This window comes from Caretta caretta, chromosome 10, assembly GCF_965140235.1.
Source record: "Caretta caretta isolate rCarCar2 chromosome 10, rCarCar1.hap1, whole genome shotgun sequence".
Lineage (NCBI taxonomy): Eukaryota > Metazoa > Chordata > Testudines > Cheloniidae > Caretta > Caretta caretta.
Genome location: NC_134215.1, coordinates 60783160 through 61291427, shown reverse-complemented (window position 1 = coordinate 61291427; position 508268 = coordinate 60783160). Strand labels below are relative to the sequence as shown.

Here is a 508268-nt window from a genome sequence, read left to right as displayed (position 1 = left end):
CTCAGCCTTGCAACGCCTACGTCTCATTTTCAAAAGTGACTTAGGTACATAGGAGCCTAAGTCCCAGTGACTTTCATTAGGATTTTGGCCCCTAAATCAGTTAAACGCCTAAGTGTCATTGTTCATTAGAGCAAAGTTTAAATACTTTCAAAAAATCTGGGCCTTAAGCATTTTGGAAAATTGAACTTCAGCTCCTAAGTAGTTCTGTTATTTGAACTCTTAGTAAGACTGTAAGATAAATATACACTGGCTTAAAAGTGCATTGCAGAGATCACACAAATCAGTTTAAAAATAAAAAAGTACAAGTATAAACCACCTCCAACATTTATATCACTTTGTTGGGTTTTGAATTCCAGTTTGTCTGATTATTAGAACTTACTTCAAATAAACAGGGCACTAAAATACCATTAGAGCATACATGGTATATGTTTGGTATACCTTTTTGAACCAGTTTGTTGCCATGCATTGTTGGATTTCCTATTTTATCTAGTACTTTTGAGATTTTTCCCATCTTAAGGCTAGTAAAGGAGATAATTGTATTTTTTTTCCAGATATAACATAGACATAACAAAAAAGAACACCCTGGTAAGTACTTCTTGCAGAAGTATTTACAGTTCTAGTGTTAGTGCAGAAGGGACTGGAATTTGAGCCCTTTCTCTGAATCATATGTTGCAATCAAATGATTTTTCTACTGCGGTGAGTTCCCTTGATCTTGCCACTTCTCTCCCCAGAGAAGAAAAGGGGGGAAAAAAACGGGGGGGGGGGCAGGGGGAATCAGATGAAAACTCCTTCAGAGAGAAGCTATAAAGGGCTCTGGAGGTCTCCATTAAAAAACACATTGCTAGTCATCTCGATGAAACGAGCTCTGATAAATTACTAAGAGACTTTTGATATTTGGGCACTTTCTTCTGTGAGTTGATGCTCCAAGCCCAGCAACACCTTTTGAAAAAGAAAATAAAAGGGGAAAAATGGTGTTTTCAGAAAAGCAAGAAAATGATCTCAATGCTTGATTTCTAGATTTGGGCCAAAATATTTCCCTAAATTTTGTTTGAAAATGGGAGATGTTCTAAACATAGGTAACTGATATCCATTCAGGTGCTTTGGAACTAAAGTTGGGCAGAGAACAATAATTTCATTTAGTGGAGGATTTTGAGTATTCAGAAATTGGTTTTATTCCAGTTCAGAACGATAACCAAAACTTTTGAAATGCTACATAAAATGGAATTTCCGTCGTCCTTCCAGCTCTTGGAATCCTTGTGTTGATACAGTCTCATCAGACACTTGCCTGGTTTCTGACAGAATTTTGTCAAAATCAACACAGTGCCATGGAACATTTTGATTTTAATGAAGCAGCAAATTCTGATTTAAAAATGTTTGTTTTTTTTTTAAATTTCCATCTAGTTCTATTCAGAATTGTTCTTGCTGAAAAAGAATGGTCCTTTCAGAAAGATAAGTTTTGAAAACTCTGATTTATTGATATTACCTTTCCATTTGTTCACTTTTCTTTGTTACTGATTATTTGTATAGTGGTAGCATGGGTGCCCATCAACCTTGTGTCTGAGTGCCTAGGCACTGTGCCCATATATAACAAAAAGAATATTGAGGCTAAATATAAGACGAGACAACAGATAACACAACAGACAGATGGCGGAGGCATGGGGCAAGAGTGAAACACACTGGTGATTAGAGTAGTATGCAGAGGTCACAGAACACCAGCTGCACTAACCATTATAAAATGATTTGTGGGTGTCTCATCATAAGTTTAAAAATTTTCTTTGTCTTCAGTCTCATTCAACTTTTCTTGGGGTGAGGTGGAGAGGGGAATAGTGGTTAAAATATCATTAATAGAGAGAATGGGGTTGATGTTTGAAGTAATACCCAGCATACAGGGCATAAGGTTAAAAGGCTGGAACAGTGTAAAGTGGGTCTAAAAGCCTTACATCTCATCAGAGCGAACTCCTGTGCTGGGGTATGTTAACCCCTCGCTGACAAAGAAAGGGCTTGGGAGAGTTTGTGTGTGCTAAAGTAGACCTCCCCCTCCAGCACTATCAATCATGCATGGTAGGGAGCTGGGCTTTAAAAGGAGGAAGCTGCATTACATAAGGGGGAAGCCCTGAGAAGGGAGGAAGTAGAATAGCCCCTGGAATGGCAGGAGGCCCCTTACTCCAGAAACCTCCCAGCTCTGGGAGGAGTCCAGCAAACCTCAGGGGTAAGCCTGGTAGGAAGGGACTAATGTGGTTACCCAGCCATAGGGACGCCAATAAAGCTGCTACCCAGGCACCCCTGAAGTAAGGTGGTGCCTCAGAGTGAGTTTGTTTGTCTTGTTTGTTTTTGTTTTGTTTTGCCTTGCCTTGTTGTTGACCTCAGGAGGGACTAGTTTTGTGTTGGCCTGAACTTTTCCTTTTCCCCCACCAGTAAAAGTTAGGCAGGCCCACAAGGGTGAGGTTGCTACCAGGACTAAGAGGCTGTGGCTTCTACTAGGCCAACCCCATGGTAGAAACTGGGCATGGTGAGGGTTCCCAGCCCAACTAAGGAGACTCCCTTTTTACACTTCCCTTGGCACAGAGGTGGTCAAACTACAGCCCGCGGGCCACATCTGGCCCGTGAGACCGTCCTGCCTGGCCCCTGAACTCCCGGCTGGGGAGGCTAGCTGCCAGCCCCTCCCCCGCAGCCTCAGTGTGCTGCACCGCCAGCGCTCTGGCCCGCCGCTCCTGCTGGGGAGAGCAGCAGCGTGGCTGGCTCTGGCATGGTAAGGGGGTAGTCAGGGGACAGGCAGTAGGGGGGGGTTGGATGGGTCAGGGTTCTGGGGGGGCAGTCAGGGGGCAGGGATAGGGGGTGGGATCCCGGGCGGGAGGTTGGGGCAGGGGTTCCCGGGAGGGGGTGGTCAGGGGACGAGGAGCAGGTGGGGTTGGATGGGTCGGGGATTCTGAGGGGGCCAGTAAGGGGGCGGATGGGGGAGGGGGCCAGGCTGTTTGGGGAGGTACAGCCTTCCTGACCTGGCCCTCCATATAGTTTTGCAACCCCAATGTGGCCCTCGGGCCAAAAAGTTTGCCCACTCCTGCCTTGACACAAGGGACCCTGGTTCTTTGCAAGTCCTTGGGTAGAGAGCACAGTGTAGGCAGGAGGGCATGCCAAGGCTGGGGTCTCTAAGACACATCACAGAATCTTCCTCTTTGAATTTTCCTAAATTTGCTACATTTGAGACATTACAGTTCACATCCCAGTCGTAGGTCCCTGCTGCACAACTGAACCCCAGCAGCTAGAACTTCAAACTGATGTCAAATGATCGAAAACTCTGTCGTGCCCAGATGCACACACGAACACAATGCTTAATTTCTTCACTTTTTTTAATGCACAGTTGCTGATGTAATTTCTCAGATGCAAGTCAAAATTGTGAAGTGAAAGTGAAAGACTGGCAAACAATGATAAATGTATTAAACTTCCCAGAGGACTTATCTAACTCTAGTATTTAATAAGTCACTCACAATGCATTTTTCTTGTGAGAATGTACAGTTTTATTTTTTTATCTCCTTAATTGAAATCTGTCAAACTTCCTTTAGTATCTGCAGAAAATTGTGGCTGCTTTTTTGTACATTAGGCAAATTTACTCACAACATTGTAGTCATTTTTCTGTAATATTCCTATTACACATCCTGCTCTGAAACAGAATCTATGTTGTGCAGTTAATCCCCTGTCAATTTTAATTTAATTGTACAGCAAAATGGCTGCTGAAATTGCCTTTGATTCATTTCTTTATAATGTTTAACAGACTGCAGGTTTTATAAAGGATTTCTGTATAAAAATTACCTAAGTCAGGGGTCCTCAACGCGGTGCCCATGGGTGCAGTGGTGCCCGCCGGGGCAGTTGTGTGTGCCCGCAGGACACCGTGCCGCCGAAGTGCCACCGAGAATCGTTGACCTAAGTAATGGATATATTCCATCTTTATTTTGTGGGTCATGCATTGTCATTCGTTTAATGATTACACAAATGGTTGGTTGTTGGAGCCTGACCTTAACTTCTCCCAACTTCTGGAATTAGTATTTCATAGGTAGGCCATGTGCACTTCGAGCTGTGTTTGGACATCCCAGCTCTGGAGCTGGAAATGCATGACCAGCCTTATATCTGCAGTGTTGTTGCAGACCTGAAGTAGAGCTTTGTGTAAGCTTGAAAGCTTGTCTCTCACCAACAGAAGTTAGTATCTTTTATTGGACTATCTTACCCATCTTGTCAGTCTTATATATGGTATGCCCGTTCCTGACCATTCTTGCTTAAAGTCATTACTGGCTAGGGAAGGTAAGTTTCTGTCTTTGCAATCCAAATAAATGGAGTAAACTACCTGTTTTTGTTTTTGTTTTTTTTAAACCGGAACCAACATTTCCTGGCTTTCATAAACTTTTGTTGTCTTGGCATTGTAAATTTACAACTGAAACTTCTCAGTGTTGCTTACTATTTTAGAGTGAAGGTCTGACCATAAGTCTGTCTTCTGCATTGGGATTGCACTAGAAGATCCAGGTGCAGAATTAGGGCATCATATTGTTTGCATCATACTAAAGTCTGCCGTTGTAAGATTATATGACAGCTGGTCCTACAGGAGACTACATCTGTTAAGAAACATTTTAAATAAAATCACAAGTGGGAGGGCGGTGAGAGGTAATAGTGAGACTGGGCAAAAGAAAAGCTTTGGGAAAGGTTAGAAAACAGCGACTGTCACTCTGGGGTGAACTTCACCTGTGATCTCTTCCCCCCCCATGCCTCCCAGTCTCTCTCCTGTCTCTCTCCTCTTTCAAGTGACAGGCACCTAATTGTACTCTGAAGTTCACCCCACTTTAGACTGGATCCCCTATTTCCACCATCCAGCCATGGTTACAAGGTGAACGATACCTTATATGCCCTGACAGCCCCTCAGAAGTGCACCCACCCACTACTTCATCATCTACAGATTAACCAGTACCCTGGGAGATGTCCCAATAAAGCATCTGACCTGACTAAGTAACATTTAAGTGGAGTATATTTTCTAGAAATTCTTTTAGGCTGGCATTTTCAAAGATGCCCAAGGCAATTAGGTGCCCAATCACACTGACCTTCAATAAGAGCTGTAAACATAACTCCCTTAAGTTTCTTTATAAATCTTCCTCTGCGTGTTTCTTAAACTGCTACTGTACACTGTCCACATACTGTGAATAACATTCTAGAGAAAACTAGATGAGGGAATGGAGTTGTGCCTGGTGTTAAAATACAGATTGTATAAGTACACAGTGAAGAATGGCATATGCAGCCTTCCTACCCTTGGCTGGCTTGTACAAGGGCCTCATAAATTTGCACACTCTGCATTCTGGAGAGTGCAGGCACTGCTCCCTTTAGGGTGCAGATTGATCCAGAGAGAAAAGGGAATGGTAGGCAGAGCCATGGAGCCAACCTCTGACTCCACCTGTAGCCATGTATGAGTAAGCTGCACTTCACAAAGGTCTGTCATACAGTATGCTCCGTGACTGCGCATGTGGAATCTCCCTCCATGGGTATTGTGCAGCTGCCTACTATCCCCAGTGTGGGACTTTGCCCAAATGGCACAATATAGAACTTACTAACCTGGGAGTATATTGCACTGAGTTACACTGAAATGTGTGTGTCGTGTTAGAGGAGCAATTCTTCTGCAGAAGCCATGTAAATAAATAGAAAGGTTGAATGGCAACGTATCACCTTTATAGATGCTTCCATTTCATGGCTCATGTAAGAGAATGTGTCGCATCACTTGGGCTCTGTGGTGGAGAATTTGACTCCTGGTGTCAATAACTTAATATGTATCTGCAGAAATATTAGATGTAAGTAGAGATCCACCTCTTGGCTCCTTACCACGGTAAACACTGTGTAATGTACTATGTGTAGGGATGGAAATAAGGGAGGGTTAAAGGCTTTCTCTTCTGATAAAGGGGCTATGGGGCAATCACATAAGTAAGATATTTTAAAACTATAACACAATAAAGTGCAATTTGCTGTAAATATTGTGTTCTTCATACCCATTACACTAGGACACCACACTTACAAGGGAGATAAGTATCTTTATTCTTGTGATATCAAGGGAATAGTACCCAGAAGGAAAGTGCAGCCAGTAGAGTCCATGCAAAAACTTAATTCTTTGACTGGTATGATTTCAAAAATCCAAAGTCTCTTTTGAAAAGTAAAATTAAAAAGTAAAAATAATGCTAGAAGAAACGTACCATTCGATTCCATTTAATAAATTCACCTTCGATTAATGACAGGGTAAATGTTAAGGTGCTACTTTCTAGAAAAGTAAACATAAAAATGAACTTTTGTCCATCATGATCATTGCTCCCGCCAGACTTCCATAGTTCCTTAGCACACAAGTCAAAACAAGATTTGTCCAGCTGCTAACATATAGGGGGCTCATTCTGATATCTGAAAATCAAGCTGTGTTATTTCTACTGTGAATGTTATAACCCCACTTACATCAGTGATAGAGATTCTGGAATCAGAATTTAGCTGGCAATTAATCTGATCCATAAATCAGATTAATAACATATGTATTTATATAATATCAGTATTTATAACCAATGCAGAGATTCATCAGCATGTTCAACAGTCCCTTCTCTCCAAAATTCCCCAGTAAAGAAGGTAGAAACATTTGGGATGTGTTAAGAATGAAGCCAGAACATCTGCCATGAAGGCATGCCAGTGGGCAGCTGGAGGTACACTTGCATGGGGCCAGCTGAAAGAAGTAAAATCTGTTAGAGTTAATGTAGCGGGCATACAAAAAGCTGCCCAGGATAGGCAGAGCCTTGTTTGTGCCCTAAGCAACGTTTGACAGCACAGGAATGACTCTGATACATCAGAATATAATATAGTTTGCTCTTCCACCGCTATGCTAGACCTTTGTGAAATACATAAACTCCTATTGGGCCCTGTCCCCCTCCTATGGACAGGTTTCACACACTCTCATATGCTAACAACCCACCTTGTCTCCTTCCTTCCTTCCTTTGACCTGCTCAGGTTTGGAGTGAAATCCTCTTACCTGTTTTCAGGTCTTGGTGTCCTTTATGATGCCTCTCCCTGACTGGGAATACAGGAGATGGTGTTGAAAGCAGGAAAAGAAGGAGCACAGCTACGGAGTTCAATATGTGCTGAGGCTAGAATCAAACAGAACTGGGGAAAGTGCTCTGACTGGCAGGTGGCAGAGTGAAGCCTTCTCCATGTCTACACCTAAATCCATCACCAACTGTGGTAACTTGGTAATAGGCAGGTATGGCTGAGAAGATGCATATGGCCAAAACTTTATTCCATTGACATCAAAGACAAAATTCTCAAAGACATCAATGGGACCAGATTTGGCCCATAAGTAGAAAATAGAGCAACAACTGCAAATACAGCAACAACAGTCACAACAACACTTCAGTCCTTTCTCAAGCAAAATGTTTTTCCCTTTTCACTAGTCTTCACTTGATGAGTCAGTGATGCTCACTTCAGTTATGTGCATCATTAAACAGTTTTCTTTTCACTTATTTGAGATACTACATAAAAACTGCTCCAATTCCCACTATCCACTGCTTCAGTCAGTTTGAGGTCTAAATTAGATTATGGTAATATGAAGCGCATTGATATGAATGGGAACATGATACCAAGTTGTCATTGTGTCACTGAATTGTTTTCTGTAGCGGTGTAGTCAAGATCTCTCTCCATGTATAAAAATCATGAAAGGATGCTCAGTGGTTAATCCTGGATCAGATGGAGATTGTGATGTTGGTGACTGACAATATTTGAGGAATTTAAGGGTAAGGTGGATAAACAAAGAGATTAAGCCAAAGTCTTGTCTGCAGCATGTGTTGTAAAGAGGTGGAAGACTTGTAATCATTAAAAGTTAAGGGAATATCATAAGCTTAAATCTTGTTATTCCATTAAAAAATCTTTGTGAAGCTATAGCATCAGGTAATTCCAGACATCTTTGTTACACCCACTGCTTCAGATAAGTTTGCGTCAGTTGTCAGTGGGGACCCCATGGAAATATGGCTTTTGAGGGTGCCAGAATGCCTTGGAGAAAGGGGGAGGGGCATACTAAAATGATAGATCTGACACATTTATGACCTGATGTTCAGGTGTGATCTTTGATACTGTGCATGCCATACTTTGCCATCTACACAACTGAAAATGGACATTTTGTTGGACAAATTGTGTAGTTTGTGCCCTGAAAGGTACAAAATGTGTGCATTGTTTTGTGAGTGCAATATTGGAGGTTAGTTTGAACTCAAGTGAAAACTTGGCCATTGGAGTATAGTCAAATATATACCACCCCCTCCAATGTACAATAGGTGTAAACGGCAAAGTTCATTACATTTCAGCATTTTTTGAACTTTGTTTCTGTATTCCCCTGGGCATATGAACATTCCACATAATTTCTTACAAAGCAAAATTAAATGTACAATTTGATCTCTCATTAAATATTTATTTGCAGTTGGACCTTGAAGAAATTAAAGATTCAGTATTTAAATGTGTCCTTTTTCCATTTTTCCTCCTCATTAATTTAGAATGTGGTTTTCACGTAGTGAGATGATTTTACACACAATATTTTTACATCATTTGAGATCTTCAGTCTCAGTTCTCTAGTTACAAAAAGAGGCCACATTTGCATGTTTTCTGACTGTTTTTTCAGTTAATCCTTTGAAGATGTCTCTGTCCTTAACAGCTCTGCAATGTTGGCCTAATAACTATCCTATTTAATTGAAGTCAGTGAAATTTCTCACCTGCTCAAAATTAAGCACGTGTCTAAGAGCTTTGCTGGGCTAGGGCCAAAGTGCTCACCACCTTGTGAGACTGAGCCCATCTTACATAAATCTAGTACTTCTAAGGAACTTTTTATATTTGAAATCAAAGCAGTGGCAGAAGGCCTGTGACAAAAGGCCAAGTGCTAAAATAGCTATGCTTTATCTATAGTAATAGCTATCCTCTTTTTAAGACCTCACTGCTCCTCCACCCCCCTCTTTCTTTTTTATCTTAAATCACACCACTCTTGGGGTTCCGCATCAGCTAAGCGGGATTGGACTGGACTCCTGAGCTCATCAGTGCTTTTCTATGATTGACTGGGGGTACCTCTGTGACTGAAGTGAAGGCACTCGCTTTCCTCCAAGGAGTGAACACACTGAGCCAGCTTCTGATCTCAGTGACGCTTGTGTAAATCCTGAGTAGTTTTATTGAAGTTAGTGTAGTTACTCCATATTTAAACTGATGAAACGGAGACCAGGATCTGGCCCACTGTTGCTGCACTGCTCAGAGCACCAGCTGCTTTCAGAAACTAGAAGTGAAGGCCAGGCAAATATATTCTTTCGTAGCTTCGTACTCTGCTTAGAAAAGGCCATCTCAGCTTCTGGGTGTTTTTTTTTTTTTTTTTTTTTCAAGAATGCGTGTATGTGTGCGCTCATGTGTGTGCATACAACATATAATTTTTGTGCAGTTATCTAACCTACTGGTATTGATAGTTTCTTAGAAAGACTGATTGCTTTGCTAGGCTTCTCTCCGCTCCAAGGTGACATTTCACCTGAAGTACACAGTACAGATAGAATAGACTGCAATAACCAATGAAATAGGATGCTAAATTTCCTGTGATATATTGCTATTGATAACCACACAAAATCTAAGAAGATTATCAATTTTAACTAAATGATTCATAAGATTTTTATATTTTCCCTGCAAATTCCCATCAATGAAACAACATGGCCATTGACATTTGTCCATTGAGCTAGATTGCAGTTGTCTAGCACACTTAGAATTTTAATTTCAGGACCTTTAAAGTGTTTTTTTTCTATATTATGTAAAAGTGAAACATTAAAACTTTCAGGCTTTCAATAAGAAATGTTGTATTTTATTAGTATCTCATGCAGTGCATTGCTAATATACTGTTTTTTGGGGAAAAAAATGGTTTGTGACCCACGATATTTTGGTCATACTTTTAATTAAGGTGATACCAAAGCTATAGATATTTCGGTTAACTCATGTAGAACTTTAGTCAATGATTATCTTGGATCTGAGATCATATAAGTCCTGATCCAAAGCTCACTAAAGTAAATGGAAAGATTCATTGATTTCAGTGGGCTGTGGGACGAGGTCCATGCAGAGTTTATGCGTTCTATTTACTTAGGGTATGTCTAAACTACGAAATTAGGTCGAATTTATAGAAGTCTTTTTTTAGAAATCGGTTTTATATATTCAAGTGTGTGTGTCCCCACAGAAAATGCTCTAAGTGCATTAAGTGCATTAACTCGGCGGAGTGCTTCCACAGTACCGAGGCAAGCGTCGACTTCCAGAGTGTTGCACTGTGGGTAGCTATCCCACAGTTCCCGCAGTCTCCGCTGCCCATTGGAATTCTGGGTTGAGATCCCAATGCCTGATGGGGCTAAAACATTGTTGTGGGTGGTTCTGGGTACATGTCGTCAGGCCCCCCTTCCCTCCCTCCCTCCGTAAAAGAAAGGGCAGACAATCGTTTTGCGCCTTTTTTCCTGAGTTACCTGTGCAGACGCCATACCACGGCAAGCATGGAGCCCGCTCAGCTCACTGTCACTGTATGTCTCCTGGGAGCTGGCAGACGTGGTACTGCATTGCTACACAGCAGCAACAACCCCTTGCCTTGTGGCAGCAGACGGTACAGTAGGACTGGTAGCCATCATCATCATGTCCGAGGTGCTCCTGGTCGCCTCTGTGAGGTCGATCAGGAGCGCCTGGGCAGACATGGGCGCAGGGACTAAATTTGGAGTGACTTGATCAGGTCATTCTCTTTAGTCCTGCAGTCAGTCCTATTGAACCATCTTATGGTGAGCAGGCAGGCGATACGGATTGCTAGCAGTCCTCTTGTACCATCTTCTTCTGAGCAGCCATGAGATGTGGATGGCATGCAGTCCTTCTGCACCATGTGCTGCCAGCCAAAGATGTAAAAGATAGATGGAGTGTATCAAAACAAGAAATAGACCAGATATGTTTTGTACTCTTTTGCAACCCCCTCCCCCCACCCTCCGTCTAGGGGACTCATTCCTCTAGATCACACTGCAGTCACTCACAGAGAAGGTGCAGCAAGGTAAATCTAGCCATGTATCAATCAGAGGCCAGACCAACCTGCTTGTTCCAATAAGAACAATAACTTAGGTGCACCATTTCTTATCGGAACCCTCCGTGAAGTCCTGCCTGAAATACTCCTTGATGTAAAGCCACCCCCTTTCTTGATTTTAACTCCCTGTAAGCCAACCCTGTAAGTCATGTCGTCAGTCGCCCCTCCCTGCGTCAGAGCAATGGCAGACAATCGTGCATCTGAGTTGAGAGTGCTGTCCAGAGCAGTCACAATGGAGCACTCTGGGATAGCTCCCGGAGGCCAATACCGTCGATTTGTGTCCACAGTACCCCAAATTCGACCCGGCAAGGCCGATATAAGCGCTAATCCACTTGTCAGGGGTGGAGTAAGGAAATCAATTTTTAAGAGCCCTTTAAGTCAAAATAAAGGGCTTCATCGTGTGGACGGGTGCAGGTTTACATCGATTTAACGCTGCTAAATTCAACCTAAAGTCCTAGTGTAGACCAGGGCTTAGGCTTCATGGAAGACCAGATATGCTGCTCCACAGCACAAGTTACTTGGGTCATTTACTCTGCATCAAGGCCCTTCCCTTTTTTTCCCCTCTCTTGCCTGTTGCCCCTCTCTTGCCTGTTTATCCTCCCTGCCTCTCTGTTCTGCCAATAAAGCTAGCATTTGCCTGTTTATCAGCTTCCTCCACAATGGTCTGTGTTGTCTTCTGCAATCCTCTTTATACCTAGAACATGCTCCCTGAAGTAATCCATAAAGCCCTCTCCTCCTTCCAACCCCTCTTCTAGACCCACCTTTGCTGCAGTGCCCACAAGAAATCAGCCAATCAACGATGGTTTTGCTGTGAATCAGTTGATGATAGCTGACTTTATTTTAACATTTGAAAACATATTCCCTTTAGAAATCATGCATTTGTGCAAGTCATCTCTAACAACATGTGACCATATTTCCATCACAGTCATTTTCCCCATCTCACTTGTGTCCCGTCTCCAATTAGATTGCTAACTGTACCCTGCTGAGTTAGCAATCTTATTCTGTGTGTTGGTGCAGTAACTGGGCCTCTAAACACTACTGCAATACAAATAATAATATTGACAAGGTGTTCTACATCTGTAGTGAAGAGACTACGGTAATGATGTAAGCGCCTCTAGAACTGAGCCCTTCCAATGTTTTGTTTCCTGTAATATATTTAGAACCGATTCCATGTTGTTACTTTGTCTACCTGGTGAAGGGAAATGAAGAATGCTATTGCTATAGTACTTTGATTTCCACACTTGCATTGTAGTCTCTTGAGAGTAGCAGACTCCACACATGAACCGTAACTTGGTATTATTGTTGACTATAAACCAGTTTATTTTAATAATTCATCCTTTTGATATTTTTCATGAAGTTCAGATAGCCAGTAAAATTCAGTTATAGAATATATGTGCATCTGCAGCAGATTTGGAGGAATACTTTAGTGTGTGTTGGGATTCCCTCCGAGACCTTTTCCACTCTGCTTGTCCAGAACACCTTGTCCAGTTCTGGGAGAACACTTAATCCAGTTCTCTGGAATAAAATAACTCAGTTTGACTCCAGATTTTGTCACTCAGGTTCCTCTATCTAGCATATAGCAAAGCTACACTGATTTGATCAGACTCAAGCATAGGGAGTGGAAATCCCCTTCCTTTATATACATTACATTTCATGTTGTTCTTCATGATTGGCTTGGTTACTTTTCAGGAACCAATTCCTGTACAGCATGCTCTGTCCATGTGCTATTCATGTAAAACCTGATCTTTACATCATCTCTACTTTCCTAAATTACCTTGTCCATTGTTAGTAAGTGGTCCCCTGGGTGTTCTCCTTCTTATCTTAGCTGGCTCAGACAATCTGTCTTTTTTAGCCTGCTGTCCTATTTACTTATCTGACTTAGGCTGAAAATAAAACATTTGTGCTAATGATCTGTTTACCTCCCCAATTCTATCCTCCAGGTGTTAACTTCTCCTGTCAGGCCAGGCCTCAGCTAGTGTGCAGTATGAAAGCAACAAAACACAGTCTCTTATTTTTCACGCTCTGATCTAATACTATTTTCATAGATTCATAGTTTAAGGCCAGAGGGTCCATTAGATCATGTAGTCTGACCTTCTGTACATCACAGGCCATTAAATTACACCCTGTCACCTCTGAATTGAGCCCAATATCTTGTGCATGTATGTCATAACTTTTATTTGGCTAAAGCATGTCTTCCTGGAGCTACTTTTCAGCAAGTTAAGGTAAATTCTTCTTTGTTACGCTTATGCAACACAGTGGGTCAGTGGGTTCACCTTAGCTTCAGTTACAGTGAATTAAAAAGACATTATATTGCTAGTGGCTCCATTAATGAATGGAGAAAGAGGGACCCACTAGCAATATGATGTCTTTTTTTAATTCACAGTAATTAAAGTTAAGGTAAACCCATTGAGATGAGCGCTAATGAAGTTTCTGACCAGTAAGTCATTTATTCAGCATTAATTTGATCATCTCTCTGTGTTCTTATTTGTAACTACACTACTTGAGTTTTAGGTTGCTCTTTGAGAAGTTCATGCAGGTCATTCCAGAAAGAGGAAACAACCTTCAGCCTCTAAAAGGGAGGTGGTGAAGGAAAGGTGTTGGGTTCTTGGTTCAAAGGGAACATAGACTTAGGGGTCCTTTTGAGTATGGTGTGTTGCTTGCAGGGCTGTGCTCTGATGAACTCAGAAGAAATGCCCAGTGATTACAGAATCCAAGGGTTTCACAGTAACCATTTAATATAGCCCTAAATTAACCTGGCAAACAATCTGTCATAGAAGATAGATCTTAAGTCAAAGCATGTTTTTAAAGTGTCTTGAAATAAGTGTAAGTCCCCTTTGGGTTAAAAACAAAGTTAAGTGAAATGGTCTAGAAAGCAATGGCTTTATTTTAAAGTAAATTTCTGGAACTGTCACCTTTAGGAATTTTCTTTTAAATTGGCTTCCTTTTAAATTGGTTGTGATCTCTCTTTAAATCCCAATCATCATTTAGTCCACATCACAAAATCAGTATGCTTGATATGACACAAGTGGTAGTCTTTGCCTAGGAAACCCTAAGGGATAAACTGGCACAAAGAATAAATCTCTGCTAATTCTTGAGAGAGCTTGAATTGTACCTGACTATGCTGAAAATGGTGTTCAGCTAAAAGCAGGAGCAGCTGTGTAGAACTGCACAAAGCTCTTCGCCAGAGATTCTAACCAACTGGGCAAGAAGCTCACACTCAGAAAGCTCAAATACTGGAATCAGCATGTAAAGAGCAGGACATGATGGCTATTTTGGGGGATATTTTTGCAGGGGAGGATGTCACTTTTTTCTCTGAAACTGCCAAAACACCTAGTAAAATAGAATTAATTCTGATATCAAAATGTCTCGGACCTGAAATCCTTAATGTTAGAATTGGAATGATACAGATCTCTGACCGTGCACCTGTTTTCTTAAAAATAAAATCCAATTCAGGACTAAGAGAAAGAAGCTGGAGAATTAGTAATATATTACTAAAAGACAAAGAAATCATGAATAAAGTGGAAAACCATATTGATAATTATATTAAGGACAATCCTTTACAGGATATATCCCTGGGAACTAGCTGGGAGGCCAAGGGGACATAATATCTCATGACAGATATAGGAAAAAAAATCATAGGCAAAGCAGACTGACTTAGAGGAACAAATTTATGATTTGCAGAAGCAATATTTTATATGACTACTAACAGACTTGCTCACAGAGATTAAGAATGTGAAAATAGCTTTGGAAGTACTGCTCATTTAAAAAAACAGACAGCTCTCCTGTTTGCCTATTAAGGTTCTACAAATGGGGGAACAAGTCGGGCAGAGTACTAGCCAGATTGATTTCTAAACAGAAGGATCAGAACAGCGATACCATACCTTATGGACAAAAATGGAGCACTCCAAATAAAACAAATGGGTTAACAAAATACCAGTGGAATATTTCTCCAGGAGATAGATACAAACAGACACGTATCTGTGGAAAATATTGGGAGCGAGTATACTGCAGGATCTTAAACTACCCAGACTCTCTCACAATGAAAGACAGGTGCTAGATGGTCCGATAACACTGGAACAGATAGTTAGTTCATCATTTAGAATCAGGAAAGAGTCCTGGACCAGATGGATTCACCTATGAATCCTATAAAATGTTTTAAACACAGGTAATTCCCTCGTTAGAGTGCATTTCAGTCTTCTGGGTACCTTCTAACAGGCAAATATAGTTTTGATACATTAACCCAATAAGGACTTACTGGATCCAGCATGTTACAAACCTATCTTATTAATAAATATAAACAGTAAGATTCTGACTCCGATACTGACAATAATGCCTAAACTGGTGCACCAAAAACAAAGCAAAAAGTGTGATACAGCACTAATAAAGTGCTTGCCTTCTCTGCATCTATAGTTACAATGTATTTGACTTGGAGAATACCCATTTTCATTCAGAATATTGGAGAAACATGGTTCAGGGAGACAATTTCAGAAGCAGATCAAAATAATCTATACAAATCCTAAAGCATGTATTTGTGGAAATGTTGCAAAAACTGAGCCAATACCATTATAGAGAGGAACAAAATAAGTATGTTACTTATCACCCTTGTTATGTGATTTATTTATGAAACCATTTGCACAAAAGATCAGAAATTCAGGAAATAAGTGTATTGGTAATAAAGAACAGTTTCATTATATGCTGATGGTCTTATGTGTTTCATACAAAATAAAATTAAAAGTTTGTCAGTATTAGAAGAAATAATTGAAACTTTCATCAGGAAGTGGATACAGAGTGAGTTACTCTCAATCAGAGATAGTATGCCTCAGCTCCAAAGGTATTTAAAAGATGACTAGTTCTAAAAAGTTATTCAAAAATTCTATGCTCAAATTGGAAACCAAGAATATCAAAATGGAATGGCTGGGATGTCCATTGGAGGTGGGAGGCCTGGGCACTGCCACATTTCAAGAAATACTCTAGGGTGGCACAAATCATAGTAAAAAGAAAAGGAGTACTTGTGGCACCTTAGAGACTAACCAATTTATTTGAGCATAAGCTTTCGTGAGCTCACGAAAGCTTATGCTCAAATAAATTGTTTAGTCTCTAAGGTGCCACAAGTACTCTTTTTCTTTTTGCGAATACAGACTAGTACGGCTGCTACTCTGAAACAAATCATAGTAGTGCTGCAGCTGATCTCTAATGGAGAGAATCCATCGTGGATAGAGAGAGAACAGAAACTAGCAAACATGATCTCATTATATAATTATGTGCTTAAACCCAAGTTCCAAAATGCTGGCACCCATGAAACATCACTTGTTACTTAAAAGAACAGTTATTAATTGGGCATATGTGAGACATTTGACCAAACAGAAAGAGCAGATCTCAGTAATATTAAAAATAATAGTGCTTCCACACTAAAGTATTTAGACATTGGGGCAAATATCACCATTATAAGCAAAGGGATTTCTTCAGGGATGGACAACCCTTAAAACAAACACATGTAGGCAGTATAGTAAAAGAAAAAGAGAGAGACTACTAAGTGCAAAATGAGCTTAAACTGGTTGTTTTATTAAAAAAAATACTATCAGAGAAGAAAGGAACCCTCAAAATTAACCGCTTTAGATGATTTCATACCAAGGGCTCCAAGTTTCAGCGATTTAGGTTACGTCTAGAGCTTTTAAATTCATGGCTGTTTTTAAAAAGACAAATTGAATAATGCTATTAGATTAGATTGCAAACTGTAAATATGAAATAACAGAAAATGAATCCAATGAGATCATACAGACTATAAATATTAGCTCCAATACTGACCAGGCACGAATGAAATTGCACACTCTAGTTCTCAGAATGTTTCTCCATCTCTGTACAATAAATACAGAGACCTAGGACCCTCTCTCATACACATGATATGAGAATGCTGGAGGGTAGAAATATTTTGGAACTCCATTCTGAAATAAATAATAATTAAAAAAGAATTTGAACAGTAGTAGGTCACTGTAATAAACTATTAGTAGAATAATAAGGGATGACTTAATATATTGTGAGAACAGTGCCAGGCAAATTCTCAAAAAAACGGATAAAAGTAATATACACCTTGCACAGGAAAACAATTCAACGGGAATACTAAAATCATTGAAGTGATTTGATATGGACATAATCTTATTTTTATAGGAACAATAACAGTCAAGAAGGGCATACACAGAGGGCAACAATTGAATTATATGCCCTCTCCCCACTCTATTTTTCCATATTTCCTATCCTCTAAGATTTTCCCTCCTCCCTCAGGAAAACCATCAGCATCCCAATAAAGGTTTTAAAATGTTAATATAAATGGTTAAATATACATATATCAAGTTATGATTTGTTTGAATTAATCTGAGAATAGGTGAAAGGATAATGACATAACAAGTCACACTTACTTTACAATCTGCTCTTAAATATTATAATAAGGTATGTATTTGTGTAATCTCACAGTAAATGTAATGCTTTGTTGTAAATGACCAGAAATATTAATAAATAAAAGCCCCCTTCTATTCCCTCCTCACCCCCCAAAATACCCTCCTTTGAAGATTGCGGAGGGAATGGACCAGCTGGTCAATATAAACTTCTGGAGCTGAGTAGGAGAGTTAAAGATCCCTAGCCCCATGGACAGGCCATAAAATGATTTGTTTTGTTTTTTTAAATGCAAAGTGCCTGCTGGAGGAAGGAAACTATGATGGAAAGGGTGTCCTCAGATGGGCAAGAATCGGGTACAGAACTCTATGTTCTTCAAAACCACAGAGTGCTTTCACTTTTCCATTGAAACTGAAACCCCAGGCTAAGCTTTTTGCCTGGATTTTAGTATTGATGGGGATTCTTTTGCACAGCTCCACTAGCAACTTTAACAAGCAATTTCCTTTACTCCCCATAATCAGGTTTGAAATGAACTCCCAAAAGCCTGGGCAATTATTATGTAAATATATGTTCAAGGAATTTTTCTCCTTTTAAAATAAAGATTATTTGTGAGTAGAATCAAATGGTTCCTCACTCATCCCCTCCTTCCTCACTGTATACATATCATTTTGACTGCATTATTAGCTACTAATACTATTATGCACTGGAAGGTCTCTATTTTTGTTGCTGATATATAATCACTTGAATACAAAACTGCCACTTCTTTATGATCGATAAGGTCATTATAAAATGCAGAACATGGCAATTTGAGCTCCAATGGAAACATTATGCAGGACACTGATAATATTGCAGCAAGGAGTTACCAATGACATCAGGCCACAGACATCCTAGATCACCTTGGATCTAATCACCTCATCTTTCTGTGCCTCAGTTCCTCAACTGTAAAAGGGGAATAATAAGACGACAGGAATGTTTGTAAGGTTAAATCCAAAATTAGGTCCTCCAATATTACAGTGATGGAGAACTTCCGATGAAGTGAGCTGTAGCTCACGAAAGCTTATGCTCAAATAAATTGGTTAGTCTCTAAGGTGCCACAAGTACTCCGTTTCTTTTTGCGAATACAGACTAACACGGCTGTTACTCTGAAACCGGAGAACTTAGTATTTGCTTATTTTCTCTGCTGCTCTTCCATAAGTTCCCAGGTCAACATTAGGATGGACGCAGCAGACAGACTTAGAGGAAAAATTCTCTGAAGCTTTAGTTTTGTCTATAATATTGATTTGCTGTCTCGTTCAGAAACAAAACTAGATGAATGAACACTGAGAGTGAATTTGTTCAATGATGGCAGTTAGAATTACAAGGGTTAAAAAGTGAAAACCAGACTGTATTTAGTAGCCAAAAGGATATGGAATTTAATGCAAGTTTTCCTCTTGAATGGCTTAAATAAGCCTACAGAAATTATATGAAACATAATTCTCACACACATCAAGGCTAAATAGATTCTTAACATTGTTAGCGTGCCCAAGTTTACAGTTTGAATGCAAATACAGGTTTCCAAGTAGGAATAAATAGCTATTTATTTTTCAGATGAATCATTGGTAGTGGATGCTGCAAATCCTGTGTCAGTCTAAGAATCAATGAAAACGTTCAAGCTACCAGGAGAATATTGATTGGGCCTAAAGACTATCAGCAGACAGGTTACATCTCTTATTTCTGGAGAATGTAGCTTAAGGATCAAAAATTAAATGGGAGCATAAATAGTTAAGGATTTAAAGGACTATGAAATAGCTAAAGGGTGCTTTTCCCTAATGCCTTTAGAAAAGGTTTACCACCTTGTTATTGGGCTAGAGCTTTTATTAAAGGGAAAAAATGAGTTTGAAATTAGTAAATTGCCAGTATGATTGTCCTGTGATGTAGATGTATATTGTTTAAGTTGAGTTCTTAATATAAAGGCACCTTGTCACCCTATTAAAACTTGAATTTTATTGAAAAAAAGAAAACTGCTATCAATCCAATATTGCTAGTTATTTTGAGAGTAAAAATATTTTTGATTTTTTTTAAATTTTCTAAATCTATTATCAAATGAAAGTTAGAGATATGGTAACAGACATCTTTGTATTGCAGATCAATTGAAAACATTAGCCAAAATTCTCAAATGTGGGTGCCTAAATTAAGGAATTTAAATCCAAAATTAAATTAAATAAAAGTGGCCTGGTTTTCAGAGAGGTGCTTTTCTGCTCTGACAGGTTGAGCTGCAAGGATAGTCAATTTATGTATGCTAATATTTATGCCGAAAGGACAAATGTATCCTCATTTTTCCCAACTGCCTTTCAACAGCTCAAATTATGTCATTTTTAAATGATCCTGGAGATCAGGAAGGGGAGCGGTGGAAATATTAAATGATATATCAGAATAGGCTTGCTAAATCATTCTTACGGGAGTCCTTTAATGGTTTAGAACCTTAGCTGGTGCTATGAGAGAGTTCTGATTTAAAGCAGAACTCTTTCTTTAATTCAATAGGAAACTCTGGTTAAAAATTGATGGCAAAACAGGGCCTGTTGTTACCCCTAAAGCATTAAGAGCAGGAACTGCATGATCATCTCTTGTGTTCAGTAGTTAATCTGGTCTTGATTGTTTGTTTGAGAAGGAGTAGAGATAGTGAGCCAGATTCTCAACTGCTGTAAATCAGGGTGACTCTGTTCAAGTAAATGAGATCTGAAGGGAATGGGATCAGTGAGAATCTGGCCCCATAATTACTTGTGCGGAAGTTACTACAGATTTTGGGCCATTAGTAAATCAACCAGCCCAGATTAGTTATAATTAAATTTTATTTTAAAAATAAATTCTTCCATATCCTTTCCTCCATCCTGACCAGATCATTCTGCCCTAGGCCTCTGTTCAGTGGCTATTATCACCTGGAATGATAAGGAAATGCCTAGCTCTCCTTCGGGACAAACATTTCATGTTTTCTAAAACATGTAATAAAATCCTTAGTTAAAGCATGACTGAGATTCTTAATGAAAAGCATGTTTGCTAATATTTGATAAAAATCAGTCTGACTCCTTTATGGAGAAATGGGGATATGCCTTTAACCCCAGTGGACTTTATCAGATGGGTAGCTGTGTTAGTCTGTATCCCCAAAAACAACGAAGAGTCTGGTGGCACTTTAAAGACTAACAGATTTATTTGGGCATAAGCTTTTGTGGGTAAAAATCCCACTTCTTCAAAAGCCCATGCCTCCATGCATCTGAAGAAGTGGGGTTTTTACCCACAAAAGCTTATGCCCAAATAAATCTGTTAGTCTTTAAGGTGCCACCAGACTCCTTGATGTTTTAATGGACTTTATGTATCTTTTAGAAGGATTAAAAAAATGTTTTAATGTTCTTTTTAAAGTCTTCCTTTATTGGTATCATTAACTGGGTTTTTAATGTTTATAAATCAAAGTTAAAATTAATCAAGCCCTTGATAAGTTGGTGAGAGCATTTCCTCAGGAGGAGCCTTGTGTGAGCTTCTTATAATATCATTTGAGGAATCTGGGAGGCCAGAAGGGAGGGCATAGCTAGATCTCTCACATCCAGAGATTTGAAAGCCTGGGAAAATAAACTGAGTAGGTGACTATCAAAAAATGGCTGTCTGCTTGCAAGCACTGCTTCAAAAACCATTACCAAAAAATCATGATTGACATTGAAGTACAGTAGAAACCTGAATGTTCCCTCTTAAGCTTCATAATAGGAAAGCCAGCTTTTTTCACTATGGTGCCGGAGGTGAGGGTTGATGAGAAAATTTAGATATAGCTGAGGTGACTGAAGATACAAACCTGTATTCATACACAGCAAGGCACTGGGGAACATCAGTTCCTGGGTGTTCTGGCAGTCGTAGACAACGGATTTGTGAAATGAGAAGTGTGATGTTGCACCCCATAATGCTTTATAGAAATATGCTTATGAATGTAAATATGACATAACTGGAATATGTTTTATGCTACATATGCCATGTAACATATCTTTGCAAAGGTTATGTTCTACTGCATATATTTATCCTATTTGTATGCATGTATCATTTTTATATCTGAAGTTATGAGTGTTGGCTTTATGCTTGTATTTAAACTGTTTGCTGTAGAAAGCATCTAAGGCAGATTTGATCAGTGTGAAGATGTTATTCAAGTAAATGGAAGTACTTGGTGAACAATGGACCTTGATAGATGCCAGTCCACATCTGAGCTTTCCTGGGAACATCTCTGTAGAGAACTAAGTCATGCATGGACATGTGACTTGCCCATGTGACTCCAAGACTCCATCTTGTAGCTGGGATCCTACACAGGGGGAGGGAGAGGTTTCCACTCACAAAAGAGAAACTATATAAAGTCCTGGGTACCCCTCCATTTTGTTCTCAGCTGGCTCAAGAGGTAGCCTCTCTTTTCCCAAAGGATACCTGAGAGAAACCAGAACAAAGGACAGTAACCACAGGGGTGTGAGTGATCGCTGGACCCAGACTAGAAGGATGCTAGTCTGTAAAAGAAGCATATTGGAACATCTCTGAGGGTGAGATTTCATCTGTAATCACTTTCTTACTGTATTAGGCATAGACATGCATGTTTTATTTTATTTTGCTTGGTAATTCACTTTGTTCTGCCTGTTATTACTTGGAACCACTTAAATCCCAATTTTTGTATTTAATAAAATCTCTTTTTACTTATTAATTAATCCAGAGTATGCATTAATACCTGGGGGAGGGGGGAACAGCTGTGCATATCTCTCTATCAGTGTTATAGAGCACAAACAATTTATGAGTTTACTCCATATAAGCTTTATACAGGGTAAAACGGATTTATTTGAGGTTTGGACCCCATTGGGAGCTGGGTACCTGAGTGTTGGAGACAGGAACACTTCTGAACCTGTTTTCAGTTAAGCCTGCAGCTTGTGGGGACATGGTTCAGACCTGGGTCTGTGTTTGTAGCAGGCTAGCATGTCTGGCACAACCAGGCAGGGTTCTGAAGTCCCAAGCTGCCAGGGAAAATGGGCTTAGAGGCAGGGCTGGCCTTACCATGAGGCGAACTGAGGCGGCCGCCTCAGGTGCCAGACTATGGACGGGCGCCAGTAGGACCCAGAGCGTAGAAAATTGTCGTCTGCTGGTGCATATGTATTCTCTCTGCTCTAGATGCACAGAGATGGTGGAGTGCTGTGTTGGAGGAAGGAGGGCACAAAAGACATGGCAGGCAGGCAGGAGAAAAGGTGAGAGGGAATAACAGAAAGCAGCAGGAGCTGCAGGGAGAGAGACGAGGAGGAGCCTCTTTTGTACCTTTCTAGCACCCCCAGGAGCCTGGACTTCTCAGGGAGCTTCCTGTTTCCTGCTGCTTCCCTCAACCTACTTGAGGGTAAAAGGTAGTCAACTGAAGTAGTAGGAGCCAGTTAGGCCCTTAAGACGCTGATATCTTCCCTCGCTCAGGCCCTGCTGCCAGTCTGCTTATTTGTCCCTTCGACTGAGTGTTGAGAGCCACTATAGCTGGCACAGAACAGCAGTCATGAGTGAAAGAAGAAAACGCCCCTCTGGGGCAGCATTCAGAAAAAGAAAGAAAGCAAAGGAAGGTTTTCTATCTAAGTAGGAAGGAGTTCTCCTAAGATACATAGAAACAAATGTTCATGGTGAGCCTTTTGGAGGTCAGAGAAGAGTGTGGTGGAGGCGCAAGAAACAGCTGCTGCTGAGTTTAGTTCCTTAAGTCTAGATGATCCAGGACTGTGGATCCACTTGAGCAGTAGCCTGGGGGATTTCCTTGTACTGCATGGACCACAGCAAGTGAAAAACTTCATGTTCCTCAAAGAAAATGAAAATAGAAGTTTCCATCCAACACATTACTGGCTTGAAATCTCCAATGGTGACATAGTGGAGAGGCCATGGCTTATGTCCTCAAAAACCCAGAATGCTGCATACTGTTTTTGTTGCAGACTCTTCCAGTCTAATGATCCAGCCACATTGGGTTCAACAGGAACAAAGGACTGGAAAAATCTGGCTGGAAATCTGGCATGCCATGAGAAGGCAGCAAATCACCAGAGAGCATTCCATAGGTGGAAAGAGCTTGAGATGAGACTAAGGTTAAAGGCCACCATAGATGATCAGCATCAAGAGAAGATTGTATCAGTCTCTTTACTGGCAAAATGTTCTGAAAAGGCTCGTTGTCATTGTGAGAATGCTTGCAACCCAAAACCTAGCACTGCGTGGCACTTCAGATCAGCTTTATGTGCCAAACAATGGAAATTTCCTTAAAATTGTGGGGCTGGTGGCTGAGTTTGATGCTGTACTCCAGGAGCATCTAAGAAGAGTCACCACCCAAGAAATGTACACGCACCACTACCTTGGAAAAAACAATTCAAAATGAGATCATACAGTTCCTGGAAACAAAAGTCAAACAGAAGATTGTGGCAGATCTGAAGTCAGCAAGATATTACTCTGTTATTCTGGACTGCACACCTGACACCATACGGAACAAATGATTTTAATGGTGCGTTTTGTAACAACAACAGAACCCAGTGAAAATGTCCCTGCAATGGTGACTGTCAGAGAGCATTTTCTAGAATTTATTGACATTGATGATACTACAGGAGCTGGTATGACAAATTTCAGAGGAACAGCCGTGTTAGTCTGTATTCGCAAAAAGAAAAGGAGTACTTGTGGCACCTTAGAGACTAACCAATTTATTTGAGCATGAGCTTTCGTGAGCTACAGCTCACTTCATCAGATGACAAATGTGCTTCTTAAAAAGCTGGAAGATACAGGAATTGTGATAGCTAACATGAGAGGTCAGGGCTACGATAATGATGCCAACATGAGAGGAAAGAACAGAGGAGTGCAGACATGGATCCGAGAGTTAAACCTTCGAGCTTTGTTTGTCTCATGCAGTTCTCATTCATTGAACTTGGTGGTCAGTGATGCAGCATCAGCTTCTAGTGAGGCTGCTGAATTTTTTAATGTAATTCAAAGCATCTATGTATTTTTCTCTGCATCAACTCATTGATGGCAAATGTTGAAGCAACATCTGGGAACATCCTTTCTGACACTGAAACCACTGAGTGGTACACAATGGGAAAGTCAAATGGGGGCGACAAAGCTTATCAAACACCAAATTGGGAAGACAGTTGATGCCATAGTTGCCATTATGGAGGATAATGCTATGAAAGGAACTGTTCGTGGGAGAACAGTGGCAGAGGGAAATGGAATCACCAGAAACATATATAACTTCAAATTTCTGTGTTGCTTAGTGTTGTGACATGACATTCTGTTTGAAATAAATGTTGTAAGCAAGAGACTCCAAGGTGTTAACTTGATATATCTGGAGCAATAGAACAACTGGACAAAGCAAAGTCTTACCATCTTACCAGTCAGATGAGGGATTTCAAAACGTTCTGAAGAGTGCACAGAAGTTGGCAGAGGAACTTCACGCTGCAGCTATTTTCCCACCCATTCAAGAATACAAGAATCACAGAAGAAGACGACATTTTGATTACAAGGCACAGAATAATCCCATAAGCGACCCCAAACAACAATTCAAAGTTGAATTTTTTAACCAGGTGCTAGATTGTATTGCACAATCAATTGAAGAACATTTCATGCAGCTCAAGGAACACAGCAGTATATTTGGGATGTTGTGTGATATTCCAAAACTCCTCACTATACCTGAAGAAGACCTACACCAGCAATGCAGGGCACTAGAGACAGCATTGACACATGATGACATGCGCGATATTGATGCGAGTGATTTAGGTGATGAACTGAAAGCCCTTTCAAGATACATTTCAGCAGGATCAACTCCAAAAGCTGTTCTGGAATATATGTGCACAAATAAGATGACCATCCTCTTTTTCCAAATGCTTTTGTCGCTCTGCGCATACTTCTAACACTTCCTGTAACAGTTGCCAGTGGAGAACGCAGCTTCTCCAAGCTGAAGTTCATAAAAACACATCTACGCTCCACAATGACACAGGAGAGGATGGTCGGCCTTGCAACCATCTCAATAGAGCATGAGCTGGCCCAGACTGTGGACCTTCAGGAAGCAGTTCAAATCTTTGCAACCAGGAAGGCATGGAAAGCACCACTTTGATTATTGAAACAGATAAAAATGCTGGTGTTTACGATGCAGACAAAAAAAAGTTCCATTTGCTGTTCAGGCATTTGAAAGTTAAGTGTTACTTAATATTTTTGAACAAGGCATTTTAAGTTGTCAGTTCTCCTTTATTGGGGTAGGTAGCAGAGCAGTACCTTGAGAGGAGTAGAACAGGAAGAAGGCAGAATTGAGACCTTTCAAAGTTTTGGCCCAAATGAGAGGATATGGGGGCGTCATTTGAGCTCCCCATCTCAGGTGCCAAAATGTTGTGGGCTGGCCCTGCTTAGAGGTAGTCTCAGTTGGTAGTTCCCAAGGGGGTTTCTGTGATCCAACCCGTCACAGGAAGGATTACTTTCCCTTTTGTTTGGTGAAAATGCTTTGTCTGTCTATACCAAAAGAAAGACTGGGACAATTGATATGGGTTTAATCTGCCCGCAACTTTATTATTAGATGTCTGGGACTACCCAGCAGATAAGTGTACAGTGCAGGTAACCCCTGGTTTATTCTGTTTTTACCCTGGGGCTTCCACCAGCTCCCCCTCTTTTTCCATCCAGATACCTCCAGAAAATCTATTGCAAGGACCTCACCATTCATCCCCCTTCCCCCCTCAGAGGAGGGCTATAATAATGGCGGGAGGGCTGGCTTTTAACCATTTAACCACAGCAGTTGTTTTTTCCATCATCTGTACGTTCAGGCATGCTTTCAAAATGTTTTGTAGAACAAATGCTGCCACAGCCTGCTCCCTGCAAAAGGAAGGGTTAAAGCACAAGGCTGCCCCTCATTCCCAGGCGATGAGTCAGTGGCCACATGGATCCTTTTGCAGCAGTTTTTATCTACCTCCCCCCCCTCCCCCCGCCAGCCATAAAGCACAGTTCCCTTCATTCGGCCAACCAGCCAAATACCCCCTGCTTAAAGGTGCAGGGTGGTCATTCTGCAGGCATCTAAATTGCTGCATGTCTAGAGTCACCTTTTAATGAACATAAAACTAAGCTTGGAAGAGTTTACTGAAGAAGTTGATGGTCCTAAACTGGGATGTAATAAACTGATATTCATATATGTAGCTTTAATTTTTTAATCCAATATAGATAAAATAGTCATCGGAGGACCTTGTTCCTGCAATGCAGCCTTAATTCTTCTCTTTTATAGATTTAAAGTTGAGAGACAGATTCTGCATCCTTCTTTTTTCAGTTCTTATTTTTATTTACAGTAACGCTGTTATAGAGATTTGTGTGGTGTGTTTGGACTTTCTTGAATGATTTATTGCCTGTTTTATTGCCAGTCTGTGCACGAGTCAGTGTGTTATTGAATTATATGTCTCCCCAAGCATATTTATAGTTGAATTATAGGGTGTCTTGTGAGTGTTCAGGCTGACAGTTACAGGGCTGGGAAGCGGAGTGGGTTTCTCATGGCCAAAGTTTGAATGTGAGAATCTGTGTCTCAGTTAGAAAGCTACCTGCAAGAATCATACCATTTGACTGCAAAACATGGTTGGGTTTTTCTGGTTGGTGGTTGTTCTTTTGTTTTGTTTTGTTTTTTTCAAAATTCAAAACATTTGAATTGTTTACTGTTAATAAAGCCTGCAACCCTGACCTCTCCCCTAGGTATATTCATAATTGAATGCTCCATTGTTACATACAGTAAGATGTTCCATTGTGTATTACTCCCTTTTCAAGATTAAAGGGTTAGGAATGTTCAACAAATTGAGATCTTATTATTCTAATGGTTATTATAAGAGAAGAATGTAACTGAAATACAGTTAGCTAACCTGCATACTGGGTATTAATTCATCAGAAATGTCAAGTACAGTGAAATCAAACTCTATCGACTCAGGAAAGAAATAATGTTGGATTAAAACTTAATATGATAAAAAAATGTGAGGAGGGAGAGCACTACAGTTATCACTCCATTTTTGATAACTGCCAAGTTCTTCTAACTTCCATGGAACTACCTAAACTAAACTAAAGTCATAAACAGAGGCATGTTTCCATTCTGTGCGTAGCCATTGCTAGGAAAAGTGTAGTGGCTGAGAGTTGCATATGCCCATATATAATGTGTGCCCGCTTCTTGTGTTTGCACAGTTTCGGAAACTCTAATCATTCGCACATCATCTGAACTACACGTATTCTGTAGATATGTGTGAGAACTGACAACAATTAACAGAATGCAAGGGAATAGGTCACAATCTAGAGAATGTGTTGTATGATATACAGCACAGTACAGAACATTTCAATTTTCTATGGGTTGTGTTGAATGTGTGTGGGCTGAGGGGAGATTCCAGTAGATTGTGAGTCAGCAATCTGCATAGCATACAGTGCATTCTCTTCTAAAATTGCAATATATTCATAGCAGTACTGATTTCTTCAGCAGTAGTAACACGGCTCTAAAGAAAGATTAAAGGAGTAAAATCCACACTCTGCAAATATATTTTACTGAAAAGAGAGCTGCTCCAGAAGATTCATTTGAAAACTATCTGTGTTTTCCTCTTGCATATGACCTGTATGTTTGTTTATGTAATTTCTGAACAGAATTATCTCGCACCTCTTTGAGAGTAACCTGAAGTGTTCTATTTGGCTGAATGGCAACACTATTATGTTTGTGGAGAACTTATGCAATAGTCTTTATTGACATACTGAAATATTAGGAAATGCTTTCAAAATCTCTATTTGCAGGTTTTGGATACCTGTTTCCTTATGCTTTCAAAGGCATTTTTATGAAAACATTCTTACTATCCAAAAGGATGCTGTTGTATCTTTTCAGAAATGCTTTTTGACTTTCTTCACAGTATGTTTCAGCAGAATAGATTACTGACCTCAGTAGAAATGATTTAATTATATTTTCGGCTCGCTAAATTATGAAACAGAAGAAACTTGCCATGACAGCTGAAGAAGCAATATTCAGTGAACGTTACTCAAAGGTCACTGTTTTTCTTCAAATAGTTTGTTCATAGATATCACAAAAAATGATTCAAACAAGCTCTGTAACTGGCCAAATGCTATATATTAACATATTTTGAACGATGGTGGTGAAGTTTCTCAAATATATGTGATTAATACATTTTTCTGTTATTTTTTACTAGTTATTTTTGCCATTGTTCTTTTTATTTAATTTTTGGTTGTTGCTATTATTAATTATTGATTTTTTCCCCTCCAAAATGAAAAACAAAGCATGGTGACCTAATGCAGCTATCAAAGGAATCACAGTCCTGGGCTGGGTTTTGCAAAATAATCATGTTATGCCTTGCTTCCTTAGAATTAAACAATATTTACATACAGAGCGTAACAGAGTCCAGAGAATTGAAGGAGTGAAGCTAATTCAGAACACACACACACACTATCTCTGCATAGACCCAGATCTAGAAGAATACCTCCATTTGAACCAAGCAGAGTTCAGAGAACTGGAAGTGTGTGCCTGAGCTGGAATATTCCTTTGAATAGTCCCTTAAATAGTTCCTCTGCCTCCTGCTCCACTTTCCTCTCAGGACAGGATCTACCTGATGTTTTCAGGTCAACAAGATCCAGTGTAACCTACTCTGGTCACACCGTTCCAGCACTCCTCCTACCACATTCTTCTCCTCTATTTTTGAATATTCTTCAAATATTCAAAAATATTTGGGAATTGTGGGGGAATTGAGTTTGAGTGACACATGCTGGAGGTTTCCCGTTGCTGGTATTAAAACATCCTTGGAATTTTGAAACATGATAGATCACAGTTTCTTTACTCAAATTGTTGTAGGTCATACAAGACAATACTTTATTAGACCTTGTCTTAACAGTTAGAGGAACTGATCACAGAACTAAAAGTTAACTGTAGCTTAAGTGGAAGTGATCATGACTTGACTGCAGTTATATGTAAGCAGAATAAAGTCCAGACCAACAATATATATTCTTGGTGCTTTAATAGGGCCAATTTTACAAAGCTGAAGACAACTATGAGCCAGATCAGCTGGGAGAAAGAATTTAATCAGAAAAATGTGAATGATAATTGGGAATCATTTAAGAACACCTTACTAAGTGGTCCAAAAGCTCTAATCTCACAACTGAAGAAGTAAACTGTGTTGGTTAAAAAATGACCTGGTTAAGAGTGTAAGTAAAAGCAGCTATAAAAAAATTATAATAAAATATTTTAGAGAGCGAGAGAGAAATGGGGGGAAAGGGGGAACTTGATAGTAATGAATATAAATCAAAATTAGGAATAGTAGAAAATTGATAAGGGAAGCAAAGGACCACAAGAAAAAATCTATGGCTGGCAGAGTTAAGGACAATTGGAGGAAGTTTTATTATATTAGGTATATATAGAAGTATATTCAGTAAAAAAAAAAGAATCCTCGCAATGGTATTGGTCCATTACTAAATGAAAGTGACAGAATTGTCAATAATAATGCAGAAAAGGCATAAGTGTTCAATAAATATTTCTGTTCTGCATTTGGGGGTGGGGGGGGGGGAAACAGATGATATGGTCATCACCATATGAGACTATACTCTTTCCATTCCACTACTATCTCTGGAGGATGTTACTAAACTTAGATGTTTTTAAATCAGCAGGTCCAGATAACTTGTATCCAAGAATTGCGTAACAGCTGGCTGAGGAGCTGGCTGGACCATTAATGTTGATTTTAAATAAATCTTGGAGCACTGGGGAAGCTCCAGAAGCCTGGAAGAAAGTTAATGTTGTGACAATTTTTGAAAAGTGTAAATGGGATGACCCAAGTATTTATGGGTCTGTCAGGCTGACACCAATCCCAAGCAAGATAATGGAGTGGCTGATATGGGACTTGATTAATCAAGAATTACAGGAGGGTAATGTAACTAATATAAATCAGAATAGGTTTATGGAAAATAGATCCTTTCAGACTAACTGTATCTCTTTCTTTTTTTTTTTAATGAAATTACAAGTTTGGTTGATAAAGCTAATAGTGTTGATGTAATATACTTAGACTTCTGTAAGGAGTTTTACTTGGTTCCACAAAACTTTTTAATTAAAACAACTAGAAGAATAAAACATTAACATGACACTCATTAAATGGATATAAAACTGACTATACAATAGGTCTCAAAATGTAACTGTAAGTGGGGAATTGTCATAGAGCAGATGTGCTTCCAATGGCATCCCACAAGGACTGGTTTTTGGCCTCAAGCTATTTAACATTTTTATCAATGACCTGGAAGAAACATTAAATGTTTACCGATGAAGTTTGCAGATGATGCAAAAATTGGGAAGTGGTAAATAATGAAGACGACAGGTCACTGATTCAAAGTAATCTGGATTGCGCAGTAAACTGGGCGTAAGCAAACAATATGCATTTAAATATGGCTAAATTTATACATCTAGGAACAAAGAATGTAGACCATCCTTACAAGATGTGGGACTTTATCCTGGGAAGCAGTGACTCCAAAAATTATTTGAGCATCATGGTAAATAAGCAACTGAAACTTCCAATCTGACGCTGGCCAAAAGAGCTAATGCAATCCTGGGATATGTAAACGGGAATCTCAAGGAGGAGTAGAGAGGTTATTTTACTGGTGCAACTGCTGCTGGAATGCTGGGTCCAGTTTTGTTGCCCATAGTTCAAGAAGGATATTGATAAATTAGAGAGATTTCAGACAAGAACCTCAAGAATGATTAAAGGATTTAAAAACATACCTTATAGTGATAGACTCAAAGTGCTCAATCTATTTATCTTAACGAAGAGAAGGTTAAGAAGTGACTTGAATAATGTTTGTAAATGTGGGAAACAAATATTTAATATATACACATATTTAATAATGGATTCTTCAGTCTATCACAGAGAGGTATAACTGATCCAATGGCTGAAAATGGAAGCTAGAAATAAGGTGTAAATATTCAACAGTGAGAGTAATTAACCATTGGAACAATTTACCAAGGGTCTTGGTGGATTCTCCTGAATTTTTAAATTGAGATGGGATGTTTTTCTAAAAGATCTGCTGTATGAATTATTTTGGGGGACATTTGATGATCTGTGTTATGCAGGAGGTCAGCCTACATGATCACAATGGTCCTTTCTGGCCTTAGAATGTATGAATCAATTAACAGAAATCACATTTCACTACACCTACCTCTCCAATTAGCATCTCGTTTTCTTTCTCCTTTTACTTCCAAATGTATTGAATAACTGCTACCTTGAGTTTCTCTCCTCCAATAGTATCCTTGATTTCCTCCAATCTAATTTCAGCCCTCTTTACTCTACTAAAACTGCTCTCACCAAAATCTTAAGAGCTCTTCCTATCCTGATTCTGTTGCCTCTGCTCCATCTTCGTCCTCCTTGATCTCTTAACTGCCTTTGATACCAGAGACCACTTTCCACTTCTTAAAATCTTGTCCTTTATAGGGTGTTTCAGCACCATACTTTCCTACTTCTCTTCTGATTGATTCTTCAGTCCTTTGTGGGGGTGGAGGGAGTAGTGCGGGAGAATTTTCTTTTTCTTTCTCTCTCTCTCTCTAAATGAGATCTCACAAGGCTTTTTTTTTTTTTTTGGCTCCCTGCTCTTTTCTCTGTGTACACTGCCTTTGGGTGTTCTTAACAAAAAGTATGTCTTCAAATACTATCTTTCTGCCAATGACCCACAACTTTGCCTCTCCACTAAAGACCTGTCTTCCTTCAATCAATCCCACATCTTCGCCTGTGTTTCTGACATCTCATCTTGAATGACTATCCAATACCTTAAGGTCAATATGATCCAAACCAAACATTTGATTTCTCCACCCCCTCCTCAATTTCTCCATCACCATGGACAATACCACTATCCTCCTAGTTGCTCAGGCCTGTAATCTATGTGCCATCTCCGCGTTAGCCCTCTCTCTCAACTCTCCCATTCAATCTGTATTCAAGTCTTGCTGCTCCTATCTATAAACAATTTTAAAAATTTGGCATTTTCTCTGTCTGTCCAGACTGCTAAGGCTTTTGTTCAGGCCCTCACATATGCTTGGACTACTCTCCTCCCTTCTGGCCTTCACACCAGTCTTTTTGCCCCTCTCAAGTCTATTTAAAAGCTGCTGCCCATATAATCTTCATGGCTCATTGCTCTGACCACGTCATCCTTTTGTTTGCATCCCTTTGCTAGCATCCCCTTCTCTACCACGTTAAACGCAAGCTCAGTGACTTTGCCTACCAGCTATTCATCATTTAGCCCAACTCTATTAATCAGATCTGCTAGTTTAGCAAGCCCTAAAATCATGTCTTTCCTCTGTCAATGATGTTTGCTTTGATCACCACCCCCACTCTTCTCCCTCAAGCACCTCCATGGATTTGCAGTATCTAGTAAACATGTTTAATGGACTTTTGTACATATCTATATAGAGAATAACAGCTCACTGAATTATGAGGCCATGGGTATGTCTACACTACGGAATAAGGTCGAATTTATAGAAGTCGGTTTTTTAGAAATCGGTTTTATAAATTCGAGTGTGTGTGTCCCCACAGAAAATGCTCTAAGTGCATTAAGTGCATTAACTCGGCGGAGCGCTTCCACAGTACCGAGGCAAGCGTCGACTTCCGGAGCGTTGCACTGTGGGTAGCTATCCCACAGTTCCCGCAGTCTCCGCTGCCCATTGGAATTCTGGGTTGAGATCCCAATGCCTGATGGGGCTAAAACATTGTCGCGGGTGGTTCTGGGTACATATCGTCAGCCCCCCGTTCCCTCCCTCCCCCCGTGAAAGCAAGGGCAGACAATCATTTCGCGCCTTTTTTCCTGAGTTACCTGTGCAGACGCCATACCATGGCAAGCATGGAGCCCGCTCAGGTAACCGTCACCCTATGTCTCCTGGGTGCTGGCAGACGCGGTACGGCATTGCTACACAGTAGCAGCAACCCCTTGCCTTGTGGCAGCAGACGGTACAGTACGACTGGTAGCCGTCATCGTCATGTCTGAGGTGCTCCTGGTCGCCTCTGTGAGGTCGATCAGGAGCGCCTGGGCAGACATGGGCACAGGGACTAAATTTGGAGTGACTTGACCAGGTCATTCTCTTTAGTCCTGCAGTCAGTCCTATTGAACCGTCTTATGGTGAGCGGGCAGGCGATACGGACTGCTAGCAGTCGTACTGTACCATCTTCTGCCGAGCAGCCATGAGATGTGGATGGCATGCAGTCCTTCTGCAAAAAGAAAAGGAGTACTTGTGGCACCTTAGAGACTAACCAATTTATTTGAGCATGAGCTTTCGTGAGCTACAGCTCACTTCATCAGATGTTTACCGTGGAAACTGCAGCAGACTTTATATACACACAGAGAATATGAAACAATACATATTCTCTGTGTGTATATAAAGTCTGCTGCAGTTTCCACGGTAAACATCTGATGAAGTGAGCTGTAGCTCACGAAAGCTCATGCTCAAATAAATTGGTTAGTCTCTAAGGTGCCACAAGTACTCCTTTTCTTTTTGCGAATACAGACTAACACGGCTGTTCCTCTGAAACCAGTCCTTCTGCACCGTCTGCTGCCAGCCAAAGATGTAAAAGATAGATGGAGTGGGTCAAAACAAGAAATAGACCAGATTTGTTTTGTACTCATTTCCTTCCCCCCCTCCCCTGTCTAGGGGACTCATTCTTCTAGATCACACTGCAGTCACTTACAGAGAAGGTGCAGCGAGGTAAATCTAGCCATGTATCAATCAGAGGCCAGGCTAACCTTCTTGCTCCAATAAGGACAATAACTTAGGTGCACCATTTCTTATTGGAACCCTCCGTGAAGTCCTGCCTGAAATACTCCTAGATGTAAAGCCACCCCCTTTGTTGATTTTAGCTCCCTGAAGCCAACCCTGTAAGCGCCCCTCCCAGCGTCAGAGCAATGGCAAACAATCGGGCATCTGAGAGTGCTGTCCAGAGCAGTCACAATGGAGCACTCTGATGGGGCTAAAACATTGTCGCGGGTGGTTCTGGGTACGTGTCGTCAGGCCCCCGTTCCCTCCCTCCCTCCGTGAAAGCAAGGGCAGACAATCATTTCGCGCCTTTTTTCCTGAGTTACCTGTGCAGACGCCATACCACGGCAAGCATGGAGCCCGCTCAGGTAACCGTCACCCTATGTCTCCTGGGTGCTGGCAGACGCGGTACGGCTTTGCTGCACAGTAGCAGCAATCCCTTGCCTTCTGGCAGCAGATGGTGCAATACGATTGGTAGTCGTCCTCATCGTGTCCGAGGTGCTCCTGGCCGCGTCGGCTGGGAGCGCCTGGGCAGACATGGGCGCAGGGACTAAATTTGGAGTGACTTGACCAGGTCATTCTCTTTAGTCCTGCAGTCAGTCCTATTGAACCGTCTTATGGTGAGCGGGCAGGCGATACGGACTGCTAGCAGTCGTACTGTACCATCTTCTGCCAGGCAGGCAAGAGATGAGGATTGCTAGCAGTCGTATTGCACCATCTTCTGCCAGGCAGGCAAGAGATGGGGATGGCTAGCAGTCGTACTGTACCATCTTCTGCCGAGCAGCCATGAGATGTGGATGGCATGCAGTCCTTCTGCACCGTCTGCTGCCAGCCAAAGATGTAAAAGATAGATGGAGTGGGTCAGAACAAGAAATAGACCAGATTTGTTTTGTACTCATTTGCCTCCTCCCCTGTCTAGGGGACTCATTCCTCTAGGTCACACTGCAGTCACTCACAGAGAAGGTGCAGCGAGGTAAATCTAGCCATGTATCAATCAGAGGCCAGGCTAACCTCCTTGTTCCAATAACAACGATAACTTAGGTGCACCATTTCTTATTGGAACCCTCCGTGCAGTCCTGCCTGAAATACTCCTTGATGTACAGGCACCCCCTTTGTTGATTTTAGCTCCCTGAAGCCAACCCTGTAAGCCGTGTCGTCAGTCGCCCCTCCCTCCGTCAGAGCAACGGCAGACAATCGTTCCGTGCCTTTTTTCTGTGCGGACGCTATACCACGGCAAGCATGGAGCCCGCTCAGCTCACTTTGGCAATTAGGAGCACATTAACCACCACACGCATTATTCAGCAGTATATGCAGCACCAGAACATGGCAACGCGATACCGGGCGAGGAGGCGACGTCAGCGCGGTCCCGTGAGTGATCAGGACATGGACACAGATTTCTCTGAAAGCATGGGCCCTGACAATGCATGCATCATGGTGTTAATGGGGCAGGTTCATGCTGTGGAACGCCGATTCTGGGCTCGGGAAACAAGCACAGACTGGTGGGACCGCATAGTGTTGCAGGTCTGGGACGATTCCCAGTGGCTACGAAACTTTCGCATGCGTAAGGGCACTTTCATGGAACTTTGTGACTTGCTTTCCCCTGCCCTGAAGCGCATGAATACCAAGATGAGAGCAGCCCTCACAGTTGAGAAGCGAGTGGCGATAGCCCTGTGGAAGCTTGCAACGCCAGACAGCTACCGGTCAGTTGGGAATCAATTTGGAGTGGGCAAATCTACTGTGGGGGCTGCTGTGATGCAAGTAGCCCACGCAATCAAAGATCTGCTGATATCAAGGGTAGTGACCCTGGGAAATGTGCAGGTCATAGTGGATGGCTTTGCTGCAATGGGATTCCCTAACTGTGGTGGGGCTATAGATGGAACCCATATCCCTATCTTGGCACCGGAGCACCAAGCCGCCGAGTACATAAACCGCAAGGGGTACTTTTCGATAGTGCTGCAAGCTCTGGTGGATCACAAGGGACGTTTCACCAACATCAACGTGGGATGGCCGGGAAAGGTGCATGATGCTCGCATCTTCAGGAACTCTGGTCTGTTTCAAAAGCTGCAGGAAGGGACTTTATTCCCAGACCAGAAAATAACTGTTGGGGATGTTGAAATGCCTATATGTATCCTTGGGGACCCAGCCTACCCCTTAATGCCATGGCTCATGAAGCCATACACAGGCAGCCTGGACAGTGGTCAGGAGCTGTTCAACTACAGGCTGAGCAAGTGCAGAATGGTGGTAGAATGTGCATTTGGACGTTTAAAGGCGCGCTGGCGCAGTTTACTGACTCGCTTAGACCTCAGCGAAACCAATATTCCCACTGTTATTACTGCTTGCTGTGTGCTCCACAATATCTGTGAGAGTAAGGGGGAGACGTTTATGGCGGGGTGGGAGGTTGAGGCAAATCGCCTGGCTGCTGGTTACGCGGAGCCAGACACCAGGGCGGTTAGAAGAGCACAGGAGGGCGCGGTACGCATCAGAGAAGCTTTGAAAACCAGTTTCATGACTGGCCAGGCTACGGTGTGAAAGTTCTGTTTGTTTCTCCTTGATGAAACCCCCCGCCCCTTTGTTCACTCTACTTCCCTGTAAGCTAACCACCCTCCCCTCCTCCCTTTAATCATTGCTTCCAGAGCCAATAAAGTCATTGCTGCTTCACAGTCATGCATTCGTTATTCATTCATCACACAAATAGGGGGATGACTACCAAGGTATCCCAGGAGGGGTGGTGGAGGAGGGAAGGAAAATGCCACACAGCACTTTAAGCACAGCACTTTAAAAGTTTACAACTTTAAAATTTATTGAATGACAGCCTTCTTTTTTTTGGGCAATCCTCTGTGGTGGAGTGGCTGGTTGGCCGGAGGCCCCCCCACCGCGTTCTTGGGCGTCTGGGTGTGGAGGCTATGGAACTTGGGGAGGAGGGCGGTTGGTTACAGAGGGGCTGCAGTGGCAGTCTGTGCTCCAGCTGCCTTTGCTGCAGCTCAACCATACACTGGAGCATACTGGTTTGGTCCTGCAGCAGCCTCAGCATTGAATCCTGCCTCCTCTCATCACGCTGCCGCCACCTTTGAGCTTCAGCCCTGTCTTCAGCCTGCCACTTACTCTCTTCAGCCCTCCACCTCTCCTCCCGGTCATTTTGTGCTTTCCTGCACTCTGACATTATTTGCCTCCACGCATTCGTCTGTGCTCTGTCAGTGTGGGAGGACAGCATGAGCTCGGAGAACATTTCATCGCGAGTGCGTTTTTTTTTCTTTCTAAGCTTCACTAGCCTCTGGGAAGGAGAAGATCCTGTGATCATTGAAACACATGCAGCTGGTGGAGAAAAAAAAAGGGACAGCGGTATTTAAAAAGACACATTTTAATGTTAGTCTGTATCTGCAAAAAGAAAAGGAGGACTTGTGGCACCTTAGAGACTAACAAATTTATTTGACCATAAGCTTTCGTGAGCTACAGCTCACTTCATTCGATGAATCCACTGAAGTGAGCTGTAGCTCACGAAAGCTTACGCTCAAATTTAGTCTCTAAGGTGCCACAAATACTCCTTTTCTCTGTATTATACTTTTTGTATAAGATTTGTCGCAATTATATAACTGTGGTAGCAACTGTGGTCCATGATTATAATTTTAATTAGACAATATCGCAACTGCTGAATCTGTTTTAGGCCCCAATCTAGGATAGTGCCCAAGTGCATGCTTAAAACCATTCTTGTTCAGGACAGCATTCAAGCACATTCTTAATTTTTAGCATGTGCTTACGTATCATTGATGAGACCTAGTGCTTAAGTGTTGTCCTGTACCCAGGATGCTTCCCCGAACAGGGGCCATAGTGCACACACAGAGCTGAGACTGAAAAAGTCCAAAGAGGAGGAGAATACAGAGGTACTACATACCTGCATATTGCTGATGTTTATTGTGCCTGCCAAAAAGAGGGAATGTGACTGAACTATTCAGAAATAAGGAAAGGAGGACTAGTGGCACCTTAGAGACTAACCAATTTATTTGAGCATGAGCTTTCGTGAGCTACAGCTCACTTCATCTCTAAGGTGCCACTAGTCCTCCTTTTCTTTTTGCAAATACAGACTAACACAGCTGCTACTCTGAAACCTGTCAGAAATAAGGGTGGAAGAGTGAAAATTGACTTCTCTGCTTTTCACCATGGCCTGTTATACAATGCTACTTTGTGGAGTCTTCCTGCCAATAATCTCAAAATGGTTTGCAAACATTAATGATTTAACTCCCATAAGTGTATGTAAAATAAAGAACAAGTGTTCATGCAGTGAAATTAATGGCACATAATTTTAGGCAGATAAACGGAAAAAATAGTGCATACAATATCGTAGACCTGTGGAATTCAATGCTTCAAGAGGTTAGATCAAATACTGTACTGGAGTTTAAAAAAAGCAGGGACTTGTATAACTGTGACAGGGTGTACCTGGCCCTTCAAAGCTCCCTGTTTGAGGCCCCATGGTCCCACCCCGCCCAGGAAAGGCTCAGTGAAGGTGGGCTCAGACAAATACATAGATACTAAGACAAATACACTTTGTGTCTCTTCTTGATTCTCTAACGATACAGGCTTACATGTCAAGGATTCTAGTACCTTGGCTTTGCTAACTATCTACAAACAATGGCCCTGTTGTTCATTTCAGTACTCTTCTAATATGTCCATAAGGGTTGCTTTCAGGTCAACCAGCCTGCTGCTAGAGCATTTCTCACATGCAGCCACCAGCAGATTTTTTTTTTGCAGCTACAACAGCCTCCAAAGCATGGGTGGAGATTGGGGGAGTGGCATGGGATGGCGTCGCCCTGACAAACTGTATACATTGATAGTGGTGGGCACAATTAAAATGTTTGGGTGCCCCCCGAATAGCTTGAGTCTCAGCCCTCTGGACAGGCCCCTCCCCTTACAATCCGTTTCCCCTCCTGGAAAGCAACAGCTCCTCCCTGCAGCACCCAGCTGTTGCTTCTGAATAGCTGTTACCAAGGGCAGCGAGAGGTGCTGCCTTGGTGTTTGCACTGGTGCTGCCAGCAGGGATTGGTGCCTTGTAGTGCGCAGCCTCTTTGGGGGCTCCAGACAGCACCTCTGAAGACATGCGGGGCTGGTGTGCTTGGCTCTCGCTGAAGGACTGTGGGAGGCAGGGACAGAGAGAAGGTTTGTCAAAGTGAACAGCAAGAGTTGGTGCTGCACTCTGCGGCCACCAAAAAAATTGTTTTGAGAACCCTAAATTAAGAGTGGCACCAGTGAGAAGCCAGTTAGCACAATAGATATCATTATTACAGCAGGACTCTTAAAGGCACAGTAACACAGAGCAAATTCACTAAAAACAGTTCTGGCCTGTTTGCTCATTTCCATGTAAAGCATTCAGGCTACTGCTTCCAAAAGACATGAAGGAAAAAGTAAGTAATTGTAGGAAGGAGGACCAGATTATCAAGAGTTCTTGTTTGCTTAATGCGTGTGGCCCCAGGGAAGGGAGTCGGAATCTCTAAAAGTGAGTGGACATGAGAAAAAGTAATGCAGCTCTAATTAAAGAAATGTTCTTTGATAGAACGTTGAACAGTCTCTCTGAGTTAATGTAATATGAGAGTGATTAGTTTGTACAGAATGGAGAAATGCAACAAAGAAAAAACATAGAGCAAGAAAATGATTGAGAGCATGAAGTCCATGGCGTCTGTATGCTGTTTCAGAAGTAAGAGACTCCATTTATTCATCTCCTGTATGTGTGCTTGAGTTATGTGTGTGAAACTGACTCAGAGATGCTTGGTATTTGCAGAATGAGGTAATCAGGTAAGAAGAGTTCTGTGCAGTTGGAGAGCTTGTCTTTTTCGCCAACAGAAGTTGGTCCCACCTTGTGGGTTACAGACATTTTGATGATGTTTGTCAGGGAAACAAAAAAAGTTATCACCTCCAAAACTCAGGAATCATCAGTTTCACCAAAGCCAAAATGAAAAAGCAGATTAGAACTGTGCATCAGCAAAAGTCACACACAAGTGTCAAGATAATGTCTCCCATTCTTGAATAATCAAACAAATTTTTTTTACTATAAAGGCTTCTGTTTAAAAAAAAAAATTTAAAAAAATCCCTTCTCTGATGCTATTGAGGGTATGATTGTTCCCCGTATGGCTCAATGCTCTGCACCTCACCGTGGAAGGTTTTAAAGTATTGTAGCAGACATTACAATGTATTGACATTACAAAAAGCTGAGCACCGCATGAATTAAGCACGATTAGTTCAGAAAAAGCAATGTGATCACTTCTAACAAATCAGTGTTAATATTTCAGATTGTGTAACTTCATTTTTGTTTGAGATCATTAGTATATTATTAATATACTTACGCAATCATTTCTGTAAATTACTCCAAGCTGTAAAGCAAAGCAAAATAAACGTACAAGAAGTCAATGTCAGTCCATAAAGTGGCCAGCAGGGGATGCAGTAAGAGCGCAATGGCTACACTTTCCTTTTTCACTGAAACAAAACCTTATAAACACATACCGTATGTCCCCAGCTCCTTACTACTAAAATCCCCAGTAGGATTAAATGTCATGCTTGTGTATCTGGTGATGCTAAAAACAGCTAAAATATTTCAATGGAGAAATTATATAAATTGTATAAGTGTTCTCCTCCATTCCCACCCCCAGAACACAGTTAACCTTACATTTGTGAAGTTAATGACATTGATTAGGTTGGAATGTTGTCTTTTAGAGTTAAGAATCAACTCTTATCTTAATTGTGGTGACAGAGCTAGCCTTCCTTCATGGAGGGAAAGGAAGATTGCTCCAAAGCAGGTGGAGAGAGAGATAAGGCTTCATTTTTGTCAGTTTTGTAGCCTTCCAGGATGAAATATACTGACGAAAAAGCAAATTATTTTTAAGCTACCAGTTCTCCAGCTATGGTGAAGTCAGTACAGTGTAAGTATTGTGTAATGGAGATGCAATTGTTATAAGACATGATTTGGATAGATTATTTAAACACAAGAATTTCTCTGTCACTGGATAACACTGACAAATTACTGCAGCGCAAGTTCATTCATTTGATAGGTTTGATATTCCAAGTTATTTTTAAAACAAATAATATGAAATTTTTCCGAAGAAGTACATACAAAGATATTGTGCACATAAATCCTTACATTTAACCGATATATTTTTGTCAGAGATTTTCCTATAAATAACATACAATTGAGAAATACCTGTATTTACAATGGAATATTAGGCACAGCCCTTATAATATCACTTTGTATATAAATATTAACTCTTGTTGTACAGGGAGTTTGTCTTGTCTATACTCAAATGCATCTTTGTAAATTTGGTTACAGAGGGCCTGATTCTGTATTCTTGAGAATCAAGTGAATAATCCCATAACTAGTACAAACTGATATTTTTCACTCTTCAGAGTATATCATCCTACAAGAAACTGGAGCGTGGTTAAAAAAAAAATGGTATCTCTTCTGAAACATTGAGTTTAATCTAGAAAGCCTTAGTTGGGGAGAAAAATGAGTTTTGCCTAAGAAAGAGCTTCTGGGTTTAGCCTATTGAATCTATAGACTGTTAGTGAAAGGCATTATTACATGGACACCTGAGTGCTACAGTAGTTTTGTATGTGGAACTCCACTGAAGTCAGTGGGGAGTTTTCAGTGTGTTCCAACTGCAGTTTCAGGTTCCCCCCCCCCCCCGAAAAGCTGCTTTTTTCATTGAGAAGACATGCAGCCAGTAATAGTCAACCAGGGAGGCAAGTCTCAGAATCTCTTACTCAAGAGGCGTATAATGAATATGACTTTACATTTTAAAGTTTATGTTGGGGAACTTGTTACCTCAGATCGTGGCATGTAGAGTTTTCACCTAGGTTATTAATTTGAGTCAGGTACAGGCTGGCAATGACTGAAAGTAGTTGCTGTTTAATGACAGTTCAATGGCTGATGAGAAAATAAGTTAGTGGTTTGTCTATTTCCAGTTCGACAGTTGTCCACATCACAGCTAACACAAATTGGCACCATTGTTCGAATATAGGGACAGAGCCAGAGGACTGAACTAGCTCCCTCCTGACAGAGGTGACCTCCAGAACAGAGAACTCGCAGGCAGAGATGTGTATGAAAGTTTTCAGTACTGCTTTCCATGCTATCCCTTTGTGGTGGATAACCAGAAGACCTAATTTTTCAGGATCATTAAATTGGTACTTCACACAGTCATTAGACATTAAATTTAGAATGTTCTTTGGTGTCTTTTTTTCTTGTGGGAGCAAGATGATATGGGGGAAGGTACCTAATTATTTGAATAGTTACATTACTATCAAACACACATGATAATGTTGCCAGTGTGTCTTGCATTGTGAGATATAATTAGTTCTTTTTTTACCTTACACAAACACAGGTTCTCAAGTATTTTTTATCAGTGACCTGGAAGAAAACATAAAACCGTCACTCATAAAAGATGCAGGTGACACAAAGAATGGTGAAGTAGAGCCTGGTCTACACCATGGGGGTAAGTCGGCTTAAGTTACGCAACTCCAGCTACATGAATAATGTAGCTGGAGTCGATGTAGCTTGGGTCAACTTACTGCGGGATCTACACCGCACTGGGTCAATGGGAGAAGGTCTCCCGTCAACTTACCTTATGCTTCTTATTCCGGTGGAGTACCGGAGTTGACAGGAGAGTGATCTGCAGTCGATTTAATGGGTCTTTACTAGACCCGCTAAATTGACCCCCGGTGCATCGATCGCTGCAGCGTTGGTAAGTGTAGATATACCCTAAGTAAGGATGCAGACAGGTCACTGATGCAGAGCAGTCTGGATCATTTAGTAAGCAAATGTATTTAATGCAGCTAACTCTAAATGTATACATCTAGGAACACAAAATGCAGGCCATACTTTGAGAATAGGGGACTCTATTCCTGGAAACAGTCACTCTAAAAAAAACCCTTAGAGTCATGGTGAGTAATCAGCTGAACATGAGCTCCTAGTGCAATGCTGTGGCAAGAAGGGCAGTAAGACTAAATGAACCCAGTGGTCCTTTCTGGCAGTAGAATCTATGAAATATCATTTACAATATAGAATGTCAAAGTCAGCCACAATCACTCCCTTTCATGGCTGCTAAGGTTTTTTCATCCCTATTGGTATCTTTTGCCAAATGAGGGCAGCTGGGTATGATTTACTAAAGTCTATCATTAAATGCTTCTCTCATGTGACAACCATGACAGTGACTACACAGACAGTCATATACAGTAACTCCTTGCTTAACGTTGTAGTTATGTTCCTGAAAAATGCTACTTTAAGTGAAATGATGTTTAGCGAATCCAATTTCTCCCACGCACATTGCCCCTTTAAATACACTGATCACACTCTAAGTAAACTGCCTTTTTAAGTAGATCAGCAAGTTGAGACCGCAGCTGCTGTCAGCAAGCTCCCTCGGTCCTGAGCCCGCCTGTGTCCCCCCCCCTGCTCTGTGGAGATGGGGGGGGAGGGAGACACCCTGACATTAGCCCTCCTCTTCCCCCCACCCCCCGCGCACATCAAGCAGGAGGCTCCCGGGAGCAGCTCCAAGGCAGAGGGCAGGAGCAGCACAGGGCAGTGGGCGGAGGGACACCTGAACTGCCCGGCAATTCATAGCCTGCTGGGCAGTTGCTGCACAAGGAACTTAGGGGAGCTGATGGGGGGCTGCCGGTCCACCCTGATTCCAAGCCCCCACCAGCTAGCTCCAACGGGCTGCTTTTCCTGCAAGCAGTGGATAAAGCAGGCAGCTGCCAAACAATGTTATAAGGGAGCATTGCACAACTTTAACCGAGCGTGTTCTCTGATTGATCAGCAACGTAACAATGAAACAACGTTAACTGGGACTATGTTAAGGGAGGAGTTACTGTATCACCAGATTCCAATGGGCTTTTATGCTAGTGAGGTTGGAGGGACAAGGATATCTTTTCACCTTGCTTGGCCCATGTAAGGATTACGTTTTCAAAGGCAGGTTATTTCTTTATCACTCTTTGCTTTATTATGAGAGCCCCTAGAAGATGATTTTTTTTTTTGTATTGTGACTGTTAGTATGCAAGGCCTGGTCCTCTGATTCAGAACAGCGAAATAGGAAGAATTTCCTTTCTACACGTTCTTCTGGTTGCATGTTTTGTTTTTTCTGTTGGAGGAGACTTTGTGTGTAAACTACTCCATACCAGCTGCTATACTAACATAACTGTTAAGGTAGAAGGATTATGCAATGTGAAATTCCCTCCCTCTGCATAAAGTCAATCTAATGGAACTTTCTCTCAGGAACTCCCTGCTTGAAAACGTGGAAACCCTCCCTCTAATCTAGAAGGAGACTTCAGGGCTACTGAGTCACCCTCTCTAGGCAGCAATTGGCTGGAAAGCATGGGTTTCCAGGTTGTTTGGTACATATAATTGTTCATCCTCTGGTCTCTTCAGGGCCAATCTCCAAACTGCCCTTCTGTGCTAGCCTATTCAGGGGTGACATGAAGACCACCTCCATGGGTACAAAGACCTATTACACAATCCCTCCATTCATAGGCTTACCAGAAACATTTAATAGCACAGAGTACATGTTGGGTGACACTCTGGTGAGATTTTACTATATAGAATTGTGCATGTCATTCCAATGCAAGGGACATTTAAAATCCTGTGAATAGAAATACAACACACTTCTGTTGTGAGGATCAATCTGGGACTTTCTTGTTCCAAATAATCACTGTATGAACATCTGTAAAACTCTTTGACTCAGGCAGGATTGTTAGAAGCAAAATCAACATCTTGCTGAATAAAACAAGTTCTCTATGACATTTTAATTCCAAGGCAGATCAATAAATCATAATTGCCTTGAATTGGCAAGTCTACATGCTGTAAGTTTTTTTGTTTGTTTGTTTGGTGTTTTAGCATCAGCTGAAAGGCACTCAAAAGTGCAAAATTCTCTTCTGACTTCGAGAGTTCAAAGTAAATGATTTCCAATCTGAACCAATCAGCAGATGTAAGTCTGATTACTATAAGCAAGGGGTAAACACTTAAGAGCTGGTTTATGGAAAGCAGGATTAATCTATCTAGAAAATGAAATGATCACTGCAAGCAATATTGTTTGCATACCAAGTTTCATAATATATGAGGTGGGGGTCTACATGTGCATTAAGCACATTCCTTTCCTCTTTCAAATCCTTCCCTAAAACTTACTACTTTGACTTAGTCTCCCAGTGCGATCTGTTTGGCAATGTCCTAATCTCAAGCCTGAAATAGAGTTGTATGTGTTGTAATTATCTGAGGACCTGACTTCAGTGGATGTTTGATGTCTGGATTAGGTGCTTCCTTATTGCCTGATTCTTCAAATCTTTGCAAGAGCAGTCCTACTGACTGTAAGGGGTCTTCAGTGGGGCTACTTACATAATTGGGATAATTTATATAATTAAGGGTTTGCATGATTAGTCTTTCATACTAGTGGTGAGTATTTCCCCTTGCCTTCCTAAAGCATTATTTATTGTATAAATAACTAATGTTGTTTTCTTCTTTGCCGGTGGCAAAAATGTTCAAGATTTGAAGAACTGCTGTATATAGATTTACATGAAATACTTTGTTTTTAATCCAAAGTCCTTACGTCATAGGCTAACGTGCCATCAGCAGGATTTGTATGACAAAAGGTGCATTAATCTGGTTCAGAATGATACATATAATTATGATGTAAATATGCAATGTTTATAGGCAGCAGAAATTACAACAAGACAGACTTTTAAAGATTATGCTTTATAATATTGTTTGTCAAAATAATGCCAATAGACAGAAAACCTCTGAAAAATAACTTTATTATCCTAAATATAGTTGCATTATGCTAGAAGTATCTCATTTCATTTTAGTCAATCAGTATTCTCCATACACACAAAAAAAACCCATTGTTTTCTGAAAATCTCATTGTTTAGTAATGACAATACTATGATTGCAGAAAGTAAAATTTACTACTCATAAAGCTTAAATAAATTTTAATTATATATTAGTCATTCTTTAAGAAATAGGTAACCAGGTCATTTAGTTGTAAGTGTTTCAGGTATTACCAGCAATTAGAAAGTTCATATATGTGAACAAGTTTATATGAAATGTACCAGTATGAAAATCTAGGTTTCTTTTAGCATTTAAGTGCTATAGATTTTGCAGTTAGTAAGAACTATAGGTAAGGTGACAGTAAAAGGAGTTTATGTGCATATACTACATACTTATATGTAGCTCTGTAAAATCTTTAATATATATAACAGATGTGTGATTTTTTTGGTCTCAAATGTGTTTGTATATAAGATTTTACTGAATGTGTTGGTATACTTGTGAAGTGTAAAACTGCACTGGATGTGTATACACTGAACATGTTTTGTGACCCTTGTGTATATATAAAATCTCTCTCACACACGCACACACACACACTGGTAAATCAATTGACATTTTAAAGTACACACACATAATTTTGTTCTGAATGTTTGTTAATATATAGTCAATCAATTCTGATTGCCCAGTCGCCAGTAAACAAAACTTGAGTTCCTCTGTCTATTAACTGATAACATATGAAACGTTCAAGTATGCAAATACTGTGCACAATGGGGCGTTTATCATTATCTGGGAGTGCTATTAAATAAATACAGAATGATCATTATTAAATCATTCTTCAGTTTCATTACCAGCAACAACCACCTGCTAATGAAAGCCCTGCTGGAAGAAATATGTATACAATCATTACTCCAAGTCACGTTAGACTGATAAATGAAAGGTTAGATGGGACATGGCCCTAGCAACCAGATTTCTTCTCCAAGCAAGAGGCAGCATCTTACAGTGTTATCAGTGTTATGGACAGTGATGCACCTGCTAGCTTTCAGGGAGCATCACAAGTGTTGTTTCTGTGAGCGAGGACTCTCACTAAGCCTATTTTACTCAATCTGTGAAGCAGAGGAGCTGCCTTCCACACAGGAGGGCTGTGGCTATTGCAGTGAATACTGCATTCAGAAGCAGTGGCAGGAGAAAACAGCGATGGGTGAAGTTACCGGCACATAAAACACCAGGATGCTTACTATTCTCAATTGTTGATGATGTATTTGAACAGGAATAGGGAAACTGACTCCCATTTTGCTGAAATAGAATTGAGATGCAGAGGGAAATAACAGCTAAGAAGAGCAAAATCAGTTTTATGCTAATAGCTAAGTTGTAATAGAAAAAAAATACATTTAATGCTGTCTAGGGAACACGATGGAATTTAAAAGAACAGATTCCATTGCAGACTAACAGCATGCCTGATTGCACTTGACTTGAATCACTGTGAAGCAGCTTCATGTTGTGTTGTACCATTTTATGGCTGAATGAAGAATTGGAGAATAGGAATGGGGTTATGTAAAGTATTTCTGCATAAAAGGAAAATATTATAGAGCTATTATGTATTTTTTTTTTATTTTTAAGAAGAATTTAATCCAGGTATGTACTCTTTCTACTATAGCACTCAGTAAGCAGATATTTTATGTATTTCCTTTGTTTCTCCTCCTCATTTTCATTCTCAGTGTACCTCCCACTGTTCTAGCTAATGTAATGCATTGATTGGTAATGGCTTTTTTTTCTAATGCTAAAATGTTGGTGATGCTATCAAAGCTTGCAGACTTTGAGTCAACACTTTATTAAAATGCTTTCACTTGCAATGTTATGATGGTGCTAAGTTCACGCGGCAAGATCAGTGAAATACCTTTGACAGAAAATAGATGTGCAGGAGGCGCCTCAGTTCTTTAACTCTGATTTAATTTTAAACAGAGTTAGAGCATTTTAAAGACAATGTTGACAAACAATTTAAAAAACAAAATGGAATGACTGAGAGATCTGAATCAATAGCCAAGATGTGGTATGTTTTGATTGTATTGTTCAATACTTTTTCTAGTTCATGATAGGATTAGCAATAAATCGAGCTTTACAGATGCTTATGCATTTCTGGGTCTTGATTAATCTTTCAAGATGAACACCCTGCAGCTTTGCTCTGAAGGGACAGCTTTGCTTAGAATGTAAGCTTGATTCTGTTTCACAACTATGCTCATGTATAAGAATGCTATCTTCTTCCTCCAAACCCCATAGCCTAACAAAGAGTAACCATTTCATACCCTTGCGGATGTCACTGCAGATTCAGTAAGAAGGCATCTTTAAACAATAAGATGGTATAGTATTTACCACCTTCAATTTCCAGAGATTAGCACTTACTTAGTGTTTTTACTGTAAAAGGGTGCCTGTTTTTTATTTTGTATAAGGGAAGAGAAAGTTATTTGAAGCTCAGCTAGATGCTAGAGTGTTCATTGACCCTTCCTTCTACTTTCTTTGAAGTATTTAGACTGAGCTCCCATGTTACTTTTGGGTGAACAATAATTTTTTTTCCCACTGATGAGACTGAATATATTATTTGGAGTTCAGACCAAATGCAAATCCATGTGTCTTTAAAATGAGGGGACTAATACTTGCTTTTGATGGGCATGTCTGGTAAAATATATCTGAAACACAAGCATTTAAACCTCATAGAACAGTAATGTCCATTTGCTTTTTCAGCCCTGACATCTTTCAAAACATTCAGTCGGCTGCTTAATTTGCCTCCTGGCAATTTTTAAAGTAACATTTCTTCATAACACTTTGTGATACAAAGGGTTAATGTCAGTTTCAGATTCTTAATAAGGACATTACCTCTTAGATTTCAGTAGTTCTTGTGCCTCGAAAGCTTTTTTTGGCAAATAGTATTTGACTGTGTGGTAACGTGTAAAACCCCTATCCTAATTATAAAGTTTAACCATAATTCAGAATGAATGATAAATATGAATGGCAGATGTTTGTATTCTGAATTTTGCTGTCAGTGCTGATATAAACTAAATATAGTCACCCTTTTTAGTATGTTATGCCTTTTATTTACTAAATGGTACAGTATCTGAGTAATAGAAGTTAAGAATACTGATAAATATGAAAGTTCTAAAATTAGTTCTGATTCTTGCAATGTAAACAGTCCATATACAAGTAAATATGTCTAGAAAAAAATACCACTCTGCCTAAAAGTTGTAAGGAACGTGTATTATAGTTAGCCTAGATAAAATGTGCAACCTCTTCATACTGCTTTTTTACACTGAAAAGCATGTCATGAAAACCAATGTCGTTAACCTTCACTTGCAGAGATTTCATATCGACGCAAACCTGAGTTTAAAAAAAACCTTGCACAGCAAACCATTTAAATTTTCTATTTTCTATTTGCTCATAGCTGGAGGTATATGTACCCATGTATGTGTTTTCTTCTTGACTATGTCTCTGATCCTGCAGTTAAGTCATAATGCTTTGCTGATATCATTGGGGTCTTGCTGTGAAAATGCTGTGACATCACATATGTAATGCTGGGACTTTTGGAGCAGAAGCAAGGAGAAGGGAATGACTGCGACTTTAAAACATCATTTATAATTAACAAAAGTGTCGATGAACTCTGAATATTGCAAGGAACTTGGTTGATTTAAGTGAAATATATTTTAAATCTGTTCTTAAAAGTTTGTATTTATAAAGTAGTCCTGGATATAAGGCTATGACGTACTTTACTTTGCCTCTTGCGAGCACTATAGCAAACTGGATATTTTTGAACTATAACAAATCTCTCTGAAGCATAAAAATTCTTTGGCACCTAATCACATTTTTTAAAGGCTCTACCATATTCCCCACAGAATTCATTAAAGGTGGGGTTCTGAAGTAACATGCTTATTTTTGGATAGAAAATTAAAGTAAATGTGTATAAGGCTATTGATTGGTTTAACTCTCCAGTAAATGGAATCAAAAGCAAGTTTACTGTAATTTCAAAATAATACTGTAGGTATTTTGTGCATTATTACAGGAATGTGGGGAAAATGTTTTTGTTTTTAATTTTGGAGCTGTGATAAAGCTGGCTTCCTCACTGGTCTGGGGAATTATCAGCTACAACATATTAGTCTTTAGCTCTTGGTTCTGGGCTCCATTTGTTCTCCAAATAACTACAGACTCACAAAAGGAAAACAAATACATCCAACTGGGGCTTCCTGCCCAGACACAACTCCCAGGTCCTGCCACTTGGAGTCTTCCTCCCTCAGGGACCAATGCAGGAGACTCCTTCTTCCTGCAGCTTCCCTCTGCAGTCTCCCCTTGACCAAACCACTTGCTGGCTCTTATAATCACATACTCCCTTTCCAGCTGGGTCTGATAATTGAGCAGGGCTGAGTGGCCCCAGGACTCTGGCCTGTAAAGTGGAAAACCACCCTGTTATGGGGCCAAATCCTGATGTGTGCTTAACACCTCCAATTCTCATTGACATCTAGGAGAGTTGCAGATGCTTAGCAAGGCTTAGATTTGGCTTCTAGAGTATGTGTATGTATGTATGCAGAACACATGATGCTGTGTTGTAACATAACTGTTCTCTCGGCATGAGTTAGAGTGTGATCGTGGCATTTTCTCAAGGGGCAATGCTCCAAGTGAATGTTACAGGCCAACTTAATTAAGAGCCATAATACCAACCCCACAGCATCTTGTATTCTATATGTTCCACACGTTTAACAGAACTACTATTTTAGAAGTGTTTAGGGAATATGTAACATATATGGACTATTTTTGTATCACTCCACCTGTAAACAGGTTCCCTTAGTCTGTTTCACAGTCACGGGATAAAAGGGAGAGAGTGTGAATATAACAAATATATCTTAAAACCTCTACAAATTACCTAAAATGAATTTTTTCATAGGATATCCAATCTTAGATCTGTCGCTGGTCCAGGTCTGAATATTGCCTATCCTGAGGCTTGGGCCAAGGTAATTCTGAGGCTGAAACTTAGGGGAAAAGAATGCATTTAGGGGAAAAGAATGGTGATTATTGATTGTTGCGTAATATGAAAAAATAGCTGCTATTTAAACCTGCTCAAGGGTTTGGAGTGTTGGAATAAGTCTCAGAGATATAGTTTAGTGGTCAGAATGGAAGTAAGGCAGTGAAAAGTCCATGATAAATGAAATATTTTTAGATGTGCTTTCAGTTTATTACATAGCTTTCCTCTCTAAATATGGGCTATATGCAATTTAATGTCAATTTATTACTTACGTATTATGGGCCTGGTACTGAAGTCCTTATGTGAGAGAACTCCTACAGAAGACAATGGGAGTTTGCTAAAATAAGAATTGTCAAGATTCGGCCATAAATATGATGATGTGTTGATAGTCTATTAATTTGATCAATAAGAATACAAATAAATGTGTATTCTTTTATTGTAACATTGCACAAAACAATGAAGAATTTTATACACTCACAATTTAGTCTATACATTAAAAATCCACTACCTACAGCAAAGTGGTAAACTTTAATTTGAATTATTCTAAGTTATTACGTATAGTTATTAATATAGCTTATAATGATTTTTTCTTTAAGTAGAAACTTTCTTTTCTCTAAATATTTCTAATGCGTGGGACTTTACATAGGAATAGTCTTTTTTTAAAAAGATCCATGCTAAATCTTACTAGCTTTTGATAAGACATGAATGTTATCTAAAATAGGTGTATGTATAATAATGCATAATAATAAAAGACCAAACATACTTTACGGCTGATATTAGTTTTTCTGTCACCGTTGTGCATGGTGATTGTTTGACTTTTTTCCCCCTGCTGTTTAGGTTTATGTTAGGGATAACTGAAATGTGATGAGGCCCAGTCAGACACAAATAGGAATTTTTTAAGCTAGTTTAATACAGTAATATGGTCAACCATCACACAACACTGAAGCTATATGCCAACCAACTCCTGTTCCATTTAAAAATCTTGTGTACGTTTACAATATTCGGATGGAGTATATTAAGCCGCTTAGTAATGAGTAAGGCAAAATGGATATTATTAAAATTAGAAACCTACTATAAGGTATCTTATACATAAGGAAGAAATTTAAATATAGTTCCATCATATCCCTTAAGGCATGTATTCTGATCTGTAGCCTTAGTTAAGATCACTGCTCCAGTGCTCTGAGGACTAACTATGATTTTTCTAGTTTTTCCATATTGGACAATTATTTCTGTGGAAAAAAATACAGGAGATATGCCTGCATCCTTAACAATTTAGTCTTGGTTATTCATCCACATTTGTGGACCACTTACTACAATCATAATTAGGGGGGTTGCATAACTTGTGTTCATTGACAAATACACATACTGTAGTGAAGTAACACAAAAAAGTAGGAAAAATAGAGTAGTGCTGCACAACTGAAAAGAGTATTGCAAAAGAAAATGTTTATAAATCTCAGATATTATCTTTACAGCAACCTATCATGAAAATATACCAGCCCTCCAAACCGAAAATGAAATTTTATTCCCAGTTCCAAATAATTACTCAGATTGCTGGGAAATTATAATTATAGAAGGCCTCTCTGTAAAAAATAAATAAAATAAAATAAAAAATATATTACTATATACTGTTAAGTAGTTCAAATGAAACAGCTATTGACTCTCAGAACCACTTGATGTAGTCACTAATCCACAGTGTTCAGTGATATATTATATGGCCAAATTCTGATCGAAGCCACACTGGTGTAAATAAAGTTAAAGTCAATAGAGTTACGTCAGTACTTTAGTCACTCCACTTTATTATCCGTTATTGGGTTACTTTAGTGTAACTGAGTTCAAAATCTAACCCATAGCTTATAAAGTATATAAATGCCAAGTTGCTAAGTGTCTTGCAATATAGCTCTGCTGTGTGCTCTGTCAATTAGTTTGCATAACCTACTTGAAAAGCATACAGTCAAATAGATGGTACAGCATAAGTTAGGTGACAGTCATCTGATTCTTTTCCTTCTTTGATCTAATCTGTCTTTTAGTTAACTAGGTCAGCCATTTTGACACTTATCTGTTTTGCTTATTCTGCCACCTATCATCAAACTTTAGAACATTAGCAGAGAGACCGTCTCTTTAAGACGCACAGGATGCAAACCATGAAGGGCTTTATAGGTTAAAAATAAGCAGCTTGAATTGAATGAGTTGGAAGCGAGTTCATGCAGTAGTGCACTGATGTGCTGGTAATATGCTGCATATGAGAAGGACTACTGAATAAGTGGACAGCCCCATTCTGCATTATGGCTGAAGTTTCCATGTGATCTTTATGGATAGTGGCCACAGCTTCCTAGGCAAATGCAGATGGGGAAAAGGCACTCACGACTGCTACTGCTATATGAGCATAACGAAAAGTAAGCACCTCTAGTTGGCAAATGTTAGTAATAAAAGGATAGTATGCTCCTTCCGTTGAAGATTCAGATGTGTCTAGCATCATTTCTGTTCCATCCCTACTGAGCTGCAACCTGCCAGCTCTCATTCAAGCCTCATTCTTGTCTTGATACTGCGGGCAAGTTTACACTATTGTGCTACATCAGCACAGCTGCACCAATGCAGTTGTGCCGCTGTAGCGTGTCTGGTGAAGACACTTACGCCGACAGGAAAATGCTTTCCCATCAGCATAATTACTCCATCTCTGCGAGAAGCGTACGCTGTGTCATCGCGAGAGCGTCTCCTGCCAACACAGCGCCAGTGTGGACAGCGCGAAACTTGTGTCGCTTGGTGGGGGAGCTTTTTCGTACCCCTGAGCGACGTAAATTAGATCTACTTAGGGCTTGGCTACACTTGCAAGTTAGAGTGCCTTAAAGCAGCCCCAGGGGCCCTAACTCCCGATGTGTCCATGCTGGCAAGTTACGTAGAACGCCTGGACTCTGCAGCTAGAGCGCTCTGTAATCCACCTCCACAAGAAGCATAAAACTTGCTGCGCCCCAACTGAAATGCCCAGCATCAGTGTGAACGAGGTGTTGCATTACTGTGCTGTGATTGGCCCCTGGAAATGTCCCATAATCCCCTGAAGCCAAGTGGCCACTCTTCTCATTGTTTTGAAATCGGCCGCAGGAATGCGGATATGCCCTTTCAAAGCTCCGTTGCTGACAGCTGGCATGCTTATCTGCTCCGGGATAAAGCAAGCCATTAGTGTGGAATGCTGCTGTTGTGAGTGTGTGTGTGGGGGGAGGAGGGTCTTCTGCTGTCTGAACTTACAAGACAGCATGCTAACACACTCTCCCTCCCCCCACATATACACAACACACTCCCTGTCACGCTCCACATCCCCCACCCCCATTTGAAAAGCACATTGCAGCCACTTGCACACTGGGATAGCTACCACAATTCACTGCTCTTTGTGGTGTTGCAAGCACTGCTAACGAGGCCATGCCAGTGCACTTGCAGCTGACAGTGTAAACACATGGCAGTGTTTTTCCTGCTGTGGTCTCCGAAGGCTGGTTTAACTCCCAGCGCTCTACATCTGCAAGTGTAGCCATTCCCTTAAGTGGTAGTGTAGACCTGCACTGAGAGAGCTGCACAAGATCTGTAACATCTGGGTTCGGTAAAGCTGTGACTAGAGTTCAATGTCATAGTCATGATGATAGCACTGGAAGCCAAAGAATCTCTCTATCCCCACTAATGGCCTCCTGTGTGAATTGAGCAGAAAGGGTGACAGAGCCCTGCAGTTCCCCACACAGGAAAATCCCCAGGCAGATAGTTGTCCAACAGAGAAAAAGAGCCACTCTAGTGTAGTTCTGTCTTTCTTTGCCAGAGTCTGTAGCAAGGTCAACTATACAGTTTATGCAATATTACACTAAAATGCATTTATGTAACAATCTTTACAAGCAGGTCATGGAGCACTTCATAATGCAACACATAATTATCATTATTTAAGAACAGTAAAAAGCAGCAGCAAAGTATTTCTTCAAATCAAATTCATTTGAATGAGGCCTTGTCCACAGAGAGTTTTGTTAATTAAATTATACCAGTGTAGTGAAACTAGCAAAACCAGCTAGTATGGAAACAGTTATACCAATGTATCTTTTGCTGGTTCCCCTGACCAGCATACGATAGACTAATAAAAGCATATTTTACTGTCCTAACTGTCTACACTAGAAAGAAAAGGAGTACTTGTGGCACCTTAGAGACTAACCAATTTATTTGAGCATGAGCTGTAGCTCACGAAAGCTCATGCTCAAATAAATTGGTTAGTCTCTAAGGTGCCACAAGTACTCCTTTTCTTTTTGCGAATACAGACTAACACGGCTGTTACTCTGAAACCTGTCTACACTAGGAGGTTTACCAGCCTAGCTATATTAGTTTAAAAAAATCACACCCCTAATGGACATAGCTAGGCTAGTAAAACTGAGTTATAGACCAGACTTTAGTTGATGGAGGCAGTGTACTCTAGTGGCAGTCACTCCCCTCTCTGTGCTTTAGTGTCCACAGCTTATAGATTCCAAGGCCAGAAGGGGCTAGTCTGGCCACCAAGACAATCCAGGCCATAGAACTTCCCCACAATAATTCCTAGAGCGGATCTTTGACTCTGTTTTGGTATCTTGATTTAAAAATTCTCAGCGATGGAGAATCCACCACGACCCTTGGGAAATTGGGCCAATGGTTAATGACACTCAATGTTACACTGAAGTGTCCATTATTTAATATTTGCTCCCCGTGTAGATAGTAATCAAGTCACCCCATAACCTTCTCTTTGTTAAAATTACAGTCTATTTATTAAGCTGTGTGAATTGGGTGTGATTCTATCCTAGCCCCACACAGGGCTGCTGGGAAGTATAGTGAATCTATCTGTGAAGTGCTCTGAGCATCTCAAATGGAAGGTGTTTATGTAAGTGCAAAATAATAAAGATTTAGGGCTTCATCATGCCTTTAGGGCACAGTCCTATGTTGGCAGTGGTGCAGAGCTGCATTGCTTTGGGGAACACTATGGGCATTCTGCCTCTCCTATAGCTTCCTGGTGTCTGTAGCCCACAAACTGCTACCTCTCGTTTTAAGGCGGGGAGGAGGGAGGAATGACTGTGTGGTAGATTGAAAGGGAGAGCAGCGCCATGGATCTGCCTATTCCATGCCCCTCAGTCCTTTGGGAGCAATGTGCTTCCCTAAGTTGGCCATTGCATGGAGGAAGGTGCTTCTCATTCCCTTTATTTTCACTGCAGGCTCAAGAAATGGACAGCAATGATCTACCCCTTAGTTTTAAATATCTAAATGGACTGTGCATTTTTAATGCTATAAGAAATTAAGTTTGACAAAAAGCATAATTGCAAAAACTTCAAGTTCCCCTGGTCTCAGTTTTGTAACAAGGGGAAATTAAATATCAAACCACTTTTTGGTTTTATGAGAAGCTGACATGTAAACCTATAACTACAAAAGACTGCATAGGTACTTTGAGCCATAACTATGATAGGTCTGATTCTGCTTCCACTGAAATTAATGAAAGTTTTGTCATTGTACTATATACATATAAAAATAGCATCTTAATACAAACTTTTATAGGCACATAATGTGAAGGTGGTAGCAATGTGTTAGCACAGTAGCTGCCTGTAAGGATATGAGCTGATGTAGTTTGAAAATAATAGGATTCAGAATGTCATGAAATAGTGAAGGAATTAAAACAGTTAAGCCTTGGAAAACCAAGACATTTGCCTGCTATACCAAGCCCTTCTGGTGGAACATTCTCAGCTTGGCAATACTTTGCCAGTGATACAACCATATTCTAGACTAGTGACATATACAAGCTACCTATTCACCAATAAGTGCAGTGTTAGTATAACACTAGGGCCACATTCAGCCTGGGTTACTCTAACTGGGGCAGTGGGAGAGGCTGCATAGGGTTCTCCTGTTTTGGTTCCCTCTCCTTCACTTCTGCAGAGGAGAATATAACAGATTTTTCCCCTCCCCTTTCCTTGGCCATCCCAAACTTCCCAGCACAAAACCCAATACTTGGGCTGTGCATTTGAGTTAAAATAGTTAAAGCCAACTAATATTTATTTGGATCCAATTTCATACCATGGTGAGATGTATAACTTAGTGTCTTGTAAACCATCTTTTTATTTTATTTTACACCAACTTGGCATGATGTTTCAATGGAAGACTCAAATCTGGACAGACAGATCAGTGAATGAGAACTCTGATCACTGAGAACTCATTTATTCCTATATCCTTCCCCCAAAGTGTGCTGCCCTACCTACATCCTTCTGACTGAACCTAGCAATAGCTTACTGATTAAAAAATAAGAGGTATGAACTCGATCTCTGCAAAAAAAAAAAAAAAAAAAATGAAATAGATCAGACCCAAAGAAACCATCACCATTCTATGTGGATAAACATGATTTAAACAAAAGCAGTGCTTGATACTGGAACAATAACCTGTAATAGGTGACCAGATGTCCTGATTTTATAGGGACAGTCCTGACATTTGGGGCTTTTTCTTATATAGGCTCCTATTACCTCCCACCCCCGTCCTGATTTTTCACACTTGCTGTCTGGCCACCCTAACCTGTAAGTATATGATAAATGCTGCTGAGATCCAAAGAAACTAATGACAGGTTTCAGAGGAACAGCCGTGTTAGTCTGTATTTGCAAAAAGAAAAGGAGTACTTGTGGCACCTTTGGTTAGTCTCTAACCAAAATTGGTTAGTCTCTAAGGTGCCACAAGTACTCCTTTTCTTTTTTTAAAGAAACTAATGTGAGAGAACCTATGTCAGCTCCAATTAGCAAATCTCTGTACATCTAACAATGCTTGGGTGTTTTCTACAACCTGACGTGAAATAAATCAACTTGAGCTAGACGAGTTTGCAATTCTGTATAAACAAAGTTCTCAAGGATCTTTGATAAAAAGCATAAATTAAGCATTGGATGGAAGTTAGACATATCGTTGGCTGTCAAGGAAGGAGTTACTAAAGCTTGTTTTAAAATGGATGATAATATTCCAGATTCCAATGATAGATTCATTATTCCTTGAAGTTTTGTAGCCTGAGCTGGTAAACGTGCCCTTAGTAGCCAAATAGGAATTGGATGTAATGCATATGTTGGTGTTAACCCTATATTCCATCATAGATCTCTGACACTCACATCTGATTAAAGATCGTTGGTTAAAGGAGAAGACTAAAAACGCCATGAGTGGAGTATGCAGAGGAGTCAGTCAGTTCACAATCAGCTCTGAGGGCTTGTTCATAAAATGATTATAAACATCCACTGAAGAAGCTAAAAGGTTATTAATTGATCTCCCTACCTTTACAAACACGTCTGTTAAGAAGGGCTTCAGGATGATTCCTTCCTCTGGTAGTGACATGTGAGAATTAGACTGCCTTTGCTTTAAGGAGAACTTTGTGATATTCCAGCTGTTGCCATTTGCACTCCTCGAGAAGTGCACGCGTTCTCATTGAGCATCCTGTAGCTTCCAAGGATTGCCCACTTTTAATACCCTTGGTTCAGAGCCTAGGAGAATAAAAAGTCAACATAGCTACACTCATTTACACCAATTGAAAATCTGGCCCATATTTTAGAAAGATGCCATCTTGTGTAAAATAACATGCAGCTGCCACTGAGGAGGAAGATGAGTGTTGTCGATTCCTAATCTATCTGCACTTGGGCCAAATCCTGACATGGCTGTAGCTGGGAGAGGAAACAAGGCTGCTATGCATCTTCTGCTCCAGGGCTGCTGCCAGCCAGAGTTCTGTTAGTCAGGCCTGGGCATACTACTAGCTAGTGTGTTCATGACTGCAACACAAGCAGTAGCTGGTTGGACAGTAGATGGGGCATATCCCCTAACTAGAAAACCAAGCCCTAAGGTGCATGGACTGCATTGTGCTCTCTGCAGTGCCCTGCTGCTTGCACAGAATGATGAGATTCCCTAGACTCCTCTTCTCCTCTCCCCTTGCACACAGTCATGGGGCAGGTGGTAACCATTCATATGCACTGTATGTGTACAAGCTTTCTTACCTCCTTTTTGTGCCAAAGGATTTTTTTCTAAATCTTCAGAAAGATTTAGAAATTGAAATGAAATTATCTCAAACTGTCAATTTAAAAACGCATGCATTCAGAGGCTAGTAACACACTGTGTGTTGATGATATTAGAAAATACAGGAATGGGTGCCGCAGGAACAAACAAGTCAAAAATCCAGAGGTGTTCTATCCTTTCCATTCTAACTATCCCGCCGTCTCTGTCAGTAGCTAATGCTGAAACCTTCAGATGAAGGGAAGAGGGACAAAGAAAAGTGCACCTGATTGTGTACAATTTAGAGAAAATGTCTTCCTAACCCCAGCTGGTGATCAGCTTCAGCCCTGAAGTCTGAGGATTGATTGTCCTAGTAGCTAATTTTTACCCTAACAGCATGGGCTATTTTTGTTCATATAGGGGTCTTACTCCTTTTTTTGAGTATTGTATTGTGCAATGTGTTTCAGAGGTGAGTGATACCTGTATACAAAGAGTACTTCTTTATAACAGTTTAAAATGTATTGACTCCTATTCTTGTATTATGGAATAGAATCTCTTATATACCATTGAATATTTTATACTTCTATCATATTTCCTCTTGCTCTTCTCCCTTTTAGACCAAATGGCTCTCATTTGTAGCCCCGTGGCACCACACTAGTAAATCAAATGGCATCTTTGGCCCCACACTTGCAGCCCTTTTCTGAACCTAGTCTAATTCTTCTGTGTCTTAAACATAAGACAATATTTTGGATAAGACTGTTCCATCAATTTTCATGGTGATGATCTGACATTTTCCATATTACTCTTTAGGCTGGCTGTACTAAGAATGATAAAATCAGACAGCTTAAAATCTTAGGCTTGTGGGTACATCCTGTCCTCTGCTGCACTAGGGTAGGTAGGAGTGAGGGACGGAAGATGATACAGAAAGACTCTTCTGCTGAGCAGAGGCAGAGAGGACACTTCCATAGGGCACAGGAGAATCCAGATCCAGCACTACCTGCACACTACGCTCTAAAGATCTGAGAGCTAGGAGGATTGTCTAGTCTTCCAACCAGCCAAGTGTGCATGCCACAGTCAGAGAAGCTGTGAAGTACTTCCCCAGCATGTGATCCTAGTCTGCCTGATAGAATCCTTCCCTGGCCTAGAGAAAGAACTAAACAGCATTTTTGTTCCCTCTTACTGCACTAGCCAGGGGAGGGTTTGGTCCTTAATCACTTTTTGATTGCTGCTGCACATTAAACAGATGACTTAATTAAACTGTCCAGAGTATTCAGAGGGAATGCAGACAGGACCAAAAATTATTTCATCTCATTTTCAAGAATCAATTCAGGGCTAACCCAACCCAAGTTTGTGTATAAATATTGCTTATTCTTTTATCTACAAAATATGACTCCAAGACTACAAGGTGTTACTAATGTGAGTAGTCCTATTGGCTTCAATGACCCTACTCGGGTAAGTTAGCCTTGCCAAATCAGGCATATAAATAATAGAACTATAAATGTTGAAATGTAACAGTTCTATGTGTTTTCAGTATTTTTACCCATTTCTACTTCCTCTGCAAACAAAAATGTCTCTACATTATTTTTCCTCTGCAATTTTATGTATCTCACAAAACTGGCAATCAGTGTCCCTAAGGTATATGAATGGATTTCAGTTTACCACCTATAAATTACTGGCTACAAACTAAGAAATAATGACTTTTTAAAAATAAAATTGAATCCTTGGCTAAGTACAGGTCTACCTCCTATTGGTCTGATTCTCCAAACACATACACATGGGTAACTTTATTTACAGGAATATTTCCACTAACTTCAGCTGAACATATTTAAACCCACTTGTAAGTGTTTTGGGGAAAGAAGCCCAATATTTGTAAAATCAAAAACTTGGTGGATGTAGCAAGAGTTCTGTGTAATTCTTCTTTTAGACACATTTTGATGATGAAGTTGGCAACGGGGGTAGGGGCGGGGGGAGATTTCTAACTACCATCAGACTACACAAAAGCTGGCAACAGCCAAAAGTGCTCACCATCAATGCAATGTATCCAGTTTGCCAACTTTACTTTAATTGTCTGTTAATTGCCATTGTAGTATTACTCGTTAGACAATTAGAATAGTTTTAACAGTGTACACCAAATGGAGCCCTGGAGTAAGCAGTTACAGCCCACATTGATGTCAATGAATTTTACCCATTTATACCAGGTATGTTTAGCCCAGTGTCTTCTGAAGCTTCTGATCCAAGGAAAGAATATCTTTCCTTAAAAACTCCTGTTTGAATGTAAACCACATTTTGACGGGGTAGATTCTGGATAGCCCTTACATGGCTGTACAGTGGTATTGGAGAGGGATAAAGGGCTTTCACCCTTCTTCCTCCTTGTATGACTTATTTATGGGCCAAGCAGAATTGTGCCCCTGCTGTCCAGGGAGCTCCAGAGCTTTCCCATTCCTATTGGACCCTCGACACCCCACAGTGGGTGGGGAGACGACAATGACAGGACTTTGACGCTACTGTGCACTGATCCAGTGAAGCTGAGTAAGCTGCATCTTCCAGAGGGCTATGGCAATGGGTACACTGCCTCTGCAAACATAGAATGCTCTTGGAACTCCTATTTCCCCAAGGAAGAATAGCCGTCATTGCTCCCTAGGGAGCAGTGTAATGCCGCATTGCCCTGTATTAAGGTTTGTGGCTAAATGGCACAGTCTAGCCCTTTGCCTTATGGAAAATATAGGCAACAACTGTGCAAATGACACTTGCTCAACGTTTCTTACTTGAACTTACTGATTAAAGAGTTCTCTAACCAAGCCAGTCTAATCAAAGCGAAGAGGCTATTTGCAGTGGTATAACTCCATTCTTCTCCAATGGAGGTTCTCCTGATCAGGCAACTATGCAATTTGATGAGTAAAGTGAATTCAGTCTTCTAAAGTAAACACTGAGCCCCTTAAAGAAATATTTTTGACACATAGGGATGACTAATTAACTTAAAAACCCTAAAATAAAATTCAATAAATACAAGCATTTTGTTGTTGGTAATTGCATTTAGGTCCTGATCCAGCTCCCAAGGAAGCTAACTGAAAGTTTCCATTGACTTCAATAGGAGTTGGATCAGGCATTTAAAAAGCCAAAATATTGAGACATTAAACAGATATATATATTAATACGTGATACAAATTGTAATGCATGACATATCTCAGTGTTTCTCAGTGACCAGTTCATGGACCGGTGTCGGCCCTGAGATCTCCCTGACAAAGTTTAGGAAGGCAGCAGGCCAGTCCCTGATATCAAAAAGGTTGAGAAACACTGAAATCTGGTTTGAATGGGCATTTATTCTAAAATTGAAAGTTTGAAATAGTTTCTTTTAATTGATCTACAATTCAACATTCTGATGTATATTCTACACTTTGTAGAATATTTATATCGGCACATTGGTCCCTCTAAGTGTCTTACTGTATTTCTGAAAATGAAAACTAATCAGATTAACTGATATCATACCAATGGAATGCTAAGGATGAAGCATTTAAAGTATTGCAGTATTCTCACTTTTCCAATGAGAAATATAGCAGTGAAGATATCGTTTAATAATCTTGAACCTACTATTTAATAATTGTCATTAAAAATCTGTAGATCCACACAGCAAGAATGCTGTTAAAATGGCATTACTGGCACTACAATTAAATATATTAAGTTTGATTGTATTTTAAAATGGACATGGTCCAGCTGGTTTCTCTTACTGCCAAATGTCACATGGATTTCAAAAAATGTTTAGTGTTGCCATGTAATGGATTAAGTGATAAATTCTGTTTTGAAAGCCATAGTAACACTATTCCCTCCTTTTTAGACACTGCCAGAAGCCATGGGGAACAGAGCAGGATTTTACAGCACATTCAGGCTTCCTTCAGGATTTGGTTTCTGATGAACACAAGTGCTTTTTCCTGTCAAATGATACAAAAACATTGGTAGTTTACATGTTGAGTACATCCTGCCTGTCTACAGTCGCAGCTGATAAAATGTACACTCACTAATGATTCTGTTGGAGATACAAATATTTTTCTGGATCCTAAATTGCAGTTTTTGTGGGGAAAGGTTAATATAAATTGCTCTCCATGGTTTCTGCCCTTTTAAAGAGCCTGATCTCATCTTACATATATAAGATTTACAAAGGAATGTTTACAAAGAAATTGGGAAATAGTACAAAAAAGAAAGAGAGTTGTCAGAGCAAAAAGGAACAAGACTTAACCCAGGTCGGACAGACAAAGAATCCAAAGTTTTCAAATACTTTGAAAAGCACCGTTAAAAAGATTGCAAAGTGTTCATCTGCTCGCAACTTGTCAACTGAAGAAGAGGAAGGTAATAAAGAATTTTCACTTTCTCCAACATTCAGTTACAGAGTTGCTATTGCCAATGGACTACAAAAGAGTATTTTTGTAACAAACAATAATAATGAGGAATTATTTCAAGATATCTCTTCAAATGATAGTTCATATTCTGAGTCATTAAGTGAAGTAAAGGGTAGCAGCAGGAAAAAGGAGTATTTATCACATACAATGCCTGTGAGACGCAACAGAAAGAGTTTGAGCAGCCTTGCTCCATCAGATGGGAGCTCTGATGGTGAACGTACTTTGCATACCCTAAAGCTAGGAGCTTTACGAAAACTAAGGAAATGGAAAAAGAGCCAAGAGTGTGTCTCATCGGACTCAGAGCTGAGCACATGGAAGAAAACATGGGGCCTAAGAAGCAAGTCATTAGACAGAACTGGTCGTCACCAGAAATCCAATGCCCTTGAACCAGGTTTTAGTTCAACTGGGTGTATTAGTCAAACGCATGATGTTATGGAAATGATCTTTAAAGAACTTCAGGGAATCAGTCAAATTGAAACAGAACTTTCTGAATTAAGAGGACACGTAAATGCTCTGAAACAATCCATTGATGAAATTTCTAGTAGCGTAGAAGTTGTACAAAGTGAAATTGAACAGTTGCGAACTGGATTTGTACAGTCCCGAAGGGAAACTCGAGACATTCACGACTACATTAAACAAATAGGCCACCCAGGAAACAAAGCAAGTCTTAGGTTTTTAAATGTGCCTGAAGACAGGTTTGAAAATATTGAAAATGTGGTTTACAGAATTTTAATAGACAGAATGGGGTTCTCAGAGGCACAAAACATGATTAAAATTGAATTGGCCCATAGATTAGGGCAACAAAGAGACTGTCCCAATGCAAAGCCTAGACCCATACTTGTATACTTTGAAACAGCACAACAGAGAGATTTAATTTTAAAAAAATCTTATAAACTTAAAGGAACCGGCATTGGAATTTCTACAGATATCCTTTCCCATGACATGAGGGAGAGAAAAGAGAGAGGACTGCCTTCCTCTCAGACATATGAAAGTATGGATATGAAACCAGAGCCCAAAACTAAAAAACATGACTGGGTATCACCTGATGACAGTGATAAAGAGCCGGAATCGGATATAAATAGGAATAGTTATGCAAAGATATCAAAATCAGCATTTCAGATAAAAGCGAGCACTACAAAGGGAAGTGTGGAGTCTCCAAATACCAGAATCCCTAGTAGGACTGTTGGTGGCAGCACCTTTCCAAATAAAACAAATTATGGTGAACAGTCACCAGAATTTGACAATGTGGATCAGCAATCAAAGACCTACTATTCAGATATGCCACCTGTATGGCATTCACAGAATGATTTTACAACTCCCAAACTTAGCCGTTCGGAGTCAGATTTTTCAAAATTGTGTCAGTCTTACTCTGAGGATTTTTCTGAGAATCAGTATTTTAGTAGAACGAATGGCAGCTCACTATTGTCTTCCTCAGATCGAGAGCTTTGGCAGAGAAGGCAAGATGAAACGTGCAACTGGTATGGTAGCTCTCAAGATCAGACTTTTAACCAAGATATGCAGCTTTATCCAGAGCAAAATGAAGCTGAAAACACTGAAACAGTTGACAGTGGTGTAAGCAATGGAGTAATGTGTGTATCTGGAGACAGAAGCCATTATAGTGATTCTCAATTCACCTTACATGATGATCTTTCACCATGGAAAGACTGGAATCAGTTGGATCAAGGCACAGACTTGGGCCTAGATTCATCCACACAAGAAGCTTTTGCTTATGATATGAGCAGCCCTTCAGACCAACAGATAGATTTTGGAAAGTGCCAAAGTTCTGACCTCCAGGATGATGCTGAAAGCTATGACTTTACCCTTGGTGGTAATTCCCCATCATGTCCCGGCCTTGACAGTGAAACACAAAGTCAGTGGATCAGCCAATATGATGATTATCAGGAAACAAATTCTAATTCCCTTTATCAAAATCAAAACAGATTGCCCATGATGTATAGAAGTCAAAGTGAACTACCAAGTGATGAATCGGAGGAAGCACCTCCTAAATCATGGCATAGTCGACTAAGTATAGACCTTTCTGACAAGACATTCAGCTTTCCTAAATTTGGATCTACACTTCAGCGTGCTAAATCAGCCCTGGAAGTGGTCTGGAACAAAAGCACACAAAGTTTAAGTGGATATGATGATAGTGGGTCATCTTTTATGGGGAGATTTAGGACTTTATCCCAGTCTACTGCTAATGAATCAAGCACAACCCTTGATTCTGATGTTTATACAGAGCCTTGTTATTACAAAGCTGAGGATGAGGAAGATTTAAGTGAGCCAGGTGGTGAGAATGAAACAGATTACGTAGAAGTAATGGAACAAGTTCTTGCTAAACTAGAAAATAGAACTAACACCAATGAAACTGATCAACAGGTACAGGAGTATGAACTTGAACAGTTTTCATATGAAACGCCATACGCAACACTACAAGAAGATGAATATGACCAGCAGTTTGACAAACTGACCATCGAAGATGGGTTGGAACCTGCAGAAGATATAGCTGCTGAAACAGAAGTCAGGGGAGATGAAAATCAAAATATCCCAGTGATGCCTATTGAAATTACAAAGAAAAAGAGACTACGCCCATCATTTAAAGACGCTGCTTTAAAAGCCTACAAGAAGCAAATGAGTGAGTTGGAAGAGAAGATCCTTGCTGGAGGTACTGATTAAATATTGTCTAGTAAACAAACTTTGCTGTCATAATTAAAGATTACCCTTATTTTCTATATAGGGCCCAATCCTTCTCCCATAGAGTTCAATGACAGAATGCCCATTGACTTCAGGAGGAACAGTTATTAGATTCTTTAATAAAATTCATATTTTCAGTCTTGGGGTGAAATCCTGGCCCTACTGAAGTCAACGGGAGTTTTGCAGTTGACTTCAGTGTATTCTTAGACTATATTCTGGAAGTCTGATTTGAATATGTTTTTGTTAGCTTTAATATGCCACACAGATGATTTAAAAACAATTTAAATTTTGTATTGTAAATGAATAGTGGATGAAAAATCAGCATTGTTTCATTAGGTTAAACTCTCAGTTAAATTGACTATGTAGTCTGGTTTTAATTAATACATTTTCACACAACTTTATAAGTGGAATAGCTAGGAACAACCCCAAGTGTTCTAATATGACAGTATTTTTCCAGCCACCTTTCATATAGATGATTGGTTTTATGCTCATCTTGATGACCATGTAGGTTAGATCTCTGAGCAACATAACTTTCTATGCTATCTTAATTAGTATATAAATCATTGGTCTGAATTCTGTTCTTAGTTAAATTAATACAAGCCCATTGAAGTTTGTCCTGAGATAATAATTAAAAGGGGGAAAAGGTATATGTGATATCTTCAGTGTAAATGAAAAATATGGGGCTTGTATCATGCTTATGTCAGAGATTGCACATACAGACACAATATGGTCCACTACCTTTATTTTCCTTATTAATGGCTCCATACTCAAATATCCTTTCAATGGGTATATGATTATAATTACTGTAGTAATCCACAGAAGATAGTCCATTCTTAATATTTCATATTTTGAATCTATTCATGTACTTGGACATTCGCAATTAATTAGGACTACATAATTACTATGACTAGCAGATGGTAATTGTCACCTTAACTGAATCTTTGCTCAGTTGCTAATAGTTGCTATGAAAAAATATAATCTGATACTTTCACTTGAAAGATGAAGAATTGTGCCTTCAGCTAAAGAAATTTATTTTGTAGTAATTAGTGCCTCAGAAGCTTTGAATGTTATGAAGTTCTTTTGTACTTAGAAAACTATTTTTATAATAAATGTGCAGTCAAATTGAAAATATGTTGCATAGCCAAATAAGTACCATTCAACTAGACTTCATGTTGGATTTAAATGATAACACTTCTCATAGGTTGGCATTTTTCAGACATTTCTTCAATACTATGCTAGAAACCAGATACTGTATTTATGGAAAATGGGTCAGCAGTTTGACATATATTTTCGTTTCTCTCCAGGCTCATTACTACCAACCAAAACTTAAAGACAGTAAAAGTAGTTAATCAGGATGCTAAGACAATATTATTGAATAGGGACAGGAAAAAGGTTAGAAAAGCAATTGTTAAGGAAGCTACATATAGAGAATATAATAGAGTGAAACCCATATTAAAGACCACTGCTAGTAGGCAGAGCCCAGGTCTTAGAATATAGTCCCAAACAAATGAAAAGTTAGATGTGTGTTTTATCTCCTATGATCAGCTTTCTGAAATGCAGAAAAAGTGATCCCTCGCTCACTCCTGCAAGTGAAAGGATGTCCACTGAAGGCATTTAAATAGAATAAATCTACTGAAGGCTTCCTCTTAATCAGAAATCTGGTATTTCTATTGTAAATTCTTGAACCATTACTGACGGTATGTTAAAATCTCACAGAGATGGAATTTTTGTTCTGTGTACCTGGCTATTCGCCAAGGGACCAGTGTGTGGGGATGGGGACACCGAATCCTATTCCCTGGATAGAGGACTGTGGGGCACAGAGCACTCACATATTTATGGCATATGAGGCCATGGGCTGTAGTTTTGGCCAGGTCTATTCCATGCACCATGAGGAAAGTGCATGGGAACCAGAAGATCTGTGTAGTTGGCAGACCAGCTGGTGACATTGAGGCTACTCCCCTGGCCTGTCCACGACCCCTGTGAGCACAGAGTGAGCCCTCTCAGAGATTGGCTCTGCATCATGATGTCTGTTGTTCAATAATGTCTGAATGGTTCCACTGTTTTGTCCTTTCCCCACCCACAAAGGGAGGACATGGATTGCACCCATAATTGGTCATTGTTAGTGATTAAGATGTAGGAATTCTCAATTCCTGCCCTTTATTGCACCGGGCCATATTTTCTAACAAAACCTAACTGCCCATTGTGCTTGGTTTTAATGGTTGATGTAATATTTTATGTTAAATGGGCTGCTTCACTTGGATCTACATGCTTACAATATACGCTGAATTTACATGTTTCTAGAATACCCAGTAGTATTGCAGGAGCCCTGATTTTAAACTTGCAATATATATGTAACAGTTGGGATCTTTTTATTTTCAAACCTATGTTAAAATTTCCTTCTCTGTGTTTTCTATTTGCTGAGTAACAAACGTTTCTGTCACTGTTACTGTTTCAGCCAAATCTCTTTTTTTCATGATTTTTCAATGAGCAGGAAGATGGTGGTACAGTAAGATTTCATTCCCAGATAAGGGAAAGGCATTATTAGAGCACTTTGTATCTGTATCTGAAGAAGGATGTCTTTTTAATACCATTTTCCCAAAGAAAGAAAACATTAAACTCCAATTTGTGTTTAAATTACATGGAAGTTTTGAAGTATTTTAAAATAAGTATAGGAAACAAAGAAGCATATTAAGCTTTATAGCGCCTTGCCAGGCTGCCAATTTTCAAACCACTTTTGTTTTTTAGAGGCTGATGCTTGCCTGGCCAAAGAGCATTAAAATTCAATTAGCTAATTAAGCAGGATAGTTTGGGGCATTACATTTATATTTGCAGTAACCAGTTATATTTTTTAAAGAAACGTGAATAATTTAGGGCTGCATTACTTCTGCGAATAGCTTGTTGATTATTTTCCCCTGTAACTGTGATTTATATCAGCTTGTGATTTCTTATTAATGGATAAAAGAGTGTTGGTCTCAGTTCAGCTGTTTGAAAGAATCCTTACTATATCACCAGCGCATAAAGCGCACCATTTAAAGATTCTCTCAATCTCTTCTTAATGGCCATACGGATTGATGGATGGCATGTTGCTCAGCCAGAGATACTACTAGATAATATAATAGTATCATTACTCCAAATTACTCCAAACAGCAAAGCTCAGATAAATAAGTACATTCTGTTGTTTCACTCCAGTAACTCATGAGTTAAAGGTCACCAGGGACCTTTGGATATAAATAAGAATTCCTCTATAGTGTTCCCATTTGATGGTCTCATTCTCTCTTTATAGCAAGAGAGATAACATATGCAGTGGGCTCACTGCAGATTATTATTTATTTCCACAAGTTCCTGTTGACCTGCTGAAGTGAGAGTAATCAGATGTATGTATGAGAGGGAAAGTGAATAACACACAGATAATCATAAGATTTAAAAGTTTTATAAGCTCATTTTAGGATGTTTTGTACCACAAACTACAGCACTGTTTGTGAAACCATCCAAACTCAAGATGTGTATGCTGTGTAAGAATAGATGGGTACCAAGAGCAGTATCAGGAAAATAATGCCTAATAGTCTACTTCAGACAATATTTCACAATCAAGAATTATTCTAGCTCTTTGATTTACTGCTATTTCCTTTCTCCTAACCTGTTAATATTTGTAATAATCTTGTCAGATTTGGGGGGCCTATACTGTTTCCTCTCCCCAGGCTCCCTTTCTGCTCCTAACTACATGTTCCCTAACTATTCCCCTTTTCCTTCCTCTCTTCTGTTTTCTGAAGCTCTCTCAGAGAGGGGCTCTCTGGCCAGTACCGATCCTCTCCCCTCTGGAGCTAACACTTTGGGGATCAGATCCCAGAGATCCAACAAATGCAAATCTGGTAGAGGCAGCTTTTGGTGCAGGGGCCATGTGAGGGGTGGAACATGAAGGATCAGCGTAGCAAAGTTCCACTAAGTCAGAAAGGCAACATAACCAGTGTGTTTCTACTGCACAAAAGGGGAAGACTGGGTGTGGGGGGAACCACATCAAAGATGAGAGTGGGCTGGGCATGGTCAGGCCAGGGGACCTGCTATTGTGTGGGTCCTCCAATTCGGCACTGGAGAAGAAGTGTGTGTGAGTTCATTGGGCTGGAATCACCTCCGCCAAGAAGCTAGGAATGTGCTCCACAGGCGTGAGGAAGGATTCCTGTCCCTGTGATGCATCTGCTTAGTGCCAGGCCCATCTACTCAGACTGGGAACTAGGCTCTGGGTTTGGCTATTCAAATTTATGTAATGATTTTTTCCACCTATTAGGGGCTTAGTCAGTCAGACCCTTCCTACGTAAGGAACTAGAGGATTTATGGGAACTGTACCATGATCTCTGAAGCCCTGTAAGGCTGGGTGGAGTGGCTTTTCCACTCTGTTGGGTTTCTGGTGCTGCTGTGAGGAGAGGGGAAAAGTAGGTTCCATTAAAAGGCAAATGTTTCCATACAATTACCTCATGCTGGCATGAGATAACACAGTAATTCTCCCTACACTTACAATAGGACAGCTGTTCTCAAACTATGGGTCGGGACCCCAAAGTGGGTCGTGACCCCATTGTAATGGGGTCACCAGGTCTTGCATTAGACTTGCTGGGGCCCAGGGCCAAGCCTGAGCCCCAGGGCTGAAGGCCAAGCCTGAACCCCAGGTCTGAAGCCAAAGCTCAAGCCCCACTGCCTGGGGCCAAAGCCCAAGGGCTTCAGCCCTGGGTGATGGGGCTCAGGTTTTGGCTTTGGCCCCATGCCTGGGGTGTTGGGGCTTGGGTGGGCTCAGGCTTCAATCCCCCCCTGGGGTCATGTGTGTCATTTTTGTTATCAGAAGGCGGTTGCAGTGCAATGAAGTTTGAGAACCCCTGCCAAATACTCTAGTATCTGAGACACCACAGTGCAGTAACAGTGAGGAAATAATAATGCTTTTTAATAGTGAGTGGCTGTGGATTGTGCCGTTTTGCATGTCTTTTGCTAACCTGAGAGATAGAAGCCATTATTTCCTTGCCTGAGATGCCAACTCTCCCAGGGACGCTGGAGGCTAACTCCTGTTCATACTACACTAACAAACCCTGTTGAGAATAGTTTGTCTTTTTTAATGACTCAGCCATCCCCATGATCAAAAATTCAACTGGCATCCATTTGGGAATTTCATGTCTGGAAATATAGAGTCTCAGGACTGGCATTGCCACCTTTACTTTATGCAAGAATGTTGCTACTAAAAAATAAAAACCAGCACTTCTCTTTAACTTAATTCTACCTAGCCCTTGGCTTGCGTCATAAAATTATCACAGTTATGCTTAAGGAATCCCAAGTTTTCTGGCTGACATTTCTGTGGCTTTAAAATGATATAAGTTTTGACCTGCCCTGGATGGCTTTGGGGTGAAATGCACCCCTGGGCAGAGGGCTAGCACAAGTACTATGCACCACTTCGGGTCTGTTTTGAAGGCTTAAGGGGAACTAAAGCTATGCATAGATCTTGAGCTGGCCCTGACACTGGGGTGAGGTTCACTCATAATGATGTAATGACATTTGTTTTTTAAAAAATCCTCTTTGAGATGTTTTTTTCTGCACAGAGCCTAATGGCAATTTTCATCTCTCCAATCTCAGGAAGACTCTCAGTAAAAAAAAATCCACTGTTACTAACTGAATAGGTTGTATGCTGTCTTTGTGTTATTCTGAAAGAATAGCCTGGACAGAGGAAAGACTTTAGAAAACAGAAGTTGTTAATGATACTGAGCAAGAAAATTTTATCTGTCGTGCCTCAAAATCTGAAAGTAAAATGTTCACTGGAACAAGGTTTTACTTGTATTGTACCATATACCTAATGGACTTTGGCCTGGAGTGATGGAAGACATGGTGACAGTCTGATATTATCCTTTGGTATTCTGAACAAACCCTATGGAATTAAGATTGTCTATACTTAAGTTTGGTCCTTTAACTATGCTGGCAAAGGTAAAGTGATGCTCACACATACGCCAACACATGCACCAAGTGTGGAAACGGTTATACTGATATAACTTTTGGGAATCCAAATAAACTATACCAGCATAAAACACCTTTATAATGATGTAGTATTGTGTAGACAAAGTTATATCAGCAAATAAATCACACCCCCTACCCAACATGGTTATACTGGTAAAACTTTTAATGTGGGGATCAGCCCTGAAGTCTAAGTAGTTGCTGTGCTAGGGCTGCTGAAACTGAAGGAGAAGATCAAGCAAGTGCTTCCTGGTGGAGGAGGTTAACACGTTGTGGCCGAGAAACAGTTATGCAAACGTGTCCACCTTGTCACATTTTCTCCTCTTTCTGATAGGCCAGTTGTGATTGCTCCTAAAAAGGAAACCTATGTGCTAAAAGTCAGTGAACATTTCTGGAAACTTCTCTTCCACCATTTCATATAAAAAAAGATACCCCTTTAACCGCAGGGTGGACACTTGTAAAATATCCTGAGTGTCATCTGCGAATTCTGAATTTTTAAAAATAATCTTAGAATTTTAAGTTTGAAGTTGTCTCAGGTGCTTGAGGGAGACAGAGAGACAGTGTAATAAAGAGCCAATAATGGATCATTTTAAGAGAGTCAACTCCTAGAGTTCCTTCTGAAAGAAGTGGCTCTCTGATGGTTGAGTTTTGTGTGAATGTAGAGAGAAACTGTAAATTTTAAAATTTTAGGTTTTCTGTGGGACTGATCCTCAAGTCTAGCTGAACTCAGGGCAGGAACCAAAATGAGAAGGGGTAAAAGGTGGCTTTGTGCTATCCTGATATCTCTCTACTCCTTTGATCTTGGGGCAAACTGGTGGCCAGTTTGGTTCCCAGAGCATGTCAGAGCAGCCTCAAGACTGTACTAACTTGTATCTTCCTGCAATGGTTATCTCAGCACCAGGGATGAGCAGAATGCAGCAGTTCTCCTGCAATGCCACCACCTCCAGCCACCGTTCAATAGACCCACAATGTTGGGGATGTATAGAGCAGGGAAATCCCTGATTAGCTGGTTCGACCGGACACGAGGGCAAGGATCTAGTGCAATGTTGAACATAAATCTAATAATCTGATAATTCAATTGAGTTTAGATTTATTTTCCTGTTCAATGTACACATGGTGATATAAAATGAAGTGGAAGAGATTTGTCTCCATTCAATTGGAAGGCAGTATGTATGTCCTGTTTGTTTAGCAAAGTCTATTAAAATTACCTCAGATTTTATATTAGTTTGCATTTTTATAACAGAGGCATAATTCAACCAAATTCTGTTCACCCCAGTCTTTACAACAATGACAGTATTCATCAAGTTATTGGCATTTAAAATACTTTGAAATGAGGAATATAGATTTTTTTTTAAAGAGTATTCCTGCAAAGTTCTGTGGCCTTTCAGTAGAAACATTTAAAAATATATTTACCAGAGCTGAAAGAACACCTGTGCATGAATGTCAGTTTCAAGGACATATTTATAAATTGCACTGTGCTCTTCTGTGGAAATGAGCACAAATTAATATTTTATCTCCAAGATAAAAGGCAGTTCCTGTTTTTAGTTCCAAAATATTTAAGCATTTTCCTTAGATCCCTGTATTTTAGAAATGAAAAATACTGCATAATTTTAATGTAATGACTTCGGGATAAAAGGGATCCACACAGCTATTTCTTGGTGTGGAAATTAAATTATCTGAATTACTAGAATTATACAGAGCATGTTTAATCCACCAAGAAAATAAAGACCCAAACATGAAACATTTTAATGACCGGAAAAATATAAATTGGTAAATAACTCATAGTATAGATGGTCCCTATTCTTTCTTTCTGTGATATTTTGAAAGAAGCCGAATATTACAATCCATTGCTAGGCTCAGTAGAATTTTCTGTTTGATGCTTGTGCTTCATTCACACTGCCTTTTGAGTGCCATATGTTCTTTGGGCCAAGTTTTGTAGATTGTCTATTGACCGAATTTTCATTGATTTCAAAGGGACTTCTGCACATAGTGAAGCTAAAGAAGTAGGCCCTTTGATAAAAGAACATATCTATGTACTCCAAGCGCCAAACCCTAGGTCCTTACTCAGGCAAAACTTGAATAAAGATTATGGACTTTGGCCCCAAAATCTGTAGACTATTCATTAGCTAACTTGTTTGTGCAGAACTCCTGTGAGAACTACAAACTCAATGTGGGGGACTAGCAGAAGCCCCTATCTTTCTGCATTACTCCTGATGTCAGAGACTCCCACGTCTGCCTCCTGACCAAGCTGCTGCCTGATCTGATAGCTAGCAATGTCTCTCTAGAGGAGCTGGCCCACAAGAGGCAGCACAGTTGGGGTCTTCTGCCCTATGTAGTGCTGGGGGTCTCTGAGGTCTGGAGACCTAGTCATACCCTTGGCCCTGGTCCTTTTGTGGTGTGAACAAACAGCTATGGGCCTACCCACTGACCAAGACCAAACTACACTATGCCAGCTTCCAATGGTGTGTCAGAGGTCCAGAGACTTTACAGTCCCTGGCTGGACCATTCCCTTGGTGCAGCTATCGATGCTGATGGTGCAATTTCTGATTGCACTCTGGAACCAGGGGAATGACTGGGGCTTTATGCTCTCCTGCTAGTAAGCACATTTTGGCTCAGGAAGCCTCGCTGTGCCAATCTTCCCCCTCCTTGGAGGAAAATGTAACTGTAACTTAAAGTGTCCACGATTCTTTATAACTTAATGATCTTAACACCATTTCCACTTTTTCCAATTGAACATCTTGAATTTTCCCTCTATCTTTATTTTTTGTCTTATGCAAATTAAAAAGTGCATAGTTTGATTTGCAAAATGGAGAGAGGGAACTTTCTAGGTGAGAGGGATTATTTTTTACTATTATCTAATAAATTACAATTTCCTCTTCCATATCTGACCTACTGTATAGTATGTAGAGAACAGTGCCCCTGTTACACATTCAGAGAGACTGCACCAATAAGGTTTGGGCAAAAGTTAAAACAATTCTTGAGGGATAGTTTCATGTTCAAACTAGGGCTGGTTCCAAGTCCTAAAGCTTGCATCCAGAACTGATCTTTCCACATTTAGGGAGGGTGTTTTGATCTACGATGAAATCCTGGCTCCAATAAAGTCAATTGGCAAAGTTCCCAGTGACTTTCACAGGGACAGGATTTCACCCCTTGTGTTCTGGTGCAAGCTCATCTCTATACCAAACTGTGTAAGAGTTCTGAAAAACAAGATAAAAGTATAGAGAGAAAAAGGGAGAATTAACCATAAAGTATAAAAATATGAAACCTCTTATTTCCTCTCTTTCATGGCACCATGCTATAGTGTTTAGAGGACATGACCAGGATCCAGAAACTTCTGAATTATATTCTGGCCTCTGCCAGTTACCAGCTGTGTTGCCTCAGCAAATCACTTTGGACCATATTTTAAAAAGTGACTTCTAAGTGTGGGTCCCATTTTCAAGAGTTGCTGAGAACCTCTAGCTCCCCTTAAGTTTAAAGTGAGCTCTGTCTTTGAAAATTAGATATCTAAAGTTGGGCATCCAAAAATTAAGGTATAAAGGATCAAAGGCCCCTTTTGAAAATGTTGGCCTTACCCGTTCGGTGCCTCCTTTCCCCATTCTGTAAAATGAGGATACTACTACTACAAGGGTACTAGGATTAATTACTTAGCATCTTACAGATAACTGAAATTGTGAAGTGTTGCATAAATGCTTACTAGTATTTTTGTGGTTTCTTTTCCATCCCCACTTCCCCCTAGAAGCTAATGTGAAAGTAGATCTGTTGCCAAAGGGAGGTATATAGGTGCAATGCTTTCCCTGAAAAGATCTTGCTTTCACCTGCAAGCAGGAGACTGCTGCATTTTCCCTTTATAATGCTTCTACAGTTGAAGCCTTCCAGTATGCTAATCTTTCATGTGAGTGAGCCTAAATTCCCTAGAGGGGGACACAGAAGTATACATTCATTCTGTGTAATATATGTTTTAATCCCTCACCCGCTGACTTTGGCAATCGTATTGTATCCTATTTCTGCAACCATAACTCACTACTTTTCTTGGCTCGTTTAGCACAAGAAGGAGGGAAAGGAATTAATGCTTCTCAAGAGACCTCTAGGTAGTGTTGATTCTGGAAGTGCTGATTGGGAGCTTCAACGGGCAGGTTGGCTGGCATGACCTTTTATTATAAAAATAAGCAAACCTCCAAAATGCTAAACACTTGCTTTAAAAACAGTGAAAGAGGGTGGAAGGACAAGCAAGGTTTCAGCTTTCTCTTAACACACCTGCGTAAAAGTCCTTGTACTGCAGTATGAAGAACTGTCATCTCTGTGTGTGTGAGAACTGAGATATGAAAAATATCTTCATGCCTTACATTATATAGTGATTACGTCACTTCTATATAGATTATTCGGCAGTCAGATTGATTTTATATGCACCCCCTTAGGGAGGCATGCTCTACAGTGCCCCTAAAACACACCTTTTAGCATGATGGCATTCTGCCAACTAATAGCTCACATTCACTCAACACATCGCACAAATGTTACACCCAATTATTCCTTGCGTGTACTGTCTCTGATAACTTCTAATGAGCACAGTTCAACCAAACAGTGCATGGTTTTTGACTTGGCTTATAGAGGTACCTATGGGACAAGAGTTGGGGGAGGTTGTGTGTGCAGGGAAGTACCTTTATTCAAGGATGGCAATGGATTTGCTCCCACCAGTGCCATCTTGTTGGCTGTATCTTTTTTTTACACATAGTGCATTTTTTAGGAAAAAATAATTAACCAGGAATTAATATGATGGATAATAAAATATACAAGGGCTTCATACTGTGAATATTCAGTAGTATGTAATATATTTTCTTTAGGTGAATATAGACTAAGGAACATAACTTCTTAATAAACAAGCCTGTAAAGTATAGTATGAGCAGGAGATATAGTATCTGAGTAGGCATCATTTCATACTAGAAATCTAAATGGGGAACAGCACAATAGTGAGACTCTTCAGTACCCCTGACAGAGGAATCACATCACAGAAGTCTACCATAGTGTGGTGCAGACAAAAACAATGCACAGTCAGAAGAATACAAAAAATAGATGTTAGTTGTTTTGTACGTATTTGTATACTTACAGCTACAGCTGCTAGTCAGATGCCATGAACTTGAGTTGGGAGGATGATGACTTTACCCTTCCTGACAACCATCTGTCTCGCTACTCATAAATGACTGGGGAAGTGGCTCCTGAATATTTTTAAAAAAAATAGCATGGGACTGCCACTGCTTCTTCTCGGCAACCTCATCTCTTCCACCATCCCATTGATGGCTTTGCCACTCTTCTGTTGTATTGTAATGGTGAGTTGTTTCTCGTCCAGATTCTTTCCTCGCCCTTTCTCTTCTTCTAAGTCACGACACTCAGTATAGTATGTGGTTGCCTGCTGCTGTATGGCCTTTTACTTGTGTGGTTTTAACTCCAGAACTTCTTGTACTTAATGTTCCTGAGATAGCTCTGAAGCTGTTTGTTATTAACCTAACAATGCTAACTGTAATTGCCTGTTTGTTTGTTTCTGAGATCATTCGTCTTCTGTTCACAGCTGCTGAATTTCCCCTGAAATATGTTGGTTTTTATTTCTGAAAGTTCCCCTACCTATTGAGTTCCTGTAATTCTATCTGCAGTTTGGTCCTAAAGTCTCAATTTGGTGCTGACTCTGGTGAAACTCCAATTGATCAACCCTATTTTTAATTGCTCTTCCTAGAGTTACTTTGGACTATGAGTGTCCATTGATGTTCTCTATGAGCAGCGTTTAGCAGATCAGACTGTAGCATATACTAGTGGAGTTGGAGTTAGTATTATTGTAATTGGTATGGATGCTGAAGTTTTGAATGGATAATCAAATGCAGGTGTAGACCTGCTGTTGTGCAACACAGGTGTTTTGAAGCAGGCAAGTTGTTTCTAAGTCTTAGGGAGCCTTCTGAACAAGGGAATTTGAGTTACTGACTGTGGTAAATAGCCTGGAAGAAAACCTCTCAGTTACTGAAACTCCTGTAAATCTTCCTAGTTTTGAGAGAATGAGCAGTTGGATTTAAATTTCAGCTTATGTGTCAACAATAGAATTATTAATGCAGATCCAATCCTATCCTTTTACCACCCACGAACCTCGACTGAGTTCAGTGGAGTTAAAAAGGTGTAACTGAGGGCATTTTTTTTTCTGCAGAATCTATATTACCAGTTGTGATGCATGAGCCTAAATGAACACAGCTTTACATTGTATCCCAGACTGCAGTTGTCTGCACTGCAGTTGGGTGGGGGAAAACATACTTTTTATTTGTAAAATGGACATGTTTATTATGGAGACACTGAGACAATACATATGCCACTTCTACCAAATCACTTTTCAGCAGAGAACCATACTTTAAATTGTAACAGTGTTGAAACAGAAATGTTGAATTGTGCCTTGTACCACTTACTGAAGTGTGTACCCCATTTTTAAAATTCTCATTGATATTAAACATATTAACCCTTCAACTACCATCATGAACCTAGGAGTGTTAGTAGACTCTGCTCTGAGCTCTTGGTTATGTAAACTTCAAAAGGTGTACAGGTTTTATTCATATATGTTTATCATGACAGCTTAAGTGTAGAAACAGATCTGAAAATCAAACAAGAGCAAGTGGGTTTAGAATTCTGATTGTATCAGAAATAATATAAAAATGTGATATGTGCTTGCAAGTAAACCCAAGGCGTTAGGATATGTGTATGTACATTTTTACCTCAGGAAAGGTTTGATTCAATTCAGATAATGGGCAAAGGTTTTGGTTGTTCATTTTCACTGTTTCTATTCCATGATGAATTAGTCTCTGCAACATGTTTTACCATCTTAGGGACAGATCCAGGGAGGTGCATCCCTGCTGCTGCACAGAGCCCCATTGAAGACAATTAGGTTTGACAATGGTCCAAACTTGCACCCATAGAGATTCATTGGCAGGATCTAGTCGTTACATTGTAGCTGGCATTAAAATGTTTTCATCGGGGGGGAAGAGGGAGGAATTACCATTCCATTACAGGTATTGAGAGGGAGTCAGAGAGAGACAGAGAGATTACATTTAGTACAGGGACTATCTCTAACGCTGGACAATGTTGTTTTCTTCTTTTATGGCAAAATTACACATTTTAACTACAACCGAAACTAATGCAATGTCTAATGATCCAGTTGTTAGGTATCTTAGACACAAAGTTAAAATATATTTATTCTGCTATTAATGACATAAAGAGCATCATGTTTAAGCAAACAAGAAATATGTTTACATATTAAAGTACAGTACTAGGTATTGGTTAATGTGGATTAACAATTTAAATATGAAGAAATAATTCTGGCCCCTCATTTTTGCAACCGAATCATAGTGATATACAATTGTTTCAATTAGAGTTGAATGTTAATAACGTTTGAATATTATTGATCATGCACAGAGTAAAATATAACTTGCAACTCATCATACTGTTTAAATACCAGCATTGTAGTTGGTGTAATGTAGTGGCAAACTGATAGCAAACATCTAGATCTAATAACATTTAACTCTTGTATAGAGCTTTATGGGCCACATACTGCTGTCAGTTACACTGATCTAAAACTAGAGTAGCTGATGTCAATGGAGTTACTCCAGACCTCTTCAAAGCATTTCACAAACAGACAAGGACAAACAGAGCCGCAGACAAAGTCAGATGTAGCGCTCAGGAATTACAGGCTCCCATTTACAATCCATAAGATCACATTATTAGAAAGGAAAACAGAGCTGTAGGGAACATACATGACATCATTTTCTATTGTGTAGTGCAGAGGATGTGGCTAAAATAAAAGGGCATAGTATTTCAGTGAACAGGCATGAGGCTGCTCATTAAATACTTGACAATGACCACGTCGCACCTTAAGGGAGGAGGCCATTGCCTGGCTTGCTAGGGGAAGAGGTATATTGCTTTAAGGGGGCGGGAGGCAAGAGTCACAGATGCTGCTGCAAAAGCAGAGCAGGTCAGCATAAGACACTGACTCATCCTCCTGGGACCAGAAGAGCAAGGAGTTGATAAAGGGTAAGTCCAATGGGAGAAGCTTCCTTTTCCGCTGGACCAGGTGGAGTAGCATCCACCTGCCCACACTTGGAAGTGGCAAAATACCAGATTTCATCCAGACCCGCTGTGGTCATTGCACAGGCCGCTTCTTTCTCAGGGGTCTGGGAAGGAATTTTTCCCTCACTAGATTGGCCAAGGTGGAGAGGGGTTTTTTCACCTTCCCCATGGCAGGTGTGTGTGTGTGTGTGTGTGTGTGTGTGAGTCATTGTTAGGATGCATAGGGAAGAGAGTTAGACTATGATGTCACAACTCATTATATAAGTGTGGGGCGGATGTCCAGTGCAGGTATTCCATAGGGAGGAGATACAGTGATCAAATAAATGTCTTGGTAAAGGACTTAAAGGACATGCTTGTTAAAGGAGTGGAACAGGGGCTCCTATGACTGGCACGGCAGGGAGCCAACCCCCCTTCTGTATAGCCCACCTTAACCCTCATTCGAGGTGGGGGATGATAAGGTCCCATCAGTGGGTTGGCTAGGGTCCAGGATGGAAGAAGGGGATGCTGACATTGAAATCATGGAGTTACCTGCATTTACACTTTTATCTACCAGTTTATCCCAGACATCTAATAAAGTTGCAGCCGAATTAAACCATATACAGTGTCTCCTGTCCTGGTATAGCTGGACAAAGTCTGCTAGCCCCTTCTGTACAAATTCATCCTTTGCTCAGAGTGGCTATATTTTGTGTTGGATTTTTAATGCTAATTTTCAAGTTTTGGGGTGATTTCACTGCATAATTCCTAACTCATAAATGACTGTTTGAATAATAAATGATTATTGATAGCTGGCTCATGAATAGAGTCAATAAATAAATAGATTCAATGCAAAAATGTTAAAAAGAGCTAGACTTGGATCTTGTGGATCTGCAAGTACTGTAGTAATACTTAAAACAAAAGCAGCTTCAACATTACATCGTTGGGAGCAGTAGTTCTTGAATTATCAGTCTAATTTCCTATTTGTTAGTTAATGACTCCGAGTTTAGATTTTCTCAAACATCAAACACGTCAACAATGACAGGGGCTTGGGGCTATTTTTCTAATTTGCTTGAAAAGAAAACGATTGGACCTTGTTAGCCTTTAGCCAAAGGACTTGTCTACATGGAAACTTAGTGCACAGCAATCCTGGGTGTAAATCTACAGCACAATAGCTTGCTGTATGCTAAGTCACTGCATGGACCCCGCTACCGTGCCCTAAAAGTTCTACAGTGCAGGTAAGTCGAAGGGTAGTACAAAACGTAGTGTGCGCTGATAGGGTCTGCATGGTGACTTAGAGCACAGCAGGCCTATTGTGCTGTCGATTTACTCCCTGGCTTCCTGCACACTGTCTCCATATGGACAAGCCCTGACATAAATAATAAGGCCTTTCAGGAGTTTCCCTGAAACACTATCACAATGTGAGCAATATGTTTGAATGGTTGTGATCTAAATGCTCAAATGCCTGTGATTTTGCTCAATAAAGATATTTGAATTGTAATGAATTGGACTTCTTAGTTTAAACTGCCCACAAAACCGCTTCAAGCATTGATCACTTTCTGGCTGGCTCTCACACTGAAAAGGAAATAAGGCATGGCAGCTGTTATTTACAAATCTCTGTAATAAAACACACCCTTGCCTTTTTCAGAAGCACATGCTGCCACAGATTCCAGATGGAATAAAATGTTTTGTACCTCAGACATACCCTGGTAATCCATTTGATTTTTATGTACCCTAGGTTTACCAAGTCTGCAGCCATTTCACCATGTATTTTCTCTACAAATACTTATGACACTAATTCACCTCCTTCCATTGATTTACATCAGTGTCACTCCCTTGACTTCAGTAGCGCTACTTCTGGAAGATGGAGCCCAGTGCTTCTATTGTTTCACTGTGTGATGATCCCCTCTGTCTGAGAGAATGGGAAGAACTGTTTACCAATACTGCATGTTCTGTGTGCAAAAATCTTTTTCTCCCCTTGTGAGAGGACAGAATGTGGGCATAAGGCAGAATTCAGCCTGACTGGTGCAGGGAAATACAGATTTCACTTCCCACACCAGAAAAGCTTACTGCAGTCTGAGATGGATTCAACCCTAGTAGTGTTTCTGCTGCCACCCACTTCTAGGTGTTATGCCAGAAAGGGAAGGTTTTGCTTGCAGTTGGGCTCCACAGAAACTTTAGTAGCAGAGAATATTCAGAGGGATTTGTGTATCTGCTCACATCCAACCTGCCAGGCCATACTAGCTCCCTGGTCAGTACTACCCGCTGCTGGGCCTCTCTAGAATACAGCAGGTTGAGGGTGCCCTACGTTCCCACCACGTTGTTCTCCTCCCCATATTCCCATGCCCTTCCAAGGGAGACACACAATAATCCCCCTTTTCCTGTACCTGTGTGGCCACTGTGCACCTTTATCATTTCACAGTCCTTTGAGATATGAATAAATAATTCTTAAAATGTGCAATGTACAGATAACTATTCTGCATCATTCTGCCTGACCAAGAGCTACTTAGCCAGCAAAGCCCCAAACAAAAGACAAAAGAAAAGTTTTCCTGAGGAAGACTGGATTATTTTACAGATCACTAGAATTGGAGAGACACGAGTGTTGTGCCCAAGTTTGGCAGTGAAGAAGGTTTCATAGTAGACATTTTCCTAATAATTCCTTTTGAGGGAGATTTTGAAAAGCACTTCGAAGTATTTAGGAGCACAAGAACCATTGCAAGTCAATAGAACTTGTGCTCTTAAATCCCATAGGCAAAAATGTTCCTTCTTTATTTTGATATAAAACATCAAATGTCCGTCAAAAGACAAAATTCTGCTTTCATTTATAGCCCTGCAACCTTCTAGTATGGCCTCAGTGTGTGTGTGCTACTAATTTTTCTATCTCATTGCTTGTGAATTGCTAGCAGCAATTTTTCCATTTCTCCTGTCAACAAAGCTTTATTTAAGTTTGACCTTCTCTGTATCAGACAAGCATCACTCATCTCTTGTGATGTACTAGCTTTAATATTAGCTTTCAAGCACTACGGTATATCTTCCGAGAGTCTGCTCTAGGCAATAGAACATCCTTTAGGCTTATCTGCCTTAATATTCTGCACTGTAGTTATAATTTTAGCTTCTGGGTACAACATCTATTATTTCTGCATGGCTTAATTGTATTATTGTTTTGGACAGGCACTCTATTTCCTTAATTTGTTGCCTTTATTTGGACTTACTTGTTACCACTTTATTTCCCCTGCTTAGCAATTATATACTATTGTAATTAGGGAATTGTTAAAATCAAACTATCCAGTGCTCATGACCATAGATACCTTCAAACACCCACAAATTATGCCACTTTTGAACAGCTGTGCTGTGATATCATTCCTGCAAGTCCCATCTCCAAAGCTGTTTGTGCTAAGGAACGACATAATGATTGGTGTCAGTTAGTAGTTCTTGCAACCCCCCTTGTAGAATTATCATGTCCAAAAATAGTATATGGAGAGAGAGAAACTGAGGAATCCTTAAATCACTGTGCAATTCTGGTATTGGTTCATACTGTGAGACAGAATTATATGCTGCCCACAAGCATTGGGAAATAAACAGTGCTGAAAGATTTGAAGCATCTGTTTGCTTGATGGTGGAAGTTTTCCAGACCTTTTGGCTGAAAAGAAAAGGAGTACTTGAGACTTAGAGACTAACAAATTTATTAGAAGGTGCCACAAGTACTCCTTTTCTTTTTACGGATACAGACTAACACGGCTGCTACTCTAAAACCTGTCATCATTGTTTGGCTGAAGTATCTCTGATGGTGACATATGGGGCTATAATCCCATCAACATTTCCGATAATACCATAAACCATGAGAGCAAACCTCCCTCTTCCACTTCAATAGCCCCTTCTCGGCTGGCTTACCTTCGACTCTGGAGGTATGTGCCTTTCCAGCACTCCTCCCCTCTTCCAAGCTTGTTGTTTGAGGGTGGGAGAGTAGCACTCGGTTGGCCACGCTGTATCTTGTACGCCATGAATTGCAAGTGGTGATATTATTATTAGAAAGCAGTGGGGCGGAATGTTCATTTGCTAACAGCGAAAAGAGATTGTTGTCCTCCACAGCAGGTCTCCGATGTGCTCAGTTTTCAAATAGACTTTGGACCGTGATTAAGTTCTTTTAATAAATTTTCATTGTGAAGTTTATTTAGCGATGTTTTTTACAGCCAAACTGATCCTTGCACAGGGTACAACTGATTGCCATATGTGAGTCTGGGATTAATATTCTCTCATAATATAATCCATAGTTGAGTTTAGGCAGGGCTGTTTTCCTTTGGACCATCTCACTGGGACCATCTGGCAGAGTGAATATTACAAAGCCCTTTGATAAGGTTGCTTTTGCCTGCACGCCCAATCCTGGGTTTCTCAATAATGCACTCAAAACACCCATTGAAGTCTGTGTGGATGGGATTCACAAAGGTATTTAGGCACCTAACTCCCATTGTGGGTGCACAAGGAATGTAGTAACTGGCTATGTGCATGATCTCTTTCCAGGCACTAGCTTGAGAACGAGGTGGAAAGGAGCAGATGGATTGCAGGAAAAGGATTTCACAGCTAATCAGGAATATGCCAAAATACAGTCTATATAATGCTGAGTCTTTCTACCATGAGTTTATGTGTTGCACATCTTTAAACAAGGGATGCAGACTATTTATTTTTGTTTCTATCATTTGCACCACAATTGGTATTTTTACACACATGTGAACAGCTTCTTTCCAGGATGCCTTAATTCTGCAGTGTGTTGCTAGTAGGCAAAGTGGGTCAGCAAGCATCATTTTTAATTGTAATTATGCTGCTGCTATTTTGCAGGAAACCTTGATTATCATTTCTTAATGCTGTGACATGTTTCCTAAAGCTTTTCTATTGTAGCATCATTAACTTAAACTCAGTTTCTCTGAAGGATCTTTTATTTACAGAATGACATGTGATTCCTGTTTCTTTGTGTGTCCCCTGCTTTAGTCAGTGACTTAGTATTCTTCTATCCTTTCTGTTTTAATTAAATTATATTATAATTATGTAGACTTGGACAAGAGAAACATTGTAACAGCAATACCTGTGAATCACTTTAAAATGCTCCCTCCTTACTAATTACCTAATTAAATATAATGGAGTTTGAGATTACCAGGCAGTCTGACAGGAGTGTAAAGGGAAAAAATATTACCCCGACTGCTTGACATATGTATGTAGATAGGAAGCGGAGGGGAATAGAGAGATGGACACTTATTTGCACCAAAGGCATAGATATGGAATTTCTGGGCCTAGAATACTCAGAGCTATATAGGAATATCTCTGCACAAATTCACCGTCGAAGCATGTTAAGACATTGCTTACAGTATCCAAGATATGGCATTTGTTGTCGAATACTTACATTGGTTTATAGAAGAAATTATGTATTTAATGCACTTAGGACTGTCACAAATTTCCATATTTTTATTTAAAAATAATCTGGATTATTAAAACATTCCCTGTGAAGCTCTGTGTGTGTGTTATGTGTGTGTACACCTACATATGTCATTTGTGATGGTACTGTTTTGTTTTACTGCCTCATCTAGGAAAGAAGGATGTGACTCTTTTGTATCTGCTTCAGGTTGAAGATTTATCATTTATTCCTTCTTGATAATACTAAGTGAAATGAATCCTTGTGAGTGATGAGATGGGTCAGTGTGCCACCTCTCTGGGGAAACAGCTGCATGACCAAAACCTGTATCAACCACTTTTAGTTGTGGCAGGAAGAATAATTTTACTTTGACTAAAATGTAGGCATCATGCAGAATTTGGTGACAAAACTATATGCAAGTTTTAATTCTGCTTTTAAAATATTTTTGCACATAAATATCAAATCCCTCCCTGTAGTAACTCGATTGGCTTCAATGGAGTTGCATCAAGGAGGAGTTTACACAAAATGTGTAATCTAGGGAGAGGCAAACTAAAAAGAACTATCTCATACATTTATCCAAAATTCCAGCTGAGCCAGAACTTGTTTAAAATTCATAATGGTTTGGATACGTTTTTAAAAATTGTTTGTCACTGAAAGAGACGGGTGGCATAGAGGATTTGCCTTGGAATACAGAGCCTTGTCCATCAGTCATCTACCCATCTAATCTATGAAGTACCTATCATCTTGGTATCAATGCCCCAGTCAGTGGTCTCTCATGGTCATTGGTTCAAGTCTATCCTATGTGAAAGAACATTGTCATTCTCTAATGGCAACCAAATGTGAAGTAGGTTTGATCTCAGTCCAATTCCCAGTTTATATCATATATATATATATATATATATTATAAAACCCTTCCAGAGTTCAGGCTACTTGCCATCCAGGTGGGGCTCAGCACAGGAGCTAGCTCCTAGATGACAAGCAGACCAAACTAGTCTGTAGAAGTGTTCATGCCTATCAGGATTGAGGCACTCTGAAAGGCCATTGTGCAGGTTGTACTATTTCTGTGGATAAAGGGGGCCAGTCATCTGGTACTTTTCACAAATGCTAACTTCATCGGAAAAAATAATCAAAGCAATAATTCCCTTCTCCCCTCCCCCCACATTTTCATTCGCCTCTGCTTTTCCTAGTTTTAGGTAGGAGCAGACGAGGATGCTCAATACCAGCAGCCGGATGGGTCTGGCTTACAGCAGCTCAGCAAGCCTGCACTTTCCCATGGTGACTCCATCTTGCTCCAGAGTCTAAGATTCCATTTTTTAAAAAAAACACATAGTCTCAAAAGCTTTCTTGGTTTTGAAGATAACTTTCTAAATGTGAACAGATTTAAACCAATGCACTGATATCTGTCTGAGACTGCAGACAGCTCATAACAATAAATCTGAGATGTGCAAACTGTCCTTAATTTCAATAGTGTGGTGTGCCTAAGCCTTTAGGATGATGACTGTTTAAATAGCTACATTACTAACTATTCAGCTGCTGAGCAAAGCAGCTAGAAAGAAAAAGAACTATTGTATTAAGAAGATTTGCATCATTTGCTCTAAGTGGCATCTTATTTTGGCATAGCAAGTGAATGGAACTTAGGTTGTGGGCAAAAGTTGAACTGAGAACTGCCATGTTTTCTCCCTCTGTTTGATCCCTGGTCACTAGAAAGTTCTAGAGCTATTTCCAGCCTGTCAAGGTTCCTCCCCCACTCTGAACTCTAGGGTACAGATGTGGGGACCTGCATGAAAAAAACCCCTAAGCTTATCTTTACCAGCTTAGATCAAAACTTCCCCAAGGTACAAAATATTACACCCGTTATCCTTGGAATGGCCGCTACCACCACCAAACTAATACTGGTTACTGGGGAAGAGCTGTTTGGACGCGTCTTTCCCCCCAAAATACTTCCCAAAACCTTGCACCCCACTTCCTGGACAAGGTTTGGTAAAAAGCCTCACCAATTTGCCTAGGTGACTACAGACCCAGACCCTTGGATCTTAAGAACAATGAACAATCCTCCCAACACTTGCACCCCCCCTTTCCTGGGAAATGTTGGATAAAAAGCCTCACCAATTTGCATAGGTGACCACAGACCCAAACCCTTGGATCTGAGAACAATGAAAAAGCATTCAGTTTTTACAAGAAGACTTTTAATAAAAATTAGAAGTAAATAGAAATAAAGAAATCCCCCCTGTAAAATCAGGATGGTAGATATCTTACAGGGTAATTAGATTCAAAAACATAGAGAACCCCTCTAGGCAAAACCTTAAGTTACAAAAAAGATGCACAGACAGAAATAGTTATTCTATTCAGCACAATGCTTTTCTCAGCCATTTAAAGGAATCATAATCTAACACATACCTAGCTAGATTACTTACTAAAAGTTCTAAGACTCCATTCCTGTTCTGTCTCTGGCAAGAGCAGCATACAGACAGACACAGACCCCTTTGTTTCTCTCCCTCCTCCCAGCTTTTGAAAGTATCTTGTCTCCTCATTGGTCATTTTGGTCAGGTGCCAGCGAGGTTACCTTTAGCTTCTTAACCCTTTACAGGTGAGAGGAGCTTTCCCCTGGCCAGGAGGGATTTCAAAGGGGTTTACCCTTCCCTTTATATTTATGACACAGCCAAAGCAAGAAATGCTTTGAGAGAGCTAAGGAGAAAGCAAAATTTCCTCTCCAGTTTTGCCAACACAAGCTTAGATGGGTTGGATAATTACATCCGTAATGTTGGATGTTTATATGAACGTGATCTCTGAATCTCTTGAAGTACAGCCATCATCGTGAAAATCTAATTTTTCAAAGCTCTCTCTCACTTCACATAGCTGGATTGGCTATATCACTTCTAGCTGTGATCTTGTCAGATCTCATTAACAAAACCGGGTTATTCCTGCTCAGTACTTGGCTTTGATATCTCCCCTATAGCTACTAGGGTGCTGGAAGTGCCATGTTTTTAGCATACAATCGAGATCCTCTCCTATGGCATTTTACACAGCAACAGAAGTTTTAACCTCAGTGTCCTGGCCAAATTCCTTTTTGGATAATTGCATTCTGTCTGTCTAAAAGCCCCCTTCTGTCCATTTAACCCACATGCTCTAATTTCTTGACCACCCTTGTTGTATGTGCCTGCACTAAGCTGTGGATCTGTGTTACATACAAACTTAATGGCCCACTTTCTGGCACACCCACCTTTCCTGCCTCTTGAGTGCTTTGCAGGATGCCACTGTAGAGGTCTCCTCCATGGTGAACCTAGATTTACCTGCTCTGTCCTAGCACCATTAACTCCTGAAGGTCTGGCCAGCAGCATAGCCACTGGCTTCTGAAGGGAACATGGTTCATAAAGCTACTGCTTTACAGCCTCGCCCTGCTGAGGAGCCCTATTGGCAAGGAGCTGGCTCTTAGGGTGAGGATTCAATTCTTTTTGTTCTGAGGAACACTGGTGTTTTGCAATTAATACCGGCATTCATGTTTAAGAAACTATTGACAGTGTGTTCGTGCAGTTTGTGTTTATCATAAAAATTTGGCAGTCTTATTGTGTCTCTAGTGGGATTTAAATGATAAAATTATTTATAATACTTTTATAGTGTTAGGTGTGCTAGTTTCTTATGATCTCTGGAGTCAGTTACTGGTAGCTGTTTTGAGCTCAGCTTTCACAATGAAATAGTATTTACGTAACCTTGAAAGAACCTATGTTGAAATCCCTCCTAAACAGCAAGGGCTGGCATTCTGTTAATAAGAAATATTGAGTGTAGTTGGTCATTCAGATTATTCAGCTAGATTTGCTGTACATTGATTCAGATGTAAAGCATTTAGCTTTGATTGTCAAAATTCATTAAATGTAATTAGAACAGGAACACCTTCTGAGCCAGACAGACCTGCTTCACTGTTTAATCCTTGGTTTCAGAGTAGCAGCCGTGTTAGTCTGTATTCGCAAAAAGAAAAGGAGTACTTGTGGCACCTTAGAGACTAACAAATTTATTTGAGCATAAGCTTTCGTGAGCTACAGCTCACTTCATCGGATGCATTCAGTGGAAAATACAGTGGGGACATTTATATACACAGAGAACATGAAACAATGGGTGTTATCATACACACTGTAAGGAGAGTGATCACAGAGTGCTTCCGCCGACGTGCGCGAGCTGAAATTGTGGAAAAGCAGCATCACTTGTCCCACAACCTCAGCCGTGCAGAACACAATGCCATCCACAGCCTCAGAAACAACTCTGACATCATAATCAAAAAGGCTGACAAAGGTGGTGCTGTTATCATCATGAATAGGTCGGAATATGAACAAGAGGCTGCTCGGCAGCTCTCCAACACCACTTTCTACAAGCCATTACCCTCTCATCCCACTGAGGGTTACCAAAAGAAACTACAGCATTTGCTCAAGAAACTCCCTGAAAAAGCACAAGATCAAATCCGCACAGACACACCCCTGGAACCCCGACCTGAGATATTCTATCTACTACCCAAGATCCATAAACCTGGAAATCCTGGGCGCCCCATCATCTCAGGTATTGGCACCCTGACAGCAGGATTGTCTGGCTATGTAGACTCCCTCCTTAGGCCCTACTGTACCAGCAGTCCCAGCTACCTTCGAGACACCACTGACTTCCTGAGGAAACTACAATCCATCGGTGATTTTCCTGAAAACACCATCCTGGTCACTATGGATGTAGAAACCTTCTACACCAACATTCCACACAAAGGTGGACTACAAGCCGTCAGGAACACTATCCCCGATAATGTCACTGCTAACCTGGTGGCTGAACTTTGTGACTTTGTCCTCACCCATAACTATTTCACATTTGGGGACAATGTATACCTTCAAATCAGTGGCACTGCTATGGGTACCCGCATGGCCCCACAGTATGACAACATTTTTATGGCTGACTTAGAACAACGCTTCCTCAGCTCTCGTCCCCTAATGCCCCTACTCTACTTGCGCTATATTGATGACATCTTCATCATCTGGACCCATGGAAAAGAAGCCTTTGAGGAATTCCACCATGATTTCAACAATTTCCATTCCACCATCAACCTCAGCCTGGACCAGTCCACACAAGAGATCCACTTCCTGGACACTAGAGTGCTAATAAGTGATGGTCACATAAACACCACCCTATACCGGAAACCTACCGACCGCTATTCCTACCTACATGCCTCCAGCTTTCACCCTGACCACACCACACGATCCATTATCTACAGCCAAGTTCTACGATACAACCGCATTTGCTCCAACCCCTCAGACAGAGACAAACACCTACAAGATCTCTATCAAGCATTCTTACAACTACAATACCCACCTGCTGAAGTGAAGAAACAGATTGACAGAGCCAGAAGAGTACCCAGAAGTCACCTTCTACAGGACACGCCTAACAAAGAAAATAACAGAACGCCACTAGCCGTCACCTTCAGCCCCCAACTAAAACCCCTCCAACGCATTATCAAGGATCTACAACCTATCCTGAAGGATGACCCATCACTCTCTCAAATCTTGGGAGACAGGCCAGTCCTTGCCTACAGACAGCCCCCCAACCTGAAGCAAATACTCACCAGCAACCACATAGCACACAACAGAACCACTAACCCAGGAACCTATCCTTGCAACTAAGCCTGTTGCCAACTGTGCCCACATACCTATTCAGGGGACACCATTACAGGGCCTAATAACATCAGCCACACTATCACGCGATTACAGACATGAAAGTTGCGATATTACAACAGAAAAACTTCAGAAACAGACTCCAACGAGAGACTGCTGAATTGGAATTAATTTGCAAATTGGATACAATTAACTTAGGCTTGAATAGAGACTGGGAGTGGTTGAGTCATTATAAAAAGTGACCTATTTCCCCTTGTTTATTCCTCCCCCCTTCCCCCCCCCCCCACTGTTCCTCAGACGTTCTTGTTAAACCCTGGATTTGTGCTGGAAATGGCCCACCTTGATTATCATACACATTGTAAGGAGAGTGATCACTTTAGATAAGCTATTACCAGCAAGAGAGTGGGGTGGGGGGAGAGAAAATCTTTTGTAATGATAAACACCCATTTTTTCATGGTCTGTGTGTATAAAAACATCCTCACTGTATTTTCCACTTTATGTATCGGATGAAGTGAGCTGTAGCTCACGAAAGCTTATGCTCAAATAAATTGGTTAGTCTCTAAGATGCCACAAGTACTCCTTTTCTTTTTGCGAATACAGACTGACACGGCTGTTACTCTGAAACCCATCTTAAGTGATCGCTCTCCTTACAAGTGTGTATGGTAACACCCATTGTTTCATTTTCTCTGTGTATATAAATGTCCCCACTGTATTTTCCACTGAATGCATCCGATGAAGTGAGCTGTAGCTCACGAAAGCTTATGCTCAAATAAATTTGTTAATCTCTAAGGTACCATAAGTACTCCTTTTCTTTTTGTTTAATCCTTGGAGTTTCATGGTGATAAAAATTTGTGAAGTCATGAATAATAACCATACAGACCTGAGATACTGTATTGTCTGCACGAATTACAGCACCCTCACCTTTTAGTTAGCTAGATGGGCATTTGTTCTGTCTTGTTCTTCTGTCATTAGTTGTTTAATAAGATACTTCTTGCCTGCTACATAGGACTTTTGTGTAGGAGACCTCACCTCACACTGCACATCCTGCATTAAGACTATCCTTATTGTAGCTCAAGGGCATGCAGACTGGCTCTGCCCCATATGCATAAACCAGCTGGATGGCCATAGGGAGGGGTTATGTTGCACCCCATAAAGAGGTGTCAGAAGTTACTTCTATTTCAGTACAACCAGGGCGGCACCCATGAACTACTCCTGCTGTGGCCCACTTGCTAATGGCATGATCTAGCCCACATTACACTTCATTTCTTCAGGGTAGCAGTTTTCATTCAATTGCTTTCTTTTTCAAAATAGTCACTTGTTTGCCATGTTTTCCTTTCACAGCCAGACATTAGCCACAGACCTTTCAGTGATATAGGTCCCAGTCATGGGAGAATGGCCCATGTAAAAGGCTGTGCTCCCATGAAATTTTAAGGGGACTGAATGTAGAATCCTAAGCCTCAAAGTGACAGCAAACGTCGGGGCATTCATGCTGCTCGACCATGTCTGGGTATTGCTGAATATGTAGGGAGCAGTAGACACTGGATCGGAGCCATGTGAATCTGTGCTGTGCACAAACTTACTGGCCATCTTTCTGACACAGCTACCTATCCTGCTTCTCAAGTGCTTTGCAGGGATCCATCACAGAGATCTCTTTTATAGTACACATTGCATGCAAATTACCCCAGCATAGTCTGTCTTTGTGTCAGGACACCTGATGAAAAGTGCATTTCCATGGAGTTTAGCCCACGTCTGCTCATGTACAGTATCTGAGCTCAGGATTTTATCCATTATTTCTTAGGCTGTGAGGTCTATGGGCCATCAGAACAGCCATCAGAACAGCGCTCCGACTTAATAGTTTTCACAATTTACACTTTGGCATCATTTTGATAAAATTTACAGAGCAAAGTTTAAATAACCAACTTCTGCTAATTAAAATGAATGACCAAAACCCAGCAGATTTCCTGAGCTTTAGATATTGCTGTAATTAACTGCCAGCAGTGACATTAATATTTTTCTTGATTTCATTTCATTTGAGTTGAGCAGTCTGGGTAGCTGATATCCAAATTAATTCTATCACTTAAAATTAGAGTTGTAGGCAGTTCAGCAGTTTCTGTTCACTGGAGACCATGAAAACATCTGTGTGTTTGCTTCCCCGAGTTTTGCTTTGAATATCAGCTTCAACAAACTCAAAGCGAATATTGGCTGACACCGATAAGGTATTATATATATCTGTATACCTATGACACTAAAGTATTAGGTCAATATCATAACTAACTTCTACTTTGGTTGGGGTTGAAACAACCCAGTTTCCCTAACTTCTAGTTCAAATATTACAATGTCTTAGTTGTGCATGACACTGAGTTTGGGTCCACCAGAAAGACAGCTAGCCTGGCTCAGATTTGTAACAAGGCCTAAAGTTAGATAAATGGTTTAGGTTTCATTTAAAAAGTTTCTGGTTTAAGTAGAAGGAGATTTTGGTCAAGATAATATTCTGCTAAGATTAATGTAAATTTACTCATAAGAGCTTACTGTGATGCATGGGGGCAAAGGGTAACATTTTCAAAAACATCTAATTCCATTTCAGAAGTGACTTGTGCACTTCGAATCTGAACCCCTATTGCCTTAGGGTCATTTATGCATTTTAGAAAATTTTACCCAATGTCATGAAGCTCCCATGTGTGTCAGATTCCCCATATGCTGTGAAATGTAGGAGTAAATTGTCACTCAATAACATGGATAATGCTTTAGAGCCCAAAACTGTTGGAATAATTTTGCACTTAATTTTCATAGATTTTTAAAGTCTGACAGGACTATTTTGCTCATCAGGTCTGACGTGCTTCATAACACTGGCCAGGGAATTTCACCCGAAAGCTTACTAGTCGGGGCTGTGAAAAGTCAATCAGCAATGGCCAGATTTGCTAAGATAGTTAAGATGTATAGAGATGCATATAGGTGCCCAAGTGCCATTGATTTCAATATCAAACCTAACCTGCTTAGGCACTTTTAAAAACCCACTAAGCACCTCATTGCAGCTTTATGCTCGTAAACGCCTTTGTAAATCTGACCCCAAGTGCTCTGCCTGGGATCAAACCCATGACTTGAATACTATTATCACCAGGCTGTAACTGGCTGAGCTAGCCAGGCCACAATTGTAAAGGGAATAATTTAGGCATCAAGGGGAGAATGGATCTCCTAGCTGAAAAATTCACAAATAAACCACTTATTTTTACTATACACTTTTTGTAGCTATACATTCATTCTGAGGCCTGGTCTGCACTGTGGTGGGGGGATTCGATCTAAGTTACGCAACTTCAGCTATGTGAATAACATCACTGAAGTTGCCGTACTTAGATCTACTCACTGTGGTGAGTCGACTGCTGCTGTTCCCCCGTCGACTCTGCCTGCACCTCTCACGGCGGTGGAGTACAGGAGTCGACAGGAGAGCTCTTGGGGGTCGATCACTGCCCGCCAATCCAGTGGGTAGTATAGACATACCCTTAATGAAAGAAGCAAAGAAATGATATGGGGTATTCATTTCCTCTCTATGGCTGCTGAATTGCAATGTTCAGAATGTGTGTGCTTATTATACATATTTCTAACATCTGTCTAAACTTTACAGTGGTTCTCAACCAGGGATCCAGGGCCACCTGGGGAGCAGATTTCAGGGGGCCCGTCAAGCAGGCTCTCTGGGGCCCAGGGTACTAAGCTGAAGCCCTACCGCATGGGGCTGAAGCCCAGGGCCCTGAGCAACTTAACTTCACGGGGCCCCCTGTGGCATGGGACCCAGGCAATTGCCTGGCTTGCTATCCCTTAATGCCAGCTCTGGCTTTTACATGCAGAAAACCAGTTGTTGTGGCACAGATGGGCTGTGGAGTTTTTATAGCATGTTGGAGGGGCCTCAGAAAGAAAAAGTATGAGAATCCCTGGTCTAAAGTGTTGCTATTTACAGTTATACATATAGCTGGAACAACTGCATAAAGGCATTCCTCGTTATGTGGGTCCTACATTTTGGCAGGCTACCAGGCCATAAGCAAACAATTTGATAACCTCTTAGAAGCAAAAGCACATCTATACTCACACTCCACTGGACATCTTTGTGGTTAACTACTAAGCTTTTTCTTAGGGATTGTGAATGTTCTTGCTTGGTAAAATGCCTAGATGATAAAGTCTGCAATATTGAGGATTGTGTGGCTGAATTTCAAGGACCATTTCCATTTCAGAGCCACGATGACCCAGGCAATCTAGTGTTAAAATAGTATTAAAACTATCTTGTACTGTTAAACTGCATCACTCTCTATGCCTTGAGTGTTCCCCATTCAGCTGTAAGTAACAAAGTGCACCTGAGTCACAGAACGTTTGTTTCTTTGAGACTGAAATAAGTGAGATGACTGCAGGGACCATACATTTTTAGTAATAGAATATTTTTTTAAAGTACAAGAGCTCTGGCCTAGAATGCCAGGTGTTGAGTGATGATCCCTTACAGATGAAAGGGAATAAAGACTATCCATGGATTCCTCATGGAAGAAGTACCAGTATTAAAAACAGATTTGTTGTTATGTAAATGTTTAAATCACATTAACATTGTTCAACAGTTTGAAATGTAACTCTGATCTGTCTAGTTCCTCCCTGTAAAATATCAGGACATTCAATTGAAATATTTAAATTTAAGGGTCAGTTAAGTCCTTTTTTCCTGACCATCCACAGCCTTGTAAAGGTGTGATATTAGGCCCAGTTACCAAGCTCAATCTAATTAACGCCTTCTAAAATTTATGTCAAGGCAAGGCCTACTGCTTCCCTTTAGGCTTTAATTCAAGCATTTTAACACTTGCCAAAGTAGAACTGTTTTGTCTTGACGAGTGCTTTAGAAAGTGTTCATTAGGTCTAGCTCAATAACGTGATCTATCATCACACCTTTAAAACTTACTCTAATCTAGACCTCAGCCTCTTCTCCTCTGCCTCTTCTGAGCCTGGTCTACACTAGAAAATAAGGTTGGTTTAACGACGTCCCTCAGGGATGTGAAAAATTCACATTGCAGTATAGTTAAGCCAACATAAATCCTCATGTAGACAGTGCTAGATTGATGGAAGAATTCTTCTGTCGACCTAGCTACCACCTCTCGGGGAGGTGGATTACCTACATTGATGGGAGAGTCCCTCCTGTCGGTGTAGGTAATGTCTACACCACAGTGCTGCAGCTGTGCCACTATGGTGTTTCAAGTATAAACAAGCTCTAAATCAATGAAAGAATTCTTCCGTTGACCTAGTTACCTCCTCTTCGGGGGTGGGGGGCTGAATTACCTACGCCAATGGCAGAATACCTCCCGTCGGCATCAGTAGTGCCTACACTGAAGCACTTCAGCTGTGTCACTGTAGTGTTTTAAGTATGTGTGGGGTGGGAGGGAGTACCAAGTAAAAAAAGGGCATACATTTTCCTGAGCCTATGAAACAGAGGTGCAAGTGGGAAGCAGAATGACAACAGCATGTTTCTCTTCCTCCTGTGAGCCAATGCAAACTCATCCACATCAACTCCAGGCAGTCCAGGCTCGACAGGTATTCAGGCGACATGGTCAGGGAGCACCGGTACTTAATGGCAAACTTCTGTCCGAATCAAGCAGATGGCCACATGGATAGCCACATGAAAGTTAATGCTTATCAGCATTAGCTTTCACTCTGTACTCACTCTGTACTCACTCTTTGCAAATGGGATATTGTGCAGCAGAGCTGCTTCCAATAGAGCTGGAAGGGGAAGGGAGACCAGATAATACCTTGGCACTGGTTCACTGAGTGGAGAAACTGAAAGATGTGCTATGGATCATCAGGTTCCATGGGATAAGCAGGCCAGTCAATCTGCCTCTGCTGCAGGACTTTAGACCTCTCCCCATAAGGGAATATTTTGGCTGAATCTCAGGATATGTCTACACTGCAATGTCAGCCCATAGTTAGTAGAACTTGAATTCGAAGACCCTGGGTTTGTTAGCCTAGAGTTTGAGTGTTAACACTCATTTATAACCCCAGGTGAGGAATTGTTGAATCCTGAGTCCCAGACTGAGGCTTCCAGCATCTACACTGTATTATCCGGGCCTGAGTCCATTCACCATCCATATCCCAGACTTTCTATCACTTTCCCCAAAATGTGGCTCCCCTACCTCTTTGTCTGTGGTGCAATGTAGAAAAACTTAACTGTCCAGAGGACAACAGAAGTTGGTCTGTAGACTTATGGGATACTTTTGGTGGACTCCCAGAGTACGAGGTCGAGTGAGGTTGTGTCTACTTTGCAAACCAACAGAGCTTGAACCCTGGATCCTGGCTTGACTCTGCCGTGAACCCTGCACCCCCATGTGGTCTGGAACACTGGATCCAAGTGCTTAGTTAACCCAATTTGTGTGTAGATAGAAGTGAGGAGTTAGGCTTCAGCCTGAGTTGGAACCTTGGGTTTATAGTGCCAAGTAGACATACTCTGAGATTAGATCTGTGGATTATCTGGAGGAGATTTTCCCCTCCAGTGGGTTCCTTTGTGCAAGGAAATAATTAACAGATTAGTGTTTATGCAATGTTTAGTGACAATCATGCAATAGCTCTATCACAGAGAGTATACTGTGAATCCCAACACATGCAGTGGGTTAGAAAGAGTCAAGCTAGCCATCTGTACTGCAAGCATAATTTGATAAATAAAGAAGTGGAATTGGCATTAATTGTACAGGTAGACACTTCTCCAGTGAGGAGTCTTCTAGGCAGCAAACAATTGAAAAGAAATAGGAAAATTATTTCAAGAGATACAATGACAGTCCAAAGCATGGACAAATGTGGGCAATGCCCAGGTTATGATAGTTACGCTAAATAGCTGCTGATGTATGCTTAGGGCCTGATTCACCATTAGTTTTATGAAATCAATGAATTACATCAGTGTAAAATTGGAATAAAACAGTGGTGAATCAGAAACATAAACTTTGTGTATTAATTTTAAATATATAAAGTGTACTTGATACAATATCTTTGGGCATACATAGTATGTAACTTTAAAAGCTTTTTAAAATACTCCGCCCCGCTCACAAGTTCCCAAAATATTAAGTACAATAAAAGAAAAATAACTCCTTTCAGGCAAAGGCCAGAGAAAAGGTGTGGGCTGTAATGGTCAACAAACTCAGATTCCATTGGGCCAGTGGAATATGCAAATTGCAGCGTGGAATCCTCTGCTGAGAATGCTCTGACTCGAGTCTCTGGACATTCAGTCCAGGGACTGTTAGTTCAAGAACCCTGGCTGATTTCAGCTGACACTGAGGCTTGCAGGGAAAGTGGGAGTTGTAGACTAGTTTATAGATCCAATTCAGCACCTTGAACTCAATTCAGAAGTTGTCAGGGTACTGGTTTATATGTTCCCTGAAATAAACACTAGCAAGCAGATGGGAAGCCACATTCTGGACTGGCTGTAAACTCTGAGCAATCATCAGTGTTCCTCCTATGTAGAAAGCATTGCAGAAATCCAATTTGGAAGTCACAAAGGCATGAAGAACTGTGCCAAGCTCCAGATCCAAAATCACAGTTGCCATATGAGACCTATGGCAGAGGTACTTGTGGCCATTCATGGCATTTTGGATCAGCCAGGGAGCTGAAAGCATGCCCAAACAGTGAACCTATTAGATGAAGGTTTAACAAATCCCCTCACTTCAGATGCCAAAAACCATCCCTGCCATGCCCACAAGATCCTTCTGTTAACCAACTAGCATCATCTGTTTTATCTGGATTAAGGTTCAGCCAGGTCACTTTCATCTAAGTCCCAGCTTTGGCTGGGCACAGGGAAAACAAAGAACTACACCGTATGTTCTGATAACGTAGTTATATGATTGGTTTTCTCCTGGTGTAGAAGTACTCCAGATTCTGTAGTTATCTTGGTTACTATCTACTTCATTAGTCTGGGTTCACAAATATTTTCTTCTTCTCTGATATATCTGCAGGGTGGACACTGTGGGCTTGTCTAGATGGAGAGTTAGTGCATGGCAAGCTGAGGTTTAAATCGACCGTGCACAAGCGTGCTGCATGTTATTTGGTCATGTGGACCCTGCTACCATGCACTAAAAGTTCTCTAGTGAACTTTTATCTATTTCTGTTTCAGATCAGAGCAGTTCAAAGTGCACCGTAGGGAAATTTTAGTGTGTGGTAGAGGGGTCCATGTGGCCAGTTTGTGCATGGAAAACTACTGTGAGGTAGATTTACATCCCAGCATAGCACGCACTAACTCTCCGTGTTGACAAGCCTATCATTTGAAATAGTATGACTTGTTTTCCTTCCAGGGACATCTTTGCTTTCTGCCTGTATTAGGTTAAACATCGGGTTGAGGATTTGTTCAGTTTCTTAAGGCCCAGCCATGTGTGATACAGCCCCATGTCCGATTTTGGCTCCTTGCTTATAATACCTATCTAATATGAACACTGTTTGAATTTAAAGGCAAGCAAAGTGAATTTCAGGAAGGGCTCATCCCCTTCTCTGCCAAGTCATGCCGGCCACGGAAACTTTTATATCTGGCTCATAAAAATACTTTGAGAGAGAAGACCTTTTCAACTTTTGTATAGATTAAAAAAAATATGCCCTGGAGGATACTCCAGACTCCCTGCCTTATGGGAAAGTTCCATAGAATGGAATACAGAATGATGTGCCTCGCCTCCAGTCCAGACCCTTTATGCCACATAAAGGGGGACCGAAACCCTATATCTGCAAGGAAGAGAAGGGAGAATTCTTCCAGTGCAGGTGCTGTGGAAGACAGTCACAGGGCAGCCTCTGGAGAACCCCTTCACAAGCCCTAGCATTGGCTGTGTATTGGGGCCACTAGGGGCATGTTGAGGGCAAGGCAACAGTACACAGTCCTGCAGATATTCTGGACAGCACTGTAGCCTATATGGGAGCCATAACTTAGGCTAAGCCTCCTCTGGCGCAGTCGCCACTGACCCATTGCCGGACACCTGGGCCGTGGTGGTCCAGCCTCTTCCACTTCCTGCTCCACCTCTGCTGCCAAAGCCTTTCACCACTGCCTACGCTTGTCGGAGTCTTTCACTGTGGTGGGGGAAAAGTCTCTGGCCAGGGTAAGGCAGAGAGACCCCACACTGCTAAGACTAGCAGTGTAGATGTGGGAGGCACTGCTTGGGGGCGTAGAGGACTGTGTGAGGTATGTACCTTAGGGGTCAGGATAGGGCACTCGCGTAATCCGTGCTTCACTGTCTACACTGCTATTTATAACTGTGCTAACTGGGTGTGCATTCTCAACACACCACCATATGTGTAGACCTACCCTAAGAGGCATAGGTTACAATCTGACCCATGTAACCTAGCCGAGAATTATATCCACAGAGATTTATATAGCAGAAGAATATAGAATTCTGTAGGATGGCTCTACAAAAATCTATGAAAGGAAACCACTCTATTAAATTCTGTAGGTTTTTAGAGTAATGTCTCTAGACAGCTTTTAGTTTCAGCCTGTAAATTCATAGAGACTTATCTGTAAAGCAGTGGTTCTCAACGAGGGGTCTGGGACCCTTTGGGGGGCCATGAGCAGGTTTCAGAGGGTTCACCAAGCAGGGCTGGCATTAGACTTGTTGGGGCCCAGAGCAGAAAGCGAAAGCCCCAATGCATAGGGCTGAAGCCAGGGGTTCTGAGCCCTGCCACTAGGGGCTAAAGCTGAAGCCTGAGTAATTTAGCTTCATGGGGTCCCCTGTGGTGTGGGGCCCCAGGCAGTTGCCCTGCTTGCTACCTCCTAATGCTGGTCCTTGGTTTTATATGCAGGAAAACAGTTGTTGTGGCACAGGTGGGCCGTGGAGTTTTTATAGCATATTGGGGGAGGGGGGCCTCAGAAAGAAAAAGGTTGAGAACCCCTGCTATAAAGGATACAAAAGCTTTATTTTCCCCTTCTCATGTGCAAATCAGTCACTTCATACATTGTGTTATATAAATTTTTAGTCACTTTGGGGGAAATCCTGGATTCCTGCTGCTACACACCTTATGTCTCTCACGTGCTCAAAGACAAGTCCAGTGCTTGCAAGGTCATAGAATCATAGAATATCAGGGTTGGAAGGGACCTCAGGAGGTCATCTAGTCCAACCCCCTGCTCAAAAGCAGGACCAATCCCCAATTAAATCATCCCAGCCAGGGCTTTGTCAAGCCTGACCTTAAAAACTTCTAAAGAAGGAGATTCCACCACCTTCCTAGGCAACGCATTACAGTGTTTCACCACCCTCCTAGTGAAAAAGTTTTTCCTAATATCCAACCTAAACCTCCCCCACTGCAACTTGAGACCATTACTCCTTGTCCTGTCCTCTTCCACCACTGAGAATAGTCTAGAACCATCCTCTCTGGAACCACCTCTCAGGTAGTTGAAAGTAGCTATCAAATCCCCCCTCATTCTTCTCTTCTGCAGACTAAACAATCCCAGTTCCCTCAGCCTCTCCTCATAAGTCATGCGTTCCAGACCCCTAATCATTTTTGTTGCCCTTCGCTGGACTCTTTCCAATTTATCCACATCCTTCTTGTAGTGTGGGGCCCAAAACCGGACACAGTACTCCAGATGAGGCCGCACCAATGTCAAATAGAGGGGGACGATCACGTCCCTCGATCTGCTCGCTATGCCCCTACTTATACATCCCAAAATGCCATTGGCCTTCTTGGCAACAAGGGCACACTGCTGACTCATATCCAGCTTCTCGTCCAGTGTCACCCCTAGGTCCTTTTCCGCAGAACTGCTGCCTAGCCGTTCGGTCCCTAGTCTGTAGCTGTGCATTGGGTTCTTCCGTCCTAAGTGCAGGACCCTGCACTTATCCTTATTGAACCTCATCAGATTTCTTTTGACCCAATCCTCCAATTTGTCTAGGTCCCTCTGTATCCTATCCCTGCCCTCCAGCGTATCTACCACTCCTCCCAGTTTAGTATCATCTGCAAATTTGCTGAGAGTGCAATCCACACCATCCTCCAGATCATTTATGAAGATATTGAACAAAACCGGCCCCAGTACCAACCCCTGGGGCACTCCACTTGACACCGGCTGCCAACTAGACATGGAGCCATTGATCACTACCCGTTGAGCCCGACAATCTAGCCAACTTTCTACCCACCTTATAGTGCATTCATCCAGCCCGTACTTCTTTAACTTGCTGACAAGAATACTGTGGGAGACTGTGTCAAAAGCTTTGCTATAGTCAAGAAATAATACATCCACTGCTTTCCCTTCATCCACAGAACCAGTAATCTCATCATAGAAGGCGATTAGATTAGTCAGGCATGACCTTCCCTTGGTGAATCCATGCTGACTGTTCCTGATCACTTTCCTCTCCTCTAAGTGCTTCAGGATTGATTCTTTGAGGACCTGCTCCATGATTTTTCCAGGGACTGAAGTGAGGCTGACTGGTCTGTAGCTCCCAGGATCCTCCTTCTTCCCTTTTTTAAAGATTGGCACTACATTAGCCTTTTTCCAGTCATCCAGAACTTCCCCCGTTCGCCACGAGTTTTCAAAGATAATGGCCAATGGTTCTGCAAACTGTGCTAACTGGGTGTGCATTCTCAACACACCACCATATGTGTAGACCTACCCTAAGAGCTCTGCTGACCAGTACAAAGGGTGGAGGTCTATGAACTTTCTCCGAAATTGGTTTGGGTTGGCAGTGCCAGCCCAGAGCAGTTCTTGTGCTCAGGGGACCACCCGTACCCCTTGTCCATCTGCACAGGAGCCAGTCACAGTCCATCTGCACAGGAGCCTTTCTCCTCCCCTCTGTGCCCATGAGCAGCTCTAATGCATGGAGTTTTATCACTGAACATAAGTCCATGTCAGAATCAAATTATTGGCAAGTTTGACTTTGGTTCTCAATCTTAACATACTGCAGGCATCTGAGACCAAGAGCTTTTGTGTTCCAGGTTTTCTTGAGAATGTTGCTTTGGAGTGACATGCAAACATATTGCACTCAGTGGGAGGATATGCCCCCCATTTACCTCTGTTCTATTTACACTTAAATTATCTCTGAGCTTTATCTTGAACACATCAACCCCTACTTAATTATAGCACTATTGCAGCCAAGTGCAAATTGAATTGGGCCCAATTATTTTCTTTTTTTAAATACATATTATTTGATAGGCCAGATTGTCGTCTGATGTAAAAAGGCATAGCTCCATTGAGTTGCAGGGAGTTATGGCAGGTTACACCAGTTGATGATTAGGCCCACAGTTTTTTTGTTTTTCTAATCTACTAGGTCCAAGGATAACTGGTTGCACATTATCTACAGATATTTTTTTTAAATAATGAATCTAAAGATATACTGCTTGCCCCAAATAAGTTGAGGTGGTTTTGACTCTTTAGTGCTCAAGTGATTTCTCCCAAGGCCTGCCATAAACACTTGCACCTTAAACATATGCCATGAAATCTATTCAGGCAGCTGCCCAGGAGCTAATTAAACCCTGCCCATGCCACTGAAGTCAAATCACATTACTGCAAAGAATAAATTACTTATATTTTCTATTAATCAGATTTTCTTTTCTTTTAATTTCCTTGTGTTCCTTAAAATTAAATGTCTTTCATCTGCTCAAAAGTACAATTTACCTGAGTCAAAGGTGGTCTGTAAATAAAATGCTAAATATATCATTTGTTTCAAATTATCCTTCTGACATTTTCTTTGTTGCATAAAATTATGAGATGAATAAATGTGGATACTTAAAATATGGTGGGGTTTTTTTAGAAATAATACAATCCTATAAGTATCACTTAAGAACCTATTTGCTGGTGCTAAAAATGACCACTTTGCTATCTAAATTCAAAATTTTTGCAAAACCATACGTATTACAAATAATCCTGCTTAATATATTGTATTAAAAGAAGAAAACAAATTAATTACAAAAGCCATTTAAATGGTTTCATGTAAATATATGTCTCATGGTTAAGTTTGAAATCTGTATATTATTGGCACTTTTAAAAATTATAATGTATTTAAAATCTGCTTCAAACTGAGATACTTCTTATTTGATTTACACAATGGATTTCTGCAACCAGGAACTGAGGCAGAATATTACTTGCATTAGTTAGGGGATCAGTTCTGCATTCCTTGTGCACTTAAGCTCGCAGTGATTTTACTGAGAGTTTCAGATGCATAGGGAATGCAGGATCTGGTCCTGATTTCTAGTAGCAAATGGATTGCAACAGAATTATAACTTTGGGTCTCCATCCTGCCCCCCTTCAAATCAGTGGTCAAAATCTTAATGAACCTGAAGTGCACAACAACCATGGGGGTGTGTGTGTGTGTAATTTTAAAAAAAATCTAGACTAGAAGATCACAGTTGTCCCTTATGGCTTTTATAATCTATTAACTTCTCCCCCTGCTTCCCTCTTGTCAGAATTGGGAATGAGTAATGAAACCTAGCCATTGAGATCAGCCATTTAAATTAGACTGTTGGATAAGAATTGCTTCTTAATATTGGGCATACTACAGAAATTGGAGGGCTGGTATAAATAAGATGTTATGATAATCCTATTAAATGCTTTAGCTTCTATCCTAAGAAAGTAAAGATTGGTTACAGTGTCAGGAAATAGCTCTGTAGATGATAACAGGGAAAACCAAGTGTGTCCTGTGAAAATTGGTTTCTGAATAGAAATAAGGATTTTGTCCACTGGGACAAAATGTAATTGTGTGCTATATGAACAGTTCCTGCTTCCAGTGATCTGATACCTTATTGTTATAATTAAAAAGAATTAGCTTTTTTGTTGGGGGGCTTTTAAATTTAGCCTTGAGTTAAAAGAACACATTTCTTCTTTTCGTTTTCCCATCTGGCTTGCTGGGAAGTCCAATATAATTGGCCCTGAAGGGAGCTTTCAGTTATATCCTAAAATAGACTCCGCTTACTCGCTAGTATGCTCTGCTTTACAAACCACTGTTGCTTGGGAGGATGTTAAAGAAAAGTTGTCTGTAAATAAATTGATTTAGTTTCCCTTCTAGAGCCCAAATCCAAACATTTCTATGCAGCAGGACAGGATACCTCAGAGAATGGTAATGAGCTATGGAGTTTATTACCCTTACAATAGGTCAGTAGTGCAAGTCTAGCCCTAATGGGTAATGATGAAAACTTACTATCTGATAGACATTCAGTGGGCTACAGCTCTAGCAAACTGTGGTCTCAGTACAGTTGCTGGTGGATAAGTGTGTCTATCACAACACACACACCGTGCTTGCTATTAATTCGCACACTTTTTAGGGGAAAAAAAACAAACAAACCCCAGAGAAGCCGAACACTGAACTATCACCCTCTCACCCACAAAGGTTAACCTTCAAATCTAAGGTTGAGTCTCATCAGTGGGAGGAATGTGAAGCACTTTGCATTGCTAGCCCCTCCTGCACTGCTAGCTACATGGAAAAAGATAGGTCAGCTATGCCCAGCCTGCCAATCAAACATCTTTCACAAATACAAATATCTCATTAATACAACAAAGAGAGTTAATTTCTATAGATGATCTGGGTGAGTGAGATAACTTTGGGACTAAAATGGTAATCCAAGAAGAAATTTCTAATAAAACTCAGTGCTTCTGAAAAACCTGAGCATGTGAAGTGAGAGAAGCGGCAGGGCAGTTCATATTGTTGAGTTAAATGGCCATTTTCACAGTTGGCATAAGGAGTCAACTTTGGTTCAGACACACTGCTTGTGTATGTTTGTAGTCAAGCATGTAGTTATAAAGGAAACCATTGTGATGGGTGGACGTCCTGAGACCTCCGCTACGTGTGGCTAATATTCTTCACTTGTTTAGTGATGTCTTGTGTATTTGATTGATCATGCAAGTACATTGTTTCTGTACAAAAGTCAAGAAATTTGGAGGTGAGTGCCATGGCAACCTTTACTATTCCCCCCCTTTGTACACATGCTTTATGATAGGATTGCTTGTAATATGTGAGAGAGCGGAAATAGGAGCTGCAGTATGGTGCCAGAGAGCCTTGTTCTGTGGACTCTAATTACTAACAAGAGATGGGTCAGAGCTGCAAACCTTGGATCTGGACTTGAGCTTCCTGAGAATTCAGGTTTGGCTCAGGCACATCTCTCTACTAACCAGGCTCAAACATATTTTAATGTTAAAAATCAAACATAATCAGACAGGTTAGACTCTCTAAACAACTAGACGGACATGGCTGCCTTTGGCCTCCATCATGCACGTACCTAAGCACATGCTTAATTTTAAGCACATTAGTTGTTCCATTTAAACCAATGGACTTAAAACAAAGCATGGGCATGTTTTCAGGATGGGGATTAATTGCACCTTCCTGTGGCTACCACACTGTCTGTGCTAGTACATCCGCATTATATGTATTTGAGTTTGATCTACTGTGTAGAAGCTATATTGGCTTTGAAACATAGAATATGTCTAAAATGTGAGGGATAGTTTTGTAGTGAAAGTATGCTGAGCAGTGCTTATCCTATAGAAAAAAATCCAAATGATTTAGAGAGCACGTATAAAGCGTGCATACTCCTTGCAAAAAACAATGCAAAGTTTGTGAAGGTGACAATTATAACAATGCAAATTTATATCTACAAAATACATAATACAAACTTTGTGCGTGTGAAAGAGAAACTTATTGATGGAAAGATGTGATATACATAATTTAGTACAAGGAAACGATAAGCATTTTAAATATTTGAAAAAATGAAATAAACATACATTTTCCATCGTAAATTTTTATATCTGATAGTGGACATGAAAAGTACTGTATGACTATGAAACTGATTGTATAATATATAATACATTTAAAAAGCACACAATTAAATTATGATAGTGATTATTGGCCTTCCTTTTTTAGTTTCCTGTGTCTGCATGGTAGAACAGAATAGTTAGAATATAATAATTTTAATATATCCATTAAATGACTGAAGAGCAATTTTATTTTTCTTTGTGAACAAAGCCTTAGTCTACATCCGAAATCACCACTTTTTATGAACATTCTGTCCTACCTTAATAAAATACCTTTGCATTCATTAGTATTAGTAAATGTATCAGAGCTGGACATTAGATTTGAACATCATTAAGTGCTAGTTTATAAAATAACCATAAACATCTTTAACGACTAAAAAGTCTTGTGTGAGTAGCTGTGGTTCATTATATATTAAAACATCTTTGCACTTGTCAAAGTATACGGTCATAGCAATCACATTAAAGAAAACTAAACATATATGTTACTCAGCTTCTGTTGTTCCTTTCATTTCTACTTTAGCAAGCTAGAATTGTAAGATTTTTTTCATAACTTTACACATTTTCTTGGAGACTGTTTTATCTAACCTTTATTCCCCCTCTTCCTGGTTCTCTTTCAGATAGCAGTTCTGTGGATGAAAAGGTTTAAAATCACATATTTCCTTAAGGGGTTGTGTATTTTGTTGATGTTTGTTTGTGACTTATTTGATCTGTTTGGTTCCTTCATTTTAGTTGTGAAATGTGCATGTTTCCCAGCTTTCCATTCTTTTGTTCTCCTTTGAGTGTATTCCAAATGTGTTGCATTTATAAACAGGATAGCCTCACTGTTGTGCTTATCTTATAAAATCATAGTTGCCAATACAGGGGTCTGCTACTGTCAAACATGGTGTCTGGATTTTTGCCTCTGACTAGTTATCATCTACACTGCACATACTCTGGGATTTAAAGGGCAGCGATATTTGGGAGGCAATATCTGATCTCTTCTCCGGGGTTTTACCAGTGTTTTTCACTAAATGCTGAATGCTAATCACATGTATTTCAAAGCAAAAATTAATGTAGCTTTGGCCTGGAGCTGACCCTGCTTGACATTTTTCATATTAGGTGTTATATGTACGATACAGTTAAATTCTATCCAAAATCTCTTGGCAGAAATTGAGTAATTAAGCTTTTTTTTATTCTTCATTAAAGGCTCGAATAGTAAGTGGAAGTTCTTTGGATGCTTCCAAGTTTTATGCAATCCAGGCATTTGGTGGGTAAGTACAGTTATGACCATGCACTTTGTTATATATGCAACTCTGTTTCTTAATATTATTCTTAATATCACTCTTTGAAGTTTATAATTGTGTTCAAATGTTCTGAGAAAATTGAACTTTTTGCATTGTAACAAGAATAAGAACTAACAGATTTCACTGTCCTATATCTTTTTCCATAAGTCCTCCAAAACCAAAAGAAATTGATGAAATGTTCAGCTGGACAAGTTCACCAAGAATAAAAAAAATCTGTTATTTTAAATCTTTATATATCAAATGTTCTTTACAAAGCCATAGAGTATATGTCAGTCTTAAATCTGCATTTTAGGAAACTGACTGGCTTTGCAATATGCTTCTAATATTCGAGATCAAGAAAATGACAGGAAAAGTGTGTTGTCTTGTTGCTGAAGAAAATGAATATAGCAGCTTATACATTTAAGGCTATTTTATTCTTGCTGGAGTCATCTGAAATTCCAGTCTAGGGACTTCCTTCTCCTTTTCCTTCTGTTCTGAATCCCATTCTTCACTTTGAGTTGCATACCTTTTCTTTAAAAAAGGTAATTTCACTGCGAAAGCATATGGATGCTGTATATCAGCTATACACTTCAAACTATCAAGAATTATACATTGTTCTCCTGCTAGTGTGGGCAGGAAGAGTTTTTCATGGTAACATTCTGCTTCAGATTTAAGGTACTGAGACAAAAATTAGCTAATTTACTTTAAATGTTTCCCTTTGGTCTTCTGTGAGTTAAACTATATACTATATAAGGTAGCCTAGATACCATTATTTTTCACCTCAATTTCCTCTGCCCTCTTTTCTGGATACACGGGAATAATTGAACTTCAGTTCATTTGTTTAATGTATTTCTCAGAATGCTGTAAAAGAAATAATTACAGTAATACTTAACTACAGTAATTCATTTTATTTAGTTTACTTTATTATTGTTGCTAGACAATTCTGTACAGATAAATGAGCATCATCTAACTTTGAGTGGGTTCGGTAATTCCTTTATCATGCTTTAGAAGTTTTTTCTTTTGGGGTGGTAATAATTCCACCAAGACAACAAAAAATAGTAGTGAATGTTTAAAAATATAAATAATTTTAAGAGAGAGAAATATCAAGGACAATTAATTTAGTTTATTTGAAGGAAATTGATATATTTAAGTTGATTGATAACAGGTGAGAGCTAAGATTTTGTCAGGACCATATCTCCTAATCAGCATCATTCTATCTATTTTATCTAATCTAATCTATCATGCCAAAACATCCTGCTTCTCAGATAGGGCTTTCCAGTGCTCTCCTGCACTGGCTCCTCCCCTCTCTCTGAAATTCTGCAGAAGCTAGAAGCAGTACTTAACTGATGAGACTTTTGCTTTTGATACAAAGTCTGTCTCAGTCCAGTGGCCTCGCATAACATTGGCTATGGAAGACCCCAGGGTACCTCGAAGGTGGAGACTAGCTTAGCACGCCCAGATCTCTGTCCACAATGACCCTGCTTCTAGATACCATCTCCAGTTCCAGAGCTCAGTAGGTTGACAAATCATCCGATAGGTCACTAGCCAGAAGATTTAGCCGACTTGTTGGCAGTGCTCAAAGAACTTAGGCCTGGTGTGCGTGGGGAGTCAAAGTATCTTGGAAGTTCCCAACATGTAAGAATTTGGAGATGCTCAATTTTTGTGTGGACAATGTTGAAAAAATCAGTCTGTGCAATTATTGCACAATTTTCAGCTTCATTATTTCGCAGCAGAGGACTGATGTATTTACAGTAGTTGACAAAAATGCCAAGATACTAAAATCTTATAAAAATGAATTGTTTCAGAGGAAAGATTTCTATTGCAGAGGCCACAAAACTATTGACCAAACAAATCATATGGCACCAGACTTTCAATAAACACGAGGCTCATAAACGTTTGCTATACTGGACTTTTAGAGATATTTAATTCATTTGTTTCTTTATTCTCAGCAGTATTTTGAGTGTTGGACAGCCTTCTGGATTCACCATCTGGATTCTGTTTTCTTTTAGGCTGTATCTAATTTTACCTGTGTTAATGGGACTATAGTAGGGCCTTGATCTGTTTGTACTGTTGGAGCTTATTGATGCTCACTGAGGTACCACTCAGAAATAAAACTGGAAGAGTGATCATATATTTTGAGTTTTGGCTGATATTAGTTTTGCAGTTCCATCTGGAAAAAATTCATACTTAAACAGATTGAGAAAACTCCCATCGTTTTCTAGATGTGTGTGTGTGTGTGTGGTCAAATTCTACCAATTTCTTTCATATCATATATATCTTGGTTTTTGGTGGGTGGTGTGAGCAGATCTGGACTGGATTGTTTGATGACTAAAATAATACTTTGTCTAGTATCTGGGCCTATACTTCAGTGTTGTGCTGTTTGTTTGTTTGTTCCAGTTGCCTCATCCTGACTTCCATATGCACAAAACCTCCCTCATGTTTACCATATCTGAAAGTATACTGATTGCTTTTTCTGAATGGGAACAGTATTATCTGAAACAACTTTTTTCCTGTTGACATATCAGTGACCTAAATATTTATCCTAAAGATTATTCCATAATGAATTAATTATCCATGAAAATATTCACCATAAATGGAATTATTCACCAGTATGCCTGTGTTAATGTAACTCTTGTAGTAGACCCTTCATTGAGTAGATGTGCTGTCATCAAGAGGTTAGAATAAAAAGAAAACAGTAGGATTGTAGTAAATTGTGTCATTGTGTACATCAGAACACAGAAGCGGGCATGTGACATACCTGCATGCACATACCCCACCCATTTAGAGGTTTTGAGTTTATTTTGCTTTCTGAAGTTGTAATTAATTGAACAATAATGGACAGGGTTTTGCTGGAGTATCACATGATAGTTGGTTGACCTTAGAATAAGTGAAAATCAGCCACACAAAGATTTCAGCATTGTTTATCATCAGTGTTACTTTGTTTATTCTTAGGACATGAAATGGATAATCATGATTAATGCCTGAGCAGTGAAATTGTTAGTGAATTTCCCAAACATTTTCTTGGTCATTATTAGTATACTCAATGCCAAATATAATAAATAATGCTGATGGGATGTGGCTGGGATCCCAAAATAAGTAATTTTAATCAATAGATATGTTACCGTACTTATAACTAAATGTGTAGTTAGCATCTCTCTGAAACAAGTACAGTTTCTTAGGATTTGCAGTTCAGAAACTTCTGTGTTTGTAGCCCCTTATTTCTCATCCATATTAATATCATATCTGAAATGTTACAAGTACATAACTAATATATTTATAAAATATACTTTAATAAAACTGAAGTTAGTTTCTAATTCTCTTCATTTTCTCTTCTTTGGCACTGATCCTGCAGACACACATGGGCTTAGTTTTCTGCATGTGAGTGGTCCCACTGAAGCCAATGGAATTGCTTATGTACAAGATTAAAGATACATATGAGGGTTTGTAGGATCTGTGCCTAAATTTGCATACTTTGTATATTTTTTCCCTGGCTCCTTTATCTTATGCACCTTCATTACTTGTTGGAAGGCAATTTTTTTGTTTACTGATACAGTATAACTTCCTTTGGTTATGAAGTAGGTCTTTCACCATTTTGAATAGTGCTATGAATCATTCAGGTGCCACTTAACTGCAAAGCATGCCCAGAAGATTTGGATTATGGTGATGTACGGCACTTCTTTGATTAACTTTAACTTTAAAAGTGATCATCTTTTCCCACTGTTTACCTCCTTTGAATCTAGTCTATGTAGTTCATCTCCATAGCATTCATCACTTCTGAAGAGTCATCTATTAACCATTTGTATGCTTCAGCTAATGGATAAGTATTATATGGATTAATAAATAAGTCTTAACAACTTTGGAAATTCACAGTTCCTGATACTAAAGTGTTAATTTTGAGAAGCAGTGCTGGCTTTTTTGTTTTGCATGTTCCCCTCCTCTTAAATATTCACCTCTGCACCCATCAATTGGAATCATGCTTTCACTTATCAGTGCAGATGGAAGAACTATTCATAGCAAATAATTTATTCCATGAATGTAGCCGTTCTTTGGGGTTTGTGAATTTTTTATCTGACATTGATTTAACAAATGTGTTAATGATTCAGAAGTGTTGGACAAACATATACAAATGTACTTCATCCTAAGGGATGTTCATGAACTATTTGGTCTTCAGCTATTTGCTGTTTGTTGTGGTATATGAGTGATTATATAGCTCACATGATATTGTTTCTGCTCCTTGATTGGATGGCTGAAACTTTTATGAACAGAATGGGAAATTGGAGATTTTAAGGTGGAGATGCAAACACACATACTTGCACAATCACAGTCACACAAATATTCAAGACTTTTGCTTTTCACAAATATCCTTCGGAACAACCTACCTATTGTACTGAATGTTCACAGAAAACAAATGTAAGTGGTTGTGAATACTGTCAAATGTTTTGGTTTGAAATGATGTGTTTGAATACTTTCCTGAAGTATTTCCCAAGCTCTCATTTACAAAGCAATGTGGAAATACTGTGGGAGTTCTTAGGTTTTGGCCTTTCTCAAGGTTTGTGGTATTATTCTAATGTGAATGTTTCCCTTGTTCCTTGCATATGAAGGATGTGTGTTGTTCTTTTATTTCTATTGCTCATTTGGGCCAAAAGAATATCCTATTATATGTTTTTAAAATTCTGCTAGCATCCTGCACTGCAGAGATTTATTTTCATTATTTTAATTGAGTATATGTATCCCCTGTGTCCATAAAGTTGTTTATTCTTGATTTGTATATGCTTCTATGTATGGAGCATGGGAATTTTTTTGTGTTAGAGATGCTGTGGGTACTTGCTCTGAATTTCATGTACAACAAAGCAGAAAGTTATTTGCCAGTCCATGGGAAGGGGGGGTGACTATTTTGCTGTTTGCCCCCTTACCTACCCATAGGCCTGTGACATTTCTTCACTGATCATACTTTTCAGTAATATCTCCTCAAATCTCCTCAAATACTTCTTAACTTTACTTTTTTGGAAGATATTTTGCTGATGTTGAAATGCTAATTCACAAAGAACATCCTTCCTGAATCGGTACTTGTGTAAATTACATTTGGGGATAGCGGATAAAAGGAGCATCTGCTGGATTTTTTGTTTAAATTGTTCATGCATATCGAGTGTAGTTTCTGTTTGATTCTTTTCTGGAGAGATGCTGTCTTTGGTTTCACCTGGGTGCCTGATGGCAAGGATGTCAGAGAATGATCATTTTACAGTTTGGCCTAATCCATTTTGGAGTTTGGCAATGGTGCACAGATGGAGCAATGCACAGACGTTTATACATTTACCTTTTCTTAGATGACATCTTGAATACAGTGAATCTTTAACTTATTTGATTTCCATTGTGGTAACAGCTCCAATAGAAATATTGGAAGGCATGGAAAAATCCATAGAATCAAGCATCTATACCAAGTGAACTAACACAGCCTGTGCTATAAAGAAGGTCAGACTAGATGATCTAATGGCCCCTTCTGGCCTTAAATTCTATTAAACTATGAAACAGATAAAGAATATCACTTGAAGTTTCTATTCTGTCTCAGATATTCAAAACCTTTATTTTTTTGGACCAGAAGATTGAGTGCTGTTCTTTCTATGTCAGGGATGCAATACCATGCTCTCGGTGTCCCTACACCTGTGACTGATGCTAGGACTGGAAGACAAGGGATAGATCACTTGATAATTGCCCTGTTCTATTTATTCCCTCTGAAGCATCTGGCATTGACCACTGATGAAGACAGCATACTGGGCCAGATGGACCACTGGCCTCAACCAGTATGGCCATTTTTATGTTCTTATGTCATAATGCACAGGTCCTCTGATGAACATAGTGTTTAATGGTCCATGGTCACACACACAAATATTGATGCTTCTTTGTTAGACTTGGCAACTGCATTCTGTATGTTGGCACTGATAATTTAGCTATTTAATTCAGTATTTTCTTGTTTTTCTGAACGAAAAGTGCATCATGTGCAATCTAGTTCAGTATATATTAACTGTTAAAGGCAGTTTTCAACAGAGCTATCCCAGGATTAAAAATATGATGATAGATGTTAGGGTGATCTTTAAAGTCTGTTCTTTACAAGTGTTAGGTGTATCCTTGTCTCAGTGCATGAGGATTTATGCTGATGAGAGTCATATTTCTTAATTCATACTCTTCAGGATGGAAATATTTCAGTAATGAGACAGGAAAAGGCATGAAATAGTTGTTAGGCATAAGTCTGAAGGCTGAGTGCCATCACTGCATGTAGATATGAATTAATAGAGCCAAGTGCCTTCAATAGATAAATTTTTATAAGAAAAATGTGATATCAAATATTTTTAATCGCAGTATGAAGTGATGAAACTCATCAGTTAAGTCAGGCAGTAAATCCAGCCCAAGTCACAACTTAAACTTTGATTTTTTTTGCAGCAATGAAATGTGCTATATTGCAGACCCGGCTCAAAATTTTGTTAGTCATTTAAAATTCATATCTTTCTCCTAGCTCTTGCTCTCATTGCATTATCCTTTTATATAACATTCCTCTAGATTGCGAACTTTCTGTGCTGATAAATTACTATCTGCAGGTGAAATTCTTCTTTTTTACCTTAGAGGAGACAAAACTGAAACATGATTTGAAACTGTCCCAAACTTCAGGGTATTTAAATTTGAAACCGCAGATACAAACTCACCCTTCTCTTTCAATCAGATGCAAAACCAGAAGGAGCCTCTTTTCAGGTGTGGATATTGCTAGAACTTCTCCAGATTGGTTGTTCTCCTGAGGTTGTAATGCAGTACTGCAGTTGATCTTGCATTATTTCAGACATTTTGAGATGAAATCTCATGACAACAGCTCACTGCCATTGACTCTGAATCAAAACTCTGAACCAAATATAGCACTATAGCCTAGATAAATCTGATCTGGATCCAAACACTGTTTCTTTGTTAGGGTTGCCAGGTGTCCGGTTTCAACTGGAACACCCAGTCGAAAAGGGACCCTCCCTTTTTATTAAATAAAAATACAGTGGCTGTAACATTTGCTAGCAGAGCCATTGCTTTGCACTAACCCTGAAAAAATACTTTCCACCATGTCTCAGCTGTGCCTCTTAATCTCTGAAACTGCCTGTCCTTTGCCTTTTTGGCAGGCATTTGATACTTCTAGCAGTGTTATCAATGCAAATAGCATTGTAACATAAATAAAAATAAATATATCGTGACATTTAAGCTTTTCCTTGACAGTGCAATCAATCGCTGTCCAACCCTAGCAACCTGCTTCTCCTCAAGTCAGAAGCACATCTTAGTATTTATCATTACATTATGAGAAATATTTGAGCAGCCAGTTGAGTCCCATGCTTCAGATTTACGCCGTCTCTAGAGACCCTCCCTTTGAAGGAACCCTGGGTTTAAAATCTATGTTCTTCAGGCTTCTGCTTCTTTTTTTCCTTTGTTCCCCTCTTTCTTCCTCTATCACTGCCACACACACACACACACCCCTACCTTTTTATGTTGTTACTTTTCACATTTTGCTGTCATTTTCCTCCATGTTTTCTACCCCTTCTACTGTCTTAAAAAACTTGGTAGCTGCTTTTTATAACTTTTCTAGATTGTTTGTTTTGTCTCTTTATTTGACATACTGCTTCCACGGGCATGAACAACAGGCGTTTACAAATGTGCATAACAGTGGATCTAAGCGGATTTCACAGAGTAATGTGAAAAGAGCTCTCCCATAAAAGACTGACCCACTCTGTTCTACCCAACCTGTCAGGCAGAACGTGAGGATGTGATAAATGGTAGTGATAAAAGTGATAAAAAAGTGAGGATGTGATAAAAGTTTAGTCTGATAGTCCTCAGACTAAACTTAAGGCATTGTCTCTTTGCAAAGTATAAGATCTTTGGTGTCACTAGGGGAGCATTGTTGAACACGTATAGAAAGTGATATACCTGGCGCATGGGTGGTGCAAAGCGCAGATCATGGCCCAACACTTGCCTTGCCCAGCAGTGTCCTTCACATGCTGGCTGGTCCTTTAATGGAGTTGGGCTCAGCCTTGGCTGTGATCTAGTAATTTACCCCAGCTGATCCTCATCTGAACTCATTTAAAATGAGTGATCCCAGCCATGGAAGGGTCAGAGAGAACTACATAGAGAAGGAAGAGAATTCAATGAGTGGAAGAGACTCAGGAGAGAAGAGGCAGGGAGTTCCTACTCTCTAGGAGAGGCCTGGTGAAGGCAGGCAGAAAAGGGCCACAGGGATGGAGTTAGTTCCTCTGTTGGGCCCTGGAAAAGGGGCAGGGCACTGTGAGACAGTCCTGGAGTTCAGCATTCCAGGGGAGGAGCAAGGAGCTGGGAGGGCCTAGGGAGAAGCCTGGAAACTAGAGGGAGAGGCTGTATTAACCACAGGCTACTGGGAAACAGCGCAAGGCGCTTGGAGGTAGTAAGAGGCCCAGAGAAATAGTAGCACATCTGAAGGATCAGACCCAGCTGTTCAACACAAGGTTCCTGGGCTGGAGCTCAGAGCAGAGGGTGGCTCTTGGTTCCCCCAAGGGAGGGGCATAAAAGCCCTAACACAAAAACTATTAAGCCCAGATGAGGGTGAGGACTGAGCCAAGAGAATGAGTTGAGGAGTAGCCCAAGAAGGGATGCATGGATCTCTGGTAGGGATATTGTTACACCAGAAGGAGTCCAGAGAAGATGCATCTTAGCCAGAGGGCTAAGTCATGGACTAAAACAGGCCATCAAAGGGCCAAAAAGGAGTTCAGCTTGGATGTGAATACTCTTCCAGTCATGACCAGATGCCAGGGGATGCTGAGGTGGTGAGTGGAACCACTTACAACCCTGGTCTCAGGTTGGCAGCACTGGAAGATCAACTCCTTTGCACTTCCTAGTACCTTGATCCTAACTATGACTACCTCCTCCGTGGGTGTGTCTGGGAGTGTAAGTGGCTCCCTTGGCAACCATCGTGAGCACACTTGGGATGGGCTGTAGACTGTTCATTGAAATGTTCCTTGAAATTCAGGGTCTGTGGGATGATGAGGGAAACTCCAGTCAAGTACCCTCCCTTGAGAATGCCATTGCCCCAGTTCCAGACATACACATCTAGTAACGTCTCAGCTCAAGCATTCAAACTGATCTTAAATATTGTGTTAGATAATGGGACTATTTCTAAGATTTCCAGAAAACAAATCATAAAGAGCAGTGTAGATCAAACCCATTACCTTGAATTGCACCCAGGGCTCTTTGGATCAATTGGAAATCCGTGCAATCAATGAGCTATTCAAAACTCTAAGAGCTCTGAATTTGCCCCCTGTGATCCTTCCCTTTCCTCCCTGCAACCCATGTCTTCAAATAATCTCCCTTGTCTCTTCTTTATTCACTGCAACATTCCAATAGGTTCCCATCCTCTCTATTTTCCCCATGAATCTCCAATAGGCTCCTCTCTCCTCCTGGCTCACGAACCTCCAGGAGGAGGACTGTGGCTGTCTTGTGTCTCCTAGAGTATGTAAGGATGTACAAAGGTTTGTGAGACTCTCAGGGAGGAGGTGTAGAGAATTCACGGGAGTATTCTGAGACCTAATGGAGTATTGTTGAGAACACTGGATCTGTAGGAAGGTTGGTGGGTAGAGATCCATGGGTTATGGGGAATGAGAGAGCCACATCCACATTGGTGTTGAAGAGACAGGGAGTCTTTATATGAAGAAATTCAAACCTGAAAGAAGTTTGGTGTTTGAAGGAATGGGAGAAGGTTCAAATGGAGTCATTTCTTCAGAACTGCTTCACACATATCTGTTTAATTAAATCAAGACCTCTAAGAAAATGATTAACCAAAAGTGCTTCAAACTCTGCATTAGCTAATAGGGAAGAGGGGGCAAGCACATAATTTTTCTGCTACTACCACATTATAGGCAATATTTCAATATCGATAGGCATTAAACCACATGTCTGAGTAGTCTGCTGGTAAAGACACTGCTTCAGATAATTCACTCACCCCTACTTGAGTTTTGCCATAAGGAACTCATTAATTTCTATCAAGGAAAACAGACTTTTTTGTCAGCCTACTTAGGATTCTTACCAGGCAGGGTTCCCTTTATGATGAAAATTGCTGATAACATCTTGCCTTTTTGGTCTCATGTTGTTTTGTCATTTATAAGATGATCCATGAAAATGTATCCTTAGTAATCACTGTACAATTAGAAGTGGATTTGAAATGTTGTAATTGGGAATGCATGTTAAACTGTAGGGATGCTTAATGCAGATACGCAACAGAAGAGATTTTAGGACACTAATTAAAGTTAAAAAAAATCAACATTTACTATGTCTTCTCACTTTAATAAGCAATTGTCTCTCACATTCTTATTCTTTGTCTAATTCCTTGTGCAAATGCTTCTAATTGCTCCGATTTTTGCCTATGTAAATTGCTCATTCTTTATTTGATACAACTGCATACCTCCCCCTTCTTGTATTTGGCACTGACTCAGATATTCTGCTAACATCCTTCCATTCTGTTCCCTTCCAACTATTGTATTCGTATTTCTGTGGAATTCCTTCTCTTCATGATTTCTAAATTTCTCTATTTATTTATTTTTTGAGTGAGATAAAACAGCATGTATATCACTTTTGCTTGTCTCTTGCCATACATGCTGCATTTATATTGTATACCAGCGGTCAGCAACCTTTCAGAAGTGGTGTGCCGAGTCTTCATTTATTCACTCTAATTTAAGGTTTCACGTGCCAGTAATACATTTTAACGTTTTTAGAAGGCCTCTTTCTATAAGTCTATAATATATAACTAAGCTATTGTTGTATGTAAAGTAAATAAGGGTTTTAAAATGTTTAAGAAGCTTCATTTAAAATTAAATTAAAACGCAGAGCCCCCCGACCGGTGGCTAGGACCCGGGCAGTGTGAGTGCCACTGAAAATCAGCTCGCGTGCAGCCTTTGGCCCGCGTGCCATAGGTTGCCTACCCATGTTGTATACTATTATCTTTATAATAAAGTTAATCAGAATATTTCTCCACTAACCCCCAAATCATTTCTCTTGCCTAGTGTTTTCAAGTCTGTGACAATAGAGTATAACCCTCTCCTTTTTTTAAAAGTATCCTCATCGCCATTTTCACATTATTTTGCAGTTCTGATTCTAAGCCCTGCCAGAATCCAGAATTCCAAAAATACAGATCTAAACATTTCATGTCCTCTTGACTGCTTCAAATTTATTTCTAATAATGGGTAAAAATGAACTGCTTTATGTATCCCTAGTATCATTAGCGTATTCTTAAGACAGTCAAAATGCTAGCCCTACCTGCTTGGTCATTATCCATATTTCCTCAATTCTTTTTTCCCCTTCCAGTATATTCTCACACTTGTACTTGTTGGTATATGTATATAGGTTTATAACCATTTCACCAAACCAACCTAATTCAAAATCCTTATATTCAAATATCTCAATGGTAGTTTGATGGCAAACTTCTTTTTGCATACCTCATATGTCTAATTCTTTTAGATTATCAAATATAAGAGATAATTATATTCATCAGGCCAAATTCTGCTCTTTGTACTGTCTCAGATTGACCGGGTCAGTGCTATGTCCCTGGTCTTTAAGCATTCTGCTGGGAATAACCTCTTTAGTGTGCAAGACCTCAATGATCCACACTTCAAGGGCAGGCCACACAGCCACAGTAACTCTGGGACTGGGCTTCAGCACTCCCCATTTCCCACCGTGGGCTCCTACATCAAATCCACTTAGTTCAAAGTCATGCAGACACTTTACCATCTTGGGGAGCAGTGTAACCTGGTAAGTATTTACAGTGAAGCAGGACAGCCTTTTTAAAGCAACAGTGGCATTTATTAGTCACTTGGAATACAGCTTGAGAATGTCGTTGGGTTAGCATGGAAAAGCCAAACATAAGACACAGTCCATATTAGTAGAAGCAGTGGCTTCATCAGGCCATGATTCTCTGAGGTCCATCTTCACTCTCTCTGATCTTGTTTGTCTCCCAAGTGCTCCTGCGTGACCAGCTCTTAACACAGCCAGCTGACACCTCATCCTTTTGTTCCGCACTACAAACATGTTCTGTTCAGCTGACTTTGGCTTCCTAGTCATTATGTGTTGATGTTCAGTCAATGGGGCTCCCATTGTCTCTTCCCGATCCTCCATTCATATGTGTTGATTCTGTTCAGTCCATGTTAACGTATCTGGTCTCACACCAGACCACACACCAGTCATGCCTCATTCTCTTTTATGCTCAAGGTATAGTAATACAGATAGGTTTGCTAAGTCAGACACAGCGTTCATAAAAATATTACAGATAATTACCTCATTAGCCACTGTTACAACTTCTGTACCTCATTTCAAACAAGTCCTTGCTGTTGTAAGTGATGAGTAAAACATATGGAGAACTTTGCTACCAAAGCATTTAGCTTTAACACATAGTATTAATATCAAAAACAAAAAGTACTTTAGAATCTCTGAGAGGAAGGAGATTTAAACAGGAAAGTATAAGTATTGGATTTAGAGGGATCTCACTTAATCTAAAATTTTGTAGTATTAATGGAAAGTATTCTGTGGAGAGCTGTTATACATGTAACAAGGTTTTTCATATTCCCTGACAAAGAATTACTTCTGCCAATGGAAACTTTTAATAAATTGAAATATAAATCCTTTCTATAGAGCAGTGTAGCTGCAGCAGTGTACAAAAATGGCATGATAAGAATTGAGATGTTTCTGTGCCTATCTGATAGGAATGTTTACATTGTACACTTAACAATGAAAGTAAGTGTTGAGGAATTCAGTTGCACTGTAGATTAACCTTTGAGAACTGGACTGAAATGAAAAAATTGCCTTTAGTAGGAGACTGGTTTTATTGAATGTAATTTTATTCTTTGAAGATCTCAACTCCCATGTAGCCTAACCTTCTGAGTTCTTCAGCAGCAGACTTCATCCATTGCCATGGAGGAGTTCAGATTCTTGCCACTCTCGTGATGCTGCTTGATGATGCTAATGTGCTCATGTCATCTAATGCTAATCCTGACATTGATCTCAGTGGTGGAGTTTCTGATCTAGGGAATCAAGAGGAATCAGAATGTGTAACTTGATCTGGCTGTCTAGCTGGAAAAATACATTTGACGACAAATTAAACTGATCTGAAATAGATAGACATATGTTATTCAATACTGTGTGCAATTCTGGTGTCCTGTGTTTAAGAAAGATTAATTCAAACTGGAACAGGTGTGGAGAAGGGCTACTAGGAGGATCCAAGGAATGGAAAACCTACCTTATGAAAGGAAACTCAGAATTTGGCTTGTTTAGCCTAACCAAAGAAGGCTGAGGGGAGATATGATTGCTCTCTATAAATACATCAGAGGGATAAATATCAGGGAGGGAGAGGAGTTATTTAAATTAAGCACCAACGTGTTCCTAGTTTGATATAAACTGGCCATCAACAAGTTTAGGCTTGAAATTAGGCGAAGGTTTCTGACAATCAGAGGAGTGAAGTTCTGGAACTGCCTTCCAAGGGGAGCAGTGGGGGCAAAAAAAACTAACTGGCTTCAAGACTGAGCTTGATAAGCTTATGGAGGGGATGGTATGACAAGATTGCCTAGAATGGCATGTGGCCCACTGGCGACTGCCAGTAGCAAAAATCCCCAATGGCCAAAGACAGGACACTAGATGGGTAGCTCTCCGAGTTACTACAGAGAATTCTTTCTCAGGTATCTACCTGGCAGGTCTTGCCTGCATGGTCAGGGTCTAACTCAGGGGTGAGGAACCTATGGCCAGATCCGGCCTGCTGCTTCATTTAATCCGGCCCATGGCAAGTCTCCATGCCGCGGGCTGGAAGCCCCAAGCCTCAGCACCGTCCCCACCCCCCCGACTGTGGGGCTGCCAGCTTGCCCTGCTGTGTGGGTAAGCTAGGATTGCCAGGCTGTTAAAAGCAGCAAGTCCCTAGGAGCTGGGGCGATCAGGGAAACTCCATGTGCTTCCCCCACCCCCAGCTCCACAGTTCCCATTGGCCAGGAACCATGGCCAATGGGAGCTGCGGCGGCAGCGCATGTGGGAGCAGGCAGCATGAACTGCGCAGAGCCCCCAGGCCCCTCTGCCTAGGGGCCGGATATGGCGGCTGCTTCTGGGAGCAGTGCGGAGTCCCAGCAGGCAGGGAGTCTGCCTTAGCCCTGCTGCACCGCCGACTGGGAGCCGCCTGAGGTAAGCACCGCCCAGCTGGAGCCCGTAGAGGGATTCCTGTGAAGCAGCCTGAGGTAAAGTCTTTGGGAGAACAGGTACGTCAGGAAGGCACCCTGGCAGACCAATGCTCAGTATCAAAGCTGGGAGAGAAGACTTAAGTCTAGCTAAGAAGGAAGATTGAAGACAGAATCCAGAGGAAGGGCTGATTTGTTGAGAGACTTTGGATATTAATTTCAGCTTCTGCTACCCTGAAAGGGATCTCAACTTAGCCAGAGGCGCTGAATTGTGCACGGCAACAGGTGGCCTACGTGGGCCCTGGAGATAAAATCCCATGAAGCAAAGGGTGCTCTGATGTTGAGTGCACACCATAAAACGAGCTTGTTAACTTTTCTTTGTAGGTTTCACCTAATAGGTAAATTGAAAAATCATAGGATAAGCTTTGGAAAAGACCTGTTAGGACATCCAGATCATCTCCCTGCAAATGCAGGTTTGTCCCTACAGTACCCTTTCTAGTGTTTTAATGTAGTCTTGTTATAAATGTTATAAATGTCACAAGCAATGAGTTTTCTATGAGTTCACTTGGGAGCCATTCCACAGTCTAATGGAACTCAATGAATTTCACAACCTTCATGGATCTCTTAATTTCCTCCTATTTTTTTATAACCCTTCATATCATCCCTAAATAATTCTTATACATCCTCATAGTTGTGGATTGTTGTTCTATCCCCTCACTTACAGCTCCTTTACAATGTCATGTCTTACCCAGGCTATACATTCTCTGTTCCTGCTCTTGATCATTTTTGTAAATCTCCTCTGAAATCCACTTGGGTCTTTGGTTTGGCCATTCTAGGGACATTTTGAACTACAAATTTTGGACCCAAAGTCATGTATATTTCTGATATTAGGAACCTCTCCAGTTTCGTTAAAGATTTTTATTTACGTGAATTTTACTCCCACTTCTAGGACTGGCATTAATAGTAATTATGGCCATACTCCTAGATCCAACTTGATATATTTCCATTCATCATTTACCTTTTTTATTGTCTTTCATCCAGTTTTCAATCCAGATAGCAGAGTTCTTGTCCAATTCAGTTTTGGAATTTTTCAGGCAAGAAATTGAGGTTTTAGATCTGAAAGCCTGCAAGTAGCTTTTAAGAATTGCATGGTTTTGCATTCTGAATACTTCATCTGATCAAGTATGACTAGGGCGATCATGGGTTAGCTTCCACCTGTTTATAAACTGAGGTTTCTAGATTTTCCTTGTTACTTCCACTTCAGGCATAGGCACATTTAACCAGGCTTTAGGGTTCCATTGAGTCATTCAGAAAAGTCATCATCTTCGCTTCATTTCACATCCTTTTAAGTAATGCAGTTTGCTTAGATATATAGTAGATAGATGAGATAATGGTCGCCTCAAAGCCTTTAAGAGTTAGATCTTGTCTACACTGGGGATTTGCCCTGATTACAGCCATTGAAGACTAGTCATTTTTGGAGCTGCACCAATGAAAACCCCTAGAACTCTACTTGAAACCATGGTAAATTGTGCCAGCATACAAATTGCACTTTACAACATATTATGCTGTTTACACTAAGAGGGCACCAAAGCAACTACACTTGTGGCTGGCCAGCAGTGGCTGAAATTGAGACATATCCCAATTTAGATAAGGCCTAGATTCCCAATGTTTAACTATATTCTTCAATAGGTGTGAGGGAGAAGAATTGTTTTGTGGCATGAGGGTAGTTGGCCACAAAACAATTCACAAAACAATTCAGACTCACTGAATAAATAAAGGCAGAACATGTTGCTTTTGAAATTGCATTTCTTCCTCAATTTAAAGACCTAGTCAGATCCTGTAACTTAGACTTTTAGCATTCATTTAAGAAATAAGTAGTTTAGAATTATTTTCCTGTCAGTACTAAAGGAAAATGAGAAACTAGTGATGGGTAGGAACTTTTTGACATGGCCTTATGTCACTGAAGCATAGCAGGAAAGGTTTTCTGATGTTGCAGATTAAACATACAACTTCAGCTGTGCAGCAATCTCTACAGTGCTTCAGCAATTTATTTTCTGACTGAAATCCCAAATTCCTCACAAGTGTAATTTGTTTGAAAACTGGGAACTTCTCTCATCATATTAATTTTGTAGCAAGTTGTTTGTGGAAACACAATGCTGTAGTCAATAGTGATTCTTCTAAGACAAGTTATTTGCAAAAACAGAAAATCTTGCTAGTTTTGTTGTGGCAATCACACTAATTGAATCTGCTTCTTTTCTCTTGTAGTAGTCTAATATATAAATAGTGCATAGGTGCTATGCAACTTGAACCTTTTAGATGGAGCTTCGAGAAATAACATTTATTAAAATAATTGTGTTCCCTTTATTCATTGTGGTAATAAAATAAACCATTATTTTGATAATGTAATTATTTACTGGGAAGTGCCTCAACTTTACCCGGTATCTCAAGAGCTCAGAATATTTTGAAAAATGTTTAAATAAAATACATAAGCTAACTGATATTTTCCCCAATATACCAACAGTCCTTTCATGAAGTCCCTCATTTTCTAACCTCTTACAGTAGGTATATTTTCCCTCTAGGTTGCTGTTGTATAAAACTGGTAAATTGGCTTTGAAATCCTCCCAAGTTTACAAAGCTCAGAGAGGGAGATGAAGGCCATTTTTTTAAAAAAACAAGGTGTCACAGGGTGGCTCTCCTTAGCAAATAAAGTAGGTCCAGCTCCCATAAGCCAGAAGAGGTGCTCCCATCTGGCGAAAAAAGAGGATGTTCTTGCCACTTGTGAGTCCATCTGCTGTCAAGGTCATGAAGCTGATAAAGTTTTTATTCCTTGTTGGGACTCCCTGTCAAGGCTATTGCTCTAGATAAAGAGATAATTCTCCTGCCCTGTATTCTGTTTAATAAAGGTGGAGTTCTGATTTTTAAAGGATATCTGGGTGGAAAACTCTTATGAGATGAACATAGGCAAAGGTTGTCATGGTAATTTTATATTTCTTTATTACAGTACAACATGTTTGAATATAGTGTCTTGTGGCGCCATTAGAAGAGGTATAACTGTATAAAGTGAGCCAGTTTGTTTTCTTATTTAAGCATGGCTGAGGGGAAAAGAATAGCCGTATCTTTGATTAAAATGCTGCAGTGATTGGACCGGATGATTTAGTTGGGGATTGGTCCTGCTTTGAGCAGGGGGTTGGACTAGATGACCTCCTGAGGTCCCTTCCAACCCTGATATTCTATGATTCTGTGACCACAGACAAAAAAGTGGTTCTTTCAGGTAACTTCCATTTACCATTGCAAGTCAACGCTGCAACACTGTGCAAAGGCTTAACAGATTATCATTATAATCACCAATAATAAATATTTAGATCGCACTGTAAATATATGCAGTGCTTTACTAAAACAGACAAAATGGCTTTTCCTCCCCAAAGAGTTTATAGTTTTAATATGTTGTCTTCAGGATGCCCAATAATGTGTTTTCTGAGCATTTCTTAAAAAGTTAAATTTTCTAGGAAGATGACAAAAACTGAATCTTGAAAAACAGACCTATGCCTGTAACACTAAATAACTAAAAGGAAGTGACAATGTTTCTAAAGCCACAAATATAATACTGGTACCTTGGGTCATAGAAAACAAACCAGGGCTCTGGGGATCAGATGAGAAAAACACATGATTGTTCTTGTCAAGTCAAGAAGCAAAAGATTCTTTTTGACAGAAATGTAGAAAATTTTAATATCTTCCTCTGTCAAATCTAACTCTTCCCCAACCAAGGGTGGTTAATTCACTGTACAAAATTGTGAAAGTTTAAATCACCCTTGCCCCAGGAATGAACTATGCGTCACTGAGGGCAATATTACCACTAAAGAAAAATATCACTGAGATAAATGTTCCACATCACATTACAGCTGAGTTAGGAAAAAGCACTCTGAGAAGAGATCAAGAGCTCTTTCTTGTGGTGCACTGGAAATAATGATAACTTCAAAAAGAAACAATTAAATTCACAGCATTCAGAGATTCTGTGCAGCTTCTATTCATTGCTTGTCCCAGTAAAGGGGCTGTGTGGGTCAAACAGATGCTCACCAAATTGTGGGCACAAATGGTAGAACTTTCAAATCTACCTAATTTGTGGGTGCAAAATTGAACCTACACAATTACAGGACAGGTTGCGCCCATGCTGAAAATCCGGTCCCCAGAATTACCTTGATTTGTTTAAAGAATTGAACTGATTTTTAGTAGCAGGATTTTAAATTGATAAAATACACATTCCTTTTAGAGCCATTTGAGACTTCTGAGCAAATTAGTAGAGGAAGTGGCAACTTCTTATACAGCTACTATTGACAGAATCAGAGAACTTGTTAACAGAGACTTATCAAAATCACTATCTTTTATAATGTCAGGGTCATAGGTGCTGGAACTACGGGTGCGGGGGGTGCTGCTGCACCCCCTGGCTTGAAGTGGTTTACATTATATACAGGGTTTACAGTTTGGTTCAATGGCTCACAGCACCCCCACTGTACATATTGTCCCATCACCCTTGGTCAGGGTCTGCTCTAACAAAAATTACTGCGCATTCAGAGAATTTTTTTTTTTTTTTAGTGTTTTGTAGATTTCATGTTATATAGCATAGGTAGGATTTTCAGAGTATTGGTGAGAAAGTTAAGTCTCATTAGATAAAGGTTCTTGGATCATTGGAGATATCAATATCCGAAATCCTTACTTCCCCAAAGTGTGTACAATGGAACAGCCTGAAAAGTTTGTATTTAGTTTCCATTCTCTTTACCAACATTTCATCACTTATTATTTCCCCTTATTCTTGATTTCATCAATGTTATATTTTCTTCCATGCAAAGCTGTTTTATTAGATGTTAAACTGGAAAATCATTTTAGATAGTAAATATTTGTATTACACTTTATAATAGTATCTATCATTAATGGGATGGGCCCTCATATAACAAGGAATAAAGCTTAGATGAGTGGAAGTTTCTTTTCATAGAATTTCCCACGCAGAGTGTATTAATAACTAAGAAAAAAATCTAACCTCCTACTTCCTCCTACACCATTCTCTCAGTAAGTGAGATTGGACCAAGCCACACTTTAAAAAAATCTAATATATTAGGTTAGAAATCACTGAAGGGCAAAAATTGCTAGTATAAACGTGAACTGCAACAGGAACATTTAAGTATGATTAAAGGCCAAATTCTGTCACTGTTCCTCTTGTTGGGTAGTGTAGCAGGGCTTACACGCTGTGGGTTCCAGTCCTGCTGTTGCCTCCGTTTTCCTTCTTCTCCAGTTAAGAAAACCACACGCTGGATGTTTTCTCAATCAACTCTACGCTTTTGGGGAGCCTGGTTTATGCTCAGATAAATTCGTTAGTCTCTAAGGTGCCACAAGTACTCCTTTTTGTTTATTAATGTAAAGTTCAAAACATCACAGAGCTTCTACCCAGTTTTCCTATCTGGCTTACAACCGTTGCAAACTTCTTGACCCGATCTGTGCAGGGCCTTTCTACCAGAAGGTTTGCTCTCCCTTGAGCCTTCCTAGCTGGCTCCTGTTCGCAGAAGGCTTGCACTCAATGATGCATCCGATGAAGTGAGCTGTAGCTTACAAAAGCTTATGCTCAAATAAATTGGTTAGTCTCTAAGGTGCCACTAGTACTCCTTTTCTTTTTGCACTCAATAGGTTTTCTGACTGGGGAATCTCTCCATATACCAGCTCACACAGATCTCCTGTTTCTTTGAGTTTTCGTCTCACTGAACTCAGGCTGCCATTTGTGTCTGCCAGCAGGTCTAGTTCTGAAACACATGATATGCCCCCTCATCATGTGACCTCTGGACTCATTCCCTTTATCTGCAAAGGCAGACTATACCTGGCACAGGTGAAGCTGATCCTCACCCCTCTTAAAGGGCCAGTTCATATTGTTACAATCCCTTACTCTGCAAGTTGTTCCACTGGAATGAAGTGCTAGTCAACGAAAGAAAGAACAGCAGAATCTGGTACTAATTATCCATTTAACCTAGTTGAATATAGTAGATAAATATGCAGCAATTTTTATTTATTATATTACTAATTTATTCATAATTAAACAGTCAACTTGACAGTATCTTCCTTTGTTATTCATTGATCTCAACCTTTATGTATTAGAGTAGATGTCAGTCACAATACTATAAAAATAGTGGTTATTAATGAAAATACAGTCAAACCTTTAGATGTCTTGGAACAAATGGCATAGCTTTGACTGTTGTTTATTGTCAGCAGTGTCTGTGGTGCTTCACAAACTTAAATAGGTGAAATGGAGCTTAGAGTAGTGTGCAGATATACACAGAGGAATTCACAAGTATATAACAGATCTGCTGACTTGAAGGCAGTGTAGGAATCTTATGGATGCCCTTGATGAAAAGCATTGCAAAAGCAATGTGTTAAAGAGGAAATAAAGGCTGTGATGTATGGAATAAACAACAAGCAACTATGAATTACAGCATTCAGGTCACATAATGAATTGTCCAATTCTACTGTGTTTTTTATACCTGCCTGCCAGAACACTCTAGTAAACTATCATTTCTTTCCATTGAATCTTTCAAAGGCAAGTAGTCTTTTTCTCACCTCAATCTTTGATTCCGTCATCAGTCTCCTTAATGCAACCTTAACTCACAAAGGAAGAAAATTTAACCATCCTCGAATCTGAGCTTGTTCTTTTCTCCCACACCACCAAAGGCTCTAATCCCTGGTGTTAGGTGCTTAGAAGTTACAGTAAAGGGTGTGGTGTAAGAACCTAAACAACATCAAACAGAATAATAAATGCAATAGACCCTGCAACCTGAACTTAAATAAGTAGACCTTACTAGCATGAGTACTCCTTACCCAAATAAGCGGTCCCATTCATGTTAATGGGACTGCTCATAAATCATGAATAACCATGAGAATAAAGGTTGCTGACTTGAGCCTTTACTCTGCCAAGTGCTTGTCAGAGGTATTACCTTATCTTTACCCTGCCTTTGCTTAGTTTCTTCTTCTTACCAATAGGCCACATCTTGGTCCCATTGAAAGCAATTTTGTGACTGATTTAAATGGGACAGGATTTGACTCTTAATCACTTCTCTCGAAGATTATTGCTCAGGCTGGTTATTTGTCCTGGCAGAGAATGTGGAAAGTCATGGTTATTGTAGTTAAAAGACAAAGTCATGACACACATTATTTTAATTGATATGTTGTTTAAATATAGTCTTTATTTTGTATGAAGAATTCTTAAAAATCAATTAATATTTATCTAATATTTTAAAACAAGTAAAAAAAAAAAAAAACCCAAACTTACTGCTCTGAACATACATAGGGCCAAAATTTTAAAATTCCATGGAGGATTCTTGCTTATAAGTGGATTGGCCAGAGTGACAAAGACCATTTCTTTTTAGGAAAAGACTCAACAAGTTGCTTGTTTTTGTCTTGGAAGTCATAGCTGAATGAAGCACATCCAGAAGCAAAAGGGAGTGGGAGGGGCAGCTGCTTTGCCCCCCAATCACTGCCCATGAGGCTGTGGCCGCAAGAAAAGCCCCTGGTGGCCGCAAGAAAAGCCCCTGGTGGCTGCATGCCAGAAACACTGATTTAGAGCGTCCATGATTGACACAGGTCTGGCCTATTCCTTGGAACATAGTCCAGCATTCTCTGGTCCTAGCATCAATGGAACTCAAACCCACCTTTGCGTCATGCCCTCCTGAGCTAATTCAAACTGGAATTGGGTATGTATTAACATACTCTACTACATCACAAATTCACCTATCTAATCCCATAATATTATATGGATACGTATGAGTATATATAACAATACAAATGGAAAACAAACTATATACATTAAATTTCCCAACACTGTTTCACACTTGTATTCTTAAAATTAATTTCCAGAATAAACCAAGTCTTTTTACATGTATCACTCTTCTCTCTCTTACTCACTCACTTTACATAATTTGAATTAATATATTTCCTCAATATAGCCCATCCTATCCTATCCTGAAACTTGCATTGCTGCTTCTCACAGAGTGTTGAGTTAGGTAGAATAATGTCTGTTCTGCAACTGAGCAACTTGACTCATTTTTCCAGTGTCTTAATGTGATATTTTTACTTCTTATTAAGGCTCCTTCAATCCAGATTTGATTTGCAGAGGAAGTGCTTGGTAACTCTTTGGTGGCATTTTAATATACAGAGGACCAGGAAAGCTGTAAATCCAGTCCCATAATCTTTGTTATAGTGCTATGGGTTTTTTTCCTCCCAGCTTTCATATACAATGTTGCAGCTCATAAACGTGTTTTTTATTTCCACTTTGTACCTATGGCATAAATTAATTTATTGCCACATGGGGTTGGATTAATGCTTCTAGGGATATTTTTAAGGTGGCCCTGTCAGACTTTGTAGTCCCAGTAATTAACTTGCATTATTCCATTCTGTTTTATGTTTCCAAGGGCCAAATCATTAGTTACAGTGTGCCTTGCATTATGTTTCAGTATTGCTGAACATATTGTAACCCCCTTCCCCCCGCTTCCCTCACTGCCCGGATGAAGTAAATTGTGGCATCTGTAAATTCTGTTAAAATTAATGGAGTTTTCTGTGTGCCAGGACTGCAGTAGTTATGAACTGAGTGCCTGTTTTGGGTACATATTCAGGAAATGATCTTCTTGCAGTTAAATAAAAAATGATGGGGATGAAACTTCTAGTTTTCTATCCATTAAGAATTGTTGTCCATCTCTGTCTCCCCCCGCGTTCCCCCACCAAAGAAATCTATCCCAAATCTTCTGATTAATGTTGGTTGAGAGATTTTTTGACTACCTATATGAAAATATAATTTTTTTTCATCAGAGAATATCTGTGTTTTTCTTCTGGAGTCGGGGAGGGGTAGCTGGATTTTTAGGAGCGCTCCAGTATGGAACACTAAAGCTGCTCAATACTTTTTATGTGCGATATTTATAACATTCTGTTGAACTCAATAAATAAAATTACTCCACAAAAGACATGCCTATAACTATAAATACTATAATTCCAAGCAAGCACTTTAAAAAATGAAATATTCCCATAATCTTAAATAGTATGTGCAATACAAAGTGATTTAAAAACATAAAACTATCAGAGCTCATCACATTTTCATCATTACTTTGATCTGGAAACAAGTTAAATATCACTCTAGTGCAAATCTGCACTAAAATACCATTGTGGCTCTTTCCAAAGAACTTATGCCCGGGGTAGGGGGAAAAAAGTTGAAAATTAAACTAAAAACCTTTATGTGAAAAAAGATTCATGGGTGGAGAAAGTACATGCTAGAACATAGCAAATATGTCCATTATGCATTGTTTCATTTTCAAGAATCTTATAAGGGTATAACTACATCAGCCATATTGATGCTGTTTAACAGTGATGGTTGTTGATAATTAATGATGTCATGATGACCTGGCCTATGTTTACTGTCAAAGGGCTGATATTGGTGAATCTATACTGTGCTAGAAATCATATTTAACAGGACTTTGCTTCAAGAGTTCCACTGATAACAGAAATGTGTGGGTTCTGTAATTATATAACACCCAAATCCATGCTCTGTGTGCAAATACGTACAGTAAATGAATAAATATTTTTTTACAGAAAAATGAGAATGAGCATGCAGATATTAAGAACAGTACACTAGATTCTGCGATACCATTAGCAATTTACCTCTGTATGCAATGCCCATTGAAGTGACTGGACCCTGTGCTGAGGGGGCTGATTCTCCTCTCCCAGTGGTGTAAATCAGGAGTAACTCCATGAATATAAGTGCAGTTGCATAAGTATAAAACTGGTGTAAGTAAGAGGAGAATCCAGCCTGATTTTTCCCTTGGGTTCAGATTCAGACAAACCTCCCATTAATAGCAGCACTTGGGGCTACATGAGTGGCTACTAAATGCTGCATTGTTAGTCTAAACAATAACCAGGTGATATCACCAGACATACAGCGCCTTCTTGCAGGCCTGCCCATATTTTTTGGCATTATGTGGCTGTATTTGAGTAAAAGTTTTAGAAAATACACCATAAGAAAGAAAGAACTGGCAGGAAAGCTAAGGAACCTGGAAATGTGAGCAGGATTAGTGTCCGATTCCCCTTACCATGTTCCTATTTACATATAGAAATAGAGTAGTTCTTCTTTTAAAGGGGATCTATGTTATAGAATAAAATACAGTGAAACTTTATTCTCTATAGTGTCTGGCTTCATTTATATTTTGTATGAAAAATCAGTCAATGTCTATAAATATAAGGCTTTGCCCAAAACCACTGGCAACGTTTCCACTGATTCCAGTGGATTTAGGATAAGGTCCATATTTTGAAAAATTAATATAAATAATATAATAATAATGAATACAGAGTTTAATGATAAGTCACAACAGAAGGAAAGGAACAAAGGAGAAACTATGTTTTCAGATGAGATTTGAAAAAAGCAATGCAGAATTGTTGAGGGAGTTTGCTCTAGGTGGCAGATGTTGCAAAGATGAAGGTTCTTATGCCAACACAAGAAAGATAGCAGGAAGGGGCTTGAAGAAAGCCAAAGCTAGAAGAATAGACAGAGCTAGTGAGAAGGGAGTGGGAGAAGATCTGTGAGGTGAACTGGAGCTTTCTGAAGGCTTTTAAAAAGAAAGAAAGGCATTTTAAACTTCAATTCTGGAATGTAAAGGTAGTCCCTGGTAGGCAGGCCATTCACCTGGTTTAAAACTGAACAGTCCTTTTCTTGGGTGGCTTTTCCCCCGTCCAGTCCAGAGACAAAACCAGACATGATTCTTGTCCAGTGTCATATGGGGAACGCCATTTTGAAGAATGCACTGCTCCATCCCGCCTGGTGTGACCTCGCTCACCCCATTTATAAGAAATAGACAAACCCCATTTAAGGCAAATTTTTATTTGTATGGTTGAAAAGTATATTAGTACATGCTTACTGTCTGGATGTAGAAATTTATGCCTGTGAAACTGGATGTGCGTCCATTTGCACATGCAAACAGAAGGATGTGGATTTAAATACTATATCTAAGCACCTCTCTTGATCTACGTCCAGCTCAACAAGTTGAAGTTACAAATTTTGTCTTCTTCCCTAGAATATAAATCTCAACAGTTATTTATCTGAGCAGTAAATGGCTTCCTGTTATCATCTCACCTCTCCCCAGTCATAGAATCGTAACACTGATAGGGACCTCAAGAGTTCATCTAGTCCAGTCCCCTATACTCATGGCCGTACTAAATATTATCTAGATCATCTCTGATAGGTATTTGTCTAACCTGCTCTTAAAAATCTCCAGTGATGGATATTCCACAACTTCCCCAGGCAATTTATTCCAGTGCTTAACTGCCACGGCAGGAAATTTTTCCTAATGTCCAATCTAAACTGCCTTTGCTGCAATTTAAGCCCATTGCTTCTTGTCCTGTCCTGAGAGGTTAAGGAGAACAATTTTTTTCCTTCCTCCTTTTAATAAACTTTTATGTACATATGTACAATGGATCATGCAAGGTATTTCAAGACACGACTTCAGTGGCTAACAACATAATGGACATGATCTTCAAAGCAAGTCATTCTGAAACATGAAAAAGCCCCATTTGAGGCATTCTGCTCTTTGTGAGTGGTTTGCAGTTTGTGAGTTAGTGCAGTGAGATTTTTATAGTATTCACATCACAAAAAATAAAATATTGGTTTGCCTGCATTTCCCCCTCATTCTCATTATCCTCATTCTCGTTATCACGAAAGTGAAGTTATTCTCCACCAACTGGACAGGAAAGTTTTACTACCTTCTATTCTATATTGACAAGGGTTAAGGCATTCAGGTGAACAACTCTTCCCCCCCCCCCCCCCCACTGCCCTCCCAGTCCAACCATAAATATGAACTAACCATAAATATCAGAGTACTGCGATATAATTAATAAACAGAACTACACCTTAATAGCATTGTCACCATAGAAAGCCTGGTATTCAACGTAGAACAGACTATGATTTGCCATTTGCAGTGGTGTTGTAGCCATTGCATGAGTACAAATGGGAAGGGAAGGTTAGAGAATCAATCACTGATGCCTGTTGCTGTAGGAAAGAACAGTGACAATTCCCTACTAGTGGCCCATATACTGCAAACTGCTCCAAAAGAGTTGCAGGAAAGATGTGGGGGCCCTCACCAACCTCAATGAACACTGGCAAGCAGGAGTGGCTGACCATGGAGGCAGGGCTGGATTAACCCAAACGCTAATAAGGCTATAGCCTTATGCCCTCCTAATTTTACGCCCTACTTTAGGCAAGTGAGAATAGTTTATCTATTTGCCTTCTAAGAAGAAAGCGTGTTGTTTCTATTGCCACCTGTTTTCTGATACCAAAAAGTGGGGAATGTTCTGTAAAGGCTTCAGTGATCGGAAGAATATTGCATACATTACCAATCATGCAATGAGTGAGCAGCATACATTTTCAGTTAGCAGCTACCATGCTTGAAAGAAAGTTAGTGGCAGAATTGATACCCAAATGAAAAAACAGTTTTTGGAAGCTCGTGCTTATTGGAAGAATGTTCTCAGATGCGTAGTTGAAACCATAGTTTTTCTTGCTGAGTGTGGTCTGCCATTCTGTGGCTCAGATGAGACTGTTGGATCAAAACACAATGGCATTTACCTTGGCATTCTAGAGCTAATCACTAAGTTTGACCCTTTCTTAGCTCAGCACATCAGTGAACACACAAATCGTGGAGAAGGCCATAGGAGAAGGTCAAATCTATCAAAGACTATTTGTGATGAATTCATTGCACTGCTGGCAAAGAACACTCTATCAGCCATTGTAGATGAGATCAAAGATGTGGGATATTTTTCAGTGTCCGTCGACTCGGCACCGGATGTGTCACATGTTGATCAGCTGACTGTCATCTTGTGTTATGTGCTACCCAGCAGACCAGTTGAGCATTTCATGACCTTCATAAACATCACCAGCCACACAGGGGAGAAACTTGCCTCGTACCTACTCGATTTCCTCACCGAAAATGGGATTGACATTAGCCTTTTTTTTCATGGCCAAAGCTGAGTGGCATATGAGTGGCAAATGTTCAGGGATGCAGGCAAAGATAAGAGCCCAATGCTTTGGTTGGTTACACACTATGCGCTGCACACTCACTTGTTGGCCAGTCTGCCAGGGATTGTTGTGTTGAAGCAGTTTCTTTTTTTCGATTTGTCCAAGAATTGTACAATTTTTTCTCTGCATCAACTGTCTTGGATGATTCTTAGAGATTCACTACCAAAGAGATGCCCAGTGCCCAAATCACTCTCAAGGACATGGTGGAGTACCAACACTGAAGCTGTAAATGCAGTTGTTCTGGGATACCCCAACATCCTTGAAGCACTAGAGAGCATTAAAGATGATGAATCTCAAAAATTAGCAACAAGAAAAGATGCCAAGATCCTGAGTGATGCAATGCACACTTCAGAAACTGATATTTTGTGTGAGGTCTGGAATGATATACTTCAGCCATTCAGCAGATGCAGTCTAAGCTTGCAAAGTGCTCAAATTGACCTTTCCACTGCTGTAAACCTAATGAGGAGTCTTGGAACTGTTCTTCAACAAATACAGGATAGTTTTGATGAGTATAAAATTCAGGGGGCTGCAAGGACTGCTAACCATGAGTGTAAGTCAGCCAAATGCCACAAAAGACAGAAGACCTGCAACGATGCACCTGCCCACTCATTCAGTGACAAGGAGGTCTTCAGAGTTAATACCTTCATCACAATCATCGGCAAACTGAAGAGTTCATTAGAACATCGGATCGAGGCTTACAAAAATATTGACAAAACCTTTAGTGTACTGTCAAATTTTTCGCCTAACACTTCAAGTTCCGAAGTCAGTGAAGGTATCAAACAACAGTGTCAGAAGTTCCCAGATGATCTCCCAGTAGATTTTACTAAGGAATTTCTTCAATTTGTTCAATGCACATCACTCTCAGATATATAGAGAAACGATGACAAAAGTAAATCTATTTGGATGTACCCAGTTATCACTGAATTCAAGGTGATAGAATGTTTACCAAAGTTGAAACTGCCTTACAGCTGTATTTGTCACTAATGATCACTAATTATAGTGGAGAACATTCCTTCTCTCTCCTAACAAGGGTTAAAAATGTCCTCCGATCCACCATGACTCAAGAGCATCTCAGTGCTTTGTCCCTCTTGAGCACTGAGAATGAAATCGTCAGGTCTTTGAGGTATGATGACATCATTCATGACTTTGCCACAGCTAAAGCTGGGCGGGGGGGAGGGGGGGAATTGTTTGAAGAATTGAGTGTAGTCAGAGTAGAATAAAATTGTTAATTTTACATAAAAATAATATGTAAATATGTATGTAGATAAATGATTGATGACTTATATAATTCATACTTACGCTCTTCCCTCCCATTAGCCTTTGGTCCCTCAGAACCTTTATCCGGCCCTGCATGGAGGGGATTCCCTGTTGCTCCCTCCAAAGGAATGGCTCAGCAGGTGTTCTCCCCTATGTGGTGGGGAGCTCTGTGAGGCAAAGTGGTTTGTGAACCCCAGTGTCTTCTGGTGCTGCCACTGAAGCTTCACGCTGCCCCAGGGCAGGGCAAAACTTAACTGCAACAGTCTGGCCCCAAAGTACCAGTCATAGAAACTGGGCCTATAGGTGAAATATTAAGGTTTGAGGGGCATATGTTCTCCTTGAAAAATGGAAAACCACATGCACAATAGTTCCTGGTGCCATTGAAACCAGCCTGGGAGCCACTGATGGGTTGGGTGCACAAGCGGGATGGATTTGATGACAGTCACTTGTGCTTTGCACAGACTGGAGCTTTTGTATTGCTTCCACCTCCAAGTCCAGGTACAGTGAGTTACAATGTTCCAGATTTAATGTGATAGGAACGTGCATCAAATCCTCATCCAAAAAAAGGGGCAAAGTATCATAGTAGACTCGAGGTGGAAGATGGCATTTCTGATGCCAAAACTAGACAAAGCCAACAGGAACAATTTACCTTTACTTTCTCCCCAGTAACTATGGAAATACATACTCTTCCCACACAAGAATCAGGAATTATATACTACATGCTTTGTCATTATTTCATTGGTTAATAAGGCAGAGACACCGTGCTGTTAAGATGCAGCTTTTGCTTTGAAATGAACTATTTACTCTGTGTCCAACTGGAAAGACACAGCAGTGTTCAAAAATAATTACAATACATTGCTGACTCCAGACTAGATAGTGGCTAACTCCCATATGGCTTACATAAAGGCTGACCAAAACTGCAGCCCCTCTTCTCGAGCGAGTCAATGGCTGGTTCTCAGGTGCTCCTCACAAGAAGCATGTAGTGGGCAGAGCGATGGGTTCTGCTACCCTGCCGACTGGGCATCAGAACTGGAGTACGCATGCTTGTCCTGCTTAGCAGTTTATAGACTCCTCCATGCTGAGAAGTGACTGTACCACCCCTTAGTGTGGGCTAAGCACTATTTTAAAAGTCTAGCTGTAGTTTGTTCAGTGCTTGTTTGATATTCCATTGCTGGTCCTTTCCTGTCTGGATGAACTGGGTGTTTTAGTCCAAATCAGGGGTGGCCAACCTGAGCCTGAGAAGGATAGCTCTCTCATCATGTTTCTGAATGACTCATGTTAACTGTTGCAAGTGTGTGAGTAAAGTTTGTATTATTATTTTATTATTTATGTGTGTGAGTAAAAAAATTTTTATATGTGTGAGTAAAATTTGAAGGAGCCAAAATTTACCAATGTACATTGCCAAAGAGCCACAGTAATATGTCAGCAGCCCCCGATCAGCTCCCCCCATCCCGCTCCCAGGGCCTCCTGCCCACCAGCAGCCCTGCCGATCAGCACCTCCCCCTCCCTCCCCACACCTCCCGATCAGCTGTTTCATGGTGTGCAGGAGGCTCTCGGGGAAGGGGGGCAGAAGCGAGGGCATGGCAGGATCAGGGGAGGGGGCAGGAAGGGATGGAGTGGGGCCAGGGCCTGTGGCAGAGCCCGGGATTGAGCAGTGAGCACCCCCCTGACACATTGGAAAGTTGGCGAATATTAACTTCTGAAGAGCCGCATGTGGCTCCGGAGCCACAGGTTGGCAACCCCTGGTCCAAATAATAAAAAAGACCTCTGGTGTTTTTCCCGCCCAGGTTTAATGCAGTTAGAACCTATGTGAATGCCTCTCACAAATGTCATTACCACCCCCTGAGCATTTCAATTAAGCTCTGGAATCTTTAGTCTTTATGATTTGAAGCTGTATCTTCTGACTTGTCTCTGGAGACTTTGAATCCTTTTATTAATGAAGAGACAAATTGAGGATTTGGCCATATTTGTTTAGGAGTACTTTGGATCAGAATTGGCCATTCCCAAATCTAGGACTGTAGCTTGTTTTATTTCTTTTTTCCATCTTCACATTTGCTACTTGTAAAAAGGATTAAAAATAAGTGGAGCTACAATGCGAAACATAAGCCAAGAAAGCTTTCAGGACCTTTGCAAAACAAAGGGTCAAGAACAGGTTTGTTTTTCTGAGAAGGAAGAAAATAAGCAGGGTTTTTTGGGGGGATAGGGGGGAGTGGAGGAGAATACAAGAAGCATGTATATTTTTGCTTGCTTTGGATAAGCGCCACTGAATGAACAGTGATTCATTTCCACTTGATACTAGGAAGTGAAAAGGAAATTCAGAGAAATCTGGAATATTACAAATATTTCCCCTTCCACTTAATGTGTGACCTTCGTGATTCACTTGTAAATCACAGCTTTAATTCTCATTTTAGTAAAGGTAAAAAGTTCTCTTTAAAATGTGTTTAGTTAGGGCTCCATTAACAAACTATCACTTAGGTTCTATCATCCTGTGGAAGAAGAATGAATGTCAACATTCTTTAAAACGTGACATTTACCAATTAACATATTAAATGGCATCATTTAAACACTAAAGGGCTGCCAGTTATTCACAGCATGGACTATAAATCATCAAGGTTCATTATATTGTAGAAATATAACCATACAATCAACTAGTTCATTTTCACAAAGTCTGCCATAAACTGTAGTCCTATGTAGTGAAATATTAAAAACAACAGGTTCTGTCTAGAACAAGGGTTCTCAAACTGTGGGTTGGGACCCCATTTTAATGGGGTTGCCAAGGCTGGCATTGGCCCTGGGCCCTAGCAAGTCTGAAGCCCAAGCCCCATCGCCCAGGGCTAAGGTTACATGCTCTGCGTCCAGGACAGAAGCCCTTGGGTTTCAGCTTTGGCCCCCCTGCCCAGGGTGGCAGAGCTTGGGCGGGCTCAGTCTTTAGTCCCCACTCTGGGGGTTGAGTAGTAATATTTGTTGTAAAAAGGGAGTCATGGTGCAAGAAAGCTTGAGAACCGCTGGTCTAGAATAAATAGTGTATTAAATCAGAAATGTTTAATGGAACTCTCTAGAGGTCTTAGAAATATTGGATCTTTGTGACACAATACACATACATTTTATAATAGAAACAAGAATGGAGAAGTACGGGAATAGCCAGATCTTAAAACCTAGGTACATCACAAGTCTGGACAAAATGATGAGAGAGCGATTCTTCTTCTTTGAAAATATGTAAATATCATCATGTTTCTGAATGACTTATGTTAACTGTTGCAAGTGTGTGAATAAAGTTTGTATTATTATTTTATTATTTATGTGTGTTCCCATGGGCTTAGAGGCCCCTATCAGATATTGCACTAGTCATCTGTAGACATGAAAAAAATTTCCCTGCCTTAAGGAGCTTACAGTCTTGATTTATGACAATATACAGCAAGATAGGTGAAGCAAAAAAGATGGAAATGGGGTTGGGAGGCAGTTAGAAGCAAGTAACAGTTAAACTGTTAGAGGGCTTATTCTTTCACCCTCTCACTTCCCCGGTCCTTCTCGCATGAACAGAAAGCAACACTACCCGAAGTCCGAAGGTGCAAACAATTAGATGGTTATTGGGGTGAACTTCCAGCAAGCTTACCTCCAAGCTCCTTTTTCCTTATTTTCGAATCCAAACTTACTTCCTGTTTGCCCCTAATGTATATAGTAATATTCTTAGTTATACCTTAACTAATTGTTCTACTGAAATTTACCTAACCAATCCTAACATATTGTAACATGATTAGCTAACCAATTATATCCCACTACCCTAATTAACTTACATATAGCAAAATTAATTATACCGCACACAGAAACAATCACAGAACTAGACAGAGACCATGCAAATAAACAATAGCAAAGTGGGAACTATAATGACAAAACAATACAGAAGTGAGGATTTCACAACTGCATCTATAAAGACATAAGGGTTTCCCAGCTGTGTCTATTGATAAGTGAGTTCTTACCAAACAGAAAACTATCAAACTAAATTTCCTTTTACATCTTCTAGGCTCTTCCCTTTCTCTGGAGGTGATAGATTGGATCACTTTTCGAACAGCCCCAGATTGCCTTATTTCAATATGACTAGTTTGGAATGTGAGGATGTGATCATATGCTTCCCAGTTTATGGCTGCTCCCGCTACTTAGCCAAAGGCCTTAGCTTAAGAACAGGGCCTCAGACTGTCACAGTGTGAGAAGGCCCTTACACAGGCAGACAGTGATTTTGATTCTTTCTTTTATACCTCTATAACTAGCTAAATGATAAACATATACCAAAATTCTTAAAGTATAGGCCTTTACAGACAGGCCTGAATATCTATATCCTTACACTCTACCCCTTTTGGGGGTAGGGGTTTGGGTGATCCTCCTGCCTAGGTATCCCTGGAAAAGCATAGGACATATGGCGACACACTTTCTGATAGGGCCAGGCATCAAGGTGGAAGGTGTCAATATTCCATCTGTCCCACTGCCCCTTGCGTAGTACCGTGCCCTGTACCTTCTCTGCTACAGGCATACCACATCTTTTCCAATTAGTGTTCCAGACTTCCCATTATAGTGGGCCTAGTACACTGTGGGGGAAAGGGCTTACTACATTACTTATAGGTTATAATTAGTGGATGTTCTCTAGAGGGTTGTGCTCCCCTTGATTGTTTCCATATGCAATGTAACACAAATACAGTTAATAATACACCAGCTGCTATGATAATCCACGGCAACACCGAGAGTCCTGACCACTGCAGTATGGTCCAACATCCTAGCCACCACCAAAAACACTGCTTCTCCTCCTTTGATAGGGTTAACATTTTGTCAATGCCATCCTGTAGTGTATATTGTAAGTGTGTCCAACTGTTGGCACTTGGAGCAAGTTGCTCTTGTAATCTTTGTACTTTTGTCCATGCTGTGTCTCCATTGAATATCCATGGTGAAATTTGGTATTGTCCAAACCAATTCAACTACTTGGTATGGCATGGGGTAGTAGGTGCTGGTTCGATTGTTTACAACGATTAAATCCACTGGTCCATTGATGCACCATAGTCCAGGTGGCAGTGTATAGAAGTTCATAATTTGGTCATACACTGGAAGGATTTTGCCTCCTAGTGTTATATTGCAGGATTGCATACATTCCCACAGAATACACCATACCCCATGTATATTACCCCTAAATGCCCCCCCTTTGCAACAGGCCATTGATCCTGCTCCTCCATAGTCATAGGAGAGAGGCACATCCATATTCCTCCTCTGGATATTCAACTGCTTAATGTGATGACAGTCCAATTTACCCCATTCCATCCCTCCTACCACCTATTTCCTAGTAGCTCCCAATGCACTCCTCCTTCCCTAGTTACTCCCATAGTGTTCAAGGGGACCACCTTATTTGCATTTCCTTCCCATGGTATCCTAGTAACAATTACACAAGAACTGTCCCCACAGGTTGGGGCTGTTATTTTTCAGGTAGATGGTATGTGTTTGCAATTGTGGATAAATTTGGGCTAGCCTCCCCATTTAACACTGAAGGCCATTGTTCTGACCAAGCATCTCTCATAATATCCATTAACATTATTAACTGAGCATTTTGAATACCTAAACACACTTCTCCCCATGTTAATCTTCTGAAGCCATCCCCCACCATGTCACCAGGTCTCCTGCCCAATGAGTTAACTGCAAGTTTACCTCTACTGCTGTCCTCCACCCTAAGGCAACTGCTGATAGTTGGTGTGCTATTAATTTGTTGTTGAAATCTTATGTTTTGTTACTAATGTTTTGTTACTTATGTTTTGTTACTAATGTTACTAATTGTTTGGTTACCCACTCATCCCCCAGATTCCATGTATCCAGCATAGTGTTCCCCGCTGCCCACAATCCCCTTTTCCGACAACGATTCCGGGTGTGTCCCCTCACCCACCCTTTGAATTGTTGTTTCAATACTTTTATGAACATACTACAATTAGGAGGAATTTGGTCCACTCACCACTCCTTGCGGCGTACCACCCCTGTAAAAGAGTGAAAGGACACATTAAAAAGTGCTGGCTGCACCCACAATGGCTCCCATACATTTGCTTGCCGGGAATATTCTTGGCTCCAGGCTGTGGCCACTTTAAATTTGGATTCTTCCAACTTGGCATCCACATCACCGGTAGGGTTATATTCTATAAAATGGTTAACTCATCATACACCCAGCGTCCCAAAGGGAATTTTACACCCAATGTATATTTACATAATAATTACATCTTCGGGGATTATCTTCCATGGAAGTACCATTGTGGTTACATATGGTAACATCCTAAGTGTGGGGCCCTATTTTCCCAAAGGGGTTTGTTTGCTCCAGGAGACCAAGTCCAGATGTTCAATATTAGAATGTAATATGACAGCGTTTCCTGGGTTGATATTGCAATGTTTAGAAGTCTGATACAATCAGTTTCATTTCTGTATTGTGAAGTTTAGTAGAATGCATTGTTAAGTAGCATTTAGTCATCCGAGAGAGCAAGAGGTATAAAGATGACCAGTTTTCAAAAGAATTGTAACATCGCTTCCTCTTGTTTTCAGAATCTTTTTTTTTCCCTGCAGAGCTTTAAGGAGTATGCTTTATCCTATGTCCAAGTGACTTTTGAAGTTTCCTTAATATCTCAGTGTTAAATTGTTTGGTCTATTCTTGCTAACAGCAAGATCTTTCATCTATTGTCTCATTTTTCTCTGATGGTTAAGGATCATGTTGCAAGCATCCTTAAAAATGATTATGTTGTTTAGATTATCTCTTGGATAACTTTACTTCTGTATGTATAGGGAAGTTCAAGTAATGCCGCAAATATTAAGGTAAACTTGTCTATTTAGCTAAAGCAAATGATCAAAACCATAGTGACCACCATAGACTACTTTTAGTCCATTTACAATTATGTGTTTAGGCTTGCTTTTACCTGAGTCAGGCGTTAACATTTTATTTTAACTGGTGTGATGCACTCTGATACATTCCTGTACTTTACAGGTCCCATGAAAGTGTCAGAAGCCATGCAAGTGTGATAGATGGGGAAAGAGGTAATTTAGAAGAGGCAGTTAGATAGCCATCTTGCCAGGAGGCGTGGCCGGCTGTTATGCTCAAAGCCTAAAGTTTATGAATAGAAAAACAACAAAATTGTAAACATAATTATAGCAAGAGCAAAACAACTTCCAATTCATCCAAATTGTAATATGAGAAATGAATTTGACAATACAAATAACAACAGTTACCCAAATGACAAGAGAGCAGTAAACACTTTCTGGTTTTAATAATCTTGCATATGCAAATCATTGTATGTAGTCCTGGCCTCGCTTATTTAGGTACCTGGAAGGTCTCTCTAAAAGAGCATTAGTGCTTACTGTTATTGCTACCTAGGCCCTATTGACCTGAAAACACCCTCCACAGCTGGCTGACCTATTAAGAGAGAAAGGTTGGCCTGCCACAGAAGCTGGAAAAGAAAAGAGCAGAGCTAAACACAGCCTCAATTTGAGACTCCATATATGAGGCTGCTGATGTTCTTATTTCCATTCTTGACTTCCAGGATTTTTCCTCCTGGCTGCATTAAATCTCCTCAGATGTATCATGGTTTTACAGGGGGAAAGACAGCTTGGTGTTGTGGTGACATTTTCTCTACAGTCACTGGAACTCTGTGAGAAATGTTTCTCTCTCCCTCTTTATCACAACTTTGGTTTTTTTCCCTTAAAATATCTTGGGGGCATGCAGACTCCTTTCAGCTTTCTGGCATTCTGTTGGCTAGGGAAGAACAAGTCCTTACATTGTGGTGCTTTGGGATTCCCCGTTCATACTCCATGCAATCTCTGGTGTTTGAGAAAAGGGATAATGTGATGTAGCTAAACAAGTATGGCTGGAGAGGAGACAGCACAATATCTCTCACAATCACAACTTGCATTTGTGGCTGCGAAACCCAGTAGGCCATCAGGTTTCCATGGGCCAACATCTGTGTGGGTAATCACAATTAGATCAAGCTTAAAGCTGTTAAAGGCAGTGTTTACCCACGGTTGTTTTTCGTTTTTACCGTAGCACCTAAGGGCCCTAGTCATGGACCAGGACACCCTTATGCTGAGTGCTGTACAAACACAGAACAAAAGATGGTTCCTGGCCTCTGAAGAGTTTACACTCTAAATAGACCTGACAGATACTGGGTGGGGGAAGGGGTATAACACACAAGTACAGTAACATATGTGATGGCAGCAGTGTCATGTTAGTTCCAAAATTGGTTTATATATATGTGGGGACTTAGGAGGGGATAAGCTAAAGCAATGGGAGAAAAAGGGCAGGTGAGGGGGATGGGGAGAAGGGAGTAAGAGGAGTTACAGTGACATGAAGAGACTGTGTGGGAAGGGGAGATTTGAAGAAAACACCCAATCAGCACAGGGCATAGAAAATTCAGGCAAAGTATAGAAAGTTCTCCAAAGGAGCAAAGTTCCCTGCTTTGGCTGCTTCAGCCCCTACTGGTGGAGTCTCTGGCTGACTCCTCTTTGCAGCTTTTTCTGTACTTGAACAACTTAGAAACTGGACAGTCACATTAATACACCAGAGAGAGATGAAACAGTGTATCTGAAGTTCATTTCTTGCCACTAGAATTGGAAATTGTAACCATGATTTACCTTGGAAGATAATCAGAAAAGTAACGGCAAAACTATCTCTGCCTAGTTCAACTATCAGTACCATAGGTTTCAGAGTAACAGCCGTGTTAGTCTGTATTCGCAAAAAGAAAAGGAGTACTTGTGGCACCTTAGAGACTAACCAATTTATTTGAGCATAAGCTTTCGTGAGCTACAGCTCAATGCATCCGATGAAGTGAGCTGTAGCTCACGAAAGCTTATGCTCAAATAAATTGGTTAGTCTCTAAGGTGCCACAAGTATTTCTTTTCTTTTTATCAGTACCATAGGTACCCTGAAGTCATGTTTGGTTACTTTGGTGCAAAAACAAGTACTTCTGTATTGTGCTATCAGTACACAACAGGACAGCCGTAGGACAGTGTGCTGGATTCTGTTCTGGTTCATGAATCAACAAAATCATTGAGCTACACTCTTTATTATTGTTGATGGATTTTGATTTTGAGGTCCCATATTGAATTTGAAGTTACTGATATGGAAAAGTAGGCATGTTTAATCTGGAAGGATAAATAGGGAATGCCCCTCCAAAAATCCTATTTAGTTATTTTTGTTGAATATACTTGCAGTTGAGTTTGATCAGTATATATTAAAAGTGAAATGTCAAACTGTTTTCTAAACCCCCAAAACTACATTTAAGCATTTGCAGAATATTGGTTTGGCAATAAGCTAACGTGATCACACTGTAAGCTAAAACTTGTCTTTTAGCTAAGCAATTCTAATTTCTTTTCTGGATGCATAAAGATTCTGGATCATTTCTCCAAGTTTCTGCTTCATTAACTGTTAACTTACAGGAAGAAGCAGGTCACATCCCTTAAAACACTAATTAACCTGTGATATCATCTAGGATGTGAAATGATTATATAATCAGAGCATTTGCCACACATCCATTGTGTACTGCTGATTTAATAATGTAGGAGTTATGGAAACTTCCTGCAAAACCTTGTCCATTGAGCTAAATAATAAACCTCAGAGCTTAAAGGCAGCACACAGGAGGAAACCCTGCCAGCATTCTTGGTTCATGAAACTCCCGGAGTTCACAAACCTTTATGAAGCTTTCTCCTGAGAAAACAGCATTTTGAAAAGCTTGAATGATACCTGTCAGTTTATTCTGTGGTTCAATCTTGCAAGGTATCAGGGGCCTCTAGTGAGTTGCTGAGTGGCATTAAACACTGAGGGATTGGGGTGGCACTCCAGCCCCTGCAAGGTCAGACTGCCAAATCCTACAGATTTGGTTTGTGTACAGTTCTAAATAAGGAAATTGTAAAAGAAACAGCCTGACTTCGCCTTCATTTCAGAACTGTGTTATGAACCAAACCATATCACATATACTTTCATAGTTTCATAGTCTTCCTTGCAAGAAAGGAGTGAAGTTTCATTGTCAAAGAGGATTTGCCTGATGAATATCAATGCTAGAGGAGACCTAAAGAGTCTTATGCCTGAAAATCAGATTCACTCTCCAGTTATCTTGAAAGCCTTGTCTATTTTGTCTTCCCTTTCAATTTCAAGCAAAGGGGAAGCATCAGCTTTTTAAAAAAATAGTTGGGGGGAAAAAAGGAGTAGAAAAGGAAAGAAACTATTAATAATCAGAGCTTCTAAGAAGCATCAATATCCATAAATTATGAGGGGTTTGCACTAGGCTTTCATCATGTCACTTTTTAGAGCCATATGAAAGAGTTGAAGAAGAAAATAGAACTTGCAGTCAGATATCTTTAGGGGTTTTTTCCCTAGAAAACAAAAATTATTTACAGTTTGGAATATTAAAGTAGTTAGAGCTGGATGAGCTACTGTTAGGATCTGATCCCAAACCTGCTGAAGTCTAGGAAAAGATTCTCATTGATTTCATTATGCTTTGGATTAGATACCTAGATTTTTAGAGTCAGATACTAATCTCATTTATACCAGTGCAAATCCAAAGTCTTCACTGAAGTCAATGGAATTATTCAGATTTAAGGGGGTGAAATGATTGTATCGCCTGGCCCTTAGCCTGTTACCTAAGAGCTGAATGTCTGTTACCTTGTAAAGAATGATGCTCAAAATGTCTTTATGTACTACTAGGTGGGAGGGGAGATTATCTTTGTCCCCTATGGGATTTTCCTCTGTGTCAACAGATCCAACTGTACAACAACCATCTGACTTTTGAGCTTTATTATCTGACAGCTCTGGTGAGTTCTCCTTAGAATTCACACAGGGGAAGGGGGAATCAATGGGATCTAGCTTAGCTTCCCTGGTCGCTTCCCCATAGAGCCTGGATTTTAGCACATGTGGCCCTAGCTGCTTTAGTCTCTCTCAGAAGTTCTTGACTCTATGACTGTTTGGTGGAGTTGGGAGAGTGACTGGAGTGGGGGAAGGTGTGGAGAAAAGGGATTAGGTAATGGAAAGGTCCCAGCAGAACACTGGAATGTATGCTGAATTACTGAACAATAGGCCTTCTGCTCTCTTGAAACTGACACATGCAGGGACCCCTGCCTGAGCTCTGGACAGCAGCAGTGTGTATGGAAGTGCCCTTCTGTCCCTGAGCCCTCGAAGCTCTGTGTGGAGCAGACAGCTCTGGGGAGAGGGAGTTATGCAGAGGGGGCCGGCCAACTGCCAATGGAGTTGAATGGCTAATTTATATTTTTTAAAGGTGTGGACAATGGTAGGGAGAGGGGCAACTGGGGATAGTTTGTGTGGAAGGGGGAAGTCTGACATTAATCCATAAACTAATAGACAGTGAGGTCATCTTCTCCAGAGGCAGAAGAGGGAAATATTAAGGGAGCATAGAAGCATATGTCTTGATAGGGATTTTTTAAGGGACAATTTGAAAATAAGCGTGTGTGATTATGATCCAAGAAGCCACTCAAATGGTAAACCTATGTAAGCCATGTGATCTTATCACTGTTACCCTCCTCCTTGCTGAGTTTTACAACTCCAGGCAGAAGAAAGAGATAAGTAGTTGTGCACATGCATTCCTAAAGTTATACAGAAGCTATCCATGTGACTGCTGAGGGAAGATGCACAGTTACAGAAGAATAGAGAGCTCAAATGATGATCATGTGCTGAAGGATGAAGAGCTAATAAAGTAGTCTCCATGCTTGCACAAATGAAGCAGTGGTTCTGTTCTTGTCAGCACCTTATATACTGTGACAGAGTCAGACCAGAAGAATATAAGAGAGTGCTGGAAGGCAGATACATCAGCCTTCAGAATGAGCAGACCCTTGTTCCCTGGATAGCCAAACAAAGGTGACTCCAGGCCAATTAAGACACCTGATGCCAATTAACCAGTTAAGGTGATTAGGCTAATGAGGACAGCTGGAACCAATCAAGGTCCCACTTATACTGTTTAAAAGCTCTCCTTCCAGTGCCCTCTAGGAGGCTGAGGTGAAAGGAGCTGGAGGAGAGGAAGTATTGCTGAATCCTGAGATAAGGGTGAAGCTAGGAAAAGGGGACCATGGGGGAAGTGGCCCAGGGAATCAAAGAGGTGTCAGTGGTGAAGGGAAAGCCACCAACATCTGCTAACATAAGGGTCCCTGGGCTGGAACTTGGAATAAAAGGCGGGCCCAGGTTCCCCTTCCCCCCCCATGCTCTACAGAGATCCCCTGGAGAAGGGAATCAGGACTCAGTCCAGGCAGGAGGTCAAAGTGCGCCTACTGAGCTATGGAGCAACAGAGACTGTGGGGTATTCCCCCTTCCCATCTCCCACGCTGGCTGGTGATGAAAGTAACTCTATAGGCTGTCACTCTTGCCACTGCACTGAGAAAGGGAGGTCACATTGAGGCCTTATTGAGTTTCTGAGGCCACTGAAACCTCCCAGAAGCGCGGGACCCACCAGTACAGGCTCAGGGCTTTGTCACAATACATATTTGTGTATAACATTAACATTATTAATCCAGTCAGTGCACTCCAGGGATATTTGTTATATAGCTAAAGTTCATGAGTATGGCCCACTGGCATATTTCATGTGACACAACAGTCTGTCTAAACATGTAAGATTCCTTATTGTGTACCAGGCAAGATCTCAATGGGTTAAACCATTTATCACAGGTTAAGTAGGATGCATTTCTCCTATTCATCCAAAAGTCCAGCTGAACTTATTTTTTCCCCCAGAAAATCCTTCGAACAGTACTTAGTAGAAGAAGGTAGGTAAGTAGAAGGCACTAGGTAGAAGAAGCTGAAGAAGCTCTTTCTCATAGTAGGATACATGGTTTCAGAAGCAGCGGGGCTTGTGCTAGCAGGACATGGAAATCTTGAATATTCCATATCCGTATCTATAGTTGGAAATTCACTGTACATTAATAAAACTAAGCACAAAAAAATAAATCCACCCATGGCCAGATCAGTTAGGGAATCATGTTATTTGATTTTTAGTATTATCTAGGCATTGCATGATATGTTCTGAATTGTAGAAGTGCAGTATGCTAATCTGGCATATTTTGAGACCAGTTAAAAGGAAAGAAGTTGAATAGGGCTTGGGTTAATGATTAGTCTAAAGGCATAAATGTCTGTTACCATTCTTAGATCTTTTATTCAAGTTCAGGTGAAAAATTAGACTTTACCAGGAAAGGACAGTTCCCATCCCCCAGTCTAGTGCAACTTATTATTTTCATAACAAAAATTATTGGTGGCCAAGCCCATTCACCTTGATGAGGTTTCTGAACAAAGGAATCCTGTCACACAAGATAATAGACCCACTTTATTTTAAGTTTCCAATAATTTCAAATTAATTTGCTATTCATAGAAACAGCACAGAATTAATTTGTCATTCATGTGCACGTGCCCATTCTTTTGACTTACACTTCATTTCAGTGTTGGTTACAAATCCGCCCTGTTTTACAGAGGGCCTGATTGTGGCTTTGTTGGGTGAGAATGCCACACACTTGGTCCTGGTTTATTAATTTCTAACCTTTTATTTGAACCAAAAGCTTGCCTTGTGATTACAATTACTATTAAAGTAAGGAATAACAGACATACCAAAAAAGATAGTGACTTTCTCCTGGCACATAGGCAGGTCATGATTGATTTCTCCTATGGTAGTTTGATTACCCCTTACAATTTACCACATTTTGTACACATTCAAATTACATTTTCATTAATTCTCTTCCAATCACCATTAAGAATTATGAATATTACATATCTTGTGCAATTCTCCATATACATGCATAGACTTCAGTTGGCGTAACTTTTGCTGTCCTCGCTATTTTCATGTTGTTATTTCTCTTTTGTAGTTGGTTTGTTGCAACTGATCATGCACTAATAAAGCATGTTTAACCAGACCACTTTTACCCTTTGCTTTGCATAGGATCTTTTGCGACTTTCCTGTTTTTCTCTAATTGCCCTTTGGCAGTTCATTTTTGTGTATCTGTTGTCCTTCAATCTAAGCACATCCTGTGGTCAAAACATCCCCCTTTGTCTTATGCAATCTACCCACACCAGTTTTGTACTGCATGTATGAAGTGGCCATGGGCTTTTCCTGTAATTTTTTTAAGATACATTCTGATATACATGTGTATATACAAGGTTTAAATGTTTGCGTGAATAGAGATATCAAACTGAGCATAAGAAAACACTCCAAATACTAATGATATGGCCAATAAATCAACATTAAAAAGTTACAGTCAGAATTATTTACTGCATTAGATATTGTGTTTTCTGCAGTCCCATTCTAACACATCAAAAGATTTTATTGCATATACTCAGAATTCTTTATATAGTTGTACTGTCTGAATGACAACAGCCTGCATTTCAATACCGTTTGGTATGTAGGATCTCAAAGCCCCAAATGTTTACAACTATAATTGATTAAGCCTTACCAGACTCTGTGTTGTGGTGAACTATTACGATACTCGCTATACAACTGGGTAAAATGGGGCACAGAAGTTAATTGTTTTGCTTAATGTATCCAGCTTCTCAAGGGGAGAGCTAGGAAGAGATCAAGAGTCCTGACTCTCAGTCCATGCCTCTGTTCACTAAAACTTACTTTTCATAAATTTGAAAAATTACTGCTGCTGTCAACCATTAGAATGTTAATTTTGCTTTTAACTATGTGTAACCCACACACCTCCTGGGTGTGGTGTTCTGTCCCATCTAGTGGCACCGAGACCACTTAGAGAGAGAGAGAGAGAGCAAATGAGTCTGCTCTACAGCCTTAGCTAACAGTCAGTTGGCTTTTAGCTCATGCGGTAGAGGCGCATGCATTAAGTGTCAGAGGTCTGTCGGTGGTACATATGCACAGATTAGTCATATTGTAGCAGGGAATACGGTAAACAAACAATGTCCTTAAAGATGCAAACTCCTAAACTCAAGCCTTCCCCCCCACCCCCTTTATGTTCCCTTAAGGCCTGGCCGTGGACTGTATGGAATTGACAGCATGCCAGACCTGCGTAGAAAGAAAAGTTTTCCCATCGTTCGAGATGTGGTGAGTAACCTCTGATACCAAAAAACTATTGATTCATTGGAAAATTATCTCTAGCTCTTTCATGTAATGGCTACTGTGTTTGTGATTAACTGTGTACCCTGCAACTGTTATATGGAAAATAGGGTTTAGGAAGATGGATCTAGACCAGGGGTGGGCAAACTATGGCCCGGGGGCCAGATCCAGCCCGCCAGCCATTTTAATCCTGCCCTCAAGCTGCTGCTGGGGAGTGGGGACTGGGGCATGCCCCACTTCGGTGCTCCAGCCAGAGAGCAGGGTTGGGGGCCACTCGATGTGGTTCCCGGAAGCAGCGGCATGTCCTTCCTCCAGCTCCTATGTGTAGGGGCAGCCAGGGGGCTCCTCTCTGCACGCTGCCCCCGCCCCAAGCATCACCCCCTCAGCTCCTATTGAAACCGCAGCCAATGGGAGCTGTGGGGGTGGTGCCTCTGGACGGGGCAGTGCGCAGAGCTGCTTGGCTGCACCTCCGCATTGGAGCCGGAGGGGATACATGCTGTTGCTTCCAGGAGACACTTGAGGTAAGCGCCACCTGGAGCCTGCACCCCTGAGCCTCTCCCTGTGCCCCATCCCTGATCCCCCTCCTGCCCTACAAACCCCTTGATCCCAGCCCAGAGCACCCTCCTGCACCCCAAATTCCTCATCCCCAGCCCCACCCCAGAGCCTGCACCCCCAGTCGGAGCCCTTACCCCACCCCCGTGCACACCAACCCCCTGCCCCAGCCCTGATCCCCCTCCTGCCCTCTGAACTCCTTGGTCCCAGCCTGGAGCACCCTCCTACACCCCAAACTCCTCATTCCCAGCCCCACCCCAGAGCCTGCACCCCCAGCCGGAGCCCTCCCCCGCCCCAGCCTGGAGCCTCCTGCCACACCCTGAACTCCTCATTTCTGGCCCCACCCGAGCCCTCACCCCCTCCTGCACTCCAACCCCAATTTTATGGGCATTCATGGCCCGCCACATAATTTCTATTTGGCTCTTGGGCCAAAACGTTTGCCTACCCATGATCTAGATCAAAGTAAGATCTGGTAATTATGAGTTACTAAATATGATTATATTTCACTTAATATCTACATTTGATTTGAGCTGAAATTATTAATAGAATCAGATAATACCTGAGCGTGCATCTGTGTGTACCATATGGGTAATAAACTATTCAACATAATGCCAAAATAGCTAATGAACACAGCTGTTATTCAGTGCTTGGGATACTGATTTGTTTGACTTACTGTGCAAGTGAAAGAGGAAAAACAGACATGTTTTAAAATCCTATATTTAAAATGATTTAAAGATTTATCTATAGTTTTATTATAACATGATGGGATCTGTTACCTTAGCAACCCTTATTACTTAGCAATAGTAATCTAGGCAAAAAATCATGACAGCAAGGGGAAAAGAATTTTAATTCTGTGACCTCTGATTTATGGCGAGTTTAGTCGAGGTTAAGTAGAAATCTTTCAGCTCTGAACAATATTAATTGCTATTCAAGTTTCCTTGAAGAGCCTCATGAACAATTCCTCAAGTTTCATAAATGAGTGGCATCTACTGAAATAAATGGGTTTAACAGTAGTTATTAAAAGGTTAACCTTAACCAAGTTACCACATTGTATTACTTCAGATACCACAGTTATTTTCTGTACTGGGAAATAACTGCACTATCTCAGATGTCACAAGAATGGTTTCTTTTAAAGCAGAATTATGTACCTTTTAATGAGGAATAATGATAATGACATATCGTGGACAATCCACTGTTGATTAAAATATATAGTCAATTGATTAACAACACTTATGGTTCATTATTAAAAATATTTAAGAGACCAAATAACCAAGCGTAGCCAAATTTATTGCTTAAAAACAAAGCAGTGCAATACAAAAAGTAGATAAACGTACCCTCCTTTTGGGAAGCAATTCTTATCTTGCAGCATATTCACCTTCCACAGGTCTGCTTCCAAGATACACCCTCAAGATCACCTGTATTTTTATAATAGGGTTTTTTGACAGTTATAAACCCCTTTATATGCCATTGAAGATTCAACCCCCAATTCCAATTTGTTTCTCTTATACCATGGGGTACTCCACTTATCTTTTGTTTTGGACACAGTTTTCTAGGTACTAATCGTTGAGAAGGCATCTCCTAAGCTTGTACCAAGGGCAGATCATGTATCTTGTCTTTTACAAGTCTCATATTCGCTAACGCCAAAAGCTATGTTTAGCTTTGTAGACTGGGATATCTATCTCTTGGTATAAGTGAGCAAAAGTGTTAACATCATTGCCCACATGCTGAATATATGGTGCACCCTAGCCTAACATATGTATTGGTTAGCACCACAAACCATGAATTGTTTACTAAAGAAATTCATGAAACGTTTCAGTAAATCAGAAATGTGATGTATTGAAATCAGGAAAATTTAATGATTGAAATTCACAGGGGGAAAAAGTGAACTTTTTCAGATCAATGATAAAGTGACAGTAATATGCTCATCTCTGTCAGAGAAACCCAGTATCCTGGAGAATCAGCTTCAGAATGAACATGCTGTTTGAAAATACAGAGACAGTTGAAAATAACTAAGCTCTACCAAAAACATGGTGCTTCTACTATGTCACCAAAAACCGGATTCATCTTTTTTTAATTGAACATTAGATGATAGCTGCAGAGCTCTTTAAAAATATTTTCCTAGTGAAAGTTATCACTGCCAGCTCAGAAATGACTGTATCCCTTAGTAATGTGGTGGTTAAACTAATACCTGTCTTTTTTTATTACTATTGTAAATAACTGTATGCATAAATGTCACTCATGTGCCTACAAACAGGAAAAAATGAATTATGGAATATCAGATGGGGAATGAAAGAATGCCATTAAGTATTTTTACATGTGTCAATATGATTATCTGTGAATCCTTCAGAAATGTTGAAATAATAATGCTAGAAATGCTTGCTGCTCAGCTGCTTTGACACTGATCAATGTACATATCGTTGTTTGACAGCTTTCAGATAGTAAATCTCCCTAATTATTAATACTCTCTCTAATTTCTTCCATATCACCACTGGATTTGTAAGGCTATGGTAAGTGCTTTTATACCAGTGAATGTTCTGAAATGTCATAGTCTAAAGGATTTCACAATTGTCACATTTCATGCTGACCTTTAATTGCAAATTAGAAATGCTGCTTTATGAGCAAGATGTTAATCCTAAATGAGGATATGGTTTATGAAAGTAGCCATCTGTTGAATAATAATTTTAAAATTACTAGAAATTAAAATATGTACATATCCTTTTTAAAAAGTGTTTAAATGAAAAAGCTTCCAGTTACAAATGGAAACAAGCAGATAACTTAAGGCCCAATCCTGCCAGGCACAGAGCACCTTCTCATGTGGTATATAGGATCTTTAATGGAAGTTGAGTATGTTCAGCACCTTGAAATTGACGTTGATTTAAATTGATTTTGAATTATTTGGACAATTTGGAAAAAACTTGTTTTTCCAAAATAAATCAACTTTCTGTGCAGTGTAGCAAGAGCTATGCTGCGTATTTGATATTACATCATGTAGAAAATCTGTTTTTTCCAGGCCCTATTTCTGGGGAATCTCCCCATCTGCTTTCCCAGTCTCTGCACCTTCTCTTTTGTCCCCACTGGAAAACACAGTGTTGGCTTAGAATGAACAGCAAGTAAGATGTAATAAGAGAATTCTGCCTGAGTAATCAATCTCAAATGGCTTGTTTTCGGCCGCGCAACACTTCCCGTTATTAAAACCCTGTTTTTCAGTTGCTCGTAACTTTATCAACTTTTAGCTATTTGGGCTGAAATTTTCCATGCTGGGTGTCTGCCTCAGGCTGTATATTTTTGAAAAAATTCAGCCAAATTCATTCAGTCGCTTACAAAAACAAGGCTAGGAAAAAATGTTATTTTGCCCAGGTTACAAAATTCTGGTGACTTTTTTTTTTTTTGAGAAGTCTCCAAACTTTGAAGCAAGGAATTGCACTTTGGCAGGAGGATGGCTTTTATGCCAGTGATATGGTTTTTGTAGTCCCTGAGCAAACCCGTCCCCAAATGTGGTCAAGTTTATAAGATTTTTAAAAATTCCAGATTGCACATGCTCATTAGAGACTTGCTAGACCTTCACAGCTAAATTCCCCCAAAATTCTGTTTCAACTGGGCATGCTCCAGCTTGGGACTGAATAGGACTTTCCTTTAAATTGTAGCTCTGGGTTGCCGTGGTCTGGGCCCTGGACTGGCCCTGGAACCAAGAGTAGGTAGTCTTAATTCTGGCATTTCCTGATATTTGAGTGTTTCACTTTGCAAACTTGATAATGTTCTTTTAACAGAGAGTGTGTGTGTGTGTGTGTGTGTATGTAATATTGTATTGTAAATCATTTTGTAGAAATTCAGAAAAATGGAAATTTACTTTACTTTAGCAATATCCTGTATATAAATGTCATTTTATTTCTCTATAAAGTATCACAGTGTAAAAACCAACATTCTTATCCAGGGGCTTCAATCATTTTTTATATATTTGATCCTTCCTTTGCGATCACTGAGGTAATATACCTTTTCATTGACATCACTTAACTAGAAAATATAACTGATATAAACTCTTGGAATCTGAGGTCTTTGCTCTCATTTACAGTTAGAAGCTCCTTTACACAGCAGTATAAAGGGGCCTTGGGATAAATGTGAATCAGGACCTGAAACTATATAACAAATCTCTCACAGGGTTTTAGTTTCCATTTTTACACTTCAAAACTGAGATGAGCTTTTACAGCTTATGATGGGTTAGACTCACTTTCCATGAATTACTTTGCAGCCTTGTGTTTATTTTTGGTCTGTTAGCATGAATCTTTCACACAAAGCATGAAGCCCTTTGGTGGGGAAAAAAAAGTCCAGATTAGTTGCCAAGATAGGCTGGTAGACGTAGATTGAATACCATCTGTATATATAAGTATCAACTAGCCCCTAAACACCATATTATCTGAATGCTCTTAAGTATTTTTAAAATAGAGATAACTATAACAGTCTCTTACACACCCTGTCTCCCTTCTCAGACTGTGGCATAATATCCTCTTATAACCTTTAATGAGGGAGGCCCTTTGACTGGACAGCAGGGTATACAAAACATAAATGTAGTAGGGAGGAGGCTCCCCCTTCCCCCCCCCCCCAACACCGTCTTTGATTCTCTGCTTAACTATTGGCTAGGCAATGGGGAATGAAGCCAGCTGATTGGGTGCTGTTTGCCCTCCCCTCACTATTTAAACTAAACCCAGGCTTTTCTAAACCTCTTACCCTGGCCTCCCTCTCCTTAGTTGTAAATGAGGAGTTGTGTTGCTTATGATACTACAGGTCTGACCAATTACTCTTTTTAGGGATAAGGAAGGAATTTTACCTGTTTGATGTTCCTATAACGCTGTTATGATTACTGACTGGTTATAACTTGTGACCAGTGTCCGGTGACCAGTGGCTAAAAGAGCCAACTGCCAGAGGTAAATGAGACTCAGGATGGCACAGCTGGACCTTGCACATGGTGGCAAAGAGCTGGAAGTCTTTCAGGACTGAAGTTTCCCCCACCCAATCTTGTGACCCTTCTCATTCCATGCCACTTTATGCGGAGTGTTTCACAACTGAACTGAGTCAGTGGAGTAGAACAGGGAAGAGGGTCAATTCTGAGCTGTTTGGTTTCTCTAACCTGCACTGGAACCAGTGTAGGCAATGGAAAATAATGTTGTGCTGCTCCCCAAGGTATAATTAGTAAACTTGTGATCTGCCATTTAAACCCATCCAGGTGTCTTTCAATCATTCATCTGCTTCCTCAGGGCAAACAGTTTGATTAGTGTTGATCAGGATTGTGTTTGTTGTTTGGGTGCATAAGTCATTGGATGGGTTGTGTGTGCATGAAGAAAGTATTCCAAGAAAGCTAGACACAAGAAATAGTTTTTGATTTAGTTCTGAAAGTGGTTAGTGCCACAGTAATTCTTCTCTCTTGCAGGAGAGTACCATAGTCTAAACCCAGCTGCAGTGAATATTCTGGTTACTGCAGTCATGAGCCTTCTCTATTAGTTGGCATTATTATAAGTTCCAGTGGAATGTAGCTGCTGTGGAGGTCATGGTCACTGAAGTGGAAGCAATCTTTCAGGTGGCTAGGGCCAATCCAATGGAGGATTTTGAATATCAGGACAGATACCTTGTATTCATTTGCAGAGTCAGCACAGAGAGCACCACGGTGATGTATTCACAACAACCTCTGTTACTAAGAAGACAGGTTTTTGTACCAGCTGGAGCATTTTCATAGGTGTGGCTTGATTCATAGGAAGGAGTTGCAGTAATCCTAGGGGAGGCTGTAAATGCATGGATCACTGTGGCCAGGTAGGTGTAATCATCTTCTGGCTAGTCCCGGACAAATGTGGGCATTTTTCACCATTAGGGCTATTTTGGTATCTAGTAGCAATGAGGAGGTCCAAAGGACCCCAAGACTTCTGACTGATTTAATAATCTGATGAAAAATGTCATCATAAAAGGAAAATAAAGGAGGCAAGTTTTTCAAAACACTTCCACCTTCCCACCAGCATTACCTCAGACTTCCTAGCTTTACGTTTCTCTGTTGTCTGTTCATGCAGGTGATGATTTGAGTGATCTTTTGAGAAATTTGGGAGTCATTGCTGGTTACATTGACTTAAAGAAGATTATACAGTGTAAATTTCATACATATGTGAATTTAATTTCTTCCTTGTTTCTTGCTATTTGAGTGTCTCCCTTCATATGCTTAAGGTCACTTGGTTAAGCGTTGACGTAGCATGAGTATGATACCAGAATGTTGGGTGAAACTTTTTTGATATAAAATTATTAATTCTTTATACTGTGGGATGGTTCTGATTTCTTAGGGAGAATTCCAGGTGTATTGATAAATCAGCATAAACCACAGGACTTGACTGAAACAATAGTCCATTGTCACCTTTTTTTATATAAATTTCTCTCCCATAAAAAAACCCCACATTTATAGCAGCAAAACAGCAATGATAGTAGGATAGATATATCAAGATTTAAGACACTTATCAAACCCAGTGGGCCAGATCTCAGCTCATACGGACATAGTGACTTTGACTCCAGTGGAATAACACTAGTGTACAAAACCTAAGGTCTGGCCCTGTTTCCATATTACCTTGGAGTGCGATTATTTCACTTTCCGAGAGTATTCCTTAATTATCCATAAAGTAATTTAGGAAATCCTCTTCATATTAGCTTGTTAAATATTTAAAGAAAATCATATACTTCTTATATCTGCTTTATTGAAAAAATAAAATTTGAGATAAAGTGGAAAAAACAATGATTGTGATTAAATTAGTTCATTTCATACCTGTGTATTGCAGAACTTAAGAATTAGTTGCGAGTACATGGTGGTGGAGGTATTGGTAAAAACTCCCTTTTCTTGCTTTTATTCCCTTGTTGGACCTACCTTAATATTCAAGATGACCTCTGATGATGAAAAGGTCACACTCGGATGTCTGTGCTGCAGAAACAGATGGCAAGGGAGAATGAACTTTATTACAGTGGCTCTGAGTAGTAATGCTTTCATTAAAGCTGAGTTGCCATTTTCGTTCTCACCCTGGTTTCTGGGTTTAATACCAAAGCCCTGTCAAATGCTTCAAGATCAGGCATCAACTTTTTTTTTTTTTAATAGAAAAATCATAGGAAGGAGTTAAGTAAATTTGGGTGCCAGTTTGTTTTTTCAGGTGCTTTTTCCCTGTGCCGTAGAGCACGCACACGCACACACACACATATATATTGCAAAGGATATAATTGAGATCTCCAAAGAAGTACATAAATTACCTTTTAATAGTTGAAAGAGAACCTGTTTTGAAACTAGTTAGCTATTAAATGATGAAAACTAGCCTGTGGAGAACCTACTTTTGGTCACTTTCCCCTCGGCGTGAGTGCCCTGAAGAAACCTTTAAATTACCTAATAAAATATGGTTTGCTGATTGCTGAACAGCTACTCACATTTTTCTAGCTTTGAATTTTCTCTTTTCAGTTTTAATAGTCTAAAGATTTATTCACAAGGCAAGCCAGATGTATTTTATTTTCTGACAATAATTGCATCTTTCCAAGCTGTTTTGGAGCTACTTCCACCACACCACATGTTATTACATAATATTCTTGTTTATCTGCACTTTAAACTTCAGATGGACCAAATCCTCCTTTATGATATTGGGACATATGTTAAGAGTGATACAAGTATTATAGTAAAGTTATTTAGTAAGGTAGTGTGTTGGTTGCCTATCTTCTCTCATTGGTCTGTGATACTTTTGGGCAATGGTATCTCTGTGTATTATTTTACTACATATGGGACCAAATCATGAAGATTTTACCCAAGACTTCTCTCTGAAGCTAGAAATTTCATGGCAGAATCAAATGTGGAAATGTTCACATACAGATTGTAATTGAATCCCATGTTAAATCGAGTAACACATTAATATTTGACAATAGCTGAGAATAATAAACAAACTAGGGAAATGCAACATCGATGGAGTTACTATAAAGTGGGTGCATAAGTGGTTGGAAAAACATTCTCAGAGATTAGTTATCAGTGGTTCACAATCATGCTGGAAGGGTATAATGAGTGGGGTCCCGCAGGGATCAGTTCTGGGTCGGTTCTGTTCAATATCTTTATCCAGTGATTTAGATAATGGCATAGAGAGTACACTTATAAAGTTTGTGGGTGATACCAAGTTGGGAGGGGTTGCAAGTGCTTTGGAGGATAGGATTATAATTCAAAGAATGATCTGGACAAACTGGAGAAATGGTCTGAAGTAACTAGGATGAAATTTAATAAGGACAAATACGAAGTACTCCATTTAGGAAGGAACAATCAATTGCACACATATACAATGGGAAATGCCTGCCTAGGAAGGTGTACAGCAGAAAGGGACCTGGGGATCATAGTGGACCACAAGCTAAATAAGAGTCAACAGTGTAACACTGTTGCAAAAAAAAGCAAACATCATTCTAGGACACATTAGCAGGAGTGTTATAAGCAAGACATGAGAAGTAATTCTTCCGCTCTACTCTGTGCTGATTAGACCTCAGCTGGATTATTGTGTCCAGTTCTGGGCACCACATTTCAGGAAAAGATGTGGACAAATTGGAGAAACTCCAGAGAAGAGCAACAAAAATGATTAAATGTCGAGAAAACATGACCTATGAGGAAAGATGGAAAAAAATGGGCTTGTTTAGTCTGGAAAAGAGAAGAATGAGAAGCGATATGACAACAGTTTTCAAGTACATTAAAAGTTTCTGACTAGGAGGAGAGAGAAGAATTGTTTTCTTAACCTCTGAGGATAATACAAGAAACAAAGGGTTTAAATTGAAGCAATGGAGGTTTAGATTGGACATTCGGAAAAATCTTCCTAACTGTCAGAGTGGTTAAGCACTGGAATAAATTGCCTATGGAGATAGTGAAATCTCCATCATTGGAGATTTTTTAAAGAGCAGGTTAGGCAAACACCTGTCAGGGATGGTCTAGATAATACTTAGCCTTGCCATGAGTGAAGGGGCCTGGTCTAGATGACCTCTCAAGGTCCCCTCTAGTCCTACGATTCTATGAATTTTGGCTAATAGGAACACTTACTAAGTTACTGTACATTGAGTTCAGAAAGAAAGGGGATGGTGGTAATACCATATCTGAAAGCATGACATACATTAAAGTTGATGAGGGAAGTAGCTTGGCCAAAATCACTTGCAACTTAAATGGTCAAGTAAGTAAAACATCAGGTATGAGTAATTAGGTCAGGGCCAAAGCGATGTAACTCACACTGATTTGACAATCCGTTGGGTCTGAGAAGCAAGTGTACTTTATATATTCAGAGTGGGAGGGGTAATATATCACTGTGCTTACCTACATGCCTCCAGCTTTCATCCAGACCACACCACACGATCCATTGTCTATAGCCAAGCTCTACGATACAACCACATTTGCTCCTACCCCTCAGACAGAGACAAACACCTACAAGATCTCTATCAAGCGTTCTTACAATACAGTACCCACTTGCTGAAGTGAAGAAACAGATTGACAGAGCCAGAAAAGTACCCAGAAGTTACCTACTACAGGACAGGCCCAACAAAGAAAATAACAGAACGCCACTAGCCATCACCTTCAGCCCCCAACTAAAACCTCTCCAATGCATCATCAAGGATCTACAACCTTTCCTGAAGGACGACCCATCACTCTCACAGATCTTGGAAGACAGGCCAGTCCTTGCTTACAGACAGCCCCCCAACCTGAAGCAAATACCAGCAACCACGCATCACACAACAAAACCACTAACCCAGGAACCTATCCTTGAAATAAAGCCCATTGCCAACTGTGTCCACATATCTATTTGGGGACACCATCATAGGGCCTAATCACATCAGCCACACTATCAGAGGCTTGTTCACCTGCACATCTACCAATGTGATATACGCCATCATGTGCCAGCAATACCCCTCTGCTATGTACATTGGTCAAACTGGACAGTCTCTACGTAAAAGAATAAATGGACACAAATCAGATGTCAAGAATTATAACATTCAAAAACCAGTCGGAGAACACTTCAATTTCTTTGGGCACTCGATTACAGACCTAAAAGTGGCAATTCTTCAACAAAAAAACTTCAAAAACAGACTCCAGCGAGAGACTGCTGAATTGGAATTAATTTGCAAACTGGATACAATTAATTTAGGCTTGAATAGAGACTGGGAGTGGATGGGTCATTACACAAAGTAAAACTATTTCCCCATGTTTATACACCCTCCTCCCCCCCGCTGTTCCTCAGACATTCTTGTCAACTGCTGGAAATGGCCCACCTTGATTATCACTACAAAAGGTCTCCCCCTCCCCCCGCTTTTCTGCTGGTAATAGCTCACCTTACCTGATCACTCTTGTTACAGTGTGTATGGTAACACCCATTGTTTCATGTTCGCCATGTATATAAATCTCCCCACTGTATTTTCCACTGCATGTATCCGATGAAGTGAGCTGTAGCTCACGAAAGCTTATGCTCAAATAAATTTGTTAGTCTCTAAGGTGCCACAAGTACTCCTTTTCTTTTTGTGGATACAAACTAACACGGTTGCTACTCTGAAATATAGCAGGAAAAGTAATTAGCTGGTAGGTGTCAGATAAAACATGCTTCTCTACTTTAACATTGACCCACATCATGCCCAGTACTTTCATGGGTCAAATTAAGCCCTGGTATGAGAGGAAACTATTCCCATTTGCTTTCTTCCCCATCCCTTATAGCTGAGTTGAATTTGGCCCAGCAGAATGCTGAATTAGTGCAAATTATACTCATTTTACACACACACCGAGCCAGTTACTTTAGCTACTGGGAGGGAGACTTCAGAGCATCTATCACAGTGGGGAGAGGTTATAATATCTGGAAAAAGAAGGAAGCAGAGGGCCTGAGAGCTAAGAGGAAATGGAGGGAAGAATGAGATAAGGGGTTTTTTTAACTGATGAGGGAAAGCTTGGATCCATGGGGGAGGAACTATCTCTCTCTCTCATGAGTATGTGTACATGTGGGTTTATACACCAATCTACAATGTTGTGAATCTTTTTCTTGTTCCTTGCTTAATTATGGCAAGGCCTGTCTACTAGGCACCTTCAAATGTTCTGGTATTTCATCTTGTCTTTAGGTGAATGCTTCAGAACCTTTGCTAAGGACCTTCCCACTACCCTTGTTGTTAATTTCACATTTCTGTAGTATAATTCTTGTGGGCCTAGTGCACTGTCAACTTTTAATATTTTTAATTGCCTAATTATCTGCTCTGTTGCAATGGCAAAGCCTCTGAACGTCTCACATTGCTCTCCAAGAAAATATATCTAAGTTCTTTGAAAGCTGCCTTCTGCTTATAGTGGGAATATCCATTTAGGCCCCAGGCACTGCCATTTTCTCCTGCCCCTCAAGGCCACAGCTGTCCTGTTGTAGGCATACTTGCTTTTTATGTATTTCAATAACTTCCCAGTGATCACAGATAATTATTTTAATTCCATTTACTCTTGTTACCTTTTTTGTTAAATACTTTGACTCTATTATTTTTAGACCCTCCCCCAAACAGTTTACAATCGGAGGCTCCAGTCCTGCAACTAATATCATCTGCCTATGTGTGAGGCCTCATTGACATCAATGGAGCACTACGTTGGCGTTCCAGGACACCCACATGCTATCAGTTGCAGAACTGAGTCCCAAACAGACAAAAGGTGGATAGAAAGGGATGCACCGTGCAAGCCGAGTGATTGGCAAACCTCATATAAATTCCATGGTTGTGTTGTCTTTGTGTTTGTTTGTTAGGGGTGGGCATTTATTTTGAGATTTATTTACATACCTACATGAAATGTATAATGGGCCAGGTGTGGGGCAAAAAGGAAAGGCAGGAGGGGATTAATTAATAAGAAACACCTAAAACAACATTGCAGACATTGTGAGGTAGGGGGCATAGAAGAGAAAAGAGGCAGGCAGAAAGGGTGAGGAGGAATATGGAGGTCAGTGAGATTGCGATTGACAGCAAAAGATTTGTGAGGAGGAAACACAGCCAATCAATAGAGGGGAAAGAATATCTGTACCAATTGAAGGAGAGGGAGTCTGAGGTATCACCGCTGTCCAGAGGCTGCTAGAATAAGTTACTGGCATCTTCCTGGCTAGAGGACGGGTGGGGCGGCAGGGCCCATCTGCCCCTAGATAGTGATGGTGCTCTCAGAGGAGGCATGATTGCAAAGGTCCAGCAGGCAATGGGAAAATGGGGGTCCTGGCTGCACTTCAGCTCTCTTCTCCACCAACCCATGTGTTCCAGGAGGTTGCAAGTGTCTTTAAACTTCACTGCTGTCTTAGTTGTCCAACAGACCTCTTTCGTTTATGTCATCACAACAGGCAGCTTTAGTCACCCCCATGACTTTTCATTGAACATTTTAATTGTTGTTTAATTCTAATCCCAACATGCTTCCCATCACTACTTTTCAGAGTTTCTGCTATTATAACATCTTGTATAATTGTTTTTATTATTTAAGACCTGAGGCCAAAGTCAGAGGTGATGTATAAGTTGCTCATTAGTCTGGGGGTGGGGATAACGGGGAATGCGCAAGTGAGTATAAGACTAGGTTGTTGTAACTTACATACCAAGGAGCTGAGAGAAGGTATAAAAAAAAGCACAAGTTAAAATAGATGGTGTCCTACTTTAACTAATACTTTCATACACCTTCTGTTAGTTGCTTTTTCTTCTATGCCCTTCTCTCTCAGAATTTAGCATGCAAATAACACCTGCATAGATTCTGTACCCTGAGTGGACCAAATTCACAGATGGTAATGGTAAGATGCAAGTTGGTATTTGGACGTGAGTGTACGAGAGTCTGGTGATCTAACTTACATACCAAGTGTGCTAGACAAAAGGTGTATATTAGACCCACTTATTTGGATGTGCCTCTTAATTTGGCTTCAGGTCTGATATCAGCTATGTTAGTTGATGCGCATATAGAGATCAAACCAATTCTTCATTACCTCCCTCTAGTTTTTCCTTTCCATATATAGGCCATTAAAATTTCTCAGTATGAGGACTCTTGGCCATTTCATGCTTTCAAAACATTTTTTCTATCAGTTTATATCCTAACTGTTGTTCATGATGTATAGCATATCTTTTTCTTTCCTACTTCTCTTATATCCAGGCCATTGCCAAATCCTGCTGTGTCTTTCTCCACAGCATTTCCATTATTCATCCCTTCCTTTCCATTCCTTCTGCCAAGATGATAGTCCATGCTCTGGTAATGTCTTGTCTTGGCCTATTCCTCACTTCTTGATTTCAGCACTGGTCCCCACCCCATCCCCCCCAACCCCTCAAGCCCCTCCCCACTCCTGCCGCCCTTCATTCCCTGTCTACTCAATTGCAGAGCTCTCTATAACTCTCTCTCTGACCCCATCTTCTCCTCCATCCCCCCCTCTGCATTCCACACATGCTTTTTCTCCTGAATATGCCCTTTGTCTCCTTTGGCCAGTCCAGAATTCCTGCTGCTCTGTATGTTGGATCAGTATCCTGGTTTTAACAGAGGACATACTCCTTCCATGGAGCAAGTCTAATAACTTTTAGAGGAAAACTAGGTTTTTTTTTCTACCTCCTATCCCTATTGATGCTCCCACTGCTCACTCCTCTTCTTATGAAGTTCTTCCCATTTGCTCCCCCTCTTTTTGAGGCTCCAGCTGCTAAAAAAAGAAAAACATACTCCTTGCTGATTCTTTCATGTCTGGCCACATGGTTCCCACCTCCTAGGTCTGGCTTGGACTCTCACTGCCTCCTTTCAAAAAATATCCTAAAAGGCCACCTGCTCCATGAATCATTCCATCTTCAAGGTTTCTACTCTGTTCTATATTTGTTCTCTATTGTAGGATATTAATGACTTTTTGTGCCTTTTATAGTATGTCTACACCAGAAAGAAAGACCCACAGCAGTGAGTCTCAGAGACTGGGTCAGGTGATTTGGGCTGCACTGCAGGGCTAAAAATAGCAGTGTAGACATTCGGGCTCAGGCTGGAGCCCAGGTTCTGAAACCCAGCCCAAGCCTGAATGTCTACACTGCTATTTTTAGCCCTATAGCAGGAGCCCCGTGAGCCCAAGTCAGTTGACCCAGGCTCTGAGACTTGTTACCACAGAGTTTGTCTTGCTGTATAGACACATCCTGAGACTGTAAGTTCTTCATAGCAGGCCTGTCTACTTGTTGAATGCTCCTTTAGTACAGCACAACATATTCTGATAGTGCTTCATAAATAAAATTAATCCCTATAATAACTTTGCTCACTGAAATCTCGCTAAGCTCTGTCCATTAGGACTCTTCACTTTTGCTCCTTTCTCACAAATCCCTCTTGATCAGGACATGCAGGAAAACGAGGACAGACAGAGGAATGGTTTAAAGCAGGCTGTTATTAACTTAACATTGGGGAAGGGCACTCTCTCTGCCCTGGGTCCCTCTGACACATCTAAGTGGGTCACAGAGTCATAGAGTTAAAGGGACCACTAGATCTGTGATCTCCCATCTACTCTACTTACCACCCACACACTAAATCCAACAACTGAAATTAGATCAAAGTATTACAGCCCACAGAAAACTTAGACTATTATGTGCCAGAGGCGGAGAATAGGAGGGACAGAAGTGCACAAATGCTCAAGGCCCCTGCAATGTCAGGAAATGGATTAAGTCAGATACACCCAAATAATCCTGGCAAATGACTCACATGCGGCACAGGGAGGTGAAAAAACATCCAGGTCACTGTCGATCTGACTTGGGGGAAGGTTCCTTCCCATCCCCACATGCAGCAATCAGTCAGACCCTGAGCACATGAGCAAAAACCAGCCAGACAAGCTCCCAGCACCACCTCAGAGGGCTGTCTCTCACTGTCCAGTGTCCCATTTCCAGCCATGGCAATCTCTGGTGCTTCCGAGGAAGAAGACGAAATCCCCCCAGAATACTTGAGGCAGGAGGGCAAATTCCTTCCTGACCCCTGTAGTGGGCTGGCTGCAGTCCTGAAACATGCTTTCAGGAACATAAGACATAAACCACAAGTGAGCCCCAGGGCTATTGACCCTGCTCCCATCATACACTTGTACTTATACATTCGTCCAGCTCTTTCATAAAACAAATTAAGTTGTTTGGCCGCAACAGCTGTTCCAGAACCTCACCCCTCTGATGGTTGGAAACCTAATTTTCAGCACCAGAGTTACAGGGTTTCTACGATATAACCCATAAATCTGTTACCCCTGCAAGGCCTTTTATTCACACTGGCCACTAGGGGTGTCAGCAATTAATTTGGTTGCACCCCAACCTCCATTGTGACTTGAGGCACAGTTCTGAGCAAGGGATAATAGGTAAACTGTGCAACTCCTGGAGTAGGCCTGGGAGAGTTTGTGCCTCACAGATACCCCATTAAAGCAAATTCCCTCCTTGCTTCCCTTTTTTTCTCTAATAGCAAATAACACCACTCCCTATACTGGCTCATCTGCACTGGCTGGTGCATTGTTGCAGGTCAAAGTAAACATTCCATCCACTCGCTGCCCTACATGCTCACAGCTGAGGTTCTTACTCTCCTTACACTCCTGCACTAATGCATAATCCAAGTCACTGTCTAGCCCAAAATGAGTAGCACCACATATTGTAAAATGAAAAGCAGTGTCTTGTTTTGTAAGCAGACGAGACTTAAAGGTTAGCGGTCACAACTATGAAGGGAACTTTCTGCAAGCAACTTAGCGTAACTGACCACTCTCCGGGCTTTAAAAAAAGAAATCCTGCAAGAAAACCAACAAAATACGTGTATTTAGCCTGCTAATTCCTGTCTGAGTCCTTTATACTCTGGAGCTCCATTGGCTACCAGTGGAAGTTGTTGCCTGCCCACACATAGCTTCATAACAAATTTTGGCTACTCTTTCTCTTCTCTGATTTGTCAGCCCACAGTATGAAGCATTGTCACAGCAAGTTTGAAAAGCAAAACCTGGGAGATATTTAAATCGTCCCTATCATAAACATTCTATTTTATCAGCTTCACCAGCACACACATTTTCAATGTGCCCTATTTATAGAAATAAAAGAGAGAGACGGCAACAGACAGGCAGACCGAATTATTTAGTTATTAATGACTGGCTAAGAAAATTAATTGAATGAATCTCACAGGTTAGGTAAATTGCTGAGAGTTTAAGAAGAAAAAAAGATTGCTTGGCTCATCTGTTAACTGTAATAGGATAGTGATGAAGCAAATCAAATATTTCCATGCCAAGGTCTTTTTCTTACACCATAATTAGTTTCACAAGATTAATATTTTTATATCTCTTTGCAAGTTTAATTATTATCGAGGGAAACTTGTTGAAAATTGGATGGCTAGACCAGCAGGAGAAAGTAAACATTTAAAAAGTTAAAATGAACAGTCTTAATGTACAAAAATCCATTTCAAATTATCTCTAAGTTCAAAATTAAACTGGAAAGAATCTCAAGTTTTCACTCCAGCCAAAACTTCATGGGCCAGCTCCTCAGCTGGTGTAAATTGGTGTGCTTGTGGTCCAATATGTGGTCACCAAAACATATAGTGTAGTAGGCACAATGGTTTAAATTAAGGAGCTCAGAGGGAAAAATATGTCCTGGAATTTCTGCAAAAATGAATTATAGAGACCGAGCAGGCAGCAACGTGAACATCCCAATCAGGGCAATAGACGTGAGGGTCTGTGAGGGCTCTGAGGGCTCTAACTGTTCATCCTTAACACACTAGCCCACAAGAAAAGAGGTGCATGACAAGGCAGAGGCTGGGTAAGAGAAGCGAAGTGATAGAAGCCTTCAGACATTCCTGGAATGATTTACTTTGACTGGGAAGGGAATGCTTTAGCTCAGCTTCAGTGGTAACAATATTTTACAGTGATGCAAGGGTATTACTGCTGGGATTTTGTATAGTGGAATAAATCCTGTATATTCCCCCAAGAATGAAAGGGGCCTTCTGGCTCTAGGACTGACACAGTTCTACTACACAATAGTGCTGGCAGTATTTGTGGCGGCTGTGTGTGCTGCCTAATACCTCACAAGGCTTATTTCCATGGTTAATTGTTAAGGACCCATTTTAGGTGATCACAATAGCAATAAAGAATGCACCCAGGCACTGGGATAGCATGTAGCCACCTTGTTTTTTATATAAAAGATTTTGTTTGTTTGTTTGTTTTACCTGCTTTTGCATGTGCCGTTTTGGAGCTGATGGGTAGAAGTAAGCCACATCAGCAATCAGCAAGGTCTTAAGTGCAAATCTTTACTGGCTTACTACTGCCAGGTGCTGAGCACCCTTAATGCCCATTTTACCCATTGGAATGCACTCACGGAAGTGCTCAGTGCAATGCAGAATGGATCCCTACCGTAACTCCAGATAAGTTACCATAAATCAAACCAAACATGACACCAGACACTCCCCCTACGCGGGTTTCATCCCAGTCTTCAGAACCCAGCAGCCATTCCTATAGCCTCTATTCTGAATGGCTGGCCAAAGAGAGAGGAAGAAGGGAGATAGAGTTAATCCTTTCCTAGCTGAAGAGCATTTTCACTCTACCCTGACCCTTTCAGAATGCTGAGTGAATATTGTTGGCTTCTTTGATAAAGACTTATTTTCTTTTTCTGTCGTAAAGTTTTCTGCAGCATCTTTTGGGAAAGGGAAATATTTCTCACACACACACAAATGTTAAAAATGGTCAGTGACTTAAAAAAAGAATGATTCAGGCTGGCAACTTGAATTCTAAGCCCAGTGCAAAATAATCTCCAAATTGCTGCAGACGTGTCCTGCTACCACATTAGTGCAGGATGCCTGTCCTTGTAGCATATGAATTTGCTTGGCAAAGCGGAAAAATAGAGACAGCCTGTGGGTTAAAAAAACTGAGCCGTAAAACCCTGAATAACAGGTTTTATATTAGGAGTGGCAGTTCGGCTAGGCACTGCCAATAGAAACAATAATGATTGTTGGAAAGTGTGTTTCCATTATGTACTGTAACATTAAAAGTTCTGTGCAGTAAACAATAACTGAAATTTATTCATCACTTTGTTACAATTTTGCTTAAACTCACATAGAATAACATTATCAACCCCTCTTTTTTCCATTAAATTCTATAGTTAGTATTACAGGTGTATTTGATAACTTTTTTTGTGTTCACTTTAAACAGACACTTGCTGCCCGAAAGTCTGGTATATCCCTGGCCATGGTTATCCGGACTTCCATAAACAATGAAGAAATGGTAAGTGCTTTACAGTGGAAGTTGTGTTCATTTAAATAATGAAGAAACTTTGATAGAGCTATTTGAACATCTATTATTAATGTTATGCAAAAGATAATGATGTTGAAAATTTTGTTTCGTCTTGACTGGGCATTTTGATAGTATTGCTGTTTATTTATTTATATATTTTCTGGAAGCACCAAGATGTTCTTCCCTATACAAGTGCCCTGTGTTGCTATGTGCTTTACAAACATATAGAAAGACATGGTCCCAAAAGCAAATTTTACAGTCTAAGAAAAAAACAGCCAGCAAATCTCAAAAGTAAGGGACATCTAAATGTACTGTTTGTCTCATACAAACCCAGGGCTTTTTGCCTTCATTAGAGCAAAATAAATAAGAAATGCTAAATTAGGCTCTTAGGATCGTATATTTATCTTAAAATAATAAATGGCCCGTTATTTTAGACTTCGTAATATGTAGTTTGGTCTAATATATTGCTTCTTAATATATTGGTCTAAGCATCTGGTATGGAAAACCTGGATTGGTTCAAATTGGTTCAAACCTCTTCAGAAGTCAGTCAGTCCTTTGTCATTCCAGGATGAATAAACTGATTTCATGCCATTTACTATGTGGGGACTTTCAGATGAGACAATTAAAAAAAAAACAAAACCCAAGGTCCTGTCTGATATGACAGGACAATATTGATCTTTTATTCTTTTTCATAAGAGCAGAGATTGATTCTAAACTTCTAAATTTTCCCTTCCCCCTCTGCTATGCAACCTGGCTAGTTAAGCAGCCTGGCTTGTTCTTACAGGATAAAAGGTGTTACATAAATGTAAGAAAAGGAGGACTTGTGGCACCTTAGAGACTAACAAATTTATTTGAACATAAGCTTTCGTGAAAGCTTATGCTCAAATAAATGTGTTTTAGTCTCTAAGGTGCCACAAGTACTCCTTTTCTTTTTGAGAATACAGACTAACAGGGCTGCTACTCTGAAACCTGTCATAAATGTAAGAGATTATTATCTCTAAGAGTTTTTGTTTGGTCTGTCTTTCTGAATCATTCCAGTCTGGCATTTAACCCGTATGTGTATTTTTGCAGATTTAGAGCAGTGGGGGGGAAAAGCCTGGGTTGATTTAATTTGGTCTGTCATGACTCTCACTTGAAATGGGTCATGAGAGACATTTTTATTTTATAAAACATTTATTTTATGTGCATTCTGTTTATGGGAAACTGTCATTTTAAGATGTTTAACAGTGCTATAAACAGGATTTTGACAAGTGCCTACTGCCTTTCCATGCCTGTTACACTTTGTTGTGTCATAGTTTACCCATTGGATTAGATTGCAAGGACCACGTGTAATTTTTCACTACTGATAGGCATCTAGCAGCCTTTTGGTTACAATAAAAATAATCACCAATAATAAGGAGTGTAGTGGTATATGGTGGACTAGAATGATTATTTCCCACATAAACTTACAGTGACAATCTTTTGAAGACAATCACATTCTGATAATCTGGCCATAACCATTTCCCACCAGTATTTTGCAAAAGAGGGTTGTTTTAGTCAAGAACACAATAGATGTCATTCTCTCCATGGAGATTTGAAGTGTAATGCGAGTAATTTTGCCTGGCTAAACCTAGCATGATTAAACAGAAGCACTAATTTGAGGGATAAAGGGCACTCATGTGACTCCCCCCCAGTTACCAGTCCAAACATATTCTTCTTTGATTTATTCTCCTTTGAGAAAATGAAACACATTGCATTTTCTTATAATGTAGTTAGGCTCCACAGTGGACATGCTGCAGGTAGAAAAGTGGAGAGGTTGCTAGTGGGCTACATCTTGATATTGAAGACCTTCAAAGGAGGCGCCGTAATTTGACTGGAGATGGTGTGGTGCCATGGGTAATCATAAAGGAATAAGCTGGTAGTGTTCAAAAATAGAATACTGAAGTGGAAAACAACTAGTGTTTAAAATTATCCTTTTCAATAAAAGCAGCAGTTACCTTGTGCTGCAGTCTCAAAATAGCAACAAAGGTTGATAGGGCAAAAACAAAGTATGGAATCGTAAAAAAACCGACAGGCACAGAAAAATATAATTTACATAAACCAAAATACATTACACAGCTAGTACAAAATACACATGTTTTTCTGTTTTTTATTTCATATGATTATGAAAATAGCTGGCCACATTTACAAAATTTAAAAGCAATCCATATGTATTACTAACAGATGCCCACGAAAAGACAATTTCTAATCATTACCAACTCCTGCGACAATCAGTATCCATTCAGCCACTGACTCAAATCAGCAAAAAAAAAAAAGGGGGGGGGGAGGGGGAGATAGAGGCAGGCAGATTCAACAAATTCATTTTCACCGCGTTTTGTTTTGTTTTTCTGAGAACTGTAAGAGGGAGCAAGTTGTAAAGCTGACATATTTATTGTTGACAAATGAATGATAATGCAGACTGGAAGGACTCATTTTAACCACACTGTTCAATTCTGAATTAACTGTAATCACTTGGGGAAAAAAGCAGGGGTCCTTTCAATGAAAACGTCTGCTCCATATGTGTCGGCAGTCGGGAAAGTTAATACAGTGTTAGGATGCATAAAGAATAGGATGGAAAATAATACTGCATATATTATAAGGTTGTTATATGCCTTGAGCTTGATAACTGTTTTCAGTTCAAGTCAGCCCATATCAAACAACGTGTACCAGAAATAGAAGTCTGAAAACAGACAACAAACATGATTACAAGCATAGGAAGACATCTGCATGGTGAGAGAATGAGAATGAAAAGATTAAGTCTGATAGTTTTAGAAAGGAGAGGAATAGGGGTAGCCTGTTATATGACAGTTATATAAAGAATGGTATAGAAAAGGCAAACTGGGCACATATAGGGGACATACAATAAAATTGAAAGACAACAAATTTAAAACTTGATAAAAGGATATACTTTTCTACCTAATGCATAAGTAACCAGTGGAACTCACTGCCACAAGGTATCATTGAGACCAAGAGCTCAGCAGGATTGAAACAAGGAACAGATATATAGTAGGAACATCCAATTATGGACAGGCTGAAAGGTAATGGATGTAAACCCTCAATCTTTAGTGAATGAGACGTCCATTAGTTGACAGGAGTTAGGAAATAGCTTTCCTTATGGGCAGGTTATCCCATTATAGAGTGTTTTACAGCTATTTCTGGGGTGTCAGGTACTGATCACTGTTTGAGGCAGGATACTGGGCTGGCTGGACAACGGAATTTTCTGGATCAAGCCAGATGTCAACTTTCAGCTAATGATTTCCGCCCAGAATAAATTGCCACCTACCTCCCATAAATTAAACTCTTGGAATAGACTGTGTAAGGTTCGCTGCTCCATACACATGCTACAGTGGGACATCATTATGATACGTAGTCAATACGTGTAGTCTAAAGCCCTGATTCAGCAGAGTACTTAAGCATGTGCTTAATGTTGTTAACATCACTGAGACTTAATTATGTGCTTAAAGTTAAAGCATAAATTTAACTGTTTTGCTGAATCAGAGCCATAACACTGTAGGCTTGTGGTATGTCACTGGTGCTCAAAATACTGGAAGCATAATTATTTGTTTTTTGTCCTTTTCTTAAAAGGAATCAAAAGTTCAAAAAGCATGTGACACAGTGCTTGAGTGAAATTATCTCCAATTGTCTAAGGAGAATAAATGGATAATTTTTCAGTATTGGAGGATTTTGCTGTGCATTAACAGTGCCTAGATATTGCTGTGAGTGGTGTGCTATAAATATACACAATAGATCAGGACAGAATACGATTACGAATGAAAGCATTCTGAGTACTGGATAATAAGATATATAAAATTATCCTTTTGCTACATGTTAAATAGCACAGAATCCATGGAATTCTTGTTGTTGTTTAGCAAAAGACTGTTCTTACCAAACATATATACATAAATATCATTTGTAATATTAGGCTGTCAAGCGATTAAAAAATTAATTGTAATTTAAAACATTAATTGCATTTAATCACGCAATTAATTGCACTGTTAAACAATAGAATACCATTTATTTAAATATTTTTGGATGTTTTCTACATTTTCAGATAAACAAGAGTTGGGAAGTATTATCTCCTATAAATGTAAACAAGCTTGTTTGTCTGAGTGATTAGCTGAACAAGAAGTAGGACTGAGTGGACTTGTAGGCTGTAAAGCTTTACATTGTTTTATTTTTGAGTGCAGTTATTTTTTGTACATAATGCTACATTTGTAAGTTGCACTTTCACAATAAAGAGATGGCATTACAGTACATGTATGAGGTGAATTGAAAAATACTATTTCTTTTATCACTTTCACAGTGCAAATATTTGGAATCAAAAATAATATAAAGTGAGCAATTTGTATTCTGTGTTGTAATTGAAATCAATATATTTGAAAATGTAGAAAACCCCAAAAATATTTAGTAAATTTCAATTGGTATTCTATTGTTTAGCAGTGCGATTAAAATTGTGATTAATTTTTTTGAGTTCTTGTGAGTTAACTGTGATTAGTCAACAACCCTAGTAATATTATACTGTCCTTTAACAAATATGAGTAAGTTTTTATTTCAAAGACACAATTTGTAAACCAGTTATTCAGACAAAACATTTTTTTATCTTTGAATTTCCCATAATAGCCTGGTGCTAAATAACAAAAAAACAAAACATGTATTTTTTGGCTTCTGTGCTATTTACCACAAAGCAAAAGGATTATATAAAATGTGTTTCTTTCAGGGACTACTACAGTTTATTTTGATTTCTTTATACAATGTAATGGTCCAAATCTTACAAATGAAATATACCCTGTTGAAATCAATGGAATTGAATAGGGTGAAAAACATGGCAGGATTTTCACTGATGTGACTAATCAGATAATATGTATTATAGCAATAAGTCTGCAAAGGAATCTTCAAAGACACGTTTTTTTCTGTGAACTGTGATTAATCAACATATGGTATATATTCAGTTTGAGATGTTTTTGAGGTTTTCTTTTTAACCTCTGTACCTGGTAAGCTGTGAAGGGGGCATTCTGGGAATTGGGGAAGGAATGGAACATATTGTGCGTTAGACTGAGATCATGGCTAGCAGAGGAGCTCCTAGTTGTTATCTATCTGCCAGTGCAAGTTAGAGAAGCTTTAAAAGAATTACCAGCTGGGAGAAGACCTGACCCAGGTAGCTCCTGGTATGGGAGGTGTAGAAAAATTATGTAGAGCCACTTCCCTGGCTGTGTTGCACTGTCTCATCAGGGCATCATCCCATTGTTTTCAGTCACAGCTATTCGCTCAAATTGTTTTCAGTCTTCAGTTACTATAGTTCAGACTCCATAGTCTTCTAAGAGTCTCAAAGTTACTTGGATCATATAGGTGTGAACTAGAGCAGAATTTCTGCCCAAATAGGCTGCACAGTGTACCAATTACCATCAGGATGTAACAAGCAACTTTTGGTTACTTAAATTTAAGCTTACTTAAGTTTCCATAGTCTCAGCTAATCAGCACCATTTATTATTACTGATATTTCTACCATGGTAACAATTCAAGATCCACTTACAGGGACTAGGGCCCCATCCTATTTGACGATGTACAAACAACTATCACAAAAACAGTCCTGGATCCAGAAAACTTTCTGTCAAGACTTTAGACAATATGTGGCAAGAAAGAAGGGGAGGGAAGAGGAGATCCAAGTTATATAAATTAGTCAAAGCAACAGTCTCAATGGCCACAGCTGCTTGCCTGCCCTACCAATACCAGACTCCAGTGACTTGTAGCCACCACATAGGTTTTTAAGAGATTTTTATAAGATAGGTGATGTCTTTTCAAATGTGGATGGGAAGTTTTGACCAAGCATAACAGAGGAAGCACAAAGGTGTTTATGGGGAAAAGTGGGCAATCAAGGCTGGTTTCACTGGCAGAGCGAAAATGGGAGCTCAACGTCACAACATAAAATTAGATTTTTGAAAGGCAGAGTAAGGCTCTATGTTGGAGAGCATCAGTAATGATGATGAGAAGCTTGCACATGGTACATTGGAGAGTAGGGAACAAACAGAGAGACATGAAGAGGGGGCAAGGGAGATTCTTGCAGTTTTTCTGACATAGCTCATTATTCTGTTCAAGTAATTAGGTGTTTGGTTTTGTAATTAACCTTGCCGCCATAGCTGCTATAAGTCGGCACAGCTACATTGATGTCAATGAAGCTAGGCTGATTAATGCCAGCTGAGGATCTGACCCAAAGAATTTAATACAGAATTATAGCCCTGCTGTAAGATTCACTGGGTTGTGGGGGAGACTTCATCAGCCAATAATCATGGGTGGGGATTATATGTGTATGTGTATATATACACAGAGAGAGAGAGAACTAGAAAACATATGGCTAAGCTTATGACTTAGTCAGCTCATGAATATTAACTGGCCCCCACCTGGTGATGGTTTTTCTGCTGTAGTAGAGAGTTGTCACGTGATGGCACTGATTGTGTAGCAGTGATACTAGGCTAGCAGTCTAGATATGTGCTCCAGAAAATGTGGGACTGTTTATTATTGTCAAAATATTCCCAGGTGTTATGGGGAAAATATATATCCAGCAACATAAACAAAAATATCTTCCCTTCTTGCCTCATTCTAAATGTTAATACCCCTCACTTACAGAGTACACTTATCAGAGCGCAGATGGCAGTAAGTAGCATTAAAGATGTGAAAGCATCAACAAAAACTTAAATTCATATGGTGAAATGAAAAAAGCTTCAGTTCCAATCCTCCTGATCTCTTCTTTGAGCCACATTTAATACATAGGTTTAATATTAAAATGGCTGTTTCCCCTTCCTTTCAGCCATAGATTCCTATCTTGTCCCACTTCCACAACCTCAGCGCTCTCTCTCTCTCTCTCTCTCTCTCTCTCTCTATTTTTCATAAGCAAACCAACAAGATAACTTGGTGCCTCATTTGCCTGTGTTTACCAAGTCTTCGAAATATCCAGCTTTTCCCTGTGCTGTCTTCCAGATGACTGCTCTTCCTTCACAATAGATTTATTTCACTTATTTAGAAGCAGACAAGACTATAATTCTTATTATGATGCTGTCAGCCATCTGCATTTAATCAGAGAAACAAAGTTGGGGCCTCATTCTGTACAGTGCTGAGGATCACCTGAAAGCTGCTGAATTGCCTCTACTTCCATTGAAATCATTGGGGCTTGGGAGCACTCAATACCTAGCAGAGCAGCTGTTAACACACAAAGCTGAGTAAACTTAATAGTAGGGGATGTTTTATATGGGAACCTATAGGGTTTTATGCCCTTGTTTTATATGCAAACCTACAAGGGCTAGTTTATCAGTGTTCAACTGGCTTTTGGCGCTAATGAGCTGCAATTCAGCTTGTTTGCAGTGCTAATTAGTGTATAGTTGATCATTTTTGTCTAGAGGTGGTCATGAGCAGCAAGATTTGGATCCTGATCCAAAGCTGCTCAAGATCTGAGTGCTCCGTTCTGGGGTTTGATTTGGACCCACTCCTACTTCTGAGAAAAAGAGAGTCTTGACTCAAAACCAAAAAGATTAGATTCAGTACTATGGGAAAACCACCAAAAATGGAACTCATGAAAGTTGCCCACTTCAACCCTATGGGGAGACAATACAGAAATGAGATTTAAGAGAAGGCACTTTCTACATAATAGAGATACATTCCATGCAGTGTATATAGTCAGACAATTTCCTGTAGGAAGCATATAAATATTCATATTTATATATATAAAGCATATAAATACCTATATTTAAGGTAATTGCTTTAAAAATGGATCTGCAAATGTAATGCTAATGAATTTTTGCATTTCTGCCATCAATATGAAAAAATGAATTATACTGGACTCTGTGTTGAAAATATAATTGACTGATCAAATACATCTTAATGCTGCTGTTGATGTAATCAGTTAAACTAGGTCATCCAGGCAACCTGCTCTTCAAAGTACAAGATGACTTGAGTAAATGAGTATTTTGCTGAGGAATGTGTAATGTGATTTATAATCTGATATTTTTAAAGTTGTGATGTTCATAAAATACATTTTAACTGTAGTTCACTCGTGAAAAAACATTGAAATCTAAGATGACTTTTATTGATTTTTCCCCCCATTCCACCCAACAGAAAATGCATGTTTTCAGAAAGACATTGCAGGCTTTAATCTATCCAATGTCATCAACCACTCCTCATAACTTCGAAGTGTGGACAGCTACAACTCCCACATACTGTTACGAATGTGAAGGTCTCCTTTGGGGCATAGCCAGGCAAGGCATGAGATGCACTGAATGTGGTGTCAAATGTCATGAGAAGTGCCAAGACCTCCTAAATGCTGACTGTTTGCAGAGTGAGTATTTGGTGACAGCTGATTTTTTTACCATGCTTCACGCCTTTTGACATACTATATATGTTAACAGATGCCCACTGAAGTGAAGGGTCAGATCCTCAGTTGGTGAAGTCAGTGGAACTATGCTGATTTACACTAGCTGAGGATCTGGCCAGCCATCTAGGAAGCACCTGTTGTTAATTTGGTTTGGTCATTTGAATAATTTAGTCAATTGCTTCTGCTGATCCTGTGCCGTTCACTTTACAAATAACGGCTTAGGACTCCAATATATTGTCGACTTTCTCTTGCAAACAATCTCACCAAAACCAATAGAAATTATGTGACATGATGCCCTGTTCATTTTGTTTCATTCAAAATATAGGAAAACGTCAGAACAAAGATAAAAATGAAAATGCTGCTGCTAGTGATTACAGCCACAGAAATGTACTCTCTGCAGTCGCATTCCCTCATTAAAATTCTCCCTGAGTAGCCACAGTGAAAATATGTTAATCATAGTCATTGGGATTAAAAATTGGGGAACTGAGTCACAAATCCACCCAATTTAGGATTAATAAATTTTCGCCTTTATCTATACAATTTCAGAGAGAATTATTGTCATTTATAGTGTCTGCAGGTACATTTATGCCAGACAGATACTAACAGACAAGACAGATTTGGTAAGTGGTCCCCTGTTACTACATTCGGGGACAGGCGCAAGTTCTTCCATCTTCCATGATAGTCATCATCTTCTCAGAACCCTAGGTCTGGTCTTTCCATCCCATTCTTCAGTTTCTGATCTGGTGTTTCTCCAGTTAAAGGCCCAGGTTCACTTAGGTCTTTTCTACATTTCTACATTACAGATTACTTAATCTTTATCTAATTGGCTTTTAGCACATTAACCCGTGCATTACACGTGTGCAAGCTTCAGTTACCCAACTTCTGCATTTTTCCTTATGGCTCTGCAATTTCTGGGTCATGTTTTTGTGTCACCCTGCCCTGGCTTTTCCCAGAAAAGGGAGGTGGATATTTATCATTACATGTTTGTGTATCTTTTACTTACATCTTTCAGCATGACATATTACCTTTGCTCTGTCAGCAATAACATTTTTTGAGAAGATTAGCAATGCTATGTAAAAGAAGAACTCGGAAAACCACACTTATGCCAGAAAGGACTTGGCCTAAGTGTTACCTCATCTGTGCTCATTTACTATACATAATTACAAATAATTAAAAATATAGCTATCAAATTTCTTAATCTTACCATTAACAATTTTTCATTTTATATTTTAATGTTATAAATCAGTATACGTCATTCAGTGCTACCTTTAATCTATTAGAAAGGGGGTGGAGGTGTGGAAAATATGATTCTTTAATGTCAACATTTCATACATGTTTCTTTCATTCAAAGTCCAGTTTTATTTATGAATCACTACTAAAAAACTTCACTTGAAATTTTCCTGTGAATGCATTTTGGGGGGGGGGGGGGTCTCTCAATTTTAGGGCCTTTATATTTTGTTGCTTTCAATTGTACCCCAACAGTAATAAATAAATATGAATGTACCAGCTGCAAAAATGATGGAGTTCTCCCATTGAGAAATCTGCTATTAGGAGTGGTTGTAATAAAGGAATGTTAATGAATACATGTGGCCTGATACAATAAACATTACATACTAGTTAGGTGAATTTTCCATCAAATGTATCTGCAAAAGTACAGAGTGCAATTAAAAATTGCAAACTTCTTTGAAATAGTGTTTAACTCTCTGCTGCAGTGTCTCAGGGGAAAGAACACAAAAAAGAAGCAGCAAAAACAAAATAATCGAGTAAAAAGTATCTCTTCAAAAGAAAATACTGCATCTATTTAAGGGGAAAATATTAGACAGGATGATAGTACACAAGTACTTTTCAACCCCCTTTCCCTTTTGTCTACTATGTGGCATTGTTGCCTCTATTAATTACAAAATGCTAATCATCATAGCAACTCCTGCAACAAATACATTCATTTTTGAAACAAATATTTATTTATAATGATCTGTTTATGGAAATAACTTGTAATCTAATGGTTTCAGTACTGTTTTTTCCCCTCTAAAATAAGGCAAAAGAGTGTTATCAGCAGTATTTAAGAGATAAGGAAGTGCTGCATACAATGAGGAATTTTCTTTCTTTTCTCCCTCAATCCAATCAACCTCTTAGTAATTTACCTTGTTTTACTGGGATGAAACTCATTAATAACACAAAGGGATATTATACTGGCATTTAAAGCTCAACACCCTTGTTACAATCCTCCTTGCAGATTCTGGTTTTAGTAACTCCCAGCCCTGTGTTTGGGATTAGGATGAATCAAAGGTCTTGCACTAATGCACTGTTACCATATTGGATTCCTGCCATCAAGAATACTAAAAATTAATTTGGATAATCCCCTGCCAAGTGATAAGCCATCTTCAGATAGCTGATAGAAAAGCTGCTGAGCCCATATCAGGTAGATGCACTCCATATTTACAAGCATAGTAGGGGACTATACCTTATGCCTCTGTGCCTAGTGACTAACCTTCCTTCATCCCCGGAGTGAACTTTGCTGTCATCTGTTGTCCCCTTTATGGCCCAATTGACTCTGGCCTTATTGGGATCCAGGAAGTGGGCAGGCGAAGCCAATTGACTCTGGCCACCCTGAGCATTGCTCCCAAAAACTAACTTGGGAACATTTTTAGATCATACTAAATTTGGTAGTGTTTTATACCCACTGTGCATTCTGTGCAATGCAAGGCAGTAGGGAATCAGGACCTGCCACCTTTATGACTTGTCAATTCTGAGGCTGAAAAGAGACTTTTTTGGCCCCCAGTATATGTTATAGCAGCCTAGGGTTGCTCTATCTTATGCAGTAGCCATCATGTCCTTGAGGGACCATTGTAGCAGCTAGGTATAGCCAGAGTATATTGATGTTCCAGCCACACCCTCTCTCTCCCAGCCATACTCTTTATGCCAAAAAGAAAAGGAGTACTTGTGGCACCTTAGAGACTAACCAATTTATTTGAGCATGAGCTTTCGTGAGCTACAGCTCACTTCATCAGATGAAGTGAGCTGTAGCTCACGAAAGCTCATGCTCAAATAAATTGGTTAGTCTCTAAGGTGCCACAAGTACTCCTTTTCTTTTTGCGAATACAGACTAACACGGCTGTTCCTCTGAAACCACTCTTTATGCCATGGATTATGATGCTGGATGGCATAGAGCCATTTTCCAGCTTTATGACACCCAAGGATTCCCACTATGCAGGGGGAATTGCCAGCTGACCAGATGCACAGACTCAAAGAGGCCATAGCGCAATGGAGAATTTGCAAATCAAACAGTGTCTAACCTTGGTTCCACATTATGGTTGAAACTGAGCTAGTAGCAACCTTGTTTGACACCTGAATTGCTAGTATACTTTAATTAAACAGTATGAAAAGAAGGTTTGTTCATTTGTGCTGAAAGTGATGTTCTAAAACTATGCATTATGGTGTAGACTAGGCTTGCTGCTGGCATGGTTTCAAGTTTCAGCCATGTTTAATGTAAACAGGATGCTAACAAATAAGTCTTTTAACATGTGTTCAGAACTTCTGTTTCCTGGGCAGTACATGCCCCGAGTAAGAGGAGTGTATAATATAGAGCAAGTGTCAGATTCTGTCTACTCTCATTTGACCAACTGACATATTTGATTCCAGCAACATTTTAAGACTCCATCTAAAAAAATAATTCGTTATGTATCAGACCATTGATCTCTTTCAGTTCTGTGTAGTGATTTGGCGTAGTAGGTCTTTTGGGAATCACTTGGCTTATACTTTCAAGAATAAAAATGAAATAAAGTTGCTGTCAGATTGTAGTGCTGCTGGCAACAGAATATGTGCAAGTAATTTGTTGACTAACTGGTTATCACCCTCAGTGCAAGAAAAAAGCAACAGTGAGCTGCCATACTTAATATTTTAGCTTGCCTCTTTTTCCATTTTTATTAGTATTGGATCCAGATCGCACCCTCCCACAGAAAAGCCCAAAGGAGAGGGCCAGCAATAGGCAAACTCCACAAAGTGCCCATCATGGAATTTTCCCTAGATTGTTTGATCAGGGGTGTGGGGTTCCCCTCCTGACAGAATGGGCAGGGTACTAGAACCAGAACTTGCAGATCTTGGGAGCTCCATATGGATCTCAGCAGGTCTAATAGAGGCCTGTCCCATCTACATCTGCTTCAGGGAATCTTGTACCACCTAGTTTGGAGCTGTGCGGCCAGCGATTTTCCCGCCTACTGCTGCTTCTACAATTCCCACCCTCTTCTGTGGCACTGAGAGGGCTGCACAAAAAAAGCATTGGGAACAATATCCGTCTCCTACAAATACTGTGCATGGATCTTGGACCTTGGGTAGAGTCGTACTCCTGGTCCAGGAAGAAGGGATGTCATTCACCGCTGGATGGCTGTACCCTTTTTTTGCGTTGGGAGGGGGAACTCTTCTACATGCAGATTTAGGAAGGCAAGGGCAATATGATCTAATTGTTTAGAAGCATTTTTAGCTTATATAAGAAAAAAATATCATTGCAGAGCAAAAGGTTCACTCCTTTATCTGAGAGAATGCATATTCAGAACACTTCCATTTAACATTAGTGGAAGTGAAATATTACAGAGGGCATTATAGATCAAATGGCTGCATGCACTGTACTCTTGACTTTGTGCCTTTCATGACATCCCCTTTTGTTTGGAAGAATGTCTGTTATTGTTAGTCAGGTTCCTTCCTCCTCTTACCAAACGTTGTCTAATAATCTGTCTTCTTCCATAAAGCACCCAGCAGTCATGACCACTCTGGACATTCTGTACCTGTTCTGAATTATACTGCGAGGACTCAGTTTTGGCCTGGAAGCTTGATATGACAAGCTTAATTTCTTTGGCATGTTCACCTATTCTACAGCACTACATAGAATAATATTAATATTATACAGTGATAACTCAAATCCAGACATTCCTAATCTTGAGTGAATTCAGACTTGAACTTTCTGTCTTTTGGGTCCATTTCTAATGGAGCGAGCAATGCTTGAGTTCATTTGTTCCCAGGCATATAGAAATCAGTACACTGGCAATTGGGGGCTGGCTGAGGTGCCTTGGAGAAGCTGTGAGAAGTGACTTTCTGCTGTTTGAGAGAGTCATAGTTCAAAGAAGCCCTTTCTTCCCAATTGCAGGCAGATTAAATTCAGAGGGTGTAAAGAGGGATCTAGGATCATCTTGTAATAGTGACCCAGCTATTGTCCCCAGATATTGAGGGTAATCATCCTCCTGCAGTTTTTACCCACTTGATCCACAGTACCACAGAGAGAACTCGGTAAGGAGAGAGGCACAGAGACTTTTCCTTGAGAAGCTACTTAAGAACTAAACAAGTTTCCTGTCACTATACATGGTAGGAAATTGCAGTCAATTAGGCTATTTGTGTGCTTGAAGTTAAGCATATGTTTAAATGCTTTTTCTGTATCATGTGTATTAAACCCAGGACAAACAACTACAAAAGGGGGGGTTGTAATTAGTCCCAGGGGATTAAAAGGCCCCTCCCTATCCACTGAGGAGAGAGAACCAGGGGGCAATAGGGTTCAGCTGGAAAAGGGGTTGCTAGGGAACCAATTAGGTTCAGCTGACTCCAACTACTTGGGACCTTTTTAAACCCTCCCCTGGGTGGTAGGAGGGGGAGAGTGAGAGGTGTGGGGAAGCTGCTAATAGGCTGTTTGCAGCAAGACACCAGACCTTCCCAGTAGGGAGGCTACACTTGCTCCCCAAAAGGGAAGGAAAACAAGCACAAGGGACTGACTGAGGAGATGAGTAGCAGGACCCCATGCCACCTGTAAGGATTTGCCTTGCCCCAATCCTGAGTCTCCAAGGCTAAAAAGGACTGAGCCTACTGAGACAAACAAGGTATTTTGCCACACATGGCCTGAGTTATCAGTATCTGGCAGTACTGAGCCCTGTGTATGTGTGTGCGCGAGGAGGGGTGGGGGGGTGCTCCTACTTAAACTTACACTTTCTTATACCCAGCTGCTTGTAGTTTTACCTAGTAGATACCGCTATTGAAGTACCTCTGTGCATACATCCTTTAGATCCAGTTCTGCTATTTTACACTCATTTATCAACATACACCACTTCAGACCTCACCCCTGAATCTGGACTGTTACTTGTAGTTGCTAGTAGGCCAAACACATCCCTAGTGTGGATCCACTGAAATCTAATACTTTGTTTCTTTGTTTAATAATTGTTTACAATTTGAAATAAATTTTGAATTTAAAGGTTCAAAAATTTTTTTGGCTTGACTTTTAGGTATAATTGTTCTAACAAATGTTAACACCACAACTACATATGCACAAACATTTGGTATACTTGTTTTTAACATTTACACATGGTACAAACTGCTAGAATTAGATTGTAGATATAATAATAATGGACTTGTTTTTTTACGTACACTGTCAATCTGTATATCTGTCCTTCTATTTAATAGATTTTAAGGTCAGAAGGCACCATCTCCCTTGAGATACAATACGGGCCATACAGTGTAGCATTTCCAAGTGCACCTAAGTGACTTAAGAGCGCAAATATCATTGATTTTCAATGGAGAGTTGGTATGCTGTTCCAGTAGTTAATTGCCATCACTATCTAAGCTTTACTGAGTTCAATTTCCAGCCATTTTCTCTTGTTATGCCTTTGTCTGCTAGATTAAAGAGCCCTCTACTATCAGAAATCTTCTCCCTATGTAGGTAATTGTGAACCCTGATCAAGATGCCTCTTAACCTTTTTAATAGCTAATTAGAGTGAGCTCCTTTAGTCTCCCATTGTTATTGGAAGGCATGTTTTTCAGACTGCAAGTCATTCTTTCAGCTCTTTGCTAAACCCTCTCCAGTTTTCCAACATCTTTTTAAACGTGTGGATGCGAGAGCTGGACATGGTATTCAAACGCAGGTCTCAACAGTGCCATATATGTATAGAGAGGTAATGACACCTACTCACTCCTTCTTGACACATCCAAGGACCATGTTAGTGAGGGGTGTTGTTGTTGCTTTTGTTTTGCCACTGCATCATCCTGGGACCTAATGTTCAGTTGATACTTATGCCACACATATCACCAGGCTATCTGAGCACTTGGCAAAGTTACAAACCTAACATGGGCCCACGCATCTGAGATAAAGGGTGTTCCCCTTTGGTTTCTCTGCTTCCTCTCTGAGGTGAGGCACAGGCCGTTTTGATCAAGTAAACATCTACAATTTAAGCTATAGATATAAAACTTAAATCCACATAAGGGATCCAGTCTTTAATATTTTTGGGCCCCCAGATCACACTTTTGGGTGCTTTAAGTGGCCAAATATCAATTTTGGCTGCCCACGTGTAGATCTGAGTACTCAAATGCAGGCTTTGGATTCTACTATGCCACCTGTGTTTGAAAATTAGGTCCTTACACAATGTCTTTTATTGAAAAGAAATTTTAAAGTTTCATCACTGACATGGAATCAGCCAGCAAAGAAAATTTTAAATATCTTTCTGAATTCCATGCTGTTTTTTGCCCTTGGGTGTGTGTGAGAGAGAGAGGGCTGCAATTAGCAGTATTAAATCAGCCAAGGCTCTGGCCTTTCCTTTTTTGGCCTCGGTGGAGCCACAGCCATGTACATAGTCTGGAAATCTGGCCCATTGTCTCTCTTTAACACCCCACCAGACAATCTGTCTGGCTAGCAATCTGGTGATTGCTATGATGGATTGTCTTTCAAGCAGCTACAATTTGGTTTTAAGTGCAGATTGCTGTCCGCTAAAAGTGAGTTCAGATAACAAGCTCAATTGGGTCAGTATTCCAAGATGGTCCTAGACTGAGGTTAAACAATAAAATCAGTGATCTATTTATTAAGCCGCTCATTTTCACCAAGATGCTGCTTTCAGAAGTAGGTATGGTATTAAGTCAGAAATCTTTGCTACGTTGTTTGGATCAGTCCTTGGGTAAGAGGGCTTTGTTAATTTTATTGTACAATATAGGCCACTGTATTGTCTAAATGACTCTAATCAATAATGCACAGACAAGGCTGTTGATGGATTGGCCATATTACAGGATATAAGAATAGTTTCATTAAATTATGCCATACAGTTTGGCAATTGTATCTTGTATTAGTTAATGCATATTTCCAATTTTATCTGTATTGCCTGGAAAATAAGCATGAATTTTGACAGTGACCCACTACTGCCACATTGAATGTATCCATGATTTATTATTACAGCATAATTTCCTCAGTCTGTACTTATTAATGAAAGGCAATGATGGAAAATGAAGCATGTTGCTTTTCTGATGTCTAGCAAAAAGGCATGTAAGGTCAAAGTTACTGTATTTATCACATTGTTGAACCATTTCAACAGTCATCTTTCACCTCTCCATACAACTGGAAATCGCTTGAGGTCTCTCCAGCTGGTATTTGTTTTGTATTGGCACTTAACCTTTGTGTGCATAAGGATTTTTTTTTCTAAGCATGTCTCCTTTTTCAGTTTGAAATCTTTGCTCACTGGAATTTGTCTTCATCGTTCAAAAACTACCTGTTTGTCAGTACCAGGCACAGAGATTCTCAGGGATTCTCAAGATACAGAAGCCATAGAAGATTATGCTACTGTATTATATACCCCATGGAATTCCGCCTCCAGCATTCCACTCTTGCCTCATCCATTGCCTTTCCAATCTTGTGCAGTGGATCAAGCCATGCCTCCCATATGGCCATAAATATCTGGGTTTGGTTCTCTGTAAAGTGCCTAGCATCGTTCAGGCACAATATAAATAATAATAATAAAAAAAAGATGATTAGGTCAAAAGATTCTACAAGCTTCCAATGAAGTCCCCATGCTGATAGAAGACCCTTTCAGTGCTGTCGGACAGAGCCTCTTCTTGAGTCATGACAACCTGAGAGAGCTTTAAAGAAAAATGCCATCAAAGCAAAATAGTAGTGCCTGATGGCATCACGGAAAAGGGATTATACTCCAGCAGATTAAGCACACTCTCAAATTCTAATTGCAGAGCAAGTCACTTAACCTCACTGTGTTTTAGTTTCACCCAGTGTAAAAAGGGAATAATAATACCTTCAGTACCTCCATGTACCCCCACAGGAATTGTGTGAGGAAGGCTAATTAGATAATGTTCGCACAGTGCTTGGAAATGTAAAAGTGCTCTACAGCTGCTAATAGTCCTGATGATTCTGCTGCCCTCATCTATAGTAAATACTGAAAGAGGTCCTTAAGGCAGAAGGCCAGTTTAGATGCCAGAAGACCTGATCACCAAAGATCAGTAATAGAAAAAACAAACAAACCCAGCTACAAAGCATTGAACATAAAAAGCTGCCTTATCAAGGCCAACAATCTGTTTGTTATGTGGAATATATTTCTAACAATATTTGCACACAGTGATTATTCTTAAAAACTATCCTATTGCCCTAGGTAACTAAATAATGTGACATCTTTATTTGCAATGTTCTATAAGTTTTTTCTTATACTAATTATGTTGTATAGTGTATTCTAACATAACCTCATCTATTTAACTCAGGCAAAAATGGCACAATTGTAAGGGCTTCCAGTATACTTTTAGTAATGCACTCAATCTTGCAGCATGGGAAATGGACAGGTCTCCCCAGCTGGCATAGAGCCGGGATTAGGTGGCTTTTAAGAGAAGTGCACACAGCTGTATGATAGATCTCTGTACAAAATACACTTATTTTGCTACGTTTTATAAATGTGCTCATAACTTGGCTCCCTCATATTCATTGTTTTCCTTTATCCAATGCAGACTACAACCGTTCCTTTTGCTCCAGCCAGCATATGAATTTCAAAGTGCCTAGAGCTAAAACTGGCTATGGAGGAGAGGTTTGTGGATTGTGGTTATAAAAAGCCTGAATAAATTACTTGCTTCATTAAATAGGCACCCACATTTTCTGGTTTTGATAAACTTTTAATCCTTTATTTTAAGCAGCCATGTCAGTATAAATGAACTGAAATAGCAACTCGCTGTTGCCAGCAGCGTTAGACTGAGTGTTCTCCATTATACTGCCCGTGTTGTACTGAAGTCAGCTGTTGTAAGGTTATATAAGTTACTTTCTCTTGGGACCCTCATAAGAAGAAGAAAAAAAAAAAAGCATCTCAGGTGGAGAGTGCAGAAAGCAACATTTTAAATAAATGTATACTGGGATAGATGTCAGTGCAGAAATACATAGCCAGGGTCCAATCCTATCATTCTAACTCAGGCAAATCTCCCACTGGAATCAAAGCTAGTCTTTACTTAATGAGGAATGAGTAACTGCAGAATTGGTCCACAGATTTCAATAGTATGAATCAACAATCAGTAGCATCTATTCCCACAGGACCTGTCGTGAAAAAAGTGATGTCTATCACATCACTGTTTCATTGGTTAGAAAATCTTCTTTGTATTGCTCTGTCATCTTGCTGTTCTTGACAGTCTCCATATGGCATGCACACCTGTGGTGTATCTTGTTCAGTGATCCCAGCTACCTCCCTTCTCTGCTGCTATCATTTTTAACATAGCATTGACCACCTGTTTCTGGTGGTGTTCTGCCACGCCCCACTTTCCCATGCTCTCCTCAGAGCTATGTTTCCTTCCTCGTCCTCAACCTCGCACCCTACTCTGAGCCGAGAAATAAACCAATTCGTTATCGGACACCTAAAACACTATGTTACTCAAGTACAATATGCAGTGATGGGGCTGCCTCTCAACAATGCTTTCATTAGACAGAAAGGAGAGGACTTTACAACAGCATAGTTAGCTCTGAAGTGCCACAGTGATCAGTGAATATATTTAGAAAAATAAATATCTTGAAAGCCCTGTAAATTCTCCATTCATGAATTACAAGTTCAGCCTTCAGCTGTGAAGAACTTTTAATGATGCCTTCCCCAGCCTTGTGACTCTCTTTAGGCATGTGTCTATTTTATGTACTGGGGCAGCTCTAGTGGTTTTGCTGCTGTAAGCAAACCAGCAAATGTCCCTGCCCACTAACCAAGTCACCTGAACAAAGAGATGCTGAAAGCTTTGCTCCTCCTAATATTCCGTTTCCTTCCTCGGACACTTTCACTGATTGTAGAATAGCGCGAGCCCTGCCCTACACATATGCTGTATATAAATTACAATCACATGGGTAGGTTTCACACCATCTTGTCAACTGTTGGGAATGGACCACATCCACCCTGATTGAATTGGCCTCATTAGCACTCCCCCCAACTTGGAAAGGCAACTCTCCTCTTTTCATGAACTGTATTTTTCACTCCATGCATTTGATGAAGTGGATTATAGCCCATGGAAAGCTTATGCCCAAATAAATTTGTTAGTCTGTAAAGTGCCACAAGGACTTCTCGTTGTTTTTGCAATCGAATAGGCACTATCCTTTGGTCTTTTCTGCCACCCACCTACAGTTTGGGAAGTGAACAGTAATGGGAGTTGTGTTAGAGAAAGGAACTTCCTTAGAGAGGGAAAGATGGTTTGGGGGTAAAGAAGGGGTACAGAACCTTGAATTTTTTAATAAAAAACAAATCAAAGGATTGTTATTAACCATCACACTCAGAAACAAGGGTTTCAGCGCTTTGGGTCACATTGTGCCCTGCTGCTCCCAGGAGCCCAAAACAGGAAGGCAGTGGAAGATTCAAGGAGTCCTTTTTAGTTCTCTGCCTCAGTAGGGCCCATCCATGTCCCTATACTATAGTGGAGTGCAAGACATGGGCAAGGAGACAGCAAAGAGGTAGAACCATGCTCACCCCTCTACATTGGCTAGCAGAACTGGAAGAGTTATGCTACACCCTCCAAAGGGGTATGGCATTGGGAGCTCTGTCCCTGTGTGCTGGGGAGCTTGAGGACATAGCCTGTCTCCTCCCTGAGATGGAATGTCTCTAGGGGCTCCTGTTGGGAGGAGCAGCTCCATGCCACCCTATCAGAGAACTGTGCCTCAATTCAGCTTTAGTGTTCAGCTTTCTTCCTTTAACTTTTCTTGACATTGATGTTTACTAGCAGCAATGTAAACAAAGCTTAGTGTAATGTTACATTTCTGTGCTAGTTATGGACGAGTACTATGTGATAGCTAAACAGGGCACAGGTGGGCTCTTTCCCAGAACTGGCCCTATGACACCTATGGTCCATCATTAGGTTTCCATCCAGGAGTTACAGACAGTTGAAACAAAGCAATATGTTTCTTATCTTTCTTGCCCCTTCACTACTCTTAATAAAGAACTTTCTCCTATTTTGACATATGCATGTACTGACATGTCTTCAGTTTGCTATCCCATCCAGGGGAAGATCGCACATCTCTGTTTTGAAGCTGGCACCTGGTTACTGTGACAGCTGAGAACAGAATAATGTAGAGTCCCCTTGTTTCTGAGTGTGATGGTTAATAACAATCCTTTGATTTGTTTTTTATTAAAAAATTCAAGGTTCTGTACCCCTTCTTTACCCCCAAACCATCTTTCCCTCTGCTCTCCTAGAGCAGCATTCTTTGCAAAATGTCTCTAAATTGTCCCATTGGTACATACCCTGAGTTATCTACCCAATTGCAACCAGAATTTAATCAACAAGGGCCGGATATTGGCCACTATTTCAGAGGCCCAAGGGGATGGAAAGCTGGCTTAGAGCCAGCAGGAGAGTTAACATGAAACCAGCTCGCCCCGCTTCTGCTCATGGAGTTCTGAGCTTTCCAGTGACCTACTTAGTTGGAAGGAGATGTGACCAGAGTGTGCTGCCCTCCAGTGATCCTAGTTTGGGCTTCCTGTGCTAGCTCTTGGGAGGGGGAGTTAGAGCAGCCCTGAGGCTCTAAGCACTTAGGCTCTGTGTTGGTGGAATGGATTTTGCCTATGATGCCTGACTTATGTGGCTTTTGGATATGGTCTTGTGGAAATGCTCTGCCATGAGGGGATGAGGAGAAATTTACTCCAGTGTATACAGTACCTGCAAACTCTGGGATTTACCTTCTGAGTTGTCCTGAAAGCATCTGAAACAGTTCATATTTTTTGGTCAAGTTATCAGCTCTCTGATAAAAGGGGTTTGTAATGGGAAACAGTGACTGTCTTAAATTTATAATTGTCATGCAATGCTATAATATTTGGCAACTGTAATACACCAAATAGTCTGTGCCTTGAAAATCAGGGTTTCCCATTGAGCATGAAATTCCTTCTAGCTTCTTTTATCAGTTTACCTAGCAAGTAGAATTTTACTCATTCGCTAAGGAAACTATACAAAAAAAGGAAATATAAATGTTGTTATATTAAGTGCTCAGAAAGGAAGTATCCGAAAGAGTAATGTTTTTCGGACAGGGTCAGATCCTGAAAACTCAATATAGACAGACAACTTCCCTACCACAGAGTCATTTGACATACATTCTTTCTCAATTATAGAGGCCACTTAAGACTCATTCATCACCTAGTATTGCAAAATATGAAATACTCATCAGTATAATCTCAGGTAAAATTACAATCCTAACCTTCAGTATAGAGAATTACATCCCAGTGGATGGCACAGCAGTTCCCAAATGCTTTTTCTGTTGTGGGATGGCACCTTGGCTTCTAGTTTATAATATTTGGAAGAGCTGTACTCCAGCATTGTACCTAATATTGGCTAGAGGTAATAGAAGTGAAAACCAAACATGATGATGTGATAAGTCACTTGCTCCAATGTTTCTTTGAATACATCGATCACTTCATTTATTTTAAAACTCAGGAGCTGTAGAGAAGAGTTCTAAACATGGTGCAGAAGATAAGACCCAGAATATTATTACTGCTATGAAGGAAAGAATGAAGATTAGGGAGAGAAATAGACCAGAGGTATTTGAAGTGATCCAGGAAATGTTCCAGATTTCCAAAGAAGATTTTGTGCAATACACAAAGGCAGCAAAACAGAGTGTGTTGGATGGGACATCCAAGTGGTCAGCAAAAATAACCATCAGAGGTGAGAGATTTTTTTTTCATATTGAAAAGTTCTCTAGTTGAAAGAAGCTCTTTCATCCCCAGTCCTATTGCTACAAGTTAGTGTTCATAGACTCTAAAATGAAATTCCGTGTTTAAATTTTATCTCAGGGTATCTATAAATGATTGGTTCAATAACCTCTTAACTGGAAGCTTGAGTGATAGTCATGGCAAATCCTTTACTCTGAATAGACGGTGTCAGTAAAATAAATGTATATTTCCTTCAGACATAAATAACTCCTTCTATTTTAGGATGGGAAGATAACTAACTGTTCTTTTTTCATCTGTTCTGCCTCCTATCAGCACCTCCTGTGCTTGAGATTTTGCTAGTATTGATCAATTTCAAGGGTTATAGTTGATCTCCTAGATGTGTTTTTAATGACTGAAATGTGAAGAAACTAACAATTCCAACTCCTTTGGTATGAGAGTCCCCATCCATTTTTTGTTTGAGTTAGATTGTGTTCCAGTTAAAAGATATTTATCTAACACATCTGCTCAAAACTGTTAACTGTTCTTCACCTTTGAATTTGGACAGCTTCTCACAAAGATTCCCATTTTGTGTTAAAGCTCAGGAATTTATTGCTTATATCTTTTAGTTTCTGAATTCAAATGTCAGCACAGGAAACTTAAATATAAGTGGTTGCACAAACTGACCACCTTGCATATGGTACTACTGCATGAAATAACTTCACTACAAGTGTAAAGAATTAAAAACTAGTGATGTGAAACATTAAATGCCCTTGAATTTGATTAGATTGAACATTAATTTAATTTAACTTTAATGTCATTAAAACTAATCCATTTTCTGATTTTAAAAGTGAATTATGCATTGCCTTCTTCTCCAGGATTTTGATGTACTGTCATAGGAGATCAGAAGATAAGCTTTAAAACCCCTTCCAGCTTTCACCACTCACTTGTGAATACAATAAAAGAAAACAAGTTTTGCTTTCTGTTAAGCATTAATGCATGTGTTAGTGAACAGGTATAATTTTTTTTTTTTTTTTACCCATTGATCAACTTGCAGACTTCTGTGCTTAATTTTGTCCCATGTGATCGATGTTCTTTACACGCAATATGGTGGGTTTTTCTAATGTAGTTCACAATATACCTTCAATAGTATTCTGATCACATATTGTATTTTTTCAGTGGATCAAAGATCCAAACACATGCATATTCCTGTGTCTTACAGCACTGTCCTTATTACTGTTTATGCCTGTGAATTAAGTGGAACTGCACAGCCAGCATAGAGATGTGAAATTATCTTAATGTGCTACTGAGGAAATAAGTGAATCCATTCATACTTTACCCACAGTGTAGGATGATATGATACAAAAATAACTGCACCAGATGGTACAAAACTAGTTTAGCCATTAAGGGCTTGATCCTACTCTCATTGATGTCAGTGGCAAAACTCCCTATGAACTTTAATGGTGTAGAATCAGGGCCATTAGATGAATGTTCCCTAATTGACACACCAGGTCACAGAACTAGAACCCCCCAAAGGAAAAGAGAGGCACCTTTTCTTGATGGTTCCTTTCCTTGTTTGGAACTTATGTGTGAATGGAGCCCGAGAGACCTGCCTGAAGACAGCAAAGCTCTAGTCATATCTGCCTGGAGAGGACAGGATGCATCCTGACCTGGGGCCTGATCCAGAGCCCATTGCAATCAGTAGAAAGATTCTGACTTCAGAGAGCTGGGAATCAGGCCCCAGATACTAGGGAGCAGACCAGGGTGGTTAAAGGCAGCCAGGAGAATACTGAGGTGGGATGAGGAGAGACAGAGGTTAAGTGGTCCAGGCTGGGAGGAGAAAGTAGAAGCTAGGCAGAAATGCAGGAGGAGGCTTACTGAGCCAGAAAAGTGGACAACAAACCTTTTTTAGATATCTTGCTTCTGCTGGGTCGCTGGAACTGCAGCACAGCCCTCTGTGTATACAGCTGTGGCTTTGCACATCCACTATACAGAGACTCACATTATACAAATGTTTGTGGAAGGGTAACAGCATTATTCTCATGATATTGTTGTTTTCTTATTGTTTTTGTTGTGGAACCTAAGATTCTCACTCATGGACATGCACTACATCCTGCTAGGCATCCTACAAACCCATAACAATGTTTTACACTTGTATAGCACCTTCCATCTCAGGATCTCAAAGAGCTTACAGCATTAATGGATTTAGCCCTACCACTCTGTGTGGTGAGAGAAACTTCTTATCCCCATTTTCAGATGGAGAAACTGAACCAAAATAGGTTAATTGGTTTGGAAAAAGAATAGCCACCTTTCCGCTCCTGCGAAGTGCAGAGGGCAGACTCAAGTGCTTCTAATAATTTGGAATAGGAAGGGTAGACATGTACCCCCACCTGGGAGTTTGTGTTTCATTACTCAGTGTTACTACAGTGTAATTCACTGTGTACCTCTTTGCAAGGAAATTATTTAGCTTCAGTCCCAAGCCACAGAACTCTGGATACCTCTTTCCCAGGTTCAACAACCTGGCATTGTCTTCTCTCCCTTCCATAAGAATGGAGTCTTGCCCTATATTCTTCTTTTGAACTGTTTTCCCCTAGCCATGCTCCAATGCACCCACAACAGGCAGGCTTGTTGAGGTATTTCAGAATCTTCTCTGTGGCTTCTGATCAGCAGCAGCATAGCAGCACCTCAAGTAAGCTGTGTATCATGTCTGCTCTGGATTTTCCATTGTTTAGTCTCATTCCATGCTACAGAGAATGCCAGCAGCATTTGCCCTTTAAAGTATGATTCTACTCGGCAAAATTACTTGGTAAAATGGTGCATTGTGTAAATCCACCTTTATTATGCCTCAGTTATTCCCTCTTCAAATTTACTCAATTTGCAAGTAAGAAGATGAATGCTGTTGTTTTCCCTACCTGCCAGCCCTAAACAATGAACCTGATTTGAGAATCCAAGAGAGTTCTTTGTGGCTCATGAATCATCACCAGAAACAAAGGCTCCCCTCTGATACGCAGTCCAAATCCTCCCCTCAGTGACTGCTGTGTAGCCCCATTACCCTCAGTTTATGCTCTTAGGTTTACCTGTGCAAGTCTCTTACGTTCAGTGTGATTGCACAGGTCTAACTGAGGACAGAAGTGGGTTACACAGGTGACCCTGTATCAGAGGGGTAGCAGTGTTAGTCTGTATCCACAAAAACAATGAGGAGTCTGGTGGCACCTTAAAAATTAACAGATTTATTTGGGCATAAGCTTTTGTGGGTAAAAACCCTACTTCTTCAGATGAAGGTGACCCTGAAACTGGAATTTAGTTCATTCCAGGGGAGATTTTCCAAAGGCACCCTGGCATGTGACTTCTTTGACAGTCAGTGGGAGTTGGGTGCCCGCTTGCCATTTGTGACTTTGAAAAGTGCCCTTTCTGCTAACAGTGAAGTGCCTAGCAGAAGCAAATGCAGTTGAATCCCCAGAGCTGTGGTGTTCTACAGGGCTGACAGTAATGAAAACTTACTTTTTTTCATAAGTCAGCAGATTTGACTCTGAACACACACAGGGAGCAGATCTGCTGGCTCAGAAAGTGCCATTTTTATACAGTCACTTTTCTGAGTACACTGAGCTTCATTATCCCATGGGATTGACAGCAGGATATGTTAACCAAATTGTACCATCAAGATATTTTAAACAAAGTGGTCAAAATAATAAAACAAATCTCTGCTGATGTTAGCAGCCATGACAAGTTTTTCAGCTGCAGGTTATTCTGTTTTTTGACAATTTTGCATTCAAATGAGAGGTTTCCAGTGTTTATGAATTATGAGGGAAAAGCGAGTGATATGTATTTATATTTACTGCAGAGTCTATATACATTAGCCATCATAAACTCTGAAATGTTTACACAGCTCATGGAGAGACAAGGTGGGTGAGGTAATATCTTCTGTTGGTGAAAGACAAGCTTTTGAGTACACAGAAGCAGAATACTGTGTAGTTTGAAACTTGTCTTTTCCACCAACAAAAGTTGATCCAATAAAAGATTACCTCATCCACCTTGTCACTCTAATATCCTGGGACTAATATGGCTACAACATACATGGCTAATGACAGTTACAGTTAATTTCCTTGAATGCAGTCTCTCCATTGTGACTGAAGGCTTTTGACTGGCTGAGTATTGTATATAGTATTACACTATTTTAGTCCCAAGTATGCCAAGGAGGACCGATAGGGTGAAGTGCTCATTAAGGATATCCATGTTTAGTTCCAAAACTCATGACAAAAGTTCTGCCAGTACAAGCAAAACTCCTTTCTTAGCTTTGAAAGCTTTTCCTACTGTGCAGGGAATCATAAGACTTGAACTTGAATTAGACTGTAACATTACATTGCTTACAGTGCAGTGTTGCAGAAAATACATGGCTTGTATCATACACACTGTATAGTAGATAAACTCTGCAGTTAATCTTTAGATTATTGCACATTAGCTAGATTCATAGATTTTTATGGGCAAAAGGGGTCATTATGATCATCTAGTTTAACCTTCTGCATAACAGAGGCCATGGAACACACCCAATAATTTCTGCATCAAGTCCCCAGCTAACAGAAGTTAAAATGATATTCTCTTCAGCACTCCTTTGTTTCCTATTAGCCTTTCTTTTCAAGACTCCCTATACTGTGTGTGTTTTTTTTTTTTTGTTTGTTTGTTTTTTTTGGGGGGGGGGTTGCATGTGGTCCTTAGCAATGAAAGCTTCAGGGTAAAACCTGTTTGTTTCATTTTTGTTGCAGTGGTTTGTGCTCAGGGTTTACAAGCTAAGGATAAAACAGGCTCAAGTGATCCATACGTTACAGTACAAGTTGGCAAAACCAAACGGAGAACTAAAACTATCTTTGGAAACTTGAATCCAGTATGGGATGAAAAATTTTATTTGTGAGTATAAAAGATGCAACAGTTTTTTGGCTAACTTTGTGACATGCTATTGAGTGAGATTATTTCGTCTGTCAAGATTTGTTGTACCCATCACACACTTCTATAATGCATTAATTAGCAAATCTTTGGTTGGAATGACAACATAGATACTGAAATCTTGGTTATGTTATGACTCCCTCATGTGGGGATGAGCAACCCAAAGTCAAGTCTAATGGTGAACTGATCAGTTTTGTTTATTGAACTGGGGCAAATTAATTAAAATAATTATAGCCATTGTGATAGTAAATTCTTCTTAATTTTCTTTTAAACACCTATTTTCCTGTGCAATGTACAGCAAAAAGAGACCTCATTTTTGAAAGAATGCCATTTAGGAGTAGATTTTTCGAAGGCACAGGTGGCAGGTAGGTGCCTAACTCTCAGTGCTAGTCAATAGGAGTTAGGAGCCTGACCACTATTTTTGCCTTTGAAAGTCTTGCCTTTAATGCCTTGCTGAGTGAGAATCAATTCAACATAAGGAACAAGGGACCCAAAAGGAGGTCATGAGGTGTGTCTGAAAAACTTGGTCTTGCCAAGGAAAACATTACCATATGCTTATACTGGGCATTCCCCTGGCAGCTGATGGGAAACTGTCTTCGCACTGGCTTGCAGGGAAGGGTCATCATCACATGTGTACTTTGTCACAAACAACTAAAGAGACCAGTTTCAAACTTGAAGTACTTAAGCTAAGGGATCCAGTCTAAATGAGTGCTTAGGTATCCATGTACCTGTTCTATTACCAACTGGAACTCTTAAATGTAGAAATGGCTGCCCTAAATTAGGTAGTAACATTTCAATACTGGACCCAGATATTGTAGGTAGCTGATAAGGGAATGGATTTTAGTGTGTGAAGACAAGAATCTATGTGCAGTTTGGGATGGTTTGAAAATATTACTATGCATTATACTTAGTATATCAGCACAGAAGTTTCTTGGTTTGTGCTCTGGATATACAGATAAAGAAGAGCTAAGCTGGGAAAATCCATTAAAACAAATTCCTTTTTAATAATGATACTCTAATGAAATGTGTTTAAATGTTGTTTAGATAACTATATATATAATATTACATTGCCTTTATATTTGTTGGTGTCACCTCATTCATCAATATGATGTATATGGAAAGTATATTCCTGTAACGGCCAGTGTTTGTGTGTGTGTGTTTGGATAAGGCAGCAGGCATTAGACTAATATGTTATAATAAAAATATTAAAATACCAGAATCAAACCCTATCAGCAAAAAAGTTTTACTGTGCATAGAAAAAGCCCCTTTGACTAGAACTGCTTATTACCTAATTTCAAAACTTCCTTTCCTTGCAAATCAATTTCTAAAATCTGCCTGTGGTCATATACTTTGTCTGTGGTTTTTAATTTTTCCTGAGCTATTACCATGTGTTTCACAGACTTCAGAGAGAGAAATCTCTTCTTGGCTTATCTTTCATTAACACAGTGCAAACTAGTCTGATTTTTGTTTAGTATTCAAAAGTTTATTTATAGTTCAATATTAGACCTCAAACTTTGGCTGTGTATAACCTGTGCCTGGTTTTACACTACCTTTATGGCCTTCCATCCTGTAATCCTAGGTTCACCCAGAGAATTGGTGAGTTTCCAGCATGAGTTAGAGCAGCCTCAGGGCTACTCTACCTTAAGCCTGACTGCCCCAAACCCAACCGGTGTTTCCTGCAGCTAGGTATCGCCAGGGTTTGAGATGTCATGGCCATACCTCCTTTCCTTGGCTATGCCACCCCCACTGGGGGTCAGGAGAAGGGGTGGGCTGTAACCACTATAGCTTTGTTACACATCCCAAGGACTCCCTCACATTGGGGGGAATCTTTCACCAGCCAGTTAAGCCAGCTGTGCTGGATGCTGCAGTTTTCTGGCAATGACATCAGTCTGAGTATAGGACCACTTAGTACAATGTATTACCTGTTAGTGTCTAGTAAGGAGTATATCTGTATCTTTCCATTTTTCAGCAGGATTGCTATATGCCACAGTATGATACAATGTACTTAATTATTATTGTCAAAGGCAATTGAGGATTCTGAAAAGTAAATCAAATCTCTGACTTACTTTAGAAAATATAACTGAAAGAGAAATTTATTTCAGGCAAGGTTTTGTTTTTATGATAGTTTTAATATATTCTAGTCAGGCCTGGTGTTACGTTATTATTTGATATTAGCAGATTTTTGTTACATGTAGATGAAAAACATTAAGATAGTATTTGCTCTTGTGACATTTGTTACTCTTTCCATATTTTCATAATTTACTAACACTTTATATAACCACATAATATTAGCATTTCTGCAGAAAATACATCCAAATTGAAGCAAATTATAATAATTTAAAGATCCAGTTTTGAGTTATATCTGTCCATTACCTCTGTTAAGAATGTCATTCAAAACATGACAATAACAAGTATAATGTTATCTGGTGAACCTCCATGTACAGTGGTGATACACATTATCTTCTTTATTATGAGAGAACCTCAGAACATTTATCAGTAACACCACAGAATTCTGCAAACCACTCAGGATATTGCAAATACTTGACACTGTATTATACCAGTGTTTAATCTGTGCCCTTCCTCTTGCCCCCCCCCCCCCCCACATTCTAGAGAAAAATAATCTCTACTGGATATTCCCTTTTTATATGTAAAATATTGGCACTATTCTTTTTTTTTTATCCAGGAATAACTTTCCTATGTGAGGTGGATAATATGGGTACCATGTGTCCATATAAAAGAGAAGCTTTATCTTCTCTAAGGTGTAAAGTTTCAGGAGACTAAAGACTACCCAAGAAATAATAAGGAGCCAAATTCCTGTGCACACAAGCTGCCAGAGCCCCTCTCCTCTGTCTTCCTTGACTAGAATCCACTTCTCTACTTGTAAGAACTAACTACAGTATTCTCCCTGTCATGGCTAGGCACCCCTTACTTGTTTATGCCCTCATTACAATATTCTAGCTATTAACTTTATACCAATTTCTCCCATAAATTAAAATACTAGAATTGAGTAATTCACAGTAGACAATTTATTCAAGAAATGTAGCCTTATTTTCTGCTCCACAGAATAGCCACGAGCAGATCAATATTTGTATTTATTCAACAAATATTGTTAATTTTTTACTTCATGGATTGATTGTGAATATTCTAAGACAGGACTTTTGTTGCTTGCTTGTGATTGGTCAGATATGTCACAGTATCGTCTTTATTCCTATTTGGATTATCAAATAAACAATTTGGCATGAATATTCTATGGATGCCCATCACTAAAGTAAATTGTTCATATGTTCATGGGAAAAGGACACAAAAAAGGTCTGAGCAGAGCTAGAATGAATTCATTTAAAACTTGAAATTAAGGCTTGCATTTTTCACCCAGCTCTAATCACTGTAAACAAGTTTGCCTGTGTAGGTTTAAGCTTTGGGCCAAAGTTGGAGTCTGTTTACTTTATTCAAATCTCTACCTCCATCCTTGGAGTGAAAATTCCTTTGTTCCCTCTTTTTTACTGTCTGCTCTCCATTCTTCATTCAGTTTGTTGAAATATGCCTTTTCACAACCTAACTGTACATCAGCCATGCTACTGTAGATTGCCTTGTGGATTTTCCAAAGCTCAAGCTGAATAGGACGACTTGTAGTGTGTGCATTTGAAAGACACTTTTATATAGTCAGTGTGATGGGTTGGATCACAGAAACCCTCTTGAGGGTGCCAACTGATGTGTCAAGACTACTTCTGCCTAGCTTTCCCTGCCAGCTTGGGACTCCAGCACCCTGTCTTGCTGAGCGAGACACTCCAGTCTGCTCCAACACATACTCAGGGTCTGAAACATGTGCCCCAAAGCTGCAGACTAACTGAAGGCAACTTAGGAAGTGTTCCTGTCTTTGACACTCTGATGCCTAACTCCCAGTGGGGTCTAAACCCCAAATAAATCCGTTTTACCCTGTATAAAGCATGTACAGGGTAAACTCATAAATTGTTCCCCCTCTATAACACTGATAGAGAGATATGCACAGCTGTTTGTCTCTCCCCCCCGCCCCAGGTATTAATACATACTTTGGGTTAATTAATAAGTAAAAAGTGATTTTATTAAATACAGAAAGTAGGATTTAAGTGGTTCCAAGTAGTAACAGACAGAACAAAGTGAATTACCAAGCAAAATAAAATAGAACACACAAGTCTATGTCTAAGAAAACTGAATACAGATAAAACCTCCCCCTTAGAGGAATTCCAGTAAACTTCCTTTTACAGACTGCCAGCAATCTCACACCCCCTGTAGTTACTGTCCTTTGTTCCAGTTTCTTTCAGGTATCCTTAGCCTCTCTTCTCCCCCCCCCCCCCTCCCAAATCTCCTTAGCCAGCTGAAGACAAAATGGAGGGATCTCCCACGGGCTTAAATAGACATTCTTATGTGGGTGGAGACCTCTCTCCTATGCAAAGTCCAGCTACAAGATGGAGTTTTGGAGTCTTATGGGCAAGTCACATGTCCATGCATGACTCAGTTTTTACAGGCAGCAGCCATTGCCCACATGGTATCTTGAATGTCTCCAGGAAGACTTCTTATGTGGTTTGGGACCTTCCAACATCCATTGTTCATTAAATGCTGCTTGATTGGGTTCTTAATTTGCACATTCCTTTCTCAAGAAGCTGACTAAATGCTTTAGAAAGGCTATTTAAGAATCAAGCCCATACACAGCCAATATTCATAACTTTGAATACAAAAATGATACATGCATACAAATAGGATTAATAGGTTCAGTAGATCATAACTTTTACAGAGATATGTTACATGGCATATATAGCATAAAATATATTCTAGTTATGTCATATAGAAATTCATAAGCATATTTCCATAAAGCCTTATGGGGTGCACCATCACAGCCAGTTGCTTATTTTATACTCCTCATTATGCCTATTTTGGCTTTCACTAGGCAACAGTATGGTATCAATAAATAGCTTCATTAGATATCGGCTATTCCCTCTAATTTATCCAAATGTTAATTAACCCAAATTAAGCCAACAATGAGGCTTTTTGAAGATCATGATTGCTACCTGGCCAATATGAGTATCCTGGGCACATCACTAGAACTTGGCAGGTCTCTGGTGTTCTTGAAGATTTGCTACAAATATTTGTCACCACAGAGCAGGAAGGGAGCTCCAATAAACATTTGTTCAGAGGATTTAATGCTGCTAAGGGGTATATGGAAATAAAGCTGCCATTCTTGGGCTCATAAACCAGATTGTCCCAGAAAATCCTCACTGCTGTACATATTAGCAGATAACAATGAGAAAAATATGAGTAAAAGGAATCACCCCTTCATGCCAAATCATTCTGCTTGTAGGGTAGGACCAATGACCAATTCATGGAGATAGATAGAATGGCAGTCTCCAAACGGGAATTGGGCAAGCTGTTTGATTTTTTTTTTTTAAAGTGAACCTGTCCAGCTCTTATATGTTTAAGATTTTCAGATTCAGAGCTGATTCAGCCAAAATTTCTGGCAGCTGCTAAACTAAGTGCTGTTCTACTACTGTCATGCTTGACTCTGATGCTGGGGCTCATGCATGTTGATTTGTCCACTAAAAAAGTGATCTGTGGCCCCACGTAAGGCTTGCTCATTGTAGGCATCCATGTTTAGGAAATGAACATCTCATCAGAGAGCCTCCTTTCCAGTCCCTCCCACCCCCATTTGTCACCAACTTAAATGACTAGATAAAGAATGTAGGTCATCAATGTGACTGAATATATCACAGTCAGATAAAGATGATGAGCATTACAGGGTAGATTTTCAAAGGCACAAACGACATTGAAAATTACTGGGAGTGAGGCAAGTAACTGCCATTTGTGTCTGAAAATCCCACACTACGTGATTTGACCCCAAAACTTAATGCCTGAAAAGATACAAACATAAAAATCCCAGAGGATTTGGGGTCCTGTGAAAAAATAGCATGTGATTTTATAATCAAAGATTATCATAATGCACAAGGGGGCTAAATTAACATTACATGGGCAACTTTGTATTTCCTAACTTTTGAGTACTTGATTTTGCAACCTTAACATTATTTTAACATGGGGGAAAGGGAGTGTTGGTTGGTTGGTCTGTGGGGTTTTTTTGGAGCGGGGACAGGGGTTATGTCAGGTTCAACTGAAGAAATCAGTTTTTAAGCTCAATTTGCAAACAGATCTTGCAAGTACTATTAGCATGCCTTCCAGTTTTTGTTGATATATTTAATACATATTACAGAGAAAGGATCAAAATCGATGGCAGCCTTTGAAAAGGATAATAGACATGTATGATGGTGCTTTTGAATAGAATATGTTAACAAAGAAAAGGCACATTGTGAAAAGCCTGACATTGTTTTTCTATGCTTTATTCCACATCCAAACAGTCCATAAGGAGGGCTTCACCAAATTGAGAAAGAAGGCAAACAAGAACTTTAAACACACCTTTTATTTTTATAAAATAAAATACACAGTCACTCAGTTCTGCTGTTTGCTATGCAGGGGAAACAGTGCTTACCATCAGTGGCAGATTAGCCACTGCTCCAATGGGACCTGTGCCCATGGATCCCAGTCAATTAGGGGGCCCCTGGAAAAATGGGTGCCCCCATACCCTGACCTGCTCTGCCTGCCCAGCACTCCTGCTGGGGAGTGGGGCAAGCTCCCGTGACCCAACCCCACTCCCCAGCAGGAGCACGGTGGAGGGGTTGGGGGGACTGCAGGCAGACAAGGTGGGGAGGCGCCCCCACTTGCTCTGGTCCAGGCCCCACAAACCCCTAATCCGCCTCTGCTTACTATGCATGTGATGGCTGTAAAAGAGAAGAAACAAATAAACACCAAAAAAAAAAAAAAGGAATTAAAACGGATTATTGAAATGGCTCCTGTTTGAAGAGGACTTTTGCTGCAAAATCCAAAATAGTTGAATAGATAGTTCATGTTCCTTTGGCAACTTTATGTGCCTTAGGCCCATTATTTTCCCTATTGCTGATATAATAATATAATGGCTGTCCCTTTGTACAACATACCCTTTTCAGGAGGAATAAAATATTTCTCATAAATAAAAATGATCCAGAGTTACACTAATAAGGATTATTTTTTTAAAATAGGGTTATTAACTATCATGCTTCAGGGTATAAGGTAGCCTCTAACTGAGGGGGTGAGGAAGAAACATGCCTTATAGGCAGGTTATCCCATACATGTCTTCAGGTTTTTTAGCACCTTCCTCTGAAACATCTGCTACCAGCTATCATCAGAAACATGATGCTAGATGGACCGTAGGTCTGATCTGGTATGGTAATTCTTATCTCCTTATGAACTGGTTAAGAATTAATCATATAAGAATTGTATGATTTAATCTCTACATGTATATCATCTATACTTGCCATCCAAGATTTAAATTTTAGCACAAAGGCTTGAAGTTTTAGGAGGTTTAATTCTAAGATTACAAGCATGGATTTGTTTTATGCTATACAAAACTTTTTCTTTGACCCAGCTCAATATTTAAATAATCCTATGCTTTATTTCTAAGAGTGTGTACAAAATTCAACAGTAGTGTGCCAGTTGAAGGGAAATGTCTGTTTATATATGTTAATGCTTCTAGTGCTTCCCCACATAAGCCATTCATACAGCCAAGTAGCACATGGGATTTTTATCTGCCTGTGGAAATATGTCCCCGTCTTTCATATAAATCAGTTTTGGTTAATTGAAATGGCATAACACTTGAAAGCACAAAATGTTTAGATAGTGGAATATATTTGGTGCATCGTGGTGGTAGAGAAATAATTAGATAAATATTCATAAAAGGAAGGAAAGGAAAGGAAAAATGTGACTATCCAAATTTTATCCTCTTTCCAAATCATGTGAGTGATAAGTATCATTTATTAAGTACTCTAATGTGTTGCTTGCCACATAACAGCACAATTAATGTAAATACCGTTTTTTTCCCTAACAGAATTAGGGAAGAAAAAACTAGTAAAGAAACAGTCGTGTTCTGTTCTGTAAATATAGTTTGAGGTGCATATGACACACAACAAAAGAAAAACAGTTTTTCCCTTTGGAAATTCCAATAAACTACACCACAATCCATCACTTGGCATCTAGTGGTTTATACTGGTCGCTGTAGTTCCAAGTGAAAAAGTGGACTTTGACTCTTGCATTGCCCAAAAACATAGCTGCTGATTGGAACTAGTTGAAAATTTCTGGCAAGATCTTCAGCTAATGTAAATCATTATATTTATATTGACTTCAGTGGAACTATGCCAATTTATACTAGCTCAGGATCTGATATTTGGAATATAATTTCTGTTAAAATATTTAAATGGATGAGTTTTATTGGATCGTCAGCCAACACTATGCTTGTAAAGTATGTATGAATGTAGAGAGCTCTGTTCATATTTCTTAGTTGAACAGTAATCTTTGTAGATAGCTGATGCTGACAAAGAAATGCCTTACATTTAAAGCACTTTCAGAAGACTACAAAATAGTTAAATCTATTTTTAAAGAATGTTGTAAACTAGGAGGTAGAGTTCTCAAGGAGTGCAAAGTACTGCACTTAGTGGTATGTTCTGCATTTCAGCTGAATAAGACTCTTTATCCTGCTTATCTTTATCTAGGGGGCTGGTCTCAAACCAGCAAGAAGCTTTTAACTGAACCAGTGTTGGAGTTCAAATCTCATTCCATTTACTCTAAAACTTAATTCCAAAAATGGGGAAATAAATGATGTATGGTAATTCTAATCCCAGGTAGGACCCAGACACTAAACTATTTTTACACATCACCACGGTTCCAATAACTCCACACCTCACTACGTCAAATTATTACATGAATAAAGGTAATATTTGTTGAATATACTGTTTAGAATTGAAACATCCCTAGTGTATATGCAGATCTAAGACCATTGTTGGTAAACTGAAAATCAGTGTACCCAGACCTAATTGCCTTCCTTTAAGGTGTGTGCACTGATCTAATATTGTGTATGAAACTAGAGGTGGCTTTAGGTGCCTACGAAACCCATTCATGAGAGATCACATCATCTAGCTAAAGCAGATCAAATGTGACCCACGTTTGCCTTCCAACAGGGAAGAAAGGGATTATGTCATTCATTTTGCTTCTTAATCAGTCGTGACTCTGTTTGGTAGAGCTGACTGTCAGTTGATGCTGAGGCTTTCATCTCATTGCTGAGCATGCTGCCTGAAATGTGCATTGTTTGAACGTTATTGTTCTGTAGTTCAGTGGTTCTCAAACATATTTGATTATGCCGCCTAATTTTTGTCTGTAGTAGTTTACACTCCAGCCCCCCACTCCCGGTGCCTGGCCAGCAGCCACTGCTCTCTGGGCACCCAGCTCTGAAGGTAGAGCGGAGAGCGGTGGCTGTTGGCTGGGCTCCCAGCCCTGAAGGCAGCACCACCACCACCAGCAGTGCAAAAGTAAGGGTGGCCTGGTATGGTATTTCCAACCTTACTTCTCTGCTGCTGGCGGCGGTGCTGCTTTCAGATCTGGGGGCCTGTCCAACAGCCGCTGTTCTCAGCCACCCAGCTGTGAACGTGCACAGTACATTTTTTTTCCTTAAAAGTTCTCTTTCCCACCCAGAATACATTCCATGCTCCCGTGTCGCCCCCCCCCCCCCCAGTTTGAGAATCTCTGCAGCAGTTCATAGGTACAACAAGAGTTCCCCTTCTATTGGTCACTCAGTGATATCCTGGATAATGAGCCCCACTCAAACTGATAGCACATGTTGACCCTATTTCATCATTTGCCCATAACTGTGGCTTTGATTCAAGACTCAGTTATCTTCTTTTTCCATGAACATGTGTTTTCCACCATGCTTGGAATCTAAATAGTACCTCTTGCGCTCATGCTAGACTTCAGTCTGCTGTTACATTTTCCCTCTGAACTCTGAAGTCTTTCAATTCAAGGAGGGGTTAGAATCTGATTTTCTGATATGATCAAAGGGAAATGCTTTAGACCCAACAAATTGAAGGACAAAAGGAGATAGACAGAAAATATCATTTTTCTTCTACTGGCATATGTAGAACTCGACTGACAACACCTTGTGTTGGCTTCCATTGGTACTTTTTCTTTCTGATCTTGCCACTGCAGATGGGATCTTCTGTAATTCCTTCAGGTTGTGTCTACAGTGTACTACTCGTTAAAATTCTGCTTGTAACAAGTCTAGACACTGCGTGCTTTTCTTTGTTTATTTTTACTCTGAATTGATTATGTTATTAGTAACATGCTTTGAAGCAAACTATGTAGTTGGAAAATTAAACTTCTGGTTTAAAGCCAAAAAATTTGCTTTTTCTCTATACTTTTTAATTGCCTATGGGTAGGATTTTTTCCTCTCACCATCTGATTTTTAAAATGTTTTTCTCCAGTTACTCTATGCATATATGTAGGGAGGAGGTAGAGATTTGCTGAGGAAATATTCTTGATCATTTTGCTTGGACTTGGCTTTGCAAAACCTTTCTTTGAATTTACTGTATCATCTGGTTTATATGCCAGTGCTACCCTTTTTTTAAACTAATTTCTTAGGTCCCAATTCAGCAAAGTGCTGCACATATTTTAACTTTCAGCATGCGTAATCCCCCTGACATAATTGGGACCGCTTGCATGCTTAGTGTTAAAGTTTACATTTAGCAATCTGATGATGATTTCTGTTTAAAAGTCTACTTTCACTAATAATAAGTAGACATCAAAAGTAATTCAGGATGGTCTTGCAGGTAAGGCATTAGATTGAGACTTGGGAGATCTGGATTTAGTTCCTGGTTCTGCCACAAACTTCATATGTGACCTTGGGCATGTCACTTAATCCCTCTGTGCCTCAGTTACCCATCTGTAAAATGGTGGTGATGATGGTGCTTCCTTTCTCTGCCTCACCTCTTCAGGGGACTATTTACAAGGGGAACTGGACACCTTCCCCTTAGACTGTTAGCTCTTCAGACTAGGAACTACCTTCCTATATGTTTGGGGCCCCTATTATGCTAGACAGTACATTCTCAGCTGGAGGCTCTGAGAGCTATTGTAATATAAATAAATTATTCTCTTTTGTATACCAGTGTATACATATTTAAATTGAAGTAACCACTATGATAAAGTGTGCGCATGTGTGCAAGCAAGAGTAAAAGAGAGCTAACGTGATTCTAGAGGGGTAGATCGCTTCATTTTCCTACAAAAATCTACCTTTCTGAATGATACTGGTGGGTTTTTTTACGAGTCAAACTTAAAACGATGCTGCTGGGTTTAGCTTGTATTGTTTGGCTTGTCAGCATAAGTCGGTGTAAAATCAATGTTTCTGTGCATGAAAATGCACCTGAAATTCGGCTGATCTCTGAAAAAAAGTGTGCTTTAAGGGCATACAGACATCTGTTGCTGTCACAGTTGTGATACAGAGAGAATGTGAAGTTCACCTTTCAGCTTCAATGCACCTAACAAAACTATAGTTTTCGTACAAAGGAAAAACACCTAGTACTTTATCCTCACTGATCATGGCAGGCATTGACAATTAATATGAGAGAACTGATAGTAATCTGATGATGGAAAAAATGTGTATTTTGCTTTTGGGAGACTGTTCAATATAACAGTCCTGTTTATCCCCCTTTAAGTGTGCACTGTTTGTCTGGGTTTTTATACAGAACCGTAAACTCTTTTTTGAGCAAATGATTATTTGAGGAAAGCTAGGTCAAAGCAATGTGTTTTACATTTTTGTATTGAAGATATTGAGATTTGAGGTGATTCTAAGATGATCTGGCAGTGAGTTCCACCATCATGGGCCGGCTTCCAAGAAAGCTCTGGCTCCAGCTGCCATGAGTCTCACTTCTGTGGTTGATAATTCTATTGTTCTAGTGAAATATAGCCATCGAGCTCTGGTGGTCACAATAATTCAGTGAGGACAGTCTGTTCTAGGTAATGAGGAAGTCGCCTTTCTATAGCTTCCTTCGTGGCCTGATACAATATCACTTCTAGGGAAGCCACACACACAAAAAAATTCCCAATAAAATACTGATCTGAACAGATAACTAAATAGTGATTAGTGCCAATATTGCTTAAACCCAGAACAGTCTGGGGTGAGGGTTGTTATGTGCTTGCATGCCTTCATGCATTTCGTTTGCTCACACTTACAATAAATTATTACATGTGTGACAAGATGGCCAATGTTAGCCTGGTGGGTCCTGCGCTTTTCTTGGCGGGGAGCTAAGATGCCACCCCTTGCCCCTGTTCTTGGGGCATGGGGCCCAGGAAGGAGGTAAAGGAGGGAAGCGGGGGAGGGTTCTGGATTTGCTCCTCACTCTGAGCCCCAGCCCCTCTCAACCCCTGCGGGTCTCTTCCCCCGGGGGGGGGGGGTACCTGCAGTCCTTAGATGCTGGGGAAGGGAGCCATCCTCCCCTACTGTGCAGGTCCCCCTTATTTCAGTTCCCTGATTTTCCAAGTCTCACAGCACACCTCCAAGTTCCAGTCCTCTCTCCTTCCTCCTCTTCCTCTGTCTGCCTGAAGCAGGGGGTTTTATTAGGTTCCTAACAGGGGCTTAATTGACTGCAGGTGCTCCAATTAACCTGCAGCCACCTTCCCTATTCTATACATGGATGGTGGGAAAAATTCAGTGTTGATATAAGAGTTCTTTGCAAGCTAAATTATAACTGTAAAATATTCATTACAAAGGTACATATCACATAATATGTAAACAAAGAGATGAATGATGTGTGAATTATGTCAATCTGAATGAATGTTTTTCTTCTAATTGTTGTTGTTGTTATTATTGTTCTTATTTATTATTATACTAACCAAGATTATGAAGTATTATATTTAAGAGAATCACCCAAACTGCACGTAAGAGTAAATTGTAAAGGTGACATCATTGAGTCAATGGAGCTATTCTGATTTACATCTGCTGAGGATCTGAGCTGGTCATCTTTATGACAGGTGTAGATTTAAGGATTAGGGCTTAATGGACTAATGGGATGCTTTTATGAAGCGGAGGGGTGAAAAGTTTCTGTCTCTGGACCAACCAGAAGTAGATGCACCTAAGATGACCAGTAAGGAGGCAAGATTGGCAGAAAATGGACTTCCAGGCATGGCAGAGACTGGCAGATTTGGTAAAAGAGTTGCAATATAGCGCTCCCTCAGAGCTACAGCCTTTTTTGTTTACACTGCTGACGACGATCCGATTGGCATTTGCTGCCCTGTCTACCCAATAGATATTTTTGTCCCTGTTGTAAGGGCTTCCTGGGTACAGAGAGGCGGTGTGGTGTGCTGTGCTGTGCTTTCCTTTGCTTTGCTTTGCTTGAGGAATGAACATGGGACTGGGAGTCAAGAGTTCTAATTGCAGCTTTGACACTGATGGCTTGAGTAGGTGAAATGAAGATAATACTTCTTACGCAACTCATAGGAGTGCTGTGAGGATAAATTCATTAATATTCCTGGAAAGCATTTGGAAATTAAGTGCTATGATGCTTAAATGCCAAGACTTATTATTTAGATACTTCAGTAAAGGTGCTTTTGAGGAAGAACAACCTTGAAAAAATTGATACTGTATTCAAAATACCCTGTTACATCTGCTGTGTTCAATGTAGTCCAATTCACTCGCTTGACCTTGAACTCCAAGGGGGCTGTCAGAGAAATACTTGATCTAATAACTTACCCAAACAACAAAATGTCAACCATTCCTCCACTGCTAGAGAAGATAAATGGATCTCAGTTTAATTACTTGAAAGGATGAACAGAAATTAAAGAGAGAAGAATGGATGGCCCCAGTACAAAGAATTGAATGAACCGACTTTGGAACAAGAGGTTTTTGTACTAGAAATCTTGTCTAAAATGCTACTGTGTGAGATAAGTGCTGGAAGATTTTGAGAGCCAAATTCATTCTCAGAATATTACCACATTGGGAATTATCTATAACCAGAGATTGCTTCTCAATGCCCTGGGGTAGATGAAAAAGACATTCCTGTATCAATCAAGATAGCATTCAGCTCAGTGTAATTAGCAGTAATAAATAAGCGTTCAGACTTCCAGAGATCATTACCATCCATATGAGCTGTTTGAGTTCAACTGCACATTCTTTTCAGAAATAGCAAGGTCTCTTTTCTGGATATAATCTCTGCTGTGCAAGTATGGGAGAAGAAACTGAATACTTAGAAAAATCTTTCACTCAGGAAGACATTCAATTTTTTATTTTTATATCTGTCAAACCGTGGATGCATAATGAAAATTGATGTGTATTTTAAGACTGTGATTTGGGAAGCCATCTGCTGACAAAGAATCAATAGGAAAAACCCCCAAACAAGCAGTGATGATAATTCAACAGAAGACTTTCAAATTTGGTTTAAGGTAGCTTTACAGTTTGTGGTTCGTCTGCTTTGAATCTTGCTTCTCAATAAGTCCTCTATCAGGTCTCTTCAAAGATATGACCCACTAATATATGCAGGCATATTCTATTATTTTATCTTTTCAATGCTAGATACATTACTGAAGGAACTGAATGAGGTTGGGGTTCACTATGAAGTTAAAGTGACAGTTCTTCCTGCTGACTCTCTCAAAAAGCTGAATAGAACTGGCATCACAGTGCTAGACATTCCATTTTGTCTTATACAGTTGTTTCTATGTTGTTAGATCATTCCACATACCTTTATAATGAATAACTATTTTTACACCTAATATTTATGTTGGGTAAGATGTTGTTGTGTTCTTATTACTTTTCCTCCAGGATTAATAGGTGGATCTGCCTTGTAATGACACTGTAGGCTCTATTATACATGAAAGACAGGAATGTTTAGTCAGGGAGAAATCTTGAAGGGTTTAACTGTTTGAAGGACATTTTTAATACGTTATGTTTGTTTTCCTAACTAGAGTCTGTTTGTTGCTGCACTGATCAGTAGAACAATATTAACAATATAGGCTCTCAGCTGCTAGCTCTATTTTCTTATTCCTGCTAGCAGGGAAAAACATGCACACTACATTGACTATGGACTTCTCTTGTCTGGTATCAGAAAAGTGGCAGGAGTTAACAGAACTGCTCTGAGATGGTTTCATCCATTTCTCTCAGGCCACACCCAGAGAGTCATAATGGAGACCTACACCACCATCTCCAGAGCCCTCACCTCATCTGTCCACTTCCTATCCTGTTCAATATCTATATAAAGCCACTAAAGTAGACTGTGAAATAGAATGAACTAAAATGATTCTAGATATCTGAGATCCAGTTCTTGGGAAAGGGGCAATCGGTCTTACCTATAATATGCTAGTAGCCCGGCCCTCTGTCTTGTTGCTTGATCATCATCAAGGTAGATATAAATCTAAAGTTCAGCTGAATTCTAGTTCTATCATTATTTATTTTAGAATAACAGCATTTTGATTAAGCATTTATTTCAAAAGTTAAGAATTACATCCCCAGAATATTAGTTTTGTAAAAATAAGACATCTTGGTCAAAGCAAATAACAGCAGAATCTGAGTTCTACTGCAGAAATTGTGGTAAAGAAAATGCTGGGTCTGATCCAAAGCCATCAGTGACTTGACTTCAGTGGATTTTTGATGAGACCCATTATCTGAGAAGGGAAGGACAAAATCAAAACTATACTGAACTGGTTTGGAGACTAGCTTTTTTTAACAAAAACAGTTAAACAAATTAGAGAATGAGGAAAAGACAGAACTATTGAAGACAATGATAATTAAGCCATTTAGATTCTCAGAGTTATGGCTTTCCCCAGAAATTCCATTAACAGAAACAGTACTATAAGAACCAGCAAAAGATCCAGCCAGTGCTTCAAATTTTATTACCTATTTTTTCTGAAATATTTTCAAATCCCAGCTAAATGAGATACTAAAATAATAATTATGAAATTTATTATGTAATGCCTAAATTTAACCTCCACTTAATGATTTTTAAACAGTTGAAAATGGGTTTCTTCTTATGTTTTTTTTTTAAATTAATGCTATATCTGCTTCATAATTAAAAGAGGGCTATGGATAATTTGCAGTTAACTCACGCATTTAACTCAAAAAAATTAATCGTGACTAATCGCAATTTTAATCACGCTGTTAAACAATAGAATACGAACTGAAATTTATTAAATATTTTTGGATATTTTTCTACATTTTCATATATATCGTATTCTGTGTTGTAATTGAAATCAAAGTGTATATTATTTTTATTAAAAATATTTCCACTCTAAAAATGATAAAAGAAATAGTTTTTTTCAATTAACCTCATACAAGTACTGTGCAATCTCTTTGTCGTGAAAATGCAACTTACAAATGTACTTTTTTTGTTATATAACTGCACTCAAAAACAAAACAATGTACAACTTCAGAGCCTATAAGTCCACTCAGTCCTACTTCTTGTTCAGCCAATCGCTAAGACAAACAAGTTTTTTTGCATTTACAGGAGATAATTCTGCCCTCTTCTTATTTACAATGTCACCAGAAAGTGGGAACAGGCATTTGCATGGCACTTTTCTAGCCAGCACTGCAAGGTATTTACATGCCAGATATGCTAAAGATTCATATGGCCCTTCATGCTTTGGCCGCCATTCCAGAGGACATGCTTCCATGCTGATGACGTTCGTTAAAAAAATAATGTGTTCATTAAATTTGTGACTGAACTCCTTGAGGGAGAATTGTATGTCTCCTGCTCTGTTTTACCCGCATTCTGCCATATATTCCATGTTATAGCAGTCTCGGATGATGACCCAACGCATGTTGTTCATTTTAAGAACACTTTCACTGCAGATTTGACAAAACGCAAAGAAGATACCAATGTGAGATTTCTAAAGATAGATACATTACTTGACCCAAGGTTTAAGAATCTGAAGTGCCTTCCAAAATCTGAGAGGGACAAGGGGTAGAGCATGCTTTGAGAAGTCTTAAAAGAGCAATACTTGGATGCAGAAACTACAGAACCCAAACCACCAAAAAAGAAAAATCGGGCTTCCGCTAGTTGCATCTGACTCAAATGCTGAAAATGAACATGCATTGGTCCACACTGCTTTGGATTGTTACAAGCAGAACTCATCATCAGCATGGACCCATGTCCCCTGGAATGGTGGTTGAAGCATGAAGGGACATGTGAATCTTTAACACATCTGGCACGTAAATATCTTGCAGCTCCAGCTACAACAGTGCCATGCAAACACCTGTTCTTACTTTCAGGTGACATTATAAACAAGAAGCGGGCAGCATTATCTCCTGCAAATGTAAACAAACTTGTTTATCTGAGCGATTGGCTGAACAAGAGGCAGGACTTGCAGGCTCTAACATTTTTATATATATTTTTATTTTATATATTTTATTTTATATATATAAAAGGAGTTGTGGGGTTTTTTACATAATTCTACATTTGTAAGTTCTGCTTTCATGATAAAGAGATTGCATTACAGTATTTGTATGAGATGAGATACTATTTCTTTTGTTTTTTTACAGTGCAAAAACACTCGGGCTCTCATCTACCTTGATTACTTCTGTAGAGCGACCGCAACACACACCCAGTCCAGGATTTCCCCCCCAAAAATGTATGATCTGCACTGTTCAGCCCTCTTCTGGACAGTCCAGAGATATCAAGTCCATTGTCCCTCAAAGGAAACAATGCACAACGACTTGACACCTGGAGTTATGGAGTTACCCAGACAATTTAACTTAAACACACTGGATTGGCTTAAACAATAAAACATATTTATTAACAAAAGAAGATAGGATGTTAAGTGAGTACAAGTAATGAGGCATAAAAGTCAGAAATGGTGTACAAGAAAAATAAAGATAAAATGCTTCCTAGTGCCTAATTAAAAAAACTATACTTGATTTAAGGTAAAGTCTTTTACCACATCCTTCCAACAGCATTACTGATCAAAATCTTCAGGTCAGGAATCCTCCCCCAAAGTCCAACAGCTGTTTCATCTGTTGTGTTAGGTGCAAAGAGGGCGATGGACAGGGAGAGAGATAACATGGGGTGGTTTTGCACCTCACATTTATAGTTCAGGTTTCGGAGTAGCAGCCGTGTTAGACTGTATCCGCAAAAAGAAAAGGAGTACTTGCATCCGATGAAGTGAGCTGTAGCTCATGAAAGCTTATGCTCAGATAAATTTGTTAGTCTCTAAGGTGCCACAAGTACTCCTTTTATTTATAGTTAAGTTACCCTTTGAAATGCATCTTCTTGAGAGTGACCCCTACATAAAGTTCTTTGCAGCTGAGAGCAAGAAGACATGGAGTCTGGTAGGGGAAAAATTTGCTACATTGTTTGCTAAGATGCAGATCTGTCCCCTTTCCTTGTCAAGTGATGGTCCATCAGCCAGGCGTCAATTTATCCTTTGTCTTTGAGAAATAGGTTTAGCCACTCCCCAGACCTGTATAGTAAACACACTTCAGTCATGATTTCAGCTTATGTTCATAACTTCACATATAATGTTGTTTACATTTCACCATGATATTATTGACCAGAGAGTTATTAGTTTTCAAATGGCATACAAGGCATAGTTTCTACAAAGATTATTAAAATAGGGGTGTATTCCATCACAGAGAGACATCACATCAACTGGGCTTCTGAACTCCATTGACAGGGAGACATGGCCAAGGAGACCAGCAGAGCCCTGGTGGGCATTCAAGCCCTAGCAAGAGGAAGCTAAGCCTGAGGAGTCTAGTGGAACTCTGGAGGGCATCCAGGCTCCACCCAGGGACAGCAGAGTATGCATGAGCCTAGTTTGAACATATGTGCAAACTGCTGGGTGCTGTGTCTCATTCGGGCTTGATTTTGAAATGGTACTACTCCTTGACACAATTCAACTCCCAATTCAACTCCTGCTTCTTGTGATTCAAATACAGTATGCTGAAAGGCGATTTGACATTGGCTGAGCACATTATCTTTTCAGGCACATGTCTAGAATCATTCTGGAATATAAGAAGGTTTGCAGGTTCACCCTTTTGCTTAGTGGTTGAGGGATAATGACTTAGTTTGTTTCCAGCTACTCTAGGATTTTCCCACGCAGCTTATATTACAAATTGATAAACTAGCACACTTATTTTATCTATTATAGATATTTCTAAGACACCTGTCACTGTGTTACCTAAGGCCCAGAGTCTCTGCATTGGTCAAGTTGTGATCAGCTCAAGTGGAAGGGCAAAGAAAACTTTGAGCTACCTTTGAGATTGTTAGGCACCAGCCTGGTCCCCTGTAATTAAGACAATAGACTGAAGTTTTCTCTTTGACATTGTTTGCCAGCAGCCCACAGGGACCATTCAGGCAGCTAGGGACTGGCTCTGTACAGGGGCGCTTCTCCACCCACTTCCTCCCTTAAGCCATACACTAAGAAGGGGATGGTGTTAGGATATAAATATTCAGGCCTGTCTGTAAAGGCCTATACTCTAAGAATTTAGGTGTATTCTTGTCACTTAGCTAGTTATAGAGGTATAAAAGAGAGAATCAAAATCACGGTCTGCCAGTGTAAGGTCCTTCTCTTACTGTGACCGTCTGAGGCCCTGTGCTTAGGCTAAGATCTTTTGGCTAGGCAACAGAGGCAGCCATAACCTGGGAAGCAACTGGTCACATCCTCACATTCCAAACTAGGCACATTAAAATAAGGTGCTATTGGGCTGTTAGGAATACAATCCTGTCCTGATAGTGCCTGTCACCTCCAGAGAAAGGGAAGTGTCTAGAAAATGTAAAAGGAAACTTAGTTTGATAGCATCCTGTATGGCAAGAACTCACTTATCAATAGCTGGGATGTGAAATCCTCACTTCTGTATTGTTTTGTCATTATAGTTCCCACTTTGCTATTGTTTGTCTGTGTAATCTCTGTCTGGTTCTGTGATTGTTCCTCTCTGCTGTATAATTAATTTTGCTGGGTGTAAACGAATTAAGGTGGTGAGATATACTTGGTTACATAATCATGTTACAATATGTTAGGATTGGTTAGTTAAATTTCAGGAAAATGATTGGTTAAGGTATAGCTAAGCAGAACTCAAGTTTTACTATATAGTCTGCAGTCAATCAGGAAGTGGGTGGGTGGGGGAGATGGGGAAATTGGAATCATGTTTTGCTAAAGTGGGAAATGGGAACAGGGAATGGGGCTGGGGAAATTGGAATTATGTTCGGCTAAGGGCAGGAATGGGAACAGGGACACAGGTGTAAGGCTCTGTGGTGTCAGAGCTGGGAAGGGGGACACTAAGGAAGGAAACTGGAATTATGCTTGCTGGAAGTTCACCCCAATAAACATCGAATTGTTTGCACCTTTGGACTTCGGGTATTGTTGCTCTCTGTTCATGCGAGAAGGACCGGGGAAGTAAGTGGGTGAAGGAATAAGCCCCCTAACAGATGGCATAGGAGCTATAACAGAAGCCCTGTGTCATCCGAGGATTCTTCTATGCAAGAGGAATCTATAATTGACTTCAGCAGGATTTAAGGCTGTCAAGGTTCCTTCCCCACTCTGAACGCTAGGGTACAGATGTGGGGACCTGTATGAAAAACCTCCTAAGCTTATCTTTGCCAGCTTAGGTCAAAACTTCCCCAAGGTACAAAATATTCCACCCTTTGTCCTTGGATTGGCCGCTACCACCACAAAACAAATACTGGTTACTGGGGAAGAGCTGTTTGGAAACGTCTTTCCCCCCAAAAATACTTCCCAAAACCTTGCACCCCACTTCCTGGACAAGGTTTGGTAAAAAGCCTTACCAATTTGCCTCGGTGACTACAGACCCAGACCGTTGGATCTTAAGAACAATGAACAATCCTCCCAACACTTGCACCCCCCCTTTCCTGGGAAATGTTGGATAAAAAGCCTCACCAATTTGCATAGGTGACCACAGACCCAAACCCTTGGATCTGAGAACAATGAAAAAGCATTCAGTTTTCTTACAAGAAGACTTTTAATAGAAATAGAAGTAAATAGAAATCACCTCTGTAAAATCAGGATGGTAGATACCTTACAGGGTAATTAGATTCAAAACATAGAGAACCCCTCTAGGCAAAACCTTAAGTTACAAAAAAGATACACAGACAGAAATAGTTATTCTATTCAGGACAATTCTTTTCTCAGCCATTTAAAGAAATCATAATCTAACACATACCTAGCTAGATTACTTACTAAAAGTTCTAAGACTCCATTCCTGGTCTATCCCCGGCAGAAAAAACATATAGACACACAGAGACCCTTTGTTTCCCTCCCTCCTCTTTTGAAAGTATCTTGTCTCCTCATTGGTCATTTTGGTCAGGTGCAAGCGAGGTTACCTTTAGCTTCTTAACCCTTTACAGGTGAGAGGAGCTTTCCCCTGGCCAGGAGAGATTTCAAAGGGGTTTACCCTTCCCTTTATATTTATGACAAAGGCTGTGTAGCACAAAGCAGCCTTAACTCCCCAAGTTGAGAGGAGCTGGGGAGCAAGGGAGTATTTTTGTCGTAATCTAGTCTGTCCTTTGTCTGGCTGCCTCCCACATTTCTACAGACTGCATCTTTTAATTGGTGTTGGGACTGCAAAGCCTTCTTCCACGAGGCCTTCTCCTCAACAAAAAACATAATGCCCTTTTGTAACTACCACAAATTCACTTTATACATATTGTGAATGCATGTGTGTCTTATTACAGTGTTTCAGGCAATAAGTTGAATCCCCCAGAGCTTAGGTTCTTGTAGCTTTTGAGTTTAATCACTGTTGTATTTGAGGAACAACATTAATTTGCTCATAATTTCATTGCGTTTGTATTTAAATTAAATGAATAAACCACTGGAAAAGCTTTTGTGGTTTCCAAGGCAGCTGTTACAATTTGCATAAGTGGAAGTTGGCTGGTAAGGATGTTACCAAGTCTCGGGGAGTGGGGGGTATTGGAAATTTAACAGACATTTTAAGTATCAGTCTAAATCACCATCTGTAGACTTACCCCATCCCTAGCCTATATTAATCTATTGATTATTTCCAGAATTTTGCCAGCATACAGTGCTAGTTCACTTCTATGTGAAATAACAAGAAAATTTAGATGTTTCAAGAAAATTGATTTCCTTTTAGCAATATAAAATTGATGCTTTAAAGTTTCAGAGTAAGCAACTCCTCTGCTGATAAGAAGAGAGCTCTTCCTAAACACATGAGGAGAATATGTTTCTGTGATTAAACTACTGTTCTGCTCAACGCAGATATATTAATTGCTATACAACAGTATTTAGTTGTATTCTCAGCCAAATTCATTTTCCTCATCCAGCTCTTGGTTTAGTTACCAATGTCTTAAAATTAATGATAGATAGAATTGCACAAAATACGAGTTATTTTCTGATTTAAATATTAAAAGAGAGAGACAAGGTGGGTGAGGTAATATCTTTTATTGGACCAACTTCTGTTGCTGAGAGAAAATTTTCTTCTTATACAGAGCTCTTTTTCATGTTTGGGAAATGTACTCAGAGGGTCACAGCTAAATACAAGGTGGAACAGATTGTTTAGCATAAGAAGTTAACACACATTTCAAGTGAAGTGGCTAGTTCACACCTTTCCAGTCATAGGAGGGAAAGGAGGAAGTAGGAATGCTTGCTTGGATTGGGCGTTAGTGGGTTATAGATAGTTGCAATAAATCACAAATCCAATGTGTCTATTCAGTCCGTGACTTTTAGCGTCAAGCAAAGTTATGAATTTAAGCTTCCAGGCTCGTCTTTTGAAGGTGTTGTGCAGGTTTCCTTTGAGGGTGAGAACTGAGAGGTCAGATATAGGGATTGATTTCTGAAAAGTGTGCATCCACAGGTGATAATGTTTTTATCTTTTGTCATTTTTCTGTATGAGTTCATTCAAATGCATAGTGCTTTTCTTTTTTCACCCACACAGTTGTTGTTGGGACATTTAGTGCACTGGATGAGATATACCACATGTTGTGACAGGCATGTGTTGGACCCATGGATCCTGAAAGGTGTGTTGTGGGGGATGTTGATCATCCCAGTGGTGGAGGTATGTCTTCAGATTTTGGCAACTCCTGGTGCTGATTTGATTTGGTGTGACTTGGTCTGTGGGGAGCTTGTTTCTGATGGTGACCTTGGAGACGTTGGAGGGTTGTTGGAAGAGAGCATGTTGGATATACAATATAAGGAAATACAATAGAGTTGAGGCAGTGTAGGTTACATTAAGTTTACATAAATATTACAGAAGTATGTTTATTTATTATAAAGGTTGTTAATCCAGATCTTCACTTTGAACTCACAAAAAAGGGGTGATGTGACCATTATGAATTCATGTCTGTATAGCACTTCGTAAGTGTGAGAGTGCAGTACCTCCTATTCTATTGAAAAACTATGAAAACTTGCATGAAGCATTTAGTATCTGAATATATTGCAACCTTTTCAGCTTTGGAACGTAGATGTTCCCAGAACCTTTGTGCAATAAAAAGCGAATAACTTCTTAGCCTCCTCATACTGTACTTTGCCCCACGTTCATCTTTTCTTATTAGAGAGTGGCTGGAGGGAGAACACTTCTGTAAGGGGCAAATTTTATCCTCAGAGTCAGGATAGGCTGGGCACTGGACAGGTAAGTGAGGTAAGCAGGAGGGGGAATCCTCTTACCCCCCACACACAAGGACTCAAAGTGTCATATGTAAGTTACAACAATCGGTGACTACAGTGGCATATGCAGTCCATGGCATAAGAAGGTTGAGAGGATTCATGCCGTGGCACAGCCTCCAGAATCTCAGTGGTAAATTTCCCCATAATTTTACTGCCTCTTCATGGAGCTGTGCACATACTATTCAGCTTCCTGGGATCCTGTCCCTCCTTCCTCTGCAGAACCACACTGGTTTTGGTGCCTGGGGAGCCCGCGCCGATGTGGAGGAGGGGCTGGATCTGGGGCTAAGGGCTCAGACATGGTGATGGTACAAATGCCTAGATAGTAATATGTCTCGTCACAACACACTAAACTAAGGTCCAGAAGAGAAAAAGATACGTTTCATGGAGTCAGGAAATTTTCTCATGTAAGTTTAGTTCTAAGCCCCTTTGAAAAAGATACATGAGATAACGTGCCAGGAACACATCTAGAATAAGTGCCTCCACCTGACTCAGCCTTTACTAGGAGGTGCACATTGATAAATTGTGGTTTAATCAGTATTTACTTTAACTTCCAATGAGAATTGTGCTTTGGTTCCTCCCAAATCTTGTGAAGTTATTAACCTTCAAGAATGAAAAAAAAGTGTTAGACAAATATAAGCCCCAAACTTTAGTCCAAAAAGTCTTTGCTTACACTAAAAACAACGAGGAGTCCTTGTGGCACCTTAGAGACTAACAAATTTATTTGAGCATAAGCTTTTGTGGGCTAGAACCCACTTCATCAGATGCATGGAGTGGAGAATACAGTAGCGGGTATAAATACACAGCACATGAAAGGATGGGAGTTGTCTTACCAAGTGGGAGGTCAAATAAACAGGGACCTGATCCTCGTGTCCCACCAAAATTGCACCCAGTGGATAGATCATAGTTGCACTCCCCTGAAGCTGAGTTCAAGGCTGGTCCCCCAGCTTCAAGAGCACCCTCAGTGTTGTTCTTAGTTATGCTAGCTGCAAAAAGCTCCAAGGGATCCAAAACTACATGAGGATCAGTGTCACATAGGAATGTCACGGTCATGTTCCCTTTCCTCTGGCATGCCACCTTTCCCCTGCTACACCAGCCGCGGCATGGAGGTGTATGAGCCTTTACACCAGCTCACGTGATCCTCCTGGGGTATTTAATCCATCTCTATGAGTATCAAACCAAAGTATATAGAACTGTAATACTTTCTTAATTCAATACCAAACTCTTGACACCAAGCAAAAAATGGAGTCCTTCAAAAATGCAGAGAGAGAAGGAAAGATCTTTCATTTGCCATTGCAAGCTACCTTATTGTAGGACTTAAAGTTGGAGAATGCCTTAACTCGCAGTTTAGTTACTTCACCAGGATCCAGTCCTGCAGACTCTTACACATATAAGTCACTTTTCTCACATGAAAAGTCATGCTGAGGCCAACACATCTTAATGGTTACCCTCAGGATTGGGCCCTATGATTTTAAATTGCACGGTCTAATTAGTTGGATGGCCATGCTCAAGGAACTATGTTGGCTTTCTTCAGAAAAAGAGAGCAGATAATTAATGCATACTGAAATACAATCTAGAGTAAACTGGTTTTGTTTATTCATTGACTTAGATTTACCACAAGCTACCATATAATTTGAAAAGCACTTCTCTTATCACACCAGTTATGATGTAGTTCCTTAGAGCAACCAACGAGGAAATATTCTTCAGCCTTTTTACATTCACTGTTTAGACAAATAGACATTTTAACTACTCAGCCACACAGATCAAGCACTAAAATAACCACACAATGTTTTATCTTCCTTTTCTTACCCCAATTAAATTAATCCTTGAATGCAGCTACAAGAGGAGTGATGATATTTTGGTTATATCGGTCAGATGTAAACCACTGATCATGCTGGCTTTCACATGCAGATGTTAGCTGAAATGCTTTATTAGCCTTATTAATTAAAATGCATTGCTAGGCTGGATACTTCACTGATAGGAACAGGAGGGAGCAGAATCTGGGGGAAATGGGGGGAAATGGGGTGAGGAATGTCACAGTGGCACAGCGGAGCAGGGTGTATGTGCAGCTTGTTACTCCAAGTGGAGTTCACACTTTAAGCAGTGATATTTGTGATTTTAAGTGAGTCTTAAGTGCAGTGGCTAGGAACAGTCACAGTCACAGGAGGTGGTCACAGTTTTGTTATTTTCTCTTTGTTTATTTCGGGTGAGGGAAATAAGCCCAAGAAAGCAGGAAGATGACTACCAGTGAGGCAGCTACAAAACTAGAGCTGGCCCAGCTGGAAGTGGCAGAGAAGGAAAAGTACCACGAGTTTCAAATGTAGCAGGCAGAAACGAGGCTCAAAGAAGAGGAGGCTGTATACAGAAGGGCTATGGAAGAAAAAGAGAGAGAGAGAAAATACCAGCCGGACTTGCTAAAGAAGCAGAACCAAAGGCCCCAGACCCCAAAGACTCTCATCACTCCAAAAATGCACAAGTGGGAACACTTATGTCCTGCACACAATGAGGAGGATTATTGCTGAATATCTGACTACCTTTGAAAGGCTGTGTGTAATACCCTCTTATCATCAGGGATTTAATGTTCCTACCCTGATTGCAAAATTTAACTGATGCAGCTCCAATGCCTGTGATAACAGAGGAGTTGGGACCAGGAAATTGCCAGGTGGTCGTCTGTCAGAATACAGACGACCCAACTGATTGGGTTTTCCCCCAGGCTGGTGAGACACAGAGAGCAGTTATGGAAAAACTGCTGGGAAAAGGTGAATATGATCAAAGGGTAAACACGCCTAGCGCAGAGAGCACTGATCACAGCCCTCTGGGGGGCAAGGAAGGAGTCAGTACTGAGAGGGGGAAACACCGAGTAACCCCCAAAAGGGAGCTGTTTTTTTCTGTATATATACAGTCCTGGGGTTGGGAGACCGCTCCCCAAAGGACCAGCCAATGTGCAGGATCCCCATGGACCCTTATCTTGCCAGACCCTGAGATACCAAAATTCCAGAAACATGATTAAATTAAGAGCCCACACAGAGGGGAACACTGGAGGGAAAGAAAAGCCAGTGACTGATTACGTGGAGAGAGTCAAAGGACACCATGGGTAATGAACAAACTAACCTCAAACTAAACTAACTGAACGGAGGGTTTGGTTTAATAAAGATACTTGTAAACACCCATCTGTGATAAAAGAAATTTGGTATTAATGTTAAATTTTGGGATAAGAATTTTGTTACTGATGTTAAACCTTATGGTAACACTAGTTCTCAGTTAATACCAGTAAACCGATTTAAAGCTGACCACACCAGAGAAACCATAACAAACCTGGTTTGCTGTGTGTGAATGGGGAAACTGAGGCACACCACCTCATGGCCTTGATGGCTGGGTGCCAAGAGAACTATAACACAAACGGCCTGCGAGCTGGTGAGTGACTAATCCTCTTGCAGTAACCTAAGTGGGGAGGTGTGACACTCTGTACCTCGGGGGAACACCTTACACCCTTGTCAAATGCCAGTTGGAAGGCAAGTACTCATATGCTCTATATCTCGGGGGAACACCCTGCACCCCCATATTCATCCTTATAAAATCAATGTGTGGTGTCCAATGCAAAGTTTGTCATGTTGGGCGTCTTCGGAAGGCTCATGATGCACTGAGCATTGTTGTTATAGTAATGTTATAGTAATTGTTGTTATAGTAATGTTATAGGTTGTAATTTCATGTATATAGTTATGAGACTGAAAATGTGTCCTCATGGCTTAAAACAACCCCAGGCAAATCTCTCCAGGAACAGGGGGGCAGTTCACATCTCATCAGGGCATGTATGGGACAGACCTAGTCCAGCCTCACAGGACACTGGCCTAGGCAGCAACAAAGGATCTGTTGGACTCTTGAGTGAGTCACCTCCATTCCCTTGGTCAGTCAGGGACTACGATGAGGTAATGCTCACCTGACCCTGAAGGAGAGGGGGCAAAGCCAGGAGGGAAGAAAGAACATGATAAAAGGGAGAGACGTTTGCCATGGTCTTCCTCTCTTCCACCTCCATCTACAGACATCACCACCAAGCGACTGAAACTCTGATCAAAGGGAAGAGCCTGGCTGAAGGGCAACCTGCCTGCCTGTGGTGAGAAGCATCTAAGTTTATAAGGGCACTGAAAGTGTTACGATCAGCTTAGAATACGTTTTGCTCTTATTTCATTTGAACAAATCTGACTTCTTGTGTTTTGACTTATAATCACTTAAAATCTGTCTTTGTAGTTAATAAATTTGTTTATTCTACCTGAAGCAGTGCGTTTGATTTGAAGCATGTCAGAGACTCCCCTTGGGATAACAAACCTGGTGCATATAAATGTCTGTTAAATTGACAAGCTCATATAGGCTTGCAGCGCCCAGCAGGCATAACTGGACACTGCAAGATGGAGGTTCCCAGGGTTGTATCTGGGACCGGAGATATTGGCTAGTGTCATTCAGTTTCACAATCAAAGCAGCAGGTGGCCAAAAGTGCCCACTAACGTAGCTGGGAGCAGCTTACATGCCAGAGGCTGTGCAGGAACATCCCAGGAGTGGGGGTTCTCACAGCAGAGCAGGGTAAGGCTGGCTTCCAGAGTCTAGGATTGGAGTGACCTAGCAGATCACCAGTCCAGATAACACCAGGAGAACGTCACACATATTAATACTGGAGAAACTGTCAATACTGACACACTGTCAATTAATGGTAGAGCTGGGATTGCAACTCAAACTACAAATCTGCAACCATTCTCATGCCTACTCCAGCAGACCATGCTAAAGATACAGGCTTATTATTGAATTAAGACCCTTTTTGCAGGTTAACTAAAACTAAGGTAACATTTTAAAACTATTTTGTAGAATTACGGAATGATTTAGCTCTGAAATAACGTAGTTGCTTCTACAAATAATGGAAAGCAAGCATCAGTCTAGCTAGAGTGTCCTAAAAGTGAGCTTGCCTATAACCTGACACTGCAGCTTGATCATGGTTCTGCAGACTTCTATACCTGAGGATTCCTACTGATGACATTAAAAAGCCAAGACTGAGCAACAGTTGGCTAGTGGTTAGAGAAATAAGTAACTGTAAACTTGATGGGCTTTATTATAGGAGCTGATGGGAGGAAATCTCTGCAAAGTTCCCTCTCTGAGTTTTCTGTCCTGTCATTGCATCAGGACAGTATGAAGTCTGCCTCTCCTTTCTCATGTAATATACTGTGGGGCACCTCCCTCCTCTCCTGCTCCTCCCCCATATCCCTCAGATTCCTCAGAATCTCTGCAGTGCCCAGAAGGTCCGTGAGAGGCCATGTACATCCACATGGAAACTGTGCATCCACAACAGTTCCAGGCCCCTATGGTGGTTCTGGCCCTTCACTTTGGCTAAGTGGGTCTAATGGAGCCTCTCTGCCAATGTCTTCCCTGGCTGCAGCTGCCCTGGACTTTTTCCCATAGAGAGGGATATTCACCAGTGGTGAGGTGTCCATGGAAGAAAGTAAGGCATACCTCAAGAAAGTAGGTGTGTTTTGAAGGCTACTGCTGTTTGTTTTCCCTGCCTTTTTAATTGCTTCCCTACCATCTGTTGCCTCTTGTTTTATATTGTGAGCAGTTTGGAGCAGGGATTGTCTTTTTTGTTCTGTGTTTCAACAGTACCTAGCACAATGGAGTATTGATCAATGACTGGGGTCCCTAGGCACTACAATAATATAACTAATAAATAATAATTAGTAATTCACAAGTCTGTTTGGGAAAATGTATCATGGCCTGTATCTTGTTGTGTGTTGTTTTACAGTGAATGCCATAACTCCACAGACAGAATAAAAGTAAGAGTCTGGGATGAAGATGATGATATTAAATCTAGAGTAAAGCAACATTTCAAAAAGGAATCCGATGACTTTCTGGGACAAACAATAATTGAAGTGAGAACACTAAGCGGAGAAATGGATGTATGGTACAACTTAGGTATTAATCATTTTCTATTACTACTTAAAATTAGTTTAGGCAAAATCTCAACATGTATACTGTTGTGAACTTTGTCATTTTGTTTGTTATTTGTTGTATGAAAATAATACTCCCCTTAATATATAAAATTATACTCTGTTTTGAATTCCAGGTTTAAAAGGGTGAAATTAGATCTCACTTTTGAGTATTTTAGAGAAATAATTGTCCGGCTACACCAAAAGAAGGACAGGAGACACTGATATGATTTTAATCAGGTTGCAACTTTACTATTAGATGCCTGGGACTACGCGGCAGATAAAAGTGTACGGTGTGGGTAATTCCATGTTCATCAATATCTACCCGGGGGCTTCCGCCAACCTCCATCTTAATATATAAAATTATACTCAGTTTTGGATTCCAGGTTCAGGTCAAGGTGGAATTAGATCTCACTTCTGAGTCACACTTAAGAGAAATAAAACTTTATTTAAAGATTGAATAGCAGTCCAATTAAAGCAATGCCTACTCCAAAAGACAAATTTTTGATTTAATTCAAAATGAGAGAGTTTTTCTACAGCTATCAGGATAGTGTAAATAAATACTTCAGATCACTTTATTCACACCTCATTGAACATGAAATGAATCTACAAAGAGCCACAGAAAAACACATAGAAGCATTTGCTTACTGAATATCAAATAATAACCATGTTATCATTTAATATATGTTTATGTAAAGTCCTGGGCATAATTCTCCTTTGACATTTCACTTGTCCTATTCTGTTATCATTGAGCTCTTTTCTAATTTATACCCATGTATCAGAGATGAGAATTAGGCCCATGATTACATACAATGTGCCAATTTGTATTTGTTCAAATAATTAATGTTTGCAAGTAGATTTTAGCTAACTTAAAGATAAGCATGCAATATTGGTTTTTTTCTGAAAGCAAGTTTGTATCCACTATGGTTGTACCTCCTCTATTTGTTTGATAATGTAAATATGATAACAATGTTTTATCTAGATTGCCTGCTTTGCAAAAGGTAAATTATGTAACAGGGAGTTTGCCAAAGTTGGAACACGTGTTTTCTCGGCAAAGATCTTCATCGCGCAATGTAATACCTTTATTTCTCCACTGTTCTCCTTCAAGTTTCATTGTCCATTGAAATATACAGTCATGTAAAGAAAAATGTTTGATTCTTTGCAGAAAATTAAACAAAACTTTTAGCCATGTGTTATTTTATATTTGTATGCAGAGTAGTTTTTAATAAGTTAAACAAGTCATTGTCATCCTGAAAGACTTCCTTAATGTCTTTCAATTAATAAAACTGATGCCTCAAAAATTGTTGCTTAACTGATTTGGTTGGAAGCAATTTAATGTTGAAAATACACACCTTTACTGTATAACCTTTACTGTATAACTGGAGAAGAAAGAAAAAACATAGACTGCAAAGCTTTTAATTATCTTCTACAATTAACCTTATAGATGGCTCTTGTTAATTGTAATATCTTAAAAAGGAGGATGGTATATGTCATTTTAGTCCACGTGCACGCACATCACTTTTTCGGGGCGGGGGGAAGATTCAAAAAAGAAATGCATTGGATTAGTAAGAATGCCAGATTCTTACTCCTTATACCATTCCCTTCATTCATGATTCATTGCACAGCACTGTACAGAAGATTTATTTTAAAAAAAAAGTCTTAATGCTTGTTCAGTCAGATTGCTCTGCTGGAGTGGGCTGGAATAATAATAGGTGAAATCAAAGAACAGCTGTCCGCACAAGGAGCAGTAGTAACTAGATAGACTAATATAGATGGCTTCATGCAAAGTTCTCCAGATGTTTTCTTCAGTATGATTCAGCCCCAGTTCAGGAATCACACCTATGCACAGAACTTGGAGTTTCCCGTCAGGCATGGATGTCTTTGAGGATGTTGAAGATGGAGATGCCCGTGGGGAAGCACCAATAATAATAAAATAGTAAATAAGAAATAGGAGAATTAACTCATTTCCTTCAAAAGAAAGTAGTACACAAGTTTGTGTACAACCTATTTTGAGTTTGTTTGAGTGACAAATTATGGGAGATTTCTTACTTCACAGCAAAATATTCTGCTCCATAGCCTGGACCATACGGGAGCTCATGTTTACAAAGATATCAAGAATGACATTATATTAGAAATTCCTAAGTATGAAAATCAATACATGTTGTGCTCAACAGCTGGACTTTGGGGGCATAGAAAACATTATTTGGACCAAAGCAATTTTTAGAACTGCAGTTATTTTTTCTCTGTTTTGACAAAAATGTATTCTTGGTAATAATTAACAATTATTTTTCTGTTTCTTCAGAAAAACGAACAGATAAATCAGCTGTCTCTGGTGCCATTAGGTTGAAAATCAACGTTGAAATAAAAGGAGAGGAGAAAGTTGCTCCATACCATGTGCAATACACATATTTACATGAGGTATGTTGGCGGAGTTTGTTCATGTACAAGATCATTTTGCTCCATAGAAATTAGATAAATAGAGAATATAGGGCTATGAAGACTAGAACAGTGATACATTTAGTTTCACTGCAACAGGTGTTTTAGTTCAAATGCTTGAAATATGTATTAGTGATTGAATCTCATGACCAAATTCAAAGTCACTGTATCCAAGGAGGAGAGACTGATATGCTACTACATCAGCAGATTGGTCTTGCCAAATGGTTAGAAAGTAGAAAGAAGTGAAATAGCCACATGACTTCCTAAGCTTTGCTTCTGTAGTTCTCTACCCTCAACATTTTAAATGCCAGTCACATGCTTGTTAATGTCATCAAGAATACTAGGATTGTATTTATTTATTTTTAAATTATCACTCTCACACACACACAAAAAAAACCCCTCCAGAATACATATGCTCCCACATCATCCATGGGAGACATGAGAAATCAGTGATATAATGTTTAGGATAGTTGACACACAGGCCATAGCAATCCATAGGGAGCAGTATTTATCCTCCTGGGGCCTGACTGGTCAGTTCTTTCTCAGTCAGATTTCCGGTTAGTTTAATTTGGACTTTCTCTACAATAGAAGTCCAGGATCAAATTGTGTTGTCAGAGTTTTACATGGAATTAGGAAAACATCCCATAAAATATTAGACTTTTTTTTCCTCCCGTTCATGCCGTATTGTTTTCAGATTTGAACTACTGACTTGGGTGGCGTATTTCTAATTTTAGATCCGGATGAGGACTTTGATGTGATTGGGAATAGATAATATGCAAAATAGGGGGTGGAAGAGTGAGGACGATTCTTCATTCTCTGTGTAAACAGAGAACAATATCTGTGTTATCTATGTCTGTCCCGTCCTTTGATTCATTGAAGGGTGCCTTACAGTGTACAGCAGCATGGGCAGATGAGCATTAATATCCGTGCAATAGTTCTGCAATGTCCCAGAAATGTAATCATATGAGGACAGGCAGAAGAATTCCTGGGAAAGATGGTGAGAAACAAGCAGCACCAAGAGTAGGCAGCCTTTGACATAAATTAAAAGAAAATTCATCACAAATAAAAGCAGCAGCTACTTGATAACATCTCTGTATCTGTTAAATCCTGTTTGCATCAAACTGGCCCACCATTTAATTTTTATCCCCAAAGCACAAGAAAATAGATAGACTTTGTAAGGGTGTGCTATGAAAGGTACAGTACTAAAGCTCTAAAGGGTATCTACAAAATTGTCTCTAAGGTATAGTTGCATTGAGCACCTGTTTTCATGCAAGTGTGTGTATCTAAGTTGTATAGGGCTCAGATCAGCTTCACTTTGAAGTGAATGGTGGAACTCCATTAACATCAATAGTGCAGGATCACCTTCTACATGCTCATGGGCTAAAGAGAAATGGTTGTGTAAAGGTAAAATTGTTGGTCGTCTTTTCTCATTGAAAATATCCAGGAAACCGAATTCAACAGTCCTGTTTTTTGGATTTGTTTGTAGCTAAGCAAGGAGGGCAATCAAAGAAGAACAAATTCTGTCATTGAATGCAAATTAAATGCTAGCTCTTGCTGTGAAGGTTGCTAAACCCTGATCTTTGCTATGTCCCTTTGTTCTTTGAGTAATTGCTGAGGTATTCTTTACAAATTGCCTATAACTCAGGATTTTTAAATCATGAAACTTGAAATTCATTGGTTAAAAATCAATTCAAGCTGCTGGACAGTTCAGTGAGCATTATAACATAATGATATAATTCATTAACATGGGCACATAAGACAAAAGAGAAAGTTCCTGCACTATTTTGTATAGCATTAGAATTGTCTCTGTCGGCAATGGTTAACTGAAATGACCTTATGTCAAGGAGACAGATCAGGTTGTTGAATCACTAGCCTGCATTGGCAGAGCTCCATTCAAAAAAGTATTTTTAAAGCTTCAGTCTTTCCTCTCCAAATGATGGTTAGTTTGGTATTAGTAATTGCAGAGGCAAACAACATTTGAAATTAATGAATACACTCATTTTTTTATAATATAGAATATTCTTACATAATGCCACATAGATATTGAAATTTCCTATTAATTTGAAAAAAACTCTTACCTTTAGAACCTGTTCCATTACTTGACTGAAGTTAAATCTAATGGTGTTGTAAAAATCCCTGAAGTGAAAGGAGATGAAGCCTGGAAGGTGTACTTTGATGCTGCTGCACAAGAAATTGTAGATGAATTTGCAATGCGTTATGGAATTGAATATATTTATCAAGCTATGACGTAAGTATACCATTTCTAATTTTTAAAAAATCTATCAGAGGGGAGTGAAGAATTCAAAACCTTCGTTCTTGTTTCTTCATTTCACATGCAATCCTGATCAAAAACGTCTGTCACTTAAATCTATTTCTCAAAGAATACTCAGAGTGAAGTACTTCACAGTTAGCAGTATAAATGTAAAAGTGTTATTAGCTATTATTTTTATCCACAGAGTATACTTACCAATACACCCTCATCATCTCTGTGGGCCAGATCCAGAGCCCATTGAGGTCAGTGGAAAGACTTTCATTTTCATCATTTGGCTTTGGCTCAGACCAAATTATTTTTGGATTAATCAGTAAATCAGTAGGTGTAGTGATAAAACATCAGTCCCAGAAGTACAGAAAACTTAATGGTGATGTCAATAATACAACAGTACATTTTCACAATTATATATATACAGGGTATGCTGACCACAACTTCTAAAACGTGTAGGTGATTTGTAGTCTGCACTAGATAATCTAAATTGAAATATGCTCTGGTCACTTTAGAACAGGACCTCTTATTTAAGGGGCTTTGTGTCTGGAGCTTAAAGGAGAATAATTCTCCATTATCTACGGTATATTTGCCCAGTGGAAAATCCGTCAGTATAAAAGGACCAAATTCTGCTTTCAACCATGCTCATGGAAATCCAGATGAATATTATTAAATTCACTGACATTACAAAAGTTGCTGTTATAGATTTTTTTTAATTATTATTATTCAGGGCATGTATCTTGTTTCCACCATTTCTTGATAGTATATTTTAAAAACAAATTGTCTTCTCTAATGCTAAGGCACATAAACCCCAAAGTTTTTCATCACAGGATTTAATGGCACCATCTATTGCAATGGTTATTTCTTTTATTTCCTGCAGCTTTTTTTAAATATTGTACTGGATCTCTATCTGCAAGGTAGAAGGGCATTTTTGTATTTAAATGCACTTGTTTAGTGCAGTTCCTCCAAGGATCTCAAACCACACTGGACAAATGAATTAGTTAAACCTTACATTTCCCCTCTGATATTATTATATCCATGCTACATGTAGGGAAACTCATGCACAGAGTGTGCATACATAGAACCTAAACCTCTGATTCCCAGTTCCCTGCTCTAACCACTAGATTCATTTACCCTCTCTCCTTTATCTTTCTATTAGCTTTGTACATCATTACATCTTGCTTAAAGAGGTGAATTATTACTTAATGTACTATTATAATTTTATAGCTAGATTTATTTCTATTGTACGATGTTCCCATAAATGATTTAGGATCAAGTCATTTACAGAGAAATGACTTTTATTTTATAGTATAAAACAATGCTGTGTATGGTTCCTACTGCCTTCACTTCCTTGATGAAAACAAAAACAATACTGGTTCTGCTCCATGATAATCTCTTGAGAGTTAAGGCCTGGGGATGGGATGCCTTTCTCAGAAAAAAACAGGTCTGATTCTCTGTCACAAAGTTCCCTTCTAACTACCCCTTGGGTTTGACTGGTTATTTCACTGGGGGATAAATGTCCATTAGTCAGAGACCTTTCACTGAAAAATGTCTTTATTGAATTTTTTTGTATTTTAGTTCATGATGACTAGATGAAAAATCTATTGGAAAGTTTGAGAGTACTGTTTAAATCTAACTCTTTCTGGATTTCAAATGTGATGTAAGCTAGGGGTGTATGTTTGGTTCTTTTGGATTAAGGTTTTCATTTAGTAGTAGTAAAAATAGAAAGATTTTTTCATTTAAAGAGGAAACCGCAATTTTCAATTGGTAAATAATGTAACAGGCTGATTTTCACCATAGAAATAAAAAAGGAAGAGAAACAGAACCGAGCAAACACTGCAACACATTTTCTAAGACTCTTCATTCACTTTATTTTTTATGAATTGGCCTAGATTGGTTTGTCCCCTTTTTGTGTTTTGCCATCTACAAATATTCTATGAACTGATTTTGTCAGGAATTCCAAACTAGAAATTGTAAAGCAAACATTGTAGAATATTGCAGAATGTGAATTTCAGATTCATAATCACAAGTAATTTCACCAGAAACTGGGGACTAAGAATTATGATCACCCAGTCGGGGAAAAGAAGCCTATCATGACCTATCACGTTTTAAATTTTGTGTGCTCACAATGAATGGCTCATACAGATAATTTATCAAGTACATTTTGTGTAGTGAATTATTCAGCCAAATCTAATGGGCAGCTCTTAAGAGTATGTGCACTGCTCAAGAAAGCATCTTGGTAAAAATACTGCAGTTCTACTGCAGGGAGTTTTCTTTGGGAGTGATCATCAATTGGCTTTGCTTGTGTTTATGAAAAGACATCTTTTTTGAGGAGTATCTTTAACAACCAAGAGAAATTTTGCAGTTTCTTGCTTTGGAGAATTGAGAAATCAGAATAAAGAGCAGATCTCGTGGTAAATATATCTTCAGTCTAAAAGAAAAGCAGTTTTCCAGTATACAACAGAAAGAGAATTTGAATGTAATTACTTGGCTCAGAGGAACACTTTGTAAGCATTTGACACTCCAAGCTCTGGTTTGCAGACTCTGTCCATTTAGTCTCTTTTGGTAAAATTCACAAAAAGCACAACAGCTGGTACTGATTAATAGCTTTGTTGCTCTCTTCAGAGAGGTTAAGTGGCCACAGACACCCTTTCATCCTTAGACCTGATCCTTCCAGGAAAGGTCTGAGGTTAGGGCTTCCAGGTGTCTGGTTTTTGACCATAATGCCAGGTAGAAAAGGGACCCTGGTGGCTCCGGTCAGCACTGCTGACCGCGCTGTTAAAAGTCTGATCAGCAGTGCTGCAGGGCTAAGGCAGGGAATTGCGGCTAATGGGAGCTGGGGAGCTGTGCCTGTGGGAAAAAGAAGCACGCAGAACCTCCTGTCCATCTTCCCCCTCCCAGCCCGCTCCCCAACTAGGAGCTGGACCTGCTGCTAGCCGCTTCCAGGGCGCAGCGTGGTCCAAGGACAGGCAGGGAGCCTGCCTTAGCCCTATTGCACTGCTGACCGGGAGCTGATCGAGATAAGCCCGAGCCCTCCTCATCCCCGGCCCCACCCCAAAGCCCGCACCCACAGCCCCGAGCCTTCACCCCCTCCCACACCTCAACCCACAGCCCTCTCCCACACTCCGAATCCCTCAGCCCCGCCCCCCCAGCCTGGAGCCCCCTCCTGCACCCCAGCCCCACCCCAGAACCCTCACCCCCTCCTGCACCCCAACCCGCTGCCCCAGCCCAATGAAAGTGAGTGAGGGTGGGGGACAGCGAGCCACCAAAGGAGGGGAATGTAGTGAGCAGGGGCAGGGCCTCGGGGAAGGCATGGGGCTAGGGTGTTTGGTTTTGTGCGATTAGAAAGTTGGCAACCCTATCTGAGGTACAATGGCTGGGGATGGGGCAGTGGGATTGCAAAGCCATTGCTGGTGCAATAGCTGTTCTGTTTGTCAGTCATAAACTCCTGTCTCCAGAGCTGCATCTCTGTAGCTCCTCCAGCTACTCTTCCTTCACCATAACCATGCCTTCCTGTATTGAGCTACTGATTCTTTGAGTGATTGTACCCATGGATTCTACTCCTTTTGGGTGTGCATGCAGTCCGTGTGTGCAAGATCAGATTCTTTTGGCCTATAGGGTCGGTTGGGGCTGCATCTGCAGGCTAGGGGTATGTCCACACCACTGAAAGAAGCGTGCAGAGTATAGAGAACATACCTGCAAAGTCCCCCTAGCACAGGCATAAATAGGCTAGCAGTGAAGCTGGTGAGGCACAGTTTAGGCAAAAAAAGTCTTGTCTGAAGGGTGTGGGTATGTAGATGAATACATACCCTACATGTTCTCTAGTCACCAAAGTTGTGCCTCCCTGTCTACACTGCTCTTATTAGCAGTGTAGGTCTTACTGCCTCCCCACTGCTAGAACCTTTCTCAGAAAAAAACAGGTCTGATTCTCTGTCACAAAGTTCCCTTCTAACTACCCCTTGGGCTTGAGTGGTTATTTCACTGCGGGATCAATGTGCATCAGTTAGAAACCTTTCACTGAAAAATGTCTTTATTGAATTTGCAAGTAAAGACTCCTGCAATGGGGAAAAGCTCTGTCGGGGGAGGCAACAGGGAAAGGCTCTGCCACCTCCCTGCCCCTGGAATCCTCCTCTGCTGCTCTCTGGCAGGGGAAAAGGATCCAGAGTGGGGAAGGATTTTGGCAGTTCCCTGCTGCTCAGGCCCTTTCTTTCCACAGGAAAGACTCTGGCTTTGATGGTAGGTGGAGGCAACAGGGAAAGGCTCAAACAGAGTGAGGCGCTGCTGAAGTGTTTCCCAGCTGCATCCCTTCTGCCAGAGCCTTTCATTGGCAAGTGTAGCTATGCATCCCAGTGTGGAACCAGCCTGCTTTTCACCTGCAGCATGTAGCTAGACATATGCTGCACGATGACACCAGTGGTATGTAGTGCAGACATAGCCCAGATAGCCTGGCATGCTCCTATCAGAGGGCATAAAGGGCAGAGTGGGTCCCATCATCCCTCAGTTCCTTCTTATTGACTATGCCAGCAAGATGGAATCCCTGCAGTGTCTGCCTGCTTCTCTGTGCTAGTTTAGTGGTATTAGTTAGATATTAGTTGGTCTTGTTGCCCATTGGCAGTGGTGGATTAACCACTAGGCCAATGGGACACGTGCCCGGGGGCCCCAGAAAAGTGGGCACCCCTTTACTCCACTCCACCTTCCCAGTGCTTCTGTAGGGGAGTGGGTCAGGGTGTGAGGGCTTCCCCCGTAGGAGGGCCGGGCCGGCGGAGCAGTGCAAGCCTCCACGGCCCAGCAGGAGCATGTGGGGAAGAAGGTGGAGACGACTGCAGATGGAATGGGTGGGGAGGGGCCTCCACTTGCTCTAGCCCACGGCCCCACAAAATGGTAATCCGCCTCTGCCCATTGGCAACACATACAGACAATGGACCTGGTTTTTAGTGATTCTGAGCAGCCATACTCCAAATGAGGTCAGTGGGATGTCATCACCTCTGAAAATCAGGCCCCAGGTTTTGGCTACAGATGCAGTAGCACCATGCCACCCACCAAGCAACTGAGAGTTTTCTTAGCTTGCTGCCTGATCCAGCTCTCATTCAAGTCAACAGAAATGTTGCTATTCACTTCAAAGGAAGTAGGGTCAGATCCTTAGTTTGAAGGCTCTTCTTTCCGTGGCTTTAGGGGGAATTCACCCCTGTGCTTTGGCCACAAAGATACACCAAGAAAAATAGCTAAAAGCAGACTGCAAGCCACACTCTGGAAATACCCCTGATGTAGGGAGTCTCTTTGACAGACTCAGAATCTCTAGAACAGGTGATTTACCGTGTGTGTGTGGGGAGGGGGTGTTCCCAGAGTAGGCCAGGGTGGTGAAGAGGGTCATGTTGGGAACAGGGAGGAGGAATAGCCAGTCATTCCTATGCTCCAGCTATTCCTCAGGTGCTCACAGGACCATAGCTACCATGGCAGCCGAGTGTTGGGCTGTCCTAACCAACGCCAGGAGTAAGCTGGACCATAGCAGCTTCAGGATCAGGAAGCTACAAACTGCATTTCCTCATTCCTTGGACCAGCATGAGGTTTCTTCTGTGGAATGTAAGATCAAGAGAGTAGACCGTGACCTTTATTCCCCATCTCCTTTGGGTGCTTTGGCTCCACCTCTCAAGTCATATGTGTTACAGTGCTAGTATACTTAGTCACCCATTTGTCTTGCAGTTTTTTGTGAAAAAGAAAAATGTCATCTAATAACACTTAAAAAGGCAATAGAAGAAATTTTATATTTTCAAATGAGTTTCCTTCTATTAATTTTCTAAAACCCTGCAATATAAGACTATTATTGCAGATCTGCTGCTACTGAAAATATGCCACTAAGATCCCTCATTAACAGCAATTTAAATGTTACATACTTAAATTTCAACTATGGTGGTACAGTAAGGAAACTGCATTTAGCTTTTTAAAATTGTTTTGACACCAAGCTAATTTTATTGCAAAATTGAAGCCAAAGTGCTTGATGTTAATAATCCAGTGCCTTTTAACCGTGCTGTGGACAAATGTAAGCATTTCTAAAGCCTGTAGTTTCATTCTAAAAAATAACTGAGATATTTGCATTTTGATTTGTTTTATCTGATAATACGGTCTATCCTTATACGGTGTAATTTGTGAAATACATCCGAAGGCATTCGTCTAGCCTATACCATTCCCCCCTGTGCTTTGGCCACTTGATGCACTGGGCAAAATGGCTGAAAATGGCCTCCCAAAGCAAAACACCAATTTAACCTGGTTAATAAAAGGAAATTTATCTTATGGCTGACCTTAAATAACCTAGGACTAAGTTTATAAAGCTTAATTTGTGTGATTAATCCATACTCCTAGAAACAGTCTACTTCAGTGAGAGTTCCAGATCTAAGGAATTAAAGGGCTGAGATCCACACCTTGGGCCAGATCCTAGTTCTCTCTATGTCCTCCTTACTCCAACTGTGTAAAGGGGGCCATCAAATTGGCCTAAATCATGTGTAGCTTGCCCGGGGAAGGAGCGTGACTAGAGCACTACTGCTTTCTGGCAGTCCACAGCTGTCAGAATGGGCATTTTGAGGAACATTGCCAGCTGCTGTAACTTAGAGCAGCACTGAGGTTTCTCTAACTTTCACTAGCAGCTTAATCAGCTCAAAGCTGGTTTTAGGAACTAGGGGGCTGAAAGGCAAAGTAAAGCAACCTTTGTCCTCCTTGCCCCCTCTCAGATTCACACAATGTACTGCTTAGCCAGAATCAAGGACTGAGGCTCTTGAATGTGGCACTGACCCTTCAACTTCATACTTACAAGCAGTCCCACTGAATTCAGGGGAATAACATTATATACATAAGTGTTTGCAGGCTCAAGTCCTAGTTCTTTTACATTAGTACATCTCTGGTGAAGTATATGGAATTGTATCAATGGTCTCTAAATGAGAGGAGTTGGATCGGTATGTCTAGTAGTAACCAGAACTTGTCTTGTCTGATAATCTCTTTCCTCCTATAAAATTTTTAATAACCAGATTTTATAGTTTTATAATTTGATTAATGTGTTCTGACTTCCAAAAGATATGACTGTCGAAGATCTCTTTTTAGATTTTTTTTTTACTTTACATAGTATAGTATATTTATGCAAATTTATTATCAACTCCCGCTGAGCAAAGCACACAGCTAGATGTACCTAAAGTTTACAATGGCATGTGATTTAAACATCTAGGATGGAGTTAATCTGTGTCAGAAAATCAAAACAATATGACAGGAGAGAATAACAAAAAGCCATAGATATTCGATAAAATATTATGACAGTGAATTGTAGGTTAAAAGTAACTCTGCTAAACAATTGCCCATGGAGAATTGCAGCAAATTTTGCAATTTACAGTCTATGAAGTGCTAAGAACAATTTAAATTTATTCCATTCCAAAAACCAGACTCTTAGCACTTTGGACTCTTATTTCTAAAGTCTTTTTCCATGTATTGTTAAATGAACAGCCGTTTTAGAGTGAGAGTAACATTTTCATTATAATAAAAGTATTATGATTTCTAAGTCTTGAACTCCTTATTGCAATTTCTTCCTTTTTAACGTTGGTGAATGAATATATTGTTCTTGAAAATGAAGAACTGAATGAACTGATTTAAACCAATCTTCCTGATATGGACCTTCAACATCCTGGGCATTTCTTGAGCAGGCACCACCATTTATATTGAATGTTTAAGTGCCAAATTATGGCCTGGCTTTTTTGACACTCCCTCAATACCCTGCCTGTGTTACCTACATTGTGGGTAACAGTGTGGAAGGGGAAGCAGGCCCCTCAGAGCCACAATGAAACCCCTTCTGTGCAGGTGGGCTGAATATGGTGGAGGTGGGACAGGACCTTCACACTACCCCCAATGCACTGGCCAGAATAACTGTGCCAAAGAACTGCACGGAACCTACTTCTGGTGCAATTTACTCTCTCCTTGGGGAGCCAGAACAGAGAGTGTGATTGAGTCACAATCTCTAGCCCAGGCTGCTCCAGGGAGTGGAGTAATGCATCGCCCTTTCTCAGGGCTGATCACGTAATCTCAATCTAAACTAGAGTGGGTCTTTTGTTGTGGAAAAATGGGATGCAGAATGAGATGATAAATGTCATTTGCATTTGTGACCCTAAGCTAGAGGTTAATTAGAAGTGAGCAAAGAAACTGAAACAAATTTCAAAAACTTGGAAAATGGAGGTTTCCAAATTTTTTTTTAATGGCTCAGTTTCTCTCACAAAAGTGAAATTTTATTCTTAGCCCATTTTCTCTCAAAAATCTGCCTATTTCCAACTGCATATGCAAAATTTAAAAGAAAAAAAATCAGTTAAATGTTACTTCCCATCAAAATCATGAGAAATTTCTCATTTACCCTGTTACTGATGTGAATCTAGCAATTTGACAGAAATTTTAATTGTGCAACAGCTTGAAACAAAATTATGAAAAGGTTCATATGTAAAAATAGTTGGATTCGTTTGTTCAGCTCTGCTTTGAATCAAGGTCTCTAGAAATGAAAGGCAAATGCAGTAACTCATTCGAGATACCTACTACGCCCCCACTGTCAATCATTTTGTAGTATCCCAGGTAATTAAATCAAAGAATGACATTGGGGAAAATTCTGCTCCTTGAGCAAATGTAGGCTCTCTCCAGTGTCAGAGAGAGCCAAAAATGCACCTCCAAGGATAGATTTAAAAAAATATGTATTTTGAATTATTGCATTTGTTTTTGAAAGACGATGTTGACTCTGTACTGTTGGAATATTGAAAGATTTTTTTATGAAGATGAACAGCCACTTATTTGGAACATAGGAAAAACATGCATTCATATTTCCATTTTTTATATTTTATAATTGCTCTCTTTTTTTCTGTCTTGGTATGTAAGAAAACATACCAAGTTTGTCAGTTCTGCAAAAATTCCTTGCACTAGCAAAATGTTTGTTCAGTAAAACAATAGCTGGAGAAAGACAAACTGCTGTGTGCAGTGCTTGTGCCTAATGCATTGCTGATATTGTTCAAAGACCTGCTGCACTTTATTTTTTTAACACACTTTTTATTTTTTATTTTTGAAAAGTGAGGATAAATCTTTAAGAAGTGTGACTTCGTGTAAATACCATTGCCGTAATGTTGTTAAGGTTAGTGCCAGGTTGTAATACCTACAGCATTAAAATAAAAGTCCATAAGGTAACCTGCTAAGGAACTAGTTATATTTGCACATCGGCATTTTTGGAACACGTTCCAGGATTTGTTTCATAATTACTTTAGTTGATGCATGTGTTCCATTTCCTCCTTTTTTACTGCTTAAACCCATTTTCATTCTTTTGGACTCCTAATGCCAAGAAACCCATTCTGATTAGTAAATAGAGTTGGAGTTTTTTAGCCTACTTGTATGAGGAGTATTACATGAACTTTCTCAGATAGTCATACAAAAATAGTATAAATACTGCATACGAAATACTTGAGCTTAGGCCTTAGAGAGGTACGATCAATATGATGATGACCAGTTTAATTCAGGTTTTCAAGTGTTAGACCCAGATTTTTAAAGGTATATAGGCATTGATCTACTCAGCATTCCAACACCTTTTAAAAAGGGATTTAGGTAATGAAGGAACCTAAATCCCATTGACTTTCAATTGGCATAATTCTTTAGCTTCCCTTTTATTATAAAGGGGATTTAAAAGTGAAAAATAAATCTCTAATTGATTAAACATTAGAATGTATTTACCGGATAGATTATCATCATTTTAAAGTACTTTGTGATTCAGAATGGTTGAAACCAGCTGATGATAGCAAAGAACCCAATTCTGGAACCTTTACTCAACTCTGAGTAGCACTGAATCACAGGAGTAGTCCAGTTGAAATCAATGTTACTACTGATATGAGTAAGTGCTACTCAAAGTGAAAGTGTAATACTCAGGCTCTTAGTAGTGGAGGAGCCCTGGAAAGGGTCTTTACCCCAACTTTGCACAGTCAAACATGGAAGGACACAGTGGGGCCGGGCAAGGGAGGGGACCCCAGAATCACTTGAATCTGAGTAGAGTGGGTGAAATTTTTCATCAAAAATGCAGTTTTGGGACAACTAGTAACAAATTGGACACATTCACGGAATAATGTCAGCCAAGAAAAAAAACAATGGGGTCTAGATTCACAAGGGCACTTGTAAATATCTAGCCCTTCATTTCTTTTACTTTTATTAAAAGTTAAAAATGCCCAAAATCTGAACAAAAATTTTCTGACTTTCTTGCTTCACCAAAAATCCTGAAAAATGTCAGTTTTGGTTTGACCAAATTCATTTTTTTATTTGAACTGCCAGCGACCTGAAAAATCAGTTATTTGCTCAGCTCTAAACATGAGTCCCATAGCATCTGCCGCAGGAGGCTTCACCAACTGTTCCAGCCCCACAGCCTGGCTCACGGTTGGGAATGGGGGATGGATTCATCCCAGAGCGCACTAACCCTGCACTGTGCCTGAATCCTCTGTGTTCTCAGCTATTAAGAATGGCACAGCATATTTTAAAATAACAAAAACTAAATAGAAGGTTAGGTATTTTTGAAGATTTTTGTGGCTGCACAAATTAATGACTTGTTTATTTCTTGGAAGTCGTGATTTTAAAACAAAACTATGAAGTCACTTGTCTTGAATGAGTTGCTGTAGAGCGTTAGAAAATTGCAGTATAATCATTTTTTCCAGCCGATTGCATTTCAATTACAAGGCTCAGTTGATTACGTCTTTTGTGTTATATTCTTTTAGAAAAAAACTTAAAATGTTTTAAACTAAAATAAGGACAAGCCATATAGTTGGAGCATTTACTGGTGGTTGGAGCATTTGGGAATACACTGGAATTTATTCTGACTCAGGTTGTGATGATTTTGCCCTGAAATCAATGGGATACAAGTCACTGATTCAAGCTCAAATGTCTGTAGCACTCACTAATATCCTTCCTGACTGGGTAAGGCTAGTGGGGAAGAGCTGTGTCTAGAGATGCATGTGTAACCCACACACCTCCTGGGTGTGGCGTTCTGTCCCATCTAGTGGCACTGAGACCACTTAGAGAGATTAATGAGTTTGCTCTACAGCCTTAGCTAACAGCCCGTTGACTTTTAGATCATGCGCTAGAGGCTCATGCACTAAGCTCCAGAGGTCTCAGGTTCGATCCCGCCTGTCCATGACCGGGGTCTGTTGGTGTTACACATAGTGTCCATTTTAGAACATCTCAGGAGTTATGTAAAAGAGGTCCATTATCAGAGATCAGATACACTTAAGTCTGACTCCTGATCCTGGATTCCTATCTCTTGATGCCTGAGACTTGTAATGTGGAGGTAGCAAAAGATGGTAATGGTAATGGGAACAGTCTCCTCAACCAAGTGTCTGCCTTGTTGGTGCTGCAGGTTTCTATCTTCTCTTATTCCCTGATGTGTTCATGAAGCAGATAGTGATTGGTGCAGGTTTAAACTGATGTGTCACCAACATGCCTCTTAATGCCACACCACTGAGGTCTTCCTCACAGGAGTTTGGCAGGCATTTTTGTTTTAATTATTAATAATAATTTATAGAGCATTCTCAAAGAATTTACAAAGGCCCAATCCCTGAGGTTTGAGTTTTCCTGGGTAAAAACTGAGTAACACCAGTGCCAAACCAAGCATTCAGTAATCATGCCTCAGGCCCACAAAAATCATGAGATTAGCTTAAAAATAATGAAAATTTAAAAATACTCAATTTTGTGTTTTTTATATTTGCCTCCTGATTTTTGAGTCCCTTGGGTTCATATTTTTGAGCTTTTCTCAACAGCCACGAGGGCTAGAAAGTTAGCTTTTCTGAATGAAAGCTAAGATTGTCATGTAATCACATCACTCCAGAAGTTGGGGCTCCAAGGAAAATACCTTGTGTTGAGAGACTGGCATCAACTCATAAGAGTTTTTGGCAACATGATGGCACCCTTGTAAACACCTCCCGGAAGGCTGCTTGCTTTCTGCTCCACCCTCCTGTCTCCATTGGATCCTTCAGTCACAGGTACTCTGTCCTCCTTCTGACCCCTTCCTATAGTCCCCCAAGTGCCCTCCATACCACAGGCTCCCTGTGTCTCATCCTCTACACGCACCATTCCAGGGGCTCTTTTGTGTCCCCAATGAGGGAGTCTCTCCTCCATCACAGAGAGAGCTTATTTTCCTTCCTCCCCTCCCCCCCCCCCCCGCCCTGAGAAGGAAGTGGGACAGCTGTGTGTCTTCTCCCTTTCTACTCCACCCCCACCAAACATGATGCAGGTATGGTGGAGCAGCTTGTTGGGCAGGAAGAAAAGGAAGCTCTCCTCTAGGCTCTTCTCGTTCCCCCTGCTGGCTGAACATAGAGATGTTGAGTGGAGTTTTTATTTCTGAGAGCTGTTCTCATACAGGAGGGGGCTTGAGGGCTGGCTGCTTGCTGCAGCTGACAGCAGCACTTTTGGCTCTGGTGCTGAGGACCTCTCCACACCAGTCTGAGAGCTGGGAAGGAAGGGGGGGTTGCAAGAGAGCCCTATTTTCTTCTCTTGGCATCCCGCCTGATATTATACCTATGTCTGGAGAAAGTAGCTTTTAAGACAGGGAGAGATGGTGCTTGGCTGACATGAAGAGACAGACTGTTCCAAGAGATCATAAGAATCTGTGTTGTTGAAGGCATGAAGCCAGGAATGGTATTGTGGACCCTGAAAGAGTCATTTTTGTCTCTCCAGCAGGGGGTTTGAGCAGCTGCAGCTTTTGGGACTGATCAGGACATGACAGTCAGTGACAAGCAGATGGATTTCAGAGTAGCAGCCGTGTTAGTTTGTATTCGCAAAAAGAAAAGGAGTACTTGTGGCACCTTAGAGACTAACCAATTTATTTGAGCATAAGCTTTCGTGAGCTACAGCTCACTTCATCGGATGCATTCAGTGGGGAAAAAAAAAGCAGATGGAGGGAGCAGTTCAGAGAAGGGACTGGGAGCACCACAGGGGGTGAATAGGAGAGTTGGAAGATATAAAAGCAGTGATGTAGGCTGTGTGAAATTAAGTGGGGAGTTTTGGGAATGTAGCAGGAGTTTGGTTTAATGTGTTTTATAGACAAGAATCCAGTGACAGGATTAAAGTGAGGGAGGAGATATGGACAAGCAGCGTAAGTGGAAAATGACATTAGCAATGGCATGAGTTAGTATATTTGGCTTAAGTTGACCTATACAGAATTAAGCATTTGGTGCTTGTATTACATTCTTTTTTCTGTACAATCTATGGTATTTCATATTTTCAAAGTCTTTTTCATTTTTTTTATTCAAATGAAACAGAAAAATGTGTACCAACAATAACATCAACTTTGTTTTAAATTTAGGAGAAGTGTTGAAATTGAACTCCTCATCATTTTTTACCTTGTGTATTATTACTTCTTTATGACTTATACAGTACTATGTTTTTTTTAAATGCTCTGTGACCTTACAGCTGACATTGTGTTCTCATTAGTTTATCAGTAGTCAGAATTTCATCTAATTATATGTAGTTGTCCTATGTAACAGAATGATTAGCAATTGATAATGATTCTAGAAGAAGACCATGTATTCTGGGTTTTGCACTCTCATCTGAGTGCAAGTCAGATGTTCAATATTTCATTGCCTGGTGCACTGCCAGTATTAATGTTCTTTGAGTGTAAGATTGATGCTCTTTCTTTCGAGTGTAAAGCAAGATGGAAAGATTTCTAGTCTCCATGACTTTTGGAAGTCCCACTTCTCAGTAGTAAAATAGCCTAAAAAATAAGCCTCAGTAATACTTTAGCAAAATGTCATCCTCTTTATTCCTACCGCCCAAACTCTTCCAAACCGAAACTAACCTGGGTGGTGTAGACCCACTGTAGCCTTCTGTGATAAATTTTGTATTTGATAAACATTTTTCTTTTAATACAGCCAAATATAATAACTATATATAATCACATTTTATTTTGGAATTGATACAATCAGTTAACACTTCTAGTTGTATTCAGTTTTGAATCACCAGTGTACAACCCATAGCAGTGGTATAGATCAGAGCTAGATTCTGATCTCATGTATGCCAGTGTAAGTCCCAAGAGCCGCCATTTGGAGTCAATGATGTTACTTAATTTATACCAGTGAATTTATAAATGAAAGCAGAAGCTATCCAGAGAACACTTGGAATATATCTGTATAGCATACTTCTAATACTTTAATGGTAATCTCTGTTTGAATTTTAGACACTTTTCATGTCTGTCTTCTAAATACATGTGTTCTGGAGTTCCAGCGGTGATGAGTACCTTGTTGGCCAACATAAATGCTTTTTATGCTCACACTACAGCTACAACTCATGTGTCTGCCTCCGATCGTTTTGCTGCTACCAACTTTGGTGTAAGTATCATTTTGTTATCCTGGCAATATGATAGAATTCCCAGTATCTACTTTCTAAGAGTTGATGTAGTATGGAACCTATGATATTAGGGATGATAATATTTTCAAAAATGTCTGAGGCTGTATCTACACTTGGAGCTAGGGTTGTGATTCCCAGCTCATGTAAACACAGCACTAGCTCTCATTGCGCTAGCATGCTAAAAATAATGGTGTGGCCGCAGTAGCATGGGCAGCAGCATGGACTAGCTACCGCAAGCACGTACGCATAGCATCCGGGTGCGTTTGTACTTGAGCCGCTAATCTGTGCCACTACTTGCTTCTGACCATGCTGCCTTGGCTACATTACAATTTTTTAGTGCTCTGGCTCAATAAAAGCTAGTCTGATTATGTCTGCACAACTCCAAGTGTAGCTGTACCCTTAGTTACTTCTGAAAAAGAGACTTAGATGCTTTTGAAAATTTTGCCCTGGGTCTCTTTGATAAGTTAACATTAGCATACTGCGTACTTTGGTCACATCTTTTTTTAAACTCTTACATACATAAAGATTGGCATGCACATTATTTGTGACATTTTTCAATGAAATTCACATCAGAAGGATTTTGTTTTGATTTAAGGTAGAAGTTTACAAACTCATCACAACTCTATATTAAATCGATAGGCCAGTTCCTCAGATGGGATATTGGCTTCAGTGTACGTACGTGGACCCAATGGATCTGGCCCGAAGTAATCAGAATAGAACCTTCAGAACCATTAGCTTAAGGATATTTGTAGTGACTATCTTCAAAAAATGTGTCTTTTTTACAATTTTGCATAAGTCAGTAATAGAGAAACATTATAATGAAGATTCAGCATCTTTTCAGGTGAGAGTGTTACTATCAATAGTGGAAACACCAACTAAGATATTCCCTCTAACTAGTTACAGGAATAATTCTACTTATATAATAGGAACTCAGAATAGGTGTTTTTCCTTTGTCTCCATCATTAGGGAAAGTGCTTGCAATAAATCTTTCATCTAAGAAACTAAAGATTACACCTACTGTTTCAGGTTTGGTACTGAACTCTTTCTTTTTTGTAGAAGTGAATGGCATCATGACATGACTATTAGAAAACACACATGATCAAAGTGTGCCAATCCTGTATAGGGAAAGTGAAGTTAAACATGATATTTCTGTTTGGTATCATTGGGATGGCTCTTAAAATTAGACTCCTGGTAGAATGATTTTATATAGAGTCATTCACTATACAAGACAAGAAAACTGGCTTATCAAGGGTAGTTTTCAGTTGTTGAAAACTCAGTATGGAATTAGAGTGTGCTGTGTACTAAGGGCAAGATAATGAGATGATGTAATACCTACTCTTAGGAAGTGGCAAAGGGAGGGAGATCATGACTCTCCTGGTTCCCCAGCACCTCCAGGGAGGGAGTAAACTGTGCTTTGTCAATACCTGGCATAATGTGTACTGCCCAGTGCTTTGGAGGTGGTAGAACTAAGGATCTGCTCATTTCTCCAACCTCCACTTCCCCTCCCCTAGCTGCACTGGGGAGGTTGGGGAAGGAAAGGAGAGGAGCCGGTCTGGGGAGCCTGCTTTCACTCCCATACTGGCACTCTTGATGTGGGTAGATAGAGATAGGGCATAAACACAATTTGGCCCTGAAGAATTAATATATTAATTCTTCATTTTTTTCAGTTTGCATTGCTATTATTTGTATGTCAGCTATTTTTAAGGAATGATCCTCTGTTTCATTACCAAATGCAAACACACACTAATGATTTCTAAAATATTATTTATTAATATCTATTTTAATAAATTTGGGATTTAATCAAATATCAAACACAATTAATATTAATGAAGTACGAATTGCTGCTGCATGAAGCGCTGTCAGGAGCACTAAGGCCCGTCTCCAAAACTAAGTGTAATGAAAATATTTCCACTTCTGCATGATTTTCAAGTGCATTATTACCAAATAATAAAATTTGGCTACTAAACCCCAAAAAAATAATTCTGGTGTTTTTTGTTTTGTTTTGTTTTACAACAGAGGACACAATTTTCAGACAATGGCCAAGAAAATAATTCCATCTGTGCCTGAAACAAATTTTTTGTAAAGAAAATTCATTCCGGGCATTTTTCCACAGTATGCAGTAAATCAAATTTAGATTCAGAATTGTATTATATACAGCATTATTACATATTTTCTCCATGAAGGGCCTTGCATGTTTAAATCCGTAACTGAAACTAAATATTTGTGGATGAAATGCAAACCAGCACCTTTATGAAGCAGAACTAGTGTCTGTCAAACTCATTTTTATTGTGATCTTGTGGAAGAATGAATGGCTGAATCGTGGAGCCATTCCAACGGCCTGATGCTGCAAGTGGCTGATTATTAACCCCATGTCCTACTAGAGTAGTTCCTAACATTAAGACATTTTCTAACTCCCTTTGGCAATTTACTCAGATCATCTTATAATTTTATTTTAAATCCTATTTCCAAAAAATAATCATCTTAATTGTTGCATCCATTAAATAAATATTGAACAAATACTGTATTACATTTCCATTTGTTGTTGTTTTAAAATATGTTGAGGTTAATGGAGCTACTTGTGATAGCAAGCATTGTAGCCAATAATAAAGGTTTGTAGGATCAGATCCTCAGTTTGGTGGCAGTGTCTCCCGGGACTGGGATTCAAACTCAATGCACCTCAGTTTTCCCCTCTATAAAAGGGTAATAGTGATACCTGTTGTTGTGAACATCTGTAAGATATACAGATGAAAAGTACTATCTGACTATACATTACTACTATTATTTAATTAATATATTACCAAATATTGTAGCGATGAAACTTAGATGTGTTTATTCAGCTGCTAATTTTAAAAGTACATTGATGATTTGTTATTAGGACTGTCAAGCGATTAAAGAAATTAATCACAATTAATTGTGTGATTAAAAGAATTAATTGCAATTAATCACGCAATTAATCACATTGTTAAACAATAATAGAATACAATGTATTTAAATATTTTAGGATGTTTTCCACAGTTGGGTCAAGGGCTGTAGCTATCTTTAGAAATCTCACATTGTTACTTTATTTGCATTTTGTGAAATCTGCAGTGAAAGTGTTCTTAAAATAACCAACATGTGCTGGGTCATCATCTGAGACGGCTATAACATGAAACGTATGGCAGAATGTGGGTAAAATAGAGCCAGAGACATACAATTCCTCCCCCCCTCCGAGGAGTTCAATCACAAATTTAATTAACGCATTATTTTTTTAACAAGCATCATCAGCATGGAAGCATGTCCTCTGGAATGGTGGCTGAAGCATGAAGGGGCCTACGAATGTTTAGCATATCTGGCATGTAAATACCTTGCAATGCCAGCTGCAAAAGTCCCATGTGAATGCCTGTTCTCACTTTCTGGTGACTTTATAAATAGGAAGTGGGTAGCATTATTTCCTGTAAATGTAAACAAACTTGTTTGTCTTAGTGATTGGCTGAACGAGAAAAAGGACTGAGTGGATTTGTAGGCTCTAAAGTTTTGCATTGTTTTGGTTCTGAGTGAAGTTACGTAACCAAAAAAAATCTACATTTGTAAATTGCACTTTCGCAATAAAGAGATTGCACTACAGTAGTAGTATGAGGTGGACTGAAAAAAACTATTTCTTTTGTTTATCATTTTACAGTGCAAATATTTGTAATCAAAAATAATATAAAGTGAGCTGTGTATACTTTGTATTCTGTGTTGTAATTGAAATCAGTATATTTGAAAATGTAGAAAAACATCCAAAAATATTTAATAAATTTCAATTGATATTCTATTGTTAAACAGCACGATTAAAACTGTGATTAATTGCAATTAATATTTTTGAGTTAATTGCATGAATTAATTGTGATTAATCGACAGCCCTATTTGTTATTAAATCATTCTGGCTCTTATACTTTTGTTGAAATGGCACTCTACTGTTTCAGTATCAGATGTTTTGTGTTTGAGCCAGCTTTTGAAATGTAAAGTTTTGCTGTTTTTTTTTTTCACCCTGGATTTTCTCTTCTTTATTTCCATTTTGCTAGTGATCAGAACATTTTTTTTATCCTCAGCTTGGAGGGGCAGATTAAGTCCTCTCTCTGATGTTCATGCCAATTTACCTTTGACACAAATACCAATCCAATTCGTAGTTCAACAGATGGGTAGAAGGACAGTATTAAAACATCCCTAATAGAGGTTCTGGGCTCTGTTTTCAAACAATTGACTTATAGGCAAAATATAAGATTATTTTTCTCATTTCTGAAGCCCTTTGGGTCAGGTTGCATGATAGCGGCTAGCTGCACACCATTTATCAAAAAGAACATCCCAAATTCAAGTCCTCAAGCCTACATCTGGGATGGATTTGTCTGAGTATTTCAGTGGAGATTTATAACAAGGCAAAAACATCCCCTTGTGTTGAACACTTAATGGAACTATGCCAGATTAAAGGCTTTATGTGTAGGTTAGTACTCCCTTGGTATATGAGAGAAAGCATGCAAGTTATACCATGGTCACATCATTGCATAGTTCAGAAGTGTGATAGAGGTCAGAATATACGCTTATGGATATCAGATCTTGCTACTTCCAATAGTCTGTAGCCTTTACATATTCTGATGGTGTAACTTCATGTTTTTTTGCAGTTGGATAAGGAGCATAAGTGTTTCAACATAAAGCATGAAAGGCATACAACTCTCATTAACAGTCCTGAGACTCACACTGCTCAGTTGTATGCATTGCACTAAAATGTTACCCTTGGGCCTTTATACACTAAAATCATAAGTCAATCTTCATTTTCAAAGGGAAAAGCTATTGCTCAGATAGGTTTCACAAGGCCACCATCTCTAATAGGTCATTGTCTGGGTACACCGCAAGGAGGACAGGAGACACTTGTGGATTTTAATCAGGCCGCAATTTTATTATATAGATGTCTGGGACTACCCGGCAGATAAAGTGTACAGTGCAGGCAAATCCATGTTTATTCAAATCAGTTCTCCAGGGATTCCACTAGCCCCCCTTTGTTTCCATTCAGGTCCCCCAGCCAACCCATGACTTGGACTTTAACTATCCACCACCATCGTAAGGGGATTAAGGTGGGCTATGAGAATGGGGAGCACTGGCTCCCTGCTGTACCAATCAGAGGAGTCCCCAACCTCCTCCCCATTCTGTATGTTTACATCTTGCTAAAACTCCCTTGTGAAAAAAAATAATGTTTTACAGTTTTAAAAGAGGCAAGCAGTGTTTTGTAAGGAGCTGAATACAGACCCAGAACAAGCTGGTCTTTTCTGACAAGCCACACACCCATCACTGAAAACCTTTGAACTTTAATTTGAGTTGATACTGTTGTTGTTCAGAGTCTTCTGACAATGTTTTTTCCGTTTCCCTGGGTATTTTTGTTTTAGTTATTTACTCAACAACACATCAGTTATTAAGATAAAGGAAAACAGTTTAGGGGAAAGGCTGCTGCACTTCACTAATCCATTTTAAGGCTGCATGATGGTGAATGAATGCCAGAAATTTGTGCTATATTAGATGAATCATGAAATATGGCAGAAGGCATAACACATTTACGGTTTCTGATATACTTACTGTTATGTCAGACCAATGCTTTTATACAAATAAATTGAAAACTGCACACTTTCTAAACAGATCCAGAATGGAAGACAGCAGATTGTATGCTTTGTGATAAATGTGTGGGCTATAGATTACACTCATAACTACAGAAACTTGGCACCGCATTGTTTCTCATGTGCAAATGTTCATGTCTTCTTTGTACAGAGGGAAAAGTTCATAAAACTGCTGGATCAATTGCACAATTCACTGAGGATTGACCTATCTAAATACAGGGTATGTACAACAGCTCCTACCAAGGGACCAAATCATACATTGTTTAGTATAAATATATCAGTGCACTTTATCTGTGTATATCAGTTTTAGATATTAATATCTCGTCTGACATGAAGTTTGAAAGAATCAAGGTGCTCACACTGTATTACCAATCCTTGAATTAGAATTCAAATTTTAGGACATTAGTGTTTTAACAAAACCATATTTTCTGGGTTGAGTAAGTTGTTCTGTTCCTTCTTGAGATTATCAGAGCTAAGAAAAGAGGGTCATTGTGTGGTATTACAATTGGTGGGGCAGTTTTTTAGAGTTTAGAAAATCAAAAGTTTCATTCAGCGTATGTGTCTCTCTGTGGGTTGAAGAATATCTACTCCCTATCAGATTATAAGGATAGTTGACTAGTCCTTTGATAGTATGAGGCCATTAAAGGACCACCAAAAATGTTTCCTGGCTATCAATCTGCCTGCTAATCTAGGGAATTCTTAGTATTTCACATAAATTCCAATTCATTTAAGCTTATTATGAAACTACTAACTTTATTTCTGGAACTAACTGATACACGATGGAGAACAAATAAAAGGGTTTCCTTTAAATCACAAACAGCGTTTCTTTAACCTTCTCGTTGCAGTATTGTTTCTATGAGATTTTTAGAAATGGCAATGCAATATTTTGAAACTTGCATGTCGTTATCACAGACCCTAAGACTTCCAAGAATGGTCAGTTTGGGCCTAACTCTGCTCCCACTGATGTCACTAGGCATTTTACCATTGACTTCAAAGGGAATGTAGATGGACCCCCCGAGCGCAGTTGATAATCCCACACACTGTGTTTATCGCTTTCTTTGTTTTCTTGTGAGTTTTTTCCTTAACATTTTAAGGGTCTTGCCCTAAACCTTATGCTTATTTCCTTTTCCCCAATTAACTAGGATAACTTTCCTGCCAGCAATTCTGAAAGGCTTCAAGACCTGAAATCAACAGTAGACCTGCTAACCAGCATTACTTTTTTTCGAATGAAGGTACCACACTTTATCTCTGTTACTGGCATCAGAGAAACACAGTGCACATTTATTTTTCTAGGAAAGCCACACTGTATTTGGTGCCATGGATCACAACTATCAAACCTCAATGATTAGGGTGTGCTCTTGATATCTTAGCTTGATGAATTCTGCCCTGAGACTCAATTTAAGATACAGAACATCACTGGTGATAGTCTCTAAATATATTTCAGCTGCTTTAGTTTTAAATTAAATCCCTAAGCTTTCTGAAGATCTAGCTAAATGGAAATCTTATACTGAAAGAATGTAAAAGGGGGAGAATGCAGAATGCCACAAACTATATTTATCTTTCTCAGGTTTAACTGAAGATATATTATTGAACTGCACCTCCTTAGAATATACAGTTGAACCTCAGAGTTACAAACACGAATGGAAGTTGTTCGGAACTCTGAAATGTTCATAACTCTGAACAAAACGTTATGGTTGTTCTTTCAAAAGTTTACAACTGAACATTGACTTAATACAGCTTTGAAACTTTACTGTGCCAAAGAAAAACACTGCTTTTAACCATCTTAATTAAATGAAACAAGCACAAAAAGGGTTTTCTTACTTTGGCAAATTTTTTTAAACTTTATTTTGTAGTCATTTATATTTAACACAGTACTGTACCGTACAGTATTTGTTTGTTTATTTTATCTCTGCTGCCTGATTGCATACTTCTGGTTCCAAATGAGGTGTGTGGTTGACCGGTCAGTTCGTAATTCTGAGGTTGTACTGTATGTAACAGCTGTATTTAAAAAAAGAATCTCTTGTTCAGTTTTGCTCCTTTGCCACCACTGAAACTAGCTTTGCTCCTGTCATCTTTCTAAGCTTGGCAGAGGACAGGCTCAATGTAGTTTTCTTGCCTCCAAAGCCAGGCAAAGATATCCTCTACTATCCGGTGACTTTTGATATTGTTTTCATCTCTTCAATGCTATGAACAACTGCTTTGCAAAGAGACCCTTTCACTGGTGTCAGGACTCCAGAAATTGCTTTTCTGATGCAGAAGTTACACCTGAATTAATGCTTTACCTTTAAGAGCACACAGCTGCAAATATTACTCACCTAGTCTGTCAAGTCAGTGTTCTGTTGACTTTTTATCATTGTTCATTAACAAGAAGCCAATAAAATAAAAATCATTCTACTGGAGAAAGCTAAAAAAAACCCAATCGCTAACATTTGTTTAAACTCAGTTAAAATTAAGTATAAAGATTCTCTGCTGGAGTAAGATTAGGGCTAGGTTTAGTGAACAGAATAAACTGAAAATCAAACAAAAGCAGCTGAGACGCTTCAGGTATTTATCAGGACGAATAATGTTTCCTATTGGAAACTGTGTCCTAGTATTATTTCAAACATCAAAATGAGGCTAATGACATTAGGCCAAAACCTACTTGCCATAGATATACAAGTAGTCAACGTCAAGGTGATCATGAATAAAGTGAGCAAGATTTCCACATGATAAGGAAAAGATACACATTGCAAACATGACATCATCAAATTAGGCCTGAATAAAGACTGGGAGTGGCTGGGTCACTACAAAAAATAATTTTCCCTCTGTTGATATTCATCCCTTCTTGTCAACTGTTGGAAATGGGTCACATCCACCCTAATTAGCCTCGTTAGCTCTGACTCCCCCAACTTGGTACGGCAACTCCCATCTTTTAATGTGATGTATATTTATACCTGCTTACTGTATTTTTCACTCCATGCATCTGATGAAGTGGGTTATAGCCCACAAAAGCTTATGCCCAAATACATTTGTTCATCTCCAAAGGTGCCACAAGGACTCCTCATTGTTTTTGCTGATATAGACTAACACACCTATCCCTCTGAAATTGCCTCATCTGGCTCTAGATATAGAAACACAAATCAAAATTTTCAATTTTTGTTAATCTAATAGTGTGTTAACAAACACATCCTATTAGTAGCAAGAATAATATTTCAGTAACACTTTTATGAGCTTCAGTAATGGACTAGAACTGTACTGGGCTTGTACAAACACAGAACAAAAAGATGGACTATTGAGGTGAAACTCAGCTTAAGTATATGTATTTTAATGGATAGGTTAAATGTTTATAGAAATCAATGCTTTAAAAAATATGTAGCTGTTTGTGCACTAAGACACTGATTCAAAAGATCATTCCTATTTGGGAAAACATTTAAAGATGTGCTTAGCTGCTTTCCTGAATAAAGGCCTAAAGGCAAGATCGTGCAATCACTTAAGCATGTGTTGTAGTTTCCTCGTGTGAATAATCCTATTGAAGTAAGCTTCAGTGTGGGACTACTCCTATGCTTAAAGTTAAGCATGTGTTTCAGTGCTTCTCTGGACTGAGGCCACCATGCATAAATCTATGTAATTTTCATATTGTATTGATCTTTATTATATTTCATTGCTCCCAATGCTGCATTGGACAGATAACTCACTACACATAATATACACATTTTTCTAGTCCAGCTGTTTCTGAAATTCTCTTATTTTCTGATTTTATGAAATATTCTATAAGGTCCTGGAATTGCAGAGTCCACCTCGAGCCAGTATGGTGGTTAAAGATTGTGTCAGAGCTTGCTTAGACTCTACCTACAAGTATATTTTTGACAACTGCTATGAACTCTATTCCCAGCTAATGGATCAGGTAAGACCAACCTTAGAATTTCTTGATCCCTTTGTTCATTCTTTTTTGTTGGTTTATATAAGGCAGGTAATAATACAATAAATACAGAACAAAAAGAAAACACTTGTCCAATACATTCAAATAGTCCCATTACATATAAGGACCCTGCCTAATTCTGTTATATCTGTAGGGGAAGGAGTAAGAAGGGAGGAAGCAAGGTATAATAAACTCACAGATGGGTTATGAAACACTAAAATAATTAACGATATGAGTATCAAAATGAATGTGAAAATGTCAATCCAAACATCTGTTTCCTTGCATGGGGCAAGAAAGGAAAAATGTCCATGACTTTATGGAAGAGGAAATTAGATTTGATTACTGACTGAGGTCTGTAACTGGAAAATGAAAAAAATCCCATATTTCTTCAAACAATGTAATGGCTTCATCCAGAGATTTGTTTTTCACTAAACTGGCTATTGGGAAACAGTGTTACACCATTTGCTAAGAGTGGTATGCTGTCTGTCTTGTGCCTTAGATTTATATTTGAACAACTAAGATACATGCTTGGGGACCACTTTTTTTGTATTTACCTTAGGAGAAGGGAAGTTCGGAACTGTTATTAAAAAAGGATTACTGCTAGAAATTTTTTGAATAAGGGCCTGTCAAATCTTAGAAATCAACACAAAATAATATAGCCTTTGTCATCTTCCAAATACCACCACAAGCCCTTGTAAATGTCACTTTTTTCTGTAAAGTGCTCAGTCCATTTGATAAATGTTAAAATGATTAAGTTCACACCTCTGACCTACAAAAACACCCATGCCTTTATAGAACACCATTGCTTTCCCTGTGTATAATTTGTACGATGCCTTTGCCCTGTTGTGAATGTTTGACTGTAAATGATATTTCAGTGACTATTCCCACTTTGGAAAGAGTAAACTATCCAGTTAGGAAAAGACATATATGTTCTAGAGTGTATCCCATATAAGAACATGCATATTATATGCGATTAGACACAGCAAATCATTATCCAAAAGGAAACTGCAGTCAGACCCAAATACATGAATTCTGACATGAATCCATCTGAGTTCAAGGAGAGCAATGCATTGAGTCCATGTTGTTCTGAAATGAGAAAGGACTGGTTATGTTGTTTGAGTCCTGTTTTATGAGCAAACAAATTTATCTCTAGATATCAAACCTTGGGTGAGATAACCTTTCAATAGTACCCTTGAGCAAAACATTTCCTCTCCAAAAATCAATGGAGTGCATTGAACCGCGTTAAGGTCTGTCTGAGAAAACACAAGATTCAGTAACTTTAAGCCTCCAAATACATAAAGGGTGTATATAGTGAAAGAAATACTTCACATTTTTTATTTGTTCACCTTTGAGGAGTTATTGACTATTTTGTCAACACTGAGAATGTTTCCTTTTACACTAGAGCCAAGGACTTTTTTTTATATTGTGCTGAAAAAAAGGCGGAGAAAGGTTTTGATGGAAGCGACTCCTGTCTTGATATTGTAACACCCACACATTTCTCAGAGCCCTGTGATAACACACCAAGAAGTGTTAAGGATACAGCACTGAATCTTCATTTTCACTTACCATGAAGATATAGTTTCATAATACCTGTTTTGTTTGCTTTCTATAAATAAAGTATGAAAATCTAAATCAAGTCTCATTCAAATATTAAAGTGTCTGTTACAGCATTATTTAAATACTCCTATGAAAAGAAGATGCATGTGATAAGACATTGTGCATTGCAGCAGGCTCTGCTGCATCAGTGATTTTGAGAGGGAGGCTTCCAGTAGCCCACTCTGCCTCCGTGGACCATAGGGTTAAGGCCCCAACTCAGGCAGGTAGTTAGGCACTGGCTTAATTTCAAGTGCATGTTTAAGTCCCATTGAGTTGGAGAGATGATTTCCTAAATTGGGGCCTGCAGGAAGAAAAGAATGTTCTCAGAGAGAGCTTTTTACTGCAGTATTAAAACTGTTTCTCTGTGTTAAACCATCTGTGCATAATATATCGCTGTTTCTTAAGAAACAGTCGTTTTACTACTGGACTACTAGAAAAAATAATTTTACTATTCCAATGAAAAGCTCTCTAAGTTAAACGACAGAAAACAAAGAGTAGGAATAAGTGGGCAGTTTTCAGAATGGAGAGAAGTAAACAGTGGTGTCCCCCAAGAATCTGTACGGGGACCAGTACTGTTCAACATTTTCACAAATGAACTGGAAAAAGGGGTAAACAGAGAGGTGGCAAAATTTGCCAGTGATACAAAACTACTCAAGATAGTTAAGTCCAAAGCAGACTGTGAAAAGTTACAAAGATATCTCACAAAACTAGATGCCTGGGCAGCAAAATGGCAGATGAAATTCAATGTTGATAAATGCAAAGTAATGCACATTGGAAGACTTAATCCCAACAAAATGATGGGGTCTACATTAGCTCAAGAAAGAGATCTTGGAATCATTCTTGGATAGTTCTCTGAAAACGTCCACTTAATGTTCAGTGGCAGTCAAAAAAGCTAACAAAATATTAGAAACCATTAGGAAAAGGATAGATAATAAAGACAGAAAATATTATAATGCCACTACATAAATCCATGGTATGCCCACACTGTGACACTACACCCCATATTCTTCATCATAATATTATTATGATATGAGTATGGCATAATGATGATGTATTTTTTGAAAGATAAGGCATGTGAGATATCATTGAAAAGGTTATGAATTACTGAATATGATTATCCTACTTGTTTGCATATATCATTTTGGTATCTGAAGTTAGGAATATTATCTATGTATCTACTATAAATGTGTTTACACCTAGGGAACACCCACTAGGCAAAAAACTGTCAGTCTAGCTGGCTGGCTGGGAAGGGCCATTAGGGAGAACAATAGGTTTTAGAAGAAGATAATCTCCCATTGGGGAGCCTTCCTGAGGACACTACAAAGAGCCTCCGAGTCATGGCTGTTATAACAACACTACAGGGGCATGTGACCAGATCACCTGGTACTGGACTCCATCTTGGAATACCAGTGTTTATCCACTGAAAGGCGTGGGAACCAAGCTTGGAGACAAAGGGTTCCCACCATTTTCAAAAGCTATTTAAGGCAGCGGAGTGACATCATCGAGGTTCTTCACTGACTCCCTGCCCAAAGGAGACTCTTGAAAACACCTGAGGAGCAAGGCTGAAGTGGGGAGAAGTGCTGGACCCAGGCTAGAGGGGTTTCTAGCCTGTGAAAGGAATACCTGGGGTTGCAAGCAAGGGCAGCTGGCCCCTTAAGAATCTCTGCAACCAGCTTAAATCATCATTTATGGTGAGAATGTACTATTCAAATCCAATCTCTTTAGTATATTAAACTTAGATTGATTTTTGGTTTATTTGCTAGGTAACCTGTTTTGATCTGTTAGCGATCCCTTATGATCACTTAAAATCTATCTTTTGTAGTTAATAAATTTATTTTTGCTTTGTCTAAAACCAGTGCGTGTGTGGGAGTCATAACTTGGGGCAGAAAGCTATGTATATTCCTCTCCACATCGAGGGAGGGGGCGAATTTCATGAACTTACGCTGTACAGTTCCCTGTGCAGCTCAAAATGGTATAATTTTGGATTTACCCTCCGGGGGGGGGGTGCACTTGAGTAGCTGGGCAGTTTCTTAGGTGAAGCCTTCCCATGCAGAGCTGATGTCAGCGTCTGTATGTAGCTGCTGCTGGGTGTGTCCCAACCCTTATGTGTGTTGGAGGGAGCTTGAGGGTCTGTCACAGCAGGACAGTGTAAAGGGAGCCGAGGCTGGAGGGTCAAGGAAGCTCAGTGGACCCCAGTTCCAGGTGGTACCCCGAGGGGAGCCCATCACACACGCACATTGAATGCTGCGTGACATTCTGGTCACCCCTCTCAAAAAAGATATATTGGAATTAGAAAAGGTACAGAAAAGGGCAACAAAAATGATTAATGGTGTGGAACAGCTTTTGTATGAGGAGAGATTTAAAAGACTAGGACTTTTCATCTTGGGAAAGAGACAATTAAGAGGAGATATGATAGAGGTCTATAAAATCATGACTGGTGTGGAGAGAGTGAATAAGGAAGTGTTCTTTATTCCTTCTCATAACTCAGGAACCAGGGGTTACCCAATGAAAATAATAGGCAGCAGGTTTAAAACAAACAAAAGGAAGTACAGTGCATAGTCAACCAGAGGAACTCATTGCCAGGGATGTAGTGAAGGCCAAAACTATAACAGGGTTCAAAAAAGAACTAGATAACTAGGTCCATAAATGGCTATTAGCCAATATAAGCAGGGATGCAACCCCATGCTCTGGGTGTCCCTAGCCTCTGATTGCCAGAAGCTGGGAGTGGATGACAGGAGATGGATCACTCAGTTGACTGTACTGTTCATTCCTTCTGAAGTACCTGGCATTGGCCAGAAGATCGGATACTGGGCTAGATGGACTATTGGTCTGACTCAGTGTGGCCATTCTTATGTTCTGAAAATATTGGAGCCAAAATCCAATTGACAGTCAATAGGATTTAGAATAAGTGCCTGAATCCCTTTTGAAAATTATATTAGGCTCCTAATTCAGTTAAGCATTGTACACAGAGCACTGCAATGCCTACATACCTTTAAAAATGTGGGCCTTGGTCACTTTTGAAAATGGGACTTGAATACTTCTGAAAATTTGTCTTTGTATCTCTATGGAAAGATAAGGACCTCTCAGATTTAATCTCTTCAAGCTGAATCTGTTATTTTCATAGTTTACCTTTATTTTTTCCTGTTTCCCAACCAGCTGTAGTTGCATATATAGTCTAAAGGGTTGAGATTCCCTATAGGTGAAATAAATTCAGTGTAGACAGCTCCCTTTGGCCTAGTCAGTGCCCCAGAATTGTGGCCCTGAAAGGCGTGGTGGAATGGTTAGCTTGGAGCCTTTGATTGATGTATTTGTCAGGGGATGGGGATAGTGAAACAGGCCAAGCCTATGATCTTTACAAAGGATTTTAATGTATTTGGGAAGTGCTAAAATACTTAAAATCTCATGGCACTTGGAACAATGCTTTTTGGAAGAAAGTACTGTATGGCTGAACATTTGAACATGGCTGCTCCTTAGATTTCTGTAAGATGTAAACTTTGCTGAAGTTTTTGCTGTTCAGTATCCATCTCTGCTGAATCAACAATAGGAGTTGTAGGAGGCTAGTTGTAAATTACTAAGGAAAATATACTGAGTATTTCTCCACTAAGTTGCTCTTCCAGCAAGGAAACAATCAATCCTTGAACTCCAAATTTGTCCTGACTGCTGAGAAGTCATGGCAATATCATTTGGGACAGAAGATGAGTCACTGAATGGATTAGCATTGTCTCAAGCTGAAAATAATATACGGAGCACTATGTACAGGAAAAAGTGGGTTCTAGTGATTTAGAGCAAGAGATGGATAGAGAACTCTTAAAGTCAATGGAACTTCCCATGTGCTTAAAATATAGGCATATGTGTTTCCAGGAGCAGCACAATAGTGGTTTTCCAGCAGTATGATTCATTGAGGCAATCTGCTTGATATTAGCCACAATGTCTGCTTCCGTTGTGGAGATCATGTCGTCTTCTGCTGTGAATTTTGGAACAATGACTGTATGCAGCAGTGGCATTAACCCAGATTTCATTAAAAAGTTTTAAATTGATTTGTCATTGCTTGTTATTGATTTCTACCACAGAGTAGCAAAAAAGTTCTTAAATTATTTGAATTTCTATTAAGGTAGCTGGATCCTCATTTCAGTACCTTGAGACCACTGGATAAAACATGCAGATAATTTAAGTATAATTTGCAAACCATAAAGAATATTCATTTCTAATACATTGTGTTGTTCTAATGTACAAAACTCTACTCAGATGCCTAGTCTTTCCTTTCTTTGTTTCTTTGAGATTGAAATAATGTACAAAATACAAAAGAGAAGGTTTTAAAAACACTGAAACTACTGGACATTTCACAAAAAGGGTTATGTGGGGCCAGATCCTAGGGCATGGTCATGTTGCAAATATGCAGGATCTGAGATGGGACGGGAAAGGTTTCTGTAAACTATTCCATGGCTTCTGGAACTCGTAAATTAATAATGAATCAGTCTTTGACTGAGTGCTTGTCTGTGTATTTATTCTGCACCAGATTAAATTGCACAGTGTGTAACAGTCTGAGTTAGTAGGAGGAACAGTTGCTGAGCATCATAGCTTTTTTCCGTATGACTATTCTACCGCAGTCCTGGAGCTGTCTGCAGGCAGAAATGACCCCCTGAATAACTCAGAGAAGCCAAATAATGGCTTTAAATTATGTTTGCTACAGCAGCCTACAGAGACTGTGGCACTGGCTGAGGATCACAGGAGTGGATCACATTCTGCCTTCATATACTGTCACCCACACTATGTCCTGCCAGGTGGGGAGGAACTGGAGGAATTGCTAGAAGCTGAGGAGCCCAGGCCACTCAAAGAGGTTTTTGCTCTAGGTGAAGAAAAAAAAATCAAGAACCACAACAAAAGAAACATTTAGCATAGACACACCTGCTACAGGAAATGAGCATGTAATAGTATAACCCAGTAGTGTCATACCCTGACACCCCAGAGCAGTGAGCTGGACATTAAATGAGAATTCAAGGTTTCAAATTTTTTCATTCCACATTGCAACAAAAATTAAACATTTTAAAAAGTTTTCACAGAGAAAGAAAGAGAGACCCCAAAATATCACAATGGTTAGGGTACTCACCTGGGATATGGGAAATCCAGCCTATAGTCCCTGCTCTGCCTGATTCAAACTCTTGGCTATTCTAGGGTGAGTCTATCTCTCTCTGTCTCTCATTTTGATCAGAAATTCCATCCTGCACCACAGTAAACTTTCTGATGAAAGTTTAATCAAAGCCAAAACAATACATTTCCACTAAAAGTTTCAATTTCGATGAATCAGCATTTTCTGATGGAAAAACTTCTGTCAAGAAATTCCTGACCAGCTCTGTAGAGTACTGATATTCCTGCAGCTCCACTAAACAAAAAGGATCAGAACTTTTGCAAAAATTACTATAAAATGAGAACCAGAGGACTTTAGTGCACTGTGATATGAGTTATGCCCATCTAAGTCCAGTCACCTTTCATTTATTATCATGGGGATAAGGGTAGTGTATAATTTAAATATAGGAAGTGGGGTGGTTAACCAAAATAGTGAATCTTGGATCCCTATTCTCTCCTTCAATAACTCCCATAGACATCAGAGTGTTCCTGTGGAGAAGAAAGATTTAGTCTTTTTCCTCTAGTCCAATATGCACTGGAGATTCTTTCAAAAGTTTGATTAAAAAAATCAGACAGCCACAGTATGTGATAGGTATTTGAACCTCTGCAGATTCATCTCCAGTTGAAGCTGCCTTTTGCATGACTTTGGATGAGTTTCGAAGGAGATCCATGGACCCACAAGAGTTTAGAAAATCCATTGCATGATTAAGAAATGGTTCTTTGTTCCCCTTCATACTGCAGCATTTTACCTCCTCTGCTCAATTCTCTTGTTTTTGTTTTTCTCCTTTATCCTATAACCATTGTACTGGATGCTGATGAATAATCCTCAGAAATTAGTTTTACAGTGGAATTACTTGCTTTTTTTCCCCTACTTGGATGCAGTTCTATTTATTTTATTTTCTTCAAAAGAACAAGAGGTGGGAGGGGAAATAGTGGGCTTGTAGAAAAAATCTGCCGGAGAGGGTGGGAGAAGATATTTTGACACTTCTGAAATTAATAGCAAATGGTAACAAGTAACTAAGCATGATCTACAGCTGTAATTATTTGGTTTAACTTTGAGAAAGTGGATCTGTGTATGGAGCCTTCCACTCTCCTCCTCCCCCGCCCCTTTGTTGTTCATTAAATCTCTCAAACTCCACATAGCTGATCCTTGACATACCCTTGGCTTGATTTGTGTGCTATCGGGCATCTAGTTTTAAAATGTAGTCTTTTTAAATTTGTTGTTGCCCTTTATTTTTAAAATCATATCTATATTCTCTGAGTGTTTTTATTAAGATCTCATTTGGTTTATAAGTGTTATATAAAATGTACATTTGATTACCAGATTAATTTTGTCAAACACTTATGTCTTTAGTTAAAAGGCTGCACACTTTCCCTGGCATCTTGTACCCAATACATTAATCATGAAGCAGGCTTTGACTAAGCGCTTATACATGCATTTATTCTGCAACAGATTAAAGTGCTCTATACGTGACAATATGAGTTAGTAGAAGTAACAGCTGCTGAGGGTCATAGCTTTTTGCCATATGACAATCACATTTCATTGTTAACATTTACTCTGCTGCAGTTGCAATCTGGTCTGTTCAACCAGCCCTGCCACTGCACTAAGCCAGTGTAAATAAGTAGATTTTACCACTATATTCCTGCCATTTAAGTAAAATAGTTAAAGTGGAATATGAACCAAAATCCATTTTATTAGTCTTATTATCACTTAGTATTATGGTACCATTTAAAGCTACATGTGTCTAAAAATCTCATTCACTTTCCTTTGTGTGACTTTGAAAAATAGACACTCTCTCTGGTTTAGCAGGTGCTTCCAAAGAAATAGGAATGTTACAGTTTTTCAGTTTTTCTAAAGAATGAGAAATTAGTTTAGAGTGACACCTTTATCTAAGTTTCTTTTTTTAGGGCATCAGGGTAGGCAAGTTGTCATTAAACATCATCTCTTACACCAGGGTTGCCCAACCTACAGCCTGCGTCCATACGTGGCCCACCAGAGCTTTTCATAAGGCCAATGACCTACTTCAACATAATATACTAAAGGCCGATTTGTTAGCATTTTGTCATCATGTTTAAATCATTTGAGTTTACACAAGTGTGTAACTAGGCAATACTGTACATAGAAACAACCTAATTAACTACATATAAAACAAGCTAAACTTAACATATAAATCAATACAGGTGACTGTCAATCTTATTAAAATATATAGACTCTGGTCTATGTAGACAAGGTTGTGATATATGTGGCCTTTCTCTGTAATAAGGTTGGGCACCACTGTCTTACACAATTATTTTAAACCACTGTATTCCAAAGTGAGCAAAGAGAGTACCTGAAATAAAAAATTCAACGAATATTCACTCAGAAAATTGAATTAACTTTGGCTTGGCTGTGTTACACTCCTCCTTATGTTCGTTTTCTGCAGATATTCCAGTGGATGAGTCTGCTGGCAGTAATGTTATCAAAACAAACAGGCTGAGAATTATGCAGTTATGAGCAAGAATAAATGTTAAGCAAAGTTTAGGGAATAATTGCAGCAAGCAAATTTTGAAAATAGCTAAATTGAAAATATTTAACATAATTGAACATAATTTTAATAACTGGCACTAAAAGCCTCTATTACATCACAGGTGGAAGAGTTATTTTCAGGAGACTTGATTTAGTAGGGAGATGGTTCAGAAGGCATCCAAATGGTGCACTTTCTGTGGTTTTCCTGAGCACTGGTGTTGAAATGGTGAGCCTGGCTTAATGTGGGCCCTTCTCTGTAGTTCGTCTACTAGTATGATAACGTTGAGCTTTGCATTCTTATTTTATTTCTGTACACAGTGTAAGTATACAAGTCACTGACCACAGTAATGCTGTGGGTGCTCTATGGAATCCTGGGAGGCAGTCAATTGTCTTATGTGCTGCCATAATCATAAGAATAAGCAATAACAACCAATATACCCTTGGCCTCATGCTTGCTTCCCTTGCTCTGATTGCTCCCAAATTCCACTCTTAGGTCACAGACATATTTGACCCGCTTCTCTCCTGAGCACATGCTACTTCCCCATGAACTCTAAGGGAGAGGAGAGGAAATGGTGCATGCAGTTGCATAAACAATAATAGGGAAAAAAGGAGGAGCCCACTACAAGTGATGCAGCTCAGGAGGTGCGTGCATCAACCTCTGGCTGCACAGTTGTGAGATAGGCCCATGTCCCTCTATGAAGAGCCAGAGCTGAGACAGATTAGCCACAAGCAATGAAAGATGGCTCTTATGTGGACGACCACCTGTTTGCTTGCCTCTTTTGGACTGCTGACGGCTCATGGTCTTATGGCTGAACCACGGGGTGTGTGATGGATCATGAATGCCAGTACTGATCCCTGTGCTGCTTCTGCATACAGAACCAGAGGGCATACATCCCTAACTATATATCCTGCTTTATCTGGTGTGTGTGTGTGTGTGAGAGAGAGTGAGAGAGAGAGAGAGAACTATCTAGGGTTGCTTTATGCCCTCACTGACCACTCTCCGCAAGCTAGAATTCACTGAAGATATCTCCCATGGTATTTCGTGAGAAATACTGAATGTATGAAATTTTGCAATTCTCTGAATTTTAAGTGAAAAATAAATGACACTGTCTGAGATGCAATTGGATGTGTGGTCCTTGATAGAAGACCTCATAGAAAGCTGAATTCATAGAAAACTGAATTTTGAGGACTTGTAAGCTGTCTGAAACAAATGGTAACAAAATTCACAAAACCTTGTAATTATTTCAGTTGTCCCTCCTCACTTTTCCTTCTATCTGCCACCACATAGGAGAGCCAGATTTTCCACTTATTGACAGGTGGTTGTTAGAAAGGGAATGTGCTGGAGTGAAGTCTTACCAGTGAATGGCAATCATTTCTGGGGTGCAACATGGCAACTGCTAACAGCATGCCACCATACCATATGACTGTTTTATGCCAGAAAATAAGGAATAATGTATGCAGCTGCTAACAACCAAATGATGACTGTGATATGTAAATCATGGCACACAGACATATTCACCATCTTCACTGGCTGATAACCTATTGGCCTCATTATTCTGGAGGAAATACTCTGATGAGGAAAAGCCACTACGAGCAAGCAGCAGTGTATTCAACTCCTCATGGAGCATCTGCAACACATGCACTTTCTAATGAACACTGGGCAGTGACTGGAAAAGCTGGCTACCTTACACTGAAGTGGATAGAAAAGTAGTTTATAAAGCATTTATAGGCAGTGTATAAATATGTCACTGTGTCTATTATATTTTTCTTGAGCAAACAAAAGAACTGGCTGTTTCTCACAAACTCTGCAGTCACTTCAGTCATTCTTTTTGCAGTCTCTTCCACCTGGTGAGAAGGGTATAAAGCAAATCAGCTTGCCCCTGTTCTCCAAGTGGCTCTTGGATCAATACAAAGGATTTAATATCCCTTAGTACCAGAATGCTGCAGAAAGGTGTTGGCATACTCTGTATCTGACATCTGATCTGTGTACTTTTTGGAGGCATGTTCTTTGTTAGTTATTCAGTTTGTGTTGATTTTATAAATATATTCCAGCAAACCCATACAAATAAGGTGTTCACTTGAAACAGCAGTCAATATGTTACTATTGAGTAAAATGTTCAAAGGGACCTTCAGGTGTAACTGTAACGCTGACAGACCCGGGTCGGCGGCGGGTGGGATTGCACATGGGGCCTCTGGAACTTAGTACATGAGCCTCTAATTCAGTGGTGGGCAACCTGCAGCCCGCAGGCCACACACAGCCCATCAGGGTAATCCACTGGCGGGCCGCCAGACAGTTTGTTTACATTTGCATGGCTGCCCGCAGCTCCCAGTGGCCGCAGTTTGCCATTCCGGGCGAATGGGAGCTGCGGGAAGTGGCAGCCAGCACGTCCCTGTGGCCCACCCCACTTCCTGCAGTTCCCATTGGCCGGGAATGGTGAACCGCGGTCACGCAAATGTAAACAAACTATCAGGCGGCCTGCCAGCGGATTACCCTGATGGGCCTCATGTGGCCCACAGGCTGCAGGGTGCCCACCACTACTCTACTGCATGAGCTAAAATCCATATGGCTGTTAGCTAAAGCAGTAGAGCAGATTCATTAATCTCTCTGTAAGTGGTCTCGGTGCCACTAGATGGGACAGAACACCACACCCAGGAGGTGTGTGGGTTACAACTGCAATACGGTTTGGCATATGTGTGCTAGTTTTAATCTAGCTAGCACAACTAAATTAGCGGTGAAGATGTCGTGGCACAGGTTCAGCATGGGCTAGGAACACAAGTACACATACAGGGCCCGCAGTGATCACCCCATGTTGACTCCCATGTTGTTACATCTTCATTCCTATTTTTAGCCATACTCGGTAGATTAAAGCTAGTACAGGCATGTCAAGCCATGAGGCAATCACACCTCCAATTGCAGTGTATATATACCTTTTGTGATTTAGGCACCTAAGTCACCTGGACTTTCAATAAGTCTTAGTCTCCTAAATGCCTGTCACTTTTGAAAATGGGACTTAGGGGCCTAAGTCACTTAGGTGCTTTTGAAAACTTTATCCAATTTTTCAGTAAAGTAGAAATCAGAAGAGTTTGGTGATCAGTTTCCAATATAAATACAAATAGCAGTTGTGTTATAAAGAGGGTATGTACAATAGAAAACTACAAATTAACTTCCAGAAAATGAGACCTGGAATAAAGTTACAGAATAACATATGAGTTATCTCCTCAGAATTCTGTACTTCAGAATTATTGTCAGAAAAATGCCAATGTATGCGCAATACCAAATAGCCTTTGCAAATGAGAAACTTTACCACATTTTCGTATAGTATTAGATGCTCTAAAAAGGTTACCAACAATTGCTAAAATATGGTGAATAAAGGGGCACTTTAAAGCCTTTCAGTGTGTTATTGCAGTATGTTCGATAGGCAGCATGCTAGCCACAATAACGGGGAAATCTTTGATAAAGTGCATTAAGGCATCAGAGGAATATGTTCTTGCTGTGCTTTTCAGCACAGAAACTTCTCTCCCAGGGAGAAACTGAACTAAAACACTGCAGACAGATTCTTACACATAAAATTGCCTGTTAGAAGCATGTCCAAGCTGACTGGTTTGAAGGTAAAGAGGACAGCTCATCATCCACTGGTAGTAGGGATCAGGTAGAGGAGAAAATAGCACAAGTTGTAAAACTTCAACATTGAAGTTAGGAACCATGAACCCCAACAGTATTGCTATCACTAGGGTGTGAAGGATGGATAAACTCGTATGAGCAAAATAAGCATAACCTGACCTTTTGCCCAGCCCTTAAATATTGCTGATTGCACACACAACCAAAAATCAGGCAAATGCTGCCATTTTGAGGGCTTGCATATCATTCACAATCCAGCCTCATTCGCTATGAAATGTATTCAGTGTTTTTACAAATTTGCCATATACTTCAGACAATGCCAATATTGCTCAAAAGATATGCACGCTCTTGTAGCAGTAGCTGCTGCCGTGTTTCGGGCCCATCTGCAGCCTCTGTGGGGATGACATCAAGCTTGCTACAAAGCTGCAGATCTGTATAACCATGGGCATACCAAGTCTATGGTACAGCGTTGAAATGTGAGTGCAGCAGAATGGTGTCTTTGATTCATGTTGTCTTTGCCCTGGTCTACACTAGGACTTTAGGTCAAATTTAGCAGCGTTAAATCGATTTAAACCTGCACCCGTCCACACAATGAAGCCCTTTATTTCGACTTAAAGGGCTCTTAAAATCGATTTCCTTACTCCACCCCTGACAAGTGGATTAGCGCTTAAATCGACGTTGCCGGCTCGAATTTGGGGTACTGTGGACACAATTCAATGGTATTGGCCTCCGGGAGCTATCCCAGAGTGCTCCATTCTGACCGCTCTGGACAGCGCTCTCAACTCAGATGCACTGGCCAGGTAGACAGGAAAAGAACCGCGAACTTTTGAATCTCATTTCCTGTTTGGCCAGCGTGGCAAGCTGCAGGTGACCATGCAGAGCTCATCAGCACAGGTGACCATGATGGAGTCCCAGAATCGCAAAAGAGCTCCAGCATGGACTGAACGGGAGGTATGGGATCTGATCGCTGTTTGGGGAGAGGAATCCGTGCTATCAGAATTCCGTTCCAGTTTTTGAAATGCCAAAACCTTTCTGAAAATCTCCCAGGGCATGAAGGACAGAGGCCATAACAGGGACCCGAAGCAGTGCCGCGTGAAACTGAAGGAGCTGAGGCAAGCCTACCAGAAAACCAGAGAGGCGAACAGCCGCTCTGGGTCAGAGCCCCAAACATGCCGCTTCTATGATGAGCTGCATGCCATTTTAGGGGGTTCAGCCACCACTACCCCAGCCGTGTTGTTTGACTCCTTCAATGGAGATGGAGGCAATACGGAAGTAGGTTTTGGGGACGAAGAAGATGATGATGAGGAGGAGGCTGTAGATAGCTCACAGCAAGCAAGTGGAGAAACCGGTTTTCCCGACAGCCAGGAACTGTTTCTCACCCTGGACCTGGAGCCAGTACCCCCCGAACCCACCCAAGGCTGCCTCCTGGACCCAGCAGGCGGAGAAGGGACCTCTGGTGAGTGTACCTTTTAAAATACTATACATGGTTTAAAAGCAAGCATGTGAAAGGATGACTTTGCCCTGGCATTTGTGGTTCTCCTAGATGTAGTCCTAAAGCCTTTGCAAAAGGTTTCTGGGGAGGGCAGCCTTATTTCGTCCTTCATGGTAGGACACTTTACCACTCCAGGCCAGTAACACGTACTCGGGAATCACTGTAGAACAAAGCATTGCAGTGTATGTTTGCTGGCATTCAACCAAAATCTGTTCTTTATCTCTCTGTGTTATCCTCAGGAGAGTGAGATATAATTCATGGTCACCTGGTTGAAATAGAGTGCTTTTCTTCAGGGGACACTCAGAGGAGCCCATTCCTGCTGGGCTGTTTGCCTGTGGCTAAACAGAAATGTTCCCCGCTGTTAGCCACAGGGAGGGGAGAAGGTTGAGGGGGTAGTCACGCGGTGGGAGGAGGCAAAATGCGACCTTGTAACGAAAGCACATGTGCTATGTATGTAATGTTAACAGCAAGGTTTACCCTGAAAGAGTGTAGCGACTGTTTTATAAAATGTGTCTTTTTAAATACCGCTGTCCCTTTTCTTTTCTCCACCAGCTGCATGTGTTTCAATGATCACAGGATCTTCTCCTTCCCAGAGGCTAGTGAAGCTTAGAAAGAAAAAAAAACGCACTCGCGATGAAATGTTCTCCGAGCTCATGCTGTCCTCCCACACTGACAGAGCACAGACGAATGCGTGGAGGCAAATAATGTCAGAGTGCAGGAAAGCACAAAATGACCGGGAGGAGAGGTGGAGGGCTGAAGAGAGTAAGTGGCGGGCTGAAGAGAGTAAGTGGCGGGCTGAAGACAGGGCTGAAGCTCAAATGTGGCGGCAGCGTGATGAGAGGAGGCAGGATTCAATGCTGAGGCTGCTGCAGGACCAAACCAGTATGCTCCAGTGTATGGTTGAGCTGCAGCAAAGGCAGCTGGAGCACAGACTGCCACTGCTGCCCCTCTGTAACCAACCGCCCTCCTCCCCAAGTTCCATAGCCTCCACACCCAGACGCCCAAGAACGCGGTGGGGGGGCCTCCGGCCAACCAGCCACTCCACCACAGAGGATTGCCCAAAAAAAAGAAGGCTGTCATTCAATAAATTTTAAAGTTGTAAACTTTTAAAGTGCTGTGCTTAAAGTGCTGTGTGGCATTTTCCTTCCCTCCTCCACCACCCCTCCTGGGATACCTTGGTAGTCATCCCCCTATTTGTGTGATGAATGAATAACGAATGCATGACTGTGAAGCAGCAATGACTTTATTGGCTCTGGAAGCAATGATTAAAGGGAGGAGGGGAGGGTGGTTAGCTTACAGGGAAGTAGAGTGAACCAAGGGGCGGGGGGTTTCATCAAGGAGAAACAAACAGAACTTTCACACCGTAGCCTGGCCAGTCATGAAACTGGTTTTCAAAGCTTCTCTGATGCGTACCGCGCCCTCCTGTGCTCTTCTAACCGCCCTGGTGTCTGGCTGCGCGTAACCAGCAGCTAGGCGATTTGCCTCAACCTCCCACCCCACCATAAACGTCTCCCCCTTACTCTCACAGATATTGTGGAGCACACAGCAAGCAGTAATAACAGTGGGAATATTGGTTTCGCTGAGGTCTAAGCGAGTCAGTAAACTGCGCCAGCGCGCCTTTAAACGTCCAAATGCACATTCTACCACCATTCTGCACTTGCTCAGCCTGTAGTTGAACAGCTCCTGACTACTGTCCAGGCTGCCTGTGTACGGCTTCATGAGCCATGGCATTAAGGGGTAGGCTGGGTCCCCAAGGATACATATAGGCATTTCAACATCCCCAACAGTTATTTTCTGGTCTGGGAATAAAGTCCCTTCCTGCAGCTTTTGAAACAGACCAGAGTTCCTGAAGATGCGAGCATCATGCACCTTTCCCGGCCATCCCACGTTGATGTGGTGAAACGTCCCTTGTGATCCACCACAGCTTGCAGCACTATCGAAAAGTACCCCTTGCGGTTTATGTACTCGGCGGCTTGGTGCTCCGGTGCCAAGATAGGGATATGGGTTCCGTCTATAGCCCCACCACAGTTAGGGAATCCCATTGCAGCAAAGCCATCCACTATGACCTGCACATTTCCCAGGGTCACTACCCTTGATATCAGCAGATCTTTGATTGCGTGGGCTACTTGCATCACAGCAGCCCCCACAGTAGATTTGCCCACTCAAATTGATTCCCAACTGACCGGTAGCTGTCTGGCGTTGCAAGCTTCCACAGGGCTATCGCCACTCACTTCTCAACTGTGAGGGCTGCTCTCATCTTGGTATTCATGCGCTTCAGGGCAGGGGAAAGCAAGTCACAAAGTTCCATGAAAGTGCCCTTACGCATGCAAAAGTTTCGCAGCCACTGGGAATCGTCCCAGACCTGCAACACTATGCGGTCCCACCAGTCTGTGCTTGTTTCCCGAGCCCAGAATCGGCGTTCCACAGCATGAACCTGCCCCATTAGCACCATGATGCATGCATTGGCAGGGCCCATGCTTTCAGAGAAATCTGTGTCCATGTCCTGATCACTCACGGGACCGCGCTGACATCGCCTCCTCGCCCAGTATCGCGTTGCCATGTTCTGGTGCTGCATATACTTCTGGATAATGCGTGTGGTGGTTAATGTGCTCCTAATTGCCAAAGTGAGCTGAGCGGCCTCCATGCTTGCCTTGGTATGGCGTCCGCACAGAAAAAAGGCGCGGAACGATTGTCTGCCGTTGCTCTGACGGAGGGAGGGGCGACTGACGACACGGCTTACAGGGTTGGCTTCAGGGAGCTAAAATCAACAAAGGGTGTGCCTGTACATCAAGGAGTATTTCAGGCAGGACTGCATGGAGGGTTCCAATAAGAAATGGTGCACCTAAGTTATCGTTGTTATTGGAACAAGGAGGTTAGCCTGGCCTCTGATTGATACATGGCTAGATTTACCTCGCTGCACCTTCTCTGTGAGTGACTGCAGTGTGATCTAGACAGGGGAGGAGGCAAATGAGTACAAAACAAATCTGGTCTATTTCTTGTTCTGACCCACTCCATCTATCTTTTACATCTTTGGCTGGCAGCAGACGGTGCAGAAGGACTGCATGCCATCCACATCTCATGGCTGCTCGGCAGAAGATGGTACAGTACGACTGCTAGCCATCTTCATCTCTTGCCTGCCTGGCATAAGATGGTACAATACGACTGCTAGCAATCCTCATCTCTTGCCTGCCTGGCAGAAGATGGTACAGTACGACTGCTAGCAGTCCGTATCGCCTGCCCGCTCACCATAAGACGGTTCAATAGGACTGACTGCAGGACTAAAGAGAATGACCTGGTCAAGTCACTCCAAATTTAGTCCCTGCGCCCATGTCTGCCCAGGCGCTCCCAGCCGACGTGGCCAGGAGCACCTCGGACATGACGAGGACGACTACCAGTCGTATTGCACCGTCTGCTGCCAGAAGGCAATGGGTTGCTGCTACTGTGCAGCAAAGCCGTACCGCGTCTGCCAGCACCCAGGAGACATAGGGTGACGGTTACCTGAGCTGGCTCCATGCTTGCTGTGGTATGGCGTCTGCACAGGTAACTCAGGAAAAAAGGCGCGAAATGATTGTCTGCCCTTGCTTTCACGGAGGGAGGGAGGGAACGGGGGCCTGACGACACGTACCCAGAACCACCCGCGACAATGTTTTAGCCCCATCAGAGTGCTCCATTGTGACTGCTCTGGACAGCACTCTCAGATGCCCGATTGTTTGCCATTGCTCTGACGCTGGGAGGGGCGCTTACAGGGTTGGCTTCAGGGAGCTAAAATCAACAAAGGGGGTGGCTTTACATCAAGGAGTATTTCAGGCAGGACTTCACGGAGGGTTCCAATAAGAAATGGTGCACCTAAGTTATTGTCCTTATTGGAACAAGAAGGTTAGCCTGGCCTCTGATTGATACATGGCTAGATTTACCTCGCTGCACCTTCTCTGTAAGTGACTGCAGTGTGATCTAGAAGAATGAGTCCCCTAGACAGGGGAGGGGGGGAAGCAAATGAGTACAAAACAAATCTGGTCTATTTCTTGTTTTGATCCACTCCATCTATCTTTTACATCTTTGGCTGGCAGCAGACGGTGCAGGAGGACTGCATGCCATCTACATCTCATGGCTGCTCGGCAGAAGATGGTACAGTACGACTGCTAGCAGTCCGTATCGCCTGCCCGCTCACCATAAGACGGTTCAATAGGACTGACTGCAGGACTAAAGAGAATGACCTGGTCAAGTCACTCCAAATTTAGTCCCTGCGCCCATGTCTGCCCAGGCGCTCCTGATCGACCTCACAGAGGCGACCAGGAGCACCTCAGACATGACGATGACGGCTACCAGTCGTACTGTACCGTCTGCTGCCACAAGGCAAGGGGTTGCTGCTACTGTGTAGCAATGCCGTACCGCGACTGCCAGCACCCAGGAGACATAGGGTGACGGTTACCTGAGCGGGCTCCATGCTTGCCGTGGTATGGCGTCTGCACAGGTAACTCAGGAAAAAAGGCGCGAAATTATTGTCTGCCCTTGCTTTCACGGGGGGAGGGAGGGAACGGGGGGCTGACGATATGTACCCAGAACCACCCGCGACAATGTTTTAGCCCCATCAGGCATTGGGATCTCAACCCAGAATTCCAATGGGCAGCGGAGACTGCGGGAACTGTGGGATAGCTACCCACAGTGCAACGCTCTGGAAGTCGACACTTGCCTCGGTACTGTGGAAGCGCTCCGCCGAGTTAATGCACTTAATGCACTTAGAGCATTTTCTGTGGGGACACACACACTCGAATATATAAAACCGATTTCTAAAAAACCGACTTCTATAAATTCGACCTAATTTCGTAGTGTAGACATACCCTTTGTGTATTAGGTAGCAGAACAGGATCAGCGATGAAGATATTCATAGTGAAACACACAAATGGCCTCCATTGGCACTGGTTCAGTTTCGGCAACTTTCCGTCCATCAGGATGGAAGGCCAATGAATTTGCCAGCCGTGTATCAGCTTTCTTTGGTAAACACGCTTTGTATCACATGGTTGCCAAAAGCTTCAGTGGTATGATAAGCGCAGTGATGCCACAAACTAAACCTGCAGCCAGACCGCCTTAAGGACCTAATTAGAGATCAGTCTGGATGGTGCTTGGTCTGCATGAAGGCTATGACCCTTTGGGATTTGCCATGATGATGATATAGTTCAGACAAATGATTTTCAGACTACAGGGTGTTCACAAACTGCCTACTTTGATTATTTGTAATGTGTGATTGGTCACGAGGTGGTGTTTCAGCTGACTGTTGGTTGAATGAAAAAACCCTACACAACAGAGCCCTGCAGCTACACAGAGCCCCATGAATTTCAGTGGGGCTCTATCCTCTGTTATTGGGGCCTCCAATGGTACAGGGGTCTGGCTGCATAGAGTTTCTTGCAGGGTCAGAGCCTAGTTGTTTTATTTTGAAGCCTCCAGGATTTGCATATATTTTAATTCAAACCCAAAGGCCATCTGAATAGTCACAAACAGCAATAGATATTTTCTCTGATCTTCCATATTGCATAATAGCCACCATCCTGTTTAACAATAAACACACTTTCAATTAAGTTTCTCAGAATTTTTCAATGTCACTAGTATAAGCAAGTTTTTGCATCTAAAAGTGAACTTCATGCTACCCCGTTGCCTCTCCCCTTCATCCCTGTGTCAAAATTATATTTCTGGCTAGCTTTGTTGGACACACCGGCCCAAATTTACCAAATAGCATAAACAGATATGAACAAGTAATTTGTGTATGTCATTACCATGATTGTAAAAGCACTGTGATTACATGCATTTACACAAATGCAGTACTCGAAGTTTCAGAACAAAGAGTGCTGCTTCGTGACTTGGCATCTAGAGGGTCTGCTAACTGCTAGAACTACCGTCACTGCCTGAGTGATAAGACTTGCGTACGATGTTGACTAATGTCCTTAGGAAGCAAACGAGGTTTGTCAGATGATGCTAAGGAGAAATGTCCTTCTGCCTTTTGGACCAGAAAATGATCTCATTTATTTTGGTGTAGTTAGGTGTGATTGATCTAAATCTTTGTTGTTCCTTCTTTAGAAAGTAAACTTCATGTTAACCACTAACAAATAATAACATTTAAACTACATCATATAATCATTTAATAAACTGCTCTATAGCGTATCTTCAGTACCTTTCAAGCCAAAGCATGATGTCTGCTGCACTGAAAAGTAGTGGGCCCGCAATGACTGACAATTTAAAAACAATTTGAAATTTCATATGATGTGGATTCCAAAGCAGGAGCAACATTACTGTCCCTATGCTATAAAAAAAAAATAGTACCCTGGTGTTATTGTGAACCTTTGTTTTATTTATTATTGTAGAAGACTTTCAGTTTAGGTATATGCCTCACAGAGACCAGGGCATTATTACAGTTTTACTTGTGTGTTCTCAAAGACAATGCAGGGTAGTAAAGAAACTTTAAGAGCAGACCTATGCCTACCCCAATTTCTGGGCTGGGGATTTGATATGATGGTGAGCAATGTGAGGCTTATAATAGGTGGGAGGGAGGGGGATTTGAGAGCTAAGGGTGCTTCCTCTTTCCTCCACCCCATTCCCTTTATATAGGCATAGCTAGTGTTTGACTTGTTCATTTGGGGCGATGGGGGCCAGCCTACACCACAGTGGCAGCTGTCACATCAGCATAGTGCCTGGTTGTGCCTCCTTTGCTGCCATTAGTGGATTCATGGGATGCAGCAGAGTGTATTTTCTCTTCTCACTCTGAACATGTTCCAGATAAAAAGATAGAGGAATCTTCTTTAAAATCTATTTAAAGCAGTTTAATTCCACTCAATCCAAAGGCCCCATTTTGACCCACCAATACAATGGTCCTTGTAATCTAGTGGAGACTCGTTCAGATGTTCTGTATATGTGGTGCTCTTCCAGTCTTGTAATTATTGTCTTCCTGGTTCTTCTAGTAATGAATGGCTTCTGGTACCATACACCAGGCCTAGAATAGATTTTCCCATACACACACTTCAGGCATTTCTGGAGCAACCTCCCTGAGAACTTGGGGTCTAATGAAGCAGGCCAATGCTCCCACAGGAGAGGGAGCAAAGGAAGAGGTGGACCGGTAAATGGAGATTATGTGATGAAAACTGTTTTTTCTTTATGGTCTTTACATATATAGTCTCCATTACTTTAAGGCCCTCTTTGAAACTTAGAAATTTCTTTTTTTAACCAATTATTTTCTTCGTCTCTTGTCAAATGTTGATTTTTTTTTCACCCATCTGTTTCTAGTGGAATGGGAGCCAAAATTATTCCTTTTTTGTTTACTTCTGTTTATAATGATGTCAGCAACAACATGTCCCTCTCTGTAAATGGTATTCGGTAGATTCTGGCTGCAGAGCACATGGGAAAAGCTCACCCTCTATTTTCAAGACTCTCATATGGTAGCTTAGAGTTGTATTTTAATTTTGCTTCAGTGGACCAGTACAATCATGAGAGAGATTTAGGAGGGTGAAGTTAGAACTAACTTCATTGTTTTGATTTAGAAATAACAAATTGTGTTGCCTTTTCTCCCATGAGTAGTTTCACTGAAGTTGGTGGGCGTGCTTGTGGAGTTTAGGTATCGCTCTCCGTAAGTGAGGATGTGATAATCTAGCCCTAATTGTTTGTTCCTACATGTTGCTCTTTTTGGTGAATGTAGTGAGCTCACCAGCTCATATTTTTCAGTTGGTAGTAAGGAAAAATGCACCAGGTGTCACTATTTGGTTTTATTTTCAAACATGATTCATAGAATCGTAGATCTAGAAGGGACCTCAAGAGGTCATCTAATCCAGTCCCCTGTACTCATGGCAGGACTAGCTATTATCTAGACCATCCCTGACAGGTGTTTCTCTAACCTCCTCTTTAAAATCTCCGATGATGGAGATTCCACAACCTCCCTAGGCAATTTATTCCAGTGCTTAACTACCCTGACAGTTATGAAGTTTTTCCTAATGTCCAACCTAAATTACGCTTGCTGCAATATAAGCCCATTACTTCTTGTCCTATGCTTTTTCTCCCTCCTCCTTGTAACAACCTTTTATGAAAAATGAAGCAGGTGTTATTAGCCCCAATATATCTGCTGAAGTACCTGGACAAGGGAGGATTCAGTTCTTGGCTAGGGTGCTGACTGTTTCAATGGAATCTATTTTGTTCTGGATGCATGTTGGGAAGGACTGAAACTTGCTGAACAAGCAAAAATAAAATAAAGGAGGGAGAAATGGTTGGGTCATGTGTTCTTTCTGTCTATTCTGAAGAGCCAATACTGAGGTTCCACCTCAGTGTCCCTGATTACTGCAGATCCCCAAGGTCCATCCCAAATTCAGGAAATTCATGGGTTCTGGAGCTGAACCCCTGTTTCTTTAATGAAGTCAAAGGTGACAGACTCTATCTTCCCCTTCTCCCAACTCCAGTGGAAAAATTCTTTGGAGACTCAGTGGAATTTTCTATCTAATCTGTGGACTATTTACAGGCAGGAAGGAATTGGATTTTAAATATGTAGGCTATTAATAAGCATTTATTTAAGTTAAATATTCTTAAGTGAAAAATGAACAACAGATACATTTCCCTTTGCAGTAATTACAAAAAAATATGTTCCAGATTATTCAAATATGATAGAGAACTTGGTTCCAACTTCAGCCTTTAGATTGTTGCTTTAGCACAAAATTTCCAACTGGACTTAAACCAACCTCTTAGTTTTGCACACCCAGAAATGTTATGTTAGCCCTGACAAAAGTAGTTAATGTTTGAAAATACAAAGCATTATTTAAGTGCTAAGTTTTATTTTATGAGACAGCTGGTCACCATAGTTGTAGACACATTATCATCATTAAGGCTGCAAATCAGCTTCTATTCTAGTCTCTTGTTTTCACAGGGTTTATAAGCTTTTTAAACATTCAGGACCTAACTGTGCAGCCCTTACTCCCATTGGTGATCTGTCAGTCCCATGTAATTTAGGGTTACCATATTTCAAGTTCCCAAATGGAGGACATTGCCAGGGTGGAGAAAGGGGAGAGGGAACTCGGGGAGGGTACAGTTTGGGGGTGCTGGCACTGCTAGGGGGAATTTTGGGGGTTCTGGAGAGGTGTGTGTATGTGTGTGTACTAAGACGAAGTTTTGGGGTGGATGCTGGAGGGGATACCTGCAGCTTCACTCTCGCCGGGTGGGGGGGCAGTGTCACGCTCCCTGTCAGGGTGGCTGGCACAGGCCCAGGATGCAGCGCTGTCCTGTCGGTCAGTGCCTCCCTCTGGGCCTCTCGCCAGGGTCTGGCCCTGTCACTCTTCCCAGCCGGCCTCTGTGGCCCCTCAGCAGGGCAGGCAGCCTGTATGAGAGGCGCTTGGTGGCTCTGCTCACCGGCAAGGCCAGGCCAGGGTGGGTGGGATCTGGCAGCTGTGGATGAAGGGTGGAGACCGATCAGGGCACAGAAACAGCTCTTTCTGAGCTGAAATGTCTGTTCCACAAAATTCCCGGACATTTCCTCTTATTTGAAAAATCCACCCTAATGGAGGATCAAAAAAGAGGTCATGTCTGGGAAAACCTGGACATATGGTAATCTTACTAAGATATACTCTTAGTATATCTTACTATTGACATCAGTGGAACCACTCGGATAACTCACTGCTCAACAACTTGAGTATGAGTTTCCCACTCTACCACTTTGGGGCTGAAATTTCCCAGGCCTGGTCTCTGCCTGGAGGTGTGTTTCTGTGGACAGTTTGAACACAATCTATTTGGCTATTTTACGTTTGACCACACTGTGTAAGGAATGGGTCTACAGCCAGCAAAAACCGCTGAAGTTTGAAACTTCCCATGAACATAGTCCTTACTGGGGACTAGTTCTTGAAAATCGTGAATTTGTATTTACCAAAGTTACAATCATCTGAAAATTGTGAATTGATCATGGGCATTAACCTTACCCCACAATAGAATGTCTACCACCTGGTGTTCTTTGTGGGGGCAGTGCAACACCAAACTGCCACAATGTAGGGAAGTACTTAAATATTACAGGTTAGCCTACATTAAATATATTTGTTAACTTAAAGGGAACCAGAATTTTGACTATTATTATTTTACTTGTGCTGTAGCAGACATTTTGTCCAATAAAACGGTAAAGTCATTGATAAGAGAAGTTGAAAACTCAGCATTTCCATACATCAACCCTTTCAGAATTGTCTCATGGTATTAGTTGTAGATTTTAATATTGCTTCTCATTATGGCTGAGATAACTTTTCCAGCCTTCAGCCAGTTCCCTTAATTAAAAAATGTGTTTGCTTGTAAAGCGTTTAGTCTTTTATTTTTTTCTTAAATCACAGAAAATGGCCTTGTGTTTTGGTGTTTGTTTATTTTACAAATATAATTTTTAAAAGCCTCCACAAAATAGCAGTCCATGTGCCACGTTGTTTACATGATCCATCACATTTTGGTCCCTTGGAAATTTGGCTAATAGCCAATATCAAAAAAGCTCTGTGTTGAATTGAAAATTTTTTGTGTGACTACAAGAGGTGTATTTTGCTACACTTGTTATGTGAAAAAATGTTCTTCCTCATTATGGTGTGTACCTGCTGTCTTTCAGATTACAATGGTACAAAAGTTAATAGATTCATAAAGATTAAAACCAGAAAGAGACCATTATGATCACCTCACCTGACTTCTCATGTAACACAGGCCATACAATTTCACCCAATAACTGTGCATCAAGCCCATAACTTCTGATTGAACAACATGATTTGTGCTCACAGATAATTTCCTTTAGAAAAGCTGTTTAAAATTATGTTTTTCCAGAGAAATTACTAGTCCTCCAATAAAATGTATAACTAAGCAATAAATGCTTGAGCTGGTCAAAAAAAAAAAGAATGAATGAAAAATTATAGGGGGGAGGTTTTTTTTATCAAAGTACAAACAAATTCAACAAGCTCTAGCACTATACCTGGTATTGATTGCAAGGGTGAGGTCCTTAATAAGGGGTTATATTAGTCATGGTATGTAATTTGATTTTCTTCTCCAAAAACATGTGAAATCCTAGCACCTTGAAGTTGATGGCAATCTTGTCATTGATTTCAGTGGAGCCAGGATTTCACCCCTTTTTAATATGTTGCAAATAACTTTTCATAAACTCTTACTTATTCTTATTATACTATAGCTTAGCTTTTTTATGTAGTTAGAGTTATCAATAAGGCCACCATTGTATGTACAACCCAGTAACTGTAAGTAATTGCACAGGAGTAAATAAAAAGACATATTTAAAGAATGCACCATAAATTTTAATGCCTACAGATCAGATTTATGATCCCTTGAGGAAACATTCTGGGCACAGGCTTAAGTGTAAATCAATGGTGTGTCTATAAGACTAAAGAGACTGTTGATTGAGAGAACGTTTGGAATTTTGGGGCCTGTGTATATAAGTTAATAATGTGTTCCTTATCTAATTAAGAAACTGAATTTGCTAGACTGCTTTGTGCCTTTCTCTAGATACTCAGGCATAAACACTGGTGAAATATGAGACAAGACTGTCTAGTGCCATCACTTCAGTGTGTCTGTGTTGTATTGTACTGGAGTTATATGATGATGATATAAAACTTCTGAATGAGTAAGGAGAATATGACTTTGAAATCCTTTGAAATCCAGCTTTCACACTGAAACCGTAGTCAATCGAATTGCACCCACAAGATTATATGATATAGTGCAGGAATCTCCTCATTTAGTAATTCATCTTGATAGAGTTTTTCATCTCATGAGCCACCTCACATCCCATTGACAATTGTGATGATCACCTCCTTCCCATTTCTTATTTCATATCCCTGTGACTGCTTAAGCATTAGCTTTAATGTAATATAAGAAAATTTGTGTAATTCATCTCTCTATGCTTACAAAATTTACAAAAGCTCAGCAGTCCACAAGTAGTCAATGAACCTCAGTTTATGAACCACTGATATAGATGGATAAGTGGGATTTATTAACAATTTATTATGGAAATCATTATTAGGTTGCTTTCACTGTCACAAATTTGGACTAATGCCGAAACTGGATTCTAATTACAAACCTAACATCTTCTGAGTGCAACGGAAGTTAGTGAAAAGGCAATCATTGTGTGGTTCAAATTAGTATTTTATTGTGCTGATAATATTGAATTCCTGACGGAAGCTTAATTTCAGATGTGATGTTATAAACTAAGATCCAAGGTTTACTTCTAGTTGGGGCCCATATCTGCTTTTAACATTTTATATTAAGGATAATTCTAAAACCATAGCACACTCCGCGTCGTCTTCAAAGTTCAGCAGAGTCATGACAGGGTATCAGCACAAGTAATGGTGCAGCACCTAATCCCATAATCTTATGCCTCAGCAGTGAGAAATCTGCTGCTATTTGTTGTATTTGGGCTCTGACACTACATGCCTATTAGGGATTCTACTAGTCTGCTTTGGATGCGTGGATTATTGAGCTTTTGATGTAGTGACCTGTGTAAATCTTTTTATGATACTTCCCCCTCCTATTTGTATCTCTACTACCTTGGCACTTCAAAGATACCATTGTTGACGGTGACGTTATCCATTAATACCTTGTTGTTTCCTTATGGCTGGTGCAAAAGAAAGCAACTTTTGCTAATTGACAGACTTTTATTATGGGATTGGGATCAGCACCCAAAAAAGGTTTCCTTTATTGCTTAGTGCCTTAGTAATCTCTGATTTAAACTTATTCAATAAATAATGTATCTTCCAAAATGAAAGGAAGGCAAAATTAGAAAACTGTTCATTTAAAAGGGTCACTAAACTGTGTACAATGTATCTATGGACCGCTGATGTTGTCGTCTTGATTCATTTTTGGATTTATGTTTCTTTCAAACTTGTTAAGAGAAAAAGTTGGATCTTAATAACAATGCCATTCTCTAAAACATTAGGCCGTATACACTGTCTCATACTACTTCAGCATCTCAATGATATTATAAATGTAAATGCTGCACAGTTTCCTAACTGATGTTGGGTACAGCCGATATTAGATTTACATTTTCCCCAGGGGAGCTTCTCTTTTGTGTCTGCAGTTTGCATCTCCAAAAGGAGATTTGTAAGAATGTTACAGCAACTTTATTTTTAATCTAGCCATTTAGATTTCCCTTTATCAGTTAGTAGATCATACTATTTACCCATGTTTATACTCTAGTAATTACCTTGCATGTTAATTATGTAAACACTCTTTCTGCTTATGTACAAATTAAATCTAATCTTGATGTTATAAAAGGTATCTCCCACAACTACTAGTCCATTAGTGTATTATACTTGATGTTGTTTTCTAAAAGGGAAAAATGCATGTTGTTAGGAACTAAATAGACATGGAGATACAGCACCAGCCCTAGCTGTGTCATGACAATAGCAAAATTGCAGCAGACAAATGTCTTCTAAGAGCACATCGAAGGAAAAACATTACTTGTCTTCCCACTTAATGACAGGGTGTACTTCTTGACTGTTAATGACAGGCTAATGTTGAGCTTATGTCACCAGAACACAGGCTTCAGGAGAGCAGCATAGAAATTAAACTTGTTAAGCAAGGACATCGTTGATATGGTACTTTAATTCCCAACAGCAGCATTAAATCATAGTATCATTTTTCTCCTTTAAAAATGTTTCTTACAGTCTCTGACAAGTGTTTGTTAAATAAGAGTGTCAATAATTCATACAAAGATGGACATTTTGCTATGTAAATATGAGCTAAATGGTTTTGTTGTTCTTGTTTTATTTAGCATTTATTGAAATGGTGTATTTTTACTAGACTGTAGCATATGGAGTAGTAATTGTTTGGTCCTTTGCTTTATAGGAGGTGTTTTACTTCAGTATATGGGAATTTCTGTGCGCTAACATGAGAATGTAATTAAATACATTTTAAACGTCTAAAAGTAATATTTAATTTAAAATTTCAATCTATTTCTGTGCCAGAGAAGCCCATAGAAAACAACCTTTATGCTATTTCTACTTTACAGAGACCAGACACTTTTTTTGTGTATTGGGGCATAGAATTTTCACATCTGTGCCAAAGGATTGTTTCAGCTACATGTTGTTGTGAATTGTTTATCTGAAATATTGTTATTGAAATGTGTTAATGGACTGTCCCTACTAAATGTGAAATGGCTCTGTATTGTAAAAGATAAGTAAAAGATTTTATACCAGTGTGGAAAATGGTGCTAAAAATAAATCTCTAATTTTGAAAATGCAGGGCATTGTTATGAAGGTGTAATCTACGTGAGCTGAAAGACTTTAGTGTTGAAATACTCTTGTCGCTCTTAAAAGTCCCTCTGTTTGCAGGACAATTGCAGGTTGTCAGTGATCATTCTAAATCACACCACACATTGTAAATTTTACTGAGCATTTCCTTTAATTCAATCACATTAGATTTAGAAGCTCTAACATTTGAAGTTCAGCTGTGTATAAAAGAAGGCGATTAATGATACTTTTCTAATATACTTCATGATGCTCACCACAAAATAATTATAACTGCACATTGTTAAAATTCCATTTCTGTCTTTCCCAACTCTACATTAATAGATAAACTTCTGGGTTAAGCTAACATTGAATTAATTTATTATGAGAATAATCTAGGTGTGTTTGAAGAGATACAATGTCTATTTTCATGTCATCGTGTTTGGTTAAGAAATAAAAGGTACAAAGTACATACCGTACATTTAAACATTCAAAAAAACATTATTTTCTCTGAAGCATTAACTATCTCTCTCTCTCTCTCTCTCTCTCTCTATTTTTATATATATATATATATATATATATATATATATATATATATAAGCTTGGTGAAACCTTGTTATGGGTTGAGTTGTCACTTCATTGAGATTTATAGGTGTGAACTCTTAGTCTTCAGTTAACATAACTGTAAGGATAAGCCCCTAGCCTAGGACAAAGGGGGATTGTGAACCTGTCTAGGAGTTTGGACTGAGTAGACAAAGAGGTTTTTTTGAGTATTATTTTGGGTGGGTTGCAGGAAGGGGATGCAGATCACCCAGACACAGAAGAGAGAGAGAGGTAAAAAGCAAGGAAGCCAAGCAATATACATGCACGCCCAAACACATATCATATGCACACACCAGCAAATGAAGGACGCTATCCCTACCACCACATGTGGTTATCCAGGTAGGGCAGTTACAAGTAGCTCTTTAAAATATGACCATTGAACCTGCTCAGAATTATTGTGTCTCACTTAGGGGTTAATTTGAAAGGTACTGTGCCATCACAGATAGTGGAGGTTTTCATTATAGGTGTTCATGAAGGCATTACTTCATGCACCAGCTCTTTATCTTTCTCATAGCTTTGCAACTTCCTGTGACTTGGTTCTATGCAACACATTTATTTTTATTGACTTTGGTGTGTGACCTCTCTGTTGTACAGGTCGGTGTCTGAAAAGCCAAGAGCTGAGATGTTCCATTGTTTGGGAGACTAGATTAAAATTTGCTAAATCCAGACTACAGAGATAAAGTTTTTTTCTGAAAGTGTAACTGAGTGAGGCAAAAAGGACAGCATGCTCTGTGAAAGTTATTTCAGCAATAAAATCCTGATAGATACTTCCAGCTAGACAGTAGTGGTCAAAATATAAGCTTATGATGAGGGGAAATATAGAGGGACTTTATTATTTGCCAGATTTGTTATTCATGAAAAAGGATGATTTCATTTTCAAAAAGATATATAGATTTCTGGTTTTTTAAATTTTATTTTATATGTATCTGTTTTATTGCAAAAAATTCAGAATCTTAAAACAAGAAATGTTCCACATTGCTGCTTCAAGTTATCTGATATAACACTTACTCTGTACATGAGTATTTCCATATATGCTGTGATTCAGTAAAACACTAAATGCATTTTAACCCATTCCTATTCAACAAAGGAATTAAGAATGTGTTTAAATTCATGGGATTTGGGCACATGCTTAAAGTGAAACATGTTGGTGTTCTTTCCTGAATTGGGAGCAGAGTACTATATGTCCTCTCTCTCTCTCTCTCTCTAGCAATGATGAATAATTGAAACCACACCATTTAGATATTTTCCCTGCATTTTGTTAAATCTTGTTAACAGGGTAAGAAGCAGGAAGTTCCTCGGGAAGAACAGGGACCAACCACTAAGAATTTGGATTTTTGGGCCCAGCTCATTACTCTGATGGTTACCATCATTGATGAGGATAAAACTGCATACACGCCTGTCTTGAACCAGTAAGTACCCTCCTTTGGAAAATTTGTATGAAAAATCAGGGATTTAATGAAAGGAAATACACTGGACTTCAGCATTTTCAGTTTTGATGTGATTAGATTTGATTAAGTGGCAAAACCTGAAAGACAGGAGCTTAAAACTGTACTTGGTACATTTTTTAAAAACTGCTCTCTTCCCTCAAAAGCAGAATATAAAAACACTAAAGCAAATGACAACTAATCTCCTCCTCCTCAACTCAGAAATAGGAATGGATAGAAATAGACATGAGCTGAGTCCTTAAGGATATTTCAAACCCAAAAATCCTTGCATCAAAAACCTCTTAAATTTCTGATCCTGCCAGCTGAGAGGGACCATCATGGCCACGTGGAGCCCCACTGTAATTGTCAGGGCCCTGCCTCCATGGATCTGATTGTAGAATCAGGGCTGAAGGTTAGGAGAAACCAGCGTAGTTACCTGTCATTTCATTTATAAACCCCAAGCTTTCCAGTCGCAAGTTCTTACATGTCTGACAATGGAGAGTAATAGGAATTTCATTTTTCTCAAACATTTTTCTCCACAACTTTTGGGAGTACTAATTTTACATATTTTCTGGGGGGCAAGAAAGCATTGTGATAGAGCACTTTGAATAGCGCTAGTCAATTGTGTGATTGATGAGACATAACTTGATTGCCTCAATAGTGCCCTTGATTCACAGTGGAATTCTCCTGGGCTTCTGTGGGAGTCCGTGCAGTTTGCAGCCTCTAATGTGATTTAAGAGAAACATGCTCTTTAAGTGAATGCAAGTCAGAAGAAAAACATGATGTTCAAGATTTAAATAGTAAATATTATTTTTCTGTTAGGTTCCAGACTAATTTAATACTTGTTTAACTAACTTACAAGTAAATAGAGGATTCTCCCAGGTCTGTACAGTTAACGTCATGCTCAGTACCTCATATAGCAGTAGCTGTCAGCAAAGGGAAATGGATGTTTTAATGAAAAGGATCAGTGGTCCCAAACCAAAACTCTGGATTGAAATGTACCTGAGTTTTGGGAAACCAAGTTCTATCCAAACTTTGAATTTCTGGCCCATCTCTAAATAAGAGCTTTCCACTCAATTTGCAATTTACAGTGTATATGCTGAGAGAGTTCATCTAAGAATTCTGTTCTACTGTACAAAAGTATCAGAAGATGCACTTCTTGTAGCACTTTTAAGTGTTCAATGCTGTGTAAAACTTTGTGGCTTTACTGGGCTAGTTTCTAGGAATTAATAGCTACTTTTTGTTCTCTGCATGTAGAATCTCGTATGAGATGTTCTTCTCTGGCTGACTCTGCTATAGTGGATGAAGAATATCTGTTCAGTCCTTTACAATACTAATATCTAATTGAGAACCAGGATCCCAGTTAAAAAAAATAACTATCTGGATAGGAATCTTGTGCTTAGTGCCATACAAAATTTACGAAGGAGCTGGGCCCTGCGGTCATACGATTTAAATAGAAAGACCAAGTGGTATTCCTTTTTTTAACTTTTGAAATGAAATTATATAATATTTCTTTGTTTGGTGGATTAATGTTTTATGGAAGAAGTGACATGATTAAAACAGTATGCTGCAATTGCTATTTGCTAGATAATGTTGTATAGCCATGTAACAGTGCCAGAGAAACTTACTGGATATACTTTCCATACTTTTTTCTGAGGGAAAATCCCAGGCTAATCTTCTGAGAGACTAAAGAGCTGAATGGATTGGAATTTCTGATCTAGTTTGTGATTTCAATTATGGAAATCGTTATCATTAAGAGTTAATACATTTTTAGTTTGATATTCCTGTATTTACTTAAATTCTGGCTCTTATAGTAAGATCTCTTCTTGTTGTTCTTTCAATTTAGGTTCAGTTTTCATTTTGTAGATTTGAATATTTATATGTAGCCCTGTATTAGTGTTAAACACTATGAAAACAGTGTTGCTTTTTATGTTTTCCCTTTACTTGTGGATCTGCTTTCTTCAAAACAATGGAGGGAAAAGCGTATAGAGTGGCTGCATTTAAAAACTCACAATTTACTATTATAAGAGGGATCCGGGGAGTTGACCTGTAAACCTGACACATTTAAACATTCAAAATAAGTGTTAAGTGAATAAGTAGTGACAGTGAAACCTAATTTATTCTTCTCTCTGTTGACAAGTTCCACCAAATAACTTTGTATGAGTTAGGGATTAAAAACTGTCATGCAAGCAAGGAAGATGATTTTGGCAGCAGTATTTTGGATTAACTGAAATTTTGTAGTATTTCTGTGAAAGTGACAGAGAAATTGGTAAAATGATGGCCCAAAAGACAGAAATAATTGTAACAAGAGGAAACAAAATGAATCATATAGCACTGTCATGGAGGTCTCCTTGGCTCCCTGAGAAATGTGAAAATTCATGACTGCTACGTGGAACACTAAAATGCCTAAAGTAATATACAGTCCCTCTGTCCCTCTGGAAAAATGGATTGCTGTCTAGGGGCCAAATTTTCTAGTCCTTACTTGAAGCAAACTCTTTCTTACTTCAATAGCTTAGAGGTAAATTAAATAAACTTTGCTTCAATAAAGACTGCAGAAGTTGATCCTGGGTTATTATTTTTCATTGATGGTGTTTGGTTATGCAGAGTGGAAGCCATTAAAAAGTCAGAACATGTCAACACTTCTCATGCTTATCTCATATTTTCCGTATACGGAAAATGTTTGTGGTGGGGGGGCAGGTGGAGGGGATTTTCCTCAGCTTACTGCTCTGTGTTAAGTATTGCTAATTTTTCACAGGTGACCACTGAAACAACAACCAGAAATTAATTGGTTTAGGTATGGAACCAAGTAGGAGTTTTGATAAGGAAACTTAGAAATTATTTGGGTAATCCAGAAGCACTAAATACAGTCACAAAGTTAAGGTAGATATGTGGATACAAAGGATGGAAACGCACATTCCACAAACTGTTTGGATACAGGAAACATAGAGAACAATGCCCCCACAATTACAGAAAACCCAAATCCCAGAACCATTTAGATATAGGCAATAAAAAGTACATTCAATGATGTGCAAGCAGATAGAACACAGACTTCACAATGCATATAAGGGTGGCAGATACAGAACAAACAGTGACACCTAGATACTACAGTGATGGGGGACTTACAAAGGCATATAATAGTAGTGAACTGGAAGCGACTGGCCCATGCTCAACTATGCAGTGTTGGGGAGGATATGGCCTATTTAAGAGCTAATCAGAATGGCACCCTCTGTGCTTGTGGGAGCAGATTGAGGCTACTGATGCTTCTCTCAGGAGCAGTTCACCCAATAGAGGGTAGGGATGGATAGGGAGTAGGCCCTCTTACATGCTGGCTCTTCAATGGATGCCACAGAATACTGTTATGGTTGGCCCTGGTTTTGGATGCACTTGCTGCTCCTGGTTCAAACTCCAGTAAGAAAATACTGTTTCTCCTTTTGCCTGAGCAGTTAGCCAAAATCCAGGGCCTTGCAGGGTAGCTTCCATTAGGATGAGAAATTGGCAATCCAGAATTGGTATATCCTTGCTGTAAGTTTGTTTCTTGTTTTCCTGAACACAGTAGAAACAAGCAGCAGCCAGCAGTTTCATTGCTCAGAAATCCCCAAATCCGCCACTCCAGTGAGCTCTGTACCCTATAAGCCCTGTTTCTCTGCTTCCTCTCAGGGTCACACTCACAAATCCTTCTCCAGGCTTTTTCTGCCTCTAGTGCACTCAGCCTACAAATGATATCTCAGGCCCTGCATTTGCAACCAGCGAAACCCCTCAGTGCACACAGCTTAGCTCTGACCTTCCACATGGCCTAGTGCCTTGGGCATTCACCCCCTTAGCCCTCAGCTGTTCTTACTACATAAAGGGGATTGATTGTTCCTTCTGTTGAGCCTGAAAGTGTGGCACACTGTTGGATTTAATGAGGTCTGTGATTGTCTTTAAATCTTTCAGCCTAACAATAGTCACACAAAGAAACCCTTGCAGTCTTATTTGCTTGTAGAGTTCCAAAAAAATTTTAGTCCACCAGCTTCAGACAGTGCGTCTCATGGATCTTGTTCACCTTTTACTTACCTGTACTGAAGTCAATTTAGTTACACTAGCATTGAACTTGTGTAAAGGAAAGGAGAATCAAGCTCTGTGTATATAAATCTTATTGTTTTCCATCATCTCAGATACCCGTAGAGTGAATTTCTTCACTATTGTTACCCCACTAACTTCGATGCAGCTACACCAGGAACTAATTTGACCTATGAACTTTCACATTTTAAGTTAGAACATACAGCATCAAACAGAATAACCCTCGTGTCATATCACTTACGTTTTAGAAGTGTTTACATTTAGTTTTGGTTGATTTTTGCATGTGTGTATGGTTTGTTGTCTATGTATTTCTGTATATCGTGAATTTGGTTTGCATTCCTCATAACTTGTGACTTTGAGCAGATGAAAATGCTAATAAATTAACGGTAAGGGTGGTTGTTCAGCAACTCTGACAAACAGAATATTTGTGTTCTCTATTTCTATTCCCTCTCTGACATTTGATATCAAATATAAGAAATGCCAAAGCAATGTACAATGACAATTGGAAGTTGTACCTATAGTTGTCAAATACTAATTTGGGCATAACACAATGTCACGGAGAGCTCTGTATACCAAGGAATTTGTAAGAATCAACCTCCATTTATAAAAATGCTATTTTTGGTGCCTTGTAGCAATTTTTACAGTGGACATATGGCAAGCCTAAGATCTTTTCCATCTTCAGGGCCTAGGGCGGGGGTGGGCCAAATACGGCCCGCAGGCTGTATCTGGCCCGTCTAACATTTCTGTCTGGCCTGCCATGACTCTGGTGGCGCAGCGGGGCACTCAGGCAGGCTGCTTGCATGCCGTGGCCCCACACCACTCCCGGAAGTGGGCAGCTGCTGCTGGCATATCTCTGCGTGCCCCTGGTGGGGGGCGGGAGGGAGGGGAAGTGGCTCTGTGCGCGGCCCCTGCCCCCAGCACTGTCCTCACAGTTCCCATTCGCCGGGAACTGGCCAATGCGAGCTGCAGGGGCAGTGCTTGTGGGCGCGGGCAGTACACAGAGACCCGCTGCCTCCCTCCTGCCAAGGGGCGTGCAGAGTTGTGCCAGCAGCAGCCATCCGCAGCCGCTTCTGGGAGCGGGGTGGGACCACAGCATGCAGGCAGCCTGCCTGCCTGAACCCTGCTGCGCCGCTGGCCAGGAGCCGCCTGTGGTAAGCACCTCCCGGCCAGAGCCTACACCTCGCATCCCCTCCCGCACCCCAATCCCCTGTCCCAGGTTAGAACCCCCTCCTGCACCCAAACTCTCTCCCAGAGCCCACACCCCTCACCCTCTCCTGCATCCCAACACTCTTCACCAGCCTGGAGCTCCCTCCTGCACCAAAACTCCCTTCCACACCCTGCACTCTCTCCATTAATATAGTAGAAATGTGCGGCCAGTGACGACTTACCAAAATTCGTAGAATGGCCCCCTGCGAAAATTATTGCCCACCTCTGGCCTAGGGTATGTAACCCTTCTGTCAGGTGGCGCCAGGAGCAGCCAGGGCCAAATTCAATAGCTGGGGGTTCCTTTCCACTGATCCAACACAGAACCAGCTCAAGTCCCCACCCAGTAGCCTGGGAAATTTACACATCACCCCTGGGCACCTCTGAGAAGCAATACTTCCCTGCTCACAAGCACAGAGTCTGAGTGTAGAAAAGAAACTTTTAATGAAAGGAGGGAAGTAACTTGGCATTAATTTGGGAAAACACCACAAACAGGGTTCATAAACAACCCACGAGTAAAAGACCCACCCCAAGTAGGTTGGGCAGTGTTCTTTTCCCCTCAGGTTCTTAAATCCACCAACCCAAAAGTCCCCTTCACGTGCCCAACCCTTCTCTGCACCCCACTCACAGTTGTTGCCCTTCGTCAGTGCAGACCTAGAGTTCAGAGGTGTATCTGCAGTGTTCACCTCCCATCCTGGGTTGGGGGTAAAGCTGGTGGGGGGAGAGACATCTTATTCACTTGTCACGCCTCACTGCCACTGCCCCACCAGCTGCCTGCCTGCTGCTCCTGCTGGCTGCCCCTGTTGGCTGCCTGCTCGCTGCTCCCACCAGCCAGTCTCTTAGGGCTTGTCTACACTGGCAGTTTACAGTGCTGCAACTTTCTTGCTCAGGGGAGTGAAAAAACACCTCCCTGAGCGCTGTAAAGTGCCACTGTAGACAGTGCACCAGCACTGGTAGCTACTGCCCTCATGGAGGTGGGTTTTTTTAGCGCTCTGGGAGAGCTCTCTCCTAGCGCTCTGCCACGACCACACAAGCCACCTAAAAACGCTACCACAGCAGCACTTTGCCAGCGTAGACTAGCCCGTGGTAATTTTAGCTCTATGTGGGAAACACAGTCCTATCACAACCGGTTTCTGCTCTGATTGAGCAATTAAAATAACAAAAGAGGCTCCTAATGAAGCCTATCTAGCTCTATTCTTTGGACAGTAGTGGGGAACAGGTTAAACCAGCCTAGAGAGGACTCTTGAGGGCATGCAGCCAGTCTCCTGACTGGCATTTCTGCCCCTACTCTTCTTGCTTTCCCAGGGGTCGGACATTCGAGCCCTTGCTTTACCAAGGTTTTTTAGACTGAAAGTGACTCTCTCCTTTGGCACAGGTTAAGCACAGTCCTTCTTTTCTGTATTCCCACAATAATTACAATCGTTGGTAACCATATTTCACTACCCCCGCATTCAGTACTAACAATTTTTGACTCAACACCAGCCAAATTGATTAAAATGAGCACACCATTGCTCCATCAGCTGAATATCTAGCAAATCTAAGTAAAGCAGGAGCAAACTGTATTTACATAAACACAACTAGGGTCTCTTCCCCCGCCCAGCTAGCTGTCAGAGAAGCATTCGTTCAGACCCTGCTTACAGGTATTAAGATTAGGATATAAAGAGGCCAGATTAAAAATATTATATGTACAATATATTTCTGAAAGCAAATAATCTGTAAAGATTTTGCAGTGTTGAATAGTGAAAGACAGATTAAAAGATCAATCCTGTGCTGTGCAGATATATGTTGTGCATATCTTGTAAAATCATGATGTGTGCATTTTTGCACAAGTACAGTAGTTAAATTTATAAGCAATTGCAACAGAATATGTATTCCCTAAAACAAATGTTAGAATATGAAGCACTGAGTGGGATTTTTCTCCTATAAACTATATTCATGCAATGTGTGTGTGAAACTATACACTCTGGGTCAAATGTGAAGGCTAATTTACCCAGCTAGAATTTCCCATTCCTGCTTACTTCCCATTTTTCTCTGAATATTTAGATATTATTTAGTGTATGTATTAGTACAAACTAGATCCCAGACCCTGCGGTGGATAGGACACAGAATTAGGATTCAGGAGACCTGCCTTCTACTCCAGGCTTCGCCACAGACTTGCTATGGGACCTTGGGCAAGTGACTTCCATTGTCTTCCTCTGTTTGCCTTTCAAGGCACCATCTGTCTTCCCTGTTCAGACTGTAAACTCAGGAGGGCAGTGACTGTTTCTTACTAAGTGTTTTTACAGCACCTATCACAATGAGCCCCTAATCTCGCCCTTATGCTATACCATAATACAAATAACGGATTATTTGTTAGTGTTGCATATGAGTAACCTTAGACATTTCAATAGTCACACTGGAGTCAGTTGGACTACTCATATATAAAATTACTCAAGTATGTAAACATTTTGGCAGGATTGTGGCCTACTATGCTAAATACAGAAGCTTCGCCAAAGGAAGACAGTCTGGAAACTATTGCATTGTAGTGCTGCTTATGTAAATAAAACCTTCATCATAGTATTTGCAACGTATTTCAACCGAAAAACAGCCTACTAGAAAACACTTTTTAAAATCTGAGTTGATTTTTTTCTGATTGCTGCGCATGCACTGGGGCCAAATAAAAGTTGTTTGTTTACATGTGTTTTTACATTTTAAAAATGTGATTTAAAATGTATAGCTTTCAAGGGCCCAGTCATGAAGTTCTTACTCAGACAAAATTCCCAAGACAAGTAATGATCACTTAACAAGTAGTGATTAATATGGTCTGCCTGGTGTATTTAAAAATTGTCAGCTACTGTTAAACTTCCAAAAAGAAAAGGAGTACTTTAGAGACTAACAAGGTGCCACAAGTACTCCTTTTCTTTTTGCAAATACAGACTAACACGGCTGCTACTCTGAAACCTGTTAAACTTCCATGTACTTTACACAGAGACATATGATACAGGTGGAGGGAGAAAGGCGTAGTCATATCTATGGGTTTCCTATAACCATAGCTGCCTGCCAATCACAGGGGTTTTTTAAAGGAGCCATTTGGTTTCTTTGTTACGTTTTTTAGGCTTTGCAGCTTCTGGCAGGTGCCCAAAACAGGAAATAATCAAATGGGGACATTTCAAGCACTGGGAATGGGATCCAATGGTGGTATTTTGGAAACAGAAATGAAAAGCCCCATTGAGCTCTGATCCTAACACACTTTCATGCTTACAGGGTTATCTTGCACCTTTGACCCTGGCCTTTTTCAAGTGCCCCCCTTTCAAGTAACAGGCTACAGTGCCTTCACTCCTCTCCAGGTGCAATCCTGTAATTCTCCCATTCACAGCCCAGGTCCCCAGGCTACATTATCCTGTTTAACAACTGTGTTTCCTCAGCAGATCCAACTTGGTTAGCACCTGCAAGAGGCATGCTTTTGGAAGTTGTGACCAGTAGGTAAATGCAGTGACTCAGAACAGCTTTTTTCACAATGAAGTATTATTTATTTATTATAGAAACATAGCATTCACAGAGCAAAGAGTTAAAACAACAAAACCTTGCATACGTATGTCTTATTGAAAGCTTAACATTTCCTTTAGGCTTAGGCAGGCCCAACTTATCCCAGGTACCCTTTGGGGTCTGTCTGTTTCTCTGTGGACACTGCCTTTCAGTCCCTTGTCTTCTTTAAACTTCAGGAAGCGTGTCTTTTTAAAACCAGGCAGGCACCTTTATTCTCTGTGTCCCCAAGTTGCCCATCTATCTGGTGAACATCCCAGTGGGTGGAGGTAGACCATCCCAGAGAACAATCCAGTCATTCTATTTGAGCATGAGCTTTCGTGAGCTACAGCTCAGCTCACGAAAGCTCATGCTCAAATAAATTGGTTAGTCTCTAAGGTGCCACAAGTCCTCCTTTTCTTTTTGCGAATACAGACTAACACGGCTGTTACTCTGAATCCAGTCATTATGCCATTGGTGTGGGTAGATGGCTGGTTATCTGAAATCATTGTGCTCCTTTCCTGGGGACATATGAGAACTGCTGTCGGAATTAAATCTCCTGATGCCATATGGCAGACTGTACAAATAGAGGAAGACATAATAATCATAAAAATAATACAGATCTCCCCCATGTTCTTCACATAGGCACTCTTGCTAGTGAAATTAAATGGGACATTCCATTAAAGATAATAATTTTCCAGTTGTTTTTGGTTGCTCTAGTTCCACAGTTTTGTGTCTGTGTAAATGCAGTCTCAGTGTCATTAAAGGCACTGCTCTGTATGATGTTGGATTTCAAGCAGAGCACATCAGCCTGCTTGCCTTCATGCCGACATTGTAAATGATAGTATCACTGATACGGGTGGGATCCACTGAGTCAGCACCTAATATTGACCAGGCTGAGGTGTCTAGTGATATTTGTCACAATGGGCATTGAATTGGTTGATCTCCACTCCACTGAGACAGCTATTTTCAGCATCTCATGGGCCTTATCTACTCTAAAAATTCCCACCAATGCTGCCATCGGTTTGACTCCTTTAGTGCTAGCATCAATATAAATAAGGTGCCAGGACTTTTAAGTACTATGGGTGAAATCCTGGCTCCATTGAACTCCATGGAAGTTTTGCCATTGACATGAATAAGGCCAGGATTTCACTCTGTCCTGTAGACCTGCTCTGACCAGGGTTAGATGACATGGTGCAAAAAAATGCCTGTCTGAAGCTTTGTCAGTACTAGAGCTCCCACCTTTTCTACCACCAATTAAGCTGACCCAGTGATAGGAATAGTGGGAAATGTTTGTAGAAATTCCTTGGGAATTCCATGGGAGTGTAGAGGGGACAGCGCTATCTGACACCAGCATTAAATATAGCCGATAGGTAAGTGACTTAAGGCATTAACTAAGATCTTATTTAGTAGTAATCACTCTTTTCTGAGAAATTTGTCTGTTGTAAAATAAATGAAATGGGTAATTTGAAACTTTTAAAATGCTCATTCAGTCTGAACTCTCATGTGTTTGTATGCAAAGTACATAAATGGTTTCTGTATTGGAATAGGAAACTGTCAGGTTATTTAATTTTCATTTTTATTTAATATATGGAAGTCCACAGGTTTACTTACCTGTTTTTTAAAATTGCCTTTCTTGACCTTAGGCACTTGTGCAAAACATGAAAATTACCAACAAAATAAATTTCACCAAGCAAATTATCATTGGCATTCAAAACACTATACAACTGTAATCTCAACAGTTCTCCAGTAATTAAGAACTCCGCAAAGGACCAGCTGCTACCACCCTTACTCGCACCAAGTAGTACCTTACTCTGTGAATAGTTAATTGAAATGAATAGCACTACTAGTGCAGTGAGGTATACTCAGCGTGAGTAAGGGCGGCCAAATCTGGCCCAAAGATAACAACTATAATATCCTCATGCCATCCCTTCTAGGTCCTTTAAAAGAAGATGAGCTTTGTAGTATGCGCTGAGAATGAAGAAACCCAGGCTTTTTTGAACCAATGAGAGAAGAGAATTCCAGAGTCAGGGACCATTCCCCTCCCCCGCCACCATAGCGAACTCCCTGTCATCAGCCAATTCTCTTTTGTATTAGGGGAATACTAACTTGAATCCAGCATTGATTACAGGTGGAGCTGTATAACCTGGAGAAGGAGAGGAGTTTTCTCTGATAGACTCATAGACATTAAGGTCGGAAGGGACCATTATGATCATCTAGCCTGACCTCCTGCACAATGCAGGCCACAGAATCTCACCCACCCACTCCTGCAATAAACCTCTCACCTATGTCTGAGCTATTGAAGTCCTCAAATCATGGTTTAAAGACTTCAAGGTGCAAAGAAGCCTCCAGCAAGTGACCCGTGCCCCATGCTGCAGAGAAAGGCGAAAAACCCCCAGGGCCTCTTCCATTCTGCCCTGGAGGAAAATTCCTTCCCGTCCCCAAATATGGTGATCAGCTGAACCCTGAGCATGTGGGCAAGATTCACCAGCCAGATACCCAGGAAAGAATTCTCTGTAGTAACTCAGATCCCACCCCATCTAACATCCCATCACAGGCCATTGGGCCTATTTACAATGAATAGTTAAAGATCGATTAATTGCCAAAATTATGTTACCCCATGATAGTCCAGGCCTAAATCATTTAGATCTTTCTAGGTCAAAACCAATACTTCAAATTTTATTTGGAAACTAATCAATAGTCCTGGTGTAACATACTCTCTGCATGAGGTTTCTACTTTTTGGTGATGTAGGAAAGATGGTTTTTGTTAAAAAATATTTTTTGTTTGCTGTGATACGCTGGATATCTATAACTGGAAACCTTTGCGGGGTTGGGAAGGAGCCTCATGCACAATCCATCATATACATTCTAGAAATAATAGACACTCAGTAGCAATGCAAGAGATGTTATTTCTTTAAGATTCTGAGGTGCTCCCAAATATTGACAAAAGTGAACACAAATGAATTACAAAGAGCCAAATCAAAGTCTGTCTTTCAAGGGAAAATATATAATAATAGTAATACTTAGCTTTTATTTGGTGCTCGTCATCAGTAGGTCTCAAAGCACTTTATAAATGAGGTAAGTATCATTATCCCCATTTTACAGATGGGAAAACAGAGATGTGAAGTGATTTGCACAAAAACTGGGCCCTGAATTACCAATGTGCAACTATGATTTCCATTTTGTTTCTTAAACAGATCAGATTATGTATCTAAATCCAGTATTACCCTACAGGAAATATGACATTGTAATGGGGATCACTGTTATAGTTTAATAATACCTTCCTTTTATATTTATTTCTAGTAAAATATTTTGGTTAAATATACAACAGTTGTCATTGCTTCTGAAAACAGGAGAGATGAAAGAACAGTGTCAGATTTTGAGAACATCAAGGTCAGCAAAGATCAACTGAAAGCCAGGAAATACAGAGTTAATTCCCTTCTTCTCCGTGTCCGACCTCTCCCCTCCCATTCCACATCCCCCCACCTCCTTCCATCACTTGACACCCTCAGCCCTTCTCCTACCACCCATCCCCATTTATCCTGCTCCCCATAACTGCCCTTTCCCTTGCTACACCCCTCTTCCCCTATTGCCACCTACTCTTCCACCGCAATCACTTCCTCTCCCAGTGAGCATTTGTATATGTAATATTTATTTTCTTTTTAAAAAATACTTCCCTTGCCTTCTGATTATTCTGCTGTATTCAGATTCTATTTCACCAAAATACATAAACAAAACTTTGACAGCGGCAGATTGTAGCAAGAGGTCTCCTTTTTTATTGTTATTTAAGATTTCTGCCTAGAGTTGGGATTTAATTCACAGTGCCTCATTGTTGCTCAGGTTCAATGGCTGTAAGATTTCCCCTTGAGCCATTCAGGCCCTGTGAGTCATAGCTAGTTTCCAACCCCCTTAGAGTGACATTCTCTGTACATGCGCAGTGTAATCTGTTTGGCATGCACAAGTCCATTGGGCTGGATGCACTGCATCCGAGAGTGCTAAAGGAGTTGGCGGATGTGATTGCAGAGCCATTGGCCAATATCTTTGAAAACTCATGGTGATCTGGGGAAGTCCCGGACGACTGAAAAAAGGCTAATGCAGTGCCCATCTTTAAAAAAGGGAAGGAGGAGGATCCAGGGAACTACAGGTCAGTCAGCCTCACCTCAGTCCCTGGAAAAATCATGGAGCAGGTCCTCAAGGAATCAATTCTGAAGCACTTAGAGGAGAGGAAAGTGATCAGGAACAGTCAGCATGGATTCACCAAGGGCAAGTCATGCCTGACTAATCTAATTGCTTTCTATGACAAGATAACTGGCTCTGTGGATGAGGGGAAAGCAGTGGACGTATTGTTCCTTGACTTTAGCAAAGCTTTTGACACTGTCTCCCACAGTATTCTTGCCAGCAAGTTAAAGAAGTATGGGCTGGATGAATGGACTATAAGGTGGATAGAAAGTTGGCTAGATTGTCGGGCTCAACGGGTCATGATCAATGGTTCCATGTCTAGTTGGCAGCCGGTATCAAGTGGAGTGCCCCAAGGGTCGGTCCTGGGGCCGGTTTTGTCAATATCTTCATAAATGATCTGGAGGATGGTGTGGATTGCACCCTCAGCAAGTTTGCAGATGACACTAAACTGGGAGGAGAGGTAGATACCCTGGAGGGTAGGGATAGGATACAGAGGGCCCTAGACAAATTAGAGGATTGGGCCAAAAGAAATCTGATGAGGTTCAACAAGGACAAGTGCAGAGTCCTGCACTTAGGATGGAAGAATCCCACGCACTGCTACAGACTAGGGACCGAATGGCTCGGAAGCAGTTCCGCAGAAAAGGACCTAGAGGTTACAGTGGATGAGAAGCTGGATATGAGTCAACAGTGTGCCCTTGTTGCCAAGAAGGCCAATGGCATTTTGGGATGTATATATAGGGGCATTGCTAGCAGATCAAGGGATGTGATCGTTCCCCTCTATTCGACATTGGTGAGGCCTCATCTGGAGTGCTGTGTCCAGTTTTGGTCCCCACACTACAAGAAGGATGTAGAAAAATTAGAAAGCGTCCAGCGGAGGGCAACAAAAGTGATTAGGGGACTGGAACACATGACTTATGAGGAGAGCCTGGGATTGTTTAGTCTGCGGAAGAGAAGAATGAGGGGGGATTTGATAGCTGCTTTCAACTACCTGAAAGGGGGTTCCAAAGAGGATGGATCTAGACTGTTCTCAGTGGTAGCTGATGACAGAACAAGGACTAATGGTCTCAAGTTGCAGTGGGGGAGGTTTAGGTTGGATATTAGGAAAAACTTTTTCACTAGGAGGGTGGTGAAACACTGGAATGCGTTACCGAGGGAGGTGGTGGAATCCCCTTCCTTAGATATTTTTAAGGTCAGGCTTGACAAAGCCCTGGCTGGGATGATTTAGTTGGAGATTGGTCCTGCTTTGAGCAGTGGGTTGGACTAGATGACCTCTTGAGGTCCCTTCCAACCCTGATGTTCTATGATTCAAACAGGAGAACTGAAGTCTTTGGCGAATTAACCAAAGAGCTAATAATGTTGTAATGGGATTTCCCCCAAAAGGCTAGTGGGCAAGGTGCACTCTGTTGGGATGACTCTTGGGTGTCTGAGACACTGGTGTGATGATCTCAGCCCTGGCTTGATCTCTGTCTGTGTGCAGAAAAACGTTGCCAAAACACGTCAATTTTAAGAAAAGCTGTTTTGGGGGTGGCTGTATCTAGGGAATGCCTTGGGCAAAAGGCCCCATATTTGGATCACTGACTGAACCTCATAACCCCCCCCCCCCATGAGGCATATCAAATTTCAAGACAATGTAGCATTCCTGTAGATACAGATTTTAAGACCCCATTTCGATTTGCCAGTCAGGCACAAACGTGCACATGAGGTGTCTTTTTGATAAAGCGTGATAATTCTATTTTCATGTCTCTGAAGTACAGTTAAGTTAGATATTTACTCTTGATATGTTTTTATTTTATTCTTTTGGAATTTTTCTTTTTTGTTACGTAATCAGTTCTTTGAACACTTCATGCTGATTATTGCTCCCACTGTTGGACTACCAGAGCAACAAGCAGCATCTAGCAGGCCTCGACATCTGTGCACATTTCAACTGATTTAATTTTCTTGTACCTATGGGCAATTCCAGTTGTCTGTACATAGCCTTCAGCTCATTGCCAGAATTGATTGTTGAATCCTATTTCCCCCCCTTTGGGCCATTAGTCTATCTTATACCATAGGTCACTCTCATTAAAGGCAGCTATATCAGTAGGAGGCATAATCCTGAATGCTATTTGGTGTAGACTTTTGTATGTCTAACACAAAGTACTTTATTTTTGGATGCTGAATCAAACAGACAAAATGATTATCAGCATCTTAGCTTTTGCACCATTTCATATAATATAGTGTATATATCGCAGCAATTAAAAGTGCCTAATCCTGTTCCCACTAAAGCAGGACTGGTCTCTAAATAGGCCCCCACACTATAGCTACCATTCTGTTTCACAGCATTACCAGAGAGAATGGATTTGTTTGTTTATTGGAGATGATCCAAGGTGGCAGGTGGAGGACAGATCCATATTACAAAGACTGCCAGCTTATTTGAAAAATTGAAGGACAGCTTTGCTCGAAGCTATTGAATGAACCAGAATTATGATATCAGATTGGTGAACATGGCACATTAACAGGATTTGCAATATGAGTCTTGCTTATGGCTTCAGCTGATTTTGCTGAGAGATTTCAACTTTGTCTTTCTGTATTGGAACCTGGGGTAGCATTTGCTACCACATTAAGTGTCGCAGGTGCTTTCAGTTTCCTGGTTTCCTTGATTAATTTGCTTCACAAAGTTTTACTCTGTCCAGTTTTTTTTCCTTTAGTCTTTTTCACCTCTTCATTAGACTGGGTTTTCTTTTTGAGTAATTATTTATTATCCTTCTTGGTGCTTCATTTTTGCTTCTTCTTCAACTTTGATCTTTACGGGAGGAAAGATGATAAATTACAGTTCACCCAGAGAGAAAAGAAGGGGAAACGGAAGAAGTTGCATAGAAGGGAAAACAAAATGGAGCTTTAAGCAGAGCAGTTACTAAGGCTACATCTAAACTTAAAATGCTACAGCACCACAACTGTAGCACTTCAGTGTAGACCCTCACTACAGCAACACGAGGGGATCTCCCATTGTTGTAGTTAATCCATCTCCCCGAGAGGCAGTAGCTAGGTCGACAGAATTCTTCCATCAACCTAGCACTGTGTGCACGGGGGGCTGGGATGACACAGCTCTCTTTCTCTCAGGGGTGTGAAAAATTGATGTAAGTTTCCAATATAGATTTTCCACTATAGATGCAAGTTTCCATTTTTTCAACCAGTATATGAAGCAGGGATTGGCAACCTTTGGCATGCAGCCCGTCAGGGAAATCTGCTGGTGGGCCAGGACGTTTTGTTTACCTGCAGCATCCGCAGTTTGCTGTTCCAGGCCAATGGGGGCTGCGGGAAGCAGTGGCCAACACATCCCTCAGCCCGCACTGCTTCCCGCAGACCCCATTGGCCTGGGACGGCAAACTGTGGTCGTGGAAGCTGCGATTGGCTGAACCTGCAGACACGTCAGATAAACAACCTGTCCCGGCCCACCAGCAGCGTGCCAAAGGTTGCCGATCCCTGATATAAAGTATCCCAGAAAGGGAAGGATGCCAAAAGGAAACATCTAGTCTAAATCCCCAAACCAAGCACTTTAGGGTTTCTTCTTTGGAAGCATGTACACTCTGTACCTGAGAATTGAAAGGTAATGTTATTTTTTTTACTACAATTCACTAACAAATAATAATTGATTCTCTGTAGCAAATAAATAATAAAGTTAACTTTAGCAGTTACTGCTAAAAAAGATAGTCTGGCAGAAATATCTGATGATTGAAGATGGTGATTGTTTCCCACTGGATAGGAGATTCATATGTGGAGAGGGCTGTCGGCTCTGACTATACACACCATCCTGCCACCTGCCCATAGAGGCTCCATCCATCTCAGGATTCTTTAATTTTTCCATGGATCCCTTTCCATGCTGTGGAACCCACCTTAGATAGGATCCCCTGGATCAGGAGCAAGCAGCAAATTCCCTGGGAGCATGGCATGCTGCCAGAGAGCCTAGGAGTCCAAGGGGCCTAGGATCTGGTGCAAAACACAGGGCTGAACAGGGATGGCCCTGGTATCCAGCAGATCCAAATCATTCCTTCCAATGGAGTTTTTCTCCTGGCCCCTTACTTGAACAAAGTGTAGAAAAAACAAACAAACAGTTCTACAGTGGTATAAAGTGATTCAGACTCATGTGCCTTTGTAATGGAGAATTCATTGAGATATGGATGGAATATTAGTATGACCATTTCCTTTTTCTAATTTATTTATATAAGGGAACAACTGCATAAAATCAAACAATAAAAGGGGGCGTGGGTCTGTCATTTTATATGCACATTATATCAATCTGTTAAAAAAGGACATCATTTCAGGTTTCCTTGTTATAAAGTATTTTGTGTCTTGGAAAGCGTTAGGAACAGCACAGTACTAGTATACTGTAAGATAATGGTCACATGGATGTCTTGTTCTTAGCATGAGTGTCTCCATCAGAAATACACCCCACATGCATTTGTACCAATGTAACAAAGGATGAAGGTTTTTCCTCTATCAAGGGACAATGATAATTCCAGCAGTGACTAGTTCACATTTAGATTGGTACATGAAACTTCAGACTGTCTTCAGTAGTATGTTTGGTTTCAGAGGAACAGCCGTGTTAGTCTGTATTCGCAAAAAGAAAAGGAGTACTTGTGGCACCTTAGAGACTAACCAATTTATTTGAGCATGAGCTTTCGTGAGCTACAGCTCACTTCATCAGATGTTTACCGTGGAAACTGCAGCAGACTTTATATACACACAGAGAATATGAAACAATACCTCCTCCCACCCCACTGTCCTGCTGGTAATAGCTTATCTAAAGTGATCAACAGGTGGGCCATTTCCAGCACAAATCCAGGTTTTCTCACCCTCCACCCCCCCACACACAAATTCACTCTCCTGCTGGTGCTAGCCCATCCAAAGTGACAACTCTTTACATAATCAAGTCGGGCTATTTCCTGCATAGATCAAGGTTTTCTCACATCCCCCCCACCCCCATACACACACAAACTCACTCTCCTGCTGGTAATAGCTCATCTAAAAGTAGTATGTTTGTTGGTGAAACTTTTGTCTGTCAGAGGTCTGAAAAAACACCCCCCTGACTGGCATAAGTTTTGCCAACAGAAGTGCTGGTGTGCACAGCACTATGTCAGCAGGAGTCGGTCTTCTGTCAACAGAGCTACCGCCACTCACTGGGGGTGGTTTCATTATGCCAGCAGGAGAGCTCTCTCCCGCCAGCATAGAGCGGCTACACAGGAGACCTCACAGCGGTGCAACAGTAATGGTACATCTGTGCTGCTGTAGGGTCCCTAGTGTAGACATAGCCTTAGCCAGACTGGCTGAAAGGTTTGCAGGTTTTTCAGTGAGCCTTTGGGAAAGTTTCTTCAATCCAGCCTAAGTAAACCAGATTTAGTAATTTGGAACCTAAACTAGGCAAAAAAGTGTAACTGAAAGAATTTCACTTTTAGTTGTTGGGATCATTAAAACCAAGATTCAAATCAAAATGGAACAAAAAAGCCCCACAAAAATAGATTTTAATGAATATCTCTGCAAATCATAACCATCCATTACTAGTACTGCTGAGCCTATCAACACGAGAAACTGGATATTTGTTGGGAGTCCCAGTCATCTAGTGGCAGAATTCTCCCTTTTCTTCCAATGAAGTTGCAAGTATATTTTATTCCAGAATTGATGGATTACCAGAGCCCCTACATACTCCTCAGGAAGTGAATATGCAAAAATAAATGAAATAAAATCGAAATTTCCAAAAAGAAAAATTCAATTTGTCAACACTGGTTTAGAGAAGTTAAATTGTTTCATTTTGAAAATGTCAAATTTCATTATGATATTGTTAAAACATTGTTTGAATAAGATAGAAACCTTTTGACAATAGTAAAATATAGAATATTAATTCAATATAAAATATATGAATACACTATGTTAAAATTAATAGTATAATGTAAATCAAAATGAAATGATAGACAAAATGAAAGGTTTTGACATTACCACAATGAAACCTGTCCACTTAATCAAAAATCAAACAAGGAAGTCTAAATGAATCATTTAGCCTTTGCCCTTCAAAATTTTGCCAGAATTAACATGGTCCTACCGAAATGTTTAATTTTCAGTGAAGCTACATTTTCCAACAGAAAACTGTTCCATCAAAACAAAAAGTTTGACTCGCTCCATTAGGCTCCCCCCACTGGTCAAACAGGTCAAAATAGTTTAGTATGTTAATATCTTCAGTTGTTTTCTGTTGCATGAATGCAGTGTATGTGATAGCTTTGGCAGGATGTTTATACTGATGGTTTTGTGTTTATATTTGGGTTTTGTCTGACCATTTAAGAATACTTCAGCACACCTTCCACAAGAAAGCTTGCTGTGAAATATACAGTATATGAACAAATAAGCTACCACAGCTATTACTGCACACAACACAAGTGAATGAATGAAAAGAACCAGAATCCCTGAGGCCAGTGAAATATTTGTTCACTGTTTGCTCAGCAGAGGGGTAATATCAAACAACCATAGAAACATGTATTGAACGGTTTACAGTCTACAGCTTATGTTTCATGTTAAATTGCCTTAGTACTACAAAGAACATGAATCCAAACGTCAAATAGGTACCCAGAGGTATTTTTTTTGTTAACGAAGTTCAGCACTAAAGAATAATGTAATTTGTCCTGTTTCTTAACATATTAGGGCTTGACTGAACTCAGTAAGAGTTTTTTGCATTGCCTTCATTGGAAGCAGGGTTGGGCCTGTGGCCTAAATTTTTAAAATCACTTGTTGATATTGGACAACTTCATTTTAGGGAATCCAAACTCGGTTTTGTGAATGGAAGTTAGCGGAAGCTGTGGATGCTCAGGCCCTTTGAAAATCATGCCTGTTCAGGCTCCTAAAAGTGGAGATATTCAGATCCAATGACTGCATTTGAAAATTTTTCCCCACAGACATTGCTTCAGTTTACTATTGACATTCATGTACTTCCCATTGTCCTGACTGAGAGTCCTTGCCTGCAGTTTATGGTCTCATGGTTGTTCATTTAAAGTACGTCACAAATGACTGGGGTACTGAAACTTCCCCCGTTAGCATTAGTCAAATATTTATACTGACCATAATGACATTAATTATTACCTATTTAATGGTCTGTTTCCATGCTAATCCTTGTTTTGATTGATTCAGTAATTTCAACCATATAATTTGTACAGGCTCAACATTCAGAAATACGTTCTCAATTTAGATACAATTTTATCTAGGGAAAAAGGTTCCTTGCGTCTAATATTAGTTCCCTGAGTCTCAAAAATTTATTTTTTCACTCCCTATCTTAAGGGGTCTCACTTAAATGAAAAACTTTTAAAGGCTTGTCAAGCAATTATTCCAACAGTGCTTGACACACGTTCCTAAAAATTGGCTGAAATTGCCAACTTGTTTTTTGAAATTCTGAAGAGTGACTATTCTCTATAAAAGATTTTTCCTAATGCTGCTTTTTAAGGATCAGTATTTCGCCACATTCCATGAACTTTTACATACTCTGCCTCAAATCCCATAGATGTCAGTAAGAGTTTTAATTTTAATTTAAATTTTAGCAGCTTCACTCACATTATATCTTACATGAAAGACACGATGCAGTGTGAATGGAATACCGCTGCTCAAAACCTCATTGATTTCAATGGGATTATCTGTACTTACATTTACATCATAAATTTTTTTTTACTATTATGGTTCCATTGAAGCCAATTAGTGCATATTATAGTACCGATGTTCTTAACTCTGCAAAACTACAGCAAGATGGAAGAGCATGTTTATGCAGAATAAAAATATGGAGCTAGATTCAGGGGGTGTAAATTATACTACCCTGCCACCTGTGAGAACAGCTGTGCCCAAGGAGATTTTTATTCCTGAGGGAGAAGAGTCCATCCCACATGAGAAACCCTGCTTTAAATGCCATCTATAAGTGCACCTGACCAGTGGAAAATACCCAGGAGATTCACTGAATCAGTCAATACATCTCCCAAACTGTCTGGCCCTTCTCCCTTCTGCACAAAAACCCTGCCCACTTTTGGGATTTTATCAGGCAGCTCCAAACCCAGGAGGGGTTGTGGGATGTTTGAACTGTTGCTTTCTTTGTTCACCCCCAAGACAGCTTTCCACCTTGGGGCCCACAGCAAATTTCCTCCAGCACAAATTGGCAGGATCCAAAGGAATAGTTTGGCCCCTGAATACCGGGCAGACTATGAAGATATTTCATGGTAAAAAATACTAGCTCATATTATAATCATGTGCTCAGAGCCTTAACATATAGGTGAGCATATCAACAGAGAGAATAAATACCACACACCATCCTTGCAAATGGATTTCAAACCTTTGCAACGTAAATAAGAAAAATTAATACTTACATTCTCATTGTGTTAAACTTCAGGAAGATTGTGCCATTATAACACCTCTGTTAGGTTTTCCCCTCTTCTCTTTATAAGACTTCATTGCCATTAATGAATTAGCTTTACCAACCTTTATCACACTTTTAGCATCAGGGATATGACCATTATTTTCCATAGCACATGGAAGAACGTCCTATGATATCTCAGGTGCACTGTGTGGTACATATTGCTAATGCTGAATATTTTATCGCAACTATAATGATACTGCACACAGAAAGTAAACATAAAAGCTGTTGTAAAATAACTTAAAAACTCTGCCTTAAACCCAGGAAAGCAAAAGAACATGTAAGGTTGTTCCTTTGTCTTTAACTCACTTTTCAGTATTTAACTGAAGTTATGGCAGCATATATGATAGGATTGTAATCCCCACAACATCAGGATACTGGATCGTTGGCTTTAAATCACAGTGTTTTTGCTTTTCCTGAGTTTGTTAGGCAATAGTAATCACTTAAACATTTGGTGGTTTAATTAAATTTTACCCAGTTTTCATGTTCAGTAAACATAATCCAGGCATTCTGAGGTTTTCTTCATCCTTTCCTCTACTTTAAACCTGTCACATCCTTGACTGATCTGTCACCCTCCCTCTCTTCTCAACCCTCTTAGACCTTTACTCATTTGTACTGTATTATCTTTACCTTACCCCATCTCATCTAAATCTTGTTCCCCTATGAATACAACCAGCTGTGTGGCTGAGCCTTTGAATCTTGATGGAGTAACTTCCCATTATTCTCATGACTGCTTCCTTTTGAGCCCCACTTTCCATCCCATTCCTCATAATTAGGGCCCTACCAAATTAATGGCCATGAAAAACATGTCATTGACTATGACATTTAGTCTTTTGTGTGCTCTTACCCTATACCATACAGGATTTCCCAGACGAGTGTTTCTCAAATCAGGAGTCCGCAAGGTTATTTTAGGGGGGTTGTGGGATTTCCAACCTTACTTCTGCACTGCCTGCAGAGCTGGGTGGTCGGAGAGTGGCAGCTGTTGGCCAGGCACCCAGCTCTGAAAGGCAGCACCCCGCTAGCAACAGCGCAGAAGTAAGGGTGGCAATACCATACCACACCTCCCTTCCGTCTGCGCTACTGCCTTCAGAGCTGGGCAGCTGGAGGGAGGTGGCTGCGGACTGAGGGCAGCACCCTGCCAGCAGCAGCACAGAAGTAAGGGTGAAAATACCACACTGTACATCCTTACTTCTGTGCTTCTGCTGGCGGCGGCTCTACCTTCAGAGCTGGGCTCCTAGCCAGCAGCTGCCGCTTTCCAGCTGCCCAGCTCTAAAGGCAGTACTGTCACAGCGCCACCATCAGCAGCACAGAAGTAAGGGTAGCCGTACCGTAACTCCCCTACAATAACTTTGTCCTGCCCCCGCCCCCCAGGACTCCTACAATTACAACACCATGAAATTTCAGATTTATAGAGCTGAAATCATGACATATAGGATTTTAAAATCCTGTGACTGAGAAATTGACCAAAATGGACCATGAATTTGGTAGGACCCTTCTCATAACCCTGCAAGCCTCCATGCCTATCTTTGCTGAAATTCCACTGTGTCCAATAGCAAGTCTGGCATTTCTCTTGTCTTTAAATCTTATGTACTGGGTCAGGAGCACCCCAGCAAGAATGGCATGGGAAGATCCAAAAGAGGTCTGATATGTGAAGAGAACAGCCTGGCCAGCTGAGACTGTTTGACCTGCTGAGAGCCCATGCTGAATTCTGAGAGCTGGTGTTGCCGGCACAGAGTGCCCAAGGCAAGCAACAGTAGGGGTTCATTGCCCGGTGTGCGTCACCCAATAATCACAATGGGGTGGAGAAGCAGAGAATTTATTTGCAGCTGCAAACAGGCCCAGGGAGACACAGCTGTCTCAAATCCTGCAGCCCCGACTGCAGATTATATCATACAATTTATACCTTTTTTCCCCAACTTAGCTACAGAAGCATATACAACCAGTTACCTATTGCCCTGTACAATAATACAGCCAAAGCGGCCAATTAGATGTTTCCTCATTAGCATTATGTAAGCCCTGCCTTATTTGGTTGTATCCGTTCCTGTGTTGGAGAAAGCTAGTGCAAAACATTCCTTTCTTATCTATATGCTTACTCTGGCCGAAGGCTGTCTGAAGGCTGTCTCTGAGAGCAGGCTGTTTGCTCTAAACTGTTTTTGCAGCTTTCTGTCTCTGTTTTTATACTAGCTTCCTCATAGTCTGGCAGGATTACAGAAAGTTCATGGAATGGAGAGGCTTTGGTTTGTTTGGGCCTAGCGCGGGGGGGGCTTCCTTAGCACTCGTGGCCTTCCAACCTCCCAAGTTACCTAGTATGATACCCAGTGTTACCAACGTGGGGAGGAAGATTCCTTCTGAGCTAAATCTTTCCAGAAATTTAGATTTATGCTAGGTTTCAGCCTTTCATAGTTATTTAGTGATTGGCCCATCCCCCTCCAAACTATTAAGACTATTATTCAGTATTTATGATTGATTTTCTATAACCCTGCACTTTTGGGTTGTGTCACAGGAGTCTGCTCACCCCAAGTGCTCCACCTTCTGGTCGCTCTGGGGATTAGCTGATTCCAGGTCAGACACGTTCTTTCCACCTCTCACCAACCGCATGCTTCACTTTCTCTTTCTGGTTCTCAATGAGACAAGAGTTCTGTGTTTATGCCTTAGCCCTCCGGTCAGGTCACATGTCCTCCCCTTCTGGCTTATCAAAGGATCTTCTTATGAATGGAGTCAGGCAGTCTTCACATACATTGCCTATCTGGTGCCATTTCCCCAATGGCCAGTAGGGGAACACAGGCCTATCCTATACTTCGGGTTCCAGCTCATGGACCCTCTAATCAGCAGAGAAGGTCTGGTCTACGCTGAACCTTATTGGCTTTTCCCCTGATACTTTCCTAATCTTCTGACTGCCACGTTCTCTGGGTTTGCCAGCCTCAAAACTCCATCCTCCCAGGGAGTAACTTTAGGCTACTTGCTTTTGTAGCCCCAAACACACCTGAATAACTACAGACTACCTCCCTGCAGCCTATCTCTGCTGCCAACTTCCTATCTTTATAGCCCAGTTGTTCTTCCTCAGCTGGGCTCCCTCATTATTCAGTCAGACGATTATTTAAACCACCTGATTCCTCTCAGCTGTGGCCTGTCTGGTTAATTGGCCCCCTTCTTAGTCTACACTAAACGCTTCAGGGCAAGTGTGGGGTGAACACACATTAAAACAGTAGCTAACTGCAGTTATATTTATCCAACCTACTTATCTGAATGTAGATTTGGAAGGATTAGCTTTTTATCAGTAAATGTGAGTAAACATCAATTTCACTGTACACACTCACACCAATGAAAAAATATTGCCATTGATAACCAAAATTTACAGAAAAGTGAAGTAAGAAAAATGCTAATTGAGAACTTTGGCATCTGATTCTGACAATTTGTGTTTTAATGGTTATAAAACTTTAACTTTTTGAATCTCAGTGTCCACTGTCATTAAATAATTATTCACAGCTCCGCATTGTCTAATCTCCATAACTTCCAACAGCTGTGAAAATTTAAATAAATAACAAAATTGAAAAAATGCTTAAAAACAAATATCACTGATATCCATTGAAATTGTTTTTTAAAAAATGAATTCTGACAAGTCTATCTAAATGTAAACACTGAAAAATCTATAGCCAAGTTTTTAACTTCCTTTGCAATAATTGGTGGAAAAGAGAGTAGAAAAATGATTGAGTTTTGCATCCCTTTTCAGAAAATGTAAATTACACAGAACTTGTCTACCAATGGCATTCTTACAATGACTACCCATTCCTCTGTAAACTGAGTATTTGAAAAATATAGAGTCAAATCATATGCAACATACAATACCTCCATTTAAATGGGTTAGTTTTCACCCATAGTAATTTATATGTGCGTAAGCACATTTAGCAGCAGAAGATAATTTTTACTTATTACTCAAACATGGTCCTATGTAATGAATCTTGTTAATACATTGTTTCTGGGTAATGGGTTTTGCAGTATAAGATATTTATAATTGGTATGAATCATTGTACATTAATAAACAGGATAAAGAACGTAGAGACTGCACAGCAAGTTGGTAGAATATACAAGGTTATTTTCTTGTGGCAACATAATTTATTGAATGACAGAATAATGCAAAGCCATAAATCAGCTCCTCAGTGCTATTACAAATGAGTGAAAACAATTTGTTTACATAGGCCAGTCACCACTGTATGTCTTGCTCTCGCTCTCTCTCTCTCTCTCTCTGAGTACAGTGAGGTTGTGTAATGAATGTTCAGGATAGTGAATGGTAGCAGTAAATGTTGAGAAATTCCCCTTGTTTACCTATGGCCATCACTCGTGTAATGTGGTTCCTAACAAAGGTGATAGAATTTGGCCTATAATTGTTGTTTTTATGGTGAAAAGTTGGCATGTTCCTGTGAATCTCATATGTACCTACACACTCCATTACATTCAGCATTAACAGAAAGTCCTATTTATCAAGTCAAGTTTATGTTCTGGACTTCCAAATCTCTAATTTTTGGGTCATGGATTGCCCTGGCTCCATTCCCTGAACTCCTTGTGATGTTGATATGAGTTCCACATTCAGAACAAGAGCAGCATATCTACGCACACATGCACACCCCTTTTTTTTAACCTGGTACAAAACATACAATGGCTGTCATTAAAAAGTCAGATTTTGCCAACAGCTACTGCACAATGGTAACTGAGGTAGCATAGTTTTTCCTTTCTTTTTCCTTACTTACTTTGCACTTAAATGTATGCAAATATTGACTTTGTAATGGCAACCACTGTATAAACAGACTATTTTCAAAGAGCATATTAAACATGAGATGAGTAGTAAAAGCTTTAACTAACAGTACAGTCTTTTCACTGATCTTACTGCACTTTACTTGTTTCTTCTATGTCTTCAGATTGCCAGTAGTGCTGCAAGGAGTTAGCAACACTAGTGCGATCCAGGGTCCAATCCCCTCTCTGGTATAACTCATTGGAAATCAGGGGATTTACACCAAGAATGGACCTCACTTCATTTTTATAAATGTGTATTGTTATATAATTGGTACAGAAAATACTTCAGTATTGAATTAGGGCCCTAACATTATTACAGTTACTCTACAGCAGCACATATCTGAAGGCTAATCTTCCTACATGGTTAACATAATTGTACAAAATGGAGAATACAGTGCAGTGCATGCTTTCAGTGTGATTTTATACAAAAATATTTGCATTTCTGCTGTACAAGTTAAGTTAATTTCTAGCAGCAGGTGAACTGATGTAATGTGATTGATTTCAGGTTCCCTCAAGAGCTGAACATGGGAAAAGTCAGTGCTGAAATCATGTGGACTCTGTTTGCCCAGGATATGAAGTATGCTCTGGAAGGTAATTAGTGCAAACTATTCATTAGACTAGAGAGCTCACCCAGATTGGTTTCCAACACAAATCACACCTGGCATCAAATGTCTGGAGGTGTTAAGAGTTTTCACTTTCATAATATTTTTTCTGGTTTAGTGAAATGGAGACTCAGACACATGGTTGTAAAAGAGGAGGGTGGTAGCCCCAGGTGTAGAAGGCAGCCAGAAAATAAGCATGGAATTGTGAATGGAAGAATGAGTCAAAATAAATATTATGGGTGAAAGGGCATATGACATGAAAGATGGAATGGTAGGAAAAGACCTTTGACAAGTCACTTCACCATTGTAAAAGGGAAATACTACTACTTATCTAAATTTGAAGTCTTAAATCACTAGTGTCTAACATCCTTAATGAAAGGAATTGTAAACATTCAAAGACTTGTTATAACTATTACTTTAAAATGTTAACATACCCATAAAATTTTAACCCAAAAGATTTTTAAAGCATAAAGTTATGGAGAAAATGAGTTAAAATAACCAATACCTATTTTCTATTATTTAAAGATTTCATTATTTCCATCTTCAATGTAAAACCAAACAAACTCAGCAATAGAATCAAATAGTTTTCCCTACATTCTTTAGGAAGGGAAAAGTTTAGGCAAGGAAAAAGTAAATACAACATAAATATTTTTTCTATAACAAAGATAATGCATTAAAATCCTATAAAACAATATTTATAACAGGAACTAAGTAAAAAAGAAAAGGCAGAGAATTCAAAAATATATACAGTCTGCTCAGGAGAAGAAAATCAATCAATATTCCTAAACTATGCACAAAAGTCCCGTAGCCTGGATATATATTTATTATGCTAATTAGGATGCTAGAAGAGACCTAGAAGTAAGCAGTAGTTTTCAGAGTTTCTAGTGTATTTGTTTCATACTGTCAGAGACTTGTTGTTATCTCACAAGCTGAACTCTACAAATTTCAGCCCTCATTTAAGCATGTTAGAGATTGAAATGGTAACTCCATTCAACCAACGGGAGAAAGGAAAAAGAATTTGTCTCTACATAAGAAACAAAGAATTTGTTTCCAAAGTAACTTTGTAGGTAAATACATACTAGATGTACGGTACTAAAAGGCTGACTGTCAAAACTACATTCAATTGGGAAAAATTGATTTTTATACTGTTCAATAATACCTGGTGAAACAAACTGTTTGACTCCATTTGTTGTGCAGCCTTGATGAACTGGTAATTAAGTACTGGAACAAATTACCTAAGGAAGTTGTGGAATCTCCTTCACTGGAGGTTTGTAAGAAGAGGATAGACAAACACCTGTCAGGGATGGTCTAGACCAGGGGTTCTCAAACTTTAGCAGCCGGGGGACCCGCATTTTGATTTTAAAAAAATTTTCGGACCCCCAAGCCAGCTTCTAATTTTCCCTGGAGGTGCTCCATCCCCACTAAGCCCCAGGACCCACCCCCACTCCACCCATTCCCCCAAGGGCCCACCCCGCCCCACCTCTTACCACCCTCGCTCCATCCCTGCCCCTCCTCTTCCCCACCTCTTTCTTCCCCCTCCCCGAGCCCTCCCCTTCCCCACTCCTCCCCTCCCTCCCAATGACTCCTGCATGTCGTGGAACAGCTGTTCAGAAGCATGCAGGAGGCCCCCAGAGAGAGGGGGAGGAGTTGATCAGTGGGGCCAGCGGCCCCGGACATGCCTTGCGGACCCCTTGGAGTACCCTCGTGGACCCCCATTTGAGAACCGCTAGTCTAGACGCTATTTCGTCCTGCCTCCATGCAAAGGATAGGACTAGATGACCTATTGAGGTCCCTTCCAGTCCTACGATTCTATGATTCTATGAACTTTCTCCCCAAAAGGAAAAAGAAAAGAAATGACAGCCTGTCACAGGAAGCAATTATAAATCAATCAGTACTGTCTACCCTGTTAAACCTGAGTGCAGTGAGAAGAAATCCCATGTTCAGTGCAGCTCTCCTGATGCACATCCAGTTCCCCTTTTTTAAGTAGTTGTTTAGGATAATGTTGTGTGGATTTGTTCAGCAGTAAACATAGCTAACCATAATAAACCATATCCTGCAGTATTTTTGCAGGCAAAACTCTCATTTGTTTCAATCAGGCCCCGTAGTAGCTAAAGAGCTGTTCCAGTGAGTAGTGAAAATAAGTATAAGGCAGTTATTTAGAAACATAGTAGGCCTATTGGGTAAAAAAAACAATATTTGAGGTTTGAACTGCATGATATTTACTCCAGAGGATCCAGTGTAATAATCTGTAGGATAGAGCTCCTTTGATGATACACTCCAGATATTCATGGTAATAATGTGATTTAAAAAGAGAGACAGACAAGGAGGTCAGAAAAGGCTGAGAGATCCAGAGAAAGCTATTAACTAGGTTTTTGAGGGAAGAGTTATTTTATTGTTTTGTGTTCCCTCTTATATCATGTTGGATAGAGAAAACATTTGTCTGTTATGGGCACGTGTTTGTGGGCATTATCAGTCAGAAAAAATTTGAATGTGGAGAGGAAATGCTGCCTGTTGCCCTAGGAACAGATAGTCTTGATCTGTATAGGAGGCTGAGTGAAAGAAGGTAAAAAGATAGGAGTCTGAGAGAAGGCAATGAAAGCAGTTGTGAAGATGTAACTAGTAGTGGATTGAAGGAGATGAGGGAGGACATAAGAAATGAAGCCTAAGATGCAGACAGGAAGAAGTTGTGCAGGATACTGAAGCAGAGGACAAGAAGTTCAGGCCTGGTGTGATAAGCTGTTGTAAGAGCAATCAGAGAAAATCTAGAGGCAAGGGTTGTGAAGGCCAGTGGAGGGCTGGGAATCATACTGGAGAAGGAGGGAGTAATGAGTGATATCAAAGACTTCAGAGCAATTAAGGAACATGAGGACAAAGCAGAAGATGTGAGATTTGGTCAGATGAGGTTCTTTGAGGTTCCTCTGTGAAAACAGTTTCTGTGGAGAGTGGAGAGTGCATAAGCAGAGACAGGATTCATGGAATGGAAAGACAATAATGGAATATTATTAACACGCTACAGATATTAGACAAAAGTGAGTCCCAGCTTTAGCACATGGATTAACGTGTCTTTTCAAAAGCCATTTCCTCTTGTAACCTTTAACATGTAGATAATGATAGTACTCTCTGTATATTCACCCCCAAGCACACCATTACAAATTAATTGACTAAATAGTAGTGCTTTGGCCCTATGAACTACAAAAGCTATTCAACAACTTGCAACAGCATACTCTATTTTCTAATTAGACCTTACAAATCACTCTGAGGACGGTTTCAAGTTAGGCCAGGCCAGCTGTTTGTATCCTGGTTGTAAAGCACAGAAACATGGAATTCAAGCAACAGTTTATTACAAGGTCTTCTGAATTGTCGAAGGAATTCATAAGGCACTGAAAGAGAACTAATGTTTTAAGCTGAGATCAAAGAAAACATTGTTGCACTTTACTGAGAATACTAAAGAGAAAGCGTCATATCTGTGGCCATGTAGAACATGTTCAAAAGAGCACTGGTTTATCGTAGCCAGCATGCCATATTTCTGTACTGTGATATTTGTTGTTTGTGCCCAGCAATCCAATGAGGTATTAAAGGATTAGTATTTGCTATTGAAGACTGATAACTGGAGCAAAACGTGGCAGATTCAGGAAGAAAATAGAATGAAATCTGTTTTATTCCAGTTACATGCATCTTAAGAATCCTTACACATACAAATTTGAAGCAAACATTTTGGAACATTTAAAATACTGTGTATGTTAGCTTTCTGTCTAAAAGAAAATCACTGTCTATTGTGAGATTTTATATATATAAATATAGATATAGTGAAAATAGCTGTCTATTGTGATGCCATTTTGAGCTGTAATCTTGTCAGCTTCACAATTTACAGGGTTGGGCTGGATTGGGACTTGGAAGAGAGACCGTCAAGGTGCTGCAAGAAGTGGTAATGGTGATTCCTTAGGTGGCACAAGTCAATCCTGATCCAATATCCCCCAGAGATTTTACGGTGCCCTTTGTTGCTGGAGGTACTGTCTTTCAGAGGAGAGTGATAGTCAGGGTTCTGGGTACTTATGCTAATTAAAGATCCCATGGCAGAGACCAGGACATTTAAACCATTCATGAAGGGAATAATGTTCACTCTTTCTTAATAGGCAAACCCTGCAGGATGTAGGTCTATCCTTGATATTTTCCAGCTCTTAATCTCATGGCTTTTTTCCCTTGGATATGTTACAAGATGGGGATTTGATCTTGCTCTTATTGAAACCAATAGGATTTTTGCCTTGAGTCCAATGGGATTATGAGTAGATCCTTAGGTATAGTCACATTTGATCCCTCCATTTTCAATGGAGTCCATCATTAAAACGCATTGCACTCTGGTGTGCCAGCCCTTCCTTCCAAATTAATGTAGGCTACCATCTGTTCATATTTAGAGCCCAGAGCAGCTCAACCTTTGTGTGATCCAATTTACTATTAATCTCCATAAGCAACAACACAACCGTATCTTTCTGCCCTAAAGTTGGGGTTTTAGTTGTGGGTTTTTTGTTTTTTGTTGGGGGGGGGGGAGGTTTCGCATCTAAGATGGAGATAATAATAATCCCACATAATTTGCAAGTGAATCTCTGGCATTGATAAAAATCAAATTGGCCTGACACATTTCTCTTTTCTAGTCATTTCCTTTTTATATATGTCCAGACACACACTGCCATCAAAATAATAATAATTTTAAAAAAGGATTGGGTGGGGGGGGGAATAGGAGGCGGTGGCATGACATACTGGAAAAAGTGAAATCAGCTTTCCAGTAAAACACATACACAATGCACTAAGTCAGCATGCTTCACAAACAGGACTGCTTTACAATCTAGCATTTAAATAATCAGTGTACCCTATTTTTTTCCTTTTAAATTAATAACAATATTTAGCTCCTGTATTATATGAAAAGTGCTGTGCAAGCATTAACAAATTAATTCCACGCCAGTTCTAATTCTCTTTGTGGTGTAGGGATCCTTGAAATTTTTTCATTTATAGAACTGGTTGAATTTTTCTTTCTAAACATTTAATTAATTGGATTTGGCCTTTTTTCCCCTTCTTCACACTTTCACAGTGGTAGCAGATGACAGAACAAGGAGTAATGGTCTCAAGTTGCCATGGGGGAGATTTAGGTTGGATATTAGGCAAGACTTTTTCACTATGAGGGTGGTGAAACACTGGAATGCGTTACCTAGGGAGGTAGTGGAATCTTCTTCCTTAGAAGTTTTTAAGGTCAGGCTTGACAAAGCCCTGGCTGGGATGATTTAATTGGAGATCGGTCCTGCTTTGGCAGGGGGTTGGACTAGATGACCTCCTGAGGTCCCTTCCAACCCTGATATTCTATGATTCTATGATTTTTATCTGTGGACCCACTTGTGTTTTTCAGCACTGTATTGATTATTCATCATTGTTTGACATGTAGTTTTTACAAATATATTGGAGTCTATAGGGTTTGGGCAATTTTTTTGTACCTAGTATTGCTTTCAAAGTATTGTGTATTCATAGTGAAATCCTGTGCCCCTGGTGTCAATGGGAATTTTGGCGTTGATCTCAATGGGGCCAGAATTTCACCCTTACTCTGTCTGATTTGTTACCTAACACACATGGTATGGTTTCTGCTCCCTGACTGGATGAGGGACTGCCTGAAGACTAGAGCGGTCGAAACATGGTGAGAGAGTTGAACTTAGCAAACATTTTCAATGCATATGTCTCCTGTTTATCCAGCTCTGCTCCTCAAGCACATTTTCCAAACATTCTTTTACCTTTACTTTTAAATAAAATAGCCCCGTTCTGGTATCCAAAATGATTTAGTCTGTTAGAGAAATTGCAAATTACTATTATTATTATTATTATTTAATATTTCTGGAACACCCAGAAGCCCCAATCAGTATTGGGGCAGTATTGTGCTAAGCGCCTTGTAAATACAGAAGTAGACACAGTATCTGCCCAGAAGAGCTTACAGTCCAAAATGATGAGCTGTATGAAAAGTTCGGTAGAGGAAGAGAATCAGATATCCACAATTTGCGAATACTTATGTAGATTTGCTGTTTGCCTTGTTCGGTATTAATCTAGCATATAAGGAAGAGTCACCTTTCTCATACTGCTTCTCAGAATAATTTTTGTCAACTTCATGGCACAATTGGATTTAAAGAAGGGATTTGAAGGTCAGGGCAGTTCAAGGAGGACATTCCAAATGTGAGGGGCAGCATGGGAGAAAGCACAAAGACTAGAGCTGTGCACAGAAAGGTTTTGTAGAGGATTTCAAAATTTGGTTTCATTCTGATTTGGAACAAAAGCCAGAAAAAAAATATTAGAAATTCTCTGTAGAAGGGAATGCAGCCCCAATTCCAAGGCAGTCCACATGGAGGGCTGCCCCACGTCAGCAATCTGGAAGCCCTGGCGTTCAGAATCTGTGACTGTCCAACAGCAAGCTGCTGAGGAGCCAGTCATACCCACTGGCAGGAAACCAGCAGGTTTCAAAGCCTGTCTGGGTTGTGTCGGACTTTTGCTGAAATCAAAGCATCTGCATGAAACATTTTTCTTTCAACAAATCATCAAATACTGACGAAAAATGGTTGAGCTGAATTTTTCCGACCATCTCTGACAAACACCTTTAGTAGAGGAGCCATGAGGGTAGCAGAGAGGGCAGGGAGGGGTGTGATAAGAGACAAGAATAGATAAGAAGGGGGGATAGATTTCTGAAAAGTCTTGAAAATTGGGTCATTACACTTGAATTTGGTATGGTGAAAGAGGGGATTTAGAGAGGGGATATGGTACAGTCGTCATGACAAGCAAAGAAGACGATTGTATCAGCTGTGTTTTGTATGGATCGGAGAGGAGGGACAAGAGTCAGATACAAATATCATTTATCACTTTTAAAAACATTTCCTTTCATTTTGAATGCTGTACCATATCATTATCTACTACTATCAGTACCATAAAATCACTAGAGTGCAGCATCCCTAAGAAGTTAATGCTGCTTTATTTCTGATTACTTGTGTATATGGGTGCTGCCAGATGTCCTGAAACAACAAAATACATCAGTAGACACCTGATTTCATTATTTAGGTTTAAAGGATTAAGTTGTCATTCATTGTAATGCTGTATTGCCCCAACATTGCTTATTTAAAGTGTTAGCCTTATTTAATCTCTTTTTTAACCACTGCATATTAATTTTGTTATGAAACTTTATTGTTAGCTTTTACACAGACAGGCATGAATGGAAAATCATTTGTGCATTTACTTTAAATGCAAATTGCCTCATTATGGACAAGAGTGTCACTTGTCACACTAATGCTGCTACACAGGAAATAAAGCAGTAAACCATTTCCCCTCTGCATGCCTTGCCCAGATCACCACTTTGGGCAAGGTGTGGGAGATCAGGCTCCATCTGGCCATTAACCCCTTCTACAACAAGTGGGTAGAGAGGGAGGGGAATTAGCATACCCTTGGATCCATCATCCCAGTGTACCAGCAGAGATAACTTGGTGCAAGGAGGGAGGGGAGTATGCTACACAAGAAAAAGGGATGTAGCAAATTATACCTCCCACAAGGGCAACGAAGGAGCATCCCGAGTATGTCAAAGCTACGCACTATCCCGTATCTCTGAGTTGCAATTCTTCCCTGAGACTACTCCTGATACATGGCAAAGGCTCAATCTAGCCCTGTGGAATTTGCATCCCATACCTTTAAAACGTTGTGGCCATAAGGTCTAAACATTATTAAACTGAACACCATAAAACAACACTCAAGGGCAAAAAGCCCCAGCAGCATTGGAAAGGAGTGGAGATGAATACTCATTTGGAATCAACTTATTCCAAACTCAGTGTGATAAATCTTTTATATCATATCTCTGCACCATGTGTTCTCCATTTATCAAATCCTCCCATACAAAGTGCACATATATTTTTTACAAAATTTGAAGAAATTATATTGACAAATAAACAAATAAGTGACTCTAATATAAAATCATCTTAAACTTCTCACCCATACCGTTAAGAATAGACCAAGAAAAGACCTGGGTGTTACACTGTGCCCTGAATGGCAACAGACTTAAGTTCTATCAGAAAAAAAATGTATACATGGCACACACTCACACACAATACACATACTTATCCATTATAAGTATAAACAATAGATAATACAATTACAATAAGTTCTGTCTGTATTATCTAACTTCTGAAACCACTTATATTGGTTTGACAAGCCTTTTGTTTCCTGTTTTTCTAAATAACGTAATTGGTCATCATTTTTTCTGGCAAGAACAAAAGAAGAGAATATTCTCTGACTTGAAATAAACTTAAGGCAAAACTAGACTCCTCCTCGGCTGCAGTCAGTGAACTGAAATGAGATTGAACAAATTAGAATATTCTTGAAAAAGCTGATCTTAAAGATTCATAGCTACATTACATTTTAATGTAGCAGTCAGCATGAATTAACATGAGCGTTTCTTCCTAATGATCACTTTGCTAATGCAGGAAGTGCAAAAATACTAAATTTTTAGAAATATAGTTGATTAAATCTTCCTGTCATGATTTTATTATCTCAAAATTTCCATTCTGTTGGTGAGAAAACATTCTATTGTATATTCATATATCCTCAGACTTAACCTAATTTAAACAACAAAACAGTAAGAACACTTTTTGCATTCGTCCTTTGCGGTATGTTGAACTCTGCACAGGAAAAAGGACATTTTGCATTAGAAGAGATTTCTCTGACTTGAACTTGCTAACTGGTAAATGTATCCTGTGACAGGATGTACAATGGCATCTGTTTCCAAGGGGACTGGGGACTGGGCTGGGCAGGGTTGGAAAACATCTGAAGCTGGTTAGCTGGTTAGTCTATTGGCAGTCTACTGGAAGAGAAAGGCAGTCAATAGGCTGCTGGGAGTGGGGAGACAGCCATGGGTACTTGAGCTGTCAGAAGACTTTTGGTTTGTGTTTCTTTATGCTCTGGGGGAAGCCTATAGTTCGTTGTTCCAGCCTGAAAGGGGCTTTCAAAACACCCTTGAAAGGAAAAGGGCCTGGAGTTCTTTGTTATTTTCAGCCTTGGAATAGGTTTGGACTGTTATTTTCTGTCTGCCCAGCTTGTCTTGGTCCCATTCTGATGGTACAGAGACCACAGAAATTTTGGTCCAAGGAAATGATCTTGGGAAGTCAGGAGAGGGCTTTTGGGACTTCTGCTTTCTCTCAGACCCCAGAAGAGAAGCTCCCAGCTGCAGGGAGTGTTAGGACTGAGGGACAACCAGGGGTTACTCTCAAAAATGTTGCCAACCCCCAAGTTCTCATGCTAGGAATGTAGTGGAAGACCTGTGCTATCCCTGGGAAAGGTTAATATTTATAGTTTTAAGGAAACCCATTCTTCTAGCAACAGATTTATATTAGTTAGTGCAAAATGTGCATCAGTCTAGTAAAAAATGTGAGATTCAGCAGTAACTACAACACATTGCTCTAAGAGATTATGAAATGTTTCCTAATGACCAAATGCTCCAACACAGGGCAGTCAAGACCTCCTGCATATTTTATGAGACACCTCAACTTGGTAGAGAATTGTGGCTTTTCCTTTTATCTTTGATTACTGTACTATGCCATTAACATTATGCCCTAATTTTACACATTTCATTGGAGTAAAGCTCTCTTGCAATCTTAATTTATCCATCTTGTGCTCCTGCATTATGATACAGATTTAATTACATGGTCGCACACAATTTTCCCCACAGGATCTTGTCTCCATAGATAGCTGCTTTTACTTTTATCCCACCAACTTCAACAGGTTTCGCCCAATGTCCAGCATAACAATAACAGCTATCAGTGCTTATTATGGACCTGATTTATACAGGTGCTGATCACACACCACCTCCATTGAAATCAAATGAAATGGGGGGGCGCCCAGCATGGCTGTAAATCAGGCCCTACGTGGATTTCTATATAGTAGCTTTGTGTGCTTTACGGAGCACATGGAGAGACAGGGTACCCGCCCCAAAAAGCTTACATCAAGATAACACAGAAGAGGTCAGACAAAAGAAGGTGTGGAGTCCTACTTGCAAGAAGGCCCATGACTAAGGCTTCACAGAAGAAGTGGGTTTGAGCAATGAGAGAGGGACACTCATTAGGCAAGAAGACACACAACTGAGGGTAGGAGAAAGAGAAGGGAATCAGGAGAGGAGATGTGAATACAGAACAGTATAGGGTGGGATAAGAAGAGTTTAATTGGGTCTGTGGAGGCAGGGGGTGTGTTGTGCAGAGGCTTGAAGACGAGGGTGAGAAATTTGAGATAAAGGAAGGACAAGGCAAACTTACAAAGGGGTTCAGTGACAGGAATGATGTGGCTGAAATGGCAGGAACGGATGATGTTCTAGCAGCAGCATTTTGGATGTGTTGGAGTTCAGCTAGCAGATGATGATATGTCTAGCATGACATAGATAGTGCCTTGCCAGGGTACAGTAGAAGCAGTATGTACAATGATAACATCCCCTTTTGGGTCCACCCAGACATTGTTGATCCTTTGTTCCCAGGCTTCTGTGCTACTTCTGATTAAGTGACTCATAGGTCTATGTTGGGCTCTAATAGAGAAGTGTTATTGGCAGAAACTGAGAATGGGTCCAGATTGACAGCCTGTGGTGGTAGGAGCTGTAATTCCACATTCTGTCACCACATAGATCAGTGATACTCAGACCTCAGTGGTTCAGAAGCCAAATTAGCAATCAACGTTACCCAGTAGTGTTAATTCATTGTTTCATTTACTATTTTATGTATATGTATATTATTCTCACAGCAAAATTACTAAGTATTCTAAAGTTTGTTAATAACATAGTAAAAGCATTCTGATTGGTTAAAAGCATTCTGATTGGTTCTGATTGGTAACCAAACTAAGTTTGGTTAATAATTGAATCACACAGTGTTGTAATATTGTGCTGGAATGAGCTGCAGGAGACATATTAAAGAGCCACTTGCAGCTTCCAAGCTTCAGTCTGAGTATCACTGACATAGATAATTAGATCAAAGGCAAAAGAGACCTCTCTGCTGTATCTGGGAACATGCGGTGGTCTCCCTTAAGACTTTTGTCAGGCTTTGGTTTCCTGTTGGCCTGCATTGGGAAGGTCAGTGCATGGTACCTTCTTTCTGTCTCATTAGTGATCATATTCACTTAGGCAACGTACCAGTACACTTGTTAACAATAACTTACTCAAAGGCATTAACAGCATGTTTAGTTTCTTATTAAGAACTGTCACTTTGCTTAAACAAATTTTAAGATACAAAAGGACAAATAAATTCGGTTACACATATGTTAACAATTGTTGACAATTAGTTAGAAAAGGCATATTTTAAAATAAACCATTAAAGAAGTCTGGCATATTGAGAATGGATTACACTTTAATTCTTTCATTCTTTTTGGTTCGTCTGCATTTCAACATCTATGTTCTTTGCTACCTTTTATAGGTTATTCCATATACCCCTTTTATAACATGTAAATATCAACAGTGATCATTACTTCTGATACAAAATAATGACTTCAGTACACATGTAAGTTTCTATTCAATAAACTCTTCAAAAAGTGCTTTGAGCCAGCTACTCATGCCCTTTGGATTCATATGTCTGCTGCTGTTAATTTGTGTAGACATTTTATCATACATAGTATATACACAGTGGGAGTTTGGTTTTAAAGAATTGCCAGTATATCAGTGCAGATAAACACTCTACATTGATGTCTGATCATCTGACTTTGTTTCACATCTTTAAAATATGTATATACGCTCTACAATTTTATTCAACAAACATGGGTTGTAAAAACAGGTCTTCAACCTAAAAGATTAATTTTGAACATGTTTTAAAGTCCAAGTTGGATGACTTTAAAAAGCAATTCCATTCAAATGCCTAAAATCTCTCTGCCATGAAAATAAAAACTGAATAAGTGCATTTCAAGATTTTAGAGATTAGTTACATTAAATGACTCATTCTTAGAGTAGTTCTTATAAGCCTAGAGTTGATGCCAGATTTCAGCCTTAAGTGATCTTACCGATATGATTTGGTAGGATACCAAGTTCTATTGAACACATATCAGAATTCTCTGTATCTAAATTCATTTTCCTAGTCTCACTTCTTCTGGAGTAACAAGTGTATATAAAAGGGCCTTTAGAAGAGCATTCCCAGAAAGAGGGTATTATCATGGTGCTCATAATTTAGCATTAATTGCCTATCTAGTTAAAACTTAACCAGTGACACACTGAAGGTACCTTCCCATAGCTACGTTAGGAATAATCAAATGTCAATAAGTAAATTTCCTCCACAATATAATTGCACAATTGGCTATGTGCACTAAGGTTTGGCTTTGTGCCTTGCCATAAAGAATCAGGCATTGCCAGAGACAGGATATCAAAAATGATGGACCAGTGTTCTGCTCCAGTATAACATATGCTATGTTCTTATTCTTTCCATGGCCAATTCATACAAAACTCAACAATGCTGTTAACAGTAAAAGAGCATCACACATATTGCCCTTGAAAGCACATATTGAAGTCAATGAAAACCAGGCATATCTGAGGGCAGAATTTTGTCTTTTACTGTTTGTTCAAATATGTTATTTGAATATTATTGACTTGCTTAGCTTTTGTAGCACATACAGTTTCACTCTAAAGCTATGTATGTTTAAGAGCAAAAGGTATACTGAAGTTGAACTTTTTGACCTGTTTATTGTTTTAGTTTTTTTTCTGTTTATTTGAATAGCCGGGTGGGTGAGGTCATGCTGAACTGGGTTAGTATTTGTCTTGCAACCATGCATGTTGGTTTCAGTCTGATGTACAGTTAAAGTCAGTCTCTCCAGTGACATGCTTTTTTCAGTACTGGCAGCATTTGATGCCTGATGAAGAGGCCATCTGATGAGATTGATAGTGAGGTACATTTTCAGTAGGGTATACAAGGGCTTTAGAAGCACAATTGCATTATTGTTGTTAAGATGTCAAAGTTCATCTGCAGCAAAAGAGGTTATTTTTCAAATGCTTTATTTTTAATTCATAGTATCAAGAAAACTAGAAAAAAAAAACACAGCACAGTGGAAAATGCAAAATACTTCTGTAGAAAAAAGCCATTATATCATTTGTAGCATGTTTGCATATTCCTTTTATATGGTCTCTTGCAGCATTAAGAAAAATATATTATGAAAAATCAGTATTCTGCTGCCCTAAAGTTCCAATTTAACAGAAGATATCCCCTCCTTGGAAGACAGTATACTGCTCTAAAATATGCCAGGGGCTAGACCAGGTTCTGTCATATCCAAGGGTCAAGGGAGTGTGAAGGATCCTTAAAGTGATCTTTGCCACATAAGCAGGCCGAAAGATCTGGCCCTCAGTCTCTATTTAGGGAGGAAAGATGTTTTTGTGATTATGATACAGTACTGGGCATTAGAACTAGTTTCCTTACTAGTTTCTTATACAAATTTCTTTAGTCTAAGTTATTCAACCTTTCTGTGCCTCAGTTTCTCCATCTGTAAAAATGGGGATCATAATACTTAATTGGTTATGACAGCTGTTGTGAGCCTTAATTCATTAACATGTGTGAAGAGTTCAAAGATGTTTGGATGAAAACTGCCATAGAAATGCAAAGTCTTGTTGCTGTTTTTATTACAAAGTGTAACTTTCTTGTGAAAGATGGGAAGAATACATTTTTGGGAAGTATTTGGGAAACTTACAAACCCACTTACAAATTCAGCTGCAGTGTCTAGAACCTTAGAAAGGCAGTGATGACAGAAATAAGTATTTCACATTCATAATTTTAATCCTGACTTGAAGAGACAGGCTGGCTCAGAAAGGGCAATATTTGACATTATCAAGAGAACGTTTAAATTGTACTTAATTATTAATTAGTTGTGTCCTGCCCTGTATTTTAGATGATAGCCACTGGTTTCTATTGCCTTTAGGAAAACAGTACAAACACTGGGATGAAGTGTCTTGTGGAATGCAATATTTTTCTTACTAAATCAACTGTGAATTGTTTTATTGTGTTTTGCTTCCTCTAGGGCCTGATCCAACTAATTTAACAGTCAATCAGAGTTTTTCTATTGACTTCAGGTGGATATGGATTGGCCCATAAAACATATAGTACTGTTACTGGGGTTCCAAAACTTCTGTCAAGGAGTAACATTCTTTTAAAGATCAAACTTCCCCTGCATAAAGCTTGAGTTATCAGAGGCAGAGGGAAGGATGGGTTTGTGGTTGTCAAGGCAAAATGCAGCCTTCCAATCTGGGGCCTGGGCACTGGGCAGCAGCCAAGTCCTTCTGCTTTTACTCTATGCCATTAGGATGGGGCTAAGTGATCTCCTTAGTCCCAAATTTTGGATCTGTCCTGTCTTGTCTTCTTGTTGTCCCTTCCTCTTTCTTTCTCTCTCTCTATCAGTGATTCCCAAACTTGTTCCGCCGCTTGTTCAGGGAAAGCCCCTGGCGGGCCGAGCCGGTTTGTTTACCTGCCGCGTCTGCAAGTTCGGCCGATCGCGGCTCCCAGTGGCCACAGTTCGCTGCTCCAGCCAATGTGGGCTGCGGGAAGTGGCACGGACCAAGGGACGTACTGGCCACCACTTCCAGCAGCTCCCTTTGGCCTGGAGCAGCAAACCGCGGCCACTGGGAGCTGCGATCGGCCGAACCTGTGGACGCAGCAGGTAAACAAACTGGCCTGGCCCACCAGGGGCTTTCCCTGAACAAGCGGCGGACCAAGTTTGGGAACCACTGCTCTCTCTATATATATCTCTCTCTACAAATTTATACAATGCTCATTGCCCTGCTAACTGAGTATCTCCGTAGTATCAGACACCACTGTTGTTTGTTTGAGGCTGGCACTGAGCCCTGCTCTGGGGGCACAGGAACACTCCTGTGTAGTCACTTCAGCTCCCCTTCCAGAGGGCAAATGCAGAGTTTTGTGGTTTTGTGTGAACTCGATTGATATCCCTGGAGACTGCAATCCTCTATTCATCCAAACAATAGAATCAAGTGATACAAACAAGCTGCAGTACTACAAGTTTTCCCCTTCCATGTACCTGGCTGACCAAGAGTGAGAGCATAATTCAGTCTGTGTGACTTTTTCTGTACTTGGCTTCTCTGCAGATACTCCTTGCCAGCTAATGTGCCAACAGCCATGTCAGTTAATGCCAATTGTGGCTGTGGATTTTGTGATAGGGAAACTTGTGCACAAACTGGGAACTGAATTGAGACTGACAATAGATTTCTACAGGTCACTAAACAAGATTCAGATGTTGCTAATAATGTTCAGTTGCTAGTGACCAGAACAAGACTTGAACCCGTGACTAATCCACCGAGCAGTCCAGATTGTCTTTTTAAAGCTCCTTTTTATTATTTCTTTATTGTTCCAGACCCTGGCTGGAGCCTATGGGCTCTACTGTATTACAAATAAATAATATTAGTAAACTCTTGTAGACTACATACTATTGCTTCAATGAATTTAATAATCTATGACTCAAATATTTGGGCTATAAATTACAGAGAGAAAAACATACTTTTCCTGGATGCTTGTGGTGCTTTAGTTTGTAAGTCCATCTAGTCTGTTTAGGACTACAGTATATATGAAATATCCCTTATCCATCCAGAGGTGGAAGGATCTATCAACTTCTTATTGAAAATGATCTTTTAAGAAAAACCACCTGCAGTTAATTGAGTAACAATAAGATCTTCTGCTCCATATTGCTTTTATTAGTAGTATTATAATCCTATAACAATGTAATCTTGCTTTTAATGGTGTCTTAAGGCACATCACTCTTTTGAACCATTTTGCAAATACTGTGCTCTAAATTCAGGCCTGGTTTCAGGGATGCAATACTTTTTATTTCAGTATTTGCACTCATTTATACAAGGTCAGAATTTGCCTCTATGTGTACAGGACTCATTTCATTCAATCCTGAAATGCATTCAGGCCTTGTTTGGTACATGGTGATTTTCCCATGGAAATTTGCTGTGATGGCAGATTATCCCCTAATTGTCTACCACAGAGTTTCTTGGACTTTCTGTGAAGGAGCTGATTCTAGCCACTATTGGAGACAAGATACCAGACTAGATGGATCACTGGTCTGACCTAGTATGGCATTTTCTATATTCCAAGTTATTTAACAATGCAGGTCAATATTTCACACCACTTAAGGATGAGAAGTTCAGAAAAAGTATTGTAAGTAATGGAAACTGCAGGGGAAAGCTTAGATTCTGTAGCCATGTTATTACCCAAATTGGAATTTGGCTAAGGCACTATAGCCAACTTCCTTACTCTAGTGAAAATGCCTTAGGATCTTTCATGGCCCAGAAGCTTAGCTTTTATATCTTGTGCAAAAAGTAACAGCTCTAGATCAGTTTGCCCCTTAACACCATGCTGGGACATTGCTTCCATACTGACTCAGGGTGAGGAGCACCAACTGCTAAATCAGCATCATTCTTTGGAGCACCTCTTTAGGGTCTCCCATTCTACCACTGATCCTGCAGAGCCATGCTTAGCTAATATCATCTGATGAGATCACAGCCCAAGGCATAAGGCAGAATGCTCTGAAAAAAGCAGGCCCTTCATTTTTTAGTGACAGAATATGTATAGTTGATACCCTTGAGAGTGGATAAGTAACTGAGTGCAAATAAATCTGTAACAATGTCAATATAGTTAAGCAAAGTGCATGAATTTAAATTAGGGCTGTCAAGTGATTAAAAAAATTAATCGCAATTAATCGTGATGCTAAACAATAATAGAATACCATTTATTTAAATATTTTTGGATGTTTGCTACATTTTCAAATATATTGATTTCAATTACAACACAGAATACAAAGTATACAGTCCTCACTTTATATTTATTTTTATTACAAATATTTGCACTGTAATAAACAAAAGAAATAGTATTTTTCAGTTCACCTCATACAAGTCCTGTAGCAATCTTTTTATCATGAAAGTTGAATGTACAAATGTAGAATTATGTACAAAAAAGCTGCATTCAAAAATAAAACAATGTAAAACTTTTGAGCCTACAAGTCCACTCAGTCCTACTTCGGCCAATTGCTCAGACAAACAAGTTTGGTCACATTTGCAGGAGATAATGCTGCCTGCTTCTTGTTTACTATATCAGCTGAAAGTGAAAACAGGTGTTCTCATCGCACTTTTCTAGCTGGGGTCTCAAGATATTTATGTGCCAGATGCTCTAAAGATTCATATGTCCCTTCATCTTCAACCACCATTCCCTAGGACATGCGTCCATGCTGATGATGGGTTCTGCTTGATAACGATCAAAAGCAGAGTGGACTGATGCATGTTCATTTTCATCAGCTGAGTCAGATGTCACCAGCAGAAGGCTGATTTTATTTTTTGGTTGTTCGGGTTCTGTAGTTTCCGCATCGGAGTGTTGCTCTTTTAAGACTTCTGAAAGCATTCTCCACGCCTCATCCCTCTCAGATTTTGAAAGGCACTTCAGATTCTTAAACCTTGGGTTGAGTGCTGTAGCTATTTTTAGAAATCTCACATTGGTACCTTCTTTGCGTTTTTTTCAAATCTGCAGTGAAAGTGTTCTTAAAACGAATGTGTGCTGGGTCATCATAACATGAAATATATGGCAGAATGTGGGTAAGACAAAACAGGATACATACAATTCTCCCCCAAGGAGTTCAGCCACAAATCTAATTAATGCATTATTTTTTTAAAATGAGCATCATCAGCATGGACACGTCCTCTGGAATGGTTTCCAAAGCATGAAGGAGCACACGAATGTTTATCATATCTGACATGTAAATACCTTGCAACGCCGGCTACAAAAGTGCCATGCGAATGCCTGTTCTCACTTTCAGGTGACATTGTAAATAAGAAGCAGGCAGCAGTATCTCCCATAAGTGTAAACAAACATGTTTGTCTTAGCGATTGGCTGAACAAGAAGTAGGACTGAGTGGACTTGTAGCCTCTAAAGTTTTGTTTTTGAGTGCAGTTATGAAACAAAAAAACCTACATTTTTAAGTTATACTTTAACGATAAAGAGATTGTGCTACAGTACTTGTATGAGGTGAATTGAAAAACACTATTTCTTTTGTTTTTTACAGTGCAAATATTTGTAAAAATAATATAAAGTGAGCACTGTACACTTTGTATTCTGTGTTGTAATAGAAATCAATATATTTGAAAATGTAATAAAAATCCAAAAATATTTAATAAATTTCAATTGGTATTTGATTGTTTAACAATACGATTAATAGCAATTAATTTTTCTGAGTTAATCGCCTGAGTTAACTGCGATTAATCGACAGCCCTAATTTAGATGGCAGATTTTTCCCACAATTAATCCAAACTGAACTAGCTTATGCTCAGCCTTAGTCCAGATAGATCATTTCCGTTTTGACAAGCTACATCTATAGTATTCGCAAAAAGAAAAGGAGTACTTGTGGCACCTTAGAGACTAACCAATTTATTTGCGCATAAGCATCCGATGAAGTGAGCTGTAGCTCACGAAAGCTTATCCTCAAATAAACTGGTTAGTCTCTAAGGTGCCACAAGTACTCCTTTTCTTTTTGCGTATACAGACTAACACGGCTGCTACTCTGAAATCTATAGTGCTGTAGCATTTACTCAATGGACATTCCAATCAATACTTGTCCCCTAGCTGATTGTTATCAAAGTATATTAATTTGATATACATATCACATGTGCTTTGTCATTGTTATTCATCTCTGAAACTTTATTTTTGCATTTTAAAGGCTGGAGTTACAAGCAATTGGACAAATTTTATTTTTTTGTTTGATATTTATATATGTTTATACACATGAATTAAAGGAAAAATGTCTCTAGTCATCTTGGGAATTTATACAGAAAAATAACTGTTGTCGTGCTTTTTGTTCAAGAAGATTTGAAGTATTCTTTTGAACCAGACAGTTATGGGATCCTTCGTGCAATTAACTTGTGACTGGCTACTAAAGCAGTGGCTAGAATACTGTTGTGGAAAAATATCCTGGGTCTCAGTTTACCTAGATAATAGGGAAACAACAGAATATCAAATTGATTGCATAAAATCTTGTTTGGTTTTAAATCTCTGACTTATACAAAGGGTCTCAGAGTTTCAGTTTATATTCTAATTTTTATCAACTCAGGCATATCAAAAGCTATGCTGCCACTTAGTATTTGTTTAAAACTCCATTCTAAATAAATCAATTCCCTTAAAGTTAAAATAGAGGTGAGCTGAATTTTGCAGCAAATAGGGTTTTGTTCCAGTTTAGTAAACAGTTCATGTAATATTTCCTTTGTGTCATATGTCTCACTGAACAGAGCTGCTTAATAAGGCATTATTTCAGTGTCATAGCCCAAACACTTTCAACATATAAACTCATTAAGATCAGAACACTGACAGTTGTATTGCAATCTCTATTGGCTGCTGAAAAAACCCTAGACTCTTTCCTCAGCAAGCTAATACTGGAGAAATTATCACTTGATATATAACATATGGCATGCCATATCTGGGATCTCTCTGTCATGAATGTGCTTAAAGCAGCAAAAGAATCCTAAAAGCTCTTCCCACAGTACTCAAAAATCCTGTGGCCCAATTATCCGGTCAGTCTTGCTCATGCAACTCACACTAAAGTCAATGGGAGTGTTGTGCGCAGGACTAATGGGATGTTCAGACACCTATAATTTGTGCCTTTCATCCCGCTATGCTTAAAAGAATGGTGCAAACCTTTTCTTCCAGCTTGCAGTTTGGAGCCTGTACAATAGCTCAGACTTCCCCATTATCACATTAAACAGCCCAAGGAAGCATTTTGAAAATATTTCTGTATTCTTTATCTGTTATCAGTTCTGTGCATGCCATTGCTTGGGATTTTGGATGGGGTTTTTGGTGGGGTTGGGTAAGTAAGTGTGTATTTTTAAAAACCCAGTACAAATGGAAGTCATCCCAACCTTCTTCCAAAACTTCAATCGAACTATAGACCCAGCTGTCAGAGGAGCTGGGTATCCACAGCTCCCATTGATCTCAATTACAGTTTTGTCTGTTAAGTTCCTCTGAAAATCAGGCCCTTCTGGTAGACTTGATTGTTAGAATTGTCATTATCATTTGTATTGTGGTAGGGGCTAGGGTCCCTAATCAGAGAACTGAGCGCTGAGGGTACACACACAATGAAAAAACAGCCTCTGCCTCAAAGATCTTACAACCTATGTAAACTCCAATATGCCATAATACAGAATGCTGTGAACTGTGTTACATCTGCATTTCAGACAAGGTGCAGCAGTTCTTCTGCTGTGGCTGGAGGACAATGAATCCTTCCCCGGCTGCAGATTGGCAATGGTGCTGCTTTGCTGTCACTATTGCAATCCCCACTCTTTCTGCCGCCCCCTTTTTCAGAGCCCCTATTGTCTGATGGAGCTACATAGCAGTTCTACCAGCCCTTCCCCAACACCTCTCCTGATATGCTCCTATTCTGCCCATCAAACCCAACCACACAGGGAAACCAAAGAGTCCACGCATAGACCACCTGCAAGTGTTCCCCAAATCCTGCCACCTCCTCTATGCAGTGGAAGTGCCTGGTCTAGGCTCCTCAATGGCCATGGAGAATGGGGTGAAGTTTGCCCTGTTGGATTATTTGCCAAATACGTCACCATGCCCATGGTTGGGAGATCATGTAGTATACAGACTTAAATATATTAGTGCACTTGATGTGGCTTTTCTTTTTAAAAGATTCCCTCTCTTGTCTGGTTACAGGATGCTTCGGGAAGGGCTTTCCCCATCCTTCAATATATAGGAATCCTCTTGGAGGGTGTCTCCATTCCCTTTTGCATAGGAGAAGGTGTCTTTCAGGGAGTATTCATAGACCTCATCCTAATTGCAGCAAGTATGAGTACTGGGTTCACTGCCATGAGTCTGGAAGAAGAATGTAGACATTGGGACCTGACTACCAGGGAAGACCTCATCAATAGTGTGATGAGATACCATCCTCCAAAGTTCAGAAAGGGAGAGTTAACCAAAGCTCTAAAAAAAGTTCCTGGTTTGATTTGTGCCTCTTCTTTTACAGGGCAGAGCTTAGCCTAATTCGTCCACAATTGTATATAGTGCAAAGAGAAGAGTAAAATAACACATTTTATTATTTATTTATTATGATAAAATGCTCAACTTTAATTTTGCCTTTATCAGGATTGGATGGTTTGGTTTTTTTTTCTGTGGAGTAGAGAGGGAATTTATTACAGTGATAAAATGGCAGTGTGCAGGCTTAGATTGGCAACTGCATTATGTCCTGTGAACAGACAACAGCTCAGAAGCCACAAGGAGCAGGACCATTTTCTGCTTGATTGGTAAGGTCAGTTTCAGAGAACGTGGCCTTTTCAGTCACTCCACCGTTCGTTTAGGTTGTCAGGTTCAACCATGTAATTTGTTGCTGTTAGAACTGGATGAACATTGGGTGTGTAGGCTTGGAGAATGTTTGCCTAGGCTGAAGTTCAAATGAGGAGCTGCCACTTCTTGGGAGATTCTCGATATTTAAATACCTCATGGTAGATATCCTGTGGAAGGGGCATCTCAGCAGAATACTTTGGAAAAAAGATGATAGAAACAAATAATTTGATTTTCCCTTGACTCTTATTGTAGAAGGCCTTTGAAATGTGAACAAGGCAGAGCAGGAGTTTTATTGCACTTAGAGTAGAGCTTTACCTTTGAGTGGTTTTTTTTCTTAAGTTTCTAAAAGGCATTGTGATCCTAGAAAGAATTCTGATTCTTCCTTAAGCCTTCAATAAGCTAATTCTGAAATACATTATCAGCTACCCATAACTTCAGGATAACTGAGGTATATTGCGGATGAAATATTTAAAGATTTACTGTCTGCTTTTTGGTCTGTCACTGCTCCAACTCCTCAGCACAGTGTACACTTCTGGAGACATTTTGCTGTATGTTTCATGAAGGATTGCATTTCCTGGTCTCTGACTAAACACAAATGTGCCAGTGATGGACATCTCTGCTCTCCAGCATGAGAGATACAGTGTGACGTAAGTGGTGTGGTATAATATGGATAGGAAGGACACGGAAATTGGAAGAACCTGCCCCATTTTCTTAAAAGTGCAAGAAAAGATGTTAAAAATGCTCCAAAGATATTCTCTTTCTAACGAAGAACAGAAATTCATTTAAAAAAATCCTGAAGGGTCTCCATTATTCCTCTGCAGGGCCAGAGTCCTGAAAGGCAGGCGGAGGACATGCACCACCCAAGTGCTGATGCTTGGAGATGATATACTTTTGATCATAATGCCTCCTGGGAGCTAGGGGAGCATACAGAGCAGCAGGCTACAGGTGCAACCCCTGCTCCCTGCAGTGTCCTCCCTCCAGCATGAATCAAGCAGGAGAATAGCTTTACTTAGTCATGCGCCTTATGGGAACACTGCCTATCTTAGGGTTTCTTACATTGCTCACCATCACACTAGCCGCTGTTGTGCTCCCTTTTCCACTCATACTGGAATGGCCATAAATTGACTTATAGTATCTATAATGCCACTCTCTAGAGGTTGGCAGATGCCCTATAGTTAATAGTCTAGATTGTGGGGCTTAAGCCTTGGCCTCCAACAGAGGTGGGGTGCAGAGGAAGGTTCCAAGAGGTGGATTCTAATTTGTATCATCTGACAGTAGTTTCCAAGGGACAATATGTCAGCTGGGGATAGCCATAGTGCAGGGTTTTCCAGCCACCCTGCACTAATTGCTGCAGGGAGGGATGTATAGGAGTCAAGTATGCCATCTCTTTGCCCAGTGGGGACTCCCTTCACCCTTTCCTCGTGTACCTGTCCTTCACATCCAAAAGCTTGCTAGCTGATACACGGAGAGAAGAGGGTTTGGGACCTTCTCCAGGTAGCTAGCAGGAAGCAATGCCTGAAATTCCCAGTGAGAATGTGCCTGGCTCCTACTCAGGGGCTCAAGGAGGATGTCTCCTTGCACCTTTTTCCACTTTTTAGCACCCAGACAAGGCTCGTCACTGCTGAGCCCAAGGATTTAGTTATTTCCTTATGCTCATGATAATTTTAGTCCCAAATTAAATTGGCTCCAGCTGGCATCTCTTGTATAAATATTCAGCCATGTCTAAACATTGTTTCAGCTGTTGCAAAAGCTGCAAAAAGAAACTTGTACAACAGATGCTGCAAAATTCATCAAACTTGTAATTTTCAAAACAGTTGGTGTTTTTACCATTAAATCTGTGTCTCAGTTTTGCTTGAGAAATCACAACTCTCAGAGTAGTTTTATTGTTCATATTACAGTCCTTCCCTTGATTGAATGTACGAATATTATCACACAAGAATAGTGATACTTGAGCACATTTACAACCTCAATTATATAAGTATGCACCAAGCATGTGGGTGTTGCATTACTGTACTACTACCCTTTATTTTCATTGTGGTGCTATTTGCAAAGCCACTCAAAGTTTGTAAAGATAAATAGCAATGACAGCTCAGTCAAAAATTAGTGTCTGTGCCTTGAGTCACATAAAATCACAGTTTGTAAAATATGTCAAGGAGGCATTGTATTAACTTTGAAGCCATTAGTGCTCAATCAGAATCTGAAGGCAGAATGTGACATTTCAAAATATTTAGGTGGAAATGGGAAGGAAAAACTGAAACTTCGAAGTTAAAACTGAGCTATTCAGCAGATGGGATTTTTAAAAAAGCACTGCCACAGTTCAGGACATTAATAAAGCTACTGTAGCAATTTGAGCTTTTGTTACTCGGGTGACTGCTCTTTGGTTTCCAGCACTCTGTGTCTGGGCTGGAATCATGATTACAACATTAGCACTGAGTTTCTACGCAAGGACACAAGTGATCTCAGAAGGTCACTCTTAGGGCTGTTTGCTTGTGGATTGATAACGAGAAGACAATCATAAGCAGTGTGACTTATTTATCCAGTGGTGCTAGGGCTGTGCTGCAGGACATTGTATGGTCTTCTCCCTCCCCACCTCTGCACCCCGCGCTCCATTTAGAATTGTTGCTATCAGCAGTGGAACAATGCACAGAAAATAAATCAGTGAGCAACGAAATAGCAGAAAATACTGCGGGATTTTAAATGCATCGTCCCACGTTACTTGAATTTCTGTTGCCACTCAGTGTTGTCTCTTAATGTTATCAGCTATACCAGTTTGCTATAAACCAACAAAACAAAACAAAAGTTTAACCTATTGTCAATCTTATATAATTTCATACTATTTTATTGGGTGGAACGCAAAAAAAGATACATTTGAGGCTATATATGAGTTTAAATATTTTCAAGAAACTGATACCTTGGTTAACTTACTGGAACATATATCAACAGTAAACAACACTGATCAACAAACTGACAGATAATTTTAAATGGAGGAGCTGATCTAAAGAGCACTGAACGTTCTCCTTAATTGTGTATATTTTGAATGATCTCACAATGGAGATAGATAGCATTCACTGAATTCAAGGTTTTGTGGCTTTTCTCAAACTATTGCTTTGAGGGATCACAAACTATTGCAAATCATTTAATCCCATTGTTTTTCAACCAAAGGAAAGCCTGTTTTAGAACTCCTCTGCCCCCCCGCCTCCCCAAAATGGCTTTCACAAGGCCTTATTGTAGATGGACCTGCTAACAAAGTTTGGGTTAGGTTGCTTAACAGTTTCCACTGTAAGCCCTTGTTTTCAGTCATTTAGCTTAACTTTAATTGTTTGGTCTGAAATTATCCATGCTTGCTCTCTGCCTCAGGTTGAATTTTGTTTGGATGTTTCAGCAAAAATGTTTCAGCTGTTTACAACAACAAGGTTAGGTAGTGGTAGCCTAGGTGTTGCTCTAATTTGCACCAGCTGGCTGAGGTCTCCAATCTGGGATCATCAGAGCAAAATGTTCTCCAGTCAGCATGCACCAATGGCTGCAGGGAGGGAGCTATAGGAGCCAGGTATACCAGCACTATGCCCAGTGGGCACTCCCCCACTCCAGGAGAATTCCCAGCAGGGATGTGAGCAAAATAAGGCAGATAATCTGCCCCAAAATGTTGTATATGGCCACTTGACCTTTTTGAAATACCGTGTTTGGCCTGCAAGCTGAAAAGCTGGGTTACCTGGGGATTGAGTTACCTGGGGATAATGTGCCATTAGCTCTAATGGGAAGTGGGCATGTCACCCTTACACATCTCAGTGAACAAATAAATTGCTTGGTAGATACACTGTACTACTAGGAACATTTCATAGCACTTGCAAAACAAAAAGGTGATTAGCATTAGGCTTCCACTGCTGGAGACCCCATTTGTCTTGACTCAAAAATGAAATGAACGTGATATTCCTAATGATGAACATGGCTGCAAATAAAAAACACTGCAGTTGGCAGGTTTAGTTCAAGACTGGCTCAGTGTTATACGAGAGGATATTACAGAGCAGGATTGAGCTATATTGGAAGGAATTATACTGTGCAACTATTATGACATCTATCTTCATCATGGCTGGCTTGTGGGCCCCCAGCTCTCAGTCTCTCACTTTTATCGTAGCATATACTGTGGACACTGACATAAAATAGTCATGTTGGGAAGCCCTGGGAAGTGACTTCATATCTGGACGTGTGATAGTATTTAGGCTGCCTGACTGTTAATGTGCTACTGTATGTAACTTAACTACAAGTCATATCTTGTGATGTTGGTGTACAATGTATCCTCTAAGGTTAAAAAATAGAGAAAAAGAATTTCAATTATTCAAAAGTGATCTGTTGTACCTATTCCTAATGCACTGTATTTTAGGTCTGAATTTCAATAACTAAATATAAATGAAAGGTATTACAAAGATTGTCTGGAGTTAGAAAAAGCTCATTTCTAATTCTAGAACAAAAATCTGTATGACTTGTGTATCACTACAAACTTTAAGTAGTGTTTTGAGTGAATGAGCCATCAAATACACAAAACTTTAATGAGAACATTGGTATTAGATTCAGAAATGTCTCTTTGTATTCCTGTATTTTGGGAATAGAGTATGGGTTTTGTGTAGAATCTTTGATAAGGATTTAAACATTGCTGGTAGTGTAGAAACTTTGTCAGCAATTAAGGCAACCATAATATGCTGACGACTAGTTTTGCCCAGTAGAACTCTACTGACAAGGTGCTCCATCATCCAGAATATTACGTTGAAGACAAAGCATAAAGGACGGTCTCACTAGCACTTTGGGGGAAATTTCTCACCATTGCTGCACAAGTTGAGAGCAGTGGTGGGAGTACTAGGGTAGACAAGAATGGATGTTTTTATTTCACTGGCATCCAGAGCTGCTGTGATCAGAATAGGTGACACTGTGGGGAAAACACCTGTGCTGTATCTATACAAACGTTTCCGCCATTACTTATGCTGACGATGGTGGCAGCTTTCCAGTGAAATTCTAGTAGGGTTTAGATTTCTGGACTTGGAGGGTCAGTTTACATCGGCACCCATATTTTTGTATAAGCATTCAAATGTTGATGAGCATGCAAGTGTCTCTGAACAGCTGGACTGCCAAATCATAATAATCAATTATTATAACTATCCCTTGTTTCTACAGGGTCAGATGGTAGGTGTGCTTGGCTCTTTACAGACAAAGTAAAGAGGATAGGTCCCTGCTCTGAGTAGTTTGTAAATCCAAGAACTGCATTGTGCCAGATGGACACAGCCCTATCTTTAGGGGACTCTGCCGAGGTGCTCCACCACAATTAGAACTCAGAGAAGTATCATGCAAAATATACTCCATGGTGCCCTGAGATAGGGTGTAATCTGCATCATCTTTAAGAATGGCACAGCCTCCTCCTGTGTACCAGGCCTGCTAAGTAGGCTGGGCACAGCATAAAGAGGCCATAACCCCACCTTTCCCTGTCTCCTTTTGGGCAATGTTCATCTTTGGCATACACAGAGGGAGTCTCAGCACTCTTGCACAGGGTCTGTGATTGTCTCTGGACTCTCTGCAGCTCTCTAGACTCTACATAAAGCCTTCTCCCACACATTGTATACTAGAGACAATCCAACCCTAAATTGGACATGCTGCAGCCTTAACATAGGCAAACAGAAGGATTAGGGACAATTAAATTAGCACAACACCTGTCAGGAGATTAATTGCTTGTGTAATGTATACATGGTGCTCGTTCCCCTTTTATTTTAATTAAGTTGTCTGAGAAATAGGGAGCAGCAGGAAAGTTTTTGGTTGGGGGATAAACACAGTTGCATGGCACATGGGCTCAGGGAGTTCATTTCCATACCCAGGTGGCAGTGTGAGAGAATACACAGGCAAGCAGAGTAGTGGGAGACAAAAGGCCTTGACATTGAAGACAAAAGGCAAGGAGTTGGAACGTATGAGATGTACTGCCACTGAGAGGCCTTTATCCCACCCAACCTTCCTTTAGCAGGCCTGCAAAAGACCCCAATTCTCCTCAAGGTCTCCTGGCCTCTTCCACCTTCTTCCTCCCCCAAACTATCTGCCTATCCTGACCAGATTCACAAGAGGCCCAACAGACTGTGCTGACTTCCAGTCTGTCTTAATCGAATCTAAGCAGTATTCTACTTAAAGTGATGTGATGCCTCTGTGTTAGCAGCTACATCTTCAGTTCTTTGATAGGTACAATAGATGTACTCAGGCATTAACTGAAATTCATTACAGTATAATTCTCATATAATAATTCACTGTGTGCATTTTGCAATCGGTTTTTGATATCTCACATGGTACTTATTGAAACTGCCCAAGGTTCTAGGGCTAAAATAGAAACAAACATCTTAATTTGGACTCTGTATTCTCCTGATTGTTTTTTTTTTTCTTCTAGCAAAAAATAGATTTGTAAAATAGCTCAGCATTTCTCCTGGTTTTTTTCTGCTTTTATTATGTTAACTTAGAACCTGAGACTCAAGCTACTGTACAGTTAATAGAAGAGAGTTTAATTAGGTTACTTAACAGAAGTCACCATTGGAGCAAACAGTAGTGAGATGAAAAAATAAGCTCTCCACTGTAACTGTTTATAATTGAAATGGTGCAGTGGACGCTTTTATACACATAGGACCCAATCAAATAATTTGCAAAGAAAACTACTTTAATTGTATTTTAGAAGCTTATCTATTAATTTTGACATGGCAAGAATGTTTTTGGTGCATTATTCCTTTATGAACAGACGAAGCTGAATAAAGTTTTTGTATATTTTTCAAGACATAAGGTAGCTTTAAAGTATTTTAATAACTGGAGATTTATTTTCTACCTAAGGGACTGTCTGTTGGTTGTATATGGAAAAATGAGCCTAGATCTTGAAGTTTGTTGAAGTTTAGATCTAGGACCAGATTTACAAAGGTATTTAGGTACCAAAGATCAAAATAGGTTTCAATGGCAGGTGCCTAAGTATTGTGTACAAAGCAGGTTATGTATCTATTTGCATTTGAAATGCCTAAATACCTTTCTAAATTGGACCCCTAGTCTGAAACTTTACTGCCATTACTCTATAATGGGCTCAATTAACACCCTGGACCTACACACACAAATGTTGTGGAAGTTTGGATCCACGTCCATGCTTTTTGACTTGGACCCATTTCTGTTTGTATCTAATCACAGTAACAAAGATTGGTGAGTATGGAACAGCTGACCATCTGTTGGTATAATTTCAAGAGAAGGAGAGGCAGGGCATCTCTGGGACTCACTTCCCTTCAGTGTATGCCAGTGTGTTTATTTGGCATCTGTAGGGCCCTACCAAATTCATGGCCATGAAAAACACATCACGGGCTGTGAAATCTGGTCTCTCCCCATGAAATCTGCTCCTTTGTCTGCTTTTACCTTACACTATACAGATTTCAGGGCAGGGACCAATGTTTCTCAAATTGGGGGTCCTGACCCAAAAGGGAGTTGCAGGGGGGTGGCAAGGTTATTGTAGGGGGATTGCAGTATTGCCACTCTAACTTCTGCATTGACTTCAGAGCTGGGTGGCCAGAGAGTGGCAGCTGTTGGCCGGGTGCCCAGCTCTAAAGGCAGCGCCCCATCAACAGCAGTGCAGAACTAAGGGTGGTAATGCCATGCCATGCCATGCCACCCGTATTTCTGCTCTGCTGCTGCTGCAGCAGTACCACGACCCCCGCCCCACAATAACCTTGTGGACCGCCTCCCCCTCCCCACACATGCAAATCCTTTTTGGATTACAATTACACCACCATGAAATTTCAGATTTAAATAGCTGAAATCATGACATTTTATTATTTTTAAACTCCTATAACCGTAAAATTGACGAAAATGGACCGTGAATTTGTTAGGGCCCTAGGCATCTGTCCTGCTGAATCTGAAGACTTTCTTTCCTTTGACTGTTTTATTGCATATTGCGAGATGAGCTCCTGGTGATTTCTACTGTTCCATTTCCAGCGTTCATTGAGCCAATGATGCCTTTTAAAAACTGAGATACATTTTTAAATTGTTTTCTTAGTGCAAAGATGTGTCAGTGAGTTTCCTCAGGGAACTTTGGGAACATACAAGAAAAGGTGGAGTGAGTTCTCTTCACAAATAGTTTTTAGATAACATAATTTTTATGAAGCATTTTTATCCTTGTGGTAAAATATTCGTAGCACTGAAGGTTAGGCTTATTTACATTCCAGAGATGAAATTGTATACAAAATTATTATGCAGCAGTTCAAGGAACTAATTAAATGTTTTATTTTGTAAATTTAATGAGAGATTTGAATTTTAGTTGTCAAAATTAAATATGCAGTAGATATGGCTACTAAATAAATGTTAAAGAATCATTTAAACTCTACTGGACTGTGTGAAACCAACACTTACGTTCTCATCAATTTTGCTTATCATGGTTGGGTTAGTATAAGCACTGAAATCATAGTAACAGTTAAGAGTCTGTGTTTGACTCTGTCTTTGCAATTCGTCAAATGAAACATTTTTTAGTTTGTTTTATTTTCATCTTTAAAGTGTTGGCTGGGTAACTGTATGGAGGGACGTTAATATGAAGTCAAGTCACACACAAAAATCTCTCTCTCTCTGGCCTGTTTTAAAAAAATCAAACTCTAAGGTTTTCTACATTTTTGCAGTGGCAAAGAAGTAGAGCAAAAATAGGGAACTGTCTGGATAACTAGATGATTTGTAACTGCTAGTGGCTCACTCTGCTATGGGTGGTAGTCTAGGACAGCAAAATACGATTGACAGAAAACTGTGGGCTGGTAGGCACAGAGATTTGCTAGTTTGCCTGAGGCAACAGAACACAGGTACTAGCTTTGGATATTATGCAATTGCAGAGTTTATTTTTAAAGGAAATTTGTACATGCTTTATTCATAAAAAGGAACTTGTCCTTCCTTTAATAACTACAGCTTGACAGTATTTTACATGAAATCCATCATGAAGTGTATCAGTAATGATCTTAAGCTCGTACCCATTCCTTGGAATGGAAACATTTTGACAATATACGAAGTTGCCATAAGCTAATTGTTCATTCTCTGACTCCTTGTTTGATGGCACAGTCCTTCAGTGCACAGCTGGTGGGAGGTGAAGGAATGCATTTCATGGTTCCTTCATCCACAGTAAAAAGTTTCACATCCCCCCCACACCTGGTGTTCTCTTGCATTCCCTTGTTGTTTAGGTGGACCACACATTAGCATTATTACTAAAGTGGATTGCCTTCAAAATAGATTTTACATATGTCTAAAGTTAGGATTATTACAGTTTTTGCAACTATCAAGTAGTGACATTCTCAGGTGTTGGAAGTAGAGCTGGGTAAATTTTTTTTTTTACAGTAAAAATGCAGTTTCAGGTGAACCAAAACATTTCACAAGTTTGCATCCATTTCACTTAATTGTTTCAGTCTAAACATTTGGAATTTTCTGTTTGAAACCACTTTTCATTTAGAACTTTCCTTCAATTTTATTTTAAAAAATTTTTAATGAAAAAGCTTCAAAATCTAAGTGAAACTTTTTGATTTACCTGAAACGGTGGAAGGAGGGGGAGGTGTTCGAATTTTTGAAACTTCCAAAATATCTGTAGACAGAGGCCCTTTATTCCAAAATCTGAATACAGAGTTGGAATGTGGTTTAAAAAAAATAGAAAATGGCCACATGCAAAGCCTGCTTGCTGGGCCCAGGTGTAAGGTGATCCCTGGAAAGGCACAACTTTACCTGTGCTTTTCATGAAATTGAAATGCTGTAAGTAAATGGAGTTTACAAGCAACAGTGTCCCCATTCCACTCCCCTACTGTAATATAATTTCTGCACAACTGAGATACTGACAAAAATTGCTACCAGAGTCAAATACATCTTCTAGCTGTTCTGTGTATTGGGAGAAACTTCCCTCTCTTACATCCCTGGATAGGAATATTTAGGCAGGTGGAGGCACCAAATTTTAAATAATAACACTATCAAAATGGCTCTTCAATTGGTGGTGCAGAGGATGAAAAAAATCAAATATATTAAGAGTTGTGGGGGTGTCTTCTTCTTCCCACTACCCCTCTCTCCTGCTGGTAATAGCTCATCTTAAGTGATCACTCTCCTTACAGTGAGTATGGTAACACCCATTTTGTCATGTTCTGTGTGTATATAAATCTCTTCACTGTATTTTCCACTGAATGCATCCGATGAAGTGAGCTGTAGCTCACAAAAGCTTATGCTCAAATAAATCGGTTAGTCTCTAAGGTGCCACAAGTACTCCTTTTTAAGTACACACCATAAGTGCAATCTGTTTAGAGCTACAGTAGTCACTTCTTCAGACTTTTCCAATAGTTATGGCTAGCTATTATTTTCATTTGTTTACCTCATGGCTATATGTTTATTTTTTGTCTATCTTCTTTTCCAGTGCACTTCATACCACTCTAAGAGGAATCAGAATAAGGGAAGAGAGTTTGATATATACACTATTAGAATATTCTCCTTCTTTTATTGAATCTTCATTCTTCACTTTTGCAAGACACTACAGCATTCTGCTTACTCTGTGAAAGTATTCTCTTTACTTCACAAATAGGGGGGCTTCAAAATGTTTTACATAATTTGTGGCCTGACATTTTCCAGGGATGCTGAGAAGCCACAGTTGAAACTATGGGTGCTGAGTTTGTCTGAGAAATTAGACCACTTGCCCTCAGATGCAAGTACTGTATAATTTATTTCACTAGTGCTAGTAACGTTAGAAAGTGCATTGAGACACAAGAATGTTATTTACAATCAGAAGTTTATGAAATGTTTTTATTTTCTCTATTCTATAGAACATGAAAAGCAGCGGTTATGCAAGAGCACAGATTATATGAATTTGCACTTCAAAGTGAAATGGTTTTATAATGAGTATGTGCGAGAACTCCCTGCCTTCCAGGAAGCAGTGCCCGAGTATTCTCTGTAAGTAGTGGGGAGAATTTCCCCTGAGTTTGTGCTCTGCTTGTTAAGTTTTATTTTCTTTAAATATTTATCCATTATAACACTAAAAGCAGAGTGCATTTAAGCTAAGCAGCACTAATAACCCTTTCTTTATACTCTGCACACATTTTCCCCTTAATTCTTTATTCCCAAAAATAAGTTATACCAGATATTTTAAAAATTGTTAACCATTTCAGGTTAATGTGTTTATTCAACAATAGTATTTAATAGAAGGGTTTCACAAATGGCAAAATCCTAAGGCCAGAGGATGGCAGAAAATGTGGGTATGGCAACAGTATTAGCTATTTGTCATTATAGTCATTTCTTTCCAAAACCTGGAGTAAGGTACAGTACTAATGGGCAATAAGAGCAATGAAAGGTTTTATTCCATATGACTAATTTTCTTCTGCTGCTTCTCTTTTCTTCTCTCTTGCTGCAGTTAATTCACATTTTTGGTCCTATGTCTTCTGATTTTTAGAATTCCAATAACTTGCCTCAGAAAGTTTGGGGTCTGTCATTGGTTTCCATAGACCATAAATCCAACCCGGCAAATAAAATATACCACAGCTGAGGTTTTACCAAAGTAAAACTACCTCCAGCTCATCCCATTATTAGTAAGAATCCAAACGTATGCTAAGAAAACAAAAAACCAGTGGAATCATTCTTGATAAAAGACACTTTCTAATTATCAGACAATAGAAGCTCACACACACATGCACCTTGATCTGTGCATGATGTCCCCAATCCTACTTGGTTGGGGAGGAAACAGAGGAGAAATAGATCATCCTCCTCCAGCCCCATAGAGATTCCTTAGAAAAGATAATACAGCCTCTTTATCTTTGCTATTGAGAGCCCCCATTGCAAGGACTTTAGGGGCAGCCACAGCCTGAAAGCTCCCTTAGTAGTATGATTCAAAATGCTTCCAGGATGAAGGGCTCACCCAGGGCTAGAACTGTTTGCCTCCTACACTTCCCCGAGGAGCTACATGGTGATCCACAGGGTTTCTAGGGAGATCTCATGGCCAATTCTGTGGGATTGAGAAACTCCCAATAAATTGATAAGAAAGGAACTCTAGGAGAGAACCTTTAAAGCTGTCTTTGCTCAGAATTCCTTTCTATACTTTCAACTGTGGGAGGGGATTATGGGGCCCCATATGTTTATATACATATTCATAGAATCATAGAAGATTAGGAAGAGACCTCAGGAGGTCATCTAGTCCAATCCCCTGCTCAAAGAAGGACCAAGCCCAACTAAATCATCCCAGCCAGTGCTTTGTCAAGCCAGGCCTTAAAAACCTCTAAAGATGGAGATTCCACCACCTCCCTAGGTAACCCATTCCAGTGCTTCACCACCCTCCTAGTGAAATAGTTTTTCCTAATATCCAACCTAGACCTCCCCCACTGCAACTTGAGACCATTGCTTCTTGTTCTGTCATCTGCCACCCCTGGGAACAGTCTAGATCCATCCTCTTTGGAACTCCCTTTCAGGTAGTTGAAAGCAGCTATCAAATCCCCCCTCAGTCTTCTCTTCTACAGACTAAATAAGCCCAGTTCCCTCATCCTCTCCTCGTAAGTCATGTGCCCCAACCCCCGAATCATTTTCGTTGCCCTCCGCTGGACTCTCTCCAATTTGTCCAAATCCTCTCTGTAGTGGGGGGTCCAAAACGGGACACAATACTCCAGGTGTGGCCTCACCAGTGCCGAATAGAGGGAAATAATCACTTCCCTCGATCTGCTGGCAATGCTCCTACTAATGCAGCCCATATGCTGGTTCTCTAGATATACACAAATTTGATATTTATTTTAATGTTACTGACTAAGGGGCAAGCCCTTCTCCACAAAAGGCACATACAACTCCCATTTATAGCAATTAATGTTTTAGCAGAATTAATGCTTATGATGTGAAAGCAGTTAAATAACAAATTGTAATGCTATTTGATAATTAAAATTGGCCAAAATAAAAGGATCATATTTGCAACTCTAATACTGAGTGTGACATCTTTCAAAACTCCATTTTTGCAGATGCCAAAACTGAGTTTATACATGCAAATCCAGAGCATACCATATGCAATAATGTATGAATGAAACAATTATGAGGACAGTTTAGAAGTCAGATCAAAATCCAAATGGTTGATATTATATATAATCACAATATTAAAGTCCCTTAATGTCATAAAAGAGCAATAACTCTATGTATATTCCAGAATAAAATGAATATTTTAAGGCAAACATGAAACATCAATGGTTGTAATTTTTAGATGGTTTGAGCCTTTTGTCATTCAATGGTTGGATGAAAATGAAGATGTCTCAATGGAGTTTCTTCATGGAGCACTGGAAAGAGACAAAAAAGATGGAGTAAGTCCTTTTTATAAAAAATTGTATTACTGCAGGAAAGAGATTTGGTATTACAATGTCCCTACAGTATAGGCACTCCTTATGCTGTGTCCTTATTAGATATCACACGTTATGCAGAGTCATTACTGGCCAGTACTTACCCTTCAATGCTCACCCTATGGCCAGGTTCCAACTCCTGAATGATTTTTTACCTACCTAAGTGCCACTTCCAATTGCAGTTGTAGAACTTAGTTGCTTGCCCTAGACTAGTGCTTAGTGCTGCTTTGCACTGTCCAGCAGCTGCTACGTTTAATCTGTGAGGTGTCAGGCCTTCAGAGGTTCCTTTCTATAGTTTCTGCATTGGTTTATACAGACCTTTCAGCTGAGCACCCGTTTGGATGAATATTTTTATAGGAAAATATCTTTATCGCATGTTTATTCATGCAGTGCAAGGATACAAATATCACTACAGCAATGCCATATTGCTATAGTAAAAGCATTCTCCAGCTAGGAGGGGGAGTATCTAAAGTTATTAAATTCAAGTCTCATTTGCTGCAAGCGACACTCCATAAGATTATATTGCTGTCAGACCAAAAACACCATGGGTAAAATCCTGGCCCTGTTGAAGCCAATTGGAGTGTTGCTGTTGACGTCAGTGGAACCAGGATACCATGCCACATATTTTGTGCAGAGATTCAGATACTCGTGGCACAGCTCCAAAGAAGGCTAAATATTTATGTCCTGGTCCTGAAATGCAGCCCTGTAGCACAGATTCTTTGGAGTGTTAATGAAGCCAATGAGACTCCATACAGGTATAAGTATCTACACTAGCAGATCCCAGTGCAGGACTATTGCTGAAGTTTGTAAAGCTTCATTCTGTTCCCAGAAGAGCACAAAAGAACACATCAAATTACTGTCTGTGTTACAGCCCTTAAAAGTGAAAGCAATTTTTTTAAAATTTTCATTTTCTGGCTCTAGGATGGCTTTAGAAGTGTTAGAAATTCAATGAATACTGTTGTATTGTCAGAACATGGATCTGCAAATGTTAACTCATTTTAATGGGTTTTTTTGTTCCCTCCCCCTCTTTATTCTCCTTTAGTTCCAGCGAACATCAGATCATGCCCTTTTCTCTTGTTCTGTGGTAGATGTCTTCACACAACTCAATCAAAGCTTCGAGATTATCAGGAAACTGGAGTGTCCTAATCCTGAAGCACTGTCTCATTTAATGAGAAGATTTGCGAAGGTAGATTAAAATCAATGCATCTTGACCACGTTTCAGAGAAAGCGATGTTCTATTGTCATTGTGCTTAAAAACATTCTAATGTTATTTAGAACCCATATTCCCTGTTGCAGACCAGGAGCCTTAGAGAAGTTATTTTGTTTTTATTCTTGGGAAATGACCAGTTTATTTTCTCTTAATTGATCACCCAGTTTGAGGAACTCTAATCTCCTCTGGACTTCAAGTTATAATAGAACTAGATATAAGCATATGTTACCAAATGTCTTGACAACTTTGGTGTTCTTGTTAATCATTGAATCACTACTTAGATTTCAGAGGGATTCATCAGTGAAACATATAGTGATCTGTCAGGTCTGTGAGATGACTGGAAGAAATCTGGAGCCTTACTTCTGCATAGTTTTGGCACCAAAGCATTGTTGGTTGAAGCCCCTCCAGAGTTTGTTTGTTTTGTTTCTTGCTCTGCCACCTCACCGGCATGTTGGTCCTGCTGATGGATAGTTTGTTCTGTTAGGCTGTTTTGGAAGCTTGGTGAATTTATGAGCTTCTCTTGAAGACCCAGTGCGACCAGTTCATCTCTCATTCTCTGATGTCACTTAAAATCAACAATTTCCATTTTCTGTGGATTGCTAAAGAATACATTGAAAAGTGCTGCTCTCTGTGGGATCTTATGTGCTGCCCTCTCTTTCTCCATTTTAAGATTTCACCATTGAGAAATACTCCCTGCTTAAGGTCTATCAGCCAGGATTTCTTAACTTACTTTATTGTACAATATTTCTAGCTATACAGTATCCTTCCAACATTTTGAACCAGATCCTTGGCCCCTGCTAAGATCTTTTTGAATCTTCAGAGCAGCTTAAAGGGACCTAACCAGCCTAAAAGAGCTTCTAAAGATTCCCCAGAATGGGGATGTCCTAAGCTGACATAAAGCAGGCATAGCTGACTTTACACCATTTACTTCCCCAACCTCTGATATAAGGGGAATGTCAGGAATGGGGAATGCATGATAGGAATGTGTAGGGACAGGAGGGCCAAAGCCAGAGCCCCAGGTTTGGAGAGAGGAAAGTTTACTTTGAGCCACCTTACCCCACCCCAACAGCATCAATCATCAGCTCAGTACAGAAAAGTATATGACCTTCTATACTTGTTAAAGAGATACCATAGAATTGCCAGGTAGCAAGGCCATCAGGGACCAGAGCCAGTGCTATGACAAAGACCCTCATTTCTAACTGATCCTCCAGAATCTACAGGGCTTGGGAGCAGGTCCTGGGGCCTATTTGCAGTGTATGATGGGGGAGAAACTCTAGGAGGGAATCCTCAGAGGTCTTTCCTCCCCAGAGCTCCCAGCTGTAGGCTTTGCTTTGGAAGGGGAGGCAGGCAGCATGGCTTAGTGGATAGAGAACTGGACCAGGATTCAGGACACTTAAGTGCTATTCAGGAGACTTAGATGCTATTCTAAATCCAGCTGCCACTGCATTGTTAGGTGACCTTGGGCAAGTCATTTCACCGCTTTGTACCTCAGTTTCCCCATCTTTAAAATGGGATAATAATGGTTGTCTCCTTTGTAAAGCACTTTGAGATCTGTTGATGAAAAGCACTATGCAAGAGCCAGATATTATTATTTTGCTCATTTTGTTTCTCAAAATAGCATAAGTGGTTAAACTACGTCATGTGCTATTCACCTGCCATTGTTTGTTTGTTTGTTAACCTAAGGTTATTTCTGGGTTCTATGGCTGAGTCTCAAGTTTTAGACCATAAACAAGTTTATTTTTCTGAATGCCAAAGATTAAGCATTTTTTCCTTTGAAAATAGACTCCACCGCTGAGACCTTGCATGTCAAGTTCTCACCTTCTGCAGGTATTTAACAGCTGAGTTTACAGGGTTCGCCCTTAAAGACTTGCCAGTTGCCTTAGATAATTAAATAATATCACCTGAGTATTTACAGTATTTCTCTTAACTCCTAGAATAATAACTACAAGGAGGTAGAGGTAATACTGCTAATACAGGGTGATCACTGTAGATATACTTGAAAAGCAGGGTTTGTTATAGAGCCTTAACTATAGTTGTAATAAACCTATCTGGAAAATGTGGTGCTGTGTGCAAGTGAAATATCACACTTCAAGTAAAGGCCAAAAGTAATTTTCTCTATCATATTTGAAGGCAAGTTTGAACAGCTAGGGGTGGATCAGCCACCTGTTTTTTCTAGGTTTATTGATCTGCTGTTTGATAAGCTTACACATTGTGTAAGGCCAACTTTCTACTTGGATTGCCACAGTCTTGCAAGCTTTAAAATTCCATGACAGTGCCAAGGGCTAAGAAATAGTTTGTATTTACACATAATTCTGTGCTTTCATCACTTTTCTCAGTCTGTAAACAAAGTACATATTCACGTGATTGTTGAGGATTACGTTCACATTGCTGATATTTAAACATTGCTCCTTTGGTTCTTATTTTTCCATTACATTTTAATCTGTAGGTTGTCACCCTAGAGGATTTTGAGCATCACTAATGTTCTGCTTAGTACATGTTGCACAATGCACAAACTAGAGCCCCTCAATGTTCTTACTTCTCAATGTCAGTATAACTAAATGCAAAGTATTTCTGTTATAGAAAATTACATTCCATTAAAAAAGAAACATTATCCATTGTGAAGGGATTTAAAATGTGACCTTTCCAATTTTCTAAGCAAATGCAAACTAAAATTTTGTAAATTTAATCCAGGACAATTTTCTATCATTTACAAATATTATCTGCTTTGAAAACAAGCCTCTACTTTCACTTGAATACTATTTTGTATTTTTACTTACCATTCTTCAGAGACTGTTACATGATTATGTATCTCAATTAAACATTTCCTTTTCCACACCAGACTATCAACAAAGTGCTTCTTCAGTATGCTGCAATTATTTCAAATGACTTCAGTTCATACTGTGATAAAGAAATTTTGGTAAGTAAAGTTTAAAAAATACTAATATTATTTCTGATATTATTTCTGTCTTTAAAAAGTGCACTTAGAGGTCTTATTATATTAACTGGAAATATGATCATTTTTATTGCAAGAAAATGAATGGAAAAAGGGAGAGGTTTTTTCCCAGAGGATAACCTATTTTCCTTGATTACTTACATTGTAATATAACAACTGATGGGGGTTGGTGGAAGAAAGGGGAAATTAATATTAGAAGGAGAAATACTATGCACAGAGAAGTGTGGAAGAAACTGGTGATTTCCTATATTTGAAGTGATTACGTTGATGGAGATTTGCACCCAAAAACCTTAGCTCTAAATTAAGGAGGTTTTTGTGTGTGACAGAATCCTATATTGTTCTCTCCTAAATCCCAGTAAATGATAAATGACTGTAATATGACACATCCTCACCTCCACCCATCTTCTCCTTCTCCATGCAGTAGTGAAAAAGAATGGTAAACTAATGTGCTGTCTTGTTGGCTGCAGAGAATTCTTGCATGACAAGCCCAATGGACACAGCAGTAAATAAGACACAGACAGTGCAGTTAAATAAGCGTTACAATATTATTAACGACTTAACATAACCAAGGAACACCCTTGCAGCAAACTGACCCAGTGTGTGGTGTCACTATTGTGCCATCAAGACCAATACACCCAGGAAAGGCCTTGCTGGGCCTTGCCCAATGAGTACTTCAGCAGGAGTTGGCATATACCATAACTATGTACTACTTTGTCCTCATTTGAGTAACTAAGGTGCAACCCAAGAGGTACCTTATTCTGTCCGTATATTTAGGTTCAAACCAGTCAAAGTCATTTGCAGGACCTGGCCTTTACCTGTCACATCTTTATGCACAGGTATGGGATTATGTTAATTGTTCCTGGACCAACAGCAATGTTTGGGAGAAATACATAGCTGTTAAAGGGACAGTGTTCTCCAGCCTCAAAAGATTGGGCCGTGCTGGGGAGATAGAAAATCCCAGACTGAATGGCTAGTCTGTAGTCCTGGAGAATCCTTTCTCAACCCCTAAAAGGTGGTCAGGTGAAATTGAAAGCCCACAGGACACCTGGTCATAGCAATAACAAACTAGGATGTGCGGGAACCAGTGCCGGGGGAAGAGACAGCTCAGCAAAATGATGCTGAGAACCAGGAAAGTCCTGCAGTAAATAACCCTCTCCCAGTCCCTTCTAGAGAGGGAGCAGAGCTATTAGCCACCAGCCACAGCATACAAATTGTCCTATTTGGTACTGCAGGGGACTGGCAAAGAACAAATAGGGAGCAGCCACATGAAACTCAGAATACAGGAAAATCCTCCCAGAGCACAGAAGGATGGTCTCACCCGTTGCTGATCCCAGCAAACCGTCCCTGAATGGGGTGGGCATTCTGTGAGGTTCTTTGCACATCAACTCCCATTAGAGTCTAGACAACTTAAGGGTGTTTGGAGGAGAATCTTGGCTTCTGGCAGGACTGGGCCCACTATCCTAAACTAAGCTAAAGTAAAAGATTTTGAGAAAATGAAAAGCTGTTGTTCAAAAACCCAGAAGTTCAGAACGCTTTTATAGATTTATGAAAGTTGAGAACTAAACTGGAGCACAAATTATTTTTTTCACACATAGAACTGGGGGAGGAACTATGTTGGTGAGATTGGAACTGAGATTGGAAATGAATAAATGGAAAAATGGAAATAATATGCCCTCGTTGTCACCGGAGCTTGATATTATCACAATCCAAAGGTCACCAGCATATACAACAAAAGAAATCAGAAATATGGTATAGCTAAATAGCTGTACGCAGTGTACATTTCCCAGACCTGAAGAAGAGCTTGGTGTAAGCTTGAAAGCTTGTCTCTCTCACGAACAGAAGTTGGTCCAATAAAAGATATTACCTCACCCACCTTGTTTCTCTAATAGCTAAAGAGCAACAGTCCTTGGTTCCTTCCTCTTCTAACCACCACAGACAACATTTGAAATATTAATTTTTCTACCAAACCATAGCGATATGTATGGTGGAAAAAGACTTAAATATTATTTGCTTACTATGCAATTACATTTAATATAATGTCAGTAAATAAAACTAAGAGTAATGAGAGAGTTTAGAAAACTGTAACTTTAGGCAGTGGTTTTATATAAATATTTCTACAAGGGAATGAATTTTATTCATATGGATGTGTCATATTTCAGACTCCCTTTCTACTTCAAATATCTTCATCTTTGGAGCTCCTACCGAAAACATATTGAAAAAGACATACATAAGGAGATTTCCACACATTTTGCATCTGGCAATGCTTAAATCTTGCTTACATCAGAAAGAAGACACTAAGCAGCAAGCCAGGCTTGGCAGCCAAGAAATGCAGCTAGTCAGTTCACAACATACCAGAATACCATGTTGTCATAAGTTTGCCCAGCAGGTCATTTTCATGGTTCAGTCAAGGTTCTTCATCTTGTGAGCTATTGCCATAAGTAGCGGAAATAAGCAATCAGTGTAGATATAGATATACACATGCAAATGTTGTGTGTCTTTACATGGATTCTCCCTACCTCCCACAGGAGCCACTGAGCTGAAAATACCTTGGGGCAGAGTATCTCCCGTGATGTGGGAGTGAATGCATCCCCTGTTTTTCCCCCTCCTGCATCTGTCAGTAATCCAGCCCACCTGCTCCAGACGGTTGTTTATATATGGGTTTGGCCCAATATGTTGCCATAGCCAATTGCATTTTACATGTAGTGTGCAAGTTAATTAAGATTTGTAGTATTGTACTTACAGTTCATTTCAAATTAGGACTCTGATACCTAATGTTAGGTCATCAAATCACACTGTTTGTGTTGCCTCTTAGTCTTTCCAATGGGATTTTTTTCATCATTGAAGTGATTGATTTCTGAAGTCACCCTGGAACGCTAATCTTTGCTAAGGCTTTGGATAAGGTTGTTCTCATTATGGCTTTGTGACGGAGAAAAGGCATAAAGGATTACAACAAATGACTTTATAGAAAGATAACTTATTTTTACTAGAAATCATCTATTTGAAATTCATATTTCTAGATTGATGAGATTTCATTTGATTTGGTGATCCCAAGTTATACTAAAACGCCATCTCCTGTTTTTCATTTGCTAGAAGAGATTTAAATAAATACTGCTTTATGATTGTAGTTAAGTGCAAAGTTATCAAATTTATTTTAGGACCATTTTATTAATTCCATTCAATAAAATTTACAGGAACTTTTCAAATAAAAAATAGACATAGCTGTACATTTTCTATGGTGTGTACTTCTTTATTAAATGTATCATCATATTTCCCCACAGCCTGTCACTGTTTATGAACATATTTCAGTTTTATGCATTGTGCTTGGTATTCAGTTTTGTGTGTTGTTCTGTTTGGCTGTCTGACTCCTGTAAGGTGCCATAAATAGAATTCTAAGGTTCAACATATGCAATAAACTGGGAACATTTTTGAGCCTCAGATCTACTCTCATTGAAGTCAATGCAAATTTTGCCAGTGAATTAACAGGTACAGGATCAGGCCCTTAATAAGCAACTATGATCTCAGAGGAAACTTTGAAAACTGTCTCATTAGGAACAATTCACCTGATACTTGTTCAATGTATTTATCTTCTCTCTTCCTTTATTGCCAAGAGCACTGGCAGTTGTTTAGAACAGTGGCTCTCAACCCGAAGTCCGGGGCACCCCGTGGGGGGCTGTGAGGAAGTTTCAGGGGGGCCGCCAAGCAGGGCCAGCATTAACCTTGCTGGGATCCAGGGTCCCAGGGTAGAAAGCTGAAGCCCTACTGCATGGGGCTGAAGCTGAGGGCCCTGAGCTCTGCCACCCAGGGCTAAAGCCTAAGCCTGAGCAATGTAGCTTCACAGGAGCCCCTGTGGCGTGGGGCCCCAGGCAGCTGCCCTGCTTGCTACCCCCTAATGCTGGCCCTGGTTTTATATGCAGAAAACCAGTTATTGTGGCACAGGTGGGCCGTAGAGTTTTTATAGCATGTTGGAGTGGACTCAGAAGAAAAAAGTTTGAGAACCCCTGGTTTAAAAGAAATACATGTGCTGTATTCCCCATCAGAAATCATAATCATCTGTTAGTGACATCACAGATTGTTTCCAAAACAAGCAATAATGATGTGTCAAAAAGAAGATGAATACAACTAAGCAGTAGGTAACAAGTATACTTTTTTCATGGAGGTAATGTCAGAAATGACATACAAAGATGACCAGTGGTTCTCAAATATGCTCTTAAAAGAGAGAGACTCTGATGTGGGCGACCTCCTGGCTCAGTCCCAGCCCCGCACCTTCCCTGCAGCGACTTTAGAGCTTTGTGGCTATGTATTTATAGTACCCAAAACATAGTGGGTGCTTTTCTTGCATACAATAAGGTAGGTCCCTCCCAAAAGTGAATAAACGAATGACATGAACCTGCAAACACTTACTGCTAGCCATAATGTGTATTACCATGAATACTCCCCATTGAAGTCCTGTGGCCTGGGAGTTCTCACAGTAGTAAGCACTATGTCTGGTAGTAATGGATCCTAAAAACACAATATGCTGAAAAAGAAATAATAGAGAGGCAGTAAGACAAACTGTTATTTCTCTAATTATTTTGAACCCAGACCCATTGATTCTATAATATTCTCATCCAGCATCAAACTTTATTTTCATTATTTAAAATTTTGTATGTATACACATACACAGCTGTTGTACAATGTTATATAGAAATGCAGGTGTGTGTATAGATATATAATTCATATGTATATTTACCTGTTTCATAGGCATATTTAGTTATTTATTTGTGTATTTATTGCTCTCTGTCTATACTTATTATTCACTGTCCTCCTTGCCCATAACCTTTTCCACTTACCCACTGCTTTTAATCCTTTCCTACCTTTAAATTCTAGTTGTAATAGAAGAGATCAGATACAATCTCTGTTTGGCTCATTTTGTATTTGGGTTCTATCCTCCAAATCCCCTGAATTTCAGTGTAATCTGCAGATTTGATCATGGTTAAATATTTACCAAAGGGCGCCCAACAATGAAAGGTTCTTTCACAAATTTTAGTTCCCATTCAGCAATATGAGCAGTGGAGCTCCTTTGAAGACTGATACACAAGTAACTGGAATTTCTTGGATGGCAGAGTTAGTTACCCACTGTTTTGATTGGGCATGCTTCCCCATTAAAACAGATGTAGCTCCCTGGACACAAGTGCTCCACAGATGTCAGCTGAAGAACCATTGAACTAGGATATATATAAGCAGAATTGTTTCTAATGTTAATGTTTCTCAAGTTTTCCAGGAAATGTCAACAGCCTTTTAAACACTGTTGCTTTGCTTATGCTTTTATGGAAATATCAACCACTGCAGTACCCTAACCTTAAGATATGACAGACTCTAGTACTCTGTGTTTGTGCACTGCCTAGAACAAAGGGGCTACGTACTTGGTTGGCACTGCTGTAATAAACATTTTTCACGATAGAAACTGGCTGTTTTCAAGGGTTTGCAGGTTTATTTCCATGGGGAACTAATTGGGGGTGGGGTCTTTTCACTGGAATGCAATCCAAGATGCCCCAGTTCACTGGTGCTGAGTGCCCTCTTTCACATTCTTTCTGACTCAATCCTTAAGGATCCAGCACCAATATCAGATAGAAAAAGGCGCAGGTCATAAAGGGGATAGGGTGGCTGCCTCTTGTGGGCGGGGATGGGGAGAATGGTTCAGTAGTTACATGAGGTCAAGTCACTTGTTGGGGGAGGAAGAGAGATGAGAATCTCAGGACAGTGTGCTAAAATTTACTGTACTTTATTGAGACTGAGTGATGAAAGGGTTAAGAATACTAAATAAGGATCTTCTATTTTATTCTCCAGTTTCCTTTTTCTTTCTGACCCTGAGTTCCCTTAGATTTTATAGAGTAGGCTGCTGAATTATTTAAATGCTTTTCTGAACCCTAGTCTACTCAAACCATGTTTCAGCCAACAGTGAGCTGCATCACAGACTAAAAGGGTTTTAAATGCATGTGGGTTGCTGTTAGCACCCGTCATCTTCTTGTGAGGTTTAAGTATAGATGCATTATAGAAATTCATTTCTTGCAGATTTGAATGTAATGTGCAGATGCACTGGAACAGTAATCCTGCCAAAACAGAATTCTATTATCAAGATTTTTTTTATATTACAAAGTAGTAAATAAAGCCATACGAATTTACAAAGCCTCCATAGTAGAATCCGTTTAATTTAATCTCTGTATCTGGCAGTTGCTATCTTTTGCAGTGCGATTCCCTCAGTCTTTGGCATACAGTTTAAAAAAGACAATGGCTTACGTGAAAATCATAGAATCATAGAATATCAGGGTTGGAAGGGACCCCAGAAGGTCATCTAGTCCAACCCCCTGCTCGAAGCAGGACCAATTCCCAGTTAAATCATCCCAGCCAGGGCTTTGTCAAGCCTGACCTTAAAAACCTCTAAGGAAGGAGATTCTACCACCTCCCTAGGTAAAGTTTAAACAATAGTATTTTAAAAATAAAATATGAAGGCATGTTTATGCGACTAATATTGCTTAGATTATTAAAGCACTTTTAAAGGAATGCAAAATTGTGCACCTGTGGAATAATTTAGTTTGTTATAGAATTGCCTGATTTATTCATATGCTGAGATCTCAAATGTTAACTTCATTGTAGTACATAAATGTATCAGTTTTATGCTGGAATAGGAAGATGGATTTCCAGCAAAAAAGAACCAGATATTGCAATCTTGAATCGCTTTACTTATACTTCTTCCTTTTAGCCATTCTCAACTGTTATGTTTTAGTTTGTTTGTATCTGTTTGTTCATATAACAACACATGCTATACTTTATTTATAGCCCTGTATCTTGATGAACAATATCCAGCAGTTGCGAGTCCAGCTTGAGAAAATGTTTGAGTCTATGGGAGGAAAAGAGGTAGGTGGTTTTAATTCCCTGCGTTCACTGCACAGCTACTTAGAGATCATTAGCGGTATGTTCGCAACCTATCCATAGCCTTTGCTTCTGCTTGCCAAGAAAATCAAAATGTAAAAATAAGACATATTACAGAGTTTGAAAAAATATAATATTTTATTTAAAAGCAATGCCATGTGAGAACTATATAATGCACTGGGAATGTCTGGGGAAACAAGTAATGCATTTTCATAGAAACATGCTAATGATCTGTAAAGTTCAACCAATATTGGATGTTTTATATTGCATTCTGTAGTGCCCGCTTGATTTGAATGTTCGTACTGGTATATATTTTGTTTTGTTTTTTTATGTACCAGTTTGTTTTGTTTGCATCTACAACATTCTGTAGAAAATGTGCCTTGTGCTTTGTCTGTAATGTGTCATGTCTTTGTCCAATGCCTTTGACTTGCAATCCACTGAGCAGAAGAAAGAAGGAGAGCGATTCTCTTATGAGGTTTGTGATAGTAAGCATCTTTTATTATACCTGACTATGTTTCCTAAGGCTAAGAACAGTTTCCGACTAATTTCCATGTTTGCATTTAATAATTCCCTATAATGCTAACTACTATGCTTTGGCACTCAGTTTACACTCTGCATTAAATCTTTCAATATGCAAATAGTGTAAAGTATTCCATAAATCACAAGAAGGTTGTAAAATATATTCTTTTCAATGCACTTTCAATACCTAAAGTCCCAAACTTGCAAATCTCATTCAAATGAGTAATTCTAATCCCCTCAAGCAGCATTCCAGCAATCATTCGTACGCAGAAAAGCATGTGCTTAATTTTAAGCATGTCTTTAAGTCCCATTGACTTTAATGGGACATAACCACATACAGAGGTGCTTTGGTGAAACAGGTTGTCAAGTAGCTCCTTTGAAGTAATTGATTAGTCACACAAGTAAGGTTTACAGATCTTCCACCCAGAACAGACCTTCCATCTGGAAAGTGTTGATGTTACTAATTAAATAGAAATTAATGTATTCTTTTTCAAACCGTTATGTTCAGTGTGAATCACTATACACTGATACAAGAAACATTTTAAAGCCTGATTTTTATTAGCTAGAATAACATGAAAGGGGAAGTCAATGCCCACCACCCACCCCGGACAATTGTGAACCTTAAAATGCTCTTCACTTCTAATTTTATTGTGATATGTTTCTTTAGCTAAAACAAAGGTCTGAAGACATAAATCTAATTCTTCTTAAAGAACACTAAAGAAATGATTTACAGTATAAATGTGCAACTTTTGTGCAACATGCAGGCTATCTTTAAAAGCTTCATATCTGTTTAAGATGTTACTAACACAATATGATGTGACATATCCCAAGCTACAGGTCAAATAATCAAGCTTCAAATAATGATTTGCTCTGTGAAAATGAAGTTGCTTTGTAAAACTTGTTTTCTTCCTTGAATAAAGACGACCTCAAGATTTGAGTGAGGTACTCAAAATCCAATTGCCTTAGCAATGATCATGTTATTGGTATTTACATATACGTAATTGGAATGAAATGCAGGTTTTTTTTATCAATTTCCAGCTGTATATTAATACTTCATCTCTTTAGGAACTGTATAAATCATAATATTTTAAGGAGCCAATCTTGCCAGTTTCAGAGTACCTCCCATGATACTGAAGTCAGTGATAATTAAGAAAATTCATCACCTTTTAGAATTAGGCCCAAAGTACATTATTTGCCATTCATTCATAGCGCTTTGAGGGGTCCCGCATCAAAAACATTTCTGCAAATTTTTGCATCTGATAAAATCAGAGTCAATGTACAGTAGCAATGGTAGGCTGATGTACCGGCTAAAACTGAAGGACGGGGAGGCACATCAAACATTTATAGAAATACTGTGGATTTATTGTTGGTATCTTTTTTGTTAAATGGGCAGTAAAATGTAATCAGCTCAGCTGTGTAAAAGTGGAACTCTTCCAATTTCCCATGAACAAATAGGGATGGTGAATGTTCTGTTCCCACTCAAGTACATCTCTAATATTCCTCCTAAAGCAGCAACCTCTTTATAGCTGTTACTAATTCTACATATTTCATAGCTGTTACTGATTCTACATATCTCTACATATTTTAAGAGATTTTTCTCTCTATTTAAGGAGTTGGAAATGAAGAGCTGCAATATTTTTGTCAATGCTTCATTATAAAGGGTGCTAAAAGTGTATCAGCCAGATTCTTACTAGAAAACAAAAATCTGCTGGGTGTTATCTGAATTATTATTGTTTAATTTGTGTATTGTTGCTTCATTACGCAGCCATAGGTTAACTGTGCAGCTCTGTGTTGACATTAAAAATCAGATGCACAGGATCCACTATTCACTCAGATGTTCATTATTATCATCTGCATGATGATGCTCCCCGGAATGGGGTAGGTGCTTTCCAAATGAGACATTAGACACAGTCCTTGCCCCAAAGAAAAATCTCAGGGGAGAAGTATCTTATAAAGGAGATAAGCATACAATCAGTTTATTTAAAAAAAAAAACAAACCCAACTATTCCCGCTAGCCCTTTACCTAATCATTGTGCCAGGAGATAGATACAGCAAGATATGGAAAGGTAGTGGATGGCAATGATCTTTTTTTGAGATAGTGTGTGAATTCCAGCGGGAAGAGGGTAGGATGGAGTGTCAGGTTTGGATGGAAGGGCTGGAGGTGGTAACAAGGAAAGTTGCAAGAAATGAAAAGGATGGTCCAAAAAGGGAGGGCAGAAATCACCAGAGGGAAGGGGAAGGAGGCCAAGAAAAAGTGGAATGGATTTGTGTTGGTAAGAGGGGACTAAGAATTTGGAAGGGGAACGAGGAGCTGTTGAGGACAAAAGGGTAGAGAAGTGTAAGTAGTGGCAGAGAGCTACATTCTTTTCTCCTGATAATTAATGTTTGTAGACAGCAATTGCTGAAATGTTTCTAACTGGATTTTTTTAAACCTCATTCATAGAATCATAGAATTTCAGGGTTGGAAGGGACCTCAGGAGGTCATCTAGTCTAACCCCCTGCTCAAAGCAGGACCAATCCCCAATTTTTGCCCCGATCCCTAAATGGTCCCCCTCAAGGATTGAACTCACAACCCTGGGTTTAGCAGGCCAATGCTCAAACCACTGAGCTATCCCTCCCTCCGTGACTTAAGAGTTATCCTGTTTTCCCTCCAAAATTGGCTCATGTCTGAAATGGGGAGGGGGGGAACTCCCTACGAAATTATATTATCTTTTTCTCGGAAAGTTTCATGTGATTTTAAAAAAGATCAAAAACTGCATTACAGGAGTAGATGGATATGCAAGAGGTGTGTACAGCATGTGTTCCCTGTTGGTCTGTCTGTGCCAATCTGTTGTCTCTTATCCTCTAAGCTATCTGGAACAGAACTGTCATTTTGTTCCATTTACAAGGTGCCTAACACAATAGGGTGCTGATCCATGACTAGGTCTCTTAGGCATTGTGGTAATACAAATAATAAATAATATATAAAATAACAGTATTTTATTTCACTTACTATATTTTTAAGTGAACTTAATACTTGTGAAAGTCTTTCAGGACTCCAAAGTTCTCTATTCCCAGGACACCCACAGTACTAGCATAAATTTCTCCATACTGCTGCACCGATATTCCTTGACTCTAACCTGTCTCTATGGATGAGAACCACCATGGCCATTCAATCTCTGGTGTCCATGATGCCCAGTAAGGATGCATATTAGTGCCAGAATGATTGGAAGCATATGAAGGGAGGTTGGAAAAACTGAAATTGTTACCGTAGAAACTATACAAATCATGATAAAAATATATTCAATAATGAATGGTCTGGAGGAGGTAGATAGGAAACTTCCGATGAGTCGAAAGAATAGTAAATATGGCAGGCGACCAGCTTGGCTTAATGGTGAAATCTTAGCGGATCTTAAACATAAAAAAGAAGCTTACAAGAAGTGGAAGGTTGGACATATGACCAGGGAAGAGTATAAAAATATTGCTAGGGCATGTAGGAATGTTATCAGGAGGGCCAAATCGCACCTGGAGCTGCAGCTAGCCAGAGATGTCAAGAGTAACAAGAAGGGTTTCTTCAGGTATGTTGGCAACAAGAAGAAAGCCAAGGAATGTGTGGGCCCCTTACTGAATGAGGGAGGCAAACTAGTGACAGAGGATGTGGAAAAAGCTAATGTACTCAATGCTTTTTTTGCCTCTGTTTTCACTAACAAGGTCAGCTCCCAGACTGCTACGCTGGGCATCACAAAATGGGGAAGAGATGGCCAGCCCTCTGTGGAGATAGAGGTGGTTAGGGACTTTTTAGAAAAGCTGGACGTGCACAAGTCCATGGGGCCGGACGAGTTGCATCCGAGAGTGCTGAAGGAACTGGCGGCTGTGATTGCAGAGCCATTGGCCATTATCTTTGAAAACTCGTGGCGAACCGGGGAAGTCCCGGATGACTGGAAAAAGGCTAATGTAGTGCCAATCTTTAAAAAAGGGAAGAAGGAGGATCCTGGGAACTACAGGCCAGTCAGCCTCACTTCAGTCCCTGGAAAAATCATGGAGCAGGTCCTCAAAGAATCAATCCTGAAGCACTTACATGAGAGGAAAGTGATCAGGAACAGCCAGCATGGATTCACCAAGGGAAGGTCATGCCTGACTAATCTAATCACCTTCTATGATGAGATTACTGGTTCTGTGGATGAAGGGAAAGCAGTGGATGTATTGTTTCTTGACTTTAGCAAAGCTTTTGACACGGTCTCCCACAGTATTCTTGTCAGCAAGTTAAGGAAGTATGGGCTGGATGAATGCACTACAAGGTGGGTAGAAAGCTGGCTAGATTGTCGGGCTCAACGGGTAGTGATCAATGGCTCCATGTCTAGTTGGCAGCCGGTATCAAGTGGTGTGCCCCAAGGGTCGGTCCTGGGGCCGGTTTTGTTCAATATCTTCATAAATGATCTGGAGGATGGTGTGGATTGCACTCTCAGCAAATTTGCGGATGATACTAAACTGGGAGGAGTGGTAGATACGCTGGAGGGGAGGGATAGGATACAGAAGGACCTAGACAAATTGGAGGATTGGGCCAAAAGAAATCTGATGAGGTTCAATAAGGATAAGTGCAGGGTCCTGCACTTAGGACGGAAGAACCCAATGCACAGCTACAGACTAGGGACCGAATGTCTAGGCAGCAGTTCTGCGGAAAAGGACCTAGGGGTGACAGTGGACGAGAAGCTGGATATGAGTCAGCAGTGTGCCCTTGTTGCCAAGAAGGCCAATGGCATTTTGGGATGTATAAGTAGGGGCATAGCGAGCAGATCGAGGGACGTGATCGTTCCCCTCTATTCGACATTGGTGAGGCCTCATCTGGAGTACTGTGTCCAGTTTTGGGCCCCACACTTCAAGAAGGATGTGGATAAATTGGAGAGAGTCCAGCGAAGGGCAACAAAAATGATTAGGGGTCTGGAACATATGAGTTATGAGGAGAGGCTGAGGGAGCTGGGATTGTTTAGCCTGCAGAAGAGAAGAATGAGGGGGGATTTGATAGCTGTTTTCAACTACCTGAAAGGGGGTTCCAAAGAGGATGGCTCTAGACTGTTCTCAATGGTATCAGATGACAGAACGAGGAGTAATGGTCTCAAGTTACAGTGGGGGAGGTTTAGATTGGATATTAGGAAAAACTTTTTCACTAAGAGGGTAGTGAAACACTGGAATGCGTTACCTAGGGAGGTGGTAGAATCTCCTTCCTTAGAGGTTTTTAAGGTCAGGCTTGACAAAGCCCTGGCTGGGATGATTTAACTGGGAATTGGTCCTGCTTTGAGCAGGGGGTTGGACTAGATGACCTTCTGGGGTCCCTTCCAACCCTTATATTCTATGATTCTATGATTCTATGTTCTCCCACAATAGCAAGAGGACAGTCAATGAAATTAAAAGGTAGCAAATCCAAACTAATAAAAGGATATACATTTTTATATAATGCATAATTAGACGGTGCTGCTCATTGCCTCCTGGTGGTGTTGTGGCCAAGAATTTAGCAAGATTCCAAAGGGGATTGGATATTTATATGGCTAAGAAGAATATCCAGAGCTATAATAGTTAATGCTAACAAAATTATTAACAGGATATTAAACCTCATGTTTCAGGGCCTAAACCAGTTGCTAACAATAGTGGATTAGGAGACCTAATGTGTGGGGAAGATTATCCCATATCGATGTATTGTAAGATTCTTACATCTTCCTGTGAAATACCTGGTCCTAGCCACTCTGTGAAATAGCTGGTTCTAGCCACTATCAGAGACAGAATACTGGACTAAATGGACCTCAGGTCTGATCCAGTCTGGCATTTCTTCTCTAAGAACTGAGACTAACAGCATATTTCATATCAGGCACCAAATTGCCTTCGAACCTCAGTGACTTTCTGTAACTAATAACCCATCATCAGATTCTGATCGCAGCCTAAAATCTAGAGTTACTGCAGATTTACAGTGTTGTAACAACAATCGCAATCTAGTTCCCATTCTGACCCAGTGACCTAAATCCGAAAGACTCCAAAATTCTATTACTGGTCTCCTGAGTCATCCTGTACTACTCATCTTGAAAACAAATGCACTCACAAAGTACACTCGCCCACCTAACAATGTTTATTTCCTATTACACTACTTTATATAGGATTCATCCATTTTACTCATGTGTTTGAATTGCACCAGTAAGATTATTTCTCTATAGAACTCCTCTATGTTTCTGATAGCGTTACTAGTCTCAAACACCATAAAACACTGAAAATAGTCTGTGTAAGTTATGAACCCCCATCTCTATTACTTGAATATTAAGTTATATAGTAAATGAGAAATGAGGGGTTGACACACTGAGAAATTAATTGCCGTATCAATGCTCTCATAGCCTAGATAAATATTTGAATAGAGCAGAAAAGTCCAATTTAAGTTACAGTGCTGCTTCTAAATCTTGTTTCCTTGAAACTCAGCAAGGATCTGCAAGCCCTGATTTGGGATAAAATGAGTTATCATTAATGTTATATCACAAAGGAAAATACAGACTGTTAGACAAAACACATATCAGACAGGAACATAACACATTCAATGGTAAACCATTAATCATCATTCGACTTAGAACTGTGGTGTTTACATTATTAAAAGTAAATTGTTTGGGCCAAGTTTTGGCTAAGGAATTGCCTGGGGGTTACTCTTTTATAGGAACATGTGTAGATTTACCTGTGATACTGCATGAATGAAATAAACATGATGACAGTCCTTAAAAATATACTTGCCTTGTATTATTTTGCATACAACTTAATGTGCAAGAGAAGATGGCTTAAAATACGTTCATAGTGTTACCAGGGCGCAAAGCCATGGTGGCGGGAGAAAAAACTAGGGGGCGCAAATATATTTGCTTGCCCTGGGCACTAGAACGCCTAGTTACGGCACTGAGTGTTACAGTGATATTTATTCTTTATTTTTAACATATTTAAATAAAATGGGACAAATATCCCTTACTCAGTTTTTATTCAGCGCTTAATCAGGAAAACTCCCACTGAAGTAAATGCAAAACAAGATTAATAATGACTTGTCATTCTGTTCTGTTCTATTCGGATTCTTTCTTGTAATTATCCTGTAGTACACTGAGTGAAGTGACTAACATCTGCCATGTATTGTTTACTATCTGTACAACTTACATCCCTCATTGCTAAGAAGTTTGGACACTGATCTGAACTTCCACAAAGTCCAGGGGGATTCAGATTCAGTTTCCCACTTCCCACATATAAGATGTGAGTGTTAAGATGGAGGGATGTACTCTATGTCTGTATTTTTCATATTTTTGGGTTGGCATTGCCTCAGCTGAAGTTAAAAAAAAAAGTGCAACTATAAACGTAAGAGTAAAAATAACCATATATAATTTATTTGTGTCTGTGTTTCCAGTGGATGATAGAGAGTACTTGACCTTGAAGGGTAAGGGCACCGGGGTAGTGAGATTTTCTTTGCTTTAAATTGTAATAAAATGTCCAATGCCTAGCAAACCCCAGTCCCTGATTAGTTTGTAACCCCCCAGGGGTCATTACCTACCAGTTCAGAAACACTGCTTTGTATTCCAGAACTCACCCCTTTGTCACCTCAAACCCCATGCACCACTAAGTCCCACTTAACATCCATTTTGAGGATGTAAGTGGGACCTGAACATGCAAAGAAAACCATGCAGATAGACACCTGCCCGCATGGTTGGCTCTCCTTGCACAGCTGGGGGCTAAGAATGTGCATAGGTGCATTTCATCCAAAGAGAGAAAAGAAATTGATAAGAATAGAAAAATTATAGTGTACTCCTCTCTGTTTATGTTGTGTTACTCATTTGGATGAAGAATGAAGGGGACTAGTTTGGCTATTGTTGGGTGATACTGGCATGGAGCATGTGTTCCTTCCTCACTATAAAGATGGATGGACCTGTTAAATATAGTGAATGGTGAGAGCTGTAATCTCTGAAAGAAACAAATTTAGATTTGCGCTACCCCAAACCGCTTCTGTCAGTGATATTAACAAAAAGAAACACTACTGTTCACGTTACTAGTATGATTTTCTGCAGTTGGAGCCGCATTAAAGAAAAACACAGAAAGGAAGTAAAGTATGAATGTAATAAACAAAAAGAAAATGCCTAATGAGACTATAGCACTGAAAGTTCTGTGGACACAAAGGCTTTTCCCACATTGGCAAGTCCAAAATAGAGTGAGGCATTCAGTAATGCTCCAATTAACCTGCTAAGTACAGAAACTAGAATACATAGGGCATTTAAAGGAATGTTTATTACTGTAGAGTCGTAAATAGATTCCACAGCTGAGGAGGAGAAAATTAAAATTTCTATAAGCTAGAGAACTAAAGTTCTTTAACACATTAAAAATCCTATTTTGGAAGTTTGTGGAAGAGATGTCTATTTATATAAACCTCTTATACTCAGTAAGGCCAACCTTTAGGAGATTTACCTTTGGGGTATATTTTCAGTTCATTGTGTGTGAAATCCAGTCCATGCCAAGGCCCACAAAGTGCCCTCAGCACCAAGTGGATAGCCTATACACATATGCTAGCCCTCTGCACAGGGGCGAATTTCAACCTGAATACACTGTAATTGGAGGCATGATTGTGAGCTTGACTCTAACTAGCATAGCTAAAAATTGGAGTGATGATGTGGCACAGACCCTGTTGTCGGCTATGGATGTGAGTGTGTACCCTGGGTTCCAGGTGGGCTTGCACAGCCCATGTGGAAGCCTGCCCTGCTGCATCTTTACTGCTATTTTCAGCCATGCTAGCTAAAGCTAGCATGAGTGTGCCAAAACTAGCTGCAGTCACACCTCCAATTGCAGGATAGACATATCCACAGGAGATTTCAGCTGCACAAAGTGAGTCGCGTTACTCACACTTCATTTGGAGCTTTTAAAATGGTATCCCTAGAGGAGATGGATGCACTGAAATAAATCCAGAATTGTACATTGAAATGGGATATGTTTTTATGGTGCCAACATTCAGACAGCCCAAATTCAATTTACTAAACTCAATGCTGGAGCTTTAAAATGACCACTGCCTTGTGGGGTGAATTCCATTAAAGTTCACTGCCTTCTTGTTTTTTAAAAAAAAAAACTTCCTTCCAGGACAGGTGGAATTAAAGACTCTAGAACTAAATGTTTCTGTTTATACTTCTACTTAATACGATATACTTTTCCCTTCCTGTGACAAATTACTCATGTTCCACATGCACTGCACCCACTAAAGTAAATAAGAGTTATGCTTACAAGAGAGGGCATGCAGGATTGGGCCCATATTATAGTCAGAGTGGAACACTAAGCTTTTTGAAGTTGTTGTTCCGTGCAAGAATTTTAATACGTTGACAGATGATGTTGTGTCTCTATGGGCTTAGACTAGCTGGTCCACTAATTACCAGAGAAAGAAAATGGCTTTACCAAGGTAACTCTCAGAACCTAATAACGTTCCTAATTCTTGCTCTAAATACTCATGTGCGCGCAAAGTAAGGGGAACAAGTACGTTTGGTAGGTGATCAAAATAGGTTTTTCTTCCATCATTGCTTTTAAATCAAGTAATCTTTTAGAAAAGGAAAATATTTTATCTGAGAGAGCTGATTCAAATAATGGTGCCCAGCTCAGGGGCCTAACAATTTATTTTATAAGTCAGTTGTATTTGCGTTAGAGAAGCAAGATGTTTTTGTTGCTCACTATGAATGCAATAAACTGCCAGACAACTTCAGCTCAGCTCAGCTGTACTCAGTGTTAACAAATATAGCTTGGAAAAAACCTGCCCATTTGTGAAGCAAGTTTGTTATCCTACTGCCCCTGTAATGGTGTTCAGGTACGTCTTTCTGTACTGAATGAGAGAGTCTGGGTTTGGGAATGGAGAATGCAGAGGGTTTATGTTTGCATTTACTACCCAAACGTTCAGTTTATGCAGAACAAGTAATAGAGTCAGGCTAGTATTAAATGGCTAGTTGAGTCCACTGGATATACAAAGTGTGGGTTCAGCAGTGGCCTCATGGAACTGCTCTTAGTTTAGTTCATATGTAAACTGCAATTATATGAAAAAGGGAGCCAAATTATTAGGATGTGTCTTCCATCCATGGGTAACTTCATAAACATGTTTCTGTACCAGTCATGGTAGAAGTTATGGTAGCCCATGTCGCATGGTGCTGATAATGGCAATGCCCTGTCTACGCTATGCCCTTCACTGCTCCTACCACTGATGTGGCTCAACCAGTGCAGAAAAGCATGTACAGATTTTCCCAGGCAAGGTTCTCAGCCCAGTAATAATCCAAATAAATAAGCAGGTGGGCAGAGGAGAAATGGCTGAAGAAGTGCTCCATGTTCCATATGCTGGCCTCTGCCCAAAAAAAGCAAGCACCAAAGAATCCATGCATTCCTCCCCATGAAGGCGCAAGCACCATGGGCCTTTCTGGCTCCATTCATATATACTGGAAACCACGCTAGTTCCACTGCCAAGGGACCATCTGCTAAGACTGCAGGAAGAGAGAGCAGTTAGAATAAGTCTTCTGAGTCACTGGGTGCTGATATGGGCTGTGGAATGGAATATATAGATGTGCATTTTTGGCTCACTGGTTTAATTTAGTATTTTCAAGGCTGGCCAGAATTTACCCACAGTTCTTTCAGAGAAGAGGAGAGTAACTTCCTCTCAAGTTGTTTAATCATCATCTTCACTGCTGCCTTATTCAGGCTCATCTTCTGAGGCATAAATTAGACAGGCAGATGTACTGCATGTACTGGGAATGTGTCCAAATTCACCTTTTCAAAAGTCACACGTTTATTATCTGCTCAGAGCTTTTGGTCTGTAAGAAAGCACTGAGATGCATTCTCAGTACATGTGGGCAAGGTGGAACGGGAACAGCAATTTGGGCAGAAACAGCCACAACTGAGTTTACATTTGCCAGCACAGTAAATGGTTTTCACTTTCAGTATAGCAGGATTCTTTCATTGTTCAGTTTGCCTGGTTAGATCTGCCCCAAGAGAACTGTTTACCTAAAAAATATGTTCTGTTCTAAAAAAAAATATGTTTTGAAGACATTTTTAACCGTCTAGCACACATCTTTTTTTCACACCCCTGAGTGATGGTGGTAGATCACACTAAGGTTTGGGTGTTGACTTAGTATGGACTCCATAATAATAATTAATTCTGGCCCAGACTGTGAACAGAAGGAACTGAGATTCAACTGATCTCTCCTGGAGGAGAGAGGGAAGGCGCATGTCTCCAAGGAATCATTCTCTTCTCTGTGGAGCCCCACAGAATTCCCTCCATTAGAGCTGTTTTAGGGGCAGGGCTAATATGGAAGGGAGTGGAACAGGAGACCAGCCATCAAGGAATTATGACGTGATTGGAATAACAGAGACTTGGTGGGATAACTCACATGACTGGAGTACTGTCATGGATGGTTATAAACTGTTCAGGAAGGACAGGCAGGGCAGAAAAGGTGGGGGAGTAGCACTGTATGTAAGGGAGCAGTATGACTGCTCAGAGCTCTGGTACAAAACTGCAGAAAAACCTGAGTGTCTCTGGATTAAGTTTAGAAGTGTGAGCAACAAGAGTGATGTAGTGGTGGGAGTCTGCTGTAGACCTCCGGACCAGGGGGATGAGGTGGATGAGGCTTTCTTCCGGCAACTCGCAGAAGCTACTAGATCACACTCCCTGGTTCTCATGGGTGACTTTAATTTTCCTGATATCTGCTGGGAGAGCAATACAGCGGTGCATAGACAATCCAGGAAGTTTTTGGAAAGCGTAGGGGACAATTTCCTGGTGCAAGTGCTAGACGAGCCAACTGGGGGGGGAGCTTTTCTTGACCTGCTGCTCACAAACAGGGAAGAATTAGTGGGGGAAGCAAAAGTGGACGGGAATCTGGGAGGCAGTGACCATGAGTTGGTTGAGTTCAGGATCCTGACACAGGGAAGAAAGGTAAGCAGCAGGATACGGACCCTGGACTTCAGGAAAGCAGACTTCGACTCCCTCAGGGAATGGATGGGTAGGATCCCCTAGGGGACTAACATGAGGGGGAAAGGAGTCCAGGAGAGCTGGCTGTATTTCAAGGAATCCCTATTGAGGTTACAGGGACAAACCATCCCGATGAGTCGAAAGAATAGTAAATATGGCAGGCGACCAGCTTGGCTTAACGGTGAAATCCTAGCGGATCTTAAACATAAAAAAGAAGCTCACAAGAAGTGGAAGGTTGGACATATGACCAGGGAAGAGTATAAAAATATTGCTCGGGCATGTAGGAATGAAATCAGGAAGGCCAAATCGCACCTGGAGCTGCAGCTAGCAAGAGATGTCAAGAGTAACAAGAAGGGTTTCTTCAGCTATGTTGGCAACAAGAAGAAAGCCAAGGAAAGTGTGGGTCCCTTACTGAATGAGGGAGGCAACCTAGTGACAGAGGAAGTGGAAAAAGCTAATGTGCTCAATGCTTTTTTTGCCTCTGTCTTCACTAACAAGGACAGCTCCCAGACTGCTGCACTGGGCATCACAACATGGGGAGTAGATGGCCAGCCCTCTGTGGAGAAAGAGGTGGTTAGGGACTATTTAGAAAAACTGGACGTGCACAAGTCCATGAGGCCGGACGAGTTGCATCCGAGAGTGCTAAAGGAATTGGCGGCTGTGATTGCAGAGCCATTGGCCATTATCTTTGAAAACTCATGGCGAACGGGGAAAGTCCCAGATGACTGGAAAAAGGCTAATGTAGTGCCAATCTTTAAAAAAGGGAAGAAGGAGGATCCTGGAAACTACAGGCCAGTCAGCCTCACTTCAGTCCCCGGAAAAATCATGGAGCAGGTCCTCAAGAAATCAATCCTGAAGCACTTACATGAGAGGAAAGTGATCAGGAACAGTCAGCATGGATTCACCAAGGGAAGGTCATGCCTGACTAATCTAATCGCCTTCTATGATGAGATTACTGGTTCTGTGGATGAAGGGAAAGCAGTGGATGTATTGTTTCTTGACTTTAGCAAAGCTTTTGACACGGTCTCCCACAGTATTCTTGTCAGCAAGTTAAAGTATGGGCTGGATGAATGCACTATAAGGTGGGTAGAAAGTTGGCTAGATTGTCGGGCTCAACAGGTAGTGATCAATGGCTCCATGTCTAGTTGGCAGCCGGTGTCAAGTGGAGTGCCCCAGGGGTTGGTCCTGGGGCCGGTTTTGTTCAATGTCTTCATAAATGATCTGGAGGATGGTGTGGATTGCACTCTCAGCAAATTTGCAGATGATACTAAACTGGGAGGAGTGGTAGATACGCTGGAGGGCAGGGATAGGATACAGAGGGACCTAGACAAATTGGAGGATTGGGCCAAAAGAAATATGATGAGGTTCAATAAGGATAAGTGCAGGGTCCTGCACTTAGGATGGAAGCACCCAATGCACAGCTACAGAGTAGGGACCGAATGGCTAGGCAGCAGTTCTGCGGAAAAGGACCTAGGGGTGACAGTGGACGAGAAGCTGGATATGAGTCAACAGTGTGCCCTTGTTGCCAAGAAGGCTGTCATAAATATAAAGGGAAGGGTAAACCCCTTTGAAATCCCTCCTGGCCAGGGGAAAGCTCCTCTCACCTGTAAAGGGTTAAGAAGCTAAAGGTAACCTCGCTGGCACCTGACCAAAATGACCAATGAGGAGACAAGATACTTTCAAAAGCTGGGAGGAGGGAGACAAACAAAGGGTTTGTGTCTGTCTGTGTGCTGCTCTTTGCCAGGGACAGACCAGGAATGGAGTCTTAGAACTTTTAGTAAGTAATCTAGCTAGGTATGTGTTAGATTATGATTTCTTTAAATGGCTGAGAAAAGCATTGTGCTGAATAGAATAACTATTTCTGTCTGTGTATCTTTTTTGTAACTTAAGCTTTTGCCTAGAGGGGTTCTCTATGTTTTTGAATCTAATTACCCTGTAAGATATCTACCATCCTGATTTCACAGGGGGGATTTCTTTATTTCTATTTACTTCTATTTTTTATTAAAAGTCTTCTTGTAAAAACTGAATGCTTTTTCATTGTTTTCAGATCCAAGGGTTTGGGTCTGTGGTCACCTATGCAAATTGGTGAGGCTTTTTATCCAACATTTCCCAGGAAAGGGGGGGTGCAAGTGTTGGGAGGATTGTTCATTGTTCTTAAGATCCAAGGGTCTGGGTCTGTAGTCACCTAGGCAAATTGGTGAGGCTTTTTACCAAACCTTGTCCAGGAAGTGGGGTGCAAGGTTTTGGGAAGTATTTTGGGGGGACAGACGCGTCCAAACAGCTCTTCCCCAGTAACCAGTAATTGTTTGGTGGTGGTAGCGGCCATTCCAAGGATAACGGGTGTAATATTTTGTACCTTGGGGAAGTTTTGACCTAAGCTGGTAAAGATAAGCTTAGGAGGTTTTTTCATGCAGGTCCCCACATCTGTACCCTAGAGTTCAGAGTGGGGGAGGAACCTTGACAAAGGCCAATGGCATTTTGGGATGTATAAGTAGGGGCATAGCGAGCAGATCGAGGGACATGATCGTTCCCCTCTATTCGACGTTGGTGAGGCCTCATCTGGAGTACTGCGTCCAGTTTTGGGCCCCACACTACAAGAAGGATGTGGATAAATTGGAGAGAGTCCAGCGAAGGGCAACAAAAATGATTAGGGGTCTGGAACACATGACTTATGAGGAGAGGCTGAGGGAACTGGGATTGTTTAGTCTGCAGAAGAGAAGAATGAGAGGGGATTTGATAGCTGCTTTCAACTACCTGAGAGGTGGTTCCAGACAGGATGGTTCTAGACTATTCTCAGTGGTAGAAGAGGACAGGACAAGGAGTAATGGTCTCAAGTTGCAGTGGGGGAGGTTTAAGTTGGATATTAGGAAAAACTTTTTCACTAGGAGGGTGGTGAAACACTGGAATGCGTTACCTAGGGAGGTGGTAGAATCTCCTTCCTTAGAAGTTTTTAAGGTCAGGCTTGACAAAGCCCTGGCTGGGATGATTTAATTGGGGATTGGTCCTGCTTTGAGCAGGGGGTTGGACTAGATGACCTCCTGAGGTCCCTTCCAACCCTGATATTCTTTGATTCTATGATCATCCACAGCACCCACCCCTACAGCGTCCATATTACCTAAAGAGGCATTAACTCATGCAGATGACCCTCTGGATGGGGTTCGTACAGATGTACCAGCTCCTCTTTTGCCCCTCCCTGATTCTAAAGTTATCAGGTCTTGCTACAGATCCTGTTTGGCCTCCCAGTAACCAGTCAGTGCCCCTTAAAGACCTTCTCACCTGACGGAAATGATTCTCTGAAAACTAAGTGATGGGAAACCCACAGCTTTTCCTGACTCCTGTGTCCCTTTTTCATGACTTTCTTGCAGGAATGGTTGATGTGGCCTCTAACTTTTATGGTTCTCCCTTAGAATGCTTGAGATTTTTGAAGTGGAGCTACATCCAAGTGTGGCGGGAAATAGGCCAAGGAGATTCTCCTGGGAGACAGAATATATAGACATACCCAGTAAGAGGGAAAATGAAACAACTATGGTGGTGATGCACAAAGTGCATGCTTAAATGGATGCTGTCTCCTGAGATGATAACATTTAGGAACTGTGCTCTTAGCAGTTTCCATTAATGGGGCCTTTGGGCAGTACTGCACTACAAATAATAACAACAATGAGCATCTCCACTGTAGATTATTAGTTGCACATTCTTCAAGTACTGTAATTTGCTACTGGAGTGTTTTCCTTAGGGATAAAGATTATTTAAACAGTAATGTTGTTAAACATTCAAAGCTAGATTGTGAAAAGCAACTAATTATTAGTATCCATAGCTATATGTTAGGAGAAGTTAGGTTGATTTCCATGCACAGGAGTTATTAGATAAATGGTCACCAGTCCATTTCAAATCTTGTAAATGGCCAAGTCATTCTCATGTCTAAAAACATGCTAAACATGCCATTAAGACTGAACATTATTAGATTATTATTCTTCATGACTGTAGAACTAATGAAATGGTGCCATTGCAAGAGCCAATAGAAAGAAAGTTGAGCAATTGAGAGGGGAGAGGATTTTTAGTATCTGTTTAAAATGTTTTTCATAAGACCTACTCAGCCTAAAAGACTAATTAACATTTTGGATAAAGGAAGGGTTTATTAGAGAGTCCACATGCTCAGCCCATCAATTAACGGTATTAAGCTTATAGACATCACTGAAACCTCCTACAGGTTCTCTAGCAAAATCAGGGAAGACCAGATTTGACATTCCTATTATCTCTAAGAGAAAACACAAACAATTTAAAAAAAACAACAACTTTAAACAGTTCTGTTCTCCTTATATACCATAAAGTAGTAAGAAAGGGCACAAGCCCAATTTTCACACAACCCTTTGCAGGTCTTAAATTAGGCCTTGGGGTGAATTTCAGGTCAAGTCCTTGTTCAGTTTAGGGAGTTTACCCGGAGTAAGGAATGAATAAAGAACTCAAGATTTTGCCCTCAGTGATGAAGTGAAGCATAAAATACTTCGCCTGCATAGCCCGTGTTCAATGTTACGTTTTCCTGTCAAGTGAATTTCTGGAAGGAAAGTGCATTCATGTTCAACTTTTTTCCTTTTTGAAGTGTCACTAAAACGTTTCCCCTCGAATTAGAATTCTGAATCCCCTAGACATTCCAAGAACAAACTCTACTGGCCAGTTTGCCTTATTGAACTAGTACATACAAAGAAACAAAGCAATAAAGCCTGTCGGTGGTTTCTTAGCAAGGTTAAAATAGTTTCCTATTGAGCTCATGGAAGGCACAACAAGACAGATACAATTTTCAGCAGAAAACAAAACCTTGTATTGGTTAAAGCAAAACTAATGTTATACAAAATTGAAAGCTGTTAATCTCTTCAAGTCTACATCATGAAAGAGTGTTCAACCTTGACAGTTTGCCTGTCAAATGGTGCAATGAAAACCCTATAATAAAACAACAATCTCCACATTCAAAGCAGGACTGTTGGGAATGACAGGGCAGGGAGCTCCATAAACAAAGACAAATAGGCACTCAGCCACTAGCCATTAACATAAAATTGTCAGAACAATATACATATCTGTATTGCAGAAATACAAATTAGCCTACCGAGCAGGGTATTGAAAAATAAAAGATGCTCCCTAATCAAAACAAGATTAATCTGTCACAGTGGGAAAAAAGGGGTAGGAGAATGGGAACAGAAGCACAAATTTTTTTATCAATACAATAGGCAGATGTAAGAAACCACATATGTAGGAAAGTTTGTTTTAGCACCTTGTCACGTTATCCAGGGTACAATCTGGGCTATTAAATAGCTATGTCCTTTCGGTTCTCTAACCTGGGGTGCCTTTTACACTGCTCCACTGTGAGAGCAGCCACTCCTGGTCTGTTCACACACAGTGTTCAGCATGTCAGTTACCCCCAGATATACTGCAAGAGTGCTTCAGCCAGCCAGCCTACCACCCTTGCATTATACTACAAAGCAACACCAGCAAAATCACAGTCCCAGACTTTCCTTCAGAAGTTTGTGTCTTGTATAGCACAAACCTTGTTATCTCAAATGGAGTTCCCCAAACACTTCAATTCAAAGACACTGGCTTAGATAAAACAAGTTTATTAACTGCAGAAATCTAGATTTTAAGTGATTATAAGTAATGAGGCATAAAGGTCAAAATTGGTTACAAAGAAATAAAAGGTAAAATGCAAGCTAATTCCTAACTTAACAAGCTCAGTGTATTTAAAGCAAAAAGCTTTCTCCCACCACACACTTACAGCAGTCTGGCTGGATTTCTTTCAGTCAGGACCAGTTCAGTGATGTTTCTTTTGTCTGCATCCTGCACTTTCCTGTGCAAACTCTAGCAAATTTACAATTAACAGTGTTGTCTCCTTACTAGCACATGTTGGTTCAGGTTAAATTTCAGATGGGAATAGCTAACCCATTATGTAGAAAGCAGCCATGCAGAATTCACAGGCTCTTTGACACATTTCGAAGCTTTGGACATTTTAAAATTTTGTATCAGTTTTAGGCGGGTAGTATCTTGAAATCAAATAAAGATGTACAAATATTTCTTGAATTTTTTAGTTGTTCTGCAAATTTATTCTGCCTATATTTAACATTCAGAAATAGTCCAACCACTAATGATATATTTAATAATCTTGAATTAATGTGCCAACTAATTTTAAGTAACTGTGTTCTGTTTTGGGTAAAAAATAACTATTATTTAAGAAGGCGTTAACAAGGCAGAAATATTTATCAAGATGGGACTATTATGTAAATTAAGAATTGGTAGAAAAAAAGTGTTTGAAGTTAACCTGTTAACAGCCATTCCCATGGCTGATACAAAATGTGTATAGTAATGAGGCCACGACACTTAACAAGTAATCAGATTACAGATTTCTTTCAGGATCCAGCCCACACACTGCATAGGACTGTGAATGGAACCAAGCAGTTGGGGAATGAATGGGTCATGCACTCATGTTCCATTTTTTAAATGGATTTGAAAAGTTAAGGCTCACTGGTCATTTTGTTTCTCTCTCTGACAGTCTGTTCTACCAATAATTTACTCTTTTCCTTAAAAGGGGGATAATCATTAGACTTCATTTCCATCTCCATGAAACTGTCAGCAGCACATCAGACCACACTTCACACTTCATCATCTGATAAAGAATAAAAACCTACACCAGATACCTGATATTTGGATATCCACCACTCCTTATCCAATATCCTCTGAATGTGGTGGATGATCTATATCAAAAGGTGTTCGATCCACCAGGTTTTGCTGCTATAGTCCTGTCTGCATTCAAACTTGTAAATTTCAGAACTGCCCAGGATTCAGTCACTCACTTCCCTCACTTTAGTGTTTAGTTCTGATTGTTTTCTTACACTCAGATTGTTGAACTCAAGGGAGGATGACATCAGGGGTAAACAAAGTTACTCCAGAGATGACTTTGACCCTTGAAATCAATCATTTGATAGCAGCTGAAGTCTATGCAACTCTGAAAGTGTAGGAGTCAATCTTCTTAAAATGTTAGTACAAGTAACATTAGTAGAAGAAAAACTTGCATGGGTTTTATAAAACTCTGTCTGTGTTCTTATCCCACACCGCTCCCTATAGTATCTTAGTGCCTATGCCTGGGCATTTATGGGATCATCTGCAAAACAGTGTGTATGGGCAAAGAAGTTGCCTGATTGGTTACTGCTCTGTTAGGAGACAGTGTGGTTTAGGGTATAGAACACTGGACTAGGACTAAGCAGACGTGGGTTCTATTCCTGGTTCTACCACTCCACTAGTGTTACCTTGGCTAAGTCGCTTCATCTCTCCATGCCTCTGTTTCAGTTTCTGTAGAATGAGACACAGGCTTTGTGAAGTGCTCTGACACTGACTGATGAAAAGTGCTCTGTGTGAACCAGGTATTATTATTACATTGTGTAGAGTGTCCTATAATGCCAAACCAGCACGAGCTTTGCGGGTTGTCCATGCCATGAATTCAGAACACTCTGGCTTTGCTAGAGGACATTCTCTACATAAAAACTTCCCTAAAAAACAGCAAATGTTATATACCACACATCAGTACCACTTGTTGAAAGTACTGGAAAGATAATAGACCTTTTATAAGTACAAAACTCTCTTGTAAGATTGTTGTGATTTTATATTGTCAGTATTGTGCCACTGTCTCAAAATGTAGTCACATTGTGGACTTGAGTGTTTTAGAACAGTTAAGGAAATGACAGTTATGCACTGTAATTGCTTCCCATTTCCACTGAACATTGTTATTTAAGTTACTTTGGTTTTTTAGTGATGCTGTGCATGTTAACAAACATGCTTTGCATGTTAACAAACAAATGGATTGACATAGCCATAAAAGATAAATGACCTGATGCGCTGATATACCTTGGGCTGCTGTACACCACTCCCCCAGTACAAAACTTCCTGAAAGTCATCTTAGCCAGCCACTGGATCAGCCCTGTGCATAGGAGGAGCCTTTGAAAGTGTGGCGCCATAGGGTATTGTCTACACAGCAAAGAAAAACCCATGGTTGGCCCATGCCAGCTAACTCGGGCTCACTGGGCTCAGTTTGTGGGGCTGTTTCACTGCTGTGTAGACTGCCGCCTCCTACTGGAGCCCAAACTCTGGGACCCTCCTATCCCACAGGGTCCTAGAGTCCAGGCTCCAGCCCAAGTCCGGAAGTCTAAACAGCAATGAAACAGCCCAAGGCCTGCAAGCCCAAATCAGCTGGCACAGGCCAGCCGCGGGTTTTTCTTTGCTGTGTAGACAAACCCAAAGAGGCTGCTCGGCCACAGCCACATCCACAACAATCCCATGAACACAACAGTAGACATGGTTGGGGTAAATGCAGCATGGCTGGGTCATTTTGCATCCCATCTGTCTGAGGGCCGCTCTAATTTATGTTGGGGACCTGACTGGCATTCAAAGAGCCTGAGATAAAGTGAGTGAAAAATGCACATCTTGGCTGCATCCTAGATTATTGTTTTGTCCCATGGAGTATTCACTGTTATTAAACAAAAATAATTTGATGGTACCTCCAAATTTAGTAATCCTATAATCCTGAACTCATTGAAATGCCTATAGATATATAACATATATCCAACCAAGGAGTGTAACTCTTCATATTCCACTCCTTTGAATGGCATTGCACTGATAAGCATGGCCTGTGAGTATGCAGAAAGCTGGATTTTCTATCCATGACCTCCAGTTTTGCAAAGTTTTTGCACAAACTTTTTCTTGCACTTTGAGAGCACGAACATCTGCTAAGAATTTTAAAACTTGCACACACTCTTTAAATAGTCTAAGATTGGTACAGAGTCAAAAGTTAGCAGTTGCACCAGCAAAACCATTTTGGCCAACCAGTGTCCTGTTCCAGATAAATTTAGTACGTACATTACATTTATTTGTCTGTAATTATTGGTTATCATAACAACCGCTCATTCAAAGTAATTTCATTAGGCTTTGTGATTTTAGCTGCAAAGAGGGGGATAAGCTGTTTTTCTAACTTTTTTGTTTGCATGCCAGGGTTCTGGCAAGGGGTTTTCAAAACCCTGCCTACCTAGTATATCCTGTTCCATATAAAATATACCACATTCAATGTGAATGCTTATATGCATATGCAAATTTAATATTTGCTATATGTCACAGGCGTTGGCAACCTTGGGCACGCGGCCCATCAGGGTAATCCACTGGCAGGCCGAGAGACATTTTGTTTATGTTGACCGTCCACAGGCACCGCCTCTCCACCCCCCGCAGCTCCCAGTGACCGCAGTTCTCCTTTCCTGGCCAATGGGAGCTGTGGGAAGCAGCACAGGCTGAAGTGACATGCTGGCCGCTGCTTCCCGCAGCTCCCATTGGCCGGGTGAATATTCAAGTTGCAAGTGCTTAAAATCTTTTTTCCGTGGTTATAGATCCATCACTCAAATGTTTGTAAAAAGTGAAAACAAAGGTGATGCAATGCCTTAATCAAGTTCATTTCTATATATTGAGCAACAAGTCACAGAAAATTCTTTGCATTACTCAGCCAACTCTAATATTGATTCCCAGTATGAATTATTCAATAAGATTAGTTTGTTTTTACCAGCCATACTTACTAAGGAAAAAGATCATTAAGGAAGAAGTTTGCACTGTCAGTAAAACTGTGTTTTACTGTGGGAAAAACATCATCCACAGGAAGAGTAGAGGTAAAAGACCTCTCTGAACAGTCCAGTGGTAAATATCAGAGCGACATTGATGAGTTTCTCAGATTATAAAAGTTTGAGATTGGTTCAAGCCACAAGGTTTGAGTCCAAGTTTCCTCATCCAGACTTTTGGCTCAGCCTATTACAGAGGGAAGACCAACTGCAAAGTTTGGATCTAGGTCCACTTGAACTTCACCAAGCTTCAGAGGTGTTTGCTTCTAGGGTTTTGAGCTCACAAACTTCTTTGTTGTTTACATTCCCTTGGCTGTATTATCAAATTGATAACATGTATGTATTTCTTAACTTTAAGCACATTAGTCCGCCGGAGGCCCTACTCAATGGGACTATTGGTGTTCATAGTTAAGTGCAGACTTTGCTGGACTGTGGCCTATATAGTAACCCCACTCTTTCACTATCTCAGATTTTTGTTAATTTTTTTTTATCTCTGATTTTCTGTGCTTGTAAAAAATAAACATAGAGATAACATGATTGATTGGCTTTGAGCACCCGTTCGCTATAAGAAGAGGATGAGTAGTCTTTTGGTTAACACAGTTCTAGGAGTCAGCAAATCTGGGTTGTTGTCTGTGCTCTGTCACTGCTGTCCTGTGTGATCTTGGTTAAGACACCTAACTGCACTGTACCATAGGTTCCCCACCTCTAAAATACAGATAATAATGCTTACCTATTTTACAAAGGTGTTCTGAAGCACTCAGGAACTAGAGTAACGAACCCATTCATAAATAAAACAAAAAATAAATACAAATACAGACAAGCATGAATATGTATTTCTTCCAAATGCAACATTGCCTATGAAATCATTGGGACTTCTGCATATGGAATTACTTCAGGATTGGGTGCAATATGTGACAATTATCACTAAAGACTATTCAATCACATTCTAATGTAGACTAACCAAAGAGGAAGTCAGTTATTAATTCATATTAAAATGAACTATGCTGACATTCTTTTAATCAGTCGTATCCTATGATGGTCACAAACTATTTTTCTTCTAAATTTCAAGATTCGAGGAGACAAAAATCTAGGTGTTCTTTTCTTTAATTTCAGAGTATTATTTAAAATGATTTCTGATAGAGATTTGAAAAAGAATGCATTACAGGTAAAATGTCTGTGCATGGATTCCTAGCCCTGTACCTGGGAAGAGATGTAAATGTACAATTAATTCTCTCTCCTGCTCCCTCACTTCACCCTAAGGTGAGAAAGAACCTGTATTAAAGATACAACAGCACTTTTTCCTGATTCCCCCACAGAGTTTTATTGCTCTGTGCTTGAGAGAAAGCTATTTTGGGCCAATGTGTGTCTTAGTGGCTTTAAGGAATACAATGAAGGAATAAAGGTTAATAGATTTCCCCTCCTCTTGTCCTGTAAATAGAAGCAGCATGGGTGGTCCTCAAGCCATCGTCCTCATTGCCAGATGTTCTACTCCAAGCTGCATTAGTGGACACACTGTGGAAACACCTTCAATGTAAATTTTAAAAATGCCACCTACAAAAGAGTATTATGTACAAAAAATATAAAAACAATTGGTTATTAAAACAAGCACCGTCGGCCTTTTCATATGTGATCCTCTTGTTATCGCTAGCATATATCACCTTTGCTGAGGGGATTTCTGAAATTCTAATAATCTTGTAAACTGTTCTATACCAGTCCCATTAATGATACTCTTTTGTTTTCTTGTAAGGTAATTCTTTCTTATTTCGTTTGAACAATTTATTCTGCACTGTTAGTGCTACAATAATTGGACATTAAGGCTAACTGAACATTTCCTATTCTAGTTGGTGTTTCCATATTTGTTTTCTAGTAGTGTAGTACAATGAATGTACGGAATGCCTAATCCATTAATTGTAACAGAGAAATAGACTGCATGTGAGAAGAATGCAGAAGAATAACATTACTCATAATCTCTTTCCAGCTGGATCCTGACGCTAGTGCTGTTCTCAAAGAACTTCAGGTGAAACTCAGTAGCGTACTGGATGAGCTCAGCATCGCCTATGGCGCAAGGTAATAAATGTACTTAAAGAATTTGTGCTACAGTGATGGCAACCATTAAAAAGACTCCACTGTGCCTCAAACCAGGCAGATGTGCATAGCCAAAGAGCCAATCCATTGACTACATTGGGTGATTGTCTTTTCACATACAGCTTGCTCCAATGTAGCCAGATCCATTGCATGTATATGTGTGTGTCTCTGTCTGTCTGGGAAAATACAGCAGTATTCTCACCTCCAAATAACACTAAAACTAGTGTGTGGGCATGAATGGGTTATAGGAACACAGCTGGAAACTTTACTTTCTGCATCTGGAAGATAAAAATGGTTCAATTTTTTCGTAACTAATACAATGTTCAACCTCTCTTTTACTGTGTGTGTTTTGATTCCCTGAGACTGACAGCTTTGTCCAGTGGCCTGCCCCACTCAGGTAGCCTGTCTGAATTTACCTTTCTTCAAATGGTCACTGTGAAGCCCTCTTGAGTCATTTGCTCTGCCAGTATCTGTTCTGCGGGAATCAGCTAGTGAGTTTTACTCTTGAATCAGTGTGCATGTGGCTGGCCAGAATGCGGCTTGCATTATACCAGCAACATAGCTGAGTCTTGCTATTGGAAGCAAAACCAATAGGACTGTTTTTGCTTTTGCTTGGGAAAGGAATATAAGAATTCAGGAATTCTTGTTCAGTAATCTGCAATGGTGGGAGGTAGGTGAAAGTTTTAGTTGCTCAGTAACAGTTAATGCCATAGACATACAATCTGTGTAGACTGTTATCCTTTTCGGTGTGTGGCTTCATTAACTATGGAAAAGGATGCTGCACTTGGTTTTAATAAATATAATTGAGAGAGAATCATGGCTGCCTTAGATCATTAATAGGCTGAGACAACCCAAATAATAGGGAAAATTAAGTGACTTAGTAAGAAGGGGAAATGTCAGCCAAGAATTAAATAGTGGATAATACCTGTACTAGCTCCCTGTGGTCTCTTCTCTCCCTGTCTTAAAAGGTCACCATTAACTAGATGAAGCCCCGTGTTTGACTTTTCCTAAAATTGATATAATCTTCTGGGTGAAATAGTTTTTTAATTTAAAGAAAATATCTACCACTTTGTTAAGATAAGAACGAGTGGTCATAGGGGCCTATATTTTTCACTCTTCTGCAGAAAAGCCAGGAGAATTAGCACAAGTCATCCAACAGCCTTCATTCCCATTGCCAAAGTTGGTCAAAATTTCCCCAATTTGGCTTTGTGCATTTCTCATGTGCTTTCTTCTCCCTTAAATTTGTCCACAGTTTGTGCCTGTGACACCCTCTAACCAAAAATCAGCACAAGGGCACCCAGATAGCTTCATAGCCTTACTCTGAAGAAAACCAAGTAAAACTTCTCTAGGAGGCTTTCTGCCACCTCTGAGTCTCTTCTCATTCTTTTAGAGGCCGCCCACATGGCCATGCTGAGCTAATAAGTGTGGCAGCAGTTTGCTCAGGATGGAGTTATCCATAATGCCAAGCAGCGAACATTGCCTCAACTAACTGTGGTTGAACAAGATGCAGCAGTTTGGGTGCTAGGGGACACCCACTCCCTGCATAATCTGAATGAGAAAAGAGGTGGCTTGGAGAGCACCACTGGCAGCCAGAAGAATTCTGAGGAGGAACTGGAACTGTGCCATGCATTGGTTTTGGGGCTCCCCTTTATTCATTTCAAAGTTGGTTTCTGAGTAAATGTCACTAGAAAAGCCTTCTGTCTTCTTGGCTATCAGATGTGTTCATGTGGGTTTTTGTGTTGGGTTTTTGTGGTGAAGCACAATAGCTGGGATTTTTCAGTCTGTTTTCACTTAGCTTGTTTGGTCTTTTATTAATTGTTTTTTGTAGATTCTTTAGCGACAGGTTTATCTATTCAACTTGACTATGAATGGGTTTAGAATTGATTATCATATTTATTGCCCCTGTGGTACTTGTGGTACGTTTACTTCTCTTGTGGTACGTTTACTTCTCAGATGCAGACTCTGAATACTCAGTTTTGCACTGCTTAAATGTACCAGTTGAAGTCCTCACTATGGCCATACTGCCCCTGTGTCACTCCTAGATTTTCTGTCAGGCAGATGTTGCTATATCAGAAGAGAATTGAACCTCTAGGAAAACAAGAAATGAGCTGAATCAGTAAACTCAATTTGTCGGGAATTGAGAACAACTTCCACTCCCACACTTGTAAACAGAACTAATTTATACAGACCTATCAGTCCCCGATCTCCTCTAGTTTTTCAGCTGTGTGGAAGTCAGTTCTTCAGAATAGAAAATCTGTCCCCACTTTTGAATTTAAAATGCCAAATATTCCCATAAAATGCATCTGGCGTAAAGGTTTATGAAGCAGTCTAAATATTTTTACTCTCTTAACTAGTTACAAAATAGTAAACAAAACTTTGCTGTGTTGGCACATGACTCATGACAAGAAAAAGTCCAGTTTAGCCAACTAGGACAAATTGGTAGAAGTCTTGTTATTTTCTATCTTCAAGGAGGATATTGACACCAAATGAATATAAAATTTACCAAAAAGAGAGAATATTTGACAACACCCCCTTTAAAAATACATGTAAATAGAACTTGTGTCTGTAATCCCCTCATACCAAAACTAAAAGCAGGAATAATTGTGCTGGCTAACACTGATGTCTATCTTAATACCTCAGTTAAAGTCTCTGATTCACCTTCTTATTGTGTAATTCCTATCAGAAAATAGTTACTAGGACTCCTGTAGGGATATGGACAATGTAAAAGGAAAGCAAAACACAAACTGCAATGGTAAGTATATTGTTTGGCCTTATACGAACTATAACTCCTTAGAAATGGTTATTTTCAATTTCTAAAGCATACAGTGCCTTAAGCATGTGGGCTTCATATCTGCTCACAAATAATTTTGTGTTCATCGATGAAGTTGATGGAGCAGAACGTAAATAGTCATCTTCTGTCCTATAATTCCTCCGCTCTCTTTTTTTCTCTTTAGTTTCCAGCTTGTTATTGAGGAGTGTGTGAGACAGATGAGCTTTGAGCTAAATCAGATGAGAGGAAATGGAAACGTATCAGCCAATAAGAACAATGCTGCTATCGATGCTGAGATTGTGCTGCGACCTCTCATGGATTTTCTGGACAAAATGTAAGTGTGGGGTAAAAAGGAGTAATTTTAAATCGCTGGATGCCAAGGAATTTTATGTTAAAAATTACTAAAAATATTAGGTCCTGTTTGGCATATCATGGATAAGCTAAAAAGTTTATAGTTGGGCAAAGTAAGCAATCTAAATCTTATGAAATCAGTTACTTATAATAAGCCATTTAAGGAGCTATTTTAAATCAGGACAATTGACCAATATTAAGAACCTTAATCCATTGAAATCCCACTCTTTCTTTGTTTATCAATGTTTACTCCCTATCTCCTTTCCAGGAATACATAGTCTAACCCAGGGATCAGCAACCTTTGGCACGCAGCCTGTCAGGGTAATTCACTGGTGGGGCGCAAGAATTTTTATTTACATTGACCGTCCACAGGCACAGCCCCCTGCAGCTCCCAGTGGCCACGGTTCACCATTTCTGGCCAATGGGAGCAGCGGGAAGCGGCAGCCAGCACGTCCCTGTGGCCCACGCCGCTTCCCACAGCTTCCATTGGCCAGGAACGGTGAATCGCAGCCACTGGGAGCTGCAGGGCGTCATGCCTGCAGATGGTCGACATAAACAAAATGTCTCATGGCCCACCAGCGGATTACCCTGATGGGTCGTGTGCCAAACGTTGCCGACCCCTGGTCTAACCATTTGGTGATTAACAGGAGAATCTGTTTGTCCTAAATTACAACAGCATTTCCATGACTCAACAAAATTATTACAAGATTTTTTAACTCTAATCCCTTGGTAGTGTTTTAGTTCACTTTCTCTCACCAATCCATGTTGAAGTATTGGGGAGGTTTTTCCTGTGTTGGTTTCCTCTTGAGTCTTCTCTGTTCTTTTTCATCTGTCAGTAGTAGCTTGCTTGTACAGGTGGGCAGAATGTGTTGTGGAGGGCATGCTGTTTGAGCAGGACAGCTGGGTGAAGGAGGTGGAATGGGGGGGCTCACTTCAGAGTTTTTTAATACCCTTCTCCTTCCTGTTTCCGGGGAATTATATGAAAACACACTTCTTTCAGACTTGCATAGATTCAAAGTTGGTTGCTCCCATTCTTTCATTGGCTCCATGGCCTGGGGGGTTGGCATAGGTGACACCTTCAGCTCCTGAACATGCAGTCTGCCTAATAAGCATGCAACACTCTATAATTGCCTTTGTTTTTGTTGTTGTTTTTGTGGGGAGAAAGCATCAGATCATTTTTAACGTTAGTTTTAACTTTCTTTTTATTTAGTCCATTATGTGAGATAGTCATTAAATTTTATTGGTGTTTGACAGGAAATGAAATTCTGATTTCAGAAATTCTGAACACTTCTTTTAATTATAGTTAAAATTTAGTGTACTTAATTTTAAATTTAAACTTAAAAGTTTTTAGTTCTCAAAGCAACAAAATCTTTTCAAGATTCAGGAATTCTTAGTGTGTTTAGTCTAAATAGTTATTAAAGAAGTTGTTTATTCTTCATAACAATTTTTGGAGAGATGATTCTTCTCTTCCTGAATTGGTTGAGAGAGTTGTTTGATCATGCCAATTTAATTAATTCCCCGTTATTAGAAATATTCTATACTGAAATGGCTTTTTGTATTAGTAATTAGTTTAGCAAGGTCCTTAGATTTCAGGTTGGTATATAAAGCATTTTACCATTTACATAGCAATGATATTAGGAATTATATTAGGAGCTTTGCAGTTAACTAACATTGTTGAAAGTCTGCATTTCACAAAGGTGTTTGTCATTTCAAAAGTTTTAAGGATACAAGAGGAGGTTCTTCTTTGAAAAAACAGGGTATAGCCTACTTTACCACCTAGATCTATTGCTCTGAAACACAACCCCTTACATTCCTTTTCACAATCAGGTCTTTTCCTAAGACATGAATCTTTTACATGGTTTTTTTCTTGATGTGAGGATTTGTACCAAACTGGCATTTTATATAATCGGAGGTGTCCTGGTTTAGACAAGACACTTTGCTGAACCAGCATGTTGATCTTTAATATGTGCTCATGGTTAATGCCTGGCTTTGAGGGTAATAATTGTGAAATATTGCTCAATGGATGGAAAGGTTTTCTGGTGTTATGACTGTAATGCTCAAAGGCAAAGGCTAATTCATAATTGACTTTCTTCTTCGAGTGATAGTCCCCAGTGTATTCCATTGTGGGTTACACATGCACACCATGTGCCTGGAAGCTAGAGATTTTGAAAGTAGCGTCTGCTGGTCTACACATGCATCCTGGCTCATCTTGTGTCTCTGACCGAGGGAATAAAGGGTTGTGTGGATCGAGCATCTCTTCCAGTTCCTCCTCACCGCCACATAGTCCTGGTTGGAACCTTCAGGGTCTGTAGCTTGGGCTTTGTCCTACAAAATAAGAATTATCTAGTTTGTAAACAGTTTTAACAGTTAGAATTATATAGTTCTTCAGTAAAAAGAAAAGGAGTACTTGTGGCACCTTAGAGACTAACCAATTTATTTGAGCATGAGCTTTTGTGAGCTACAGCTCACTTCATTGGACGCATATCGTGGAAACTGCAGCAGACTTTATATACACACAGAGAATATGAAACAATACCTCCTCCCACCCCACTGTCCTGCTGGTAATAGCTTACAATTTGTGTGGGTGGAGGGTGAGAAAACCTGGATTTGTGCTGGAAATGGCCCAACTTGATGATCACCTTAGATAAGCTATTACCAGCAGGACAGTGGGGTGGGAGGAGGTATTGTTTCATATTCTCTGTGTGTATATAAAGTCTGCTGCAGTTTCCACGATATGCATCCGATGAAGTGAGCTGTAGCTCACGAAAGCTCATGCTCAAATAAATTGGTTAGTCTCTAAGGTGCCACAAGTACTCCTTTTCTTTTTGAGAATACAGACTAACACGGCTGTTACTCTGAAAATAGTTCTTCAGTGTTTAGATTATTCTCCTGGGGGGACCTCCTCCACTATGCAACCCATTCAGGTACCGGACTATGCCCAGGACTCTGGGCTTCAAACTCTATGCTTTCTACATGAAATCCTTCTTGGTCAGCGACAACTACCAGTGCTGCCTGTTCTGCTTTGGGGAAGATCACAACGCAGCGAGGTGCAGTATCTGCCAATCATTCCCCAGCTGTGCACGAGAAAGGTGGGAACTTTGTCTCTGCAAATACCTCATGGAGAATACCATGAGACCCCAATCGGACCAAAGCCAGGGCACTCCCCCATACATCATCCTAATTCAGCAAGGAGTGTGCCTGCAAGCTCCGACTCTGGTGTGGGTGAATATATCCCTCACATGTGGGATCTCGTCAGGAAGCACTCTCATTAGCATGTGACTAAGTCTTCCTCTAAATCCACTTCAGAGAAGTCTGATTCATCTCTAAGTAAGCCATTCACCTTGGCCCATGAGGGCTTAGTATGTCCTAGGTACCAGAGGTATTATAAGAAAGCCCATAAGTATTGGGCTGCATCAGTACCAGACCACATGCCTTTGGTACGATCATCCTCAGCACCTCCCAAACCCTAGGATCCACTGGCACCAATGAAATCTGATCACTGTTAACTTCGGGCATCTCCCTCATCGTTGGCTTTGGTGACTCAAACAAGTGGATGGTCCTCTCACTGGGGAGGTCTGAATCCGTTGCCACCCTACATGACATTTTTGCTTTTCTGGATCTGGGAATCCCCTCCTTCTCCAGGAAGAAAACTCCACCAAGGGAGTAGACTGCTGGAAGGAGTTTATCACCCATCCCATAGGCGGAATACATCTCCCCTCCAGTGACATCAAGCATACCACCACTGGAGTTGGAATCAGCCTTCTCTTCATCCAGAGATTCCGGACCACCTGAGAAGTCTTTCTTCTCTTATCCTACCTATCCTCCACCACCCAAAAGATCTGCACCTGTTTAGGACTAACTTCTGCCTCATCTAACTCTGAGCTGCTGGTACCCCATGCCTTAGGGGCCCCATGACCACCTACAGACCCCTTCTTACTGGCCATACTGGGGGGATCAGTACCCCCCTGCAGAGTTGATCCAAATTGCTAGGGAGTCACCCTTTGTCTCCTCTTTAAGGGGACACTCAGATCTGCCATGAGAGCTGATAGAAGAAGAGGAGGAACATTACTCTCTGGATCCAGCAGTTCCACTGTTACCAGTAAGACTACCATCTTCATCTTCAGAGGATGCAGTAACTCCTATTCTCCCCACACAACCCCGATGACTTCAGGCAGTTCTCAGACCTTTTTCACAGAGTTGCTGGAGAACTTCAGATTCTTCTTGAAGAAGTCCAGGACTCCCAGAACAAATTCTTAGATATCCTCCACACATCCGAATCCAGGAGAATATCACTCCCCATTAATGAAGTCATACTGGAGCAAGCTAGGACAGTTCGTCACACCCCTGTCAGCTGCATTCATACCCCTAAAAGGTCAGAGAAGGTTATTATGTGCCAGCGAAAGAAGCAGAATTTTTTGTTTTCTCACCCCACCCCCAACTCACTGCTGATCCAGACCACTTCTGAAAGTGCTAGACAGCAATATCCCCGGTCTACTCCCACTGATAAGGCAAATGCCTGGATCTGCTGGGGAGAAAGGTCTCATCATCCAGCCTCCAGTTCAGGATAGCCAATTACCAGGCACTAATGGCTAAATATGATTTCCTGAACTATGCCAAGTTTATTGACAGCATTCTACAGCAAGACGGAGCTTGTTTCCAAGCTCTGACAGATGAAGGCAAACTAATAGCCAAGACGGCTCTCCAGAAGCGGCAGTCAATGGTGCTGATATCTCCTCTAGAGCTATGGCTACTGCCATCATCATGCTCAGGGAGTCATGGCTCCATGCATCAGGGCTCCCTAGAGAGGTCCAGAATACCACTGAGGACCTCCCCTTTGAATCACACCTCTGCAACCAGAAGATGGACAAGCCCCTACATTCCCTGAAGGACCCGAAGGCTACCCTACACTCATTGGGAATAACTGCCGATCATTCAGATCTAAACATATGGCTCAGCAGTTTTTCCATCAGAGACTCTGTGAAACTACCACATAAGAGACAGAGAGTTCAAAAATCCTGCTTCCTCACACCCACTGCAACAGGCTCTGCATCCTAACCTCAACCCCTGGCTCGACATTATTTTTGATGGGTGCTTGAGAACCACAAAACATTAGGCACAACACCTCCCAACCCCCACACACCATTTGGGGGTTGTCTAGCACTCTTTTTCAACACTTGGAATGGAATAACAACAGACACGTGAGTGCTGAACATCATCCACTCTGGGTATAGGATACAGTTTGCATCCCTACCTCCTCTAAAATCCTCCTTCAGGGGCCACTCTCACAAGAATATTCTCAAACAAGAGTTGAACTACTTGTTGCAGTGAGGAGCGATAGAACACATCCTTCCTCAATACCAAGGGAGAGGGCTTTATTCAGCTTACCCCCTATTACTCAAAAAGAAGGGCAGTTGGAGACCAATCCCAACTTCTGCCAACTCAACCACTTCATTCCCAAACTCAGTTTTCATATGGTCACGCTGGCCACTATAATCCTGTCTTTAGAAAAGGGCACGTGGTTCATGGCTCTCAATATGACATAGACATTCATCCCTCTCAGAGACGATTCCTCGGATTCATGGTAGGCACCGAACATTTTCAGTACAGAGTACTCCCCTTCAGAATAGAGAGTCCTTACCAAGATAGTCTCAGTAGTAGCAGCCCATGTCAGATGTTGTGGGTTCATTGTCTTTCCCTATCTCAATGACTGGCTCCTTGTTGCCAAATCCCGCCAGCATGCCTATGCATCAACTTCCATAATGCTACACCTTCTCTCCTCAGTGGGAGTCAGTGTAAATGCCAAAAAATCTGTTCTCACCCCCCGCACCACATAATCTCTGGACTTCATCAGGGCAACCTTGAATTCTATCACTGCAAGAGTGTACCTGCCCAAGGACAGATTCCAGACCATGAACAATATCATAGCTCGCATCACAAGCAACCCTCAAGTACCTTTCAAGATATGTCTGTCTCTCTCCTAGGTCATATGCATCTATGCCAACCTTTAAATGTGACTGCAGTCAGTATATTCCCCAAACCACCATTCCATGAACTCCATGGTAACAGTTTCGGCCAAGGTAGTGTCTTCCCTGCTATGGTGGACAAACCCTTGTCAGGTATGCATGGGCATCTCCTTTTCTCTCCACCTCTCTGGACAGGACCATTATTACAGACACATCCCTATTAGCTTGGGGAACCCACATTAACAGCCACACAGCAAAAAGTTCCTGTATATCTTGAGGGTCCAGAATGCACGTCAATATCCTGGAGTTATGAGCAGTTTGGAAAGTATGTGAGTCCTTTCTTCCATTCATCCACACTCACTGTGTCCTTATCACATCAGACAACATTACAACTGTCTTCTACACCTACAAGCAGGGAGGAGTGAGATCTGCCTCCTTGTGTGTAGGAGTCAGCCTCTGGAACTGGTGTATCAACAATCAAATCACCCTATTGGTCATCTATCTTCTGGGAAAGCAAAATGTGCTTGCAGACTCCCTCAGCACACATTTTTCAGTCAACCACAAGTGGGAGCTTGGGTACTGCACAATATTTTCAGTCTCTGGGGAACCCCAATCAGGGACCTGTTCACTTCTCATGCAAACAGAAATGAACTACATATTGCTCCAAAAGAGCCCTAGGTCATCACTCCCAGGGTGATGCTCTGCCTCTTCCTTAGTTGGACCAGCTCAACTATGCCTTCCCTCTGCTCCCACTCCTGCCACAAGTTCTATGCAAAATCTGTCAGGACAGAGCACCGGCCATCCTGATTGCCCCCTTCTGGCCCAGACAGTTTTAGTTTCCCAATCTCCTACACATGGCATCCTGACCACTAATCATCCTCCCAACATTTCCCAAGCTCTAACCCTGTGCAACAGCAAGATCAAGTACCCTGATTTGCATCCACTCCACCTCAGAGCTTGGTATTTGGATGGGCATCATCCTTAGAACGTTCATGCTCCGCAGCCGTACAAGACATCCTCTCTAAGGACTCTACTAGATGGTACCTAGCTAAATGGAAGCACTTTTCTTCCTGGACACATCAAAGAGGCGTTCTCTGAGAAACTACAGATATTCCTCTCATCTTGGACTATATTCTTTCTTTGAAGACATCAGTCTGTATTCCAATACCCACCTTCCTTCCCTTCTGCTTTAGATCTTATCTGATTTGCAGTAGAGAAGGAACTGGAGAGGCAGTCAGTCCACTCTGCCCTTTATCCCCTCAGTAAGAGACACGAGGTAAGCCAGGATGCATGCATAAATTAATGAACACTACTTTCAAATTCTCAGGCTCAGGGCATATGCATAACCCACAGTGGATTATAGATAGGGATCACACACTCAAAGAACCTCCTGTTACAGGAAGTAACCGCCTTTTTCTTTCTTTCTCTGGGACATAATTTTACACTGCTGTTGCTTCTAAAGGTCACATTTTATGGGCTATATTTTCAGAGACTGTGAGCACTCTCAAATCCCATGAAAGTCAATTGCAGTATCTCAGCACTTCTGAAAGTCAGTCCCTTTTGTATGCTCTTCTGTGTTCCTTTTCAGAAAGTTGTGACATTTTTACTTGTGCTTGTTGCTTTGTACTTGGAAAATATAATTTACATAAGCATGTTTCCTGCTTGGGGAGTGTGAGTGATTTAAGTGGATTCCCAGAACGCCAAAACTAATAGACCCCAATTGAGTTTTTGGTGAATATTTCTTCCCAGAAGCTTACTTCTTGGACAGGGTCCAAGAAATAATGACTTATTTTTCCACTGAGATTGCAGGCCCATATTAGGGAAGCAGAAAGTGCATCTGGAGAAGTTGAATATGATCTAAAAGGGCCCAAAAAAGAGCTGCAAAGAGGAGAGAGGGAAATAGAAAGAGTTTTTCGTTTGCTTTCTGTAGGTTCCATGTAATATATTAAATACACCATAGAGTACAGAGGAAAATCTGGGAGAAATCTGTACACTCTGTTTATTTGGCTCTTTGTCAGTTGGCACTGCAGCTCAGTGTAACTGGCAGTGTGGAAAGCACCCATTCTTTCCCCTTAATCTACTCTACTCTATCATAGGAGCTGACTGTTTTTGCAACACAAAAGCCAGATTCCTAACCCTGAGAGAAGGCTTTCCAGCAGCTGTATCTATATGTCAGCCTTTCATTTCTAACCATCTATCTAGTCCTGTGTGTAAAGCTGCTGGAAGCATAGACTGTCTTAGTCTTAACTTCCTTTGACATGAGGAACATGATTCTCTTTTACGTCTGTAAGAAGACAAAGGCCAAAAATCTTCACAAACACACATGATCTGTCCTTGAATGGTAAGAATGGAATGCCCCATTTGATTCACTCTTCTATTGAATCAAACCACAAATCAATATATATTGAAGGTACCTAACACACCTTTCTTGAAATATAAACAAATACAAATTTAATTTTTTAAAAGAGGTTTTAAATACTTGCCAAAGAGACACCATTTTTGTAAAATTTAGATGTATATTTAAATGTAAATGTAATCCAAACAAACATATATACAAAACAAGAAACTGAGATAAAAATGCTTCTAAGGAGTATCACCTGCCTTGTAAATGTATGTGCCTTCTGCTGTGATTATTTCTCTGTTACTATCACTTTTCATATGCATACTTATAATAGATAATAGAAAGATTAATCGGTACATATACATACCTATGATGTGATTTGTACATCCTCTGTTATATGCTCATTTACATGAACAAAACTTACATAATATTATAAGACTCCCCAGATACGTATTTACAAATTGCAGTTTTTTTAAAGAGAAGATTTTCTCGTGTGTGTACTGCAGTAAAAGGTGCTTAATTCCACATATAGCATGTTTCATGAACACCCTCTTAGATCCGAATAAACATGTGATGGGAAAGTGGTCCTCCAAACACTTATTACGGAGCCTATTCCTACTACTCAGTAGTCCCATTGACTTTAGAAGAAATGTGTATGCATAACTGTAAGTGTTTCAAGGCATCTGCTCTACATTTGTGTCTCATATCACAAGCAGTTTTAACTGCACAGATGCAATATAGGATGACAAAGGAGCTTTTTCTTTTTAAGCAGAAACTAATTTCACAAAAACCCTTTAAGTTTTTTAACTATACCAATCATTTGAGCATAACTTTATAGTTCAAACGTTATGTTTCATTTTCAATAAATACGGTGCTGTTGGATACATTAAGCAGAAGCATGGTAAAAGGGTTGCTAGATGTTTACATGGAACGTTTGTTCCTAATCTAGAAGACAAGATTTGAAATGTTCAAAAATCCATGTGAAGAATGCTGTGAAATAACACTGATCTCTAAAAGGCATTATTGGTGTAGTGGTTCAGAGAAACTCTAACACAAGGTAGCAGTTAATCTGAATTTATGTTAATTCAGAGCCTTTGATGTTTTAATGCTAGATTTGGAGACCAGCCTGTGTTTTACTTTATTCCAGTTTAAGTCTCTCTGCAAAATTCTGTGAGAAGACAGTTCTGAAACGGGTTTTGAAAGAGCTGTGGAAATCAGTCCTGAACAAAATAGAAAAACAAATCGTGCTTCCACCATTGACAGACCAAACCGTAAGTGTCCAAGCCATGATTCACACACATTAAAAACGTTTGCAATAATCACCTTGCTTAATCAGACGCCTGGTAGCAGTTTTTTAAAACTTCCTTCCAGAAAATTCCCCCCAAAGAGGAACTTGGTCACTACATGCAGCTTGCTGGGCACTTTTTCAGCAGAAAAGCTGGAGCAGATCTTTAGTAGCTGTTTTGCAAGTCCTCACTATTGGGCGAACTGCCTGCCCATCCTAGATTGGGGCATTCTTGCAGTGCATTTCATCAAGGCGGGGTGCAATGTAAAAGGCAGGATCACTTTCATAGAGCATGTTTTAAAATGTTATTTGTGATGACTTTATTGCCTGTGGTGAAAATTAACAGCCAGATGATGGCTCGCCCTTTGTAGGTGTGCAAGAACAAGAGAGAACACAAGCAGCCAGCCACAGTGGGCATTCAATCACTGTACTATTTCAGCACAGATGCTAGCCTTCCCAGGAGGCTAAGAGATGGGGATGCAGAGTGAGAGCAGGCCTTGCATGCCCTTCCCCAAAAGCCTCCTGCTATATGATGCCTCATCACCACCCCAAAATGCAGCCACTTCCCAGCCAATGACTCAAAGCCACAGTCTGGCTCTAGATTTGTTAACCAGACATAGAGAGGTCCTCTTTGACGGCAGGGGAGGGGTTGCATTACCAGGATGACAGGAAGCGGGGAACATGGTACAGCTGGAGGAGGTTGTTGTGCTACCTAAAGCAGTAGTGAGGGTAGCCTGACATGATCCTCAATTGGGGATGCCATCTAGGGATACTGTACTTACAGAACTGGTGTAGGGGGGTCTGTCAAATTCTGGGTATACCTTTATGAGAAAGCAGTAAAACAATGACCTCAGACTTGTGAGATTTTTTGGGGGGGGGGAGAAGAGGTAGTGTAATACAGAAATATTATTTTTGTTTGGTGGGGGGGTGTACGCGTAGGGGGGTTAATCTTGCATTTAATGAGTCTGCTGTCTTTTGTTACAAGTTAATCATTATATTGTTACAGTGTGTCCAGAGACGATGTTACTGTATATATTGTTTTGTTATTAAAACAGCTAACAACACTGCCAGGGAGCCAAAAGTAAGAACTGAAGCAATTGCAATCACAGAGCTGCAGATGACATTTATAATATTTATTGGGTTTCAAATGTAAATTATATCTATTAGAACACTATGCAGCAGGGACGAGCTCAAATCCTAATGAAAAATTCTCTTGAATAAATGTAACCTTTTCTCTTGCACAGCTAGCAAATATAACAAAGTCCAAATCTCTCACTGATGACATAATTAATCATCACTTTCCAATAGCAACAATTAAAATTTTGTAAAGTATTGCGACATACTATAGACAAATAAAAGAAGGGGTTTGTACGTATGCAGTGAAAGTATTATTAAACAAGACTGCAGTTAAATAATACTGGACCGTAGAGCAGTCCACATCGTGGGTCTGTCCCAGAGCCACTGACCCCCTGGAAAATCTCAGTTTGGGCAAATTCTGTTCCCTCAGAAAACCCTTGACCACGTCTAATCACAGACTGTATGAGGCCAACAAGAGCCTGGTCAATTTCACAGCTGCTTATTGTAACCCTGTAGTCAGCGGGAAAACTGACAAAAGTCATGTCACATTGCTATTTGGTTAAGCTCTGGTGAAAAGACCTGCCCAGTTCAGGCAGAAGCCAGGATGGGAGGAGGTGGGATAGAACCTGAGGACCCTCTTCTGCCTCATCTCCCACCCAATTGTCGTGAGGCTTTTGGATGGCAGTTAGGGTCCAGTGAGAGTGTGCACCTTCTCCTTTCCAGGAGCCAGATGAGTGTGGAGGCTTCTCATTTATCATCAACTAGCCAGAGGCCAAAATGGAAAGGGACAGACCTGGATAGAAGTCCAACTTCAGCATCCTTCTAAACAGCAGGGTTGGATTGTGCTGGGCCCCAGAACCTCATTGGTTTGAAATACCCCTAACACGCACCTTTAACATTGCCTCCTGACTAGTAGCTGTCTAGTATATTTTTCAAGCCTTGTTTAGCAGGAGCATAATAGAAGCAGAGAGATAAAATAGAACATATATGATCCGTAGTGGTCAAGGGAGGTAAAAATTAGTTACAAAAGAACACTGGACCAGTTTTTAAATATGATCACAGCACAACAGGTGTGTACAGTGCCTCACCATCTGTTAACTTCCAAAATGTAACTTCCCTAAAGTGATACACAGTATGATGGATAAGGTGCATAGCCACAGGCTGGTTTCATTTTTTTGCTAATCTTATTTGTAATTAAATCATAGAATATCAGGATTGGAAGGGACCTCAGGAGGTCATCTAGTCCAACCCCCTGCTCAAAGCAGGACCAATCCTCAATTTTTGCCCCACATCCCTAAATGGCCCCCTCAAGGATTGAACTCACAACCCTGGGTTTAGCAGGCCAATGCTCAAACCACTGAGCTATCCCTCCCCCCCATCAACAATAGGATGCTTCAAGGAAGTTTCTTCCCTTTACAGAGATGTGAATACCACTTCCCTTGCCAGAGGGTACAAGCACAGACACGCTGAAACAGAACTTGTTTTACAATATGCAGAATTTTTCTCTTACCATTCTGGCTGCCAATAAGCAGTGAGAATTTAAGCTAAGTTTATAGATTTGAAAGTAAAATTTCATTAGTGGGGATACACAGAAACACAAAGACCAGTTTTGAAAATTGAGATCTTCTGGAAAGATTGATGAAAAACCATTCTATTGTCCCATTTAAGTTTAGCTGATTTCTGTCAGTTGGCTTTAATGGAAGCCAGTCATCTAGAACCACTCCTTGTTAAGCTGCCAAAAACCGTTGGTAATTACAGTTCTTGGGGTAATTGTGCTGCAACAAATGTTTACAGTGCATTATAGAAGGATTCGAAGCAGATGTTTGTTTAACATAAAGGGGTAACATAAACCTTCTGCATCTTGCCAGGATTTGATTATTACAAAATATTGTTTTGTCTACATATATGCCATTCAAATATATTTCAACACAATGTTTCTGGTTCAATATAGAGATGCTTGGACTTTACACAAGTGAATATTTCATAGAAGTCAATCGGAGTTGTGTTTCTCAGGTTCTGCAGGATTGGGACCACTTTCCTCCACACTGACCTATATATTTCCAAATATTTTGCTTTGTCAACTGCATCAAAATATGACTTAATTGGAATTGAAGGTTTTATTTAACTTTTGATCTGCAGAATACTGAAGATAACCAATGTGATAAAGGCCTTTTCTTCAAAAAATGGGCAGCTATTTAACAATAGTAATGATGTTGAGATAAAAAGCAAAAGCTCTGTAGTGATGTTGAAAATTCTGTATCTTCAGTTTCAATTTTGTTTGTTTATAGGGGCCCCAGATGATATTTAGTGCCGCTAAAGATCTTGGACAATTGTCGAAGCTGAAGGTAAGTAGGTTAAATAAATCTACATATGTCCTACTGTAAGGAAAGAGTGGATAAACGGTGTGCTTACCCTCTTCTCCTCACTTGTGCTTACTGTCATAACTGGCCCATTGAAATCAAGGGACAGCTTGTGTGAGTAACTGCTCGGCAAAATGAGTAATGGTTTCACATTCTGTTTCTGCATATGCACTGCGCTGATCACTAGTTGCTGTCAGGAAAATATTTCTCCGATCTCCATATTGCACAAGCAACCAGGTGTAATATGGGTATTTTAAACCTTCTCCTGAAGCATTTAGCATTGGCCTCTGTCAGTGCAGCATTGGCCTGAAGTTACAGGGCTACATGGATCTATTCCAGCATGGCAATTCTTAGTGTATGTTCCTGTGTATCATACACAGATCTTCACTGTAACTGTCTATTATTAACATAAAATTATCCTACTCCATGGTTTGCTGCAGAATTAGTCTTGAATAGAAATTGTGGACCATTACATTAGAACATCTGGCTTCCTCCTGGGACCAGCTTCAGGGAAAATAAAAATAGTACATGACCACTTGTAAATTTGTCCAGCTGATTGTCTACAAAGAATATAATGGTATGCTCTGTGCTTACTCTCTTCTACATTAAAATTCTAGAGCACTCTGCTTCCATCGGCAGTAATTGGTGTTATGTCTTCATGGTTCATTTCTAGTATTGACAAGCAGCTCTGGCTCATGGAAAAAGGATTGGGTCTCAAACATTGGCAGTGAATATAAAAAAAATAATTAATTTGTAAACAATCAGCACAGTTTTGACATCAGCATATAAACCCTCCTGAAATGTGCACAAAAACATGTGTATGTGTTACCACATACATAATATTGTACTCACATATAACAGCGTACGTAGAAAATAGTGTCACAGGAATGAACCATAGAATCATAGAATATCAGGGTTGGAAGGGACCTCAGGAGGTCATCTAGTCCAACCCCCTGCTCAAAGCAGGACCAATCCCCAACTAAATCATCCCAGCCAGGGCTTTGTCAAGCCTGACCTTAAAAACTTCTAAGGAAGGAGATTCCACCACCTCCCTCGGTAACGCATTCCAGTGCTTCACCACCCTCCTAGTGAAAAAGTTTCTCCTAATATCCAACCTAAACCTCCCCCACTGCAACTTGAGACCATTACTCCTTGTTCTGTCATCCGCTACCACTGAGAACAGTCTAGAGCCATCCTCTTTGGAACCCCCTTTCAGGTAGTTGAAAGCAGCTATCAAATCCCCCCTCATTCTTCTCTTCCGCAGACTAAACAATCCCAGTTCCCTCAGCCTCTCCTCATAAGTCATGTGTTCCAGTCCCCTAATCATTTTTGTTGCCCTCTGCTGGACTCTTTCCAATTTTTCCACATCCTTCTTGTAGCGTGGGGCCCAAAACTGGACACAGTACTCCAGATGAAGCCTCACCAATGTCAAATAGAGGGGAACGATTACGTCCCTCAATCTGCTGGCAATACCCCTACTTATACATCCCAAAATGCCATTGGCCTTCTTGGCAACTGTTGACTCATATCCAGCTTCTCGTCCACTGTAACCCCTTTTCTGCAGAACTGCTGCCGAGCCATTCGGTCCCTAGTTTGTAGTGGTGCATGGGATTCTTCTGTCCTAAGTCCAGGACTCTGCACTTGCCCTTGTTGAACCCCATCAGATATCGTTTGGCCCAATCCTCTAATTTGTCTAGGGCCCTCTGTATCCTATCCCTACCCTCCAGCGTATCTACCGCTCCTCCCAGTAGAGTGTCATCTGCAAACTTGCTGAGGGTGCAATCCACGCCATCCTCCAGATCATTTATGAAGATATTGAACAAAACTGGCCCCAGGACCGACCCTTGGGGCACTTCACTTGATACCGGCTGCCAACTAGACATGAAGCCATTGATCACTACCCATTGAGCCCAACAATCTAGCCAGCTTTCTATCCACCTTATAGTCCATTCATCCAGCCCATACTTCTTTAACTTGCTGGCAAGAATATTGTGGGAGACCATGTCAAAAGCTTTGCTAAAGTCAAGGAACAACACATCCACTGCTTTCTTCTCATCCACAGAGCCAGTTATCTCATCATAGAAGGCAATTAGATTAATCAGGCTTGCCCTTGGTGAATCCATGCTGACTGTTCCTGATCACTTTCCTCTCCTCTAAATGCTTCAGAATTGATTCCTTGAGGACCTGCTCCATGATTTTTTCAGGGACTGAGGTGAGGCTGACTGGCTTGTAGTTCCCCGGATGCTCCTCCTTCCCTTTTTTAAAGATGGGCACTACATTAGCCTTTTTCCAGTTGTCCGGGACCTCCCCGAGTTTTCAAAGATAATGGCCAATGGCTCTGCAATCACATCCGCCAACTCCTTTAGCATGCTCGGATGCAGCGCATCTGGCCCCAAGAACTTGTGCTCGTCCAGCTTTTCTAAATAGTCCCAAACCCTATAGTTTTAGTCTCACTTGTATTTATAGTACCCTCTGCACAATATATAATGTACCCAACATTCTTTGCTATTACTCCTGCTCAAGTACAAACAGAATAAAAAGTTCCCTGTAAGTAGTTATTAAACAGAGGCTGTCACAGCAGCTGCGATGCTTCATCCCAACAAAAACATGCAAAGCAAAATAAATTGACCTTTTTTTTTAAAACACAAGGTCAAATTGTGACACTGCTCCCTGCAAGGATGCTCAAGGGGCAAAGGACACAAGAAACCCTTTTCCCACCTTTTGTGCTTCTGTGAATATGACTTGGGAGTTCAGTCACTACTCCCTCACAGTGATCCCATGGATACAAGGTGCTTGATACCAGCATCATGGCCCATATACACCTCTATGCTGGCCACTAAATCTGGCCAACTCAAAGAATATAAGAACGACCATACTGGGTCAAACCAATGGCCCATCTAGCCCAGTATCCTCCAAAAGTGGCTAGTGCCAGATGCTTCAGAGGGAATGAACAGAACAAGGTAATTATAGAGAGATTCATGTCCTGTTCTCCAGTCCCAGCTTCTGGCAGTCAGAAGTTTAGGGACACCCACATCTTAGGATTGCATCCCTGACCATCTTGGCTAATAGCTATTCTCCATGAATGTAGCTAATTATACGTTTGAACCCAGTTATAGTTTTGGCCTTCATAACATCCCCTGGCAACAAGTTCCACAGGTTGACTGTGTGTTCTGTGAAAACGCACATTCTTTGTTTTAAACCTGCTGCCTAATAATTTCATTGAGTTTATGTGTTCTGTGAAGGGTGTAAATCACACTTCCGTATTCACTTTCTCCACCCTATTCATGATTTTATAGACCTCTCTCATAGCCCCCCTTAGTTGTCTCTTTTTTTTTAAGCTGAACAGTCCCAGCCTTTTTAATCATTCCTTCATATGGAAGCTGTTCCATAGCCCTCATCATTTTTGTTGCTCTTCTCTGTACTTTTTCCAATTCTAATGTATCTTTTTTTGAGAAGGGTGTTATCAGAGTTCCACACAGTATTCAAGACGTGGGCAAACCATCCATGGATTTATATAGTGGTACTACGATATTTTCTGTCAGCTTTTTTTGACAGCCACTGCATATTGAGCAGCTGTTTTCAGAGAATTTTTCACAATGATTCCAAGATCTCTTTCTTGAGTGATAACACCTAGATTAGACCCCCATCATGTCCTATGTATAGTTGGAATTATGTTTTCCAATGTGCATCACTTTGCATTTATCGCCATTGAATTTCATCTGCCATTTTGTTGCCCAGTGACCCAGTTTTCTGAGATCCCTTTGTAACTCCTCACAGCCAGATTTGGACTTAACTATCTTGATTAATTTTGTATCAGCTGCAAACTTTGCCACCTCACTGTTTCCCCATTTTCCAGATCATTTATGAATATGTTGAACACCACTGGTCCCAGTACAGACCGTTGGGGGAGCAAGCTGTACCTGCCTCACTGGTGTGTGCTGCCAGGCTGCAGCACTGTCCTTCCTCACCCCCATAGTACTTGTTGAGGGACAAAGGGACTGAGTGACTCATGAGTAGAGCTGGTCGAAACTCTGAATTTCCTTTTTGTGGGAAAATTTTGACAATTGTTTTTGTTCTGATTGAAAATGAAAATAAATATTTTCAAAATTTCCTGAAAAATGGAAATTCTGAAAAATGTATGTTTTGGAAAATTCTCATTTTGAAATTTTGAATTTTATTTTATAGGGTTTTTCATTTTTATATGTTTTAATGCTTATGTTATTTCATGATCTGTCTGCAGGAGCAGTGCATAATAGTTGATGTTCTATTTTTACTGTATTTTAAAAATGATTAAGGGCAGCTGCTACTTTAGGACTGATTGAAACATCTTTTTTAGATCAAAGTGTCTCCTGTTGCATTGCAAAGAAACAGATTGCCACGGATTTTAAAAATAAAATTAGCCTATTTCAACTGTATTGTTATGTTATGGCATGTCAGTAAAAGTAATGTATATTAGGATTACTGACATGTCATAAACAATATCATTTAAAAATGAAAAAATCAAATTCAAAATTAAATTGAGAATCTAAAACTAAATTTCAAAATTTTCAGAAATAGATTTTTTTCTCATGGGAATTTTGTTAACATAGTTTTATTAAATATTTCAGTTTTCACAATAATGGCATTTTCCATGAAAAAAAAATCAACCAGCTCTAGCAGTGAACACTTTCAAAGGGATTTCTATTCCTAAGTCATTTTGGCAAGTTGGGAAAATCCCAGTCAAAAGACATAACCTAGCCCTTACTGTACTGCCACAGATTCCACCCAAATCAGTGTATTACATTAGCAAATTAGCCTACAATATCTAAAAACGTCTAGACTCTTCATTTTTTACATGATTTTACATTTGTTTTATTGATGTTCTCCACTCTGTACCAACTTGCCATGGTATGGTGGTATTCTTGGGCACAGAAACATTCTCTTTATCAGAGAAGTTAAAGCAGAGATAAAAGAACAGGAATGTAGCACTGAACCCATTCTTTGTATTCTCAATATGCAGGTAAATCTTCCTCTTCCAAAGGAATTCCAATGATTGATTCTTTACACATTCAGCTACCTCCAGGAATATTACGTGTAAAATGACAATGAGCTTTTACAGCCATGCCAGCTGTAGTACAAATAAAACATCTTTCTATGTGGGATAAAGCAAAAGGGCAGACTTTTGCCAATGGTTTCCAAAAGGTTGATTGTTTTTCCTCTCTACACCAGTTTTGAACAGCTTAAGAAAGAAGCAGTTTTCTGTTTCTCAACTGTGTAGGACATGAAATGCTAACATGATAAAAAAGCATCTGAGTTTGGTTTTTATGCCAGTCAGTTTCTAGCCAATACCAATACTGGCATTTGAGTTTTGTAGAAATGTGGCAATTTGTGTTTCTTTGAATAACAGCCCAATCTGATACAGCAATTAAAATACAGCCTAAGTAAATAATGAGCTGTTGATTTCACAAAATATTTTTCAAGAATACAAACCTCTTTTTGCCTTTACTTAACTTTCCTTCCAATCAGACTTTTGTTTAAGTTTGGGCTTCTGCCAAACACCAATTTACAGTCAAATTTCATTAGTAAAACATGGAATTTTAATGGCATCCATGAGTATTCATCACATTTATAACATTTAATCAATTTCCTTTACAGAACAGAGAAACAACTTGTCTTTTCAAAATAATGGGAAACCACTTTACAGATACCCTAGCATTAAATTTCAGTTTTTCTTTTCAATTCTCATTTTCAACAAACAATGGAATAGCTTTGCGTTGTAATTTATTTTAAAAAACAAGTCGAAGGGTGAATGCATCCTTGCCAAATGTAGATGTTTTTTAAAAAGGCAAGAGAAGCAGCAAGACTTGCTTTTCCTTATAACAGCTACGATCTTACCATGTTTTTCAGGACCACGTCACTCGAGAGGAAGCTAGAAGTTTGACATTGAGGCAATGTGCAACAATGGAGGTAGCACTAGCTACAATTAAGGTACAGCTGTATATGTCCTGTGAGCCTATATTGTGTGTCTGAATGAGCAAATATATGATTGAATTGTTCACGGTATGAGCTAGATTCGAGCTGGCCCTGTGTGGGTGTACAATGGTGTGACAGGGTCATAAAGATCCTTGCCCTCCTGTCACAATGTGCTTGGGGAGCACAGACATCATGCAGGGTGGTGCTAGGCTCTCCAAGGTGGGCTGAACACAAAGCTTTGGTCCCCAGGCACCCCCCTACCCACCCAGAGCTGGCCAACTGCAGGCAGAGAATGCACTGCATCCATTAAAGTGGTAGCCAAGCTTTAGCTCTTTATTATCTTCCCATGGAGGCCTGGAGTTAGTCTGGATGAGTCAAATAGGTTGAGCTCTCCGTGTGCTGTAGCATGGCCCGTCTATCTTCCTCAAAGCCAGGTTGGGCCTCACTGGCGCAGTCTACCCATGGTCCTGCAAACGTATATGAGAAAGGAAAACACTTCACAGCCTGTTGGAAGTCAAGGCATTTTTCTGTTGTACAACGTACTATTTTATCCACAAATGTCCAATTAAATTTGTCTCTCTACTTTTGTATTCACCCTCTAATTAACTGCCACCTGTACATTATTGGATTTCTTTCAAAGATGCCTTTTAATTATTCTATACAGTGGCCCCTTTTCAGTGAAACCAATCACATTTGTCAGGCAGCTGTTAAGAACACAACTGAATCAATTAATTTTGTGCGTTTCCGCTGTTGCCGGCACCCAGTGCTGAGAGGCTGAACAACAGCTTGAGTTGGTTCGTTACCCGGTGTGCTACACCCAATAATCACAACGGGGTGGAGAAGCAGAAAAGTTTATTTGCAGCTGCAAAAAGGTACAGGGAGAATAAAATCTCAAATCCTGCACAACAGAGCAGGAAGTTACACAGGCTTTTATACATCCTTTTTCCCAGCATACTTATCCAATAGCAAGCTGCCCCAAGTATCCATATAGCCAGCCAATCCAGTTCCCAGCTAGTTCCCTGGTTCTCTGTATCATTTGTTAAACTATACATAAAGCTGCTTTATTTAGCATTGTTCTTCCATATCTCCCGTTTGGCCTTGCTTAGTTTCAGGCAGTCTGACTGCAACATATTGTTGCAGATTCTCAGCATAACTGCTGTGTGTGCCTCCAGGTGGGGGGGCCAAGGACACTTGGGCCTAGTATGCAGAGCTGTTGCGAGTGCCTCCAGGCAGGAGGGGGGGGGCAAGGACACCTGGGCCTAGTGCGAGGGGGCTTCATCGACACTCGTGGTCTTCCATCCCCTCGAGTTACCTAGTGGCCATGCCCCAGTGTCTCCAACACCACAATCGACAAGATAATTATTTTAGCAAAATCTGACTGTTACAGTAAATGCTTTACAAGTGGAGTTTTTTATGGTAACCAAAATATTGTGCACAAAAAGGCTATTTTTCCTGTAGAATGATTCTATCCAATCCCTACATTTTAGCAACCACAATATTAATAGAAGTAGAACTTATTTCACTGGCAAAGGACAGAGTACTTTGCACTTTTAGTATACCTTCCAGAAGAGGGTCTCAGAATGCTTTACAAACATTAAAGACCCCCAACCCCCTCCCAAGTAGAAACTAATATTGTTATCCAGGGGTGAAAGTAACATTAAGCACTTACTGGTACAGGGGCCCAGCTTCAGGCCCCAGGAAGGGGCGGGGCCTCAGGCGAAAGAGATGGGGCCATGGGCAGAAGGGGCGGGGCTGTGGGGTTCAGCCTCCCCCAGCCAGCCCATCCAAGCTGCCTGGCCTGCACTGCCCAGGGCTGTGGCGGTGATTTAAAGGGCCCGGGGCTCCAGCTGCTGCCACGGTAGCAGCAGCGGTGGTCAGGAGCCCCGGGCCCTTTTAAATCGCCAGCCCTGGGGCAGCTGCCCCTTTGCCCCCCAACGTCGGCAGCCCGGGGGGGGCAAAAGGGGCAACTACATTAAAGTGCAGCCGCAGTAGTTCTTTAACGTTGGCTGCATACGGGCTGGTACCGGCAGCCACTTCTTACTGGTATGCCATACCCGCCCGTACTGGCCTACTTTCACCCGTTATCTTTATTTTACAAACAGGTAACTGAGTTAACTGCTGGATTAAAATGTGGTTGTGGTCAGAAAAGAGACTATTCTATGTAAAATGGCAGTGTCTTTCTCAACAGATCTGACCTCTGCGTGTATATTTGCTGACTTGTGTGACAAAAATCTTGTTGATGAAGCAAAGCAAGGCCTAACACTCAATTGATGGTATTTCTGTCTGTCAGTATATAATGTGGTGATGTTTGAATGCCACATCCAATCAATTGGAACGTTAAGGAAACGGTCTAGGCAGGGCCGGCTTTAGGAAGAGTGGGGCCCGATTCAGTGGCACTCCTGGTCTTCGGCGACACTTTGGCGGCGGGTCCTTCACTGGCTCCGGGTCTTTGGCGGCACTGAAGGACCTGCCACCGAAGACCCGGAGAGCCGCCGGGTGAGTAAAAATTAAAAAGGCGCTGGGGCGGGGCCCGAATCAGCGGAATTGGACTAAAGCCCGCCCTGGTTCTAGGCATCAAGGTGCCGAACCCTATTAATTTTTGTGAAAATCAGAAAAATAGACGGTAGAAATGGAGGGCACAAAGCGCATCAACATCTGGTTAACAGATCCAGCAGCTTCAGCTACCTCTGCAACTGTCAGTAGATCAAAAAAAGTTATGAAAGCTATTAATACCTTCCAACATAACAATACCCCCATTTCAGGTCTGCCTATCATCCTCATACAGTTTAAAATGATAGCACTGAATGATTTATCTCCCAGATAGAAAGAAATGAAATAAGAATGGTCAGGGGAGCAGGTGAAAGCCCCCTGGTCTGGGGAGCCCCACACATGGGAGACAATGGTAAGCAGGGAGGGGAACAGTGGGGAGAAACAGAGCCCCTGGAACGTGGTAGAGGGGGCACACGGATACCCTGGCACAAGTGAGAGGATTGTAGGGAGTCTGAAATAGCGGGGGGTGGGAAGGTGATGCAGAGAGAATGGAGGAATACGTGGTGCTTTTAGTGTGTGCAATGAGCTCACCCTACAGAAGCAATGAAGTGTGTGACCCTCTAGTATTACTCTTCCTTTTATTACCCTCCCAGAGCTAACAGAACTATAAGGCAGTGAACCTGTTTGTGTTCTTACCCTTGTATCACTGGCATAATTATTAACTAAGTGGTCCTGCCAGAATCTTGATTATTGAAGATGTCAGAGTCCAAAAAGAAGCCAGCTTGACTTTTCATTTGAGTTTTCAGAGTTGGCAGTTAGAGAAAACATCTTGTAAATTAAGCATATTTGATCTGGGAGTGACTGAGACACAATAATCTTTGAACTCCATGATGCCACTTTTCAAGTCAATTCAGAGTACAGCTGCAGTTTAATTATTCTCTCTCCACTGCATGAAAATTAATTATTCTATTCCAGTTTTTAAAAAGAGAATCTAGATAACTTACCAATGCCCTATTTGATCTTCCACATTCATATCTAATACTCTTGACTCTGTTAACCTGATTTTTAGAGGGTTGTATATTATTACAGGCTCACCAATGATCTGACCAGAAGATAATCAGGTTCTTGTCCTGAAATCAGGCTACACAGAATTAAATGTAGAGAGTTCAATATTTTGCAAGGACCCCTGGCAAGAACAGTTATGTGGACAACAAAGCCAAGGCTTAGAGATTTTTATTAAAATAAAGGGAAAAGTTATCAAAGCTCCAGACCACAAAATCAAAAAGAAATAATGCAGGTCAGGGGGTACGTGCGGTATCATTCCTTACAAAAGCTACTTAGACTAGCATACTCATACCCTTCCTTGGGGATCTGGTGATTAAAGACCAGCCTCATCTCTGGCATGCTAAAGGAGTCTGATGGTCCAGGTTCCTCACTGCCGAGATTGATGATGGAGAGAAGGGTCAAATGTTGAGTGGCTAAGTTACCCTGAAAAAGCTAAGCTAAAAGCTAGACAAAAAGAACAAAAGGGAACTAGTTAGAAAGAGCACTCCCCCAACATGGTGGGTTTGCCCTCCTATAAGGTCTTGCAATCTCCTGAATATTCATCTCATGCCCAACCTTCCATGCCCAAATTTAATTTTCTCACCCACAGAATCTTAGGATACACTTTCTCTACAGGCTCGTGTATTCATACATATCAATAGCATATTCACTCATATTAATGCCAATTATCTCATTCTCAAAACCTGTTACTTTGGCCTGAATTGTTACTTCCTTGTCCTTGCGGTTACCAGCAGGTCCCAAAAATTGTTGGTAAACACATTCAGTTCCCTAAAGGGTAACCGGAAAGCCTTTTATCTATGCCAACACTCATGCTAACTTGCTTTAGCTAAGGCTACAAGCCTGTAGGTTCCTTGCGTTACAGCCAAATATAATGAAGTAATGTCTACTGAAGTTAAGTTATTCAGTACAAAAATATAAGCCAAAGAGAATAAAATCATTCAAACCAGTAAATAAAGACAGGATATGATAGAGCAAGCTAGCAGGTTAGCCCTATGGGCTACAGCTCACCCTCCTCTTTAATACATATTGGATGAGACCACCACCCCGTACTCTAGCCCCTGTATGCCATGGCTTCTGGTGCAGGCACTGCACAAGACAGAAGTAAGGCTGCCTTTAAGGACCCCTTCACAAGCACCAGTGTAAGGAGTGTGCCAGGGGGGGTAAGAGGGAACAGCATGATATAGAGATTCTTGGTGGCTCTGCACAGGAAGGCAGCCCTAACTTAGACAGGCCCCGGGTCCAGTCTAAATTTCCCCAGCCCTGTGAACAGTCAAAGACTTGGAGGGCACAAAGCTGACTTAAACCACCTTTCCACCTGGGCTGCGAGTAATAAGAGGCACAACATAGAATCTTATCCACTGTATCATTCTCTTGTGTGTCTTTAACCAAGCCCAGTATTCAGATATTACTAGATATAAAGTGGGATAATGTGAAAAATTTAAATGACGGTAAAGCACTGAAATGCACCTGAATCCCTAGGGGAGGATGGGTTGAGAGCTGCGAGCCTTGATAGTAAAGTTTGTTTTCTTAGAAGCTAAGAAAAAGGGGCACAGCTCATCTCACCAGAGCTGTGATTTTCTTAGTGGGCTAGGAACGTACTAGCGTGTCTGAACTATCCACCACAACCTATATCACTTTTAAATGCAGAAGTAAATAGCTGTACCACGATCTTAGCACAGGGATGACATTAGCCACTTTTATACAATCCTCCTAGGTAGGCTTGTGAAAGGACGGAAGTCACTGGAAACATTCGGACTCTATTATATATAGCACAGAGCACTCATCACTCCTCCCTATTGTCACCATGGGCCAGATTCTCAGTGATGTAAGTTGCCAAGCTCCACTGAAGTCCATTTACATCAGCTGAGGTTCTGCCCCTAAATCTCTGGATGCAGAGAAGACCTGTGGGAGGATGGAATGGCTACATCTATTTTATATACTAAATGGTTTAACAAAGAAGAGATATTCAGGACCAGTGTATTCATCTTGTTTAACAAACTAATGTCTCACCTCTTTGCACATGGAAGAGGTGCCAGACAGTGCTGCCTATTGTCATCTATATTGTTTATAATGGATTTGGAACCTCTTGTGGAAGCAATCACAAAATATTTGGAAGGTTCTAGCATTGTAGCAAGAGGAGTACTACAAAAGGCTGTGGGGATAATATTTTAATGCTAAGTAACCCAGTGGTACCCTTAGCTCACTTGATGAAAGTCATTAATGACATTTCAAAGATCCTGAGACCTATAATAAATTGGCAGAACATGTGAAGTTCTTCCCCTTGTATGAATTCTGCCTCAGTATCCTGCTAATTCAACAGAACTTGCAGTAGCTATCAAAAGTTAGGAAGTATTAATCCAGTATTCTGATCATTGCGAACTTATTTCATAAACTGGAGTAAAATAATGGTCTTGTTGCATGATCATGTGTCAGATGTTACTGAAATAGCATGGCACCTTAGGTTATCCACTGAGTCAAAACTGTATTTGCGGACATGATTTTTCTGTCAACAGAATCACAATGTCTTTTCCAAAATGGAATGCAATTGCCCTTGGTTGTGCCAAGAGATTTGTCATTAGAAGATAGAAAAGCTCTTGTGTCCCACTTTTAAACATGACATGGCAGAAATTGCTTCATTAAGACACCTAATTTATAAGATGAATAGCAAAAATGAAGAATTTCAGGTGACATGGGAGAATATATACCTTACTGAAAGGCAAACAAGTGCAAGTGAGAGGAACTTGAGATTGCTGATGCAATTCGGGGGGAGGGGGGTGTTAGCATAGAAGTCCCGGAATTCATTGGCATTTGTCGTTTTTTTTCTGTTTGCCCATGTTTGTTGTGTTTTGTTGATATAGTCATGTGTGGATTTATATAACTTTAAAAACAATTGGGGTATTTTTTATACAGACTATTCTCACACTCCCATTTATTGATTCTTTTTAGAGCTAAAAAATGAATTCACCAAACAACCTGCAATTAGCATTTAATATATTATGTTTGTGTTACCACTTGGAAGAACACCACACTGAAAAATGACCATTCATCTTAAATATAGCATATTATCACTCTCCATATGGTGTATTGTCTGTAGCAACCTTGACAGATATGTTTAGTATTAGGAAAAATGGCTCACCTGGTTCAAATAAACTGTATAGTTCTTTATTATCCATATTTGTGCCTTCCTCACACACAATGAGAATCAGGTTTGCATTCCAAACACTTATCTTATGGAAATAAAGATGGGCTTGATTTCCAGATGTTCATGCCATCCAGGGGAAATGCTTTGCTGGACATACAGCTTGTGATTTATATGAGCCAGTGAAGCCCTGTTCATCCCTAGAAGAGACTGATGGCCAGCTGCAGATTGGTTTGGCACCATATCATCTACTGTCTCTAAAAATAATGTAGCATAGAGAGAAACATTTTTAAAAGCCTACCTTGGGAATATTATAAGAAAATCAGTTTCAATAAGCCAGTGGAACCAGGTTGGAAAATCTATTCACTGCTAATCCTTATTCTGCTCTAGTTTTTGGTCCTCCCAAGCAATATAAAAAATGTAGGCAATCTACAATGCAGAAACACTAGCAAACAAAATTTATTCATGTTGCGGGGGCGGGGGGGGGGGTTTGAAGGCATTTAGTGGCGATCATGGTTTAATCTGAATGTACTCTGCATTCTATGTCAATATGAAACTTCAGTTTATAGGCTATTTCAAATCAACTTTGTCTCCTATAAAAATGGAAAGCTAAACAATAACTGCAATTTAGGAGGAGTTTAGATCCCAGAATAGGACTTCTGTAAAGTCAGCAATAGATAAAAGATAACTGCTGTACCTCCCAAAGCCAGGTAACAGTTCTGGGAGTCAAATTCTAAGTGATTGTCTCAGTTCTGGCCCTGGCTTTTTGTGTGAGCTAGGACAAATCGTGTAACTTCTCACTGCCTCTGTAAAGCAGGTTTTTTACACTTTACAGATGGGTGCTGCGAGGCTTCATTAGTTGAGAGACCAGTTATTTTGTTGTGATAGGATAGTTTTGTGCTACTCCAGTACAACAAAGCTACCCTAAAGTCAGCATAGCCAGCCCTGGGAGGACTGGCCCTGCATAAGGGGATCATCAGAGGGAGTATAACCATTGTTGTGGCCCCCTACACCAAACTGCTTCCTGCAGCTGAGGTAAGAGGTGGCCAGGAAAGCCCTTTGTCCTGGAATTGCTTTCCAAAGAGATGAACCATTTTAAGTGCAACAACTGTATATCTGTTTCCCAACACATCTAAAACCTTGTTATAAATGATTGTCTCCAGTGCTACCTTTATCATCCCTTTTCTATTATGTTCTTTTCCTCCCATGATGCAGTTTCCCCCTGAGTTTTGTTCTCCGTCCCACCACCCCCAATAACTTTTCTCTAGCTGCAGTTTTACAACAGATCTCTCTTTTCCTATATATGTATTTCCATTCCAATACTCTGTGAATTGTTTTTTATAATACCTCTTGTAGCCCTCTTCTTGCTCGCTCCCCTTTCTGTGATTAATAAACTTTGTGAAAGGGAAAATTGGTGACGTTTCTTGTAAAGGTCTAGGAAAAGAGATGTCCCATATATTGACTACTTCGCTACATTTTGTTGCATGTCTGCTTTCTAAATTCAAATCTAACATTTACAAGCAAAAATGCATGTTCAGAATCACATGGGGTAGGGTTCTTTCTAGGAATGCTTTTGTTTGCTTTTTACTTAAACTAAGTTTCAATGCTGTGCTTTAGCACCTAGGATAAGAAGAGTGGGTGATTTTGGTATGAAGAAATATCATTAGCAATTTTTAGGGCTCATTGATAAATTGATTAAAAAGTGTGATGGAAACATACATACACTTTAAAACATCCCAGACAAAGGAAGTTGAGAAGTGTGCTACTAACTAATGCATTGTGTGACAAAGTTCCTCCTCTACCTTGGTGCGTCTTGCGCTTATTGGTGAATTTGCTCACCTCGGAGCTTCACAGGAGCCCTCAATTTGGCCATTTTCGGGAACCCACAGTCCAGGTCGACTCCTCCTGTGTCTGACCAGGAGTTGGGAGGTTTGGGGGGAACCCGGGCCCGCCCTCTACTCCGGGTTCCAGCCCAGGGCCCTGTGGAATGCAGCTGTCTAGAGTGCCTCCTGGAACAGCTGTGTGACAGCTACAACTCCCTGGGCTACTTCCCCATGGCCTCCTCCCAATAACTTCTTTATTCTCACCATAGGATCTTCCTCCTGGTGTCTCATAATGCTTGTGCTCATCAGTCCTCCAACAGTCCACATTCTCACTCTCAGCTCCTAGTACCTCTTGCTCCCAGCTCCTCACACGCGCACCACAAACTGAAGTGAGCTCCTTTTTAAACCCAGGTGCCCTGATTAGCTTGCCTTAATTGATTCTAGCAGCTTCTTGATTGGCTGCAGGTGTTTTAATCAGCCTGTCTGTCTTAATTGTCTCCAGAAGGTTCCTGATTGTTCTGGAACCTTCCCTGTTTCCTTACCCAGGGAAAAGGGACCTACTTAACCTGGGGCTAATATATCTGCCTTCTGTTACTCTCCTTTAGTCATCTGGCCCGACCCTGTCACAATTGGGAATTCACATGATTACACACTTCCATTGAATTCTTCATAAAATTAGGGTAGTGGAGGTAGCATTACTACATTGCTCCTGGGTACAGCATGGGTGTACCGCTGTTAGTGGAACACGGGGTGTCGGTTGACTTTTAAAGCAGATTCATAAGGTCGACAGTCCCATACTATTCCATGAAACAAACTACAAGGAAACCAAGCCTATTATTCCCAGAGAGCATCTGAGAGAATTGCCAGCCAGGGCCCCTGGCCACTCCACTCTTCTGTTTACCCCTACATCCATCATGGAATGATACATGTAGCTCCAGCTGCATCCTTTCATGCTGATCCTTTGAACATGGCGAAATACAAGAAAGCCTCTGCTTTTTGGTCTCAGAAAGAAAATTTTCTGCATAATTGCCTAACTTCACCTGCAATGCTAACTTGAAACTACTGCCCTGTTGAAAAAAGTAGCATAGATGATCAAAGCACATATAAAGCAACTTTTCCATTGACCTTAAGCCTCAGCAGATGTGTGGATGAACTGGTAGCCAACATGCTGCGATTTGCTTATCTATTTTGCCACAGATACATACTACAGTTCTGCTGAGCCATATGAACTAGAACACAGCAATGGGCTGTATTCCTCAACCAACACTGGTGCAGAAAGGATGTCTAACTCTAGATCTATATCCTAGAGTGCATATGGTGTCTCAAGCTGCCTTCAAGTAGCCCCAATATCCTCCTAAACACTCATTTCTTCTTTGTTTTCCTTCTAATTAACTGTTGCATGAGAATTATCTATGTGGACCTTGATTCCTAGAACATGAAGAAAGCCAAAAAGCTTCTACAAACTGGTGTTGACGTTGTACAGCATTTACATCTCTTCTCCATAGGCTGAGGGTGGTTTCCAACATCATCCAACTTTCCTTTACTCTGCAAATCATTGTCCTGGGTTACACTTTGGAGACAGCTCCTTGTTTGGTGGCCTTCTTCAGCTCTAGAAAAGTGGTTCTCAACAAGGGGGTACATTAACTCAGCTAGGTATTTGCCTAGTTTCACAACAGGTTTCATACAATGGCTTGTTTATACTGCTCTATATACTATACACTGAAATGTACGTACAATATTTATATTCCGATTAATTTTCTTATCCGGTATAAACGAGAAAGCAAGCAATATTGCAGTAATAGTGTGTTGTGACACTTCTGTATTTTTGTCTGATTTTGTAAACAAGTAGTTTTCAAGTGAGATTAAACTTGGGGGTACGCAAGACAAATCAGACTCCTGAAAGGGGTACAGTAGTCTGGAAAGATCGAGAGTCACTGCTCTAGAACATTCATGTCTTACCTTATAGTCCCCTTATGGCCCGCCCACGCCAACCTTTGTGAAGCTATCAGAAGAACCCCTGGGGATGAGACTGATTAGCAGAGGTATCACAGAGGGCCTTCAGTATTGGTGTTATGTGCAAGGAGGAGAGAATCCTGCTTCAGTTTTCAAACCCAGGCTTTTTGGAATTAAAGCAAGGATGGCAATTAAGAAAGAAAATCTTTTTACTTGCAAATGGTATATTTGATATATACTCAGAGTGATTTAAGATTGAGCCTTTGGGCACAGCCCTGCTTGGAGGTGGCACGAAGCTGCACCACCCCAGGAGGAGAATCAGAAAGGAACTGTGACTCAGCGTCACAGTTCATCTTCTGTCCCTGTCTTTTGAGCTGGAAGTGACAGTAAGTTATTTCCCCTTTTTGGGATGCAGCTTACTCTACTTTAGGGGGAATTTTTACTGTGCTCATCCCTTCCTCCCCCCATCCCCTCTTTCCATACCCCAGATGTAATGGGTAGCCCTAACACTGTACATAGGGGTGGGGTTTTACTTCCCTGCATGGCCACATTAGGGCTGGTCACAATCTAGCCCTAAGAGACAAAAAACATTGAGGAGTCCTTGTGGCACCTTAGAGACTAACAAATTTATTTGGGCATAAGCTTTTGTAGGCTAAAACCCACTTCATCAGATGCATGGAGTGAAAAATACCATAGGCAGGTATATATATTAGTGCATACTCAAATAAATTGGTTAGTCTCTAAGGTGCCACAAGTACTCCTTTTCTTTTTGCGAATACAGACTAACACGGCTGTTACTCTGAAACCTGAAAAAATCAGAGTTACCTTACCAAGTGGGGAGTCAGTGCTAATGAGGCCAATTCAGATAGGGTAGATGTAGCCTATTCCCAACAGCTGACAAGAAGGGGTGAATATCAACAGAGGGAAAATTACTTTTTAGAGTGCTAACGAGGGTGGATGTGACCCATTCCCAACAGTTGACAAGAAGGTGTGAGTATCAACAGAGGGAAAATTACTTTTTGTAGTGACCCAGCCACTCCCAGTCTTTACTCAGGCCTAATTTGATGGTGTCAAGTTTGCAAATTAATTCCAGTTCTGCAGTTTCTCATTGAAGTCTGTTTTTGAAAGTTTTTTTGTTGGAGAATGGCCACTTTTAAGTCTGTTATTGAGTGTCCAGGGAGATTGAAGTGCTCTCCTACTGGTTTTTGAACGTTACAATTCTTGATGTCTGATTTGAGTCCATTTATTCTTTTGCATAGAGACTGTCCTGTTTGGCCAATATATATGGCAGAGGGGCATTGCTGGCACATGATGGCATATATCACATTGGTACATGTGCAGGTGAATGAGCCCCTGATGCTGTGGCTGATGTCGTTAGGTCCTATGGAGGTGTCTCTTGAATAGATATGCGGACAGAGTTGGCAACGGGGTTTGTTGCAGGGATAGGTTCCTGGGTTAGTGTTTTTGTTGTGTAATGTGTAGTTGCTGGCGAGTATTTGCTTCAGGTTGAGGGGCTGTCTGTAAGCAAGGACAGGCCTGTCTCCCAAGGTCTGTGAGAGTGAGGGATCGTCCTTCAGGATAGGTTGTAGATCCTTAACGATGCGCTGGAGAGATTTGACTTGTAGGTGATGGCTAGTGGTGTTCTTTTACTTTCTTTGTTGGGCCTGTCCAGTAGTAGGTGACTTCTGGGTACCTTTCTGGCTCTGCCAATCTGTTTCTTCACTTTCCCAGGTGGGTATTGTAGTTTTAAGAATGCTTGATAGAGATCCTGTAGGTGTTTGTCTCTGTCTGAGGGATTGGAGCAAATGCAGTTGTATCTGAGGTTTTGGCGGTAGACAATGGATCGTGTGATGTCATCTGGATGGAAGCTGGAGGCATGTAGGTAAGTATAGCGGTCAGTAGGTTTCTGGTATAGGGTGGTGTTTATGTGACCATCACTTATTTGCACTGTAGTGTCCAGGAAGTGGATCTCTTATGTGGACTGGTCCAGGCTGAGGCTGATGGTGGGGTGGAAATTGTTGAAATCCGGGTGGAATTCCTCAAGGGCCTCCTTCCCATGGGTCCAGATGATGAAGATGTCATCAATGTAGCACAAGTAGAGTAGGGGCACTAGGGGACGAGAGCTGAGGAAGCGTTGTTCTAAGTCAGCCATAAAAATGTTGGCATACTGTGGGGCCACGCGGGTACCCATAGCAGTACTGCTGACTTGAAGGTATAAATTGTCCTGAAATCTGAAATAGTTGTGCGTGACGACAAAGTCACAAAGTTCAGACACCAGGTTTGCTGTGACATTGTAGACAATAACCATGGAAACTCACAATGCCAATTTTACAGAGTAGAATAAGACTGGAAGACTAGAAAGCAATCCTAATCCTCCACTGGAGCTCTAGCTATTCTTTAAATTTGTCACCATATCCAATCCAAGGATTCCCACCATAAATTACACCTTTCTGCCGAACAGTGTCTTAGTACTACACTTGGACAGATTTCTACCACACCAAACATGCTGTCAAAAGAAATTTGTTCCTGTAGTTGCACTGTAAACCCTAGTTTTGAGGTGTAACTACATGAACATAAAAACCCCACACATTTAACTATTTTTGAGTTATATACATTTTAAGAGGGATTAAAAGAACACTTAAGTGTTTTGTTTGAGAGGGGGGAAATCCACACAAAAACTGTAATGTGGACAATAACAACTATCCCCAAAGATACAAATTGTAAATTTTAAGCACTGCATTAATCAGTTTTATTTTAGATATTGCTATATAAACATCAGGTCTTACCTAGAGACTTTTATCAGATAATTTACTTCTCTCAATGCCTTACCTATGTTTTTCTTTTTTAGCAATACTTTCATGCTGGAGGAAATGGGCTGAAAAAGAATTTCTTGGAGAAGAGCCCAGATCTACAGTCTCTGAGATATGCTCTTAGCCTTTATACACAAACTACTGATGCCTTGATAAAGAAATTTATAGCGACTCAGACTTCTCAAAGTAAGTGACTTGTTCAGTGGGGCTGGAAATGTAGCAAAGATGATTTTAATATTTTAAACACATATTTTGCTATCGATAGATGCTAATTATAACTGTCAAAACATATTATGAAGTTGTAATGATTATGGTCTTAAGGCGGCACTTCATGTTAAGTATCTTATTCACCAAACAGTCCAACTAATTTCAGTTTGTCTATTCAGAGTAAAGCACTGTTCCGTGCAAGTCACGCTGGCAGAATCTGCCCATGTTAATATAAGCCATGTTTATGCAATGGTAATAAAAATTCAATCTCAACAATAAGTAAACCCAGGTGGATAATAGATTCTATGGTACATACATATCTAGCTAGGCAAACAATACAAGGAGCTGTATACACTCAAGCGATCTTGTAATGATCACTTGTGATCTTGTGACCTGGTAATATGCATAGTGAGATTACACTATGGGCCAAGTCCTCAGCTGGTATACATCAGCAAGTCAGTGCAGGTAACTCATTTACACTAGCTGAAGCTCTGACCCTAAAGTTATGCATACACATTGACAAAGCTAGGTATTCAACCTTGACTCGTGTGGGTAAGGGCTTACTCACATGCATAGTCCTATTGAAATCAGTGTCATCAAAGATGTCTGTGGATCACTACAAGAATTGTAATGTGGCTAAGGAACTGGCCAAAGAGAGGGCACCTTCTGTTCTCCTTGCAGGGAGGAGGGTGTTATGAGTTACATGGTAGAAATGCTGTAACCCTGCACGGGAAATTACAAGAAGGTTTCCAGTCATCAGAGGGGTATGGTTTTGGAACAGCGTCCCAGTAAGAGTTGTGGGAGCAAACAACTTAATTAGCTTTCAGAGAGAGCTGGAGAAACTTGTAGGTGCAATTGGATGATGGGGTTGCTTGTGGTGGGGGGAGGTGGGGACTCACTTTCAGTTTGTTTTATGTTCCTGAAAGCTCATGCTTCAGGGCATCAGCCAGCTCCCTGTAGGGGTGAGGCAGGGATTCCCCATTATGTATCCTGGAGGAGATGGTCTCTTTCCTCTGAAGCATCAGAGATGGCCATGGCTAGGGACTGAACACAGGATGGGGAAGGGACAGTGCTCTGAGATGTCAGCAGGTACTTGGCTGTCTGGTTCTTGCTCACATGCTCAAGGTCTAACTGATTGCCCTGTGTGAGGTCAGGAAGGAATTTTCTGCCAGGTCCGACCAGCAGTGACTTTGGAGGGGGGTTGCCTTCCTCTGCAATGAGTGTGTGAGGGTCAGTTGCCAGGATATCTATTTCACTTCATTTCCCTTCCATTGCAGGGGCCTCAGGCAGTGGTGCACCTCAGTTCTCCCTCGTCTCTGTCTGTGGCACATAATAGTCTAGGCTCCTGTGGGCTGTAATACTTTGGTTTCACTTTGGTGGTTGGGTTTAATGTGTGGATCCTGGAGGCCTGTGATATATAGGAAATTAAACCTCATTATCTGGTGGTCCCTTCTGACCTTAAACTCTGAATGCTCACCAGCAGAAGTAAAGGCTACACAACTTAGCCCATAGTGCAATGGTTCTGAAACTTCTGTACTGGTGTACCCTTTTCACATAGCAAGCCTCTGAGTGTGACCCCCCCCCCCTTATAAATATATTAAAAAGTGTTTTAAATTTAACACCATTATAAATGCTGGAGGCAAAGCGGAGTTTGGGGTGGAGGTTGACAGCTCGTGACCCCCATGTAATAACTTTGTGACCCCCTGAGGGGTCCCAACCCCCAGTTTGGGAACCCTTGCCATTGTGTATACTATTACTGGGGGGAGGGACCCAATACATCCTATTTTGGCAGCTATAGAGATTCACAACGCTAAGAGCTAAGGATTAAATGCCTCTCAAATAGGGTCTGCTACATACTATTTTCTATGAACCTGAGAATAACAAAGGGTTGCTCTTGCACATAACCTAGTGATTTCACAGTCTGACACACGTGCTGACTTTTCCATAGAGTGCACGCTTCAGCCCTGACTAGTCAGTACCCTACTATCCCCGTTCCTGGCCTCCCCCGAGAAGAGCAGTCGTCTACTGAAAGGGATCTACCACCATTTGCAAGACGCCTCAACCAAAACCTTGGACCTGGGCAATTTCAGATCCAGAGGTAAAGAGCGTGGGCAGGGCCTGCCTCTGTCTTTGGCCCAAATGGGCTCCCACTGAAAACAATGGGAATTTATGATTGACTTACACAGGAGCAGGGCAAGGCTTACACGTGGTTCCCCATTTTTATGTAGATTTTTCTGCCACGTCCACCACCCGTAATAGCTGGTGGCTTTCAGAGAGAAAGGCATTTTTTCTTTCCCTTGTGATGATTTTTAACCATGACAAGCTAAAATCATGTCAGATCATTTTTAAACATCTCCATGTCAAATCTCTAATATTGACAGTCAGAGAACAGCGTAAGAGTTTAGGCATGTTATGAGCTAGGTTACACTGCTCTAGCACTTTGTTTTACACTGCTACAGGAGTATAAAGTGACCTTAGTGTAAATTAAAATCACTCCCTCTCTGTTTAAGGTATGGTTCTATCCAGTGAAGAGTAACAAGTACTTGAGAGGTTTCAGAGTAGCAGCGTGTCAGTCTGTATTCGCAAAAAGAAAAGGAGTATTAGTGGCACCTTAGAGACTAACCAATTTATTTGAGCATAAGCATCCGATGAAGTGAGCTGTAGCTCACGAAAGCTTATGCTCAAAAAACTGGTTAGTCTCTAAGGTGCCACTAGTACTCCTGTTCTTTTTGCAAGTACTTGAGAGGACATTTTCAAACAATGAAAGAGCTCCACAAGAGTTCCTGCTACTTTCAAAGGCTGCTATCGCCTATTAGGAATTGACAATCCATTGTACTGAAAGCTATAAAACATACATTAAAATTCCATACGACAGAGTTACTTCTGCAAACTGAAAATCAGTGCTAGATTTCACCAGATGTGAGGGGCCTTTTAACAATGGCTCTGTCCATCACTTACTGTCTTTGAGCAGAAATACAATTTGCTGATCTATAATTATTATCTTGCTCCATCTCATGAGGGTAAGAAGAGTTTTAGTTGAACATTAACCTGGAAGGTAATTACTTTTACTTTTGAAGTGCAATTTTTACTTACAATTTAAAAACCTGGCACGCAACATGAATTTTGCAACTTGCGCTCAAGATTCATTGTAAGGCATGATTTTCTTGAGCAGCTACTCCATTACATTAAGGGTCTTCATTAATAATTCATGCCTCAGAAAAATGCTTAAAACTCTCATATATAAGGAAGATATTTTCCCCTCTCATAAGATAATGCAATATAGATTTAGGCAGAAGATGAGTAATTACTAATTCTAATATACGCTTTGTTTTTCCCTAAGTTATAATGAAAATGTGCATAAGAGAGAAAATGACACAGGTTGTAGTTATTAAATAAATATCATTTACAGTTTTCAAGCCACAAACCTGAAGGGCCTGATTTTCATGAACAGAAGCTTGAGGTCTGTGTGCATTGCTGTGCACACATTAGTTCGCCTGTAGTTGCACACTTTTGTTAGCATAAGTTCCACCAGGGGATATATCTCCTAACGTTTTACTGTTGATGTCCCACTTACTTAAGAAAGCAAGGACTCATTTATTCTCATTCCTGGTCTCTCCCAACTGTGGCTGTGCTGCTGGCATGCAGTTATAATGAATGTTTACGCAAATCAGGAATTTGCATTCAGAAATAATTAGATAACTAAGCAATTAGGATAATACATGTGCAAATGAAGACAAATGTGCACACAAATTGTATGAGCAATAGGGTTCTACTTTTTAAAATAGCAACCTCCAGTTTTGTAATTTATGCTCTATATTATTTTCTTTACTAATAAATGAATGAGCAGCTACTTGTAAATTTAGTGATTACATCAGTTGTTTTAATTGAAATTGATTTATTTTTTTTAAGCTCACTCTTGCTGATAAAATCTGGTTTTCCCTTATAAAATTTGAGACTTACCCTTTTAGTGATTTTTATTACCTTGGTCATTCTTACTTAAAGTGACAGTGTAGGTTCCAAATATAGTAAAAAAAAATCCACATTAAAAAACAAATTGTTTGTATCTAATCTTTTGCAAAATCATTTTCAATGGAGCAGATCAACCTCTGCAAACTTTTTCATACTAAAAGTTACAAATTGTCCAAACACACAATAAGAATGCAGAATAGATTTTTCAGGATTAAATTTCAAGTATATAGAGACATAAAGACCTATAAAATTACTCATATTTGCAAAATATACACAGATTTTATAAAAAATCTTAAACTTAACATGATTTTACTGGTTTCAGAGTAGAAGCCGTGTTAGTCTGTATTCGCAAAAAGAAAAGGAGTACTTGTGGCACCTTAGAGACTAACCAATTTATTTGAGCATGAGCTTTCGTGAGCTACAGCTCACTTCATCGGATGCATTCAGTGGAAAATACAGTGAGGAGATTTATATACACACAGAACATGAAAAAATTGGTGTTTATCATGCACACTGTAAGGAGAGTGATGACTTAAGATGAGCTATTACCAGCAGGAGAGTGGGGGAGGGGGAGAAAACCTTTTGTAGTGATAATCAAGGTGGGCCATTTCCAGCAGTTAACAAGAACGTCTGAGGAAGGGGGGGGGGGGGGGGAAGGAAATAGTTTTACTTTGTGTAATGACTCAATCACTCCCAGTCTCTATTCAAGCCTAAGTTAATTGTATCCAATTTGCAAATTAATTCCAATTCAGCAGTCTCTCGTTGGAGTCTGGTTTTGGAGTTTTTTGTTGAAGAATAGCCACTTTTAGGTCAGCAATCGAGTGACCAGAGAGATTGAAGTGTTCTCCGACTGGTTTATGAATGTTAAAATTCTTGACATCTGATTTGTGTCCATTTATTCTTTTACGTAGAGACTGTCCAGTTTGACCAATGTACGTGGCAGAGGGGCATTGCTGGCACATGATGGCATATATCACATTGGTAGATGTGCAGGTGAACGAGCCTCTGATAGTGTGGCTGATGTGATTAGGCCCTGTGATGGTGTCCCCTGAATAGATATGTGGGCACAGTTGGCAACGGGCTTTGTTGCAAGGATAGGTTCCTGGGTTAGTGGTTCTGTTGTGTGGTTGCTGGTAAGTATTTGCTTCAGGTTGGGGGGCTGTCTGTAGGCAAGGACTGGCCTGTCTCCCAAGATTTGTGAGAGTGATGGGTCGTCCTTCAGGATAGGTTGTCGATCCTTGACTGTATGTTCAATGAGAAACCTGACCTGCCTGTGAATTCTAAAGATTGATAGAAATGAGAAGCAACTGGATGTCTCAATAACAGAACCTTACATTTTGTCTGTTTTCTCTTGGCTCTTGTCTGCAAATAGATTATAAAATTCACTCACTTGATCCTTATTTGTAATTATTTGCCAATTTCTTCAGCAAATGAGTCCTGGTCTTCAAATTGTTCAAGCTACAATTTGCAAAGTAACTTATGAGCCTGAGCCAAAGCTTAACTGAAGAGAGCAAGAAAACATAAAAAATAATTGTATTCATTATTACTCTCAGAAATACGTTACTACATAGCTGCACTCCTGATTGTGACATTATAAGCATGTGATCCAGGCAGCATGACTGAGACAGTCACATCACTTGCAAAACGTGCTTTCAGGGACAGCAGTGCCACCTGACTACTATTCAGTGGAGAGGTCAAATAGTGCTAATACTCATCCCTGGTTCTACCTCCATGTTTGAGGGAAGGTGACTGTTCAAATTAGAGATGTGGAAGTCCTCTCTTGCCATGATCATTTAAGTTTCAGACCCTGTTTAAACTCTGGATCTCACTTCCCTCTGTTCAACTCTTAATCCTTGACACCAATGCCTAGTCAACCCTTTTTCCAGCTTCAGACTTCCAGACCCCTCCTTGTAGCAGATCTCCAGAGTGTCTCCAGAGCGTGTTCCTTTCTCCTTCTCTGACACAGGAGAGGAAAGCTTTTGAGCCAAGATTCTCAGCTGCTGCAGAAGTTCCATGGATGGAGAGGGGCACTGCAGGGAAAATTCTTCATCAATGTTGAGTGGTGTTCTGCTCCCCATGCCCAGATCTGCTTATAGAGCCTGGGTTAAAGGAGTATTTTTCCCTTAGTCTTCTCTTTTTTTTTTTGCTTTAATGTTGGTTTATACACAAACTGCGTGTTTGTTAGTCAGATGCTGTCACTGTTTACAATGAGCAGGTCAGACAGCAGTGAAACCCTCTTTCTACTGAGAGAAATAAAGGTGCAGGCTTGGGAATGGCTTTTGGCATTTCATTTTAGATTAACTCAACACATTAGAGAGAAGGAGTTAGACACTGCAGCCAGCATTTTTCCCCCCATCTCTAGTTACAGTGCAGTACGTCTACAGTTTCCTCTAGAGACCTTGCAGAGTCAAAATGAGTGAGACAAGGGCAGAGAAGGCTGGCACTATGTAGTCATTTGCCATTTAGATAAATAGGAAAATGAAGGGCTCTCAAAGCTGTACAAGCTGTTGTTTCATAGGCACAATCAGTTTAAATGTCATTTTAATTAAAAAACAATTGGACACAGCCAGACCAGAGCTATCTTTTCTTCCCTGTTTCTTCATTTTAAAAGGCTTAGACTGTTCCTACATGCACACGTTACAGTGTTAGAACTATTCCAGCTCGGTGACTGTGGTACAGTCCCCACAGCATGGATACAGATCCACTAGTATGAAAGGGCTTATACAGGTACAGCTTATTCCCTGACAGGATGGGAAATAAGCTATATCTTTACATCTGTATAAAACCGTATTGATACAGGGGCTGTACTGCTATAACACTATCAGTAAAACAAAATCACACCAGTCCAAAATCTGGTTGAAAGCGGGTTTTTTAGAATGTTCCTACTTAGTCGTTCTGTGTACAGCTTTAAATATCATTTTTAAGGTGTCATGGTGCTGGGAAATCTTTGGTAAAACATGGCAAGGGGCATTTGGCTCACTCTAATTACCCCTAGGGACAGATCCTGTGACTTCAGCAGGAGCAGTATCTGCTTGTCTAAGATCAGAACACGGCCCACTTAATATGCACTTTGTAACATCAGAGAGAAAAATTATCACAAAACTAAAAGTGAATAAAAATCAGACATGTTTTTTAGAAGCCAACAGTTTAAGGGGAAATTCTGCCCATTTACCATAATTAGTTTAGAATGATGCTGGAGGAACTGAAGGCAGAATTTTGTTCTATTTACATTTTGCCTAAATTTCATAATACCCACATCAGAAAGATTTATTTATTCCAGTTCATTGATGCCTATTGTATCAGTGTTGAATAGTGATGATTTCCTGAATTGGAGCCTTAATTTTGCCCTCTTCGGTATACCATTAACAGTCTAGATTGTGCAATGAAACCAAATGAAAGTTACAGAGGTAACCTTAATTCTAGCAGTTCCTAACTTTCTGAGTGCTTGACTTAATGGGAGGCAACATTAACATTTTAATAGGTTTTTATATAATAAATATGTAAAGGCTAATCGGTTTTGTGATTTATTTGAAATAACAATCAAGAAAAAAATGTAATTGAGTACAGGCACTTTAAAAGTAAATTATGACAGAGTCAAGATAGATAAAGTTAATAAACTGTACCATAAATTTATGATGGATTTTCTACTTCAAGGCTCTGCAGCATACCAGGATTGTTTTCCCAACAGACAAGTGCTTAAGCAATAATTAAATGACGGAATGATGTGCATAAACCAGCTGTGTTTTTAAACAAAGGCCAATTTTATGTGTTTTACAATTTTACCACTAAAATGGTGGTGGATACTGTAAGTTCAATTCGTTGATTCACTAGGCATATTGCTAACAAGTCTACAAGCCCAGCAGTGTAAGTGAATGCTAAGCCAAGAATCCTGGCTGCAATATCATACTGTAACTAGTGGACAGGATCAAAATGTTCACACAGAATGGACACGCCAAACTCAGCGTGAACACTAGCTTTAATACTATTTTTCTGTTTCATACAAGGGGACAGGGAAGTTCTTTTTGACCATGCCGCTGTACTGTCCCAGCCTTGCCCCTTTTCCCACCAGCTTGGAAGCTGAATGCTATTGGAGTTGTCATTTCTGCTTTAAAATATGTAGGAAAATATCCAGCCTATGTTTATATGCTGGTAGGGGCAAAGGTACTTTTCTTAAGACACTCAGCAATACAAATACTGGGATTTTATTTCAAGTAGAAAACGTACAAGCATTTAAGCTGTTTATTTCAACCCACGCATTTGAAACTAGTTGAGCAATATTCTCTTTTGCAAAAACAAAACAAAAAACACCATTGCATTTAATTCTGGTAATCAATTGTTTGAGACATGTAAAGTCACTTTCACTGGTAGTAAGCAATACACTGGAATTTTACAGACAAGTAATTATAAGCTGATAATGAAAGTTAGTTTTACTTTTAGTGCCAAGCTGAAATTCAACGCTTAACCTGAGAATGTTTAAGTTACTTTATATTTCCATACAGCAGCATATAGGAATATTATTCCTCTGGAACACAAGCCTCTCTTTATCTTTAATCAACCATATATTAGAGTTCAAAGCTGTTAGCAGCTGTAATAGTGCTGTCAAACAGGCTGATTTTAGCATTCTTTAGAAGTGTAAATTCATCTAGAAAAAAACCTAACATTTGAAAAATCTTGAATGTAGTTTAAAAATCCAGATTTTAAGACCAGAATGGCCACAGCCTTGCATCTTGTGTAACCATTTCCATTTGTGCAAATCAGAATCCTGTAGTATATTACAATCCCTTTACCAAAGTGCAAGTCCATGGAAATTAAGACCCCATATAGTCACAAAGGTCCCAATTTTGTTCCCTTTTCTTTTGTCTTGAGTAGGAAACGTGGGCAAGTTTAGGTTGGGCTTAGCTAATACATGCTTCTGTGGGAGCCTAGGCTACACACTTGATCAGCTAAATCAAGCGAGAAGGTGTTACCCTGCATCTATAGTAGAAAAAAGATAGAGAGTTTAGGTTCAAGCTTGACTCGCATGTTATAGCTGAAGTTAACCTAAACTCTAGCACTTTTCCTAGTCAAGATAAAGCCTTTGAAATCAAAGGCCAAATTGGCTAGGTCAGTTGAAAATCTAGCTTATGATTGATCTAGTGTACTACCTCTATAACTATTTTGCACATTTCATTCTGTCTTCTGACCCTTTCCATAATAATCAGTAATTACATTACAGTGGATGCTATTAAAATGTAAACTTTGTCAAATTGATCACAGTATTTCCACTATTCCCCACTCAGAGAATTCTGCCCTAAGTTAACAGCAGCATAAATCCAGAATACCCCCATTAAAAATCAGTGGAGTTTTTCTTTATTTAAATTGGTAAACAGAGCATATGTACCTCCATGAAAACAGAATACACCAGATACAATGACAAAGATAAATACCACGGTAAAATGTAGTTGAGCTTTTTTATATTTCAAAAATGTCTAGCATCAATATGGAGCTTTTACATGCTATACTATTCCAGGGCTGGGCTGGCAGCAGGCTGTAGCCAAAGCCTCCCAGCAAAGGCAGCCAGCAGATATGCCGAGTCAATAAACTCTAGCCCTTTGGGCAGGGCAGCTGTGTCCCAGCCCAGGGCCTTAACAGTGGCGGCATGGTCTGCCAGTGGGTTGGCAGGGATCCAGCCACAACACGCCCACTTAGACGCGGTCAGCCCTGTAGCCGGCCTGTCGTTGGCTGCCCCGGGCCACTTCCTACCTCCCCAGGGTTTGCACCCATCCTCAGGCTCCTCGGGATACACAGCCAACAGTAGTCCCTGTAACTCCTCTTCTGGGTCCATCTCCTCTGGGGGCAGGGTGCAGCTGAGCACAGGTTCAGCTCCCAGGTGCTGCCACAGGGCAGAGGCATCTGTCTCCTCTGCTGGCTCTCGCCCAACTAAGCTGCAGATCCTTCCTTTTATACTTCCTGCCCCCACCCTGGTACTTCCGGTGAGGGGGACCGGGTGGGTTCGGCTCCACCCACCAATGCGAGTGTAGTGCTCCTTCACTCTCCAGTCCGGAGGGAGGCCACTCTGCCACACTACACACACATACACCCCTCAAGTCCGTCTCCAAGGACCCGGAGATGGCAACGTCCCATTCCCCCAACCAAGAGAAGAAGTCCACATTGGTATGGTCTTTAGCTGCTTGGTCACGTACTATGAAGGCGTAGGGCTGCAGGGCCAGATACCAGCACATCAGTCGGGGGTTCATTTCCTTAACAGTCTTCAGCCACTTCAGGGGGGCATAGTCGGTCACCAGTACAAAGGGAGCCCCTAGATGATAGTATCTCAGGGCGTCCATGGTCCACTTGACCATCAGAGCTTCCTTCTCGACAACCGAATAGTTCCGTTCTCGGGGGGAACAACTTGTGGCTGATATATAATATGTGGTTCTCATCTCCATTTACCTCCTGGGAGAGGACAGCTCCCAGACTCACCGCCAATGCATCGGTCTGTAACAGAAATTCCTGATTAAGAGCACAGGCTCTCAGCACAGGTGGTCTTTGAGGGTTTGGAAGACCTGTCTGCATGCATCGGTCCAACACACACGTCGGGGGCTGTCCTTCTTCAGGAGCTCTGTCAGCGGTGCTGCAATTGAGGCAAAGTCAGGGACAAAGCAGCGATAGTAGCCTGCTAGCCCAAGAAATTGTCGCACCTCTTTGTGGTAGGGGTTGAGTAGCCTGCAGTGCCTGGACCTTCCCTACCAGGGGTTGTACTTGGCCTCGTCCAAGGGTGTACCCCAAATAGGTGGTTTCCTGCCAGCCAATTTTACACTTCTTGGGATTAGCAATCAGGCCAACATCACGTAAGGCTCTGAGGACGGCAGCCACCTGAGATGAGATGGTCTTCCCAGTGGCTGCTATAAATCACCACGTCATCGAGGTAAGCTGTGGTGTAGGCACTGTGGGGCTGTAGGACCCAGTCCATCAGATGCTGGAAGGTAGTCAGGGCCCATGGAAACCAAAAGACATCCAGGTAAATTGGTACAATCCAGTTGGGTGGCAAAGGCGATCTTCTCCCAGGAACTCGGGTCCAGGGGAATTTGGCGGTACCCCTTTGTGAGATCCAGAGTACTGATGTATTGGGCATCACCTAGGTGGTCTAGTAGCTCATCGATCCATGGCATTGGGTATGCATCGAATTTCAAGATGTTTTTGACTCTCCAAAAATCAATGTAGAACCTAAGGGTCCCATCCGGCTTTGGGACCAGGATGATGGGGCTGCGCCAGTTGCTTTGTGACTTCTCGATTATGCTGAGCTCCAGCATGGTCTGGATCTCCTTCTCCACTACTTCATGGGTGTGGCGTGGCAACAGCCTCGTGGTCTCTCAGATGACTTCTCCTAGGTTCATCAATATCCTATGTTGAACGAGCATGGTTTGCCCTGGCCTCGCCATGAAGGTTTTAGGGAAGGACTTCCAACAGGCTTCTAGACTGCCTCAGTTGTTCCTTGATCAGCTGTGGCTCCTCTGAGTTGGTGGGGCTAGGAGGTTCGGGTCCGAGGTCTGGCTCTGGGTGGTGGGGGTGGAGTGATTAACAGCCCCTCACGCTCCTGCCATGCCTTTAACAAATTGACAAGGTAGACCTGTCGGGGGGGGGCGGGGTTTGGTCATCTTGGAACATTTCATAGGTGACCCTTTCATGGGGTGCAAAGGTCCTGCCCTGGGCTCCCTTATTATACGTTCACTCTTGCGCCTTTTGCGCACTCTGTAGGTTTTCCTTTGCCAGATCCTCCGTCCGGGTTAACCGCTCCAGAAGCTGCAGGAGATATTGTAGGAGGCCCTGTGATGGAGACAGTGTTTGCTGCCAGTTCTCCCACATAAGGTCTAGTAGCCCTCTCAGTTGCTGGCCATATAATAGCTCAAAGGGGGAGAACTTGGTCAAAGACTGGGAGACTTCCCAGATGGCCAGTAACAGGGGTGGGATAAGTTGGTCCCACTGGCGAAGTTCTTTCGGGAGGAACTTCCGCAACCTTTCCTTCAGTGTCCACTTAAAGTGTTCCACCAGCCTGTCCATCTCTGGGTGGTAAACGGAGACCTGCAACTTTTTTATTCCCAGTAGCTACAGACTTGGCGAAGGAGCTTCGATGTGAAGTTGGTGCCTTGGTCCATTTGGACTTCCCGGGGAAGGCCTACCTGGACACAGATTTTCAAGAGCTCTGCGGCTATCATCTGGGCGGTGATGTTTCGAAGTGGAACCGCTTCTGGAAACTGAATAGCATAATCTAGGACCACCAGGATGTATTGGAACCCTGTGACACTCTTCAGCAGCGGCCCCACAAGATTCATGGCAATCCTCTCAAATGGAGTGCCAACCACTGGCAATGGAATGAGGGGCACCCTTGGTACTCCCTTTGGGGCTGCTCATTGGCACTCAGGGCAGGAGTCACAAAAATCTTTTACTTCCCTGTGCACTCTGGGCCAGAAGAATCAGGCCAGAACTCGTGCTAGGCTTTTCTCAGGGCCCAAGTGTCCAGCCGCTGGGACATCCTGGGCAAGCTGCAAGACTTGCCCATGATGCAAACTGAACATTGGTGGCACCGAAGTACCAGAAGCTGGGCTCGGATTTCATGGGTTTGAGGGTCACGGGTGATCCAGTAAAGGCAATCACTGGTCAACTCAAAATGGGTGTACACCGTTGCCCAGTGGGGCTCTGTCCAGGTCCCATTAATGCAAGCCAGCTGTTCGAGGCCCGACTGAGGGAGGGATCCTCCTGTTGGTCCCAGCTGAAGTCGGCCCGCTAATTTAGGGTCTCTTCCTGATCGGGTTGTCTGGGCTCCACTTCTTCCTCCAGGAGGTCAGAGTTAGGGTCACTGGCCCATCGGTCCTCCCTGTCAGGGTCCTCTGAGACCCAGTTGGCTTCCTCAATGGGTTTCCCCTTGAGGGCTATTTCAGAATGTGGGCCCTGTGCGGTTGTTGCCCACAGGACCTCCATGAACCCCTTCCAGTCACAAACCAAGATGACGGGGTACGCTAGCCTTGGTGCTAGCCCAACCATCATGGTCCGTCTCTCCCCGTTCACGGTCAGGATGACCTGGGCCTTGGGGTAAGGCCTCACATCTCCGTGGATGCACTGGATCTGAATCCTGACCAGTGGCAGATCGGGAGGCAGTGCGAGATCCTGGCAGATAAGAGTCTGCCCACACCTCAAATCAATGAGAGTGGAGACTGGAACTCCGTTCACGGCAAGGGGGACTGTCAGCTTACCCAAGGGCTGTTTACAGGCCCAGGCCTCCCTGGAACAGATCTGTCCAAAACTGCAGTCCAAAACAGGACACTCTCATTGAAGATGCCTGAATTGGCTGCAGGTGAAGCAAGGGCCGATTTCGGAGCGTCAGGGCCTGTCCGTAGAGGTGGGCGAGGGTGCGGCGTGCCTGCAACCTGGGGCTTCCCCATGCCAGATATGTCCTCAGGTAGTCCCCGTGCCAGGGCGTAACCATTGGGGCTTGCAGACCTCCCATCCCTCAGGGTGTTTTGGGCCGGGTCAGGGTTTGCTCCTTTTGTCCTGGGTCTTCTCTTCCCAGGAGTGGACTGTCATCACGGTCACAGGGCGAGTCCCTGGCCCTACAGTAGTCTCTGCAGCCAAAAAGTCTTCCATAAGGGACACGACCGCACGCAGGGTCACCGGCTGGTGGCGAAGGACCCAGGTTCTCCCACGGGCTGGAAGGATATGCATGAACTGTTCAAGCATGACTTGTTCAGCGACTTGGGCCTCCTATGCTGTTTGGGCTGTAGCTACTGCCAGCACGCCTCCTTCAGCTGCTGGGCTACCGCCGTCAGTCAGGGCCCGTAAGGGTAGCTCTTCTCCCAGAACTTCTGCAGTGTGATCTCAAGGGCATCAAGGATCGTAGCCTTCAACCACCCATAGTCCTGGGCTTCCCCTACTGTGAGCACCCTATAGGCGGCCTGGGCTGGGCCCATGAAATACGGAGCTAATAGAGTGGCCCATTGCTCCAGGGACCACTTAGGCGACCCTCTCAAATGTAATTAGGAAGGATTCAGGGTCATCCTTATGGCCCATCTTTGTCAAGCGCACCGGCACTGGGGGTCAGCAGGTCCTGCCACACCCCTAGGGTTGGAGACCCCTGGGGTCAGCAGAAGTGCCGCACACTGCTGCAAGCACTGTTGTTACTGCTCCCAGTTTTGGGGCCCCAATTCTCGAATCAGTTGCTGTTGCTGATTGTCGAGATGTTGCAGCAGCTGTTGTTGCTGGTGCAGCTGGCTCTTGGCAAGCCATTTAATCAATTTCTTGTCCTCCCTCCTCTTCTCACTGACGAAGGGTGGAGTGGGTCTGTCTCACACTGGCATTGGTTCATTCCCTTACCTCAGGGGAGGGCACGATGCCTGCATTCTCCACCAAGTTCTAGTGCTCCCTTGCTCTCCAGTGGGGAGGGAGGCCACTCTGCCTCGTTGTCTTGGGGTTTAGTCCTCGGCCTCAGGTCACCCTGGTGGGGTCAAGCAGTCTAGAGCTCTGGGCCCGTCTGACAGACAAATGCACAACAACAATCTGGGGCCCTTGTCCCTGCCCCCGGGCGGCGCAGCACCCTGCATAGTCTCTAGCTTGCAGCCCCGCAGTAGGGCCGACAGCAATTAACAGTCTAGGGCTCTAGCCCTCAGGCAGGGCTGGACTGGCAGCAGGCTGTAGCCTAAGGCTCCCAGCACAGGAAGCCAGCAGATACGCCAAGTCAATAATCTCTAAGGCTTTCCCTGGCGGGCCGCATGCCAAACGTTGCCGATCCCCGGTCTAGAGAATAGTTAGTTCTTCCATGAGTGCAAGGAATTGGACTAGAAGACCTCTTGAGGTCCCTTCCAGTCCTACAATTCTATGATAATATCTAATTCATTTTTTTCCTCTGTGTCCTAGGGCCTGTTTTGTCCATTCATCCTTCCCTACAGCTAATTTTAATGAAGCGTGGGTGGGTGGATAAATGTACAGAAGAATAATGGGATGAACAGAAAAAATCAACTGAGTGCTTTACCAACCCTGCTACTCTCAATGATGGCTGATAAAAAATGTAAATTATATTGCAGGGCTTTTGACAATAGATTCATAGCTTTCAGTGGGCTTTGACCATCACTGTACAGTCTTCCTAACAAATAATAGATTATAAAGTTATTATTATGTGTAGTACAGAAGTCTCTCTGGCACAAACAAGAACATATATCTGGGAGCAGACTGCAGTATCTCTCTCAGACATTTTGTGGGCTGGTCAGGGGATCCTAACTTCCTAAAATCAGGTCAGTTCTCCACTCCATTGATATGTATACGTTCTGTAGATGTGAGTGGGTGCGCACGTGAATAGTTTTGTTTTCTCTGAAAGCTCTTTATTTATGAATTCTCTTGACCCCGAGTTCAAGAGAATTGAACTTGAGTTCAAAAAGGCCACGTCTTTTAATTGCTTGGAACTAAATTTCTTAAAACTAAATGCTAACATGTAACTGTAAATGCAGAAAACAACAAAATGACATTCAGCATCGAAAAATGCACATGAATGATCATGCAAACCATGGAGATTCAGGGAGAGGAGAAATGGACTGGGAGCTCTGGTGTGACCACACCTGAAATATTCTCTTCAGGGCTGGTCACCTCATCACCAAGAAATTATTAAGAAACCAGAGGGAGTTTAGTGAAGAGGGATAAAAACAGGAGGCATCAGGGACTTAATTTACAAGGAAAGAAGAAAAGAGTTAAGTATTGACTGAGCATGACTGAGGAAGAAATATAACAGTCTACAAATATTTTACGGATGAAAACAACAAGGAAGAAAAGAAATTATTTAACATAATTAGAAGGGTGTAACTGGGAATAATAGGATGAAATTAAGAAAAGGAGAATTTAGGGTAGATTTGGGGTAGGGGGTATCTTTCTAACAGTGAGACCTGTGAATAACCTCCCTGGGGAAGGATGGAAGTCCCATCATTTGGCAGGTTTCAGATTAGACTGTATGAAATACTAGTACTGGGTGCCCTTCTGCAAGATAAACTTTAGTCAAATACATTATTGAGCCCAATATGTGGGGGTAACTGGTTGAAATGCTATAGCTTATGTAATACAGTCAGACTAGATGATTTAATTGGTCTTTTTTCTGGTCTTAAAAATCTATGAAGGCTCTAATGACCCCCTTTGTGAGCTTTAAATTACCAATTGGTAATCCCCTTCCCCACCTCTTCAACATAAACCACCTGTGATTTTTCTGGACTCATCAGGGACCCTTCCCAGAGCATTATGAGGCTCATTCCTTGCAAGCCTTAGGTGCAACCTCACCCTCAAATCTTACTATTGCTGTTACCCCCCACCAAACCAACACTGGTTTTCCCCCAATGAATGTAAGTACATTTGTCAATCTAATGAACCTAAGTGAGCGGTTTCCTGATGAATGTGTAGAGGCCCACCAGCCCTTCTTGATGAACCTAAATAGAGCCATAGCAGTAAATTAGTGCCACAAGTGTCATTAACATGAGTTTTGGATACGTGTAAAGTTATTGTGTTTCATAGTGAAACATTATTTTGAAAAAGATGGTCCAGGGGAGTCTTGTTCTTAGGATTGCCAACTGGCTAATCGCACAAACCCAAACACCCTTGCCCTGCCCCCACCCCTTTTCCGAGGCCCTGCCCCCAGCTCACTCCAGCCCCCCCCCTCCATCTTTTGCTGTCCCCCTACACTCACTCACTCACTTTCACTGGGCTGGGGCAGGGGGTTGGAGTGCAGGCTCTGGGAGGGAGTTTGGGTGGGGGAGGGGGCTCAGGGCTGGGGCAGGTGGTTGGGGTGCAGGAGGGGCTTTGGGGTGCTGGCTCTGGCAACCCTACTTGTTATGAAGGTCACAACAGACCAAAAAAAGCCCCTGTTGGAATCCTATAAATGTCTTCTGGAGCAACGTCAGTTGCTTTATGCTTTGACAGTTCTGCCTTTATATTTGGCATTGTGCATATTAATGAGCTCTGTGACCTTTCTGCGCTCCTTAAGCGTGCTGCACAAATCTTTATACGGGACATCATTATATCCCTACCGCTCAGTGGCCATTCTACAACTTGGGTATGGTCCAGGCAAATTTTGTCCCACCCTAGGCACTTGCTATGATTCGTTTTTAACAAAAGGTCACGATCTTCCAAACAGGTCCTGCAATCTTGCCAATGCAGTGCAAGTTTGTGAAAAAGTGGCAAGGTTCCCAGGGACAACCGGAAAACAGGAATATCTCTGTCATTGACCTTGTAAAGGCGCAGCTATAAGAAGAGGCCTGCTGTTGCTGCACATCTACATGGTTAGAATAGTGTCTAGACATACCAATAATGTAGATTAGACACAAATCATTAACCCATCAACTTTTTCTGGGATTCAGAATGAAAAAGTCAGGATAAAAAATGAAAAAAAGAAAACAAAAGTTAGGATGATCACACCTGCTGTTAATTAAGGTTGTAATTATTGTGGAGGAAATGACAAGGATAAGTCTCCACTAGAAGAAAAATAAAAATGTTCCATTATTCCCCCCCCCCATGCAAAACGTCAGACTCCTATGCAATACAAAGGGAGTCTCTTTCAGTCTCAAGTTTTATTACTCATTTTCATTTTTCACAGTGCCAGAGATGTAGAAATTTGAGGAAAGCCTCAAGGTTTAAGAATTTTTCCTTGGAATTACCAGCAATATAACATGATGACACTAATGAGCTTGAAGCAGTTTCAAAGGGGAGGACTGGCCACCAAAACGTAGGATGGTCACAGTCTGCATTCCATAATGTGAAGTGATATCTTAACAACTGATTACATGACCATATTGAAACACCATGCCATAGGCATAGAGCTATGAAAATATGCATGCCTTTTTGAGAGGAAGACCTACACTGCTGAGGACAAGGACAGATTCTCTGTCGGTGTAAAAGGGAGCACCACCACTGACTTCCATGGAGTTTAACCCATTTACACCAATAGAGAATTTGACCATGTCTGTTCCATTTCCAAGTTTGGGGATTTTTATTAGTAGCTAAAAATTTGCTGTATACTGCTATATTGATTTTTAGAGACAACAAGCTAAGGTGGACCACTACAATATTGGTCTTGAAAAATGTATTTCAAGGTAAAAAAATTCGTTATAAATAAATTGAGCGATACCGTAATAACCCTCAAAAGCTTGTAAGTTTTGCCTTAGCCAAATAGATATGATTACCTAAGGAATTGCAGCATGAACTGAATTTTCTTGTGTTTATGCTGAAAATACCCCAAATAGGGAATGTTATTTAGGCAGGAATTTTTCAGACTCAGGTGTGTGAAATTACATGATTGGAAACCCTAGTGATTTGCACGTCCATACCTCTTTACACACACACAACACCAGCTTGAATGCATGGATTAGGCGTTGTGTATATGTAACTGATGACTGAGCTTTTTTCTACATGGAGTTTTAGAAATATAAGACCTAGATGTATATGGAAATTGGCAAGTTTTAAAGGGTAACCACTGTGTATCTGGAAATTTTTACTGCAAACCGTAATTATACACCTCCATAAAAATGCAATGTCATTATAAATAAGTAATCATATCAATGAAATTTTTAACATGCATCTCCCTGGAAATATTTGAAACCTATCATTCCTCTACATACTGGACCTGTAGTACACAGTAGTCCATTAGAGTGGCATAGAATATACTTATACATTACTGCAAAGAGTGTCAAAAGGGGGGCATATATCTATTATATTTGCCAATGTCTGAGACTGGGAAGTAGCGCACAACTCTTAGCACATGGCCACAAGTAGACTCTGCAGTTGAAACATCATCTTAAAAAAAAAAAAAAAAAGTTAAAGCCAAACTACTTGAAAGTCACACACTCAGAACTAGAGAAGGTGTTTTTGGTTTTTTTTTTAAACATGTTTTAAACATGCTGTCCAACTTTCTGTATCATGACATTGCCAGCTTTTCAGTGACACCATTTTTTGGATTTTAATAATATTGTCATTCTACTATTCCCATTTCTCAGATTGCCTGGCAAGGCTTCCAGAGCACAAAGGGAATGGCTCTCTCTCAAATGTGCCACTCCTGCTATTTCAAATGATCAACCGCCTCTCTGCGTCATTGAGTAATGTCCTCTCTAAAAACCCTTCTTTTTAATCTATGACAGCCTCCCCAGTGAAATTGTGTGTTAAAAGGACTTCTTAAAAATAAATATATTGCACCATGTATTACTTGCTCCTCCTGCTTCACAGCTTCTAGATTATGATGGTGCCAACCCATTGTGTCAATTTACTTGTGTTAAAGTGCTCTCTATGGGTGGGAGATATACAGTCTGACCTGTCCTCTTTGCTCTTATTATTGTCTTGCACAGTCTGGGATATTTTCAAGGAGAACCAGACAGTTCAAGCTATGTGTCTATTTATCACATAAAAGAGAACTGTGCACAGTAGTGCTGATCAGTCAGGGATGTGTCCTCTTGATTGGTCGGTCAGTTCTCAAGGTAACTATACTGTATAACTCGCTCCTTGTGTTCAGCTGGAATTGCGCCTTTGTGGTTCAGTGTTCTCCCCCAGTCGCCTTCATGCAGAAAGTATTCCCCTAGGGAGCCAAGACAACATGTACATTTATCATGTGCAAAAATAAAAATACAGGAGATTAGTGAAATTCCATTTTCTTCTAACATTGAATTTCATTATGACATACATATATAAAATACATACATACATGGACATTTTAAGAGGAGATAGGTGAAGATAAGCGGGAAGCTGCTATAAACAGCATAATACTACCACAACTGAAATAATCCAATAATTTTAGGAAAAAAGTTATTTTCTAATATATGAAATTGTCTGACATTCAGGTGTAATTTATGCTACCTCATTTTCTCTGAGTCCCTTTTATTTCTGCTAGTCTAAACTTTTTTCAATCCAGCCCTAGCTGTTAGCTTCCAAACCTCCCCTGAGGTGACAAACCTGAGCTTTTCAGCATTAAGTAACTCAGTTGAGACAAAAAGAAAAGGAGTACTTGTGGCACCTTAGAGACTAACCAATTTATTTGAGCATGAGCTTTCGTGAGCTACAGCTCACTTCATCGGATGCATATCGTGGAAACTGCAGCAGACTTTATATACACACAGAGAATATGAAACAATACCTCCTCCCACCCCACTGTCCTGCTGGTAATAGCTTACAATTTGTGTGGGTGGGGGGGTGGAGGGTGAGAAAACCTGGATTTGTGCTGGAAATGGCCCAACTTGATGATCACCTTAGATAAGCTATTACCAGCAGGACAGTGGGGTGGGAGGAGGTATTGTTTCATATTCTCTGTGTGTATATAAAGTCTGCTGCAGTTTCCACGATATGCATCCGATGAAGTGAGCTGTAGCTCACGAAAGCTCATGCTCAAATAAATTGGTTAGTCTCTAAGGTGCCACAAGTACTCCTTTTCTTTTTGCGAATACAGACTAACACGGCTGTTCCTCTGAAACCTGTCAGTTGAGACAATGAACCCTTTTCCATACAAATGCACTAATACACGTCTGCACTTATTTAAGTGACTTAAACATCTTTTGCACTTAACAGATGGATAATTCTGTTTTAGTTTTCAACAAGCATCTAGACAGAGGTGATGAGGACTTTTGAGACACCTCAGAATTCCATGGCCACCACGAGGATTATGGGGCTAACCCAGACTGTTGCTGGCTCAACTCAGCTAGCCACTTTCTTGATCCAGTGATAGGATTGTGACTGGAGGTGGGGCAACTAGCAATGTTACACCATTAGCTCCTATGATCTGGGATAGGAATATGGCATCTGTTTTGAGCGTCCACTTCCAGAGCCTAATAGAAACCCATTCTGGAGGGCTCTGAAGATGAATACTTGTTCCCCCAACTCTATCAATGATTTTGTAGGACTGGCAATGATCCTTTATATTCAGCTATCAATGAAGTGCCCTTAGATATCCTAGCCCCTAGATTTGTCAAGACAGGTCTCCTTGATTTGTAAAAGACCTGTCACAACTGAAATGAGAGGAAAGATGACTAGAGTGCTGGTGGATGAAGTAGGGTGCAAAATCTGATCAATTCCATCTTAAAGATTATTGAAACGCTTATACCATAGCTAAGCAAGAGGCAGAGAGGATTTATTTGCCGCCTTCATAGCACTGAATAGTGTCAATCAATCAGCGATATTGTTTTGAGTAGTGGACAATCTAGTTAAAGCAAGCTGCTTTCCAGTCAGTGGCTGGTACAGGTCTTGCCCATTATATTGAAATTTCTACTTTGGAGAAAAAAAATCAAGGAAATATGGACTTAAGTCTCTGCTTCTATGGATGCAGCGTGATTTCTGGAGGGTACATGTGCTAGGTCTCCTCTGGTGGAGTTTATGCCAGTGACAGTCACTGAAGCACTACAGATGCTGGGAAGTCTGCATTGCATTTCCCTCCTTCCCATGGCACTTTGGACACATGTCCTTCCTGACTGGGGAAAGTCAGCAGGAGAAGAATTGGGTCCATTGTTGATGGAGACTCCCTTATAAAGGAGTCACCTTGCCAACTTCTATAAAAGACACTGTTGTGCAGCCATCATTCATACAAGTCATTGCTAGATGGTCATATAACAGCAACAACCAGAAATCCTATTTTTTAATCTGCACGTAGCCAAGAGGTTGCAACTGTTTCTTTCAGATGCAGACCTAATTACTGCGGTCTATGCAGTTGTCCCCTCAAGATTAAATTATTGCAATGTGTGCTCTACAATGCTTAATTCAACTCAAACTCAAACTGGAGTAGAATGAGATGGCCTGTTTGTTAAGTAGAGTTTCTCATTGTGAACACATGACACCAGTGTTTTGAGATCTCCACTGGCTGCCAGTTGGATTCAGGGTGGAATGCAACACATAGTTTTGACCTCTGATGGGCGTGGGACCTTTCAGAGATTGCCGTGCCTCTATCCCAGTGCAACAGTCTACATGTAATCAACAGACACACCTAAAGCAGGAGATTCCTTACTTTAAAAAAAAAAAAGGAAGATCTTGGCAGGGTACTCTCCATAAGTGGCCATCATATCTGCTGCCATGCAGAGCATGCATCTCTCTTCCCAGGCTTTTGAGAAGAGATGAGTGCATGGAGCAGTCTGGCATCTGTGGCTGGGCGTAAGTTTTTCCTTGTCCCTTTCCAGTTTCGTGGAGAATTTTTTGTTGCTTTACAATAGAGTGACTGCATTTTTAACAGATAGGTGCTTTTTAATGTTCTGATTGTATCTCAACAAATAAAATGTAAAATCAGAGCTCTGGGGCCTGGGTAGATTCCACTGGTCAAATCAGGAACAGCCTCCACAGTACGACACTCTTAGCAATTCAGATTAGTCTAGAGGAAGGTGCTTTTACCCTAAGCCATATAATAGATCAGTTCTCCTGACAGCAAATAGCCTTGCAGAGCATGATAGCATTTTCCCTTCTTTAACACTGCAATTCATCTCATCAAAAGCTCTACAAACATACTAATGGACTTCATATTGAAAAGCCTTATAGTTGCTTAGCTACCAGTGGAATCTACCCATGCCCCAGAGCGCTGATTTTACATTTTATTTGTTGAGATACAATCAGAACATACTCATCATGAGCATTTGTAAATATAGTATGAGATTTCTTTTATGCCTACAGCACACCCTATTATGGGTAATGTGCTAGGTGTACGCAAAACTTGCAGTACCCTTTAAAGGGCTCTTCTATATTAATGGCCACAAACAGGGCAAATAAAGCTTGTAGGGAAAAGTACTCTATTGAGTAATTCATGATAGGAATATCTTGCTTAGGTTGACAGCTGTAAGAAACTGTAAGCCACATTTTGCTCTCAGGTTAGCTGAAGTAAATTATGAAGAACTTCACTGGAGTTAAATTCAATGGAGCTAGTGTGGGTTTCCACTTCAGTAACCGAGAGCAGATTTTGTCCCAATTTGAACTAGGGTCACATGCATTTTGTCTCTTATATGAGGCAAAAACCTTGATCAGGTCTAGCAGAGACTTCAAATTTTTCCTTGCAAATAATATCTGTTGCTAACGTAGCCCTCTTCCCCCCCCCCCCTTTTTTTTGGAGACTTGTGCACCAAACATTCCTGATTTCTGCAAATGTGAGAGCCACGGGTGGGTACGGTAATGTCTTTAATTGGAAATTGGACCTACTTCTGTTGGTGGAAGAGCTTTTCTGACCTGAAGAACTTCACTAACTAGACAATAGTAATGCTTAGCCAGATTCTGCCTTTTGAATAGTTCTTTACTTTATGCACTTGTCTTCACTACAGAAAAATAGGTATGTTCGTAACTCAAGTTAGCTAACAAGTTATCTTCACTAGGATTTTATCTCAAGTAAGCTAAGGTAGTTTTTAGTTTCCACAAAGGTTAGCAGGTCAAGTTAAAGCCTAAGTACACGAGTTAAGAACGCACCTTTTTTCATAATTAAGACAAGGTCTTTAAGTAGCCCCACTGAAATAAAGAGGAATACACATGTACTACTCAAAACAGGCAAATAGGCAGAATCTGGTCCTCAAAGAGTAGTGGTCATGGCAGCTGTGTTTTAAATGTTATTTTTCTTGACAGAATATTTTACATACAATTTTGTGTTCAGCTAAAAATTGTTATTCCAGGAAGCAGAAACTGAGTGGCATTGCTAATAAATAAAGGCTGGACAGTGATGAATGGGTTAGAGAACACTTTGTTTCCCTCAGAAGGAAAAATCAGATTGAAATACATCACTTCTAGCATATAACAGTTTCCTTTCTTATTGCTAAAGGCTGGTTTTATACGATAGAGAAACTCAGTAGTGGTGGAAGCTGTTGAAACTGGTTAGTCATTTTTTTGAGTTTGGATATTCACTTGTTCTTGAACTATTTTATTACTACTCTAACATGTTATTAATACTACTTGATGAAAGATGAAGTAACTTGCATTATTTACTTTTCATTTATTGTGAACTAGATAAGTCAGTAGTTTAATTAGGTACTTAAGATAGTAAAGATTTCTCTGTGGAATTATCAAACTGCACTGCAATGTGTAATGGCTGCCACTGAAGCTAAACTTCTTGTCACTAAAACCCGCTGAGTAACAAATTGCCTATTTACACATGTCATAAAATGGTCTACACCATCTGGTTGATATTGGACCATATCTAGAAGCAACATTTGTGTGAGCACCCTGAGATTCAGAAGTGGCAGCTATGTCTCTACTGCTTAAGACATTAAAACAGTTTTTGTTGTTTTTTTTAATTAAAACTCTGTGATTTCTGATTATGATTTTTAACAAGTGAACTCTTGACAGCATTGTGGCCCAACTCACTTAGCAGCTGGCAAATAGAGTGTTCTGTTTTCTCAAGGTTTCCGATCAAGTAAATTGAGTAGCAAGTTCCCACATCTTAATATGTCAGAAAAGAAGCTTGTTCTTCGACGCAGTAACCCATGGGATAAGGGTATTTAATTGTCCTTGCAATGCTGAGCCAGGGAAGAGAATGTAACTATGGATTATTCCAACCCGACCAATAAGCATCACTGTAGAATCACATTTCAAGGAAGCCATTGAGATGAAGAAGTCTAGAAAAGCATTTTAGGGTAGGGGAAAGGAAAAACAGGGCAAACACATTGGTCGAGATCTTTAATTTAGGGCAAGATTGGCACTTGCCCAATGAATCCGAGCAGGAGTGTAAGGCATCCACTTAAACCCTGCATGGGTTACTTGTGTTTGTGGCTCGCAGGCAGTGGGAAAGCAGCTTTTCTGGGGGCCTGTTGCTTCCCTGCTCATGCAGGTGGAACGGGAATGGTTGAACAGGGATGGGGTGGTCAAGTAAGGAGTAGATGGAGTCTTAATTCTGCATCCTCAACCCCACCAAATCTGTGTGTAGTAAATGGTTGCCCCAGATTAACTAAGGGTCAAATTATGACTACCTAAATCACAATTCATTCCCTTGTGTAATCCTAGAGCAGTGCAACTGTACAGTGCACCTTCCTATGCAAATTGTATTGTTACAATCCAGCCCACAGACAAAGACATTTGTCTTTATTTGACTTCATATTAAGATGCACCTTAAATAATACACAAGCAGTTTTGCAAATATATACATACAGAACTCAGCAAAACAACCAAGTTTCATGTTGGCACCAACTTTTTGAATCACAGGCTGAATTTAAGGTTCCTAATGAGAGGTTCTCCCAGTCCTACGAAGAATATACACGGGAAGCAGATGTTTGTGGTCACAAGGTGCAACTGTGGTAAAATCACTTATAAAGCTATCACCTCACCTTATCCAGGCATCAAATATATTCCAGATGGTTAAGAAAAGAAAATATGGTGAGACATGAGAAAACATACTATTCACCTTACATTAATATAAAGTTCTTTGTTCACCTGCTTCTTGTTGTAACATTCGTGTACTGTCTATTTTCCCCTGAGCTGTTGAGGAGTCAGCAGTATTAAACTACTGTTTGCTTCTGCAGGTCATTCTACCAATAATGCAGTAGGTGAGATCTCTGTGCAGGTGGATGTCTTTACACATCCTGGAACTGGAGAACATAGAGTCACTGTAAAAGGTAAGTTTCAAATAGGGACTCTTGAGTAGTAGGGTAGTTATTTTACCTCTGTAGTTGGCACTGATGCAACCATTACTGTAATACTGTTTCCCGGTCTTGTGTCCACAGTTCAAGAAGGATGTCAATAAATTGGAGAGGGTTCAAAGAAGAGCCATGAGAATGATTAAAAGATTGGAAAACATGCTCGATTTATTTAACTTAACAAAGAGAAGGTTAAGAATTGACTTGATCACAGTTTATAAGTTCATATATGGGGAACAAATATTTGGAAATGGGAACAAATATTGAATGATGAGCTCTCACAAAAGTCTAACAAGATCTGATGGCTGGAAGTAGAAGATAGACAAATTCAGGATGGAAGTATGCTGTACATTTTTAACAGTGAGGGTAATTAACCCCTGGGACAATTTACCATGGGTTGTGGTGGATTCTCCATCACTGATAATTTTAAAATCAAGATTGGATGTTTTTACATACTCTAGTTCAAACAGGAACTTCAGTGGGAAGCAGACAAGCTATTGCTGGTTTGTGGAGTGTAGGTTTTCTACCAGGAAAATCTCAGGTCGTCCTCCTGTGACTTCTCATTGGCTACACTAAGCCTTACTACATATTTAAGCAAGGATATTTACTAATATTTTGCATTGGGATTCTAAATGCATATCTAATTCCCGTTGTTCTCTTTAGTTGTAGCAATTAATAACCTAAACTGGCAAACAACAGCTATGTTCCGGCCATTTGTGGAAGTCTGTATATTGGGTCCTAACCTGAGTGACAAGAGGAGAAAACATGGCACCAAGACAAAGAGCAACACCTGGTCACCAAAATACAATGAAACATTCCAATTGTAAGTCTTCTTTTCTTTTAGCTGTCCATTTTATATAAATTGTTACAATTAATTTTTCAGCAAAAGCTGTGAGAACTGAAAATGCTACAGTCCAAGACTGCATATTTCACAGACCATAAGTATAGACATGATTTCAAAACTAGGGTTCTTTCGATGTACAGCTTGTTCGAAAGTCTGGGTTATAGCCTTGTCTTACACAGGGATGAATTTTGATCTTTGTGTTTTGGGCCTGTAACACTCCTTTTTGAAGTTCCAGTTTCTGAAACATGGAAGACAAGTGGATTTGGAATTAAGGACATTCTGGAAATTGTGGGGATTATTAGTTAGAAATGCACATTCATTTGCACGCACAGATGAGAAGTTAGATACCTAATTGGTCATTTGCATGTGCAGTTACCTCAATTGCTAATGCCAGTTGTACATGCATTTCTATAAATCTGGGCCTTAAATGTTTGTAAAAGTCTGAAGATGTAAAATGATAATTGCTATTAATAAGCACTTTTACTTAATCCCCAGAAGCTAAAGAACCTTTATGTTTGATTTAGGGATCTAAATTTCTTATCTTATCCAAATTCCTTTTACCTGCTCTCTACATCATCCTCCTTTTTCTAGATTAAGACCTCTCTTATAGCCTGCCCATTTCCCAAGCGCTGAAAGACCACACTCTGCCTCCATGTGCTGGGAGTTTCACTTTCTTGGCTTCTGCTGACCATCAGCCCTACATCTGACCATGAAGCTGCTTGAGGCTCTATGCCAGTGATTCCCACTGACCCAGCTCAGTGGTATAGTCCTGAATGGGCCGTACACTACTGGAGTGCTCCCACTGGTGTGACCTCATACAGATGTGCAAGGTCACACTGTGAGGACACAATTTTGCTGTACAAAATGGTGTGCTCTATGCAACTTGACCTCCAGCATGCGGTGTAAAAGTGCTGGTATGCATTCTGGCTCCACTACACCTGTGCCCCCACTGCTTCATCAGTGCTGGTTCCTGGCTTCAAAGGCCATTTTAGAAATATCAGCTAGGAAGGCAGGCTGAGGAAAGCCAGTCAGAATTCATTCTGTTAGCAAGAATCCCTACTTGACCCCAACTCCAAGGGCAGCACCTTCCCTCCTCCTACCGCTATAACCTCCTTAGACAGCCCTTAATAGTCTACCAATCTGATGGTGGTGAACATCTTAGAACTGGCAAGTGTCCTCACAGGTTAAGCCATACTTTAGAAAGAGGGATATATAATGTGTCCCTTTGTGACAAATTATTCTTCTCATTTATTTGATGTGTTTGCACAGAGATAAATGTGAACAAAAGCAGTGGTCTGTTTACAAGAGAAATGTATTCAGAACAAATGTTCCCTTTTCCTACAACTCCAGGGTTATGGGGACACATGAAGTACAGGCATACCTTTAGAAGACTGAAACATCCTTAATGGCAATTGCCAACAATTATTTTCCTAAAATTTGATTTTTAAAAGCACAGTGTCTATCTTTGTCTCAACTACTGAGAATCACATAATGCAGTAGGACAATCTTAAGGATCTAAAGCTGGGTAAGATGGGAACAACTAAATACAATTAGCACCAGACTGGATGAGCATCAAGTAGTCAATATATTTAGTGTTTTTCATTCATTAAAGTAGCTTAATCTCCAAATTGGTAGACACCCATCCACCCTCAAGTACCTATCTTCACTGGATCTGTCTTTACTTTGTAAGATTAGTTACATAATAAGTAAGAGGAAATCATCACTACTAGAGGGAGCACTTGCAGTAACATTAGAGAAGGTGAGTTTAGGCTGCTTTTTAATCGCACACTTTACAAGCCTTTTGCTTTAATAACAGCAGTGTAACAAATGGATCTGTCAGGTACAGGATACTGAGCAGTACAGGGGCCTATGTTTTCCACATCTCTGTCTCCTACATCCAATAGCAATCAGCAGGTTAATTTTAAGCATGAAAGAAATTGAAAGGATCTACAATAATTTTTCTGGTAGTAAACATCTATTCATGCAAAACCTTTGAACTATTCACCAGTCTAACGTAGGCCTGATCCAATGCCCTCTGAAGTCTTACTGAGCCTTTTCATTGACTTCAACATGGAATAGCTCAACCCATAGTTAATATCTCTGCTGCTACCATTCATAATAAAATAGTGGCAAAGCAGAAATCAATGTTAAGAAGTATTCCCATTCTGTTTCATGCCACAAAATTATTTACCAAATAACTTCTTCCAGAGGTGGGTGGCTGGATTTTTTTTTATGGAGCTGAAAGACATTTTCAAGTTATGCCTTCTTTCTAAATCTTTTTTAATGCTAGACTGTTAGAATAATACAGGTTTTTTGAGTGATTTAAAGCCTAAACTATGTTCTATTTGGATTACAGCATAGCAGCATATCATTAGAGTCAAGAGGATTCTAGACTGCCTAGCACTATGTTTCCTTTTTAAATCAAAGGAAATAATCATGTAAATCTTCTTCCTCCAGTGATAACCTGCCCTGTGTACTTGTTTTATGTGCCTCAGAATGAGTGAAATCTTGCAGCTATAACTCAAAATATGCAATGAGTTTCATGAAACAAAGCTCCACATATATACAGTCCTGGAGGCTTACAGCTCTGCCTATCCTACAAGGGGATTACTGTGTGCTGCAGGGTGAATACTAATGATATGCTTTCCTGCAGTAAAAGCATCCAGGACAGTATTATAGGAACAGTAGCAATGCACATTATTGTTCTTGCCAGTGCAGTGTCATAACTGGCAGGTTTCTCCAGTGGTTTGGCCCAACCATAAGTATATTTATATTTGACTGCAACTAGCCACCAGCACTTGGAGTGAAATTAACCCCATTGCAGGTGCTGCACACCATTCAACGCAGTTCTTAAGTGGTTCATAGGGCTTTGTTTGGACCCCTCCGTCGGCATGAATTTCACCCTTAACACTCTGAAGGGCCTTTTGTGGAACTTAATGAGTACTTGTAAAATGCCTTAAATGAAAGGTGCTAGAAATGCATTGTTATTATAAATTTATATGAGAATTACAAACCTACCAATTTCTTTTTCATTATCTGGGGAAAGTACCTACTGCAGTCACAGTAGCTAAAACAGAATGTAAGCCTGACAACCAAATCGAGGCTGCAGAAAGAAAAGCTGCTTAAAAATAAATTAGCATCATGATGACAGCAATAGATGACATTTTAGCCATTACTTTCCCAAGCTAAATGCCCTCCCTCCCGTTTTTGTTTTGTTTTTTACACAGTGGAAACCAAACTATACAGCCATTTGACTGGAAATTATGATCAAACAGCACATAATCTTAGGGCTGCTGTGAACCTTTCAGATTGAGACCTGAAACCAGGCTTAACTGACACTGAGTTTCAATGCAAAGTTGAAATTCATAGAAGACTTTGATCAGACCCAGGCAGGTCTAGGAATCCCCTCAACTCTCAGGAAGCAGGGGGCTCCCTCACGCCTTCAGCAACAGACCCTAGGATCCCTTCTTTCTTTAGGTTGATATCTGTGTGAGGCCTAGTGACATGCCCTCCTACTGTCTATGGCGGTACAATCAGCTGGCCTCTTCCCTTCTTTCAGAGATGAGAGCTAGTCCACCCCACCCCTCCTGTTTCTTTGAGGGACCAGTCAACAGGCCCACTGCCCCAGCATGTGTCTATGGGACACATTTTCAGGAGAGCAGGATGCCTATCCACACGCAAATTCAGCAGCAGTCAGTACGGAAACATTTTTCTGTCATTTTGCTGCTTCAAAAGCCTTTTTGGGCCACCCAGCCCCTTCTCTATTTTTTTTTTTTTACTGATGTCCCCAAGCGCACACAGTGCAAATAGGGAAAATGCCTGTTCTGGGTTTGGGGAAGTGGGATCAATGATTACAAAACCAGCTGGTTTTGCGACGGTTTAGGTTCGTCCCAAGCAAACATTGGCCAACTGATCCCCCTACCCTTGGTTTGTCACACTTGTGGAAACCGAAAACAACCAGCAGGGCTGGATTAAGGCAATTCAGAGCCCGCCCGCATGTCCCCCTCACCAGCATGGGCCCACGCCTATTTGGAGTGCCAGCGCTGAGGTGCCTCTCTCTTCCTAGAGAGGCAAGGATGGCGGGTTGGGGTCACTTCTCTCCCACCCCCATTCGAAGAGCAGCAGTGGGGGACTCACTCTTCTTTGAGAGGCATGAGTGCTAGGAAAGAGCTCCCAGTACTCAACCCAACAGCTACGGTGGCTCTGTTCAGGTGAGTGGTGTCAGCCACGCACAGAAACTCTTCGGCTGAGGCAGTGTTGGCAAGACTCCCAGGCAGTAGGCTGTGGGGCTAGCCCTCCACAGAGAGGCATGGGACACCGTTCATCCCTTTCAGAGCTATTGTTCCAGACTGTCTGCGGATATCACAGTATTGTTACACTCAGGTCACATTCTCATCCTTTTCTTTGTGGCCACAAGAACTAGAAACTCACGATTATAAACGAAATCTGAGATTCTGACGTAAATACTGGACACTCTAGCTCTAGGCACTGCCTGTAATATCTAAGCTATAATCTGTCTCTGCCAATGGTTTCCATGCAGCATTCAATCTCCGCTTAGATCATAAAAATGAAAGCCATTATAATACAACCATTAAAATAAAAAGGTGGTTTGTTAGTACAGTAATTATGTGTTCTGAGGGTATAATGCTGTTCTTGGAAGCTAAATATTTTTTGGTTAGAAAGCTGCTCTATTCAGAGGCTGCACCTCACAGAGTTGTGAGTAAAAGTATAGCAAAAAAGTATTGTAAGACAAAATCCTTCAGTCAGCTAGGGGGACATGGAAGGCCTTGAAGCAAAGCCAGGGCAGGGACCAGAACGCAGAGAGCTACATAGAGGATAGATCCAATTGTCACCATAGAACTTTATTGATTCTCCCTGATCCTAGTCCACAGGAAGGTTTTAAGGGCATAGTGAGGGAACATCTAAAGGCCCCAAAACTGCTCCATGGCTTGTGACACATTCCAACCTCACTGATTCCCACTGCTTTGTCCATTGCCCATTTATTGGGGTGGAAGGGAAGGGACCAGAACTTGGCTCCTAGAAAGGAAACAAGTGTGCTATTATGTAATATAACAAGAATAGTAAATTGTAGGAATTATTTTGTTTATAAATGAATACGTGACTCAGACTAAAGAAACATTTTTCATTTTCTGATTGAAAAAGGTCATCACAGGTGTTTATGTTGTATTGAAAAAGTGTCCTAGGTAGATCATCATCAGGCTTACATGTTTTTTGTATGTAACTGTTAAATATTGCTAGTCAGTTCTTTACTCCTGGAAAACAGCTGGCACCCATACACTGAATCAGATATATATAAAATTTTCAATCGGGGTAGAAGCTCAATAGGAAATACACACAATTTACACAATACACAATTTCATACTGAATACGTCAAGGATATATCACATTACTATAGAAGTAACATTTAGAAAACAGACACCTCGGAGTGGAACGCCTCCCCTATAATTGTCATATAAAAACCATTTGCCCCCTATAATTGTCATATAAAAACCATTTGCCCCAACATTAAATTCAAAATTAATAGAGTAGGGAAAACAGATCAAAGATATACTAGAACTCCAAAAAAGTTTTTAGCTGGACAGGGGGGAAAGAGCCTAAATAAAGGTTAGTTGTGCCTTAAAGACATGTGAGATACTGTTCTGCATTCCTCTGAATTGTAGTTTTACAGCAGTTTAAATAGTTCTGTTTGGGGTAAAAAAAGCATAATTGGTCAATCGATGCTTAAACAACTGTGATTAAAATATTGATCATCTGCAATATTTCTGGAGAAAGGGAACAGAGGGTCTGATTATGCCAAATGTTGAGGAAGTTGCTGAATGCTTTCAATTTCCATTCAAGTCAATGGAAACGGAGGGCGCTCACTCAGCACCTTCCAGGATCAATATACAGTTTATATATCAATAATATTCTGTTTGCAGATGTAGAACTACCTCTGAAGTGAATATTAATTTTTTTAAAAGGTTTCTAAGCCATGTTAACCCTTTGGGGGAATTAAACTAAAATCCTTTTTCAAAACTCATCCTTTTAAACCACACAGCATTCTGAGTAACGAAGAAGGGCTGAGAGCCTATGAGCTTCACCTCTCTGTGAAAGATTACTGCTTTGCCAGGGAAGATCGCATTGTAGGAATGACAGTTATCCAGCTACAGAATACTGCAGAGAAAGGTAGCTGCGCATCCTGGTATCCTCTGCTGAAAAATATCTTTATGGATGACACTGGGTTGACAATCCTTAGAATACTTTCTCAGAGGACCAATGATGAAGTTGCTAAAGAATTTGTGAGACTTAAATCAGAAACAAGATCTGTTGAAGAAACTGCCTGAATCACAAATAATGCAAAGGTGTCACCGTCAAGAACATCAATACAATGTTATTGTCTGAATAGTGCATGCATGTGCAAATCAGTGGGAATGTTTAATTAACTCTGTTTCAGTGTTTGCCAGTACTTAAGTACTATATTTGCAAGGTATGTTGAGGCGCTGTACACCTTTTATACATATTTTGGTCTTTGGAAAAGTAATTGTTACAATGAAGTGCCAAAATCAAGATTAAGAGTAAATTATTAATGTTATATTTTAAAAAGTTGAGTTCATCTCATTGCAACTCCTTCACATTTATTAATGAATGGTTATTCTTTTGAGTTGATTAATTAGTTGTCTCTGTTAAATTACTGTGAGTTGCTTCTACATGTCTGAATTGAGTTACTTCCCTTATCATTATAAAGAATTTTGTCCAATTTCATAATCATTTTATGCTAACCTCATTTTAGGTATCTTACCAATAACTTTTTCTATCATAACTATAGATGCAGTTACTTCTAGAAAGTGTTTGTAATTTTATAATTACTGATATAAAGTAATGATTTTTGCATACAAACTGAAAAGGGTGGAAATATTTTATGCTGACCTTTTTCCAACCTTTCATAAATATCACTGTGAAGAAATACTGTTAACGCAAGTTCTCAAGAAGCTACTCTTATCAGAGTTTGTTACTGATGTTAGATATCTTGAGATAACTTTGTTCTTCAAAACTGCCAAGGCTACATCATATTTGTATAAAAAGGTAAGTTGATATCTGTAGAAAAAGACAGCAGAGTATACATGCTTTACAAAAATTTCATTTTTTTAAATGATACAGTACTGTATAAGAGTTAATCGTTGGGAAGATGTAAAGCTGCTGTGTGGTTTGTTTCTAGAAGTCATTTATGAAAAGTAATGATGCTGTTAGCGTTTTCACTCTGAAAGTTATAAATGTTGCTTTACATACTTAGCTGTAATATCAGTTAAGTGCTTTATTTCTTTTGTTTTAGAAAAGTTCAACAGTTTGTACTTATGCAACATTACTATGTATTGCACTGAAGCAAAATCCATGTCCTGTAAATATTTAGTGAGAAATTGTAAAATAAAGTATGAAAGAAACTGCTTCTAGTTTTGCAATTGACATTATTTATGTGCCTGTAGGCCTAAATTGCACTGTGAGCTAATTGAGTGGGGTGCAGTGTTGCATTACACTATGTCAAAGTATGGATACCAGTGTCTCTAACATTCCTTAAACATTTGCATCTCTTGTAAAAATAAGGTTTCATATGTGAACAATACATGCAAAATTATAATAAATCAGGCTCTTAATGCACTCATACTATATCTAATGTAATGTTCTGGCTCACGCGCACACACACACACACTTTCCATTGGCTTTGGTTTCAACTATCTTCGTTATTCAATTATTGGTTTGGTACTTTCATTGTTTAGGGGCAGAAACAACATTGGTGGACTTGATTCCAGTTTACCGATGAGGTATGTGTGACCTCATGTAGGTAAATCTTTCCAGAATTTCCTTTCAAGAGATTTTCATGGATTGTTGCAATATTTTTAAATCTTCTTGGTGAAAACACTCTTTCAGGCAAGAAACAGAGCTCGAATTTTAGAGAAATTGTGTAGTCTCTCAAGAAAGTTTGCTGTACTTAACTAAGATCACAGAGAGGGGGGAAAGGAGCTGACCATTTATCAACTGTTACCCTGTTTGTGTCTATACTTTGCAGAATATTTATTTAGGAAAGATGTTTTCATTGGTTACAAAAATCCCATTTTTTGCCATTTGCCAGAAACCCTTTTAGCTAAAGTAGCCATTGAATGTCAAATGTATTTAATTAGATCGGTCATTGAAGTCTACTTCAGACATTTCTGAGGATTCAAGTATTAATGCCTACTAAATGAAGGTTGCAGACCCTGGCTGAGATTTGCAAAGCTGCCTATGGGGTTTGGATGCCCTATTCCCATTAAAACTAATCTCACTGGTGTTTTAAATGTACTCTCTGTACACTTAAATGTTTGGGAGCAAACTGATCCCTGGAGTAGCTCTATTAATTTCATCGAAGATACACACCAGGTGTGAATTGAGCTCATATTATACATCCGTTGAAGTATAATTCATGTGGCCCTTTGGAAGTACATGATAAGTCATATTTCTCTATGTATTTAAATAGCTATTCTTTTAAAAGGTATAGCTCAGTGTGGGAACCCTGGCTGACACTTAAGTGATTCATACAGTTAAGGTGAAAGTCAAATTGCCTTACAGTAGTGCTCCCAAAACCCATTAGCAATCAACAAGATTTAATATGATAGGACATGAATAGACTCAATCTCAGATAGAAAAGGAGAACATCAGAGAGTGAGACATTACCTCTAGATAAAAGGCAGAGGTCCATACACGATTCATCTACTGACATTTTTTACTGCATTCCACTATGGCTCCTGAAGTTAAACAGGAAAGGCTGGATTCTACAGGGAAAATGGGTTTCCTGTTTGTTTACCTAAAGCGTGTTTGTTGTATTTTTTCTGATTGTTGTATATTATGTTGTAAAATGTTGTACATTTTGCTGTATAATGGATTAATAAGTTATCAAATAACGTAAATGTTTATAATTCAGAACTACCTATAAAGGGATAAGTATTGAAGTTTCCAAAAAACATATCACTGCTGCTCGCAAGGAGCAATTTGTTAGTTTTGCACACCAAAAATCATCTGACAGTGTAGTAACCAAAACCACAAACTTTGTAAACTACAAGTGTGAAGAGTTTATGATGTACCTTCATGTTTCCTTATTTTTAACAAAGAAATATTTACTTACTGTATCAAGGTTTGTCTTATGACGGATTGAGGTGGAAAATGTATTATCCGTACATTACAGAGCTCTGTTATAAAAATGATATTTAACTATTGATCAAACTGCAAAATAAAATGCTATTCCTCAGTGTATATAACTTGAAGTCATACATTTTCTGTGGCATAAATTATCGATTCTGACTAAGCTAAAAGACTGATATATTTGGCTTCCAAAAAGTAAACATTTCATTATTTAAAAAACTAATTTGCATTTATATATTAGTTCATTTTTCTGACTCTTGTGAAAAAAAACACCATTGATGAATGGGTTTCTATTAACTGTTTCTTTGGTTTAATTTCTCACTGATAGCAGAACCAATGCAAAACAATTTAAACCGTATTCATTTCATATTGGTTTTTAAGATATTACAATATGCATCGATTGAATATAATTTAATTTAAAACTTGCAGGAGACCCCCCCTATTACCACCACCACCACCACCTATTTAAGAAAGGAAAGAATTTCTAAGCTGCAAGAAATAACCATTTTATGGAAATTTCTCAACCCATATGACATGTATCTGGAGTAGCCAGGAGATCCACATTGACAGTGGTCTGCAATGTGACAGCACTTAAGGAGCTAATGGCATATTTAAACATGTTGGACTGAGTTACAGAAGTGCTTCAAGGGTTAAACAGAGTGGTTTTAAATTTTGTATTGAATTTTATAGGATGCAAGCATAAAGCCTTCAAGACTGAAGAAAAATTTTGGACAAGTGTGGTTTGGCATGAATATGAGCTATGGCTGTTGCCATATATGTCTATAGCATCTGCATTTTGTACTGTAACCCCAGGGAGAGACCACAGAACAAGTTAGTGTAATATTCTAGTCCAGAGGTCACAAACACATGAACAGACACTTTACCTGAGTGGGACAAGAGAGGTCATAATAAAGTAATATTTCTAAAGCGATACAGCTCACCAACAGAAAACAGAGCCCCAAAACATAACATAATAGAAGTTGGTTTTAATAAATCCATTTTATATTTACCATATGCCAAAACAGGTAGTAATAATTCAATAGGTTAAATACTGACAAAACCAGCTGTGTAGCCAAACCCAGCATCCATTATGGACTCTGAAATTGCTAATCTACCACAATTTTATTGAGAGAGAAAATGTGACCAAAGACACCATGGTTAACCTCTGCTTTTTCAAAAGTGCCCTGGGTGTCATCTTCCACCTGGATAAACACCAGAAAGGATCTCAGTATATCACATCTAAATGACACCGCCTTTAACAGTGCAGCACTCGTACTACACTGCCAGTCCTTTCTGTGGGACTATGAACCCCTGATTTCCACGCCCCTTGACAGAGAGATCTGTCAAATGAACCATATTGTTCTTATGGCTTATTAGTATAATCTTTTAGGATGATGGAATTTCCATCAAAAATAAATGCGTGGATAGGGCCAGCAGCAAGAGACGCAGTTGTCAGCATTTAACTCTGAAATTACCTGAAAACTTATTTCTGATTCTCCTAGACATTAATATCCATGTGTTGTCTGATGTGTGAAAATCAGAAATTACACCTATGAGATTAGAATCTCCTATATAGCACACACAATGGCATTAAAAGTCCCTTCAAAAATATCAGAGACAATAAAAGCACACTTTAAGAGCTGTTTTGTTGAATCTTAGTTACAGAGAATTCTTCTGGAGGCTCAGAAGAATCAATAAATCCTTTATGAAGACTGCAGAAAATAGTCTCTTCTCCCTTTTCCCCCTACTCTCCCCCACAGTATCCATTCAAGTCAGGAGTAAGTTATCTGCGCCTATCATAAAACTCTTTGTCAGTTGTTGTGTAGCATCTTGTTCAGTTGTGGATCAGCTAGAGAAGAAAGATATTTATATATAATAAGGCAACAGTTCAGCTATAAGGTTGATAGAAAGAAAATCAGACAACTTCTCTGAAAATACACATCACAATCCCTCCTAATGCATGAATGCTGTATCCTCATATGCAGGGCTTTTAGTAAAGCAACTAAAGAGGGAATGCTCGTAAAGGTCATAATTTGCTGAACCGGAACTGATGCACTGAATAACTGAATTGAATTATAAATTTGACAGTGCATTGGAGATTAAAAAGTTGGAAAATTACGGGTGAATGATCATTACCAGTACATATTCTAGCCATACTCTCCCCCACACGCATACATATCTACTGCATTCTGTGAAATTATACGTACTCCAATGGGGATAGTGTTGGAAGTACTATAACTACCTGAATTGCTGAGTATCTGGGAAATGACAGAAAACACAAAATACGATACACCCATCTAACCAGGAATCTGGAGAGCTGGACAGTCATGGCTCTCAGACACACCTGCACATCTCTGAAGACAAAGACTGAGAGCAAAATTTGGTCCACAGAGTTGTTTATTTCAGTCTCAAAACTGAACTCCATCAAAATTTAATATTAGATCATAAATTAAGCACTCTCATACAGTTAAACTGAAATGTTTATTCAATACCACATCTTTGCACTTCCAAAAGGGGAAAAAAATCATGAAACTGTAAGCTTGCTAAAGCCTGAGAGCACTGATTTGTATTTTAATTTGATTTGAAATTTTGGAGCCATGTCGTTGTGGTAATTCCTCCTGCCTACCGTTTTCCAATTATGCTCACACCCTAACTCTTTCAAACTGTTGTCTGTGTGCCCCTGGGAATGTTTGGTTTGGTTTTATTTAGGACAAACTCACAAACCCTTTACTCACACAAGTAGTTCCATTGAGGTAAATGAGACTACCCTCATGATTAAGAGTTTACAGGATGGACCAGAAGATTGTAAGCTTATGGGGCAGGGAATGTGTTTGTAAAGCACTGAGTAAATACAGTGCTATTTAAACATTTTATAACCTAATGGAAGAGGGCAGGGGGATTCCAGAGGATTGGAAAAGGGCAAATATAGTGCCAATCTATAAAAAGGAGACTAAGGACCACTTGGGGATTTACAGCCCTGTCAGCTTAACTTCAGTACATGGAAAGATAATGGAACAAATAATTAAGCAATCAATTTGAAGACACCTAGAAGATAATAAGGTGATGAGTAACAGTCAGCATGGATTTGTCAAGAACAAATTAAACCAAACCAACCTAATAACTTCCTTTGACAAGGTAACAAGGCTTGTGGATTGGGAGGGGGGAAGTGGTAGGTGTGGTATATCTTGACTTTAGTAAGGCTTTTGATACTGTCTTGCATGACCTTCTCATAAACCAACTGGGGGAAATACAACCTAGATTGAGCTACTGTAAGGTGGGTGCATAATTGGTTGGAAAACTGTTCCCAAAGAGTAGTTATCAGTGGGTCAAAGTAAAGCTGCAAAGGCGTATCAAATGGGGCCCCGCAGGGATCAGTTCTGAGTCTGGTTTTGTTCAATATCTTTATCAATGGTATAAATAATGGCATAGAGAGTTCACTTACAAAGTTTGCCCATGATTCCAAGCTGGGAGGGGATTGCATGGTCTTAGCAGGTTAGGATTAAAATCCAAAATGGTCTGGAGAAATGAAGTAAACAGGATGAAATTCAATGAGGACAAATGCAAAGTACTCCATGTAGGAAGGAACAATCAGTTTGCAGACATACAAAATGAGGGCCTAGGAAGGAGTACTGCAAAACGGGATCTGGGGGGTCATAGTGGATCACAAGCTAAATATGAGTCAACAGTGTAACACTGTTGCAAAAAATTAAAAAAATAAAATAAAAAATAAATAAATAAGCAAACATCATTCTGGGATGTATTAGCAGGAGTGTTGTAAACAAGACATGAGAAGTAATTCTTCCGCTCAACTCTGCACTGATTAGGCCTCAACTGGGGTATTGTGCCCAGGTCTGGGCACCACATTTCAGGAAATAGGTGGACAAATTGAATAAAGTCCAGAGAAGAGGAACAAAAATGGTTAAAGGTCTAGAAAATATGACCCACGAGGGAAGATAGATAGAAAAAAATTGGGTTTGTTTAGTCTGGAGAAGAGAAGACTGAGATGGAACATGATAATAATTTTCAAGTACATAAAAGGTTTTTACAAGGAGAATGGAGAAAAAATATTCTCGTTAACCTCTGAGGATTGGACAAGAAGCAATGGGCTTAAATTGCAGCAAGAGCAGTTTAGGTTGGACAGTAAGAAAAATTTCTTGTCGGGGTAGTTAAGCACTGGAATAAATTGCCTAGGGAGGTTGTAGAATCTCCGTCATTGGAGATTTGTAAGACCAGGGTACGCAAACACCGGTCAGGGATGATCTAGATAATACTAGTCCTACCTTGAGTGGTGGGGACTGGACTAGATGACCTCTCAAGGTCCATTCCAGTCCTACATTTCTATGATTCTATAACATTCTTTCCTCAGTTACCCTCATGGAGCCCCAATGATTCAGTGCGGCTGTACAGGTAGCAAAGGACAGAATCTGGGCCTAGCTATTTCAGTTCAGTCTGGGAGTAGATGCTAAGCTGCAGATCAGTAAATAACTCCAGTTTACTTATATTAATAACACAGTTCATCATGCAGCTAACTAATAGTTTCCTCCCTCAGGCCTCTTCATACAGGCAGGAGAAAATCAACTCCAAATAGAATTACTGTGGAAATATGTGGCATCTACCTTTGTCTCTTTGCTCACTGCTATAGAGAGCTAACTGACTGACTAAGAAAGGTGATACATAAATCAAGATACACAGTTTAAGAAAAATTTCTTAACTTTCTTTCTCTCGGGCTCAGTCATACCCTTGACTCAGACAGGATTTTAACAAGTTCTGTGATTTCCTGTCATTCCATTGCAGCAAATTTACTGAGGTCATCTTTTTTAGACTATAATGGGCATAGCATTTAAGTGGGAAGATGTGTGCCACTCCAGCTCTCATCTAGTCTCTCCTTAGCTCAACTTTTAACTCTCAAAGGCGAGTGATGAATTATCAAGTGAAGTAACTATTCATGGCGAGATTAACGCATGGACTGTGCTGTAATTGAAAGTCATTCACCTTGCCCCTACCTCCATGGCTTTCCCCTAAATGTAAGGAACACCTGCCACAGCTAAATATTGTGCTTCAGGCACTTTTCGCTCTAACTTCTGTAGTAGCTCTGCAGCCTTTTCATAACGGAGATAATAGAAAAATAAGTTCCCCCATCTGAATGTTCAGAGTAGCAATTGACAACAGTATAAAAACAAATATTAGTACTAATGATGCCAGAGTGAACTCCCATTAGTTCCAATTTGAATTAACTATTGCTTTTGCTCTCATGAGACAGCTCAAGTCTATTAAGTATATTTGCTGGTACAGTGAATTGTAAATAAAACATTTTTAAATAGGTTTAAGTATGATGAACAAATGCCAAATTGTATCTTGTCATTGTTGATGGATGGACGGCCAGTGTGTACAAAGATGATTAATATCTTCCCATAGAAGGAAACCGGTATCTTGATTTTTGTAGGATGGTGAGAAATTGAGGGCAGGGATTTACCAGAGAGCATGCTTTCCCCATATATTTTAACTTTATTTTTCCGCATCCATGGTATAGATAAATTATGTAACTCAAGGCACAACGGTTTCATCTTTTTAGTAGTTTTCAAATAAGTTATTTGCAAGTTGATAAAACTATACAGACAGCCCAAGGAGGTTTGGCTGTAAAGAAGTCTATCATCTCATAAATAAGTTATTTGAAAACTCACTAAAGGACAGAATTGTTATTGTTGTGGTCCATGACGGTTAATCCAAGGGGCATTATTCCCCCGAGTTAGTACTGTACCAGTGACCTACAGGGCTGGCCCACAACATTTTGGCACCTGAGGCGGGGAGCTCAAATGACGCCCCCATTCCCCCTCGCTTGGGCCAAAACTTTGGAAGGTCTCAATTCTGCCTTCTTCCTGTTCTACTCCTCTCATGGTACTGCTCTGCTACCTACCCCAATAAAGGAGAACTGACAACTTAAAATACTTTGTTCAAAAATTTTAAGTAACACTTAACTTTCAAACGCCTGAACAGCAAATGGAACTTTTCTTGTCTGCATAGTAAACACTGGTATTTTTATCTGTTTCAATAATCAAAGTGGTGCTTTCCGTGCCTTCTTGGTTCCAAAGATCTGCACTGTTTCCTGAAGGTCCACAGTCTGGGCCAGCTCATGCTCTACTGAGATGGTTCCAAGGCCGACCAGCCTTTCCTGTGTCATTGTGGAGCATATATGTGTTTTTATTAACTCCAGTTTGGAAAAGCTGCGTTCTCCACTGGCAACTGTTACAGGAAGTGTTAGAAGTATGCGCAGAGCAACAAAAGCATTTGGAAAGAGGGTGGTCATCTTATTTGTGCACATATATTCCAGAACAGCCTTTGGAGTTGATCCTGCTGAAATGTATCTTGAAAGGGCTTTCAGTTCATCACCTAAATCACTCGCATCAATATCACGCATGTCATCATGTGTCAACACTGTCTCTAGTGCCCTGCATTGCTGTTGTAGGTCTTCAAGTACAGTGAGGAGTTTTGGAATATCATACAATGTCCCAAATATATTGCTGTGTTCCTTGAGTTGCATGAAACATTCAACTGATTGTACTGCACAATCTAGAACCTGGTTAAAAAATTCAACTTTGAATTGTTGTTTGGGGTTGCTTATGGGATTATCCCGTGCCTCGTAATCAAAATGTCGTCTTCTTTGTTGACTCTTGTATTCTTGAATGGGTGGGAAAATAGCTTCAGTGTGAAGTTCCTCTGCCAACTTCTGTGCACTCTTCAGAACGTTTTGAAATCCCTCATCTGACCGGTAAGACTGTAGGTATGACTTTGCTTTGTCCAGTTGTTCCATTGCTCCAGATATATCAAGGTCAACACCTTGGAGTCTCTTGCTTACAACATTTATTTCAAACAGTATGTCATGCCACAACACTAAGCCACACAGAAATTTTAAGTTATGTATGTTTCTGGTGATTCCATTTCCCTCTGCCACTGTTCTCCCATGAACAGTTCCTGTCATAGCATTATCCTCCATAATGGCAACTATGGCATCATCTATCTTCCCAATTTGGTGTTTGACAGGCTTTATCACCTCCACTCAACTTTCCCATCGTGTGGCACTCAGTGGTTTCAGTGTCAGAGAGGATGTTCCCAGATGTTGCTTCAAAATTTGCCATCGATGAGTTGATGCAGAAAAAAAAATACACTGATGCTTTGGATTACATTAAAAAATTCAGCACACTCACTAGAAGCTGATGCTGCATTGCTGACCACCAAGTTCAATGAATGAGAACTGCATGAGACAAACAAAGCTCGAGCTTTAACTCTCGGATCCATGGCTGCACTCCTCTGTTCTTTTCTCTCATGTTGGCACCATTATCGTAGCCCTGGTCTCTCACGTCAGCTATTGCAATTCCCGTATCTTCCAGCTTTTTAAGAAGCACATTTGTCATACCAGCTCCTGTAGTATCATCACTGTCAATAAATTCTAGAAAATGCTCTCTGACAATCACCATTGCAGGGACATTTTCACTGGGTTCTGTTGTTGTTACAAAACGCACCATTAAAGTCATTTGTTCCATATGGCTGATGTCAGGTGTGCAGTCCAGAATAACAGAGTAATATCTTGCTGACTTCAGATCTGCCACAATCTCCTGTTTGACTTTTGTTGCCAGTAACTGTATGATCTCATTTTGAATTGTTTTTCCAAGGTAGTGGTGTGTGTACATTTCTTGGGTGGTGACTCTTCTTAGATGCTCCTGGAGTACAGCATCAAACTTAGCCATCAGCTCCACAATTTTAAGGAAGTTTCCATTGTTGGCACATAAAGCTGATCTGAAGTGCCACGCAGTGCTAGGTTTTGGGTTGCAAGCATTCTCACAATGACAATGAGCCTTTTCAGAACATTTTGACAGTAAAGAGACTCTGATGCAATCTTCTCTTGATGCTGATCATCTATGGTGGCCTTTAACCTTAGTCTCATCTCAAGTTCTTTCCACCTATGGAATGCTCTCTGATGATTTGCTGCCTTCTCATGGCATGTCAGATTTCTAGCCAGATTTTTCCAGGCCTTTGTTCCTGTCGACCCAATGTGGCTAGAATAGGGGTGGGCAAACTTTTTGGCCTGAGGGCCGCATCAGGTTTTGGAAATTGTATGGAGGGCCAGTTGGGGGGTGGGGGGTCATGGCCCGGCCCCAACTTCCTATCGGCCCCCCCGGGACCCCTGCCCCATTGACACCACCCCACTCCGTGTCCCCTGACTGCCCCCAGAACCCCTGCCCCTGACTGCCCCCTGCTGCCCCATCCAACCCTCCCTCTTTCCTGACTGACTCACTGGGACCCCTGCCCCCATTCAACCCTCCTGTTCCTACCCCAACCCCTATCCACACCCCTGCCCTCTGACCACCACCCCAAACTCCCACCCCTTCCCGCTTCCTGCCTCCTTACTGCACTGCCTGGAGCACCGGTGGCTGGCAACACTACAGCCGCGCCACCTGCCTGGAGCCGGGCCACGTCACCGCCACCGCACAGCACTGAACACCAGGTCAGGCCGGGTTCTGCAGCTGCGCTGCCCCAGGAGCTCACAGCTCTGCCACCCAGAGCATTGCGCCGGAGCACACTGAGGCTGCGAGGGAGGGGCAACAGCAGGAGAGGGGCCAGAGCCAAGCCCCCCGGGGCAGGAGCTCAGGGGCTGGGCAGGAGTGTCCCGCGGGCCAGATGTGGCCCGCAGGCCATAGTTTGCTCACCTCTGGGATAGACTATTAGACTGGAAGAGTTTGCAACAAAAACAGTAGGCAGCATTCTGGGTTTTTGAGTACATAAGCACGGCCTCTCCACTGTGTCACCATTGGGGATTTCACACCAGTAATGTGTTGGATGGAAACTTCTATTTTCATTGTCTTTGGGGAACATGAAGTTTTTCACTTGCTGTGGCCCATGCAGGACCAGGAGGTCCCTCAGGCTACTGCTCAAGTGGGTCCACAGTCCTGGATCATCTAGACTTAAGGAACTAAACTCAGCAGCAGCTGTTTCTTGCGCCTCCACCACACTCTTCTCTGATCTACACTTTTCTTCAGGAGCGTGCATGGTTACATCCATTTGAGATGGAGATATGGATGCTGCAGTAGCTGCCAGGTCACCTGCACTCTGACTAACTGGAAGATCAGGCATCTCTTCACCACTCACATCCTCACTGGGGCCGGAAGGCTCACCGTGAACATTTGTGTCTAGGTATCTCAGGAGAGCTCCTTCCTGCTTAGATATAAAAGCTTCCTTTGCTTTCTTTCTTTTTCCGACTGCTGTCCCAGAGGGGCATTTTCTTCTTTCACTCATGACTGCTGTTCTGTGCCAGCTATATTGACTCTCAACACTCAACTGAAGGGGACAAATAAGCAGGCTGGTAGCAGGGCCTGAGCAAGGGAAGATGTCAGCGTCTTAAGGGCCTAACCGGCTCCTACTACTTCCATTGACTGCCTGTTCTCCTCAAGTGGGTTCAGGGAAGCAGCAGGAAACAGGAAGCTCCCTGAGAAGCTGGTGTTAGTCAGTCAGGCTCCTGGGGGTGCTAGAGAGGTACATAAGAAGCTCCTTCTCCTCTCTCTCCTTGCAACTCCTGCTGCTTTCTGTTATTCCCTCTCACCTTTTCTCCTGCCTGCCTGTTATGTCTCTTGTGCCCTCCTTCCTCCAGCATAGCACTCCACCATCTCTGTGCATCTAGAGCAGAGAGAATACATATGCACCAGCAGCAGAAAATTTTCTACACTCTGGGTCCTAGTGGTGCCCCCCCTACCCCCACAGTCTGGCACCTGAGGCGGCCGCCTCAGTTCGCCTCATGGTAAGGCCAGCCCTAGTGACCTGGCACAGTGTTAGGAGGCAATATGCTGTCAAAAGTTGCTTTCATTTGAATGAGATGTAAAACCGAGGATCATTTAGTGTTAGTCTTGTAGCAGCTGCTATGCTTTCAAGAATTTCAAAAATGTTTAAAGTTCTGGCAGACCACTCTGGATCTGTATTTGCTGACAGTATTTGTAAAATGGAATGATAGGTACTGTTGGTTTAAAGGATGCAGTGCACGATGTGTGTGTGTGTGAAAATATTTCTACTGCTTTGAGGCTTTAGTTATTACACGTGTTATTTGATGTGACATATTTAAAGTAAGAGTCATATCAAGGCAACTCAATATAAGGCTATTTAAGCACTCCTTGCACAACCTAATTTCTCTGTGAATTCAGCTGATTCCAGTGGGACTTTATGGAGTAACTGTCAAAGGCAGGGGAGGGCAAACTACAGCCCGCCAGCCATTTTAAGCCAGCCCTCGAGCTCCTGCTGGGGAGTGGGGTCTGGGGCTTGTTCCATTCTGGTGTTCCAGCTGGGGCGCAGGGTCGGGGGCCATTCCACGCGGTTCCTGGAAGCCGCGGCATGGCCCCCCCTCCAGCTCCTATGTGCTCCAATGGCCCCCTCCGGTGCTCCATTGGGAGCTGCAGGGGTGGTGCCTGTGGGCAGGGTAGCGTGCAGAGCCGCCTGGCCACGCCTTCACATAGGAGCTGGAGAAGGGACATGCCACAGCTTCCGGGAGCCGCTTGAGGTAAACGCCACCTGGAACCTGCACCCCTGGGCCCCTGCCCCAGCCCTGATCCCACTCCTGCCCTCCAAACCCCTTGATCCCAGCCAGGAGCACCCTCCTACACCCCAAACCCCTCATCCCCAGCTCCACCCCAGAGCCTGCACCCCCAGCCACAGCCTGCACCCCTTCCCGCACCCCAACCCCCTTCTCCAGCCCTGATCCCCCTCCCACACCCTGAACTCCTCATTTCTGGCCCCACCCCGGAGCCCGCACCCCAACCCCAATTTTGTGAGCATTCATAGCCCAATACAATTTCTATTCCCAGATGTGGCCCTTGAGCCAAAAAGTTTGCCCATCCCTCATCTATGGCCCTTAAACAGTTGTCTACCAAATGAGTGGTGAACCATAAAGATTCTGAGAGGCCATACTTGTACTAAGGAATGGGCGGATGTTTGCTTTCTCAACTAACTTTCCTCTGCATTCTGTCATATGCATAACCCAAGAACTGAAATAGTTTGGATATAAGTCTAGATTAACCCCAAATTCTACTCTTGGTTATGCCAAAGTCAGAGAAACTCCATTGACCTGGAATTAGCTCTGAAGTGACTCTGATTTACAACTGTATAACCGAATGTAGAATTTGTCCCTGGAGCTTCAGAGGAAGGAGATTAAAAAAAAAGCAGAATATATTGGGGAAAGGTGATGGGAGGAAAAGCCCTTCCTGATACTGCCATTGGCCAGGTGAAACCCTGAAGCACAAGTTTTTGTAACATTGGTCATGAACTGTGTCAGGGTTCCCTCCCCACTCTGAACTCTAGGGTAAAGATGTGGGGACCTGCTTGAAAGACCCCCTAAGCTTATTTCTACCACCTTAGGTTAAAACTTCCCCAAAGCACAAACTCTTTGTCCTTGGATTAAGTAAACGCTGCCACCACCAACTGATTTAACAAACAATCAGGGAAAGGACCACTTGAAGTTCCTATTTCCCTAAAATATCCCCCTAAGCCCTTAAACCCCCTTTCCTGGGGAGGCTTGAGAATAAACAAGATGAGCACAAACCAGCCTTGGATTTTTAAGACCCAAAAAACCCAATCAGATTCTTAAAAAACAGAACTTCATTAGAAGAACAAAAAAAGATAAGAGAACAATTCTGTAAGATCAGAATGGAAGATAATCTTACAGGCAGTCAGATTCAAAACAGAGAGAATCCCTCTAGGCAAAACCTTAAGTTACAGAAAGACACAAAAACAGGAATACACATTTCCTCCAGCACAGCGAATTTCACAAGCCAAAACAAAGAAAACCTAATGCATTTTCTAGCTAGATTCCTTACTAACTTTACAGGAGTTGGAGGGCTTGAATCCTTGATCTGTTCCCAGCAAAGGTATCACACAGACAGACAAAAGCCTTTTCCCCCCCTCCAGATTTGAAAGTATCTTGTCCCCTCATTGGTTATTTTGGGTCAGGTGCCAGCCAGGTTACCTGAGCTTCTTAACCCTTTACAGGTAACAGGATGTTGCCTCTGGCCAGGAGGGATTTTATAGCACTGTATACAGAAAGGTGGTTACCCTTCCCTTTATATTTATGACACACTGGAAGTGAGGCCTAGGGCTGCTGAGCCCTGCACCCACTACTATCATACGAAACCCCATCATACAATCCCACTTGTACCTCTGTCCTGCTCTCTCTCTTAAAACTAAGTGTTTGGCCCCCACTACTCCTACTGGGACACTACCAGAACTTCCCCTCTTTGATGGTTAGAAGTCTTCTAATTTCCAGTCTCAATTTCTTCATGGCCAGTTTTATCCATTTGTTCTTGTCCCAACTTTGTCCTTTAGCTTACATAACTCTTCACCCTCCCTGGTACTTACCCCCTCCCAATGTATTTACAGAGAACAATAATATCCCCTCTCAGCCTTCTTTTTGTTACACTAAACAAGTCAAGCTCTTCCAGTCTCCTCTCTTAAAATAGGCCCTTGCTCCCCTGGTCACCCTAGTAGGTCTTCTTTGTATCTGTTCCAGTTTGAATTCATCTTTCTTGATCATCAGTGACCCGAATTATACACAGCATTCCAAATATGGGCTTACCAGTGCCTTGTACAATGGTGTTAATACTTCTCTCTTTCTACTGGAAATGCCTCATTTGATACATCCTTGAATCACATTTGCCTTGTTCACAGACACATCCCATTGGTGGCTCACAGTCATCCTGTGACTGACCCACATGCTCAGAGGTTTCATCTCCTCTGTCACTTCCAACGGATGAGCCCCCAGCTTGAAGCTGATGTTCTTATTCTTAGCCCTTAAGACCATGCACTTCGTATTACTGGATTTTATCTATAGTGCTTAGCTTTCCCAATCTTGGAAAGCACCAATTACCATTGGTGTAATCAGCTGTCAGCTTGTTTGCTTGCTCCCCTCACAGTCCCACATGGCCTGTTTCAGACACATAAGTGTGTACATATTAAACAGACCTAAACTGATCTGACACTGTAGATTTAATCCATGTGACACGTGATGCACTCGTGACTAGACTCCTGGACCGACTGACTACAATAGTGTTGAGAGTTTCCTTCACACCTGCCTTCGCAAAAGGATTTAACGTACAGTGTGTGCTGTTAGGGAATATTCAGTCTCACTCATACCACTGTGTCACCTGGATAATGGGCTCTCTAGATAGCAGTGAGCTCAGTCCCCCCAAGGTGCATCATCTATGCAGCCAGTGACCCCTGCAGCTGGTGATAACACTAAGGAGAAGTTGGACCCAAGAGGCCTCTTATAAACCTATTTATTAATGGATCAAGCTGGTGCTTATGATCACATTAGCTTTCTCTGTTACATCTAACCACATTACATAACATATCCTGAACTGACTTGAGATCACCATTTCAATGAACATTATTACAGCCTGGGCTTAGTTCTGCATGAAGTGCATATGTGCACGGCCACTACGGGCCCACGCTCACTACAGTGGAATGACCAGAGCACAGCCGGCACCTCTTTAGAAATATTTTCTTTCCTTCGTGTCATTCTCGTGAAAACAAAATGACCAAAAAATAAAGTTAGACATAATATCTATTTCAATTACATTTAAGGCAATAGCACTTCACTTGAAAATCCCCTAGTACTTCCAGCAGTGATACTGTACTAAATTGTGATCTGAAAGGTTTGTTGTGCAGATGAGCACCAAAAAACAGGAAGCAGCCTATTCACAGCCTAACTGATGTACAGCCAAAACAACAGATTTCTAGCACAGCATGTAATGTATCTATTTATACAAATCAATGCCTTCAAATACCCATCTCCATTCATTTACCATTTATTTTAATAGAAAGTCATTTCATTTACTCATACATAGGATCAAAAGTTTATCCAAACACCTCTGCTCTGAAACAACAACATGTGTTATCAGTATCCATATTCCCCATATACATATTTAAGTGCATTCATAATTTTTGTTTTCCGTTGAACAGTCTGTTCTGATTTCCATTTAAAGAGAGCATCAGTTCCACAACTCTACCCAATGCCTGTATTCTACACTTAACATTAAAAATAATTTAAAGGAACTTTTAAAAACTGTAGGGATTTGTTCCCCCAACAATCAATAAACAGGAGATTTACATGGCTAATTTTCATTAGCGTTAATGGGAACTGATTGGCACCATAAATCCTCTGCATATTAAAGGGGGGAATTGACTTCATCTTAGTATCCATTATTATTTCTCTTAATTGGACCTACCAAAGTGCATGCGTCTACTCTCACTAAAATAAATGGAGTTCTGGCCTAAGACTGTAGAATGGCCCAAGCATGGTGTCACTGTTCCAGAGTGAGCTATCACACGAGGGGGTACACTTGAGAGACACTGAAAGGAGTCTAAATGTCAGCTCACCCTATAACAACGACATATGGCAAATTGGTTCATATAGCAGTTTCCTTCCAGATCTCTGGCTACCTTTAAGTTGAGATGATTCTTTCACAAAGTTAGCATTGCCTTTTAATTGATGTAATTACAGAATCCTTAAGAGGCTTGTATTAAAAGATCTTCCTTTATTAATACCAGATGTAATAAACTAGAACATGACTGAGGTTTGATGTGATGGTTATGACTAATCAAAGATACAATAATTATTGTGGTCTTAAGCTCTCCACTAATATCACAGCTGGCCACAGACAGCTCTAACCCATGCATCTGAATTTTTAACATTGACTCTTTTATAGGAAGAAGAAACTGTACAATTTGCTATTTGGGACCCTCCATTCCTTTTGCTTGCTCCCTGCTCAGATGCCCATTCTGCCCCCCATCAGTAAATGAGACTGATTTGCATGTTATAATCCTGATGAGAGGCTAGTGCATTTGTATGTGTGAAAGGAAGCAGCTTCAGTCTGTATGTTTCTCTCATTTAAATTGCAAACCATTATAGTTACATGTCACATGTGCATGACAGTAGAACAGGGCCCTAAGTTGGATATTTGTTACTATACTGATTTTAGTAGGGAACTGTCAAGCATACATAGATGCGGGAAAAGAGGTTTTTTTTCCCTGATCAGAGGAGGGCCTAATCCAAACTCTACTCAAGTCAATGAAAAGGCTCCCACGGGCTTTGGATCAGGTTCAAATACTATGCGATTTAGACTGTGCATACTGGACAATTCTACATGGAAAAGTATATAGTCAAACAAAGTTAAAATCACATGTTATATTTATGCATCAACTTTTATTCCCCCACAGGATCCCAAACTGTTTTGCAAACTATAGAAACACAAACACATAGGAATCCTGTCCACACTACTTTAAATGCAGCCACTTCAGGGGAAGAACACATTTGTTGTTTAAACAGGGCATAGCAACAATATGCAAACAGTTCATCCAAGACAGTAAATTAAGAATACTGCATCCAACTGAAAGCAGAAGAGGGATTCAGGTAGTCAAAACAAACATACAATTATCTAAATTAGAATTTGGCAAGGATACTAGAGCTAACATTTCCATTCCTTTGAAAAGTACCAAGAGAATCTTAAGAACATAAGAACCACCATACTGGGTCAGACCGAAGGTCCATCTAGCCCAGTAGCCTGTCTTCCAACAGTGGCCATTGCCAGGTGCCCCAGAGAGAATGAACAGAACCAGGTAATCATCAAGTGATCCACCCTGTGTCGCTCATTCCCAGCTTCTAGCGAACAGAGGCTAGGGACACCATCCCTGTCCATCCTGGCTAACAGCCATTGATGGATCTATCCTCCATGAATTTATCTAGTTCTTTTTTTAACCCGGTTATAGTCTTGGTTTCACAACATCCTCTGGCAAAGAGTTCCACAGGTTGACTGTGCATTGCATGAAGAAATATTTCCTGTTGTTTGTTTTAAACCTGCTGCCTATTAATTTCGTTTGGTGACCTCTAGTTTGTGTGTTAGTTGAATGACAGGGGGTTTTTTTGGACTGTGTCTTGTTTTAAACCTTTCCTTTATAAGATTCTCTGGAAAAACCTTTTCTAGAATACGAAGCATTGCACACAACAAAACTGAAAAAAGGAAATTGCAAGATACATAATAATTACAAAATATTCAGTCCCCATAGTTAAAATGTGCAAACATCAGGGCCTAAAATGTATGTTTCACCTAAGAGATTAAGGCCAGGTTCCCACTACCAACTTTTGTCATGGGTGTGATGAGGTGTGACTTGACTGAAATAGCTATGCTGGCAAAAACCCCTACTGTAGACACAATTATACCAACAAAATTGTGCTTTTGATGGCATAGGTGATTTTACTTGTAGGGGCTGGGCTTAAATAAACAAGGCCAACAAAAGCACAGATTTGCTGGCATCAGCTGCCTCTACACTAGGATTGGACAGTATATCAGCACAACTATACTGGCAAAGCACGACTAAAGTAGACCTTGACCTAAGTTTCTGACAGCACAGCACTCCATAACGTTCTGCCAGGGCACTGGTTCAGCAATGACTCACAGGAGAGGGTGCCACCTGAATCACCAAGATCACGTCATGCAATACCCTAGATTTTTCTTCGGCAGGAAGAAGAAAGCTCTGCCATTTAAATACTGACCAGAATCAACCCTGTTTGGTGGTAGGACACTGAACAAGATGACTGCTCAATGAAGTAGGGCTGCAGTCAAAGAGTTTATTCTTTTGTTTCAAATATTACCTAGTTTTTTAAAAAATAAACTAACTTCCAAACGACACAAGCTCCCAGAATCAAAAGGTTTCATCTGTTCCAATGCTGATTTACTTACAAGTTAATAATAACTCAAAAATGGCAATTTATTCCAGAAAAGATGAGAAAATTCAAGTCAGAGGCCTGCAAGCAGTAATAAGCTATGCAGACAGACAGTTCCTCATACTAATACCACACATTTGAGGAATACTTGTAAAGACTGTGATATTTAGTAGCCTGTGTTTTAAAATACTTCTGAACAGCTCTCTGTGAAAAATGCACTAATTAGCAACAGCAGGGATAAAATTAAAGGTACAAAATCCCCTCCATATATATAGCAACAGAACCACATTATCCATTTGGTTTAGGCCCCAAACTATTTTCAACTGGCCAGTAAAGACACGGCATGAAATTGTTCATGTACAACTACTCAATAAACCCATAAATTTAACAAGAAAAAAGTGTGAAGACTATTAAAAGATTATATTAATAGCTAAAAATACTCAGGTCACACAGTGGAAACTGGAACAGTGTCTTCCCAAAACTTAAAGGGATATGATCAGGTAGTTAAAATCAAAAGTCAACCAGTGAAAAAGTACTCAGAGTGCTGTCAATTGTTTTGCTTAATCATTAAGAGCAAAGTCAAGGAAAAAAGGAGATATTTATTAAAAATCATAAATAAAATGTTATTGGAGGGACTCTGCCTTTAACGCCATTAGATTAACAAAATTACATCAGGAGTTCACAGAAAAGAATAATAAACTATTCATTTTTTTTGGTTTCTCTCCGGACTATTACCAGATTCTCATACTAGCAGTGCATGCTAGTTGCTATGGAAACAAAATTTGCAGACAGACACTCAAAACGCAGTAACAATTTACCACAAACCACACCACCCTGCACTGAATACCCACTTCTTATAAACTGCTTGGGACCTAAGGGGAGGAGCATGAACAGACGTGGAAAACATGACTTTGTCATATTTACTGTGCTCAACTAAAGAACATTTGATTAATATGGGTAGCTTCAACTTCAGTCCTACAACGTAGCTGGGTAAATAATGCAAAAAAATGTGAATATATGTTCAGATTCCATGTGCATTATAGCAAGTGAGTTTCCTGGCATAAATGTATGCGCAAACAGCACATTTTAAAGAACATTCATGGAAAGTGACATTTGAAATGAGAAGTGCTCAGATTCATGCTGGAAACCTGATTCAAAAAGATATACTTACCCATTCAGAGTAGAAATAACACCATGTGACCAAGGGCTTGTCTACACTACCACTTAAGTCGATGTTAGTTATGTCTCTCAGGGGAGTGAAAAAGCCACCCCCCTGAGTGACATAAGTTACATCAACTTAAAGCAGTGTCCCCACTGCACTATGTCGGTGGGAGACGCTCGCTCGCAGACATAGCTTCTGCCTCTCATGGAGGTGGAGTAATTATGCCAACGAGAGAGAGCGCTCTCCTGTCGGCATAGCGCATCTTCACCAGGGCAGCTGTGTCAATGTTGCGCAGCACTGTAGACTAGCCCCTACATGTCCAATCAAAACCCAGCTCACATTACAAGCTATCAAATACTCAAAACAAAACTCCTTCCAAATGACCTGAAGCCTAACAATCTTTTCAGAAAGAGAATTGAGCAAATAATTTCAAATGCAAGTAAATATGAGAAAATATTAAACCAATTTTTACTTCAATTGTACTTATGTCAATCACGAATAATTAGCACAGCTCAAAGGTTGAACAACAAGCCATAGACTAAACAAACAGTCACAGAATAATTTTGGACAATCATTTTGGTTTTAATTTTTTTTTAATCGGAAAATTCCAGCAAAAGAAAAGAGTTAGAAATTGGTCAAATCAAGTAAAATGTTTGGCCTCTTATTTAATTTAATTTATTTGTATTGTGGGAAAGCACCTAGAGGCCCTAGCCACACTGTGCTAGGCACATTATAAACACAAACCAAACAGACAGTCCCTGTCCCGAAGTGTTTACAATCTAAGTGCTATACTTTCTGTATTCAGGTTCGCTATGTTTACTAATATCTGACAAGGCACTCCAAGTTCCTCCTAGTAATCAAAACACTTTTACAGACTATTCCGTTCACATAATTTCTGCATTATATCATTCTTCATAAAAGGCAGTTTAGAAGAATCACCACCGCCTCACATTCCCCACAACATTAAAGCACAGAGCTAAACTACTTAATTTTATAACAAAATGAAAGTGTCATATGCCACCACTAAAACTTAGGACCACAAGTATTGTTGCATAACTAGACAGATGTCTAGTCATCATGATGACACTTCCATAATATGGAAATAAAGGGAGATATCATTACCTTTGCCAAGGATCCCAGTCTAGCTACGTAGACAGGTTCTAGAAACCTCATCATTTATAATCAGGGGGAGCATACTCCCTACCTTTGCACACTGTTGAACATTTCAGCATTTACTCTGCTGGGTATACTTGATTAAATAGCTCCGAAACTATCAGTAAAGATATTGCTGGATAGAAAACAAAAGGAGAAGCAAACTTTTTACTGATGGTAATAAGGTGTAGAATCTGACCATCAAAGCATCTTATTAACCTATTTTTATGACACACACTTACAGCTAACTGGCATGGTTTTTAGTTGGTCCAGTGTAACCCAGATCATCCAGCTTTTCATTAAATGAAATGCCTGGTTAAACTGAAGGCCAGTCTCCTGCTTGCAATGCAAACCACTTAGTGCATCCATACTGGGCCAAGTAACCCCTTTTTCTCAGTTTTGGATGACTCTGAAAATATTCAGACTTTTGGGCTTGTAAGGTACAATAATATATAGCCTGGATCCTGCAAAGCTGCCTGCAAAATCAGAAGAACTTCAGAAAGTGGTGCATGTGTGGAATTGGGTCCTATATTTAGGTTGGCTTATTTAAGGTCACCAAAACTCTCTAAATACTGGGCCTGACTCTCATTTGTAATTAGGCCAATTTACACCACTCCAGTGGTGTAAAGTCAAAGCTGAGCACCATAAAATGGAAACATTATTTTTACACACCCTTTAAGGCCCATTTATACTGCTACAGCAGCATACAGCAGCATAGTGCAGTGAGAATCAATCCCACTATGTTTGACTGTTCTCCAGTTTGTCATCAAGTTATCAGTGGAAGTGAATGTACAGTGGGTGCCATAACAAAATTTAAATTAAGTATCACAGTATTTCCTTCTACAATGGTGTTTGCAGTATTCCCTGTACCTGCAATGGAAAACATCAATAATACTATAGAAAATTTGATGTGTAGTCCTGTTTTTATAGCACCATTCCCAATTCCGCTCCCGTTGAATCAACAAAAATAGAATCAGGCCCTCTGAATACACATTAGCAACCTGATCCTACAATTGGATTCAAGTGGGCAGACATTGGCACTTGCATGGAATGTTGTTGAACATTCACTAAATCCTGCTGCTGGACTGAGGATACTTGAAGAGGAGAACATCAGTTATTTCCAGGCCGGCTTCCCAAGCCATGAAAGGGTGTTTCTTGACAGCAACAGTATGTACGATTCATCCTAGAGAAGATATACTTACACTAATAAAGAAACAAATTGAATCTGTCTGAATAGTAATGCATCACTCATAGCTAATGGTTAAAGACTATAACGGTAAGTGAGCATATGAACATATACTCGCTTACCGTTATAAGCAGTATGCTAACACAGCTACTCTGATACTTGAGGAGGCTGCTCCAACTTTTGTCCCTTTGCACTCTGTGATGTTCCAGGCATTCTGTTAAATGATATTTTCCAACTTACATAGGAAGTGTTCTGCTGCAAAAAGCAACTGACTGATAGCTGATCTTTAAGCCTCCAAGCCTAAGGTAGTGACATAGGAAATCAAATGTCAGTTATGGGATAGTTGCATCAAAAATGAGAGGGGCTTGCTAAAGTATCCACCAAACAAATAAGTGCTAATGAAAAACCACTGTGTCTTGAGCACCCATTACATGCCTGGAGATAAACATATTTCTGCATTTGGTCTTTGAGGAAAGATATACCGCAGGGGAAGGGGATATTTGTCCAGAAGGGGAGAGTGGTGTACACACAAGGCTTCTTAAAGGGATCGTTGTTGATAATATGAATTTCTAAATGGCACAGTCTGGTCAATAAAACACCGATATATATACATATGTGTGTGTTTCGCTGTATTTGCTCCAATGATATGCTTTTAAACGATTACTGATATTTCACACTTGTTCAATTGAAAATGAATTTGATTGAAATATTGTGTGCTATGACTTTCCCTTGCTTTTACAATTATAACTTTTGCCTTTTTTGAGGAAGAAAAAGCCATGATTTCTTCCACTTTTGGGGGTTGAGGAAAGGACAACTGAGGACATCATTTGCATATAACAATAGCATGAAAAGAATGACTGGGTAGAGTCCATCAAAACAGAAGATTACATGGTGGAGCTCTGGTAGCTAACAAGACTTCCAACACAAATCACTAGGCTTCCATATCCTGGAGGACAAGAAGTGACTCCCTGGGGAGAAGCTTAAATCTTACTGGGGGAGGCAGACGAGAGGCAGCTATGTGACTGCATAGATCAAAAGTACAGCAATCAAGTGTGTGTGTTAGGTCAGTGATTCTCAACCAGAGATATGCGTGCCTCTGAGGGTACGCAGAGGTCTTCCGGGGGTACATCAACTCATCTAGATATTTGCCTGGTTTTATATCATAAAAAACACTAGCGAAGTCAGTACAGACTAAAATTTCATACAGATGATGACTGGTTCACACTACTCTATATACGGTATACTGAAATGTAAGTCCAATATTTATATTCCAATTGATTTATTTTGTAATTACATGATAAAAATAAGAAAGTAAGCACTTTTTCAGTAATAGTGTGCTGTGGCACTTCTGTATTTTTGTCTGATTTTCCTCAAGTAGATTTTAAGTGAGGTGAAACCTGGGAGTATGCAAGACAAATCAAACTCCTGAAAGGCATATTCTGGAAAGGTTGAGAGCCACTGTGTTAGGTGGTCCTATGAACCTAGAGAGAAAACAGGATGGAAACCAGTTGACGCTCTCCTATATGGCTGGGATGACAGATTGAAACCACAGGGCGGGGCATGGGGGGGCAGGGTCCCAGTGTGACTGGGGAGGGAAAGTGGGATTGCAAGCCAGGCACATAGCTCCATACAGCTATGGTATAGCTGGGATGGGAGCCAGGCAAGGGGAGTCCTATGTTACTAGCGAGAGCTAAAAGGTTTAAAATTAACTTTAAACTTCCCTGTTCTCTACCCCTTCTCCCAAATTATGTAGTCAGCTGTGCCCTTCAAAGGCAGAAGAATCTCCAATATATTTTTTGTGATATTGTACATAAAAATTACATATCAAGGCATTCACCTGTTTGTACAAGTCAGTGTTATTCACACAGGTGCTAATTACTGTGTTTAGTATATGATTAACCCTTTCAGTCTTTGCTCATTCCATATTATGTAATAAACTACTGCATGAATAAAGGAGTGCTTCCACCCAAAATAATATCCTGTAAGTCTTTTCTGGGACATTTCATTTTCAGGCTTGTCTGCAGCAATGTCTGGACTTGCTCATCTCCCAAGAAATATTGGTACCTACTTGCTGGGGGAAAGAAATCAATAAAAACTAATAAACATTGCTAACTTTTTGAAGTTTGGAAACTTTTTCTTAATTCTTGCCAACTCTTCTGGATACTCTCTCTAGCTTCACTTGGCACCATTTAACATCCTGGTTTCTGTTGTGATGGGTGAACCATGATAATTACTTGGTTCCAGTAGGCACTTCTAACTGAATTACAGGTGCCTCTTGAGCATTCTCCTGGCCAAAATGGGAAAACTGTGATTCACAGGACCATATAATTATTCCCTAAACCCAGCCTTTTAAACCACAATTTGTAGACATCCCAAAGTGAGAGTAGTGGATAGTATTGATACTGGGCTGGTTAAATCTTAAGGTTTTTCAAGGGATTATTGGCCAGATTCTCAGATGCCATAAATTTGCATAGCTCCACTGAGTTAATAGATTCATAGATACCAAGGCCAGAAGGGACCAACTAGTCTAACCTCTTACATAACACAGGCCATAGATCTTCCCAAAATGATTCCTAGAGCAGATCTTTTAGAAAAACATCCAATCTAGATTTAAAAATTGTCAGTGATAGAGAATCAACCAGAACCCTTGGTAATTTGTTACAATGATTAATTACCCTCACTGTTAAAAAATTACACCTTATTTCCTCTCTAAATTTGTCTAGCTTCAACTTCCACTCACTGGATTGTGTTATACTTTTCTCTGATAGACTGAAGAGCCCATTGTTAAATATTTGTTCCCCATATAGATACTTATAGACTGTAATTAAGTCATCCCTTAATCCTCTCTTTGTTAAGATAAATAAACTGAACTCTTTAAGTCTGTCACTGAGAGACATATTTTCCAATCCTTTAATCATTTTCGTGGCTCTTCTCTGAACCCTCTCCAACTTATCAACATTCTTCCTGAATTGTGGACACCAGAAGTGGACACATACTGTATTACAGCAGCAGTCACCCCAGTGGCATATACAAAGGTAAAATAACTTCTTCTACTCTTACTCAAGATTCCCCTGTATTTGCATCCCAGCATCACATTCGCTCCTATGGCCACAGCATCACATTAGGAGCTCATGTTCAGCTGATTATTCGCCATGATTCCCCAAATCTTTTTCAGAGTCACTGCTGCCCAGGTAAGAGTCCCCCATCCAGTAAGCATAACCTACTTCTTTTCTCTTTACATTTAACCATATTAAAATGTGTATTGTTTGCTTGTGCCCATTTTACCAATTGATCCAGATCACTCAACATCAGTGACATGTCCTCTTCATTTTTTACTACTCCCGCAATTTCTGTGTCATCTGCCAACTTTATCAGTGATGATTTTGTTTTCTTCCAAGTCATTGATAAAAATGTTAAATAATAAGGCCAAGAATCAGGTTTCAGAGTGGTAGCCGTGTTAGTCTGTATCAGCAAAAAGAACGAGGAGTACTTGTGGCATCTTAGAGACTATCAAATTTATTTGGCCATAAGCTTTCATGGGCTAAAACCCACTTTATCAGATGCATCTGAAGAAAGCTTATGCCCAAATAAATATGTTAGTCACTGTCATAACCATACAGCTAAGGGTAGCATAAAATCCCTCCTTTACCTGTAAGGGGTTAAGAAGCTCAAATAACCTGGTTGGCACCTGACAAAAAGGACCAATAAGGGAAGAAGATCCTTTCAAATCTGTGGGGGGAGGTTTTGTTTATGCTCTCTTTGTTTGTTGTTCTCTCCGGGACAGAGAGAGACCAGGGCAGGTAAAACACATCTCCTAAAACCCTACTTGAAATAAGAATCTAAGATTACAAATTGTAAATAATAGTAAGGAAATGCATTAGCTTATCTTTTGTTTTAGCTTGTGAATTTTCCCTATGCTAAGAGGGAGGTTTATTCTGGTTTTTTTAACTTTGAAGTTTTGCCTAGAGGGGAATCCTCTGTGTTTTAAATGTTATTACCCTGTAAAATTACCTTCCATCCTGATTTTAAAGAGGTGTTTCTTTTACTTTTTTCTTTACAATAAAGTTCTGCTTTTAAGAACCTGATTAGTTTTTAGTGTCCTAAAAACCCAAGGTTCTGGTCTGTGCTCACCTTGTTTACCTATTTGGTTGGTATATTATTCTCAAGCCTCCCCAGGAAAGGGGGTGAAGGGGCTTGTGGGCATATTTTGGGGAAACAGGAACTTCAAGTGGTCCTTTTTCTGAATCTTTGTCTAACTCACTTGGTGGTGGCAACAGTACTGTCCAAGGACAAGGAAGAATTTGTGCCTTGGGGAAGTTTTTAACCTAAGCTGGTAGAAATAAGCTTAGGGGGGTCTTTCATGCGGGTCCCTACATCTGTACCCCAGAGTTCAGAGTGGGGAGGGAACTCTAAGAGTCGCTAAGGCCAAGAATCTATCCCTACAGGACACATCTGCTCAATGACAATTCCCCATTTTCAATTACATTTTGAGACCTATCAATTAGCCTATTTTTAATCCATTTTATATATATGTTCAGTGGTACTGTGCTAATTTACAGCTGGGAGAATCTGACCCTATATCTTGGTCCTGAGATCAGCTCAGTGCATGCAGATCCTCAGCCAATAACACAGTCTGATGGGTTAAAAATAATTAAGTGTTTTAAAAAGTTTCATGTGTAAAATAATCTATTACAAAGTGCTGTTTTACACAGGTTAAAGAAATCTTGATCCTATTATATAGAATGCCCAGAGATTAACTATGTTTCTTTTTTTTAATTTATGTTTGAAATACTGTCTTACTATTAACTTGATTTAGGGCTCAAAATCGTGGCCCAGAATAACAGATATGGCAAAAGCTGTGCTTGGCACAGGACCCAATCTCTAGCTATGGCTGCCAGGTGCCTTTGATATAAACCAGAGCAGCTTCAGGCCTGCCCAATTAGAGCAGTTTACAAAGAAACCATATGGGGACCAAGGATCTGGTCCACTGACTGAAATGAACATGCACACATTCGCCAAATGCAAAAGAATAAAGTTAGCTGGTGAAGACATTGTGCTTTAAACAATGGAGGAATCACAAGCTCCCAAAAGAGAGTTACAAGAAAGTCTCCAGGTGGGTTAGCGTGGTGTAAGACATTCTCCTTGGGTCTCCCAGAACTGGCCAGTGTAGCAGAGAAACTGGGGAAGGAGCAATGCCAGGGAACACAGGGGCAGCCTCCATCAGGGAGCTTCTAGTGGTGCCTTGACCATAACTCAAAGCTTCTCCCCTTTGGTAGGACCAAGTGATAACACCATGAATTAATCCATCTTTCATCACTTTATTTAGTAGTATCTCAGGAGTATTTATAAGCCCCAGAGACCACTGATAGCTGCAGTAGATAAGCAACAGTCTCTGCTACCCAAGAGATTACAGTCTAAATAGGGCGAGAGGTGAAATGGAAGCACAGAGAGGTGACATGACTTGTCCTGCCCAAGGTCACATAGTCAGCCAGTGGCAGAACCACAAATAGAAAGCAGGTCTCCTGAACTATAGCCCCCCCCACCCCTTCCCCGCACTAGAATGAGTCTTGGAGAATGTAAAAAAATATAGCTGACAAAATAACTTGGAAAAGAATCTGTAACATTTTTCAGTTCCTTGTAATGTAGCTATTGACCCTGTACACTCACACCCTTCTCCAAAGAAATTATCCACTATACCCATTATGTGACAGATCTTTCAGAGCCATTACAGTTTATCAAGTGAACTCTCACACGTTTTATATCAATATATTTTTTCTTTCTGTTTGTTTTAGAAATGACACTAAGGGGCTTGGAGCCTGTTGTGCAAAAACACAGGCACACGTGTCTTGTAAAAATCAGCTATTGAACAGTTGCAACAGCAATGGATTTCTCAAGTGAGACAACCCAGTGAGCCAGTGCACGTGAACAGAAAATCTCTAAAAGCATAATTAAAAAATACATGAAACTCCCCACCGTCACCCCTCACCATGTGGAGATATGGCAACATCCACTGCTGGAAAAACACTGCCATCACTTGTTCAATAAGGCAGATTAAAGATTTGGTGCTCCTAGTACTGTCAGCATAAACGAGGTCCTTAGGTCGAGATTGTGAGCAGTCCGTGTACAGCCATGTAGGGAGAAGCAAGAAGCTCCCCACCACTTGCACAGGGCCCTTGCACAGCAGCAGCCTCTGGGGAGCACAAGGACTCTGCTCCTGCTTCCTATGATGAGAATGTGTCAGCAAGGTCATGCACTGCCTGTGGGGAACAATCTGTGATCAGACTGTGCTCCCTGCACGTGATAGGAACAGAATTGGGAGATATTTTACTTGGAGTTGGTGCAAGCTCCCCAGGGCTGTGGCCTCGAAGCCACAAGCCAGCTGTTACCACTACGTGCTGCATTTCACTGGCAAGCAGAACTACTTTCATTTTCTTGTCCTGTCCTATTCTACTCCCCGAGTTAAGACAAAATGTTCCTTCTCTCAATAATTACTTCAGTGGAATTCTAGCAAGGATTAATTTGGTCCTCTGGGTGATTTTTAGTTGGCCTCCCCACTCTTTGTCCTGGAGTAGTGTTTGAATTTGAATATTTGGATCCTGCATTTTGTTTGCTTTGGGTTTATTGTGACAAAAAAGTAAGTAATTTATCACATGGGGTCAACCCAGAAACAGGTTGCAGCTGAACAGTTTGCAGACTCTGAGGGTTTCCCTAAATAACAAGTCTATTCAAGATGCAGCAGCACTAACCAGGTGGAACATTGTGCTGGGGAGCTGGGACAAACAGCAGTGATTGGCACCAACATGCTAATCTGTACCCAGATGACAATCTTAAATCAATACACTCTTAAGAGCACTCTTCTTTTCCTATGCAATTTGTGGATAGAAACCCCGGTGTCACATTCAGCTTCCATGGTAACTGGACCAATATAAAATTGAGTTTTTAAAAGTCTCATTCTCCACCTAACCAGTCTGACATTGGAGGCTCAATATTACAGGTGCCACTAAAATGAATTAGAGTCAGCAGCAAAAGTGAGCTTAACTCCTACCAAATATGCTCTATAATGTTTAATAGCTCATATAATTGCAGTGCATTCTCTCTCTGCTGCAGAGAATTTCATTTCTGATGAGGGGATATTCTACAAGCAGAAGAAATTAGAACAAAAAATTAGTTTACATTTAATATCCATTCATATTCCCATCAACCGGATATGGTGAAAGCTATAGCTTTGAATGTACACAAGTCAGTGTCACACAAGTTTCTATAAGTAGAGCTAAGTGAATAATCTGTAGTGAATAATTTACCAGATGAACAGTCTCTTTTTCCTTCAAATAATCTATTGTGACAAAGTTCCTCCTCTGCCTTGGTGGGTCCTGTGCTTATTGGAGGATTTTCTCACCTCAGAGGTTCACGGCAGCCTCAGTTTGGCCACTTTTGTGGCTCAAATCTGCTATTCACTCAATTAGCCTCATCGCTGGCCAGCATGGGGAAAGGAAGAAGAACAATCCCGCAGTCTCTGCTGATCCACTTAGTAGATTGGGGAACAGGCCAGAGACCTTCCCCTCTAGTGGAACCCACAGTCCAGTTCAACTCCTCCGGTATCAAGTAGGGAGTTGGAGGGATGGGGGGAACCTGGGCCCGCCCTCTACTCTGGGTTCCAGCCCAGTGGCTCCTGTAACAGCTGCGTGACAGCTACAACTCCCTGGGCTACTTCCCCATGGCCTCCTGCCAACACCTTCTTTATTCTCACCACAGGACCTGCCTCCTGATGTCTGATAATGCTTGTACTTCTCAGTCTTCCAGTAGTACGCCTTCTCACTCTCAGCTTCTTGCGCCTCTTGCTCCCAGCTCCTCGCAAGCACACCACAAACTGAAGTGAGCTCCTTTTTAAACCCAGGTGCCCTGATTAGCCTGCCTGTGTTAATTGATTCTAGCTGCTTCTTGATTGGCTGCAGATGTTCTAATCAGCCTGACTGCCTTAATTGTTTCCAAAATGTTCCTGATTGTCCTGGAACCTTCCCTGTTACCTTACCCAGGGAAAAGGGACTTACTTAACCTGGGGCTAATATATCTGCCTTCTATCTCTCTCCTGTAGCCATCTGGGCTGACCCTGTCACACTATAAACATCCTGAAATTGCAGCAAATGCAGTTATTTGCAACAGTTAGCCAAATAATCTATGGGATTAATTCTGTAAGTAGAACATTAAGGAGCAGAATGGATTATAGAGCAATGTCTGAAACCCGACTGAATGCCAAGACTCCTCCAAAATCATGAGAGAGACCTAGAAATTATAAACAGGGATATTTAACAACACAGAAGAGGAAGGTGGACTTGGAAAGATTCTGGCATTACTTGTTTAAAACAGACTCCAGGAAATTACACACATGTAAACTCAATTTGACAGTTAAGAGATATTTGAAACAATCATCACATGCAAAACGGGAAACTACTCAGGAAGATATGATTGACTGAGGATAATTAGAATAGGTCAATACAATGGCTAACAATACGGTGCGCGGGGGGGAGAGAATTGAAGAACTACAAACAACAACAACAAAAATGTTTGGCCCAACTCCTGAGAGGTCAGATGGATTCGGTGTTCAGCACCCATCAGGATGTGGCATTTAAGGCCTGATCCTACTCTCACTGAAATTAATGGAAACCTCCCACTGTTTTCAGTTAATGCTAAATCAAGCCCTTAATATGTCTCTTTGTGTTCCCACAGCTAAAGCAAGGCAAGTAAGGAAATTCCAGAGGCTTTTATCATTCTCTCTTCCACCACCACAAGCTTTCAACTAGAAGTCTGCTTTCAGAGCAGCAGTTAATTAGGAATTACAAAATACTATTGTACTTGGGTAACATGGATACCATTTGATTTTTACATACAGTATAGAATAATCAGAACAACCCAAGAAATAAGCTCAATGACAAGCAAAAAATCCCCAAACAAATTCAGCACAAGGGCATTGTCTTGTCACCAGTGAAAAGTAAAAGGTAACTTTGGAGGCTTGTGGTCTAAGAGTGGGCATGTTTGGAAAGCTTGGAATCTCCCCATTCCACCAGCCATGCATCAGAGATCCAGACATCTATTCTCTAGTTCTGTGCCTGCTTGAGATGAACTTAGTTTATCCTAAATTCACGGAGCCAGTGCTCCATGGAAAGCCCACTATAGCCAACAAGGGTAGAGAAGCCACTAGGTGCCATCTCCACATTCCCTCCACAGCCAGGCTTTGCACCAGTCCTCAGTACTCCAGCAAGGTGAGAAACCCACATACAAGGCATGGAGGGGCAGCAACCCCTATCCAAGTGTGATGGGTTAGGTCACAGAGACCCCCTTGGGACTGCCACCTGATGTGCTAAAACTACCTCTGAGCCAGTTTTCCCTGCCAGCTTGGGACTTCAGAACCCTGTCTTGTTGAGCCAGACATGCTAGCCTGCTGCAAACACAGACCCAGGTCTAAACCATGTCCCCAAAAGCTGCAGGCTTTAACTGAAAACCACTTAGCAGGTACTCCTGTCTCCTACACCCAGACACCCAGCTCCCAATAGGGTCCAAACCCCAAATAAATCCATTTTACTCTGTATAACGCTTATACAAGGTAAACTCATAAATTGTCTGCCCTCTATAACACTGATAGAGAGATATGCACAGCTGTTTGCTCCCTCAGGTATGAATTACTTAATCTGGGTTAATTAATAAGCAAGGGTTAATTAATAAGCAAAAGTTATTTTATTAGGTGTAAAAAGGCAGATTTAAGTGATTTCAAGTAATAACAGACAGAACAAAGTAAATTACCAAGCAAAATAAAACAAAAACACGCAAGTCTAAGCCTAATACAGTAGAGAACTAAATGCAGGTAAATCTCACTCTCAGAGATGTTCCAATAAGCTTCTTTCACAGACTAGACTCCTTCCTAGTCTGGGCCCAATCTTTTCATCTGGTACAGTTCTTGTTAGCTCCAGCTCAGGTGGTAACTAGGGGATTTCTCATGACTGGAGCCTCCTTTGTTCTGTTTCACCCTCTTATATAGATTTGGCACAAGGCGGGAATCTTGTGTCTCTCTGGGTCCCCACCCCTCCTTCTAAATGGAAAAGCATCAGGTTTAAGATGGATTCCAGTACCAGGTGACATGGTCACATGTCCTGTGAGGCCCCAAGTCTTCATTCTTCCTGGCCTGACTCACAGGAAGGCTTGCAAGTAAACAGAGCCATTTACAACCAATTGTCTTAGTTGATGGGAGCCATCAAGATTCCAAACCACCATTAATGGCCCACACTTTGCATAATTACAATAAGACCTCAGCATTATATTTCATATTTCTAGTTTCAGATACAAGAATGATACATTCATACAAATAGGATGACCACACTCAGTAAATTATAAGCTTTGTATTGTTTCAGAGTAGCAGCCATGTTAGTCTGTATCCGCAAAAAGAAAAGGAGGACTTGTGGCACCTTAGAGACTAACAAATTCATTTAAGCATAAGCTTTTGTGAGCTACAGCTCACTTCATCGGACGCTTTGTAATGATACCTTACAAGAGACCTTTTGCATATTCCACTTAGATTATATTCACACTCATTAGCATATTTTCATAAAATCATATGGAGTTCAACATCACACCAAGTTCCAAGGTTAGACAAGCAGTGGTGAAAGTGTTACACCACAGACCTATGTTGTTGGTGAGATGGATTCTGTGCTCCCACCCCACACTTAGGCTTTGTGTTGGGGAAGGGGGATATTTATCTGGGATTAAAACATTAATGATAATGCTCATTACAGTAGTACCTAGGAACCAATCATGATCAGGGCCCCACTGGTCTAGGCACTGTTCAAACACAGAATAGTAGATGGTTCCTGACTCAAATATTTTACAAACTAAACACACACACACACACACAGTACCAGCTCTGGAGAAATCTAGAGAAGTTACTCAAAATCAAATGTTTCTAAAGCACAAATTTAAAAAAACAAAAAAAAACCCACCAACCTTGTTAAATTTCTGCCTTGTGCATTGAAAACGAGTCTGTACTTAAAATACATTTTAAAAAGTATAATCAGATAACAGCTATTTGACTAGTAATGATACTGACCTTGAATTAAACTCAGTCTTGAAAGAATTTCCTACATGGATTTTAGAAGGCATCTACTTTTAGAAACGGTCTGGTGAGAGCAGATTTATGTCCTGCAATATGTAGACCATTAAGAAAAAAAGGCTTATTGAAAGGAATAAGTGACCAATGTAATTTCACTCCTCAATGTGATTACTTTTGTCATCCAATTATAGGCAAGAAAACACTCACAATGGGATTTATAACCTGTACAATAGAGGGATGATCTCTATGAACCAGTGTCCTTGAGGCAGAAACATGGGTAGAAACTCAGAGGCCTTAAAACAAGAATTAGAGAACATAAAAATAAAGGCAAAGACTGGTGAGTCAAAGTCCCCTTTGCCCACTTTTAAAATGATATAATTTTAAATAATATTTGGACCACATTTTTCTGCACATTTGTAATATATATATAAATAAATAAATAAAAATAAAATCAGGTTTCCTTTGCCAGAGAATCAGGATCTGAAAGTGGTTTAATAGCTGAGAAGAGAAGAGTTATTGATCATTTTTATTGAGCTAGAAATCACTTGGGATTTTTTTTTTTACATTGTTTCTAGCTATGTGGAATTAGGGTGAAATTTATGCCATGCTGGGAGAGAATATATGTCCTATGCAACATTTACTTCCCTCTTGAACTTTGCTAAATTAAAAATTTGCCATTTCCTTCTGTATTTTGTCCAACAGTTATAGACCTGATCCAGAATCCATTGACTTAAATGGGCTTTTGATTAGCCCCTATAAGAAAAGATAAGACAAACATGATTACAATAAAAGCAGGTATCTCAGAACACAAGGACAGTTTGCAGACTACAAGTAGGTTCCTTTACATATAATCTGACCATCACTATTGGTATGTGTGTCATCCCAGGAATGCTACTCAAACTATCCTCCCACGACTCAAGGGATGTAACAACATCAGCGTCCACACTGACATCAGCACTTGAGGTGCCAGTTTTTTAGTTTATATTTCTCTTGGGAGTGACAGCAACAACAGATTTGTGACTAAACATTCAGTAAGCCAGTGTTTACTAGTCACGATTTCAGGAATGGTAATAATATTTAGCGCCCACACTGTTTCAAAGCCCACATCCCCTTCTCAGGTAGGCAAATGTTACTGTGCTTGTTTTACACATGCAAAAATTGAGGAAGACAGAATGAACCACAGTATCCCTCTATTAGCCAGTCTGTAGTACTCTGAATAACGAATGTAAAATTGTTGGACTCCAAGTAATTTTATTTTAAAAATTACTACAAATATTTAGTCCAGAGAAACAAGAAATGGTGAACTAGCTCTTACTAATTGTTCTTCTCGCTGCCAAATCCGGGAAAATCAAATAAAAAAAAGACTCCCACTAGTTTGGTCACAGGGGTTCTTTTACATACCTTAGGAGACACCAGCAAGAGCAGGCAAAATAATCACAATCACTCATCATGGCTATTTTATTGTTTAAAAGGAAAAGAAAAGAAAGCTGTAAACAAAACACAAACAATCAAACACAAATGACAACCTGGTTCCATCCATCATTATCATCTCTTCTGTATGTCTCTTCATAGAGAGCTTCTAACAGAGGTAACACCCTGGAGAGTGAACCCCCCTTTGGTGGAGCACTTTTCTCTTGGTAAATTGAGACAAAGGTATTGTTTCCCCAAAATTATTGTGAATCAATTCTTTAGTAGCTATTTAGCTAATTAAGAATGTTTATAAATGTACAAAATAATTTTGTTTAAGAGCAGGTGGATCCTGTTGATTATTAATAAATAACCAGCCATTTATAGTTGGGCACAGTGAGTAATCTTAACTAAACACTATGAAATCAAATAAAATATTTAAATCAGTTACTTCAAAGAAGCCATTTAAGGAGCTGTTTTAAGACAGACCAATTACAAATATTAATCATTTTAAATCCAATTAAATCCTACTGTTTCTCTTTTTAACAATGTTTAGCCCTCGTCTCCTCTTCAGGAATACATGGTCTACTTGGTGTTTTATAAGGAGAAACTGTTAGTATTTTAGGTTACAACAGCATTTTCATATCCCTATAAAATCTTTACAAGTTTAAATGTAATCTGTTGGCAGTGTCTTAGTTAACTTTCTGTCACCAATCCATGTTGAAGTCTTTGGGAGGTTTTCCTTGGGTTGGTTTCCTCTGGAGTCTTCTGAGTTCTTCTGTGTTCTTAGCTGCCTTTAGAAGCTTGTTTGCAGAGATTGACAGGATGAGTTGATGAGTGCTTGCTGTTAAGCAGGGTGGCAGAAGGGATGAGTGTGTAAGGGGTGCTTACTTCTGTTTTTTATACTCGTCCCTTTTCTATTTCCATGAAATTATAGGAAAACAGATGTCTTTCAGGTTTGTTTAGATTCAAACTTGGTTGGTATCTCTCTTTCTTTGGCTTAGTAACTTCATGGGTTGACCTTAGGAGCCTCTTCATCTTATGAAATGTAATTTGTTAAAGTGTATATGCATTATGATTGTAATTCTTTAACAGTTAAATTTCCTTTGTTTTTGTGGCAGAAGATTCTCAAAACTCTCACTTCAAGGATATTCTCTCTTTTTACTCAGTCCATTTCCTGAGCTGGTCCCTTCAATTATATTAGAATTCAACATGTAGTGAAATTCTGTTTTCAAAAAATTCACACACTCCTACTCTTAACATGAAAAATTTTAGTTCTTCAAACAGTCTTTTAAACTAAACAACTCTTAGAAGACCTTTAGCTTAAATTGTGGATTGTACATGATAATTTTGGAAAAATGATTTTCTTGTCTTCTTGAATAGTGAGAGTTACTTGAGCACAGCCAGTGATTAATTTCCAATTAACATAAATATTCTATTCTTCAATGGTTTCTTACAGTAGTAATTAGTTTAGCAAGTTTATTAGATTTCAGGTTGGTATTTTACTTACATAGCAATGATATTGGGAGGTTTGCATTTAGCTACATATTTGCAGGTATGCACTTCATAAAGGTGTTTGCCATTTCGACATTTAAGAAATAAACAAAAGGTTTATCGTACTTATCACAGGGAAGTTTTTCGGGTTTCTTCATCACTTGTACATAAAGTGGAAGCAAAGCTGGAAGTCTAGAGGATAGAACACTTGACTGGGATGCCTAAAATGTGCCACTGCTCTGCTGGATAACGTTAGACAAATTTCTTCACCTCTTTGTATCTGTTTCCCCCTCTATAAAATGGGGATAATGACCTCTTTTGTAAAGCATTTGCAGATCTAGTGAAGAAAAGCACTACATGAAAGTGCTGGGTATTATGCATTATAAAATGCATAGTGGCTGGTCCATTCTTTGTGCACTACCTATGCTACCAACAACAGCCACTTGAATTTTGAGGGCATCTTCCAGGTCAGGAAAAATATCAGGAAAAGACATAGGATGCTGGGGTGTAAAACTAAACACAAAGCAGGAATGAATAAAAGTTCATCTCCCAAAATTAATGCAGTTTCCCTAATAACACAAAGGGACAGGAAGCCCTAGCCTTGTGTGGGAAAATATACTACAGACAGTACAAAACCAGAGCCTAAGTGTGCTGCTATGAAGTAACTAAGTGTCACCAGTGTTCCCTCTAATTTTTTACCTCCATGTGTGGAATGAATTTTGTTATGTACACCAGCATGGAGGTGATGTGTGATGAGGGTGGGGCCGAGGGATTCGGAGTGTGCGAGGGGGCTCAGGGTTGGGGCAGAGGGTTGGAGTGCAGGGGTGAGGGCTCTGGGGTGGGGATCAGGGGTTCATGGTGTGGAAGAGGGCTCAGGGCTGGGGCAGAGGGTTGAGGTGGGGCGGGGGTGAGGTGCAAGCTCTGGGGTGTGGCCAGGGATGAGGGGCTTGGGATGCAGGCTGCCCCAGGGCTGTGAGGGGGAGAAAGGATTCCCCCTAGCCCTCTCTCGCTGCAGCAGCCCGGAGCCGGGGGAGAGGCATCTCTCCCCAGCTGCAGCAGCACCGAGTCCGGGGCCGGGGGAGAGGTGCCTCTCCCTGGCAGCAGCAGCTCCAGGGCTGAGGCCGGGGCCAGGGGAGAGGCGCCTGTCCAGTCCGGGTCCCTGTGGCCCTTGATAGACTGCTGCGCAGCCACACAGCTTACAGGAAATTTAGGTGTGCACCAATAAAAGGTACAGAGGAAAATATGCAGCAAAGTGTCTTGACACCAAGTAAAATACCTTCTAAAACAAAGAAGCCAAATATATGTGAAGATAATGAATAAGACACAACACTAGGGAAAATTATGAAGGCCATAAAAGAAAACAATCATTCCAAATGAATCTGTGTACTCTCAATGGAAACATAAGCTAAAAAGAATGAAAAGACAAATGCTGACAGTGTGACAACAAATCTTCCTCTATAGCACTCTGACAAAAAATAAGTACAGAGGGGGCAACCTGGGGAAAAACCAAAAGGAATTACCCAGATGTCTATAAAATAGAGCTAGAGACAAAGCATCCACAGTTTGCATACATAAATAGTAGAAAATTAAGGATGGGTAAATATTACCTCTGCTAAGAGGAACACTAGCTATAACAATGGAGATTATCAGGAAAACAAAACATCTGGTGCAAAGGTCTATGGCCTGTGTTATTCAGGAGGTCAGACTAGATGTTCTCAATGCTCCCTTCTGGCCTTGGAATCTATGACCATGCAATTGATACTGAAATAATTTGAAGAAAGCCCTTTAAAACAAAAGCATTTACTGAATATACTAGAGGAAGAGAAGGATTTGAGACTGATAGAATCATCACAAAAACAACTGACTAGTTTATAAAAATACCTCAGATTATTTCAAAAAATTAACAGATGGACTTAAATTAGGAATTTTATCATAGAAAACCTGATTGGGTTAAGCAGTTAATGTTAGGAAATGCAGTAAGCCAAGTCCTGCCCTGATCTACACTCCCAATGAAGTCAATGAGGTTGCAAGGAATGTACTTGGGGACAGGACTCAGACCAATAATTTTTACTTCTATTCTATAATTGATCAACTACTATGTTTAGCAGGTGAGACAGCTGTTTACATGGAGCATAGAGCTCTAGAATTGGTGACTGCAGGTTGTTACCACACCTTAAATTAAAATGCCAAAGTAGAGCAGTACAGTTCAACCTATTTCAATGGAAGACTGTAAGAAAATGAGGTGCATCTTTATTTCACACTTATATTGGTTGCTTCTCATGCTACAACCATGATCTCAAGCCCTCTACATGTCCCATTTACATTCACATACTCACTCGCATAGCGCTCATTGAAGTCAATGGCAAAACTCTCACTGACTTTAGTAGTGACACGTAATTTGCATTTATGATACCTCTTAAGTTGCCCCATTTACACCAGGAGAAAGGGAAAACAATTCACTCTTAAACCTTGGCTGTGGGTAGAAGCAGCAGATCCTACCTAGTATGGATCCTCATATGACTAGTAAGTGCAATTGGTAGACTTTTCGTTCTGGCTTTAAAACTGTGGTTCTCCTATCCCTCTGTTTCAGGACAGATCAACAGTGTAGTTTTTAAATTCTATAGCTGAGCATCCTCAAATATCTCTTATGACAATTGCTGGCTTTGTCACAATCCCTTTCACTGTGATTACAGGCTTTTTAAATTGTTTGGTGTTTTGAGCTCTTTGGTCTCTGAGGTCAACCACTGCATTCCCACACAGGAGATAAAACAAACAAACAAAGGTTTATCTATAAATCATGAGGTTAAACTCTTTCAAATAACTGGGTACTGTACAATCTCTCTGACCATAATTAGGACTTTCGATGTCATTTTAAGAAGCTGTTATTCCAGATTGCATGGAGCTACTGCACCATAGCTTCCCTTTCAGCCATGCCTTGTGAGCCCTGTCATTCACTTAATGCAAATTCAGGACCAGGTTTTCAAATAATTTAGGCATGCAACTGCACACACAAAATGTGTATGTAATTGCATGCCTAATTTGTGTCCAAAATAATCAAAGTTGCAAATGCACCTAATCCACAATTTGTATGGGCAAGTCCACTGAAAGTCAACAGCCAGGGCTATTTCAGACAAACGACAACAATGTCCAGTTCCCAGGAAACAACTCAGTTCCCAAAATTGACTCCAGTTAGGGAAATTAAAGCAGGGAGCAAACTCTCTTGCTGTTTGCCACAGCTTCTCCCACAAAACAATACAGCAGTTGTTCAATGAACGAACAGTGTTCGCACACTAAGAAAAAGGACTTGTAAATGCACAATACACACTTGTAATGTGTAACAGTGCTCTTTGATAATTCCCACCATAACAAAATATATTCGTTACTGAAGTGTGTACTATAAGTAGTAATATATGCTGAGAGCCAAGCACATGCTTGTTAGCGTACTGTGCTCACATGAACAATTTGAGTGATACCTAATGGATCTCACGTCAAAAATCAAACTGTCAACGTGATTACACTTTAAAAGCAAAAGTCACAGTCACGTCTGCACATATAAACATACACTACACATTCTAAAAACACCTATTTTATATTTTTCACTAAATACAAATTGTGACAGGGTAGGGCCAGATGGCTATAGTAGAGTAATAGAAGGCAGATAAATTAGCCTCAGGCTAAATAGGTCCCTTTTCCCTGTGTAATGTAACAGGGAAGGTTTCAAAACAATCAGGAACCTTCTGGAGACAATTAAGACAGGCTGATTAGAACACCTGCAGCCAATCAAGAAGCTGCTAGAATCAATTAAGGCAGGCTAATCAGGGCACCTGAGTTTTAAAAAGGAGCTCACTTCCGTTTGTGGTGTGCATGTCAGGAGCTGGGAGCAAGAGGCACTAGGAGCTGAGAGTGAGAACGCGGACTGTTGGAGGACTGGGGTGTACAAGCATTATCAGACACCAGGAGGAAGGTCCTATGGTGAGGATAAAGAAGGTGTTGGGAGGAGGCCATGGGGAAGTAGCAGGAAGTTGCAGCTGTCGCACAGCTGTTCCAGGAGGCACTCTAGACAGCTGCATTCCACAGGGCCCTGGGCTGGAACCCGGAGTAGAGGGCGGGCCCGGGTTCCCCCCAAATCCTCCCAACTCCTGGTCAGACATAGGAGTCGTCGACCTGGACTGTGGGTTCAGAAAAACGGCCAAGCTCAGGGCTGCTGTGAAGCTCCAAGGCCAGCAAATCCGCCAATAAGTGCAAGACCCACTAAGGTAGAGCAGGAACTTTGTCACAACTGGTGTGGGAAGTGGGATCTGGTGTCCACAGTGCGGCGGAAGAAGGAGGGTGTTTGGAGGGGGGGAAGAGGGTCTATTTTTATTTTTTTTTTCACCACAATGGAGGAGGTAGTGTGGGCAATGATACAAGCCACGGCTGCCCAGCAGGAGGCTACTCGTGTCCAAGGCAAGCAAATCAGCCAATAAGCGCAAGACCCACCAAGGTAGAGCAGGAATTTTGTCACAAAATGTTACTAGAGAAAACTATTTATTTATTTGCCTGACCTTACTTTGCAAAATATTCAATGATAAACAAGTTTATCTTACAATATCCATCTATTTTAGGTGTTAGGGCATCAATCACCACAGCATCTAACCATGAAATTCTCCTTCTGGATCTGAGCACTGAGAAAATCACTTGTCATTTCCTCTGATTAGATAAACTGCTATTTGGTCATACATTGGTTTCTTTTAATCACAACACAGCATTCCAATGTTTTCATAAGGGTTTAGATTTAGGATCAGTTGCACAAAGCACTTTCTGTACCAAAAAACATACATAATGAGCCAATGCATGCTGGCAATCTCTTAAGTAAGAAACAGAAGGATGGCATGTGACAATTGACATTCTGAATTTACTGTACTTAACCATGTTAATTAAGACACCATCTATGCCAGGAATTTTTTTTTTCCAAAATGTTCTTACTATTGCTAACATGGTATCAGCTCCACTGAAAAAAAAAAAAATCTGCATATATTTTTCCTAGTGTAAACAAGGCCTATATGTGCTATTGTTAAGAGGTTACACATTGAACAAACACATTGAAGGCCAGATTTTCACTGACAGCTGTGCAAACAGAGCAAGCCCATGCTTCAGTTCAGTTACAAATACATACAACTTTGCACCAGAAAAAAAGCCCTAAGGACTTGCATAGGCAAATCCATACAACCCAGAGCCTCATTTTGAATGCATCTATATCAATTATCTAAGGAGCATGAATGACTGCAGTAAACCTTGTTAAAGGTTCAATACCATATGCCACCTCAATGTTCATGCAGTTCTTAAGAGGAGGATGCCTGGCTACTATTGTCTGCTTTTGGGCTGCAAGAGTAGAAATTCTGGAGTACTAGTAGTCTTGCCCTCGCCTGGTAATATATCACAGATTCTCCAAGTCCATTGTGAACTCCCCCAAACTCAGAGATGATGGAATATTTGTATTCACACTTGTAACCCGAGACCGTTTCTTTTTCTGTCAGCTCTAGTTAGATGACGTACTCCCTTTAAACCCTCCACTCCTGGCACAAACATTTCCTTTGTTTCCCTCTCTCTGGATTTAGCTCCTATGAGTTGAGACAAAAGACAGACACAGCATTTAGGGAACAGGGTGCTAGTTTTCTGAACCAGAAGGGTACATTCTCAGTCTGTCTGTAGAGAGGCAAATGAGAGGAAAGAGAGGTGGATACAGATGAGAGGGCCGGCTCTATCTTTTTTGTGGCCCCAAGCAGCGAAGCAAAAAAAAAAAAAGAAGAAGAAGAAGCGGCCGCCAAAGAAGAAAGAATAAACCGAGGTGCCGCCGCCAAAGTGCTGCCGAGGGAGGAGTGCTGCCCCAAGAACGGCCGAAGTGCCGCCCCTTCTGCTTTGCCGCCCCAGGCACCAGCTTCCTAAGCTAGTACCTAGAGCCGGCCCTGGACGTACAGGCCCTAGAACTCCCTTTCCTCCTCTTCACTTGCTTTCTTGGCTAACGTGCACAGACAGCAGTGTTTAATTACAGAAGTGTACGCTGGATTCCAGTTTCATTGTATTTTGTTCAATGCCTCAAGTGCTTCTTTGGACCCCAGTGCTGTAAGTCAGTAGGAGTCCACACAGGGGTCTACCCACAGAATCAGGGCCATGGAGAAGAGGGGTGGCAATTTCTATAGACTTGGATCTGATACAAAAAATATGGATTCAGTCACACACACACACACTGGGGTGTAGGAGAAATACACACACTGTCTTGGTCCAAAATAAAGTTATTAGCATTGTCATCATATACAGCATATATGATGACCACACCACTGAAACTGTCAAACTGCATCCAGAATTGCAAGCACAGGCAGGGCCCAACTCTTTTGCCTTGCACTTGGGATCGTCATTAGCACCATTGCAAAGTGGGTGTATAAGGCTCCTGTTCTGGCTCAGAGTTCTACAGTCACTTTACTCTCATTTGCATTGGCATAAATAATTGCACAAGGTACACAACAAGGGTATTACTCTGCAATGTTTTGTCATTATAGAGTGTAGCATTCTATCATTAACTCGAGCAGTAGCCTGTCAGCAAACTAGTCACTGAAATATCCTATTCATTTGATTTTCAACAGTTTCGTATATTGAGCTGTGCAAGCAGAAATACTGTACATCAGTTTTACAACATTTCAACAGATGTACCTTGTTTATTGAATCTTCCAGTTACATTTTTAGCCTCACCATCCATGATCCTGTGAGACCAATGTACTTGTCAGAGAAATGGAAACTAAAAATGCCCGGACAGACTATTGGGAGCCAGAGGCAGGGCATTTGCAGTAATGGGTCTCAGGCTGTGGAAAATTCTACAAGTGGAGAATGTCCTTGAGCTCAAAACATGCTGTAGTCTGACCACTGTGAAACCCTACGTACAACAGACATTAAATAGATTTTATATATATATATATATATATATATATATATAAAACACACACAAGTACAGAGAACTGAGCCCCAGGAATGCAAAAGGGATTCATATATGTTTGAAACATCCTGTCTTATTTTGCTTTGCTTCACTATTCATAGATTCATTCAGTCTAAGGCCAGAAGGAACCATTAGAACATCTAGTCTGACCTGTATTTCACAGAGTGTTCAATTTCACTGTTACCCCTGTACTGAGCCTAATAATTTTTGCGTTGCTATAGCACATCTTCCAGAATGGCATACAGCCTTGATGTGAAGACCTCAAGAGATGGAGAATTCACCACTTCTGTCATAAATATAAAGGGAAGGGAAACCACCTTTCTGTATATAGTGCTATAAAATCCCTCCTGGCCAGGGGCAACCTCTTGTTACCTGTAAAGGGTTAAGAAGCTCAGCTAACCTGGCTGGCACCTGACCCAAAGGACCAATAAAGGGACAAGATACTTTCAAATCTTAGGGGGGGAGGAAGGCTTTTGTTGTGCTCTTTGTTTACGTGGTTGTTCTCTCTTGGGATTGAGAGAGGGCAGACAGAAATCCATCTTCTCCAACCCATCCTAATCCAAGTCTCCAATATTGCAACCAGCATAGGTAAGCCAGGCAAGGCTTAGTTTATCTTTTGTTTTATGTGAATTTTCCTTGTGTTAAGAGGGAGGTTTATTCCTGTTTTCTGTAACTTTACGGTTTTGCCCAGAGGGGGATCCTCTGTGTTTTGAATCTGAATACCCTATAAAGTATTTTCCATCCTGATTTTACAGAGATGATTTTTACCTTTCTTTTTCTTTAATAAAACCCTTCTTTTAAGAACCTGACTGATTTTTCCATTGTTCCAAGATCTAGGGGTTTGGCTCTTTGATGATTTTGTAACCAATTGGTTAGGATATTATTCTCAAGCCTCCCCAGGAAAGGGGGTGTGTAGGGTTTGGGGGGATATTTTGGGGGAAGACGTCTCCAAGTGGTCTCTTGCCCTGTTCTTTGTTTAAAACATTTGGGGGTGGCAGCATACTGTTCAAGGACAATGCAAAGTTTGTACCTTGGGGAAGTTTTTAACCTAAGCTGGTAAGAATAAGCTTAGGGGGTCTTTCATGCGGGTCCCCACATCTGTACCCTAGAGTTCAAAGTGGGGAAGGAACCGTTGGTCATTTGTTCCCATAGTTAGTAACCTTGACTCAGGGCTTACATTCAGTTGGAGCCATCTGAAGCAGATCTCCAGTAAATATTTTCAAACCCACAGGAGGCCCAGCACGTCTCTGCAGGGCTGAAGCCCCAAACCACGGCACCCCACCCCACCTCAGGGCTGAAGCCCAGAGTCCCAAATGGGGAGGAGGTCTCTTGGAAATAGTCTCTGAGAATTTAAACCCTGCCTCCACTGTTAAATATTGTGTCTAATTTCAATTTGAACTGGTCTGGCTTCAGCCATTAGTTTTGTTTTGCTTTTTTCCTGATTAAAGAGTCCATGTTAGTACCCAGTATTTCCTCCCTGTGAAGACACTAATCAAATCACCTCCCAATATTCTTTTTAGTAAACTGAAGAGTCTCTCACAGTAAGACACTTTATCCAGCCCTTAAATCATTTTTGTGGTTATCTAAATACTACGGTGACTTGGCATTCCTGAAGTTCCTAAAACAAATCAGATAGACCTTCTGATTTCCTCCCAGAATGGGAACCCCTTTTGCTCTATACTTACCTTAAGGTCAGTTGCAGCATACTGTTTTGCGTACTAAATTGAGATTCTGAAGCATAACAGTGTGAATTAATGAACTTGGGCAACCTTAGCTCCACATTTCCTTGCTTTCATTGGCTTCAGTTTAATCCTTTAAGCTTAATTCATTTTTTGTATCTTATCTGAACTGCATTAACATTTAGGACAGGCTCCTTCTCAGGCTAAATCCTTCCATTAAGAAATCATTTACACAAATGGATTCCTAATTATGAAAATAAGATTATGTGAGTATAGTACCCTGCAAAGATTCATAGATATTAAGGTCAGAAGGGACCATTATGGTCATCTAGTCTGACCTCCTGCACAATGCAGGCCACAGACTCTCACCCACCCACTCCTGCAATAAACCTCTCACCTATGTCTGAGCTACTGAAGTCCTCAAATCATGGTTTAAAGACTTCAAGGTGCAGAGAATCCTCCAGCAAGTGACCCATGCCCCATGCTACAGAGGAAAGCGAAAAAACCCGAGGGCCTCTTCCAATCTGCCCTGGAAGAAAATTCATTCCTGACCCCAAATATGGCAATCAGCTGAACCCTGAGCATATGGGCAAGATTCACCAGCCAGATACCCAGGAAAGAATTCGCTGTAGTAACTCAGATCCCACCCCATCTAACATCCCATCACAGGCCATTGGGCCTATTTACTATGAATATTAAAGAGGTAGATGTCTCCAGAGATGAGGCTATTCAGCATTACACAGGACAAAGAAACCCTGCCAAAAATGAAAATACACCATTACCTGTAAAAGTAAAGAGAGAATTCAAACAGTCTCTTCATATCCCTAATCTGATCTCCCTTCTAGAAAGTAAGGTGATACATTTCATTTCCAAAAGCTAAGGTTGCACTACAGGAATCACTAGCATGGACACCTTTTTCCTAAGAAGCTCCTATCACTTTCAGATGTGGGTATCTCTAGGAAAGGCACATCAGCACATGTCAGCTGTTAAAAAAGGGGATGCCTTTCCTGGATAGCAGGTGACTTTTTTGGCCGCCATACATTTCTTTTTTTTCCCACAGGTAATCTGACGTATTCTTAAAAAAAAGTTGTTGACACTGTGATCATCACCACTGACTTTTTTGAATTCAAAAATGTTTCTTCCTTGTCCATATTCCCTTCCTATCATTTACATTTTCAAAGGTTTCATTTCAACACTCCTTTTCACAATTTCAACCGTTATCTCGACCGAAGTGCCTTGAGGATTATTGCTATGTCTCCTTTTACAGGAATGCATGCAAAAATCTCATCATGTTTTTTCTGGATGAAGATGACATCTATTTCTTCTATTTACTGTGAATGCCATTTCTTCTGTCTCACTCAGCATAGAGGCAGTAGGATCAGCTAGCTTAATAATAATCATCTTTCTGCCAGTGTTGATAAAATGACACGTATGTTTCCTTTCTGCCACACTAACTCTCAATTTTTCCAGTCCCAACACTTTCAGAGAACATGATGAGGGACCAGTTCTGAACTAACATCACATATCCTGGGGTTGTTATAAAATGTAATTTCTCCCCCCAGTAAAGATATAGGAAAACGTACACTGGAAACATAATTAGTTTCAGATTGTGTGTTTCAGGTTGGTGTATTTTTAAAAATATTCTAATAGCCTGACAAAGTAAATTGTAGACATTCCTATATATAGAAGCACCTGTACAACAACCCTCTCTAAATGTTTCATGCAATTCATGCCCCAGATTCAGCAATGCACTTAGACACATGCTTATGTCTTTGTGAAGGAACAGAGAGAGACTGCTGCCTGGCACATCAGGGGTTAAAGAAAACCTGTGGGTTCAGCTACCCCACCCCCTTATACCTGCAGCCAATGCCAGGCCTGGAGGAGGGAGAAAAGAAGGGAACCTGGTTCAGCCAGGGGCTGACTGGCAAAGAGGCAGGAGCTCTCTGTTTGCCTGCCTGAAGGCACAGACCAGCACCCTGCCAGCCATGGGCAACGAGTAAGTCTTTCCCTGCTAAGGGAAACCTACAGATAATCCCCAACTGTGGGGAAACTAAACCATTGGGGCCACGCCCAAATTTAAGGACTTGCATATGGAGTGTGACGTTGCACTCCATGTGCTTTATGAAAATATGCTTATGAATGTGAATATGATGTAACTGGAATATGCTTTATGCAAAAGTTCTCTTGTAAGGTATCATTACAAAGCTTACCTACTGAGTGTGTTCATGCTATTTGTTTGCATGTATTATTTCTATGTCTGGAGTTAGGAGAATAAGATATAAACTTGTATTGCTGATGTAAACATATTAAGTGGAAGTCATTAAGGGTGCTTCAGAATCAATGGCTCTGTTTACCTGCAAATGGCTCTGTTTACTTGCAAACCTTCCTGTGTACCTGTGGGCCAGCCCAGGAAGACTGGAGGCTGGAGTCTCACAGGACACATGACCATGTCACATGATACTGGAATCCATCTTAAATCTGGTACTTTTCCATTTAGAAGGAGGGGTGGGGACCCAGAGAAAAAAGTTTCCTGCCTTGTGCCAAAGCCATAAAAGGGGCTGAAACAGGACAAAGGAGGCTGCCAGTCATGAGAAAACCCCTAGTTACCACCTAGATGTCTGCTGGAACTAACAAGGACTGTACGAGGGGAAAGGATTGGGCCCAGACTTGGAAGGAGTCTAGTCTGTGAAAGAAGCTTTTTGGAACATGTCTAAGGGTGAGAGATTACCTGTAATCAGTTCTTAGTGTATTAGGCTGAGACTTGCCTGTTTTTGCTTGGTGACTTACTTTGTTCTGTTATCACTTAAAACCACTTAAATCCTACTTTTTATACTTAATAAAATTACTTTTGTTTATCAATGAACCCAGAATAAGTGATTAATACCTGGGTGAGCAAACAGCTGTGCATATCTCTCTATCAGTGTCAGAGGGCGGACAATTTATGAGTTTACGCTGTATACAGAATAAAACTGATTTATTTGGGGTTTGGATCCCAGTGGGTGTCTGGGTGCTGGAGAGAGGTGACCTGCTGTGCTGTTTTTGGTTAAATTCTGTAAATTTGGTTAAATTTGGTTAAATTCTTTGGGGGCGTGGCCCAGACCCTGAGTTTGTGTTGCAGCAGGCTAGCATGTCTGGCTTAACAAGGCAGAGTTCTGGAGTCCCAAGCTGGCAGGGGAAATGGGCTCAGAGGTAACTTCAGCACATGAGGTGACAGTCCCAAGGGGGTCTCTGTGACTGAACCTGTCACAGGGAGCAGCCCAGGAAAGTGTCCTGAACCCTCCCCCCTCCCCCACGGCTGGGAGAAAGATCCAGCTCCACTACTTAGAGATGTGAGCAGCACAGGACCCTGGGCCAGGAACTGAGGGAAAAGGAGGAGCCAGAGTAGCCCCCCTACCCAACGATCTATCTGAAGGCCCTATCACAAATGGTGGAGAATGCAGGCATGAGCCCTAGTCCCTGCTGAAGGGAATTACAAACAAAAAACAAAAACCCTGAGAGCAAACCCTTGAATGAAGATGGAACCGCTGCTGAAATGGATGGCTGAGCAAAACACCCACCATCAAAAACAACAGCAGCAACTCTTGCAGCAGATGGCCAGGCAGCAGCAACAGCTAATTTGCAAATTGGCAACCCAACAGCAGCAGCAACAGCTGGTCCAACAGGTGGCCTCCATTTTGCAACTCGCTGCTCCAGCAGAGCTGCCTAGCCCCTCCCCTATCAGGCTCCCCAAAGTGGGGCCTGATGATGATCTGGAGGCTTTTTTAGAGACTTGAGTGGGTAGCCACAGTAGCCCAGTGACCCCAAGAACAATGGGCGGCAGTGCTGGCCCTGTACCTAACAAGGGTAGCACAGATCACATATCGTGCTCTAGACCCTGTTAGGATATAGATATTCAGGCCTGTCTGTAAAGGCCTATACTCTAAGAATGTAGGTATATGTTTATCATTTAGCTAGTAATAGAGGTATACAAGAAAGAATCTGTGTAAGGGCCTTCTCTCACTGTGACAGTCTGAGGCCCTGTTCTTAGGCCAATGCCTTTGGCTAAGCAGCAGAGGCAGCCATAAGCTGGGAAACGTGCAGTCACATCCTCACATTCCAAACTAGTCAATATGGGGCTGTTAGGAAGGTGATCCGAACTATCACCTCCAGAGAAAGGGAAGAGCCTAGAAGATGTAAAAGGAAATTTAGGTTGATAGTTTTCTGTCTGGTAAGAACTCACTTATCAATAGACACAGCTGGGAAACCCTTATGTCTTTATAGATGTAGTTGTGAAATCCTCACTTCTGTATTGTTTTGTCATTATAGTTCCCACTTTGCTATTATTGCATGGTCTCGGTCTGGTTCTGTGATTGTTTCTGTCTGCTGCATAATTAATTTTGCTGGGTGTAAACTAATTAAGTTGGTGGGATATAATTGGTTAGCTAATCATGTTATATGTTAGGATTGGTTAGTTAAATTTCAGTAGAATGATTGGTTAAGGTACAGCTAAGAATATTACTATACAAATTAGGGGCAAACAGGAAGTAAGTTGGGATTCGAAAATAAGGAAAAAGGAACTTGGATTTAAGCTTGCTGGAAGTTCACCCCAATAAACATTGAATTGTTTGCACCTTTGGACTTCAGGTATTGTTGCTCTCTGTTCATGCGAGAAGGACCAGGGAAGTGGGAGAGTGAAGGAATAAGCTCTCTCAGACCCAACGGCAGCTCAGGACTATGCGCAGGTCAAGGCAATAATCCTTGATGCCCTAGATATTTTGGAGGAAACGTTCTGGCAATGTTTGGGGGGGGGGGGAGTGGTACCTGTCGGGGGCCCAACCCCGCCAGGTTGTCCAGAGGCTGCGTGACTCATGGTGGAGGTGGCTCAATCCAGAGGCAAAAATGGGGTTGCAGGTCACTGAGTGGGTCCTGCTAGAGAAGTTTGTCCAGATTCTACCCCCTAAGGGAAGAGAATGGGTGGTGCAGCATCACCCTGACACCATGATGGATGCCACTCAACTAATGAAGAACTGCCTAGCCACCAAGTCCCCTGTGATGATACCCCCTTCCGGGTCAACTGGAACTAAGAGCCCTGTGCCCCTAAAGGACAGAGCTACCCACGGGCCCCAGGATCATGAGGAATGTCAGCATCCTCCCCCACTACCTGGGCTCCAGAGGGGTACCAGGCTGCCCCAATTCAGAGGCCCAGAGCCGTTTACCTGCACCCCCGTTTGGGAGACCACTGGAGGCCCAGGCAGGGCCCTCGTTCAGCCCAGAACTTGGGGAGACCCGTCATGAGCAGGTCACCTGGATACCCAGGCAGGAAACCCCATACACCACCCAAGATCAGGACCGGTGTTTCACGTGTGGCCATTTTGGACACTGCTCCAGAGACTGTCTATACATGGAATGTAGCTTTGGGAAGATCTGGACTCCGTGAGCATGAGCACACCTTGGGGACCCTGCAAAGCTGACCATCCCACTGTGGGTGAATGGGAGAGAAGTAGTGGGGCTAGTTGACTTAGAGTGTGCCTAGACCCTGGTATGATGTACAGTGGTGCCTAATCCCGGCCCAACTCAAGGCACCATCATGTTAGAGTGCATGCATGGGGACATGAGATCCTACCCTCGCACGGAAGTGACTAATGGTGGGGAGACATAAAGAGCCCCTGATGTTTGGGCTGACCCCAATATTTGCCTACACTGCTTTTTTAGGCAGGAACTGGAGCTATTTTGGAGAACTGATAACCAAGCTCATGAAACACTCTTCCGATGGGTGATGGCCCCTACCTCCAAACACAGACCGACCTGAAGCACCAACCCTCGCAGGTGTGGGGGAAGTTGCAGACCCTGGTAAAGGGATATCCCAGTCTTCAGCACCAGACCAGCAAGACCAGGCCCCCTGCCAGCCGGAAGGGGAGCCATCCCCACTACCTGAATCAGAGATTCTGAGTCGCCTCTCTGACTGTGGGAGAACAACAGGTGGACAACACATTGACTCAAGCAGATGCCCAGGTGGCGGCGGTGAAGGGGGAGACTGTTGAACTCCATCAAACGGGATGGTTCCCCCATTTTGAGATTCAGGGCAACCATCTCAATCGTTTAGAGAAGGACCAACAGACGGGAGAGGTTCGACACCAATTCTTGGTGCCTCGGCTCTGCTGGAAAGAGCTCATGCAACTCTCCCATGCCACACCCACCACTGGGCATCTCGGGAAAGAAAAGACACTGGCTCAGATTCTGGCCCAGTTCTTTTGGCCAGGATTCTATAGAGAGGTGGTGGATTTCTGTGCCTCCTGCCCAGAGTGCCATCTCACCACACCTCAGCCAGCTGAGAAAGCCCCTTTGATCCTCCTTCCGCTTACGAGTGTACCCTTTGAGCAGATTGGAGCTGACAGTCATCCCTCTGGAGAAGGCATTCTCGTCATGCTAGACTATGTGACCAGGTTCCCTGAAGCCGTGCCACTATGTTCTATGAATGCCAAAAGGGTGGCAATGGAGCTTATGAATATCTTTTTCCGAGTTGGGGCGCTCCGGGAAATCTTAACAAATCCCAGACAATCCAGCAACTGTGCTGGCTACTAAAAATCAAGACTCTAAGAACATCCCTATACCACCCCCAAATAGACAGCCTGGTAGAGCACTTTAACAGAACCCTAAAAGCGATTCTCCGAAGATTCATCCTAACAGATGTTCGACATTGGGACCAGCTACTCCCTCCTCTTTTGTTCGCGGTCCGGGAGGTTCCCCAGTCTTCCACTGTTGGAGCTTTTATATGGGAGGCAACCCTGGGGTTTTTTGGACCTAATTTGAGAAATGTAGGAGGAACAACAATCCCAAGCCCAACAATGTGTTACAATATGTCTTGAACCTGCGGGAGAGACTCGAAGGCCAGGGAGAACCTCCTCCATGCCCAAGAAACCCAAGAGGCAGCCTACAATAAATGGGCATGTGTCCGGGAGTTTCAACCTGGTAATCATGTACTCTTGTTGCTGTCCAGCTCATAGTTGAAGCTCCTCACCCGCTGGCAAGGACCCTGGTGTGGTGATCCGGCATGTAGGACAGGTGAAGTTTGAGATCAAGCAACCCGACAAACATAAGGTACAACAAATCTACCATGTGAACCTTTTAAAACCGTGGAAAGCCCAGGAAGGCTTACTAATAGCTCCCTACCCACTAGAGCCTGAACTAGGCCCCCAGGTTGCCGAAGCTTCAACTCTGGGAGGGGTCAAGATTGGAGACAATCTCACCCCAGAGGAGAGAAGTCTGGCGCAGTAACTGATCACTGCCTTCTCTTCCATCTTTTCAACCCAACCCTCAGCCCCTTCCCCAGAAACTGACAGACCATGAAACAGGAACTCCAGTCAATGCTAGCGTTGGGGGTGATTGAGGAATCTTTCAGCTGTGCCCCCCCTCTTTCCTCAAAAAAGGAAGTACACCGATTTCTAGGACTGTCCGGTTACTACCACCGCTTTATTCCAGGGTTCTACTCCATTGCAGCCCTGCTTACCAATCTCCTCAAGAATGAGAGTCCTAAGAGGATCCAGTGGACCAGAGCCTGTGAGGAGGCATTTCAAACTCTGAAATCCCAGCTCTATCAGGAACCCATCTTGTATAGTCCTGACTTCACTAAGGAGTTCTTATTACAGACCGATGCCTCGGACGTTGGACTAGGAGCCGTGCTATCCCAGGTAGTGGGAGGCGATGAACACCCCATCTTCTACATTAGTAGAAAGCTGTTCCCGAGGGAGAAGGCCTACTCATAATCGAGAAGGAAGCCTTGGTGGTAAAATGGGCTGCAGACTCGCTCTGTTATCTTCTAGTTACACACTTTACCCTAGTCACTGACTATGCCCCTCTCCACTAGCTGCATGCTATGAAGGACACAAACCCCAGAATCATGAGGTGGCACCTTTCCCTCCAACCCTTCTCCTTCCACATCCAGCACCGGACCGGGAGAGCCCATCTAAATGTAGACTTATTCTCCCGGGATGGTGGAGGGCAGTTGGGGGGGGGGGTCAGACCCCAAATGGGGTCATGTTTGAAGGAGCAGAGAGACTGCTGCCTGGCACAACAGGGGTTAAAGAAAACCTGTGGGCTCAGCTAGCCCCATCCCGTTATACATGCAGCCAATGCCAGGCCTGGATAAGGGAAAAAAGAAGGGAGCCTGGCTCAGTCAGGGGCTCTCTGTTTGCCTGTCTGAAGGCGCAGACCAGCACCCTGCCAGCCATGCAGCCGTGGGAATGAGTAAGTCTTTCCCTGCTAAGGGGAACCTACAGCTAAGCCCCAAATGCAGGGAAACTGGACTATTAGGGCCACACCCCAAATTTAAGGACTTGCATAGGGGGCAGCCCAGGAAAGCATCCTGAACCCTCCCTCACTGCTGGGAGAAAGATCCAGCTCCACTTCTTAGATGTGAGCAGCACAGGACCCTGGGCCAGTAACTGAGGGAAAAGGAGGGGTCAGGTCTCCCTCTGGCTGCCCTACCCAACGATCTAGCCACTAGGCTGCCCGGCCACTGGAGGCCCTATCACAGTCCTACTGATTCGAATGGGACTAAACCACATCCTTACACTTAAGCAAATACGCAGAGTGCACAATTGTCAGCTTCAAACTACTTTGCGTGCCGTTCCACACCTCCCCCTCCCCCTTTACCCTAATATAATGGTATATATAGAAACAACCAAAATCCCCTGCAGCTGCCAGCTGGATTCTTTCCCACCTTCCTACTCTTATCATCATCAACTACTGATTTTATTTTATTACATGGGCAGTAGTTGTGTAGGAAGAGGAACATCCAATTAAAATGGCTGCTAGAGGGCCTCTGTCTTTTTCTATATTCCCTGATCACAAAGGAGACAGTCAAGGTTATGTGGATGGGGGCTGGTAGAAAACCTCTTCTGTGGCTACATTTCCCCTTTATGTAGGCTATAAGACCTTCAAGACAAGACCTGTCTTTTTACTACACATTTGCACTGCACCAAACACAATGGGGGGGGGGGCTGAACCCTGGCTGATGCAAATAAAAAACAATTAAGATGTGGCCCATGAGCCTCTCTGGCCCCAGAAAAGGCTTCAGGTCTGCAGAATTACATCTTCTCCTTCTGCACAGCACAGGAAACACATGAGCCTTTTGCTGTTACATGCAGAGGAATAGCACAGAGCTGATGAATTGGGACACAAGTGAGGAGGCCAGATCGGCAGCAGTACTAATGACAAAAATAGTACCCAGAAAATATTTCTTTGCCTTGTCACAAAAAGATATTGGAAAACAATGCAATCCTCTGGCAGATAAATGCCAAACAAATACATCTTGTCATTTGATTTGGGCTTTTGTGGCATTGCATGATGATGCATTCAAGCTTTCATAAAGTGCACTGGGATATAAGCTCCCTGATGTTCATAGAAATTTTGAGTGTAGATGAAAGGGGGAACTATCCTCAGACCACCTGACTCTCAGCTTTCCACTGATTTGTGCAAGATAGAACCTTATTTTGTACTCTGCACAGACAGCTCTGATTGATTGTTGTTCCAGAAAAACATCTCGTCACTTGTTGTGATCCTGCTCTTCCCCATGCATTATGATGAGGAAATGTTCATTTCAGCAAAGCACCTTCTGAACTGCTCTGATCTGAAAATCTCCTGAGAAAACACTCTTGTTAAAGGTATGGCCAATGCTTGACTACACTTGCTGTTTGATATTAAAAATGTTTGAGACCAAATAATCAAGCTTTGCCAAATTTATTGTCTAAAGACAAAACAGTAGAATACAGAAAAGAAAGCGTTAATACCATACCTTTGCTTCTGGGAAGCTTGTTTCTCATAGCGTGCAGTTCCCCTTAACACAGAAGGTGTGCTTCTAAAATACGGCCCCGCAAACTACCTCTGTTTATACCAGACTGTTTACTAGTTAGAGAGCTTTCCATAAATCACTGAGTTCTAACTGACCAGTTCGTACCAGTTCTGTATCTTTCCTTCTCTCTCGTTGTGGACCCTACATTCCAGATACCAACAGGCATGAAGGCACCTCCTAAGTTTGTACACAGGTAGAATATTCATGTATCTTGCCAAGCTGATTTAGTTAAGCGAATTATTGTGGGATACTTGACATGGGTAAACAGAATTGTGAGAAGAGCATAATGCACTCAGTTAACATAACTTCCCAACACCTATATACCGTATTAATGTCATTAGCACATTAGTACCTATTAATGCGAGATGCATACCTATCTATGTCGGCTAACCACTCCCATGACTAGTGAGACATATAATTCTCCCTGATTTTGACTGGATCAGAGACACAGCAAGATCAGCTTCTCTCATGCTATTCCAACGCTTCATTTTTCAGTACTGCTAAATGCCAAGGCATGTGAAACTTACACAGAGGAATACTCACAATCCATTTTAAAATGCAAAAAAAGAATTAGCCTCTAAGTAGAGATGGTCCCAAGTCCCAGGCCTGAATCCAAACATCTCTAAGTGTTGGGCATGGTTGGATCTAGGGACCTGGATGAAAGCTGTCTGTAGGGAATTTGTTTCCCATGCCCAACAGGGAGCTTGAGCATCTATCAGACAAAGGCTATAGGAGTCTGAGCAATGAATCACTCCCCACTGCTCTGGGAATGAGAAGTGACTGATTGCATCCTGTTGGACTTGCCTGGTTCACAGGGAGTGAAAATAGTCAGTTCATCACTGTTGCCTGCTCTCACAGACCAGAATGGTGGCAACTATGACCCTAGCCTCTGGGGCCCTTATAACCATGGCACCTCCCACACAAACCTGTTGTTTGTTGGGGAGAGGGAAGGGACAGAGAACCAGGACAGACAGAGTTTGGAGGAGCAGAGGTAAATGAGGAAGCAGAAAGAAAAAGTTGTGAGGCACAGGAGGGCCAGGAGAAAGATACCCTCTTCTGCATGGGTGTGCAGAACTCAAACGGGGTAAAGATGAGAAGCCAGAAAATAGATACTCTTTAATATAATGGCGCTGACTTCTCATTCAAAGTATGTAAACGAAGTGAAGTCTGTAAATGAAGCAACCACTGACTGGGAAAGCCAGTGCCCTGGTAGCTGCAGGAATACATCAGGAGCGATGGGACTCAAACCCAGATCAGCAAAGTGGCCAGAGAGTGGACACCTCTGCGCCGCCACAGCAACTGTAATCCAGCTGCTCCCTGAAACCCACAGCCAGCATACACTACGGGAAATCCCGCCTGAGACACTCAGCTGGCAGCCACCTTGGAGGCTCCTGACTGGCCCCTTGAATCTGTATAAGGCTAGAGGACATACCAGGAAGTGTCCACACAGCAGCACCACGACCAACTCTGCTTCTTTCCTCCTGAACTCCCAGCATTGACTTTGGCTCTGAACATGGAACCCCAACACAAGTTCTGA

At 40.6% G+C, this 508268-nt stretch overlaps 2 protein-coding genes across 3 annotated transcripts; both read left to right on the top strand.

Moving 5' to 3' along the window:
- The first annotated feature begins 46946 nt into the window (after nt 1-46946).
- UNC13C (unc-13 homolog C) lies at nt 46947-452290 on the top strand. 2 transcript variants are annotated; one of them, XM_075133069.1, is made up of 33 exons: nt 46947-47646; nt 62823-66046; nt 107458-107480; nt 108026-108090; nt 151580-151658; nt 170348-170419; nt 178550-178769; nt 192462-192689; nt 197434-197575; nt 226875-227044; nt 229361-229476; nt 231579-231742; nt 245958-246108; nt 251900-251968; nt 252891-252980; nt 255503-255631; nt 286063-286196; nt 312857-312942; nt 345091-345217; nt 347493-347589; nt 348668-348811; nt 351675-351752; nt 358605-358682; nt 359143-359172; nt 382777-382865; nt 385838-385987; nt 395456-395579; nt 398959-399015; nt 404917-404997; nt 418301-418448; nt 443885-443977; nt 444662-444821; nt 450901-452290. In XM_075133069.1, exons 2-33 carry the CDS (start codon nt 63088-63090, stop codon nt 451184-451186), a joined length of 6639 nt encoding a protein of 2212 aa, XP_074989170.1. In that variant the 5' UTR covers nt 46947-47646; nt 62823-63087; the 3' UTR covers nt 451187-452290. The 2 variants fall into 2 exon arrangements, with proteins under 2 accessions (XP_074989170.1, XP_048722970.1); XM_048867013.2 differs by lacking the exon at nt 359143-359172.
- LOC142073388 (uncharacterized) lies at nt 269500-271143 on the top strand. Its single transcript, XM_075133070.1, has 2 exons — nt 269500-269947; nt 270536-271143. The coding sequence occupies exons 1-2, from the start codon at nt 269542-269544 to the stop codon at nt 271075-271077; spliced, it is 948 nt and encodes a 315-aa protein (XP_074989171.1). The 5' UTR covers nt 269500-269541; the 3' UTR covers nt 271078-271143.
- Nucleotides 452291-508268: the final 55978 nt, after the last annotated feature.

Bases quoted from the DNA above. Each gene is read 5' to 3' on its own strand.
- UNC13C (XM_075133069.1), top strand. From the start codon at position 63,088: ATGGTTTCTGCCCTTTTAAAGAGCCTGATCTCATCTTACATATATAAG. The intron at 399,016-404,916 runs GTAAGTAGGTTA...CATGTTTTTCAG, and splicing joins GACAATTGTCGAAGCTGAAG to GACCACGTCACTCGAGAGGA. The intron at 418,449-443,884 runs GTAAGTGACTTG...TTGCTTCTGCAG, and splicing joins AGCGACTCAGACTTCTCAAA to GTCATTCTACCAATAATGCA.
- LOC142073388 (XM_075133070.1), top strand. From the start codon at position 269,542: ATGAAGGACAGAGGCCATAACAGGGACCCGAAGCAGTGCCGCGTGAAA. The intron at 269,948-270,535 runs GTGAGTGTACCT...TTTCTCCACCAG, and splicing joins AGGCGGAGAAGGGACCTCTG to CTGCATGTGTTTCAATGATC.